The 530305-nt window shown below is 36.4% G+C and overlaps 4 protein-coding genes across 4 annotated transcripts; 1 reads left to right on the top strand and 3 right to left on the bottom strand.

Annotated features, from left to right (window-relative positions):
• Positions 1-77147: 77147 nt before the first annotated feature.
• LOC149788515 (uncharacterized) lies at positions 77148-79770 on the bottom strand. Its single transcript, XM_089974512.1, has one exon. It carries the CDS (start codon positions 79639-79641, stop codon positions 78415-78417), a length of 1227 nt encoding a protein of 408 aa, XP_089830638.1. The 5' UTR covers positions 79642-79770; the 3' UTR covers positions 77148-78414.
• Positions 79771-175474: 95704 nt separating this feature from the next.
• On the bottom strand, positions 175475-211305 carry LOC149788514 (tubulin alpha chain, testis-specific-like). The gene is made up of 8 exons (XM_089974511.1): positions 211143-211305; positions 186306-186528; positions 184761-184909; positions 183244-183396; positions 180661-180964; positions 179893-180153; positions 178886-179026; positions 175475-177321 (listed from the first exon to the last, which is right to left on the bottom strand). The coding sequence occupies exons 1-8, from the start codon at positions 211143-211145 to the stop codon at positions 177200-177202; spliced, it is 1356 nt and encodes a 451-aa protein (XP_089830637.1). The 5' UTR covers positions 211146-211305; the 3' UTR covers positions 175475-177199.
• Positions 211306-223796: 12491 nt separating this feature from the next.
• LOC149788513 (orphan steroid hormone receptor 2-like) lies at positions 223797-340336 on the bottom strand. Its single transcript, XM_089974510.1, has 14 exons — positions 340249-340336; positions 328826-328887; positions 311547-311834; positions 299279-299452; positions 290691-290820; positions 286495-286674; positions 277254-277384; positions 271476-271587; positions 270543-270730; positions 268644-268728; positions 265553-265709; positions 249158-249297; positions 246565-246702; positions 223797-241699 (listed from the first exon to the last, which is right to left on the bottom strand). Exons 3-14 carry the CDS (start codon positions 311709-311711, stop codon positions 241269-241271), a joined length of 2031 nt encoding a protein of 676 aa, XP_089830636.1. The 5' UTR covers positions 311712-311834; positions 328826-328887; positions 340249-340336; the 3' UTR covers positions 223797-241268.
• Positions 340337-340410: 74 nt separating this feature from the next.
• On the top strand, positions 340411-500730 carry LOC149788512 (EGF domain-specific O-linked N-acetylglucosamine transferase-like). The gene is made up of 16 exons (XM_089973524.1): positions 340411-340438; positions 382957-383135; positions 384119-384216; positions 405103-405211; positions 407715-407815; positions 418074-418175; positions 427606-427712; positions 439124-439227; positions 444653-444745; positions 450241-450312; positions 458486-458572; positions 478558-478730; positions 480831-480858; positions 486253-486344; positions 491715-491817; positions 500245-500730. Exons 2-16 carry the CDS (start codon positions 382959-382961, stop codon positions 500407-500409), a joined length of 1611 nt encoding a protein of 536 aa, XP_089829650.1. The 5' UTR covers positions 340411-340438; positions 382957-382958; the 3' UTR covers positions 500410-500730.
• The last annotated feature ends 29575 nt before the right edge of the window (positions 500731-530305 follow it).

Below are 530305 nucleotides of genomic sequence, written 5' to 3'. Positions count from 1 at the left end.
AACGTTAAATTGACAAGTAAATGTTCCTCGGTGTGTGTGAGTGTGTGTCTTGTTGTTGTTTTTAGAGTGGGGTTGGGGCCCCAGAAACCCCGCCCCCAGCCCTGCTACTAGCATGTTGAATAGTCAGATTTGCTTTAATTTTTAGAGACAGTCGTATGAGTTGTTATTATCAGCGCAAATACTGTTTCCCCAAACCTAGTAGTCTACTACTATACAGTACCAACACTATACCACGAACACGACACGAAGTCAGTTTCTTTACTAACTTGGGTCCTCTGTTGCAACAGTAGAAGTCGTTCTGTGATGTAACAGTAGAAGTCAGTTTCTTTACTAAAATGGGTTCTCTGATGTAACAGTAAAAGTCAGTTTCTTTACTACAATGGGTTCTCTGTTGTAACAGTAGAAGTCGGTTTCTTTACTAAAATGGGTTCTCTATTGTAACAGGAGAAGTCAGTTTATTTTCTAAATTGGGTTCTCTATTGTAACAGGAGAAGTCAGTTTCTTTACTAAAATGGGTTCTCTATTGTAACAGGAGTCGGTTTCTTTACTAAAATGGGTTCTCTGTTGTAATAGTAGAAGTGGGTTTCTTTACTAAAATGGGTTCTCTGATGTAACAGGAGAAGTCGGTTTCTTTACTAAAATGTGTTCTCTGATGTAACAGTAGAAGTCGGTTTCTTTACTAAAATGGGTTCTCTGTTGTCACAGTAGAAGTCCGTTTCTTTACTAAAATGGGTTCTCTGTTGTAACAGGAGAAGTCGGTTTCTTTACTAAATTGGGTTCTCTGTTGTAACAGTAGAAGTCAGTTTCTTTACTAAAATGGGTTCTCTGTTGTAACAGTAGAAGTCAGTTTCTTTACTAAAATGGGTTCTCTGTTGTAACAGGAGAAGTCGGTTTCTTTACTAAAATGGGTTCTCTAATGTAACAGTAGTAGTGAATAGGGTCACTTTAGCGACAATGGGAATTAGCATTAAAAATCACCCTGGGTCACTTTGGCGACAATGGAAATTTAACATTAACCACCCTGGGTCACTTTGGAAATTTAACATGGGCAAAAAACCCTGGGTAAGATTAGCGACAATGGGAATTTAACATGGGGAATAGAGTTTGGGTCTGTCTAGGGACAAGGGGAATTGAACATGGGGAATATAGTTTGGGTCTGTCTAGGGACAAGGGGAATTGAACATGGGAATAGAGTTTGGGCTTGTCTAGGTTCAATGGGAATTGAACATGGGTATAGAGTTTGGGTTTGTCTAGGGACAAGGGGAATTGAACATGTTAGAAAAAAAAAACTACTTTAGGGACAAGGGGAATTGAACATGGGATTTTTTTTAAAAAAATTTTTTTAAAAAAAGGGTAGGCAATGGAAAGTCAGTCTCTTTTCGAGAAATGTGGGTGGCCCTGAAAAGGGCCTTTGGGTTTCTTCTTCTTCTAACTCCTTAACTTCTTTATCCATCCTCTTATTTTTTCCATCATTCCTTTCTTCTTCTTCTTTTCTGTTTCTGGTATCCAGTCCGGGTGACCCATGGCTCGGAACTTCTGTTGGATTTTTATCCAGTTAGCGTTCAGTTTCTCTAGTTCTTCCATTTTCTTTCTATTTTCTTCTTCTTTTCTATCTTTTGCCCACCTGTCCTTTATTTTCTCCACTTCTTCATCTATCACCTGTCTCATCTTTTCTTCCCCTTTTTTCAATCTTTCAACACTCCTTTTGACAAAGGGCCACTCTGACATTTTTTCTATCTCTTCCAAAAACCTTCTTACTTCTTCTACCTTCTCCAGGGCCTCTTTTAATGTTCCCACTCTGACATAAGGGGGATTTATTAGCCCTCTCAGTCTCTTCACTTCTTCTTCAATTAATCCTTCTATAATCTCCCTGGCTAATTTTAGTTCGTTCACATAGTGCACACTGGTTCTTAACTTCCAATCTCTTTCAGTCCTTTCAACTCCATATTCACCATCCACCATCCAAAAATAAGCATGCCTTAAATCATTGAACAGTTGGGACACTTCCATCTTCTTTTTTATTCTTTGTAGAATGGTTTGAACATCAAACCTTGTGGTTCTTATACGAAAAGCGCGGACGTGATGGAAAACATCCCCCTACTTTCTCATTTCATATAATATACTATCCACATAAGTAGTGAAGGGGGATATTATAGGGTCTATGGGATTTATCATTAAAAATACCCTTGGGACAATATAGGGTCTATGTAAATTTAACATGGAGAAAAATCGTGGGACAATATAGGGTCTATGGGAATTAACATGGCCAAAAATCGTGGGACAATATAGGGTCTATGGGAATTAACATGGCCAAAAATCGTGGGACAATATAAGGTCTACGTAAATTTAACATGGTCAAAAACCCCTGGGACTGTATAGGGTCTATGTAAAATTGAAACAGGGAGGGTCTCTATTTTTTTTTATAAAAAAATAAAATAAAAAAGGGGGTAGGCAATGGAAAGGCTATCTCTTTTCGAGAAATATGGCTGGCCCTGAAAAGGGCCTTTGGGTTTTTCTTCTTCTTCTTTTATCTTCTTAACTTTTTCCAACATCTTCTTAATTTGTCCATCATTCCTTTCTTCTTCTTCTTTTCTGTTTCCGGCAGCCAGTCCGGGTGGCCCATGGCCCGGAACTTCTCTTGGATTTTCATCCAGTTTGTGTTCAGTTTTTCGAATTCATCCTTTTTTCTTCTATTTTCTTCGTCTTTTCTTTCATTGGACCACTTTTCTTTGATCTTCTTGACCTCTTTGGTCAGCACATTCCTCATTAGTTCTTCAGCTTTCTTAATTTTTTCTAACCCCCACTTTGCGAAACACCAATCTGTCAATTCTACAACGTCTTCTAAAAAGCACCTTGCACTTGTCACATGATCTATTGCTTCTTTTAACTTACCCACTTTGACATACGGTAGGTTAATTAAACCTCTGATTCTCTTCTCCTCATCCTCTATCATTTCTTTCACGATGTTTACGGCTAAGTGCAGGCTGTTTACTTGTCTTGAGACGAAGTTTTTTGTCACTTCATACCTCCATTCCTGTTCAACCCTTTCTGCTACACTCAATCCATCTACCATCCAATACCAACTTCCCATAAGATCGTTGTATAAAGCTGAAGCTGCTGGCATCTTCTTGTTTGCTTATTCCGTAGAATGAGCTCCAATGGCCAACACTGTTAGTTTTATACTGAAAGTGCGGACGTGAAGGAAAACATCCCCCTAAAAAACATAAAATTGAGTTAGTTAGTTAGTTAGTTGGATTATAGTGGTTTTCGTTCTTTTGAACATGTACCACTTTTTTATTCACGCACTGCGTGATTTTTAATTACTCCTGGGGGAAGGAAAAGGAGCCTCATCCCCCAGGCTTTTATGTACTCAAAGAGTACTTTTTAATTTAGCCACTCAGGTGTAGGACTAACTAGTCCTTAACAACCTGACTGAAAGGCTAATAGACATGAGTGGGAATAGTCACACCACACACTCGTGTTTCTTAGTTGGATTGAAATGCCCCAGGTGTCAAACCAAGCAGTATGTGACTCCCGCCACGATTGGTCGGCAGCGATGAGGTCACATTAGGACACCCGGTCTTGTGGCATTGACGAAGTGGCCCGCTTTTTTGATATCATCAATTGCCTTTCCCAGTCCGATATTCCGGTAGACAGAGCCTTCCTTTTTTCCACTCTGTTTAGGTGGTGCAGGTTCATCAGCTTCATCGCCACTGGATGATGATACTTCCAGGGCCGCTGCCAGCGTGGAAGTTTCAAATTCTACAGTGTCGTCTGCCAACATTGCCTGGATTTGGCTGAGTATGTTAGTAGAAATAGCTGTGGAAGCTTGATTTAAAAGTTCAGCCAGATGTTGTTTAAGAGACAAGGAGACGGTTAGGAGTATTTTTTTTTTTTTTTTTTTTTATTCATCAATTCCTTATTTATTTTGATTCCCTATCTTATTGGTTTGGAATGAAAACTTGTTTTTATGGTTGTTTGTATGTTATTATGGAGTCCTGTTTTAATTAATTCCTATTTTCCTATTTTAATTTTTTGTGGCCTTAATTGGTTTTTATTATTCGGGGTATGAACGGCTGTGTCAGTTTGTGAACCTACGAGACCTAGCAGGCCGTCATAATTCCCAAACAGTGATTTTGTAATATTCGTCCTTAACTGGTTTTTATTATTCGGGCTATGAACGGCTGTGTCAGTCTGTGAACCCACGAGACCGAGCCGGCCGTCATAATTCCCAAACAGTGATTTGTTATATTTTTAACTGGTCTTTGATTTACTTTCTTAGAGTTTTTTGAGTAGATTGGATTCGTGTATAAAACTTATGATATTTTTGAATGTTAGATTAATATTGGGGTTTGTGTTCATCAAGAATTCTGGGTATGTTGTAGGGGATCCAATTTTATGCTGTTTAACTTTAAACTTAGCCCTTTCTTTTTCAAGTGTATGGCAGTTGTTAAAAATATGCTCTATGTCTTCTGGGACCCTGCAGTGGTAGCAGTTAGGGTTATGTGGTTGTGGTCCTATGTACTGTCCGAAGCTGTTAGCCAGATTGGTTTTGCCCGTGAGTATTCTATTTATGAATTTTTGTTCACTGCCTTTTGTTTTGGGTGGTTTCCTATTTCTACATACTTCTTTAATGATGGTTTTTAGTTTCCTGCCTTGAGTGCTTGTGTTCCATAATTCCTGCCATTTATTATCAATGAGGGTTTTAGATATGCTATTGAGTTCGCATATGCTATAATCTAGGTTGATGTGAGTGGTTTCGTTTAGTTTTTGTTTAGCTGTTATATCTGCCATATCGTTACCTGGAATGTTAATATGGGATGGTATCCACATAAATTCTACTTGTAAGTTATTATTGTTCAGTATTTTTAACAATAAATTGGTTTGCCTAAGATAGTTTTCTCTTGATTTGGTGTTGTTATTAAGTATTGAGTTTATGACGCTTAGCGAGTCACTTATTATTACCGCTTGGGGTATTTTGTTCTCTTTGATCCATTTGAGTGCTTCAAGTATGGCCCAGAATTCAGCTGTGTATATAGAGCAGAGGTTAGGTAGTCTTCTTCCTACTTTAATGTTAAGTTCGGGGATTACGTAAGCTGCTGCTGTTCTGGGTGGTTCTGTAATTTTGGATCCATCAGTGTAAATCTTAATGTAGTTGCAATATTTTGAGTTGATTTCTTCTGTACAGATTGTGTTTAGTTTGAGTTCCTGTTCGTTTTTATTGCCATATTTCGTAATGAGGGTGTTAACTGATCTTACCTAGATCATGACCCAACAACGCGCGGACGTGAAGGAAAACATCCCCACTTTTCTCATTTCATATAATATAACCCAAACTATACTCTCTACATACACTAAGAATCAATAAATAAACCCATAATCTACTATTCACACAAACTTACTTCATCATTTACAAACACAAACACACAAACTTACTTTATTAGTTACAAACACAAACACAAACACACAATCACATACACTTCCACTATTAATAAAGAGTTAGTGTTTATATTCACACTACTCTACCTACACACATTGGCTAATCGATCGTTATTTCTTTTCTAGAGTATTGGGTAGCCCTGAAAAGGGCTGTTTTTTTTGTTTGGAACTTCATTGACACCTGGTTAATGGTGGCACCTTCCAGGCCTGGCGCCACATACACATCTTATCCCCCAGTTACTTTTTACCTTTTGGGGGGAGAGAGCAGAGGCAGGATATGTCGCTTCAGAATCCCAATTTTCGCTCTCTGGGATTTTGAAATTTCTTCTCTCCTTTTCCTCCTCCTCTTCTTTGTTTCTTCTTTCCTCTTTATATCTTCTTTCTTCTTCTTCTTTATATCTTCTCTCCTCCTCTTCTTTTTTTCTTCTTTCCTCCTCTCTTATCCTTCCCTCCTCAACAATGGCTTCCGCGGCCAGTTCATTTAATATGCGCCTGGCATATTCCAGATGCACATGAAGCTCCAACAGTTTCTCAAGTCTCGTGTTCATTTTTTGGTGTTGATCAATCAACAAGGGTAGCTGGACTGCTGAACGAGTTTCAATTTATACTGAAAGCGCGGACGTGAAGGAAAACATCCCCCTAATAACATAAAATTCATCTTACCTAGATCATGACCAAAAAAAAACAACAACGCGCGGACCTAAAAGAAACACTCACTCACTTTTTTATGCTACCCATCACTATTTTAAAAATTTTTATAAATCACTTCAATAGACTATCCACATACGCAAATCAATCCAATCTAACCCCAAATATACACCTCAAACACTAAGAAAAGATATCATTTTAATCTACTATCCACACCAACTTACTTGAGCTCTTACTAACACAAACACACCAACACATACCCTCACATTTTTGAAAGCAAGAGTTAGTGTTTATTTTCACACTACTCTACCTACACACATTGGCAAATCGATCGTTATTTCTTTTCTAGAGTATTGGGGTAGCCCTGAAAAGGGCTGTTTTTTTTTGTTTGCTATGGCATTCTTTTTTTAGTTTCTAAGAATGCGATCTCCTCTGAGGATAGACTTTCTGGCGATAGGTCTGCTTCTTCGGAAAGAGAAGAAGAACTCTTTGGTGTCGATACGGCAATCGACAAAGCCTCTGTCAGCTTCAGGTTGCTGCTGCTGTTGTTGCTGTTGTTGCTGCTGTTGCTGCTGTTGCTGCTGTCTCTGAAGTCTGTACTTCTCTGTCCATTCTTCTTTCTCCCTGTTTATTTCTTCTCTGAAGAGTTCTTCTATCAGGTCTTCAGTGATTTTTAACATTCTCACATTCTCTATTTCTTCTGGCTTTGGTATCAGACTGTGTCTGACCCTATGCAAATTCACGTAGGCTTCGTTGAGCTTAGCTAGTTTGGAGCACATCTTCGTAGGAGGATGAGTCGACAATGGATGGTTAGACTGGGAACAAACCGGTTCTTAAAGTCAAAGCGCGGACGTGAAGGAAAACATCCCCACACGGTTTTTCGAGCCGCAACGTTCATGAGAGGGATAGTAAGAAATGAAAGAGCATCAATCCAACATTCTTATAGCTAAACAAAAGACAAAAGCATTTTTTCAAAACACAACATTTTTTATTCAAAAATCACTTAACACTTAACAACAACTCTAACATTTTATAACAATAATTCAAAACTATAACATCAAACAATTTTTTTCAAATCACTAACATATTTTCTCAATATACTATCTACTTTAAACAAGGCTGACAACGTTGTGAATGAAATCGTGATTTCCACTGTTGGAAATCATTAGGCCATTGATTGACACTACGTTTCCTAGCTTGAGACAAAAGATAAGCATAATGGTCACAAAACCATCGATCTACTTTCACATCATTTCTAGCAGAAGAACGAGGATCAAAATGAGTCACTAAATGTTCTAAGGAATAGCCCAGGCTGCGATGATGCAGAAAATACACACAATATTGTCCACACACCAAGGAATCTGTGCCTTGTAATTTCACATTATTGAATCGGGTGGTTTGAGCATTTCTTCTCATAAAGTCAATGATATCGTCTTCCAAAGGGGGCAATCCGTACGAATCGAAATATTCCACACATCCTTCTTGAGGAAAGTAGACGGCTACCCAGTGGGTTCCTGGGAGATGACTGTCGTCCGTGTTGATCACGTAAGCTTGATGGTCTTTAGGTTTGCGATGAGGGAGTTCATCTTTTAGCACAGACGACAGGATTCCAAGAAGCCGTATACGAACTGTGGTTCAAAAGGTAATAAAGTTCCCAGGTATCCATTGTTTTGTGTTTTTTCTTCTTCTTCACAGGTAATAATACGTTGTCAATTCGATCCTGACTTTTTGCTTGAAAATGTCTGACGAATAAACGGTTATTCGTTCTGTTTCCTCACTCTGATTCAGGAGAGCTTCGATACGATGGATCTCTTGAGTGGTTAACGGTGGACAAGAATGTTCACGCAAGTCTTTATACCACTGGTGTAACACGTCTTTGTCCGAGATGAGACTCCAAGCTTCGTCCAGATACTCGTCCAATTTTTCTTCTTGACTTAACATCAGGCATTTATCGTGTTGAATTTGACTGGGATGATCGTTTTGACATCCATAACAATTTTTCTTGATCAGTTCCGTCATTTTGTCGACCAAGTGTTTGGCAAAACAGGAGACTAAATGGGCTTCTTGTTCTGGCCATCTCGACTTCATCATGATTACTTCTTCTTTTTCCAGGGTCTCCTCACATTCCATCTCCAAAGTTTCTCCACTAGGTAAAGAGGGATAACAGTCTTCCATGGCTTCTAATAATCAAGAATGACTTCTCTCAAACTGTTGATTTCTATGGTATTGTCGAATTCTGCATACAGGATGACGTTCACTGTCTCTGGCAGAGGATTTGCAAACTGAAGTTCCACACGAATCTGGCCTGATTTTATAGGGTGGAAATGTCCTTCGTCGCTGCCTTGGTCTGGAGTGAAATCGAAAGCCCACAAAGCATAGCCTCCTGCGTAATCCTCGTACGTAATGCCGTGACTGGTGTTGGTTCCTAACTGTCCCGTGGCTTCGTACAGGGACAAGTACGATCTCAAGTAATTGTTCTTGGTAAAGTCAGGTTCGAAAGGTCGGGTACACAAGGTTTTGCCATTGCGACTGACTTCGATTTTCTTCACGTTGAAGTGTTGAAAGTTGAAAGGATTTTGAGCGAAGGCTCCGTTGAAGGCTGAATTCGAGACCATACCAAGGATTAAACGTTTGGGTAACTGTCCTTGAAACAGATGATCTTCGATCATGGAAAGATGTTGAGCGGGAATGGTGAACGTTTTCACTTCCACGCGACGTATGGGATACTTGGCGGTCGTTCTCCTCGACGTCTGACTGATGTCGTTTCCCACTTTGGGTAACACTTCTACGCGTCGTACGTAGAGTTTGGCCTCTAAAATTTGGCTTTTAGGATTGCCAATCTTAGTAGCATCCTCATCAGCCAAGAAATGGAAAGCGGCACTACTGCGATTCAGTCTCAAGCGGACATTCACCCCGTTCAGCAAATATTTCTCTTGCAACCACATGTCCAAATGCAAACGATCCATCAGTTCTAAACTCTTTCCATCTACGATTTTCTTTTGTCTTTCCTCGAAGCCGTCATTTTCTTTTTTTAATGTGTCAAACTTCTTCGCTTCGTCAGGTTCCCACAGCACACAAGCATTGAGATGAGTATCCTTGGCATCTATTCCGTACGTCAAGAGATTTTCCAGGTAGGCACGGTAAGGGTAAGTATCCATGCTGCTGCTGACCAGTTTGTTATTCAAGTACAAGTCCACTGAGCTGAACAAGGAATGCATGAAATTGTTGACGGGAGCTATATTGTCAGCGTCATCTACTCCACTATCATCTTTTTCTAGAACTTTGACTTTCAAGTACAAGTAACTGCTATTCAGATCGATGTAATCTTCGGGCTGTCCTTTGATTTCAAACTCGATGGGAGCGGAATCGGCCAATGAGGAGACGGGATGAAATTCCACCCATTGGGATTCTTGCATGGTCATCATGGTGGGGGGCATGGCAAACAGATCCAGTTCTGTCTTGGAACAAGCGCAAGACTCTCGGTGCATCATTTTTTTTTCTCTTTCTCAATAATCGAAAACGTCTAAGTCTCGAACGGTTCTTCTTTTCTTGGCCTTTCTAGCTTGAAGTCTGGTGAAAGGGTGTTTTCTTCGTCGTCTCTTTCTGCCTTGTCCTTGCTGAATGCCTGACTCGGTAGCGTGCAGGGCATTTATAGGTGTGTCTCGTCGACCCAAAATGTCTTTGCCCGTTTGCAGCAAGACATTTTTGCCAGCCCTCATGAAGGCTTCTTTAGGGTTTTGTTTGTCGATGATGACATTTTGGAGAAATTCTTTGCCTTGTGTCAGTGCCGCATCTTTCAAGGCGTGCAATCCGCGTGTCACCATCGGTTTCAACACCGGGGCCACGGAACGAAAGGCCGATTTTAACATGTCTCCTAAACCGTGTCCTCGCTGTCGAGCAACCCCTCGGTACACTGGATACATGACTTAAGAGTCGTGAGAGAACCGTTTTCGAAAATGGAGTTTCACCGTGACTTTTCCTTTGGTGAATGGAATATTTTGTCCCAGATCTCCTTTTATAGTAATGTTGACCGTGTCCAAATACGACTTGCTGACAGGCAAATAGTGAGGATGGACAAATTCGCGGTGGACGTGGTAAGTGTTTCCACCTTCCTCGTCAGCGAGCGTGGCAGAATCCACTTTGAAAGGAATGACACGCAGTAACGGCACGGAGGTGTGTCCCACCACGTTGTATTCCACCACATCGGAGTACACAAACATCAAATTCAGTCCTTGGTTCAGTTCTACCGGGGTACGAAAATACTTGGCAAAAGTCTCGTTGTCGTGAATGACTGGTAATTCGTTTTTCTTGAGCATGGCCATTCTCATGTCCATGTCTCCGCCCAACATGTCAAACAATTCAGGACAAAATAAAATGGTCACGATTTTACTCTGCTCAAATTTCATCAAGAAGCGACGAGCTACTTTGTGGTACTCCATGGTGACACTTTTGTTCTTGACCTGCTCAAAAGCTTTCCCAAACACGCCATTAAACCTGGAGGCTACGGCGTTGACCAAATGATGACCACTAAAATAATAGCCTGCGGGAATGAACAAGTGGTAGGTCGACTTTTGAGTTGTCTCATTATAGGTTTTCTTGTCAGGTATGATTCTCTTATTCAATTCCTGTTGCAATGGCACGTCATGAACTTCCACATCAAATTTATTTTTATCGGGAAGGACATTGAAAACTTGGGTCGGGTGAATCATTTCTACTAAAGCCACTTCCCAATGGGCTTCGTGATCTAAGGGGATGGCTTGAGGTAATTTAGCCGTGTAACAGCACAACGTGTTGTTGGGAAACACCTCCATGGAACTGTCACTGGGTAAAGTTAAGTAAAATTGGTTTTGGTGACTCATAATTCCAGAGTTCTGTGGCTGTCCGAGGGGATATTACTGGACGTCAGAGGCGTGTCTCCGCCCAAAATAGGGTTCTGATTGTGGTTGGACTGGTGACTGACACTGGCACTGGACACAAGGTTCCCGGGGTTCCTGTTCGAGGAGAATTTCAGGGAGGGATTGGGAAGCAGGTAACCGATGCAACTGCTCAATAAAATGGTCCACAATTGTTTGTCTCCTTGTTGCAAACTCAAATTGGCGATGGCTGCCCCGATGACACAATACACAACGAAGATGAGGCAGAAAAAGACGATTTGTGTTTTAGGCACACGTTCTCCACACCACACCCACAAGGGTTGTTTTTGTAAATCTTGCACAGAAGAACTAGGTGAAGAAGGAGTGGTCGACGTAGCTGCTTCTGCTGTGTGAAAGGGCATGATGGTCACTTCTTCTTTTTATAGTCGATGACTTGCGAAGCGTCGATCCAAGAATCAAAACTGGGTGGATATCCTTTTCAACGTACTTTGACTTCTTTGACACGTCGTTTGCCCACTTTACGGGTTCTGCGTTCGAGAATGCTTTCGATGTCGTACACGTCGTCTTCTTTTTTTGGTTACACGTTGTAACTCGGGTAAATAAAACGTTCCTTTGAGCACTTCTCCGTTCATGTCTTCCAATTTATAGACAGCAGGATGACGGCCATGCACTCGTCCAGTGACGCGAAACAATTCGGTCGTCCAGTTAGGTAAGTAACCTTTGTCGAAAGTGCGTTTGGTTTTGCCAATGCGCACCCAATCTCCTACGGTCAACTCTCCACTTTTCTTGGGGACAGCCCTCGTCGGGGACGTACCGAACAGGCGCTCAAACACCAGCACTTCGTTGTCGGGAGTCACTTCTTGCGGGGCACGTCCGATGCTTCGATGGTAAGATTGGTTGGTCAGAAATTCGGTGCCTTTGTCCGTTTGCCATCGAAGAGGGTGACGACCGCTTTGTTTCAACACCCGTTGCAGGGCTCGCACTAACTCGCTGCTCGATTTGGAAGTCAAGGGCACGACCCAGGCAAATTTGGAAAAGACGTCGATGACGCAAAACAAATATTTGTAGCCACGATTGTAGCTGGCCAAATGAGAGACATCGGCTAAATCGGCTTGCCATTGATGATCGATGCCTTCCACTCGGGTGCGACTTCTGGCAAACTTGCGTCGAATGGGTTTGTGTAAAGTGTAGGTAGCTTGTTCTTGTAACCATCGTTGCACTTGAGGTAAACGGAGACTTTTCAGTCGCGTTTTGGCAGCACGATACAATTTTTGAACTCCTGCGTAACCTGCAGGATCGGAGGGATCGTAGTAAATGCTGGCTAAGACTTTTTCCATTTTTTTTTTGGTGTGTTAATAAGTCACCCACTCTTCCGTGATGCTACTTTGGGTGGGACGGAAGGGTGGTTTGGAAACGGATTTACGTGTCCGATGGGCTACGGGAGTAGAAGTCGAAGGTAGTGGTGGTGGTGGAGGTGGCAATGGAATGGCTTTGGTTTTCTTTTCTTTTTTCGCTTCTGGTTTCCCTTCTTTCTTTTTCACTTCTGTCGAAGGAGGCGTGGACATCATCTTTTTAACCCAAGCTTTCATTTCTTCTCGTTGGGGTGTGGGGGACGGGGTCAACAAGGATGCTGCAATCTTACTCGAAATGGGAGCTGCTGACGGTGTTTGAAACACTTCGCGCATCTCTTCTTCCTCAGGTCTTTGTGGGGTAGCATCTCTGGTGACCCTTGGGGATGGTAGTGGTGGTGGTAATGATGATGATGGTGCTGGACTTTTCATCAAGGTCTTAAAATCTTTCAGAGTGGGTAAAGCTGTTTCGTCTAAAGCTTTCTGGTGAAAGAGTTGCAGTCGTTGCAAGAGTTGACCGTACTTTTGCGATTTTTCTGTTTCGGACAAATCTTGGCGATCCATCAAGGACTGCAATTCGTGTTGTAACTGGGACATCTCGCTCAAATTGGGATTGGGAGGCAAATGCGGGGTGTGTTGTTCTTGCCACCGATGGTATTCCATCCATCGTTTGTAAGGCACTAAAGCTAGTTTTCGTCCTTCCATGGGGTTGTCAGGGGTCGATTCTGAGATCTTGGAACTTCCGAGGCCTTTTTATCTTGCTCCCACCAGTCCTCCCAACATGGTTCCCAAGACTCCTTTCAGTATGGGGCCTAACAAGAGAGGTAAAATACCTCCACGTTGGACCAACATCTTCTTTTTTTGACGAATGGGAATTTTCTTTCGAACCATTTGGCGAAGAACGTGACGATGTTTGCTTAAGCATTGTTTCTGGTGTTTGGACAAAGGGATCGTGCCTTTCAAAACGTTCAAACAACATTCGCACACGGTATCGATGACCTCTTTGGAGGCTGTTTGAATGAGTTTTTTTCGTAGGGGTGGAGAAGCTTTGGACAGGACAGATAACAGGTCCCCATGTTTGGCTAAACGTGGTGGCAGTCCTTTCCTTTTCTTTCCTTGGGGTTTTCTGGAGGGTGACATCTTTGAGTCTTTAGGAGCACCAAAAAAACACTAATACCCTACTCGGTCACAAGCCTTTTTTATACTGGGACGCGTCGCCACTGATTGTCTTTACGTCGTATCAGTTTGAGGACAGGCATGACACGTCGTGCAGGGGTACGCAACGGACTAAATCAAGCCAGTTCTTGCTTGGACAAATCCAGTAAACTTTGTAACATGCCCGATCTTTCATGGACTTTGATTTTGGGAGAAGGTACTTTGTGAGCAGCAGCCACTGCCGCTAAATGGGAAGGTCCTGCCACTGGGGAAGTTCTTTTGGGGGTCATCAACGGAGAAGTTCTTGGTGTGATCAACGTCTCCAAGTACTCTTCAGTTCCTGGTGACATCAACGGAGAAGTGGATAAACGTGAGGCTGCCGGAGACGCAGTCACTGCCGTGGCAGGTCGTGGTTTGCGAGTGTAAGGTTGCGTCCTGGCCGAAGTGCCTCTCTTGCGACTAGTTTTCTTCTGTGGACTTTTCTTTTTCTGGGGACTTTCTTTCTGTTTCTTTTTTTGGGGGCTTCTTTTCCTTTTCCGGGGTGGTGTCTGGTAAGAGGAGGGTCCTGCCACTGGAGAAGTTCTCCTTGGGGACGTGGTCTTTTTCTTCTTGGGGCTTCGTTGGACTTTTGTCTTGGGGATAACTTTGGGGGCATTAGGATCCCATCTTAAGAGTGAACGAATGATGACCCCTCCTAGAGTACCGCTCCCTCCAGGTTTCAAAATGATTTGTTTTTTGGTTTGAGTGTCGATGCGGGGATCGGCCAGTTGGACCAAAGCGACTTTGTTTCGATCGAAAAAGCGTTTGGTTTGATGAGGAATCTGAATAATTCCTTGGAGTAATTGACGTGCCGTCACCGTGAACCATCGTAAGACTTCTTTGAGACTAGCTTCTAAGACACGAGCTCGTGTTTGTGGATCTTTTTCTCGACTGATGCCATACAAGGCACGAATCAATTTGACGGGAAGATGCGACTGAAGGGACTTCATGTTTACACTGTGTGAGACAGACGAAAAAGGGTCTGAGGTTTTTATAGATTTTTTGATGGAGAGTGAAATGAAGTCGAGGACGGAGACGTGTACAGGACAGGCCCTCCGTCTTGGCACCAGTGGTGAAACAAGTGGGTACGAAATCGCAAATCCTCGGGAGTCGTAGGTTTCAAATCGACGAGTAAATAGGCGTGTGGCGTTTGAGTGGCATCGTCTTAGGCCTGAGTCAGCCAAGGCGTTCCTAACTGTTTGGCTAAGACTTGCACTTGCGATTTATCTCGAGGGCTTTTAAACAAGACCACGTAATGCGCATTGAGACTGATGGTGCGATGGGCTTTACTTTGTTGAAACAAATTTTGGGTGATGTAAACGACACTGGCATTACGGTGATGCCCTTTGCGCGTGAACCACAGTTTAATTTCTTCTTCGTCTTCTCCTAACATGTCGTCAAAAATGACCAAATGGGTTTGACGGGAGTCAGAGACGATGCCGTCGTCTTCTTTAGGAATGCCTTCCACAAACACGATGGAATCGCCTTGACTTTCTCGCAAGAGGCTGTACGCCGATTGCCACTCTTTGTAACACCACACGATCCGTTGAGGTGGCCGATCGATCAAATGATGTTTATGTTCGATCAAACGTTTGACGAATTCGGTTTTGCCTGAACCGCTAGGTCCAGCAATGAGCATGTTAAAGGGATGGCGAAGATACAAAGCCTCCCAACTGGCACGATCTAAGTGTTCGTCGATGACTTTGACAGTAGAGGAAGAGGGAGCAGAGACAGCAGAGGTAGTCATGGTGTGAGAAATGTCACTTGTGACACGAAAAACAAACAAGACAAGAGTTTATATACTTTTTTCAGAACACGTTTATTGAATGTTTTTTTTTCAAACATGAATACGAAAGACAAAAATACATAAAAGCCAAAGGCTTAAGTACAAGGATAAAAGGCACATGATAACTATGAACGTGGAATAAACACAAGTGTCTGTACAACAACATGTTTTGGGTAATGTTCTAACCAGTTCTATAGTAGGGGGTAAGGTCACACAAGTGTCCTCCCGAAAGGGTCTTTCAGGTCTGTCCACGACAGTCCTGTCCTGGGTGACGGGTTCTTCTGGCACCGTCACTAACACGGGTTGAAAAGTAACTTTTTTCCTTGAATAACTCTCGTGCATACTGGGCCACTTCTTGGGTCCAAGCCTCAAAACCCCATTCTTTCCAGGCACGGACATCTGTCCAATGGGGATGTAAGTCACAAGCTACACACACATCGTCATACACGTCTTGGGTAGCTAAAAGTTGACGAATCTTTTTTTCCTGTTGAGGTCGAGAAGTATCCAGATGAAAACGCAAGGCTTTGAGCAAAAGGAGTTTTTCGTGACCATTTAAGGCCATGGAGGTGGTAAGTACTGATCGTAAAGAGTCCACAAAGAATCGGCTGGTAAACGAAATCCCAGAAAACAAGTCACTAAGACACACACACTGTCGTCCCAAATTGAACGGATACAGTTCTTCTAATAATCGATGGTAATGATCCACGGTTTGAATATGGTCATTGAGTACCTTCCACGGAATCTGTTGGATGACATGTGACATAAACCGTGGTATGGCAGCCTGTTTTTATATTCTCTTTTTTTCGGATGCAATACACGTACTTTCTAGCCAAAGATCTTCGTTCTCCAGTAGCGAATCTAAGTCTTGCATACTGTAACCGAAACGTCAGAGTTCGATTAGGTATTTCCTCTTCCACTAAGCAGATTCCACGTAAAATATGTTGGTAATCCTTTAACTTGTCTTCCTCAATGCGTTGCACTAGGTGAATCTCGAAGTAACCATAATCATGAACATGTCGATCATTAGCGACCTCAAAGTTTTGAACAATGTCTGACCATTGAAAGAATTTCTGACGAATCAGTTCTCTTATACCATTCAGGTACCAGTGGTTAAAGATCTGGTGACGTAACGGATGCAATTGTTCTTTACGTTTCACTTGTATTTTGACCAGCTCTCGGTAAATCCTTTCTCTCAATTCCACAGGCAAAGCACGAATGTTCTCTTGTAAAGTACTCATGAATAGGTCAGTCTGTACAATTCACAACAGTAATCCACATAGTGAGTAATTTCTGACCACTGCCATTCAGGGTAACGTCCAAGAATGTCACTGAACTCTTTTGATGTAAACAGTCTAAAGCGATATAATAGGATGAATGCAACCTTGACCCAAAGAAATCTAACACACTGGTTGACTTTTTTCACTTTCCTCTTATGAATTTCTCGACACAAAAGTTCTACAGTGACCCATTGAGATTTCACTCTGGCAAACCCCTGCCAAACTTCCTTGTAAATCTTCTCTTGCAGTTCTTTAGGTAATGATTCAATATCGTTTTTGAAATGAAGTTTAAATACTGGTCTCGGTGATGTCCAACATTTGACTCCTATCCAATCTGGTTTCTTCTTCGTCAACGACATGGTAAGTTACTTCAATGTCTCGGTCCCACTAAGGGTAAGTAATGACAATTCGGTGACCATCGAGCATGTTCTACGTAGGCCGAATCTTGCGGTTCCCAGTGGTGAAGTGACACACCGCAACTGAAGCACTTGACTTTATCTCCTTCACTCAAGTAGAAAAATCCAGCTCTGGCTAATTCTTCGGGGGTCGGTCCTCCCAGATACTTTGGCCATTTTCCTTTGAACGATTGAAGACGATTTTCAAAGTCGCAGTATTCCGACAAACGCACAGGGAACGAATATTCGTCTTTCACAGGTTCGTTTCGATGAGGGTTAAGTGACACAGGTAGGAGTTTGCTCAGGGCTGGATGACATCCGTAAGGGGGTAGACGTGAAGGTGAACATTCCCCTTTAAAACGAAACCCAGTAAAATGTCCAAGAGGACGAGCGGCATCACTTTCGCATCCCTCAGGTTTGACACGCACAGCATCCCTTTCCATGATAGGGGTAGTGACACTGAAGTTCCCATGATGCTTTACGGCATCGCTCAGGTCACAACGTACAGCATCGTACCCATCGCAAGGCTCACAATCGCACTCGTCTGCAAACTCCGTTACGCAATTACAATGGTAACCACATGGACAATCGCAGTTTCCTTCCAGACATTTTCCGTCGCAATGCCTGGGTCTTATCCATCCAGTATTAGTCACACTAGAGGAAGATACAACTTTTTTACAATCCCCAAACTGGAACGATGTCTCTTTCAAAGTATTCATCTTATTCGCTCGGTCTTGGTAGTCACAATGAACTATCGATCTTGCCTAGTGTTCCTTTTTATATACAGACCAATACCGACGTGACCGTACGGTAAGGTGAAGTGATTGGGAAGTCGCACTCGCTTCTGGTATACAATTTGATAGACTTTTTCCAAGGGTCGACTGACGATGTGGTGAGTGGGTAAACGTACAATCTTGTTCGGTTGATAGGTGGTCACTTTAAAGTTTCCATCCTCTCCCGATTGCAAGGCTTCTTTCAATACCCCAAAGTTGACCACTTGACTGGTACGATAATTCAGAGTCAGTCCTTTCACTTTGCACGTCGTGTGCACTTCTCCTTGTTTGTCCCGGTATTCGTAGCCGTAATTTTTTGGACCGCCACTGACGAAACTTAGAATCTTGTCGTCGGGATGCTCGTCTGTCCAGGCTCCTAAACGGTCTCCTTCGATGTTAGGGTGATGTTGAATCGGGTGATGGATGTAAATGCAACTGTCCGTGTCAAAGTACAGGACGCGTTCTTCTAACAGTTCTAAAGCTTCGTACAATTTTAAGCGAGCATGGGCTGTCACGTAAGCCGCAATGATGACATTTCCAAAAGGGTCGTCTTGTACAAAGTCCAGATCTTCTTCGTAATTGACCAAGATCAAATTCTCTCGAACGACGTCCACGTGTTTCATGTATTTGGTTTTGTCGTGAATCATCTGGAAGTAGCGGGAAGGTTCTGTCAAATATTCCGTCTTGGGTAAACACGGTCGTTGTGCCATTTTACCCCACAAGCAATTTAACATCACTTTGGCAAACGATCGCCTGCCTTCGTTTTTCTCGATGTGGTCTAAAGTGATGCCTTCTTGTTCGTAGTCTTTCTCTTTGAATTTTATTTGGTCTTCGGGAGTGTGACACCAGGACGGATAGCCGCTGGCTTCTTGCTTCAGTTTCAAAAAGGCATCCACGTAGTCTGCGAAAATGCCTTTCTGCGTGGGGTCACCCTTGTGGTATTGTTGTGTCTTGGGAAAGTGACAAATTTCGTACACTTCTAACAGTTGGTATCCCATGTCCAGAGCTTTGAACAATTCTACGCTGACCCAGGTTCCCGTCAAGGCCCGTTCTTCCTGGCTGTGCTGACAAGGCTGATCTTGGTTGCACGTTTCGGCACAAGTACGGCACAAGGGAAACATCAGTTTGCCTTGACAATGGTGAGGTAAGACGGGATGGTATAGGTTCGTGGGAGGCAAAACTTTGCACTTGATCAAGCCTTCGTATTGTCGAATGTTTTTCAGGTCGATGTGTTCCGTCAGCAATCGCGTGTGCCCTGTAGGAAAGCGACAATATTTGCACACGTAGGGATACAGCGAACACACGTCCAAGTATTTGATTTCTTCTCCTTTCTCTTCGTCGGCTTGGTACAGCAAACAGGTGGCATTAGTCCTTCCTCCGTACAAACTATCCCTCGGGTTCAGCGGGTCCATGAACTGGTAACTTTCCACGAGGCGTTTAAACTCGGGATCGGTTTTCATACGGTGATCGTACTCGTATTCCCACATTTCCACCACTTGGTATCCTTGCTGTTCTAACTTTAGGCGCCGCTGACAAGTGTCCTGGTACAGGTCTTCCATGGTTCGTTGCAAAAACTGATTTTTAGTGCCACGGTCAGGGTAACAGACGGGACATCCGTGAAATAAGCAACCGTTAAACTCGTACACGATCTTGGGGTTTTCTAAGTCCCAGCCATCGACCGAATACGTTCCGATGGTCTTTTCGCCCCCTCCGTTGCGGGCATGTTGAATCCACTTGTCTTCCTTGTCGCACAAGTAATGTAACCAACGTAGGGCTTTGACCGAGTATTGACGTTTGACAAAGTGGGTCGTTTGAGGACTGATGACAGCCACGGTGTTTTCAGGTATGAATCGTTGTCGATACACTAGGGAACACGCTTTGGCAATGGTGCAAGCTTCTTTCAAAGGATCGACCCCTCCGTGTTCCATGAACAGTTCTCGAAATTTTCCACAGCAACGTCGTAAAATGTCCACGTCGGAACGACAATACTTTAGCATTTCATCCTGAAAGTCGAAAGGGTCCGAAGCATGAGCCTGGTACCAAGCGTAGAAAGCTTCTCGTTGTTCGGTACGCATGTTGTCGGGGTCGTAATAGTGAGCCTCAGGTAAATGGGGTAGAACGGCGTGTTGATTGGCTTCCGTATTGAAAAAGTGTGGAAAGTACCCTTTAGCCATTTCTGTCATTCCAAACGTTTTAGGCATTCGACTCAAAGGCATGGCCAAATAGCTCATCGAATCTTTAAACTGTACTTGTCCCACTTGCATGAAAATGATTTTGGCTCCGTTCAAAGTCACTTTAGGACGTTCCGTGCCTTGTTCCGTATAGTGCCTCAAAAGAAACTGTCCATCGTATCCGGAGAAATTGTGAGCCATCACCGTGGCATGACGATGACAATCTCCGTAACGTTCGATGTCCTCTTGGCTCCACGTCTTGTCGACGGGGTCTAAGACCCATTGGGCAAAATCGGCTAACGTGTTCGGTCCTCGAAAGATTTTTTCACGCCCTCCGGGAATCTTGCTGCAGTGAGGGAAATGACTGAAGATAGGTTCTTGAATGCACTTCTCGCACGCTCGATGAGCCACGCAGAAATTAGGAATGTGAATGCCGGTCTCTTGCATGCATTCGAAATCGAAAAAGATGAAATTGCCTTTCTTCTTGTGACCGTCCTCTTTCTCTGGTGGGGGTTGGTATTTTTGCACGTAGCATTCGTGTTCCAAGTCCACGATGTGGTGACAAATGTGACATTTTTTCTTTCCTGAACATACGTGTGCCTTGGTATTATTGGTACGTATGACTTGTTCACACGTAGAGCACAATCTCAGCAGTTGACAAGCGCATTTCTTCTGTGAACCTTGCGTCTTCAAATGTTGTTGGTAACAGGTAGGGCTGACAAACGTGCGCAGACAAGTTGAACAAGGCACTGGTTCTTCGCTCAGACAGGGTGAAGAGGCCAAACATCCTGTGCATTTCGATCCACAATGCTTGTGTTGCTCTCGATTATTATAACCATGGTCACATTTCTCACAGTAATAACCGTATCCCAGGAATCCGGTGACACTGGTAATGATATCGAAATGGTCTTCGTGATGATAAACGTGAATGTATTTTCCGTCCTTAAAATCTTGCCCTCGAAACAACAGAGACCCGCGCACTTCTTGAGGGTGCACTTTGAAAGTGTATCGTGGAGCTAGGGCATCTTGCAATTTTTGCATCTCAGGAATGCCACAGGGTGTGTCTTTGGACATGCCAGCTTGTCGTAACAGGAGTTCTGCTTCACTTCGTTGTTTGGCTCGGTCCGATTGTCGAATGTTCTCCCAGTCTCTTTTCCATTCTGTCGTGTCGTTTTTGTTGGCATAGGTTCGTCCCACCACAATGGCACGGGCTAAACACATCTGGTCATGAGGATTGTGAATTTGGACAAGGCTACGCTTAATACTGCGAAGGTCGTTCACCAATAACATCTTTTTGCGTCCGGTCCCTTGAGGAGGAGAGACGTGGGTCATGTCCAATGTGGCTTTTCCATCGGTGATGTCAAACTGGTCATTAGATTGTTGCACGTGTTGAATCTTGTCCATGACTTTGGAAGCGGTCAATTCTGCAGGGGTGCTAAACTCGATCCAAACAGGGGATTTCTAACCGTCGTGTTGTATGGAAAGTCTCAAGCGATCGTCCTCTTTGGGTTGACATTGTCGCTTGAGTGAAGTGAGCAGAGAATCCCACACTCCGGTGATGAACCCTTCTGCTTTCTCTAACGGTACTTCGGACTTGAAATCTTTAAACTTCACCGTGTATTTGTAAGCCGTGGTTCTAAATTTTCTAGAGGAACGCTTTTCCGTCTCTCGAATGGAATAGTATTTTTCAGGGTTGACTAAGGGTGGTGAACTTGGTTTAGAGGTTTCAAATTCTGGTTCACTCATGTCCTCTTCAAAATCACTGGCATGAATTTGTGCTAAGATTTCAGCCCTGGTTCGAGGCGATAGATCACGTTTCTGCCTCTTACTTTCTTCTTCTTCTTTCTTCTCGAATGAATTAGACCGTTTCATCTTGAAAGCAAAAAGTCAAATGACTCAAGTTCAAACACCATGAGCTTCTTTATAGTCATAGCAGACCAGCGTATATAAAAGGGTGTGTGTCTTATCCTTTCACTATTCATTTCACTCTCAAGCCGAGCACAACGATGGAAGAGACTAACCAGATGGAACGTTTCGTCAGAGCTTTGCGAGGGGTCATTAGAAAATTCTCTTCAGACCAGCCTACGGACTACTCTCCTTCCTTTAGAGATAAAAGTCAAGATACTTGCTATATCTGTCAGAAGAAAGGGCGTTGGTCTTCAGAGTGTCCAGACCGTCAAAAAAGAACAAAAACAGGGACTAAAAAAGACAAAAGTCAAGATACCTGTTATTATTGTAAAGAAAAAGGACATTGGTCTCCAGATTGCCCAAAAAAGAAACAAGAGGAGTCAGAAGAAAAGAGGAATTCTTCAGAAGAAGAGAGGGATTCTTCGAAAAAAGAGAGGGATTCTTCAGAGGAAGAAAAAAGACAATTCTATTTAGAAGAGGCAAAGAAACAGGAGAAGAAAAGAAGAAGGGAAGAAAATGAGGAAAAGACGGTGAAGAAATTCAAAAAACAGAGAGACTAAACAAGGAGAAAGAAGAAGTCAATGAACTTTTTATTAAAGTGTTGTGTTGTGAATTGTGAATTGGATTGTAAAAAAAATGGATAAAAGAATAAATTAATGATATAAGGTAAGTGTCTTTGAGTTGTGATTTTAAAATAAGAACGTACACTCACGCACTCATACACAGACACGTACTATAAGGGTAAAATGGGTGGGGTTTATTTTTTTTTTTTTTGAGTTATTGGCAAATTGAAATTGTATTTCTTTTCGAGAAATGTGGGTGGCCCTGAAAAGGGCCTTTTTTCTTCATGGTGAAAGGGTGAGTTTAAGCAATCAACTTTAACTGCCTTATGCCTTTGCCACGGCCAAGGCCTACTTCTGGACTGCGTAATGTTGATGATGATGATAATGATTGGGTTGAAATTACTAAGGGTGGTACGGTAGGCTTAGTCACAGGGTAGACGTGTTTAGCTCGGGAAGGTCGTATTCTCTTCGGTCGTGATAAAGAAGTCTGATACATTTGTTTCAGACTTCTTAACTCCGCTAAAATGTCCAACAGTACCGTGACCGTTTGATTTTCACCCTCTTGTTTCTTTGCTGCTACTTCTTCTTGCTGTTGCTGCTGTTGTTTTTTTCTTACCTCTTCTTCTTGTTGCTGTTGCTGTAGGAGAAAAGCCTGTTCCGCTTCCTTTTGTCGTTGTATAAATTTCTCCAATTCTTCTTTCTGTCTCTGTCTAAAATTCTCCACTTGCGGTAATGAAGAAGGTAACAAAGGTTCCGGAACAAATTCTTGCGAGGAGAGAAAATCCACAAAATCCCAATTCACCTCTTCTGAAAGTAAGTCCGGGTTCCCTTGGGTGGTCTCCGCTGCTGGTGCACCCCATTGGATCGCTTTCTGAGTTTCCGTCATGTTGAATCACTGTCGCATAGATTGACTGCACACAAGCGCTAGCAGATCTATATTGACTAAGTGACGTCACAGACTGCTCTCTTCGGATTGGATGCGGCTGGCTGAATTTTGTAACGCGTGTTCGGATTGGTGAATGAACTCAATCCGTTTCAATCCTACCTGTACCTATAAATAAGCTCAGTTCAGTGCATTGATTCACCTGTTTCTAGAAGCCTCAAGATGTGGACCGACGTTCAATCTTCAACCCTTGTGTCAACAATGATGTTCAGAACGGACATGCTCATGTATGTCCGGTCCAAGTGGACTGTTGTTGATAGGACAGATACAAGTCTATGGATGAGGAGAGTTTATATAGAAAGACAAGGATGTCTCAAGAGGGTACTTGTGTATGGACCGGCAGTTAGAAGGAGTTTAAGAAGAAGAAGATGTAACAGATGCCATCTATGTTAATATTAATATTAACATAAACCCAAAGGCCCTTTTCAGGGCCAGCCATATTTCTCGAAAAGAGATAGCCTTTCCATTGCCTACCCCCTTTTTTATTTTATTTTTTTATAAAAAAAAAATAGAGACCCTCCCTGTTTCAATTTTACATAGACCCTATACAGTCCCAGGGGTTTTTGACCATGTTAAATTTACACAGACCCTATATTGTCCCACGATTTTTGGCCATGTTAATTCCCATAGACCCTATATTGTCCCACTATTTTTCTCCATGTTAAATTTACATAGACCCTATATTGTCCCAAGGGTATTTTTAATGATAAATCCCATAGACCCTATAATACCCCCCTTCACTACTCACATAAGTGAAGCAACATTTAACAAACCCATAATCTACTATCCACACAATCGTACGTGAGCGGTTACAAAACCCAAACTATACTCTCCACATATGCTAAGAAACAATAAACAAATCCATAATCTACTATCCACACAATCGTACGTGAGTGGTTACAAAACCCAAACTATACTCTCCACATACGCTAAGAAACAATAAACAAATCCATAATCTACTATCCACACAATCGTACGTGAACGGTTACAAAACCCAAACTATACTTTCCACATACGCTAAGAAACAATAAACAAACCCATAATATACTATTCACACAAACTTACGTGAGCGCTTACAAACACAAACACAAACACATACACTCACACTACGAAAAAAGAGTCAGTGTTTATATTCACACTACTCTACCTACACACATTGGCAAATATATTGTTATTTCTTTTCTAGAGTATTGGGTAGCCCTGAAAAGGGCTGTTGGTTTTTAACTCCAGATGCACCTATCTAATGCTGGCACCTTCGTGGCCTGGCGCCACACACACATCTTCTTCCCCAGTCTCTTTTCACTCTTTTTTGGGGGAGAGCAGAGGCGGGATATGTGGTTTCAGAATCCCAATTTTCTGTCTCTGGGATTCTGAAATTTCTTCTCTCTTTTTCCTCCTCTTCTTTTTTTCTTCTTTCCTCCTCCTCTCTCATTCTTCCCTCTTCGACAATGGCCTCCGCGGCCAGTTCATTCAACAGGCGCCTGGCATATTCCAGGTGCATCTGGAGTTCTAGAAGCTTTACAATTCTGGTATTCATTCTCTTCATCAATCAACAAGGGTAGCTAGACTGCCCAGCGAATTTCAATTTATACTGAAAGCGCGGACGTAAAGGAAAACGTCCCACTAAAACATAAAATTGATCTTACCTAGATCATGACCAAAACAACGTGCAGACCTAAAAGAAACACTCACTCACTTTTTTTATACTACCCATTACTATTCTAAAAAAATTTCATTAATCACTTCAATATACTATCCACATACGCAAAGCAATCCAATCAAACCCCCAAATCTACTCTCCCCACACCTCAAACAGCCAAAAACATGATCTTAATCTTTTTCCACACCAACGTACGTGAGCACTTACAAACACACAATCCTATACACAAACACATACCCTCACACTAGAAAAAAAGAGTTAGTGTTTATATTCACACTACTCTACCTACACACATTGGCAAATCGATTGTTATTTCTTTTCTAGAGTATTGGGGTAGCCCTGAAAAGGGCTGGTTTTTTTTGTTTGCTATGGCAATCGTTTAGTTTCTAAGAATGCGACGTCCTTTGAGGATAGACTTTCTGACGATAGGTCTGCTTCTTCGCAAAGAGAAGAAGAACTCTTTGGTGTCGATACGACAATCGACAAAGCCTCTGTCAGCTTCAGGTTCCTGCTGCTGCTGTTGTTGTTGTTGTTGCTGTTGCTGCTGTCTCTGAAGTCTGTACTTCTCTGTCCATTCTTCTTTCTCCCTGTTCACTTCTTCTCTGAAGAGCTCTTCTATCAGGTCTTCAGTGACTTTTAGCATTCTCACATTCTCTATCTCTTCTGGCTTCGGTATCAGACTGTGTCTGACCCTATGCAAATTCACGTAGGCTTCGTTGAGCTTAGCTAGTTTGGAGCACATCTTCGTAGGAGGATGAGTCGACAATGGATAGTTAGACTGGAAACTCCCCCGGTTCTTAAAGTCAAAGCGCGGACGTGAAGGAAAACATCCCTCCACGGTTTTCGAGCCGGAACGTTCAATGAGTGTCATGAGAGGGACAGTAAGAAGTCAAAGAGCATGAATCAACATTCTTATAGCCAAACAAAAGACAAAGGCATTTTTTTCAAAACACAACATTTTTTTATTCAAAATCACTTAACACTAACCAACAACTATAACATTTTTTAACAATAATCCAACAATAAAACATCAAACATTTTTTTTCAAATCACAAACATTTTTTTTTCAATTCACACTCTACTTTAAACAGGGCTGACAACGTTGTGCATGAAATTGTGATTTCCGCTGTTGGAAGTCATTAGGCCATTGATGGACACTACGTTTCCTAGCTTGATACAAAAGATAAGCATACTGGTCACAAAGCCATCGATCTACTTTCACATCGTTTCTTGAAAAAGAACGAGGATCAAAATGAGTCACTAAATGTTCTAAGGAATAGCCCAGGCTGCGATGATGCAGAAAATACACACAGTACTGTCCACACACCAAGGAATCTGTGCCTTGTAATTTCACGTTATTGAATCGGGTAGTCTGAGCATTTCTTCTCATAAAGTCAATGATATCGTCTTCCAAAGGGGGCAATCCGTACGAATCGAAATATTCCACACATCCTTCTTGAGGAAAGTAAACGGCTACCCAGTGGGTTCCTGGGAGATGACTGTCGTCCGTGTTGATGACATAAGCTAGATGGTCTTGAGGTTTGCGATGAGGGAGTTCATCTTTAGCACAGACGACAGGATTCCAAGAAGACGTATACGAACTGTGGTTCAAAAGGTAATAAAGTTCCCAGGTATCCATGTTTTGTTTTTTTCTTCTTCACAGGTAATAATAAGTCATCAATTCGATCCTGACATTTTGCTTGAAAATGTCTGACAAATAACCGTTTCTTCGTTTCGTCTCCTCACTCTGATTCAGGAGAGCTTCGATACGATGGATCTCTTGAGTGGTTAATGGTGGACAAGAATGTTCACGCAAGTCTTTATACCACTGATGCAACACGACTTCGTCCGAGATGAGACTCCAAGCTTCGTCCAGATACTCGTCCAATTTTTCTTCTTGACTCAGCATCAGGCATTTATCGTGTTGAATTTGACTGGGATGATCGTTTTGACATCCATAGCAATCTTTCTTGATCAATTCCGTCATTATTTCGACCAAGTGTTCGGCAAAACAGGAGACTAAATGGGCTTCTTGTTCTGGCCATCTCGACTTCATCATGACAACTTCTTCGTCTTTGTCTTGGGATTCTCCTTCCACGGTCTCCTCACATTCCATGTCCAAAGTTTCTCCACTAGGTAAAGAGGGATAACAGTCTTCCATAGCTTCTAATAGTCTAGAATGACTTCTCTCAAACTGTTGATTTCTATCGTATTATCGAATTCTGCATACAGGATGACGTTCACTGTCTCTTTCACTTCTTCTGCAAACTGAAGTTCCACACGAATCTGGCCTGATTTTATAGGGTGGAAATGTCCCTCGTCGCTGCCTTGGTCTGGAGTGAAGTCGAAAGCCCACAAAGCATAGCCTCCTGCGTATTCTTCGTACGTAATGCCGTGACTGGTGTTGGTCCCTAACTGTCCAGTGGCTTCGTACAGGGACAAGTACGATCTCAAGTAATTCATCTTCGTGTCACTAAAGTCAGTTTCGAAAGGTCGGGTACACAAGGTCTTGCCATCGCGACTGACTTCGATTTTCTTCACCTTAAAGTGTTTAAACTTAAAAGGATTTTTAGTGAAGTCTCCGCTGAAGGCTGAATTCTTGACCATACCAAGGATTAAACGTTTGGGTAGTTGTCCTTGAAACAGATGATCTTCGATTATGGATTGTTGGTTAGCGGGAATGGTGAACGTTTTCACTTCCACGCGTCGTATGGGATACTTGGAGGTCGTTCTGCTCAACGTCTGACTGATGTCGTTTCCCACTTTAGGTAACACTTCCACGCGTCGTACGTAGAGTTTGGCCTCCTCGATTTTGCTTTTAGGATTGCCAGTCTTAGTAGCATCAGCATCAGCCAACAAATGGAAAGCGGCACTGCTGCGATTCAGTCTCAAGCAAACATTTACCACGTTCAGCAAATATTTCTCTTGCAACCACATGTCCAAATGCAAACGATCCATCAGTTCTAAACTCTATCCATCTTTAATTTTGCTTCGTCTTTTCACAAAGCCGTCATTGTCAAATGTGTCAAACTTGTTCGCTTCGTCAGGTTCCCATAGATAACAAGCATTGATATGAGTATTCTTGGCATCTATTCCGTACGTCAAGAGATTTTCCAGGTAGGCACGGTAAGGGTAAGTATCCATGCTGCTGCTGACCAGTTTGTTATTCAAGTACAAGTCCACTGAGCTGAACAAGGAATGCATGAAATTGTTGACGGGAGCTATATTCTCAGCAGTGGCATCTATTCCACCATTATCCTTATCTAGAACTTTGACTTTGCAATATCCAAGTATTTTTGACCACTAAAATAATGGCCTGGGTTAATTTTAAAGTGATAAACGTAAAAAGGAGGAGAAGTGTCACTGCTGCTGCGGGGTATTGGGGTCTTGGGAAGTGATTTATGTTGAGAAGTGGTCGTCATGGTTTGCTGCACTATTGGGTCCAGAATTTCGACGTCAAAATTGTTTTGAGTTTCAGTGATGTTTTTGATTTGTGTTGGATAAATCATTTCCACTAAAGCCACTTCCCAATGGGCTTCGTGATCTAATGGGATGGCCTGAGGTAATTTGGCCGTGTAACAGCACAACGTGTTGTGGGGAAACACCTCCATGGAACTGTCACTGGGTAAGGTTAAGTAAAATTGGTTTTGGTGACTCATAATTCCAGAGTTCTGTGGCTGTCGGAGGGGTTACTGGACGTCAGAGGCGTGTCTCCGCCCAAAATGGGGTTGTTGTTGTTGTTGTTGGAGTGGTGACTGACATTGGCACTGGACACAAGGTTTCCGTTGTTCCCGTTCGAGGAGAATTTCAGGGAGGGATTGGGAAGCATGTAACAGATGCAACTGCTCAATAAAATGGTCCACAATTGTTTGTCTCCTTGTTGCAAACTCAAATTGGCAATGGCTGCCCCGATGACACAATACACCACGAAGATTTGGCAGAAAAAGACGATTTGCGTTTTAGGCACACGTTCTCCACACCACACCCACAAGGGTTGTTTTTGTAAATCTTGCACAGAAGAACTGGGTGAAGGAGTGGTCGACGTAGCTGCGTCTGTGTGAAAGGGCATGATGGTCACTTCTTTATATAGTCGATGACTTGCGAAGCGTCGATCCAAGAATCAAAACTGGGTGGATATCCTTTTCAACGTACTTTGACTTTTTTGACACGTCGTTTGCCCACTTTACGGGTTTTGCGTTCGAGAATGCTTTCGATGTCGTACACGTCGTCTTCTTTTTAGGTGACACGTTGTAACTCGGCAAACAAAACGTTCCTTTGAGCACTTCTCCGTTCATGTCTTGCAATTTATAGACAGCAGGATGACGGCCATGCACTCGTCCAGTGACACGAAAGAATTCGGTCGTCCAGTTAGGTAAGTAACCTTTGTCGAAAGTGCGTTTGGTTTTGCCAATGCGCACCCAATCTCCTACGGCCAACTCTCCACTTTTCTTGGGGTCAGCCCTCGTTGGGGACGTACCAAACAGGCGTTCAAACACCAGCACTTCGTTGTCGGGAGTCACTTCTTCCGGGACACGTGAAATGCTTCGATGGTAAGATTGGTTGTACGCTTGCACCAGGTGCGGTAAGATGTCGATGTACTTGAGAGTGTGATGATGCGTAAAATATTTCCACATGCGTTCTTTCAAAGTGCGTTGAAAACGTTCCACGATGCTGGCTTTGGTTATGGGATTATCGGTGGTAAAAAAATGAATGTCACGTTTCTTTAATTCTTTTTGGAAAGTTTGGTTCAGAAATTCGGTACCTTTGTCCGTTTGCCATCGAAGTGGGTGACGACCGCTTTGTTTCAACACCCGTTGCAGGGCTCGCACTAACTCGCTGCTCGATTTGGAAGTCAAGGGCACGACCCAGGCAAATTTGGAAAAGACGTCGATGACACAAAGCAAATATTTGTAGCCACGATTGTAGCTAGCCAAATGAGAGACATCGGCTAAATCGGCTTGCCATTGATGATCGATGCCTTCCACTCGGGTGCGACTTCTGGAAAACTTGCGTCGAATGGGTATGTGTAAAGTGTAGGTAGCTTGTTCTTGTAACCATCGTTGCACTTGAGGTAAACGGAGACATTTCAGTCGAGTTTTGGCAGCACGATACAATTTTTAAACTCATGCGTAACCTGCAGGATGGGAGGGATCGTAGTAAATGCTGGCTAACACTTTTTTGTTTTGTTTCCTAATAAGTAACCCACTCTTCGGTGATGCTACTTTGGGTGGGACGAAAGGGTGGTTTGTAAACGGATTTACGTGTCCGATGGGCTACGGAAATAGAAGTAGAAGGTAGTGGTGGAGGTGGCAATGGAATGGCTTTGGTCTTCTTTTCATTTTTCACTTCTGTCGAAGGAGGAGTGGACATCATCTTTTTAACCCAAGCTTCCATTTCTCTCGTTGGTGTGGGGGGGGGACGGGGTCAACAAGGATGCTGCAATCTTACTTGAAAGGGGAGCTGCTGACGGTGTTGAAACACTTCTCGTATCTCTTCTTCCTCAGGTCTTCGTGGGGTAGCATCTCTGGTGACCCCTGGGGATGGTAGTAGTGGTGGTGGTACTGGTGATGGTGCTGGACTTTTCATTAAGGTCTTAAAATCTTTCAGAGTGGGTAGAGCTGTTTCGTCTAAAGCTTTCTGGTGAAAGAGTTGCAGTCGTTGCAAGAGTTGACCGTACTTTTGCGATTTTTCTGTTTCGGACAAATCTTGGCGATCCATCAAGGACTGCAATTCGTGTTGTAACTGGGACATCTCGCTCAAATTGGGATTGGGAGGTAAATGCGGGGTGCGTTGTTCTTGCCAACGATGGTACTCCATCCATCGTTTGTAAGGCACTAAAGCTAGTTTTCGTCCTTCCATGGGGTTGTCAGGAGTCGATTCTGAGATCTTGTGACTTCATAGCGCCTTTTTATCTTGCTCCCACCAGTCCTCCCAACATGGTTCCCAAGACTCCTTTCAGCAATGGGGCTAACAAGAGGGGTAAAATGCCTCCACGTTGGATCAACATCTTCTTCTTTTGACGAATGGGAATTTTCTTTTGAACCATTTGGCGAAGAATGTGACGATGTTTGCCTAAGCATTGTTTCTGGTGTTTGGACAAAGGGATCGTGCCTTTCAAGACGTTCAAACAACATTCGCACACGGTATCGATGACCTCTTTGGAGGCTGATTGAATGAGTTTTTTTCGTAGGGGTGGAGAAGCTTTGGACAGGACAGATAACATGTCCCCATGTTTGACTAAACGAGGAGGCAGTCCTTTCCTTTTCTTTCCTTGGGGTTGTTTAGAAGAGGGATGTTTTCTGGAGGGTGACATCTTTGAGTCTTCAGCACCAAAAAACACTAATACCCTCCTTGGTCCCACACCTTTTTTTTATACTGGATCGCGTCGCCACTGATTGTCTTTACGTCGTATCAACTTGAGGACAGGCATGACACGTCATGCAGGGGTACGTAACCGACTAAATCGAGCCAGTTCTTGCTTGGACAAATCCAGTAAACTTTGTAACATTTCCGATCTTTCTTAGACTTTGATTTTGGGAGAAGGTACTTTGTGAGCAGCAGCCACTGCCACTAAATTGGAGGGTCCTGCCACTGGGGAAGTTCTTGGGGTCATCAACGGAGAAGTTCTTGGTGTGATCGAAGTCTCCAAGTACTCTTCAGTTCTTGGTGTCATCAACGGGGAAGTGGATGAACGTGAGGCTGCCGGAGACGCGGTCACCGCCGTGGCAGGTCGTGGTTTGCGAGTGTAAGGTTGTGTCCTGACCGAAGTGCCTCTCTTGCGACTAGTTTTCTTTTGTGGACTTTTCTTTTTCTGGGGACTTTTTCTCTGTTTCTTTTTCTGGGGGCTTCTTTTCTTTTTCCGGGGTGATGTCTGGTAAGAGGAGGGTCCCGCCACTCGAGAAGTTCTCCTTGGGGACCCCTCCTAAAGTACCGCTCCCTCCAGGTTTCAAAATGATTTGTTTTTTGGTTTGAGTGTCGATGCGGGGATCGGCCAGTTGGGTCAAAGCGACTTTGTTTCGATCAAAAAAGCATTTGGTTTGATGAGGAATCTGAATGATCCCTTGGAGTAACTGACGTGCTGTCACCGTGAACTATCGTAAGACTTCTTTGAGATTAGCTTCTAAGACACGAGCTCGTGTTTGTGGATTTTTTTCTCGACTGATGCCATACAAGACACGAATCAATTTGACGGGAAGATGCGACTGAAGGGACGTCATGTTGACGTTGTGTGAGACAGACGAAAAGGGTCTGAGGTTTTTATAGATTTTTTTGTGGAGTGAAATTAAGTCGAGAACGGAGACGTGTACAGGACAGGCCCTCCGTCTTGGCACCAGTGGTGAAACAAGTGGGTACGAAATCGCAAATCCTCGGGAGTCGTAGGTTTCAAATCGACGAGTAAATAGGCGTGTGGAGTTTGAGTGGCATCGTCGTACGCCTGAGTCAGCCAAGGCGTTCCTAACTGTTTGGCTAAGACTTGCACTTGCGATTTATCTCGAGGGCTTTTAAACAAGACCACGTAATGCGCATTGAGACTGATGGTGCGATGGGCTTTACTTTGTTGAAACAAATTTTGAGTGATGTAAACGACAGTGGCATTACGATGATGCCCTTTGCGCGTGAATCACAGTTTAATTTCTTCTTCGTCTTCTCCTAACATGTCGTCGAAAATGACCAAATGGGTTTGACGGGAGTCAGAGACGATGCCGTCGTCTTCTTTAGGAATGCCTTCCACAAACACAATGGAATCGCCTTGACTTTCTCGCAAGAGGCTGTACGCCGATTGCCACTCTTTGTAACACCACACGATGCGCTGAGGTGGTCGATCGATCAAACGATGTTTATGTTCGATCAAACGTTTGACGAATTCGGTTTTGCCTGAACCGCTAGGTCCAGCAATGAGCATGTTAAAGGGATGGCGAAGATACAAAGCCTCCCAACTGGCACGATCTAAGTGTTCGTCGATGACTTTGACAGTGGAGGAAGAGGAAGCAGAGACAGCAGAAGTAGTCATAGTGTTAGGAATGTCACTTGTGACACGAAAACAAACAAGACAAGAGTTTATATACTTTTTTCAGGACACGTTTATTTAATGTTTTAAATATGAACACGAAATACAAAAACACATAAAAGCCAAAGGCTAAAGTACAAAGATAAAAGGCACATGAAAACCATCAACGTGGAATAAAAACAAGTGTCTGTACAACATGTTTTGGGTAATATTCTGACCAGTTCTATAGGGGGTAAGGTCACACAAGTGTCCTCCCGAAAGGGTCTTTCAGGCCTGTCCACGACAGTCCTGTCCTGGGTGACGGGTTCTTCTGGCACCGTCACTAACACAGGTTGAAAAGTAACTTTTTTCTTTGAACGTTGAAAGGAAGGATCACAACTCTCGAGCATACTGGGCCACTTCTTGGGTCCAAGCCTCAAAATCCCATTTTTTCCAGTCACGGACATCTGTCCAATGGGGGTGTAAGTCACAAGCTAAACACACATTGTCATACACGTCTTGGGTAGCTAAAAGTTGACGAATATTTTTTTCCCGTAGAGGTCGAGAAGTATCCAGATGAAAACGTAAGGCTTTGAGGAAAAGGAGTCTCTCGTGAACATTTAAAGGCACAACTTTCATATTGAATGGGGTGGTAAATACTGTTCGTAAAGAGTCCACAAGGAATCGGCTGGTAAACGAAATCTCAGAAAACAAGTCACTAAGACACACACTATGCGTCGTCCCAAATTGAACGGATACAGTTCTTGTAATAATTGATGGTAATGATGCACGGTTTGAATATGGTCATTGAGTTCCTCCACGGAATCTGTTCAATCACATGTGATAAAAACCTCGGCATGACAGCCTGTTTTTATATTCTCTTTTTTTCGGATGCAATACAAGTACTTTCTAGCCAGACATCTTCGTCCTCCAGTAGGAAATCTAAATGCTCTAAACTGCAGCCTACACTTCAGAGTTCGTTTAGGAGTTTCCTCTTCCTCTAAGTAGATTCCTCGTAAAATATGTTTGTAATCGTTTAACTTGTCTTCCTCAATGCGTTTCTTTAGGTGAATCTCGAAGTAACCAAAATTATGAACATGTCGATCATTGGCGACCTCGAAGTTTTGAACAATGTCTGACCACTGAAACAATTTCTGACGAATCAGTTCTTTTATACCATTCAAGTACCAGTGGTTCAAACACTAGTGACGTAACGGATGTAACTGTTCTTTACGTTTGACTTGTATTTTGACCAGCTCTCGGTAAATGCGTTCTCTCAACTCCACAGGCAAAGCACGAATGTTCTCTTGTAAAGTATCCATAAACAGATTATGGTAAGTTACTTCAATGTCTCGGTCCCACTAAGGGTAAGTAATGACAATTCGGTGACCATCGAGCATCTTCTACGTAGGCCGAATCTTGTGGTTCCCAGTGGTGAAGTGACACATCGCAACTGAAGCACTTGACTTTATCTCCTTCGCCCAAGCAGAACAATCCGGCTCTGGCTAATTCTTCGGGGGTCGGTCCTCCCAGATACTTAGGCCATTTTCCTTTGAACGATTGAAAACGATTTTCAAAGTCGCAATATTCCGACAAACGCACAGGAAACGAATATTTGTCTTTCACAGGTTCCTTTCGATGAGGGTTGGGTGACATGGACAGGAGTTTGCTCAGGGCTGGATGACATCCGTAGGGAGGTAGACGTGAAGGTGAACATCCACCTTTAAAACGAAACCCAGTAAAATGTCCAAGAGGACGAGCGGCATCATTTTCGCATCCCTCAGGTTTGACACGCACAGCGTCACTTTCCATGATAGGGGTAGTGATAACAAAGTTCCCATGATGCTTTACGGCATCGCTAAGGTCACAGCGTACAGCATCGTTCCCATCGCAAGGCTCACAATCGCATTCCACTTCAGAAGCCCCACACTTGAATTGTGCCTTTCTAAACTTGTTTTGTGTTTCTCTGAAAGTATTCATCTTGTTCGCTTGGTCTTGGTAGTCACAATGAACTATCGATCTTGCCTAGGGCTCCTTTTTATATACAGACCAATACCGACGTGTCCATACGGTAAGGTGAAATGATTGGGAAGTCGCACTCGCTTCTGGTACACGATTTGATAGACCTTTTCCAAGGGTCGACGACGATGTGGTGAGTGGGTAAACGTACAATCTTGTTCGGTTGATAGGTGGTCACTTTAAAGTGTTCATCCTCTCGAGATTGCAAGGCTTCTTTCAATACCCCAAAGCTGACCACACGACTGGTACGATAATTCAGAGTCAGTCCTTTCACTTTACACTTCGTGTGCACTTTTCCTTGTTTGTCCCGGTATTCGTAGCCGTAATTTTTTGGACCGCCACTGACGAAACTTAGAATCTTGTCGTCGGGATGCTCGTCTGTCCAGGCTCCTAAACGGTCTCCTTCGATGTCAGGGTGCTGTTGACTCGGGTGATGGATGTAAATGCAACTGTCCGTGTCAAAGTACAGAACGCGTTCCCCTAACAGTTCTAAAGCTTCGTACAATTTTAAGCGAGCATGAGCTGTCACGTAAGCCGCAATGATGACATTTCCAAAAGGGTCGTCTTGTACAAAGTCCAGATCTTCTTCGTAATTGACCAAGATCAAATCCTCGCGAACGACGTCCACGTGTTTCATGAATTTGGTTTTGTCGTGAATCATCTGAAAGTAGAGGGAAGGTTCTGTCAAATACTGCGTCTTGGGTAAACACGGACGTTGTGCCATTTTACCCCACAAGCAATTTAACATCACTTTGGCAAACGATCGCCTGACTTCGTTTTTCTCGATGTGATCTAAAGTAATGCCTTCTTGTGCCCAGTATTTCTCTTTGAATGTCTTTTGGTCTTCGGGAATGTGACACCAGGAAGGATAGCCACTGGCTTCTTGTTTCAGTTTCGAAAAGGCATCCACGTAGTCGGCGAAAATGCCTTTCTGACTGGGGTCACCCTTGTGGTATTGTTGTGTCTTGGGAAAGTGACAAATTTCGTACACTTCTAACAGTTGGTATCCCATGTCCAGAGCTTTGAACAATTCTACGCTGACCCAGGTTCCCGTCAAGGCACGTTCTTCCTGGCTGTGCTGACAAGGCTGATCTTGGTTGCACGTTTCGGCACAAGTACGGCACAAGGGAAACATCAGTTTGCCTTGGCAATGGTGAGGTAAGATGGCATGGTACAAGTCCTTGGGAGGCAAAACTTTGCACTTGATCAAGCCTTCGTATTGTCGAATGTTTTTCAGGTCGATGTGTTCCGTGAACAATTGTGGGTGCCCTGCAGGAAAGCGACAATATTTGCACACGTAGGGATACAGCGAACACACGTCCAAGTATTTGATTTCTTCTCCTTTCTCTTCGTCGGCTTGGTACAGCAAACAGGTGGCATTAGTCCTTCCTCCGTACAAACTATCCCTCGGGTTCAGCGGGTCCATGAACTGGTAACTTTCCACGAGGCGTTTAAACTCGGGATCCGTTTTCAAACGGTGATCGTATTCGTGTTCCCACATTTCCACCACTTGGTATCCTTTCTGTTCTAACTTTAGGCGTCGCTGACAAGTGGCCTGGTACAAGTCTTCCATGGTTCGATGTAAAAACTGATTTTTAGTGGAACGGTCAGGGTAACAGACGGGACATCCATGAAATAAGCAACCGTTAAACTCGTACACGATCTTGGGGTTTTCTAAGTCTCAGCCATCGACCGAATGCGTTCCCGATGGTCTTTTCGCCTCCTCCGTTGCGGGCATGCTGAATCCATTTGTCTTCCTTGTCGCAGAAGTAATGTAACCAGCGTGGGGCTTTGACCGAGTATTGACGTTTGACATAGTTGGTCTTTTGAGGACTGATGACAGCCACGGTGTTTTCAGGTATGAATCGTTGCCTGTACACTAAGGAACACCTTTGGCAATGGTGCAAGCTTCTTTCAAAGGATCAACCCCTCCGTGTTCCATGAACAGTTCTCGAAATTTTCCATAGCAACGTCGTAAAATGTCCACGTCGGAACGACAATACTTTAACATTTCTTCCTGAAAGTCGAAAGGGTCGGAGGCGTGAGCCTGGTACCAAGCGTAGAAAGCTTCTCGTTGTTCGGTACGCATGTTGTCAGGGTCGTAATAGTGAGCATCAGGTAAATGGGGTAGAACGGCGTGTTGATTGGCTTCCGTATTGAAAAAGTGTGGAAACTGTCCATCGTATCCGGAGAAATTGTGAGCCATCACCGTGGCTTGACGATGACAATCTCCGTAACGTTCGATGTCCTTTTGGCTCCACGTCTTGTCGATGGGGTCTAAGACCCATTGTGCAAAATCGGCTAACGTGTTCGGTCCTTGAAAGATTTTTTCACGCCCTCTGGGAATCTTACTGCACTGAGGGCAATGACTGAAGATAGGTTCCTGAATCACTTCTCGCACGCTCGATGAGCCACGCAGAAATTAGGAATGTGAATACCGGTCTCTTGCATGCATTCGAAATCAAAAAAGATGAAATTGCCTTTCTTCCTGTGACCGTCCTCATTCTCTGGTGGGGGTTGGTATTTTTGCACGTAGCATTCGTGTTCCAAGTCCACGATGTGGTGACAAATGTGACATTTTTTCTTTCCTGAACATACGTGTGCCTTGGCATTATTGTAACGTATGCCTTGTCCACACGTAGGGCACAATCTCAGCAGTTGACAAGCACATTTCTGCTGTGAACCTTGCGTCTTCAAATGTTGTTGGTAACAGGTAGGGCTGACAAACGTGCGCAGACAAGTTGAACAGTGCACTGGTCCTTCGCTCAGAAAGGGTGGAGAGGCCAAACATCCTGAGCATTTCGATCCGCAATGCTTGTGTTGCTCGACGATTGTTATAACCATAGTCACATTTCTCACAGTAATAACCGTATCCCAGGAATGCAGTGATGCTGGTAATGGTATCGAAATGGCTATCGTGATAATAGACATGAATGTATTTTCCGTCCTTAAAGTCTTTCCCTCGAAACAACAGAGGTCCGCGCACTTCTTGAGGGTACACTTTCAAGGTGTATCGTGGAGCTAGGACATCTTGCAATTTTTGCATTTCAGGAATTCCACAGGGTTTGTCTTTGGCAAGTCGGCTTGTTGCAACAGGAGTTCTGCTTCACTTCGTTGTTTGGCTCGGTCCAATTTTCGAATATTCTCCCAGGCTCTTTTCCATTCTACCGTGTCGTTTTTGTTGCCATAGGTTCGTCCCACCACGATAGCCCTGGCTAAACACATCTGGTCTTGAGAGTTGTGAATTCGGACGAGATTTGTTTTGGTGCTGCGAAGCTCGTCCACCAATAACATCCTTTTGCGTCCAGTCCCTTGAGGAGGAGAGACGTGGGTCATGTCCAGTGTGGCTTTTCCATCGGTGATGTCAAACTGGTTATTGGATTGTTGTACGTGTTGAATTTTGTCCATGACTTTGGAAGCGGTCAATTCTGCAGGGGTGCTAAACTCGATCCAAACAGGGGACTTCAAACCGTCGTGTTGTATGAAGAGTCTCAAACGATCGTCTTCTTTGGGTTGATATTGTCGCTTGAGTGTGGTGAGCAAAGAATCCCACACCCCGGTGATGAACCCTTCTGCTTTCTCTAACGGTACTTCAGCCTTGAAATCTTTAAACTTCACCGTGTATTTGTGAGCCGTGGTTTTAAATTTTCTAGAGGAGCGCTTTTCGGTCTCTCGAATGGAATAGTATTTTTCAGGGTTGACTAAAGGTGGTGAACTTTGTTTAGAGGGTTTGGATTCTGGTTCACTCATGTCCTCTTCAAAATCACTGGCATGAATTTGTGCCAAGACTTCAGCTCTGGTACGAGGCGATAGATCACGTTTCTGCCTCTTACTTTCTTCTTCTTTCTTCTCAAATGAATTGGATCGTTTCATCTTGAGTGAAAAACGTCAAATGACTCAAGTTTAAACACCATAGACTAATTTATAGTCATGGCAGACCAGCGTATATAAAAGGGTGTTTGTCTTGTCCTTTCACTATTCATTTCACTCTCAAACCGAGCACAACGATGGAAGAGGCTACCCAGATGGAACGTTCCATCAGAGCTTTGCTAGGGGTCATTAGAAAATTCTCTTCAGACCAGCCGACGGACTACTCTCCTTCCTTTCGAGATAAAAGTGAAGATACTTGCTATATCTGTCAGAAGAAAGGGCATTGGTCTTCAGAGTGTCCAGACCGTCAAAATAGAAAAAAAGGGGTTAGAAAAGACAAAAGTCAAGATACCTGTTATTATTGTCAAGAAAAAGGACATTGGTCTCCAGACTGCCCTAAGAAACAAGAGGAGCAAGAAGAGAGGGATTCTGGAGAGGAAGGAGAAGAGGAAGAAAGTAGACAATTCTATTTACAAGAGGCAAAGAAAAAGAAACAGGAGAAGAAAAGAAGAAGGAAAGAAAGTGAGGAGGAAGAGGAGGAAAAGACTGTGACGGTGAAGAAATTGAAAAAACAGAGAGAGTAAACAAAGAAACAGAAGAAGTCTATGATTTTTTTTTAAGTGCTCTGTTGTGAATTGTGAAATGGATTGTAAGTATTGATAAAAGAATAAATTAGATATAAAAAGGTAAGTGTCTTTGAGTTTTGTTTTAAATAAGAAGCTACACTCGCGCACTCATATACACATACTCTATGGGTAAAATGTTTTGTTTTTTGTTTGTTTGTTTTTTAGTTATTGGCAATTGAAAGTCTATCTCTTTTCGAGAGAAGTGGGTGGCCCTGAAAAGGGCCTTTGGTTTTTGGTGTAGGGGTGAGTTTAAGCAATCAACTTTAACTGCCTTAAGCCTTTGCCACGGCCGAGGTCTACTTCTGATGATGATGATGATGATGATTTGGTTGAAATCACTAAGGGTGGTACGGTAGGCTTAGTCACAGGGTTGGCGTGTTTAGCTCGGGAAGGTCATATTCTCTTCGGTCGTGATAAAGAAGTCTGATAATTTGTTTCAGACTTCTTAACTCCGCTAAAATGTCTAACAGTACCGTGACCGTTTGATTTTCACCCTCTTGTTTCTTTGCTGCTTCTTCTTCTTGGTTTTTTTTTCTTACCTCTTCTTGCTGTTGTTGCTGTAAAAGAAAAGCTTATTCCGCTTCCTTTTGTCTAAAATTCTCCACGTGCGGTAATGAAGAAGGTGACGAAGGTTCCGGAACAAATTCTTGCGAGGTATGAAAATCCACAAAATCCCAATGTACCTCTTCTGAAAGTAAGTCCGGGTTCCCTTGGGTGGTCTCCACTGCTGGTGCACCCCAATGGATCGTTTTCTGAGTTTCCGTCATGTTGAATGACTGTCGCATAGATTGACTGCACAGAGGCGGTAGCGAATCTATATAGACCACGTGACGTCACAGACTGTTCTCTTCGGATTGGATGCGGGCTGACTGAATTTTGTAACGCGTGTTTGGATTGGTCAATGAACTCAATCCGTTTCAATCCTTCCTCTACCTATAAATAAGCGCAGTTCACTGCATTGATTCACCTGTTCTCTTCGCCTCAAGATGTGGACCACAGTCGAATCATCAACCCTTGTGTCTTCGATGATGTTCAGGACGGACATACCGATGTATGTCCGATCCGAATGGACAGTTGTCCATAGGACCGCCAGCAACCTATGGATACGTAGGATTTACGTGGAGAGGCAAGGATGCCTCAAAAGAGTCCTGATTTACGGTCCTACAGTGAGACGAAGCCTAAGGACAAGAAGAAGTCACAGATGCCCTTTATGTTAAGGGCATATATAAACCCAAAGGCCATTTTCAGGGCCACCCACATCTCTCGAAAAGAGATAGACTTTCAATTGCCTACCCCTTTTTTATTTAATACGTGTGTGTGTGTGTGTGTGTTTTATATCCCTCTCCCCTGTTCCATTTCCCCTTGTCCCTAGAGTGACCCATGATTTTTCCCCATGTTAAATTGACATAGTCCCCAGAGTGTCCCATGATTTTTCCCCATGTTAAATTTACATAGTCCCCAGATTGTCCCATGATTTTTCCCCATGCTAAATTTACATAGTCCCCAGATTGTCCCAAGGGGTCCTGTAATGGTAATTCCCATTGTCCCTAGAGTATCCCACTTCACTACTTTCAAGTCCTACTTGGTCAACAGGACACAAATTGTGTCCGCAAATAGAATCCACTCCAGCCCAGTTAATCTATGTTGTAGTATTCCACAGGAGTCTGTTCTTGGACTGTTCTCTTCATTCTAAACACTCAGCCACTCTCAAGTATCATATATCATCACCCAGTGTCTCAACAATTGTACGTTGACGACACCCAATTATACAAATCTAGCCACCCAACTGTATTTGATGCTACCATCTAAAGTGTAGAAAGGTGCATTTCTGATGTGAAATCATGGATGACATGTAACACGCTGCATGATGATAAAAATGAGGTCATTCTGATCACAATACAAAGAGTTTCTCATTCACATCCTTTGTCTCAAACAATAAATATCAGCAACACCAACATGAAATTCACACGGTCAGTACGAAACATGTGTTACACTGGACAGTACTTTCACACTGCACCAACATGTCACGAGGATATGCAAGGCTACACATCTTGAGCTGAGACGCGTCAGCTCCATTCCAAATATCTTTCGTTGATGCCACTAAACCACTTGTGTGTTCATTAGTGCTTTCAAGACTGGACTATTGTAATTCAGTTCGGTCTGGTTCATGTTAATATCTACTCCAGAAACTTCAAAAAGTTCAAAACACAGCTGCTTGGATCATACTTAGAGTACCACGATCAGAGCACACCTCCCCGCTGCTGTGTACCCTACACTGGGTATCCATTCGATCCAGAATCAAACACAAAATTTGTTCTCTGTGTTACGTTTCACTGACTGACTCCAGTCCAACATATCTATCCGACCTCATCCGTGTGTACATACCAGCAAGATACCACATCTGACAATCGTATAATCATTATTCCCACTATGAAAACGAAGTCATATGGACAACGTACTTTTGTATACTAGGACCCAGCAGCGTGGAACGAATTGCCCACTGAACTTAGACACAAAGACACAGTGATCCCGTTCAAAAGTGCACTTACACCTCACCTATTTCGATTGCAAAAACAAAGTTAAAGACCTAATAATGTTTCCTACATCAAATATTTTCAGCTTGATTTTATTTTTTCTAACTTCATGGTGTTTGTTTTTTGTAATCATATCATTATATCTGTATCATTATGTATGTTATTTACGTTATCGGTGTTGTAAAGCGTTTAGACCTTCTAAAGATTAGGCGCTATACAATGTCCTCATTACTACTTTAAAACTAAACACAGTTTCGAATATATTGTGTTCTAGTAAAAATGTTGAGACAGCTTTATTTCTAATACATTGTGTGCTACTACAAAAGTAAAGACAAATTGTTTTCTAGTATATTCTTATGTTACGTGTTTAGGCTCGAGTAAACAGTAACACAAGAAAGAGTGAAAATAACAAGCTTTGAAAACTTTAACAAATTATTTATTTCCCTGGAAAAATAGTGTAAAAATGAAAAATAAGAACTTACGATTTTCAGAATCAAATCCTAAAATAATCCAAGAATAATCCATTAAATTTTAGAAGTCCTAATAATAAAATGTTCAATTAATTTCAAGTTTGAATCCCGACGTAGATTTCAAGATGGAAGGCGATGGCATGTGTTGTAACCTGTTCAATGCTTTGTCTACAGTTCCTTGTAGAAACACAAGAAATAATCCGGTGTTTGAATAAATGAAAAAAGTTGTTTACTTCAATAAAAGTATTTACAAGCCTAGGGTCACGTATTCAACATAGCCTCGATCTCAACCTTATTATTCCCACAATAAAAGTTTATAAAAAATAAATTGTTCACGTGACTGTTTTGAAATAAGGTCAAGAATCAGGTTAGCCTTATGTTTTACAATTGAATCAGTCCAGGTCATAAAATGTTCTGAAAAAAATCCAAATCACTTAAACAAGATTATATTATAATAGCATGTGCAATAAAAATAAACTTTTAAAGCTGACAATCAAACAATAAAATTAAAATAAATATGAATTAAATCAGATATACGCAATACTTCCCCCATAAATAAAAAGAAAGATTTATATGGTAAAGCTTTTTTTATCATAAAAAATTATACATGAGGTTAAAGAAAAACATAAGAAGAACTCTTATAAATTATATACAGTGTACATGAAATAATACATTTCTACACACGGGAAAGTGCATCTGCTATTAAATTCTATTTTCCCTTGATGTGCCTGGTGTCAAGATTATATTCCTGTAACCAAATCACCAAATTAGTAGTCTTTGATTTTTTTTATATATTTTATCTTGCCGATTAAAGTAAGGGGTTGTGGTCACTAAACACAGTAATCGAAGAAGGAGCTGAAGTAAGGTAAACTTCAAAATTTTGTAATGCCAATATCAAAGCCAAACATTCCTTCTCGATTTTTTTATTAATTTCTTTTGTGCTTATTTAATTTCTTAGAAAAACAGCATACTGAATAATCAATACCATTTTCATCTTCTTGAATCAAAACTGCTCCAATCCCAACATCACTTGCATCAACCGACATTTTAAATGACTGACTGAAATTTGGAGCTGTAAGAACTCGCCCGCTTTTAAGTATGGATTTTAACTTGTTAAAAGCCTTCTGACATTTTTCAATCCAAAAGGAACTTGTTTTTCTTACTAAATTTGTTAGGGGTTCAACAATTATAGAAACATTGGAACAAAGTTTTCGATAGTATCCAGCCATACCCAAAAATCACATCAGTTGCTTTTTATTTACAGTCACAATGAATTCAGAGACAGCCTTGACCTTAGCATCCATTGGTTTAACTTGTCCATGTCCCACAACATGTCCAAGAAAAGTTACACTAGCACGTCAGAACTCACTTTTAGATCAATTAATTGTCAAACTTGCATCTGTGAGTTTGTCAAAGAATATCTGAATTGCTGTTAAATGTTCTTTCGAGGCGTCGTTGTAGATGATGACATCATCGATATAACACGTATGCATGGTGAACTCCAGTCGCTTTTACTGGGCTCTATAAAATCAGCAAATAGTGAATTTCATTTTTTAAGTATTCCTGTTTGAGAGGGTTCATACTGTATGGGTGTTGTTTCACAGGTTTAGAATTTACAATTTCAACGTCATGGACAATTTCGTTCCTTCTTCTAGGAACATCTGGAAATAAGTGCTCATATTCAAATAATAACTGTTTAAAATTCATTTCTTTCTTGCTCTTGCAAATGTGAAATTTTCTAGTATAGATCTTTCATAATTTAAGAATTTCGAAGATTTGTCACCAAAAGAACCCGATAATATTCCTTCACTTAAATCTTGACTGAGTGGGACATGTACAACCAAATTAATTGCATGTTTAACCGGGTTATCTTTTTCAATATACTGGTACTCCTAGAATTTATTTAGATCCCAGGATCACTAATATTATAATTTAACTCATTCATTCTCTTCTTAACTTTGTAAGGGTCGTAATATCTAATCTGAAGAAAATTTTGAAGAATGAGCAAATGAGAGAGAGAACCCCAACATTACCAAACTCAAAAGTTCTCTCCATTGTAGTTCTGTCAAACCGTAATTTCACCTTTAACTTGAGTTGTAGAATGTCAAATTTAAGCATTCCAGACCTAAACATTAACCCTTGACCCGATTGGATAGTGTTGGGAAGGCCAAACTGAGTTAAAAACTTTATCAAAGTTTTAATATTCCTCAAAGGAATTGCCTCTGAAAACCTTGTTGAAACACAAATAATGGTCAACAGTTATTGGTTACCTGACTAGGTCATAGGTAAGAGACCAACACAATCTATCATAATTCTAATAAATGGTTCGTCAAAGGCAGGAATAGGCTGTAGATGAGCCTTAAGTATCTTCTGATTGGTTTTTCCAACCATTTGACAAGTATGACAAGATCTTTGTTCTTTGCCATCATCACTTTTGACTTTTGGCCAATAGAAGTGGGTCAAGAACTTGTGATAAGTTTTATTAATCCCTAAATGACCAGCCAAAGGAGTTTTATGGGCCAGACTGATTATTTTCTGCCTATCGGGTTTGGAACTATAATTTGGTAGTTCACTCACCACTCATAACCAGCAGGTACTTTGGGAGGTCTTCATTTTCTCATAAGAATTCCATTTTCAATGAAATAACAGACATGAACATCAGTAGCTTCAGTTTTGCTAATGGCCCTTTGAAACAAACAGGATATCACAATGATTAGAATAAAGAGAACGAGTCGTTAAAACAGGATCACTGTGATCAATACCTACTTTTTGATCCAAATAAGAAGTGAAAGTGACCTCATAAAAAACCTGACCAATACATGTGTCAGCTAAAGGAATACTTTTCTTACCAACACCATTCTCAAGAATTTGCTTTGCCTTAGCTCTGGTAACTGTTCAAGCAGGGAATAAATCAGGGAATTCTTTGTCAATTATATCGAATTTCTGATCCAAGCCAGGCTTGTCAGTTACAAGTGGATTAACCACAACTATGTCTCCAGCTAGGTCGTTGCCTAGTAATAAAGCAATGCAGGTAAAACACGCACTGTGCCGACTGTCACGGGTCTTGAGGCTAAATCTGAAGACATATGTACACAATGGATAGGAACATTAACAAAGCCGCACTTTACTCACTGAATACGAACACTCTCATAAAAAGAGGACAATGACAGATGATGTATCCTGTTCAATGTTGTTGTCTATAGTTCCTTGTAGAGACACAAGTAATAATCCGGTGTTTGAATTAATGAAATTTCTTTGTCCAAGAATTCTGAATGAGCACACATATATGTCCAGGAAAAAAGAATTAATCCTTTAGAATCCAGATAATTCGAATAAACATTAAAATGTTATTCCTAAAATGACACAAAAAATAAACACCTTTACGTACCAGTGTTTAGAAGCCCGACTAAGATTATTTCTCTAAACAATGGTTATACAATAATTTTTTTAGGCGTAGAATGAGTGCCCGTATGAGAGTCACATGATCATGTTTACATCACATACTCAAAACATGGCCCTGACGAAAACCAATCATTTTACTCTAAGAATAAAATAAAAATGTTAACTTCAATAAAAATATTTACAAGCCTAGGATCACGTTTTCAACACAGCCTCGATCTCAGTCTTATTATTCCCACATTAAAAAAAATAAAAAAAAAATAAATTGCTCACGTGACTGTTACTAATTTTTAATTGAGGCCAGGAACCAGGCCAGCCTTATATGTTTACAATTGAATCAGGCAAGGTCAAACTATTTTCTAAAACATTTCCAAATCACGTAAACAAATATTAATTAAAACAGATATACGTAACAATATTGTGTACTACTACAAAAGAAAGACAGTTTCTAAAGTATTGTGCGCTGCTAAAAATGTAAAGACAGTTTCTAATATGTTATGTACTACTACAAAAGTAGATGCAGTTTTATTTCTAATACATTGTGTGCTACTAGAAAAGTAAAGAGTTTTAATATGTTATGTGCTACTACAAAAGTAGAGAGTTGTTTTTCAAAAAAGATATTGATTCCTATTATAGAACTAGAGACAACTGGTTTCAGTTAGTTATATATATGGTTTTTTTTAATTATTTATACAAAAAAATAATGGTAGAAAAATTACATTCAGAAAAGTTCACCGTTGCTTTCTTTTATTCCGCACACCATCCCAGACCCCTACTGTCTTTGGCACAATCAGTTACCTTTTGTTTCAAAGTGTCGAATCCAAGATTTTTCCTGTCATTTACGCCCTTGCAGTAGTAAATCTGTCGGTGATTCCTACATACTACATATATATATCCTTACTGGTGAGAGTAGTAAAATGAAGCGGTATGTGGCAAAAATAGGCACTATGACCAAAAGGCCACAAAAATTGTTTCCGGTCGGCCGACCGTCCCTGATGTACGTTACCGACACTAGCATCTAATTCTGCTAGGTTTGCCCAACGCTTGAAGTTCTTTGTTTATTATGCATAATAATCATTGTAATATATATATATATATATATATATATATATATATATATATATATATATATATATATATATATATATATATATATATATATATATATATTTAAAAAAAAAACAATGGACCCCGAGTGGCCGAGTTGTCTAAAGCGCTCTCCGTTACGGATCACTACCATCTCACCTCTGTCTGCGTGGGTTCGAGTCTCGGATTCAGCCAATGTGGGTATTTGAGAAAACTTGCCAGTAGCTTCTCGTGGGTTGATGGTTATTCCCGGGTCCTTCCTCCACCATTAATACTGGGCGCCATGTATAGCCTATTATATGCTGAAAAATGGCGTTAAACGCAAAAACAACAACAACAACAACAACAACAAAACAACTATTTACCTTAATATTATAATTAGTTCAATAGGAAACGAATTTCTTGGCCTAAAGGAAAATTAACTTGCCCGAGGACATGTGCGCCACAAGATGATAGTAACATGCGAGAGGCACTGTGAGGCAAGTATGACCTCAAATGTTAACAATGTTACAAAGTGGTTGACCTCAACCACGGTGACATAGTAACAGAGTTACAGTTGACCTCAATACAAGTACATACGGGAAATCCTATGTTAAACAGGTCCATAGACAATACATGTACATTAGAAAATCACTATGAGGCACAAGGCAAATCTTGTGTAACACTGGCCCATAGACTTAACGTAGGAATTGGCTTATGTGGTAAAATGGATCATGGGAAGGGTGATGGGTGAGAGTTTTAAGTTTTATTGGTCGGCTTAAACTAGCAAGCAAACGCCGACTCGCCAGAGACAAATTGATTAATATATCTTTTCTATGGATCTGAATCGATTTAAAATACGTCGCATCTCAAAGGGATATATCTTTTCTTCAAACTTCGTCTCACAACTGGACCGAACAACAAGACTGTCGTCACACATTCTTGCTTCTCCACATAAATCCTTCTCTTCCAAATAGTTTTGTCCGTAATCTTTGTAACAGCCAATGATGGTTTCATATACATCAGAGAGATTGGGGTGAACATCATCTCCGATATGAGTGTGGATGGCTCCACTCTGGCTAACATGGTATGCGTATTGTACTATCCAATGGTAAACATTCTGTGCATCTTGATCGTAGTTGAGAACAGGTGAAACCACGAGGCTTGCTTTTATAGTTTAAGGTCAAATCGAAACAGATTGAAAATTTTCACCAATCCAAACTAGCGTTACAAAATCCAGTCATAGAGGGGTCTCTCTTCCAATCCGATGCAGTATATAGGTACCACATACGCGCCGGCCTTCTTGTGCACTTACGTATGCGACATAGTTAGGGTATAGTTGAAACTAGGAAGACTATTCATTAGGGTGCATCTGTTGTGGATACGAGCAGTGAAGGTTTGATGGCTACGGAAACCACGGTCATGGTTGCAGAGGAGGGGAGGGGGGATTTACTTTAGTTGCTTTTCTGTCGTCTTCGCAAGAATCTTTAGCAGTACCACTGGTATCACAGCCTTCTACCTCATCACTCTTGATAGAAATCTTAGAAAGAGACTGAAGGAAGAAGTTGGGAGTTTTACAACATAAAAAAAGAAACACAAGTATTTGTCATCAAATAACATCAAGAAGAAAGAAGAAAACTAAGAGAAGAAAAGAAGAGAACATCTGCAGGAGCAGGTCAAACGAATGACAGTGAAAGCCAAACGTTGCGTAAGTTACAACACGTTTTGGTAGAGACAAGGTATGAGAGAAATATATCAGACTTCTTTAACTTGGCCCAAGAGAAAGAGACATTCACGTGCCAAACACCCCAGGCCAACCATCACTACCATTTATAAGACATCAACAGCAGTGACTTTTAAAGCATTAACAGTAACAGAAGAAAAAGTAAGATTTGGTCGTGTTAAGAGCTTAAGATAGTTAAAGCTTATCACGTTCATGATTTTGTCCCAGAAAAACACCCATCCGTCTTTTCCAGGACCATCCACATCTCTAGAAAAGAGGTACACTACTCTCAAAGACTGCCAAAATCAAGCAAAACTTAAACCCATTTTCTAATGATATGTGAATGGTGTGCGTGTATGAGTGTGTATATATATATATATATATATATATATATATATATATATATATATATATATATATATATATATATATGCAATGTATTTAAAAATTAAGACAATGAAACACGTTTTCTTTGGTATATACTCTTTTTGAATTCACAATGAAATTTCACAACACATCACAGTCCGTTTTCTTCTTATTTTACGGTCTCTCTTTCTGAATATCTTCCTTGGCATGGGTTCTTCTCGTGGTCTGGATTTCTTTATTTTTGGAAGACCACTTTTCGTCTTCATTTTCCTCTTGAGTATTTTCTTTGTACCCCTTTTTCATAGGGCACTCTGAGGACCAATGTCCTTTCTCGTAATAATGATAACAGGTATCTTGACCTCTGTCTTTTATCTCTCCTGTCTTGCGGACATTCTGGCGACCACTATTCTTTCTCCTGGCAGATAAAGCAAGTATGTTGACTTTTATCTCGAAAGTAACAGTAGTCCATCGTCTTCTCCGAAATATACCTTGATATGACTCTCCTTAAAGCTCTGACTAAATGGGTAAGCTGTTTTGACTTCTATCTTGACTGCGCGAGAGCGAAATGAATATTCTTAGGTTCAGACGCTAATCCTATATATAGGGACCCGCTGCATTTAAGACCGAGTCAATATAAATATTGAAATCAAAAGGAAACGATCGCATTATTTCAGTAAGAAAACAGAAGAAAGTAAGAGGCAAAGATCACCTTATCAACTCACACATGAGAGGAAATGTTGGCTCAAATTCATGCCAGCGATTTCAAAGACGAGATGAGCGAAACTGAATCAACACCCTCCATCCCTGTTCCAAAGCCAAGAAAGGGTAACCCAAAAGAAACATACCCGTAACTAACCTAGTAAGTATCAACGTATTTGAGAGACGATAAAAAGCACTTCCAGAAACTTACAAATACACTGTGCAATTTAAAGACTTTAAGTCACTGATGTAAAAGCTAAACTTCATAAGACTAAAGTTCCCCCTTTCGAAAGGGAGCGGGCCACGCGTAAAATGTTTATTAGTGGACGACATTCAAAGTATCAAGCGTAGCATTGTTAAAAAGATTAACAACTTCCAAGACCACGTGTATTCAACCCGAGCCCATCATCGTGGTCGAACGAATGGCGACTGGAACGAAACAGCAGAATGGAAAACGAGAAAACTTCTACGCTTGGTACCAATCTGACGCTTTTAACACCTTATCATTTTTAGAAAGAAACGTAAAAGTATTCCCAATCCATTGTGGACATGTTAAGCTATTGCTGTGGAAAATGTAGACAATTGTTTCTGGAGCACTGAGGTATCTTTTGAAGAAAACATATAATATCACCATAGTATGCTCTTTAGTGTACCGCAAGAAATTCATGTCCGAGAACACACTAACCATCATACTATGTCAAAGCTCTGCGTTCCTAACATTACCAGTGCGAAAAGGAAGAGAAATGGATTCAAGATGCGAGAAACGTAGGCGAAAAGAAAACTGGAATTCCTTTGGTCGATTGTTGGGATTTAGAAGACACTCCCCCCCGTACGGTCTAAGACTTTCATGCATGCCTTTTTGACGGATACCATACTGTTGCCCTATACGACATAAAAAGGTCCCTTCTCAGAGTACACTATGGAACAGTTTGTACGAGAAAACCTAGGAACGACGTCTGAAGTTATAACAACAAGAATACCGAGTGGCAGAAATGTGGGAGCATGAGTACACTCGACGTTTTAAAACCGATCCCTAGTTTAGACGCATTGCCGAAAGTTACAACGTGATGGACGGGAAACATCTACCACAAGAGACAGTTTATTTGTAAAAGGAACGAATGCCACACGCTAGCAGAACGAGGTGGCCAAATCTCAATGAGAACAAATCAAATACATCCTTGGGAATGTAAATATTGTCGATTTCCTACGTGTCACCCCAAAATGTTGACATATGTATATTTGATTTAATTATAACTGATTTAATTGTTTGTAAGTTTTAAAATCGTTTTATTATTTATAAATTTCGTTATGTCAAAATAATGAAGTTCTGTTTGCAAGGAACTTATATATACTTTTCCAGAAAATAGTTTGACCGTGACTCTTCACTTTAAATAGCACCAAATGTCGATCTGGATTCAAAATTAGTAGCAGTCACGTAAAAAAGTACGATTTGTATCTTAAAATGATTGCTTGTTGTCGAGGTCATGATGGAACTACCTGATTAAGATTTAAACAATCTTTAAAAAAATATATTATTTCTTAGAGTAAATTGATTGTTTTTCGTCAGGGTTATGTCAGGCGTTCGTGATATAAACACGATCACGTAACCAACCATTCGATTTCGCAACTTGGGGATTTTCGAAACTGCATTTTAGAATGCGATATAACCTTTGTTTTAGAGAGATATTCTCAGTTGGGCATTTGCACTAGAAAGTGTTTTGCCTTTTGGAGTTATTTCAGATTACTTGGATTCAAAAGGATTTTTAAAAATTATACGTGTGCTCATACGAAATTCTTGAACAAAGACAGCTCTTATACAAATTTATTCGATTTCGAAAACCGGAGTGACATTTCATGTTTCTACAAGGAACTGTGGACTTCAACACACTACAGGTTACACCATACGTCATCGTCTTCAATCTTGGATTCCTCGTCGAGACTTGAACTTGAAATCATTAGAACATTTTATTATTAGGACTTCTAACATTTTATTTGGTGCAGTATTCTTGCATTATTTTTTGATTTGATTCGTAAAATCGTAAGTTCATATTTATTCAGGATTACAGTATTTTCCCAGAGAAATAAATAATTTGTTAAATTTTTCAAAGCTTGTTGTTTTCATTCTTTCTTGTGTTACTGTTTATTCGAGCCTAATCGCGTAGCATACAGTATAACACATTGAGGTGGAACAAATTCGGCAATGTAAAGGCTTTATCAAATGAAAAAGTCTTATATCCCACACTGTTGTACTATCATGTCTTACCATATCATTGACAAGAAAAAACTTACGCTTCCTTTGTGCCGTACCTGTGCTGAAACCTGTAACCAATACCAACACTGTCATCACACTGAAGAAGAAACGTTTTGACTTGAAAATGCATTAGCGCAAAATTGTTTCGTTCTCTGATCTGGGATACCGCTTGTTAAAATTCTACGAAATTTACCACATTCCAAACACAAAAAAGATGACGACTCAGAGAATTTCATTTTCTTGAGCTACGTTAATTAATTTCTCAAACTAAAACAAGAACCCAGCGGCTAACCCTCCGTGTGTGAAATTCCAGACGACCAAAAAACTTCAATGTACAGCAACGTTCCTTCGATTGTATTACGTTAGGCCAATTGGAAAATAACGTAGGAAAATGCTCTTTTGCCAAAATGAATTTTTTTGTGGGGAATATTAGCAAAACGTCCGTGCTTACCCAAGACGGTGTACCTGTCAGATCTATTCTGCTATTTTGAACTAGCAGATGACAAAGGAAAACGAATGAAAAACGTAAACGTCGTTCGTGAAGACTGGACCTTGGTCAAACGCAAATAAGTGTCAGAGTTTATACTTCCCGATGAGTTTGTAAATACCATTATTGAAGCCTGCGTTGACAGCCAATGCTTTTTTAAAATTGTACGAAGTTTTACACCTTTTAGGAAATCGAGTCCTTTACTTTGCTACGGATAGTATCATTTTCATTCATCATCGTAATAAACATCACTCTGAAATCTAAGGTGACCGTTTAGGTGCATGGACGGACGAATTCCTCAAAGACATGATTCTGAATTTTGCTAGCGGTGGTCCCAAACTTTACTGTCACCAATACCGAGAGCCACGGTCAAAAATGCATATCAACTGCAAAGTCAAAGAAATAACACTGAATTATTAAACGAGTTAAAATATTGTGTGCTTAGTTTCTCTATGATAGTCGATTTATATTATATTATTATTAAGTAAGAGAATCTGAAGATGCGACCGAAATACCAGCTACCCAAGCAAGGTTATGTGTAAGATCATCTTCAACAGAACTAAACCTCAAACAGAGCACATCATTGCTGAAGAACAGTATCTACAGCATCGACAGGACCTCCATCACGTCGTCATTGACTTTACAAAGGATTTAGAAATGGTATGGCATGCAACATTATGGGCCACCATCAAATCTACAACATAAACGAAAAACTAATCAGCGCCAAATCGACTAGCGCAGGTTTTGTCAGTTGCAACAATGGCAACTGTATTCAACATCTATCTGGAATGGATCATATCCGATGCCTTTGAAGTCCATGAGGGCAGTGTAATTGTTGGAGGCAGAACAATCACCAATCTGCGCTTTGCTGATCATATCGATGACAGAGCAGGAAATAAACAAGAACTGGAAACATTAATGAACCGTCTCAACCTAGCATCACTAAGGTATGGGGATCAGCGCTGAAAAGAATAAACTAATGAAAAATGAACCGAGTGACATACAAAAGGAAATAAGAGTGAATGGACAGAGGCTGGGATCAGTGACATGCTTCTGGCATCTAAGTGCTATAAACCCTGAGGACAGTTAAAAACCTTAGGTTCCTTCCTTGCGCAGACAATAACTGTACTGGCTATGCTGAAGCCTCATTGGAAGGACATCAACATTACGCTTGGGTCCAAGATCAAGTTTACGCGCCCCCTCTTCATGTTCATATTTATGTATGCATGGGAAAATTAACATTATGTCACCATTTTTATGAGATTCTAGCGAAAAGGGGAAATCCTTTAATCCATTTTTAACATAAGATTTCCATCAGAGGCCAAGCAGACCTGCGTATGTAAAACCTAAATCGTACCGTTACAGGGCAGGTAGACCCATGTATATAAAACCTAAATCGTACCGTTGGAGGGCAGGTAGACCCACGTATGTAAAACTTAAATCTTACCGTAGGAGGGCAGGTAGACTCACGTATGTAAAACCTAAATCGTACCGTTAGAGGGCAGACAAACTCCAACTAATTATATTTCCTGCCAATCAACACATTACACGGTTATACGTCCTGCCAGCCAGACTCGCACACGTGATAAAGTTACGACGAACTATTCATTCAAGTAACTACAACATATCACATTTCCCGCAAAAATAGACATAACACGTCGTTATTCTAACCAGACAAACTCAGTGCGCGAAAACGTTTGAACAAAGTTTAAACAATACATAATTTCCGATACATTTCAACATGGCAGCCTATTATTAATTTACACTATAATGATTTTACTTGAACAAAGACTGTTCGACTGACCCTATATTGCTCTACTGTACTATTATTGAAAGCTGATGCTAAAAATATTCAGTCATCTCTACTATTCAGCAATCAGTTATTCTAATATTTCCTGTTGCATATTATAGAGGTCACAAAAGCCAAACATCATAGCCTCAGTGTTAAATGTTCCTTTGATGTAGTACAGGACTACTATGTTAAACTTAACACTACATTTCCTTGTCTCTATAAATACTCTTAATATCAGCTGAAATTAAATTCCTACTGTCAATTCCTATCTTCCCCAGACAGTAATTATGTAAAACCTATGGACTAAAGAATTAGCCAAGATCTTTAGCAATATAGGACGTTGAGTCAGTTTTCCACACAAACAATTCATCATGACTTAAAAAAAAACAGTCGTCCTCTTTAGTTTTGCCATTCTGAATTCTAGTTAAGCCATTTACATTTTGTTAGTAATCTTCAAAAATGTTGGAGCATCCAAATTGCTCTAACAGCTTTCAAAATGTTGTATTTTGCTCGTTTTCTGGAACGGTTAATATGATTTTAAAAAAACAACAACAAAAGACCCCCAAACCAAACCACCCAAAACCAAACAATAGAAAGTGGGTCAAAATACTCCAGTTTTCTATACTACACTGCCGTTTTCAACCAGTCTGGCATAATACACTACCATACCGTTTTCAACCAGTCTGCTATAATACACTACCATACCTTTTTTCAAACCGGTCTGCTCTAATACACTATCATATCTTTTTCAACCAGTGCGCCATAATACACTAACTAACCTTTTTGAACCAGTCTGCTGAAATATAATGTCATACCTTTATCCAACCAGTCTGCTAAAATATAATGCCATACCCTTTTCAACCAGTCTGCTAAAATATAATGCAATGCATGTTTCAACCAGCTGGCTGAGATACACTGCCAGTACCAATCAACCAGTTTGCCAACATATACTGCCAGACCGTTTTCAACCAGTCTGCAAACATACACCGTCAGATATTTTTCAACCAGTTGTCTAAAATACGCTGCCAGACAGTTTCTGAATGTTTCAAAAATGGTGCGTTAGACTGAAGACAGTGGAGTGCAAAATAACTACTTTTGAGATTTTTGTCATCACATTCTTTTAACTTATTTATTCCACGAGGAATTACAAGTCACCAAACATAGAAAATCGTTCCGTAAATATAATCGAAATATCACTGAAAGAACCATTCGGCTGACGGTAGCTCCACAGCGCGAGAAATACCGGTAAGTGTATAAAATGTACACCGATGTGTGCATAAATATTGACAACAGATTTTTTCAGCTTTTACTAACTAGGTGATTTCAACCCCATAACCGCGAATCAATATTATCATGGGTGAGGGGCTGATTTATATGTCTTGGCGGTGACTAGAGCGTAGGCAGAAAAGATCTATACAACCCAGTGGAAACGACAATGGAAACATTGAAGACAATCAGACAGTGCCAAAACAACAAATAGAAGCAGAAATGCTATTGAGGCAAGCAGGCATATCCACGCAGTCCGTGTGTGGTTCTTCTGAAATGCAAAACATGATAAGACTTTCTGGCAACTCGTTATATTTTGAAATTATACCCGTGAGTCGTTAATGGGAATCTCCTGTTTCGAGGACCGGATTTCGCAGACAAAAATACATAAACATGTGTTATCATCAAGATAATTTCGATGCCATTACTTGCAGCACAGGATATCTCTGAAACTGTTACTGTTGTGAGAATTGTTATCATGAATTTACCAATGGGGAGCACGATATTCATTGTAGAAAGAGATGTCGCAAATGTTTAGCCTCCTAGCCTTGCTGTCCAACTCTTTTACCGTTAAACTTGTTTCTTGTGGATTTTAATTCCAAACTGCCACACTTAGCGCGAAGAAGACATTACCGGCACTGACATTAATATACTACAGCCATGGCTCCAATTTTTTGAGGATACGACGGACAGTTTCTTTGGAAACATTATTCAGAGTAAGGAACATAATGTCCCTAAATCGCAATGAACGGAGCCAAAGCCATTTACACAAAAGTGGAGCACGTACATTTTAAAGATTTCATGTGTTAAATAGTCATCACAATGGCGTTTTGAATGACAGAAATGAATCCAGATTATTGTAAATGCTAAAGCTAATCAAGACAATGTGATCCCGTATTTGCCAGACGTTCACTACTACGATACCGACAGTATGCGCACAGAACAACGTGCAGCGTGCTGGCGCCTGATATATACTTCAGTCTTAAGAACCTATTGATTTTCAAGAAGTGTTGAAGTATTGTTGATCTGACGTATAAATTTTACTACGTTGTTGCATAGAAGTGTGATTATCAAAAGAAGTTAATGCACGACAACATAGTAACCATCATTCCACCTCAGTCCGTTCAAGCTGTCAAGCGTCGACATTCCGCCAAAGCTTTGCGCTGGTTACATTACTTGTCCGAGACTCAAACAAGCAAATAGTACCCTAGAAATGGTGGTGGAGACCTGGATCTTATTATGTAGGTTAGGCTTCATTAAATATTAAGTTTTGATGAACTTCTACCATTTTGTCTTACCTCACCATTGCCTTGAGAAACTGATGTTTCCTTTACGTCCTGAAACATCTAATCGAGACCAGCCTTATACCCACAGTGCTCACGAACTAGTTTTGACAGACATGTGGTTGAGTGCCGAACTGTTTCATGTTCTCCACAGTGAATATCAGCTGTTAAAAGTGTACGAAGTTTGGCACGTTCCTAACACAGAATAATACCAAGAAGACGACGACGACTCTAGTGAAGAGATTTATTTTCAGGCTGCGTCATAGAATTTCTGAAACCGAAGCAGGAACATAGCTGCTACCCTTTTTGGTGTCTGATTAAGAAGATATAAATGAATTCAAAAAATGGTGCCAATCCCTAAGAAGATATCATTTAGGAACGCGTGGAAACGATCAAAGGAAGGAGATCGTTTTCATGTCATACAGAATTGTTTGTGAGGAAAACTAGACCAACGTCGATATTTTCAACGATCGAATATTGGGTAGATCCAAATCCAATCAATCAATCAATGACTGTAAAGGGAAAGTCATAAAGCTCGTAGAAATCGTACGTGAAGATTTGATTCTGACTAAGTACGAAGAAGTGCTAGAATTTATACTACCCTGTGAGTTTGAAAATATTATCACTGCAGAGTTACAGCAAATGCCCGTTTAAAACCACTCCATTTTGGAACCTTTAGGAAGAGACGGTAATCTTACTATGACACTAATATTTATATGCATATCGATCGAACAAGAGATTATCACCCAGCCATTAAAGACGAACATTTAGAAGCATGGACCAACGAACTTTCTGAAGAGAGTATCAAGAGTGCCAGCAGTGGACCTAACCACTTACGGCTACCAGAAGAGAGACAAACGCGGACAACTTTATGCCAAATGTGAAGTGAATGGACTGACCTTTACATATCATTCCAATTAAATGGCGAACTTTGACGAGGCGAGAAGTGAAGAACTTCCAAGGAAAGCTTTAAATTTTTGAGAAGGCGTGTTTTCCTTCCAGTGATCCCAGTAAAAACATACATAACCAGTAAAGTGAATATCACAAGTTATCACAAAAAATTCATGTTACACGCAAGGTTCTCTATACCGAGTGAACAAACACCTGCAAGAGTTTGGCTTTGAAGTCTATTGTTTCTCTATTTTCGAGGACTCGAGACAACAGTCGGAATCAACTGAAAGTTCATAAGAGCGCAAATACTACAGCAATTTTTCTCTAATGAACACATATCAGGAAATTCGATTTCACACTTGCATGGATTTTCTTCGCATTTGTATTAGTTCTCAGTAAGTCTTTCTGAGACGAATATTAGTTACTAAACACGTATACCTACAAATATCTAGAGAATTCCGTCTGTTCATAAATTAGAGTGTCCATTTTACGCACTAATATATGCTGTAATAAAGTCTCGTGGATAATGAGCATTATGACACCTGCTCGTAGAAATTGGCTGTGGTTGAGAAATATCTTCGCAGCAACTCTATCCCCCCAATCAAATTAATGATCACTCGGATCTAACAAGGCTTAAAGCGGATACGTAAATACAAAGAGCTTGCTCCGATATATATTATGTGTTGCAATTTCAGAAGCTATTATTGTTTATTCTGGCAAAATGTATTTTCCGTATTTTAACAACTGTTGATATTAGTGTACCTTGGACTAATTGCCCTTTGTTCCTGTCGCACATGGAAGCAGTCATTTTGATCAACTGTGCGATTCAGAAGGGAGTTGTTTCCCTTTTGCTACATTTAAAGATAGTGTAGTTAGCATGGGAGGGGCAGAAAGGAATGCCAACATTATCCCCAACGTGCTTGTTGCAAATGCACACAACCTCACATTACACCTTTTTAAAAAATAATTAACTCAACATTGGAGTATGTAGAACGGAAAACTATAGCTTAAAACAGAACACTGAAATTACAAAACTACGACGAAATCTAACGAGGTGAACTTAACAAGTGAAGCACGAGAAAAAATGGCGGCAGCGAGGAAAGAACTGAAGAACCTAGCAAAAATTTTCCAAATCCGGAGAATTGAATTGAATTGAAACTAGCGAGGGAAACTTCATTGAATTTGCTTACAAAGATGGAACACAAGAGCTAGACATGTCCGATTTACCAAGAGATAGAATACCGAACAGCAGCGGTGATGGTTGCATTGAAAGTACAGAACCCAGATTATACTAAAAACTTGTACTCAATTAACTCTAATGGATATAAAGGATATATAATTAGACCTAGAGGGAACAAAACCAATTCTACCTTATGGAGAGATAGAAATAGGGAAAGAGAAAGCTACAGTAAGGAAACCAACACCAATATTAAGGAAAGTAAAGAAACAAGCTGGAGAATTATACCTGTCAGACATTCCTCTAGAAATCCCACTGGAAGCTGTAGTAGAACTATTTGAGAAAAAATTAAACATCAAAGTGATTTCTTCCAGATTGGTGACTATCCCCCAAACTACAATCTACAATGGGATGCAAATACTAGAAAATGAGAAAAACAAATTAAAAGACATAAAGAGAGCATTCTTTATAATGGGCTTTTTAGCTAAATCTTGGTAGAAAGGGTTACACTGGTCAACAGTGAAATCATTACTGACTTGAAAAGGCCCTAATCTGTAGTATTTTGGTGTGCCGAACACGAATATAACCGTGAAAAATTTGTATTGGCTCTCGTTTTGAAGATATTCATATACCTCATTTTCTATGTTTCACTGTGTAAATTTCTCCAGTAGGACTGCAGCAACATCCGGAATAATGATGTAACATTGCATAATACCATCATGCTCACATCATCCACAGTTGATTGCATCATTTTCTGATGCAATGCAATACTAATGCCATGCGGCTGCTGAAGTAAGTTGACGTCAGCAGTGTACTATACATGTGTAGGCCTATTATACTAATGCCAGGCGGCTGCTGAAGCTGACGTAAGCAGTGTACTATATAAAGCCCAATCAGATAGGATCAGAATTTAAAATATTTTAGACGTTGTGAGAGACAGTTCAAGCTACTGTTACATAAAACTTATTATTTTATCCATTTACGTAAAATAAAGAACAGTAATGCCTCGAAAGTGTGTTAATACCGCGGACAATTTTTGCTATATTTGTGGGGAAGTGACATTTGCCAACCAGAAGAAAAGTATCAATTCTCAAGTGAAGAAGGCATATCATCTTTACTTCGGATGCAAGGTTGGTGACCAAGACAAGCCTTGGGCTCCGCATATATGCTGTGCTACATGTACAACACAGCTTTCACAGTGGTTGAATTGCAAAAGGTCATCAATGCCGTTTGCAGTCCCAATGGTGTGGAGAGAGCCAAGCAACCACCTAAATGACTGTTACTTCTGCTTGGTTCCTCCTCTTTCCGGCGGAATAACGAAGCGAAAGAAGTCGAGAATAGTCTACCCAAACATTCCGTCTGCATTGAGACCAGTTCCACATGGTGAGGGACTTCCTATTCCAGAACCTCCAGCAGAATATTCTCTTGATTCATCTGACGAAGACAAAGGTGAGTCGACCTGTTCTTCTCCTGGTCCATCAGCATGCAGTGATCCAGATTTTCACTGTGGTGCATCATCAACCCCACACAGAATAACACAGGAAGAACTAAATGACCTGATTCGTGATTTGGACTTATCAAAGAACAAGGCAGAATTGCTAGGATCAAGACTCCAACAATGGAATCTTCTAGAAGAAGATGTCACAATTACTGCATATCGAAAGCGCCACCAGCAATTGGAGCCTTTCTTCAGAAAGGAAAGTAATCTGATATTCTGTTCCGATATTGAGGGCCTCATGAATGCTTTAAAAATCACTCATGACCCACAAGAATGGAGACTATTTGTGGACTCTTCGAAACTGAGTCTCAAGGCTGTGCTTTTGCACAATGGAAACATTCTTCCATCTATTCCAGTAGCGTATGCTGTCCACATGAAAGAGACATACGATAACTTAAGGCAGCTACTGAATTCCATTGAGTATAACAAGTACAGCTGGCACCTCTGTGGTGATTTGAAGGTAGTTGCCCTTTTAATGGGACTGCAGCAAGGATATACAAAATACATGTGTTTCTTATGCGAGTGGGATAGCCGAGCAAGGGAAATGCACTACATGAGGAAGGAATGGACTCACAGGCAGAATGTAGCCATTGGAGAGAAGAATATCCAACACCCAGCTCTGGTTGAGGCTCAGAAAATCTTGCTACCACCCCTTCACATCAAACTAGGTTTGATGAAGAACTTCGTGAAAGCCATTGACCGGACTTTGCCAGCATTCCGATACCTGCATGAAAAATTCCCTCGACTCAGCGAAGCAAAGATTAAAGAGGGAGTTTTTGTGGGTCCTCAGATTCGAGAGCTTTTCAAAGATGACCGGTTCAACAACTTGCTGGAAGGTGACGCGAAACAAGCATGGAATGCTTTTCGCCTAGTTTCTACAAACTTCCTCGGAAATGTTAGGGCAGAAAACTATAAGGAACTAGTAGAAGACATGTTGATGAAGTATAAGAAACTTGGCTGCAATATGTCTCTAAAGATTCACTTCCTTCATTCCCATTTGGATTTCTTTCCTAGCAACTGTGGTATTGTTAGTGATGAACACGGCGAACGTTTTCATCAAGATATCGCAACAATGGAACAAAGATACCAGGGAAAATGGTCCACTACAATGCTGGCTGACTACTGCTGGACACTCCTCAGAGATGCTCCCGAACAGCTGTACAAGAGACAGGCGAAGAACTCTAAGATGTAGTCAATGACTTGATTTTTTATAGGTAGGCTATTACAGTTGACCTTTTACTATTGGAATGCATTTCGTTATGTAAACATTAATTTCTTGCAGATTACAAAAAAACTAGAGCCAATTTTGCAATTTGACTGTCATATTCGTGTTCAGCACATAAAAATTGATAAGAATTGACTAATTTTATTTCAGTAACATGACTTTTGTAAAAATTTGTTGTCCAGTGTTATCTACGACAGAAAATGTAATAGATGTGGAAATACAGGATATACACCCTTCAAATGTCCAACGAACCAGGCAACAGAACCCCAGGTCATGCAACAACAACAACAACAAAGTCTGGAAAACCAGAAAGAGGGAAAGAAACAGATCCACAACACACAGGAATCTAAACCAAAAACAAACAAGAAGGGAGACGACAACAACAACAACAAATAAGACAAAATCAACCACAACAGCAGCAGAAAAGTCAACAAAATCGAAAACTCCTATAATAATACAGTCAGATTTAACGGCAAAACAAAATCCTTACCAACAACAAAAAGATGAGAGACAACAACAACCACAGGGAAAACAGCAAGAAATACAGAAACAGGGAGATAAAAGCCCAAAACTACAGCCGAGAACTCAGAATCAACAAGAAAAAACCAGGCTAGAGACTAAAATACCAGAACAATAACAAGAGGAAACTTCCATAACAGTACAATCACAAATGACAGGAAACAAAGGCATAGAAACAAAATTAGCAGGAGACAGTGACAGAGATAGTTGTTGTTGTTGTTGTTGTGGGGTTTAACGCCATTTTTCAGCACAATAGGCTATACATGGCGGCCAGTATTAATGGTGGAGGAAGAACCCGGAAAACCCCGGAAAGAACCACCGACCCACGAGAAGCTACTGGCAAGCTTTCTCACATGCCCCCATTGGCTGAATCTTAGACTCGAACCGCCGCAGACAGAGGTGAGATGGCAGTGATCCGTAACGAAGAGCGCTTTAGACCACTCGGCCACTCGGGGCCCCGACAGAGATAGAGAGAGAAGGAAGAAAAAAAGAAGGAAACAAAGAGAAGAGGAAGAAGCACTGATGATGGAAAGTTATTATATGCAAGATGACGAATGTCTAGGAGAGCAAACTGATGAATGGAGAAGTGACTAAAAAATAAAAATTATACAAAAAAATACAATAAAAATAAAAAAATAAAAAATTAAAAATATAATAATAATTTAAAAAAAAATATACTATATCTTAATAAAAAAGACTATACAGGAAAACAATAGCAGACACACACTATAACAATAGGGCAGGAGGGTCTCTCGAAATAGTCTGGAACGATCGAAGGAGAGCTCCCCTCCAAAAATAATTAAAAAAATAATTAACTGTGGAGCGGAACCTTAGATATTTTGGTGCCCGGGAGTTTGCATCACATGTAATTTAAATAAATATCAACTCCTGACACATGATGATACTGGAATGCTGCGTGTTTTCATTTTCTCTGGTAGATGATGCTGGTGTTGTTTTAAGACGTCACATTTTTCAACCCCACCCCCACCAACCCATTTCGTTACACATCGTCACACAAGTCGGATCCTCTCCCCCCTCGTTGTGTGACGTAATATAAGGACGGACCCTAATACCCCCAAATATCTGATATAATTTTATAATTTTAGTTACAAATCTAAACATAACAAGAATACCGTTCACGTCTGCTATAACTTGTAAGTAAAATCTACCGAGAGAGGAAATGCGAGGAATGTAAAGTACCGTCCTACAGTGTATATGTTTACTATAACTTGTTAGTATAGTACACTCTAAAACAATGAAAACGAGGAATATGAAATACCGTCCTACAGTGTACATGTTTACTATAACTTGTTTGTACAGTACACTCTAAAACAATGAAAACGAGGAATATGAAATACCGTCCTACAGTGTACATGTTTACTATAACTTTGTTTGTACAGTACACTCTAAAACAATGAAAACGAGGAATATGAAATACCGTTCTACAGTGTACATGTTTACTATAACTTGTTAGTATAGTACACTCTAAAACAATGAAAACGAGGAATATGAAATACCGTCCTACAGTGTACATGTTTACTATAACTTGTTAGTATAGTACACTCTAAATCAATGAAAACGAGGAATATGAAATACCGTCCTACAGTGTACATGTTTACTATAACTTGTTTGTACAGTATACTCTAAAACAATGAAAACGAGGAATATGAAATACCGTCCTACAGTGTACATGTTTACTATAACTTTGTTTGTACAGTACACTCTAAAACAATGAAAACGAGGAATATGAAATACCGTTCTACAGTGTACATGTTTACTATAACTTGTTAGTATAGTACACTCTAAATCAATGAAAACGAGGAATATGAAATACCGTTCTACAGTGTACATGTTTACTATAACTTGTTAGTATAGTACACTCTAAAACAATGAAAACGAGGAATATGAAATACCGTCCTACAGTGTACATGTTTACTATAACTTTGTTTGTACAGTACACTCTAAAACAATGAAAACGAGGAATATGAAATACCGTCCTACAGTGTACATGTTTACTATAACTTGTTAGTATAGTACACTCTAAAACAATGAAAACGAGGAATATGAAATACCGTTCTACAGTGTACATGTTTACTATAACTTGTTAGTATAGTACACTCTAAAACAATGAAAACGAGGAATATGAAATACCGTCCTACAGTGTACATGTTTACTATAACTTTGTTTGTACAGTACACTCTAAAACAATGAAAACGAGGAATATGAAATACCGTTCTACAGTGTACATGTTTACTATAACTTGTTAGTATAGTACACTCTAAAACAATGAAAACGAGGAATATGAAATACCGTTCTACAGTGTACATGTTTACTATAACTTGTTAGTATAGTACACTCTAAATCAATGAAAACGAGGAATATGAAATACCGTCCTACAGTGTACATGTTTACTATAACTTGTTTGTACAGTATACTCTAAAACAATGAAAGCGAGGAATATAAAATACCGTCCTACAGTGTACATATTTACTGTAAGTTTTCAGTATAGTATAATCTAAGACGAGGAATGCGAGGAATGTAAAGTTCCTTCCTAGTGTACATGTTAACTATAATATATAATTTCATGGTCTTTGTTTTTGTAATCTTGTCGTTGTATATGTTTTTATGTGTGATGAAATATTGTAAAGAGTTTAGAACTTCTAATTATTAGTCGCTATGCTAAGTCCATATAATAATAATAATAATAATAATAATAATAATAATAAATATTATTATTATTAGTAGTAGTAGTAGTAGCATTATATCGAATATAACTTTTCAGTATAGTTTACGTCAAAAGCTTAGGAGTGCTAGGAAGTACCAAATACACAGTAGATAGCATATATATTCGTGGTACATTTGTGTTCATAATTTGTAACACCATATTTATTGAAAGCTATTAACTAACGCTATCAGCCATGAAAATGATACCGTCAATGAACGGATTATAATGACTCCATAGCTCAGAGAATCATGGTCATACAACAGATACGACATTATTTAAAGGTAGTTACAAACGTGTGTGTGTGTGTGAAATCTCAATCATATATGTTTTCATTATCTAGTCTTTCTTATCCATGTTATATGTACTAACTAATGATGCTATCAAATCTATAAAGAAAATATACAAAAATTGTAAAATGCAAAGTGAAAGTCGGGGGTAAGACTTAAACTTCATAGCTTCATAATTTCATTAGTTACTTCTTAAAAAAAATGTATTTAGTTTTGAAGAAACGAAATGCCGGTCTAGATTCCAACTGTTCACTTTTGTATTGAATTACTCTGTCTGGGTCTAATTAAAGAGAAATGGATGACAACTGTTTTTCAAATAGATCGAAATGTCATCCAGTTACTACATAAAAAGGATGGATAAACAATATTCATGTGTTTTATTTCTCAATCATGAAGTGACTGCATTCATCTGAATAAAATTGGTGAAGGACATGCGGGCATCTGTTGTGTTCAGTTCTTCGCATAGACTAGGTACTCTTAATTTCCAACAGAAAAAAGTTAAGATTTTGGATAATAAATTGTGGTAATAGGTTTGGCCAGAAGAAAAAAGACGGAGGAGAGGAGAGTGTTTTTCCCCAAAACAATTTGAGTGAAAGGCGGGTGGGTAGCATATGATTTACACACCCAACCTCCCACTCCGTCGTTGTATAATTACTTTTGTAGAGAGTAGTTATGTTTGGCAGAATAAGGTAGGTAAGGATGTGGCATATCATTGTTACCAATAATTTGTTGGGTAAGAGGGCTTGGAATCAAGGGTGTTAAATAAAAAATTGGTGAATAGGATGATCTGTGATCTAGCTTTTTTTTTTCACAAATATTTGGCGGCAAGGTTGGTGTTTATCATAGAGATGCCAAAATAATGCTGGATAGGAGAAAACATCTGGTGAATATGAGGGTGGGTAGCTGAGGGGCTTTTATAAAACGAAGTTTATGTGGGTTTTTGGCCTTGAGTTTTCAAAAAAGTATGGTGGATTGGGGAGGTGAGTGGGCTAATGTCTTTTTGTAACTGAGGATAGACGGTTCAGCAACACTACTGCCGCACCATAACATCTAACAAAAAACAAAAACCCTGATAATAAAACGAATTACTATTCAAAGATAGGTACTGAAACATTTTTTTACTTCTACAACAAAAATGTGCAATCTCTTAAAAGTGGATGTGAACCTGTATCAATTATCACCCATATTAATAATAAACACTTAAGCAGATTTTATGTAACGGTTGCATGGCTTGGAGCTAAACACGTATGCAGATTTTATGTACTGGGTGCATGACTAGGTACTAAACACGTATGCAGATTTCATGTACTGGGTGCATGGCTAGGTACTAAACGCGTATGCAGATTTTATGTACTGCTTGCATAGCTATATACTAAACACGTATGCAGATTGTATGTACTGGTTGCATGGCTTGGAGCTAAACACGTATGCAGATTTTATGTACTGGGTGCATGGCTAGGTACTAAACACGTATGCAGATTTTATGTACTGGTTGCATGGCTTGGAGGTAAACACGTATGCAGATTTTATGTACTGCTTGCATGGCTAGGAGTTGAACACGCCTGTAGATTTAATGTACTATTTGGATGGCTAGGTACTAAACACGTATGCAGATTTTATGTACTGGTTGCATAGCTAGGTACTAAACACGTATGCAGATTTTATGTACTGCTTGCATGGCTTGGAGTTGAACACGCATGCAGATTTTATGTACTATTTGGATGGCTAGGTACAAAACACGTATGCAGATTTTATGTACTGGTCGCATGGCTAGAAGTTAAACATGTCTGCAGATTTTATGTACTATTTAGATGGCTATGTACTAAACACGTATGCAGATTTTATGTACTATTTGGATGGCTAGGTACTAACACGTATTCAAATTTTATGTATTATTTGGATGGCTAGGTACAAAACACGTATGCAGATTTTATGCACTAGTAGCATGGCTAGGTACTAAACACGTATGCAGTTTTTATGTACTGGTTGCATGGCTATGAAATAAACACGCATGCAGATTGTATGTACTGGTTGCATGGCTAGGTACTAAACACTTTTGCAGATTGTATGTACTGCTTGCATGGCTAGGTACTAAACACTTTTGCAGTTTCTATGTACTGGTTGTATGGCTAGGTACTAAACACTTTTGCAGATTTTATGTACTGGTTGCATGGCTCCGAGTTAAACACGTATGCAGATTTATGTACTAGTTGCATGGCTATGTACTAAACACGTATGCAGATTTATGTACTGGTTGATTGGATATGCACTAAATATGTATGCAGATTTTATGTACTGGTTGCATGGCTATGTACTTTATGTACTGGTTGCATGGCTATGTACTTACCACGTATGCAGAGTGTATGTACTGGTTGCAAGGCTATGAGTTGAACACGCATGTAGATTTTATGTATTATTTGAATGGCTAGGTACTAAACACTTATGCAGTTTTTATCTACTGGTTGCATGGCTATGAAATAAACACGTATGCAGATTGTACGTACTGGTTGCATGGCTAGGTGCTAAACACTTTTGCAGATTGTATGTACTGGTTGCATGGCTAGGTACTAAACACTTTTGCAGATTTTATGTACTGCTTGCATGGCTAGGTACTAAACACTTTTGCAGTTTCTATGTACTGGTTGCATGGCTAGGTACTAAACACTTTTGCAGATTATATGTGCTGGTTGCATGGCTCCGAGTTAAACACTGACGCAGATTTATGTACTGGTTGCATGGCTATGTACTAAACACGTATGCAGATTTTATGTACTGGTTGCATGGCTATGTACTTTATGTACTGGTTGCATGGCTATGTACTTACCATGTATGCAGATTTTATGTACTGGTTGCATGGCTATGTACTTACCACGTATGCAGATTTTATGTACTGGTTGCATGGCTATGTACTTACCATGTATGCAGATTTTATGTACTGGTTGCATGGCTATGTACTTACCATGTATGCAGATTTTATGTACTGGGTGCATGGCTTGGAGCTAAACACCTGTGCAGATTTTATGTACTGGTCGCATGGCTATGTACTAAACACGTATGCAGATTTTATATACTGCTCGTATGGCTATGTACTTACCACGTATGCAGATTTTTTGTACTGGTTGCATGGCTAGGCACTAGACACATATGCAGATTTTATGTACTGGTTGCATGGCTGGGTACTAAACACTGATGCAGATTTTATGTACTGGTCGCATGGCTATGTACTAAACACGTATGCAGATTTTATGTACTGGTTGCATGGCTGGGTACTAAACACTGATGCAGTTTTTATGTACTGGTCGCATGGCTATGTACTAAACACGCATGCAGATTTTATGTACTGGTAGCATGGCTAGGTACTAAACACTTTTGCAGTTTCTATGCACTGGTTGCATGCATGAAAAGCACTTTCCTTTATATGTGTCAAGCACGGACATAAAGGAAAACATCCTCATGATACCAAAATTTGCAAGACCCATATCATTAGCAAAACAAATCTGGAAAGCGCGGAACTAAAAGAAACGCTCACTCACTTTTTACCAATAATCACGAACTACAAACAAAAACACATTGACTATTTGACAAGACATGGAAAGGGAGCGTTGATAAACACACTTCTATTTTATTGAACATAAATATAAGAAACCAAGTGCTTATAGACACACAAAATAATATGATTGGCAACTAAACTGGTATCTCTTTTCTAGAGTATTGGGGCAATCCTGAAAAGGACTATTTTGTTGTGTAGTGGAGTTATGGCAATCTTTTTTCGTCTAAGATTGCATCCCCGTCTGGCAGCAGGCTTTCCCACAGGTTAGGGTCTGCTTCTTCGGAAAGAGAATGTGAACATTTTCGTGTCTACACGGCAGTCGACAAATTTTCTGTCTGGTTCCTGCTGATGCTGTTGCTGATGTTCTCTCTGCTCTTTTTGGTTCTAAAGTCAGTACTTCTCCGTCCATTGTTCTTTCTCCTATTTGACTTCCTCTCTGAAGAGATCTTTTTTCAGAACTTTGGTCACTATCAACATTCTGAAATTCTCTATCTCTTCAGGCCCGGGTATCAGGCTTTGCCGGACACGATGTAAATTCACGTGAACTTCGTTCAGCGTGGCTAGTCTTGAGCACATCTTCGTAGGAGGATGAGTCATGCATGGATGAACAGATCGGAGATAGCCTCGCTTTATTTGATTCAAGTGTGAGGCGATAGAAATCAGGGTCGGTAGACATCGTGGTCAAATACAAAGTAAAAGTGACAGAGAGAATGAGATCGTAGTCGAGTAGAGTGGTTTTCTGAAGCACGTACGTGCCCTAACGGCACCACAATAACGTCTCTAGCACTCTTGATGACACCAACTGTCTGTTTTTTCTTGCAACTTTTCTTTTTCGTGGTATGTTTTGAATCGAAGGGATGTCAACTTCCAAATCACAGAAGGTATAAAGACACAGAAAAAGACAGAGATATTTTAAAGAAAGACTCACAGAAAGAGTAGTGACTCCAAAAAGAAAATTATCTTGTATGGGTAGAAAACATTTATTCCAATGCATACACGAGCTCTACGACCTGTGCTTTGGTTAAAGCATGATCCATATAATACATAACCATTGGACATGCAACAAACATGTTTACAACTTATGTCCATATTCAGCTGTATATCCCAATTTAATTTTATAAAATCCCAAATTCCATTATCTCTCACTGCTTCAGAGTCCTTATACAAATAATATGTATCATTCCGATATTCCTCACGTTTATCCGTGTAAAGCCTGTGCATATTTCCTTTCCATGTACTACTTTTAGCTACGTGTAAAGCCATAAACTTCCGTTGTCTTTTCTCTTCCACTTTTCAATTTAAAACCCTTTAGATAAACTCAACATCATATCACAAACGATGCTGTTAAATTCTAAATGTTACTGAATTAACCTAAAATTCTAACTTCTACTGCCTCATTTTCTTCACAAAACAAAAACTTAGCCTCATTCTGCTTCTACTTCATTATGTTCACGTTGAAGTAAATCTTCAAAGAATATAATATATCTACAAACTTCTTCAGTAAATTCATTATGATACCTTGAGAGAATATCATGCGTTGTTGAGCTGTCAAATCTATTATTGACTAGTACAGGCTCCAAAAGAAAGTTCTGACAAATATGAATCGAATACATTTGTTCACTTGATCTACCTTTCTTCTATGCAAATCATTTTTATTCACTAGCTTGGACTTCTCCTCTCCCATTGACTTGTAATGAAACTTGTAGATATGATCTTGTATTTCCATTGGTAAGCTTTTGAAGTCACTAGTTAACATTCCTATCACGCAATAGAATTTTCACTCCAGTCCAGTCCATGTTAATTCCAAGAAGTTAACCGGGCAATGACTATAAAGCCTAAAATCTCTCAGTTAGATATATCCCATATTTGTTTTAAAACCCAGTTCTTTGTCTTAGAAAAGTATTTTTAAAATCACCATTCATATCTTAGGAAAAAAGTTACTTCATATGCAACGTTTACATTTACATTTCATAAAAAAGCCATTTTCTTGCACGCTACGCTCAATGTTCATTTTTAAGAAAAAGCTAAAAAAACCAAAAAAAAAAACAAGCAAACAAATAGGACAAAGTTAATGTTTCTCTCTTTATCACTAACCCTTTTTAAGGAATACCCATATGCCTGGAAACGATTTGCTCTATTGCCTAAATGTTTTTTAGTCGGTTGTATAGTTGAACATCAATCTATGTCTATGTGTTATATATGTCTACGTATTTGTCTCTAGCTACGGTAGCACGTATTCAGGTCAGCCACTTGCAACACTGTTGCCACTGTTCCGACCAATTGACGTCAGCCACTTGCAACATTGTTACCAATCTCCAGTACCGTGACGTCACCTATTCCATTCCTCTTGTTCCTATACAACAACCCAACTTTACCTTGTAGCTATCATCATAATCATCATCAGTCTCTTGACCTAGCGTGGTCGCCGAGGCGCTGTGCTGCTGAACATCTGACCAGTTCCCCCCACTTGTCTCGATCATGTTCCAATGCCAGTGTCTCCGCAAACCTTTTCCTTGTCCATTCTGTGATGTTGTCAGTCCACTTTTTTCTCTGTCTACCTATCCTTCTGTCACCCTGGACGCTACCCTGCAAGTTGTTGTTGTTGTTTTAGGGTTTAACGCCATTTTTCAGCACACGATAGGCTATACATGGCGGCCAGTATTAATGGTGGAGGAAGAACCCGGGAAAACCCCGGAAAGAACCACCGACCCACGAGAAGCTACTGGCCAGCTTTCTCACATACCCACATTGGCTGAATCCGAGACTCGAACCCACGCAGGCAGACGTGAGATGGCAGTGATCCGTAACGTACCTACCCTGCAGGATTGTTGTGGATAGACTGTTGGCTCTAGTGACATGGCCATACCATTTCAGCTTTCTTTTTTGGCGGTGGTGAGGAGGTCTTCATATTGGTTTACTTTGCGCCTGATGGTGTTAGAAAATTCTTCATTTGTGATGTGGTCCATATAAGAGATGCCAAGTCTGGTTCTGTAGCATCTCATTTCAAGTGCCTGGATTCTTCGTTGTAATTCTGTTGACAGAGTCCAGGCCTCACCTGAATACAAAAGGATTGAGATGACTAGTACTCGCAATAGTCTGATTTTAGTTTTCAGACAGATATTCTTGTCTCTCCAGATGGGTCTTAGCTTTGACATAGCTGCCGTTGTTTGTGCTGCTCTTGACAAACGTTCTGCTCTTGATCATTCTTCGGTGATTATGGAACCAAGATATTTGAACTGGCTAACTGTTTCCAGTTTCTGTCCTCTGACTTTAATCATAGCTGAGATTTGTTTGCCACTATTTGTCATCAGCTTTGTCTTCTCAGCGCTTAACACCATGTCAAATCTGGAAGATGTTTCATCCAGGTTCTTCACCAAGGTGGCAAGCTCGTCTTCACAGCCTACCAGCCCATCAATGTCGTCTGCAAAGCGGAGGTTGGTGATGATACACCCTCCAATGCTGACTGTCCCACAGTGGTTTTCCAGGGCTTCGCTCAGGATGCGCTCTAAGTAATGTTGAAAAGCGTGGGTGACAGGAGACAGCCTTGACGTACTCCGACTTTTGTTTGGAACCAGTCCCCCACAAAACCTTGGGCAATTACTGCACTGGAAGCCTTGGAGTACAGCTGCTTGATGGTATCGTTAAACGTTTGACCCATGTTGTACTTCTTCATTGTGGCCCACAATGCCTCATGCCACACTATGTCAACGGCCTTTTTGAAATCTATGAACACATGATAGATGTCTTGTTGATGTTGCGACTACTTTTCAAACATAACTCTGTAATTGAATATTTGTTCTGTTTTGCTTCTTTCACTCCGGAACCCGGCCTGTTCTTCAGCGATTGTCGCTATACAGGTCTAATATTCCTCATGTTCAGTTTCCCTTGATGCTAACGTGCCCAGGAGGTCAGTAAAAGTCTTGACGCTATACGTGCCCACGACCTTTTTGACTGGGAATTCCACTGACGCTAAACAGCCCCCATACACTGCTGTGGGACATGATACCCCAGTGCTAGATATCACTATCAACTGCCGCACTGAAGACATCGTAATGTCAAGATTTAAAAATTGTTAAACCTACGTTAACAATCAAATACACACACGCATGCAGGCACACACACACACATGCACACACATATACAACAAGGTACGTTTAAAAAGTACACAAGGACGTAACACTACAAGGACCATTTTCTACCCAGGAAATGTCCTTTTTCAGCATTCCTACAACTAGGCACTTTGATTTTATTTTGTAAAGGAAAATTTGAATTTGAACAAATATTTACCATTGAATACGCTATTATGGCCTGGAAAGTATGTCAAGGTCAGACAAAATGCATATTTTTGCTAAATTTAGAATATTACAGAACTGTTTTTAGTTGGATCTTCATTTAAGCACTTACAGATTACACACACACACACACACACACACACACACACACACACACATATATATATATATATATATATATATATATATATATATATATATATATATATATATATATATATATATATATATATATATATATATATATATATGGTCTTTAACATATAGGAAAATCTCTTTTGGGTCTCATGAAACGTTGATAAACCGAAGAGAGAAAGGTTTCAATTTTACCGTAGGAAAAAATATTTCCTTAGGTTTTTATCGGAAATAAAGTTTGTGTGGTTTGGGAACAATAACTACCTCATGGGTGCTGTGTGTATCTCTGCTTACAACGCTATATAATCTGTTTTGCATACTAAATCACATAACAAAAGTTTTTGTTGTCACGACGCGACGTAAAACAAAGCAAACTGTCCGATGCGTCCAAAAGTGTTTAAGTGTCGTTTGACTACACAATAATGCAGTTAAGGTGATAAAAATGTGTGTCTTGGTGTGTGTGTATACTCATTACAAATGAAATGTATGAAACTCTTTTACTGACCAAAACTCACAAAATGTTTGAAATTATTCAACTCTTATTTTATGAACTATTTTAAGAAGTGTTCATGCAAGTTACTGGACATTTTATATCATATTCCATTCTATTAAATAATCATTTTCTTATCAGTCATAATTTTTGGGGGTCTTGAATCGATACCAAGCTCAGCCATTTTGCTTCTGTCTAGTCTGTTCTGGATCTCTTTGCCGGAGACAAGGTAGATGCTTGAAGGTCTGTGATCACGGCCATCACTACTGACTGGGGAACTATAACAGGTCAATGGAGTTTTTTTTTAATATAAATTAAATACGACGAAGATGTACATTTGTTAGAAAAACACACCAGTTCTAAACATAGAACAGGATACTTATATTAAACTTAACATGGATTATCACGTATAGTGTGTATGTTGATAAATCAATACGTAAAGAGTAGTATGTATCGTCATTTTTGTTTTTCAGTAATCCCCAACCCCTAACACCTAGTACCCACCCCTACCCCAATCCAATGTTCTACTTATGCTTTATGTATTAAGTTACGGAATTATTAGATATGTAAACCATTCTACAACTCTCCCCCGCCCCCTCCCCCCGTATTAATGCAATCTATATGTGTACAGTTATGTATGTTGCCATGTTTGTAATATATTCTACTTGTAAAAGTTGTATAAAATCAAAGTCGTCTTCAAATATTTCCAAATACTATATTTTTATTCCTTCTACATGTTGGTTAGAATCATATTCTGCTGCCAATGCATGTGTTTTGCGTCTGTATATTGTAACATCAAGATTCAGGGAACCGCTGGTGGAAAATAATTCGATTTTTTTTTATGTTGGCCGGCAAAATAAATGTAATATTAACCACATGTCCACCGCCATATGATAATAACAAACCGTGAAATTTTGATTGACAGTGGAATATGTCTAAATTACTGAAATATTAAATAGTAAATAAAAGTATAATTGATGTACCATCAGTCTTTAGTATTCTTTAATCTGAGGCCTAGCTTTTACATACTACTGACCATTGGGATAATGACACTCATTCCTGTAAAAGGACTTTTATCTATTTGTAAATTTGTTACTTACGTCACTGTTTTAAATATATTATATTATGAAGGATTCTGAAGGGATTCATTTTTGACACGCCTTTTCACGTGTTTTGCTTCCTCCATCAAATAAATCGGGCTGTATTCAGGGTATTTATTGGCTTCACTTTAAGAAACTGCACTTCTGTTCGTATTACAAGTTACCTTTATTTATATTCAAGTACTCTCTGTCTGTCGCTGTCACGGTGGAAGTATGCAAGAATGGTACTGAATTAATTGTTTTAGCAATCGTAACCATGTATAAAGCCATCGAGGTATAAGACTTGTAGGAAACGTTCAAACTGCTAGACCACTTGACTTTACTTTCACGTTTTCATGTTTTTTGTGAAATCTTCATGTTTGCTAATTTAGACAGTGTTAACCCCATCTGATACCCATTTATGCACGTACAATCAGCAACAGCCGTTAATGAACGGGCGAAACTTACTCAAGAGATGGAAATATAATATGAAGAAGAAGAAGACAACATTGTTCATATTGGTTTGTAAAGAAGACATGTACAGAGATTATATAATCTACTGTACTGATTTGCCGTTTAAAGATTTCGCATCAGTAGAATATAGTCTTTGAACATGCTCTAATTTCGTTAAATAATACATGATGTTATAATGCAAGAAGTGGAACGCATAAACGGTAAAAATGCTAACCTAGAACGTATTAGACTAAATTAAACATTTGCAATCTTCTCCTAACTGATGTATATGTGTGTTCTAATTTCAGCGAATTAAACAGTTTACAGTAGCATCCGTGGGTGGGTAGTTGTTCCGGACGTTTTCAATTTTCTTCCTTCACCAAATATACTAGCCAACATAAAGGAACGGACAGCCACTTTTTTATTCTTATTGCTTAATATTAATATATTAAAACTTATAATTTGATTGACATACCACACATGCTTTCATTCACTAGATCTAGAGAATATTTACCTGCGAATCGTGCTGATGAACGAAGGACTCACTGGTCAGCACCTAATAACATTGCGTCACATCAAGTGTCCAGTATCCATGTGTTATTTAGTCAATGCGAAATTAAATGCAGGGTATAAGAAGTAAATATTTTGTTGTCTAATATAGTGCATAGGTTGAAGTTTAAGAAATGTACAACGGAAAAAGAAAATCCGTTTACAGACTAACAGGCGCATCTCAAAATATTTAGTACTTTATTTTTTTTTAAATCTCCCCCAGTAGATTGGTTCTCTGGCTTTAATAAAATTAGAGGTCCCATACCTGTATAATCTATCATGTGCTAAACAATGGCGTTAAGCCAGTTCAACAGTGCATTAAGTGTTTGTCATGTTATTGCCCTTGTTCAAAAAGTATTGGAATGAAAATTAGGACTTGTTAAGCCTTCAGGTAAACTGTCGACGCATTCCTTTACTAACTCAAAATATGAACACTGGTTTAATGAAACTTTTCGACAGGTATTATGGGCTTCCTGAGATTTAAAAGTTGGACCTAGATTACAAATTTCAAAACACCTTAAGAAAACAATTGAATGGGATGAAATACTGGTACGTAATCTTCCCGCAATGAAATACACATGGTTAATGAGTAATTTGCCCAGGATGAAATATATGTGAGCAATTTGCAAGGGATAAATACACGTTAGTAAATTGTCCACAAAGCATAGTAATATATATATATATATATATATATATATATATATATATATATATATATATATATATATATATATATATACTGACGAATTAGGCAAATTCGTCTGATTCTGACCAGACAGGTAAGAGATACCTGAGTCGATGCTATTTACACATGTTGGAAATTAGATACTTATTGTTCATGGTGGCAATATAGTTTTAAATTAGTTTTGGAATGTTTATAAATATCTTAATAGATTAAAAAAAACCACATTTATAACAAATAGTTTGGGTTCAGGTATTTCGTTCTGCCATTCCTTCGTGTGCTGTAAAATTGTTGTAGCCTATATGCGAAAATTAACAAGCCCGTCAAGTTTTGTCCCCACCCCCACCATCAAGTTTTGCTCCCCCACCCCGAAAAATTGAAATGAAGTCCATGCTATTACTATCTCTCTAACCTGTTATTCATCCTGAGCCAGCGCGTTGACATTTACATGAATCAAGTCCCCCCAGTCAAGTTTTGCCCCCCACCCAATCAAGTTCTGTCCCCCCCCCCCCGCCTCCGAAAATGTTGAAATGATGTCCTTGGCCTATAGGGCCACTATGAAAACACGTGATAGATGATGTTAGAATTTTCTGAAGAAAAAAGTAAATATAAGGGGATAAAATGTTTTGTATGATAATACTGACATCCTGTACAAAATATGTATAAGTTGAGTGCTGAATCTCACTCATGAAGACTCATAGATGACGACTTAGGTTGATGTACATAATAAATGTGCCTACCACACGATGTCTAGTCAATGAATGAGTCGAGTCTAAAGAACGTTACCGTTATGCTTTGTTGTTTAATTCGGGTTTGCAATTCCTTATAGGTTTGGTAGTACCATAACCTGGAGACGTGCAAGACTCTACTCGATTTTAAGTGACGTAAATGGACTTCATTATTTCACCACCTTACCTCATTGCAGACAAATTATGCTTACGTGAACGAAAACTATCATTGAAAAACATCTCGCTAAGTATTGATGAATAACCTGAGAATATTCTAAAATCACTTCACCATTGTCACGAAAGATTAATAGATTCGGTCAGAAAATGCCTGGGTAAGAAAAGTGAACTATTTTCTACATAATTGAAATAAGATACGTGGAGTCTCTTCATTTCGTTTATATCTGTCCTTCGTTTCAAACACGTATCCAAATTTGTATGCTTCCTAGATTTTGTCTTTGCGCGGCAATGTTGAATTCTTTATTTAAATTATTACTTATGCTTTAAAGGTTATCCGAACTAAAAAATGTGATTATCAAGTCATGAGTAAAAAGCCTGCCAAGATATTTCATTCGACTTTTTAAGTTAATTGCTTCAACTAAATTGTGGCCAGAAAGGAAACATTGTGTTGTAAGTAGATTGATCAGCTGATTCTACTCTCTGTATTGGAAACAATTTTATTATCTGAATTTTACTGTGCATGTTTTCACATCTTGATCTAATTATAAAAGTGGTCAAAACACATCTAAGTGGACAAATTACGAGCTAGCTATCTAGACAGCTGATCTATCTAGGAATGATGGCAAATTAGGGTACATGGGTAGATTTATGTAAATGAGTAGGTCGGTCGATTGTGACCGTGTTTGGCCGACAAACATACATACAAACAAATAGTAATACTATATAGGTATAGTTAAAGAATGTTACATGCCTTCGAAATAAAAAAGAGCTAAGATAGAAAGTGACCACAAATAACAATTTCACATTCCATTCAGCTTAGTGTTTCAATATAAAATTTTATTTCTAATCATAATGTGTTAACTACCTAGTGTTAATCTGCCTCCTGCCACTTTTTTAACAGGGTAAAATATGCGACGTTTTCATACTGAAAATGTATGAATATGTTGCAAAATCGAAACTGCTTGGCGAGTTATTCTTGCATAACCACGGTTCCCTATCTGATGTAAAATAATTAAGTTGCTATCTTTCATATCAATAAGAAATCAACTTCCCGAGGAAGAAAAAAAAGAACATAAAATAGTTTTACTACAGTTTGAACTTAGGTTAAATAATTTAGTAGTGTGAACCATTCGCCTCTAATTAAATGACTCCAAAATTATGAATACCACTCAAGCTACATCCACGAGATATTCCATGCCATTTCATCAGATATTTGGAATAATTCTGTTCACATTTATTCACGGCAGTGACATAATATTCATCTGATTCGATGCTCTCTATTAGATCAGCTTGGACCATGCACACATTTTCAAAGCTTGCTGCCTCCACTTTCGACAAACTCCTGGCTATTTTGGCTCCTTTCGTTTCAAAAAGCCTGACATCTACAATGTTGTCGTCCTCAAAAGTCCTGATGTTGTCATCAAAGATGATGTGATGAACGTTGCAGTCAAATGGATCGATGAATAAGGGTTTTCCAGCAGTGTGGTGATACTGGTTGTTTTGCCAATACACAAAATCGTCCTTGAAGCCCAGAATGCCCGTGCACTGGCTAAGAACGTTGTATACCTCTCTATCACCTGTATATGTTTGTAAAATGTCTCTGTTATCTCCATTGCCAAGCATCTCACATTTGATATGCTGCCCGTCACTTCTGTGGATGAACCCGGGGGATCTGTTTACCGAGATGGCTACACGTTTGTTAAAGCCTGGATGGTTACCTTCTAACCCGTGTGCTAAACTGGCTATCACATTTTCAGCATCTAGTCCGTAGGTTCGAAACACTATTGCAAAGTCGCGGTTATCCATGTAAAGTTGATGGATGCATTTGTATATAGCTGGGAGAAGATAATGATACGGTTGTCCGTCCATTCCTTTCATGGTCAAACACTCGTGTTTTTGTTCATACCCATGTGTCCAGCGTAATAGATTCATATGCTGATTGAAGTAGGGTAAGAAGTTCTTACCTATCTCGGACTGAGTGAAGTCTCCTGTTTGAAGTCGTAACTTTGCTCTATCGGATGGCGTTTTCACCAGCATTTTTTCAAGGTGCTTGTAATACGTGATTGTGTCTTCAGACGGAGGGGTGAGTGACAGTTTGTCAGAGTACCACTCCCAGCGTCCATCATCAGACTCTTTTCCCCATGTCACCCCCGTCAGAAAACTGTTCAACGCTTGCTCCACCGATACATTCGTTATCGAATCAGCCACGATCACAGTGTTCCGAATGTCAAAATGCAGTATTAGCTTTCTGTGTTTACCATTCAGTGCCACACTATCTGATACATTGGAATTATCATCCATTTGTTTATCCTCGGTCGTTGTTATAGAAACAGAATCTAATTTTCCATTGAACATGACATGTAGCATACGACGATCTCTTTCTACTCTTACTCTGTTCTCGGTCTTTTACTCCCCTTTCTCTGCAAATTTGGCGAGGACCGATTACTATCCGTAGATACACGGGTAGATACACGTTCAATACACATACCTATCCCAAATATGCCTTTCATACAATACCTGTACTATGACACCTTTGTGCAGGCACCGACATGCTGACCAGAATTTGTTAAGACCTGAATATCGATCGTTCCCTTCATCGAATAGAATCATCTATGACGTCGAGTAAAATCGTTCGTGGGGTGTTTCAATAACGACCTTCTCATAACTTTATATATATACTGGCATATATATGGACATAATGGAACTGACCTTGGTGATGCATGTTTCGTGACAGTATTTAAATTTAGTTACTTTAAAGAGCTTCGAGAAATATATTTAAGAAAACAATGCTATAGTAGACCAAATATTTTGAATTTTAGTGATTTGTTTAATTCTCTGAACAAAATGTGCTTATGAATACATGTATAAGCAAAGGGGTAAACACTATAAGGCCTCTTTTGGCCAATTTGTTTAAATTATTTGAAAAAAGTAGATGATTTGAGGATATCATTGAAAAAAGTGATTAACATTTGAAAAACGTAAAATTGCTATTGATCTTCGAAAATTATTTTGATATGACGTCATACACGCGTGCTGGTGACGTCACATTTAACTAATAAATCTATTTGGGGCTACATTGGAGCTATTTGAAAAAAATTAAAGTGGTCCACATACAACAGCCAATTTCAATTTTTTAAAGAATATAAAGGTAGACCTTAATGACCAATTACTAGAATATCGTTTTGGTGTCACGTGTGGATCAAGTGATACACGTGCACGAAACAATTTAAGTCTGTCAGCTTCGCTAATGCCTTAAATCTCTATAACAATATTAATATTACTACATCTAAAATGTCACATTTGGTAAATTGAACACATAGAATTATTTTGACACAATACATTGACATTCTAATGAAATTGTTAGTGTTGTAAATAAAAAAAAATGTTTAGAAACAAGATTTTTCTCCACATGCTTACAGGTTGCATGGAGACAACAGTTGTTGCATTATTTACGTTTTTTTATGTCATAAAAATATAAAGGACAAGGTTGGATTAGGGCCAATTTTTGCCCCTAGATTAGCGATAAATTTAAAAGTTATATTAGGGTTAATTTTGGTCTCCAGATTAACGATAAGTTTAAAGCGAGTGTAATAACATTTATTATGGTTAAACTGCAATTATTAAACTGCAATTACTCAATGTCCACCATAACCAAATGCATGTAGTACTGTGAAACACTGAAATAAACTTCAAAAAATATTGTTTCTAAATGGACGTTAGTTTAATTATGGGCAGTTAGCCATCATGTTTCATTTTGCTAAGGAGGAGCGCGAACGAGAACATGTATGAATTTTGCATATTTGTTAGATAGTTTTATCAAATAAGTGTCTCCTGTCCAAACTTGTTTTCGATTGTGCTGATATTTTTTTAGGTCATGTAGATGAAGAAATAAAGCAGCGTTTGAAGTTGTTTTATTTTAAAAAAATATATTGTAACCCCATATGGACATAAGGGCCTAAATAATTACTAAACATTATCATAATAAAGCACCCCCACCCACCTAAAAATAACTGGCATTCAATACCGACTGCCGTAATGTGTTCTTCTGTCTTTTTTCTCCTTGCGTGTTGTGACAGTCTTAACACTAATCTGAACCCAGGTAGGCTAAATATAGACGAGGCGCAGAAAGGAAATCGATCGAGCAAAGCTACATCAAAAGCAGGGTATTATTTTACTAACGGGGTCTGGAAGCTAAAAAAATGATAATACAATTACGATTAATGTGTATCCATCACTAGCTTTCATCATCTTAAATATAATTTATTGTTTTAATTCATTTACAGGCTATAGTTTGCATTTACATAAATTCACAATACTGTTGTTGTTGGGTTTAACGCCATTTTTCAGCACACGATAGGCTATACATGGTGGACAGTATTAATGGTGGAGGAAGAACCCGGTAAAACCCCGGAAAGAACCACCGACCCACGAGAAGCTACTGGCAAGTTTTCTCACATATCCACATTGGCCGAATCCGAGACTCGAACCTACGCAGACAGAGGTGAGATGGCAGTGATCCGTAACGGAGAGCGCTTTAGACCACTCGGCCACTCGGGGCCCCTCACAATCTAGTACTAATATTAGTACCCTTACTCGTACCTCGTGGACAGGGTACTAACATGAGCATATACGTGTTAATGGAGCAAGCCGGGTGTGATTCACACCCGGCGTTCCTTTAGCCTAATAATAAAACTTTAAACATATTCCTTGCATGTAATCCAATAAATTGAGTAGTCCTCTTATTTAATACCGGAAGTATCGAAAATCATTGTAGAAATAGTTGTAAAATCTCGTTTACCTTTTTTAGCCGATATTTTCGTTTAGATCGTCCACCATATTATTTCAAATAATGATTACTTCCGTTCTCAGCCTCGTTTGTTTGTGTGCCATATAAGGACATTGGCGCCTTTTTTGGAAATGTAAACAAATCGTAGTAAAATTTTGGCGCCGTTTGGGTCAGAAAATCTGCGCATTAAAAGTAAATACGGTTTACCGGCAACTTTGAAATTCCACCAAGAAGCGATTATTCGCACTTAATTGATAATTGTATAGCGTAGAAAATCCAAAATATGGTCTGGCAAGACTGACGTAGAAAAGGGGTCACGGCGAGAGTCTCGCGTCATCTGTCATGGCGGACAAGATAAGGTTAGAGTAACCATGCCAATTTATTTTATCGCGTAAGGGCTTAATAAATTCAAAATAAGCCAAATTTCTTCCACAATATGATTATACTTATGTATTTGATTTCTACACTGTTTGTTTTTCTGACTTTAGTGACGAATTTTTTTGCTCCATTACATGATATGGGATCAGTTCGTAGCCTCAACCACAACAAATCAAGCTGAGGCTACGACATCGTAGCTACTCACAATCCTGAACTTTGCCACTCAAATTCAGAATATAAAAGAATATTGTAACTCATACACACAAGTTACGAAAGTATTGAAATCAGAATTTAATAAATTAAATGATAATAAAATGCAATAAGCTTCGCATAGTTTATTCCCATTTTCCCATTTTAATGAACTACTTCAGGACAGATTCACAGTATCTTCTGCACTAGAGAAAACTGAAGATCTAGACCACCCGACAGAAATAAAATTGATTGTAGTAGTTTTCGAGGCAGTGTTCGTCCAATATTTGCAAACAGTACTTTACAGTAATGCATCAAGGAAAAAAAAGGAAATACATGCATATAATTATAGCGGTAATACCCCTCCATAACAAGTCGCCACTGAATTAACGTTATCTAAGCGCCTGGTGTAAATCGCTGATAAATATTACATCAGTCCCTGTTATTAAATCGGCATTGGACGTTATATCAGCAATTTGAGCCGGACATGTAACGCTATTATTTTGAGTTTATGCTTGTTCCTCTTGTACTATATCTTTACGTCTGTCATTCTTCCTTTTGATTTTTGCTTCATAACTGAAACCATTATCTACCCAAAGATTTAAACTAGTTTAAAATTGACCCTGAATATGATTTTTTTTAATTAAAACTAATGCTAGCTGATATGGTGGCATCTGTCCATGGGCGCCCGCAGCGTAAGTAAATGGGCGTCACGTGACCCACCTCCCCCAATATTTTTAATCATGCAAATGAAGCTGAAAATATGTCACAAGATTCTGTTCAAACCGCTTTGTAAATATTAGCTTTAGTTTCAGACTGCTTACTATACAAACTATGCAACTAACTCTCCCAGCTGTGACTGACTGCACCTCCCCTTGCCAAAAAATCATGCGGGCGCCCATGCATCTGTCTTGTCGTAAGCATAGAACTAAACTTTGACAATGATAACGCTACATCTTTTCAATGTTGGATTAAACAAGTGATTGATTGTTTAATAAGCAGGAAAATCGGCAAATTCCACACGTGTAAAATGTCAAAAATGGTTTATATATGCATCAATATGGAGTCCATATATACCAAGGGTGTACATACATTTACAAGAGTGTTTGTACACACCCGACCACGCGGACACACACACAAACAGAGAACAAGTCAAGGGACATGGAGACTTTTTAAAAGAGGCTGTTTGCTCAGGGATAAAGCCAATTCTGTACCAGAGGGAAGGCAGGTAATCAAACTATTTGTGTATAACTTGATTTGAAAAGGTAGAACAGCTAAGGCTAATCATCTCGTTCGTTTTGGACGAGCCACGAGCCACGCCACGAGCCACAATAAACATGTATATTTTAAGTTTGGAGGTAAAAGCAACATGTCATTACAAATCCAGCAAATGAATAGCAGGGATGCGAAGGATAGACTCAAATAGGCTCAGTCGCCTCCAGTGTTTTCTGAGTAGTCTGTCTGTCTGTCTCTTCATTGCACACACACACACACACACGGATGGATGGCAAACGAACAAACGATTTGTACCAATCGGCTTCCCGAAACAGTGGAATGGTAAACAAGACTGAGTTAGAAAATTACAAAGTTAAGCAACCAGTTAAAATAGCAATTTATTGCCATATAACCTTGTTCATTTGAAGAAAACAGTCTTGGGAAGACAACATGCTACCTGAAGCTAAAGGACTTGGGAAGACAAACTACATGCTACCTGAAGTAAAATAGCATGGAAAGACAAACTACATGCTACCTGAAGTAAAATGACTTGGGAAGACAAAATACATGCTCACCACCACCACCACCACCACCACCACCACCTCCACCACCATCAGCATCATCATCATCATCAATCCCTTAACCCAAAAGGTCGTTGTGGCACCACAGTTTACTTTACAACCAATTCTCTCCATCTTCCCCTGTTCACGACTGCCATTTGGGAATCTGCAAATATCATGCCTGTCCACTCTTTAATGTTGTCTTCCCATCTGTTTTTCTGTCTGCCTCTTCTTCTGCACCTTCGCACTGTGCCTTGCAAGATTGTTTTTGACAGTTCTGGTGATCTTGAGATATGGCCGTACCACTTCAGTCTGCGCTTTTTTACAGTGGTCAAGAGGTCTTCATGGGGTCCGATGGCTCGCTGGATCATGTTGTGGACCTCTTTGTTGGTTACGTGGTCAATGTATTAGATACCCGAGATTTTGCTTTAAAATCGCATTTCGAAGGTTTGAATCCTTCTTTATAGATCTGTTGTGAGATTTCATGTTTCACAAGCATACAGAAAGATGGATATGACAATCGAGCGCATCAGCCTTATTTTGGAACCAAAAGCAATTTTGGTATCTTTCCATATTGGTCTCAACCGTGTTATTGTTTTTGTTGTCTACGAAGTCCTGTAAAGTAGTTTTGGTTTGGAGCCCTCATCTATGATAATTGATCACAAGTACTTGAAACTTGTGTAGGTCGGTGATCGTTCTTCCTATGATGCTGACAGAGCTCTTTTGGTCATGCAAGGCATCCTCCATGATCCTTTCCAGGAAAATGTTGATGAGTGTATGTGACAGTATACATCCCTGTCTGACTCCAACTGTTGTTCAAAACGAATCTCCTCTGCTGCCATTGATGAGGACAACACTGGTGGCTTTGTCATAGAGGTGCTCAACAACCTGCACCAGGTCTGAGCTGATGTTGCATTTCCTCATAGTTACCCATAAGGCCGCATGCCATACCCTATCAAAGGCCCTTTTGTAATCTATAAAGACGATGTATAGATTCGACTGATGCTGGAGGTATTTATCGAAAAGGAGTCTGATCTTGAAGATTTGTTATGTGGTTCTCCTTCCTGCTCGGACCTTGCTCGGGTGACTGGTTAGACTGATGGTTCTGAAGTTTTGCCGTAGCTGTATGTTTCCTTTCTTGGTGAGCACGATGACCAAGGATTGAGTCCATGTGGTGGGCCAGTCTCCCGTCTGCCATATTTCGTTTGCAGATTGTTGTTAGGACTGTGACTATCTCTTGTCCTCCTGATTGAATGAGCTCTGCTAGTATGTCGTCAACGCCTGCTGACTTTACTTTCTTTAGTGACCAAAGTGCAATTTCTGCGCCCTCTCGAAGAATGGGGTTGTCATCAATTTCTTCTGCCTGAGGGCAATTTAGTACTTCTGGATCTCCTTGGGTCTTATGATTGTAAATTCTGAGCAGTATTCTGTCCATTTCTTCAGGATCTCTTGATCTTCTGTGAGGCAGTTTCCTGATTTGTCTTGGATGGTGGTAGTTTTCGGTTGTTTATGGGTTGTGAGATATTTCGCCAGTTGATATGCCATTTTGCTGTCATTTCTACTCAGACTGTTTTCGATTTTGCAGCATTGTCCTTCTATCCAGGATTCCTTTGTCTTTTTCATGCATTTCCTGATCATGTTGATTATCTCTCTGTATTTTCTAGCTCCTTCATGATCACTTTTTCTCTTTTCAGTTCTTTTCTTTTGTCGCATAGTTCAAGGACAAATCTTGTGACCCAAGGTTTCTTTGTTTGATGATATTCTCCAACTACATGCTACTTGGAGCAAAAGGACTTGAGAATACAAACTACATGCTACCTGAAGAAAAATGACTTGGGAATACAAACTACATGCTACCTGAAGTAAAAGGACTTGGGATGACAATACCATGATATGTGAAGTAAAAGGACATGGGAAGATAAACTACATGCTACCTGAAGTAAAAGGACTTGGGAATACAAACTGCATGGTACCTGAAGTAAAAGGACTTGGAAAGACAATATAATGTTACGTGAAGTAAAAGGACTTGGGAAGACAAACTACATGCTACCTGAAGTAAAAGGACTTGGAAAGACAATATAATGTTACGTGAAGTAAAAGGACTTGGGAATACAAACTGCATGGTACCTGAAGTAAAAGGACTTGGGAAGACAAACTACATGCTACCTGAAGTAAAAGGACTTGGGAATACAAACTGCATGGTACCTGAAGTAAAAGGACTTGGGATGACAATATCATGATATGTGAAGTAAAAGGACTTGGGAAGACAAACTACATGCTACCTGAAGTAAAAGGACTTGGGATGACAATATCATGATACGTGAAGTAAAAGGACTTGGGAAGACAAACTACATGCTACCTGAAGTAAAAGGACTTGGGATGACAATATCATGATATGTGAAGTAAAAGGACATGGGAAGATAAACTACATGCTACCTGAAGTAAAAGGACTTGGAAAGACAATATAATGTTACGTGAAGTAAAAGGACTTGGGAATACAAACTGCATGGTACCTGAAGTAAAAGGACTTTGGAAGACAAACTACATGCTACCTGAAGTAAAAGGACTTGGAAAGACAATATAATGTTACGTGAAGTAAAAGGACTTGGGAATACAAACTGCATGGTACCTGAAGTAAAAGGACTTTGGAATACAAACTGCATGGTACCTGAAGTAAAAGGACTTTGGAAGACAAACTACATGCTACCTGAAGTAAAAGGACTTGGAAAGACAATATAATGTTACGTGAAGTAAAAGGACTTGGGAAGACAAACTACATGCTACCTGAAGTAAAAGGACTTGGAAAGACAATGTAATGTTACGTGAAGTAAAAGGACTTGGGAATACAAACTGCATGGTACCTGAAGTAAAAGGACTTTGGAAGACAAACTGCATGGTACCTGAAGTAAAAGGACTTGGAAAGACAATATAATGTTACGTGAAGTAAAAGGACTTGGGAATACAAACTGCATGGTACCTGAAGTAAAAGGACTTTGGAATACAAACTGCATGGTACCTGAAGTAAAAGGACTTTGGAAGACAAACTACATGCTACCTGAAGTAAAAGGACTTGGGAAAACAAACTACATGCTACAAAGAAACATTGCTATGGTGTATATCTTGATATTCATAATGGACAACTCGGAGAAATAAAATGCAGTAACATCGCACGAACGTCTCCGGTATTCAATATTAGTCATCTTACAAAATGCGTAGAATGATTTGTTGCTATATTTTTGAAATTATTTAACAAAATCTCAACACACGTTTGTAACTTTATGAAATGCAGCCATACTGGGTGAAAATGGCTGCTTTTGCCCCTGGGGATAATGGCGGGGAGGGGGGTCGCAGCGACGATCAGTTTATGGGAATTTCACAGCATATAACACCAATATATCAGATAATTAAGAGACAGTAACTGCGGCTGTAGCATTTGAACTTCAAACACGTTTGCTAAGTACCACACAATGCTGAATTCCGATAGCATCGACTTAAACAAGATCTCAGAAGCTAAGAACACACATTTCAGAACCGTGCACACGTTGATTTAGTTCCCAGCGGCAGCAATGGTGACACAAAAAGAGACATTGCACAACGTAAATCATATAAAATACCAAACATATAAGAATCCATTTACGCTTCAGTTTCAAAAATATTGTCTTCGGAATTTCATCTATTAATAATACATAGGAATCAAATTTGTTTAGCAAATCTGAGGATAAAACTCTGAAACATTTGCAACATAAAGGTTTGATGTATCACAGAGAGCAACATCAGTTTTGACCGTAAGGCAAATTTAGAAGAATTACATTTTATTACGATATTGTTCAAACTTGTTCATCTCTTGGAAAATACATGGAAAGATATATTTCTTTTTAAATTCATGCGACTGTTCAAGTAGAAAATAAAGAGAAGAAAACAAAACAAAATATTAGAATTTTATAGTTAGAAATATCCAAAATAGATATGAAAATATAATCCGCATGTTAGAAATCTTCGTTTCCTTAAAACTATATACTCATATTGTCACTTTTAAGTTTAAGGGATTAATAATGTATTCTATTAAATAAAAAATAAAAATAGAGAGTCTAAAATTACTGTAAATTAATTAGCTTTCTGCATAAAACTGAAAGCATTTAATCACTGTTAGTCTGTGAAGTTAGCCATACAAATTGCTTGGAAGTATAGTGTGTGTATTCAGTAAGTATCACGTAAAAAAAAAGGGGTCACTTAATAGTCCATAAGCTATGTTACATTTGAGAAGTAAGGAAAATTCCACTTGCCTGTGACTGCAGTTTAAATCCATTGATATGTCCCATTCAACATTTTTAAACTTCAACCCTACTGGCAATGCAGACAGACCGATGACGCAACTGCACAGTATGTACCAAGGCCGAGCCCCGGTTACGTACATGGGGATTTTTCGGAGGGTTATACAATATCTTTTACAACTCCAAATGCCCAATTCATTTATTTAAAGTAAACAATACATTTAAAAAAACGAAACGAATGTGTGAATAAAACAGTATATGTAATAAATACAAAACCACATAAGTGTTTTTTTTTCCGAGTCTTTGGAAAGAACTCGTTTGATACGGTGTAGGGACATAATGCTGTTGAAAAGAAGCAAACAAAACCAAACTCTTTTGTATTTCTCATCTATCACAACATGACTAGAATAAACAGGATAACAGTATTATGTATCGTGCAATATAAATTGTTCAAGCTGATTGGAGATTGTGTATCGAAGTTTTAGGGGGTGAGGGGTACAAGTCACGCATGAAGAAAACATGAATATTGAGAGTTGAGGACTTTAAGTTCTGCAGGATCAGTTCTAATGACTGAACCTCGTTAAATTTTAAACAGTAGGTTTAATTTAGCTTCAGTTATTCTGCGATTGTTTATTCTGAAGGGAGATTACGTAAATGTATGCATCTACAGTTGCTAATCTGATCTGAAAATATCACCACCGTCATCACTACCGTTGAAATTTAAACTGTGAAAATGCGGCAGTTGATTGGCTAGTGGTATTTTATTCCAATTATATGGCAAAGTATTACATTTATATATGCACAGACGTTGCGTACATGAGCACTTATATCTCGTATCATCAGTGTTTTGATCATGTACTTTATGTAATGTAGATGAACCGGAAACGTGTGTGTGTGTGTGAACTGTCGCATTCGTTTGATAATATAGCTTCTAAATTGGATTAAAATCTAGTCGAATTAGTTAAGTTCTTTTTGCAAATACAAAATCCTGTGATTGTAACAGTATAAATTGTATGGGGAAGCTGTGAGTACTTTCCTATTTGTGTATGGAGACGGGCCGCCCGATTTGGTCATTTATAAGCCTTGCGTTGAATCCATGTGTCTTTTTAAATAAATTTCAAGGTAGATGATTGGATCTTAATCTTTGTTTTTGGTCCATGGCTTTATAACCTCAAATTCTGATTCTGATTAAACCATTTGATTCAATTAGAACAAATGCTTTACCCATCTTCTTCGACAATGGCCATACTTACACGACGCTTAACACTGTTCATTGGACTGTTTGGTGCATCAGTTTATATTTTTGTATTTACATAGGTATATAAATGTTACGGGACTCTGGATTGCACGTCACTATCCAAAATAATATGATAGAACTCATCAATTGTCGGCTACGACCGTGGTTGTCCATGTACCCTCTGACCTTCGGATTCAGCTGTTATCAAAATAAAGCTCCAACATGTGTACATAAAAATAAGACAGAGAATGGAGAAACCGTACCGGTAACAGATGGGAACAATATAACCATTTTGTCCACGATTACTCGACTGATAGCCTCCCCACCCCCATCACACAGCGCGTAAATGTCGCTAAAACTCGCAATTTTCAACCCCATAAAGAACCGCAAGTAAACAAAATATGAGATATTTCATATCTGACGCGATAAAAATAATGTAATAACTGCGTCCGAGATATGTATTTAATGAAAAGGAAAGTGGACCGTGAAGAGTCTGATTTCCCACAAAACCACTCACGATGAAAGTGATCGTAAACATAAATAAAAGAACCAGAGAAAACGGGCATCTGCTCATGCACATTGTAAGCCAAAAATTAATCTCAAAAAGTTTCTGTTTTAGAACTGTCTCTTTGTATGTACAACAGAAGATCACGTATCCAATGTGTTTATGTATGAGAATTATCCCTCTTTGTGTACAGAATGGTTTCTTGACATCAGTGTAAATAATATTTAAGAAACGCTACCATTATTTCGTCATTTCTAATTTTAGACACTAGGAGTAAGATCATCTAATTGTTCATCTTTTTATCTGGCTTAGCTAATTCCTGGATTTGTATTCAGAGAGAAATAATTATTTTCTAGTTGATAATAAACTCTTAAAAACGTTTACTTTGTCAGATATAAATCTAACAGTTACGGTTAACATAAATAATATGTCACTTGGTCATGATTACTATGCATAAAACTTATTGACAGTTATAAAAATAACAGATTCAAGTATATTCATTGACCACAGCCAGATAATCATGTCCCTTTTTGACACGTAAAAAGTAACAGATTCAGGTATATTCATTGACCACACCAGATAATCATATTCCTTTATGACACGTAAAAAGTAACATATTCAAGTATGTTCATTGGCCACAGCCAGATAATCATATTCTTTTATGACACGTAAAAAAGTAACAGATTCAAGTATGTTAATTGACCACAGCTAGAAAGGCATATCTTTATTATTTATAGAAGTCATTAACTTAGCCGTACTATTTTTACTCTTTTTCCACAGCCTCTTGTATTGCGAGTTTTATAAAAGGACGTTCAGCTATTTGATCAGAATGATATGAAACTGTATTTGACGAGATTTCATTGGATTATGCGATATTCAATTTTGTCTACCTAAAGTTCACATAGATTGCGTTTTGTCGGTTTTTCCCCCGTGTGTTTTTTGCTTTTTACAACGGGACTTTTGTGCCTCGAAAACTTCCAGGCTAGTTTATTACACTGATCGTTGTCAATAGTTTCCAGTATGTATTATCGACCCAGAAATGCATCTGAAGAACATACAGCTGCCGTAGGCCTCAACAAATGTAAAATTTACAAGCAAATCCAAAATGTAAAAGAATCGTAAATCAATCATAATATATCCAATTCATTTCTTTCTAATCCTTAAGCGTGTTAATGTTGATATGTCTTTTATTAGCAAGGGTTTGGAACATACACAAGGAATTTATTGGCACTTCTGCGTGGACAGTATCAATTATATAAATGTCTTCAATTTATGCAATGTTTTTCTGGTTATGTATTTGGCATTCATTGTGTATGGTACATTGACACCATAACAAAAGAAAAACTAAATAGTCCCTGAAATTCTACTATTTCTATCATCCGTTCATTCATTGTGAATCGTACCCAACCTTAAAGATTAGTCATTAGTCAAGTATTTAACTGGAAAAATTATAATCATAGCTTAGAACTATTTAATCCATTCATGTCTTGGTCCGGAGAACCATTTAATCCATTTAATTCGTTCATGCCTTTGTCCGCTTTTGAAAACTGGAAAAATGTGGTCGTCAGTGGCTAATGCATTTAGTTTCAGAGGTAAAATATATAAAGGTTAGCGGTCGGCGAATAAGTAAAGAAAGACTCTGATCTTCAAGATATTGTACATGTCTATTTGGCGTTCTTTGCGCTGTATTAACATACACATAATTTCCAGTTTAAATCAGATGATTGCAAGAAACGATCAATAAACAGACTCTAGGTCATACGATAGGTATTACTCTGATATCGTGGTAATGCAGAAGCAACTGTTTTTACTATGGCAAATACCTGTTCTAATGTTAGGATCATGATTCATGCTACACAAACTGTAAATCAGTTTGAAAATTGGATGCTACTTCAATGGCTTTCATTTTGCCATCTTTGCCCTAAAACATCAGAAACTTACCTGAGAGAACCAAAACAATGCATATGTAACCACTTGTGAAGGGGGTGGGATGGGGTCGGTGGCGCCAGGATTTTCGGTGAGAATCGGCACACCAGTATGAACATGGAAGTGCATGTTGACTACAGACCGTTTAATCAAAACCAGCTGTTACAATCAAAAGTAATAGGTCGTGTACAACATTTTTTAAAAAAAAAAAGTCAACACCTATCAATTGCGAAAGCCACCAGAAAACAATATGAACATCTTCATACTTTGACTCTTAGTTGCTACAATAGGGGACCCGAGTGGCCGGGTGGTCTAAAGCGCTCTCCGTTACGGATCACTGCCATCTCACCTCTATCTGCGTTGGTTCGAGTCTCGGATTCGGCTAATGTGGATATGTGAGAAAGCTTGCCAGTAGCTTCTCGTGGGTCGGTGGTTCTTTCCGGGGGTTTTCCGGGTTCTTCCTCCACCATTAATACTGGCCGCCATGTATAGCCTATCGTGTGCTGAAAAAAGGCGTTAAACCCTACAACAACAACAACAACAAGTTGCTACCATAGGATGGATCTCTTCATGTGATCTGACTCGTTCATAAAATCGTTGGACATTATCAGACAAGAAACTGTTTAACCGATTCGACATTCATCTCGATTTTAAGATGATATGTATTATTACTTGAGAACGTGGAGGGTACGGCCATGTTTTGAAAATAAAACTTCGCTACCACCCCTCGTCAATATCAATTAATGCGCCATTAAATACGACTGGAGGATTGGTTCCGGTTCATTTCATTTCTAGCGTAACGTACTTTTCATGATCGGAGATGACACATCAATACAGAAGTGGTATTTCACCACAGGATGTGCAGATCAATCGCGTAAAGTAATAGCGTACAACGGAATATGCCAGGCTAGCAAGATCAGAATGTATAGGTCTTTTGACTAACCGATTGACCTAGGTTTACGTCTGCCGAACAGAGAAGAGGGATCGATCTCATAAAATAAATAACATCATGTAGAATGTACATTTTAAAGTACCGGTGTTTTTAGTCTCTGTCAATAACTCTATTGGATTTATTTTGGGTTGGATCCCAGAATACTTGTAGCTATATATATATTGCGTTGTACTTCACGCTGTTGTTAGCGGAGGTTGTTCAGTGGAATGGATATCAAATTTATGAACTTCAAATGTGCATACATTTCATCCCCACGAAAAGACAGTAGATTGTTTTAATCCAATTCCATCAATAGTTTTCAATGAATGGAAAATGAAAATGGCTTCCAATATTAATACTTCTTTTCAAAACCAATCTGTTCCTTATATAACTCTATGGCTGACTACGTGATGTCCAAAGCGCTTTCCCTGGGTCCCAATTGTGTTTCACTGGAACTCCCTTGATTTTACACAATTGAAACTTGTTTCGCTCGGAGTTTCTTCAATCCTTTGTTGCTGAAGTCAGCAAATGCTAGAAATTATTTAAATTGCACCATAAATTACAAATGAATGGAATAGTTTCTTAGGATCCCACTCCTTACTATATCAACACTGATTTCCTTATCTTGACAGGGAAGACAGGCAATGGAATAGCTAGTTGAGATCCCACTCCTTACTATATCAACACTGATTTCCTTATTTTCACAGGAAAGACAGGTGATGGAATAGTTTCTCAAAATTCCACTCTTTACTATATCAACATTGATTTCCTTATATTGACATGGAAGACAGGCAATGGAATAGCTACTTAAAATCCCACTCCTTACTTATTCAACAACTGGTTTCCTTATCTTTCCCGGGAAGACAGCCAATGGAATAGCTACTTGAGATCCCACTCATTACCTTATTGACATTGATTTCCTTATATTGACAGGGAAGACAGGCAATGGAATAGCTACTTAAGATCCCACTCCTTACTATATCTTTCCTGGAAGACAGCCAATCGAATAGCTACTTAAGATCACACTCATTACTATTTTGACCTTGATTTCCTTATCTTGACATGGAAGACAGGCAATGGAATAGCTACTTAAGATCCCACTCCTTACTATATCAACACTGATTTCCTTATCTTGACAGGGAAGACAGGCAATGAAATAGCTACTTAAGATCCCACTCCTTACTATATCAACACTGATTTCCTTATCTTGACAGGGAAGACAGGCAATGAAATAGCTACTTAAGATCACACTCATTACTATATCAACACTGATTTCCTTATCTTGACAGGGAAGACAGGCAATGGAATAGCTACTTAAGATCACACTCATTACTATATCAACACTGATTTCCTTATCTTGACAGGGAAGACAGGCGATGGAATAGCTACTTAAGATCACACTCCTTACTATATCAACACTGATTTCCTTATCTTGACAGGGAAGACAGGCAATGGAATAGCTACTTAAGATCACACTCATTACTATATCAACACTGATTTCCTTATCTTGACAGGGAAGACAGGCAATGGAATAGCTACTTAAGATCCCACTCATTACTATATCAACACTGATTTCCTTATATTGACAGGGAAGACAGGCGATGGAATAGCTACTTAAGATCACATTCATTACTATATTGACCTTGATTTCCTTATCTTGACAGGGAAGACAGGCGATGGAATAGCTACTTAAGATCACACTCCTTACTATATCAACACTGATTTCCTTATATTGACAGGGAAGACAGGCGATGAAATAGCTACTTAAGATCCAACTCCTTACTATATCAACACTGATTTCCTTATTTTCACAGGGAAGACAGGCAATGGAATAGTTTCTTAGGATCCCACTCCTTACTATATCAACACTGATTTCCTTATTTTCACAGGGAAGACAGGCAATTAAATAGCTTCTTAAGATCCCACTCATTACTATCTTCACAGGGAAGACAGGTGATGGAATAGTTTCTTAGGATCCCACTCCTTACTATATCAAATCTGATTTCGTTATCTTGACAGGAAAGACAGGCAATGGAATAGCTCCTTAAGATCCCACTCCTTACTATATCTTGACAGGGAAGACAGGTAAACGACTGACTTATTGGGAAGATTAAAGGAGAAAAAGGACGCACAGAAAACGGTAGACAACATCATACCACACACTCGACCCTCAGTGTGACGATAGCTATGTCAAACCCTGGCACGTATCCCATACGAAGTCATACGTTTCCCTCTATTCCAAAGACCTCTATACAACTACTGTTGTAAACTGGAAAGACCAACGTGTCCAGGCTATACATAATTTTACTCTAATTGATACATGACCCAAAATCTCAACTTCCCAATTGGGTGTCAACCGCAGAACTGCATGGTTTCGCTTCATTAACTTCCGTAACGTACCTAAAGCATTTCACGCCATGAAACTATACTACTCAGCCATCTAATGCAGGAAACTATTTTTACTATGCCACCTTAGGCCAGTCAAATCATGATTTTAAGCCATATTTCGCCTGTAACTTTGCACCACATTTACCACATAGCAACAATAAACGGCACCTGCCAACGGCGGAACAGTCCCTTCTCGTTTATTCCACTGTATAATTTACCAGTCTCCAATCATAAATACTGCACCTGGTGTCACACAATCAATTTTGCACAGTTAGATTTTAATAGGGACGAGTGAGCGACATGGACACGCGTGCTGATCTGACCTGAATTCACCAAAGCTAAACCATGACATCATGGAAACTAACTAACACTTCACTTCGTGACGTTTGCCCATAGCAATTTGTTAATTATTTCGGTCTGAGGACTTTATTCCCAGCACTAACTTCCCATAATGAAACTAGTATTCACAAAAATCCGTTTTAAAAATACTTAAAACGGAGAGCTATAAACAAATGCGCATACTCCGAATTTATTACAATACCAACAATCCTTCCCTACTTGATCTTCAACATTAGCAACATGATTACTATTTGTACTGTATATTAAAATTTAGGCCCTTGCCCCGTTATATGTCTTTAATACAATCATTGAACGATAAGTTTTTTTTACACAAAGACTATTAGTCATTGCAAGTACATAATATAATGATAAAATATAGACAATTGGATAGTGTAAATGAAATCTAGATGTTTTGTGAAATCGTGCAAATTAATGCAGGTCTAAAATAGGCATTAAGGGACACGTGCAATCTGCATTTAATTCATGGAATATTTTTTAACACATACTATACTTCATTATCGATTACAATTTTCAGAGAAATTTACAGAATTAAAAAATGAATCTGCTTATTTAAAAGCTTGCTTAAATGTACAGCATATTAGCGGCCATCTTGTATGCCATTCATTAAATCGGTCCATAAAATGAATGCTTGGTACAAGGAATTATTCGGATTTCTCAAAATATTATCGTGCTGACAACTTAATCATTCCGCGAATTTCTACAAACTTGACATGGCCATCATTTTCGTCTTAGTTTCAATTTCGCAAAGACCCACAAATAAATGTAAACTGTTAAAAGAGTCCAGACCGGAACGTGTATGGAAGTATTTCTCAACTATAATAGCGTTCTTGGAGCCCCAGTTCAAATTTGGGGAATTTTCAATAAGAAGCTTGTATTATTCCAGGTAGCTCTTTGTTAATATGCCCTACCCAAAGATTCCTGAACAGGTTTTATATACACACGCAAATAATGAGCTAAATAGAAATGTAAAGGCTTATAATGCAATGTTATTTGGTCCGGAAAAAAGGTCAGTGTAGGCCCTACCAACGTCTTTGATAAAACGATTGACATTGACACGAATCTGCCACTTTTTGTACCGTATACTCTTTTCAGTAACATGGTTTTACAGGCACTGGGCATACTCTTTACTGTGCCTATTGAAAAATACAGCACTGCCAGATATGCATTCCTGACGGCAAATGCTTTCATCAGTGTTCATCGGAAAAGTATTTACAAATACGGAGAAGTAAATTGAAACACCTCCACTTTGTTTTCACTCATTGTCAATATGAAACACAGTGTCATGCCATATTTTAGGAGCAGCAGGGTGGTTAGACCGACCCCCATCTTTTTCTAATGGTCTCTTTTTTATGTAAATATCTCGTTGGTCGCCGGACCCTCACTTCGAACTTTCGAAAGGTCTATTTTACAAAACTAACCGTCTATCAAAAACAATCAGAGCCCGCCACCCACACCCTAAATTATTCTGTCTATTTCATGAAAACAACGCTTGTTCCAACATTTTTTATTTCTAACCATCTATTTTAGAAAGCAAACCTTCAGTCGATAAAAGGTAGAAATCGGTAATGAGTATTCCTAGAAAGATATAATACAATTACTCGCGCATGTCGCTAGGTTTACTAATGTCTGACGGCTTGATGTAGTACAATTTTGGTATATAACATATGTGAGACTCAACCAAAGATAAGAGACCAATACGACATCGTGTTAAGGAATATTGTAAATTGATCGTCACAAATCCGTGCGGGATTTTTGGGCATGTGAGAAGAAGTGTTTGAACTTAACTATGCTCATATTTCCTGGACACTAAATGTGATGAATATTTCGCAGCGTATGTGTATCAAGGCTGTTAAAGATAACCCAAAAATTATTTATCTCTGATCACTTTGTGGATCTGAGCGTATCTCTGGGTGACATAAATGACGTATGTATTTTTATGTCTGCCTCTAGAGAATATTCTGGCTGGATTTATTTGTTTGTCAAGCATGACATCGACGTAAACCTCAATATTATTAATACCACCATCAAGATCTTGGATGGACAGAGCATCTATGATGTCAGTGAAAAATTCAACATCTACCTTTTCATCGGCAATGGAATCTTCTGCAACATCAATAATTTCCTTGAGGACATTATAACACGGCTGGTCGTGTGCTGACGACTCCACTAAATAAAGTTTATCCCATTTGAGCCATCTCATTATCATGTTGAATAGAAACCGTGCTTTACCAGACCCAGACGGGCCAATGATAATGGTGCGAACATAATTTTTTAATGCTGGATGATGTTTGACGTGTGTTTGTTCTTTTGTCGCTGAAAATTCAATCACGTCCATGTTGTAGAAGTCTATTATTTATAATCATGAATCCATATTATGTTCGATGCAAGATGATTACTGATACCAGCGGATTAAAAACAACAACAAAGAATCATTGGCGAACTCTTACAGGTACGTGCGTAAAATGCAGTATAAATATATAAGTCTGTGCCTTCTAGAACTACCGGTGGTGATATTGCTACCAGAAACTCCATGTGCTAAGTATCTTGGTGAAAAACACCTTCCGAGATATAATTAGTATGGCCGTGGACCTCAAACGGATATCAGACTTGGTGAGGAAAATCGGCTAAAAGCTGGCGAATTTCCAGTGAATGCGACTGATCAAACGTTCCATACTCTTGACGCCTCCTACAAAAATAAAGATCTGTAACAACGATATATTGCTGGTATCAAACTGATTCACACGCTGAAGTCGATAAAAATAAATAAATGAGGGAGTCACTGGCTAACTGGTTATTAAGAACGGCGATGAGCGGTAAGGTAGCGGCGGTGGGGGCGGGCAATCAAAGTCTGATAAATGATAATGGAATCGATTTATTATGGTCTAAGAAGTAGACCAGCAAGTTGTTCTCCACCTTCTTTGTTTGTTTGACTGGCGGCAAAAAAAAAAAAAGGTTGGAGAACAACTTGCTGGTCTAGTCTAAGAGTATACTGGAAACGAACAGCGGCGATTATTAAACTCGCTAACACCGTAGGTGTCAAGCATGATGATGCCGCAGACTGGGTGTCCCGACAGGCAATATGACAAATTTATATGCCACCAGCTACACCGAATCAATATGGGTGGTTTGATGTCAGAAATTTCCCAATTAAGTGCGTCGGACAGATATCTTGTTTTTGCCACACGACACCATTTGACTAGCACAGCATGTAAACGACAAAATGGCACATACAAATACGCGCTGACGGTCGCCGACGTTGCAAGTATATACCAGGAAGTGGAACCATTATCAACTTAAGTTGAAACTACATTCGCATCCGCGCTTGTACGAATTTGTGAACGTGATGGTTTACATTGACCACGATTGCTACAGGTTGATCATGGCAAAGAAAGTCTTGGCCTAGTATCATCGTTGGTGCAGAAACATGATGTTAAAATCAGACGTGGACAAGCCGCAGTTCATCGTTGAAAGATTTTATCGAACACCCGCTGAGCGATTGTTCGGACATCCCTAAACTCACGAGTTCTGCATAAAGAAACGCCCCTGTACTGGCACTCGATCTCGTAAATGGTTTGCAAGACTACCAAACGTATTAGCCGCGTTAAACATAGAAGTCATGAGTGGAATTTTCTTCGAAACCCATTCTATACATGGCGTCCAGTATATTTAATGGAGGAAGAACCCTGAAAAACTCCATGATGAATCTTTGATCGAGGGGGAGTTACTAGGAAGCTTTCTAACATACCCACGTTGGTCGATCCCAGACTCGTGCCCACTCGGACAGAGGTGAGATGTCAGTGATCTGTAAAGGCGAGCGTCTTAGACTACTAGGCCACCCGCCACCCCATCAACCACCGAAATAATTTCCTGAAACAGAACTATTAACACATGCATGTGAATTCTAAGCAACAATTAAAATATTCGGATGACTCAGTAAAATAAAACTTAAATAACAATCAACGACGAGCACAGGTAAAACAAACAAAATATATTTTAAAATAATGACTGGTGTTTTTTTTGGTCATAGTTTTAAAATTAAACAATTTAATCAGAATTTGAAATTAGACAATTATTGCATTTTTTTATATATAAAAAATGTAATGCAATAATAAAAAAGCATAATAATACTAATATCCACATTACTTAGTCTCCTTAACTGTTTCTCAAATTACATATATAGTCAATATCATATAAATTCGATTTGTCAGATTTCAAGAGTAACAATACGTCTATTCGGGTAACATTATTGAGGGATGTTTGGGATCCATAAAAGAAAACGTCAAGATTCTACGTACAGTATGATTTTATGATTAGAGAATATTTCACGTGCTTTATTCTCCATTTTAATTTTAGCCGACTAACCGCTGTAGCGGTGGGCATCTTATCTGCTGTATACAGTATGTATGTATGTATGTATGTATGTATGTATGTATGTATGTATCTACAGTAATTACTTTCCGAGACTGTAATTACTTTCCGAGACTGAGGTTGAGGTAAGATTAAAAACGGGTAAGAACCTGTCCTTAGATAAAACTCTGTTGTTATTGGAAACGAGCATAGAGAGTACAGGGGAGTCATATCAGCCCTTTTAATAAATTCTCTATTATGACCCGTACTTGTGTATAGGACCGCATGTCATATACATGTCCAAAAGCTGCGTTCTAATCTCATTTATATTATTAAATTCAAAATTCAAATAAACAATCTCTCTCTCCACTTTTAAAAGAAGCATCTTTGATGACTTAATTATTGACAGACCAGTTTTTTTTCACCAATAATATGTTGTGTGTGTATGTTTGTACGCGCGCGCGCTTTTGTGTGTGTGTGTGTGTGTGTGTGTGTGTGAGAGAGAGAGAGAGAGAGAGAGAGAGAAAGAGATGCGGTCTAAAGTATTGCACTGTCATGCATTATTCCAGGCATTTAATATTTAATAATTTAGAACGCCAGTAATATAAACCTATTTTTTTTTTATAAAAAAAAACATCACTTTTGTGGGCCCTGTGGGATGCCGACCTTTAAGCATAATTTGGAATTTGTTGAAATCGCCACCCTGTAACTGAGTATAACTTTGAAGGACACAAAAATATGAAAGGAAATATATACAGACTATCGGTCATACCATTTGGTGTGGGGACTTGGCACTTATTCATAACATGGAAACAGTTGAGATCCCTTCCCTATCATATATTTGGTTGACGGACACGAGACAAAATTATGCGTAGGTCCATTTCAGACCCCGAAGAAGGGTCTCTTGCTTTAGAATATTGACTTGGAAATTACTGAGATCTTCAGCATGATAAACATACGTTTGAAGGGCATGAAGAGACAAACGTAAACATATATCCAATTCAGATCTTGGGTACCCCTGGGGTTGGGAACTTGACCTGGCTTATAACTTGGCAACTTCTTAAATCCCCAACGTACAACCATGCATATATCTAATGAGCATGGGGAGGTAATTGCACATGTGCATTTAACATAGGACCGCTCAGGTGGCCTAGTGGTTAGAGCGTCCGCCCCGGATGCGGGAGGTCGTGGTTTCGAACCCTGGCCGAGTCATACCAAAGACTTACAAAAATGGTACTAACAGCATTAAGAGGTTAGTGTTAGAACTGATCGGCCTGTTGTCAGGATAATGTGAGTGGGGTGGGATATCATGCTACATGTCTGCGGCATGATGCCTCAGTGCTAGACATCACTTTAAACTGACACACTGCAGACATCGTAGCGATATGACTGGAAAATTGTTAAAGCTACGTTAAAAATCTAAATCACACACACACACACACACACACACACACACCCAACATAGGCCCTGGATTTCCCCTGGAGTAGGGTACCTGCTCTAGGTTCGTAACTTAAATCAAGATTCCCACTGTATAAGTGGATATACAAAGAGAAATATACATTTATAGTGCTTCAACACTGGCCCCTTTACCACCCCACCCACCACCCTTAGTGGCACAGTTTGGAAGCATGTGGATATGCCATGGCGTGCTATTGACCTAATTCTCTGCGTTGCACATTAAAAAATATGCCTCATCATGCTTGAGATTATACATAATTTTATGTTGACTCAAGCGATCATCCAGTGTAAATTTCAGATTACACAGAATTTGATGTTGACTCAAGCGATCATCCAGTGTAAATTTCAGATTACACAGAATTTGATGTTTACTCAATCAGTCATCTGGTGTGTGTACGGTATTACACAGAATTTGATGTTTACCCAAGCAATCATCTAGCGTGTTCTGGTGTTGGCGCAATGGTGACACGATAGTGACCCGGGTACATTTGAGCAGCGTGCTAGCATCGCGCTGTATTTATACGGGTTGTGCGTGGGTAGCATTGGTTAATGTGGTATTGTTGGCTAAGCGGAAATTGAATAGTAGTTGCGACGCAGAAACCATTATGAACCTGGGGCGTTCAACAACGAATGTCACTTGAAAGTGTACATTTGACTGACTGGTGTATGATCTCTCAGGTCAGATTTCCTAAGGCTTTTATGGGCAACATAGTAATATTTTCATCTGTATCGTGTATTAAACTAAAAATTGGAGTTCTTACTCTTTATTGTACAGTGTGTTAATATCGAGAGCCTCATAACAATGTAGTCATACAGGGCAAGGGTGTATCCAATTGCCTATTAGCAGATATCGATAGCTATTTGGTCACTCTACCAATAAACAGTGTTAATATTTTCATCATGGTCACAATCATTGACAAGCAGAGTTTATTTCTGAGTCAAGGCTCAAGTATAGAAATTCTCAAGGATATTGACAGTGAGTTGAATCTTTATGCATGAAGACTTAATGTGATAACACACATCTACCATACAATTTTCAATGTCAAAGCCATGTGACGTGGTCGTGCTGTAATTTTGGATGGTGTTTCTTGTAGTATCAAGGAATAACCTTAAGGAATTAACTTTTCGTGTTCTTCACAAGTTGGTCACATGGGCAAATTATACACTACATCATCTGATTAATAGTTTGGTTTGAAATAGAAGTATAAAGCGTTCGATGTATTTTTTTTTCGTTATACTGCATTCATTGATTACCAAATATATCTTCTGTTTTACTGGACTTTACTTAGACATTTACTTCAATTTATAGGAATGGACTGTTTTGCGAAATTTCCAAAACGTGGTAAAATGTTTGATAAATTAAAGGTAATGTAGACGGGTTTAACATTTTGAAGCACCTTAATATTTGTAAAGTATTCTTAGTGTACAGTAGGTGCCAAGCTAGTGGATGAAATGTCAGCAATATTGCTTTTCTAGTTTTTAGAATCCTCCTTACAAGAAATTATCGATAGCTACCTGTTAATACATTACATTGCGATATATCTGCTATCATTTTCTCATGATATGATGCATACGAAATGAACTAGATAGGATATAGATTTTATTCTGACAAATGGACTCATGATATGGCATGTTTTGCTGATAACACTAAATACTGATAAAAACAACAAGGAGGGTCGTTGGGAAAAATGGTATCTTAAGCCTCATACATTAAAATTTAATACACAGAAGTTTTTATGAATGATATAAAACATCTTTATGAAGTGTTCAGAATTTTGGAAAAGAGGTCATTGTGGTCCATTTATAATGTGTGAAATGTTTTGAATTCTAATATCCGTTTTCAGTGCAATTTTCAAAGTTGGAAGAATCCTAATTTTTGTAGAAAAGTATACTGATTCCTTCTTATCGTCCAGAAAGGAAACCCTCCCTCACAAACACAACATTTAATTTTTGTACAAAAGTATACTGATTCCTTCTTATCGTCCAGAAGGGAAACCTCCTCTCACAAACACAACATTGGCTTTGACTTATTGATTTGCACGATTATCCGAAGTTGGTATAAAAAAATTATTTCTACATTCTCCTATGACATTTTGGTTACCTTTCTGTTGTAATACAGTGTAATTCAGAATTTACTGTTTCCCAATACCAACACGGTCCTTCCCTACTGTGTCTTCAACATTAGCAACAGGGTTACTCTTTGTAATGTATATTAAAATTAAGACCCATTTTTCAAAATGTGTCTTAAAGAAATCAATGGGTAGACGAAGTTTTTTTCATAAAGAATATTATTCATGGCAAGTACTTAAAAATAAATTATAAAATGTAGAGAATTGGAAGGTAACAATGAAATCTAGGAATTGTATGAAATGAATATACGTTCGTACAAATCTAAAATATGCTTTATTTAATAGGGAAGAGACGGGTGTAGTCTGCATTTAATACACGGATTTTTATTTACATGCCATATGTCATTATTTAATATAATTTCCTGAAAAATGTCCATAATTCAATAATAATTCCGATTATTTAAAAACAAATATTAATGTACTGCATATTAGAGGTCCTTTCTTCATTAAATGACAGTATCAAGTCAATGATTTGTATAATAAATTACTCAGATTACTGTTAATATAACTGCACGGACAATTGAATTATTCCATGAATATATCCATTCTTACCGGGAATTTTATTTTCATCTTAGTTTCAAGTACACAAAGACACTATAATAGATGTTAAGTGCAAAAACAGGCTAAATCAGAAACGCGTACTAAAGTATTTCGCACCTAAGGTACTGCATTGGATTGCCTGATAAAATCTGAGTATTTTTCTGTCGTGATTTTGAAGTATGCCAACCTTCATTTCGAGGTAATTCATTATTTATACGTTCTAATCAAAGATTCTAGTTCGGGTCTTTTTCTATCTACACACGCAAGCAGACAACCTGAATATAACTGAATAGGTGATTATCGGAAAATATTCTTACACATCGAAGTAATTAAAATGCATTCGCTTTGTTACCACTCCTTGTCAGTATTTATACACCTTGCCATTAAACATGATTGAAAAATAGGTTCCGGTTCGATTCATTTCTAGCATGCTGCAGTTTTGCCAAATTCTTTTAATGGAGATGAAACAGCAATATCGAATTCGTATTTCACCATACCCTGTAAGATAAATAAAACCTTACAACGGAATACTCCATGTTGGCATTAGCAGAATGTATGTCTTTTGACTAATTCATTGACCTTGGCTTTTATCGATCGACCGAATAGTATAGTGAGATCGATCATATAAAATGAATAACATCGTGTAGAATATAAGTTTTAAGTACTGTTCTATTCAGTGTCTGTCAATAACACTATTGGATTATTTTTTGGTTTGCTCTCAGAATACTTATGTTTACAACGAAATTTTTATGCAACACGCGGTTCTCGCATGGACGAAGAAACTACTATAGGGGCATACATTTTAGAGTATATATTTTAACAACTAGTTTTCAAGAGAATTTATATTACAAAAGAGAGAAAAGAGTGAAGTATCTGCATAAGCCGAGTTGATGACGTCGATCCATATACTTTTCATGTAAGGAATATTACTAAAGGATACTATAAGACACCATGTATAAGTTTTACATGTATTCCATACATTTTTCATACAGGTAGAGCTGTACTAATAAACAATTCATAAGTACCAATGCCATCTGAATGAAAAGGGATGTTACCTTTACATTTATAACTCGTATTACTATTAACATAAACACAGACCCAGACAAATAGAAGTGTAAATTGGTAAAGTTATTAATAGCCTTTTGGGCGACAGTAAGGTGTTCCAAATGAGTATGGATCGTTCCCATCCAAACTGCGATACAAGCAAACACAAACATGTAGGTATCTTGCATTGTTCTTCATGCTGTTGTTAGTGAAGGTGTCCGGTTGAACATGTTTCTTATTCATTTTAATTTCACTTGCATACTTAGTAATAAATGAACGCACTATGAAAATAGCTTCCAATATGTTACACGTGTTTTTAAAATCAAACTGTTCATTAGATATTAAATACGGTAACTATCTGCCCATGTGGCACATCTCTCGTTTAAAACACCTGTGAATAACTTGTGTTAAGTAACTCCATAAGGTTATTGGTTACATTTCCCGCATCTCCTTTCTTGTACATAATATATATTACAAAATGTAGACAATTGGATAATGACAATGAAATGTAGATGTTTTGTGAAATTCATATACGTTATCTCAGCTCTAAGATATGCATATTTTAATAGCGAAGAGACCATCTAGTCATTATGGATTAAATAGATGGACAAAAAAAAAATGCATGATTCAATAATGAATCGGTTCAGATAAAATCGTGGATAAATGTACAGCATAGAAACGGTCATCTTGTCTGTCACTCATTAAATCAATCATGTATAAATGTACAGTATATTAACGGTCATCTTGCCTTGTATAAATGTACAGCATATTAACGGTCTTCTTGTATGTCACTCATTAAATCAATCATGTATAAATGTACAGCATATTAACGGTCTTCTTGTCTGTTACTCATTAAATCAATCATGTATAATGTACAGCATATTAATGGTCTTCTTGTCTGTCACTCATTAAATCAATCATGTATAAATGTACAGCATATTAACGGTCTTCTTGTATGTCACTCATTAAATCAATCATGTATAATGTACAGCATATTAATGGTCATCTTGCCTTGTATGATGTACAGCATATTAACGGTCTTCTTGTATGTCACTCATTCAATCAATCATGTATAAATGTACAGCATATTAATGGTCATCTTGCCTTGTATAATGTACAGCATATTAACGGTCTTCTTGTCTGTCACTCATTAAATCAATCATGTATAAATGTACAGCATATTAACGGTCATCTTGCCTTGTATAATGTACAGCATATTAACGGTCTTCTTGTCTGTCACTCATTAAATCAATCATGTATTAACGTACAGCATAGTAACGGTATTCTTGTCTGTCACTCACTAAATCAATCTTGTATAAATGTACAGCATAGTAACGGTCATCTTGTCTTTCACTCATTAAATCAATCTTGTATAAATGTACAGCATATTAATGGTCATCTTGCCTTGTATAATGTACAGCATATTAACGGTCTTCTTGTCTGTCACTCATTAAATCAATCATGTATAAATGTACAGCATATTAACGGTCATCTTGTCTGTCACTGATTAAATCAATCATGTATTAACGTACAGCATATTAACGGTCATCTAGTTTGTCACTCATTAAATCAGTCAATCAAGTGAATGCTTTATATCTGGAATTACTCTCTCATAACATGATCGTGCTGACAATTTAATCATTCCATGAATTTCTACAAGCTTTACCTGACATTTATTTTCGTCTTAGTTTCAAGTTCACAAAGACGCGACAATAAATGTTGTGTTAAAAACAGTCCAAACTGGATGGTTGTGGGAGGTATTTCGTATCTATAATAACGTTCCTTCAGCTCCGGTTTAAATTTGGGAAATTTTCTTAAGTGGCTTCCTAGTATTCAAGGTAGCTCTTTGTTAATCTGCCCTATCCAAGGGTTATTGTGCGGTTGATATATACACACGCAAACACTAACCTGAATAGAAAGGCAAATGTTTTACAATATAATACACTGTGTCATTATTTGTCTACAAGCACTGACCTGATAGAAAGGCAAAGGCTTTGATCAGTGATTATCGGAAATCTATTGAGCGAGAAGAAATTTTAAATACTGCCATGTGGTTTTCACTCATTGTAAATATCATACAAAATCTCATTAAAAATGATTTGGAAAACTGGTTCAGGTTCGATTCATTTCGCACGTCATATTTTTGAGTATAGCTATTTATGGAGATGACAAAGCAATACAGTACTGGTATTTCACCACAACATTTACATATTAGTTGGGTAAGATAATACCGGCGGTAATCATGCCTTGCAACGCGACATACTCAAAGTGTTACGACGAGATATCTTTTGAAAGAAACCGGTCACACGATCAAGGTGACATTGTATATTTCTGCTGATTTGTTAATTTCATCACTCGAATATATGTGTGTGTGTGTGTGTGTGTGTTAGAAGCGAGGCGATCTCGGAAAAGAAATAAAACTTAAGACCTTTAATTTACTGTGATGTGCTATTTATCACAGCGTATATTAGTAGTAAACATATCTCTGTGTGTGTGTGTGTGTGTGTTAGAAGCGAGGCGATCTCTGCAAAGAAATAAAACTTAAGACCTTTAATTTACTGTGATGTGCTAGTTATCACAGCGTATATTAGTAGTATACATTTTGAACAGCATGTATATTCATTCTCTTTTAACAACCTTTTAATGATATATGTTGGGTTTGGTCGTAGCTGACTTACGGAAGGACTCTGTCCAGCTCGCTTATCTCACATGGAGGAGGAAACCGCTATTATAGGGAGTTTGATTTCCGAGATAAATGGAAACACGCAGGCAGACATGCAGATACATTTGTAGTATATCCTGCCGTTTACGGACAATGGGAAAATATATTACAGACCCCACCCCCCTTTTAGCACGTTTACGGAAAAGTCTTTTCAGCACACCCCGTTCACATTTACGGACAATCGGAATTGAGCATGTTGAATATTGAACCTGTTTACGGACAAGGGAAAGTGGGCTTGACTAGGAATGGAACACGTGAGGTGACGTTACGGTACTGGAGATTGGTAACTGTGGCAATTGTTGTTGTTATTGTTGTAGGTTTTAACGCCATTTTTCAGCACATGATAGGCTATACATCGCGGCCAGTATTAATGGTGGAGGAAGAACCCAGAAGAAACCCGGAAAGAACCACCGACCCACGAGAAGCTAACATGCACCAGCCACAAAGTGCAGAGTATCAGTTCAAAAGTGTTCACCATGGTATAGCAGTGTTAGGGACCAGCTTCGCACTGCTAAAAGAAACCGCCGTAAAGCTGAGTGGCTTTGGCTTTCCACCAGACTCACTATTCATAAGGGGGCGCTCACCAATTAATATGTACTTTAGAGAGAGTGACGTATTTAAGGTGAAGTAGTTCGCATTTAAAACATGCACAATGGAGAGAATGTTGGCATACCTATATGCTACAATAATGTAATGTGGATGATATTTCTTTGGCTATTGTACTTTTGGAAATTTTACATGATTTAAGCACACTGCTAACTAAAATGACTGCTCCCTTGTGTTAAAAAATCAGCCTGAATTAGTCTAAAGTACACTATACATAGCAGCTATTAAAATAGGGAAAATGAATTTTGCCAGACTAGACAATACCAGCTTCTGAAAGTGCAATGAATGAATTACGAAATATATAAAATGTAAAACAAGTTATCGGCTCTTTTTTTATACAATTTACCTCATAAGTTCAGAAAGTGAAAATGACCAAGTAGAGCTAGCACTTTTTTGAAAGGTGCACATTTGAAGTAAGGCCAAGCTGTATACTCTATAACCCGTATTACACCCACCAACCATATACCAAAATAAAGGGAATTAAAGGTTCTTTGAATTATACCGAAGATATACAAGGTCTTTTTTAAATAGCCAGTATAACCAGTGAGGAAAGCCGGGGAAATTCTTTTTCTTTAAAATCCTAACCCTCCCTATGGAAAATACGAAACTGTAGAGCGCCACCTAAGAAATCTATGAAGCCGCTAAAAAGAATGTCACAAATATAGTCCATGCAGCGAAATCAGACCACTACACTACTAAGATCATGGAAAGTTCTAGCTGCAAAGAGCTCTTCGAGATTACTAACAAGCTAATGTCAAGGAACAAATCTACACCACTGCCAACTACCTTCTCTCCAGTCGACCTTTCGGACATGTTTGCAAATTATCTTCCGTGACAAAGTACAAACAATTAGAGATAAGCTTGACACCACAATTTCAATTGATTCGTCGCCACCATACAGTTGGGATACAGAATTTGAGCGGCAACCATTAGCAGCATTTGAACCTGTCTCTATGGATTTCATACGTACAATCCTGATGAAGAATGCACCAAAGTCATGTGAGTAGTTAAGGGGGGGGGGAGATTAGCGACAATGGGAATTAGCATTACAGAACCCCTTGGGTTAGATTAGCGACAAGCGAAATTTAACAGGGAGAAAAATCGTGGGTCAGATTAGCGACAAGGGAAATTAACATGGAGAAAAATCGTGGGTCGGTTTAGCGTCAAAGGAAATTAACATGGAGAAAAATCGTGGGTCGGTTTAGCGTCAAGGGAATTTAAACAGGGTGGGTCTTTATAGCGTCAAGGGAAATTGAACATGGTATTTTTTTTTTTTTAAATTTTTTTTAAAAAAAGGGGTAGGCAATTGAAAAGCTATCTCTTTTCGCGAAATATGGCTGGCCCTGAAAAGGGCCTTTGGGTTTATGTTAATGTATTCATTAACATAAATGGCACCGCATTGGTCTTCTTCTTGTCCTTAGGCTGCGTCTCACTGTTGGTCCGTAAATCAGCACTCTTTTCAGGCATCCTTGTCTTTCAACGTAGATCCTACGTATCCACAGGCTGGTGTTTGTCCTGTGGACAACGGTCCACTTCGATCGGACATACATGAGCAAGTCTGTCCGAAACATCATGGAAGACACAAGGGTGGATGACTCAACTGTGGTCCACATCTTGAAGCGACGAGAATAGGTGAATCAATGCAGTGAACTGCGCTTATTTATAGGTGGAGGAAGGATTGAAACCGATTGAGTTCATTCACCAATCAAATCATGCGTTACAAAATTCAGTCAGCTCGCATCCAATCCGAAGAGAGCAGTCTGTGACGTCACTTGGTCTATATGGATTCGCTAGCGCTTGTGTGCAGTCAGTCTATGCGACAGTGATTCAACATGACGGAAAGTCAGAAAACGATCCATTGGGGTGCACCAACAGGGGAGACCGTCCAAGGGAACCCGGACTTACTTTCAGAAGAGGTGAATTGGGATTTTGTGGATTTTCTCTCCTCGCAAGAATTTGTTCCGGAACCTTCGTTACCTTCTTCATTACCGCAAGTGGAGAATTTTAGACAGAGACAGAAAGAAGAATTGGAGAAATTTATACAACGACAAAAGGAAGCGGAACAAGCTTTTCTCCTACAGCAGCAAGAAGAAGAGGTAAGAAAAAAACAACAGCAACAACAGCAAGAAGAAGTAGCAGCAAAGAAACAAGAGGGTGAAAATCAAACGGTCACGGCACTGTTGGACATTTTAGCGGAGTTAAGAAGTCTGAAACAAATGTATCAGACTTCTTTATTACGACCGAAGAGAATACGACCTTCCCGAGCTAAACACGTCAACCCTGTGACTAAGCCTACCGTACCACCCTTAGTGATTTCAACCCAATCATCATCAACATTACGCAGTTCAGAAGTAGGCATTGGCCGTGGCAAAGGCATAAGGCAGTTAAAGTTGATTGCTTAAACTCACCCCTACACCATAAAGAAAAAAGGCCCTTTTCAGGGCCAGCCATATTTCTCGAAAAGAGATAGTCTTTCAATTTGCCAATAACTCAAAGAAAATATTAAACAGCCCATTTTACCCTTATAGTACGTGTCTGTGTATGAGTGCGTGAGTGTACGTTCTTATTTTAAAATCAAAACTCAAAGACACTTACCTTATATCATTCATTTATTCTTTTCTCCATTTTTACAATCCAATTCATAACACAACACTTTAATTAAAAGTTCATTGATTTCTTCTTTTCTCCTTCTTTAGTCTCTCTGTTTTTTGAATTTCTTCACCGTCACACTCTTTTCCTCTTCTTCTTCCTCGCTTTCTTCCCTTCTTCTTTTCTTCTCCTGTTTCTTTTTCTTCACCTGTCTTCTTTCTTCCTCAGAAGAATCCCTCTCTTCCTCTGAAGAATCCCTCTCTTCTTCTGAACAATTCCTCTTTTCTTCTGACTCCTCTTGTTTCTTTTTTGGGCAATCTGGAGACCAATGTCCTTTTTCTTTACAATAATAACAGGTATCTTGACTTTTGTCTTTTTTATCCGCTGTTTTTTTATTTTTTGACGGTCTGGACATTCTGAAGACCAATGCCCTTTCTTCTGACAGCAAGTATCCTGACTTTTATCTCTAAAGGAAGGAGAGTAGTCCGTAGGCTGGTCTGAAGAGAATTTTCTAATGACCCCTCGCAAAGCTCTGACGAAACGTTCCATCTGGTTAGTCTCTTCCATCGTTGTGCTCAGCTTGAGAGTGAAATGAATAGAGAAAGGACAAGACACACACCCTTTTATATACGCTGGTCTGCTATGACTATAAATTAGTCTATGGTGTTTGAACTTGAGTCATTTGACGTTTTTCACTCAGGATGAAACGATCCAATTCATTTGAGAAGAAAGAAGAAGAAAGTAAGAGGCAGAAACGTGATCTATCGCCTCGTACCAGGGCTGAAATCTTGGCACAAATTCATGCCAGTGATTTTGAAGAGGACATGAGTGAACCGGAATTTGAAACCTCTAAACCAAGTTCACCACCCTTAGTCAACCCTGAAAAATACTATTCCATTCGAGAGACGGAAAAGCGCTCCTCTAGAAAATTTAGAACCACGGCTTACAAATACACGGTGAAGTTTAAAGATTTCAAGGCTGAAGTGCCGTTAGAGAAAGCAGAAGTGTTTATCACTGGGGTGTGGGATTCTTTGCTCACTGCACTCAAGCAACAATGTCAACCCAAAGAAGACGATCGCTTGAGACTTTCCATACAACACGACGGTTTGAAATCCCCTGTTTGGATCGAGTTTAGCACCCATGCAGAATTGACCGCTTCCAAAGTCATGGACAAGATTCAACACGTCCAACAATCTAATGATCAGTTTGACATCACCGATGGTAAAGCCACACTGGACATGACCCACGTCTCTCCTCCTCAAGGAACTGGATACAAAAAGATGTTATTGGTGAACGACCTTCGCAGCACCAAAAAGAGTCTCGTCCATATTCACAACCCTCAAGACCAGATGTGCTTAGCCCGAGCCATCGTGGTGGGACGAACCTATGTCAACAAGAACGACACGGCAGAATGGAAAAGAGCCTGGAAAACTATTCAACGATCCGACCGAGCCAAACAACGAAACGAAGCAGAACTCCTGTTACAACAAGCCGGACTGTCCAAAGACACACCCTGTGGCATTCCTGAAATGCAAAAATTGCAAGATGTCCTAGCTCCACGATACACCTTGAAAGTGCACCCTCAAGAAGTGCGCGGACCTCTGTTGTTTCGAGGGCAAGATTTTAAGGACGGAAAATACATTCATGTCTATTATCACGATGACCATTTCGATACCATTACCAGTATCACTGCATTCCTGGGATACAGTTATTACTGTGAGAAATGTGACCATGGTTATAACAATCGAGAGCAACACAAGCATTGTGGATCGAAATGCACAGGATGTTTGGCCTCTTCACCCTGTCTGAGCGAAGAACCAGTGCCTTGTTCAACATGTCTGCGTACGTTTGTCAGCCCTACCTGTTACCAACAACATCTGAAAACGCAAGGTTCACAGAAGAAATGTGCTTGTCAACTGCTGAGATTGTGCTCTACGTGTGAACAAGTCATACGTACCAATAATACCAAGGCACACGTATGTTCAGGAAAGAAAAAATGTCACATTTGTCACCACATCGTGGACTTGGAACACCAATGTTACGTGCAAAAATACCAACCCCCACCAGAGAAAGAGGACGGTCACAAGAAGAAAGGCAATTTCATCTTTTTCGATTTCGAATGCATGCAAGAAACCGGCATTCACATTCCTAATTTCTGCGTGGCTCATCGAGAAGTGCATTCAAGAACCTATCTTCAGTCATTGCCCTCACTGCAGCAAGATTCCCGGAGGGCGTGAAAAAATCTTTCGGGGACCAAACACGTTAGCCGATTTTGCCCAATGGGTCTTAGACCCCATCGACAAGACGTGGAGCCAAGAGGACATCGAACGTTACGGAGATTGTCATCGTCATGCCACGGTGATGGCTCACAATTTCTCCGGATACGATGGACAGTTTCTTTTGAGGTACTATACGGAACAAGGCACCGAGCGTCCTAAAGTCACTTTGAACGGAGCCAAAATCATTTTCATGCAAGTGGGACAAGTACAGTTTAAAGATTCGATGAGTTACTTGGCCATGCCTTTGAGCCGAATGCCTAAAACGTTTGGAATGACAGAAATGGCTAAAGAGTACTTTCCACACTTTTTCAATACGGAAGCCAATCAACACGCCGTTCTACCCCATTTACCTGAGGCTCACTATTACGACCCCGACAACATGCGTACCGAACAACGAGAAGCTTTCTACGCTTGGTACCAGGCTCACGCCTCGGACCCTTTCGACTTTCAGGAAGAAATGCTAAAGTATTGTCGTTCCGACGTGGACATTTTACGGCGTTGCTGTGGAAAATTTCGAGAACTGTTCATGGAACACGGAGGGGTCGATCCTTTGAAAGAAGCTTGCACCATTGCCAAAGCGTGTTCCTTAGTGTATCGACAACGTTTCATGCCTGAAAACACCGTGGCTGTCATTAGCCCTCAAACGACCCACTATGTCAAGCGTCAATACTCGGTCAAAGCCCTACGTTGGTTACATTACTTGTGCGACAAGGAAGACAAGTGGATTCAGCATGCCCGCAACGGAGGGGGCGAAAAGACCATCGGAACGTATTCGGTCGATGGTTGGGACTTAGAAAACCCCAAGATCGTGTACGAGTTTAACGGTTCCTTATTTCACGGATGTCCCGTCTGTTACCCTGACCGTGGCACTAAAAATCAGTTTTTACAACGAACCATGGAAGACTTGTACCAGGCCACTTGTCAGGGACGCCTAAAGTTAGAACAGCAAGGATACCAAGTGGTGGAAATGTGGGAACACGAATACGATCACCGTATGAAAACCGATCCCGAGTTTAAACGCCTCGTGGAAAGTTACCAGTTCATGGACCCACTGAACCCGAGGGATAGTTTGTACGGAGGAAGGACCAATGCCACCTGTTTGCTGTACCAAGCCGACGAAGAGAAAGGAGAAGAAATCAAATACTTGGACGTGTGTTCGCTGTATCCCTACGTGTGCAAATATTGTCGCTTTCCTGTAGGGCACCCGCAATTGCTGACGGAACACATCGACCTGAAAAACATTCGACAATACGAAGGCTTGATCAAGTGCAAAGTTTTGCCTCCCACGAACCTATACCATCCCGTCTTACCTCACCATTGTCAAGGCAAACTGATGTTTCCCTTGTGCCGTACTTGTGCCGAAACGTGCAACCAAGATCAGCCTTGTCAGCACAGCCAGGAAGAACGGGCCTTGACGGGAACCTGGGTCAGCGTAGAATTGTTCAAAGCTCTGGACATGGGATACCAACTGTTAGAAGTGTACGAAATTTGTCACTTTCCCAAGACACAACAGTACCACAAGGGTGACCCTACTCAGAAAGGCATTTTCGCTGACTACGTGGATGCCTTTTTGAAACTGAAGCAAGAAGTCAGCGGCTATCCTTCCTGGTGTCACACTCCCGAAGACCAAATACAATTCATAGAGAAATACTACGAACAAGAAGGCATCTCTTTAGACCACATCGAGAAAAACGAAGGCAGGCGATCGTTTGCCAAAGTGATGTTAAATTGCTTGTGGGGTAAAATGGCACAACGACCGTGTTTACCCAAGACGGAATATTTGACAGAACCTTCCCGCTACTTCAAGATGATTCACGACAAAACCAAATACATGAAACACGTGGACGTCGTTCGAGAGGATTTGATCTTGGTCAATTACGAAGAAGATCTGGACTTTGTACAAGACGACCCTTTTGGAAATGTCATCAGTGCGGCTTACGTGACAGCCCATGCTCGCTTAAAATTGTACGAAGCTTTAGAACTGTTAGGGGAACGCGTCCTGTACTTTGACACGGACAGTTGCATTTACATCCATCACCCGATTCAACATCACCCTGACATCGAAGGAGACCGTTTAGGAGCCTGGACAGAAGAGCATCCCGACGACAAGATTCTAAGTTTCGTCAGTGGCTACGAATACCGGGACAAACAAGGAGAAGTGCACACGACGTGCAAAGTGAAAGGACTGACTCTGAATCATCGTACCAGTCGAGTGGTCAACTTTGGGGTATTGAAAGAAGCCTTGCAGTCGGGAGAGGATGCAAACTTTAAAGTGACCACCTACCAGCCGAACAAGATTGTACGTTTACCCACTCACCACATCGTCAGTCGACCCTTGGAAAAAGTCTATCAAATCGTGTACCAGAAGCGAGTGCGACTTCCCAATCATTTCACCTTACCGTACGGTCACGTCGGTATTGGTCTGTATATAAAAAGGAACCCTAGGCAAGATCGATAGTTCATTGGGACTACCAAGACCGAGCGAACAAGATGAATACTTTCAGAGAAACACAGAACAAGTTGTTTAGAAAGGCACAATTCAAGTGTGAGGCTTCGGAAGTGGAATGCGATTGTGAGCCTTGCGATGGGTACGGTGCTGTACGTTGTGACCTGAGCGATGGCGTAAAGCATCATTTGAACTTTAGTGTCCCTACCCCTATCATGGAAAGTGATGCTGTGCGTGTCAAACCTGTGGGATGCGAAAGTGATGCCGCTCGTCCTCTTGGACATTTTACTGGGTTTCGTTTTAAAGGGGAATGTTCACCTTCAGGTCTACCCCCCTACGGATGTCATCCAGCCCTGAGCAAACTCCTGCCCATGTCACTCAACCCTCATCGAAACGAACCTGTGAAAGACGAATATTCGTTTCCTGTGCGTTTGTCGGAATACTGCGACTTTGAAAATCGTCTTCAATCGTTCAAAGGAAAATGGCCTAAGTATCTGGGAGGCCCGACCCCCGAAGAATTAGCCAGAGCCGGATTTTTCTACTTGGGCGAAGGAGATAAAGTCAAGTGCTTCAGTTGCGGTGTGTCACTTCACCACTTCACCACTGGGAACCGCAAGATTCGGCCTACGTAGAACATGCTCGATGGTCACCGAATTGTCATTACTTACCCTTAGTGGGACCGAGACATTGAAGTAACTTACCATGTCGTTGACGAAGAAGAAACCAGATTGGATAGGAGTCAAATGTTGGACATCACCGAGACCAGTATTTAAACTTCATTTCAAAAACGATATTGAATCATTACCTAAAGAACTGCAAGAGAAGATTTACAAGGAAGTTTGGCAGGGGTTTGCCAGAGTGAAATCTCAATGGGTCACTGTAGAACTTTTGTGTCGAGAAATTCATAAGAGGAAAGTGAAAAAAGTCAACCAGTGTGTTAGATTTCTTTGGGTCAAGGGTGCATTCATCCTATTATATCGCTTTAGACCGTTTACATCAAAAGAGTTCAGTGACATTCTTGGACGTTACCCTGAATGGCAGTGGTCAGAAATTACTCACTATGTGGACTACTTTTGTGAATTGTACGGACTGACCTATTCATGAGTACTTTACAAGAGAACATTCGTGCTTTGCCTGTGGAATTGAGAGAAAGGATTTACCGAGAGCTGGTCAAAATACAAGTGAAACGTAAAGAACAATTGCATCCGTTACGTCACCAGATCTTTAACCACTGGTACCTGAATGGTATAAGAGGACTGATTCGTCAGAAATTTTTTCAGTGGTCAGATCTTGTTGAACACTTTCAGTTTATGGATGAGGATGGACCAGACGTTCGTAATTTCGGTTACTTGGAGATTCACTTACTGCAACGTATTGAGGAAGACGAGTTAAAGGATTACCAACATTTGTTACATGGAATCTGCTTAGAAAAAGACGAAACCTCTAGACAAACTCTGACGTTTCAATTACAGTATGTAACATTTAAATTCCCTACTGGAGAACGAACGTGTTTGGTTAGAAATTACCTTTATTGCTTCCGAAACAAAGACACTATAAAATCAAGTTGCCATGCCACGGATTATGTCACATATCATTCAACAGATTCCGTGGAAGGAACTCAATGACCATATTCAAACCGTGGATCATTGCCATCGATTATTATAAGAACTTTATCCATTCAATTTGGGACGACAAGTGGTGTGTGTCTTAGTGACTTGTTTTCTGGGATTTCGTTTACCAGCCGATTCTTTGTGGACTCTTTACGATCAGTACTTACCACCTCAATGGCCTTAAATGGTCACGAAAAACTCCTTTTGCTCAAAGCCTTGCGTTTTCATCTGGATACTTCTCGACCTCAACAGGAAAAAAAGATTCGTCAACTTTTAGCGACCCAAGACGTGTATGACGATGTGTGTGTAGCTTGTGACTTACATCCCCATTGGACAGATGTCCGTGCCTGGAAAGAATGGGGTTTTGAGGCTTGGACCCAAGAAGCGGCCCAGTATGCACAAGCGTTGTTCAAGGAAAAAAGTTACTTTTCAACCCGTGTTAGTGACGGTGCCAGAAGAACCCGTCACCCAGGACAGGACTGTCCTGGACAGGCCTGAAAGACCCTTTCGGGAGGACACTTGTGTGACCTTACCCCCTACTATAGAACTGGTTAGAACATTACCCAAAACATGTTGTACAGACACTTGTTTTTATTACACGTTCATAGTTATCATGTGCCTTTTATTCTTGTACTTAAGCCTTTGGCTTTTATGTATTTTTGTCTTTCGTATTCATGTTTGAAAAAAAACATTCAATAAACGTGTTCTGAAAAAGTATATAAACTCTTGTCTTGTTTGTTTTTCGTGTCACAAGTGACATTTCTCACACCATGGCTACCTCTGCTGTCTCTGCTCCCTCTTCCTCTATTGTCAAAGTCATCGACGAACACTTAGATCGTGCCAGTTGGGAGGCTTTGTATCTTCGCCATCCCTTTAACATGCTCATTGCTGGACCTAGCGGTTCTGGCAAAACCGAATTCGTCAAACGTTTGATCGAACATAAACATCATTTGATCGATCGGCCACCTCAACGGATCGTGTGGTGTTACAAAGAGTGGCAATCGGCGTACAGCCTCTTGCGAGAAAGTCAAGGCGATTCCATCGTGTTTGTGGAAGGCATTCCTAAAGAAGACGACGGCATCGTCTCTGACTCCCGTCAAACCCATTTGGTCATTTTCGACGACATGTTAGGAGAAGACGAAGAAGAAATTAAACTGTGGTTCACGCGCAAAGGGCATCACCGTAATGCCAGTGTCGTTTACATCACCCAAAATTTGTTTCAACAAAGTAAAGCCCATCGCACCATCAGTCTCAATGCGCATTACGTGGTCTTGTTTAAAAGCCCTCGAGATAAATCGCAAGTGCAAGTCTTAGCCAAACAGTTAGGGACACCTTGGCTGACTCAGGCGTACGACGATGCCACTCAAACGCCACACGCCTATTTACTCGTCGATTTGAAACCTACGACTCCCGAGGATTTGCGATTTCGTACCCACTTGTTTCACCACTGGTGCCAAGACGGAGGGCCTGTCCTGTACACGTCTCCGTCCTCGACTTCATTTCACTCCCCATCAAAAAATCTATAAAAACCTCAGACCCTTTTTCGTCTGTCTCACACAGTGTGAACATGACGTCCCTTCAGTCGCATCTTCCCGTCAAATTGATTCGTGCCTTGTATGGCATCAGTCGAGAAAAAAATCCACAAACACGAGCTCGTGTCTTAGAAGCTAGTCTCAAAGAAGTCTTACGATGGTTCACGGTGACGGCACGTCAAATACTCCAAGAAATCATTCAGATTCCTCATCAAACCAAACGCTTTTTCGATCGAAACAAAGTCGCATTGGTCCAACTGGCCGATCTCCGCATCGACACTCAAACCAAAAAACAAATCATTTTGAAACCTGGAGGGAGCGGTACTCTAGGAGGGGTCATCATTCGCTCACTCTTAAGATGGGATCCTAATGCCCCTAAAGTTATCCCCAAGACAAAAGTCCAACGAAGCCCCAAGAAGAAAAAGAAAAAGACCAGGTCCCCAAAGAGAAGAACTTCTCCAGTGGCGGGACCCTCCTCTTACCAGACACCACCCCGGAAAAAGAAAAGAAGGCCCAAGAAAAAGAAAAGTCCACAGAAGAAAACTAGTCGCAAGAGAGGCACTTCGGCCAGGACGCAACCTTACACTCGCAAACCACGACCTGCCACAGCGGTGACTGCGTCTCCGTCAGCCTCACGTTTATCCACTTCTCCGTTGATGTCACCAGGAACTGAAGAGTAGTTGGAGACGTTGATCACACCAAGAACTTCTCCGTTGATGACCCCCAAAAGAACTTCCCCAGTGGCAGGACCTTCCAATTTAGTGGCAGTGGCTGCTGCTCACAAAGTACCTTCTCCCAAAATCAAAGTCCATGAAAGATCGGGCATGTTACAAAGTTTACTGGATTTGTCCAAGCAAGAATTGGCTCGATTTAGTCCTTTACGTACCCCTGCACGACGTGTCATGCCTGTCCTCAAACTAATACGCCGTAAAGACAATCAGTGACGACGCGTTCCAGTATAAAAAAGGCCTGTGACCGAGTAGGGTATCAGTGTTTTTTTGGTGCTCCTAAAGACTCAAAGATGTCACCCTCCAGAAAACCCCAAGGAAAGAAAAGGAAAGGACTGCCACCACGTTTAGCCAAACATGGGGACATGTTATCTGTTCTGTCCAAAGCTTCTCCACCCCTACGAAAAAACTCATTCAAACGGCCTCCAAAGAGGTCATTGATACCGTGTGCGAATGTTGTTTGAACGTTTTGAAAGGCACAATCCCTTTGTCCAAACACCAGAAACAATGCTTAAGCAAGCATCGTCACGTTCTTCGCTAAATGGTTCGAAAGAAAATTCCCATTCGTCAGAAAAAGAAGATGTTGGTCCAACGTGGAGGGATTTTGCCTCTCTTGTTAGGCCCCATACTGAAAGGAGTCTTGGGAACCATGTTGGGAGGACTGGTGGGAGCAAGATAAAAAGACCTTCGGAAGTCCCAAGATCTCAGAATCGACCCCTGACAACCCCATGGAAGGACGAAAACTAGCTTTAGTGCCTTACAAACGATGGATGGAATACCATCGGTGGCAAGAACAACACACCCCGCATTTACCTCCCAATCCCAATTTGAGCGAAATGTCCCAGTTGCAACATGAATTGCAGTCCTTGATGGATCGCCAAGATTTGTCCGAAACAGAAAAATCGCAAAAGTACGGTCAACTCTTGCAACGACTGCAACTCTTTCACCAGAAAGCTTTAGACGAAACAGCTCTACCCACTCTGAAAGATTTTAAGACCTTGATGAAAAGTCCAGCACCATCACCAGTACCAGTACCAGTACCACCAGTACCCGTGACCAAGACAGAAAAAGGAGAAGAAGAGGAAGGGTTTCAAACTCCACCAGAAAAAGTACGCAAGTAACAACACCACCTACCTCCAGAATTGGATGGATTAAACAGATGATGGCCACCCCTTCTTCCTCACAAGAGAAAAAGAAAGTGAAGACAGAAGTGAAGACAGAAGTGAAACAAGAACCGATATCCCCCGCTCAGACATCCTTCTCCTCTTCGACACCTATTGCTGGCCGCACACGCAAAGCATTGCAATCCAAGAAAATACCCCAAGAGAAAAAGAGTAGCATCCTCCAAGACTGGGTGTCTTATTAACACACCAACCAACACAAAAAAAAAATGGAAAAAGTCTTAGCCAGCATTTACTACGATCCCTCGCATCCTGCAGGTTACGCAGGAGTTCAAAAATTGTATCGTGCTGCCAAAACGCGACTGAAAAGTCTCCGTTTACCTCAAGTGCAACGATGGTTACAAGAACAAGCTACCTACACTTTACACAAACCCATTCGACGCAAGTTTGCCAGAAGTCGCACCCAAGTGGAAGGCATCGATCATCAATGGCAAGCCGATTTAGCCGATGTCTCTCATTTGGCCAGCTACAATCGTGGCTACAAATATTTGTTTTGTGTCATCGACGTCTTTTCCAAATTTGCCTGGGTCGTGCCCTTGACTTCCAAATCGAGCAGCGAGTTAGTGCGAGCCCTGCAACGGGTGTTGAAACAAAGCGGTCGTCACCCTCTTCGATGGCAAACGGACAAAGGTACCGAATTTCTGAACCAAGCTTTCCAAAAAGAATTAAAGAAACGTGACATTCATTTTTTTACCACCGAGAATCCAGAAACCAAAGCCAGCATCGTGGAACGTTTTCAACGCATTTTGAAAGAACGCATGTGGAAATATTTTCCGCATCACCACACTCTGAAGTACATCGACATCTTACCGCACCTGGTGCAAGCGTACAACCAATCTTACCATCGAAGCATCGGACGTGCCCCGCAAGACGTGACTCCCGAGAACGAAGTGTTGGTGTTTGAGCGCCTGTTCGGTACGTACCCGACGAGGGCTGTCCCCAAGAAAAGTGGAGAGTTGGCCGTAGGAGATTGGGTGCGCATTGGCAAAACCAAACGCACTTTCGACAAAGGTTACTTACGTAACTGGACGACCGAATTGTTTCGCGTCACTGGACGAGTGCATGGCCGTCATCCTGCCGTCTATAAATTGGAAGACATGAACGGAGAAGTGCTCAAAGGAACGTTTTATTTGCCCGAGTTACAACGTGTCACCAAAAAAGAAGACGACGTGTACGACATCGAAAGCATTCTCGAACGCAGATCCCGTAAAGTGGGCAAACGACGTGTCAAAGAAGTCAAAGTACGTTGGAAAGGATATCCACCCAGTTTTGATTCTTGGATCGACGCTTCGCAAGTCATCGACTATAAAAGAAGTGACCATCATGCCCTTTCACACAGCAGACGCAGCTACGTCGACCACTCCTTCTTCACCTAGTTCTTCTGTGCAAGATTTAAAAAAACAACCCTTGTGGGTGTGGTGTGGAGAACGTGTGCCTAAAACGGAAATCGTCTTTTCTGCCAAATCTTCGTGGTGTATTGTGTCATCGGGGCAGCCATTGCCAATTTGAGTTTGCAACAAGGAGACAAACAATTGTGGACCATTTTATTGAGCAGTTGCATCTGTTACCTGCTTCCCAATCCTTCCCTGAAATTCTCCTCGAACGGGAACCACGGGAACCTTGTGTCCAGTGCCAGTGTCAGTCACCACTCCAACAACAACCAGAACCCCATTTTGGGCGGAGACACGTCTCTGACGTCCAGTAATATCCCCTCGGACAGCCACAGAACTCTGGAATTATGAGTCACGAAAACCAATTTTACTTAACCTTACCCAGTGACAGTTCCATGGAGGTGTTTCCCCACAACACGTTGTGCTGTTACACGGCTAAATTACCTCAAGCCATCCCCTTAGATCACGAAGCCCATTGGGAAGTGGCTTTGGTAGAAATGATTCACCCGACCCAAGTCCTCAATGTCCTTCCCAATCAAAATAAATTTGATGTGGAAGTTCATGACGAGCAAGTGCAACAGTGGATGGATACCAATAGCAAATATGACAAGAAAACCCGTAGCACACAAAATCTAAAGTGGACCACCTATCACTTGTTCATTCCCCCAGGCTATTATTTTAGTGGTCAACATTTGGTCAGCACCATAGCCACCAGGTTTAATGGTGTGTTTATGAAAGCTTTGGAAAGTGTCAAAAAAGTGTCACCCTGGAGTACCACAAAACAGCTCGTCGCTTCCTGATTAAATTTCCTGAGGGGCCCAAAATCATGTCTTTCTTATTTTGTCCTGAATTGTTTGACATGTTGGGCGGTGACATGGAGCTGAGGAAGAAAGTAGAACAAAACCCCGAATTACCAGTCATTTCTGACAACGAGACTTTTGCCAAGTATTTTCGTACCCCGGTAGAACTGAACCAAGGACTGAATTTGATGTTTGTGTACTCTGATATGGTGGAATACAACGTGGTGGGACACACCTCCGTGCCGTTACTGCGTGTCATTCCTTTCAAAGTGGATTCTGCCGCAAACGCTGACGAGGAAGGTGGAAACACTTACCACGTCCACCGCGAATTTGTCCATCCTCACTATTTACCTGTCAGCAAGTCGTATTTGAACACGGTCAACATTACTATAAAAGGAGATTTAGGACAAAATATTTCATTCACCAAAGGAAAGGTCACGGTGAAACTCCATTTTCGAAAACGGTTTTCTCACGACTCGTAAGTAAGTCATGTATCCAGTGTACCGAGGGGTTGCACGACAGCGAGGACACGGCTTAGGAGACATGTTAAAATCGGCCTTTCGTTCGGTGGCCCCAGTCTTGAAACCGATGGTGACACGCGGATTGCACGCCTTGAAAGATGCGGCACTGACGCAAGGCAAAGAATTTCTCCAAAATGTCATCATCGACAAACAAAACACTAAAGAAGCCTTCATGAGGGCAGGCAAAAATGTCTTGCTGCAAACGGGCAAAGACATTTTGGGCCGACGAGACACACCTATAAATGCTCTGCACGCTACCGAGTCAGGCATTCAGCAAGGACAAGGCAGAAAGAGACGACGAAGAAAACACCCTTTCACCAGACTTCAAGCGAGAAAGGCCAAGAAAAGAAGAACCGTTCGAGACTTAGACGTTTTCGATTATTGAGACACAGCAACAAAAAATGATGCACCGAGAGTCTTGCGCTTGTTCCAAGACGGAACTGGATCTGTTTGCCATGCCCCCCACCATGATGACGAAGCAAGAATCCCAGTGGGTGGAATTTCATCCCGTCTCCTCATTGACAGCCTCAGCTCCCATCGAGTTTGAAATCAAAGGACAGCCCGAAGATTACATCGATCTGAATAGCAGTTACTTGTACTTGAAAGTCAAAGTTGTCGATGAGGATAATTCACCCCTAGAAAAGGATGAGATAATAGCTCCCGTCAACAATTTCATGCATTCCTTGTTTAGCGGAGTGGACTTGTACTTGAACAACAAACTGGTCAGCGGCAATATGGATACTTACCCTTATCGAGCGTACCTGGAAAATCTCTTGACGTACGGAATAGATGCCAAGAACACTCATCTCAATGCCTGTGTGCTATGGGAAGCTGACGAAGCAGGCGAGTTTGAAACATTCGAAACTGATGCATCAGCCAAAAAAAACAATGATGGATTTATTGAACGAAGAAACAGAATCAAAGATGGACAGAGTTTAGAACTAATGGACCGTTTGCATTTGGACATGTGGTTGCAAGAGAAGTATTTGCTGAACGGGGTGAATGTCCGCCTGAGACTGAATCGTAGCAGTGCCGCTTTCCATTTGATAGGTACTACTGCTTGCAAAACTGTCATCGAGGAAGCCAGACTCTACGTACGACGCGTGGAAGTGTTACCTAAAGTGGGTAACGACATCAGTCAAACATTGAGCAGAACGACCGCCAAGTATCCCATACGACGCGTGGAAGTGAAAACCTTCACCATTCCCAAGGGACAGCGATCCATGATCGAATATCATCTGTTCCAAGGACAGTTACCCAAACGTTTGATCGTTGGTATCGTCGAGAATATAGCCTTCAACGGAGATTTGGGTAAAAATCCTTTCTACTTTCAACACTTTGGTGTATCCAAGATCGAAGTCAGTCGCGATGGCAAGACCTTGTGTACCCGACCCTTTGAGCCTGACTTTGAGAAGAAGAATTACTTGAGATCGTACTTGTCCCTGTACGAAGCCACGGGACAGTTAGGAACCAACACCAGTCACGGCATTACGTACGACGATTATGCAGGAGGCTACGCTTTGTGGGCTTTCGATTTCACTCCTGACCAAGGCAGCGACGAGGGACATTTCCACCCTATAAAATCAGGCCAGATTCGTGTGGAAATTCAGTTTAAAGACCGAGTCCCTGATGAAACGGTGAACGTCATTCTGTATGCAGAATTCGATAATACCATAGAAATCAACAGTTTGAGAGAAGTCATTCTAGATTACTAGAAACCATGGAAGACTGTTATCCCTCTTTACCTAGTGGAGAAACTTTGGAGATGGAATGTGAGGAGACCCTGGAAAAAGAAGAAGTAATCATGATGAAATCGAGATGGCCAGAACAAGAAGCCCATTTAGTCTCCTGTTTTGCCAAACACTTGGTGGAAAAAATGACGGAATTGATCAAGAAAAATTGTTATGGATGTCAAAACGATCATCCCAGTCAAATTCAACACGATAAATGCCTGATGTTGAGTCAAGAAGAAAAATTGGACGAGTATCTGGACGAAGCTTGGAGTCTCATCTCGGACAAAGACGTGTTGCATCAGTGGTATAAAGACTTGCGTGAACATTCTTGTCCACCATTAACCATTCAAGAGATCCATCGTATCGAAGCTCTCCTGAATCAGAGTGAGGAGACGAAACGAAGAAACGGTTACTTTTCAGACATTTTCAAGCAAAAGTCAGGATCGAATTGACGACTTATTATTACCTGTGAAGAAAAAAACACAAAACAATGGATACCTGGGAACTTTATTACCTTTTAAACCACAGTTCGTATACGGCTTCTTGGAATCCTGTCGTCTGTGCTAAAGATGAACTCCCTCATCGCAAACCTCAAGACCATCAAGCTTACGTGATCAACACGGACGACAGTCATCTCCCAGGAACCCACTGGGTAGCCGTCTACTTTCCTCAAGAAGGATGTGTGGAATATTTCGATTCGTATGGATTGCCCCCTTTGGAAGACGATATCATTGACTTTATGAGAAGAAATGCTCAAACCACCCGATTCAATAACGTGAAATTACAAGGCACAGATTCCTTGGTGTGTGGGCAGTACTGTGTGTATTTTCTGCATCATCGCAGCCTGGGCTATTCCTTAGAACATTTAGTGACTCAGTTTGATCCTCGTTCTTCTTCAAGAAACGATGTGAAAGTAGATCGATGGTTTTGTGACCATTATGCTTATCTTTTGTCTCAAGCTAGGAAACGTAGTGTCCATCAATGGCCTAATGATTTCCAACAGTGGAAATCACAATTTCATTCACAACGCTGTCAGCCCTGTTTAAAGTAAATTGTCCATTGAGAAAAAATGTTGTGTTTTGAAAAAAAATTGTTTGATGTTATCATGTTGGATTATTGTTAAAAATGTTAGAGTTGTTGTTTAGTGTTAAGTGATTTTTGAATAAAAAATGTTGTGTTTTGAAAAAAATGCCTTTGTCTTTTGTTTAGCTATAAGAATGTTGGATTGATGCTCTTTCATTTCTTACTATCCCTCTCATGGCACTCACTGAACGTTGCGGCTCGAAAACCGTGTGGGGGATGTTTTCCTTCACGTCCGCGCTTTGACTTTAAGAACCGGGGTTGTTTCAAGTCCAACCATCCATTGTCGACTCATCCTCCTAAGAAGATGTGCTCCAAACTAGCTAAGCTCAACGAAGCCTACGTGAATTTGCATAGGGTCAGACACAGTCTGATACCGAAGCCAGAAGAAATAGAGAATGTGAGAATGTTAAAAATCACTGAAGACCTGATAGAAGAGCTCTTCAGAGAAGAAATGAACCGGGAAAAAGAAGAATGGACAGAGAAGTACAGACTTCAGAGACAGCAGCAACAACAGCAACAGCAACAGCAACAGCAGCAGCAACAACAGCAGCAACAGCAACCTGAAGCTGACAGAGGCTTTGTCGATTGTCGTATCGACACCAAAGAGTTCTTCTTCTCTTTCCGAAGAAGCAGACCTATCGCCAGAAAGTCAATCCTCAGAGGACATCGCATTCTTAGAAACTAAAAAGAATGCCATAGCAAACAAAAAAACAGCCCTTTTCAGGGCTACCCAATACTCTAGAAAAGAAATAACTATCCATTTGCCAATGTGTAGGTAGAGTAGTGTGAATATAAACACTAACTCTTTATTGATAGTGAGAGTGTATGTGTTTGTGTGTTTGTAAGTGATCACGTACGTTGGTGTGGATAGTAGATTAATATGATGTCATTTTTGGTGTTTGAGGTGTATATTTGGAGTTAGATTGGATTGCTTTGCGTATGTACATAGTCTATTGAAGTGATTTATAAAAAAAATTTTAAAATAGTGATGGGTAGGATAAAAAAGTGAGTGTTTCTTTTAGGTCCGCGCGTTGTTGTTTTTGGTTATGATCTAGGTAAGATCAATTTTATGTTTTTTAGGGGGATGTTTTCCATCACGTCCGCGCTTTCAGCATAAATTGAAACTCGCTCGGCAGTCTAGCTACCCTTGTTGATTGATCAACACCACCAGAAGAATGAACACCAGAATTGTGAAACTGTTAGAACTCCAGATGCACCTGGAATATGCCAGGCGCCTGTTGAATGAACTGGCCGCGGAAGTCATTGTGGAAGACGGAAGGATGAGAGAGGAGGAGGAAAGAAGAAATAAAGAAGAGGAGGAGAGAAGATATAAAGAAGAAGAGGAAAGAAGATATAAAGAGGAGGAGAGAAGATACAAAGAAGAGGAGGAGGAAAAGGAGAGAAGAAGAAAAAATTTCAGAATCCCAGAAACCGAAAATTGGGATTCTGAAGCCACATATCCTGCCTCTGCTCTCTCCCCCAAAAAGGTAAAAAGTAACTGGGGGACAACATGTGTATGTGGCGCCAGGCCAGGAAGGTGCAACCATTAGATAGGTGCATCTGGAGTTGAAAAAAAACCAACAGCCCTTTTCAGGGCTACCCAATACTCTAGAAAAGAAATAACTATTAATTTGCCAATGTGTGTAGGTAGAGTAGTGTGAATATAAACACTAACTCTTTATTCATAGTGGGAGTGTATGTGTTTGTGTGTTTGTGTTTGTGTTTGTAACTAATCAAGTAAGTTTGTGTGAATTGTAGATTATGGGTTTCTTTATTGATTCTTAGCGTATGTGGAGAGTATAGTTTGGGTTTTATTATATGAAATGAGAAAGTAGGGGGATGTTTTCCTTCACGTCCGCGCGTTGTTAGGTTATGATGTAGGTAAGATCAATTTTATGTTCTTAGGGGGATGTTTTCCATCACGTCCGCGCTTTCACTATAAGAACCCACCACGTTCGTCATTAGAACCATTCTACGGAATAATAAAAAACTAAGATGGTGGTTGCAAGTGACTTGTTCAACAATTTGGTACATATATACAACTGGATAATAGATGGTATCTATGTAGTGGAGAGACTAGAAAAAGAATGGAAGATAGCAGAGTACCTGGACTACGCTAAATGTCTAAACATAGCCAAAGAACTGATAGCAGGAATGATAGAAGAGGAGGAAAAGAGATTGAGAGGTATGATAAATCCAACCTATGTCAGAGTGGGAAGCCTAAAGGAAGCACTTGACAATGCAAGCAAAGTCAGGTGCTTTCTTGAAAAAATGTCACATGGGACAGAGTGCTCTTATGTGGAGAGAGGTCAGGAAAGACTTAGGAAAGGAGAGGGGTTGATGGGAAAAGTGATCGAGGTAGAGGTAAAGAAGATTAAAGAGAGATGGTATAAAGAAAGAAAAGATCAGGAAAACAAAAAGAAACAGGCTGATTTTGATAGGCTAAATCAGAATTGGATCAAAGTCCAGGAAAAGTTTAGAGCCTTTGGCCATCCAGACTGGATGCCAGAGGAGAAAAAGAAGAAGAAAGGAATAATGGAAAAAGTGAGGAGTTGGTGGAAGAAGTTAAGGAGTTAGAAGAAGAAGAAACCCAAAGGCCCTTTTCAGGGCCAGCCATATTTCTCGAAAAGAGATAGCCTTTCAATTGCCTACCCCTTTTTTTTTTAAAAACATTTAAAAAAAAAAAAATCCCATGTTCAATTTCCCTTGACGCTATAAAGACCCACCCTGTTTAAATTCCCTTGACGCTAAACCGACCCACGATTTTTCTCCATGTTAATTTCCCTTGACGCTAAACCGACCCACGATTTTTCTCCATGTTAATTTCCCTTGTCGCTAATCTGACCCACGATTTTTCTCCCTGTTAAATTTCCCTTGTCGCTAATCTAACCCAAGGGGTTCTGTAATGCTAATTCCCATTGTCGCTAATCTCCCCCCCCCCTTAACTACTCATGTGAACTTGATCGAATTCCAACATCACTGCTGCTTGAGGGCTTACATCCAGTATTGCCTTCATTAACTGATGTTATTAATACCTCTCTCTCATCCGGGGAATTCCCATCATTTTTCAAAATTGCCACTGTAAAGCCTCTGCTGAAGAAACCAACACTAGACCATAACGATTAAAAGAAATACCGTCCAGTCTCTAATCTCCCATTCATATAAAAAATCTTAGAAAAGGTTGTTCTAAAACAGTCTGTTTAGCAATGTACAATCTGCATATCGTCATTGCCACAGTACTGAAGCTACTCTTCTAAAAGTAGTTAATGACATTCTCTCTGCATTGGATAGCGGAAATAGTACAGTCTTCACCCTCCTTGATTTGTCTGCAGCATTTGACACAATAGACCATGATATATTACTTCACCGTCTCCAGCATGTATTTGGCATTCATGATACAGCCTTACTGTGGTTCAAGTCCTACTTGGTCAACAGGACACAAATTGTATCTGCAAATGGAATACACTCCAGCCCAGTTGATCTATGTTGTGGTGTTCCACAGGGGTCTATTCTTGGACATGTTCTCTTCATTCTGTACACTCAGTCGCTCTCAAGTGTCATATATCATCATCCAGTGTCTCACCAATTGTACGCTGATGACACCCAAATATACAAATTTTGCCACCCAACTGAAGTTGATGCTACCATCCTAGGTGTAGAGAGGTGCATTTTTTATGTGAAATCATTGATGACATGTAACAAGCTGCAGATGAATGATGATAAAACTGACGCCATTCTAATCACAATACAAAGACTTTCTCATTCACATCCTTTACCTCAAACAATAAATATCAGCAACACCAACATTAAATTCACACAATCAGTACGAAACCTAGGCGTTACTCTGGACAGTACTCTCACATTGAACCAACATGTCATGAACATATGCAAGGCTGCATATCCTGAGCTGAGACGCATCAGCTCCATTCGCAAATATCTTTCAGTTGATGCCACTAAAACACGTGTGTGTTCATTAGTAGTTTCAAGACTGGACTATTGTAAATCAATTCTGTCTGGTTCATCTCAATATTTGCTCCAGAAACTGCTCCAGAAACTTCAAAAAGTTCAAAACACAGCTGCTCGGATCATACTTAGAGTACCACGATCAGAGCACACCTCCTCGCTGCTCTGTACCCTACACTGGCTATCCATTCGATCCAGAATCAAACACAAAATTTGTTCTCTGTGCTACGTTTCACTGTCGGACTTTAGTCCAACGTACTTATCCTACCTCACCCATGTGTACACACCAGCAAGATACTTACGCTCCTCTTCTCACAATCGTATACTCATTATTCCCACTATGAAAACAAAGTCATATGGACAGCGTTCTTTTGCATACCAGGGCCCAACAACGTGGAATGTATTGCCCACTGAACTTAGACACAAAGACACAGTGATCACATTCAAGAGTGCTCTCAAAACTCACTTATTTCGACTGCAAGAACAAACTTAAAGACCTAATAATATTTCCTACCTTAAATATTCTCAGCATGTTTTTTTAATGTTTTCTAATTTCATGGTGTTTGTTTCTGTAATCATATCATTATGGTTTTTTTTATGTCTTACAGGTGTTGTCTAATGTTGCAAAGCGCTTAGAGCTTCTAAAGATTAGGCGCTATACAAAGTCCTCATTATTATTATTATTATTATTATTATTATTACTGGAAAGCTTTCTCACATACCCACATTAGCCGAATCTGAGACTCGAACCCACGCAGGCAGAGGTGAGATGGCAGTAATCCGTAATGGAGAGCGCTTTAGACCACTCGGCCACTCGGGGCCCCGGTAACTGTGGCAAGGGTTTGACCTGAATATGCGCTACTCTAGGGGAGAGAGAGACAGACAGACAGACAGAGACAGAGAGAGAGAGAGAGAGAGATACATTAGAGATATAGACACTGACATATAGAACACATACATAGATTGATGAACATCAGTCTATCATACCTTAACTATAAAATCGACTATTAAAACAATTTAGTAAAGAAAGCAAATCTTTTCGAACAATATGAGTGGCCCTGAAAAGGGCCTATGATTTTTTGTTAATACCATTTCGTTAACATAGAAGGCATCGCATAGGTCTTCTTTTCCTCAAACTTCTTCTGCCTTCAGGACCGTAGATGAGGACTCGCTTCAGACAACCTTGTCTCACCACGTAGATTCTTCTTTTCCAAATGCTCATATAGGTGATCCGGATGATTGCCCATGATGATCTGACATACATGGGTAAGTCCGTGCGGAACAGCAACGAGGATACGAGAATAGATGATTCTACGTTAGTCCACATCGTGTCATGAGAACAGGTAAAGGGAATGAAGCGAACCGCTGTTAATTATAGTGGAAGAGCGGATTGAAACGGATTGAGTTTTTTCACCAATCTTAACACGTGTTACAAAATTCAGTTACAGTGCGTAGTCCGTCTTCCAATTCGAAGAGAGCGGTCTGAGACGTCACATTCCCTATATAGATGCGCTAGCGTCTGTGCGCAATGAATCAATGCGACAGAGTTTCATAACATGACGGAAACTAAGAAGACAATAAATTGTGGTTCACCGGACGTGGAGACGAGAAGTGATGGCATTGCAGTGGCTACCAAAGTCAACACAGGCATATTTCCAGAAGAGGCCGATTTTAATTGGGATTTAATGGATTTTCTCTCTTCTTCGCAAGAATTTGTTCGGGTACCAGTACATTCGCCGCCTTCTCCTTGCTTACCACACGTCGATGATTTTAAACAGGCAGAAAGAAGAATTGGAGATATTTTTAAAGCAGCAAAAAGAAGCAGAAAAAGCTTTTCTCTTTCAACAACAACATCAACAGCGAGAAGAAGAGGCAAGACGAAGGCAATAACAGGAAGAAGAAGCAGCAGAGAAAAAACAAGGTCTGTGAGAGGAGGAGGATAGTGAAAGTCAATCGGTGACGGTATTCTTATACACTTTTGGCAGATTTAAGGAGTCTGAAACAAATGTATCCGATTTCTTTACTACGACCTAATAGAAAAAGACGTTCCCAAGCCGAAACAGCCCAACCCTGTTACTACGCCTGAGATACACACCCTTAATGATTTCTACCAAATCATCGACAGGAACAAGTCCAGAAGTAGGCCTTGGCCGTGGCAAATGGATAAGGAAGTTAAAGCTGATTACGCCCCGTTCCTGAGTAGTTTCTTTTTTAAAAAGAAACATCCAACGGTCCTTTTCAGGTCTCGAAAAGAGATAGTAACTCAACTGCTAAAATCAATTAAAACTCAAAATCCTTTTTTGCCCAAGGTGTACTTGTGTGAATGTATGAGTGTAGGTCCTTTTTCTAAAAATTCAAAACCAAGAGACACGTTTTCTGTCTGGTATATTCTGGTACAACTTTTAAAATGCAATATCACAACACAACACTTTTAAAAGTTCATAGACTTTTTCTGTGTTTTAGTTCACACTCTCCTTTTTTGAATTTATTCACTTTCACAGGTTCTTCCTCATCTTCTTTCTCAATTTTATTATTTTCCTGGACGTGTCGGGGTTCTTCCTTTTTGGAGGGTACCTCTTCTCCTTCCTACCCCTCTCTTCCTCTTGTTCCTGTTGTTTCTTAAGGCAGTCTGAAGACCAATGTTCTTTCTCTTGACAATGATAACAGGTAGCTTGACTTTTGTCTCTTCTGACACCTGTCGTGCTTTTTTGATGGTCTGGACATTATGTAGCCCAATGCCCTTTCTTCTTACAGGTATATCAAGTACGTTGACTTTTATCTCGAAGGATGGGGAGTAGTCTGTCGGGTTGTCTGAAGAAAACTTTCGTATGACACCTCGCACAGTTCTGATCAGAAGTACGATCTATGTTGGTTCTTCCATCGTTCTAGTAGGTTTCAGAGTGAAATGAATACTGGAAGGGAAGACACTGACCTTTATATATGGAAGACACCGGCTTGGCATGGATATAGTGGCCTATAGCTTTTAAAGTGTAGTCATTTGACTTTTTGCAGTCAAGCTGAAACGATCGCATCATTTCGTGGAGAAAGAAGAAAGTAAGAGGCAAAAACGTGATTTATCGCCTCGCACAGTAGCTGTAGTTTTGGCTCAAATTCATGTCAGCGATTTTGAAAATTACATGAAATAGCTAGAATATAGACCCAGAGAGTCTACATCCAACCAAACTCCATCACCAATAGTAAACACTCAAAACTACTATCACATTCGAGAGACCGAAAAGCGCTCCTCTAGAAAATGTTTAACCACGGCTTACACTTACACGGTGAAGTTTAGAGAGTTCAAGTTCGACTTACCGTTGGATAACTCAGAAGAGTTCATCATCGAGGTGTGGGATTATTGATTAACCACACTGAAACGGCAATGAGAAGCCAAAAAAGACGATTGCTTGAGACTTTCCTTTCATCACGACAATCTGAAGTCCCCCGTTTGGATTGAGTTTAACAACCCAGCACAATTGACACCTTCCAAATTTATCGAAAAGATTCAACAAGTGCAAAAATTAAACGATATGTTTCACATCACCGATGGAAAAGCGACACTGTTTATGACCCACGTGTCTATTCCACAAGGGACAGGACGCAAAACAAGTGTTTATGCTTGACGACCTTCGCAGCAACAAAAATAGTTCTGTCCGAATTCACAACACTCAAGACCAGATGTGTTTAGCCCGTGCCATCTTGGTGGGACGAAGGTATGTCAATAAGAACGACACGGTAGAATGGAAAAGAGATTAACTAACTATTCAGTAATGAACCGAGCCAAACAACGAAGAGAAGAATAACTTCTGTTACAGCAAGCGCAGCTATCTAAAGATTCACCCTGCGGGATTCCTGAAATGCAAAAATTGCAAAATATATTGGCTACACGCTACACCTTGAAAGTACACCCTCTGTTGTTTCGAGGCAATGATTTCAAAGGCGGAAAATACATTCACGTCTATCATCACAATGAACATTTTGATGCCATCACCAGTATCGCACCATTCTTGAGATACAGTTATTATTGTGAGAAATGTGACTATGGCAATAGCAATATATAGCAACACAAACATTGTTGATCGAAATGCTCAGGATGTTTAGCCTCTAAAACCTGTCTTGACGAAGGACAGCGCACTTTTGCCAGTCCTGCCAGTTACCAATAACATTTGAAGATGCAAGGTTCACAGCCGAAAGTGCTTCCTAACTCCTGAGATTGTGTCCTACTTGTGGATAAGGCATACGTACAAATTGTGCCAAGGCACACGTTTGTACAGGAAAGAAACGATGACAAATTGGTCGTCAAATCGTGGACTTGGAACAAGAATGCTACATTGAAAAATACCATTCCAAATAGGAGAAAGAAGATGACCAGTAGAAAGGGAATTTTATCTATTTCTATTTCGAATGCATGCAAGAGACCGGTATTAACATTCTTAATTTCCAACTGGCTCATGGAGCGTGCGAGAAGTGCATCCAAGAGCTTATCTTTATTCGTTGCCCTTACTGCAGTAAGATTCCCGGACGACGTGAAGAAATCTTATGGGGACCTAACCTGCTAGCCGATTTCGCCCAATGGATCTTAAACCCATCGAAGATACGTGGAGGGAAGAGGATATCGAACGGTTACGGAGATTGTCATCGCAATGCCACGGTGATGGAACACAATTTCTGGATACGACTGACAATTTCTTCTCAGATAATATACGGAACAAAGTACCGAACGTCCGAAAGTTCAACGGAGCCAAAAACATTTCCATGCAAATGGGACTAGTACAGTTTAAAGAATCAATTAGTCACTTGGCCATGCCATTGAGTTGAATGCTTAAAACGTTTGGAATGACAGAAATGGCTATTTTCCACACTTTTTCAAAAGCGAATCCAATGAACACGCCGTTCTACCTCATTTGTCCGCGGCTAGCTACTACGACCACGAATACATGCGTACCGAACAACTAGAAGCTTCCTACACTTGGTACCAGACTCACGATCGGCCCCTTCGACTTTCAGGGAGAAATGTTAAAGTATTGTCGTTCCGACATTTTACGGCGTTGCTGTAGGGAAATTTCGTGAACTGTTTATGGAATATGGAGGGATCGATCATTTGAAGGAAACCTCATTCACAATTGCCAAAACATGTTCCTTAGTGTATAGGCAACAATTAATGCCCGAAAACACCCTGACTATCATCAGCCCTACAAACGACAAACATTGTCAAACAGCAATACTCGGTCGAAGCCCTACGCTGGATACATACTTATGTGACATGGAAGACAAATGGACACAACATGACCGCAACGAATGGGGAGAAAAGACCATCGAAACGTATTCAGTTACTGGTTGGGACTTATAAAACCCCAAGATAGTGTACTAGTACGATCACCGGTTGCCGTTTGAAAACCGATCCCGAGTTTAAACGCATCGTGGAAAGTTACAAATTGGTGGACCCATGAGTCTGAGGGACAGTTTGTACGGAGGATGAACATATGCCACCTGTTTACTGTATCACGCCGACGAAGATAAAGGAGAAGAAATTAAACACTTGCATGTGTGTTCGCTGTATCATTACGTGTGCAATTATTGTCACTTTCCTGCAGGTACCCACAATTGCTGACGGAACACATCGACCAGGACAACATTTTTCAATACAAAGGACTGGTCAAGTGCAAAGTCTAGTTTCCACTGACTTGTACCATCCCGTTTTACCTCAACATTACCAAGGAAAACTGATCTTTCCTTTGTGTCATACCTGTGCCGAAACGTGTCAACACACCGAGGAAGAACGCGCCTTGACAGTAATGTGCATCAGCGTGTAATTGTTCCAAGTTCTGGACTTGGGATACCAACTGTTAGAAGTATACGAAATTTACCAATTTACCAAGACAGAAAAATACCACAAGGGCGCCGAGGCTCAGAAATGCATTTTCGCAGACTACGCGCATACCTTTTTAAAACTGTAACAAGAAGGCAGCGGCTATCCTTCCTGGTGCCACATTTCCGAAGACCAACATAAATGTAAAGAGAAAAGCTGGAAGCAGGAAGGCATCGCTTTAGACCACATCGAGAAAAATGAAGGAAGGCGACCGTTTGCCAAAGTGATGTTGAATTGCTTGTGGGGCAAAGGGCACAACGACCGTGTTTACCCAAGATGAAGTATTTATCCGATCCTTTCCGCTACTTCCAGACGTTTCACGACAAAACCAAATACATGAAACACGTGGACGTCCATCGTGAGGGCTCAATCATAGTCAGTTACGAAGAAGGGCTGGACTTTGTAGAGGCTAACGCATTTGGAAATGTCACCATTGCGGCTTACGTGACAGCCCATGCTCGTTTAAAATTGTACGAAGTTTTACAACTGTTAGGAGTTCGTGTGCTGTACATTGGCACGGATGTTGCATCTACATCGATCAAATGAGTCACTGTTACCCTAGAATCGAAGGAGACCGTTTAGGAGCCTGGAAGTACGAGCACCCCAACTACAAGATTCTAAGTTTTGCTAGTGGAGGTCACAAACATTACGGCTATGAATACCGGGAACAACAAGGAAAAGTGCACAAGGAGTGTAAATTGAAAGGATTGACTCACTTATCGCACCAGTCAAGTAGTGAACTTTGGCGTACAGAAAGAAGCATTGCAGTCGTGAAAGGATGAAAACTTTAAGTGACCACCTACGAACCGCAAAAGACTGCACGTTTACCCACACACCAAATCGTTTGGAAAAGTGTATCAAATCTTGTATCAGAAGCCAATGCGGCTTCTCAACCACTTCACTTTACCGTACGGACACGCCGATATGGGTCAGCATATAAAGCGGAAAAGACCGATACTTCATTGTAACTACCCACGTCAATCGAGAAAGATGAATACTTTTAAACATACATAAATCAAGTTGGTGATTCTCAAGTGGAGTGCGATGCTGTGCCTTGCGATTGCAGGGATGCCGTACGCTATGATCTTAGGGATTCAGTACCACGTTATGGGAACTTTACTATGACTACAAGTACAACCATATCTACCATGGAAAGTGATGATGCACGTGTCAAACATGACGGATGCGAAAGCAGTGCTACTCGTTACAGAACACCTTATCACTTTACTGGTTTTCATTGTCAATGTCATCCACGACGTGAATCCATTCAGCTACTACCCTACGGATGTCATCCAACCCTAAGTAAACTCCTGTGGATTTCACCGTACCATCATCGAAATGTCGATTCCAAACCTTCCAAGGAAAATAGCCTAAATATTCGGGAGGTCCTATCCCCGAAGAATTAGACAGAGCCGGATTTTTCTACTTGGGCGAAGGGAAGGGGATAAAGTCAAGTGCTTCAGTTGCGGTGTGTCACTTCACGAGTGGGAGCAGAAAGATTCGGCTTACATAGAACATGCTCGAAGGTCACTACCTACCTTTAGTGGGACCCTAGTCAATGCAGTGGCTTACCATGTCGTTTAAAAAACCAGCTTGGCTAGGAGTCAAACGTTGGACAACACCTAGACAAATATTTAAGCCCCTTTTAAAAATAGTGTTTAAGGATTACCAAACAAATTGCGAGAGAAGATCTGCAAGGAAGTTTGGCAGGGATTTGCCTGAGCAAAATCTCAATTGGTGACTGAGGAACATTTGTGTCGATAAATTCACAAGAGGAAATCGACACAAGTCAACAAACTCATCATATTTGTCTGGATCAAGTCTGTGTTCATTCGATTATTCCACTTTAGACAGTTTACATCTGAAGATTTTATTCCTATTCTTGACCGTTACCCTAAATGGCAGTGGTCAGAAATTACTTTCGCTCCAGGAGAAAATTAAAAAAGTAAGGACAATTAGAAGTGACCCCAACATGGGTATAAATACTGACTGACATGATCTTGGATACTTTACAAGAGAATATTCGTGGTTCGCCTCTAGAATTGAGAGAACGCATTTACTGAGAGCTGGTCAAAATATAAGTGAAACGCAGAGAACAATTGCATCCGTTACGTAACAGATGTTTAAACCACTGGTACCTGAATGCTCTAAGAGGACTGATTCATATGAAAGTGTTCCAGTGATCAGACATTGTTAAACTTGACGGGGTGAGAAGGATTGGTTCGTTATGACTCATTCTTTTTACTACAAGTCAGACATACTGTAACAAATTCCAGAAGACTAGTTAGAGGATTACCAAAATCTTTACACAAGGTAAACTCTGTTCAAAACAAAACAATTGAACGAAGCGTGATGTGCAAGTTAGTGACTAAACCATTTAGATTCGCCACTGGAGTACGATCATCTCTGTACAGAAAGTAAACGTATTGCCTCCGACAAAACGAGGTATAAAACGGGCCACCATGCCATGGCCTTTATCAGTAGTGATACAAATAATTACGTGGAAGTAAATCAATTACAGTATTCAGGCCTACCAAAACGTATCATATTAACTGTGTCCATTTAATTGCAGTCGTCGTGTGGTGTGTGTCGTAGTGACTTCCTTTCTGGGATTTAGTTTACCTGCCGATTCCTTGAGGGCTTTTTACGAACAGTACTTGCCACAAAATTAAACATGAAAGTGTTCCCTTTCAATGTCCACGAGAGACTCATTCTGTTAAACGCTTTACGCTTTCATGTCGATACGTCTCGACCTCTACGCGAAAAACAATTCGTCAACTTTTAGGTACTGAAGATGTGTACAACGTTGTGTGTAGCCTGTGACTTACATCCTCACTGGACAGATGTACGTGACTGGAAAAGTTGGGGTTTCGAGGCTTGGACCTAAGAAATGGCCAATTATGCCCAAGAGTTGTGATCCTAAATTCAAACGTCCATTGAAAAAGTAACTTTTAAACCTGTGTAAGTGACAGTGCCAAAAGATGAACCCGACACCGAAGAGAATTACTCCCTTCATGGACATTCCCGAAGGACCATTCCGGGAGGACACCTGTGTGACTGTACTCAATGTAGAGACGGGATCGTACCTGACTCCAGCCAAACCCATCTAGTCGACTTCGACGACATGTTAGGAGAAGACGAAGAATAAATAAAACTGTGCTTTACGCGCAATGGGCATCATTGTAATGCAAGTGTCATTAACTTCACTCAAAATTTGTTTCAACAAAGTAAAGCCCATCGAAAAACCCGTCTCAATGTTCATTCTTGTTTAAAAGTCCTAGAGATAAATCGCAAGTGCATGTCTTAGCCAAACAGTTAGGAACGCATTGTCAGAGTCATGCGTACGACGATGCCACTCAAGCCCAACACGCCAATTTACTCGTGGATTTAAAACCTACCACATGCAATTATTTGCGATTTCATGCCCATCTGTTTTACCACTGGTGCCAAAACGGAGGGCCTGTCGTGTACACGTATCCGCCGTCGACTTAACAACAACAACGAAAAATCTATTAAAACCTCGGCCACTATGAGTATGTATCACACAGCGTATACATGACGTCCCTTCAGTCTCATCTTCCTGTCAAACTGATTTGTGACTTGCACGGCATCAGTAACAAAAAAATCAACAAATACGTGCTTGTGTTTTAGAAACCAGTCTCAAAGAAGTCTTACAATGGTTTACGGCATCAGTCTCGAAAAAATCCACAAATACGTGCTTGTGTCTTAGAAACCAGTCTCAAAGAACTCTTGTAATGGTTTACGGTAACATCACGTCAATAACTGCAGGGAGTCATTCACATTACACATCATACCAAACACATTTTTGAGAGAAACAAAGTAACCTTGACACAAGTGACTTATCATAGCATCGACACTTAAACCAAAAAGCAAATCATTTTGAAACCTGGGGAAGTGGTTCTGGATGAGGTGCCATCATTCGCTCCCTCTTAAATGGGATCCCAATAATCCCAACCTTCTCCCCCAAGATAAAAGCCACTCTCAAAAAAGCCAAACGGACCCAAACGAAAGAGAACAGTGTTGTCAAAACCAGGTCACAGTAACAGAAAAAAGTCTAAAGAAAATAAAATGAAAAGTCCACAGAAAAGACCACATAAAAAAGCTCCTTCCCGCAAGAGGTCACGACCTACAGCAAAGGTGACCGTGTCTACAGTAGCCTCAGGTTCATCCACTTCTCCTTTCATAGTGATGCCATCGAAGCCCAATTTGGCACCCGTTCTTCCTCATTTGATGAAACAATGGAAACCCATGTCTCTTAGAACTTCTCCTCCAGCGGTGACACCCTCCTCCTCTTTAGCTACAGTAGAAGCTTGTCACAAAGTACCCGTCCCCAAAGTCCAGGTCCATGAGAGGTTACTGTAATTGTGCAAGCAAGAACTTTCCCGATTTAATCGGTTGCTAACCCCTCCATGACTTGTGACGCTTATCATCAAGTTAATACGACGTAAAGACAATCATTGGCGAAGCATTCTAGCATAAAAAAAATAGTCAGGATTGAATTCATGCCTTTTGAACAACAGTTCGTATAACTCTTCTTGGAATCCTGTCGTGTGTGCTAAAGATGATCAGCCTTTTTAATCAAACCTCAAGACCATCAAACTTATGTCATCAACACGGACGACAGTCATTTCCCAGGAACCCACATGGTAGATGTATACTTTCCCTGTGATGGTTGTGTGTAGTAGTTGATTCTCATGGAGTGCTACCTTTCGAAGACGACATCATCGACTTTATAAGAAAAAATGCCCATATGACACAATTCAATAATGTGAAATTAGAAGGCGAAGATTCCATGGTGTATGGACAATAATGTGTGTATTTTCTTCAACAACGCAGCAGCAGCAGAGGAGGTGAACAAGCCACTTGCTGCAAGGTCCATTTTTGAAAACTAAAGCTTCCTACTAAAAAATGAAAAAAGGAGGATGGATGAATATATCACTGCCTGAAGGTCTATTTTTGAAAACAAAGACTTCCTACGAAAATGAAGAAAGGTCAATAACGTCAAACTTTTGTTGTTTTACTTAATTAAAACCTTTGTGGTCGCGCCCCCTCTGCTGCTATACTTAGATCATTATTATATCAATAATGACACCGGTTACGGAATCTTATACAGCTAGATTAGATAGAGAAAGATTAGAAGCAATCTAAAAACTTTTGCCTGTTAGTGATTCTTTTGGACAAAAACTTCAAGAACGTCAACAATCATAAGTTGAATATGCAGAGGGTACAGAAAAATTATTCAAACCAATTACGAAGGTTACTGAAAGAGTTGCAGACGCTACTGAAGGTATTCTTCCAGCAGTAAAACAGACTGCTAAGCAAACTAAAAAAATATAGCCAATAAAACCCTAAACAAACAAGAGATATTTTGGAAAATATTCTGATATAACTGCTGCTCAGCCTCCTCCTGCTGATGTAAGTGGTGCAGAAGGTGGAGAACCAAAAAACACAACAAAGGATTGAATTATTTGATAAATTTTGTGAAGACATTGTTGGTATAGTAAGAAAAATGAAGAAGAAGAAAACCACAAGGGAATTTACTGCATTTGCTATTGCGAGTTTTGATAATAAAAATAATTTTTTAAAGCCTGAACATACTGATAAATCGGTTTCAAGAGACACTTGGGTAAGTTGAGTATTTCGATTATACAAGGGAAGTAAGCAAGCTAGAGAGGATGATATTGATTTTATTGCATTTAAAGATGAAATAAGAAAAATATTGTTACTTAGGCAACAACTAAAAGGACAACCACTTATACCTGGTATTAGTCTTCAAGATATATTTACGAAAATTGGTCTTTAAATATAGCAAATGCAGATCCGGAAGACGTTTATGATATTGTTAAAAGATATAGAAGATGGGGTAATTATTTGAGATCAAAATATGTTGATTCTTTTACAGAAGATGATTGGGAGAGATATGTGTATCTCATCTTTACTAAGCAAAGTTTTCTCAAGGCTAATGATTCTGATTTTCAAGAATTTAAAAGAGAATTTAGAAAAATGAAACAACAAAGAATTGTAACTAAATATCAATCACAATCTTCCTGAACTTCCAACATTCCTCCAACTACTCCACAGAAAAAGAAAGCATCATTTGAACCTGAATCTCAATCTCCACCACAACATAAAAAAGAATATTCAGAAATTATTAGATCTCAGAGAATGGACAAATGTACACCTTGTGGCTTTCTACGAACGTTCTGTTATGAGTTGTGGTGTGGTGCTCCCAATATTTATTTGAATTACTATGGAATTCCCACCCTGGCTCGTTTTGTAGGAAGTGAAATTAGTGATAGAGAGAGGTACAGCTCCCAGCCCCCCCCCCCCCGCCCCCCGTCAGCAATACCGACATTTAAATTATTAAGAACACAAAGGTGAAATGCAAAAGAATAACAGTTTAATACAATTTAAAAAATATTAATTTCTCAACCAATCTTCTTCCTCTCGACCATGTAACAACCTATTTCATCGCGTGATTATAGTATGAGATGGCTTTCCCCTGTACTTGGTTTCTACTCATCTGTGCTCTACTCTGTCAATTCCTTTCCTTCTTCCGGCGTTCTCCGTACTGCGATCCTTCCTATCCTCTTCCCCTTTTGTCTCCTTTACTTCTTCCCCTTCTCTCCCTCTTTCTCCAGCAACTAGGCTTGTTCTCTGCCTACTGCCTTGTTCTATCCTGTCTCTCTGAGACTCGGGACTTGACTACCCGGTAGTTCTGTCCCCAAAAGCTTCCTTTGAAAAACACAAGGACTTTAGCATGTTTCGTTAGCCATCTTGCCTCACACTAAATCAAAAATCAATCATCAGATAAAGGCTATCTACATCTTCGGTCACGCATTCGTGCGCATCGAAAACCACACACGTTCTTATAGAAAACAACTTTGCAATAAAGAGCGGTATCCTACTTAACATACAGACATCACTAAATTGCGTCACATCAATATATTCTTAATCTCATTATTCTGAACAATATCGCAACAATCAGACGCATTTCTGTACATTACACTCCCACAAGTGTACACAAATATTCAAATATCCATATTATTTAAATTTACACACTGCAACTATTTCCAAAGTTACAATTTAATTCAACAATTGCAAAATCTAGAATATCACATAAATAAATACACTAGTTTACCACGAAGTAACCAGATAGCGAATTACAATATTAATTCTGACTACGAGCTAGCAATCTACATAATCATAGCTTATTTCTCAAGTACGCATGTAAATTAAACAATACAAAGGTAATTATACGTACTAACAATTCTAGTAAGTAAATATACATACTGCACATAATTACAATTACAATGCCGTAACATTCTGCAACAATCGAGCAAATAAATCACCTGACCTTTACGAAGCTTTCTGTCCTTGAATGTACCAAGGTATTTTCCCGCCAATTCACGAGTGGCTTCCTCGGAGTTATTGCTAAAACTTCTCAGCACGATGCTTCACAATGACTAATTCGTTCCCAGCCCAAATGACTGTTAAATTCTGGTTCGAATTGATGATCCCACCCTTCCTCAGTTCCGATAGGATATCATTTCTACCCCAGTCGGTTCTAGATTAACAGACGAGCCTCATGCCATCTGTCAAAGCGGGATATTTACAACAGCATCGAGGGTCCTTTGTTCTAGAACAAAGTTTCCAACGTCTACATGTTAGTTTTGACACCTAACGAAGTGGGCTCTTGTACAACATGAATCGCTACGATAGACGCAGGGTCTACATACACATGGCGGTAACCCATTCCTTTGTTCCTGACTTACGTAATCGGGGGCAAGCAAACGTGACACACCTGTTGGTTTAGAAACTATCATCATCGTTTTAATATGTTAAAAATTGCTGCGAATTATGACGAAAGAGATAAATATTTAACGTCTGGGGAAGGAACTACTGAAAAAGAACGGATTGACGATATATTGATTGTTGGTACTGGTAATGAAGAATATTTTAATCCAAGATATCGAAACAATTTTTATAGAGATGTAGAAAATATAAAGGAAGATCGAAACAAGAAAAGAAAAAACATTTTCCTGATAAAACTGGTGAAGAAGCAACTAAACCAAAAACCGGGAGTGGTTTAGGAATTTGTCCTGACATTGTTTTTTTCTGACGTAGATAGATTAGAAGTTCTAATTGGAGGAAAACGTGCTGGAAATAATTCGCTGGAATCATTAATGAAATATCTGCTATTTGTCAAAGGTTATTTACATGTGGTGTCATGGATCGCAACATTTATCGTTCTCTCATTGATGAAATTGCTGATGATTATCACAGTGACTAAATAAACAACTAATTAATCAACATGTAATTTAAAAAGTGATTGTACACAATACACAACGTAGACCCGTAATGGTCAGGGTAGTGAACTCACGATTACCATCTTACAAAGTGATTTACGAAGATGGACTTAGTGATATTGTTAAAGGTCTATTTAGAAGGATAGCCCCAAAAACAATACCGATTGTAAAACAATTAATGACGAAGGCTATTGAGACTGTTCGTAATAAAGGCATCTGCGCTATTGGTAATCTTGTCGGTAAAGCATTCTCAACAATCAAGGATAGACTAGCACGGTTAATTAGACGAAAACCACAATCAGTAAAATTACCTAGTACTGAAGTTATGTCTGCAAATATCAGTAAGATAATAAATCAAGCTACAAACCAGAATCAGTATTGGCTGGTGAAGCAGAAAAAGTACAGCTTCAAGTTTGATAGCAGGAAGTGGTATTCGTGTTAGACGATAAGAATTATAATAAAATGTTCAAACGTGTATCCGATTCAGCGTTCGATATAGTCGCACCGGTTCTTAAAGGTGAATATATACGCGATTATCAATTGTATTCTTATGACTTACAACAACCAAATCAGTGTGGGCGAGTTGAATTACAGGTTCAAGATACAAGCAGATATTTATTAGCCACTGGTGCATTTATTGAGGTAGAAGGTGAAATTATAAAAGCAGATGATACTGAATACGCAGCTAGAGTTGGTTTTGTCAACAACGGTATCATGGCTTAATTTGACAGTGCCACGACGGAAGAAATATTGAATCAATTCAGATGGACGTTGACGTTGCCACGACGATAATAGATCTAGCAAAATATTCTGATGATTGCACAAAATCAGCCGGCACGACAATGATGTTCTACAAAGATGGTACTGACCACAGACTGCATACTATCGTGATTCTAATCAAGATTACAACTTAGGATTTTTATCACGACGATCAATGCTGAAAGATGTTCGTAGAAGATTTTCATGCGCAATTCCACAGTCACAAATTTTTGGATTTTGCGGAAATGTTAGAAAAGTTATCTTTGGAGCTAGACATACAGTTACACTTGTTAGAAAGGCTTCTAATGAAGATGCAATTTGACGACCTGCTGGTGATGCTGGTAAAGTAATACTAACAAAACTTTCGTTGTGGATGCAAGTAATGACTCCGATTACCAAAGAACAAAATCTACTTTCTTTTATGGATTCAGGTGGTGAATCATTACTGTCATGGTTGACAGTGACCACACACTGTGTTCAAACTAGTGTTAATGGTTTCTTTACATGGCACATAGCATCACATCATGGTGTTTCTGCCCCACGACATATATGTGTTGCTTTTCAAGATGTTACGCGAGTAAATTCACAAACTCGTAGTCACATGATATTTGATAAACTTGCTGTCTCTGAAGTGTCCTTAAGGATAAACGGACATCATGAACCAGCTGAGGATATATTCTTAAATTTTGATCAAAATCATGTAGCGCCTGCATATCATCGATTAATGACATTTATGGGACGTGATCAAAACATAGACATAAGGTTGCAAATATTACAATTCAATTTTACGAGGCTGTATCCAATGTATTACTTTTCGCTGGAGCATCTTGATTTATCTAGACAATCTGTATTTCATATTCACTTTCGAGCTCAAGTGACACAACCTCCTCTTGATGTAGTTGGTCCATCAATTATTCATGGTGATTACAGTTGCAGTTATTCTTTCAGATAAAGCAATGTTACTCGAAGGTGCTGGTGAAAGAATGCGAGTTATTGACGCACCAGTAGAAAACATGTAATTAAATCACGTATCATATTATAAAAATGTCGTATAATCACGTTAATATCACCCTGACTTTCGCTCAGGTGAACAAATTACAATCAAAACTTGCATATAAATGCGAAATAAAAATATCACCAAATAAAGATCAAATTTCTAGTAGTGGAACAAACAAATTATCGTTAACCAAGACTCAACTTAAACATTTTAATAAGGCTTTAGAATCAAAAACCGGAGTTCAACTTCATCTTTTTCCGAGCGCTATTAAAGACTCAATTAAAATAGGTGGTATATTTTCACTTCTTGCAGCTATACCAGCATTAATAGCTGCTGCAGCTCCAGCTGTATCAAAAGCAGCTGCACTTGGTGCTGTTGGAACCACCACCGGAATGGCATTAAAGAAAGCAACAGGACAGGGATATTAAGAAAAGTATGGGGTCTAACATTACCGGGAACCCCTTATCGGAACGGAAACGGTTTGAGACTTCCAGGAACACTTCGTTAATCCGTCCAATGTCTAACTTTGATTTACTTGATGTTGCTAAAAAAATTAAATATAAAAAAATTCAGAGGTGTTTTTATGCCTAACCAATTACCAAAACAACCAAACAATATTGAAACGTGAATTATAAATCTTGATTATAATTCAGGGAGTGGAACTCACTGGGTTGCATACGCATTTGACCCACGTGGCTCCATTTATTTTGATGCATACGGGCTTCCTCCGCCAATAGAATTTTTAAAGTACGCCATAAATATTCCGATTTCGTATTAAACATTACCAACGCAAACACTAACTGATCCGTCAATATGTTAATTAATGTACTTGACTCTATATCAAAATCTTTCGACGCACCCCATAAGTCGTGCACGATTATACAAGTAACCGCATCGTTTTAATCAGATCTTAAAGTATTATGGTTGATATTTACGGACTATCTTCTCTTAGTGGTACCACTAAGGACAAGAAGAAAAAATATGACACTGATTTATCAAATTATGTGACTAAAGATGAACTTGCCGATATTATGAACCTCTCTGGAGTTGACCGAGATGAAGTTGTTATTTTTCAGGATAAATACGGTGTTTCAAAGACGAGCAACATCAAATGAAGTGATATAGTTCGTATATTTCTTGGTTCTACCTAGGATAACATTCCAATCTTTACCAATGACGGTGAAATCAAAGACTCAACCATATCAATCGCAACTATTAGAAATGAAATTACAAAAAGCGTTGTTAATCGTTTGAAGAACACCGGTGATACAATAACAGGCGAACACAGCACGAACGGGAACAAAGGAATTGTTTTAAGAGATCCCACATCTGATGAAGATAGTGCAACAAAAATTATGTAGACAGTAGATACTAAATTATTCACGTTACTAGCTGAGTATGATTCTCACGTTAGCGCGTTCACAAGACTTCGTCGAAACTTTCGAAAACTTAATGAAATTGAGGATGTTACTTTTAACGTAAAACTCGTTGAGATTAACACAAAACTTGTCGATATTAAAACAGCTATATCATATATTGAAACGATTAGAAAAAGACTAGATGTTATAAGTGGAATTCCTGATATCGTTAACAACAATTAATCTGATTAAAATTCCCCTCAAGCAAATTAACAACATGCTATATACAGTAGCGTCTGACTAAGCATTATGGTTTTCCTCTAACTCCAACATCGCATTTCAAACACGGGGTTGGTCCTAGACTTCCATTACGAACGCTTTGCAAATTATGTCCGCAGAATTCGTTTACGCAAGCTTTGTTACAAGGAGTCGTAAAACATATCACTAACCATCTGCATCTATCATTTGTTTGAATCATTATATATATAAATTTAAATATTTGTCTTAATTATAGTATGAACGAATTTGAAAGATTATCTAAGATCAAGCCTTCTAAAAATAATGTCATCTTGACAGAATGTCCCCTGACTTACCGATAAAAGCTCTGGTTGATCCGAAGAATAAAACCTTGATTAAAACAATTCACGACGCCATGAAAGAATTTAGCAAAGATGGCGTATCTCATGTGTGGTCAACATTCAAAATCACCGATGGTGTCGATACTACGATGAACGACAAACGATCGGCAACTATGATTATCTCGACAATCGAAACTATCTTTTTAAAGTAAATTTTGTTGTATTAGCAGAAACAGACACTTGGATTATCCATGACATTTATGATCCTGTCCATCATAACGAAAAAATTGCCATACTGAGTAAAAATTCCAAACCAGGAATATTGACATGTATTGACAAACCGTATTATGAAAGAGCGTATCCTGTAACCGCGGTTATTTATGGAATTTATTCGATAAATGAAAACCTCAGCGTTGATAATTTGAAACCAAGGAAATTTTCAACACTGAATTGTATTGCCGATCGAGTAACAGAACATTTTACCGTTTCGACTCGTGGAAACGGTCTAACAGATAAATGACGTAAAATAATAAATGAGTGGGGAGAAATAGTTAAAGATACGGGAGCGTCTATCAAAGATGTCGCTGAGCTCGAAACTATAATTTCCAATCTCAGTATCCAATATTGCCCTAGTGCCTGTCGTCTGATTTCGACACTATGTTTTTCCATCAGTGATGCTACTGCACCGAGAAATTCCTTGCCAGGATCAGCCTGTACTAGTAGTGGCCATCGCAAGGGTCCTCGTTGATACATTCGCTCAAAAGCAGATACAACTTCAGCAGCTGTTTTAGCTGATAGCGGTTATGCTTTTTTTATACCTACTTGCAACGTCGTGTGGTAAAAATACAATATCAGCCTGGTGAACTGCATTAGTTGAGAAGACCCCGCCGACTTCGAAGGAAGTCCGTACAAGTTCATTCAACCATTGTTGAGATTTCCCGTCATCATTCCACGATAATTTTGTCTGCCAAAGTCTACTGACGTAAGGTCAATCCGTGGAATTGTCGTCCGGGGGGATAACTAACATCTTTGAGATTGGTGATACTGTGACCGCTTACCAGGAGCCGCGATTGGCCGAGTGGTCTAAAGCGCTCACCGTTCCGGATCAATGCCATCTCACCTCTGTCTGCGTGGGTTCGAGTCCAAGGCTCGGCTAGCGTGGGTGCGTGGGAAAGCCTGCCAGTAGCTTCTTGTGGGTCGGTGGTTCTTCCGTGGGTTTTCCAGGGTTCTTCCTTCAGCAGTTATACTGTCCGCCATGAATAGCCTATCTTGTGCTGAAAATGGCGTCAAACCCTAGAACAACAACAACAACTGTGACTGTTTATAGTGAGATGACCTAGCATGCAATCCCCAGAGCGGCTGACTATCTGATCCAGCTCATTTTCTGCTTCCGGATTCGATCAGAGTACCAATGAACACATAAATACCTGGGGGATGAGACACTTATTCCTTCCCCCAGGAGTAATTATGCATCCTGCTGTGCAGAAATAAAACCGACTTACATGCTCTTGTTGGACGAAAACGTCGTTAATTCAACATAAGTAAGTCAGTACAGTATGGTCCGAACGAGTAACTGTCTGTGTTCATTACAGTCTGGTCCGAACGGTTAACTGCCATCGTATTTTAGCTCTTCATTGGGAGCACCGCCATATTGGCGAGTACTCTTAAAATTATCATTACCATTCACTGCATGGTTGCTCACGAGTTTCTTCAAAACGTTTAGACACCCAGCAAATCGCCAAACTGAAGCTGGCCCAATCTAAACTTTATGTATTTTACCATCAAGTTGTATTGCTGTTTTTATCATGACAGTCTGTCTAGTTGCTTTTGGGATGTAACTCGACAGCGAGCGCCCATTCGAAGCATTGACATAATTTTTCACATTTATGGCTGACCGCAGCGGAACATGCTTTGGCGTTGGAATATAATTAAAACCACGAAATGGTACGTTTGGGGTAGAATATAACTGAACTTCCATACATATGTTAAGAATCTTTTCAAAGCCTGTTTCAAGTACATCGTTGAGGGCATTGTTGTCTTTAGAGTTTATGAGCATCGCCGATAATCGAAGGAGGTCGGATTTTTAATCCATTCTTGGTTGGCTTACATTTAATCGGCATAATCAAATGCACACCAAGAACTATGTTCATCTTTAACTTCAGAGCGCTCTAGCGTCTATTCGATTTAATGACACATCATTGATAAAAGTTTGCTAGCTTCTCTGCTTGGCGCATAGGCAGGTTCAATAATCGCACGATAATCATCACAAGGTAACTTACATTCCGGAACATACTAGACTGCCTCTGCGGCGACAGTAGCTGCGATGCGATGATGGTTTTTGGTCATCCTCGACTATGTGTGCAATTTCCGCCCGATTGGTTCTTGGAAGGAATTTTGATATTTCACGTATGTAACTGACGGACAGATAAACAGATATCATAACATGATGCGTCTTTATGGCGGGTGTATGAAAAACCAACTTGTAGTTAACAAATGAAATTTCGTATGTATGGTTGTATGCATACGTAGATGACCTGTTTACATGTTGATGACTTCATAGCAGTTTTTCTAACATTTCTTATTTTTTTAAATTTTTGAACATATTCGTTTGGTCCGCAGGAAGGGCATACGTATTTTGCAATTACAAATTTGTTACTTTGAATTGTAAGTTATTTTCAGCTGAAAATCATATGTAATAGTTTACGGACATCTTAATTTGTTATTTCATTAAGTTCCGTGATTAGACAAATTAAATTCTTCTTTTACACTTTATATATAGTCTTCAAATATACGCCACATGCTTGATTTTATTTATCTTTTCATAAAACTGTGAAACAACATACATGTTGAATGACCACAACTGACCAGTTAGGTCTGGACAACAATAATATATAATATAGGAGTATGGTAATAGAAGTTTGAGATTTAGAGTACTGATGTAAGTCATAACCTTCTACACCCCAGTGACTTTACCCCTGCATCACACGCGAGAACGTTTCAGCCAGCGTTAGACCACGCAATACACCGTGATGCGAGAGGAAAGACATTTAGGGTGGAAGATTTTGACCTAGATGAATAATCAAGGAAATCGCTCTTTTCATACTATCGTGGTTCCAAATCCCGAAGCATAGGAGTTATGCACACTAGCATGAGTCCCACAAGTGAAGTTCTCATGAGCGGTCCCACTGCCGGGTTGATCGATTTCTTTTTCTGTCTGCAAATCATCTATATATGTTGGGTCGCCAATGTCATGGTTCCGTGTCTGTGCTTGGAGACTTTGGTGGTTTTACATTTCCGCCAAGACTGTCTCGATCTCCACCTTGCTAAAGCATTCAGTGCTCGATAGTCATGGAGTACTCTTGGTAATCGTACTTGTGCCGCCGCGAGAACGTTTGCATAAACATGTATTCGGTTATGTAAAGGTGACGAAGTTATTTTGTCAACACCACCCGTGAAACTAGTTGCTATCGATACAAGCCCGGCAGCAAATCCGACTGGTATATGTAAAGTGGTTCATGTAGAATAATTCCAGAAAGACCAAGAGCAACGGTAGTCGCGGCATTGATTCCACTAATTGCCTATATGACAAAACGCACGTGTTTGAATTTCACACTTAAAACTGCTGCGTTTCTTTTGTTGCTTTTTTGTCGATTTCACCTCGCATCTGTTCTCTCACAAAGTTAATGTCCGCATAATATAGTATACCCGCGATCAATAACAGTGGCGCACTCGCGTGTGATCCAGGAGCAAAGGGTGGTGTGTGTGTGTGTGCGATTCATTATCTTAAAATCACTATACATGATCTCAGACCTCCATTAACATAATAATAATGTTTACGCACGTTGCAGGAAGCACATCAATGTGCTATATTCCAATTGAAATGCATATTGTTGACTTATTAGTAACCATTCTATGAGTTATCTGGCAGTCAGGATTGTTACAGTCTGTAAAGGATGGGGTTTCAGAACTGCGACTGTATCTGTGGTCTTACATCATGCTGTAAGACACTTTCCGCCAGTCATACATGCAAAACCTTGACATGCATTTATCGTGAGAAAATCAAATAATGTAGTGTGTTGTGCAGTATGTTACAGTAAAACGTTATTGAACAGACTGTCTTCGTATGTGCCATAATCTGCTGTACAAACGTTTTACAATGGATCCAATTTGTTGTTCCTTGATTAAGTTGCGCTATGAAGAATTGCCGTTCATTGATTATGGTTGTGAGGAATTACCTTCTTTGATTATGGTTACGCGATATGGGGAATTACCGTCCTTTGATTATTGTTATGCCATACGGGGGATTGCCGTTCTTTGATTATGGTTACGCCATATGAGGAATTACCTCTCTTTGATTATGGTTTGGCCATATTGGGAATCACCATTCTTTGATTATGGTTAGCCCCTACGGGGAATTGCGTTCTTTGATTATGGTTACGCCATACGGAGGATTACCTCTCTTTGATTATGGTTACGCCATACAAGAATTGTCGTTCTTTGATTATTATTACACCATATTGGGAATTGCAATGCTACTAATCTTAAACAGATAATTAAACTAAAATACGAACAGTTTGAATTATTACAAATAAAACTCTGTTGATCGTCTCATTTAGTCATCAAATTATTCTTATTTTCTTTTAATTAGATAGCAAAAGTAATTTAAAACTATTATGAAATCTTTTGATAACATGCCTCTAACAATATATCAACGATCCCCTAATTCCAGCTTCTCATTTCCATTTTCACAACATCCGGTCTCATTTGCGTAGAATCAAGATGACTCTGTGCAAGTCAACTTTTGCATATTCCTCAGCACTGTTGTGAGTAACATTTCCAATGATAATAAAAAATCAACTGTCGCATCTTTTAAGAATTCTTTTCATAAATGTCTTCTTTCTGATTATGCCTTACCTAAAAAAGCAAATTGAGATATCTAACTTGGATAACCCCTACTAATTTCCCATCCCCCAAACATATATTCAAAAGTATGTATGTATGTATGGATGGATGGATGGATGCATGCATATATATATATATATATATATATATATATATATATATATATATATATATATATATATATATATATATATATATCAGTAAGAATTTCATTTGTACATATATACGATGCATTTATAGGTTCAATATCATATTCTGACGACTGCACTTGAGATGGGTTTTTTCTACACCAATGTATTACCCTGAGAAACTATTGTTGCTGTTGCTGTTATCATTATCATTATTATTATTGTTGTTGTTGTTTGTTGTTGTTTGTTATTATTATCATTAACCGCTCCGGTGGCCTAGCGGTTAGAGCGTCCGCCTCGGATGTCCGGCCGAGTCATACAAAAGACTTACAAAAATGGTACTAACAGCTGCCTCGCTTGGCGCTCAGTATTAAGGGGTTAGTGTTAGGACTGGTCGGTCTGGTGTCAGGATAATGTGACTGGGTAGGACGTCATGCCACATGTCTGCGGCATGATGCCCCAGTGCTAAACATCACTATAAACTGTTGCACTGCAGATATCGTAGCAATATGACTGAAAAATTGTTAAAGCTACGTTAAAAATCGAAATCACACACACACACACACACACACACAAACACACACACACATTATTATTATTATTATTATTATTATTATTATTATTTAACTGGGGCCCATGGCTGCCAGGTGGTCTAAGGCCCCAGGTGGCCCAGTGGTCTAAGGCGCATGCCTTTACAGCTTACTGGATATCACTTCTGTCTGCGTCGGTTCTAGTCTCAGACTCAGTTTTCGTGGGGATGTGAGAAAGCTTGCCAGTAGCTTTCCGTTGATCGTTGGTTCCTCTACTGGCAGCCATATTAAGCTTCATCTGCTAAAAATGGCTTTAACCCCAAACAATTATTCAACGTATTCAATCATATGAAATGAATGAATACAACAAATACACTCATTGTATCAATTGTTGATTTCCTGATAATTAAGAAATATTAATTTTAGAAAATAATAAACTCTAAGTACTCTTCGCTGTGTACGACATAAAAACATAATATTATTATTTTAACACGAGCACAATAAACCAGAATTTAGGTTTCAAATTAGTGATGTAAGTACCAACGTAGATGTACTAAAATGGTACTGTAGAGGTTTTTCGGTACTGCAGCGATCCAAGTAAAATAGTATTCTTATAGTTAGTTGGGGTGGGGGACCATTTGCTTTAATAATCTCATTACGTTCTTTTAGGAAATTCGTTTCATAGTTTGATTACAGGACCGCCAAGGCGTACATAAACTGAGAACTTATACAAGTCATTTCCTGGACTTTTCTTTTTTCAAATGAGCAGTTCCGTACGATCATTTATTTAAGAAGGATTCTTAATCACGTAAAATTGCAAACTTGAAATACTATTAGAATGCTACATTGCCTAATTGATCTAATGAGCGAATGTATGTTTACTAATGTATGATATTATAGGAATTTCTAATTATTGAGGCTTCTGCAGGATATGCTAATATTCTTTTTTTAACAAATGCAACAAAAATAATGTTAACATTGTTTGCTCTTTCTCGGTGTTGAAAAAATAAATGTAGAAAATAATAATTAAAATAAATAAGTGGTCAGTTTCATCAGTTTCACATTTGTCTTCCACTGTAAACCACAAATGTGGCCACTAAACAAAACCACTTCAGAAAATAAATCATCTGCAAGAAACAAAATCCCAAAAGGCTTTGCATATGTATGTGACTGATCTATATTTTGCGCAATAAATAAGTCCATTTTGAATGGTCATTGTTCAATAATTTACAATAAATAAGTCCATTTTGAATGGTCATTGTTCAATAATTTACAATGAATAAGTCCACTGTGAAAAAAATAAATTTTATCTAAAATGGAAATAAATATCCTTTTACGCTTCAACTGTTCAAGATCCTGAAAATCTTTGTTATGTATATTAAATTTGTATTTGTTAGCTTTTCTACAAGATTATGTATGTGTGTATCTTGGACGACTTGACCTTATTCGAAATCAAGTTCATGCTGTACCTGACCCATTTGTATTCTGGTACAAAAATAATACATTGTTATTTTGTTAACATAAGAATGTGGGTTAAATATTAGGATCATTATCCTGGTCTGAGTCAAGTACATTATGTTTGCCATGTCCTTTATTCTAATTTTAGTAACATATTTTATCTTAAAAACAAGTGTTCTAAAATGGAACTGGCACTAAATAGACATATTATTTTTAGAAAATGCTAATTGAGACCTATGTCAGCTGGTGGGCTTTACAAAATTGTTAACTTTATAGAAATTTTTCATTCTTGCTTTAATATGTTTAGGCAGAATCAGTCTTATTGTTTTGTTCAGTATTTGGTTTGGCTAAAATTATTTGTTCAAATTGTGTATTCACTGGAAATACAAAGTGCTCTACATTAATATTTTTATACAGAAACATTAACCTGTAATTATAGTGAATTCCGAGAAGGAAATTTTGGAATATACTATTGCGATTAATTGAAAGATTGCTAGCACATCATCACACTTCAGGCTACTGATACATTAGTGCAGACTACAAGAACATTAATGCCTTCAGCGCTACATCTTATTTTGAACACCACTGGAATTTAATTAGAACTTTTTTCATTAGTACTGGTGTTAGTAGTATAGGGGGCCACTATAGCCTCCATGGGAATTAGCATTACAGAACCCCCCTGGGCCACTATAGCCTCAATGGAAATTTAACATGGAGAAAAACCCTGGGCCACTATAGCCTCAAGGGAAATTGAACATGGAGAAAAACTCATGGGCCACTCTAGCCTCAAGGGAAATTGAACATGGAGAAAAAACCCTGGGCCACTCTAGCCTCAAGGGAAATTGAACATGGAGAAAAAACCCTGGGCCACTCTAGCGACAAGGGGAATTGAACATGGGAATAGAGTGTGGGTCTGTCTAGGGACTAGGGGAATTTAACATATGGAAATTGAACATGGTGGGTCTGTATAGCGTCAAGGGGAATTGAACATGGTGGGATTGTCTAGGGACAATGATGGTAGAGGGTCAAACACAACAGAGACAGAGACATACATGCACTAGTACAAGCGTGAGATTTATATATAAAGCATTACCAAGACCTGAAATCTTGCTGGGGTGTTCAAAAATTTGCATAATTGTATTGATGCTATAAATAGCTATAATCAAGGACATGCTCAACGACAAAATGGATGTGACTAAAAGTAACGCTAAAATGACGAAATTGTCCCAGAATTTAAAGGAAAATAAACATATCCCCGAAAATTAGGTTACAATGGTTTAGAATAAAATGGATAAAACTACTTACAATATCAACTTGTGTGACGATCAAGGATAAACACCAATGTATCTATTTATAGCTATAATCAACTAAAATTCCTATGAAATCTCACTATCTTTTTATACTACAACTTGTGGGTTATTCCTTTGGAAAATCCCACTATCTTTTTATAGCCTCAGCTTGAGTGACGTTCCTGTTTATGAACTCTAGTATATATGTATAGCTACAACCTGTGGAAATCCCCAAGTCCATATTTATAGTCTCGAAATTTCCAGCGTCAGTGACGTCACTGTACTGAACATTAGGGGATAAATGTCAACAGTGTTGCAAGTGGCTGACCTGAATACACGCTACTGCAGGTAGGTAGGTAGAGTGTATTTGATAGGGATAAAGGGAGTTTTATACGGACAAACATAGACCAATAGACACACACACACACAAACACACACACACACACAACGTACGCGCGCAGACATACACACACACACACACACACAAACACACAAACACACACACACACAACGTACGCGCGCAGACATACTCACACACACACACAAACACACAACGTACGCGCGCAGACATACTCACACACACACACACAAACAAACAACGTACGCGCGCAGACATACTCACACACACAAACACACACACACACACACTATAAAATAGATAAAATTAGTAACTACTTACAAAATCAACTTGTGTGACGATCGTCGATAAACAACCATGTATCTATTTATAGCTATAATCAGCTAAAATTCCTATGAAATCTCACTATCTATTTATAATACAACTTGTGGGTTAATCCTTTGGAAAATCCCACTATCTTTTTATAGCCTCAGCTTGAGTGACGTTCCTGTTTATGAACTCTAGTATATATGTATAGCTACAACCTGTGGAAATCCCCAAGTCTATATTTATAGTCTCGAAATTTCCAGCGTCAGTGGCGTCACTGTACTGAACACCAGGGGATAAATGTCAACAGTGTTGCAAGTGGCTGACCTGAATACACGCTACTGCAGGTAGGTAGGCAGAGTGTATCTGATAGGGATAAAGTGAGTTTTATAGGGACAAACAGAGACCAATACACACACACACACACAACGTACGCGCGCAGACATACACACACACATACACACACACACAGAGGGAAGAGGAAAAAACAAACCCCAAATATACTATCAACACAGAAGGGAGATAATACAAACCCCAAATAAACTATCCACACAAACGTACGCGAACGCATACAAACCCCAAATATACTATCAACACAGAAGGGAGATGATACAAACCCCAAATAAACTATCCACACAAACGTACGCGAACGCATACAAACCCCAAATATACTATCCACACAACGTCGCTAACGCATACAAACCCCAAATATGCTATCCACACTCGGGAGGAAGAAGAAAAAAACAACCAAATATACGATCTACACAACGTACGCGAACACACACACACACACACACACACACACACAGAGAAGAGGAAAAAACAAACCCCAAATAAACTATCCTCACAAACGTACGCGAACGCATACAAACCCCAAATATACTATCAACACAGAGTGAAGAAGAAAAAGTTTTTTGAAAGCACCTAAGCCCTCACCTGCAATGACCAACTCTGCCAAACACCTACACCCCACCCCACCCCACCCCCACTCCCAACACTACAAAACCCATTTAACCCGTTATTTTATGGCATCAGTGTGTGATTTAGGAAACATCAAGACACAAAATGATGGATGAATAGACTGACTATTGTTTACCAACTTGCCTGCCTAAAGAGCGTGCGTGAAGGAAAACATCCTTCCATTTCAATTCTAACTAAAACATGATCCAAAGGGATAGAGAGAGGTGAAAGAGCACAATTTCATAAAGTGTGAGTAAAAACAAAACACGCCATCCTTATTATACAATGTCAAGACCAAGAGACACTTACGTTTTCTTTCTGGTCTATTCTCTTTTAGAAGGTAGTATGAAATTTCACATCAGGGCCAACGCATCGGCTCACATTGTCAATTTTTCCATTTCCATGTCTTTACTGGCACAAGTTCTTCATCATCTTCAATTTCTTCTTCTTCTGAATCCCTCTTCTCTGTTTCGTCTTGTTTTTGTTTCTTCTCTTTTCTCGTAGGGCACTCTGAATTCCAGTGTCCTTTCTCCTGACAACGATATTAGGTATCTTGACTTTTGTCTCTCTTTCTTAGACGAAGCAGGTATTCTGGAGACAAATACCCATTTACCTTTGCAGATATAGCAAACTTCATTAGCACTTACACACTTTCGTATGACTCTCATCAAATCAACGACCAAAAGAGTAAGTTTTGTTGCCACTTTCGCATGTGAATTATGCTTTCGTATGACTTTTAGCAAATATTTGACCAGCAGGTCGATCTGTGCTGACTCTTCCATCTTCTTGATCGTTTGAGAGCGGAATGAATACTCTGACGCTAAGACACTCTCCTTATATACAGGGACCTGCTGCGTATGAAACCTAGTCAAATGTAATTTTGCAATAAGATGAAACGATTTCATTGAGGAAGTAAAAGGCAATGATGTACCGTATCGCCTCACACAAAACCTGAAGTGTTAGTTCAAATTCGTGTCAGCGATTTCGAAGACGACATAACTGGGCTTTAATCAATGCTCTCCAATTATGCCACAAAACCACGAGTCCTGATTCACGCCAAAAGAAATTTCGTTCGGTCCATAAAAAATAGTATCACATCTGAGAAACGCAAAAACGAACTTCCAGAAAACTGAGAACGACGGCTTACACCTACAACGTAAATGTATGAGTTCAAGTAGTGCGTAAAACTTAGTCAAATTAAATTTTTATAGTCAAGACGAAACGATCTCTTTTCGAAGAAGAAAGCAGACACCAAGCGACAATGGCGATCCGTGTCACACAACACTTTTCAAAATGTGTATTATCAGAGGTTTGTTCTAGCGATCTGCACGGTTAAATTAAATGTTGATGTATTGTGCAATAAGACAGACACAATTTCCATGGGATCGCCCATGGTACGATTGTTCGTGCATTAGTTTAATTTTTAAAATTATTTTTTTATATAAATCGCCTATAGGATAGACCCAGTAAAGCATGGCCATTCTCGTCACTGTCTGAATAGCTACTCAAGTCAATTCGAAGCGAACGCGGTAAGAAAATAAGTATAGCCAATGAAATGGCTTACAACGGGTGATGCATTGTTTTGTTCTAGGACTGTGTGGCATAATAATCCCTATGTTCTTGCGTTGTTACCATTACAGTGCAGACACTGAAATGTGAACTTACAAGCCCTCTTTGTGTGTGTGTTGTACCATTTACTCTTACCACATCAAAATACTGAGCGTCACAGTATTGGTTCGCGTTTTCAAGCTGACCATTTTTTTATATCTCACTTAAACATTTCGACATAAACACTCACACTCACATCGGTAGAGTCAGAACAGACGTGTTACAGTATTGAGGGGCATGTTATCTTTTTTTTTTCTTCAAACTAATAAATTTGGGGTTTGTATGAAGTAAAGAACCAAAATTACAGTGAAACTCAAGGATGATGACCCAGTCTGTCTGTCTATTGATGCGTGTATTTACTTAAGAAGAAATATGACCTCTAAAACACAAAGAGATACAGCAAGCATGATTAGATTAAACACAACGATGTTTTTCCTTCACGCCCGTGTAATTTAGAGTTTCAATCGTCTTTGAAGACAAACTTGGTCTCCTTTTGTAGGGCTTGAAATAATAAAAAAAGCTGAAAAATCTTAAGCACTTTGCTATAGATAATTTCATCAACAGACTAAACAACATAAATACCGTTACAACAATAGAAAGCCTTAAATCTTCTATCAAAAAGAAATGCATGAAAAAAATTCAAGATTAACGATAACTAACCAATGAAACCGAATTTAACAAAGGCAATGACATGTGAAGAAATGCCTCTCACTTTGGAAAGGTAGGCGAATGTACTCTGTCATGCACCATCAACTTGAAAAAAATTATAAACAGAGAGAAACCTGAATTCAAAATTCAGTGGAAATCTTTACAAGTCGTACAAAATACAAAACTTATATGACTTTGGCTTTTGACACTTGCACAGACTCTTCACTTTATAAGTGTCACGAGAAAATTGTATATCCAAGTTTTACCATTTTTAAAAACACGCACACACTTGCAGCTTGACCAGAAATATGTACATCTTGTTTTGTGGATAAGTCACAGACAAGTCCAAGCATATATAGGTGGTTATGAACGTTAGGAATATCCCCTCATTTTTTCAGAAATATCAAAGCTTGTATGTGCATTTTCCCTTTTCCACTCTATATTAGTGCTTAGATTTGTTCCAAAAAAAAAAGAAAAAACAAAACGAAATAATTTTAAAGAAAAAAAAACAACTGAATTTTGAATTCAGGTTTCTCTCTGTTTATAATTTTTTTCAAGTTGATGGTGCATGACAGGGTACATTCGCCTACCTTTCCAAAGTGAGAGGCATTTCTTCACATGTCATTGCCTTTGTTAAATTCGGTTTCATTGGTTAGTTATCGTTAATCTTGAATTTTTTTCATGCATTTCTTTTTGATAGAAGATTTAAGGCTTTCTATTGTTGTAACGGTATTTATGTTGTTTAGTCTGTTGATGAAATTATCTATAGCAAAGTGCTTAAGATTTTTCAGCTTTTTTTATTATTTCAAGCCCTACAAAAGGAGACCAAGTTTGTCTTCAAAGACGATTGAAACTCTAAATTACACGGGCGTGAAGGAAAAACATCGTTGTGTTTAATCTAATCATGCTTGCTGTATCTCTTTGTGTTTTAGAGGTCATATTTCTTCTTAAGTAAATACACGCATCAATAGACAGACAGACTGGGTCATCATCCTTGAGTTTCACTGTAATTTTGGTTCTTTACTTCATACAAACCCCAAATTTATTAGTTCGAAGAAAAAAAAAAGATAACATGCCCCTCAATACTGTAACACGTCTGTTCTGACTCTACCGATGTGAGTGTGAGTGTTTATGTCGAAATGTTTAAGTGAGATATAAAAAAATGGTCAGCTTGAAAACGCGAACCAATACTGTGACGCTCAGTATTTTGATGTGGTAAGAGTAAATGGTACAACACACACACAAAGAGGGCTTGTAAGTTCACATTTCAGTGTCTGCACTGTAATGGTAACAACGCAAGAACATAGGGATTATTATGCCACACAGTCCTAGAACAAAACAATGCATCACCCGTTGTAAGCCATTTCATTGGCTATACTTATTTTCTTACCGCGTTCGCTTCGAATTGACTTGAGTAGCTATTCAGACAGTGACGAGAATGGCCATGCTTTACTGGGTCTATCCTATAGGCGATTTATATAAAAAAATAATTTTAAAAATTAAACTAATGCACGAACAATCGTACCATGGGCGATCCCATGGAAATTGTGTCCGTCTTATTGCAAAATACATCAACATTTAATTTAACCGTGCAGATCGCTAGAACAAACCTCTGATAATACACATTTTGAAAAGTGTTGTGTGACACGGATCGCCATTGTCGCTTGGTGTCTGCTTTCTTCTTCGAAAAGAGATCGTTTCGTCTTGACTATAAAAATTTAATTTGACTAAGTTTTACGCACTACTTGAACTCATACATTTACGTTGTAGGTGTAAGCCGTCGTTCTCAGTTTTCTGGAAGTTCGTTTTTGCGTTTCTCAGATGTGATACTATTTTTTATGGACCGAACGAAATTTCTTTTGGCGTGAATCAGGACTCGTGGTTTTGTGGCATAACTGGAGAGCATTGGTTAAAGCCCAGTTATGTCGTCTTCGAAATCGCTGACACGAATTTGAACTAACACTTCAGGTTTTGTGTGAGGCGATACGGTACATCATTGCCTTTTACTTCCTCAATGAAATCGTTTCATCTTATTGCAAAATTACATTTGACTAGGTTTCATACGCAGCAGGTCCCTGTATATAAGGAGAGTGTCTTAGCGTCAGAGTATTCATTCCGCTCTCAAACGATCAAGAAGATGGAAGAGTCAGCACAGATCGACCTGCTGGTCAAATATTTGCTAAAAGTCATACGAAAGCATAATTCACATGCGAAAGTGGCAACAAAACTTACTCTTTTGGTCGTTGATTTGATGAGAGTCATACGAAAGTGTGTAAGTGCTAATGAAGTTTGCTATATCTGCAAAGGTAAATGGGTATTTGTCTCCAGAATACCTGCTTCGTCTAAGAAAGAGAGACAAAAGTCAAGATACCTAATATCGTTGTCAGGAGAAAGGACACTGGAATTCAGAGTGCCCTACGAGAAAAGAGAAGAAACAAAAACAAGACGAAACAGAGAAGAGGGATTCAGAAGAAGAAGAAATTGAAGATGATGAAGAACTTATGCCAGTAAAGACATGGAAATGGAAAAATTGACAATGTGAGCCGATGCGTTGGCCCTGATGTGAAATTTCATACTACCTTCTAAAAGAGAATAGACCAGAAAGAAAACGTAAGTGTCTCTTGGTCTTGACATTGTATAATAAGGATGGCGTGTTTTGTTTTTACTCACACTTTATGAAATTGTGCTCTTTCACCTCTCTCTATCCCTTTGGATCATGTTTTAGTTAGAATTGAAATGGAAGGATGTTTTCCTTCACGCACGCTCTTTAGGCAGGCAAGTTGGTAAACAATAGTCAGTCTATTCATCCATCATTTTGTGTCTTGATGTTTCCTAAATCACACACTGATGCCATAAAATAACGGGTTAAATGGGTTTTGTAGTGTTGGGAGTGGGGGTGGGGTGGGGTGGGGTGTAGGTGTTTGGCAGAGTTGGTCATTGCAGGTGAGGGCTTAGGTGCTTTCAAAAAACTTTTTCTTCTTCACTCTGTGTTGATAGTATATTTGGGGTTTGTATGCGTTCGCGTACGTTTGTGAGGATAGTTTATTTGGGGTTTGTTTTTTCCTCTTCTCTGTGTGTGTGTGTGTGTGTGTGTGTGTGTGTGTGTGTGTGTTCGCGTACGTTGTGTAGATCGTATATTTGGTTGTTTTTTTCTTCTTCCTCCCGAGTGTGGATAGCATATTTGGGGTTTGTATGCGTTAGCGACGTTGTGTGGATAGTATATTTGGGGTTTGTATGCGTTCGCGTACGTTTGTGTGGATAGTTTATTTGGGGTTTGTATCATCTCCCTTCTGTGTTGATAGTATATTTGGGGTTTGTATGCGTTCGCGTACGTTTGTGTGGATAGTTTATTTGGGGTTTGTATTATCTCCCTTCTGTGTTGATAGTATATTTGGGGTTTGTTTTTTCCTCTTCCCTCTGTGTGTGTGTGTATGTGTGTGTGTGTGTATGTCTGCGCGCGTACGTTGTGTGTGTGTGTGTGTGTATTGGTCTCTGTTTGTCCCTATAAAACTCACTTTATCCCTATCAGATACACTCTGCCTACCTACCTGCAGTAGCGTGTATTCAGGTCAGCCACTTGCAACACTGTTGACATTTATCCCCTGGTGTTCAGTACAGTGACGCCACTGACCCTGGAAATTTCGAGACTATAAATATAGACTTGGGGATTTCCACAGGTTGTAGCTATACATATATACTAGAGTTCATAAACAGGAACGTCACTCAAGCTGAGGCTATAAAAAGATAGTGGGATTTTCCAAAGGATTAACTCACAAGTTGTATTATAAATAGATAGTGAGATTTCATAGGAATTTTAGCTGATTATAGCTATAAATAGATACATGGTTGTTTATCGACGATCGTCACACAAGTTGATTTTGTAAGTAGTTACTAATTTTATCTATTTTATAGTGTGTGTGTGTGTGTGTGTTTGTGTGTGTGAGTATGTCTGCGCGCGTACGTTGTTTGTTTGTGTGTGTGTGTGTGAGTATGTCTGCGCGCGTACGTTGTGTGTTTGTGTGTGTGTGTGAGTATGTCTGCGCGCGTACGTTGTGTGTGTGTGTGTTTGTGTGTTTGTGTGTGTGTGTGTGTATGTCTGCGCGCGTACGTTGTGTGTGTGTGTGTGTGTTTGTGTGTGTGTGTCTATTGGTCTATGTTTGTCCGTATAAAACTCCCTTTATCCCTATCAAATACACTCTACCTACCTACCTGCAGTAGCGTGTATTCAGGTCAGCCACTTGCAACACTGTTGACATTTATCCCCTAATGTTCAGTACAGTGACGTCACTGACGCTGGAAATTTCGAGACTATAAATATGGACTTGGGGATTTCCACAGGTTGTAGCTATACATATATACTAGAGTTCATAAACAGGAACGTCACTCAAGCTGAGGCTATAAAAAGATAGTGGGATTTTCCAAAGGAATAACCCACAAGTTGTAGTATAAAAAGATAGTGAGATTTCATAGGAATTTTAGTTGATTATAGCTATAAATAGATACATTGGTGTTTATCCTTGATCGTCACACAAGTTGATATTGTAAGTAGTTTTATCCATTTTATTCTAAACCATTGTAACCTAATTTTCGGGGATATGTTTATTTTCCTTTAAATTCTGGGACAATTTCGTCATTTTAGCGTTACTTTTAGTCACATCCATTTTGTCGTTGAGCATGTCCTTGATTATAGCTATTTATAGCATCATTACAATTATGCAAATTTTTGAACACCCCAGCAAGATTTCAGGTCTTGGTAATGCTTTATATATAAATCTCACGCTTGTACTAGTGCATGTATGTCTCTGTCTCTGTTGTGTTTGACCCTCTACCATCATTGTCCCTAGACAATCCCACCATGTTCAATTCCCCTTGACGCTATACAGACCCACCATGTTCAATTTCCATATGTTAAATTCCCCTAGTCCCTAGACAGACCCACACTCTATTCCCATGTTCAATTCCCCTTGTCGCTAGAGTGGCCCAGGGTTTTTTCTCCATGTTCAATTTCCCTTGAGGCTAGAGTGGCCCAGGGTTTTTTCTCCATGTTCAATTTCCCTTGAGGCTAGAGTGGCCCATGAGTTTTTCTCCATGTTCAATTTCCCTTGAGGCTATAGTGGCCCAGGGTTTTTCTCCATGTCAAATTTCCATTGAGGCTATAGTGGCCCAGGGGGGGTCTGTAATGCTAATTCCCATGGAGGCTATAGTGGCCCCCTATACTACTGGTGTTATAACGTTTTGGACCATTTGGATTTAATTCGAAATACTGTAATTTTCTTGTTAAATATTTCCTTGTATTCTTCGGAAATAAATTACATGCTAGCTTTAACCAAATTTGTTGATTTTTGCTTTCATATATTACTTAGTTTAAAACCACAGAATCGTAAAAACTTGCTCATTGACCTTCAAGTTTTATGAAAGAAAATAATGGATTAATCATTATTGTGTATCTTTATCTGTGTAAATCCAATATGGAAATGTTTGTACCTTCACCTGTATAACTACAATATGGAAATTGTATAACTACAATATGGAAATGTTCTACCTTCACCCGTATAACTACAATATGGCAATGTTTGTACCTTTATGTAAATCCAATATGGAAATGTTTGTACCTTCACCTGTATCACTACAATATGGAAATGTTTGTACCTTCATGTAAATCCAATAAGGAAATGTTTGTACCTTCACCTGTATAACTACAATATGGAAACGTTTGTACCTTCACCTGTGTAAGTACAATATGGAAATGTTTGTACCTTCACCTGTGTAACTACAATATGGAGATGGTTGTACCTTCACCTGTATAACTACAATATGGAAATGGTTGTACCTTCACCTGTGTAACTACAATATGGAAATGTTTGTCCCTTCACCAGTGTAACTACAATATGGAAATGGTTGTACCTTTACCTGTATAACTACAATATGGAAATGGTTGTACCTTCACCTGTATAACTACAATATGGAAATGTTTGTACCTTCACCTGCATAACTACAATATGGAAATGTTTGTTCCTTTACCTGTATAACTACAATATGGAAATGTTTTACCTTCACTTGTATAGCTACAATATGGAAATTGTATAACTACAATATGGAAATTCTATAACTACAATATGGAAATGTTGTACCTTCACCTGTATAACTACAATATGGAAATATTTGTACCTTTATGTAAATCCAATCTGGAAGTGTTTGTACCTTCATCTGTATAACTACAGTATTGAAATGTTTGTACCTTTATGTAAATCCAATATGAAAATGCTTGTATTTTTATGTAAATCCAATATGAAAATGCTTGTACCTTTATGTAAATCCAGTATGAAAATGATTGTACCTTTATGTAAATCCAATATGAAAATGATTGTACCTTTATGTAAATCCAGTATGAAAATGATTCTACCTTTATGTAAATCCAATATGAAAATGATTGTACCTTTATGTAAATCCAGTATGAAAATGATTGTACCTTTATGTAAATCCAGTATGAAAATGATTGTACCTTTATGTAAATCCAGTATGAAAATGATTGTACCTTTATGTAAATCCAATATGAAAATGATTGTACCTTTATGTAAATCCAATATGAAAATGATTCTACCTTTATGTAAATCCAATACGAAAATGATTGTACCTTTATGTAAATCCAATACGAAAATGATTGTACCTTTATGTAAATCCAATATGAAAATGATTGTACCTTTATGTAAATCCAGTATGAAAATGATTCTACCTTTATGTAAATCCAATACGAAAATGATTGTACCTTTATGTAAATCCAATACGAAAATGATTGTACCTTTATGTAAATCCAGTATGAAAATGATTCTACCTTTATGTAAATCCAATATGAAAATGATTGTACCTTTATGTAAATCCAGTATGAAAATGATTGTACCTTTATGTAAATCCAATACGAAAATGATTGTACCTTTATGTAAATCCAATACGAAAATGATTGTACCTTTATGTAAATCCAATATGAAAATGATTGTACCTTTATGTAAATCCAATATGAAAATGATTGTACCTTTATGTAAATCCAGTATGAAAATGATTGTACCTTTATGTAAATCCAATATGAAAATGATTGTACCTTTATGTAAATCCAATATGAAAATGATTCTACCTTTATGTAAATCCAATATGAAAATGATTGTACCTTTATGTAAATCCAATACGAAAATGATTGTACCTTTATGTAAATCCAATATGAAAATGATTGTACCTTTATGTAAATCCAATATGAAAATGATTGTACCTTTATGTAAATCCAGTATGAAAATGATTGTACCTTTATGTAAATCCAATATGAAAATGATTGTACCTTTATGTAAATCCAATATGAAAATGATTCTACCTTTATGTAAATCCAATATGAAAATGATTGTACCTTTATGTAAATCCAATATGAAAATGATTGTACCTTTATGTAAATCCAGTATGAAAATGATTGTACCTTTATGTAAATCCAATATGAAAATGATTGTACCTTTATGTAAATCCAATATGAAAATGATTCTACCTTTATGTAAATCCAATATGAAAATGATTGTACCTTTATGTAAATCCAATACGAAAATGATTGTACCTTTATGTAAATCCAATATGAAAATGATTGTACCTTTATGTAAATCCAATATGAAAATGATTGTACCTTTATGTAAATCCAGTATGAAAATGATTGTACCTTTATGTAAATCCAATATGAAAATGATTGTACCTTTATGTAAATCCAATATGAAAATGATTCTACCTTTATGTAAATCCAATATGAAAATGATTGTACCTTTATGTAAATCCAATATGAAAATGATTGTACCTTTATGTAAATCCAGTATGAAAATGATTGTACCTTTATGTAAATCCAATATGAAAATGATTGTACCTTTATGTAAATCCAATATGAAAATGATTCTACCTTTATGTAAATCCAATATGAAAATGATTGTACCTTTATGTAAATCCAATACGAAAATGATTGTACCTTTATGTAAATCCAATATGAAAATGATTGTACCTTTATGTAAATCCAATATGAAAATGATTGTACCTTTATGTAAATCCAGTATGAAAATGATTGTACCTTTATGTAAATCCAATATGAAAATGATTGTACCTTTATGTAAATCCAATATGAAAATGATTCTACCTTTATGTAAATCCAATATGAAAATGATTGTACCTTTATGTAAATCCAATATGAAAATGATTGTACCTTTATGTAAATCCAGTATGAAAATGATTGTACCTTTATGTAAATCCAATATGAAAATGATTGTACCTTTATGTAAATCCAATATGAAAATGATTCTACCTTTATGTAAATCCAATATGAAAATGATTGTACCTTTATGTAAATCCAGTATGAAAATGATTGTACCTTTATGTAAATCCAATATGAAAATGATTGTACCTTTATGTAAATCCAATATGAAAATGATTCTACCTTTATGTAAATCCAATACGAAAATGATTGTACCTTTATGTAAATCCAATATGAAAATGATTGTACCTTTATGTAAATCCAGTATGAAAATGATTCTACCTTTATGTAAATCCAATACGAAAATGATTGTACCTTTATGTAAATCCAGTATGAAAATGTTTCTACCTTTATGTACATCTAATATGAAAATGTTATACATTTATGTAAATCGACTACGACATAATGTGTACCTTTATGTAAATCCAATATGTAAATGTTTGAGCCTTTATCGATGCAATTTCAGTATGAAAATGTTTGTACTTTTCATATATTGAAATCCAGTATGGAAATGTTTGTACCTTTATCCGTGGATATCCACTAGAGAAATATTCGATAAGGTACATCTTTTGTGGGAGATTTATTAAAAGATTTCACTGAAGTTAAGTTTAGAAAACATCTCATAAACTATTCCATAGTTAAACTGTACAAGGAAAGAAGCTGTCTTATATGATCTAAAATTTAACTTGATTCTAGAAATTTATAAACCCGGGAAATGTGAACTAATTCACAAACCTCTGGATAACTAAAGTACACTTGTCCCACTCTCTTCACCTTTATTTTATACCATTCCTTACAAAGTTTCCAAGAATGTATGTGGAAGGGGAATCTGGGTCTGAGATCAGTAAAATTAGTTTTCTCGTTAAAATTTTGCAAGGGACGAGTGTCGGGAAAGTTGACGGACACGGAAAGAGAGATTTGGCTTAATATAAAAGGGGTCGAGTCTCGGGAAAGCACAAGGTGATGTCTCAAATCGCATACAGTATGTTCCTTTATGTAAGTTGGTAATTATCGGTTGAATGTATTCGTTTTAAAATGCATACATCAATATTCCGTGAGTTTGGAATCTAAGGGCTTGGATGCATTTGTCTCGAATGTTATCTAACTCATGTATTATAAAAATTGTTCGCGTTGATATGAATTTGTTCGAATTACCTAGTTCGGATGAAATAGAAATCACGTATTATAGGAATTTCATTCATTTCTCTGATACGAATTGTGAGAATTAATTTATATTTGTTAAATTACATGTAGCATGTATACTAAGAAATGATTTTGCTATATGTCAATGAATCGCTAATTAGAATGTAATGTAGCTGAGACAAGACGTGAAGTCCATTAACTAATTTGCTTATTAAGTTGTCAGTCATCTTAAACGAAGAAAATCGGCATGTCGACCGACACCGATTAGCTTGCAATTTGCAGCCCACATTGGAGCGTAATAGTTGTCAAAGATGTTTGTTTATGTCATGATTCCACATAGGAATGCAAATAGGTGCTAGAAAGACATCAATTTATGATAATCGTGTTGTCTGTATCATTATCAGGTTAATAACGGAACATATTAGCAAAGTTTTGTTACGATAAGATGGCATCTGACACAATAGTAGTAGGAATATTGCTTGATGTCAAAAAAAAAGAATATTTAGGTTGCGTTTTATTTATTGAAGGTAAATGTAGCTCCAAACGTGAACCACCTAGTAGAAAAAAACAGCAGAAAGCCAAGTTACGGTTGAGGACCAAAAGAGGTTGTGCAGAGAGAGAGAGAGAGAGAGAGAGAGAGAGAGAGGGCGGGGACGGAATGAAAATAAATACGGCAATGCTGACCTATTCCCAACAGTTTTGGAAAGGATCGGGAGTAACCAGGTTATGCTGACATGCCGGCAATATGAGTTCTGTCAGTCACTCGATTCTATGATTAAATTTGCTTTTATCGGTATAACATAACTGCTAATTGCATTTCTCATAAATGTTGTAATTCTGTTTGAGAAAAAGTGTATCAAATGTCATGTTTAGTTTCATTTTGTTTATGTAATTCCTTAAATTGTTATATTTTACATACGTGGGATCGTGTTCTATGCTGTATGGTTCCTTAGATCTCCGTTATTCCATCCAATAACTTCATATTTTATTATATTGTTTGGTCGATCCAAGCAATAACACCGTGATCGATCATCTCCTAGAAAATGATAACCAAATTCCCATAACAGGTTGGGAATCATACAGCATATTATCACCCACGCCCTCCTCGCAAACGGATAGTCTGGTTCAAGTGAGTCCATAGGTAGGTCTCTTACTAGAGCGTTTAAATACGTATGGAACTATTTTGGGTAGGGCAGTAAAACCAGAATTGGAGTTAACTTAGTTCTTGAGACGTATTATAAGTAGACCAGGATGGCAGCAGACAGACAGTTAGTCAGGGGATACAAGGCGATTGGTAAGGATGAGTTATCTTACGAAAGAGTTCAGTTAGCAGAATTTACTGAGCAAAGTGTTGGAGAACACAGGGAACAACAAGCGTGGAGCGAGAGAAATAAAGAGAAAGACAAGCAGCGGAACACAAAAATACTGGGTAAGAACTCGAGTTTGCCAGACTGCACGCTGAGAAAAGTACTGGAGAATGCAAATATAGGTTATTAATGGAGAGGCTGAGGATTGAAGCCAAGTCCAGGAAGGGCGATGACCTGAATGAATGTTCAGGAACCACACGTAGACAATCTGAAGAAAGACTACCTATACAGATCACCATGCTCATGTTCAACAACAAGGAAGAATAACTGACAACTTTTTGACGCAGTTCAAAAACTTGGCACTGGTTCATCAGATACCAAAGGACCTGTGGGCTATTAACATTTAAGCAGTCTTGTAGGGAGCCGCAAAAGTTGTCTACCATAATATGAATCCGAATGACGTTGATGTTCAGGACGCCTTGAAGAAAGCACTGCTACGGTACTATGAGATGTCGGCTGAAAGTTCCCGAGAAGCGAAAGTCAGTGTCAAATCCGACCTCGCCCATAGACAATTTGCCATCAGGCGAGTTGGTAAATCTTCAAGAGGAAGATGAGTAGGGAAAACTTCAAGAGGAAAATTTGTCTCTCAATAAGGTACACAGGTACGCAAAAGACGTGTCAATATGGAAATTACAAGACGCGAAGTTAAGTTTGCTAAAAGGAGTATCATATACCGGTAATCCATGAAAGTTTCAGACACGTTTAAACTGATTATCGTGATGTGAGCTAAGCAAGCAGAAGCACATAAGCTAGCACATGAGGGTAAACTTGGAAGCCACATGGACGATGCGAGTTTAATGAAGTTGTTCTATTGGCCAGGTCTGTATGGGGATGTTTGTTCGTTGTGTGACAAGTATCAGCGGGTGGTACCTAAGACTGTCCATCGCTGAGTGCTACTAGGAACCAAGGCTCCGATCGAGGAGCCTTTTAGAGGATGGCAATGGCTGAGACCCCGTATCTCCTGCAGTACAGTGGTCTAGTAGAGCGTTTTATTCTGACCCTGGAGCAAGCCCCGAGAAAGCTTGGTGAATGTCGACCCGGGGATTGGGATCGATAGCTCCCTTCGATGCTTTTCGCGTACCGCGATCTACACATGCTAGTTTAGAATGTCCCCTTCTGAATTAGTTTACGTGAGCACAGTAATGGGACTCATGGCTGTATTGAAAGAGTTATGAACAGATGAACGGGAATAAGAGGAAGTACGTACAACAGATCAATATGTTGTTGGTCACCAAAACGAGCTGGAGGAAGTTTGTAACTTGGCCCAGAAGAATCTCCAAGACGCATGGGAACGTCAAGCCATGTAATACAGTAGAAAGTCGAAAGGACGACAGTTCGAGGTGGGTGACAAAGTGTTGCTGTTGTTGCCATTAGAGCACAACAAACTCCAAGTTTCATGAAGGGTACCCTTCGTTGTATCGAATGAGAAGGATAGATAGAACTACCTTATCAGAGTAGAAGACAACGATAAACTGTACCATGTAAACTTAATTAGGCGTTATCGCGAAAGCTAGAAACCCACATAATTCGTGATTGCTACAGTTGTGACTGAAGAACCCGTCGACAACGGAGGAGAGGCAGAAGTAATTCCTAGTTGTCCTTGCACGAGGGAAGAAACCTACGTCGACGTTGTCCTTGACAACACGTTAACGTTAGAGCATTGTCAGGAGGTGGAATCGATACTCCAAAACAACTCAAGCGTCTTGACAAAGCGACCTGGCAAGACAGATTTGGAGGAGTTCAGTTTGAAGCTACTGGACGAAAGGCCTGTGAAATTGAAACCATATTAACTACCACATGCGAAGTTAGAAACTGTCCGAAAATATATTCAATATATCATCGACGTGGGAGTCATACAACCACCTGAATCAGCGCATAGCTCGCCTGTTGTGGTGTGTGCCCCATAGTTTTGAAAATGAAAGTCGCTTGTATGCAATGTGTAGTGTAGAAGACAATGTCTAATTCTTCCATGGAACAGGATTCCTAAAGTTGAATCGAGTTAATGGTAAATAAAAACTTACTTTTGCATATACCACTGTTCTGTAATTAAAGAAGGGATCCACCATAGAGATGCAAACATGGTATTGTCATATAGCTCTTTTCACCGGTTGTCACCTGAGCACGATGTTATCCCAACAGGTACAATTCACGAAATTCGCAAGTTTTGGAGCCCATAATTTTAGTTTGACACAAAGCAGAAAAATCAGTGATGGCTTGATGAATAGAAAAATGTCTGAGAAGTAAAACAAGCCATAGAGTATGGTCGTGTGCCTTTGAAGACCGAAATACCAGAAGGAAATCGAGGGCCATATGTGAAAAAGAATATTTGAAAGTTACGTACCTTCTCTCTTATATAGTACGATAGAGAGGGTCCTATGTCAAAACGGGTCGGGGGGGGGGGTAATCTGAGGTATTTTTGTCACTCTGTATGATTTTTTCCTTCAGATTATTTTTTCCCCCTCATTATCAAGCTCACGTCGAGCACATGTGGCTACCTTGTGATGCTATCTAAAACAACCGGATACCTTTCTATGTATTGTCACCAACACCTAAGAATGGAAGCTTCTGGACTAGTTTGCATTTGGATCCTTTGTAAAATTCTATATCGAAAATATAAACAGCACTATCCGATTTCGTATCCTACATTATTCGGACGCATTTATGTGATGATGACGACAAGCTACATCCAGTAGGAATGGTGGCTGAGATCCTCAAATCTAAGAGGGGGCCCGATTGGCCGAGTGGTCTTAAGCGGTCTCCGTTACGGATCACTGCCATCTCACCTCTGTCTGGGTGGGTTCGAGTCTCGGATTCGGCCAATGTGGATATGTGAGAAAGCTCGCCAGTAGCTTGTGGAGGGTCGGTGGTTCTTTCCGGGGATTTCCCGGGTTCTTCCTCCACCATTAATACTGGCCGCCATGTATAACCTATCGTGTGCTGAAAAATGGCGTTAAACCCTACTACAACAATAAATCTAAGAAGATATGAGACGTAATTGGAAGTGACTGGATGATTATCATCTTCTTAATGGAATGATTGTATCTATCGGCCACAGAATTACATCGGTGTGAGTCAAGTAAAGGCCCATATTGATAACTTGAGGATGATCTGAGGCTATTTTCGGGATTCAGTGCGGATCGATTTATGAGGATTTAGATGTACAGCTTTCTAGTCCACGATGGCAGGCTTTTGTTGGAAGGCGAGTGGCATAATCCGCAGCTAAGATTAACTCGGACTGTTCGATGTTTTGATTTGGTGGAAGTTATCATTAGAACATGCTACTTTCTACTTTGCTGGTTAAAAATACCAAATTTTTTAGGAAGGTGTTGCTCATGGAATAATGGTAAGTCTCTGTCACTTTCTGACCACATATTCTTTCTTCTTCTTTCTTCTTTTACTCTGACATTAATTTGATCTTTAATTGCGATAGACACATATAATCAGGTTTATGTATCTCTTTCTAATATGTATGTATGTATGTATGTATGTATGTATGTATGTATGTATGTATGTATGTGTGTGTGTGTGTGTGTGTGTGCGTCATGTATGTATGTTTGTAAACATGTCCGAATAATGCGAAAGGAATATGTTATGTTTTGTTTCATATCCTTCTCACCTTCCACAGCTGTCACTTAAACGTTTAAAAATTGTCATCTATTTATGTTTTCCCCTAATCGTCTAATTTCGTTTTACCTGTAATCATCTGTGACAAAAACCACACATTAATTCAGATAAAGATGTGTCTACACACGTTTGTGTATAATGAATGCGCGATTATTGTAACTGGTTGTTATATATAACACGCAACATTTCTCTACGCGAAGAAATTAGGATCAAAATGCAATGAACAAGGACATTTTGTTGTTTATAAAACAAACAGATATTAAAAGCAAAAAGACATTTTCAACTTTTTCAATAAGTTTTTATTTTTTTAAATCATTATTTGAACTCTTTTCTCAAGACCGTCTTTTAATACTGTATAATAGCAAAATTTAAATTCAATTTCAATAAATACTAGTCGCATACTGTGCTAAAACAACCAAAAAAGAAACTGTTAAAAATGAATTTATTAATATTGCACACACGCACACACATTCGCACAACGAAGCCATACTTTGACTGCAAAGGTTCTGAAGATAAAAAGTACATGCAGAAATACGCACGTATTTACATCCAAACGACCGAAAGTGAATTAAAACACGAGAAGAAAAACAAAGACTGATTGCAAACGAGTCCTGATATACCAGCGTGTTCAATAAAAGCAAAGTTTTCCGTGTCATTAAAGAGCATTTTCATCCAAGATAACATTATACAAACTAGCAAACATATAAAGATAAATAAACACAAACATAAGCAAACAAACCATACTCGAAAACCAGTCTACAAAAAAGCATTTTTACGCGTCAGAGAGTACACATTCTTCTTTCCACTGCATTTCTAAAACGCTATATGAGGAAAGGCCTCACATTAAGTTATAGAAAAAGAAGTTAAAATACAAAATTTATATACAAACAATATTAAATTCCCTTGTGTCCTTCAGGAAAGATTTCGATCCCAACCCAATCATGAAAAATACAAGTTAAATGAAAGTAAACCTGAATAGTGTTTATGCATGGGTTTAAGGTACAAGGAGTCTTCAAAGGTGATCCTTCTATGGTGTATGGACTGGACAATTCTGTGTAGGACGTAAATCTAACAAATCAGTAAATTTATCATTTTTGCATGTAATGAAAGTAAACAATGGACAAAACGATTGATGACATAGGCATAAACGAAATAACTCTAACCCCTTGTGAAATATTGGAACAGTATAGTAAACAAAAAAATCATGGTCCCCGGTAGCGTTCCAGAGTAATCCTAGCATCAAAAATGAAGAGACAGACCGGCCTCCGTCTGGTCCGCGAATTATTATAACTTCAGGAGTCGGACACCAATTACTCCTTATTTACGAGGACAAGGCATCGAAGTAAACAAATGACAAAAATCGAATGCGATCTCGATTTGCGTAGTTTGCTTCCTGCGTATAAAGATTATAAATTGAAACTGAAATAGTTCGTACTACTAGCTTTCATTATTCTTTTTTTCAGGACTGATATCTTGGTATGTTCTTCCCAATCACCATTGTTTTTCTATCCCTACTTAATGTGTCTGTAATTTACATGGCAAATTAATAAATAAATAAATGAATAAATAAATAAATATCTTGTATCAGAAAAATCCAAATGAGTGAGCAGTACGTCTTCTGTCTGAGACAACGTCTACTTTAATATTTTCCCCCTTTTTGGGAAGTCGTTTCAGAGATTACACATCTTCGTTATCATCCACTGACTGCCTCAGTGATTCGAAAAGGACTAATACTAAACCTAATCTATACCAATGGTTACAGGTAGTCCATCTATGCTCTTGTAACATTTCACTTTTTCTCGACATACATTATGCAAATCAGTAAAACTAAAATTTATTTCATAGCAATCCTTCCGAAATAAATACCATATGCACTAAAAAATTTCAGTATTGGACCGATCTGATATATTCGTCAAAAGTTATCTCTAAAATAGAAACATGTATAAACTAGAAAGCTTTGCATTGGATAATTCTTGTCTTCACAGTATGAATCACGTTTCTTCAATATTCATCCCCGTCTTCGATGACTTCGCCATTCACTGATTCCACACCAACTTCCTCATAGTCCTTTTCCAGTGCCGCCAAATCCTCGCGAGCCTCGGAAAATTCACCCTCCTCCATACCTGCAACAAGAAATGCCAGCCACTTAATTAAATAAATATTGTTACGAGTCTATGCTCTTAAAATAAGTAACAGAAAAGAGTGAAAAGCAACAAGCTTTATCAAATTTAACAGATAATTTATTTCCTTAGGATACAAAGTGAAAATGAAAAAATGAACTTACGGCATTGCGAATTAAATCACAAAATTATCCAAGAGTTATAGACACAAGTCCTAGTAATTTAAAATACTGAATACAATTCAGGAAAAGTCCAGAAAAAAATCCCAAAACTGAATTTGATGACATGTCTGTGGTAGATATCAAAGTGTTAATGTGTCAACAGTCTTTTGTTGAATCACAGAAATATAATTCCAGGTTTGAATATGCTATAAATTCCAGTGAATGTCTCTATCCATGAATTTTATCAGAGCACTTCTGTATTTCCAGAGCAAAAATCACTTGAATTCAATAATTTGAAGAAAATAAAATTCAGCCCAACTGGTCACAACATAATACAACTTGATCTCAGGTCACAATTAGCATTTTCTAAAATAAACAAAACCATTACCTAATAGAAAATAATCTTCTAGATGATCCGGATGTTTACAAAACAGTAACCTTGATTATGCATAATTCACTTAGGAAACTCCAAAACTTTGACCCAAATAAACATATTTACTTCTTCTATTAATAATTACCCTGATATCAAGCCCATACACAGAGAGAACAATTTAGTTATGTATTAGTTGCTTACATAAAATGAAATCTTAAGAAAAGTCAATCAGGTCAAGCAAAAATGAATTCACTTTTGGATACGGTCACGTTCAGCATATAATGTTACATTACAATAGCATGTAATGAAATTTTTAAAAAAAGTTTTTAAAAACTAACAAAAAACAATTAAATTAAATATACATAACAATATTAAAATAAACTGATGTACAGTGTCCAAAAGAATCAGTGTGTCCGTCAGTGTTGCCCATCTTGTGCGTTCTGTGCTATTCCCTGACCATGTATTGTTCCACTGTGGCTATTAACGTACATACTTTCTATTTTGGCTCTAGTGATCGCAACAATTTCCGTTGGCCACCAGCAATTTGATATAGAGATTCATTTCAGTAAAAACAGCATTTCTTGCTATTTAAAATTTAATGAATTGTGCCTTTGTCTGGCAGCTATTTAAAATTTAGTGATTTGTGCCGTTGTCTGCAACGTTTTACCATGAAATCGTACGTCTGTTAATATTACGTAATTTCGAGGCTACATACATCATATAACCGACTTAATTTCTTGACAAGAATATGCAGAAATGAATCATTTAACAATTATTCAAATTATCTTTGCTCTAAAAGGAACTACTCAATGAATTAGGTGAATTTAGAAAATACAAATGATGTAAATCTAAAACTCATATCTACGGCTGCAAAATCCTATCCTTGTCTAAGAAGTCTTCACTTATCGTCGATCGGATAGAGTTTAAAAAAAAAACAACTTCTGAACATGTGTGCCATCTAAACGGAATTCGGAGCAGAATACTGTGCACGAAATAATGATATTACAGAGGGATATACATCTAATTTACCTACCTTCTCCGACGTACCAATGTACAAAGGCTCGTTTGGCATACATCAGATCAAACTTATGGTCCAGTCTCGCCCATGCCTCAGCGATGGCCGTCGTGTTGCTAAGCATGCACACTGCCCTTTGTACACGGGCCAAATCACCTCCTTTAAAAGTACCAACGAAAGAAGTTAAAGAAAAGCACAATCGCTGATATTATCTAGCTAAGTATCCATTCTCCAGTTCCTAAACATTCTTCGAAACACAAAATAAAATGCAGATGTTTACCATTGTAGGCACAAGACGTTGTCTCAGATATCCACTTTTGTCTCTAAATGCCATGTAATCAGATTAGCCTCAAACAGTAGTCTTCAAAAATATCCTGAGAGAGAGAGAGAGAGAGAGATGTCTCATTCACGCAAAATTACTATCTCATAAGGTTTTGTTCCCGGTGTTTTTGGCATTGACTCATACTGATATTTAAACACTTGTCCAAACTTGATGATAAGTACTCATAACAATATGATATCGCATCTCATAAAAGTGATGTGTTGTTGTTTAAATTTTTTTAAAGACAAACAAATAATAATAATAATAATAACCACAAGGCAGGAAGAATATTCTTCTTCTGCCCTTACTGTGGAGTATTTCCAGACTGAAAACGCAGGGCCGTATCGCACTTTATGTTATAGCTATTATATGGTAATATTGAAATGTATTGATGATATAGAGAAACGTCAGAAAATGTGTAAGTGCTTCTGATATTTCGTTAAAATAATTTTATCAAAATCGATGCCAAAAAGGACATGATATATAAACCCTTATCCATCACTCAGTGAAACTGCAAAACATGGAAATTGCAATAAAGCTTGCCTACTGAGCCATTGATGCTCCAGACTACACCATAAGAGACTTTTCTCTCGGAATTGGTCACTGTTGACGTGGAATTATATAAGCACGAACAACTGAAGTTAAACATTCATTTACGAGAGATATATGCTGTCCTTAGACGAATTAGAACGAGAAGACTAACCTGGCACAACAGTCGGTGGTTGGTAGTTAATGCCGACCTTGAACCCAGTGGGGCACCAGTCGACGAACTGGATGGTCCGCTTTGTCTTGATGGCTGCTATGGCAGCATTCACGTCCTTGGGAACGACGTCACCCCTGTACAGCATACAGCAGGCCATGTACTTGCCCTGCCTTGGGTCACATTTCACCATCTGGTTACACGGCTCGAAACATGCATTTGTTATTTCTTGGACTGACATCTGTTCGTGGTAGGCCTTCTCAGCTGTGATCCACGTATCGAAAATCATTTGAGAACGACATATTTACATATTAAATGTTTGCCATTGTGTGTAGATCGATGCAAAAAAAGTAATTGCATTTTTCAAAGGCTCATCAAGATGAAAACTTAATTACATGCATCTAATTGCAAAGATATGAAGACCAAAAAAAAACATTTATTCAACGTATCATTAGCTTTGCACGTGTTTCTTTCTTGCAACATTCTATTACATTATTTAGTAAAGATACTGAAGCCCCGAACTAGTAAAGTCATTAGAAATGTAGAGAACTTAAAGTGAAATTGAAGACAGCCTGCAGTGAACAAGTCATCAATGTTGGTGTCTCAAACAAGTAAACATTATGAAAGTCAGAAGTATTTCGGAAAGAAAGAAACCAAACATTAATCTGAGAAAACCAAATTACACATTACAAAATTTTTAAAATTTATCTGAAATTAATTTTTCCATAAGGTATTGATTAACCAGACGTAATTATAAAATCAAAATATTACCAGAAATTATTGGAGCATAGGTAACAAGAGGGAAGTGGATCCTGGGATACGGTACTAGGTTAGTCTGGAACTCTGTGAGGTCCACGTTCAGTGCGCCATCAAACCGAAGCGAAGCGGTTATGGAAGACACTATCTGGCCAATCAGGCGGTTCAGATTGGTATAACTTGGGTGCTCGATATCCAAATTTCGGCGGCATATGTCATATATGGCTTCGTTGTCCACCATGAATGCACAGTCCGAATGTTCTAATGTGGTGTGTGTTGTCAGGATTGAGTTGTATGGTTCCACCACAGCCGTCGATATCTTTGAATAAAATAAACCAAGAACTCAGATGATAAAAAATAATTGGACGGTTTTGAATGTCACCGTGACCCAATGATAATAAAAATAGATACGTTTCAGCTCTGTTGAAAATTATTTGAGCTATGAGTTTAACTTTATAATACAACGAATGCTTTCTCGAAATTCACACCTGCAAGATAAATAAATCTCATTAATCACAATATCTCAACAAACACAGATTTAAAAAAAGCTCTGTTTAATTTGTCTTCATATCAGAGAAGACGACATCGATGAGATTCACGGCCATTTTCCGCAATTTCTGCTCGCACCTATTTCAAACATGGTAGCAATATGATTAAAAATCAACATTAATGGAAGAACGTGCCAACTAACAATACCTGATTAAAATATATGCATGCTAAATGAGCATACAAATAAATCCTGCAGTTAATGGAAGTCCACAGATTCTATCAAAGGCAAATAGAGTCAGGGCAGACAATTTTATTTGAAAAATATATATTCTTCTCCTTGATAATAAATTCTCGTTGTTTTTCATACAGGTAATTCCAATTTGTTTTGTCAGACAGATAATTCCAAAAAGCCCACTTTACTACATTGGATTAGCATATTTTTAACCTTATTCTCTAATTTTCCCCGTTTGCTTTGAAAATATTCATATTATAAACACAGTGATGCATATACGTATCTACCCTAATGACCGTGGCATAAAGTAATGTACATACTGTTAAATATTTTTAATTTAATTATTTGTCTGTTAGTTTTATTTTTTTATTTTATTGCATGTCATTGTAATGTAACATTGTTTGCTGGACTTGTCCGTGTCAAAAACTGAGTTCATTTCTGCTTAACCTGATTGACTTTATAAAACAAATATTTCATTTATGTAAACAACTAATAATATCTTTATTATTTTCTATGTTTATGAGCTTATTATCAGAATCATTACTCAGGTACACGAGAAGGCGTAAATATGTTGATCAGGGTCAGGTTTTGGAGATGCCTAAGTGAATTTTGTAGGCAATTGTGTTGAAAATAAACAAGGCTCATTGGATGATTCTACACAGTTATTTTCCATTAGGTAATGGTTGTATTTAGAAAATGCTAATTGCAACTTGAGGTCAAATAGAGAACTATATTATCTTGAGACTGTGCGGATTTTACCAGTTTTGCTTTAACATCTAGCACTTTAAGTTGTATTATGTTGTGACCAGTTTGGGCTGAATTTTATTTTCTTCAAATTATTTTTGTCTTCTCATTTTTCATTTTGTATTCTAGGGTAATAAATTATTTGCTAAATGTTATAAAGCTTGTTGTCTTCAATCTTTTCTATTATTTATTTTAAGAGCATAGACTAGTAACAATACTTTTCAACCCTACGGTCCATGACACTAAATAATGGATATATTTGTCTATCCTTCTGGCCCTGGCACTAAGTAATGCATATATTTGTTTACCCTACTGACCATGACACTAAGTACTGCATATACTTATCTACCCTACTGACTATGACACTAAGTAATGGCTATATTTATCTACCCTACTGACAGTGACACTAAGTAATGCATATACATATCTACCCTGCTGACCGTGGCACTAAGTAATGCATATACTTATCAACCCTACCGACCCTGGCACTAAGTAATATAAATAAGTGAACGCGTAAAGACCTAAAAGTAACATCATGCCAAAGAAATAAAAATTGCTTTCAGCTACAGAAGAGCTGGAACAGTAAATAGTTCTTTTCAAGCGATACATTCACCGCAATTGCTCAAAGACAAGAAAACATGGAGTATGATATGTAACTACAGAAATACAATGTGCCTAGATTCATCTAGGCTAACAAAATCGTATACGAATGATCACAGAAGAAATGTCATAGGTAATGTAATTAAAGTGAGAGAAAAAAATTCACTTTAAATTGGTAGCAAGAGGGGTCAATATCTGGAAGCATATAACGCTAATTCTGGTTAATATTAATAGCAAGAGGGGTCAATATTTGGAAGCATATAACGTTAATTCTGGTTAATATTAATAGCAATAGAGAGAAGGCAGGTTATGATCCCTATATTGACTGGGAAAATGGTAGAATAACTGTAGATTACCTTAGAAAAGACAATATTATTAGTTCATAGCCTTTCCTTCTTTCACAAGAGATACGAAAATTTGTGTTTATGGTTAGGATATTTGTGATAGCAACGTTGAATTGAATTTCTGGTCTTCACCTTTGCACCTCATGAGGGTCGTTAAAAGCCGGACTAAAGTTTTGAAATGATTTGTACCTGTGGCGCTGGATAGACAGCAAACTCCAGTTTGGATTTCTTGCCGTAGTCTACAGACAATCTCTCCATCAGAAGTGAGGAAAAACCACTCCCGGTTCCGCCGCCAAAACTGTGGAACACCAGAAATCCTTGAAGTCCAGCACAGTGGTCGGCCTGGACTCAGAAAAGTGACAGAAAGTGAAGAAAAAAACTAAATTGTAAATTGGATGTACATTAGTTTATCACGGCTTGTAAGTATGTACGCGTATTATGGTTTAACTGTATACTCAACGATTCAAATATTGGATTAGTTTATGATGATGGCGAATTCTTAAAAACACGCCACATCTGCTAACAATGCACGTTCGTTTCTCATTTCCATTTGGCTAAGACTAGATTTCATTCCCAGATGGTCATGTTGTATGATTATATATATTTGAGTTTCGAAAATAAAAATATGAAACGTTTAGATGTTTTAGTGTTATATGTATTTAATTTAAAGTGCTTGTCTGTTAGTTTTAATTTTTTATTTCATTACATGTTATTGTAATGTAACATTGGTTTGCTGGACTTGACCTTGTCCAAAAATAGTGTTCATTTCTGCTTGATCTGATTTACTTTTTTTATTTCATTTATGTAAACATATTAATTATAGCTTCATTATACTCTATGTGAATGAGCTTATTAACCAAATTATTATTCAGAATAAACAAGGAGGAAATATGTTGAAGTGATAAATGTGTTGATCAGGGTCAGGGTTTTGGAGATTCCCATGTGAATTTTATAGGTCATTGTGTTGTAAATAAACAATGATCATTAGGATCATTCTAGAAGGATATTTTCCAATTAGGTAATGGTTGTTTTTAGAAAATGCTAATGTGACCTGAGGTCAAGCAGAGAACTATATTATCTTGTGACTAATGGATTTTACCTGGTGCTTTAATATCTAGCACTTTAAGTTGTATTATGTTGTGACCACTTTGGGCTGAATTTTATTTTCTTCAAATTATTCAATTCAAGTGATTATTTTCTCTGGAAATACAAAAGTGCTCTGACACAATTCTTGACCAAAGACATTCATTGGAATTTATACTGAATTCAAACCTGGAATTATATTTATGTGATTCAACAATAGACTGTTGACACATCAGCACTTCACTGACCATAACAGACACATCATCGCCTTCAATTTTGGGTATTTTCGGGACATGGACTGACTTTTATTCGGTACTTTTTATTACTAGGACTTGTGTCTTTAATTCTTGGATTATAATTTGGATTTGATTCGCAGTACCGTAAGTTCTATTTTTCTCATTTTTCACTTTGTATTCTAGGGAAATAAATTAATTGTTAAATTTTACAAAGCTTGTTGTCTTCACTCTTTTCTGTTACTTATTTTAAGAGCATAGACTCGTAACATTAGTCATTTGATGAAAATGAAAAACCGGAAATGCATCTTTACATTTTGTATGGCCCCTTAGACAAAATGTGTAAAAGAGATCCCATATGCAGAAGTGAGGGTCTCAACAAAATCTTACCATTTTCCTGATTTTGTCCAGAACCAGGTCGACAATTTCTTTGCCAACAGTATAATGTCCCCTGGCATAGTTGTTGGCAGCGTCCTCTTTGCCACTAATTAACTGATCTGGATGAAACAGTTGTTTGTAAGTTCCGGTTCTCACTTCATCTGGAAAATGATTATCTTCATAAAAAATCAGCAATAACATTTCTTACATTTCAAGGACTTTGTCACTAGCAAAATTTAATGTATTTTCTAAAGAATAGATTTCATCACTAACTTGATTCACTTACTATGAGGAATCTATATCGATAAATCCAGAATTTAGAAAGTTTTGCATATATTACAAGCGTTGAAACAAATGATGAGGCGAACCTAACAATTAGCCATTGTCTTATACTGATTATAAATACAACATGATGAGGCGAACCTAACAATTAGCCATTGTCTTATACTGATTATAAATACAATATGATGAGGCGAACCTAACAATTAGCCATTGCCTTATACTGATTATAAATACAACATGATGGGGCGAAATTAACAATTAGCCATTGCCTTATACTGATTATAAATACAATATGATGAGGCGAACCTAACAATTAGCCATTGTCTTATACTGATTATAAATACAACATGATGAGGCGAAATTAACAATTAGCCATTGCCTTATACTGATTATAAATACAATATGATGAGGCGAAATTAACAATTAGCCATTGCCTTATACTGATTGTAAATACAACTTGAGGTTATAGGTCTGTCAGTAGTGTTGACTTTTAAAAACAAACGTATCAAAATTTTCCTTAACTCAAACTTGGTGTTTACATTCTACAAATTCTTTGAACGGATGATATTTCTAAAATGTTCCTTAGAATTTTAGTGAAACTTCATAATTAAGTAAATCTTAATTGAGAATATCATTAACATCATATTCGGGCGGCCAAATAAAAATATTGGCCAAATGCCTTCTCAAATCTATCGAACACGCCTCTAGTCAAGAATGGTGAAGTCCACATTTCTGTCGGCAACCTGCAACTGACGCCTGGTTTGCTTGTGTGGAATGATAGACAGATAGCACGACTAAAATATATGGTTGTTATCAGTGTATTGATGTACACATTTCGAATTTTTATCAATCATTATTTTGTCATGATATATTTCTACATTATGATCAGGTCTTCGCGTTTAACAGGTGTCCATTATGAGCAGGTGTTAACTAAACAGACGTATTTTATGATCTTAGACTATACCGTCCTGAGTTTTGGTTAATTTGAGCATGGTGCTTTCATTTTGCAAACTGAGACATTTTCTGTTTGGAACTTAGAGTTTTAGTCAAGCCAATTAAGTCGGAGTCGAGTTTAGTATTAGCATCTGAACGAGACGGCAAAATAAATATGGTGGTCCCTTGCCCTTTTAAGTTGCGTACCTCTTTTCTTCTTGTTTACATATATTTCATAACTTGGTGATTAGCTTTAAAGTTAAAAGAAGCCGCTTAATATATCAACTACACTTTCAATTCAATAGAAGAAAGAAAAAACACATTGTTGTTTAGACAACCTACCAACGACACTTGGTTCAAGGTCAACATATACAGCACGTGGTACGTGTTTCCCTGCACTCGTTTCGCTGAAGAAGGTGTTGTAAGACTCGTCCCCATTGGTTATCAATTTTCCACCCTCTATCAGACCGTTTGGGTGGATGCCATGTTCCAGACAGTACAACTCCCAGCATGCGTTGCCTATCTGAACTCCAGCTTGGCCTACGTGCACAGAAATACACTCTCGCTGAAAATTAGATGGCGGTGTTTATTTGTCTTTGTATAGTTTAGTTTCAATTATTTCTTCATTCACACATCGAAATACTTATCAAGTACGCATGATACATAAAAAGATCACACCTCAGACACCTACCAGTAGATTTGCAATAAAAAAAATAGCTTGAACTTCATTTATATCTGATAAAGTTCCGTCAAAAGTAAACGTTAAATTATTTTGAAAGTTTAGACAAACCTCAGATAATAATATGACAATTAAATTTTCTTCGGGCCTCTTATCATCTTTCTGACGCGCCACCAGGTGTGAACAGTTTTGGAAACTTTTACACCAAAAGTATTAGCCCCATTCGTCAAAATTATCAAGCTCGTAATATGTTATTGCTCCTGTTTAAATGCGCTTGGTGTTTCCTAAGCAACCGTTTGATTTCCAGATTTCTAAATCGATTATGGTGAAGTCTTAGGCAAATACACATTGTGATCATTGTTCACAGCTACAACGCAGTTGCCACTTCAATCAGCCAGTAATACCTGTAAGAAATATACTGGCGTCTTTCCAGTTCTCGTCAGCAAATTCGTTCTCGTCATAGTAATCAAAAAGCACGGGTTTTGACATTTTAAATTGCTTCTTTGGTCTTTTAGCATGTAGCCGCTTGTACAGTAAGTTTGATGGGCATCCATCAACATCTGCGTGTAGCCCATTTATTCAAACAACGGACCTGAGTCACCATGAAGTCATCTTATTTACGTTACTTCGAAGGGGGAATCGCACGTCGGGATCGCGTTCACAACAGAAGACCAGTAAGGGGAATTAATCACGGGCCATTGTTGTATAACACATAACACGTGCTTGACAGTTAGATAAATATGCAAATTTGAAATTTAAAGAATCAGCTGAGCGATAACGTCTACATAAATTAAGATTATTTTGTGCATTTCCTGCCTGGGAAAATATGGACAGACACTGATGCAAGATGCAGTGTCATTTCTAGATAAACGATGCATATCACTACCAAGAAAAATGTAAAAGGAAATGCACTTAACGAAATAATAAAACAAGAATCCATCGAAGAGACCGACGCTCAACAGTGCGAAAATAATTTCCAGAATTCACGATAAGAATAATTCTTCCTTTTAAGTGTCGAGTGTTGAAACCATCCCTGATATTTTTCAACGTAAACGTGATTTTCAAATTAGCTGCTGTGTTAAATATATCACATTTCAGCTTGGTACTATTTTCATTAAGGTCAAGGTAGACATCATTAGATGTATTTTGGTTAAATGTCCACGTCATAATGATCATACATGGGGGGGGGGGGAGTGACATCGGTATTTTTAGACGTTCGACTGGCACATTTTCATTTAGGACCAGCTCTGTATCATAAGAAGACTCCTGGTGAAAACCTCATGCTTATATATCCATCCATTTGGAGAGGAATATAGATAACACTATTTTTAAGATGACTTTCCAGTCAGGAGGAGTAGCAATGACAAGACTCACAAGATGACGGCTGTGGCGGCCATATTGGAGGTTAGATCGGCACCAGTTCTACCAGAACGTCATAAGAAGTATTAAGTGAAAACCTCGTGTTGCTATGATCATCCTTTCAAGAGGAGCAGCGATAGCAAGATTTTGCAAAGATGACGGTTGTGGCGACCATGTTGGATGTCCGAGCAGCACCACCTTCGTTTAGGACCAACTAGACAGTGGGGTTAATGTTGTTGAAAAGTTTCAAGGCAATGCTTCAAGTAGTTTACTAGTAGTAGTGATAACAAAACAGACGGAAGGAAAACGGACAAACAAGCTCTTCTGGTATATGAAAAGCAGAACTGAAGACTCGAAATATTTTGCAGCTCTGTTATTATGGAAGAAGAAAATTTATGCAGAATGGCGAGGACCATAGCTCCAGTCAGACTATATTTAGAAACAGCATACAACTTGAACGGCAAGCTATCATGCATTCCGTTGTTTTACGCATGCAGCTGAAAGTCCGTTATATGATGTGTACTCCATAGTAAATGTTGTGTACTCCTTAGTATATGTTGTGTACCGATTATAGGGTAATGTATATTGCCTGTTATATGTTTTGCATTCCTTTCTATATGTACTGCATTTATTTTGTATTGTTGTGCACTGCCTATTATATCTTACACATTTCTTGATAGATGATGTGTGTGTTTTATTATTTGAACATTTTACGGTATGTGATATGCAGTTCTAACTATATATTGTACATTTCTTATCATATTATGTGCTGTTGTTTTATGTTCTATGCATTACTTATTATATGATGTACATTTCAAATTAATTTTTCTAAAGTAGTTTTAATTATATATTTTACATTCAATAATGTTTGGTGAGCATTTATTCCTATATTATATGATAAATATAAACTTTATATGATGTGCAAACCTCGTTATGTGACGTAAATATTTTATTATATACTAAATATTTTTCATTATGATGTACAAACCCATTATAATGAAGTTCACGCAATCAAGAGTGAGAGGTTAACAATACACAGGTTACAGAGGAAAATGCTTTGTAATTGACCCATATATATTTTATCCCAGTAGCTGAATTACATATAGCACACTTGCAATTACATATAACACACTAGCAAGTACATATAACACACTAGCAATATACTAGTTGGGATAACTTAAGCTATGCATGTATCTTTCTATTTTTCCCTTGATACATGTACATTTTTTATTTGTACCATGCTATATTGCCCTCGATACAGGTAAATTTCTTACCTGTACCATGCTATTTTGCCCTCGATACAGGTAAATTTCTTATCTATACCTTGCTATTTTACCCTCGATACAGGTACATTTCTTACCTATACCTTACTATTTTGCCCTCCATACAGGTACAGTTGTTTCTGTACCTTTACAGTTTTTTCTGTACCTTGATATTTTGCTCTCAATACAGTAAAATTTCTTATCAATGAGGCTCAAAATCATTTGCTAGCCACTTTACTGAAAATGCTCTAAGTTTGGAATGATCGAGCTAAAATTAAATGTGTTAACATTTATGCAACTTTCCAGATCTTGAAAATCTTGCATTTGATGGCTTTTCTGCGTCGATTTTGACAAAATAAAAATTGCTTAAGCAGTACACAACAATTTTATATTAGTTCATTGTGCGTAAAGGTGCAAAAAAAAAAAAAAAAAAAAACTACTGCTTGCTGCTTTTTATTTCTGTATTACCATCAATATGTTTACCGAAAATTGGTAATTTGAACCTTTAAAAAAACATAATGGAAACAACGGGTTTCAGATACGCTAAAGCACTTGGAAACAATATAATACCATGATATTTTTCTTTTGTAAAATTGATGCAGAAATGCATTATAAACAGACAGAACTGTGATATATTGACCTTAACCGTGAACTCCTCCCCATCAGATGAAAAATAGAAAAGAAGTTGTAGATTTAATGCCTCCCAGCAGGTATTGTACGTATTGATTATTGATTGCCAGTACATATAATTTGATAGGGTCTTGAAGTTAAACTTTAAACAATCAAATCTATACGCTTGAAACTTGTGATTTGTTTATAACGCCAACAATATTGAAAGTGGAACGACAATGATGAAAACCATCCACGGTCTATTCACATCATCTGTGATGCATGCCTCGCAGAGATCAAATCAATCATGTGATTATGGTTGACAGTGACGTGTGCAAAATTTTGATTTGTAAATCATGTAATGAAAACATACACATCGTATGATAGACATCCACATCACATAGAGGCTCGAAGAATACATAAACTTTCTATTGTATCATATCATACTAGAAGTATCTAAAAAAGTGCTGAATATTTTATTATAACTTTTATGTTTATTTTAACCCGTCAATAAATTGAATGCCGATCGATAGACAACATGCTGTTAAATAAACTAATCTGCACATGTAAATACTGCACACCGGACACAGTTGCATGCTGTGATGTATGTCCTACAATTCTGATGTGGTTTCATCGTTTTAAAGGTAGTTCCGAATCATAGAAGATGGCGGACGTTTTGGAAGACCGTTATATGCGATTGACGAGTGGCTGTTGTGGAGGTAGGAATAATTGATGAGAATCCTCGACTCAGAGAAATACATTTTCATTATCACGTCAGCTGTTTTTAATATACTGAAGAATCATTCTGAAATTCAGAAAAGTAAGTGCAATATGCTGACGACTGATAAAAAGGGACTCAGGTTGAAATCTTTGAGAACTGTGCACAGGTACATGGAAGTTAATTGAGAAACGTGTAACCGTACACGGGAGTTCTTTGAGAGTGTGTACAGGTGCAAGGGAGTTCTTTGAGAAGTGTGTACAAGTGCATGGCAGTTCTTTGAAAAGTGTGTACGGGTACATGGGAGTTCTTTGAGAAGTGTGTACATGTGCATGGGAGTTCTTTGAGAACTGTGTACAGGTACATGAGAGTTAATTGAGAAGTGTATAAACGTACACGGGAGTTCTTTGAGAAGTGTGTACATGTGCATGGGATTTTTTTGAGAAGCGTGTACAGGTGCGTGGGAGTTCTTCGAAAAGTGTGTACAGGTGCAATGAGTTTTTCATAGAATGCATTGATGTACAGTTCACTAATAAATAACTTTGTTATACAGCGCACTAATATCTAAAACTTTTGAAATACTCCATGCATATTAATAAATACACATCGAATATTAATGACTGAAAATCACATAATCAAAAATACACATCATATAATTAGAAATGCACATCATATAATTAGAAATACACATCATATAATTAGAATCATATAATTATAAATATTCATCGTATAATTAGAAATACACATCATATAATTAGAAATACACATCATATAAGTAGAAATGTTCTTCATATAATCATTAATGCAAATCATTTTTTGTTTTTAAACAGCACTTGATGGAATGAACAACTTAGGTAACAACTACACATCATATAATTCAAAGTGCACGTCGTGTAATTGAATGCAGATTCAACCGCATGTACTCAAAACGAGTCACTTACGACAGCTATGGCGTTTCTATAGACGGTAGAAGTAAACTAATGTTTATGTTGAAGTACTGAAAATACAATCAAAGCTGATTTAGAAAACATCAATAACAACGAGAAAAAAAACGAAAGAAAAACAAAACAATCAAACTTGTGTTAGAGATCAGAAATGGTAGTACGCCGGTTACTATAGAACAAACTTTACCCTTCCGCTTATCTAATTCAGTTCCTTTTTATGACTGAACTACCTTGTGTCGGTGCACATGGCTGTATCATGCACTACAGCCATGTTATTCAAAACTGAATTTTTGAGTAAGCAGACCAAGAGATTTAAATTAAAATAATGGGGAGAATAATAATGGAGAAGAACATATATATTATCATTGTTAAAGATTCTCTCTCTCTCTCTCTCTTTCTCTCTCTCTCTCTCTGAATATATGTGCAATGTTCTACTATAATGGAAAAATTAATATTTTAGTTTAATATATTTTGAATGTTCATCTTAAAATCCATCGTCGCAACCCACAAGAGACTTTCCGCTACGCTCCTTTATCGCCGTGACTGCCTGTGAAGTCCCATATTTAATGAGTTCGCATAAACAAAAAGCATAAACAAAAATATATCAACAAAACAAAGAATCAGTTTCTAACATGTAAGTGAAAGTGTCCGTTTAATCGATCGTGTTTGAAGGAGAAACTTTGAGTGGCTTATTTAAAGAGCATGAAAGGTCATATTGGATCACAATGACGAGGACATTTTACTGACACTTGCAGTGATTGGTTCGGCGGGTTTATGCATATTAGTGTGAGAACAGGAAATCTCCGCACAGGGGCCACGTGTAATAAAATAGAGTAGAGGATTGTCTTCCGTGGCCTTGCCACGGTGATCTAATCCTTGATTACCAATTGTTTTTAAATCATTTCTCTAGCAGTAAGCACACTTTGTTGGAAACCATAGTGGTGTAAGTGTGTATGCGTGTGTATGTGTGTGTTTGGGGATATATGTAAATTCCGCATATGAGCGCAACACGATCGTTTAAATCAAATGCAGTTTCAGCCAGCAAACCATTACATCAATAGCTTGCCAAAAGTCCACAAGACTTTCAAGTGACAGTCTATTAAAGAGAAAAGCCGAGGCAGCCGTCTTTATCATGCATCCCCTCATATACCTAGCCAACCAGGCACTTTACCATATATCCCCTCATATACATAACCAACCAGGCACTTTACCATATCTCTACTCATATATATAACCAACCAGGCACTTTACCATATCTCCCCTCATATACATAACGGATCAGGCAAACGTGTTGCTACCACGTCCAAAATACCGAAACTTAATGATGGGTGCGTTATCGCTTCTTAATCATAAAAAGATGATAATTCCTGGAGTCGTCAAATTAATGTTGAAATTGTATGCGGCTTTACAGATATATGTATGTTTCACGAAAAGTTATTTCTTAATAAGCTGACGTTTTTACACTTTTATATAAAACAGAAAAAACTATATATTAAGGAAACACACACACACACGGTATTCACATATGTATGTATGGATGGATGGATGGATGGATGGATGCATGCATGCATGCATGCATGCGTTTATATATGTATGTATGTATGTATGTATGTATGGATGCATGCATGCATGTATGTATGTATGTATGTATGTATGTATGTAAAACATTCTGTTTCTTTACCATTTCAATTTGAAGTTCGCTCCCGACTGTCATTTTCAATATTAATGTCTCATAACAAAAACAGATCCTTGAAGTTTTGTAATGAAGCAAGAAAGACTATAATGTATTTAAATTGAAAGTATGAACCACGTGCAAAAACAGACTTTGTAAGGTGTCCTATGTTGTGTAAATATTTCTTCCTTCTTGATACAAGTATTGATAAAATGATCAATGAAAAGTTTGAATAAAAAATAGCTGCCGTTAATATATCTCACATTTAATTACTTGGATTATTATCAGCTTGATCACACAATATATAAACTGTAACTGAATAAATATTTTATCACACCTCATGACTGGTCATCCATTTACCATTTTTTATTTCTCTTATATAATTGTTATATTATTTTATTTAATTGCGTCATTTTGTAGAATGGATTTTTCCTTTTTGATACATGTTAGATCTGCTTTCCAGCACGGAATTTCAAACATATAAAAAAAAAATATTTTTGCTCAGACGATGCCAAAAGTAGTAGCCACATATCGGACATTGTGATATTATTTATACACAGCTATTGTGCATTAGGTCTTGTTAATTTCTCTTTTCGTGAAGTATTGAGAACTGAGGCTATTTTGATTCCATCGCATCCAATGGTTTTATCATAACCCATCTCTCTTATACGCACGGCAAAAAAAAAACAAAAAAAAAAAAAAAACAAAAAAAAAAACAACATAAATACATACAATATTTTATGCTTATTATTATATAAATATAAATTGTTTTAGCAGATGTATTTTCATCGAAACAGCAGGAGAGTTTAATGTTTGGCTCGTTCTTCAATTTTCTTCATTAAATATCCTGTTAACATGTACTACATGCTACTTGCAATCGTTTCGCAAGGTACATAAATAAATAAAAAAAAAAATGTCTGCAGCACATTTTATTTCCAGACAGTAAAACTGCATGAACTGCACATCTCTGATCTGGAGTTGTCAGACGTGTGCGCAGAACATCTGGCAATGCGCGCGTTGCCGTGTAACAGTACACTGCAGACAGCTGGCTTTTAATTCTCCATTGAAAACTCTACAGCGTAATGGACCCATCTTACGTTTCAAACAATTAGCTAACAGCGGTGGAGTGTCATTAGCAAGAAACTGGTAAAATAAACTAAAAAGCGACGCCAAGCCACTAAGTGTATGTTAAGTAAGGTGACCTTGAAACGATAAGAGATTGTTTTGTTGTGTATTTGATTTAAAGTATGGCTTAAGTATCACAAGAAATTTTGATATAAAAAATATACTTTTTTCTTCCATGGTATGTGCCATCATAACAAGCTGCTCCACATCAGATCGGCACCATTTTCATTTGGGACCAACACAACATTATAAGATGTCTATTAGTGAAACTCCCATGTTGATATTACTATCCATTCTGGAGGAATATGGGTAACAAGATTTTCAAGATGGCCACTGTGACGGCCATATTGCATGTCCCAGCGGCAACGTTTTCATTTAGGATAATGGCAATCCTCGAACTAGTTTAGGAAAAGCGGTAACAAATTTGTGCCAACGGACTGAAGGACGGACGACGGACCACAGATTATCACATAAGCTCTTCTGGTCGTTGACCAGTAGAGATAAAAATAAGAGAAAAAAGGCTGACACAGTTGAAACTATAAAAAGAAGAGGAAATGGAATCTTAAGTGTACGGAGAATAAAATGTTTCGTTTACTGCACGAACTTCACTCGTGTGCAATAAACTTACCACTTTTAATTAGTATAGCTTACGCTGACCTATGTCATAAATTGTCAGTTTAAAAATCTAAGTTTCTTAGATTAGTGATCTAATATGGGTTTTTCAAGTAAATGTTTCCTCTATAAAAAAAAAAATTCAAATGAAAGAAAGACGAAACTTAGTTGTAATGAAAAATAACGGAGAATCCTACCGAATAGATAGAAAACCATATCATAGCAGCATTGGGAGTTGCAAGTCGCGTACATAACGTCCTGACTATTTTACCCGAAGTAAATGGGATTACCGTGTGTTCCTGACATGCAAGTCAGTGTAAGAAATGCTGTATTGGCCATGGGATTTTATTAGAGCAGACAGTTACTATGGTATCCAGATGTGATGCTTATATCCCGGCACAGATGCCTAGCTGTTATGAGCTTTACCTCGTTTTTGACGTCACGCTTTGTCTTCCTCGACTCATTCCAGAGCAGTTCATTCACAATTCCTACTCGATGGAAAACCGGCTTCTACTGCAAATACTTGCTGTTTCGGCTGCATTTGAGGTGAACATTTTATTCACGTTGAAAGTCTTAATTAGCCTTTTCTTCGGATGAAGTCTTAATTAGCTTATCAAGTCATTTTTTAAATAAACCATTTATTAAACAATTAAAAATGTATGAACAATTTAGCAGAGATTTGGCAACAGCTACATAAACTAGGCCGAAACTCCCGATATACCAAAGAGAAAATTCCAATAAAAATTGGTTAGACGAAAGCTTAAAAATGAAGAGAAACAGATATATATATACACACACACACACACACATATATATATATATATATATATATATATATATATATATATATATATATATATATATATATATACTTCTAGACAATACTGTATAGATTTTTTTATATTTTTGTGGGGTTTAACGCCATTTTCAGCGCATAGTAGGTTATACATGACAGCCAGGATATATGGAGGAGAAAGAACTACTGACCCAAAGGAAGCTACTTTTTTATATATATACCCACATTGGTCGAGCTGAGACACGAAATCAATCGGCCTTACACCACTCTACCACTTAGGACCTTAGACCATTCAGCTACCAGGGGCCTCAGACCATTCGGCTCCCGGGGCATGGTGCATATTAGAACTAGAACGTACAGCCTGAGACAATTTCTAAAATCCATTTTGGATCAATTATCTTGCATTCACTCTGATAATCCAAACTGAATTGGAAGATGAGAAATTACTTGCCTGGGAATAAGAAAGAGAGCTGCAACCCGGGTATTGTCCCGGATTCATGGGTAACAGACTTGAGGTCTGTTAATACTGGTGATAAGCGAAACTAGAGTGAAGTAGCGTCAATTGCGTTTTAAAGGAAAATGAATAACAGAAAAAAATTCATACTATTTCGTGATTTAATGTAGGATTACAATTAAAGAAATTTCAGAGGCCAAGTCATTCCCATCTCAAGTCTAATACATCTCTATAGTTTGATTTTATGTCAAATGAAAGGTTAAATGCATAATTAAATTACTTTCCTGGTGACACAAACTGTTCAACTCTTGTTTTTTTCTCTCCAAATGGAGTACATTCTAAATAATGGGCCACTGAATATCTGACCCTAAGATACAAATCTGATGATTAACATGATACAGGAAATCACCGTGGTATATCTTTGACTATTACTATTGACATTTTTTCACAGGAAATCTCCGTGGTATATCCTTGACTATCACTATTGACATTTTTTCACAGGAAATCATTGTGGTATATCCTTGACTATTACTATTGACATTTTTTCACAGGAAATCATTGTGGTCTATCCTTGACTATTACTATTGACATTTTTTCACAGGAAATCATTGTGGTCTATCCTTGACTATTACTATTGACATTTTTTCACAGGAAATCATTGTGGTATATCCTTGACTATTACTATTGACATTTTTTCACAGGAAATCATTGTGGTATATCCTTGACTATTACTATTGACATTTTTTCACAGGAAATCTCCGTGGTATATCATTGACTATAGCTATTTACATTTTTTTAAATACAGGAAATCACCGTGGTATATCCTTGACTTGTACAATTGGCATTTTTTATATTCAGCCTTAAACAATAGACTTCACAAATTCATTTAAAAACACGATTTGATAACTGGAAGTGTCTTTACTCAGTCATCTAGAACATCGGACGACATGTATATCTCGAGATTCTTAATATATAGGTATCGTAGCAACACTAAATAAATATGAGAAACAGTTTGATTGCTGTGTAGAACTTCACAAACAATATTGTAGCAGTTCTTCATACTGAACTGAATCTAAAACTTTGTACTCTAAATATAGGTACATATCTAAATATAGGTACAGATTAAGCGTCAAATTTGGTGATGTGCCATCTGACACATTTCATCTTAAGATATGTACAAGACAAGGTGTCAACTTAGTCTAAATCTGTTTACAATTTTCATTATTGATTTTCCTATGAGTTTAAAATCTAATCCTTACTATGTTATACTATATTCGTTACCAATAGACTGTCTAATGTATGCTAACATTGTTATCCTTACTGTTATACTAGATTCATTGTCAACACTGACAACCGACAGCCTACTGTATGCTGTTGACATTGTTATCTTTACTGTTATACTAGATTCATTGTCAACACTGACAACCGACAGCCTACTGCATGCTGTTGATATTGTTATCCTTACTGTTATACTAGATTGATTCATTATCAATAGACTGACTACTATATCATGCAGACATTGTTATCATTACTTTTATACTAGGTTCATTATGAACAGACTGACTCATGTATGCTCATGACATTGTAATCCTTACTGTTATACTAGATACATTATCAACATTGTGCCTAATGAATGCTGATTGCATTGTTATCCTTACTGTTATACTAGATTCATTATTAACAGCCAACATACTGTATGCTGATGGCATTGCTATACTCTCTACATCTGCAATGGGTCTTGCATTGAGTGGTATTTGGAGGTCAATTTAAATAAAACAAACACGTTGAATGAATCAGGAGGTCGTTTGAAAGAGAGTGTTCATTTTTAAAACAGAATAGTTGAATGTGTCTCTTGTTACCGATATCTTGGAATGCATTGTCTATATTATGTATTGTCAATTAACAACTTTAAAGTCAAGTCATTAAAGCGTACCAAATATTGTACTGTGATCATGTGTAACCTTACAATCAAGTACTTAAAGCGTATATGTACTGTGCTTAACTTTACAGCTAAATCAGTATAGATTACCATTTATTATTGTACTGTGATCCTGTGTCTATTTCAGTCCCTGTGTTAAATTTAGCTTTACTATTTTCGGCTATACAATTAAATCTTCTCTAATGAACTCCAGAGTCTCTACATTATTGTACTGTAAAGAATCTAGTTCATTGAACTGGAGAGAGTCCGATAACATTTTGGTACTGCGACGAAACCTTGTCAAATGAACTGGAGAGAGTCCATTTACATTGTGATACTAGGGGCCCCTAGTGGCCGAGTGGTCTAAAGCGCTCTCCGTTACGGATCACTACCATCTCACCTCAGTCTGCGTGGGTTCGAGTCTCGAATTCAGCCAGTGTGGGTATGTGAGAAAGCTTGCCAGGAGCTTCTCGAGGGTCGGTGGTTCTTTCCGGGGTTTTCTCGGGTTCTTCCTCCACCATTAATACTGGCCGCCATGTACATATAGCCTATCGTGTGCTGAACAATGGCGTTAAACCCTACAACAACAACAGCATTGTGGTACTCTGAGGTACATTTTTCCATGTTAGTCCAGGCTGGAAAATCTAAATGGAGAATTTCCAAATTTGCATGACGCATGTGAATGTTCCAAGTTAAAAAACTTATTACGGTACTCTAAGCTATCAATCTCCTCCCTACATAGGCATAAATGTATTTAGTACATAAGCTATCATACATGTCTGATATTAAACGAGAATCTCTATACATGGACATAAATATGTTCAGCAAAACTATACGACGTAGACAGTCAATGAAGTATCGGAGTGACTATGATTCACATATGCGAGATTTAAGAATTTTGTCACCGAAGTTTATTTATTGAAACTTGTCGGTTTGCTAACATATCAAGAGAAGAAAGAATCCATTAAAAATATTAAAGCAATGATATAAAAGATGAAAATCCATTTCTTGTTTGTTTGTGATACGTAGTCTGCATGTTTACAGCAAGAGGTGGATGGTGTAAATAAGAAAGAAACCAATGACTGACTTGGGTGACATTCACAAATTTGACTGGTTACTTAACGGCGAAAATGAACGAATGCTTTATGTATTAGGTAAATTTATCTCAAGCAATAAGTGCATCACATTGTTTACTCTCATAATGTGTACATATATAATGACATACACATTGAATAGAGAAGGAAGCCGTCAATAAAAGGTATGAACACATGAACCAAGAGTACAGAATAGAGAAGGAAGCCGTCAATAGAAGGTGTGAACACATGAACCAAAAATATAGAATAGAGAAGGAGGCCGTCAATGGAAGGTATGAACACATGAACTAAGAGTATAGAATAGAGGAGGCCGTCAATAGAAGGTGTGAACACATGTACCAAGAATATAGAATAGAGAAGGAGGCCGTCAATGGAAGGTATGAACACATGAACTAAGAGTATAGAATAGAGGAGGCCGTCAACAGAAGGTGTGAACACATGTACCAAGAATATAGAATAGAGAAGGAGGCCGTCAATAGAAGGTGTGAACACATGAACCAAAAATATAGAATAGAGAAGGAGACCGTCAATACTAGGTGTGAACACATGAACCAAAAATATAGAATAGAGATGGAGGCCGTCAATACTAGGTGTGAACACATGAACCAAAAATATAGAATAGAGAAGAAAGCCGTCAATACTAGGTGTGAACACATTAACCAATAGTATAGAATAGTGAAGGAGGCCGTCAATAGGAAAGTGTAAACACATGAACCAAGAGTATAGAAAAGTGAACGACGCCGTCAATGGAAGGTATGAACACAAGAACTAAGAGTATAGAATAGAGAAGGAAGCCGTCAATGGAAGGTATCAACACATGAACCAAGTGTATAGAACAGAGAAGGAGGCCGTCAATAGAATGTGTGAACACATGAACCCAGAATATAGAATAGAGAAGGAGGCCGTCAATAGAAGGTATGAACACATGACCCAAGAGTATAGAATAGAGAAGGAGGCCGTCAGTGGAAGGTATGAACACATGGAACAAGAATATAGAATAGAGAAGGAGGCCGTCAATGGAAGGTATGCACACATGATCCAAGAGTATAGAATAGAGAAGGATGCCGTCAATGAAAGGTATGAACACATGAATCAAGAGTATAGAATAGAGAAGGAGGCCGTCAATGGAAGGTATGCACACATGAACCAAGGGTATAGAATAGAGAGGGAGGCTGTCAATGGAAGGTGTGAACACATGAACCAATAATATATAAAAGAGAACGACGCCGTCAGTGGAAGGTACGAACACATGAACCAAGAGTATAGAATAGAGAAGGAAGCCATGATTAGAAGGTAGAATACAAGAACCAAGACGATATAATAGAGAATAATGCCGTCAGTGGAAGGTGTGAACACATGAACAAAGAAGATAGAATGTAGAAGGAAGCCATCAATGCAAGGTGTGAACACATGAACCAAGAAGATATAATAGAGACGGAAGCCGTCAATCGAAGGTATGAACACATGAACCAAGAAGATATAATAGAGAAGAAAGCCGTAAATAGAAGGTACGAATACAGGAACCAAAAATATAGAATAAAGAAGGAAGCCGTGAATGGAAGCATGAATACAGGTACAAAGAATACAGAATAGAGAAGGAGTCCGTAAAAAGAAGGCATGAACACATGAACATGTATAATCGCGAAATTATTACAGCAGGATCAAGAGAGGAAAGATAAATAAAATATTAAACTGTGACCATAAAAATGGTTTAAATGTGGTTATGAAAGAATCAGTGTTAAATGTGGTTGTGAAAGGATCAATTTTACGTGTTATGAAAGCAGCAATCTTTATTCAAACTTCATTGCTTGCATTTTTACAAAATATGCCGCTATTCGTAACCAAGGCGAGAAACGCACCAATAAAGCCTAAACTATACACTGACCATGGGTGAAGATGACGTTATTTCTCATGAGAGAAAATAAAAACCAACTTTAAACTCTCTTGTAACACGTAGTAATTCTGTGTATTTCTCCTCACTTGCATAGAGTTTCGCACAGTCAAGCCAAATATAGCCTTCAGGTCTGGATTTCACAAGCAGATTAAGCTGAATTGAAATTTAACTCTAGAATCCAGCGATCTAATTGTCAGAACTTTAAACCTGAATTATAATAGACCAATCAAATAGACTTATAATAGACCAATCAAATAGACTTATCATAGACCAATAAAACAGACTTATAATAGAACAATCAACTAACTTGAGCCAACACATACCTTTCAGGTTTATCTCGGTGAAATTTGGGTCAGGACTGATGTACGAAAGAATCGAAACATCCAAGTTTAACTAACCCCCTCTAATATATATATATATATATATATATATATATATATATATATATATATATATATATATATATATATATATATATACAAGAGTAAGTAATTTAGCCTCCAGATTTCCCTTTCCATGGTGTCATGCCAGTGATTGCAATGTAAGTTAATGGTTTCAGCATCTGGCAGGCGCTTTGCTGCTGTCAGAACTTTCTTTTCTCGTACGCGAGGTTTATTATAGTGCGTGCTTAGACGATTATGGCACACATCCCAGCATATGTGTCGACCACACCTCAGTCGCAGAGAGCCCCGACGAAACATTGAAGCTAAATCGCAGATTTGAAGACGAGGACATAATCATTCATGCATTGAATTTCAAGCATAAAACAGACTATGAAGGAGCTGCAGAATACATGTAGGGGGCACATACCCCCTCCTTCAGAAACGTGAAGATGTTTTGGAATTAGGAATATCTGAATATTTAAACTAAACTGCTGGAAGCAGCCATCCTCGAAATTTTGTTTTAGTATATAGAGTTGATTAAAGGGTACATTTCTGTAAATGGTATAAGTATGGCCTAAGGGAAATACTTTCAAAAATAATTATAAGTCATTACAGACAATATTGACTTGTAAATTCAAGACAAGGAGTTGGAAGTTGTCTTTGTCGCTGAAGATGATGCAGACAACTTGAGTCAACCGGGACATGCGACATACTCAGACGTTTCAATGTAAAATATGTTTGTCCAGTGGTATAGTAATTTGGATTCATTTTATTTATTGGTTCTAACCATAACACTATAAAAGAAATTATGACATATTATTGGTCGTTTGGAATAATGTACGCTTTTTAAAGTCCGTACGTTTTCTCATTGAATGAGTAGGTTATACCAAAATGGTTAATTTTCATGCTGATTCCTTTTGACAATAAAACCCTCTGAACGTAGGTTTTGATTTACATCAAGATTTAATTTCTGCACATATTTTTTAAGGAAATTGTCATGCAGACTACATACTTTCACCGGAACACCAAATACAGCTAGATGGTAACGTGGCACATACACAATGACATGCACTTCTTATGTTCCACCCAAAATGGTCAAACCAAACAACAGGTACATGTCAACACCAAAATATTGGGCCTAAACAACCTGGATGCATATTTCAAAAACCTAATTCGACGAAATGAGTAGTTTTGAAAATAATCAATGAAAAATTTACTTAATTCATGAGTGCCTTTGTCAACCGCTTGAGCCGTCATGTGTTGTGCCTTTTCATAATTCACCTGGCGTGCTTCTTATTTCAGGCCCTGTGGTCCGATATTCTTTAAGGAACAAACTCAAACTGAATCCCCCCCAACAAAAAAACAAACATTTTCACCCTATTTTCTTGTCACGAAGCTCTGTTTACTATTAGATAAAACAAACTTAAGAAAAATAATGCAAGTTTGATTAATTCTTTTCTTCTAATCAGAGTTACAAAGCGTACAAATAGGTTGACTTTGAGTCTGAGTTTCACGCTTAAAACGTTTGGAAGCTCGGGATATTAATTGCAACGGACACGTAAGGCTGAATTACATAAAACAGGAGTCCCTATAATGACTGAGGGCTATTGGGCGAAAATAATTTCCATCAATCCAAGATAAGACCATTTCTACATTCAACTGATGAGTGTTCAAATAATCTCTAATATTCACTAACTATTTATAAAAAAAAAAAAAAAAAAAAAAACCTTAAATTACTGCTGTGGCGGACATATTAGATGTCAGATAGGCTCCATTTTCATTTAGGACAAAGTATTTACCTTTTGACTATTTTTTTGAGAAACATCCATGTCATTATGATGAGTCGGGGGAGGGGCATGCGTACTGACAACAAGATAGCAGACCTCCGATCTGCAACATTTTCATTTAGAACCAACGGCATGTTATAATAATGGACTTTTGGTGAAAACCCCATTTCAACATTGTTCTCAGTCCTGGGAGCCACATTGGACGTCAGATCGGCACCAGTCTTTTAGTGAAAACCTCAATCGACCATTCATTCAGGAGGAGAGTCGAACAATAAAAAGGTTTCAAGAATGATGATATGGAGGGCAAGATGGATGTCGGATAAGCACCATTTTCATTTAGGACCAACAAGAGACATCATAAGTCTTTTAGTGAAGACCCATTGTTGACTCGACCATTCCAATCAAGAGGAGTGGTGATAACATAAATTTCGAGGTAGCCACTATGTCGCGGACAAATTGAATGTCAGATGGACACTAGTTTCATTTAAGACCAACTGGACATTATAAAAAGTCCTTTGGCGAAAGCATCACGTCATTTTGACTTTCTGTTCAAGATGGCTCTTGTGGCGGCCATATTGAATATTAGACAATTACTATTATTATAGGGCAACCAGCTATTATAGGAAATATTTTAGTGGAAACCTGTGATGATATGTCAATTAATTTAGAAGGAATGCCTGTAGCAAAATATTTTTTGTGACCGCTAGGGCGGCCATATTGGATTACGAGCAGCACTATTTTCATTTAGGACAAACTAGAACACGGGATAAATGTTTGTGTAAGTTTCATGGCAATCTTCTTGGTAGTTTATAGTGCGTAACGATAACAAACTTTATTACTAACGGACTGACGGTCGACATGAGAAAGACCATTCCATACGCTATTCTGGCCAAGACAGCAGAGCTAATACGTAATGTCGCCTTTGCAACTTGGAGAAAAGTATATTTCAGTGTTTTAACTCCAAATTCTTCACGAACATACCCACGTCAAATGCAAAAATCTGCCCCCTAATAAAAATAACTTTTATTTTGGCTCCCCCTTACTGAATGTCCCACTCTCGCATTGAAGGGGCCGCATTAACGGTATTTACGCCCTTAGTTATATTGGAGTCCATTGGTGCATATACGTTTCCGCCTTTCAGCAAACGCTAACACGTCGATCCAAACAACACAAGACCAGCGCAAGCACATGTGTGTGTGTGTGTGCGCACATTTCATCGACATATTAGCTTTGACTAGCGGAAATTATTTGACTGGACTGGTTCCTTGAAAAATTTGCGTGAGAAGTAATATCATGAGAAAACACTTTCACTGCCGATGCGATTGATATGTCATACAAATGCTTATAATCTTTGACAAACACCATACTGTAACAGTTTATCACCGCTCCCATCTTTAAGCCATATCCTGCAATGTGTACTTTGCCATCAGATTTACTCGGTACAGATGCATTTGCAATCTACTAGAATTTTAAAAAATGTTGATAAACACGCTCTCTCAATAACTAGCCCATTGGCATATCTTGTCTTTAGTTATTTGTATTCAAACGCAAAAGAAAAAATAAATAAAAAAAAAATAAATAAAGTGTTATTATCACAATGTTTCAACCTTGTAAAAATGTATACATCGTTTTATAAAATGACTTCAATGATATGACATTTCAGAAACTAAATCATTATATTTGATTTTACGTGTGTAATAATGACATCATATATAGCACAAGCACACTGTCCGAGGAATCCGAACATACTTTAAAGTCAAATAATTACACAGAGGAAGATGAAAATCATTCTATTCTTCTAAAATAAATAAAATCTAACATTTGTTTTCATATTTGTGTTAATTTTTGTGAAGCTTATAAACTCATGAAATAATTGAAGTCTTTTACTCCCCAAAGCTGGCAAAAGATATTAAGATACTGACCTTGCTGAATTAATTTCACAGAAAACCATCACTCATAGGATTACTGATGTAAAATCCGAGTTTCATATGTGTCAGCAATCAATATAGGATCGCTGATGTATAATCCCAGTTTCATTTGCGTCTGCAATCATTATAGGATCGCTGATGTATAATCCCCGTTTAATGTGTGTCAGCAATCATTCCACGCTGTTAATTAAATGGAAACTATGCAATTTTATATAAAAAATTCTGTGACTTTACACCAATAAATTTACTTAATAACTTTGTATCAATAATCGTCTCTAAAGGTAAGCTGTTGTGTCAGTAGACGTCTTTAAAGGAAGACGTTGTGTCAATAGACGTCTTTAAAGTAAGAAGACTTTGTGTCAATAAACGTCTTTAAAGTAAGACATTGTGTTAAAGGTAGTCTTTAAATGTAAAACATTGTGTTAAAAGGTAGTCTTTATATAAGACATTGTGTTAATGGTAGTCTTTAGATAAGACACTGTGTTAAAGGTAGTCTTCAAAGTTTTGTGTGTGTGTGTGTGTGTGTGTGATTTGGATTTTTCGCGTAGCTTGAACAATGTTTCAGTCATATCGCTACGATGTCTGCAGTGTGGCAGTTCATAGTGATGTCTAGCACTGGGGCATCATGCCGCAGACATGTAGCATGATGTCCCACCCAGTCACATTATCCTGACACCAGGCCGACCAATTCTAACACTAACCTCTTAATGCTGAGCGCCAAGCGAGGCAGCTGTTAGTACCATTTTGTAAATCTTTGGTATGACTCGACCGGGGATCGAACCCACGATCTTCCGCATCCGAGGCGGACGCTCTAAGCACTAGGCCACCGGAGCGGTTGTCTTAAAAGGTAAGACGTTGTGTTAATAGTAGTCTGTAAAGTTAAGACATTGTGTTAAAGGTAGTCTTTATAGGTAAGACATTGTACTACTGGTAGTCTTTAAAGGTAAGACATTGCGTTAATTGTAGTCTTTAAAGGTAAGACATTGTATTAATGGAAGTCTTTAAAGGTATGACATTGTGTTAAAAGATAGTCTTCAAAGATAAGACATTGTGTTAATTGTAGTCTTTAAAGGTAAGACATTGTGTTAAAGGTATTCTTTAAAGGTATGACATTGTGTTAATGGTAGTCTTTAAAGATAAAACATTGTGGTAATGGTAGTCTTTAAGGTATGACATTGTGTTAACGGTAGTCTTTAAAGGTATGTATGTATGTATGTATGTGTGTGTGTGTGTGTATGTATGTATGTGTGTGTGTATGTATGTATGTATGTATGTATGTATGTATGTGTGTGTGTGTGTGTATGTATGTATGTGTGTGTGTATGTATGTATGTATGTATGTATGTGTGTGTATGTATGTATGTATGTGCGTGTGTGTGTGTATGTATGTATGTATGTATGTATGTATGTATGTATGTATGTTCATCTACTGTATATTGCTTTAGATTTACTAGATTGACTAGATAATTAAATAGTGCCAAATAAAACCATTAGACATGTTAAAATAATGTGTCAAAAAAGATTTTAGCCAATTTTATTTTTAAAATGCCACATTCTGGTTCCTTGTTTTAAAAATGACACATGCTGGTTCCTTGTTTTAAAAATGCCACATTCTGGTAAAGACGTTATATAAAGTACTGCACTAAACTGTAAATCGTATCAGAGGCGATGCGCAGACTGCATTAAGTGAAGCTGCTTGTCCGGGCGGAATGTAACAGTTTTCTCCAAGTATTTCAATGCTTGCTAAATAAACGGATTCCGTTTCTATAAAACGTACATATGCCAATTCTCGTCCATACGAGCTGAACTTGTCTGTGACATAAATATCTTTATAAGATTTCAAAGTCAGATAATGAAAATATCTTAGTGGGAGAAAAATCATATCGCTACAGTGGCGATAGCACTTTTATTGCTACAGCGGCTATATCATCTTTGGAACATGTTTTTCCCTCATTTGGGAAATATATTTGCCCTGATATATGCTATTTAGGCCCGTATTTCCATATTTATACCTTTTGTTATATATATTTAATTTGCATTATTTGTTATTTTTTTAAAAACATTATATATTTTGTACTTGACCTTGTCCAAAATCAATTTCTGACCAGTAACGTTTAGTTTGGAAAACAAAGTATACATAACTAATATTGTCTCAGTGAAAGTGGGGACCGCTCTGGTGGCCTAGTGGTTAGAGCATCCGCGGGTTCGATCCCCGGCCTAGTCATACCAAAGACTTACAAGAATGATACTAACAGCTGCCTCGCTTGGCTCTCATCATTAAGAGGTTAGTGTTAGGACTGGTCGGCCTGGTGTCAGGATAATGTGACTGGGTGGGACATCATGCTACATGTCTGCAACATGATGCCCCAGTGCTAGACATCACTATAAACAGCCACATTGCAGACATCGTAGCTATATGACTGAAAAATTGTTAGAGCTACGTTAAAAATCCAAATCACACACACACACACACACACACAGTGAAAGTGGGTTGAATATTATGATCATTATCAATAGAAGTAAATATATTCATTAGGATATAGATCATGGTTATGGAAATTCCCCATATACATGCCTTGCATTCATGATGTATACCACGTTATATATTTTAATTTTAGTAACATAATCTTCTAGAATGGAAGTTTCCACTAAGGAACAGGTTGGTTTTTTTTAACGTAGAAAATGTTAATTGTGACCTAGGTCAACTCTGGAATTACAAAGTGCTCATTTATATTCTTGGATAGAAACATCAATTTGGAATTAAAGTGAATTAAAACGTTTTGGATAATTTGGGATTTAATTCGCGTTACCGTAAATATTAAGTTTTCAATTTGTATTCCAGGAAAATACATTATTTCTTGAATTTTACAAAAATTGCTGGATTTCGCTCTTTTCTCTTAATTAAATTAAAACCATATAATTATAATATTATTACTTTTTTCTTTTTGTTCAGTTCTTTCTCTCCCTCCTTCTGCCATTAAAAAATGGCTGAAAACGAACTCCAAATAGTAAAAAGTAGATTTCAAGTTTTAACGTTTTTTAATTAGTTTTCTACATGAATTATGGAGACTGTCAGTGACTGGACTTTCATGACCTATTGATTTGTGTCACCGATTGTACACCTGTTATAATTCTACTACAAACGGTACACATTTGTAAACAACAGTAACACAACCTATTGACTAAATATAGCAATACAGTTTTGTGGATTGCAATTTAAACTCGCATTACAATCGTGTTTGTAGCCTATCGTGTGCTGAAAAATTGCGTTAAACCCAACAACAACAACAATCGTGTTTGAAAACGATGGACACATTGATTCGGTTGCTTGCAAACCGAAATTAAGTGATACTCGATAACTGAATACAACATCTGCTACCGAGCTAGACTGCGAGCTTGTCAAGGCCAAAAAGATGTTTGAATGTTGAAATAAACAAAATGAAGAGCATAAATTCTTACAGGTTAGCTCACAATAATTAAAATATTTTGTTTAAAAGATGTTACGCTCTGAAGTCTGTCAGATACAAGCGTTCCGTAATGTTTCTAGCTACTCCACCCAACAGTATCACTCCGCGTTTGGAATGTGTTAAAATATAAAAATGTGTTTATTTTCGAACGATCAGTCATTATTTTGATGATATACAAAATTTGAAGCATGATATGTACAATCTATAATTATAAAATGTCGCTGTCCACAAATTTTAGGAACTTTTTTTCTTCCCCATGTAATGTAGTTCTTGATCGCATTTGTACAGAATGGAGAAGGCCCAAGCAAATCGACGGCTTTTGAATTTAACAAATATAAACTAAATAGAAAATCTACAGGTTTTTATTAGTAAATGTAGGAAATATTTCACTCCTAAAGTGGAAACATTTTCTTTGACGATACAGTGTTTCCACTTTAATACTTGATGAAGACTCGGATGCGGGAGATCATGGGTTCGATCCCCGGTCGAGTCATACCAAAGATTTACAAAAAGGTACTTACAGCTACCTCGCTTGGCGCTCAGTTTAAGAGGTTAGTGTTAGGACCGGTCTGCCTGGTGTCAGGATAATGTGACTGGGTGGGATATCATGCCACATGTCTGCGGCATGATGCCCTAGTGCTAGATATCACTATAAACTGTCACACTGCAGACATCGTTGCGATATAACTGCAAATTTGTTAGAGCTACGTAAAAAATCAATATCACACACACACACACACACACACACACACACACACGCGCGCGCGCTTGATAAAGACTAGGTTTAAACAAACTCGGGCAGCCCTCGTCGACGACACGTTACGCTTTATTCAGAGGATCGGCATTCTTATATGCAGATGGATTTTATTCACTCGCACGGTCTGAACTCGTCCTTATCATTGAGTATCTGCCAAAACGGACAGTACTCCGTTACACCTGCAACACTCGCCTATGTCTGGACGATAATGCGGAATATAAGCAGCTCTTATCCACTTGAGAAATTCTGTCTGCAATAATCGTGTTATCTTTACTGGCTAACCACATTAAAAAGTTATGTCCACTTTTCGTCTGTTTTCCGATTATTTTATTTGCGAAAACACTCACCATCCACAATATCCTCCACGACTACAAAACTTCAGTGTGCAGTATTTAGCTATTAGCGATCACACTGTGTACAGGTGCTGAGCTTGCGTAAGTCAATAATGGATGGGCTTCAAATTCTCAACTCCAACTGTATGTGCAGGCCTAATGAGTAAGCCGGCTTCATGAATAATCCTGAATGACTCAAACTCAGACGTGACTCTGCTTCATAATCTAACCAAACGTGTTATAATACAAAGTTGGCACAGGTCATGACCATATTGCTCAATCAAACCATGTAGCTATAACAGCCATTTTAGGTCTAATGAAATTAAGCCATATTGAATGACTATCACGACTAGTCATCACAACCAGATGTTTTGCTTTAGTTTGATCATAAGCGCGTGGATTGGAATCATTTAGGTCCTAGAAAAAAGACCGAAATCTCCCATTAGCGTCACATAAATTTATTTAATGCAGGCAAAAGCATTTTCCTAATTGATTATCTAAGAAAAAAAATCACTTGAGGTAAAAAAAAAAACAATAGACCAACGTTATTACAGCTTGATATTGGTCATCAGCTCACATTCCCAATGAAACAATAGTAGTAGTAGTAGTAGTAGCAGCAGCAGCAGCAGAAGTAGTAGTAAAGGGCTAAGCTACCATGTAACAAGAGTATGCAAAGCATTGGGGACTACAAATTCATTTCTTTTTTACACTATAAATTAGGCAGAGACCCATCAAAAGTTTTGCATAGGGGCCCGTATATATCCTAGCTGAGCTATCGATAGTAGTAGTAGTAGTAGTAGTAGTAGCAGCAGCATCGGCATCAACAGGATTATAATTATGAAGAAGAGTAGCAATAAAAGCAATCGTACACAATAGTAAAAGATGGAAATAAATAACGAGAAGAGGTAAAGACTAACAACAACAAAAACACAACATAAAGTAGATGTAATTCTTACTTTTTCGCATATCACTAACTAACGGGACTGTGTCTGAGTCAGCGCTTGTGTAAAATATATTGATAGTTGAGTTTAGAAGCGTCATTTGTTTTAATGTTGCAAATACGTCATGCCCATCATCTAACAACAACTACAATGGGATAATGTTATCAGTTGTTAACGATTAATATATTTGTCAGCAACAAGTTTGCCTTCTTTTGAGACTAATTATCACATTCACATTTTTTGTCTAATTAACATAGCCAAGTTTCATCCAGCTGTATTTTTACTGATGCCAAAGAATTCATTCATGGACTATTCTGAAGTTATCAGGAAATTGGGGAAAAAAGAAGAAAGAAATAAAGAAAACCGTGATCGATCTCTCAATAATTCATTAAAAATATCAGAGTATAGAAATGCCATTCGAAATAAAAAGACAAAAGTTTGTAGCTTACCATTTTTATCTTGCAAACGAATGTTGTCTAACGCCGTGGAGTTAATGATCGCCTGGCCGATGGAGAATTTCCTTTGTTCCCGGGAGTGGTTTATAATGAAACTATTGTACTGAGGTAGTGCCACGAACCCCGTACAACGTCTGACTAAACCAGCTGCATCATGCATGAGCCTGAAATAGGGGAACCGCACGCTTACTCACGGGCACGCCGATTTTCAGGCTGTGAACCTTGTAGCAAGCTGCACTGCTGCGATTGGGTCACCCGAACCATCAAGATTAGGCTTGCAATAATCATGACGATATTTATGCTGAGAGAGAGAGAGAGAGAGAGAGAGAGAGATGATCTATGTATATATCTTGCCTCGTACTCGTGGTGGCCTAAAATTTCACCAAAAAATCGTGATCTGACTTCATGTGATAATAATAATAATAATAATGACAAATAGTTTCTTGGTAATAATGGTCACCGGCCCATAATACAAATAGTATCACCACAAAATATCAAAAGTTTAGAGTGCCACATTGCAAAATGAAACATTTGATAAAGTTTAAAAATGAATTAAACATCATAGAGATCAAACCACTTTATGGTAAGTTGTTTTAACATGTATTCCTTTTTTGCATATATGAAAATGAATTAAAATACTTCGACTTCATTTCACATATATGTAAATATTTGCTGTTATGGTCCTTTATCAAAGTTGTCGATTCATTTTGCTCTCTTTTTAATTCATTTACTTATTTGTGTGAGCGCCTCTCGAATTACTACCTAATGGTCTATGAAATGACCACCTAATGGTCAATGAAATGTCCACCCCGTAGTCTTAAAGTCCTTAGGCTTTTATATCTTATTTAGTTCCCGTCACTTTGCAGTATTTGTGGGTATATTTGAGAAGATAAAAACAACACAGTAAAGCATACTAACATCAGGCTTATATTCTCCTCCTAAGGCCTTACGCTCTTTGCCTGGTTTCCTCGCCCTTTCTCCCTATATGTGTGAGGATGTTACACACATTGGCTAGTTTCCTCACTATTTGTCGGTATTGGCGTAAGGATATGCATTACGTCCCTTGACTGGTTTCTTCACACGTTCTTCCCATATGAGAATGTGCATCTCGCCCCTTGGCTGGTTTCCTGTCCCTAATTTTGAATCATAATAGTATCTTGAATATTAATTTTTTTTTTTACGGGGGTGGGGGTGGTTACCACTCTGATCTCTGATGTTGCTATTTTTTTGAGTATACGGCCATTTTTCAGCGCAAGATAGGATGTATATATATATATATATATATATATATATATATATATATATATATATATATATATATATATATATATTTCTGTGTTTTTTAATAATCGAAAACGCGCTTAAATCTCGGGCGGTTCTTCTTTTCTTGGTCTTTCTAGCTCAGTAGGTGTGAAGGGTGTCTTCGTTGTCTTGTTCTGCCTTGTTCTTCCCGTGGCGTCAGGGAAGTAGGAATGCCTGACTCGGTAGCGTCCAGGGCATTTATAGGAGTTTCTCGTCGGCCCAAAATGTCTTTGCCCTCTTGAACCAGACATTTGTTCGTGCTCTCAAGAAAGCTTATTTGGCGTTTCGTTTGTCAGTCATAACATTTTGGATAAATTCTGTGCCATGTGTCAAAGCGGCATCTTTCAAGGCGTGCAAACTTCGTGTCACCATTGGTTTCATCACGGGCGCCACAGAACGAAACGGCGACGTGAACATATCTCCTAAACCATGTCCTCGCTGTCGAGCGACTACTCGGTACACTGGATACATGACTTACAAGTTGTTAGAGAATCATTTTCGAAAATGGAATTGCACCTTTGCTTTCCCTTTGGTGAATGGAATAGTTTGACTCAGATCTCCTCTTATAGTAATGTTGATAGTGTTAAAATACGACTTACTGAGGGGCAAATAGTGAGGATATACAAACTGGCGGTGAACGTGATAGATGTTTCCGCCTAACTCGTCAGCGTTCGTGGCAGAGTCCACTTTGAAAGGAATGCCACGCAGTAACGGTACGAAGGTGTGTCTCATCACGTTGTACTCCACCATATCGGAGTAAACAAAGATCAAATTTAATCCTCGGTTCAAATCAACTGGGGAACGAAAATATTTTGCAAAATCCAGGTTGCTGAAGGTAGTTGGTATTGGTCAACCCTTGATCAACTTGACGTCTCGACCCAAAATGTTATAAGATTCAGGACAAAATCTAATACCTATCATTTTGTCCTCTGGAAATGTCATTAGCAGGCTACGAGCTATTTTATGCTACTCAAGGGTGACAGTTTTTTTTTGTCCAAGGCTTTGCCAACAGTATATTGAACCTGGTAGCAGTCGCGTTCACCAGGTGTTGACCGCTACAATAATAGCTTGCACCAATATGCAACGCGGATGTGTACCATTTAAATCTGTCGTTCAGGGAATCTGTCTTAGCGTCAGCTGCACTTTCAACAGATGGGTGATTGTTCAAGTAGTTTTGCACAGTTCGTCATAAACTTCGACCTGAAATTTGTTTTGATGTTCAGTGAAGTTTAGGATTTGTGTAGAGTGAATAATCTCTACCAAAGCCACTTCCCAATGAGCTTTGTGATCCAATTGGATGGTCTGGGGTAAGTTGGCCGTGTAACAGCATAACGTGTTTTGGGAAACACCTCTATGGAACTGTCACTGGGTAACGTTAAATAAAATTGGTTATTGTTGTTCATAATTCCAGAGTTCTGCTATCCGAGGGGTTACTCGAAGTGAGAGGAGTGTCTGAAAGAGGATTGTTGTTATTGAAGTGGTGACTGCTGGGAGGTTGACTGACGTTTGGACGCAAGGTTCTCGTTTTTTTCCGTTCGAGGAATATTTCAAGGAAGGGATGGGAAGAAGGTAACCGATGCAACAGCTCAGTAAAACGGTCCACGATTGTTTGTCTCCTTGTTTCTAACACAAATTGGCAATGGTAACACTGAGGACACAATACACCACAAAGATCTGGCAGAAAAACACGATTTGCATTTTAGGCACACACTCTCCACACCACACCCACAAGGGTTGCTGTTGTATATTTTGCAGAGAACTGGTTGAAGAAGTGCTTTCGATGTTGTACACTTAGTCTTCATTTTTGGTTACGCTTTGTAACTCGGGCAAGTAAATGGTTACTTTAAACACTTCCCCGTTCATATCTTCCAATTTATAGACGACATAATGATGGCCACACACTCATCCAGTGACACGAAACAATTCGTTGGTCCAGTTCGGTAAGTAACCTTGGTCGAATGTGCGTTTGGTTTTACCAATGCGCACCCAATCTCCTGCTGCCAACACTCCACTTTCATCGAATTGGTTTGTGTAAAGTGTACGTGGCTTGTTCTTGTAACCATTGTTGCACTTGAAATAAAAGGACACTTTTCAGTCGAGTTTTTGCAGCACGATACAATTTCTGAGCTCCTCCGTAACCTGCATGATGGGCTGGATCGTAGTAAATGCTGGCAAACAGCTTCTCCATTTAAAAAAAATAAGTCACCCAATCTTCACTGATGCTACTCTTGTCTTCGTGTAGTATTTTCTTGGATTGTAATGCTTTGCTTGTCCGGCGAGCGATAGATGTTGAGGAGGAGGATGTCTGAACAAGGATAATCAGTTCTTGTTTATCTTCTGTCTTGACCTTCCTTTTCTTTTCTGTGGCAGAAGGAGTGGTCATCATCTTTTAATTCCAACCAATTCTGTATGTAGGTGGTGTTGTTAACTTGCGTACTTTCTCTGGTGGTGTTATTAACTTGCATACTTTTTCTAGTGAAGTTTGAAACCCTTCTTCTTCTCCTTTTTTGTCTTGGTCACTGAGGGTGGGTGGTGGTGAAGGACGTTTCATCAGGATCTTGAAATCTTTCAGTGCTGGAAGAGTTGTTTCATCTAAAGCTTTCTGGTGAAAGAGTTGCAGTCTTTGCAACAGTTGACCGTACCGTTGCGATTTGTCCGTTTCTGACAAATCGCTGAGATCTATCAAGGATTGGGAGGTAAATGCGGGGTCTGTTTTTCTTGCCAACGATAGTATTCCATCCATCGTTTATAAGGCACTAAAACTAGTTTTCGTCCTTTCATCAGATTTCAGTGGTCACGTCTGAGATATGTTAACTCCAGGAGCCTCCTTTTATCCTAAAGTAACTCCTAGGAGTCGCAACACCGGTCCCACTAATGTATACGCTTATGAAACAGACCCAAAGTGTCCGAGGTTTTTATCGATTTTTAGTTGTTAAGTTGACTGGGACGTGAACACAACAGGCCTTCCCTCTTGGCACCAGTGGTGAAACAGATGGGTATGAAATCGCAAATAATCAGTGGTGGTAGGTTTTAAATCCACGCGTAAATAGGCGTGTTGAGTTTGAGTGGCATCGTCGTACGCATGAGTCATATAAGGCATTCTTCACTTTTGGCTAAGACCTGCATTTGTGATTTATCTCCAGGGCTTTTAAACAAGACAACGTAATGAGCATTGAGACTGATGGTGCGATAGGCTTTACTTTATTTAGACAATGTTTGAGTGATGTAAATGACACTGCATTACGATGATGCCCTTTGCGCGTAAACCACAGTGTAATTTCTTCTTCGTCTTCTCCTAACATGTCGTCGAAGATGACCAGATGGGTTTGACTAGAATCAGACACGATCCTGTCGTCTTCGCCAGGAACGTCTTCCACAAACACGTTGTAATCGCCTGACATTCTCACAAGAGACTATACGCCGAATGCCACTCTTTGTAACACCACACGATCCGTTTAAGTGGACAATCAAATCAAAAGATGTTTATGTTCGATCAAACGTTTGACAAATTCGGTTTTGCCTGAACCGCTCAGCCCAGCAATTAACATGTTAAAGGGTTGGCGAAGATACAAGGCCTCCCAACTAGCACGATCTAAGTACTCGTCGATAACTTTGAAAGTGGAGGAAGAGGGATCAGAGACATCATAGGTAGCCATAATAATGTTTTAATACTGTTTTAAGGACACGTTTATTGCAAGTGAAAATGGAATAACACGAAAGACATAAATCATAAAAGCCAAATGGTTAAGTACATCATTAAAATATACATTACACTAATCAAGTCTCCGTACAATATTTGTTTTGACGAAGGTGTGCTGGCCTAGGGACAGTGTATAGTGTTCTTACAGTCTCTACATTGGGTACAGTCACACAGTTGTTCTCCCAGAATGGCCTTTCGGGAATGTCCATGACACTCCTGTCCTGAAGGGAGTGGTTTTCCTCGGTGATGGGTTCTTCTTCTTATGACACTGTAGTTACCACAGGTTTAAAATTTACCTTTTGCACTGGACGTTTGAATTTAGGATCACAACTCTTGGGCAAAATTGGCCACTTCTTCGTTTCAAGCCTCGAAACCCAAACTTTTCCAGTCACAAGCATCGGTCCATTGAGGTGGTAAGTCACAAGCTACACACACATTGTCGTACACATCTTCAGTACCTAAAAGTTGACGAATCTTTTTTTTACCGTAGAGGTCGAAAAGTATCCAGATGAAAGCGCAAGGCTTTTAACAGAATGGGTCTCTCATGGACACTTAAAGGTACCACTTTCATGTTGTTGTTTGTTTTGGGCGGTACCTTACTGTAAAGATCGTACAGAGCCCACAAGGAATTGGCTGGTAAACGAAATCCCAGAAAGCAAGTCACTAAGACACACACTACGCGACGACCCAAATTCATGGGATACAGTGCTCGTAATTAGAGTTGGTAATCCTCCACTGTCTGAATGATGTCATTGATTTCTTTCCACGGCAATCGTTTTATCACGAGTGATAAAGGTCGTGGCATGGTAGTCCGTTTTTATACCTCTTTTTGTCAGAGATAATAAGTGTACTTTTTGGACAAAACTGATCGTACTCCGTCGTCGTATCTAAATCGTTTAATCACTAGTTCACACGTCAAATACCGCACAGACTTTTCTTCCACATACAAAATTTGATAGCGTAAATGATTTTGGTAATCATTTAACTCTTCAGTTGGAGTTCAATGTAGTATGACCACCTTGTAAGTAGTAGGATGAATAGCCAACACAGACTTCTGGTCCACATCCAGTTCAACAATGTCTAGCCGATTAAACGTTTTCAAATGAATAAGTCCTCTTATACCATTCAGGTACCAGTGATTTCAAAATCAGTGACGTAACGGATGCAATTGTTCTTTGCGTTTGACCAACTGTCGGTAAATGCGTTCTCTCAGTTCCAGAGGTAGATTATGAAAGTCCTCTTCTAAACTAGACAATTACAGCAATGTCTTTCTTTTGACTGAGGAAATAAGTGTACTTTTTGTATCGAACTGATCGTACTCCAGTAGCTAATTGAAAATACTTAGTCACTATTTCACACACTACACATCGCACAGAATTTGCCTCTACAGACGAAATATGATAGCGTAAACTATTTTGATAATCCTTTAACTCTTCATCTGGAATTCGTTGTAGTATGGTCACAATATAATTAGTAGGATGAGCAGCCATCAGTCTTCTGGCCCTCGTCCAGTTGAACAATGTCTGACTATAGGAACGCTTTCAAATGAATCAGCCCTTTTATAGCATTCAGTTACCAGTGGTTCCAACATCAGTGACGTAACGGATGAAAATATTTCTCTTGTTTCACTTGTATTTTGACCAGCTCTTGGTAAATGCGTTATCTCAACTCCACAAGCAAACTACGAATATTCTCTTGTAAAGTCTCAATTCAGTGTCTTCCAAGAACCATGAATCGCTGAGTCGTGGCCAATGGCCTCGTTTATATTTGTCACTGAAATAGTGTCCTCCCATAATCAGTCTTCGTGTACTTTGGAAAAGAGCATAGTTTAAAAATGGAAAAATTATTTTGAGTGTACGTTTCACTTGTATATTGACCAACTCTTAGTAAATGCGTTCTCTCAACTGAACAGGCAAACCACGAATTCTCTCTTGTAAAGTATCCATCCAGAGATTAATGAAGTCGTCTCACTAAAGATAAGTAGTGATAATTCGGAGACCATCGATCATGTTCCAGGTAAGCCGAGTCTTTCTGCTCCCACTCGTAAAGTAACACACCGCAACTGAAACACTTGACTTTATCCCCTTTGTCCATGTAGATAAATCCTGCTCTGGCTAAGTCTTTGGTGGGGGTACATCCTCCAATATATTTAGGCCCTTTTCCTCAGAATTTTCTGAATCGACATTCAAAGTTGCAGTATTCAGGCAAATGCACAGAGAACGAATATTCGTATTTCACAGGTTCATTTCGATGAGGGTACAGTGACAGGAGTTTACTTGGGGTTGGATGATATCCGTTGGGTGGTAGCTGTATGGTTTCACTTGGAGGTTGACATCCACCATGAAAACCAGTAAAGAGTCCACGATAACAAGAGGCATTGCTTTCGCATCCGGCAGGTTTGACATGTAGAGCATCACTTTCCATGGTATGTATGGTAGTAGTAATTTTAAAATTTCCACGAACCCCTGCTGAAGTTGTCATAGCGAAGTTCCCATGATGTGGTACTGAATCACTGAGGTCACAGCATACGGCATCCCTGCAATCGCAAGACACAAAATAACACTCGAGTTTTTTTCTCGCTTGATACTTGCTGTTTAAAAGGATTCATCTTTCTCGCTTGGTGTTGTAGTTACAATGAACTATCGGTCTTGGACGTTGTCCCTTTTTATACTAGTCGTAATGAAGTCTCGAGCTTGTACATCGTTCCTTTATGCTGCCTAGTTTTGGAAGTATTTCTTTCTTATTCCTGGGCAGCAGTATTACCTTCTCTAAGGTACCGTCATACGTGTATCGTAGTGTGATGGGTGGAAAGACCACAGAAAGGTAAGAACAATGCGGAGACCATTGAGTATGTTCCAGAATAGCCGAACCTTCATAGATACATTGATCCATTTGCAACTTCAGACCACAACTGAAACATTGTACTTCGTGTCCCAATCCAGTCTGAGGTCCCAAGTAGACAAATCCTGTTCTAGCTAAAACATTCTCGGCAGGTAATCCTTCCCTATCGTCGGTCTTTTTTTAAAAAAAAAAAAAAAAACCATTTCCGATCGCCTGGCACAATCACAATAGTCAGGAAAGAAGACAGGAAAATGATATGGTTTGAACTTGGAGTTCTCAGTGGGTCTCACTCGATTCTTGCTGTGCCGAAGTCATCCTTCTTGTTGCTTAATATCCTCTTGGAAACATTTTTATTATATCGGCATGACCGTATGGTAAAGAGAAGTGATTGGAAAGCCGAACCCACTTGTGGTACACGATTTGATAGACATTTTCCAAAGGCCGACAGACAACTTGATGTGTGGCTAAACGCGCAATCTTGTGAGGTTGGTAGTTGGTCACTTTAAAATCTTGATCCTCTCCACATGACAATGCTTCTTTCAGTACGCCAAAATTCACCACTCGACTGGTGCGATAATTGAGAGTCAAACCTTTGTCTTTGCACTCAGCGTGCACTTCTCCTTGTTTGTCCCGGTATTCGTACCCATAATTTGTAGGACCGCCATTAGGAAAACTTAGAATATTGTCGCCGGGGTGTTTGTCCGTCCAGGCTCCTAAACGGTCTCCTTTGATGTTAGGGTAACAGTGACCCATGCGATCGATGCATATGATACTGTCCGTGTCAAAATACAGTACACGATCTCCTAAAAGTTCTAAAACTTCGTACAATTTTAAGCAAGCATGGGCTGTCACATAAAGCGCAATGATGACATTTCCAAAAGCGTCATCCTCTACAAAGTCTAGTTCTTCTTCGTAATTGACTAAGATCAAGTCCCCACAAAGGACTTCCACGTGGTGTTACGAAACACCCAAATCCACTCAAATCCACACCAAATCCACCCAAATCCACACCCTGGTGCAATCTTTCGACTTTAATCTCAAAATATCAATCCGTGTTGTTGAAAGGTTGAGCGTGACCGTAGAATAGATATTTTGTTGAACATGTGGCTCTGATTTTGTATAGAAATAGAACAGTGAAGAATTAAAGCATATAATTAAAACTATACAACAGTATATAATATGTGTATGCATCTTATTAAGTACGTCTTCATGCCTGCCTATACGAACGTCTTCCATACTGGCAAATAAGTCATATCAATCTTAAACAACCACCGAATTTGACAAATATGATACCAATTTATAGGTTTCTCGTCAGTCTAAATAGACCTAACCCAATAGAACTGTGTAAAACTGCACAATAAAAAAATAATTCGATTTGTGCAAAAAGATTTGTTTTAATTTTTTTTGTTTAAAAATGGGGGGAGGGGAGGTACCGTTGCAATTTAGAGATGAGACGACAGACAAATGCGATTTGGTGTGGATTTGGTGTGGATTTGGGTGTTTCGTAACACCGCGTGTACATATATTTGGTTTTGTCGTGAATCATCTCAAAGTAACGGGAAGGTTCTGTCAAATACTCCATTTTGCTCCCAGTATTTCTCTTTGAAACTCTTGTGGACTTTGGGATTGTGACACCAAGGAAGGTTAGCTGCTGGCTTCTTGTTTCAGTTTCAAAAAAGTATCCACGTAGTAAGCAAAAATGACCGAGATTTGTCACCCTTGTGGTATTTTTCTGTCCTGGGGAAAGTGGTAAATTTCGTACACTTCTAACAGTTGGTATCCCATCTCCAGAGCCTTAAACAGTTCCACGCTGACAAACGTTCCCGTTCAAGGCGCGTTCTTCCTGGGTGTGTGCGACAAGGAAAACAAATGGATCCAACATGCCCGAAATGGAGGAGGCGAAATGACCATCGGAACGTATTTAGTGGATGGTTGGACTTAGAAAACCCCAAGAGCGTGTACGAGTTCAACGATTGATTATTTCACGGATGTCCCATCTGTTACCATCAACGTGACACCAAAAATTAGTTATTACAACGTACCATGCAAGACTTGTACCAGGTCACTTGTCAGCGGTGCTTGAAGATAGAACAGCAAGGATACAAGTTGTTGAATTGTGGGAAAACGAGTACGATCACCGTTTGAAAACCGATCCCGAGTTTAAACGAATCGTGGAAAGTGACAAGTTGGTGGACCCTTTGTATCCGCGTGACAGTTTATACGCCTATAATCACATTCCTTCCATGTTTTAAGATTTTGGTTATGCCATAATTAAATGTGATATATTAATCTCTTCCTATGTTCATTGTATATAATGTGAAAAAGGGAATATAAACAAGTATATGAAATGCGTGTGTAAGAGAAATGATTACTTTTGAATGCAAAGACTTTATGCAAATATATACTTCAATAATGAAACTTAAGCACACACTTTTACCATCAACGTGACACCAAAAATTAATTACAATGTACCATGCAAGACTTGTACCAGGTCACTTGTCAGCGGTGCTTGAAGATAGAACACCAAGTGGAATTGTGGGAACATGAGTACGATCACCGTTTGAAAACCGATCCCGAGTTTAAATGAATCGTGGAAAGTTACAAGTATCTGTATCATCTATTAAATTAATAATATAATTTTTATTTAAGTCGTATGGGTCTAAGAAATTTATATTTTTACTTCTGTAATTCAGCAGCTGGCTCATACTATAATAAATGTACACTATGTTGAAGGAATCTGATTCATAAACCAATGAAGATGGCTAAGGTCAAGTCAACAACTATTTAAGTAAAATACGCCAAACATTAATTTGAATGGAGGTCACATAAACATCACGTGAAAATAGGAGTGCATTTGCCCTACATAGCTATTATGCTTAACCTAATTTGTAATTGGTTCAATATTTTGAGAAGGTCATAATATGACTGAGTTCTTTCAGCATAATACAATTTAACTGTTTTAGAATCTTTTAGTAAATCAGATTCTGTTGATTTGGTGCATATATAGAGATTATATAATGAGAATACACACATCACATACTATGTTCTTCAGTCTGCCGTTCTGTAAGAGTCGTTGAGAAGAAATTGTGATTTATTTATATTTGTTCATTGGATTTAGCAGAGTGGAAAATCTTTAAAATGTCAGTACCTACTGGATTATGTGAATTTATTCAAGGACATGAATATTTAAATAATTCTATCAATTATGAAACTTGCAAGCACTTCAGTGATATTCAACTTCTATGGGATTACAATGAAGTAAAAAAAACATTTCAATTTAGAATCATGATTCTTCGGTGGTACTAGCATGTTGCAATTTGATAGTTCCAGATTAGTGAGAAATTGAGAGTACAATTTAGGATATTCAAGGAATTCATAGCTATAAGTTATTTTTAATTCTTTTATTTTGTTTGTTTTTTATATTTTATTTTAAATAAATTTATATTTTAGAAAATTTGAATGCATGTTGGGTTTACCTTGTCTTGTTACTTAAGTTTAAGCACCTAGACCTAACAATACACAGCCACCGATACCAGTTTTGGGGTTCTGTTTGCCATTTGTTTAAAATCTACATATGGTGGAAAAGTAGACAATCATCTCAATGAGTGTAATTTAATTTGCTGCACTTTCCTCCCAATCAATGTATTTAATTTCATAAAATACTTAATTAGAAGGCAAAATTATCAGTTCAATTGCCAACTATAATTAAAATAATCCTAGCACATGATACACTTGTTACTCTTTTGAAGAGATTACTGTGATATATAAATAATTAATCCATTTCATTATGATAAAAAGAGTAACCAGTAATTGAACACAAGTACATTTCTTTTATTTTAAAATTTCTTGCTACCTACAAGAGGACAAAAAACATGTACATATTTAAGCAGGTTGCGAAAAGAATGCATTTAACTGAGGTACTGAGTATTAACTACATTAAATTTACTTCTTTTAAAATTTATATTCTTATTAAATATTAGTAAACATACTTCCATTATAATCTGCAATATCAGTGAACTATTCAGGAAGTAGAAAAACCATGTCAGTGACTTTTGATTAATGGCTTCAAATTGAAATTACAGAATAATATAGTTAGTTTTGAAAAAAAGATGTCTAAATACTTAAATAACTTTAACATAAAACAATATTATATCAAACATCCTTGATGCACTTCACTAAAACATATCCATGGCTGTATAATTACAAAGTATATTGTGAAACTGTTTTAAGATGATAGATACATCTTTGTTCAAATAAACAATTGAAAATTAATGAAATTCATATTTAAGAATAGTTCTTTACTTTGGAGAAAAGATATATGAATTATTATTCATAATGCTTGCTGATTAATATTTTACAAAACGAGCAGCATGAAAAGGAGAGGTTATAAAGCTTACATGCCTCAAATCAACAATTGCCTACCCCTTTCTTAAATTCTATCAGTACATTATTGTTTACAAAAATATTTTTAATAAAACATCTTTGTCACAATATTCAACTTTGAATAAAGGCACTGATTATCAAATTTTGTTGTGTTTAGTGTTGATTGTAAACTTAACTACAGAAGTTTTGGATCTGTTGCCATGTTTATTGAGATGAGATGATATTAAGTTTTAAATAGCCTTCAGAACTGTACAATTTGACTGAGCTTCTGGAACTCTGTACTAACTACCACGGAGTTATGTGCAATGGGATACTGACCAAAGTGCTATGGAAGACCGAACATCACTGGCACTAGAAGTGGCATTGGCTGTTTTTATTGAATTCTTGTACTGGCTTTTCAGGCAATAAAAACAAAGTCAACATTCCAGTAAAGCTTCCTAGCTATTTTTAATGAAAATGTTCATGTTCAGAGAACAGGACACATGGAAGGATTACAACAGATAAAAAAGAGAAATTTTGTATATGAATTCCTTTGTTCTGATTTTATGAATGAACTTTTATTTCCTCTTCATTGATCAGTTGCAAGGCTTGGGGTTTGTACTGTATATGATATACAGTTGTCTGTATCTTACTATACTTAGGCAGTAAATAAGAATACACCAGCTGTAACAATAGCATTGTACAAAACTGAGGTTTGCACCTGATCTACAGTTGTCTGTACCTCACCAGCTGTAACATCTCAACAGCATTGTACAAAACTAAGGTTTGTCCATGATCTACAGCTGTCAGTACCTCACCAGTTGTAACCATAGCTTTGTACAATACTGAGGTTTGCCCATGATCTACAGTTGTCTGTACCACACCAGCTGTAACCATAGCTTTGTACAATACTGAGGTTTGCCCATGATCTACAGCTATCTGTACATAACCAGCTGTAACAACACTCAGTAGCATAGTTCAATACTGAGGTTTACACATGATCTACAGTTGTCTGTACCACACCAGTTGTAACCATAGCTTTGTACAATACTGAGGCTTACACATGATCTACAGCTGTCTGTACCTAACCAGCTGTAACAACACTCAATAGCATAGTTCAATACTGAGGTTTGTAGATGACCTACAGTTGTGGCATATATATATATATATATATATATATATATATATATATATATATATATATATATATACACACACACACATAAGTTTGTATATAATCTACAGTTGGCTTTACCTCACCAGCTGTTACTGCAGTCTTATACAATACTGACACAGACTAAAAATAAGTATTTGCAGTCTTTTTTGACAAACTCTCTTTTCTTCATTTGCACAAGTGAGAAATGTGATCTTACTTTATTATTGTTTTTTAAGCTAAGATGCAAAACACAAAAAAGTTTGGAAAGCAGTTACCACAGGTAAATGACATCAAATGCAAAACAAACATGAAGCAAAATCTTCTTTTTAAGAATCATACTATGTGACTAACAATCATAACAAATTTTCAAGCTGTGATTCCTACAATAAATAGAATATCTTTTATAGTCTTTTGACTAGAAATATATACTATGAACTTCAGATCATGGGTAACTATAGGCCTCTATGTTCCAGAACTGGCCACCACTTTAAAATTTACAAGAGAACTCTCCAAAAAAGCATGTCATGAGAAATGTGCAAACTCCCTTCAACAATAAACCTACATAAACTTCACAAAAGTAATCTCATAGCAATTGTAACTATTCTAAATTTTTACTTCATGTTATTCTAGTAAATATACAAATAATAATCAGACTTGCCAGCCCTAGCAAATCTTAAAGAATAAAAACAGACAGAAAAAAAACCAAAAAGAGCAAACTTTGCTTCACTTATTTGGGGCGAGATGCCGCTTAATCAGGACAAGAACTGTGTCATGGCACACTTGTGGTGTGTTGCATGATGGTCATTACTGCAGTGGCATGGTAGCCATTACTGTGTTCATAGCTGTTTCAATCAGTAATGCACTTTTACCTGGAAAATATCAGACCCTTTCCAAGATGCTATGGAAAGATTTGATATTAGCAAACAAAACTGCCTTACTCGACTAAATTAAAAGCCAGCTGCCTAACACCAGTCATCGCCGAATGACTGAGATAGCTGGAGTGCCAAAATCTACAATTGCACGCGTGATACAGCAGCAAGATAAACTGAGAGGAATGGGTTTTACACGAAGGACATCATGAAACAACCCAAAAATGGAACCATGAAGGCAAGGATCCAGATGCTGAAGAGGCCCTCAATCAGTGGTTCTCTATTGTAACTGGACGAGGTGTACATGTCAGTGGTCCAATGATGAAAAGTAATGCAGAGGTGTTAGCTAAAAAGCTGGGGCACAATGATTTCAAAGCAACAGATGGTTGGTTGTCTCGATGGAAATCTAGGCATGAAATTCAAGAAAGCACATGGCAAAAAGGAAAGTGCTGATGCTGTAAGTGCTGAACAATGGAAATTAACAAAACTGCCCGACTTGCTTCATAAATTTTGTGCAGGTGACATCTACAATGCTGATGAAACAGGCCTGTTTTATTGTGCCACACCAAACGGTTCCCTGACCTACAAACATGTAACACTGTCAGGATCAAAGAAAGCAATGCAATCGCATAACTGTGTTATGATGTTCAAACATGTCATGAACTGATAAACAAAAGCTATTGGTTATTGGAAAAAGTGCTAAGCCTCGATGCTTTAAGGGGCTTAGAATAGACAGTTACCAGTTGTGTACCTTGCTAACAAAAATGCACGGATAACTTCTGAAATTTTTAAGAAATGGCTAATGAGTTGGGACCTGGAACTACAATGGAATGCAAGAAATATTTTGAGGTTACTTGACAACTTGCAGCACACCCTCATTTAGATTGTTTGAAAAACATCCATCTGGAATTTTTGCCTCCCAACACTACATCCTTGGTACAACCAATGGACATGGAAATCATAAAAAATTTGAAGACTTTATATCGTGCAAAGTTGCTAAACTACATTCTTGAATCAACTGAAGAAAACCTACTGACATCATCTTCAACAGCCAAGGAGATCAGTGCAAGGATTAACATTTTACAAGCAATACAGTTTGTCACTGATAGTTGGCAAGAAATAAGCATCAAGACCATTCAGAGTCTGCTTTTCTCACTGTGGTTTTAAGCATTCAAGCTTGAATATGATAGTGAAAATGACATCATTTTTGAAGTACAACACATTATAAACTACGAAGAATTTGCATGCATCGATAACAATCTTCAATGCTGCAATGAATATGAGGATCAAATTGTTGAATGGTTTGCAGCAATACACCAAAAGACATCAGAAGACCAGGAAAGTGAGGATGATGATGATAACACACCATAGCCTTGACGTGTGACTAACCAGGACGCCAGAAAAATGATTGCTGAATTACGACACTACCTCATGCAGGAGGGCAATGAAGGTAGCCCAATATCTGCACTAGATACATGCGCTGATTTCATTCAGCTGGTCAATTAAGGGAATACATCAGGGGACACTCGATAAATTTGTCAAGCATCATTAACTGTTAAGAATATTAAACTGAAATTGTTTTAGCTTAAATATTTGTCTGACCTATACCATTTGTTTCCAGAATTAATTTACATTACATGTATTACAGTGCTTTTGTTGCTCAGTAAATGTACAGTATATGTTTACCTTTGTGTACTTACTTCACCTAATTAGGGCAGCCACTTAATTGGGCCAAATTGTTTAGGTCCTAATGTGATTTAATTAACCGGAATCCACTGTAATTGTATTTTTCTTATTTTTGCTATTATTCCAAAGGTTAAATGTCATTTTAGTAAGACTTATGGTCACATCATTAGGGCTGGCTGGTCTACATGAAGAAAGTAGTAAAACATTAAATACACAGACAGCATATATAACAGCTGTTTGATGAGAATATATCCTATATCTACAGAAAACAGTCTACTTTCACCCATTTAACCTCATTTTCTTCAGTGTTATCTTTTTGATACTGTACTCACCATATAAAATGCATATTCAACTGTAAACAGGTTAGAACCAGATCTGCCATTACATACAGTGCCTGCAGATCTGGGACTACTCTATTTGTATGAAAATCATGTGTAGACTACTGTGCTGGTACATTATATAATGGCAGATTTAAAGGTATGCTATTTTTCAACTCAACACAAAACATTACAACACATTAGGGCAACTGATCACACATTTAAAATATGCACAAATTCCCAAAGTTGGACCAATAGCTTGATTTTGTCTCAAATTATAAGGAATTTTTGAATTAAATATTCTATTTGAATCAGGTCAAGGAAATTACATCAAAAAGATCCATCTTAAAAGACATTTTATTTTCTCTGATTCTTACTGTCATTTGAATTCTTTTCCCTTTTGTAAAGAATTTACAATTTTGGCAATTTTAATTCCAGGAATAGAAAAAGTGGGACCCATTTCAGGTCAAAGAGTGAAGTAATTTTAGAAAAAAAGCAGTGCTCACAACTATCGGTACCAGTTTTTTGTTTATGTAAGAAAGAAAAATCAAACAACTTTTGCTTATCATAGCCCCTTTCGACAGGATTTCTCTAACAAAAATTTTATTCCTCGTGCTACAGTAACCATCCCAAAAATAATTTCCTATACTTCTACATTTTTTTCCCAGTATGCTGCTTGGGAAATCAAGGCAAAAGGTTCATGCTGACTAATTCATCTGTCTTCCTTATGTTTTCTAGCAATAATCATCAGCCATATGGTCTTATTTGGTGTCCAATCAGTAGAACATTTAAACATTTCCGCAGATGATAAAACTGAGGCAAAAAGCACATTGTTCAGTAAGCAGGCTTGAAGTGTACCTGATAAAGTCCATCTAAATTCAAATATACTTTAGGGACTTTAGAGGAAGCATTCTTGCACCAAGGATTAAAAATAATGGTGAATGGCAAAATGGCATTACTTAGTATGAACAATGTTTTGCATTTCAAAAATGCTAATAAAATATAAACACGAGTCCCTTGAAGGGACAGATGATCTAACTGGGCAAAAAGATAATACCATTTCTTCCTTTAAATTGTCAAGTGTTGAATACATCTCTGATAATCCTCAGTGATAACAATGTTTTCAAATTGTCTGCTGTGTTGCATATACTAGATGTCAGCTTGGCATCATTGTCATTTAGAGTCCCATATCACATTGATCATCATTTCAGTGGAAGTAGTGACAACAAAATATTCTAAGATAGCTGAAATGGTGGCAATACTGTATGTAAAATTTGCACCAATTCCCTTTAGGTATTATAAGAAGTTAATTGGTGCAATATAACCATCCATTTAGGAGGAGTAGCGAAAACAACATTTTCAAGATACAATTTTCCATTCAGAGGAGCAGGAACAGCAAGAAGTTTCAAGATGGCTGCTGTGTGGCAGCCAAATTGTTTGTCAGATCCATGTCATTTTTATTTTCAGTTATGGAAGAGTTATGACAAGATTTTTAAGATGACTGCCATGGTGTCCATTTTGGATGCAAGAGGAGTAACAAGAACATGATTTTAAAGCTGATCGCCATGGAAGCCATACTGGATATCAGATTGGCACCATTTTCATTTAGGACTAACAAGACATTATAAGAATTCTTTTAGCAAAAACCCCTTGCTGATATGCCCATCCAATCTGGAGTAGCGCTAAGATTTTAAGATGTTCACTGTGGTTGCCATATTGGACATGAAATCGATACCATTTTCATTTAGGAATACATCATAATAAGACTTTTAGTGAAAAAGAATCCCATTTTGATATTACCATCCATTTAGGAGGAGTAGCAAAAACAAGATTTTCGAAATGGCTGCCATGGTGGCCATACTGAATGTGCGAGCAGCACCATTTTCATTTAGGACTAACTAAACTATAGGATGAATGTGTGTTTCATAGGAATCCTCTAAGTAGAGAAGTAGTCATAACAAACTTGTACTAATAGACAGATGGACCATGGACAACAGACCATTCCATAAGCCTTCTGGTCAATGACCAGTACAGCTAAAAATACATATAAAAATGTTTAAAATGATAGTTAAAAAAATAACAAACTAAAGTCTGATTTCTTTAAAACACAAAATCTTAATCTCCAAATTGGTAAATTGTTTCACAAGTTGCCACTTTCCTGTTGCAATAGTCATGGTTTCCAAGTATTTTTCCAGAATGAAATTATTTTTGTCAAGCTATACCTATTACCATTACTGAATGGAATTAAAGAACATTTCAGCTTATAAAACATGTATTTTTTTTAAATCAAAAGATGTTTCTTTTTCATGACTTTCCCAAAACATCCAAATGCAGAAAAGATGATCATTGATTGAAAATGTATCACATGAAAAAAGTTTAACTACTGTATATTATTATAAATTGGCATGTAAATAAAGTCTTTTCAATTTACAGAATAAAAATTCTAACTTTAATTTGCTGACCTGCATTATGTTGGTAGAAGAAAACAACATAATGAACATATGTTTTGTTTCCTTTCAAACCTTCAGTTCGTAAGAAATCAGAATCAGTTGTAAATTAAGATAATAATCATTAGACATGTCACATAAAGTAAACATTTCCTATCACAGTATGAAAAAACCCCCAAGAAATCCAAAGTATTAGAATATTATCTTGTAAAGAAAATAGCTGAAACCCTGAATTAATCCATGCCAATAAAACCTAAAACAAGATTTTTTAAGCAACCTAAACTCCTTAAGATGATTTGGTCAAAAATCCATCATTTAAAGATATTTACAAAAGGGTTGCTTTAAGTTTTGACAAAATGACCTTCAAAACTATAAACTATTGTATAAACAAGGACTTAATTTTCTGCAAAATCAATATATGTTGGCTTTTAATTTGCTAAACCAGTCCTGAAACCTGCATTGATACCCACAGGGCACTAATCACTTCTCAATATATATTACAGTGGATGACAATATCATATTTCTCCTGTTACATGTTTAAAATTTGAAACCAAAACTTCAATGAAACCAAAACTTCAATGAAACCAAAACTTCAAGCTACATGTCACAGTATAATAATTTAGCACCAAAGTTCATCTTAGAGATTTGACATTTAAGACCATGATTTTTTCTTAAAACGAATGGGAGTCCATTCTGTAATCTGGGTTTCTTCCAAATATTCTCATTCCATATTTTCACATTTGGACATTTAGGTTGGGGCATGGAGTCAGAGCAACTGCCTATCGAAAAATTGTAATTTGCCACCACTGTGCAGTAGCTGGCATAGAAAACTTAAAAGATGTTACATCTAGTCATACCTGCATAAAACTGATAAGAAAATGATTTATTTTCTCTGAAAAGGAAAGTACTATAATTATTCTGTCCAGAACTCAATAAATCGAACTCACGATCAGTTCAGTTATGACTAAACTGTGTAAATGTTTCTGCCATTAAGGGTTTTTCACAACTTTCATCAAAAACTGCTAAATTCAAAAACTTTTCATGGTTGAGAATTTTTTAAATTACTTCTCCTTTTTCCAGATTTCTTAGTAGCATGGGAACCCAGTGTATTTCACAGCTGTGAATACCTTCTGTAATTACAACTGTTTGGTATTCTGTACAAAGACAATTACTGACAAAACAATTTGATTTCCTGTTGTATCCACCTGTGATTCTTACATGAATGAGTAAATATAGTTCCAAAAGACCAACCTGAATCTCCCAACACATGATGCCATTTTAGTGTATTGTAAAAGTTTATAATGTCCATGACACAAAGATTTTGTAACCTAATTTCATCTAATACACTGGCACAGTATTCTGTAACTACTTTATTAAAAATTATATTCTATTGTGTTACTGTGAGGAAGAAATATAAAATGATGTTCATAAAATGGAGTACAAAAATGGTCCTTTTCAATGAAAATTCTGTCAGGACACATTTTATACAATTAGAAACAGTATTTTATAAGACTTCCCCTTCTCATGCCCACTTTCCAAAGCAGCAGCCATGTTGGGTCATCCCAATTTTATTTTGTAGAACAGAATTGTTATCCTCCCTATTCAGACCACTCCGTATTCAGACCACTCCGTATTCAGACCAGTTTTCTAAGTAGGGATCTTTACTGGGATGATTCTTATTTTATAGTATTAAAAACAAATCATGTTTGAATTGTTATACATAATGCACATGCCTGATTTAGGTGGCGCTCACCAGATAATATGTACTTTTGAGAGAGTGACGTATGTAAGGTGAAGTAGTTCGCATTTAAAACATGCACAGTGGAGAGAATGTTTGCATACCTCTATGCTACATTAATGTAATGTGGATGATATTTCTTTTGGATATTGTACTTTTGGAAATTTTACACGGTTTAAGCACACTGCTAACTAAAATGACTGCTCCCTTGTGTTAAAAAATCAGTCTGAATTAGTCTAAAGTACACTATACATAGCAGCTATTAAAATAGGAAAAATGAATTTTGCCAGACTAGACAATACCAGCTTCTGAAAGTGCAATGAATGAATTACCAAATATGTAAAATGTAAAAAAAATTATCGGCTCTTTTTTATACAATTTACCTCTGAAGTTCAGGAAGTGAAAATGACCAAGTAGAGCTAGCACTTTTTTGAAAGGTGCACATTTGAAGTAAGGCCAAGCTGTATACTCTATAACCCATAGTACACCCATCAATCATACACCAAAATAAAGGAAATTAAAGGTTCTTTGCATTATACCTAAGATATACAAGGTCTTTTTTAAATAGCCAGTATAACCAGTGAGGAAAGCTGAGGAAATTCTTTTTCTTTAATATCCTAACCCTATGCAAAATGCGAAATTGTATAGCGCCACCTTAATGATGAGGAAAATTATTCCAAAGCATTGCTCGGTGCTGCAAGTTCAGTAGTCCATACATGTATACAATTATACATCTACATTCACACTGTTTTTCATAAAGGCTCAATCTTTCTTTGAAACACATGATCTGAAGCTAATCAACAACAAAAAAAAAACACCACAAAAAAAACAACAAAAAAAACACCACAATTTAAAGTGTCACATGACACAGGATTGTCCAAAACATAACAGCATTATCCTCTATTATTTACAAATATACATAGTATGAAAACAAAATTTGTAAGCAATTGTAAGTAGACATGATAAACTATGTGGGGGTACAACACATCTTTATAACTTCATATTACATACATTTTAAAGTATTTACATGTTTTTGAATGCTACAGATAAACTGATAGGGAGATATATCTACCACTCAGAGTATCTTTTGTATAAAAAAATGTTCTGAAAGTAATTTTGTTGTCACATTGTTGTTGTTGTGGGATTTAACGCCATTTTTCAGCACATGATAGGCTATGCATGGCGGCCAGTATTAATGGTGGAGGAAGAACCCAGGAAAACCCTGGGAAGAGCCACCGACCCACGAGAAGCTACTGGCAAGCTTTCTCACATACCCACATTGGCCGAATCCTAGACTCGAACCCATGCAGACAGAGGTGAGATGGCAGTTGTTCGTAACAAAGAGCGCTTTAGACTACTTGAGGCCCCTTGCTGTCACATAATTATAATTATAGTCCATGTTAATGAAACTTAAAACAACTTAAAATGTTTCCCAGTGATTCTATTCAAAGATTATACTGTAAACCTATTTTACCACAGAAAAAGTAGTTACGCTGGTGAGTAACTATGCTAATAATTTGGGTTTTTTAGATTGATTTTCGCACAGCTTAAAAATAGTTCACAAAGTGTCAACAAAAGTTGTAGATATTTCAATTCTCTATTCAGATTTAAAATGTTATATCTGTAAGGGTTTTCAAGCTGTTCCAGTTTGCATTCACCCCCCCCCCCACCACCAGGTCTGTATCTGTATGGGTTTTCAAGCTGTTCCAGTTTGCATTCATCCCCTTACAGCTTTGTAGTTTAGGAAACAATTCTGACATTTCTGTACTACTAACAAAATATCATTTAAAAAATAGTGACACAAAAGAGCATTCATTTGCACTGAAAAAGAGATCCACTATAGTCAGCAACTAGGCTTACAGATGAAAGGTGTAAAACAGTAAAAACTTTCTTCGGTAAATATTCTGATTTCAAAATTTAGGTCTGTATCTGTATTTCAAGCTGTTCCAGTTTGCATTCATCCCCTCTTAGCTCTGACAGCAAAAAACAATTCTGACATGCACTTAAGAAACTAATAGTAAAAATGGAAACACTAAGCATTCAGGTGTACATCATGGGCATTCAGAATTTTTAGTTCAATGTTTTCTTCCAAAAACAACTGAATAAGCAATCCATAATTATTCTTACAAATGTTGATTCATCTGTCAGTTATGACAATAATCTGCATTTTTTTTCTCATCATTTCCAGTAGGAAGTATGTCAATTCATATGACAATAAAATTTTGTTTATAATTCTTGCTGCTGTTTTGTTACTGTAAGATGCCCTTTGTAACTTGAGCAAAGTGGTAAAACAAAAACACTTCCTGATATTTAAAAAAACCTATTTTTCTTAGCTTGTAAATATGGCAATGACAGTATAAGAAACATGACTTATCTGTAAGGTCCACAAAGTAGCACTGTAGAAATAAAAAGCAACAAAAGAACAAAGGATCTTGCAAAATGTGTGCCAAAGATATATGTATGCTATTTTAATGAAAGGTCATTTCTCATTTTAGTTTTAGTGGTCTTTTTTACAACTCTTAAATACATGTGAGTAAAAAAATGTTGCAGAAACTTTGACAAATGTATTAATTAAACTACCACCAGTCATAAAACAATTTTTTAAAAGTAAAATATGTTTATTCAATAATACTTCTCCAGTCATAATACCTTAGGAGAACTCACAAATCCAGCTTGCCCAGGCTAACACTTTTAGCTAAAAAGTCAAAAGTTATCTGCCCACTAAGTAGCAGTTATAGAATGATCTCCCCTTGATACTGGGATTGGCACCAAATCTCATGAATACTGGATCAGAAGGTGTTATATCTAAATCAATACAACTGCAGGGAGACTGGGAGAGTATGTGTGTATTTTGAGGCTGTATAAGTATTATGATTGGGCAAGTATTTTTCAAGAAACATATTTTACATGACAAAATTAGTTTCTTTTTCAAATACGTTACTTGATCATAATACATTAGAAGAACAGGTAAGAGGTGGAGGGAGTTACATCCCCTTACCTAAGCGAGGTCATCTCTAGTCCCCTAAGGTATGTGAGACAGCTTCTAGTCAACCCAAGTGAAGAACAGACTATAAGTTAGGGAGTAGCTTCAAAAAGGACAATTGTTCCCTACCGCAAATTCAGCTGAAATTGCATTCTTATGAAGCTAATGAACAACGCAGGAAGATAACCTTTTGTGCCACAGCTATATGCCCGAACAGGGTGGGCTGATCCTTTTGGGATCAAAGACCTCTGACATAAAAGCTTGATAAAGTTGTCTCTGTCTCTGTCTCGTGGCATGGTAATCAGGTAAAAGTTTCACTCAAATGCAACACTTCTGGTGACTGTCCTAACTTTGAGAACAGAGATTCATATTTATTGATCTGTGTTGTTTCTTGATATGCAGGTCAAAAGCACATGTGCTGATATGTTGTCCTTCTCTCTTTCATGGGTAAAAAGAAGCTGGATTTCCTGTAGCACATCAGCTTGGCTATTTTTTGAAGTACCACTTCAGGGCTTGTACTAGGTTTTATAGACAACCTTGAGATGAAGTGTCCAGAGTAGACAGTCATGTGACTACAGAGTCTGATTATCCAGGAAATGGAAGTCTGTTCTTGGTAATTAAATTAGTGGCTGTCACAAGTGATACTGATCCATCTCGTCAGAACTGCAAAGAGTTTGAGTCAGCTGATAGGGCATGTACTTAGCCGATTCTGACTGATATCGCTAGCACAAGTAGGAAGCAGATTTTTTATGAGAAGTGAACCAGTGAATACCTTGAGACTAGCTCAAAGAGTGTCTTATTCAGCCACCTTAGCACCCATGATGGATTCCACTTTGGCATAAATCCAAAGCTTTTGGACATGTACAATTGAAATTGACAGCATGTCAGATATCTTGGATTTGTAGCCTTTAATTATGATTGGTGGGAACTGTTTCTTGTCAAAGAGCCAAAGTAGGAAGTCTGCTGTTTGAGGTATTGGTACATTCAGCAGTGCAATGTGTTCAAGTTCACATGACTGTGTGAAATATTCAATTTCCCCCATACACTTTCAAAGTGAATCACCATCTTGCTTGAGTGAATCTCTCTAACCACATGATGAAAGAACTGTTTGCTCTTGTGGTTTTGTTTAAATGCCCAATGCTGCCGTTTTTTGGCATTATTTTTATATACAAACTTCACCATTCTTCCAGTGTAACTAAAGTTTCAAAGGAAAGAAATGTTTTGTTAGAAAAACTATCTGGCATTAACCGTTCTTTGAAATAATCAAGATAATAGGTTTAAATGACATACAAATAATCAGTTTAGAATTAATGGGTGCTACCTGAAGTAACTCATAATTCCATTCTCTTTTAGGTGTGCTTCATAAGCAGTAGTGTGATACATTCAACAAATTCCTTAAGTGACTAATCTGCATGTAGTGGACAAATTGATCTGAGAGGAATTGATGAGAGGCAGGCCTGCTTTTTTAAGTATATCTGAGAAGAAAAAACATGCATTAGATAAAAATAAGACTTGGGTGAATATTGGTGATCAGATGGGGTGCTGGGAGAATGTGGGCTTAAGACAAACCCAGCTGTTGTGGATTTCCATATTAATTGTAAAGCATCCGACATGGACTTGTTAAAAAACAATGTACATCAGTTATGTCTTTGAAGAAAAAATACTTGCAAAGCTAGCTGAGTACTGCCTCATATCACATGCCAAATGAAAATAGCATATCACATAAGGATTATCTATGGTGTCTGACATAGTGTGGGATTGGCTTCTTTTGTTTCCAATGGTGATGTCATCTAATCTTGTATTCAAGCTTTCAACTTGGATGGTTTTCTCAGTTTGAGGTAGAAATTACATGGCTCATAATGTGATGAACCCCAACAATGTTTAGGACCAATATTACCGAAGATTCAGTATTCAGATGATTTGGCACATACAACTTTTGCATGTAACGGCAGCAATGGGGCTTTAATATGATCCATACATGCATGTTCAACAACTCTGGATTGGGATGTAATGCATGCTATCATGCTTGCTTGTGCAAATGAGGAAATATCTCTATTTCCTGGTGATTTTCCAATGCTAGTTTGATGAGATTGTTGATCCACAATTTTTCCCAGGTGACATTCATATTCTTTTGCTTTCTGTATCACATTAGGAAGCAGGTTTATGGGAAGTGAGTTTATGTGTCCAAGCTGTTCCAATCTACAGAAAAAGTTTTGACTGTAAATTCTTCGCATCTTGGGTTGATGAGATAAAGGTTAGGAGTCTTGCATCCTAATTTTCACCAATGTTTGATTTTAGCAGGCAGCATTGTAAGTAAAAATCCATGATGAAGCAACCAATCAACTTGTATGGATTCTTCTGGGACAGTGAGTCCACTATTACCTGTAGTCAGCATGGAATATGACAAACTTGTCCATGCCTTTGTCATTAAAGAAATTTGTAAAGAATGCGAAACTCTGGAAACTCTGTTCCTCCTTGCTTTCCGAGATAATTAATGAAGTTGTCGGACAGAATAAGAAAGACTTTTCTAAACAGATTCTCCTGCCACCACTGTAATACTTCCATATGGCTTTCATTTCTTACATAATAGACAATCCTGATTAAGCCACTGTCCACTGGTCTAGTGGAAAGAGATGTGCAACTCAGCCCACTTACATATAACTCTTCAACTTGAAGGATGTACATGCTCAGGACCACCAAACATAAGCCAAGTTAGGTTCTCCCATTTCCTAAGATGGGACTTCAGATGCATTTTTGTTCTAAGAAGCAAAGTTGCAACTGCTACTTATAGGATATATAGTCTTCAAAACCGTCTCTATTGCACTATGCAAGATGGCATCTGTGGTACTTGGTGACAAGGGCTTTACAATTCCCATCTGTGATGTACTCCAAGTCAACCACTTGACCCATCAGAAATAACAGTTCAATGCCAGATGGTCTTTGTTGATTAGCATGTCAATAGGTGTTGGAACTATGGACCAAACTGCTGATAGAGAATGAAGATGAAACTCTGATGGCAACAACGAAAGATTTTATTGAATGATGCTCAGAAGGGAGATTTTTCTTTTGTCAGTGAGATCTAACATATTTCATTGTCTCTAGGTAAAAGGGACAATGCTGAAGATGACTGTGCTGTCTGAAATGAAACTAGAAGAATGTCTAAAGGGGCAGCCCACTATGCTTTCAGAAGGTCCTGATTGGGATTTGATCACAAAGCGAGTGTTCCATTTGAGTGCCAAAGGTATGAGAAAGCAGTGAAACAATCCAAGGGCACTAAACTAGACACTGGCTGCATGGAGGGGTCTGTAGCTGATCCATGAAAGTGCCTTGTGGTGTGGAGTATACAAACTACACAAAGACCTTCTGTTTTTTGCTTTTAATGGCAAGATCTGTGATACTGACCATTTGTGATCTGAAACATATAGCAGAGTCTTTTTGTGATGGAACAGTGCCATTGTTTCTTGCATGAAATTTTTTTGTGTGTGCTGTTATTATGTTGAGATGGGTTAGGGCATATTTCATCCACAAAACTGGTCCATACAACTGATGTGCATGATATCTGAATAGCCAGTCTATACATCTGAAGTGAAAATCATTAACTGAGGTGTTTTGTTTTCATCTTCATCTCTCAGTGCCAAAAGGTAACTGGGTGTCTAGCCTATGTGGTAAACGACCAACTAGTTCTGCCAAGAAAGGTTATCATAATGCAGCAATGAGGGAGAAGTAGGAGCATGACAGCTTGAATCACTTCGTGAACAGCATGAAGTATGGAGTGCAAATGATTCCCTGCCACGACATCAGTGTGTAAACTAATGTGCAAATGCATTGGTAGATTGGCAGCAAGCTAGCATGCATCCAGCTTTATGATGTGCCAGTCTAACATGCATTGGTAGATTGGCAGCAAGCTAGCATGCATCCAGCTTTGTGATGTGCCAGTCTGATATGTATGAACTAAGGGTTTGTGCAAGAGTGTAGGTTGGCAGACAATAAAATATTAGAGTGCTGCTATACATAATTATAAAGTGGACACTAAAATATCAGTTCTAATACAGCTAACTGTAAGAAAGGCCAACTGACTGCCTAAACTGGTGTTACTGATAATAACTAAATGGACACAAAGACTAAACAGTATAGGAATTTACACGTGCATATCCGACAATGGTGGAACTATACAGCAACATAACCGAGTTTCTATAACCCACACAATACCTGCATATAAAATTGCATTGAAGTGTCACCTTTAATACTGCCTATAGACATAAATCAGTAAAGTGCCATGTACGTAACTATGAAGTAAATGTTAAGCCTAGATTATTATAGAAAACTTACCTGTATGTATCTGACCAAGGTGGAAATTATACAGCATTATTATACAAGACTCCTTAATGAGAAACCAAATCAACATGTATTCAAACAGTTATAAAAATGTTAGGGGATACATCAGGGACATGCGGAGGTATGTACAAATTATAAAAATGTTAAGGGATACATCAGGGACATGTGGAGGCATGTACAAGTTATACAAATGTTAGAGGATACATCAGGGTCATGTGTAGGTATGTACCAGTTATAAAAATGTTAGGGGATACATCAGGGACATGTGGAGGTATGTACCATTTTTAAAAATGTTAGGAGATCCATCAGGGACATGTGGAGTTATGTACCAAGTGCACTTCAGTGAGGACAGCAAAGTGATGATACTAACAAGTCAAAACTTTGTCATCAAAGAAATAAGAGTTGAAAAGTATAGATGGAGTATACTTCACTTCTAAGAGTACACTCCTTCAAATTGCTTTAAAGTAGAAATTACCAGAATACTTGTATATGGTTTGTGAGGCCTGTCTATAGACTACATACTACTTGGCAAGAGTGAAAGTAGTAACTGAAGTGTTCACAGGATTTGGCACCAATTCTGAATCATGTTGAGATCACTCTATATAAATGCCACCTAAATTTTAGCCTTGCAAGGCACAAGTAGTTCTATTAACACATATTAGTTGGATTTGCAAGGTACTAGTAGTTCTCCATGTTAGTTGCACAAAATTGTTTTAATAAGGCAGCTATTAACTTGGGGCAACAAAAGCAAAACCAACCCATTATGGTGACATATGGAAGTACACTGCAAAACTTAAAACCTAAAATATTGTCGATTTCTCTTTAGCAACACTTAATATTTCAAAAGACGTTTTGAAAATTGGATCATAAATATGAAGCCAAAAAAAAAAAGCTGTAACTATTTCCTGCTCTAAGAGCTTACAAGCAAGCCAAAAATACCATATATAATGTAAACCCAACTATGAAAAGTGTGGCTCCACATCAGCCCATCATGTAATGCCCCATCATTTTAGGGTTGACAATTATCACTTTAAATCATACATGAAAAGCAGGATAGATTTAGATCTAATGGGGCTACACTGTTCAATTTAAACCACAAGTTGAACGTAGTTGGCAGATCCAAATCTGCTATCAGATAATGTCCCAGCAGATTAATGTTTACACTGTTCACTGAAAATCATAAGTGGAAATGCAGAGGGTAGACACAGATCTGTCATTACATAATGCCCCCACTGATCTAGTGATCCACTGTTCACATTAAGTGATCAGTCTAACACACAGTAAACCCAGATCTGCTGGGTGTATACTCTAAGTCACAAGTGCAAAGAACACCCATATCATTTACTTTAAGATGTAAATGGAGCAAAGATGGTGGACCCAGATCTGCTGGGATATCGTGTTATTGTTGGTCATGGTCTGCACTGCTCATATGAAGTCTCAAGGGGAGCACAGATGGTAGACAGACCCAAATCTACTTTAATATTATGTCATATAAGGTCAGGGTCTGCATTGTTCAACTTAAGTCATTAGTGGAGCACAGATGATGTGTAGACCCAAATCCACTAGGACATCATATCATGGCAGGTTTAGTTCTGCACCATTCAAATGAAGTCATAAGTGGCAGACCTATATTATGGCATGTCATGTCTGGGTGAAGACTGTTTACAGCTTGGTGCACATTATACATAAAAAAATGTCTGATACTTAGCTTCTGAACAAAGTCACTGTTGCATAGAAAATATCAATGTGACACATTTGCTCATGATGTGGTCGAGTAAGAAATCAATACCCATGCGAGTTGGCAAGAGCCAGTGACACCTTAAACCTATGTACTGTGACAAACAATAGCAATAATGAATGATCCAAGGTATTGTGGAGGCATGTCTTTTTACAAGGCTAATTAAACTGGTCAGTGGCTCTTGTAAATATAAAATTATGATCTGTGACATTTACTTAAATCTCACATTTGCACAGCAAACTGCTCTATGAGTAAATGTAATGTTGAGTCCAATACAGTGGCTCTTAGCACTGAAAGAGCTTGATACCTACTTGTAAAAAATTACATAAAAATACAGATCTGTAGAATGAGAAACACTATAAACATACGATATAGGTCAAGATGGTTAAATAAGAATAGTGTGTAGACCCTGGCTTAAAGATCACAAAACTAAGGGGCCTGATTTGAAGCATGTCATTTTATGATAAACCATTTACAAAGAACTTGACTTCTAAACCTGATTTTTCATTAGCCAAACACAAAGCCCAAAGCCCAAGTAAGCAGTCTTGTGATCTCAAAGCCTCATCTGTAGCTGAATTACATGGTAGTAGATGTATCTTGTATTTGTGAGCATGTATATATGTGTGCTTCACACAGTTTTATAACTTTATGACGATGTACTGCTTGTAACTGATGAATCACTGGATAGACCAGATTGTGTCACTATCATCTGTGGACTGATGAGATACTGTTGTCCACTCAAAGAGTCAAACACTGTGCTGAAATTTGTTGATGCTGAAGATCCAGAAGTTGTCTGAACCAGTCCCTGACTGGCCATTTGTGAATTATATTCTGCAGTCTCCATCCTCAGAATATAAGGGATAATGCTGTCTATCTGTACATTGCCTATCAATCCTGCAAAGAAAAGTTCCTCCATGACATTGGATTGAAGAGTATGCAAGGGAGGCAACCGTAGCAAAAGTTTGACTAGTCTGTCAGGACTGTTAGGATGTGATTCTTGAAGATACTGCTGAAATTCCTTCTGAACTCTTTCCTGGAACTTTTCAATCTGCTGACCATTGGGCAGAGTTGGGTTATCTGGAAAAAGGGGATTTAAGTATTAGCAATCCATTTTGGTGCAGGTACATTTTTATGTACAGACCTAATTTTCATCATAAGCAAAACTTCTAAAACTGTAATCTTACAGGTGGCACCATTTTTTTCTGTCAAGTCAAATGAGTTCCAAGTAACCTTAAATAAGATATTATTCCTACCCATCTTCTCAGAACTATCTCATAAAATAATATGAACAGGACGTAAAGAATGTAATAATTATCCAGTGTGTTTAATTGTTTATCATGGCTCACAAGGTCTTGGTGAGAATTTGACTGGAGTGCGGGGAATATGATTCCTACTTCAGCTATATGTTGTGGTTACTTTAAAATCTTCCACATTTATATAATATCCCCTCGCGTTTGTACCAAATAATTTTAAGCTCAGAATTCTGTGGGAAACCATGTAAAGTTTTTGCATAGTTATGCTCATGCAAATTCAAACAGAGTTAATTTGTCTTAGAACAGTAAAGCTTGACTACTAAAAAAGAAATGAGAGTATTGTAAATGACAATGACCAACTTCTGTGCAATCAGTGTAGAACAAAGAATTTTATCTTTTTCTATACATTTCAGAACTATACCACAATCAGTTCATTGAAACCAACTTAAAACATTAATTTTAAAAACTCTACAATGTGTAAAATGCACATCATTAGGGTAACAATGATTTTGGAGGTTAACATAATTACTAAAATGTGACTAGAATCTGTATTTCATGTTAACATACTTAAAAAGAAATCAAGGTCAGTTAGTCATTTGAAAACATCTATCTGGAAATAATTTATATATAACAACTTCAGCAAGATCCAGGCTAACGGTTCAAATTTCTCTAAATTGAGGCAGGACAGATTCCTGTTCAGAAAGAGTGTGATAACTTTTGGTCTATTCAAATGGCTAGTTGGTCTGAGAGATCTTTATCATGACTGATATCCTTTTTGCCATGATACATGAATGTGACAGGTATAATGGAGTAGTAGCCATTGATGGAGCCAACTTTTTGTATTCCTCCTCATGAAGCCCTGTTGAGGTACTAAGGCACTCAAAGGGACAATGCTCTGACTCAGGGGCCCAGTACCTGAAAACACACCACTTTTTTTATAAGCATTCAGAGTGGAGGGCCTTCTAGCCAGTGAAACTTGCCAAAAAATCCTTGAACCACACAGGACCAATAACCTGAAAATACTAATGGTCCTGTCCTCAACTGACTGGTCCTACATTTTATCATATAAGAAGACAAAAGTAGTCAATTATACATCTAGAAACTTGGCATCAAAATTTCAATCGTGATGAACAGTGTGATTAGGAATTTGGTTTTCCGTCTATCGATTTTCATCAACGACAGAATCAGAACTTGACCCAGCCTCCAAACGTACCCAATGTACAGCAGCTACTCATGAAATTAGGTCAGCGGAAAAATGAGTTCAAGAAGTGGATTGCTTGAACTGGAACTGGATCAACGCATCCAAGTCATCAGAATGCAGATGAACAGTCAGTGTTCATTGAGGTCTGAATCAGGAATGTATATGCAGCTTATTGAGTGTGATAACTTCAGCACCTTGAACTGTATAGTTCAAGAGGGCTCTCAAAACTCACTTATTTCGACTGCAAGAACAAACTTAAAGACCTAATAATGTTTCCTACCTGAAATATTCTCAGCATGTTTTTTATTTTTTAATGTTTTTCTAATTTCGTGGTGTTTGTTTTTGTAATAATATTATTATGTTTCTTATCTTATAGGTGTTGTCTAAAGTTGTAAAGCGCTTAGAGATTCTAAAGGTTAGGCGCTATACAAAGTCCTCATTATTATTATTATATAAATTTACCTAATTGATACATCTGCATCATCTAGTCTTCTTTAAACTAATTTACAGTTTTTCACATTGTTTGTTGGTGATATTATTTGTCTAAAAAGCTGACCATGTTTGTTTACTTGTGGCACACAATGGCTCCTATAACTGCTTTGTCTTGTATCAAAGATGAACTCTTCCATAATTCCAGGGGCAAAAGGGATGGCTACATTCACACAGGTCATTGTTTTTCAGATTTGGGAGTTATCAGGCTCACATTCCTAAAGTTAAATGTGATTATGGAATTGACACGTATTTAAGAAAGCATTCACACAAGTCCCTGTGTTTAGAAAATGTTTCAAACATTGTCTTTGTTTACTGACCACACTGCTAAACTATGATACTCTCTGTCATTGTTTCTAACTTTTTTCACTCTTGAGGTAATGATTATCTGTGAACAAAAAGTTCTTATAAAGCTGAAAGGAGACATAATACTACTTCCTGGTGAGACCTGATTTCCTGTAAGATATTTCAACTACATTTTCACTCTTAGGAAATTTTACACATACACATCAATATTAACACTAAAATACAATTCCACCAATTCTGCGTTCTATTCATTGGAATTATCTAATACTATGATATGATTCCACCAACGCTGCATCCCGTTATCTTTCACAGATTTACTTTTGTCAATATCTATAAGATCACAAGAACTTTATTGTCCTCATTAAATCTGACAATATCATCAGCAACATTCAGCTCTCTATTAAATCCAACATTGTCATCTTCATCACATTTCTCACCAAATCCGGCAACCTGGACAAATATCTGAATTATTTGGGGTTTTCTTTGCTGCCAAGACTGTTCAATCCTGCCAACTGTTATAATCCCAGTTACAGTTCTATACAACTCAACAGTAGAGCTAACACAATCAATTTTGGCAATGACTGATTTTATCATCAATTTCATGTAGAAAACTGTGAAAGTGCAGATCACACCTGCAGATGCAACATCATATTTGAAAGCAAGAAATGTAATCCATTGTTTTCCAGATCTCCATAAAATGAAAGCAATCTAATTTAATAGCATATCTGTACCCACTTGTTTAATACACCTGTTGTGAAGACATGGGTTTCATTAATAATTGACTTTGAAATCATTTATTCCACACCTGTATGAAAAGGTTTTATTTGACAGATAACTCAGTCCATTACAACCAAATTATTAACACACATTGTGCATCACTTGTCAATTTGACACTCACACTGTGTGTGTGACTTATACAGGTAGCAAGGTAAACAAATCTGGTTTCTGGAGGTAGGTTTATATTAAATTTGCAAGAATGATTACAAGAATGTCTCTGGTATCCAGAATCCTGAGGTTTTTACAACAATTTATAAGAAGAAACAAAATTTGTTCCAAATCAAAATGGTCAGCCTGAAGAGATATCCAGACTGGAGAAGGTTTGGTTTTCAGAAATTTTGCTGTAATCTGTTTTAAGAAACAAATATGTTCCCAAGAAAGGCTGTAAACATACTAAAGAACATAACCCTTGACACCATGGCCCAGCAGTTTACATGTAAACGTTGACATCATGGCCCAGAAGTAACAATGGTCTACATGTAAAGGTTGACATCATGGCCCAGAAGTAACAATGGTCTATATGTAAAGGTTGACATCATGGCCCAGAAGTAACAATGGTCTACATGTAAAGGTTGACATTATGGCCCAGAAGTAACAATGGTCTACATGTAAAGGATGACACCATGGCCCATCAGTTTATTCTGGTCTACATGTAAAGTCTGACACAATGGTCCATCAGTTACACTGGTCTACATGTCAAGACAGCCAACATGGCCCAGCAGTTGACTGTATGGTCTTGTAAAGGTTGACACCATATGACTAAAGTTAATTACCATGGTCCAGCAGTTGACTCTGCATGGTGTACATATAAAGGTTGACACCACCACCCATCGGGTGACTCTGCAAGGTCTACATGTAAAGTCAATCACCACAGTCCAGCAGTTGACTATGCATAGTTACATGTAAAGGTTGACACCACCACCCATCGGGTGACTCTGCAAGGTCTACATGTAAAGTCAATCACCACGGCCCAGCATTTGGCTATCCATGGTATACACGTAAAGGCTGACACTACCACCCATCGGGTTTCTATCCATAGTGTACATGTAAAGTCAATCACCACAGTCCAGCAGTTGCCTATCCATGGTGTACATGTAAAGGTTGACACTACCACCCATTGGGTTTCTATCCATGGTGAACATGTAAAGTCAATCACCACAGTCCAACAGTTGCCTATCCATGGTGTACATGTAAAGGTTGACACTACCACCCATCGGGTTTCTATCCATGGTGTACATGTAAAGTCAATCACCACAGTCCAGCAGTTGCCTATCCATGGTGTACATGTAAAGGTTGACACTACCACCCATCGGGTTTCTATCCATGGTGTACATGTAAAGTCAATCACCACAGTCCAGCAGTTGCCTATCCATGGCATACATGTAAAGGTTGACACTATCACCCATCGGGTTTCTATCCATGGTGTACATGTAAAGTCAATCACCACAGTCCAGCAGTTGCCTATCCATGGTGTACATGTAAAGGTTGACACTACCACCTATCGGGTTTCTATCCATGGTGTACATGTAAAGTCAATCACCACGGCCCAGCAGTTGCCTATCCATGGCGTACATGTAAAGGTTGACACTATCACCCATCGGGTTTCTATCCATGGTGTACATGTAAAGTCAATCACCACAGTCCAGCAGTTGACTATCCACGGTGTACATGTAATGGTTTGCCTATGGAGAAAAGGAGTGACTTGAAGTAGACAGTCCACTTGTAGACTGTACATGGTCTGGATCTACATGTCCACTCTAAGGTAACTGGTATATAAATATCTTGAGAGAAGAAGACTGAGCTATGCCAACTTCTGGCTGTCCACCTGCAGATTGTGTACGGTCTACATGTACAAATGTGCAGTGTAAGATAGCTACAGGTGTTCAGTATAAGGTATAGAGTAAAATACATATTACCTGGAGAGAAGAGAAGGAGAGCCTTGAGATAGGCATACTCCTGGCTGTCTACCTGAAGATTTTGCATGGTCTGGATATAACCTTGCAGCTTCAGGATGTGGTCAATGACTGTCTTCACACGCTCAGACACATTCTTATCTGAAGTAAAAATTATAGTCATTCATTAAGATATCTGAACAATTCCATCTTCTGAGAATTCATTAATGTACAAACAACTTAAATTTAACACATTGTGGCATCATTCATATACAATCTTACAAGCAAAGTGAAAAATATTTTATTAAGAGTAATTTAGCTTATACACTGTATCAGCTTTGATAAACTAATCAATTTATCTTCCAAAAATATCCATACCTTAAATTATAACAATGTGTAACAAGCACAACTATAATTACAGTCAAACCTGTCTTCGAGAGCCACCTATGAGAAAAGGCCAAAACGGCATCTTAATACATCATGAAAATTATTTATACAACTGAGAATTGTTGGCATCTAATGCTAAAAGAAAACAAATGTAAGAATCTTTGACCTACTGAAGAATATTTGAATATATAAGAAATGGGCATTTACAATGGTTTTGGTAAATGCTTATTAGTTATATTGAATGACTGCATAATGTACCAAAACAGCTGTGTAGCAAAATAATAAAAAAATTATATGAACAAGTGTATTTGTGTGTACAGGGGTGTGTATGTATGTGTTAAACAAAATTCCTGTCAAATGTATAGTAATACAGTTAGTTTATCTAAACTGGGCATTTTTGCACTGCATGATATTTATACATTCAATTATGTCCATTAATAATGTTTTAAAAAGGAAATAAAGGTACAATAACCGAGCTTCAGGTTAATTTCTTCAACCTATTTTGTCGTACTTTTGATAGATCAGATCATATAAGCAAGAATGAAACAGTAATGTAATAATAAATATACAGTACTTGCCAATTATAATTTCTATCTACAGTTGCATTGCCATCATCAAGTTCAAAGTGATTTACATTAACGAAAAAATATCTGCAGCAAAAATAAACCATCCTGGTTTGGCATCTTGGAAAACTTTACTTCTGCAACTCTGAAAATTAATCACCTGGGATGTTGGCTATGAGATTTGATCAGCCCTAGTGCTACTAAAACTCTTGAAAATAAATCATCTGGGATGTTGGCTATGAGATTTGATCAGCCCTAGTGCTACTAAAACTGACAATGAATCATCTGGGATGTTGGCTATGAGATTTGAACAGCCCTAGTGCTACTAAAACTCTGACAATTAATCATCTGGAATCATGGCTATGAGACTGGTAGATCAGCCCTGTTGCTATAAAACTCTGACAATTAATCATCTGGAATCATGGCTATGAGACTGGTAGATCAGCCCTGTTGCTATAAAACTCTGACAATTAATCATCTGGAATCACGGCTATGAGACTGGTAGATCAGCCCTAGTGCTATAAAACTCTGACAATTAATCATCTGGAATCATGGCTATGAGATTACTGGTAGATCAGCCCTGTTGCTATAAAACTCTGACAATTAATCATCTGGAATCACGGCTATGAGACTGGTAGATCAGCCCTAGTGCTATAAAACTCTGACAATTAATCATCTGGAATCATGGCTATGAGATTACTGGTAGATCAGCCCTGTTGCTATAAAACTCTGACAATTAATCATCTGGAATCATGGCTATGAGATTACTGGTAGATCAGCCCTGTTACTATAAAACTCTGACAATTAATCATCTGGAATCATGGCTATGAGATTACTGGTAGATCAGCCCTGTTGCTATAAAACTCTGACAATAAATCATCTGGAATCACGGCTATGAGATTACTGGTAGATCAGCCCTAGTGCTACTTAAATCATCAAAATAACTATCTGAATGTGCTGCACCATCTTCCAAATCTTTCTGATTTAACCCTGCAACAAAATTACCCTTAAATCATATTTTGAGAGTTCATCAAAAAATATAAAAATCTGTTATCTCTTCAATGACATAAAAACTCATGAATATAGCTCACCTTCGATAACACACCTTGGATAACACACCTTATTATAATGTGATTCCTGATCTAACATGGTACTAACATGGATCCTAGTGCTAAAATCATAACCAATGTATAACAATACAGGTCAAAAGAAAAAGAGGCAAATCTTTATATCCATTTCAAGACATCAATATTTAATTAATTATGATAGTGCCTGCTATATGCAGTTCTATAAATTACCCTATTCAGTATATATCACAGTTGTGAGTGTAATGCAGTCTAGTATATAACACTGTTGGCACTAATTAACCCAAACCACTGAATTATAACAAGGGAGTGCTGTAATAATAAGACTGAAAAAAATTCTCCTCTTCAAGTGTTAAAACTTAAATATCTTGAAAAGACCATGAACAAATTTGATGGAATCTTTGCTGTTTTTTGTCCTGATGTTCCCTAGTTATTTTTAAATATTGATTTCTAAACTTAAATATCATTTAAGATGGAGAAAAATGGAGACCTTAAAAAGAGGTACCCACCTAACACCAACTGTTCAGGCACAGGGACATGAATTGTGATTTCAGACCCACTCAGACTAGTAAATCTACTCACCTTGTTCCAGAAAGGACTGGAGATGGTTGAGCACTGCCATCAGCATAGAGGGGAGAGACATAGTGTTAGCACACTGTGCCAGCCCTAGGATAAACAGTTGATTCCAGCATGACCGCACCAGTGTGGTCTGAACATCTTGGCTACAATAAAGTTATGGAGATAACTTGAAAGTTGTTTGAAGAAAGAACATTGAAAAGTTTCATTATGAATCTTTAGGGCAAATCAAACAGCACCATATGGAAACATGAACCAAAGAAAATTCGATTTTCCTTTTTTTTAATGTATAATTTTTCAAGTTTGACATATACTAAAAATACTAACATTCGCTTTAGCAAGAAGGAAATGGTATAAATGAACTTCATGCAATTTTGTTCCTTTGTTTCTAATTTTTTTTATCATTTATGATGAGGAACATAAGGAAAATATTAGTATTTGTTGGTGTTCAAAATCACTTTGAACATGCTAATCGTAATATCACGCCAACGAAGTGGAAGCTAAGTGCCCTTCACAAAGATAAACTTACACTAAGGCAGTGGATGTGGGTTGGCCAGGGTGGCTATCAAAACCCATGACCCTTGGATTATTAGTCCAATGCTCAACTAACTAAGGTACTGAAAGCTCCTAAAATATTATAGTCTCAAACAAGAGTCCCTTCATGGGTTAATGCACTCAGCCAAAATGGTGGCTATAACTGTGTAAGTGCAGTACAAGATTCAATGTCATGAGAGAGAGAGAGAGAGAGAGTTCAGCTATTCGTGTTTTTTTAAAACCTTATTGCCCCTGTGTTGCTGAAGCTTTTGTCAAAGAGAGAAAACATTAATAAATTAAACAGTAAACTATGAAAATACATACCATACTCCTTCAGGGTTTAAATATTCACAATAGTTACATCCATATGGTCTCCATTAGGTTAAATCCCAAGAATTACCATTTTGCATTGTCTAATTTTCTTTTCAAGTATAACAACCTCTCCATTCTCAACAAATAAGATTTTGTTTAATGTGCTACATGCTGTACTTAGGTGGAAATTGTTTTTGATCTTTGCTCATGCAAGATGTAGTTTAAATTAGTGTTGGTTCCATTGACAAGTTCAAAAATGTCACTGGCTGAGAAATTTACACGTGTAACCACCTGGCATTTCCTTTCATTATATGGTACGGAATTCATAATACCCATAGGTAACCTACTTTCCTATTGGTAGCCTCGCTAATCTGATCTTGTCTGCTGAATCTTGACCTCAAACAGGTGTTATCTTGGAGTGATTGAATACAGCCATAGCTTATTTAATTAGCATGTAAATACCACTAAAAAGTCATGTTATTCTTTTAATAATGGAAGTGGCAACAAAAACTTCACAGAAATGCTTACCTAGTGGTATTAATTGATAATGGAATATGGTATTGCGCTTGTACACAAGTAAGATCAGTCATCATGTACATGAACAATACAGATGTACAATCATGAAGACGTCTGTCTGTCTGTCTGTCAGTGGTACATACATTTTATTTGACCATTAGGTGCAAGAATAAAATTGTGATGGAATATGTCTTTGTCATGATTATTCATCTTCTAATTAGTACATTCTAACACACATATATGTAATCAAATTTAAATAACATATACTACAATCAATGTACTGGTGCATGCTGCTTTAGAGCAATTACATCTGATCAATGTTAATTTTTAATACTGACGATCATGTAATTGTTTAAAATACTCAAGATTGGGATCTTATATTTTTTCATACATGATCTCTTCCCCAAAATGAAATATTTTTACACATTATTTTTCATACTCTTGGAGAATTATTTTCTTTAGGAAAAATACAATAAAGCGATTCAAATGACACAATCCATATATAAGTCAATTCGGAGTATAAAAAGAAGCCAAGATTTTCAAGTAAAAAGGTATCGTCTTAAAGGCCAGCAAATACGGTAGACAATACAAGATTTTCAAGATGGCCACCTTGGCAGCCATAGTTGGGGTCTGACAGGCACTATTTAAGGACCAGTTAGACATCATAAGAAGTCTTTTAAGGACAATATGTTAATACCGCTGTTCTGAAGAATTAGCTATAACAATATTTTCAAGATGGCTGCCATGGTTGCCATACTGCAGATCAGACTGGTATTCATTTTTATTTTGAACCAATATAACATATATAGTTCTTTAGTGAAAAGCATGTCAATATACTTGTGCATGGTGATAACAAGATTTTCATAGTCACCATACTGTTTGACTGAGGACATGCATTGGGTATGGTTTTCACTTAAGATCAAATACACATCATAAGAAGTTTTTTCATGAAAACCCCAAGTCAATATGACCATCCTATTAAGAGGAGAAAAAGGTTTTCAAGATTGATGCCATGGTGGCCATACTGGTTGTGTAAGAGGCACACTGATACGTTGATATGACCATTCATTCAGGAGTAAAAATAAAAGATTTTCAAGATGGCCACCACGGCATCCATACTGGATGTCTGATTAGCACTATTTTCATTTAGACACTTCTAAAACCCCATGCTGATATGGCCATTCATTCAGGAGTAGAAATAAAAGATTTTCAAGATGGCCACCACCGCATCCATACTGGATGTCTGATTAGCACTATTTTCATTTAGACACTTCTAAAACCCCATGCTGATATGGCCATTCATTCAGGAGTAAAAATAAAAGATTTTCAAGATGGCCACCACGGCATCCATACTGGATGTCTGATTAGCACTATTTTCATTTAGATACTTCTAAAACCCCATGCTGATATGGCCATTCATTCAGGAGTAGAAATAAAAGATTTTCAAGATGGCCACCACGGCATCCATACTGGATGTCTGATTAGCACTATTTTCATTTAGACACTTCTAAAACCCCATGCTGATATGGCCATTCATTCAGGAGTAGAAATAAAAGATTTTCAAGATGGCCACCACGGCATCCATACTGGATGTCTGATTAGCACTATTTTCATTTAGACACTTCTAAAACTCCATGCTGATATGGCCATTCATTCAGGAGTAGAAGTAAAAGATTTTCAAGATGGCCACCACGGCATCCATACTGGATGTCTGATTAGCACATTTTCATTTAGGCACTTCTAAAACCCCATGCTGATATGGCCATTCATTCAGGAGTAGAAATAAAAAGATTTTCAAGATGGCCATCATGACAGCCATAATGGATGTCATATCAGTTCTATTTTCACTTAGGAACTTCTAAAACCCCATACTGCTCAGACTTTTGGTTCAGAGGTAGCAGCAATAACATGATTTTCAATAGGACTCCCATGGTGGCCATGCTGGATGTCTGAGGAGCACAATTCTGATTAAAGATCAAATAAATCTTGTGATAAATGTGTTGTTAAGTTTCATATTTTATGTATATGTAATTAGTATTTGTTAAGTTTTTTTTCCACGATTCCATGTTCATGTTGCTCATGACTAGAGACACTGGAGTTGTTTGTATTTTGGTAACAAATAATACATAGCATATATTTTTTATAAGAGTGTGGATTAAATATTAGGATCATTATCTTAGTCTGAGTCAAGAATATTATGTTTATCATGTTTTTTATTATAATTTTATTAACTGACTGAGAAATGAACTTTTATCCTACATCCTGGCTCTTCGTTTGTGTCTTAAGAAAATATAATCTTGTTTATTTGAGAAATTACTCATCCTTGCTGTAAGATCTTGAAGCAAAATCATTTGTGTTGTTGTGTTCAGTGTTTGATTTGGGTGAAACTATTGATTCAAATTATTTATTCACTGGAATTGCAAAGTTTTCATAAATATTTTTTGGACAGGAACATTAACTAAGAAATATAGTGAATTCAGACAAGGAAAGTTTGGATATATTACGGTGATAAATTGGAAGACTGTAAGTACATCATCACACATCCGGCTACTGGTAAATTAGCACATTCAAGACTAGAGGCACATCAATGCCTTCAGTGCTGGATCTTAATTCAAACATCACTGGAATTTAATTAGAACTTTATTCATTAGGACTGGTGATTTTTGGATTTTTTTTTATTTAACATGTAATACATTAGTTCTTTTTAAATTTTTACTTTGTATTCTTGAGAAATAAAGTATTTGTTAAATTTTACAAAACTTGCTGGTTTTCATTCTTTTCTATTACGTGGTTTAAAACCGTAGACTTGTAATAGATGGCAATTCTCCCAACAGTTTACAAGCAATGAAAACTAATTTGTGCTGATGGATGCCAGACGATGGATTAAAGGACACTGCATAAGTGTAACCAGTAGAACTAATAAAAAACATCCTAAATTGGTTTGAAGTAAAAAAGACACAAACACACGCACACACAATTCTTATTTATATTAGTAAAATATGAAGATTTCCTCAACTATAGAGGTGGGCGCACCAGTTTTGTATTTTGCATTGGGTTAGAATTTTAAAGAAAATTAATTTCCCCTGGTTTCCTCACTGGTTATACTGGCTATTTAAAAAGGACCTTGTATATCTAGATATTATTCAAAGAACCTTTAATTCCCTTTATTTTGATATATGATTGATGGGTGTAATATGGGTTATAGAGTATACAGCTTGACCTTACTTCAAATGTGCACCTCTCAAAAAACTGCTAGCTCTGCTTGGTCATTCTCTCTTCCTGAACTTCAGAAGTAAATTGTATAAAAAAGAGCCGATAACATTTTTTACATTTTATATATTTGGTAATTCATTCATTGCACTTTCAGAAGCTGGTATTGTCTAGCCTGGCAAAATTCACTTTCCCTATTTTAATTACTGCTAAAGATTGTGTATTTAAGACTTATTCAGGCTGATTTTTTAGCAAAAGGGAGCAGTCATTTTAGTTAACTGTGTGGTTAGATCATTTACAATTTCCACAAGTACAATATCCAAAGAAATTTCAGCCACAGTACATGAAAGTAACTTGGAGGTATGCCATCATACTCTCCAATGTGCATGTTGCAAATGTAAACAACTTCACTTTAGACCCACCACTTTCTCAGAAGTTATGTCCCTTTGCAATAGGTCCATGTGCACTATGGAGAAACATTTAGAAGATGATTTGGCAAATACATGTTAAAATAACCATAATTTTATGTTTTCAAAATGTCTGTTTACGGTAATTCTGGTCCAAATTCTTGCATAGTTTGTGCATTTCGTATTTTTTTCTGATGTATCTGATTCAATACCCCCAGTGACTTCTCTAACTTTCCAAAAAATGCTAATCTGCACGGCCTTTCTCATTTTCTGGGTGCTAAACATATTATTTAGTATTTTACTATATTTGCTTCTTACAGCACCACAATTATGAATATTAATATTCCATAACATTATTTTTTAAACTATAGTGTCTCTCTCAAGCTAAATTTTTATAAATGTTTTCATGTTCCTATTCAAGATAAGACTGTCTACATAACAATTTCAAATAATTTAATGCCTACACACAGGTCATCAATGACTGTTTCTTTTCAAATGTTTTACAGCTGAAATGAAATCTTTGTTATTATATTTAGCCATTTATGAGCCAGCAACTGTATCATGGGATTATTAGCTATAATGTTATATGTATTTTTAAAAAAATACAATTTACTGGTCAAGATATCACTTCTAGTATCAGATGCAATGGCAATGCACACATTCTCTTTGTCATTAATGTCAGTTCAACCATTTTCTACAGCCACTAAATACATAGTAACTGTATTTATATCAGCCATTTCCTACAGCCACTAAATACATAGTAACTGTATTTATATCAGCCATTTCCTACAGACACTAAATAAACAGTAACTGCATTTATATCAGCCATTTCCTACAGACACTAAATACATAGTAACTGTATTTATATCAGCCATTTCCTACAGACACTAAATACATAGTAACTGTATTTATATCAACCATTTCCTACAGACACTAAATACATAGTAACTGCATTTATATCAGCCATGTCCTACAGCCACTAAATACATAGTAACTGTATTTATATCAATAATTTCCTACAGCCACTAAATACATAGTAACAGCATTTATATCAGCCATTTCCTACAGACACTAAATACATAGTAACTGTATTTATATCAACCAATTCCTACAGCCACTAAATATATAGTAACTGCATTTATATCAGCCATTTCCAACAGACACTAAATACATAGTAACTGCATTTATATCAACCATATCCTACAGACACTAAATACATAGTAACTGCATTTATATCAACCATTTCCTACAGACACTAAATACATAGTAACTGCATTTATATCAACCATGTCCTACAGACACTAAATACATAGTAACTGCATTTATATCAACCATGTCCTACAGACACTAAATACAAAGTAACTGCATTTATATCAGCCATTTCCTACAGACACTAAATACATAGTAACTGTATTTATATCAGCCATTTCCTACAGACACTAAATACATAGTAACTGTATTTATATCAACCATTTCCTACAGACACTAAATACATAGTAACTGCATTTATATCAGCCATGTCCTACAGCCACTAAATACATAGTAACTGTATTTATATCAATAATTTCCTACAGCCACTAAATACATAGTAACAGCATTTATATCAGCCATTTCCTACAGACACTAAATACATAGTAACTGTATTTATATCAACCATTTCCTACAGCCACTAAATACATAGTAACTGCATTTATATCAGCCATTTCCTACAGACACTAAATACATAGTAACTGTATTTATATCAACCATATCCTACAGACACTAAATACATAGTAACTGCATTTATATCAACCATGTCCTACAGACACTAAATACATAGTAACTGCATTTATATCAATCATTTCCTACAGACACTAAATACATAGTAACTGCATTTATATCAACCATGTCCTACAGGCACTAAATACAAGGTAACTGCATTTATATCAGCCATGTCCTACAGACACTAAATACATAGTAACTGCATTTATATCAGCCATTTCCTACAGACACTAAATACATAGTAACTGCATTTATATCAATCATTTCCTACAGACACTAAATACATAGTAACTGCATTTATATCAGCCATTTCCTACAGACACTAAATACATAGTAACTGCATTTATATCAACCATTTCCTACAGACACTAAATACATAGTAACTGCATTTATATCAATCATTTCCTACAGCCACTAAATACATAGTAACTGCATTTATATCAATCATTTCCTACAGACACTAAATACATAGTAACTGCATTTATATCAGCTATGTCCTACAGCCACTAAATACATAGTAACTGTATTTATATCAATAATTTCCTACAGCCACTAAATACATAGTAACTGCATTTATATCAACCATGTCCTACAGACACTAAATACATAGTAACTGCATTTATATCAGCCATTTCCTACAGACACTAAATACAAAGTAACTGCATTTATATCAGCCATTTCCTACAGACACTAAATACATAGTAACTGCATTTATATCAACCATGTCCTACAGACGCTAAATGCATAGTAACTGCATTTATATCAACCATGTCCTACAGACACTAAATACATAGTAACTGCATTTATATCAGCCATTTCCTACAGACACTAAATACATAGTAACTGCATTTATATCAACCATTTCCTACAGACACTAAATACATAGTAACTGCATTTATATCAACCATGTCCTACAGACACTAAATACATAGTAACTGCATTTATATCAACCATGTCCTACAGACACTAAATACAAAGTAACTGCATTTATATCAGCCATTTCCTACAGACACTAAATACATAGTAACTGTATTTATATCAGCCATTTCCTACAGACACTAAATACATAGTAACTGTATTTATATCAACCATTTCCTACAGACACTAAATACATAGTAACTGCATTTATATCAGCCATGTCCTACAGCCACTAAATACATAGTAACTGTATTTATATCAATAATTTCCTACAGCCACTAAATACATAGTAACAGCATTTATATCAGCCATTTCCTACAGACACTAAATACATAGTAACTGTATTTATATCAACCATTTCCTACAGCCACTAAATACATAGTAACTGCATTTATATCAGCCATTTCCTACAGACACTAAATACATAGTAACTGCATTTATATCAACCATATCCTACAGACACTAAATACATAGTAACTGCATTTATATCAACCATGTCCTACAGACACTAAATACATAGTAACTGCATTTATATCAATCATTTCCTACAGACACTAAATACATAGTAACTGCATTTATATCAACCATGTCCTACAGGCACTAAATACAAGGTAACTGCATTTATATCAGCCATGTCCTACAGACACTAAATACATAGTAACTGCATTTATATCAGCCATTTCCTACAGACACTAAATACATAGTAACTGCATTTATATCAATCATTTCCTACAGACACTAAATACATAGTAACTGCATTTATATCAGCCATTTCCTACAGACACTAAATACATAGTAACTGCATTTATATCAACCATTTCCTACAGACACTAAATACATAGTAACTGCATTTATATCAATCATTTCCTACAGCCACTAAATACATAGTAACTGCATTTATATCAATCATTTCCTACAGACACTAAATACATAGTAACTGCATTTATATCAGCTATGTCCTACAGCCACTAAATACATAGTAACTGTATTTATATCAATAATTTCCTACAGCCACTAAATACATAGTAACTGCATTTATATCAACCATGTCCTACAGACACTAAATACATAGTAACTGCATTTATATCAGCCATTTCCTACAGACACTAAATACAAAGTAACTGCATTTATATCAGCCATTTCCTACAGACACTAAATACATAGTAACTGCATTTATATCAACCATGTCCTACAGACGCTAAATGCATAGTAACTGCATTTATATCAACCATGTCCTACAGACACTAAATGCATAGTAACTGCATTTATATCAGCCATTTCCTACAGACACTAAATACATAGTAACTGCATTTATATCAACCATTTCCTACAGACACTAAATACATAGTAACTGCATTTATATCAGCCATTTCCTACAGACACTAAATACATAGTAACTGCATTTTTATCAGCCATTTCCTACAGACACTAAATACATAGTAACTGCATTTATATCAACCATTTCCTACAGACACTAAATACATAGTAACTGCATTTATATCAGCCATTTCCTACAGACACTAAATACATAGTAACTGCATTTATATCAGCCATTTCCTACAGACACTAAATACATAGTAACTGCATTTATATCAACCATTTCCTACAGACACTAAATACATAGTAACTGCATTTATATCAGCCATTTCCTACAGACACTAAATACATAGTAACTGCATTTATATCAGCCATTTCCTACAGACACTAAATACATAGTAACTGCATTTATATCAATCATTTCCTACAGACACTAAATACATAGTAACTGCATTTATATCAGCCATTTCCTACAGACACTAAATACATAGTAACTGCATTTATATCAGCCATTTCCTACAGACACTAAATACATAGTAACTGCATTTATATCAGCCATTTCCTACAGACACTAAACACATAGTAACTGCATTTATATCAGCCATTTCCTACAGACACTAAATACATAGTAACTGTATTTATATCAATAATTTCCTACAGACACTAAATACATAGTAACTGCATTTATATCAGCCATTTCCTACAGACACTAAATACAAAGTAACTGCATTTATATCAGCCATTTCCTACAGACACTAAATACATAGTAACTGCATTTATATCAGCCATTTCCTACAGACACTAAATACATAGTAACTGTATTTATATCAGCCATTTCCTACAGACACTAAATACAAAGTAACTGCATTTATATCAGCCATTTCCTACAGACACTAAATACATAGTAACTGTATTTATATCAATCATATCCTACAGACACCAAATACATAGTAACTGCATTTATATCAGCCATTTCCTACAGACACTAAATACATAGTAACTGCATTTATATCAATCATTTCCTACAGACACTAAATACATAGTAACTGTATTTATATCAATCATATCCTACAGACACTAAATACATAGTAACTGCATTTATATCAGCTATTTCCTACAGACACTAAATACATAGTAACTGCATTTATATCAGCCATGTCCTACAGACACTAAATACATAGAAAATGCATTTATATCAGCCATGTCCTACAGACACTAAATACAAAGTAACTGCATTTATATCAGCCATTTCCTACAGACACTAAATACAAAGTAAGTGCATTTATATCAGCCATGTCCTACAGACACTAAATACAAAGTAACTGTATTTATATCAGCCATTTCCTACAGACACTAAATACAAAGTAACTGCATTTATATCAGCCATGTCCTACAGACACTAAATACATAGTAACTGCATTTATATCAATCATTTCCTACAGACACTAAATACATAGTAACTGTATTTATATCAACCATTTCCTACAGCCACTAAATACATAGTAACTGCATTTATATCAACCATTTCCTACTGACACTAAATACATAGTAACTGCATTTATATCAGCCATTTCCTACAGCCACTAAATACATAGTAACTGCATTTTTATCAGCCATTTCCTACAGACACTAAATACATAGTAACTGCATTTATATCAGCCATTTCCTACAGACACTAAATACAAAGTAACTGCATTTATATCAGCCATTTCCTACAGACACTAAATACAAAGTAACTGCATTTATATCAGCCATTTCCTACAGACACTAAATACATAGTAACTGCATTTATATCAACCATTTCCTACAGACACTAAATACATAGTAACTGCATTTATATCAGCCATTTCCTACAGACACTAAATACATAGTAACTGCATTTATATCAGCCATTTCCTACAGACACTAAATACATAGTAACTGCATTTATATCAGCCATTTCCTACAGACACTAAATACATAGTAAGTGTATTTATATCAATAATTTCCTACAGACACTAAATACATAGTAAGTGTATTTATATCAATAATTTCCTACAGACACTAAATACATAGTAACTGCATTTATATCAGCCATTTCCTACAGACACTAAATACAAAGTAACTGCATTTATATCAGCCATTTCCTACAGACACTAAATACATAGTAACTGCATTTATATCAGCCATTTCCTACAGACACTAAATACATAGTAACTGTATTTATATCAGCCATTTCCTACAGACACTAAATACAAAGTAACTGCATTTATATCAGCCATTTCCTACAGACACTAAATACATAGTAACTGTATTTATATCAATCATATCCTACAGACACCAAATACATAGTAACTGCATTTATATCAGCCATTTCCTACAGACACTAAATACATAGTAACTGCATTTATATCAATCATTTCCTATCATTTCCTACAGACACTAAATACATAGTAACTGTATTTATATCAATCATATCCTACAGACACTAAATACATAGTAACTGCATTTATATCAGCTATTTCCTACAGCCATTTCCTACAGCCACTAAATACATAGTAACTGCATTTATATCAACCATTTCCTACAGACACTAAATACATAGTAACTGCATTTATATCAACCATGTCCTACAGACACTAAATACATAGTAACTGCATTTATATCAACCATGTCCTACAGACACTAAATACATAGTAACTGCATTTATATCAACCATGTCCTACAGACACTAAATACATAGTAACTGCATTTATATCAGCCATTTCCTACAGACACTAAATACATAGTAACTGCATTTATATCAGCCATTTCCTACAGACACTAAATACATAGTAACTGCATTTATATCAGCCATTTCCTACAGACACTAAACACATAGTAACTGCATTTATATCAGCCATTTCCTACAGACACTAAATACATAGTAACTGTATTTATATCAATAATTTCCTACAGACACTAAATACATAGTAACTGCATTTATATCAGCCATTTCCTACAGACACTAAATACAAAGTAACTGCATTTATATCAGCCATTTCCTACAGACACTAAATACATAGTAACTGCATTTATATCAGCCATTTCCTACAGACACTAAATACATAGTAACTGTATTTATATCAGCCATTTCCTACAGACACTAAATACAAAGTAACTGCATTTATATCAGCCATTTCCTACAGACACTAAATACATAGTAACTGTATTTATATCAATCATATCCTACAGACACCAAATACATAGTAACTGCATTTATATCAGCCATTTCCTACAGACACTAAATACATAGTAACTGCATTTATATCAATCATTTCCTACAGACACTAAATACATAGTAACTGTATTTATATCAATCATATCCTACAGACACTAAATACATAGTAACTGCATTTATATCAGCTATTTCCTACAGACACTAAATACATAGTAACTGCATTTATATCAGCCATGTCCTACAGACACTAAATACATAGAAAATGCATTTATATCAGCCATGTCCTACAGACACTAAATACAAAGTAACTGCATTTATATCAGCCATTTCCTACAGACACTAAATACAAAGTAAGTGCATTTATATCAGCCATGTCCTACAGACACTAAATACAAAGTAACTGTATTTATATCAGCCATTTCCTACAGACACTAAATACAAAGTAACTGCATTTATATCAGCCATGTCCTACAGACACTAAATACATAGTAACTGCATTTATATCAATCATTTCCTACAGACACTAAATACATAGTAACTGTATTTATATCAACCATTTCCTACAGCCACTAAATACATAGTAACTGCATTTATATCAACCATTTCCTACTGACACTAAATACATAGTAACTGCATTTATATCAGCCATTTCCTACAGACACTAAATACATAGTAACTGCATTTTTATCAGCCATTTCCTACAGACACTAAATACATAGTAACTGCATTTATATCAGCCATTTCCTACAGACACTAAATACAAAGTAACTGCATTTATATCAGCCATTTCCTACAGACACTAAATACAAAGTAACTGCATTTATATCAGCCATTTCCTACAGACACTAAATACATAGTAACTGCATTTATATCAACCATTTCCTACAGACACTAAATACATAGTAACTGCATTTATATCAGCCATTTCCTACAGACACTAAATACATAGTAACTGCATTTATATCAGCCATTTCCTACAGACACTAAATACATAGTAACTGCATTTATATCAGCCATTTCCTACAGACACTAAATACATAGTAAGTGTATTTATATCAATAATTTCCTACAGACACTAAATACATAGTAAGTGTATTTATATCAATAATTTCCTACAGACACTAAATACATAGTAACTGCATTTATATCAGCCATTTCCTACAGACACTAAATACAAAGTAACTGCATTTATATCAGCCATTTCCTACAGACACTAAATACATAGTAACTGCATTTATATCAGCCATTTCCTACAGACACTAAATACATAGTAACTGTATTTATATCAGCCATTTCCTACAGACACTAAATACAAAGTAACTGCATTTATATCAGCCATTTCCTACAGACACTAAATACATAGTAACTGTATTTATATCAATCATATCCTACAGACACCAAATACATAGTAACTGCATTTATATCAGCCATTTCCTACAGACACTAAATACATAGTAACTGCATTTATATCAATCATTTCCTATCATTTCCTACAGACACTAAATACATAGTAACTGTATTTATATCAATCATATCCTACAGACACTAAATACATAGTAACTGCATTTATATCAGCTATTTCCTACAGCCATTTCCTACAGCCACTAAATACATAGTAACTGCATTTATATCAACCATTTCCTACAGACACTAAATACATAGTAACTGCATTTATATCAACCATGTCCTACAGACACTAAATACATAGTAACTGCATTTATATCAACCATGTCCTACAGACACTAAATACATTGTAACTGCATTTATATCAACCATGTCCTACAGACACTAAATACATAGTAACTGCATTTATATCAATCATTTCCTACAGACACTAAATACATAGTAACTGTATTTATATCAACCATTTCCTACAGACACTAAATACATAGTAACTGCATTTATATCAACCATTTCCTACAGACACTAAATACATAGTAACTGCATTTATATCAGCCATTTCCTACAGACACTAAATACATAGTAACCGCATTTATATCAACCATTTCCTACAGACACTAAATACATAGTAACTGCATTTATATCGGCCATTTCCTACAGACACTAAATACAAAGTAACTGCATTTATATCAGCCATTTCCTACAGACACTAAATACAAAGTAACTGCATTTATATCAGCCATTTCCTACAGACACTAAATACATAGTAACTGCATTTATATCAGCCATTTCCTACAGACACTAAATACAAAGTAACTGCATTTATATCAGCCATTTCCTACAGACACTAAATACATAGTAAGTGCATTTATATCAACCATTTCCTACAGACACTAAATACATAGTAACTGCATTTATATCAGCCATTTCCTACAGACACTAAATACATAGTAACTGCATTTATATCAACCATTTCCTACAGCCACTAAATACATAGTAACTGCATTTATATCAATCATTTCCTACAGACACTAAATACATAGTAACTGTATTTATATCAATCATATCCTACAGCCACTAAATACATAGTAACTGCATTTATATCAGCCATTTCCTACAGCCACTAAATACATAGTAACTGTATTTATATCAATCATTTCCTACAGCCACTAAATACATAGTAACTGCAGTTATATCAGCCATTTCCTACAGCCACTAAATACACAGTAACTGCAGCTATATCAGCCATGTCCTACAGCCACTAAATACACGGTAACTGCATTTATATCAGCCATTTCCTACAGCCACTAAATACATAGTAACTGCATTTATAATATCAATGGTTCATTTACTTAAGTATTGAGTGCTACAAAGACCAATATTTTTAAATTTCTTACAACATGCTCACGCAGATATTTATTAAAACATTAAGCAAACTAGTTTAGACAATACTTATTGCTCTATCTTTCAAAAAATCATGCATCATTAAATACATTAAGGATTGAGATACAAGTGTGAGCTGCTTAAAAAATGCCCTCTCCTGTAAAACTGATGAACTTCATAAATGATACACTACATTTTTAAGTTACAAAAGCAATTTAACAGGGTACATGTTCAAAATTATGTGCAAGTGAATTATGGTATTAAAGAGTGATGAGTGATACATAACAATAAATTTATTATCTGTCTATTGTATAAAAATTATTTACATATGCAAAGTAACGTGAAGCAAAGTATGCTCAAGCAGTATATGACTTCAAGAGAAATCAGGATTATGTTATGACAGGGATAAGAACTAATGAAAAACACTCTCCAGTAAAGAAACGGTAATCTTTATACCAATAAGAACCTTGCAGCATAGTCCAAGTGTTATTTTCAAGGCTCTTAATTTCTTATAGAACTTGCCTGACGGTTGGCACACATGGCACAAGCTTGCAAATTATACAGAGGGTTGTCTTTTATGAACCTTTTATGATGTTGCCATTGTCTTTGTGATTAATTCAAGTTTTACAGTTCAAAAAGGCCTGGAGAAAGCATTGCACCATACTGTAATAATGCATCGTTTTCCCCAATTACATCTTGTAAAGTGATGTAACTCTTACTTCACCTTGAAGAATGTCTTGATTTGGGTTATTTGTTAGAGAATAAAAAGACAAATTTATTTTAATAATAATTTGCTTGGTATTCTTAAAACTTTTGAAACTCAAGTGCAGGTTTAGAAAAAATAGGCATCTTCAAGTTTGTTGAGAATGAAGTTAGTGTCAGAAAATTTATGATTTTCATAAGTTTATTTTATCTATCAGGCTGCTAAATTTCAAAATTAAACATATTTTACAAGCACCATACTCAAATGTAGATTTTGAGCCAGAGCTCGAATTTTATGTTGATACATTTGTAGAATACGTGTTGGCTCAAATACAATACCAAAACTACAGCAGAGTAAACACAGATCTGTATCTCAACAGTTCACTGTACTTTTAAGTGAGCAGTACAAACCCTGATCTCCTAGAATTTTATGCAACAGTAGGTCTGGGTTATGTAGGCATATGTCACCCTTGGACAAAAACAGGCTGTAATAATGACTATATTAAGGAAGAGAATGAGAAGGTAGTACAATGTTACATAACAAGATTTCTATGTGTAAATATCAATAATCTTAAATGGAAGTGTTTCTTTAACTCTTGAGGAAACTATAATAACATACTTTTGGAATCCTTCAAATAATGTAGACAATAACAATGCTGTAATTTGGCTAACTGTAATACACAATACATTATAAATATTAAACAATCACTTCATGTCAACATACCACACAATAATGCCTACCTGAGAATCTGAAAGGCAGGAATAGAGCGAGTCCAGTGCATGGATAAGAACAAAAGACGCGAGGCACTTTCACAGATGTAATGGACATTTAGAAATGCAGGCATTGGTGAGGGAGTTGTCAAGTTGAAAGCAAAATTTTGCCGGGATAATATTGGACCTGGAGAAAACAAGTATAGAATACCTTCAGAGTAAGAGAAAAATACATCTATTTTGAAAAGAATGTAACAAAATCAGTTATGTGAATATACAAAATTATATTTTCTTCAAGATTTAAAACAAAGTATCTGAATGTCCTCATCATTACAAAGCAAGCTGAAGGAGGTACATGATATGCTAGCAATGAATGTTTCTATAATCAGTCACCAGTATATGTGTGTGTGTGTGTGTGTGTGTGTGTGTGTGTAAGATACTTTATGTGCTTTAACTTTCTTTTGAATGTCCTTCATAGCTATATTAAAATGCTTGCATTATATATCAGATTATAAAAATAAATTACTCCTTTTCTTTGTAATTTTATATACAATTTATACTGTATTGTGTTACAGCATTGAATGCTGAGAGGGAAAGTATATTTTGAATACTCTATTTTGAGAATAATTAAAAAAAAATTGTGTTTTGCCTTATTACTTGACCTTGAATAAAAACAACTTGTAGCAGTGCACTGTTAGGGGCAAGGGAAGGAAGTTTTTTTATAACCATTTATTCATAGTTGTTGTTGTTGTTGTGGGGTTTAATGCCATTTTTCAGCACGATAGGCTATACATGGCGGCCAGTATTAATGGTGGAGGAAGAACCCGGAAAACCCCGGAAAGAACCACCGACCCACATTTATTCATAGTGTCCAGCACCAAACTTATTACCATATTTGTAAATTTTCTTTAATTCTTGAAAGGCAATAAGCTTGAAAATAAAATGCATAAGGGTTTTCCATCACTGATGATGGTGGAGAACAATCATATTACAAGCAGTCATCTGGCTACAGTGCATTTTCTTCAACTTGTAAGTTGGGGAAAAAGACTAAATTCTTGTTGGAGGCAAAATATTGAAGTAGTTTTCTGCTTTTTTTGGTTCTTTTAAACCATCCCAATGGGGTGAAAAAATAATGACAATTTCACATGATTTGCACATCCATATTTGATGGCACATCAACTTCATTTGTCCAATACTGAAAGGCCATTATACCAGGATAGTTTGTGTCAAAGTTGGTCAAAATCTGCTGACCAGTTCTTTTGAGATAAAGTTGTGTAAATGTTTTCTTCTTTTAGTCATGGACATGCATCATTTGTACAAACATGGCAGCCCTCTATGCCAAAATGTTTTCTGTCAAATTTGAGGTCAAATTCAGCTGAGCAGTTTTCAGACAGTCATTTGAAAGGCTTTCATGCTAGGATGCTTTCAGACAAGTTTGGTAAAATTCTCTTTTGCAGTTTTTGAGAAAACATGGTTTAAGGGTTTTAATATATGTAGTAAGAGTGGTTTTTCTATCATTTGCAACAGTGGCCACATCAGAAACCAATCTATACCATTGATATTAATTTAAAATTTCTTCCTGTCTGTGTGCTTTCTGACAAATTTGATTAAATTCTGTCCAGTGATTTCTAAGTAGTTGTTTGCAGGGTCTGTAATCATGTTAGTGCTGAAGAACGTTTTATGGACATATGATGCATGACACATGATAGTCACAGGGCCATCACATAAACTCATTTGATCATGTGACCACACAACTTAATAAAATAAATTAAAATAATCCTATAATTTTATAAATAATTTTGTTCTTGATTAGTACAGACTGTTTATAGTTTAGAGTGTCTACAACATAACTGGATTTGTGTGCATGTTTTTAGACCCTTCAAAATTGTTTGATAATACTGGGAAAACCCAAATTCTTTTGCAGGAGTTGTACAATATTAAACACCTTTTGGCATATTTTGTGACTTAAGACAGCATAAATTCAAACAGCAGCAATAATGTTTTCATCTCATAAAAACATATAGAATGGCAGTCTGATTAGGCAATTATGAATGAATGCAAAATGTCACTGGGTTTCTATTCATGACAGTTAATTATCAACAATGGTTTCTTGGCTATACTGATAACAAATGTCAAGTATAGGAAGCAAAAGTAAAAAGTAAAAGTATGTGTCTGTAGTGTCACTTATATTACAATCTATAGTAATTTGCATGCAGTCCAAGTTAAAAGTGAATATCCAGGAATTAAGTATAAGATCATTTCCTTCTTTTAACAAGTTTTAAAACTATCTCATTGACACAATTTTCACTCAAGACAAAGTAGACATCATTAACATCTTTTTATATTGTTTGGTCTTTGGTGAAAATCTTATGTTTATATGGCCATCCATTTTGGGAGGAGTAGCAACAACATTTTAAAGATGACTACCATGGTGGCCATAATGAGGTTCTGATTGGCACCATTTTAAGTTAGGGCTGACTTGACATCATAATGAGGTTCTGATTGGCACCATTTTAATTTAGGGCCAACTTGACATCATAATGAGGTTCTGATTGGCACCATTTTAATTTAGGGCTGACTTGACATCATAATGAGGTTCTGATTGGCACCATTTTAATTTAGGGCTGACTTAACATCATAAGAAGTCTTCTGATAAAACAACTTTCATTGAGACAAGTTTGATAGCTATGCCATTTGAAGGATGCTGTGGAAGTGGCAACATTTTTATAACCAGACATTATCTGGTGAAAACTGCATGTCAATATGACTTTCTGTTCAAGAAGCATGGTGATAAGATTTTCTAGATGACTTGACATGGCAGTAACATTGGACATCAGATGACTTGCCATGACAGTAATAGTGGACATCAGATCAACACCATTTTCATTTAGGAGCAACTATACCATGGGATGAATGTGTGTAAAGTTTCATGGCAATGCTCCAAAATAGTTTATGAAAAATAGTAATTAAAAAACTTGTGCTAATGGATGGATTGATGGACAAAAACATCTCATGAGCTCTCCAGGTCAAAGACTAGTAGAGCTAAACAAGAGAGGATAACTTCTGTTCCTAACTATTATTAAGATAGGTTTGTTATTAAGGACATCTGGAACTTGCTCACCATCAATGTCAACTATCATGGAGCTATCTTCTGACTGATCCATGCTGTTTTCACTAAAACCTGACTGGTCCAGTGTTGAATTATTCTGAAAGAAACATTAAAGTTAACCAAAATGATTCCCTTCAGAAACTGTGTAAAGAGACTGACCATATTTCATAAAGTATACTCTGTTGTAATTAATATGAGGCATTGAGATTTCCCAATGAAATGAATATTGAAATTTCCAAACCATCTTGATTAAGAATTGACTGAATTAACAAAACTGCAAAACAACATCACACAAAGAGATAGCATAACACAAAGAGATAACAGTGAAAAAAGACACTCAAGGCTCAAGATCAGAATAAGCTAATTTAATAAACTGAGACAAAACCTTTTCCTAAGGACTGGATATTTGGTGAAACTGGGAAGAAACACAAGTTCTGTGAAAAGACTCAGGTTCTTCTACCTAGAAAATAATTGGTCTTGATCAAAAACTATGTCTTTACAACACATTAAGTATGGCTACCATCAGAGATGCTGCCAGAAACTTTCTTGATAGGGGGAGGTCCCCAATACCTATTTCTACACTGGGAATCATGTGTAGGGAACGGGGTAGGGGATGAGGGGGGTGGGAGACCAATGGCAAAATGAGAACTGATGGGTGACCACATATTTTAAGGTATATGAATACCTAATTTAACACATGCTTTTAGTGACTTTGCATCACTTCTAGGAGAATTAATATATACGGTATATGAATATCCAAATCAATTTGCTCAAATGCAAAATATTTTTCTGTTTCTCCATTTCTTCAAAGCCTTTGTAAATGGAAAATCATTTATTGGACACCCTTTTATCTGCATAGTCATCAGATTATTAACTTTTCCAATGTTAGCCTGTTCCTCAGAGTAGTGTGAATTTCATTTTGTGAACTGAATTGCCTCTCATAGCCATTTTTTTTAAAAGGCCTAACCACTGCAATTTTGGCCAGTCTGAATAGATTAGTCATCAGGTATCCAAAACATAACTTAACAATTTATGTATGTTCCTATGATATTTTTGAATAAGGATCACATTCTGTGCACAGCCTAATGAAGAGGTGCTGGCTATTTCTGCTTCCACTATTTCATTTTCTACTCTATGTTCGGTGACAGTCAAACCATCAGACCTTTCCTCCTCCCTAGTTTTGTCTCCAATAGCTGATCTTTCCATCATTCCTACAGATATCAGTTTTTTCTTTCAGCATGACTCACTACTGGTGCACTTGACATATTCCCTAATGGCTGATGAATGGATCAAATTGCTATACACCACTGATAGATTCTGTAATGTGGCAGCAAATTTTGACTAATAAGACACACGTATTCAAAGAATAGTCTCCTTAAGTATGAGACTGACTGAAGTCATGGTTGAAAGTGAAAAAACAATGATTTTGATCAACTTAATTTAGAATTAAAAAACAAATGTAAGCATCAGGTACAACATATCACACAGACCAAAATTATTTGTATGACCTATTCCTATTTGGTTTTAAAGTTGCATAATTCTTGATCATTTTGACAAAAAAATCTGGGATCATGCTGCCTAGCAGCATCTCTGCACTATATATATGTAGGCTATCTTGACAATCTTGTTATCAATATATTCCAATAGACATTAATCAAAAATATAAAAGTGCCTTCTCTACATACCATGCTTGGTAGGACTACAATTCTGAATGGAATGTGATATTATCTTAGTTAACATGCAGCCAGCTCCAATGTCTACAACTATCTATAAAGTTGGCTGAAAAACTGTAGAGCACAATATACTGGCCTAATCTGCTTTAGGCCGTTTGATATGGAGAATCTGGGCTGAAAATGCATTCTGTTTTTATAAATATGTTATACTATTCCCCTGATGTGTGCACAAACTGACCTGATTTATTCCTGATTGCGGCTGTATAGCTTTTGCCAGTGTATCAAAGGCTTTTGCGACAGAATCATTAACATCTCCTTCCCCGCCATTTCCAATGGCTGACTGCTGCTGATGCTGTTCACTTTCCTCTTGATCATTTTTACTCATCAAGGCCAGTGTGGTAACTACACTTGCCAAGGTACTCAGATCTGCAACACAGAAACCAATAGGCAGAGATGAGATACCACTATTAATCTGAAATTCAGCATTCATGAAAGTAACTAAAATTGACATATAATACAGTGACAATATGGTCTTTTAAGTGATTTGAGTGGAAGGTATATTTCAATATGTTCTAACAAACACCATCCCAGCCTTCCTTGGAGCCATTATTTATGTATATCAATGATGTCCAGTTATATATATATAACTACATATATATATATAAAACTTTAATGCTGATCAAAGTTACATTGATATCATAACTTGAATTGCTATTTGCTCAAGCAAGGACATTATTAGAGTGAGGCATGGCATGAAATTCCAAGTTATGGCACATTTTGAAAACAGGAGGATATTTTTGTGACAACAAGAGTTCCTACTTATGAAATGTTTAAATGTTGTTTTTTTTATATATAAAAATTCAAACAGATATATGCTTATTTATATATGCATCATACAAAATTTTAACATTAAAAAAAAGAATTAGTAAGTTTTAATGATGCAAATTTTATTTTCTGATTAGATAATCAGCTGTCTGGATGATTAATGTATCCACAGAAATGTTCAGTCATGGGACATTCTATGACTGGAAATAAAAAAGAATTAGTGTGATGATTTTATGCATAATGTGTTAGCATATTTGAGTCTGCATAAAAGAATCAAGATCTTATAGCATAATTTGTGTCATGCATAAACATGCATAACCAACTGTATATTCAGTAATGTATATACCTGTGTTAGCTGTGGTCCCACTCATCATCATTGTGCTTTGTTCAGTGGGTACCATTCTCTCTTGTAGATTGGCCAGGAGATTAACAGCAAGTTTACTGTCATCATCAGACAGCTGAAAATAAAGAATATTTTTACTAAATAAGAGCAACAAAAAAATGAGAAACAGAAACAGAAATGAATACAGTGTGGATACCTCAGGCCAATATAGTGTCCATACAGCATGGATACCCAGGGCCAATATAGTGTCAATACACTATGGATGCCCCAGGTCAATAGTGTCCATACAGCATGGATGCCCCAGGCCAATACAGTGTCCATACACTATGGATGCCCCAGGCCAATATAGTGTCCATACAGCATGGATGCCCAAGGCCAATACACTGTCCATACAGCATGGATGCCCCAGGTCAATACGGTGTCCATACAGCATGGATGCCCCAGGCCAATATAGTGTCCATACACTATGGATGCCCCAGGCCAATATAGTGTCCATACAGCATGGATGCCCCAGGCCAATACATTGTCCATACAGCATGGATGCCCCAGGCCAATACGGTGTCCATACGCTATGGATGCCCCAGGCCAATATAGTGTCCATACACTATGGATGCCCCAGGCCAATATAGTGTCCATACATCATGGTATATAGTGTACATATGTCAATTTCTGTTCAAGGCATGGGAAAGGTGTCATTTATATCACATCAAGCCATCTGACATACAGTATCATTATTGAAGCTCTGACTCAAATGAACTGAGAGGCAGCGAGGACTGAAAGTTCTGGTTAAAAGGAGACTGTCAAAATTAGGCTTTTGCATTTACAATGTTTTTGTAGACCCAGATTATTTTACTATTATTCTAAATGTGTAGCTTAATATATATGAATGCATAGTTGCATAATTTGGAATTTAAATGTGTACAAACTACATGCAATGTGTAGGAGTATGCAGTTCTGCATCACCCTAATTGTAGTCCAGCAATTAAAAGCTGATGTAAAATGCCCATAATAAAACTTACTTCAAGTTTGTGTTGAAATGACAGTAAAGTGTGGGAATTGTAAGTTGTCACATTGTGATTCAATAACTAATCTCTTGGTCTTTAGTTTGTAGTACATGTCCTTTCTTTAGAACATGCATACCTTTCTTTAGAACATGCATACCTTTCTTTAGAACATGCATACCTTTCTTTAGAACATGCTTACCTTTCTTTAGAACATGCATACCTTTCTTCAACAGCTTGATATGCATTGTATCATTATTATTCTCAAAGAAGTTACATGTATATAGTTTCAGATACTGATCCAGTGAAAGTGGCTTTTAAAAAAAATCACGTGATCTGACTCATAGTCCACTTGCTTGACAGTGCCATATATTTGTACTATTATCTAAATGCAATGTTGAAACTGTTATACTGACGCAAAGTCCACTTGCTTGACAGTGCCATATATTTGTACTATTATCTAAATGCAATGTTGAAACTGTTATACTGATGCAAAGTCCACTTGCTTGACAGTGCCATATATTTGTACTATTATCTAAATGCAATGTTGAAACTGTTATACTGACGCAAAGTCCACTTGCTTGACAGTGCCATATATTTGTACTATTATCTAAATACAATGTTGAAACTGTTATACTTAAGTAAACAAGAGCCTATCGAAGAGACTGATGCTCTACTGGTTGAAAAGAATTCCCAGGAATTTAAGTTAAGACCATTTCTTCATTCTGCTATATGAAGCTGAGCTAAAATAAATAAAAATGCTTTCAAATTTACTAAATTTTTGGTACATATTAGTGTACTTCAGTAATAAAATGTGTATGACCTACTCTACTAAAATTGTGATTTTATTTGATTTTAATGATAGGAATGTTTATTCTTGGCTCAGATGTCAACCATTACTTGGTAGTTTCATTTTCTGAATACTGCAAAATTCTCCTTGTTTCTCTATTGAAGTTGAAGAAAAAAAGGTGAGGTCAGAGAGCACTGGTATTTTTAACATCGAGTAAGAACAGTAACTTTAAGTTTTATAATTAGTTCACATCAAAGTATTGTGGATGTGTAACAATTACAGGAAATATAGTTTATTTTGTATAACTAATTTAAATTATGGAACACCTACTACTACTGCATTGCTTTTCTTTTCTCAATATCTCTGTCCCCAATTAAATCGAATTATTCCCTCCTCAAATTAGTATTTGGAGGGTTAAAATTGAAAAGAACAAGAACCCAGTCTGACTCCTTAATCACAGCCAATACCTGGAACATCATCCACATTTTATATGGACCTCAGTACAAGACATCCAAGCAGGGTAGGTGGGGTAATCTTTGCAATAGCAGCAGGTAAATAATACACGCATAAACCTATCCCCAACCTCCCCCAAAAAATAAATTTTAATAACAGTAATACATTACCTACTGTTATTACACTGCTAATGGTCTCAATAAAAAAAACTTAGGGCAAGGACCAAGGACTCACTCAATACAAAAAGGTTTTGGTTTGGTGATTTATGGCACAGCAGCACATGTATGTTATTTAGTTCAGAGGCAACAGGATTAAAGTGCCTTGTCCACTTTAGCTGACCCAGGCTGGTCTGATAGGATTTGAACCAGCACCTTGTCAATCACGAGTCTAGCATGCTAATCACTCAGCCAAATGGTTAGGTGAAATGCCAAAAAGTCAATAAAAAACAGACAAGTTTGATGAGCAATATAGCTCATGTGCAACACAAACGTTATCCAAGGAAAATGAAGGATGGTATTTCATATGCTGATTTTGACTAAAAGTCAGAATGGACTCATGTTCTTTTCAGTTCTGGCTCTCCAATACAAATTGGAAGAGGGAATAATTAGCTTGGACTTGGAATTAGAAAAGGAAAGCAATGCAATAATAACATGTACTGTAGTACAGCTACATAAACACTCATTCTGTACAACAGTCGAATCAGTGCCTATCAACTCTTTTAACTAATTGCTCTTTGAAATTAATCAAAATACAATGTAATTATCTCAGTTTCTTATGGGTGACCAATATATGTCATCAATCCCTTAGCAGATTTTAACTGTCAAACAATGCACAGGTACTACTATATGTACCATATATGTTGGGACACCATATTTATTGGGACACCATAAATTAATTTTAAAAGAAATTTATTGTGTGCACTGTATGTTCTGGGACACATCCTTTTTTTCAAGTCATAAGTTGTGGAACACCTTTTAAATCATTTGAAAATTACATGTCGAAAAATGAACTCCAACTAGGAATTTTATTTTAAAAAATATAAAACTGTGTACTTGAGATAATCCACTGCAGCAGCATCTCATCAAAACAACCCTTCTCTGGCACATGTATGATCCATTCTTTTGGTACATAAATATTTTTGTAGCTTTCTCATACCATGAAATACTGTTAGAGGCAACACCTCATCTGAAGCAGAAACTGCAAGGACAAAAGTCAGATTTTTTCAAATCTGCACTAGTCTTGCTAATTCTCACACTTTTGACCCCCATCATATCGTCAGTCCATTCAGGAATGTGATCAAAGTACACTAGAGTTTAATCCATGTCAATGATCATATTGTCGGCGAAATAATCTGTTTGTCTTCTGGCCTTCACGAATTCATCATGTGATTTTATTTTCTCCAAATATGCTGGGTCATCGATGTTCGCGCACAAAGCACTATATTGTGCCACTTTAAAAACTGTTCCATTGTTTCACTTTTTCAAAAATTTTGTGAATACCAGTGAAAAGAAACCAAAGTTAGCTTCCATATCTCAGCCGTCTTTGTATATTCAAAAATAAAAAATAAAAAATCCGCACTTAAAAGAATCCATAGTTGGCTTCCAATGTCAGCTTGCTTTGCAATAAAATAGCCTCTGTATTGATATCCTTTTAAAAAAATCTGGCTTCAGAGTCCAAAGTCGGCTTGCTTTGTACTAAAAATAACCTTTGTCTTTGATGTCCTGTCCATAAGTTCAAAGAAGAAGTTTACTGCTGGCTGCCAGTTGTGTTTATTTACCACCATGGCTTCTATGTGCTTGGCATCTATAGTAATAATTAATATGAAGGTGCACTGATGCCTGCGGGTAAATAGTAATGATACTTTTATAACCCGCGTTTGCGAAAAGATTGTCACTTGTACTCAAGTGAATGTGTTTTCAAATAATGATTTAATTCATTCTTAATGTGTGAAGGATAATAGTGAAATTGAGGCTGACTGGGACTACGTGACTAGCGTAAATACTTCTATGCTGTTCTCGAAATTCTGGAGGGATGACCCACATCTGGGAATCCTTTTTGCATCTTAAGTTACTGTATAACCTTTGTCTATAGAGAAATTAGTCAGTCTTGCTTCTAAATACTGGGATGTAAAGTGTTTTGTTTCTTCTGTTGTGACCATTTGAGTTATATTTTAAATTTTTCAAATTATTTGGTTTAATTTTTCAAATTATTTGGATTCTGAAAGATTAATTCGTTTCTCTGGGAATATATAAGTGCTCATAAAGAATTCTTGGACAAAAACATTTATTTAAATTTTCTTCCAAAATTCAAACACCCAAATATTGTTTGTGGATCAACAAACAACTGTAGACACATCCATAATATAAAGGCTACAATATACATCATCACCTTCCATTTTTTATTTTTCGTTCTAATTCATTAGAACATTTCATTACTATGACTTCTAAAATTTAATTCGGTGGAGTATTCTTGGAGTTTTTTTGGATTTGATTCTTAAAACAGTAAGTTCTTATTTTTTTCTTTATTTTTACATTGTTTTTCCAGAGAAATAAATTATTTGTTAAATTTTTCAAAGCTTGTTGTTGTCACTCTTTCTTTGTTACTGTCTATTAGAGCCTAAACACGTAACATAAGAATGGAGAACAAAAAAAAAGGATCAATCCCCATGCATTATAATTATATGCTTTGCTTTATATGAAAAGAAAAAGCATTAGATACTATTTAGCTGATGATCTTCATAAGGCGGAGAGAGCTACAAATTGAGCCAGTGAATAACATTTTTAATTTACTAGTATTTTCACAGCCTTTAAATGAAATGCTCCATGTCATTGGTACATTCACGGTTTCTTTCAGGCAAATTAAATAGCACATTTTTCAGACAAGCTCGATGGGCCCGATTTAGATTTAGAGGGGCTCCAGGCATCAGGCTAGCTGATTTTTCTAATGCTGACCAATATCTCCACAAGGACATAGTGATGTGTAATGTATGAGGTGGTTATCCACGTTCTTTGTGACTCTGCAAGAAGCTGTCAATATAAAGGACCTTTCCCTAGTACTCCACTGCCACAAACACACACAAACATAGTGATGCAAATAGAAACAAAAGGTTGTGTGAACAGTACCGAATAGTTTTGGAGTTATGATCTGGAAACAAAAGTGTGAGATTGATTGACAGATGGTATGCCTTCCTATATACACTGCCAAATCCATAAAACTAGTCTGGATTAGTCCATAGGTAAAAATGTACTGAGCACCAAATCCATGAAACAGGTCTAAATTAGAACATAAATGAAAATGTACCATACACCAAATTCACAACTTTTTCTGAACCATCATATGCTCTAAACTGTAAGGAAGACTAAGACGCAATATGATGTTATCACTTTCTGAGATACATAATATTCTTTGGAATCTGCCTATGTATAATTACAAAGATAAAATGAAAAGGTAGTCGCTTTTGTAAGTATTTAATATGGTCTATACACAAACTAGACCTCTAAATGTATTGACTCTTAAAATTCTAAAACCAGTACATACCCTGGGGCTGAAGGTCGGGATAGCTGTGGAAGGGCTATTCAGATCCTTCCTGATATAGATCTTTTGTGTTGATGTGGCAACTGTAGGGGACAGTTTGTCCTTCTCGGTTGGCTTTCTTTCCTGCTGGACAGCTACAAAAATACAGCATATACATTTCGACTGCCAGAATTAAGGTGACCAAATATTTACAAACAGAAAGGTATAGAAAGCGAGAAAGAATTGTTATTGATCAACTACTTAGTTCTTTACTTCCTATTAATCCCTGATTTTAACAAAATGCATGTAAATAATACTGAACAATTAAACTAATGTAAACAGAGTTCCAGTCAGAACAAGAGCAATAACTCTAGCAAGTACTGATGCCAGGTGCTGATGACGATGCCAATTTTAAAAGACTGACGTAAAGCTGAAGCAGTACATATGATGTGCTGTAGGAGGCGCTTACCAGTAATTATGTACTTTGGACAGAATGATGTTTGTAAGGAAGTTGTTTGCATTTAAAACATTTACAGTGGAGAGAATGTTGGCATACCTCTATGCTACTTTGATGTAATGTGGCTGACATTTCTTTGGATATTGTACTTGTGGAAACTGTACATGATCTAAGCACACTGCTAACTAAAATGACTGCTCCCTTGAGCGAAAAAATCAGCCTGAATTAGTCTAATGTACACTGTCTTTAGCAGCTATTAAAATAGGGAAAATTAACTTTGCCTGACAAGACAATACCTGCTTCTGGAAAAACAATGAATGAATAACAAAATATAAAAAATGCAAAAATAAGTTATTGGCTCTTTTTTTATATACAACTTTCCTCTGAAGTTCAGGAAGTGAAAATGACCAAGTGAAGCTAGCAGTTTTTTGAAAGGTGCACATCTGGAATAAGGCCAAGCTGTATACTCTATAACCCATATTACACCCATCAATCATACACCAAAATAAATGGAATTAAAGGTTCTTTGAACTATACACAAATTATACAAGCTATGCAAAATACGAAACTGAAGAGCGTCACCTAAAATCCTTCCATTCCCCACACCCACCCACCCCCAAAAAATAAAATACCAAGGGATCAGAAGAATAGTTATCTTCCCTGACTGGTCATAGCTATTACAAATGTAAAATTAACATAATTTTTAAATTTTGTATCCAGTGACCCAGACCTTTACTCTCAGATCTAATAGGAAGTAATCCTTGCTCAAATGAAATGCAATTATGAAGCTGAAAAATATCAAGTGCAAGAATAATGTGAACAAGAATTATTGTGTCAGTGACCTTGAACATTGACCTCTAGGCCAGAAGTCAATAGGAAGGTGTCTCTATTTCAACTGCAGATCACCTAAGAAGACTCAACAAAACTCAATCCAGAAAACTTGACATATCAAGCTGAAACCAAATATCCAAAGTTGGCTCTATGACATAGCCCCTGTCCAGTAGTCAACTGATGAAGTCTGATGACAATTTGGCAAAAGAATCTTGGTTTATCATGCAGAAACAAAAACCAATCTTTTATAAAGTAAATTATGTCTCTTAGAATTCTTAACCAAACACAGTAATGTTTGGAAAGAAGCTCTTCTACCTCTCAAATCACAACAAAAATATTGGCTTTCCTACACTATGACATACAGATAATGGGAAGAAACTCTTACCCATTAATTCCCCTGACCATCACTAGTATTTGTTTACTCAGTTTTAGCTTCAATGATACATCAACAAGGATTCTTGCATTTGAGTGTGGGTGTGGGGTGTTTAACAGCAATGTGACCAAGAAATGTTAGGAAAATATGTAACTGAAGGAATAAATGCTGAGCATCCAATCTCTACTGGGTTCGTTAATGAGAGAAAAAGATTATTCCCGATAAGATAAATCTCACTACTAAAGAGATCAGTGCAGCCAATGCTCACTTAAGCCATGGCAAGAATAACAGGATAACAGAAAAGATGCAAAAAGACTGTTTGTACAGAGTACGAATTTGGGGGCAAATTCAGCAAATGTTTGATTTTACACCTGTATAAAGCTTTGCTGATTTCATTTTGTCTTGCAATGATCTGGGCTGCACCAAATATATTCAACTGCATCTCTGTGAAGCTAGATCATGCAAATATAAGCCTGCCAGCCAACAACTTCAACTGTGTATCATATGAAACATTGTATTTTAATGAAATTACAGAGTATGCCAAATATAAATCCCACTTAAACCAGGTTGCATGGACTTGGGTAGTTACATCCTCTGGCTTCAGAGGAAGAGACTCTGTCTGACCCCAGAGCATATCTCTGTCTGCTTCACATATTGTTTGAGAGCATGAACCAGGTCCTGCATCACCATCCATCTAGATGAAGCATAAGGGGCAGATTGACTGCTAACAACAACCTGTTATTTGCTACAAAACCTGGTTGTGTCATTCAGCCTATGGAACCATCTGATATGAAATAGAGATAGCCTGGGTCAAATGAAAGGGCATGCAAATTGTTCATCCTACATGCCAAAGCTAGAGCTATCAGAAAACATGTATGGTAGCATCTATAACTGGTTCAAGGTTCAAAATATAATTTGAATTATCCCATATCAACACCCATTACAAATTCCATTAACAAACAAATCAACTTGGACTGCCCATTCCTGTTCTGAAGAAAGATCGATCCATGGGCCAGGAAAATAAAGATGTCAAGCAATTAATGGAAGACCGTCTGTGGGAGGTAAGCAGGCAAGTGAATGACAGCTGTTAGGAGGCTAGGAGAGTCATTGTTTCCTATCCTCTTAATTAAATTACCCCTGGAACTGAGTTGCCTGAAGTTGGATTGTAGAGTGATTGGCCTCTTTTCTCTTTGCAGACTGTTTGCTGTCCTTGGTGCTTGAGACTGATTCTGCCTGAACGGTGGTGCAGACAGCAAGGCAAGTTGTATGTGTGCTTCCATACTTCTTCTATCCTCTATTACACTGCCAAAGAACAATGACATGCCAAAGGGTGCAGACCAGACAGGGAACGAATGCAGCAGTTTTAGAGTGGATGAATGAAGACAGGCATTTTGTCTTACAAAATTCAGATTTGCTGATGTCATCGGGGTTAAAACCATCTGTTAATTTCCTTGGCAATCCAAGTTGTTGACTCCTATGCATGGTTACCACCTTATATTTTCTGACCAAGTGAAAAAATACTATAGAATTGTGACCATGTAATGCACTAATATGGAGGTACCAAGTAAAACATTCTTATCCACCTTATATAATAGAAAGCTGGTCACAGTTGTCACTGCAATGTTCATATCAAATGACAGTAAATATGTAAAAGAAAGTGTGTCATGATGAAAATGACACAGGCAGCTGGCTTTTGAACATGAATGCCTTGGATCTGCCTGGATCCCATATTCAGTCTGTCAGACAGTTGTATTTCCTTCACCTTTTCCAACTGGGGCAGTAGATGATAAGAGGGCTGATCATCATCTTCCATCAATTGAGGCCCTTACCTTACCTGCCTGGCTTGCAGATGGCAGGCAGGCAGCCGATAAATAGACCCTTTAGATATCCTCCATGACTGTCTTAAAGCTAGACTTATCCAGTCTATTGTGAAGTCTGAGTATACTATTTATTCAAGGATATCCCTGCACTCACTACAGGGGTTGTCCTCCTCAGGCACTGGACTTACATCAAAGATGAACATTCTAAGGACTGGGATGAGGCAATTTGTAATGTCTGGCATCTCCTCAACAAGGTATGCTAATAAGAATTGACTATGCAGTTGTATCTGTGTACAGGCAAGTAATATTGTTTGTCTTGGTAGTGTGTTGGCCGGTTGGCTCAGCTACAGGATAGATGGGATTGCCTGGTTATTGGCTGGTTGCTCAGCTCTAACAACCCAGGCAGTATGTGCAGTGAATTGGACAAATTGGCTAACTGGATCCCTGTATAACTGCACAAACTATGGTGTGGTAGGCAAGCATGCAGCATGGCTCACCCATATGATGGATTCACGGTCAGTCATGAATCTGTATGGCTGGTGTTGGCTGGATAATTGGCAGCTGGAATGGTGATGTACATCCAATAGGCAAAATGAATAGTCAGAGTCTGAATAAACCCCACGCACCTAGACATACAGGCCCTAAGGCCAAGCTCAGACATATGATGGTGACTGTCTAATAAAGGGAGGATAGTCTCATATTAGCTTTATGGCATCAATGGAGAATTGTGAGAGATGATGGGGCACAAATTCAGCCCAAGCCAGTAACTGTGTCAATGCTTTTTGCACTGGTTGTTTAATCTGTGACTACATCAATGCCTGTGAAGAATGGGTGATGTGATGTGATTTTGATTTTTAACGTAGCTTTAACAATTTTTCAGTCATATCGCTACGATGTCTGCAATGTTGCAGTTTATAGTGATGTCTAGCACTGGGACATCATGTCGCAGACATGTAGCATGATGTCCCACCCAGTCACATTATCCTGACACCAGGCCGACCAGTCCTAACACTAACCTCTTAATGCTGAACGCCAAGCGAGGCAGCTGTTAGTACCATTTTTGTAAGTCTTTGGTATAACTCAGCCGGGGATCGAACCCACGACCTCCTGCATTCGAGACGAACGCTCTAACCACTAGGCCACTGGAGCAGTTCTGTGAAAAATGGGGAGAAGGGCATTGTTTGCATCACTTTAGATATGAAGTGGGGGTGGGGGTGGAACCATCATGATGTCTCCCACTATATTTGCCAGTGACAACGTTTCAAGGTGAAAACTCAGGAAGTCGCATCTGTCTTTGCTCTTAGACCCTATCTCTTGGACCAGATTCCTTCTGAACCTGAAGCACAAACACAGCATGTTGCATTTGAAGAACACCTGATACAAGCTGGGCATGTCTCATGCATATTCTGTGGCATTAAATACTGGCAGTGTGTCCGAAAACACCAACAACGGGCAACAACACTGCTGTCTTGGAGCACAATATCTGCAGGAGATAAAAAGAAGTCCATAACTGCAAACAAATTTACATAATTTTGAGGAATTTGTAAAAATTCCTTGCAACATGTCGTAAATATATTTACTCTCAATAATATACTGACTTAATCCCAGGATGATAAAATGAGCCCGACAATGTTTCTTAGATTTGGGGAGGCATAGGATACAATGTAGATGGTATCCAAGGAAAGCTAAAACCATAAATGTTGCTACCTAGTGGGTAGTATTAGGGAAGTAATGGATATGGGTGAGTATGTGATTTGGATTTTTAATGTAGCTTTAAGAATTTTTCAGCCATACTGCTACGATGTCTGCAGTGTGGCAGTTTATTGTAATGTCTAGCATGAAGCATCATGCCAGAGACATGTAGCATGATATCACACCCAATCACATTATCCTGACACCAGGCCGACCAGTCTTAATGCTAGCCTCTTAATGGTGAGTGCCTCACAAGACAGCTCTTAGTACCATTTGCATAAGTCTTTGGTATGACTCAGCCAGTGTTCAAACCCATTGTAGCCTGCATCCAGGACGGATGCTCTAACCATTAGGCCGCCAGAGCAGTCTAATGGGTAAGAGTTTCTTCACTTTGTTTATATGTTACATAGAAAGGAAATACAATTTTTTTGTTTTCTTTTTGGAATTGCTGGGTTGAGACATAACAGATTTTTTTTTCTAAAAAAGAGTGATCAGTGAATGTATTCAAAGGAGAAATACTATTCAGGTAAATGACCCTAACCTTGGACCAAGTCAACTCAAATTGAAGAGGCTTATGCCTGTACGCATGGATAAGACACTTATGAGACTTGAAAACAGAATGACCTGAAGAAAACAGCTCATCTATTGATGGAGAAACAGTAGTACATATGAATGACAACAGTAGTACATATAAATGACAACAGTAGCATATATGAATGCCAACAGTAGTACATATGAATGACAACAGTAGTACATATACATGACAACAGTAGCATATATGAATGACAACAGTAGTACATATGAATGACAACAGTAGTACATATGAATGACAACAGTAGTACATATGAATGACAACAGTAGTACATATAAATGACAACAGTAGCATATATGAATGACAACAGTAGTACATATGAATGATAACAGTAGCATATATGAATGACAACAGTAGTACATATAAATGACAACAGTAGCATATATAAATGACAACAGTAGCATATATGAATGACAACAGTAGCATATATGAATGACAACAGTAGTACATATGAATGACAACAGTAGCATATATGAATGACAAAAGTAGCATATATGAATGACAACAGTAGCATATATGAATGACAAAAGTAGCATATATGAATGACAACAGTAGCATATATGAATGACAACAGTAGCATATATGAATGACAAAAGTAGCATATATGAATGACAACAGTAGCATATATGAATGACAACAGTAGCATATATGAATGACAACAGTAGTACATATAAATGAAAACAGAAGTACATATGAATGAAAAAAGTAATACATATGAATGACAACAGTAGCATATATGAATGACAACAGTAGTACATATGAATGACAACAGCAGCATCTATGAATGACAACAGTAGTACATATAAATGAAAACAGAAGTACATATGAATGATGAAGTAGTACATATGAATGAAAAAAGTAATACATATGAATAAAAACAGTAATACATATGAATAAAAACAGTACATATGAATTAAAACAGTAGTACATAGGAATGACAACAGAAGTACATATGAATGAAAACAGAAGAACATATGAAAAACAGAAGTACATATGAATGAAAACAGAAGTACATATGACAACAGTAGTAACATATGAATGACAACAGTAGTACATATAAATATAAACAGTAGTACATATGAATGAAAACAGAAGTACATATGAAAGAAAACAGAAGTACATATGACAACAGTATTAGCATATGAATGACAACAGTAGTATATATGAATTAAAACTGTAGTACATATGACACCAGCAGTAGCATATGAATGACAACAGTAGTATCATATGAATGAAAACTAAGTATATATAACAGTAGTATCATATGAATGATAACAGCAGTACATATGACAACAGTAGTATAAATTAATGAAAACTAGTACATATGACAACAGTAGTAGCATATGAATGACAACTGCAGTACATATGACAACAGTAGTATAAATTAATGAAAACTAGTACATATGACAACAGTAGTAGCATATGAATGACAACAGTAGTATATATGAATGAAAACTGTAATACATATGACAACAGTATTAGCATATGAATGACAACAGTATTATAAATTAATGAAAACTAATATATATGACAGCAGTAGTAGCATATGAATGACAACAGTAGTATATATAAATGAAAACTAGTACATATGAATGAAAATATAAGTATATATAACAGCAGTACATATGAATGAAACAAGTATATATGACAACATCAGTAATTATGAATGAAAACAGAAGTATATATGACAACAGTAGTAGTATATGAATGACAATAGTAGTACATATAAATGAAAACAGTAGTAGCATATGAATGAAAACTGCAGTACATATAAATGACAACAGTAGTAGCATATGAATGAAAACTGCAGTACATATGAATGACAACAGTAGTACATATGAATGACAATAGTAGTACATATAAATGAAAACAGTAGTAGCATATGAATGAAAACTGCAGTACATATGAATGACAACAGTAGTAGCATATGAATGAAAACTGCAGTACATATGAATGACAACAGTAGTACATATGAAAATATGTTTCCACAAAATAATGAAATTGATAGCCATAAAAACTGATTAACAAACATGGCACTATTAACATATTGCCATGAATCAGTTACAGATTAAAGATTTTCTTGAGTCAATTACTAAAATGTGGAATTCTAGATGACTTTGAAATGCATGCAGGTTCAGAGCATCTTTAAACATGAGACCCAAGTGCGATAAAATCACTCACCTGAAGGGCATCTGCCTATAATGAAATACAAGAGAGCTGGCCAAGAAATCTGGATTTATTGGATGTTTGATCTATTTTTGACTTCTAATTCTGTTAATTTGTTAAGAAAATAGTTTCAAGATTTCTCCATTTTAAAAAAAGTCCTGATCCATATTTGACAGATGATCAGAATGTTTGCTGTAAAATTTAGTTTAATTCCATTCTGCAGTGTTTGAAAAAATGTCATAAAAAGGTTTTAATATTTGACTGACATTGGCAGTATTTAATGGTGGATAGGCATTTTTTTAAAAAAATACAAAACTGAAAAGCCTTCAAGTCAGATGCTCACAAATTAGATCAAAGTCAGTTCTATGGATTTATGGAAAGAAGTCCTATAATGGTTTTCCTAATTTTAAAGAACCCTGAAATATAAAATTTTAATGAATCTGCATTGCATTTACAGTTCAAATGAGCTTCATTTGCATTTGAAATTCTTTTTGTCCGCTTTTAATTTATTTCTGCATTTCAGTCACCATCTTATTATTTCTTTAGAAATGCCTTTGTTTCTGTATTTCTTGTTTTGCTTCCATTCATCATTTCCTTCAGGAACAAAATGGAAAGGTATTTACTACAGCTGGGTTTTCCATTTCTGGGAGTATCCAAGGAAGAGAACTAATGCTTTCCTATCTTGTCTCATTAAAAGTGAGAATTTAGCAAAACTAGCAAAGACATGAATTTTGCACTCTCCATTATCTTCAAAAGGCATCTAGCATTTTGTTTGCATTCATTCTGCATTCATTTTGCATTTTCTTCACTTACTTTCCATTTCACTCATTCTTTGTTTCCAATGCATTCTGGGTTTTTTCCCCCACTGGTAAAAGCACATTTTAGGATCGGTACTTATGGTGGCCTGTTTAATAAAATAGTGGCATCGTTTGTATAAGCCTTCATATCATGATGCTTTTAGGTCAAGTTCTGAAGAGAGACTTTTGGGAAGTGATTAAAATGTTTTCCAACTTTTAAATGTTTGATGGTGGATTGTCATAATTTCTAAAACATTGCAAACTTTTATGCTAGGATGCTTTCTGACCAACAAGGTAAAATTCTGTTAAATGGTTTTTTATAATATATCACTTTAAAATAAAATTATTTGTAGTATGAGTGGTCAGATCTTTATGCCAAGGTGCCCTCTATCAAAGCTGGCTTAAACTTGTCAATAGTTCTATTAGAAGCAGAGAAAGCAAATGTTGATGGATGACACACAACCATACTTCAAGTTCACTTGGTCCTCTAGTCATGAATAATTTAAAAAAAACAGTGTACACCATATAATATCTTACATTCTGATCTCATTCCAATGCCAAGACACTTTTGCAGTCTACAGTATTGACATCTGTTCCGATGTGGCTTGCTGACAGGGCAGTCTTTGTTTCCACGGCAGGCATAACCAAGCTGCTTTCTGATACTTCTTTTAAAAAAACCTTTACAGCCTTCACAGCTTATTGCTCCATAGTGACGACCTAAGGAGAGAAAAAAAATTGTCTCAATAATGCACATTAAGACTATCAAAGTAAAGGTTTTCATTTGATTAGGTTTCATGTTTTATGGCACTATAATACAAGTTAGTGTTGAAGTAAATGGAGACAAGTACACTGCCAAAGGATTCATCATGATAGCCAACCTGGGCTAATATAATGGTTGGATTGGGAATCTGTACGCTTTCACTTCTGAGCCTGGTCTACAAAACACTGTGCTAATTCTAACTGTTTTTCATATCTTATGATATGCAGTAGGATGTATCAGGCTAAATTATTCTAGTACCTTTTAAAGACCCAGAAATCACAGCTATAAAATGTAAAATCCAAAAAGACAAATTATCTGATTTGAAGGGCAGTGGTCTTTTAAAATGTTTTTTTTTTAATTCAAATATGAATTCAGTGAAACACAAATTTTTTTTTATGGATACGTTGACCAAACTAAAAATATCCATCATCCTGCAACTAGTTCATCTTTGCTAGCCAAGGTTCAGATGTGTTAACCCTATCTACACTTTTGCAGATTGAACAGATATTTCAGTGTGTTGGGTTTGTGAATATCATTGGATGTGGCAGCAAGCGACCGCATCCAATTAAAATTGAGTTGTTCAAATTTCAACACTGTTTCTATATGACTGACACAGAGGGAGCACACAAATGGAATGGACTTATAAATAAGCAATTTTCCATGCTGGTCAATGAACAAATATATCCTTTCCTTCAAATACACCTGTAATGGATTCTCTCTGGCACTTAGTCATACCTTTGATGTTAAACTTACAAAGATTCCTTTTGAAGTCAATTGCCTCCATTACTTTCAATGAATATACAATGTAACAATGCAATGCTGTTATGCATTATTGGTTAGTTGGTATTACATACAGCTGATATGACTTCTGATATTCTTGATATGAATAACAAGATTCTGAAGATGGCCACCAACCTGGCTATAGTGGAAATCAGATCAGCACCATTTTTGCCAACAAGACCTTATAAGAAGTCTTTTAGAGAAAACCCAATGTTGATATGACTATCCATTTCGGAGGAGTAGCAACATCATTTTCAAGATGGCTATATCAAATGTCTGAATAGTAATATAACTCAATGTTCTTACAATAACTAACAGAAAAGAACAAAAACCAACAAGTTTCGTAAAATTCAACAAATAATTTCCCTAAAAAACAAAAAGTGAAAATATAAAAAGAACTTACTGTATTTTGAATTAAATCCCAATAAGTCCTAGAATTTCTAACACAAGTCCAAATAAGTTCTAGTGGTATTTCAAATAAAATCCAATGCTGGTTTTGATGTGCCTGTAGTGGCCTGTGGTCTCAAATGTACTATTGTACCAATGGTCTGAAGTGATGATATGCTGACAATCATTTGATGAATCACAATAATATAATCCAAGATATCATTGTCTGAATTCACTATAATTCCAAATTAATGTCTCCCCTTCCAAGAATATTATTGATGAGCACAAATAATTTGAATAAATCAATTTTAGCCCAAATTAAATACTGAACACAACAAAATGATTCTGCTTCAAGATCATACAGCACGAATGAATAATTTCTAGATAAACAAGATTATAAAACCCTCTACTTGACCTTGGTCACAATTAGCGTTTTCTATAAAAAAATTACTGACTGGAAAATTCCATTATAGAAGATACTGTAACTAAAATTATAATAAAGAACATGGTAAAGATAATGTACTTGACTCAGATCAAGATAATGATCCTAATATGTTTTCTGCTTGCTAAGTCTCAATGATGAGGTTTGAGGTTAAAAGACAACTATAGTTTTCTGGAAACCATGTTGCACGCAGTTGGATGGACAGACAGATATCACTAATGCTATTGGCCCCCACTCAATTTTGAAGAACGGATAATAATGGACAAACAAAGGAACTGGAATTTGGGAGCATGTTTTATGAGGATTCAATGCCTAAATATGTACATGGTACACAGTAAACAAAATGATGCCGTTTAGTTTAAGTGATTCAAAATTCAGCCTTTCCTCCAATTTTCATGTTAGGCTTACAGATAATATGGGGCCATCCATTTAGTACATTTGCAAAAATCTGGCAAAGCTTGACCCATTCCCCCCCATTACACATGCATGCTTTTTTTTACACACACCCACCTGCGTAAGTACACTTGACGCCCCGCCCCCAAATTCTTCAGAACAGCCTATGTATAATCCACGCAGAAACCATAAAGGATTAATGATATTAACGTGTTTAATAAAACATAGTCCACCGATGTTGAATGTCTGGCTGCATCAAATAAATAAGCTGTGAACCTTTAAAAAGTTTGTCTAGTGCCCAGCAAAATTCAAACGCTGACTGAACCCAGTCAAACAGGTTGCGTATTAGACAAATTATTATCAAGGCTTCATTCTAGCATTTATGCATATGTACATTATCTGTAGACCCACCCATATGCAAGAGTATCATTTGGGTTACCCCCTCCCCATGCGCACATACTAAATGGACAGCCCCTAACAGTTTATATGCAAGGCAGTAACAATCTGCATCTGCCTGTTTCATGTTAAACATGTCTTTGTTGAATATATCTGAGAATTTAGGTAAAACATCCCTTGGAAAGCTGTGATACTGTTTCATGTTAGAAACGTCTTTGTTGAATATATTTTAGAATTTAGGTAAAACAACAATTGGAAAGCTGTGATACTGTTTCATGTTAGATACATGTTTGTTGAATATCTGAGAATTTAGGTAATACGTTGCTTGGAAAGCTGTGATACCATTTCATACTGCTACATGTATGTACATCATGAAAAAATAATGCAAGTGGGATACTGTCTGGACATGTATACAGGACTAAGAAAATGCAGTGGCTTATAAACTTTAAATGGTGTTTCTTTAAAACAAAATGATTTTCACTAAATGTTCTATTAATCGACATTTTTTGCAGGTAATTATAGTAAACAAAGCTCAGCATTATCATTAAGTGGGACGTTTGAGTAAAACAAACTTATGACCCAGGGAAACTGCCTTCATTGTCTAATCACCTAAAGATGCAATTTAGAATGTTTATTCATTTTCATAGGATCTCAAGAGTAAATCCGATTACTCTGATATATAGCTTTTAAAAACTTCCTTCCCTGGATACCATATATGTTTTAACAGAACAGCCCATAATTAACATGATATGTAATGCAGTGTAATGTGCACAACCAATTTGTGGCAACTTCAGCCTTACTCCTATTTTGCCACATTAGATGTGAAAATCATCCATACTTTATGAAACAGAAAATTTTCTATGCAGTCCTCTGAAGCAAAGCTGTTGAAATATATAATTTCATTGAAATGAACAGTTCCTGCATGACTGACAACTACTTGCATTTTCATTTGCAGTTAACAATTTTGTAAATGTTTTCATCAGGTAAATTTAGCCATGCTGTTAATTTTGATGTAACAGTCCTATCAGCAGGGAAAAAACATCGGGTATATCTTCAATGTTGGGGAAGAAAAATATATATCAGTGTAGATGAATAATATATCATAGAGGTATGGCTTCAGTATAGGAGAATAATATATTATACAGGTGTGGCTTGGTGTAGGGAAAGAATATATCATACAGCTATGGCTTTGAGTAGGGGAAGAATATATCATACAGGTATGGCTTGGTGTAGGGATAGAAAATATCATACAGATATGGCTTGGTGTAGGAAAAGAATATATCATACAGGTGTGGCTTGGTGTAGAAAAAGAAAATAACATACAGGTATGGCTTGGTGTAGGGTAAGAATATATCATACAGGTGTGGCTTGGTGTAGGGAAAGAATATATACAGGTATGGCTTGGTGTAGGGAAAAAAAATATCATACAGGTATGGCTTGGTGAAGGGAAAGAATATATCATACAGGTGTGGCTTGGTGAAGGGAAAAAAAATATCATACATAACGGATCTTAAGATATAAGAGCTAGAAGAGAAAAGAATGGTGTTGTTGCACACTTCTTTCTTGGATTGTTACCTGAAGCCTTGTCTCCACAGACTAAACAGGGTTCAAATTTCTGCTCAAACTGTTGCTTTTGTGTTGATTTATCTCGCTGAATCTGTTGCTCCTCCCGCAGTCGCTCCAATCTTTGAGCATGCTGCAGCTCCTACAGAAATGCAAATCCATTAAACATCAGTGTTTTATATCCTGAATTTGGCCCATTGGAGTCATACTGTATGAAAATGTATTAAACATAGGAAACAATTACTTTATTAATACTTTAACATTACTTTCCTATGATGCTAATACTACAACTCAACAAGATCTCATGCCAATAGGCACATTTAATGCTATAACATATTGGATTTCACATGCAGAACATGTCTGACAAATGGGTGTGGAGAGTTTCCAGCTATTCTGCTGATTTCTGATAATTTGCTAATTTTAAAATACTTTCTGAAATGAGTTTTACCTCTAGAATAAACAAGACACCCTAGCAGGCTTGAAATCCATCATCTGCTTACATAAACTAACAAATGACCATTTCATTAAACAGGTTATGTAGAGAAGAAAAACCAACATAACCTAGATAAACTACTTTTATGATGTTCATTTATCTATTTAAGTATGTTCTGATATAAATATGTTCTGTAGATAACAGCAAAATTAATATGTACAGTCTCTTGCTCATAAGTGAAACCAAAATCTTGGAGACAATGAATGATTTACCATATTTTATAGAAAATGGATGATAAATAAAGTCCTTAGATCTAGAGGGGTAAAAAGCTCAGCCAATCGGATGCAAGGTATCTCATTAAAATAGTCAATTTTAAAGTCTGATCCAAGTCAGATAAAAATCAGAACAGAACTACGACCTCTAGAATGGTACCAAGTTCAGCCAATCATATCTAAGATCATTTTAATTAGTATGCATGGATTTTACACATTTGTGAACTTGTCCAAGATCTTGCTAATGTAAGCATAAATACCAAGTTTGATCAAAATCAGATCACATATATGGCGCTGAGAGTGGTGACAAACTCAGCCAATCAAATGCAAGATTACCTCATTATATTTGGAGTTCATTCTTTATTGAACTCATCTGTGACCCTGGTGATACAAGATCAAGTATAAAATTTTATCAAAATCAAATGTGGCCTCTACAATAGAAATTCAGCTAATTAGATGTAAGATCACCTAATCAGAATGCTTAGAGCTCGCTCATTACTTAACTCATCTGAGAGTTGAATGATATAAGCACACATTCCAAGTTTGATCATAATATGAAGGAAAAAAAAGGCCTCCAGAAGGGTAACAATCTCAGCCAATTGGATGCAAGATTATTCATTTACTGGAAGTATGGATGGATCTTACTCATTACTGAACTCGTCTGTGATCTTAATAATAAAAGCATGTCTTCCAAATCTGATTAGAATTAGATCAGAAATATGAGATCCATTGTGGTAACAAGCTCAGTCAATAAAGTACACCATCCCCACACAGATATGCATGGATCTTGCTCATTACTCAATTCTGAGCATAATGGTATAAGCATATATTTAAAATTGGATAAAAATTAAGGCTAACTACTCAGACACAACTACATCATCAAGGATTTTGGTCCTTCCTAACTCGTTCAAGATATTAATGATATAAACCAATATTCTAAATATAAGATGGATTGGAAATATGGACTTGAAACAGTATCATTTGTTGAATAAAAAATGAATGCATGATTCATGATGGACACAGGGCCGTACCATAAGCTCACTTGGCCATAAGGCCTGGCGATATAAAAATAAACTTTTCAGCCTTCTTTAAAAGAGCATATTGTTTAAATATTTCTTGTGCCAAAGACATAAAAATATTTCAAAACTGTAGTGTTTCAATCAGTGACAAAAGAAACAGAATGGAAATTTATGAAGTATGGAATTAAAAAAGGGTGTCTGAACTGTTTTTATTTTAGTACCTTTGTATAAATGCTTCAAGAAATCTTACATGAACAAAGTCCTGATGAGCAAGATTCAACATACATACTGGCTGTTTGAATATGATGAATTACAGCCTGGCAATTGTCAAATAGGCCATTAATGGTACAGCCTGGCAATTGTCAAATAGGCCATTAATTGTACAGCTTGGCAATTGTCAAATAGACCATTAATTGATACCTTACACCTTTAAAATAAGATTGAACAGCAAGTTAATACAAATTCAAATATTTTCTGGCGGCTTTTGATGTTATGACGGGTTTTATTCTGATTAAAATTTTCTAGAAACCACTTTGTCCCTGAAAATCACTATGAAAACATTTATTATGTAAATATGTGTTGCTGGAAAATAATCATGCAAATCTTGTTGCAAGAGATGGAAAAAAAGTCTCTTTAATTCCTAAAATCTAATGTGGATAAAAAAAAATCATATGATAATTTTGATGTGTTTCTTGGGCAGTTTGTGAAAGGTAAATTATCCTGGAATTTGTTTCAACATATAAAACTAACAATTTTAGCTTCTCTTGAAATAAATAGCTGTAACTTTATTGAGGTTGGTACAATTCTAAAGCATCAATGCTCTGAAAGCTTTTTGGTTCCCATATTGACCCAGCAATATTTCCATGGTGTAAAAATACTTAAATTACAAAGAACAAATATTTGCGATATCTCAAAGCATCTGATTTCAGGCTCACTTTCATTAATAAGTTGTTTTTTTCTTTCTTGGGTTGTTTTGTATTTTTGAGAGGAATTTTTAAACACTGACCATATGATGCAGAGGAAATGGAGATATGTACATTTCCCCATGACACACAAAGGCAACCAACCAGGATTACAAGTCTGACTCTATACCAACTGACTTACAAAGGCAACCAACCAGGATTACAAGTCTGACTCTATACCAATTGACTGACAAAGGCAAAATCCAGGATTACAAGTCTGACTCAATACCAATTGACAAACAAAGGCAACCAACCAGGATTACAAGTGTGACTCCATACTAATTGACTTAGAAAGGAAACCAACCAGGATTACTAGTCTGACTCCATACCAATTGACACACAAAGGCAACCAACCTGGATTATATGTCTGACCAACCTGGATTACATGTCTGACTCTATATGAATTGACACACAAATGCAACCAACGAGAAATACAAGTCAAATTCTATACCAAATGACTTACAAAGGCAACCAACCAGAATTACAAGTGACCCCATACCAACTGACTTACAAAGGAAACCAGGATTACTAGTCTGACTCCATACCAATTGACACACAAAGGCAACCAACCTGGATTACATGTCTGACTCTATATGAATTGACACACAAATGCAATCTACCAGAATTACAAGTCAAACTCTATACCAAATGACTTACAAAGGCAACCAACCAGGATTACAAGTCTGACTGTATATCAATTGACTTACAAAGGCAACTAACCAGGATATTAAGTCTGTCTCTATACCAACTGACTTACAAAGGCAACCAACCAGGATTACAAGACTGACTATACCAACTGACTTACAAAGGCAACTAACCAGGATTACAAGTCTGTCTCTATACCACCTGACTTAAAAAAAGGCTCTTAAATCTCTTTCTGTCATGTTTACATTCCATTTTGTTTTGATTCACAGGCCCCTTTAGTTGAAATTTTGGAGAAAACTATTTTTTTTCTGAAAATACATACCCAATCACATTAATATTAGGAATTACTTCTCCTTTCTTCCAAATCCAGAACTACCACAAACGTGACAAGTCCTTTGGTGTATACAGTGTATAGTCAAAGGGAAACAACTCTTACAGATTACCTCCCCTTACCTGGCTAGGCGATGGATGGTCACAATGCACAGAGGGATTTATAGTAATGTGATTGGCTACAAAATTTTGAAGAAACTAAATTACTACATTTCCTTTCTTTTTCAAATACATTACCCTAACACATTAATGTTAGGAGAAAAGGTAAGAGGAGGATATACTCAGCGTCCATCCTCTACTCGAAAGCATCTCTAGTACCCAAAAAACCTACTCTACAATCAAGGGTGAAACTCTGTAACAAAAGTTAACACCACCGAATATAACTGTATGAACATCTCTAAGCATGTCCAGTGGGTTCACACAAATGATTACAGACAAAAGGTATTTTTGGGTGAATTAAGCAAATATTGATTGGTCATACCAAAAATGCAGTAGTGTCAAGGTGTAGTAATGCATGTGACATGCCTGTGAGGCAACGAAAGAACCAACAAGAATGAGCTCTGTGTTCTCTGTGGCCACATCATCCAAACAGAAACTAGAAAAAGTGGACTGGGCAAGCCAACCAACTGATTCCATTGTTTTTATTAAAATAATGCCTTAAAAGGCAAGGCTCTTAGAAATATCTCTTATTTCAAGAGCTAAAATTTTCATCAGCTATCCTTACTTCTGTCAGCAACCAGAGTATGCCAAGTGAATGACTCGCCTCAACCAGGAGGAAAATGCTAGTGATGTTAAAACTTGTTTTCATGTCTTGAGTGGCAGGGGAAAAAAAACTATGGCATCCATACAGAAATTTCCATTGTGTCTCTTTCATTAAAATGATTGAACTGTAGGAAAGAAACTGAAGATACATTGAGCATAGAGCTCAAGTACTCTTGATGCCAAAGCCAAACCTATCAGGAAGCACATCTTCTATATTGCTGCTTCAGCAGGACTGTGAACAAAGACAGGAACTTAGAAGAGTTGAGCCATGTTAAAAGCCATGACAGATTCCTCTTTGGAGGCAGGTTTAGTGAGTGAAAGCTGGATAGATCAAATCTGGTCAGCAAGTTTTGAAGATCTTATTGGGACAAAGGTCATGCCTCTCATGATGTCTGAATTTTCTTCATGAAGTGATATCCTTTGACTGTTATTCTACAAGCTTCTCACTTTCAAAGTAAATGGGAAAGAAGTTAGCCAGCTGGGGAATGGATGGTGATAGTGTTGTCAGGTCTTGTGCACAAGACCAGTCAAAAAAAGCTAATGGTGCCCCAACCTGTTAAACTTGCATCTGAGCAGATTGTAACCTCTGGTTGTAGGGCTTCCAACTGAGCTAGAACACTGGCCATTCCTTGTTTACCACTGAATCAGGAAGTGTCTGATTTCTACTGAGATTCCTATTTGCTCATCTAATGGACAAATGCAATCGGTCTCCAATGGAAAAGAGTTATCTGCAGAGAGTGTTTACAGAGTCAGCTGAGATTGTCCCAACAATTCAAATGAAGAAAAGAGGGTTGTTCATGCTGATAAGCAAATCAGAATTGACAAAGCGCTTTTGTAAAATGTCATCTAGACACATTATTGTGGCTGATAAGCAGGTCATCCTGAAAAGAGTGATGATAAAATCCAGTGTCCTGGTAAATTCCCAACGGCTGAGACTAAAGTCAAATGGGAGTACATGAAATTAATACACTTCTCACTGGTAGGCTGAAGTGGAGCATTTTCTTGGTGTTACATGAATAGGAATTTTTAAAATATGCATTATAAAGGTCCAAAATGTATTGTGTACTCATTGGGTGATAAGGACAATTGGACAGAACTTGTAAGTTAAATTTTGAACTAGGGGGCTTTTATGAATTTGTTGACTTTGCTTAAATCTGGAGCTACATGCATGTTTCTATTTGCTTTCTTGACCAGAAACAATCTTGATCAGAAGCCCAAAGATACCAGTTTTTGAACAATCTCTGCTGCCCTTTTGTCTGGTGATTCTTAGATCTCCCACCATAATGCCTCCACCATGAAGGCATAAATGGCAGATAGCACCCAGAAATTTAGAATGAACAGTTTTAATAAGAAATTACATATGATGTTGGATTTTCTTGGAAATGTTTTTTCAATCAATACATTTTTAAGTAACAATATATGGTGAAATAGTAAACAATGCAAAATGCTGGTTGTTGTTGTTGTAGGGTTTAACGCCATTTTTCAGCACACGATAGGCCACACATGGCAGCCAGTATTAATGGTGGAGGAAGAACCTGGGAAACCCCGGAAAGAACCACCGACCCACAAGAAGCTACTGGCAAGCTTTCTCACATACCCACATTGGCTGAATCTGAGACTCGAACCCACGCAGATAGAGGTGAGATGGCAGTGATCCGTAACGGACAGCGCTTTAGACCACTCAGCCACTCGGGGCCCCGCAAAATGCTGGTAAATGCTAACAAGTGGCATCACTGTAAGAAAGAAACATCAATTAAAGATGTTGCTAGGTGAAATTCAAGTTATAATCTTTCAATTCTGTTTTACTGTGTAACTGTGTTATGTTTTCTTTTATTTAAATATAAAGAGCCCATCACCTGTTACAATGATACATGCATGCACTTCTGTTAGAACCTTAATAAGTTCAGGCTGCGTTTTGATATATAAATTGGGGAAGTGTTTTGTTGCATTGTAACAACATGATTATAAAACAATTAATCAACAATGTTATCTGCCTCACCCACCAACAGATCTGTCAAACTCCATCCCTTTCTTAGTTAATCAAAGGTAGATCATCAATCTGCACCCTTGCTTCTATTATTAACCGAGTTGTGCACCAGTTATCATAGAAAAGATGTATTTCCTCTATAGCCACCTTAAAACTGAATTATCCTTTTCATGGTAGGATCAGAATTATCAGCTGCAATAGTCGCTGACTCCCATGTTATCCTCCTCATGTCTGCACATCTTGTGTGGTGTCTCATACCTTAAGGTAAAGACATATATTTGGCATGCACTATTGTGTACCTCCTTAACAGGAAGGCAGTTTTTAGATATTCTGGACTAAAGTGCTAGCAAGCATGACTGGATCAGATGGCATGGATGGCTGGGTCAGTATGGATAATGCGCAAGGATAGACTGACTTTTCCAAGTGACAGGTGCAGCCGGGTTAGTTAGATGATTGGCCAGCAGCTGGTCAGGGCAGCAAATTCTATGAAAGATCTGTCACTGAATGTACAAACAAACAATATTTCAATAAAACTGAACCTGGACCTTGTATTATGTATACAGATGGCTGGATAAATGTGTCAACAGCCAAGATGGCAAATATATTACTGTAATAAACTATTTTGTTAAATGACAGGCTGAGTTGGTCAACAGTTAGGATGGCAAAAAAAGAAATTTGCTGGCTGAGTTGGCCATTGAAATCATCAAACACTACCAGCCCAGCTTCCTCCCCTGTAGCATGAACAGGTGAAGAGGTGGAGTTATACCCAGTGGGATGCTTTGATTTGTAAGACAACCTTTGGTCATACTCATTTGTTCACATTCTCACTGACAAAGTTTTGTGAATAATATTGATCGTTTGAGACTCAATATCTCTCCCAGCGTCTGGCTGCAAGGTTTCCTCTTTTCTGGCCAGGGTAACAGGTGGAAGGGAAGGCATTCCTAAATTCCCAGCTAAACTAGTTAATGAGTTTGAGCTGAGATGCAAACGCAAAATGTCCTACAAACTAGATTAAGATTGGGCTATTTTCTCTTTCCTTGCGAGTTGCTTTTGCAGAACATAGGTTCTCAGTCCAAGACTAGCACACCTTGCAGATGTTAGATGATCAGCATTTTGTAGATGTGAGACAGGACTATGATTATCTTGCACTACCTTAAATCTCCTGAACATCTTGCATTTGATGGCTATTTTGTTGCAGATGATCTAAAATTATAAAAACAACAAAGCACACCATGTGCAATTTAATGCAAGATAGTGGTGACTGAATATAAAAACATATGATTGCACATTTCCATAGACATCATAAATCAAACAATAGTACATGAGTCATAGCATAATAAGAGAGTCATTGACTGAATTGTCAAAGGAAATACTGAAACAGTAATGAAAATATACTGATAATATCATAGATATATTTACAATATCATAAATATATCAAATTTATATGATATGTGCGAGATAGGCGAACCAGAGTTGTCCAATGAACAAAACAGTGTACTGCAATAAAATGCAGTGGTGAATAGGGAATTACCAACTGAAACCCATTTCATAACAAATACAAATAACAAACATATGTCAGAATGAACTGGTAAGAAATTTAGAAATCAGAAAATCTACCAAAATACCGAAAAAAATGTTGTGCACACTACCTAGAACGATCATCATAGGTGGTTAACAGAAAATATGAAAATCTAAATGGATTTGCAGAGGCCTGTTGACAGGGTGGAAGTTTACTCTGCCTGTAAGCAGCATATGAAATACCACTGAATGGTGTACATGGAGATAACCTGTAAGAGTAGCTTCCCTTTGTCTACACAGTCAAGACAAGGAGACTTCAAGTCTGCAGGAGGGCTGGTTTTGGGAGGAAGTAGAAGTAATTGGTAATGTTACTTTGATCAGGTAATGTATTTGATGGAGAAATACAGCAAGTCATATTCTGTTTAAAATCAATTTTCTGGTACTCTCAGGATTTTTAATGGGGTAGCCTGAAGATAAACTTGAGCCTGGGTACAGGTTTTCAGCCTTACAGTAAAATATTGCTTGCAAGTTACTTAAATCTTACAGAATATTGCACACTTGGATGCTTGGAAAATATATTTTTAACAAAATGAAGACTGCAGCAAATGGAATTTTATTTGATACAAGTAACTTTCGTGAGCACTAACAAAATGTGATACCCAAGTTCCCAACCTTAAGCTTAGCTGCCCAGTCCACAGTACTGAGAGTGCCTGCTGGAACATGGATAATTTGTGGTGGTACAGGATTGTCCTTTGACAACTTGTTGGCTAACTCTGCATTAGTTAAGGATGACATCATCATTGGGGTTGCACCATTCGACCCAACATTGGACGTACTGGTATTTACCTGTTGAAATGTTATTTAAGGTAATAAATAAAACCAATACAAACTACAAGTGATACTGCAGTAAGCATATTACTGGCACATACTTCACTAAGTGCATACCTTTGAATTTGGTCAAAATTTGCTAGTAGCATTTTTCTTGAAAAATTGCAGGATATTAAGGCCTGGCATACTCTCAGAAGGGAAGCAGATGCTAATAATAATAAAATAATATAACCCTTGGAAACACAACATCTTTCAATTTCTAAATACCCAATGTCAAACCTATACTAACTGCATAGAACTAACCTTTATGTATGATTATGTGTTGAGAAAACTATATGAACAATATTTAGAAACCCAAAACAAAACAAAACTAAACATATTATTATTTCTCACCTAAAAAATAAACTGCTACTTCATTATTGTGGTTCCCAAACCATGCTAGTAAAAAACCAGACCTGCATGAATAGAACTTTTTTCCATATACATGTACATGTACTGTTACCTTCAACTGGCGACAAGAGTCAGTTTTGAAAAATAATTTTACTTATTTCTACTACACATTATCAATCAGTCATAGCCTCTCAAACTCACATATCATCAATCTTATGCAGTCTAATTTCTATATTAGTTCCAAATTTGTATAATTAATATGACTGGGTTCTTTAGTCAGCAGGGGATAGGTTTGTAAATTGTCTCCTTTCAAATTTCTTAACGCCACAATGCCACTGTTGTTCATCAATTTCACCATTCTTCCAATCTAACTAAAGTTTGAAAGGAAGGAATTGATTTGTTTAAATTTGCTATTTAACATCAACTGTTCTTTAATATAATCAAGATGTTAGGTTAAACGATGTTCAAAATATTCAGTTTCAAACTAGCAGGTGTCACCCATTAATTCAGTCACTCATAATTCTGTTAATTTCTGGGAGTCTTCCAAAAGTGGTGATGTGATACATTCGACAAATTCCATTAGTCACTAATCTGATGATAACATCAGTCACACGAGGTGGACAAATTGATTCGAGATTGAATGATGAAGCAGGCAGACCTTTTTTTATCAGCTCTAAGAAGAAATGTGCATTAGATAAAAATAAAAATTACATGAATATTGGTGACCAGAGAGGGCACTTGAATACTTTGAAGAGTGAACTAGAGCAGAAGACAAACCCAGCATACAGCATATAATTGCAAAAATAATATACATCAGTTGTACCTTTAATTAAAAATGGTAGGCCAAGTACTGCATTATATCAATTGCAAGATGAGAATAGTATATCACATAAGGATCAATTAATGTATCCAACATAGCATGGTGTTGGCTTCTTATATTTACACTGGTGAATTCATCGAATCTTGTTCCAGCTTTTGACCACAATTGGTTGATCAACATAAGATTAATTTTAACACGCGAAAAATATCAAGGTTTCTTAGTACAAGAGAGAAAATACATGGCTAATAATATGATGAAACATTGATATTTCCTGGCAATAATGGAACCCAACAATGTTTAGGACTAATATTTTTTAAATATTCATTATTATTCAGATAATTGGGCATATACATCTTGTTGCACATAATGGTGGCATTGGGGCTTTAACTTAAGGCTATTATCTAGCTTTTACACCTATAATCAAAGTCAGTAATGAAAGGGAAACAGCTTTAAAAAAAGTGGAGTATGTGTCAGACAAAATGATGGAACCCAATATATCCTGTACGGTAAATATTCTGTTGGGTTTATGCCATATGTTCATAACTTCTTCCTGGTTCATTAGTCCTCATATAATTTCCCGTTACTTGGTTTCTTTTGTCTGGTACACCAGGTTTTCTTTGTACCAAAAACCTGACATCCTCAAAGTAGTGTATTAACATTTCTTTTTGATAACTAGAATGTAAATTGTGAAAAGATAGGTTCATTCTTTCTTCACAGCATGCCAATTCCTCAAACCAAAATCAGAGTTAATCTGCCTATATCAACTGAAGAGAAGGTATATTCCTTGTCTCTAATGGATGTTCACAACAGGAAAACACATTTCAACATTCATGGGATTTAAACATTCTAATTAGTTCAATCAAGTTTTATGCAGCTGACAAAACACATGCAGTTTCTCCTCTGAAATTCTGATGCTTCCACTGATTATTAAAAGTTTGTCAGTATCACATGTTTCTTTTCTTTTTGCAGCTCTCAGTTTGCACGGTAAAATATTAGGATTAATTGGTCAGCCATGCTGACAGAAGCACCAGCTTGAACCTCATCCAAATAATCATTCAGATCCAAGTGCTCGTGACTTTGACAGACAGATTTTTCTTCCACAAGAGTTGTATTTTATGGTATAGGTATATTGTGTCCTATATTTTGGATGAGAAAAATGAAAGTTCTAGCACACTGACTTGGTCTCTACCTTCATTACTCCACTGTGAAGTTGACATCAGAGATTCATGTCTCACACTGATGTTGATGACAAGAATTGTATCAATGTTATGCATATATCTTGAAAAGTCTAGGTTCAGTTATCAAAGGGAAAAAACTTCAAATTAAGTGGCAGAAAATTCTGTTGGACATAATGGTTGAGCTAAATGCATTCTGTGAGGTAAATATTCCCTTGGGTTTATACTATATGTATGTTCATTGCTTGTTCTTGGTCTAGCAGTCCTGCAAAATGAACTTGCATGTACCAGTAATATCCTGTTACTTTGCTTCTTGACTGGTATACCAGCTTTTCTTTGTACCAAAAACATGACTTCTCAAAGTAGTGTTATCAACAATTCTTTGATAGTTAGACTGTAAGTTGTAAAAGAGTGGACCATTCTTTCCTCACTGCATACCAACTCCCCATGTCAAATTCAGACTTATGCTGCCTCCATCAATTGAAGGTTGAAGTACATGTACATGCCTTGTATTTTATGGCTCCTCAGAACAGGAAATATTATTTTCATTAAAGGATTGAGACATTCAGAAAGTTTGCTGGAAATAACAATAAACTTTTTTCCTCTATAATTATCATGTTTTCAAGGGGTATTAAAAGGACATTAGTATCAGTTGTTTTTTTTGTATGTCTCAGTTTGCATGGTAAAATATTACGATGAATTGGTCAGTCATACTGATAGAAGCACCAGCTTGAACCTCTTCAGATCTAAGTGCAAAAGAGACTGATGGACAGACACATCTTCAGTGAGAGTTGCACTTTGTGGTATGTATTTATTAGAAGCCAAGAGGTTGAAATACTTCTCATCTTGAACTGAAGTTTCCATGTTAAAATTTGTTCTGTACCTTGTGTTAATATTTACTATCATTTTGTATGCTCCATGACTAATTAAAATCAGCCATAAGTGAATGGGAGTCTGAGAAGAAATTTCTGATAAACCGTATGGAGTATATTTATCTACATTGTCAGTTTCAGTGGCAATTTATCGTTTGATTTATTATGTCACTCTGCAAACTTAACAGGGTCCCTCACAGCAGTATATCAATGTTCCAACATGGACTAATGTTTGTAAAAAAGACTTTGATCTCTCCCAATTAGTTAGATTGTAGTGATTCACCTCCCTCTCCACACCACTGCTGCTGCTATTAGAACCATCAGAACAAGAATGAAACAATATCCAGCTAACATTACATTATTTACTGAACTGTGTGCAGCCTTTCTGTTAAGTTAGCTAAAACACTTTAGACAAACTTTTCTGTTTTTATCATTGACAGCAAACATATTATTCCTGTCATTCATTCATAGAATTTGTAACTGCAAAATCTCTTCTTGACATTCAAGCAGCATTGTAACGGAAATACATAATTAAAGCATAGAACCCAATCTTCCAGTGATTTTTAATTTTTGCAATCTGTTTATCTGCTGGTTATGGTTACTTTATGTGGTGTTTGGGTTGTAATTGGGTGTTTGCTATATCAGAAAATTCTCATCAGAGGGATTCCTTGATTTACTTCCATGAATTGGCCTCAATTATGCATCTCAAAATGAAGTAAACATATGGACTGTCAAAGCTAACTGAAGTCAATATTAAAGCCAGGGGCCAAAGCTGACTTGATTTCAAACACCTGGCCAACACATCATAAGAGCTGACAATTCCACAGCATCTTAATACAAATCTGATATTTTTTTCCCATAAATTTTCCATAACAAATTTCTGATTTTTTTCTGACTAAATTCTTTAATTTTTGCAACAAAAAAAATAGACAGCTGAATTTGTACACAGGAATTGCTGATAATACTGGTCAACGTCATAGGGAAGATAATCATAATCAACTTTTTTGTCAAGATGGCCTCCTTCCCTTACAGCCATCCAATCCAAACACTTTATTACTACAGACTGACAAGCCAGTAATGGGAGATTTTCATCTTTTGGCCATTTTCTATTATTTATCCATTACATTCCATGATAAAGGTTTATAAATTACTTTCCATGAAGAAAAAAAAATCCAAGATTTTTCATGACTGGGGAACATGAAAATCCACAAAGAAAATTCTCCAATACTGTAATATAATCAATTGAAAACTATCTCCTAATGTTGGCATCATCTTGATATTACCTATTTTATTACATTCCAAAAAAAAGTTAATTCAAAAGATAAAGGCATAATGAATAAGCATCAAAATAATGTAAGAATGGAACTTTTGTTAGCAAATTTTGTTCCCTTGAAAATACTTAACAGATCATATCAACCTCCATTACCTCCAAATCCAATCCTTCCCGAAAGAAAAAAATAAGTCTTTCTGTTTGTATTTTATATAGATGAAGCGAAGTAACTTTTACAGATTATCTTCCATTGTCTCCACTACAAGGCCACCTGAAATTGGAAATCTGCCTGTTTCTGCTTGCACAAAACCAACATCAGGATGCTGGAATTTGCAGGGTAAGGGGGGGGGGGGAAGGTTGATTGACAGCAATGTGATCCAGTAAGTATTCTTGGAGAACATAATTTGCAAAACAATTTCCTTTCTCTGTTGAATACCTTACTTGATCACATTAAAATTAGGAGAATAGGGTAATAAAAAGAGGAAATATATGAAGGTATAACCTATATCCATGTCACACTGTAGGAGAACAATGAATACCTTATCTGCAAAGGTTTCCCAGGCTTGTTATGCTCACATGAACGGGGCAGTTGTAACTGTCTCAGCAAATACCAGAGATTAGGCTGTACAAGGCCATGTCACGTAAACAGAAGCTGGAGAAAGCAAGTGACTCAGTATGATTTGAATGGAAACATTATGTTTCAAGGTCAGGGTCATAGATAGAAAGAGATAACTAAGATCTTCATGAGGTGTATGTGATCATGTGACAGTTTTAATAACCCACTTTAGCCAAGAAACCAGAGCTTGTGGTGGTATATCCCATTTTAATTGGCAGGAAAAACCTCTGATGGACACCGTGGACTTTCTCTGTGCACCTCAGGTAGTATCTGAAAGTGTTGACCAGGTCCTGCAGCTTTACCTCTCGTAAAGGGTCAATTGAGTGGATAGCTATTTTTTAATTCCGCGTAGAAGTTAATCTATTCTTAGAGATGTAGCACGGTTGCAACACTACTATGACTGAGTTATTTGGAACAAGACTGCATGTTTTTGTATCCATTAACAGCGCATGCACTTTACTCACCCTGCATTCGAACACTAATGCTAAAGGGAAGCAAATCTTGCATGATAACAGCTTCATAGAGGTCGATATTATGGGTGAATTAAGCCACATCAAGACCCATGAGAGGTTGAATTTGGGAACAAGTTGAGCGAGTGTTGGCCTGGATAGTTTTAAAGTGGTCAAGTCAGAAAGATACTTGCTGCAAACAATATCATCCCTTCCATGATGTCTGAAATCATGGAACTATATCTTTGATTATAAGGGCTACATTTTTGTTCTGAACAAGGTAAAAAGTTAGCTAACAGGGGATGGAGACTAAGCGTGGAGTCATGTCTTTAACAAGAAATCTGTTGGTGAAAACATGCTCTCTTTTCATATGCCTTCACAGTGGAGGGACTTGCAGCTGCTGAATTCCTCTCCAAAACTGAAGGACAAAAATCCTTTTCAAACATAGTATCTCTTACAAGATCCAGGCATAAGGAGTTTTGCTGGACATGGTCCAGTGACCAATGACCTAGACTGCTTGAGATTTTCTTGGGTACAATTGTCGCAAGATCAGGCAGTTCATTGCTCCATGAGAAAATAAGTGGAAAGGAGCAATCAGAACTGTTATGTATGCCTTGGTAGCAAAAGGCTAAGGCCTATATACATTTCAGCTGACTGATAGGGCACTGACAGCCTAAGCCTGAGGGTCCAGAAATGGAGAGATGACGGTGGGCAAGTTGTTGTTCCACCTCGCTCATAATGTATGTAGCATCAGTCATCCAGAGTGCAAACTCAATGAATATGGTCTATCCCATATAAAGCAATTGGTCTCTCCTCAATAATTAATCATTCAGAACATTAAGCCTGTTGGGATGTGCCAGATTTTATTTGTGGGTACATACTGTATTGGGCACTCCTATGATGGAATTCCTATACCCTAAAGCAGAGTTCTGGTAACCTGTCCCCCTTTGTTGAAGAGGCAGTTGACTGAGTTGTCCAACATTATCATAACTGTCTTCCCCTGGATATGTACCCTCCATGCATGAGGTAAGGAGAATGAACTTCATGTAAAACAGATTGACCTTTTGCTTGCACTGTCCACTTGTTGCTGACCGATGAGAGGCATTGCAGATAGTGTGCCCATTAACCTGACAAATTGACAAATGTACAGATTGTGACTCCTGATTTGGGGGCTTCCAACTGTATTCCTGCTGCTAGCCACAATGAAGCTTAGAGTGTTTGATTTCAGGTGAAATCCCAATCTGGTGATCCAAACAATGTGATCTGGTGCCACTATGCAAGGAGGGCTATATGCAGAGAGAACACTAAATTTAGGTGACAAAGGAGGTGAAGATACTCTTTTCATAATGTCTGTCATTTTTAAAACATAGACAATGCTTTTGAGAGGAAGATGAAACAGGGTGATATGAATTATAACTATATATGTAAATGAACAAAATGCTGAGAAGGGACAATACTTGACTTTTCCACATTGATGATCCAACCAAAATTGTCAAGGACAGAAAGCAAGTGAACAAAAACCAAATTTACCAAATGTTTTGGCATAATGTCCAGATAAACCAGTATGGAAGAGGATGTCGTGAAGTGGGATATTGTACAGTCACATGTCTTTGTGAATGCCCAATAAACGGGCATGGAATTAAAACACTGTCCAGCAATAGCTAAGTAAAGGAACTTGCAAATAGAACAATGTGTCAGACTGAAAGCATTCAGCTTGACACAGAACAGACCTTGTTGTCTACAGTTTGAGTTTTGGAGCAGCAATAACCTGAATGAGTTGGTTCAAGTCTATGACTGGTCCCATTATCCTGCTGGCCCTTGTGACCAGGAAAAGTATGGTGTAAAGATCCAGTTTTAATTAACTCTATCATATGCTTTACAATGAAATGATTCTTCTCCATCTATAGCATGTCTGCCTTTATAAATCACCTGGGATTTCCATCCTGAAGATGGATGACAAAAGGGGTGGATGCTTCATGAACAAGATCAAAAGCACACACCCCTTCACCCCTTGATCTACAAATACTTAGATCATGCATTTCTTTGTCAAATAAAGTCTGGCAAAAGAGCAAGGAGTCAGATACCAAATCAACTGTCGAAAGGGGCTGATCCATGCCTAACAAAAGAGAAGGAGTCTGGCATCCACATGAGGGCTGATGGTGGGCAGGAGAGGCAGCAAGTCATTGTCAGTTGGCAGGAAGCTTGGGGGAGAAGAAATTGTTTTCTCTGCCCCACCCTGCCTACCTGTGCATGTTATAAACATACAGCCACCTAAAGTTTGCACGGCCACCAAAAATGCTGTTGCTGCTGGAAAGAAGTACCCCTGTGGTATTTTGGCCAATTATCATATCTGGTATGACCCTTGATGAGGTTGAGACAACATAGAGGACTGAAGTGGCAACTCAGGTGCTGTCTGTTTTCTGATGTTCTCATTACAGCCCCTAAACAAATGGGGGAGCTGAAAGTGAGTTAATGCTGAATTATGCACAGGAGCCAACCTTCCAGGCTCACAATTAGTGAAAATAGGGATAAAAAGTCATGAATTTGGATAAGAATTCGTGCAAAATACCATGACAATAACTCCATCCACCCTGACCGTCAATACTACATTATATCAAGTTCGCAATATAAAACTAAAAAACTACATATATGCAGAACTATTTATTTATCAAGACATGATACTGTGGCAGACTTGAACTTCCTCAACTGCTTGATTGTAAATTTGTTTTCTAAACAGTTCAGACCTCTTGCCTCCTAGTTGATCCTGGTGACTAAAATTGCTGACAAATTTTCTGCAGCTAAGGAGGCCCTAAAGTCTGTCTTATTTTTTCACACTAGAGAAAATACTCTTTTGCTGTCACTGTTGCTGTGAGGAATGCACAGGAGCTGCAGCACTTTTGGTCCTTCCACAGGAAAATCTGGAATCGATTTTCGAGTCCGGCAACATTTGTCAGAACAAATGTTTAGCATGGTCTCCAGCTGATAAAGGTAGATTGTGTTCGACAAGAAAACTCACAAATAATGCTTCAGCACTGGTAGCCTGCATTTCTTCCGGCAATTGTTTAAAATATTCCGGAGCTGAAATCTGCTAATTCTTATTTTCCCAACTTATACATGTTTTTTGCAACCGATGTACTTCTACACATTGTCTCTGCGATGGCACACTGCATGCAAAAAGTATGATGAATATCAATGTTTAATGGCAGAATGCACGGCCAATTTTTGATATATTCCAAATTAAACTTCACTTTTTGAGTAATACATTTCTTTTTTCTTGGTGGTGAAGACATTTTCAATATTGTACATGTGATGCTGAACCGTAACTCAAATCAGTGTTGGTGACGCATGTGTGGAGCAAAATTCTGGTTAGGCCCCAGTTTCTCTCAAAAGCATTTGTAAAACTACTCTTATACATATAGATTAAAATAGGCTAAAATGCATGATACCGGGCCAACTGTACTAATCAGTGGTAGATCTACTAATATCGCGACCAGCAGTACCTGACCGTTTCGGCAACTGCGAATATCACGACTAGCGCTTAATGGGAAATTGGTTATTATATTAAAGATTTCAAATAATTGAGGATTGGAGAATTCGTGAATTTTTGGCTTGCGGCGTGAATCTGTGAATCACTGAAAAAGTCGTGAAATTCACACCAAATTCATGAGGGTTGGCAGCTATGATTATGTCTGCTTCAATGAAAAATAAGAATTTTAAGGAGTGCTTGTGTCATTCCCCTCATTAACAAGGTTGCTGTCCTGCACACTCTGCATTCTGGGATATAACATGCTGCATGACAGTGCCAATTCTGTTGTCACCATGTGCAATGTGGGCCCTACCTAGCAGGTATGTAGCAGAACTGGTACGGCTATATCCAGCATGGAAATGGTCATATTGGAGGATGTTTATCTGGGTTGACTGCTCATGTCAGTCAGGTCTGTGTTGTTTTGCTGTAATTTCTTTAGTAGAGCATGCTGTCTGGCAGGCCAGCTAGGCATAGCCCACCATCACTGTCAGAACTGTCGATCCACATCTAGTTTGTTTGTCGAAAATGAGAGTCACACAAAACCTGTACTTGGTTGGACAGCTCGTCTGGCTTGTACATGAATTTCAGACCTAACTTGCTGATGAAGTCAGCTTATAAAATAAAAAGTGCTGGCACTAAGGCCACATGGACTCTTACCCAGTGAGCTGTCAAAAATGGGGAAAAATTCACCTTCATTCCTTCCTATTTGCTTGCTAACATCCTCAAGGAAAGAGCTTCTTGTACCAGACATGGTAAATGTGACTCCAACAGTATGTGTAGAAACCCTTGCAATAGCTTCTACATGATCAGAAGTGACTGTTGCCATAGGTGCAGATCTATGAATCTTCACTAGGGGTGGGGTGGCATCCCTACCTCCCATATATTTCCTGCTAGCAATTCTGAGTTTGGAGAAATACTCAGCACAGTTTGGTCAGATGATTAAAATGTGCCATCTTTTCTTGGCCTCGATTCTGCACCACTTGCATTTTGTACACTCTCTGAAAATTACAGAGAGAAAATAAAAAAGCATAACAAATATAAAAATTATATTCAATTAGGCACAGTTTTGTTACTGACAGCACCTATCAAAGAAATGCATGACAAATTGAAGTTTGACAGTACAAATTCAAATTATGATGGCACAAGCAGACATGCAAGTCCTATGGATATATCACACAAACAAAAACAAACAAGAGAATTATTAATAAATATACCAAAAATACCTCCATATGAGTTGTATACACCAAGCACATCAACCTTTTGCTTAATTAAAGCACTAAGAAAATTTTCTGGATGGCCTAAAAGTATGAAAATTATACTTGATTCTGGAGGTACTGTTAACAGCTTCATGAAAAAGTTTAAAGAAGTAAACATATGGAATATGGGTGGCTACCTAGTGGGATAAAGGAGAGGTAAACTGAAAGAGTTACTTCCCTTTTCACTATAATACAAAGACATTTTTTTGGTCCATCAGAGAGGGCAGGATTCATTGATAGTGGAGGTTATTTTCTAATGTTAATGTGATCAGGTTATGTATTTGGTGGAGAAATGTATTCTCTTGATAAGTAAGCTCAGCCAACAGAATGCACCTCATTAATAGAGAGAGAGCAGCTCAGTTGGAACAGTGCCAGACTTGTAATTGGAACTCCCATTTCCTCTACATGAAACTGTGTTAAAAGTACCTTTAAAACCAACAAAACAAAAACCTCATTAATATGGACAGATTTTACAGGTTAAGGAACTTGTCAGAGACTATGCTGATTTATGCTTATTTACCAAGTCTGAGCAAAATCCAACCAAAAATTCAGTCTCCAGAGTAATGCATTAGTGTTGACAAACTCTGTGAAACAGATGCAAGATTACCTCATTAATATATGTGGACTTTGCACTTTATTGAATGCATCCAAGATCTTCCTGACATAAGCACATATTCCAAGTTTAACCAAAACTGGATCAGAAATATGACGTCCAGGGTGTTAACAAATCAGCCCAAATGATAATGTGTGGATCTTGCTCATTACCAACCCGAGAAGATGATGATACAAGCCTGTACATCAAGTCTGATAAAAAACTATGAGAATATGGCCTTTAGGGTGCTAACATGCACAGCTACAAAGATGTAAAATCATTTTATCATTATGCAAGGATCTTACTACATATTAGCTTTCAGAGTGTTGATGAACCGATGGACTCATGATACATGGGGCACACCATACAACTTACATGGCTCTAGGTCCACATGAACAAACAAGAGGCCCTCGTTGGCCTGACATTACTCATCTGACTTATATAACTTAACACTGACTGTTTCACTAAGCAGGCTTAAGTCGTATTGTAAGAACAAATTCTCTGTAAACTACCTCTCAAGCTTTACATCACCTTGATTGTAACTTTTTTTGTAAATCATGATAAAAAATCTTCATAAGGATGAATGCATAATTAATTTGCACATGGCCTTGCTCATAATTATGTCATTCAGACAATACACCCAACATTTTTCTTGGTCTCAGAAATACACTGTACTTTAGAAAATGAGTACAGATGTTCTGTAAATTTTCTTAATAAGAATTTCTCTAAATCTTGCATAAACTTCTGTAAATAAACTGACATAGTAACGTCAAGGGCATTTTCAAGTAACTATTAAAAGACATAACCATAATACTCATTTATTAAGGCCACTCAAAAAAATGCAAACTGCCAAGACCCAGATCTGCCATAGCATAAAGCGTCAGCAGATCTGGTCCAGCGCAGGTTGTTTGGAGTAATCAGTAGAACAAACAGCATAAGCCCTTATCTGCAGGCCCATTATGCTATGGCAAATCAGAATCATTGTTGTTTGCAGTCTGACTCGATTTACAAGCAACTATAGATGTTATCCAAAATTATATTTCATCTGTTATGAAGAAATGTTAATTTTCCTTTAAAAGCATTAAGACCATTCAATGCTTTGTGGTCTCAAAAGAAGCATATGTCATCTCTCAAAGCATAACTAACCAACTGAGTGCCAAGTGACATTGGCAGAGTGAAGGCCCCTGGGGCAATGGTAATGGTCTGAATGTTGCTGATATTGCCTGTTGTGGCGGTGGTGGGAAGCCCAGATGGCGCTATCACATGAATGATACTTTGCTGCTGCTCCTGACCAGCTGTGGAGGTGTCCATGGCAACAGCTCAGATTTGCTGAGCAACAGAGGTGGTCCAAGGAAAATGATTGTTGGTGATTTGTCAATCTTTAGTCCCTCCTCTGTACAGCTCATTAGAAGCGGTAGTCCACTCAAGTATTAACTGAAACAAAATTGGAGTAAATTAATGTCCCAACTTGTCACTTGTTAATATATATGCAACGTTGAATGTAAATATTCAAACTTGGTCTAGTGAACAAACTGTATAATGAGCCTAAATGTTCATAGCAAATACTTTTTTTTAAAAGTTCTAATATATTTTTTTATATGTACAGTACCTTCATTATTGTGACTACCTGCCTAACAACCAGTGACTGTCATTTTTTGTCCCATAAATACTTAAGGCATTACAAATCACTACTTGAACTAAAACATAAGTGTGTGTCACGCTTATTTATTTATATATTAATATACATATCAATTGATTTAACCTATCAATCAACTTTATGAACCTAATTTTTAAATGTTTGTCTAGCTGTCTATACTTCACAATACAGCCATCATGCAATTTACCTGCATGATGTCTACTTGTCTATAAAGATTGCATCAATCTCTAAATATGCTTCAATAATTTGCTGATTAAATGAAGAGTTAAAATGTTTTGTTTAAGTTGGGAGTAAGAATTCTTTGCATTTGGCATTTCCCTATGTCACAGTTAACTCATCCTTTCTGCCAAATTGGAACAAAACCCATTTAGTTTGGTGTATTTGTCATTTACTTAAAGGTTTTATTAAAAGAAAACAAAATTTATTTCCAACAAGTGGCCCAGATCTCTCCTGGCTCACCTTATTGGAACTGACCATATACAGATCTTCCTCATTACAATGTTGTTGTCAGTGTCCATAACAACCAGTGTTATGTACTGAAAAATGTTATATTGAGATCTGTGATATGTACAGAACCATGACATATTGAGAATAGTGTAAAACAATGAAAGTGGTATAATGGACACTTATCAAAATTAGTTAAATAACTGTGTTCTGAAAATGAAGATATAATAATAAGTTTCACTTTGCTTTCATTCAACCCATCATGTTATATATAGGTGTGATTTTGGTCAGAGGGTCAGTACTAATCAGGGTTCTCAACAGATGCGTACCCTTTGGTTTTTACACTTCCAACCGCATGGTTCCTGCCATAAATTTAAAAAAAGATTCCAGACCAAAATTCCATACATCATAATGTGACAAGTTTATTGATAAAATGAGGCTAAAGTACTTAAATTATAATAAAAATTGCATGTGAAATGCAACAAGATAAAAAAGTATAATGTACATTATATGAATTTATCCATATACTAGAACTTCTCTTAGGCGCAAATGAGCAATCACATTAATGGTTTTCATAATAATGAAAATTTAATACTTTTCCCAGACTTTTCAGTTATTTTATAAATTTACAAATTTTTCTAGATATTTTCAAGACCTGGAAAAGCAATTTTCCAATTTCAGACCTTATCCAGATTTCTAGATGATTGCATGTTGATATGGGCCAGAACATAAGACCTGCATGGTGATATGGGCCAGAACATAAGACCTGCATGGTGATATGGGCCAGAACATAAGACCTGCATGGTGATATGGGCCAGAACATAAGACCTGCATGATGATATGGGCCAGAACATAAGACCTGCATGATGATACGGGCCAGAACATAAGACCTGCATGATGATATGGGCCAGAGGATAAGACTTAATTGCTCTTTATGTTCCTCCACATTTCTAGATGACTGCATGTTGATATGGGCCAGAACATACGACTTGTTACTCTTTATGTTCCTCCAGATTTCTTTCAGGGAACAAACTGATTGACTTTTGCTAGACTGTTTACACATCAGCCAACAATATTACACCTATACAAAATCAATGTGAACTGGGCAGATCTAACAGGAAACTGATTTCATGCTTAGATAGGCATAACTGAATCAAGGTTAGATATTATCTTTGACATTTATGACAGAATAAGAGGGAATCAATTATAACTTGATTGGCTGCACTTCTGATCAAATATCGGTGTTTGATTACCTATTGACATAGATGTGCTTCCAGGGGCAGTAGGACAAAAGTACCTTTGTAAACTGTCTATTGCACATACTCTTTTATAGCTGAAATCTACAGAAACCATTCTGAACCAGTCTACTTGGGAGCAGAAATTTTACAGGTACAGTGATGTGTGCTTGAGTAACAACATTACAAAAACTAATACATTTACACATCAAGCTAATAAGTGAATACCTTACTGTTGCAACCTGCAGAGTTTAAGGCCAAATTCAGATTGTTCCATGAGAGTGTTAAAAGTAATAAAAAGATCAATGGTGATAATGACTTTCAAAAAATCAGCTGATCATTGGCAGAGTCGAGATAAAAAAAGAGGTCGACCAAAAATTATTTCTGCATGAACACTCGAGCTTGTAATTTGATCTGTAGTATTTTTAAATTGCTACTGTGTTGTTCTAGATGTTTTCTGACAAATATTCAAAAACACATAAATTCAAAAAGCTTGGGATTTCTTCCAGTGCCATAGTATGTTAACTACACTGATTAATGAATATGAAACTCAGGATCACATAACTCAGAAACTTTCTTTTCATAATGCACTTGGATTGGAAAAGTATAGACCCAGCCACAGGAAAATTGAAGTTTAAACTTTCTTGCAGGCTAAGTGTGCATGTTTAGTCATTACCACATTCTAATGATATATAGAAGGCATTCTCCATTCTTCACAAAATAGTGATTTAAGGGGAAAGCTGGAGCAGAAATCTATTAAGTGTGAAATTTAAAAATCACAAGTAATGTCATTAGTGATCACAAGTCAGTAATCTTTGGAAGGAAGTAAAAATGCATGTGGATTTTCTAAAAGTGGAAACTTTGCAGTGAACAACAAGACAATACACCTCTTTCATTTTCATTTAATTGTCATACACTAGTTCATATTAATTCATCGCAAATAAGTATATTTTCTTTTCTGTCTCCAAAATGACCTGCCAGTGACTCCAAAGAAACAGAATGTTAGTAAGAATTTTGAAGAAAGGAGAATAAATCTCCAAAAATTGTAAAACAAACCTTGAGCATGTTTGCTCCATGAATAACGAACAATGCCAGCTACAAGCTCATGACTTAAAATAAATGACTCATGATTTTTCAGTGTTGACTAAGATCTTCATTTTGATTCTTGAAATTTGGTGCCATGGGTCAAATGACTTAAGTTTTAAAATCTATGGAGAAATCTGGTAGTAGCATGCGATAGGGTCAATAGTCATACTGTGTTATATCCAGAATCACATTATAATGAGGGTGTTATAATGGGAAATAGCTATACATGAAATATGGTACTCGCTTATAGTGTTTAAAGCATTCATACATGGCTCAATTTTATTCACATTTTACACGGACAGTTCAACTAAAAATAAAGGTATTGTTAAATGCATTCAAATTATGCAAAAAGAAAAGCCGAATGCATTTTAGTCCCATTTTGGCAGCGTAATGCTCCTGCTATAAGCACAGAACTGCACCATCTGTTATAGATCCTGGTGTTCCATACATGTTTGAAATTATGGACATGACAGGGCTCAAACTAGGAATAGATAATCAGAAGAAACCATTACTCTCTCACGATAAAATAAAAGTACCTAAAGGGAGGGACCAGCACTCAACTGTCAGCAAAGAATTTCCCAGAATACAAGACCATTTATTCTTTTTAATTGATGAGTGCTGAACCATCTCTGATATGATCACGTAATAAGATTAAAAAATTATCTCATAACTGTATGTAAAACCTGAACAATTGTCAATTAAGATAAATTAGGACAAATTAGACTATTTTAAGAATTTTGGTGAAAAACCCATGTCGACAAGATCACCCATTCTAGAGGATTAGCAACGAAACTTTTAATATGGGGGCTCTCTACAGATATTGCGTACTTCAGAAAGAGTCAAGTTGTGTGCATTTGTAACATGCACAATCATCAGAAGTTTGTCATACCTCTATGTTACTTTCATGTACTGTGGCTGAAAATTCTTTGGATATTGCACTTGCGGAAACTGGACATGATCTAAGCACACAGCTAACCAAAATGGCTGCTCCCATGTGCTCGAAAAATTAGCCTGAAGTATAAAAAGTAAAAAAAATTACTGGCTCCTTTTTTTAAAATACAATTTACATTTTAATGTCCAGGAAGTGAAAATGGCCCAAGCTGAGCTAGAATTTTTTTTATCAGTCACATCTGAAGTAAAGTCAATTGTACATTTTATAAACCAAATAAAACCTATCAATCATATACGAAAATAAAGCGAATTAAAAGTTCTTTTAACAACACTGACGAGATACAACTCATCATAAAATAGCATGGATAACCAGCGAGGAAAACACAAAAAATTATGTTTCCTTAAAAATCAAAACCTATGCAAAATATGAAGCAGAATAACACCCCCTATGTTCATTGTGGCAGTCATTATTTAATATCTGACCTAGTTTTTACTCAGGACCATAATTAGTCCTCTAGCAGTCTAAATCTTGATATTAGGAAGAAAATCTTCAAAACAGTGGCCGTAAGAAAACTTCTGGTGAAAAAACAATGTTAATACATGCATGACTTTCCATTTACACCTTATGAAGAGTAGTGATAGGATTTTTAAGACCACTTGAAGGCCATGCTGGCCCCTACTTTGTCTCAACCTCATCAAGGGTCATACCAGATATGATAAACAATTTTATTTAAGACCAGTTGGACACCAGTGGAAATGCCATGCTAATATGGCTTCATATTCAGGAGTATTAATAAGATGATTTTTAAGATAGCTTCCATGGAGTCTATATTAGACATCAGATGATTATCATCTTCACGTAGGACAAACAAAACAAAATAAAAAGCACTTTGGTAAAAACCTCATGTTGATATGACCATCCATTTAGGACTACAAATAAGCAAATTTTCAAGATGGTCACTGTGCAAGCCATACTGGATATCACAGTGAAACTATTTTCATTTCATTTAGGACAAACCATAAATCATAAGAAATCTTCTGGTAAAAACCCCATGTCTATATGATTTTCTATTCATGAGTGTCGATATCTTTCCATTAAATAAGATTAGCAATAACAAGATTTTTTATAATGGCTGCTGTGGTGGTCATTTTGGATGTCTGAGCAGACTATTTTCACCTAGACCCTGGGATGAATGTGCACATAAAGATTCAATCCTCGAAGTAGTTTAGTAATATCAAACTTGTGCTAATTGACAGACCAATGAAAACTGGATGCCAGATGACAGATAACATGCCATAAGCTCTTCTGGTCATTGAACAGAATAACAAAAAAGAGATAAGTGAGAGAATATGTGGGATGAAATGAAATATAATTGTCATTTGCAAAAATATCTTTATTTAAATTATTAATTAATATTGCCTTAACTTTGGTCAACAGCAATGTTTTTCTATGATATGCATAGAATGCCTGTACATTTTTTGCAATTAAAGGAATACAATAATAACTTTTCAGTCAACATATTGTTAAAAGAATAACATTTTCAAAAGTGTTCTTAATAATGGTGAAAAAACGAGAAAAATCAAAGCAACATAAAATAAATTCCAGCATGATTTTTAATACAGCAATTTCATAATAACTAGTAAATGATTAAAATTGACATTCTTTCATCATATATATTTCTTATATACTTATTTATTTATCTACTTGCTGGCTTGTTTGCTCGACTACCTGACTCTCAATATTTTGTTTTATTACAATCACCTGTCTGCTCCCTTTCTTATAACGATCAATGGTTTCTAATATGCATCATTCAGAAACCAAATATCATGCTGATTCTAACCAATCAATAAAATTACCCTTTTTGGAATGCCTTGGATGCTACCTTATATACAAGATAAGTACAGATCTTGCTTTTACTTCAGAAAAGTCAGCAGTTCAGTCTTGTGGAAGATGGTCACCTTGCTCCAAAAAACAACCCATGCAAGCAAATGGCTTTGTGTAAGGATTAAGTTACTCAATTTCACTCATTGACAGCTTTGAATGGGATCAATTATACCTACAGATAACATAAGAATGTGTCTGAGTTCCACACCAATCCCAGCCATAAAGGTGCTACAGACAGAATGTTAAACCAAGCATTAAAACATCTATAAGGTGACTTAAGAACCTGGGATCAACGGGAACATGTAGGAAGTTGCCAAGATGACTTGGAAGCATGTATCACTTGGATTCATCTACAAATCAATCTGGAAACTGTTTATAAAGCTTTAAAAAGATAATTATACCAACAATGTGATTCTATATAGTTGTTTATTTGCCTGCTAGGTTCAGCTCTCCTTGATTACTCCGCACAATCATTCTTACAGAGCCACATAACCAACTGAACCATGATTTTTTGGGTCACCAACTCTTTTTATGCATAAAAAGGACAACATCTTGAAAATTTAAACAGTCTTGTAAGTTTTATGGTTTGCTGTATTTATATACTACTCCTGATGAATATCTAAAATCGCAATTACTTTTTAACCAGTGTGTATTAAATTCTTATATAGCTTTCTGATACATATATGCGTATATGACTCAAATTGTTAATTTTTAACACTGCATACTGCACTGAATAGGTTGAGATTGTACCATTGCTGTACAATCTGCATGGAAACTTCCTTAAACAGTCTATTAATGTACAAATATTGCAAAACAAAGTCACTTTGAGATTTACGAAAATATAATTTTTAAAAGGTGAAATCTAGTTATCCCAACACAGAGCATTGCTACATGTACACACTGAATGAGGTATTATTCACTGAATGTTTCTACAAAATTTCTAATGAAAACATGATTATACAAATGTTCTTTCTCAAATATCCTCTCATGCACAGCTTTCAAAACCAAATTTGATTAAAGGGTTTAAAACAGCACATTTTGTACTGAAAATTCTACTTGAAAATTGCAGTTTTTATTATTTAAGGGGAAAGTGTGTATATACACATGTGGAAGTCACAAGAAACAATGGTTACAGCTCAGCGCTCAAACCACAAATCTGCCTGTATGTCTCATCATGTAATTCAGATTTATCTATATGGCAATTTTCCATATTTTTTATGAAGCTTCTTAATATTTTCCACGTTAGTAAGGGTGGGCTGGTATATAGAATTTCAAAATTGCTTCTGAATTGAACAACTATTGCTCATCAGAAAAATAATGACAGTTTACACAACGATCTATATGTAGTCTTAAAAACTACATTGTTTTGTAAATGCAATGGTATTTGACTTTTTAGGCGATAGCAGTGGTGGCATAAGAGTGACCTCTCCTACTTGGCTCATTTTTCAAGCTGATCTCTTATACTATAAATAAGCTAGTTATATGCCTGAATGTGGAATTCACTAAAAAAATACATAAAGAATTTATGTTGAATGCACGGAATTTTTGCCAATTTTTTTTCTATATTTCATCTATCTGAATGGGTCAATGTAAATATCACATATTATCTCCTTTTGTGAATTCATGCAATATACTTACAAGATCCCTATCCTAACTAATGCAAGACATAACCAACTTATTCATATCATAAACAAGCTCATGGGGTTTACGTCATTTTTTTTGTTGAGCAAATGGAGAACAGAAAATATGCTATTTTGGAAGTAATTTTAAAACTAGCAACGACATAACTTTCTATAAAAAAACTGACTGAAAAACACAATTGCTTTTGTACAGAATTTGTAAATGAAATGTTCTTTCACATGGCTGATATTGTAAAAGGCATTTACAATATAGGACCACTAATTAAGTTAGCAATGCAAGAGTCTCAAACACTAGATACTACACTGAATCCTTCAGAGGTGCCTGCAGAATAATTTTTTTGGAGGGGGGGCATGTAGTGGCCAGCTATTAAGTTTTACCAATGTAAGCCAAAACATGTATGGAGGTGAAATCGGGGGGGAGGGGGGGGGGAAGTGCCACCCCTTGCCCCTATCTGTGGTGCCCATGGAATCCTTTGAGAATAGACCATTGACTGTAAATCAGTGTAAAATTTCTCTTTAAATTTTTCTAAGACTTTTTCAGTTTAAAAATGAATCCATCCCTAAATGCATCCTTTTTTTTAACAGCAGGATTAAAATTAACTCAAATAAAAGAAACAATTTGTATTGTGTACTGGGCCATCTAGAACACAATTTTTTTTTCTTTCTCAAACATTATTACAGAAAATAAATTATTGAGTAATGCCCTGTGTGTGTGTGTGTGTGTGTGTGTGTATGTATGCATGTATGTAGATGAAATTACTGAGACTTATTCACAATAAAATTCACATTTAAAGGCAGTGAACAGATCACCCAATCAGATGCACATATGTTGCAAGTCCAAGTTTGATCAAGATTTGTTTATCAAGACTGACAAACTCTGTCAAGAAATACTGCCTTTATGAATGTAATAATACCTAAGCCAGGTAGATGCCAGTCTCCTATTAATGTGTGTAGATTGGGGGTGGGCACAATATAGCCCGTGACTAGGTTGTATCTGTTAATTTACGCCATAAGGTGTGGCTTTAAAATGTAGTTTTCTGGGGGGTAAAATTAATTTTAATTATGCAATACTTACCCATAGATATTGTTTAGCTTTCTTTTTCATACTGAAAAGCCCAGTTCTTTTGATGTGAATATATCTTCTAGAGTGCAGTATTGTCAATATAATGTAAACCACTCATGCAACTCACGTGGTTCTTTGTATAAGTGCACATAATGAGTGAAGATAGTTAAACTTTTTCACAAATGACTGTTACACCAGGACATCAGAGAGGGGTGGGAGGACGGCATTTGACAGTAGTTATTGCATAATTAAAATTAAATCCCCCACCCATTTTAATACCATCAACAGTTTACCCATAGCTAAAGCTTAGCTGAATTTGTCAGTAAGGAAGGTTGGCTGGTAATCCATTAAACTAATAAAAATCACATGTACTCACTGTTGATGAAGAGGTCCATGTTATGGAATGTTTATGTTTCTCGGGGCTATGCAATGATGGAACCCAGAGAAAAAAGTGTCTGTGCTTTGCTGTGTTAATGAACAGAGGTAAAAAGAGAAGGTAATATGGGAATGTCAAAATGCTACCTTTATGATGCCATCCATGGAGGAGTGATTAGGTAGGCTCAGTAGGAAGCAACTGCTTAAACCTCATGAGCTTTTAGTTTCACACAGGAAGCAACTGCTTAAACCTCATGGGCTTTTAGTTTCACACAGGAAGCAACTGCTTAAACCTCATGGGCTTTTAGTTTCACACAGGAAGCAAGTGCTTAAACCTCATGGGCTCTTAGTTTCACGCAGGAAGCAACTGCTTAAACCTCATGAGCTTTTAGTTTCACACAGGAAACAACTGCTTAAACCTCATGGGCTTTTAGTTTCACACAGGAAGCAACTGCTTAAACCTCATGGGCTTTTAGTTTCACACAGGAAGCAACTGCTTAAACCTCATGGGCTTTTAGTTTCACACAGGAAGCAAGTGCTTAAACCTCATGGGCTCTTAGTTTCACACAGGAAGCAACTGCTTAAACCTTATAAGCTTTTAGTTTCACACAGAAAGCAACTGCTTAAACCTCATGGGCTTTTAGTTTCATACAGGAAACAACTGCTTAAACCTCATCCAAACCAATTGCCATGCTTTTAAGAGAATTTATGTGTGCTGGAAATGCAAGCTCTATGGTCCTTGATAGTGAATACTGAGCATATTTTGTTCTCAAAGAGAAACAAAAGGAAATCAGCAATAGAAGTTAGAGAAGGACAGCTAGGATCAACGTGTTTCCTACTGCACCAGTCATAAAATAACTTCCACCTGGCATCATAGACATTGGATGTTGAAGCTCTCCAGGCTCGAATGATGCAACTGGCAACTCTGCCCAAACACTTTTTCTGGCAGGGAGATTATCTGAGATGAGTCAAATATGAAGGTGGAAAATTTGTGGGCTGTTTACACAGAAGGCTCCCTGATATTGTGACAGAAGATCCCTCCCGTGAAGAAGAGACATGGGTCAAGTAATCAACACATCACTGGACCACAAATGCTGGGGCCACAGTGGGACTAGAAGGATCTGAACATTGGAAGTTTAGACTTTTTGCAGAACTTGAGGATGCAGTTGGATGGGTGGGAAGGCATCTAAAGGCACCCACTGCCCATGCTCCTTGGTCCGGTACAAGAGAAACGTAAAAGGGAAGTCTGTTGTTGAGCCTGGTTGCAAACAGATCCACCAAAGGTGTAATTTGGGAAAGCCCTTCATCTAGATGATCATAGCATTTTACTTGAAAAATTAAAACTTTTTGAGCCCAACAACTATTTGAATTATTTTAAGTCATATATGAAAGGACGAGAAGAAAAAAGTTGGCATAAACAGTGTCATATCAGACAAAAAGCTTGTATCATGTGGAGTACTGCAAAGATCTATTTTCGTGCCACTACTATTTATTATGTTTATAAATAATCTGCATTTGCATTACAGTAAACCGATCTCTTTGCTGACACCACTTTATATGATATTAGCTCATCAAAAACTACTGTCGAAAGAAGCTTACATAATGCTCTTGTAAAACTCTCTGAACGGTGTAAACATAATGGAATGGTCATTAATTTAGACAAATCCAAAATTATGCTGACCACTTAGAAGAAACATAAATGATAACTGAATTAAAGATAATGTTCTAACATAAATTTTAATGGTGTGGAACTGAAAAATGTTACACATCATAAACTTTTAGGAGTTTTAAGTTGATAGCAATAGGTTATCATCAAATCACATTAGTAATGCTAACAAAAAGATGGTTATCTGGTTACTAGACAAATTTTAAATAAGTTTTAATCTTAAACTACAGGATAATGTTATACAAAAGTTATATTAAACCTCTTTTAGTCTAATGCATCATCATATAGGGTAACGCTTCTAAAAACAATTGTTAAAAGTGGAAAGACTTTGAACATGAACCATCAGAATTACCCATGACAACAGAGTTGATAATGTCCATTAATGTAAGAAGGTTTTGAAAATCATGATTATCTATGAAAGAATGTGTTTAAGAAAGGCTAAATGTTTTCTAAGGATCCTATGCCCAACTATATACTGTATATGATATGTTCAGTAAAAGGACAAATAATATCAATGTCATCTAATAACTTTCTTCTTCGTAAGCCCAAAATGGAACTGTATAAAAATAGTCAGTCTTTCTCAGGTCCAATCATCTGGAACTGTCGAAATATATTAATAAGGCATCATCAGTGCCTTCCTTTCATTATATATGTTTGAAATTCATGCAGTCCAGATAATGTCTTTAACTGGTATATTTGTAAATGTAAATATTATATAAAATGTCTCTGGGTGTTTACATGTGTGTATGTGTTTTCAGTCATGCATGTTGGTGTACACAATGATGTGTGCTGAATACATACTTAGTTGCTATTGTGTACACCAATCCATTATAGCTATTGTGTACACCAATCCATTATACCTATTGTGTACACCAATCCATTATACCTTTTTATATGTTTATTTCTCAGCTGTATTTTATATATCTGCCCATACATATATAGATAATTGAGGGCCAAAAGGGAGATTAGTTTTTATACTAATTGTGTCACCCTCATAAAATAAAGCCATTATTACTATTAACTATAATGGAAAACTTTCCACTTTTCTTTGTAACCAGAAAGATACAGAATAGAAGGTGGGTGACAATGTTCAGAACAATTTCTCTGCCCCTGTTTGTCAAAGGGTGTGCACTTCCTCCCCCAGCTACACAAGACTGGATTGGTGGAAAAAGATGGGGAGTCCTGGGTAAAGGCAGCTTAGGAGCTGCATACAAGAAAACTCATTTGAGATCTTGATGGTAGAATTGTTACAAACTTAGCCAATTAAATACAAGGCCCATGCTGTATGGTCACTTGGTAAATGGACAGGTGAGCTAAAAATTAAGTGGCAATTCTTAATATTTTACGTCAAGATTATACAATTAATGAACATGTTTAAAGACAGGGGATTTAACAAAGTACCAATATATGCTTTTGGAACATGCTATCAAAGTTATGGTGATAACCTATTTCTAAAATTCCTATATGTTAAAACACAATAATCATATCTTTTTAAAAAATGGAAAAAATACAATCCAAAAGCTTCAAGGCAATAGAATGATCATATGGTACTGTTTTACACAGTACAATACTTGCAGACTTAACATATATTTATGTATATCATTTAATGACAGGTAAGCACAATCCTGGATATATTGCCAATTAAAGTAAAGTTGTAAAAATGTAAAGGTAAAAATTGCACATGTATTTCAATACACCTATCCAAAATCAATTTAAGCACTTAGTCTTGCAAAATAAAAGATATATGAAATAAATGAGAAAGGTAAAAAAAGAAAAATCCTTCAAATACAATGTCAAAATATGTTATATCAATTGCATTCTTTTAAAAGTCAAAGATTTAATGTGGAACATCATCAGAAGCTTCTTAATTGAGTTAAACTTAAAAAAAGGTTTAGTCTCATAGGGTGAGCCTTGTTATGTTAATGAAGAGGTTCTACTGGTTCAGATAGATACAGTACTCTGGCCAATTCATTTGGTATACTTCAATCAGCAGGCCCCACCCTCTTCTTTAACTCCATTTCAAGAAATGGGGTAACTTCTGAACTATAGGAGGAGTTTAAAAGAAGATATAAAGATATAGCTTGAAAATACAATGCAGAATTATCACATTTTAGTTTATTGTTCTGCAAGACGTTTTAAATATGAGCATGGTGTTTGTAATCATGCGACCTAGAACAGACCCTGGGACTGGTATATGTTCTATGCATGCTGCACAATACATCCCCATTTCTGTGATTTATTCTGTACAAGGCACGCCAATTTCCTGGGATGAACTTCAAAAATACGATGAACTTTAGAAGTAATTTAATTATTTACAGTTAAATTCAGATTTTCAATAATCTCTAATGCTCAGACATATATAATTTTTTTCTTCTGTGAAAAACAGTCCAGATTTTGTTATAAGATTTATATTTAAATTAATAAACAAATCACTGTAGTTTGCATATTTCTGTTAACTTACCGGTTACCACCATGAAAAATTCTGATTAGTCCAAGTTTCTTGCTGACAGTACAGGAATCAACACTAATTTTAAACAAGATTTTAAAAACATTTTCATTATTTCAATAGGAACAAAATGGTAAGAACAGTCCATGTTTTATGGTTCAGACAAATCCGAACTATTTTTTCCAATATAAATATGAATTAAGCAGTTTTGAAAATAGCATGAAAAAATATTTAAAGTAGAAATGGCACATTGCTTACCAGGAATGGATAGCTTGATAGCTGGAACTTTTTTTGTCATACTTGAAAAATCTGCATGATATCAAAATGAATTCACACCTATATCCTGCCTTACAACTCATGATACACATACCTCCTCTAGCTCTGGTGAACTTTATGATGCTGCCAATTAATAAATGATGCAAAACAATTTCCAAGCGTAGAAACTGGGGTCTTATATCTATCCTTTTAAGTACAAAATGCCAACTGCATGCTCTGGCCTAAAGGATTTACATAATGCCAAATTTTAAAGCTGAACATTGCTAATAATTCCAACATTGATAAAATTCACCCTGTTCTTTAGCACTTAGCCTAACAGATAATCAGATGTGGATGTATGGTCTCTAATCAATGCAACTGCCTGAACTGTAATTGACCTATGCTCTCCCTTTGACATTTCACCTCATACTGTCCAAAGCCAGGTAAATGTAGAGGGCATATATACATATGTACCACCATTCAGCAAGCTGCCATAACACTATACAGTACTGAATGTGTAATGTAAGTAAAATGACCACCACAAATTGGCATTGATCACTGGCCCCAAGGCTATAATATTACCTAACCCCTTTTCAACAGGTACATCCACTACTCAGGTCACAATTTATTAAGGACAAAAATGGCGCATCTCTCATACTGTCCAATCCTAAAATAATTTTCACTTGCAGCTATTGTTTTTATAGCAAAAGGTATACAAGTCCCCTTGAAATGAAAGCAACTGACCATTGGGAGATATGAAAACCTGAAGCCTTGTCCAAAAATAGCTGACAAATGAAAAATTAATTTGACTGTCAACTATCATGTTACTACTGTGTTTGAATTAAAGCAAGAATTCATAATTTACAAGTGACCAGTACATAAGGTTTACACAGTGTGATAATAAAGTACAAGGTGTACACAATGTGATAATAAAGTACAAGGTGTACACAATGTGATAATAAAGTACAAGGTGTACACAATGTGATAATAAAGTACAAGGTGTACACAATGTGATAATAAAGTACAAGGTGTACACAATGTGATAATAAAGTATAAGGTGTACACAATGTGATAATAACGTTCAGTACCCAAAACTGCTCACCAGACTAACATTAAAAATTCAAAGCCACATAAAATGGCATTAAGCTAGATAATCGCCTTCAAAAGACATGTTAGCAGAAATTTTATAGAAATTGTCTGATGAACTTTTTACCAAATTTGTAACTGAAATTTTCTATGCAGAAACCATATTTATTCTGCCAGTCAGTTTAATTAATAGAGCTCTACCTTGCCAAAGGAGTGGAAACCATTATCTTCTTTCAGACAGTTTACAATGACCTTTCTACCCTGAAAGTTGCAGACTTCTAGCCTTCCCAAAGTGCAAGCCATTCATAAAGTTTGGTCTGGTTATGTGATGATGTAGAAGTAATGTTACTGGCAGAAAATATTTATCTTCTTTCGGCCACAGTGACCTTGACATCTGATCTGTTGACCCTGAAATAGGGTCCATCTTTACTCCAAGTGAAAAATATTCACTAATAACTGGTTTGGTTTAGGTTTTGTGGGTTTCACACCATTCTTCAGCACTTGATAAGCTATACATCACAGCTAGTGTAGGCAGAGGAAGAACCAATAATCCACTGGCAAGCTTTCTCATTTACCTATGGGGGCCCCGAGTGGCAGAGTGGTCTAAAGCGCTCTCCGTTACGGATCACTGCCATCTCACCTCTGTCTCCATGGGTTCGAGTCTCGGATTCAGCCAATGTGGGTATGTGAGAAAGCTTGCCAGTAGCTTCTCGTGGGTCGGTGGTTCTTTCCGTGGTTTTCCCGGGTTCTTGCTCCACCATTAATACTGGCCGCCATGTATAGCCTATTGTGTACTGAAAAATGGCGTTAAACCCTACAACAACATTTACCTATGTTAGCCAAGCTGAGACATGAATCCAATTAGACAAAGGTGAGATGGGAGTGCTCTGTGATAGTGATCTCCTCAGACCACTCAGCCACCCTGGGCCCCCAGTGATAAATGTAAATGGTGGAAAACGAGTTATTATGTAGAAATCATTTTTTCTTCTTTCAGTCACAATGACCTTGACCTTTGACTAAAACTTGTTAGGGGTCTTCCTTACACTATGTGGCAGTCATCAACAAAGCTTGGTAAATGTAGATTGTGGACAACTCTTGTTAATGTGTGGAACTAGTAACAGACCAATGACTGGACAGCGTATGTTCTGCATTATGGTGGACATATAAAAGAGGGTGAAATTGTTTAATATAGGAGAGATTTGATGAAAAAATAAGGTAATGCCTGAAAATATAATGGCACAAATTGTGTGTATTTGGTTGATATATCTGTGTGATTATTTTGTAACTGGTGTGAATTGTGCATCCCATAACAGACCCTGATAGCATTAACATTTTAAATGAATGTACGAAATGATTATCTTTAGACAAACAAATAGTTGGCAAAACTAATATTAGTCCCATTGTGGATATGAAAGACCTCCTCTTTTCTGTACTCATCTTGACACACAAATAAAAGTGTTAAAAATGTCTTATGCAAAATGAATTGCATCCCAAGCATGAAGAAAAAACAACAGTTTAATACACTGTATAAGCACCATGAAAGCTACTGTACAATGCACCACACTAACGGTTAGTTGACATTACATACTAAGGGAGACAACACATAAAATATAACTGTTCGCTCGCCAAGGTGTAGATCAGGTGCTTTTGAGCAGTCAGGCCTGGTAGATTGAAAAATTAACTAGTTCTACTGAATCTTCACTAGTCCTTTCCAAAGAACTTCCTGGCAACAACTGAAACTTACTAGCCATTCAACTACTGAAACCATGAAAACTACTGCAAATTTTATGTGAAATTTACTAGCTTGAGGACTAAAATTATTTAAGCTCTGGAACTCATTTAAAAGTCTTTGATTTTCAATAATAGTGATCTATTTTGATAATGTGTTGGCTTTATGTCAAAATCTGAAAGGCTTTTTGTCAAATTCTTTTTATTAAAGTTAGAGAAATCATTTAAAGGTTGATTTATTTGGAGTAACATAATGAACAGCAGATCATCTTAACAAAACTGAAGGGATGCTGTTCAACTGGTACATTTCAGTTTGTAATTGTGCAAAATATTTGTAGATGCTTTGTTGCAGCACATTTTCTCGTGGTCAATGTGACAAGGAAACACTAACTTTGATGCATGGGTTAGGCTTGCAATAAATTACTGCCTGAGAAAGATGGAATATGCTTGTTTGGAGACATGACTGGATTTTAATTAGGACTGGCTAGGTTAACAGTCCAACAGATAAAGTTAACATACAGTCAAGTCAAGTGGAGGAAAAGACAACATTGAGACAAGCCAGACATAAATTTTGGAATATCTTGGGCAATTTGACAAGGTGTCATAAAAAGATATTCTCCAGAATAGTTATTATTAAAGATGGACTAGAGAGAACTATTCTGATTTTGATGGGAGTGTTAAAATTTAGGTGGTTAGAGAACATTAATCCTGACTGGATATGCTAAATGAGGGCGTGTGTTTCCCAGACTAACTTCAAGGTTTGAAGTAATTTCCTTGCAAAATTCTGCAGTCCAAGTTTTTCTGTGGAAGTGGATGCTGGCTCTGAGATCAGTAAAAAGTACTTTTCTCATTATAATTGTCCATGGCATGAGTGTCAGGAAAGTTGAGGTACACAGAATGGTAGGTTCAGCTTCATTGAAATGGAAGCAAGTCTTGGGAAAGCACAAGGGAAAAAAATAGTTCCATACCTGTGATACCCAGAGGGAAGAGTGTGGACTGCAACTAAGTTACAGGATAGGACCTGAAGAGGCTGCAAAGAAAGAGATATAGAGAAAGTGAAAGAGACTTCTTGTTGTAGGGTATAATGACATTTTTCAGCACAAGATAGGCTATACATAGTGGCCAGTATAAATGGTGGAGGAAGAACAAAGAAAAACACTGGAAAGAACCACAGACCCACGAGATGCTACTGGCAAGCTTTCTCTCAATCCCACAATGGTCGAACCTGAGACTTGAACCCATGCAGGCAGAGGTGACATGGTAGTGATCTGTAACAGTGGGCATTTTAGACCACTCTGCCAATCAGGGCCCAGAGAGAGCAGGAAAAGAAATATGTCAATGCTAACCTGTCACCAACAGTGATTTGGAATGGACCAGAAATACCAGATTTAGCAGACAAGCTGGCAATTTGACTATGATCATTCAGACTCATTTCTATGATGAAATTTGTTTTATCGTTATAATAGAATGGCTAATTGCATTTCACATAAATTTCTTAATTCTTTTGAATCATTCTACTATCATGTTACATTACCTTTTCTTGATGTAACTTGTAAGTGATTAAATTGTTATATTTTACATATGGGGACTCATTTTGTTCTATACCTTTGCTCAGATCTCTGTTATTATTCCATCAAGGCGCCCTGAGTGGCCAAGTGGTCTAAAGCGATCTCCGTTACGGATCACTGCCATCTCACCTCTGTCTGCGTGGGTTCGGCCAATGTAGGTATGTGAGAAAGCTTGCCAGTAACTCCTCATGGCTCGGTTGTTCTTACCGGTGTTTTCCAGGGTGCTTCCTCCACCATTAATACTGGCCACCATGCATAGCCTATGGTGTTAAATCCAACAACAACAATTGTTATATTTTATTGTTTGGTTGATGAGGGCAATAACAATGTGATCAATCATCTTGATAATGATAATCAAGGTATCACAACAGGCGGGGGATTACATATTCCCACTCCACATCTTTTCATTTTGAAAAAAATGTGTATATTTGAAGGCATACTGGCTTTATATGTATAAAACTGAAAGACCTTCAAGCATGTTTAAGCCTGAATGCTGTCAAATTTGGTCATCATCTGTTTTATGTATATTTAGAAAAAGTCATTAAAAGGTATATTTTAGTAATGGTAATCAATATATGGACCAGCATCATTTTGCACTGCTTTTAGTCAAACTGACTCAAATAATGTTTCATGTTTTGTTTAGAAGAACAGCTTGGTTTAGTTTCCTGCCTGTGAAAATGTACAAAATTTGGTAACAAAAGAAACAAACATGCACATGGTCACCACTGATACCAGAACTAATGATAACTGTTCCAATTAAATGATATAACATCAAATCTTTGGTTCAGAAAACTATTTTCGGGGGTGGGGTGGGGTTTATACATAAAATGTGAAAATGCAAGCAAGAGCCTAAGTCAACGTACTGCACATTACAAATCTATCTGAATCCTGCTGACAAAATCTTTAAACTATTTACCTTTGAAAAACATGATCATCAACAAAACCTTTGATAAGTAACATTGTATTGTAAAGATTGTGTGTGTGTGTGTGTGTGTGGTTGGAATTTTTAATGTAGCTTTAACAATTTGTCAGCCATGTCACTATGATGTCTGCAGTGTGGTAGTTTATAGTGATGTCTAGCAGTGGAGCTTCATGCTGCAGACATGAAGCATCATGTCCCACCCAGTCACATTATCCTGACACCAGACTGACCAATCCTAGTCTAACCTCTTAATGCTGAGCACCTAGCGAGGCAGCTGTTAGTACCATTTTTGGTAAGTTTTAGTATGGCTCTGCCCAGGTTTAAACCCACGACCTTCCACATCTAACCAGTGACCAAGGTAAAAGTATTGTAAAGAAACATTTGTTACAACTCTATAGAGTATTAAATTAAATAACTGTGAGAAGCGAAAATAAAAAATTTGTTAAAATTAACATATAATTTATTTCCCTAGAATACAAAGTGAATATGAGAAATATACAGGTAATAGATATACAGCAAATGCAACAATTGCAAGTTGTTTGTGATACAGTATGCAACGATGGTACAGATCTGAAAGCAATTCATACCGGGTTGCTTTCTATTAAATCGATGTTGAAGAAAAACAACCGGATAACTAGAGAATCTCTAGCAGAATTATCTGCTAGCTATATAACACAGAAAAATCAGGCAGCATGAAACACTCACTAGTTGCTGGCCTACACAGTTACAAACAGACCAAGTTTCATCTGACCTTCCCAGCCCATTCTAGATATTGGGACAGCAACTGTGGAAGTACATAAATAAGGATCAGAAAGGTCAGAGGAAACTAAGCTACAAACAAAATGGCCACAGCCTGCATGGTCAAAAAGGCTGAACAAGCAGAACAAATTGTGTCAGCATCATAATAATTGACTCCAAGCATGAATGAAACATCATGGGGTTCAAGAAATATAAGCAAATGAAAAACTGTAACCAGGGCCAGCAGAAAAATGTACAGAAGTCATCTTGACACACAAATAAAAGTGTTAAAAAATGTCTTTTGCAAAATGAATTGCATCCCAAGTATGAAGAAAGAAAAAAAAAAAAACAGTTTAATACACTGTATAAACACCATGGAAGCTAATGTAGAGTATTGCCTTTCCATGTTTAATAGTAATATTTGTAGGTATTAGTAGAGTGTGGTTGACTTTGGGGATTACTGACTAACAGATCTTAATGACCTGGTCTTTGGTCAAGGTATAAGGTCTTTAACTAAATTTAATGGCCAGGATTTATTATGAAACTTGCCATGACTGTCACCTCTGACCCATGAACAAAATTATTCTGTAAAACCAATCTTTTGGAGTCAGAATGAACTGACTTTTGACCTTCTGATACCTAGCATCTTTAATGTCTTAAGCACAAGCCCTCGAGACCTTTGTTCTATACCCAAAGCACAGGCTTTACACAAATTTTGGTCAAGGTATGCGACCTATAACTAGCATATTATGTAAAAAAAAGTATTTTTCTTCTTTGAGTAACAGTGACGCTGACTTTCAAACCCTACAACTACTTGGGATATTTCTTACCTCAAGTGTACATTGATGAGTCAAACTTTGGTAAGTGAAAATGGTAGACTGTGAAGAATCCATTTTTCCCGTTTTCATCAGTCACTTTGACGGCATAAACCCAAAAATGACAGAGCTTTTCCTTACCCCCAAGTGCAAGCAAACCACAAAGTTTGGTAGCTCTATGTGATACAGAACTCGAGTTATTGGGTGGAAATCATTTTTCAGTTACTTTGACCTTTCATCTTTAAATTGATAGTATTTAGCCTTTCCTGAAGTGCCATCCACAATGTTTAGCAAAGTTCTGCAGATAGTAGACAGATCAAATTATTGTGCAGAAACCATTTTTCTTCATTCCGTCAGTGAGCATAAATATTTACCCTGAAATATATGGGGTCCTTCTTTACCCTAAGTGCAAGTCATCCACAAAGTTTTGACAACTACACATGGTAGATAAGTTATTGTGCAAACCATTTTCTTTTTTCAGTTAGACTTAGTGAAAAAGACTTTTGACCTTTTGACCTCAAAATCAGTATGGTTCTTTCCTACCTCAAATTCAAACCCATCCCAATATTTGGCAATCTGATAAAAATCAGATCTCCATGGTCTGATGTGAAGATCTGACAGCAAGCACTTAGGGGTCATGTTCTGGTGACCTATGTTATTGCTATAATCGATAACTGTATCAGCCAATCAGGCGAAATGTTATCTTATAGTAGTAACAGTAGTAGTAGTAGAAGTAACAGTAGTTGCTGGGTTTAACTGCGCATGAACTCAATACTGGTTAAATAGTGCAAATTCAAAGCAGTTCCAAATATGTAAATATAAATGAGAATAAAAACCTAAAGGGAGACAAAGCATTGCAACCCCATCCTGAAATATTAAGTATTAAATGATACATGTTAAATGGTGCAGATGTTAAAATTCTCTAAAAGGCAAATATAAAAGTACAATATTAACATCCTTAAAGCATGGTTACATGTTTTAAATATAACATTCCTCAAAAGATTTCACTTATGGTACATCATTACAGAGATTCTTGAAAGAGTTCACATCAAAGGAAATTTCAATATTTAATATCCAGATCCATGTATGCAAGATGGACTCGCATAATGGGACTACAAAAACAAACCTTCAGAACTTAAACCTGGTGTTGAATGTGTCTGAAAAAATGACGTGAACCAAAATGCATGCACTTCACAGTAAAACATGAAAAACTTCTGTTATATAGTTTAAGTCGTGTCACTCAACAAAAAAATGGGCTTCACTGTCCGAGTCAAGTAGGATGGACAAATGGACATAAGATCAAGAATGCAGTCATAGTTAAAGTATTGGTGATAAAGAATCAAAGGAGTGAGTATGCAAAATGAATTGTCTTAGCTTCATAACTACCAATCCCAATTATGAGCAAAATCCATCAAGAATTTTAAGAAATATAAGCAAATGAAAAAGACTTCAACCACAAACTGTTCATAAATTTCCTACAATGGCTCTAACACAAAAGTCAAAAAAAAAGTTAGCTTTTGGTAGAACTGTCTTTATACAGTCCTAGATATTTATTTCTGCAGGACTTTTCAAGAACTAAAGTTTTCAAGGAAAAATTTGTCTTGTAGACAATGAACTGCTTAATGAATATCAAGAAGCTAAGCATTTGCTAATTCCTAATTGCATATTTTTGTTTACAGACAGACAGAGAAAATCTTATCCAAGTATGTCAAGTTACAAAAGACAGCTATATCCAACATTACAAAAGACAGCTATCTGCAACAGCACCTCAAAGGCAAAACAGCAGGATTTGAGATCAACTTCACAAATTGCAGATTCATGGAACAATAACAGTATGAAACATCCTTTCACTTGTTTGGTTTCGTGCTTTATGCCACAGCAACGTATGATGACTAATTAGTTGCCATAGATGGTTACTCTTTAGCAAGGCAGTGAACGACCAATCAGTATTGCTGTGGACAGTATAATATCATATATAAAACACATAGTCACTCAAACATTATTCCTGATCTGGCACATGCAACAGCATTGGAATTGTGAAAGGTTAATGGGGAAAACTGGCCCCACAATAGATTTTTCATTGACTTGAGCTATCTGAGAACAGCATCCAAATTAATACCTTGTTTTTAATGGAATTATTTTCTGGGAAATGCCATTATTAAGGTGATATTCCATACGCTGCTAGATAAATACTTTTACCCCAATACATCATGCTAAGAGTAACAAAATTATCAATTTTTTTTGTTTACTCATACGTAATCCAAGTCTTTATATTTTTTATATTGATTTAAATTATAATGTAGGAAAGCCCCTTGCCCAAAGCAACAGATGACAATCCACCAATGTCCTTTATTGCCTCAGGCTGCTTGTGCCAAAATTTCTTCAGTGCTCATGAGTATGATGTCTCTATATTGTGTTTTTTGGTCAGGTTTGGCAAAATTTAAATAACCTGGCCTTGTTCATGAATCTGATGGAAGTTTTCATTGGATATGACCAAAATACCATGACGATTTATTCATAATTGTGTCATGTGTTTTGTGAGAGTCTGAACAGAAGGAGGACAGAGTAAAGAATTTTATATTAATTTTAATATCAGTTGGAATCATTAAAGTTGTGAACAGATATAATCTGAAAGGAATTATTTAAATTAATCATTGGCATTACAAAGTGCTCATTGACATTTTGGACTAAAACAGTTTTTTGGGATTATTCAAATATTGTGAATTCATTCAAAGACATTCTGGATTATATCATGGTGATACATCAGAAATATTGGTATATCTGCATATTGTATTATTCTAGACCTGGAATTCATTTTGCAATACTCTATTTTGGACTTGTGATGGAACTTTTAGGATTGTGATTTAATTCCCAATACAGTAAATTCCTTTTAAATTTTTACTTTTTTTTCTAGGGAAATAAAATTATTTGTTGAATTTTACTGAACTTCTTGATTTACTTTTTCTGTTAGTTACTTAAAAGACACAGAGTCATAATAATCCATAAACAAAAATTCATCACCAACAACACAAAAACAAGCCTCTATGCATCAAAGGTGACATTTTTTACGATCAATAACTGATTGTGATTCTCTCATTCAAACATCATAAGTCATGTGGGGTCTCAATGGAGAGAAACTTTTACTTGTGCTCATAATGATTGGCTAAGAAAATGTATGTATATTTATAAGAAACTTGAAAAAATATGATGTACATTTTACAAGGTCAAATTTCCAAACTAACATGCATCACAATGATAACAAGCTTGCATGATTTAATCATCCTACTTTTTATGTTAATGTCTGTAATGAGTTGGTTGTTGTTGTTCTAGGGTTTAATGCCATTTTTCAGCACAATATAGGCTATACATGGCAGCCAGTATAACTGATGGAGGAAGAACCCTGGAAAACCCAGGGAAGAACCACCAACCCATGAGAAGCTACTGGCAGGCTTTCCCACGTACCCACGCTAGCTAAGCCTTGGACTTGAACCCACGCAGACAGAGGTGAGATGGCAGTGATCCGGAACGGTGAGCACTTTAGACCACTCGGCCTCTCGGGGCCCCATAATGAGTTGGATTCTTATTGAAAGATAATTATAAATATGTTAAACTCAAGGAAAAAAAAAATGTAATAAATAAATAGACAAAACTACATATGTGTTTTGTTCTGAATGGGTGGAAAGGGTTTGATATGGCACAGGAATATTGAGTCCTTCAGGCCAGGATGCACATTTCTATGCTGTATGACGTGACTTTTCCACTGATTCGGAACAAAGCGCTGATGTGATTTTATTTTTGTTACATATCCCCTTTTTATTAAGACATTTTTTTAATTATTTTAGCAAACATTTCTTTTAAAAAATGAATTAGGCATTTAGCATTTTATAAAAGATTACTCATATAATGGGGGCTACTGTAGGCCTAGACATAAACTGTGCCATTGTGTCATCAGTCTGTCTGCAGTGCAGACATGGATATACATTTTAGCTTTGAATTTTAAAAAATGTTGTAAGGGACATAAATGGATTTAATTTACAGGGACATATAAATGACTAAAGCGGTCTCCGTTACGGATCACTACCATCTCACCTCTGTCTGTGCCGGTTCGAGTCTCGGATTCAGCCAATGTGGGTATGTGAGAAAGCTTGCCATTAGCTTCTCGTGGGTTGGCGTTTCTTTCCGGTGGTTTTCCCGGGTTCTTCCTCCACCATTAATACTGTCCGCCATGTATAGCCTAATGTGTGCTGAAAAATGGTATTAAACCCCACAACAACAAGAACAAATAAATTAATTTAATTTACAGGGACATATAAATGGATTAAATTTACTGGGACATATAAATGCATTTAATTTACAGTAACAGGCAGGTGGATTTTTCCTTACTTCTCAAGCGAACATACGTTTTGAACCAGCAAGTGACCTTTTATCTTACACTCTAAACCCAGGCAAATTTCACAGCCTACCAGTAATTAAAAACATACAGTTTTATTAAGAAAGCTTATTAATTTACAGTACATTCAAGCTCTATTGTCATGTTTTCACTTAATATAAGAAATTATTGACGCACTGAACTTAAGGTGATAATTTAAGGTTATAATGTTAAGAAATCAACGATTCTCTCTCTTTCTAAAATGTGGACTGGATTTTTTTATTTTCATTTGGATATATTTTAACAAAAAAATGCTAAAGAATATTGTAATGTTTTCTTTTCTTTCTCTCCTACTTGAACAGTTACAAGAATTTAAAATATGGAGTTCCCACTGTGTGCCCTGTGTCGAAAAAATCTAACCAGCATCGTAACACTATGTACTTCTTAATTAGCATCTGAAAACAGCTGCTGCTCAATGATATGTATACCTTTATGTTGCTGTTGTTGTTAGTGTTTAACTCCATTTTTCAGCGCAAGATAGGCCATACATGGCGGTCAGTATAAATGGTGGAGGAAGAACCCAGGAAAACATCAGAAATAACCACTGACACACAAGAAGTGTCTGGCAAGCTTTCTCACATACCCATATTGGCTGAGCCATAGACTCTAACCCACACAGACAGAGGTGAGATGGCAGTCATCTGTAATGGTGAGCACTTTAAACCACTCAAGCCCCCGTATACCTTTATGCTGAAAACATTTCTCACTTTTATCCTCATATTTACTGAGCAAATCTGATTCCTATGTAATTTGCATAGACAAATTTTAAGTTCCTCCATTTACACCTGCTAAAAATAAAATAAATAAAAAATATAACTCAACATAACCATAATTTTTGAAACTCTAAAGCTGAAATAGATTTTAGTTAAGTTTATTATTTTACATGACGGAATGCCTCTTGGGAACTAAAAACGGAGTGCATTTCTAACCATGTCTGAAACCTTCGCACGATTCCCTGAGTCCTTCTTTGTCTGGACTTTTTAAAGTTTCAACACCAGACTTCAGTGGCAAAGTACTCTCTCTCTCTCATGTTTGATGTCGCTTTGCACACCACCTTCTTCTGAAACATGATTCTCAAACCTTCTGTCCAAAATACTGTTGTCCACCTAAGGACAGTGAAATGCCCATAAATTGCTTATCACTACTTACAGTATTCACCCATTATCTCCAGCGGCAAAAGAGGTAATTTCACCCAATATGACCAAATTTCTTAAAATTACAAACGTGACATTTTTTTAATAATTAAAAATAAATAAATCAATCCAGGTATTCTATAAGTGGACTAATACTGAAGTGGTAAAAAGACACAGGTTGGATGTATGATAGGAAATCACAGACTGAATATCTGTATTGAATATCATATCAGATACATATGACGAAATGGGTATGTAACACAGGATAATCATCTATGATAAACTCATGCATACACATGAACAGACAAAAAATACAAGTGATATTTTTGCATTATTTCTTGCTGTTGGAATATGAGCAAATCTGTGTAATAGCAATAGTTTTCAGAGCTTGGGTCTATCTAATATTATCAACATTATTATCAATATATTATGTCCTACATTAAACAATAAACTGTATATCAAAAGATTTATATAAACCAGCATTGTTTTGATAATATAAATACATGATAAAACTATAGCTAGCACACATTGTTTGTATAATACAAATGATCGTCAGTCTTGGTAAGAAATATTGACACCATTTATCCACAGCTCTCTGTTAGTACCTGCAACACATCCTGGACCTTTAAATGTTGATTTGGACCCACAATGTTCTAAAACTGTTCATCCTGAAGGAAACAGTCATGTGAACTGATGGGGAGTGCTGTTACCTCCTGTTGGCCTAAGGGTCAACTGGAGCAATAAGCCTTGGTCACATGTTAGACAACCTATGAGGATCCTGTGATGGCATTAATAACTGCACATTTTGGGTTCCAAGTTTAAACAATGAATGCTAATACACACATACCATTTGTCCTCTCCATGTTCTGGTTCTTCTTAAATTTCACAGTAAATCTCTTCCTTTAATCACCTCCAAATGCCCAAGACATCATTAAATATACTACCCATCCATCTGGTACCAACTGCATAATGCATGTATACATACTGACAATGCAGCTTCACATTAATGAGTGTCCATATGGAAAGAAAGGAAATTATGTCGATGTATTGTTGTATATGCATACTGTGTGTGTGTGTCCATGTGTGTGTGTTCCTTTGTATGAGGGCATCAAGGTAGATTAGTTTTTAGCTGTGTTACCATCTGTAAATACAATCACCATTATTATTTTAACAAATACTTGTGCCTTTTTAAGATGGGTGGGACAGCAGCAAGATACAGAACCTTCAGTGTAATTTTCTCATTAGCTTCAAGTGTTCAATATGGTAACCCACCCTCATCAAGGTATAAACTGACAGGAGTGATCACAGTTTGCACATAGATACAATATAAAGGAACATGAAAAAGAATGTAATTAAACCTATGACCTTATCACACCTTAGTTTTTGAAAACCGAAATTCTTCATTGTTTAAGTTTCATAGTACTACTTAAAAATAAATTCAATAAAACATGTACAGGAAACAGTTAATTACATGCATGTCAAGTAGCAACTATTATTGTCTACATCAGGGGGTAGGCAAAATAAAGCCTGCAGGACAGAACCAGTGACCTGGTTTTATCAGGCAGGTTACACTGTGACTTTAAAAATCTATGGTCTTACAGTATTGTTGGGCATTGAAAACTACAGAGCTGCTACGAAGTTTAGACCAAGAAGTTTTGCTCTTTTGTATTTTTTTTTTAAATTGAAAGAAAATAAAAGACAGAGAACTTGTTGGGTCTGATATGAAGTTATGAAACTATATATATGAAGCAGAGCGGATTTTGTGTAAAGAAAAAGTTCTTAATTATCTTTCTTTTATTTACAATCTCGTTGGTGTCAGTAATTCCTTTCTCAGACTACGTTAGTGTATACTAAAAGTCAGCCTAAGAAATTGTCGCATTTTCTCCCTCAATGTTCTCGTATATTCCTGTTAAATACAATAAATATGTTTGTTTAATAAATTTATTTGAATAATTCGAATCTCATCTGAAGCAGTGAAACACATTTACAAGGAAAAGCACCTACAACTTGTCTTTTTTTAAAATCCATATTGATTATGTACAGCGCAATCCGCAGCCTGCACTCTTCTGCCAGTTTTGTGCATGCTACGTGATACCATATGACGTAACTAGAAGCTTTGCAGAAAGAAAGGTCAGATTGGGCAAGAATATGATTTTTTTTTTAAGAGGATTGCCTGGGCTTATTTGCATAAATTATGCATACGACCTACTTCTCACGTTCGCTGCATATGCGAAAGGACAAAGGTCGAAACTGATCAATATTACACCGTTTCATCCCAAATTTATTACGAAATAAAATTAACCACATTAGTTCTATTAACATGAATGTTCAAACCATTATATTTTTTTGTATGCGATTAATCAAACAAATGAACGGTATGACTAAAACAACACAACACTGACTAAAAGGCTGTATACTTGACTGTGTCACAGAGACAAACACTCAAAGGTCATGCACCCTTACTTCGCCATGTGCCAGAAAGCGATGATTGTTTACTTACCAAAACTAACCTTCCATGGTAAATGTCAAATAATATCCAGCTGAATTTAGCCCACAAGTCAACATAATTAACAACTGTCACAAGCTCGTAACTTTCATCGAGTTTACTAGATCCTGTCTACTGCCATTTTCAACCAAATGAAAAGCTTGAAGCAGGCAGATTCACTTATGGCGGACCGATAATCCTTCCAGAATTTGTAGTCATGTATTTTAAACAATAAGAAAATAACCCACTCATCCTATTTTGTTTTGGAAAATTGCTTTTAAAAACGGTTCAATATACCTACCAAGTAAAATTCAGATTTTTAAACAGTTCTTCCGTGTTAAACAGTGTGCTATTTTCGCCAGACTCTGAATAAAGGTCAGAGGTTGTGACCTTCTCCCGAAGCTTAACAGAAAACCGACAATTTGATTGGTTGATTGGGTTAATCACGTGACAGAGTGGTGCCTGTTTACAGCGGAGAACAATTTGCAAGGGTACTGATGGAGTTAACTTCTTTCATTTATTTATTTGTTTAAATTTGTTTTTCATTAAGTTTGAAACATAGAACTTGCAATTTTTTGCATCAATTTAAGCGCGTCGTTTGAGGAGGGTTTAGGATTTTCTCATGCTTGTCCACAGGAAAACATGTACGCAAGATGCAGTAAAGTACAAGATGACAGCTTCAAATACAGTACATTATTTTAAATTGATACAATGCTGAGTAAAGGGGACGAACATGTAAATAATAATAATAATAATAACAATAATAGTAAATCAATAACAGAGCTTTGAGTTTACCTCAAGTGTAAGCTTTGCATTTTGCAGGTGTAACGGGAGTGGATGGAACTATTAGATGCGCAATTTTGTTAGTATATTGGAGTAGGGGTGGATTATTTAAAACGAAATGAAATATCGGAATGCGAAAATGAATCATTTAAATATTCTTTTGATGCATAGCCTTGAAGTTAATGTCATAAATATTGTGCCTGCGATAGTTATAATCTGGATATTAATTTACATGTTTGTATCATATCGTATCAAAGCGGAAGAAGGGTTATATTTGCCGCAAAGGACGTTCATTATTTGAAAACGGCACATTGCGTAAAAGTAAGTGATGAATGGAATCAACGTAAATTTAATTTTCCAACTATGTAACGATATTTTACTCAAAACTTCATGCAGACTTTAGTTTACTTTATTATTAAAAGTACACGCATTCATCACTTTCAGTTTGTGTTGTTAACTATAGTATTCACAGTCTCCCATTTGTTTGTACCCTCTACCAAAATGTAAAACAAATAACTTTTCTAACCTGATTGTTGCCAGGGGGTCTTAAACATATTGGCTTTTTTTTAACCAAATGAGGGCTTCGTTAGTAACGCGGTCGCCATATTTGCAAGGGCAGCTCTATCTTTTAAAACATATGTGATATAGTTTTTTTATTTTTTATAATCACGTTCATTCCGTAAGCTTTGGAGCTAAATCTCTTATGGAAACATGTATAAAAGTTTTGTTAATAAAATATTCGGCCTAAAACTAACTTCAAACATTCGACGCAGACGACACAGCTTTGACTGGTCATGAAACTAGAAAAACATAGTGATCAGTCTATTTGTCTGTTTACATCGAGAACTTCCGTTTGTTTTGAAACGCTAGTAAGTCGGCAGTGTTAATGTATAATTAATCAAGATATTTGGTTCAGGGAAAAACGTGAAACATGCTTAGTTGCAGATCATACACGTATTCGGGTTTATTTTTCATAAAAGTGAACAATATGGAATATGAGCATGCGAAATGGAATCAAAAAATGTTCTGAAATTAATACATAAATAATGTGTTTGCTATATAATGTAGATATTGTGAAAAAATTCACGTTTTGATAATTCCTTCTCATATTATGAAATTACAATTTTTACTGAAATAAAGAAAACATTTTTTAAAGTTTATGATTTTACTGACTGACTAACTTATGAAAATCAGAATCAGTTGTTAATTCTTCATTTTTCAAGTCATTTTCATGTTTGCTTCATAAAATTGCAACTCAACTAAAAATGAGCACTATTTGCTTTTTTCACTTAAACAGTTAGCTATTGTTAGCATTCAGTTTTGGATAAAATATTATTAATAACATGAATATTTAAAAAGAATGTATACTTTACAATTCCATTTCACATGTTGATTTCAAATTTTGCACGAAACATTACATGAAAGTTTTTTATTTTAATGTCTGGTATTTTTAATTTTTAAATGATTTAGATAATACATTCTTTTTTTTAAAAGTTTTTCTTTTTTAGAATGTAATTAAGAGAGGAATTATGATAACAATGTCACGAAAAGGTTTTAAAAATCTGTATATAGTGTGATGAAAGGTGACAATATTTTAGATGTTTCTTTTCAAGGTAATATAATAAATAATTTAAGCAAATAATGCTCAATATGGTTGAATGAAAGGGTTATTTTAAAAATGTATATTAAGAAAGGCAAAATTCAGTTATGCATAAAACTGTTCCACTTGCTCCATTTTGTAAAATAACTCCACCTGTATGAAATTGTTCACCCGTAATTTAGATGTACTCTAGGCGTCATATTTGTAAATATTCCAGGCATAAGATTTAAAAAGGACTAACTTATCTGAGATGTAAACCAAGCAGAACTGAGACATAAGTCAGGTGGAATTTGAGGCAAAATGTGTAACTTAGTGACACCCAGAAATACACTTTATTTTTACACCTAGAACAATGCTTTAGCTTGACACATGGAAAATAATGCTTTAGGCTGACGCCTGGAAAATAATGCTTTAGGCTGACGCCTGGAGAAATGCATTAGCTTGATCTGAGATGAAAACCAGGTGGAATTGAGATGCAAGTCAGGTGAAATTTGAGGCAAAATATGTAAATTAGCAACGCCTAGAAACACTTTAGCTGTCATGTAGTGATGCCCAAAATGACATTTTAGCTTGACGCCTGGAAAAATGATTTGGGTTTCTGCCTTCTTCCTAAAACATGCATCTAGAGTATTATTTGAAGAATCTTATGGTCACAGGCGTTCCTGACTTATTTTTAATTCTATTTTTATGAACCTCATTAAACAAGAAAAATATTTTTAAAAAAGTAACTAATAATTTTGCAAACAACTGCTTTTTATTCTTGGAATTTATAATTTTACTTGTAAATACATGCAAACTTAAACAATCCTTTCCCCATCATTATCAGTTTATTAGCTTAATCATTTTTAAGCTTCTTCGGTACCATTTTAATCTGCTTCCTGGCATAGCTGATGTTTTCCGTTATAGCATCATTGAGAGATGGCTCCAGAGGTGTCATGTGGCCATTCTTTTTTTTACACCAAATCACAAAATACTTTAATAAAAAAAGACACCATAAGAAGAAAATCATCTTCATTAAAAGGATCAACATAAATTGTAGAAATGATAACATTATTTTTCCCAATATATTTCAGTGAATCAATCTTGTTGATGTTATATTGGTTAGTTCATCATACTTTTTAAGTTAATCAAACTTAAAACCCTTGATAAAAGTAAAAATGTATGCATTCATTTTAATGTGCATATCCAATTTCGATTTTCAGAATACTGTAAATCTGGAAAATATGTTGTGCACTGTTTTTCTAATAAATCATTTGTGATTATAATTTACTTACTGCCTCGACTCCACTACATGAAACCTCTACAATCTTCAACTGAATCACCAAGCCTATTTTATCTCTACTATTTTCACTCTTGCATGTGCTTGGTCCTGATTTTAGTTCTGGCTTAATGCCAAGCTACCAAGAGAGCAAAGTGTGCTTCTATGAAAAATCTTGTCCTGACAGTACATTATTACATGATATCTTAAGCAAAAAGTAAGAACTTTTAATGAACTATCCACAGAAATCAAACCACATGCTGTTATCTTAATTACCTTTAATTGCACAGACTTTGGGTCAAGGCATGGTCGAAGGTCACCTTCCTTCGCTGATGTCATGCCCTGTCCTCTTGAATTGGCCAGAGTCTCGAGACTAAAAACTTAGGCAATAACTTATAGCAAAGAGTGTAGCCTGTCTTCTGGGATTTCTTTGCAGCTGAAATGGCCTTTCTTTGCAGCCCATCTTTGTGAACAGTCATATCATAGGCCTCAAGTAACTTAACCTGCTGAACATAAATAACAAAGGAGTAAAATTAGCTGGAAAGTTCGAGGTCAGATATTTTTGCATGTGTAGCACTGCAGTCGCGCTCTCTCTCACAGATCAAAAACTGTTATATATTAAAACATGACCAAAATTAAATTAAATCAGTTCTGTTATTGTTTAATTTTTCAGCTCAAGGTAGGTTATATGCCCCTCCCACCAGAAAAATCTAGCTAAACCAAGTCCATTTCTGTCTATCAATTGGGGGAGGAGGGGAAGATTAAAGCTAAAATTTCCAATTTGTTTTCAGTTTTAAAAACAGCTTGCCCTGGACAAGCTGATTTTTATAAAAAAATTAAATCTCTGATATAAATCCAACAAAATGTACTGACCTATTCAAAAGTTCTTTTCTCTATCCTGTTAAAAAGGATTTGGCTCAGACAGAAGATGGGCAACATCAAAGAAATATTAATCTTCTTCAACTATCACATTAGGATGTATAAGGAAAGCAAGCAAAATTAACCATCTTTGACTGAATCTTCTTGGCCACTGCTTGTAAATGCTTTTCTAGAAGACCTGCTCGCAATTGGTACTTTATAAGTGGCCTTAAGTGGGATACGAATAACAATTTCCTTTATAGAATGTGAAATTACATTTCTTTCTTTCTAGAAGGATGAATCCTGGGTTATGCCTCCGAAGTCCTTTGAACTTTCTGTTATGTTTGGTAACGGAGTAGTACATATGGGACTTTCAAGCACTGTGTCCAGTTGAATATAGGTCGACTGAACATTCTGTGTGAAAATATTGGAATTTAAAAAGTGTTCAATGTATTTTCTTTATTTTTTATAAATAATAACTGTCCATCCTACAGGTAGATAGGGCAAAAAGTGTTTCAGGTTGCCTGACCATCCCTGTTTCTTATTGCTGACCTTAAGACTTTTTTTCCCACATGGTAAAAAAACCAACACAAATTATCACATTAGTATATATGTTTTGGAAAGAAAAAAAAACTCCTTACCCTAATTTAAAAACAAGTGCAATAGGAAACATATTTTCTTGGGCCTAATATAGTTATGTAAATAGACTAAAATGCACTCAACTAGAAGTCACAGTTAGCACTATTATTGGACAAACACTAAGGTAATCCTATATACACATCTTGATACGATAAAAATAACGTTTAAAGTATGACAATGTTCTGTCTGAGAGTGTAATCTTGGGGTTTTGCAGCAAATATGATAGATGGATGGACATAGGGATTCTAATCCATGATCTGGGCTCGAAATGATTCATCAGTTGATGAACTGTGTGATACATGGTTTGCTAGTATACAGTAACTGAGACAAAAACTGTACATCCAATATATTGATAACAATTCCAATATGATACTGAAGACTCGTTCCTTCCTTTTGTAGCAATCAACATACACTTCCATAATAAAATACATTAAATATTGTATGATAATTATTATATTGTTATATTTGTTGTATTATACGCCAGCTATTTCATCACAGCACTAATTCTTATACTTCACACAAAATTTTAGCTGAGGATAAATAACCTTGAAAACAAATTGACAAAAGTACTCTACTAAATACTAAATGTTAAAAAGTACTCTTGAATTGCAATTTATTTTACTGTTATGCTAAGAATATGTCAAATTAAGTGTTTGCTAAAAATCGATGAGAGTCACTAAAATAATAGCACGTGTAACTGTATTCCCTCTATGAAGCGTTGTAACAGAAGCATAAGAGTACCTTTAAAATTTTGCAAAGATTAAAATAAGCAATAAAGTTTTCTTTCTGCATTGGACTGCGGAAAGATTACAGTCCTCACCCTCCTTGATTTGTCTGCAGCATTTGACACAATAGACCATGATATATTACTTCACTGCCTCCAGCATGTATTTGGCATTCATGATACAGCCTTACTGTGGTTCAAAAACTACTTGGTCAACAGGACACAAATTGTATCTGCAAATGGAATACACTCCAGCCCAATTGATCTATGTTGTGGTGTTCCACAGGGGTGTGTTCTTGGACCCATTCTCTTCATTCTGTACACTCATTCGCTCTCAAGTGTCATAGATCATCATCCAGTGTCTCACCAGTTGTATGCTGATGACACCCAAATATACAAATCTAGCCACCCAACTGAAGTTGATGCTACCATCCAAGGTGTAGAGAGGTGCATTTCTGATGTGAAATCATGGATGACATGTGACAAGCTGCAGATGAATGATGATAAAACTGAGGCCATTCTGATCACAACACAAAGACTTTCTCATTCACATCCTTTACCTCAAACAATAAATATCAGCAGCACCAACATTAAATTCACACAGTTAGTAAGAAATCTAGGTGTTACTCTGGACAGTACTCTCACATTGAACCAACATGTCATGAACATATGCAAGGCTGCATATCTTGAGGTGAGACGCATCAGCTCAATTCGCAAATATCTTTCAGTTGATGCTACTAAAACACTTGTGTGTTCATTAGTACTTTCAAGACTGGACTATTGTAACTCAGTTCTGTCTGGTTCATCTCAATATCTGCTCCAGAAACTTCAAAAAGTTCAAAACACAGCTGCTCTGTACCCTACACTGGCTATCCATTTGATCCAGAATCAAACACAAAATTTGTTCTCTGTGCTATGTTTCACTGTCGGACTCTAGTCCACCATACCTATCTGACGTCACCCATGTGTACACACTAGCAAGATACTTATGCTCCTCTTCTGACAATCGTATACTCATTATTCCCACTATGAAAACAAAGTCATATGGACAACGTTCTTTTGCATACAAGGGCCCAGCAACGTGGAATGAATTGCCCACTGAACTTAGTCACAAAGACACAGTGATCCAATTCAAGAGTGCTCTCAAAACTCACTTATTTCGACTGCAAGAACAAAGTTAAAGACCTAATAATGTTTCCTACCTTAAATATTCTCAGGATGTTTTTTTTATGTTTTCTAATTTCATGGTGTTTGTTTTTGTAATCATATCATTATATATGTTTTTTATCTTATAGGTGTTGTCTAATGTTGTAAAGCGCTTAGAGCTTCTAAAGATTAGGCGGTATACAAAGTCCTCATTATTATTATTATTATTAGGTTTCTATGTTTATCTCATGGCATCTAGGCTTTTTAAAAATATACAGTGTATGTTGTTAATCTCATGTCACCGCACACTTTAATGCACTTAAATGATGGTTTAAATTCTTTACAAGATTTTGTAATTCAGCCTATTGATGCTGTATAGTTAATTGAAAGATGTAACATCTGTTAAAGAAAATATTGAAATTTCAGTCTTAATACAGTATATCTAGGTCTAAATTAAAATTTAAAAAGTTTGACATTCATTAATAAATAAATAAAAAATGTATTTAGCATTGTCTTCTGTTCATGTGTTTGTTTATAATAAGAATTTTACATGTTTATTCCACTGTAACCCAGATTATACATGTATAACTTAAATTTTTATTTGCATAATACTGACAATAATATAAAAAAAGAAGTACATTTATTCTTGAAAACAAGGAATTATGTTAAAATTTAAGTATATTAAATATCATTTATTTATTAACCCATGCTACTAAAAATATTCTTTTGATAATGGTTTTATCACTTTTTCATTATTTTAAGTTATTCTATATATTAAAACAATATTGAATTTTTGTTATATACTCTTATACAAGGGGACATAATTCAAATTTCACTCTTTACATTTACGTAATTTACAGAATGTAACATATTTTGCAACTACTAATTTGATATTGACAGATAAATTAAAAATTAAAAACCTAGAATATAAAACATAATGAACAATCTTCCTTACTGTATCAGTACAAAAGAAATTATAAATAATACATTATACATAATAAAAAGTAATAAAACGGTTAACTCTATTCATAATGTCTAATTTTCACTAGAGATAATTGTATCTTTATGGTCCAGTTTTATGTATCTAAATCTCATTTATCTATACTATATATGCATTTTTGCAAGGTACTTAAGCATTTAAGATTATAACAAGAACTTATGAGAACGATTTTAAGCTATAACATCATCTTGTCACATTGTTTGCATCATTGATCGCATAGAAAAAGAATGTACTTAATGACGTAAACAATAATATTGAATTTGGATATATATATATATATATATATATATATATATATATATATATATATATATATATATATATATATATATATATATGTATAACACAATTCAAATGTTGAGTGAAATGCAACTTATTCCCAAATCACAAACTCTGATTATGGTTCCACGGTACAATTCCTTTCTCCCCTTGCCTGGTTTACCCAAGTTCATCTCTACTTTTCCTCTGTTTTAAAATCTTCTGAACTCGAGATCTTTGTTTGCCTTTCAAACCACACTTAAACTTGCATCTTCTTCAAAGAAAATGCATGCAAACATGGCAATATTTATACAAAAAAGAATTACAATATGCTGTGCTGAACTAAAAATGGCACCAATGAGTTCACATTCACAGGATGCTGGATATAGAATTTTTGTGGCATGGATGGGGGTACATCTTGGGTGATAAAATCATGAAATGTGTAATTAATTATAAATGTTATCATGTTTCAAAACACCTATCATTGTCTTTCCGGAGTAAAGAAACAATTTCAAAAATACAGTGCATACAATGAGCTGCATGGAACACATCTTTGGAAAAAATACAAATACCGCACATGACATTGTCTGTCGATTTTAAAAAAGCATGGATGCTTGTCCCCTCTTGAACCCCCAGAAGCATCAACTGGTTCAACTAAACACCGCATAGATGCAGATAGACACGGCAAAGACTGCACATAGACATTTTAAACTGACAATAGTGGAACATATTTACAATTGATACAAACTTTATAAAATAAATATATAAAGGATTAGAAATGTTTGCTTTGTCAATATGTTGATCATTTCTTTCTTGAAATATCTATTTGCCCTCAACATTGTAATGAATTATGAACAGTTTACAAATGTTGATTATGTTTAAGGTTATTAATTTGTCATTATGATTTTGCCCCCATTGGTTCTGTCGCATTCTCAATTGCGTTTTTATGTTTAAATACAGAGAAATTTCCACAAGTTCAAACTTCTTGGTAATGGCCAAATACATGAGAGAGATAATTATACAATTAACTGTATACGTGTATTCACACTTTAGGATAGTTATATTTTTTTATAAAATGTTTAAAGGCATGTGGCTGTCAAATTATGTTGGTTAAACAATCGATTGGATACTCATTGGCTATTATGTCAGCAAAGGAGATGATCAGTTGTAATTCCTTCACAACAAATATTGTAATTATTTGATAGTCGTGATCAGACATACATTAACTTGTGCTCTTATTATATTAAAAGACCCTTCATTTACATACTTTGAAAGGAATATTTTTCAGCTGGTAAATTATTTAGAGCTCGTATTCTTAATCAGTATTAGGGCTATATATTTTTCATATAGTTCTTACATGAATAAAGATCACTACACAAAACAGACCTATTCAAAGGACTTCATGCTTTGTTTTCCGAGCTTTGAAGAAGCTGGCATCTTCTGTGCTCAACCTGGTGGACATTTTTGCACTTGGACAATTCAGTCAGCATGTAATGTACTCAGTAAAATAAAATAAGAAGAGTTTATTCAAAAGATAACAGAAAGCATGACCATGTAGTGCAGCTGTTGTCTTGTTCTCACTTGCCTTATGCAACAGAACAACGAAAAGATAAAACGCCATTGAATCTCATGTGGAAAATATGGGTAGACATTGCATCACTACAAGGATAACAAACCATTTTGTTCCATTAATTAGAGTGAACGAGAACACAAGAATACCGGTAGATTCAGATCTTTTATAATCTAAAACAAACAACCATGGACAGGAAGGTAAATGTTGGTACACTAATGAATCACGAACAATGTTTACATCAAACAATAAGTACTCCATTTGTTTCAACACAAATAAAGACTTGTGTTGACTGTAAGGATTGGAGTCTGACATTTTAAGCAATGAATGATGCATCTAAAGTTAAGTCAAACATGTAAATCATTTCAGAATTGGTAAATGGTGAAGAACTAACCATTCATGTTTGGGAAAAAGGCATTGGCTGAGTGTGGTAAGCCATTGCTATTTCCAGATATATTCTAAATATTATCATTGACAAGTTTCCTCTTCAACATAAATTACCAGCGAAAACGTTTTCATCGTGTTGAATAACAAGAAAAACATAGACAACTTTCAAGTAACAAAAATGAATATTTCACTGATTGTGTTGTGTGGGAGAAGAAGGAAACATTCAAGATGCTTATTCTGTTAGAAACTATTGGAATTTTTTATGTAAAATAGCACATTTATTAAAGATGAACAGCATCCTTTATAGTGGGAAAAGAGAGAATGGGAGACTGAAATCGATCTTCATGGAAGCACAACCATTCACACACAAGATGTTAACAGTGCATAGGTATTACACTTGTCTTAAGTGGGACACCAGCTATGGAAAAAGAGGAAGCTGGTTTGAGAAACTGTTGGGGAATTTGACAGCGATGAAAGACATTGCCATAGCAGAATACATGGGGATGTATCATGACATAGAACTAGGTGACGACAACTCCAAAGTTAACACCTAACTGTAAAAATGAACCGATCCATGTGATTTTGATCAAGTTCATAAGAAAATGTAAAGTTTCAGAAGTCGAGTGATGTTTGCAACCAAATGACTACGTAGGAAAAGATGCATATTGTCAATGATATTTGATACGCTTAATTCAGTACATTGAAATGTTAACGTTTGATTTCAAACAATAAATAATTCAAATACTTATGTTTTCGACAATTTTGGCTTAATAAATTCACAATTATGCAGTTAGCATACATAAAGTTAAAAATTATTGGAATTATAAAGTAGGGCCCATGTTGTGTAGCAAATACTTAAACAGGCCATATAAACTAAAGAGAATAGACCAGTAAAATACTCTCCAAGAATGTTTCTGAACTCTCTTTGCTTGACTTGCATGTCTTTGCAAGTCTTTGTCTGTCTTTGCGGTGTACTCTAAAAATGTACAACTATCAGTAAATAAATTATTTACATGTATCTTATATCTCATTAGATAAAACATGTATCAGTAGCATGACATTTTAGTTAGTAAAGTTTTTAAATGTCTTTTGGTGCTTCTCTTTTTCAAAATACTTAACAATATGCATATTAAAAATATATGCCACTGCCGAATCGACTACATCATTAAGTCAGATAAAAATGTTATTAATATAGATAGTAAATTCATTTGTGTTAGCAAAAGACGTTTCTAAATATTTGCCATGATATATTGCAACTCTTCAATGCAAATAGATATTACAAAAAAGAACAATATATGGGCAATAGGAACATTTCTATTTTTTTAATTATTTTATACAACTGCAATTAACATTCAGTATTTTCATTTTAAATTTATCCATGTCATCTTTGTCATTTCTCTTCTTATGTTTGTTCTTCCTTGCTGTGTCTTTGCTTGCCCTTTTGGTGTTTAGTACGACCTGCATCAGCAGCGTAATAAAGTATAATATTAAACAAATTCCAATACAAGCACCAGATAAAGCACCGGATTCTTGTTGGCTCATTCACAGGAAGTTGACTGCCAAAGCCACTTACAAGACGTTAAGAAAAAAAATATATAGAAAAGTGTAGGAGAGAAAATAATGATGATTTTATGGTAATTGTTTTTAAACCAAAGTTTTGTCAATCCAGACTATTGACCGATCTTCACCTTAAATGTCATCAAGAAACTTCCAGATGAAACTTATCTATCACTGTCGACTGTTACAATTGTAGCAGAAATAGGCAAAAGAAAAGAAGAAAGGAGAATCCAGTGCTTGTATTGGAATTTGTTTAATATTATATCTTGCATAATTGCTCAAAGATAAATGGAGAACTCAGCTATTGGATGGATCCAAAGAGGTCCTTATGGAAAACGCAAATGTTATGATGATGACTTTGAAATAACATTTGCAATAAATGTGATATGTGAGCACCTTGAATCAGAATTGCATGAACATGCATCTGACCAAAACATCAAAGATGACACAGTGATATACGATATAATACAGCCTTCGACATCATATGGAGCTGATTGTTCGAATACCCATCATGTTTCATTGGAGACAGAAAGCGGCAGTGGATATGGTGAATAGAGGCAAGTATATTTTTGTTAATTTTTAAATTAACGCAGCAAAATCAGTTATAATGTGAGTTCACAATTTTATTTTTTTGCAATGAGTTAAAAAATTGCTGGTTCTCAAACCAAGAACAAAGTACACCTAATTTTAAGCAAAAATAAAAGTTTTCAACTTCTGAGTTCGTTAATTGTCACATGTCCCTGCCCTCCTTTTTCAGGTTGTCATTAACCATGCTAATAAACCCTCGTATTTTGGCAGGAGCTGATCCAAGGTTGGAATCTAAAAATAGTATGTCATTTTCCTACTGTTTGGAGATCAGCAGTTTTCTAGTCAAGAAAGAGGAATTGGTAAACATGCCAAAAAATAAAACAATTTTTACAGTACCATAAACTAAATACGTGATATTCCTACATTTCTTCAAGTGAATTAAATAGTAAATCACGTAACCGCATGCTTTTCCCATCTGGGGACACTAAAACATCCCAATCGTATATTGTCAATTCACATTTTATGATGCCTGGTTTTTACCAGCCTGATGCCCAATATGGCCACAATGGTATCCATCATGAAAATGTTGTTATTGCTACTACTCCTGAATTGATGGTCATATTGCTGAAAAACTTAATATATCTAGCTGGTCCTGAATGAAAATGATGGCAATCTGACACCTAATATGGTCACCTTGGTAACCATTTTAAAAATATTGTTATCACAGCTTTGCTTGAACAGAAAATCATTTTGATATGCGGTTTTTACCAGAAGGCTTCTTATGATGTTCATTTGGTCTTAAATGAAAATAAGTTGCTGATCTGACATCTGTAATGACTGCCATATCAGCCATGATGAAAATCTTGTTGTTGCTACACATGATTCTGGAAAGACATTATCATTAAAATATTATCAGTTCTCCTCTCCAAATGAATTGCTGTATCAAGATCTAAGTTTTCCATGACTGCACCAGTGGTCTAGTGGTTAGAGGATCTGCCTTGGAAGTGGGAGATTGTAGGTTTGAACCCCAGCTGAGTCACACCAAAGACTTATAAAAATGTTATTAACAGCTGCCTCACTTGGTGCTTGGCATCAAGAGGTTACTGTTAGGACTGGTGTCAGGATAATGTGACTGTGTGGGACATCATACTACATGTCTGTGGCATGATGCCCCAGTGCTAGACATTACTATAAACTGCCACACTGCAGTCATTATAGCAATATGACTGAAAAATTGTTAAAGCTATGTTAAAAATCACACACACACTCACACTCTAACTTTTCTAATTTTTTTATACTACCTTGTTGGTCCTAAATGAAATGGTGCCAGTCATATATCCATTATGGCTGCCATCGTGACTGTCTTAAAAATCTAAGTTTGTCTAACTCCAAATGAATGGAATCATTTTGACATGGGTTTTGTAAGGCTTCTAATGTTATCAACTTTGTCCCCAATGAAAGTGCTACCAAACTGAAATCCAGTAATTGTACCACAGCAGTAAGAATATTAGAGAAGGTTTCAACACTTGACAATCAAAAGGAAGGAACAAACCTGGAATTGCTATAAATTCTTTTGAGTCAGTCTCAATGGGAAACTCATTTAAAATTTATATGGTAACTATTAAATTAAAATTAAAATTTTAGAAATATTATACGTAACCAATGCATCAATAGGGTATTCTGCAACACTCCTAAGTTATGTAATGGATAATTTTATTTATTGGTATTATACAAAGGTTGGATGACAATGACAATGATTATTATTATTATTATTAATATTATTATTATTATTATCAGCAAGGGAAAAAGAAGAGAGGAGATAGCTTTCATCAATTTGTCAAATTTCAAGAAGACAATAATTATTACAGGAAACTATTTTGGTACAAAATTAGTCACCTTTTTCTCCGTATGATATATACCCATCTTTTATATCAGGCATATCATATGTTATTGCATCATCCACCTAACCAATCAATAACATTTGCTTATATGGCCCATATTTATACCATGCTTGCAATGATTTCTATGGAAAAAAATTTTGTCTGCATCTCATAGGTCAAAGTTAAAGCACTGTAAAATATAAGTTAGTGTTTTCTTGCCCAGAGCAGAAGTATTTAGAACCATGGAAAATATTTTAATGTTTCTTAGTTATATAGATACTGACTTAATAGTGTGTTGCATATTACAGGGATGCCCAAGTTCCATTAGGTCTTGGTCATGTCATTTTAGGCTAGAAATCTGTAATATAATCCTTGGCTATAAAGTTTTAATCACTGCAGAATTTTAATAATAAATTATATTTGCAGCTACCATATCCGATGGCTGAAAGTAACCACTGCCAGATACAGAGTGTGTTTGACATGGACCAGATGAATGAGATTCATAACAAATTGGAAAATAAGTGATCCTGATCTGGATGACATTTTCAATCAGATGTTTGAAGGTAGTTTTCAGGATGAATTAGATGAGGATGATACATTTGTTGACTCGGATTTTGAATTTGAGAGTGCAACTAAAGATGATACCTGTACAAGAAATAAGAGCACGGACTGCAATGATACTGATGAGGAGCCCCTTTATTCTGGTGCCACACTTACTACTGTAGCTTTGATGTTGTTGATAGCATTATTTTGCACAAAGCATAATTTGATTGAATATACTGTGTTGCAGTTATTAAACGTGGTAGCATTTGCCCTTCCAAATGGGCACAATCTGTGTACTAGTCTTCATGCATTTAATATGTATTTCTCAAACCTACAAAATCCATTGATCTATCATCATTATTCTTGTTACTGTTTGGGATATATCAATGATTATAACTTTCAATAGATGTCCATATGCTGTCTGATAAACCTCTTAATCAAAGTGACAAACCATACTTCCTGGAAATGCCAGTTGATGTTCAAGTGAAGAACTTGGTTTGCCCAAACTGGATTTTTTAACAAGCTTCAAGAAAGATTCAAATGCAAAAGTAGGAATTTTTATGATGGTACACTGTATAGATCATATTCTTACAATGGAGGGCCCCTAGGGTTTCCAGAAAACATATCATTTACCTTCAACATAGATAGAGCACCTGTCTTCAAGAGTAGTAAAGTTTCAATCTGGCCACTGTTTTTTTGTTATTTATGAACTTCTTTATCAGATACGTATGAAAAAGGAAGATATGATCTTAGCAGGACTTTGGTTTGGAAGTCAGAAACCATTAATGGGAACAATTATTGCCAGAAAGGGGAACTTTTCTTTGCAGAGCCTTTTTGTTGTGCGGTACTGCTGATTTGCCAGCAAGATGTCTTAGTAACTCTGTAATGGTATTCAGTTTAATGGCACTTATTCCTGTCGGAAATGCAAACAGAGGCTGTTGGAAAAGGGCATGCTTATGTATTTCCATTCATATTAGAATGAACCAAAGTGTCTGGAAAGAACTAGAAGCAGACTGTTATTAAGGATGCTGGCAAAGCTTTGGATCATCAGGATTCAGGCTTGAAAACTCACTGTGTTGATGGAATTAAAGGTCCTTCTTGGCTTACATTTTTCCCAAAGTTTCACATCATGCATGGAATTGCCATAGATTATATTCATGGTGTTTTACTAGGTGTTCAGAAACTGCTGTTGCGATTGTGGTTTGCACTAAAAGTTAAGGGAAAATCATTCAGCTATCATATCAAAGTTTGTGAAGTTGATAAGAGACTTCAAAGTACATGTTTTCACCCCACCCTTGACATTACAAGATTACCACGTTCAATAGAAAGTAACCTCAAATACTGGATGGCATCTGAATTCGGCTCTTTTCTGTTATACTTTGGTGCAGTATTACTCTGTGGAATATTAGACAATAACATTTTCTAATTTTTTGTTGCTGGGAAATGAAATGCATTTTCTTCTTAAGTGTGGGTCCCTTGAAAGTGATATCAGCATTGTTGAAAAAATTCTGTGTGAATTTTTCCAGAAATTTGCACGATTATTTGATAAATGTTACATGACTTTAAATATTCATCAGCTGGTACATTTGGCAGATAGTTTTTTATGTTTGGGACCCCTTTACACACACAGCTGTTGTTCATCAAAGATAAATATGGGTTTATTCTGAAAATTATTAGAGATACACAAAATATTGATGATAAATTATCACTGGAATTTATTTTATTCTAAAGCTGCTAGAACTTCTTGGTGTTGAAAAGACAGACAAACTGCAGACAATCCCTGTGAAGAGTATTAAGGAAGGCTGTATGTATGTATCATTTGATGGTGCACAGAGATTTCATGTCTGCAGATTTCCAAACACACTTGAATCTGATTAAGTACAGAGTGAGTGTCATGTATATCAAAATATTTCTACAACATTGCAAAATGTGTACCATAAGTACCACCAGGTTTTGTTGTTGTTATTGTCGCTGTGGGGTTTTAACACAATTTTTCAGCACACGATAGGCTATACATACAACCCACAAGAAGCTACTAGCAAGCTTTCTCACATACCCTCATTGGCCGAATCTGAAACTTGAATCCACACAGAGGGGGTGAGATGTCAGTGATCCATAACAGACAGTGCTTGAGACCATTTGGCCACTCGGGGCCCCCACCAGGCATGTAATTAGCACATACTTTCAACAAAACACAGCATCGTATCATTGCAGATGATCTCAACGTTATATTTCTATATCTGCTTCAGAGGATGTATTCAACTGAAACTTTGGTGCAGTTACTGAGAAATCAAAATATAATAATAATAATAAATAATAATAATGCTTTATTTATAGAGGGTGACTCATTAGTCAAGGACTATTCTCCCTTGAGGCCCTCTTAAGGAGAGTATAACAATGCACATTATATGAAGATGGCAATAATTACTGTTTATTTTAACATGTTTAGTATTAAAATACTAAATTCCATTATCTGTTAGAAACACATACATGCTCATGATATCTTTTCTTAAATATTCTAATATTTTCAGCAGATTTTACATGTAGTGGAAGCTTATTCCACAGAACTGTACCAGAGTATTGAAAACTCTTTTTAAATTGCTCTGTTCTTGGTTTTGGTATTAGAATGTTTCCATGTGATATTGATCTCAACTGGTATTGTGCTGAAAAAGGCCTGAATAAGTCTTGAAGATACTCTGGTGCAGTTCCATGTAGACATTTATATAAAAGAACTGCCTTGTGAAAATCTATCCTGTCATATATTGTGAGCCATTTGAGTTCTGTAAATAATGCTTTTGAGGGATGATCAACAGATGCATCTAAAATTACACGTGCTGCTCGTTTCTGAAGTTTATAAATCCTGTCAAGCTCAGATTTGGCACAGTTTCCCCATACATTAGAACAATAATCCATTGTTGGAAGAATATATGACTTGTAGTATAGATTGCGAGTTTCCATCGGTAAATATTTCTTGATTCTGCTGAGAAGGGCAATTTTGGATGACAGTGTTTTACAAAGCTTATCAATATGGTCATTCCATAATAAATTATTATCTACAGACACACCTACAAGCCTTTCATGTTTGACATTTTCTAATGGATGATTATTTATTGCAAGAGACAGTTTTGGGTTCCCTGACTTGTGTAGCTTTTGTGATGTCCCCAAAATCATACATTTTGTTTTACCTTCATTAATTACCATCCTATTTTGTTGTGCCCAGTTTTGGACTCTGATAAGGTCTGAGTTTAATTTCATTTGGATAACTTCAGTATCAGAACTAGATGTATACAAAGTTGCATCATCTGCAAACAAATCTGTGTTTGTGGATTCATTATTTAATGGTAGATCATTGATATAGATAAGGAAGAGGAGAGGGCCCAAAACTGAGCCTTGAGGGACTCCTGAATGAATAGTGCGAGTTTGAGAGCTAATATTGCCAATGCTTACTTGTTGAGACCTTTGGTTTAGGTATGATCTAAACCAGTTTAAAGAAGGATTGTCAAATCTGTAACAGTTCAACTTTTGCAGCAGAATTTCATGATCAACAAGATCAAAGGCTTTCTTGAAGTCAAGGAAAACAATCCCAGTCATATGTCCATTATCCATTTCCTTCAGCCAAAGATCAATTAATTTGGTAAGTTCTGTTTGGCACGAGTGGTACTTTCTAAATCCTGATTGAGCTTTATGAAATAGAGAGTATGTTTCAAAAAATTTATAGACCTGAATGGCTACATGCTTTTCAAATAGTTTTGACAATACAGGTAGAATTGATATTGGTCTGTAATTTCCTGGATCCTCCTTTTCTCCTTTCTTAAAGATAGGTGTAACCTTTGCACATTTCAATGTTTCTGGAAAATTACCACTCATTATACTTAAATTTATGATATGCGTTAGTGACTTTGTTATTACTGGTGCAGCAATTTTAAGAATTCGTGGACCAATACCATCCAATCCAGAGGATTTATTAATATTAACCTTAATTAGCATATCAAAAACATCACCTTCACTAACATTAGCTATTGAAAAATAATTTTCATCAGGAATTTTAGCTTTTATAAATAATAGAAGAGCATCAAGTTCAATTGGGATATTAGTCTGGTTCTGAATACTCTTACTGGAGATGCTTATGAAGAAATTGTTGAACATTTCCACAATGTCTTGTACAGATGTTGCTATATCATCATTTTGCTTAAGTCTAGGGGGAAGGCAACTGTTCTTGCGTGGGTTCAGCTCTTTTAGATGCTTCCACAATGTTTTGGTACTCTTACTTTCATTAATAGCCTGTTTATAGTAGTTCTCTTTTGCCTTATCTATCAGGTACTTAGTTTTATTTCTCCACTTTCTATAGCTTTTCATGTCTTTTTTCTTGTGGAAATTATCTCTTAGGTGCCTAGCCTCATTGATCTCAGGGGTAATCCACTTGGGTGTAATTTGGTGTTTAACCCTTTTTGTTTTAATTGGGGCATGCTTGTCTAAGGCTGCATTGAACATCTGATACCATTTGTCCAAGGCAGTGTTGACATCAGCTATAGTGCAGACTGATTGGAAAGGTTTGCAAACTAAATCATTTAAGAACATTTCCTCATCAAACTGTTTGAAGTCCCTGTATTGAATTTCAATGTGTTGGCCATTTTTAGATGATTTCGGAACATGTCTAGTTATACAGACTGGGTAGTGGTCACTCAGTGCATACACTGGTACCTTAATTTCACTTACGTTTTCAGGTTTATTAGTATAGACATGATCAATGATAGTAGCACTTTTATCCGTTACTCTAGTTGGGGTGTTAATTAATTGAGTAAAGTTGTAAGTTTCAAAGCTACTTATCCATGTTAATGGTGGAGTTTTCATATAGTCAATGTTAAAATCACCTAATATGATAATTTCTAAATCTTCCTTAAGTAATGCTTTTTGAATTTGAACCTCAAATCTATCAATCCAATCAGCTGTGGAACTAGGTGGCCTGTAAACCGAACATAAGAGTATTGGCTTTGATTGGGCAAGGGTTACTTCGATCCAGATGCTCTCTACCCCAATAGTCTCTAGATCAACACGTCTGTTATAACTAATGGAACTGTCTACATAGAGAAGAATACCCCCACCCCCCATGGATTCCCTATCTTTTCTTTCAAAGTTGAACCCCTGTATTTGGAGAGCCAAATCATCAGTATCATCGGAAAGAAAGGTTTCACATAGACCTAGAATATTGACTGATCTAGTTTGCTGTAATATTAACTTTATCTCATTCAGTTTAGGGAGGATGTGTTGAATATTTAGGTTGATTACTTGCAGACCTCTTTTGAGGAGGCCAAATACATGACAATTTTGATCAGAGGATTGATCTTCAGACAAGGTAGTATGCCATATATTGTTTTTAGACTTGACAGATTTCTTTACATTGCCTTGATTATTTACATAAACATATGAAGAAGATAACATACAAGATCCATCTGTTGTACCATGACCACATGTAGTGGATATTTGAGAATGTTCAATATGAGACTGATTTACATACATACAAGAAGACATTGACATATTAGACACTTGGGGGGCCTCAGAGGGAGAAGTAACTTGAACAGTATCACACAGTTGTTTACATGTTAACAAGTTGCACTTTGTACACAAATCAGATAGTGCCTGAAACCTGTTTATAGAATTATAATTATTACATTGAAAAGTGTACACATATTCTAATGCATTTTGTTGCTGGATATGTGTTGCATAGGCCTGTACATCATAGCCTTCTACCTATTGGTATGTGCACAACTTTTGCTTATGTCCTAGTTCATTACAAAGATGGCAGCGAATCTGTTTTCCATGCAGACACCGCTGTGTTACATGACCGTGCTCTCCACAATACAAGCAGTTGTCTGACTCATGCCTAACCCCTTTTATAAGTCTTATGTACTGGTCTATATTCCTAAGGAGCATGGCAGTACCTCTGTTGGACAAGTGGATTTGGTCTCGCTGGTACAATTGTTGGTTCACTCGATTGTCTTTGAAGAAGGTCCAGTATTGCGGAACAAAGAGTATTTGGAAATTTTCACACAACATACTTAGGGTGTCATTTAGTTGAGTCATAAGTGCATCCCTTCTTGGCGGTAGACCTGAGATGATTATTTTACACTCTGCGTTTTTGGACCTGATGGCATACAGCAAACTTTCATAATCATCCTCAATGCCCTTCAAAGATTGGCCATTACTGTAATTATTGCCACCAATGAGAAGAATTACAGTATGATATGGTGACATATCCATTTCCAATATTTTTTCTGTAATAGTGTTAATAGTAGCACCTCTATGAGTTTTTGCGTCAGTTTTATATAACCCTCTTGTTCTTACTCCTTTGATTATTGATGATCCTATGAGAAGAGATCTGTCGTTAACTATGTTGTTGATTTTGACCAGTGGGGGGTTCAGATGCATTGTTTGAACTTCTTGATTTCCATGACTAGACTGACTGAGAGTTTGGTGACTGCTGTATTTAGTATTTGTATTTAATTTAGCTCCTTGTTGTGGATAATTGGAGGTTGTCTTTAGAACAGTTTCTTCAGTACCTGGATTTGATGTCGAATGAGACACATGATGGTCAGTGTTTACAGCATGTGCTTTAGTTAACTTTTGGCTCTGCCCCTCTAATACCTGTAGAAGAGACTCATCTTGTTTAATTGGTGTGGTTGCATCTGTTTGTGTGCATAATGATTTTTTTCTAATAGCTGGTTTTGGTATGGTCTGAGTGCCCTGACATGCTTTCTGGTCCTCTGACATGTTTGTGTATTGCGTTGTCTGGGTTTTCTGGCACACTTTTTTGGCACCTGGTTTATCCATTTGAACACTGTGTAGACTCTTTGATTTTAGTGCAGAGAGTTCCTGTTCTAACCTTTCTACTTGGGCCTGGAGAATACCTATCACTACTAAGCACTGTATACAGGGTATGGTGGGGATTTCTGATGCATAACTATTGTCTAATGGATTGTTCTTTTTATTTTAAACAAATTTTTAAACTATTTTTGAATTTACAATGATCCAGAATTATTTTACCTTATTAATGTCGCAATATATATTGACCAGAAACTAGGATTGACTTCACATAGTTTGTGTCTAAAGTCTGAATTTCTGACACCTTTGCATGCCAACTCTTGGAACTTAAGATTTACAAAGGTGTTGTTTATAATTAACCTCTGGGGAACTTAAAAATTACTTTGTTGTTATACCCATATTATATTGTATATACAATACAACCCTATTAAATCGTATATATATTACAATTTGATCTTAACAGTTACAATAGGTTCTTTGTATCCATGTTTGTACTAATTTTTTATTTTAACTGTACATGCATTCCTCTTCAGGTATGTTTCTCCAAAAGCTAAGATTTCATAAGTAAATTAATTTATTACTTTATGATGATTGATCACAGGTGAATCACATCTAATAGATTATATCACACAAATTGTATTACTTGATAAAAATAATAGTTATAACCAGAGATTAAAATTATTACACGAAAGCTCACAACCTCTGGGAAAGCATACTGTTCTATGGCACTACGTATATGATAATGATCAATTCAAATAGGAAAAAATGCATGTGCAGGACACCTATATTATTGCTTGAAACTTGTTTCTGCTTATGGTTTTATAGTTTGACACACAACTGTAATTTAATAATTGCTGCAGATTTAATTTTGCTTAGCAAATTCAAAGAACATATTCAAAGTTCAGATGTAAATAATGGAGAACCATATATTAATATGCTCTGGGTTTTTTATAGTTATCTTTGATATTCACATTCTTTCATAATAACTTATTCAAAAAATCATTCTCCTGTGAATTCCAAGTCCAGATATCTGCTTAATGTGCACATAAAGTAGAAATCATTCTCACTCTAAACCCAGAATTCCACCTACCGGTAGTACAAATTTCAAAGTCCAATTCACTCTCATTCTAAACCAAAATTTCCAACTGGTAGAAATTTCAGAGGAAAAAATGACAATTCAAAACACTGACTTGTAGTGTTTTTCGCCATAGTGTGAGTGAGAACATGTCTTATTTAGATCATGTCTCCTGCGGTGGTTTCCATCTCAATGATGGGTGGTTTCCGCCTCTCTGTTTTATATGGGCATTGTGCATTTTAGACCAGCATGTTACACATCAGACTGTTGTGGTCAGGAAACAAACTAGGTTCATCTCTTGTTCATCTTGAGCAGCTTAACAAATGACATTTGTGTCTGTAGCTCTATGAATTTTTCAGTGAAATAAAACAAATTTAGATAAAACTACCTAATTTAATTCACAAGTGAATGATTTCAACCTTTGTATTGTCATGTACAATGACACCACTCATTCAATGGTCCTGTGATTATGAATAAGATAATTTTCGTTAGAGGACTGAGTGGTTGTGAGAGACAGGGTATGGACAGGATGACAGCTTCAAAGAATACATTGTCTTAAATTTATAAAACTCTTTGAGTAAAGGGTTCAGACATGTAAAATAGTTTTAAGAAAATCATCAATAACAGAGCTTAGAGTTTCCCTCATGATACAGGCAAAGAAGCCTAGTCTCCATCATCTAGTTGTCTTTATGTCTGTTTATGATATGATTTGTCTAATGAGGGTCTAGATGTTCGAAAAGTCGATCGACTTCCCCATGTAGGTAGACGATGAACGTGTCTCGTGTCTCTATTAGTTTTCATGCCTTAGGTTATGGATTGCTCTTTCCCATTGCAGGAGATAGAGCACCGCAATAGCAGGTTGCACACTTCCATAGGGAGTTTGAGCACTGTGAGCGATAGAGGGTTGTGTCCTACCATTAGGGAGGTTGAGCACTGCAGTAGCTGGTTGCACCCTCCTGTTTGGGAGGTAAAGCACCTCTGTAGAATGCTGCACCCTCCCTTAATGAAGGTGGAGCATCAAAACCATATGGTTGCACCCTCCCTTTAGGGAGGTTGTGCACCACGTCAATGGGTTGCTCCCTCCCATGAGGGAGGAAGAGCACCGCAATACATATTGTACTTCTGGCAGCGTGTTGCCCCCCTGGTGTTTGGAGGCAATTAACCACACCCAAGATGCACACAGTGATAAATCAGTTGAAGACAAGATTTTCCCCATCTGTCACTCATCATCCTCTTAGTACTGGGACAGGACATTGACCGAGCTTCCATTTTTCCCCTGATTAAAATCCCTCCTTGTGCAGGCTTTGCAATCTATACACAGGACTGGGACGGGACCACATCAGCTTTCCCCTGTTTTCAATTATAACTATTAACCCTTTTGGGATATGGGGCCTTCCACCTCAGGGTCCTTGGTCCATTGTGCACCCATGGGCTAGTGAACCGGTTGCCTTTGCAGTTGAAGTGATGGTGCAGCTCCTGTCCCACCATCACCTCATCACCTCATGGCTTCCATTTGGAAGGATTAAGGTGATACATCAACAGTAAACAGACATCTACAGGTGATACATCTACAGCAGACAGACATTCTTTTTCCCTTCAGTAATGCATGATAAACTAGTGACCTTGGGACAGAGTGCTCCTATGGCCTTCCATCAAGGGACATGGTGATATCCAGCCACTCTCCAACTCGGAGCGTCCTTGACTATGATGATGACAATGAACTCTCTCCTTTTTGCCTCCAGTGAGTTCTGAACAGAAGCTGTGGTGATGACACCTTCTCTCAGGCCCACCCCTTCAGCTCAGATGGATGAGGAAGAGGAAGTCTGATCCTTTGATAATATGGTAAACAAGGTGTCTGTCTGTTATCCAAGGACTTATACCCCCAGCCACATGGCAAACAGACCATAAGGATCCTTTCCATTCTGGGAAAGATCTCCAAGGTACCAGCTCAACCAGACCTCTTCTACCATATTCATACACAATTGAGGAAATATCATGGAGGTATTCACAAGACCAATGTAGGTCAACAACATTGAGGATGGTCTGTTCCTCCATCAATGTTGAGACCACTGTTTCTTCTTCCAGCTACCAGGTACTTTCCCTGAAGTGATCTATCAAAACCATCTAAGGGTAGCTCCTCTAGTAGCTGGGACCCTCTTGGGAGCATCATTCCTATCCTGACTTCTCTAGTTTTGCTGGATCACCAGCATTGGTCTTTCCACTCCTAGTTCATCCCAATTAGCCAGGAAATGAGATCAGAAAAATCACTGTCAGGGGCCATTGCAAATATTTCAAGTAGGCACAAGCCTAGACCATTCTTTAACTCCTGCTAGACCACTTCCTCATCGGGTCCATGATGCCCAGGTCACTGCAGATCCATAAGGAAGTTTTCTGACCTTCCTTCCTTTCCTACCAGCTGGAAAGGGTGGTGGACAGCCCTAGCAAATTAAGCCCTCTCCTGTTGTGCATCCCATTCATGCATCTCAGTAAGTGCTTGCTCAGGCCTCTTAGGGGCTTTGTCAAGCATTACAAGACAGTGGGTGGGTCCTCTCCATTGTAAACAAGGATTATCATCTCTAGTTTTGGAACAACCCCCCCACTATCAGAGACCCCCATTTTCTTTCCCCAGTCCAGTCTGGTGGAATTATGGGAAGATGTACACACCCTTTTGCAGAAAGGGCAGTCAAGAGGTTCTTAAACAATCAGTCTCCATCCATCTACTCCTGAATCATCCTGGTCATCTAGAAAAGTAGGAAATTTCAAACCTTAATTGATCTCTCCATGTTCATCCTGTTTCTTTTGGAGGAAACCTTCTAGATATAGACAACCTCCTCAACCCAGAATGCTCTTCGTCCATTAGATTGTACCATCTTCACTGACTTTCAGAGTGCCTAATTGCACATCCCTTTCTTTCCTCCACACTGCAGATATCTTGTTTTTGCTAGGCCATGAAATTTTAAATTCTGGGTTCTGCTGTTTGGAATCTCTTTCACACCCAGAGTCTTCACCTATATCATGGGAGTAGTAGCAGCATACCTCCAAATAGAGGGAAAATTGATTCTCCAGTATTTTGATGACTGGCTGATCAATAGTGTTCAAGTTCAGTCCCTTCATTAGGACACAAGTTCTGCAATTAGTCTGGACTTATGTGCTTGGATCATTCTCATGTTCATCCATTCTGCCCTTCCTTAACTTCCTTGCTGATTTCCTTGTGTTCCTTTTTGCATCAGTATCCACTCACAAGAGCTATCAAGCTTCCATCACCTTGATGCTTTTGTCTAGCATTTTGGGTTCCAGAGACCTGTCTCCCACTGTCTCTGGTTTCTAGTGGGTTGCACGCTCCCATTAGGTAGGTTGCACACAGCACCAGTAGGTTGCACCCTTCTCTTAGAGAGGTAGAACATCATGACAGTCAGTTGCACTCTCTCCATTAAGGAGGTGGAGCACTGCAAAACATCTCATATTTGTGTTTCTCTCTGGGGCCCATTGTTACAACACAATATGGGGTTCAGAGAGACATAAATCTTCTATAGATGGCCCTCTCCCTCTATGGAGAGCTACTCAATTTCTGTTTTTGATCAGTTTGACTAGAACATCAGCCTAGACACCTTACTGCAAATTCAGCTATGCAATAGCAGCAGGATGAGTAATTGCTGCTATTAAAATGTAATGGAGAGGTAAAACTAATTTTAATTATGCAATAGTTACCGCTATTGCTGAATGCCCTCCTCCTACGCTGCTCTGATGTCTTTCATATATGTTGTCTGTGAAAAGATGATGGGTGATATCTACCTTCTGTATATAACAACGTAACATATGCAAAATAAGAGAGTGGAGTGCAAAACATCATTCTGACTTTTTCTCCACTCTGTGGGTGGATGTATTCACATTAAAAGGATAGTGATTTTTTTGGCACTGAAAATAGGTTAGCTACGCAATAGCAGCAAGTAAGTATTTTATAATTAAATTTGGTTTTATCGAGAGAACAAAAACTCATCTAAAATCTACCCAGAATGGGTTATAGTCAATAAAAAGGATATATTGCTTGAGCTTGTCAGAAATTGTGATCTTATGAAATTAAAGCATCTTTAACAATGGAGGAAACAAAGAATATTTTGATTCAGTATTTGGTGAGAAAGGGAATTTTGGTTAATACTGCTTTGGGTTTGATTGGTAAGACTGCATCTGGTTTTGGTAGGAAATCAAAGTTAAAAAACCAGATGGAATTGGAATTTAGACAGCTTCAGGATATAGAGAGGGAAATACAAAATGCAAATTCAGTGAGAGAGAGTCAGAGAGAGAGATAAAAGCAAATGCAGAATGTTATGACTGTGGTCACAAATAAAGTAACAGAAAGAAGCAAACCAAGAAGTTTTGTCAAGCTTAACAAATAATTTAACTATTAGAGTTATAAATGAAAATGTGAGAGAAACTTCAGTAATGTTGGGTGTAGAATAAAGACTGAATAAAGAGAGAAACTTACAGTATTATGAAGGGAATCCAAAATAGTCCCGATAAAGCTCTATGAAAGTTGAAAAAGAATGAAAAGTTCCATATAAATTTCAAAGCCAGAAATGTACTGGTCCACAAAGAATCATGATGTTGTCAAGATGGCGTTGTCCAACTCTTTTGAATAATTCACAACAGTTCAAGAATAATATTATGGTCCATAAATAATGAGCACTATTTCCAATGAACAGTTCAGACAAATGATTTTCATCTCAAATAATATCTAAGTACAACATAATACACATCTGCAGACTTACAACAGGAAGACAAGAAATGAAGATGACTCCAAAATAGAAATGAATCTGACTGCTCACTTCTCTCATTGTATACAGATTCTATTTATAACAATATTTCATGAGGTAACCCACATATGACCTATCTTGCTACTAATTTCATCTTGAAGTTGCCTATTCACGTGAATGGGATGTTACTGAATTCTTCTAGATCCATCCAAATCCCGACAGCCAATGAGAAATCAAACCAAGGTCATCATTAAGTCTTATTATTAAGATTATTATTAGTAATTGTCAACACATGCATAATCATCTATTTATGGATCCAGTGTCATTTTATGCTCTTAACAGACACTAGTCACACTGGCAAAAATCTTACTAAAAATAATCAGTACAATTTACAAGCATGAATAAAAATTACAAAAAGTAAATAAAAAAATCATGTACCAGGAGTTAAACAAAATATAGATATACTGGTACATAACAAAGAAATGTAGATTCAGAGAGGGAGGGTAGAGGCAGAGAGAGAGCAATGCAGATGCAGAGAAAAGAAACAAAAATTCAGTATTGATTAAAAGAATAAGAACTGGCTGGTGGAGCACTCACTGCCCCCTTTATGCACATGTTCAGGTTTTTATGTTATACTGCATTTACTATTGAACTAGAATAATGAAACTTGGTGATGGGATGCATCTTGACTACTACACCCTAATTAGAATAAAAGAGATCTCTTTGATTTTATTGAAATTTGTGCCAGGTTCTATTAATGCCACACCCATGCAATAAAGGTCATTGTCATCTATATTTTATGGTTCATTGGCTTTATTAAACATGGTCACATTTAAGACTGGATTCTTCATAGACCTGATGATAACATTCTATGATCCTCCCTGGTATCCCATGACCTTACATCAGATCACCTCTGCATTATATGCCATCTTGATGTATCAGTCCCTAACCCTCCACCTTTATCTGCTACTAAGAGAAACCTCCATATGATAAATAGAACCAAACTAATGCATGACATCCAAGCAAACCTAACAACTTGCTTACCTCCTACAGCAGAACAACTCGATAACTGCCTGCGTTCATTGCTTGGCAAACATGCCCCAGCTACCAAGTGCAGAGCATCAATTCAAAAGTGTTCTCCATGGTACAGCAGTGTTAGGGACCAGCTTCATGCTGCTAAAAGAGACCGCTGTAAAGCTGAGAGGCTTTGGCTTTCCACCAGACTCATTATTCATAAGCATATCTATGAAGCCACTAAGAAGAATGTCACAAATATAGTCCATGCAGTGAAATCATCCCACTATAGTACTAAGATCATGGAAAGTTCCAGCTGCAAAGAGCTCTTCAAGATTACTAACAAGCTAATGTCAAGGAACAAATCTACACCACTTCCATCTACCTTCTCTCCAGTCGACCTTCTGGACATGTTTGCAAATTTCTTCCGTGACAAAGTACAAACCATTAGAGATAAGCTTGACATCACAATTTCAATTGACTCGTCATCACCATATAGATGGGATACAGAATTTGAGCGGCAACCATTAGCAGCATTTGAACCTGTCTCTATGGATTTTGTACGTACAGTCGTGATGAAGAGTGCACCAAAGTCATGTGAACTTGATCCATTTCCAACATCACTGCTACTTGAGTGCTTAGATCCAGTATTGCCTTCACTAACTGATGTTATTAATACCTCTCTCTCATCCGGGGAATTCCCATCATTTTTCAAAACTGCCATTGTAAAGCCTCTGCTGAAGAAACCAACACTAGACCATAACGATTTAAAGAACTATCGCCCAATTTCTAATCTCCCATTCATATAAAAAATCTTAGAAAAGGTTGTTCTATCCCAGCTTGTTTCTCATCTGAATTCAAACAGTCTTTTTAGCAATGTAAAATCTGCATATCGCTCTTGCCACAGCACTGAAACTACTCTTCTAAAAGTAGTTAATGACATTCTGTCTGTGTTGGATAGCGGAATGATTACAGTCCTCACCCTCCATGATTTGTCTGCAGCATTTGACACAATAGACCATGATATATTACTTCACCGTCTCCAGCATGTATTTGGCATTCATGATACAGCTGACTGTGGTTCAAGAACTACTTGGTCAACAGGACACAAATTGTATCTGCAAATGGATTAATACACTCCAGCCCAGTTGATCTATGTTGTGGTGTTCCACAGGGGTCTGTTCTTGGACCTGTTCTCTTCATTCTATACACTCAGTCGCTTTCAAGTGTCATAGATCATCATCCAGTGTCTCACCAATTGTATGCTGATGACACCCAAATATACAAATCTAGCCACCCAACTGAAGTTGATGCTACCATCCAAGTTGCAGAGAGGTGCATTTCTGATGTGAAATCATGGATGACATGTAACAAGCTGCAGATGAATGATGATAAAACTGAGGCCATTCTGATCGCAACGCAAAGACTTTCTCATTCACATCCTTTACCTCAAACAATAATTATCAGCAACACCAACATGAAATTCACACAATCAGTACGAAACCTAGGTGTTACTCTGGACAGTACTCTCACATTGCGCCAACATGTCATGAACATATGCAAGGCTGCATATCTTGAGCTAAGACACATCAGCTCCATTCAAAAATATCTTTCAGTTGATGCCACTAAAACACTTGTGTGTTCATTAGTACTTTCAAGACTGGACTATTGTAACTCATTTCTGTCTGGTTCATCTCAATATCTACTCCAGTAACTTCAAAAGGTTCAAAACACAGCTGCTTGGATGATACTTAGAGTACCACAATCAGAGAACACCTCCCCACTGCTCTGTAACCTACACTGGCTATCCATTCGATCCAGAATCAAACACAAAATTTGTTCTCTGTGCTACGTTTCACTGTCTGACTCTAGTCCAACATACCTATCAGACCTCACCCATATATACACACTAGCAAGATACTTATGCTCCTCTTCTGACAATTGTATACTCATTATTCCAACTATGAAAACAAAGTCATATGGACAGTGTTCTTTTGCATATGAGGGCCCAGCAACGTGGAATGAATTGCCCACTGAACTTAGTCACAAAGACACAGTGATCCAATTCAAGAGTGCTCTCAAAACTCACATATTTTGACTGCAAGAACAAAGTTAAAGACCTAATAATGTTTCCTACCTTAAATATTCTCAGGATGTTTTTTTATGTTTTCTAATTTCATGGTGTTTGTTTTTGTAATCATATCATTATATATGTTTTTTATCTTACAGGTGTTGTCTAATGTTGTAAAGCGCTTAGAACTTCTAAAGATTAGGCGGTATACAAAGTCCTCATTATTATTATTATTATTAGGTTTCTATGTTTATCTCGGCATCTAGGCTTTTTAAAAATATACAGTGTATGTTGTTAATACATGTACACTGATAATAGTACCCTACCTAAAATTATGAAACTTGCTGAGTTGATCCATCATAATAAGTACCCCACTCTTACCACAAAATTAGGTCTCTGTGACCTAATTTTAGGATTCATTTACTTTAGTTAAAAGTAATTTTCTTCAAAACCACAAAATGTTATAGGTAAATTCACTATACTAATACTCACAGTGCAGAAAAGGTTATATTATTCCACATTTATTTTATTCTTCAGCTGCTTCAAATTAAGTTTGCAGTGTTATAAGGTAATTTGTAAACTTGTCACTGATTATATGCCTTGGGCTTTCTGATTAATTTGCTTCTTTTTCTATTTAATGTTATGGATCTGGATCTGTGCAATGTTTCTGGCATGTACACCACCAGGAGAGAGTTCCATGAATAAAATTGTGTTATGGTGGCTCAAAACTGATCCAAAGATGGAGAAAGAAGTATACCATCGTGCATTTTATTCCACTAGAACAATTTTCTCACAAAGATTGTTAATATTGATCAGCTTTTTCTTGTGTGGTTTTAAAACACTAATATATTTTGCTACTAATTTGTCCACAATATTTGTCAGTGTAAGGAACAATACTTAAGTTAGTTACATGAACACTACAACAACATTAAATAGTTTGTATCTTTTACTTTTTTTCAGTTAATTAGTTATTTTAACTTTTTTTTACTATGTGCAATTGAGTTTTGCTTAGCCCCCCATGTAACCAGGCTACATATTATTAATTGATATAAATGATGGTAACAGAACCTATTCTACTAATGTATATAAAACTAGGCATTATTACAATGCAAATGCTAAATATGTCTTTTACCTCAGGCTACTTTGCTAGAAATAGGAAGTATGTATATGACCTCACATCAGATCCAATGGTAATTTGAATTAACCTCATAGTGACCTCTGTGCTGTGTTTACTCACACAGTGGAGGCTTGACTGTTTTCTGTTGTTCACATCTGACCAGCATATACTGGATCCAACAAATCTGTTAAGATCTTCTAATACCACTTAGATCTGTCAGCCATGTTTATTTTCATCTTTAAGAGATAGGAGTGGCTATTATTGACATGGAGAATGTGTTTATCTGTTACATGTTTTATCTGCAATTTCATACTAGAAATTTAAGTTTAAGTACATGTTGTGATAGTTTCTGGTTGGTTATGTTGGCTAAGTGAGCTTATGGTATAATCCTGCATCTGTTCTCTGTTATCCATCCATCAACAGTTGCTTGTTACCAGTCTTGAGGACATTTCTGGTCTGATTTTGATTGAACTTCAAATATTTATGTACAGGTTATCAGTATTATTTGAGGGCCTCATGGTAGATTAGTTATTCAACTAATTGTTTTACTCTCTTTAAATAAAGTCGTTATTATTGTTAGTAGCACTAGTAGTAAAGTAACCCAATTTGTTGCTTTGATTAGTTCAGTAATGATGGGTATAGAATAAAGGCTGATCATGATCTTGGACTAGTTCAGTAATGATGGGTATAAGATAAAGGCTGATCAAGATCTTGGACTAGTTCAGTAATGATGGGTATAGAATAAAGGCTGATCAAGATCTTGGACTAGTTCAGTAATGATGGTTGTAGAATAAAGGCTGATCAAAATCTTGGACTAGTTCAGTAATGATGGGTGCAAAATAAAGGGTAATCAAGATCTTCAACTAGTTTGGTAATGATGGGTGTAGAATAATGGCTGATCAAGATCTTGGACTAGTTTAGTAATGATGGGTGTAAAACAAAGGCTGATCATGATCTTGGACTAGTTCAGTAATGATGGGTGTATAATAAAGGCTGATCATGATCTTGGTCTAGTTCAGTAATGATGGGTATAGAATAAAGACTAATCAAGATGTTGGACTAGTTCAGTAATGATGGGTGTAGACTAAAGGCTGATCAAGATCTTGAACTAGTTTAGTAATGATGGGTGTAGAATAAAGGCTGATCATGATCTTGGACTAGTTCAGTAATGATGGGTGTAGAATAAAGGCTGATCAAGATCTTGGACTAGTTCAGTAATGATGGGTGTAGAATAAAGGCTGATTATGATCATGGACTAGTTCAGTAATGATGGGTGTAAAACAAAGGCTGATCATGATCTTTGACTTGTTCAGTAATAATGGGTATAGAATAAAGGCTGATCAAGATCTTGGAATAGTTCAGTAATGATGGGTCTAGAATAAAGGTTGATCATGATCTTGGACTAGTTCAGTAATGATGGGTCTAGAATAATGACTGATCATGATCTTGGACTAGTTCAGTAATGATGGGTATTTAATAAAGGCTGATCAAGATCTTGGACTAGTTCAGCAATGATGGGTGTAGAATAAAGACTGATCAAGATCTTGGACTAATTTAGTAACGATGGGTGTAAAACAAAGGCTGATCATGATCTTGGACTAGTTCAGTAATGATGGATGTAGACTAATGGCTGATCAAGATTTTGGTTGTTGTCGTTGTTGTAATGGGGTTTAACGCCATTTTTCAGCACAAGATTGGCTATATATCGCGGCCAGTATTAATCATGGAGGAAGAATCCGGGTAAACCCTGGAAAGTACCACCAACCCACGAGAAGCTACCAGCAAGCTTTCTCACATACCCACATTAGCCAAGCCCGAGACTCGAACCCACGCAGACAGAGGTGACATGGAAGTGATCCGTAACGCAAGATTTTGGACTAGTTCAGTAATGATGGGTGTAGAACAAAGGCTGATCAAGATCTTGGACTAGTTCAGTAATGATGGGTATATGATAAAGGCTAATCAAGATCTTGGGCTAGTTCAGTAATGATGGGTATAAAATAAAAGCTGATCAAGATTTTGGACTAGTTCAGTAATGATAGGTGTAGAATAAAGGTTAATCAAGATCTTGGACTACTTCAGTAAAGATGGGCATTTAATAAAGGTTGATCATGATCTTGGACTTGTTCAGTAATGATGGGTGTAGAATAAAGGCTGATCATGATCTTAGACTAGTTTAGTAATGATGGGTATAGAATAAAGGCTATCAAGATTTTGGACTAGTTCAGTAATGATGGGTTTAGAATAAAGGTTAATCAAGGTCTTGGACTAGTTCAGTAATGATGGGTCTAGAATAATGACTGATCATGATCTTGGACTAGTTCAGTAATGATGGGTATTTAATAAAGGCTGATCAAGATCTTGGACTAGTTCAGCAATGATGGGTGTAGAATAAAGACTGATCAAAATCTTGGACTAGTTCAGTAATGATGGGTGTAGACTAATGGCTGATCAAGATTTTGGTTGTTGTTGTTGTTGTAATGGGGTTTAATGCCATTTTTCAGCACAAGATAGGCTATATATGGCGGCCAATATTAATCATGGAGGAAGAATCTGGGAAAACCCTGGAAAGAACCACCGACCCACGAGAAGCTACTGGCAAGATTTCTCATATACCCACATTAGCCAAGCCCGAGACTCAAACCCACACAGACAGACGTGAGATGGAAGTGATCTGTAACACAAGATTTTGGACTAGTTCAGTAATGATGGGTGTAGAATAAAGGCTGATCATAAGCTTGGACTAGTTCAGTAATGATGGGTGTAGAATAAAGGTTGATCATGATCTTGGAGTAGTTTGGTAATGATGGGTGTAGAATAAAGGCTGATCATGATCTTGAACTAGTTCAGTAATGATGGGTATATGATAAAGGCTAATCAAGATCTTGTACTAGTTCAGTACTGATGGGTATAGAATAAAAGCTGATCAAGATTTTGGACTAGTTCAGTAATGATGGGTATTTAATAAAGGTTGATCATGATCTTGGACTTATTCAGTAATGATGGGTATGGAATAAAGGCTGATCATGATCTTGGACTAGTTCAGTAATGATGGGTATTTAATAAAGGCTGATCAAGATCTTGGAATAGTTCAGTAATGATGGGTCTAGAATAAAGGCTGATATCTTTGACTAGTTCAGTGAAATGATAGGTATTTAATAAAGGCTAATCAAGATCTTGGATTAGGTTAGTAATGATGGGTGTTTAATAAAGGCTGATCCTGATCTTGTACTGGTTTAGTAATGATGGGTGTAGAATAAAGGCTAATCAAGATCTTGGGCTAGTTTAGTAATGATGGGTATTTAATAAAGGCTGATCCTGATCTTGTACTAGTTTAGTAATGATGGGTGTAGAATAAAAACAAATCAAGATCATGGACTAGTTCAGTAATGATGGGTATATAATAAGGGTTGATCATGATCTTGGACTAGTTTGGTAATAATGGGTCTAGAATAAAGGCTGATCATGATCTTGAACTAGTTCAGTAATGATGGGTATATGATAAAGGCTAATCAAGATCTTGTACTAGTTTAGTAATGATGGGTATAGAATAAAAGCTGATCAAGATTTTGGACTAGTTCAGTAATGATGGGTGTAGAATAAAGGTTAATCAAGATCTTGGACTACTTCAGTAAAGATGGGTATTTAATAAAGGTTGATCATGATCTTGGACTTGTTCAGTAATGATGGGTGTAGAATAAAGTCTGATCATGATCTTAGACTAGTTCAGTAATGATGGGTATAGAATAAAGGCTATCAAGATTTTGGACTAGTTCAGTAATGATGGGTTTAGAATAAAGGTTAATCAAGATCTTGGACTAGTTCAGTAATGATGGGTCGTGAATAAAGGTTGATCGTGATCTTGGACTAGTTCAGTAATGATGGGTATATGATAAAGGCTAATCAAGATCTTGGACTAGTTCAGTACTGATGGGTATAGAATAAAAGCTGATCAAGATTTTGGACTAGTTCAGTAATGATGGGTATTTAATAAAGGTTGATCATGATCTTGGACTTATTCAGTAATGATGGGTATGGAATAAAGGCTGATCATGATCTTGGACTAGTTCAGTAATGATGGGTATTTAATAAAGGCTGATCAAGATCTTGGAATAGTTCAGTAATGATGGGTCTAGAATAAAGGCTGATATCTTTGACTAGTTCAGTGAAATGATAGGTATTTAATAAAGGCTAATCAAGATCTTGGATTAGGTTAGTAATGATGGGTGTTTAATAAAGGCTGATCCTGATCTTGTACTGGTTTAGTAATGATGGGTGTAGAATAAAGGCTAATCAAGATCTTGGGCTAGTTTAGTAATGATGGGTATTTAATAAAGGCTGATCCTGATCTTGTACTAGTTTAGTAATGATGGGTGTAGAATAAAAACAAATCAAGATCATGGACTAGTTCAGTAATGATGGGTATATAATAAGGGTTGATCATGATCTTGGACTAGTTTGGTAATAATGGGTCTAGAATAAAGGCTGATCATGATCTTGAACTAGTTCAGTAATGATGGGTATATGATAAAGGCTAATCAAGATCTTGGACTAGTTCAGTAATGATGGGTATAGAATAAAGGCTGATCAAGATTTTGGACTAGTTCAGTAATGATGGGTGTAGAATAAAGGTTAATCAAGCTCTTGGACTACTTCAGTAACGATGGGTATTTAATAAAGGTTGATCATGATCTTGGACTTGTTTAGTAATGATGGGTGTAGAATAAAGGCTGATCAAGATCTTGGACTAGTTCAGTAATGATGGGTATAGAATAAAGGCTATCAAGATTTTGGACTAGTTCAGTAATGATGGGTTTAGAATAAAGGTTAATCAAGATCTTGGACTAGTTCAGTAATGATGGGTGTGAAATAAAGGCTGATCATGATCTTGGACTAGTTCAGTAATGATGTGTATTTAATAAAGGCTGATCAGGATCTTGGAATAGTTCAATAATGATGGGTCTAGACTAAAGGCTGATATCTTTAACTAGTTCAGTGAACTGATAGGTATTTAATAAAGGCTAATCAAGATCTTGGATTAGGTTAGTAATGATGGGTATTTAATAAAGGCTGATCCTGATCTGATCTTGTACTAGTTTAGTAATGATGGGTGTATAATAAAGGCTAATCAAGATCTTGGGCTAGTTTAGTAATGATGGGTATTTAATAAAGGCTGATCCTGATCTTGTACTAGTTTAGTAATGATGGGTGTAGAATAAAAACTAATCATGATCTTGGACTAGTTCAGTAATGATGAGTGTAGAATAAAGGCTGATAAAGATCTTGGACTAGTTCAGTAATGATGGGTATATAATAAGGGTTGGTCATGATATTGGACTAGTTTGGTAATGATGGGTCTAGAATAAAGGTTGATCATGATCTTGGACTAGTTCAGTAATGATGGGTATTTAATAAAGGCTGATCAAGAGCTTGGAATAGTTCAGTAATGATGGGTCTAGAATAAAGGCTGATATCTTTGACTAGTTCAGTGAAATGATAGGTATTTAATAAAGGCTAATTAAGATCTTGGATTAGGTTAGCAATGATGGGTATTTAATAAAGGCTGATCCTGATCTTGTACTAGTTTATTAATGATGGGTATTGAATAAAGGCTGATCCTGATCTTGTACTAGTTTAGTAATGATGGGTGTAGAATAAAAACTAAGCAAGATCTTGTGCTAGTTTAGTAATGATGGGTATTTAATAAAGGCTGATCCTGATCTTGTACTAGTTTAGTAATGATGGGTGTAGAATAAAAACTAATCAAGATCTTGGACTAGTTCAGTAATGAAGGGTGTAAAACAAAGGCTGATCATGATCTTGGACTAGTTCAGTAATGATGGGTGTAGAATAAAGGCTGATCAAGATCTTGGACTAGTTTAGCAATGATGGGTGTAGAATAAAAACTAATCAAGATCTTGGACTAGTTTATTAATGATTGGTCTAGAATAAAGGCTGATCATGATCTTGGAATAGTTCAGTAATGATGGGTATTTGATAAAGTCTGATCAAGATCTTGGAATAGTTCAGTAATGGTGGGTCTGGAATAAAGGCTAATATCTTTGACTTGTTCAGTGAAATGATGGGTATTTAATAAAGGCTGATGAAGATCTTGGACTAGTTCAGTAATGTTGGGTGTAGAATAAAGGCTGATCAAGATTTTGGACTAGTTCAGTAATGATGGGTATATATTATTTTATAGGCTTGTTGTTGCAACTGAACAATGTCTTTCGTATTAACATCTGACATATCTCTCCACATTACATTACAATAGACAAAATGAGGCTGAATGTTGAAATGTCTCTAAAAATCCACTCACTCTATTGTACTCAATTTTTTTGCTTGCACAGTATATACTTCAGCCAGCTGTTCTATACATATAATGCTGATGATGTTATTGACCTTCATGTGAAAGGTTGTTTTGTGGAACTGAACTACGATTAATGACCCATCTAACCACCAGTTGTAAGTTAGGACAATTTGAGACAAGTCTGCTCTCCCACTGGTAAGCAGATAGAAGAGCTTGCATAACACTGATCAAAACAAATGCAAGAGAAGACTTCTATTAGAAAGTATGGACTTTCAATGAGCAAAGTTTGAAAGGTTCTAGAAGGAACATCCTTTTAATTGAAAATAAACACTGGTTAGTAGTGCATGTTTGGCAAGTATTTGGAAAATTCACTTGAGTGCCAGAAATTTTTGTGTACCTTTCTCAGTTGGGCAAATGAATTATCAACCTTGGAATATAATATTGTCTTGGAATTAAAGACTTTTTTTAAATAGCCAAATTTATGAGTTTGTTTTCTTAGTAATGAAACATATTGTCAGGAAGAACACCAAGACATTTGTAAGATACCTTTAAGAGTCTTAAAGGTCAGACGTCATGGTCACAGCATATCTCATACAAAAATAATAGTATCTGCATGTCTGGTTTAGTTAAAGTCCAATTCCCTTGACCAAAGGTGAAGGTCAGTGAGATTTGTTGGGTAGTAATCTCCAGAATTGACCATTCCTATACTAGTGGTAGTACCGACACAGTGGACTATTACATACAGGGTAAGCATATATAATGTGTTGTTAAAGGTACTCTTGTTATGAGCTCATCAGAGTTCATTTGCTGTCAGATCATGAAATAGAATGTTCCTTTTTATGACTCATTAAGCCATCAAAGTAGTCATCATTTCATTTCCAGTGTCATACTTGCTAATTACCAAACTGTTGAGTTTTATTTGAGACTCCAAAAGGGGTGTAGGGTGCTCAGTGTGCATGGCCCCAAAAAGTCTTTTTTCCAGTTAACAATTTAATTAAGTTATCTTTCATATAAGCTTATTGAAAATTACTGGAATTTCACATTTGAGTAATAAAAAAAATGTTTTCTTGAAAGCATTGTGCTTGTATTTGTGAGTTTTTTAATTTTGGGTGTTGCTTTAACAATTTTAGTCATATTGCTATGACGTCTGCAGTGTGGCAGACTTTATTGAGATGTTTAGCACTGGGGCACAATGCCATATACATGAAGCATCATGTCCCACCCAGTCACATTATGAGCGTTAAATGAGGCAGCTGCTAGTACCATTTTTACTTCTTTTATATGACACCTAGAATTCGAACTTGCAATCTCCCACTTCTGAGGTGGATGCTCTAGCCACTTTGGCCACTGGAGCAGTCTTGAAAGCATTGAATACACTTACAGAGCAATATAGCTGGTAGATTTATATTTGTCCAATACCATCACCACACACATTCACATGTGTGAACACTCACATAATTAAAACTAGACAGTCATTGACAATTAAAATTCACTTTATGTTTCTGTCTTTAAAGTCAGTTGGACAGTGGGATGTTTCCTATTGCTAAATGCAGTCTTTGCTGCTTTCAATAGTTCAGTTAGGGGAGGGTTTAAAGGCAATGCAGGTGTCATTTGTTTTGATCTTTGCACTCATTAGGGACAGGATGGTGTCACTGTGCAAATTTCCTGAACATCTCGTTGAATTTTTCTCAGCAGAGAAAATGAGCTTTCAATGTCATATTAGTACAATAAATCAGACCCCTAAACCGTTGTTGATATTGGTGAATGTTTTGAGACCAATATCAAACATGGTGGGGGGGTATCTGGCTAGTGTCAAATATGCTGGATGGTGTTACTGCCTCAATGGATATCATATAGTCCAGATTGACTAACATTGATATGGCATTTGCAATGTGTTGAAAGTATATGATCCCCCTTGATACTGAGCTTTACAAATTTAAACTCCGTCCAAGAGTTCTGAAATTTTGTTTTGCCGGTCTCTGCTGTCTGCAGTTGGCTCATCCTTTCCTGAATCAGATCTGCATTTTGATATTTTGCATTTAAAAAGGTATCACCTTTCACACTATTCTGACCACTAAAATAATCATGTTGTGCATTTTATTCATGGACTAAAAACTGAATTAAAAAAAAAAACATTTCTGCTTATCATGAACTTGTCAGTTATGTTTACTGAAGATGGCCTAAATGTCATTCAAGCCAATGATGTATAGTAACTTGTGTTTTTCAGCATACAGCTCCATTATTAACCTATAACTTTAAATGATGTGGGTTGTTCCACTTTACCAATCCAAAATATCCTCATGGGCTTTCCCACAACAGTCTTCAAACAATTTAACATGGATTCACCTTAGTTAATGGGACTCGAACTCAAATCACTATGAGGGCCAAATGATCAATGATACATTGGCCCAAGGGCCACGTTACTGAAACATTTTCATACACTGAAAGTGGCTCATGAATAAGGTAATCAGTTGAAATGTTGGAAACAAGAAGTAAACAATGTAACAATCAAATTTTTTAAATAAAAATTGGCTGATTGGGAAGAAACAATTTGCATTATTAATTATTTTACAAATTCTGGGTGTCATTAATATTGGCTGCAGGAAATAACTCCATGGGCCAAATGCAGCCCATGGGTACTGTGTTTGGGACCTCAACCCTTGATTTTCTCATTAAGTAATCTGTAAAATGGTGGTTGATTATGTGTGACCAGTCCTCTCCTTTTCATAATTTCTATGATAATCAGTTGTATAAACTGTTCAGAGGATACTTTTCATGCGTTCTAAGTAGGACATTATACTGTTGATACAGACTACATGCTAGCGATATGTATAGTATGGTCCAAAAATTCTCTATTCTTTTTTTCTTTCCAAGATAACTGAAAGAAAAAAATTCTTTGAAACATGACTGTTGGAATGCGTTGGAGTAAGATATAGTGTATTTTGTGTTACTTGATGTGTTATAGCAGGTATACAGTATCACTTTGAACAGAATTTATTCTCTGATAATTACTGCTTACTCTTTTTTTGTGGGGTTTAACATCAGTTTTCAGCACATGATAGGCCATTCATGGCATCCAGTATATTTGTTGGAGGAAGAACCCTGGAAGAAACACCAAGCTTTCTCACATACCCACATTGGCTGAGCCAAGATTTGAACCCATGCAGACAGAGGTGAGATCTGAGTAAAGGAAGTGCCTTAGACCACTAAAGTTCCCCTACAGGAGACTAAAGAAAGCTTGATAGTGGCAAGCTATGCAATCATTGATGACACTGAAACTTTTACAGGGAACTCATATATGCCAAGACAGTATGCTCATGTCCCTGAGGACCATTATGGAATAATCCATTATCTTTACTCAAAACAGTTCCATATACTACTTGAAGGTGTGTTAAGTAAGCAACAGTTGCTCTGTTTTATGAAAATGTTAGTTTTGTTAGTTTAGTGTTATTTGAATTTCATGATATAATAATATAATGAAATAAAATTATAATGTTTGTGTCTCTAGGTTTGTACCATTATATACAGACATCTGATATTATCATGCTCAGTCAATTATTCCTTTATCTGTAGAAAGAATTTATATTTATTAAAACTAAAGATGCCAATGGATACCCGGGTACTCGGGTACCTGCCTACTGATAATCACCCAGGTAATAAAATGAACAGTCAGGTACCCATTAAACAAAAAGTTTTCCAAGTTAAGATCAAGACAAAGAATAAAGATTACAGTTCATGGCTCGTGTTGCGTGCGCATTTATTCATCATCAAAATGGTTCATATGGTTGCTTACAGTTTATTTTTCATACATGTATTATACAATAATACAAAGGGTCCCGAGTGGTCGAGTTGTCTAAAGTGCTCTCCATTACAGATCACTGCTATCTCACCTCTGTCTGTGCCGGTTCAAGTCTCGGATTCAGCCAATGTGGGTATGTGAGAAAGCTTGCCAGTAGCTTCTTGTGGGTCGGTGGTTCTTTCCGGGCTTTTGCCGGGTTCCTCCTCCACCATTAATACTGGCTGCCATGTATAGCCTATCGTGTGCTGAAAAATGGCATTAAACCCCACAACAATAACAAAAATACAAGGGAGGACGCTTCTCTCCTTTCTCATGCAACGTAATCAGCTAGACTATCCTAACTTCATGCCAGTTCATGGTCCTGATGACATTAACTAAGTCAATACCTTTCATCAACAGTGATAGTAAGTACTGATTAAGAAATATTAAACAAAATAAAATTTAAATACACACTACAATTAAAATGAAAGAAAGCACAATAGAAATGTGCAGTTTAACTAATGCCATTTTTGTCTCAAGTTTAGGGCCCTGGAGTGAGTGTTAGCTGTTTAAGCCAGGGCCGCTGTTCACATATTCATTTACTGTACCTTTTTATTAGTGGGAAACCCATGACATATTTTTGTCACGGCAAAGGCAACACAAAAACTTGGTTACCATAGCTGCTCTTCTTAACCATGTTAGGAAAAAATAAACGAAATGGACAACTATGCAGAATAGACAACTATACATGACTGGGGACATTGATTTTGTGAACAACATGATCAAACTTCAGGCCATTAGCACATCATCACATTCAAAACTACAGGCATATCAACACATTCAGTATTGGAAATTATTTGGAATACCACTGGAATTTAGTTGGAACTTTATAAATTTGGACTTGTGGCAGAACCTTTGGGACTATTTGGGACTTAGCTCACAGTACCATACTATTAGTTCATTTACATTTTCATTTTGTATTCTAGGGAAATAAAAAATTTGTTGACTTTTACAAAACTTGATGGTTTATGGCTTTCTTTGAGCGTTGTTTTTAGTGTAGAATGTTTGCATCTATTATGTTTGTCTCTGTAAACTTAGGCTGTGTTAATTGAGCTATGGACATTAAAACATGGTATGTGATGTCAGTCATTTATTAAAGTACTGAATCAGTTTATACACATGTGTTTAAGAGAGACTGAGACTGAGAATGTACAGTAAGCCTCAGATTTCCATGGTTTGATTTGTATATTTTCCTTATTAATAGTGATATGAAGGAGGGGTAATACTATATCATCACAAAATGATTTAAATCTTTAAGTCACTGTAAATGATTTCTTTTCCAGAAATGGTATGGAAGTATAGGATGATCCTGGTCATTGTCACATTGTTGGACATAGGTTTAGGTTGCTGTGGATATAATTGGGATGAGATAAAACTATACCCAGAGCATATTCCATTTTTCTTCAACAATAATCCTGAAATCAAACTTCTCTGCAATGTGACTGAGACTTGTCCTTATAAGGTAAGTAATAGTAGAAACACTTTTACTTAGAAGGCATGTCATAGTAGAATGAATTGTATTTATAGGGTAAATGATATTAGAAGGACTTGTCATTAAAGGCCTGGATCATAGTAGAACCCTAAAAGTTTCAACATTGATCGAAAGGTAGAGTCAGAAAAAGACTGCGTTTATGCCTTCACTGTTTGCAGCAAGGTAATCCTTATTGGGTCATCTCCATCGGTCTCTGCCAAGAGGCTTGTTTGCAGAATTACACAAAAATGAAACACAAATGATTTGTCAAGCATATGCATATGCAGATATCCTGATTAGATTTTATTAAAGCGGTTTTAAAATATTTTGTAACATTTTTTTATATTCTGGGCTTTTTAGTTGAAGACCTTGTTGCCACATTAAGCAAAAATGATTAGGTGCACAATAATTAAGAACATGAGAATCATTGAAATGGCTGTGAATGTTGTATTGTCACTGCTCTGTTTTTGGCACTACTCCCATATTTCAGCATCAGAAGATATGGTCATATAAATTTGATGGAAAAACATAATTTTGTAGTTTAATCATATGACTATATCCACTATGGGTTTCATTTTCATAAATTAACTTTATTATCCAATAGAATGAGTAATGTATGTATTGATGATTTTTACTGACAGGTAGTCAGTTTGTGCCAGATAACCCAGAACTTCCTACATGACTTTGTGAAAATTACAGATGTTTAAAAGTAAAGAACACTGGCAATCAGAAGAAAATATTTAATAACATTTTTGACAGATTTTCCTTTTATTCTGCTAGTTAGAAGTGTTCAGTTTAATTTTAAGGATTGACATGTTTCTCTTTTGTTTCAGTCATACATAAATTTACTGCAAAACCACTGCAGACTTAACTGTGATAATCGATACAGATCACATAATATGCACACAATTCTTTCCATGACCAATTTTCTTTATTAAAAAAAAGATAATTGCTTGAATATATGTGTTTCGCAGGAGGCCCTGTCAATGAAAAAATGTTGGGGATATGAAAAAAATTGTGATGTGGCAGACAGAATGAAAACTCCATTGTGTGATGGTGAAAGTCAGGGTGGGTAAGTAAATACTCCATCAGAAGAATATTTAGATCTATTTGGGAAATATAATGAATACATAAATCAGGAGGAAAATTAGGAAGGGTGTGTGTGGTGGAGAGGCTGTACATTAGTAGGTTACTTTGCACCTATCCAGGCAATAATATTCTCAGCTTTAGTTTTTGAATGCTCATTTGTAGTTTATGAACACTCTTCTATAGTAATGAAACCTCAGCTGTTCATGGAAGCTCAGTTGTAATTGATGGAAGCTCAGTTGTAATTGATGGAAGCTCAGCTGCAGTTTATGAAAGCTCAGCTGTTGGTTTATGAAAGCTCATCTGTAGTTCATGGAAGCTCAGCTGTTGGTTTATGAAAGCTCATCTGTTGTTCATGGAAGCTCAGCTGTGGATGATGAAAGATCAGCTGTTGGTTTATGAAAGCTCATCTGTAGTTTATGGAATCTCAGCTGTGGTTTGTGAAAGCTCAGATCTAGTTGATGGAAGCACAGATGTAGCTTTTGAAAATGTAAGCTGTAAACAATGTAAAGCTGGGGATTTTATCCCTGTACTCTGTTGTCTTCTGTTACAAAGACTACAACTTGCTAGCACTACAGTTGTCACAAGTAAGAGGAAAAAAATGTCCCAAAAAATTGTTAGTTGATGTTGAAATGATTTAGCCACATCATAAAGTCAGTTCATGGGTGTTATTTAGTAAGATAAGACCATATATATCAATTAAAATAATTTTATGTATTACAAATGCTATGTACATGTACAACCATACTTAGACTAATGTTATCTGGGAACCACTTCTGACAAAAATATTTACAAATTATTCTACTTGCAAAAATGAGTTTGCAGACTCTTCTTAGATAATGCTGAAAATGCAATGAATGATATTAAAATGCTAACAGTAAGTGAACAAATATTTCTAAGAAAACTAGACTTATGCACAAATTTTCAAACAATATGACCCCATTGTATCTCAATGAACTGTTTTGTACTAGAAAATAAGTCAATACTCCCAATTTAAGTAATCAGTTTCAGCTAACCACCATTCCATCCCAACACCAAAATTAATATAGAACTCTTTAAGAAAAGTTTTCAATATTCAGGATCACTAATTTGGAAAAGAATCCCAAAGGAAATTATAAAAAGTACCTTTAAATATAATCTAATTCAAAGGATGAAAACTGGAACCTGTTCAATTAGTCAAATCCATTAAAACTTAAAGTACAAATTTATTAACCTTCTACTTTGTTGTCTCACTACTTTTGTACTGTATGTACATAAAATACCTAGTTGGAGCATGCCCATTTCAATTTTATGTTTTTTATGTCAGTATATAACTATAGTTTATTTTCAATGTTGTGTGTGTGTGTGTGTGTGACTATGTATATGTACTTTGAATATAAATATGCATATAATAGAGGGCCACAAAGAAAATTACTTCCATGAAAATAATTGGGTAACCTTTTACAGAAATAAAGTCAATATTATTATTATTATTATTATTATTATTATTATTATTATTATCACAATAGAGCTGTTTGGTATGTCCATATATAAATGCAGGTTATTATCAATGCTCTGTATGCATGCATGTGTGTGTGTGTGTAACTACGTACATGTACTTTAAATATAAATATGCATTTAATAGAGGGCCACAAGGAGGATTAGTTCCATGCAGCTAATTTTGTCACCCTCTTTAAATAATGCAATTATTATTATTATTATTAATTGAATTGATAGTAGATAAGGTCAAGCTGTATTTAGGTTGACAACATTTTAGGAGCTGAAAAGTCCATCAATACCAATTCATTGCCAAAATAAAAATATGTTACCTTTGCACCCGGGGCCCCGAGTGGCCGAGTGGTCTAAAGCACTTACCATTCCGGATCACTGCCATCTCATCTCTGTGTGGGTTCATGTCTTAGGCTCAGCTAACATGGGTACATGAGAAAACCTGACAGTAGCTTCTTGTGGGTTGGTGGTTCTTCCTGGGGTTTTCCAGGGTTCTTCCTCCACCAGTTATATTGGCTGCCATTTATAGCCTATCTTATGCTGAAAATTGGTGTTAACCTCTACAATAACAGCAACAACAACCATTGCACCCTGCTAATTTTAGCTCACCTGGCGATAAGGACTCTCATCAAAATCTCAAACAAATTTGGTAATTAGAATGAAGTGATCTTGCATCTGATTGGCTGAGCTTGTTACTCTCTGGAAGCCATAGCTCTTACTTGGTCTTGGTCAGATTTTGAAAATAAGCTTATGTCATCAAGATCTCAGTTGAGTTTGATAATGAGGGTTCTCACAGCAGCAGATTGGCTGGGCATATTAGCATTCATGCAGGCCCTCTTCCCAATCCTATTTTGATCTGATTTTGAATATAGACTTATATCATGAAGATCTCTGATGTGTTCACTTGAGTATTTTCACTAATGGATTCGTCATTTGGAAAAATTAGTTTTTCACCCATTTAATGAATCATATCAGTATTTACTTCACGCAAGCAAATTTCCTTTTTTTATGGAAGAAATATTGTACAGCCATAAAGTAAAATTTACAGGGGTTCAAAAAGAAACAAATTCGTATTACAATAAAAGGGATCTACGTTAATAAAAAAAATTACAATATGAAATTGTGTATCACAAATGGTGATAATGACAATATGTTATTACCACTTTTGAAATTTACACACTTAGAAAAAGATGGTTTAATCAATGTTGGTTAAAATAATGATGAATTATACAAACGTGCTGCATATTGTATATATTAAGAAAGACAGCATTTTAAAAAATTGTATAAAGTTTGAAGTTGTATTTTTACACCATTATAAGTTGTATTTTTTAATTACTTGTTTTAGTTTTAATAATTTTTGTGTGAATAGAAACTTTAAAGGTATCAACTAATTTGTGGAATAGGTAAACATATTTAAGCCTATTGTTTGTTGGTTTTTTCAGTTAAGTTTAGACAAGCTAACCACTTTAAATTACCTATTTTATAGTTCTGTTCTAGTTTTTTGATCAATATAATATTTATTATTTGTTATATAATTAAATAATAATTTAGGAGTATAATATTTGTTATGACAAAAACGTCTTGTAAAATAGTTTTGTAAATATTGTAACGTTTAATTTCTTTATCGTAAACTTTACTATGATGAGATACACAATTTGCGCATACAGAACCAATATCAAAGAATTTGAAATTAGGCATCAGTGGTCTTTGTATTCTAAATCATCATCATTTTGACCTCATTTAAAATCATCTTTAACAAAACAAAAATAACAGACATTTTTGTTTGCTACAAGTTTTACTTTAATGAAACATTGCACAGATTGTTTTGTATTAATAACTCTTATAATATACCTGTATATTTATTTATTATTAATTTTTGTTTACATTATTTTACATTAATATGGCCTTGTATGTTATTATATTGTAATATTATATAATGCATAGTATATATAAGCATTTTGAGAATTAATATGATGAAGAAAAGGAAACAAGTAAATATTTGATGGCAGACCATGAATTTAAAAAAAACAGCAGATTTTAGAAGAAAAATTAATCAAATAGAAATTCTAGAAGATATTGCCCAATTTTAGCAAAGTCAATTACAAAAATAAATAGGTAAACTGCAAGAAGAAAATAGATAAAAGAAAAGCAAGGTCATTTAATTCAAAACTTAGAAGAAGTATAAGACTGATTAAAAGCAGCATTAGAGCAATAGATTATGCTAGATTACAAGAATACCACAGCCTGAATTCAATCCTTCTGATGAAATAAGTAAAACTTTTCATTGCTCATGCCATGCAGACAGATATTGTGTTGAACGATATAAATAATTTTGATTTAAATATATATCTGAATATGTGAATTTTCCAAAATATTAAGCCATTTGATTGTTATGCCTTTAACAGAATGTAATTGAACATTTTAGAAGACTAAGTAAATGAGAGGAAAATGTTATGGCTAGAAAAAGCACAAGAAACTCATAAAAATATCACAGAAAGATTAAAAGATTTTAATTAAATATAAGGTTCTTTAAATATATATATTGATAAACTTAAATCAGTTCAGTATTATGAAACAAACATTTTTAGGAATTACAGAAACTATCTGCTTCTACCCCAACCCCCAAATACAAACTTATACATATATAGACAAAACCACCACTTGTCCTGTTATCCTGATGTACCTAGTACAGTGGAATTACTTGAACGAATGCATCAAAAATCCTAAATGTGAAAGTAGTTCTAAAGAAAAGTGAGTAAGGGAAGAAAAGATGAAGAAAAGAATACCAACAAAATAATCTCAAGACAAAATTGATTGAAAAATGAGTAAAATAAACAAAGAATTTTCAAAATTAAAACTCACACTTCTAGCAACACAGCCATATAAAGCAACATAACTATGAAAACAAAGTGAAAGATTAGAACTTGAATATGACAATTACTTGAATATCTAACCCCAGATCAAATTTTTGGCAAGTTATACATCACAGAAACATCTGAAGAAAAAGATGCTTTTATAATTTTACTATAAGTCCAATAGACTTATGAATGATACTCCACCAGGTTCCAATACTCCTTATAATTCATAATGTTCACAGTTCAAAAGCCATGCTTGAAGATATGGTGCAGTGTTTTTTTTCTTTCATCCTTAACTAACTGATGTGGCCTGTGCTAATGACTCCATTGCTTGTGCCATAGTCAAATAATGCTCATCCTTAGCAATTAAAAAGCTTTTAATCTCTATATAAGATTTCTCAGTGAAATTGGTTTACCAGGATCCTACAAACAATTATCATTTTCCATGCCCCATGAATTTGCATCAGATCACCTGGGTGTCATATGCCATCTCACCATATCAGTCCCTAACCCTCCATCTCTGTTTGCTACTAAGAGAAACCTTCCTATGATCAATGTACCCAACTAATGCATGACATCCTAGTAGACATAACATCTTCATTTTGTTTTGTAATTTCATGGTGTTTGTTTTTGTAATCTTGTCATTGTATATGTTTTTGTATGTGTTATTTAATATTGTAAAGTGCTTAGAGCTTCTAAAGATTAGGTCCTGTACTAAGTCCACATTATTATGACAAAAGAATGAATATTTTGATCACATAGATGCATACACATACAATTATCAATAATAGGCTTATGGTATGAATAAAACTTTATATAAATTTTTAAGCCTTTTTAAACGTACTGTGAGAAATTATTAAATTTGTTCTACTTACATTAGCATCAAGATTGAGGGCTAATTATTTCACACTAAATAGTGGATTCTCTTTTTTTTTCATAAACAAGCACTTAAAATGAATGTTTTTAAGTTTTTGAAAGGTTATAAGAAATATAAGGGAGATAACTGAATGAAACACATTAGGTGGAGTAGTATTATTTCCTGCAGTATATTATCCATGCAATGTAAATTAGTTCATGAAACTTTTTAAAACTTGATGTGAGAAATATTAAAGTTGTACTTACATTTGCATCAAGATTGATAGTTAATTAGTTCACACTAAATATTCTATTTTGTTTGTAAACAAGCACTGAAAATGTGACTTTTTAATTTTTTTAATTTTGTTTTTTAATTTCTTGAAATAGCATGTATGGTATAAGGGAGATAACTGAATGAAATTTATTAGGTATGATATTTCTATTTCCTCCAGTGTATTTTCCATGCTATATAAAATTAGGTCATGAAAGTGTATTAACTTATATACAATTAAATTATCCAAAAATAAATTATCAGTAAAGTGAGAACTTAATTTCAGGCTTCTAAGTATAGAGAAGACCTTAAGAGTAATTTAACTTTTTTCACTAAGAAGAGGGAGCTGCCTCATATTGGATACTTCATGTATAGTTCATATTCTCTAAAATGCCAGTACGTCAGGTACAGCCTTCCTTAAACATACCAATATGATCTGATGCTGTTTTGGATGATTTCATGCTATATACATTGTACATGACACATAGAAGGTGTCAAGGTAGATTAATTCTGTAACTAAATGAGTTACCTTCTCTAAATAAAGTCTTAATTATTATCATTATTATTATTATCTCATTGAAAAACAGTGTAGACTAATGTGGTATCCACTCAGATATGTTTGGCCTTATACAAGAAACTTTGAAACCAAATAAATAGGATTGGGCTTATGCAAGTGTTGATGGGAAATGCTGACCTAATGCTGCTCTTTGCTTTTAAAGCCCCCATCTCAGGGAAATATTGTAAGCATGACAAAAACAGTGAGTCATGTGGAGAGAAAGACAACTTATTTATTTAAGAAAGTCTGTGATACATAAAGATTATCTGCCATAGATGAAACTAAGGAGGAGGAAACTTGATGGTTTGACAATAACCAAATATAGAGCAGAAAGTGGTGAGAAAAAAATAGCCATCGCTAGTTATTTTTATGTCTTAATGTTATGCATTTATTGACAAAGAAATGATGGAAAGTCATTAAATGCTTGCTATAAATAAGGTGCTATTTAATATTGTTTACCACCTCCTTCAACAATTTCCCCACCACTCCAGAAGTTGGTATGTAGGATCTACCCCTTGTAAGAAAGTTTCTATCAGCATAACTATGGAAGCCTTAACTTGAATTGTTGATCTCAGTGTCAAGTGACTGGCTATACCAAAAATTTGTATTTTTAAAGGATGAATGTATGTAGAAAACATTATAATATTAATTAATTAAATCTGAAATGGAGAATCATTACAAATGCATCAGAACAACTTTCAAGACATATGTTATAGTACTTCAGAGTGTAACCAAAAGTGATAGCAAGTATAAAAACAAAGTAATATTTGACAGTGCAAATTTAAAGCAACTTTTTGTTAGAATTAATTTTACTGAACCAAAATAGAAATTATTAAAGATCGTGTATGATGCTTGATGATGCATTGAATAAATGCACAGACCTTGGCACTGTCATCTATTTCAGTACATGAAGTTTAACATTTGGAACTCTGTACCCTGTATTTCATTTTGATGCTAAAAAGCATGATGAAAAACTTGTGAGTTAGATGGTTGATTTGAATACCCATCTGGCACACTGACTTTGTTATGCCGATATTTAACGTTAAGTATGGGATTTAATTCACAATACTGTGTCTCCTGAATTGTAACCTTGTTTTGAATTAATTGCCTGTTCATTTTACTTAAAATTGTTGGTTTCACATTATTTCTGTTACACAGCTTAAAACCTAGAGTCATAATAGAAATCAGAGGCTCATCCATGATCTGAATTTCTTTAAAATATTTCCAAGATATTAAAAAGCATCTTTAAAATTTAAATTTACATTGGTTAGGAATTTTCATTATACCTGGTAAAGATTTTAATTTCAAGTGTTTGTGAAATTGTTATTGAATTCAGCAAGCATTCACATTCTCATCTAATGTCGCAAACTTTGTTTCAAATCCTACAATGGAAGTATCATGTAGCAGTAGTTATATGGGATGAAGCAATTGGGCCTCAGTGGGAAACCCTATGTGAAAATTATCCAAAATATGTAACCTCAAATAGGAAATTCTATGTTAAGTGTGTCCATTGGGTTAACATGTGGGTGATGCTATGACCTTAAAATGTTTCTTGGTAACAGTGTTACAAGTGACTGTCCTCAGTTAGGGGTGACGTGGTAAGAGTGTTTGAGTGGACCTCAACAGACATCATGGTGGGTATGTGTGGAAAATCCTAGGTAAAAGTTTTAGCTGTCAACAGAGACAAACAAACAGACAGACCAAGCAGACAAAACACATAAGGCAATATTGGATTAATATCTTACCTAAGCATGTGAGTGGAAAGGGCCTGAAAAGGACCATTGGGATTTCTTCTACTTCTTCTTTAGCCACCATTTCATCCATCCATAAGACTATTTTTTTGAGACTTTCTTCTCTTGTTCAGGGATCCAGGTGGGATAACACATTTTTCTGAATTTTTCCTGGACCTTCATCCAGTTGGCTTTTAAGCATTTAATATTCCATTCTTTCTTTTGGATGTTTTCTTCCTTTTGCAGAGCTCTGCCCTTGAACCTTAATATTCTCTGTTTCCTCTTATATGACTTCTTTAACGAGGTTCTTGGCTCTTTGAAGTACAGCCACCTCCTGAAAAATATGACAGTTTACCATTGAGCCTTTACTTGCTCTAGTAGGTGCTCTATATTCACCATGACATCGACTGCTTCCTGCATCTTTCCAGTCTAGCAGGGGAGAGCTGTGGCCATTCTTGTATGATAGACAACACATGTTATGACTAAAGAATTTGTTGCTTTATATGCTAGAATCATGAATGAGAAGTAAAACATCCCCTGTGATAGAATACATCTTACATACAAGGCCAAACGATTATAAAAATAAATATAAACACACTATACTCCATACAACCATACAATCAACAAGGAAGAGTTATTATTTTGAGAAAAGACATCCATACATACATGTTTTTATAATACTTGAAGAGTTGCTTATTGTTGCTGTTGTCTCTTTTGAGAGCCATAGTTGGGATTCCACCCAAAATAGAAGCAAAGCAGCATAAAAAGTAATGGCCAGGGTTTTGGCATCCTTAAAATGCATGTGATGGCAAGAATAAATGTTTGGAACTCAGTTTTAACAGTTTTGTTCAGTTTCTTCAGGGTTTGGTAGCCTTTTTGTCAAAACTAGAGGCAACAATTTCAACCAGGTGTTGAGTATTACTATAATATCCCATTTGTGTGGAATAAATGATTTCTACCAAAGTGGCTTCCCATTTGATCCTCTTTCTTATCTGTATCAATAATCTACCATTAAGTAATGAATCCACAAATACAGATTTGTTTGCAGATGATGCAACCTTGCATACATCTAGTTCTTTTTTTATGCTATCCAAAATAGATTAAACTCAGACCTTATTAGGGTCCAAAACTGGTCACAACAAAATAGGATGGCAAATAATGGAGGTAAAACAAAACATGATTTTGGGGACATCACAAAATCTACACAAGTCGGGGAACCCAGAACTATCTCTTGCAATAAATAATCATCAGTTAGAAAATGTCAAACATGAAAAGGTTGTAGTTGTGTCTATAGATAATAATTTACAATGGGATGACCATATTGATAAGCTTTGTAAAACACTGTCATCCAAAATTTCCTTGCTCAGCAGAATCAAGAAATAGTTACCTATGGAAACTTGAAATCTATACTACAAGTTACATTTTCTTCCAAAAATGGATTATTGTTCAGCTGTATGGGGAAACTGTGCTACATCTCAGCTTAACATGATTTATTTGTACCTTCTGAAAGGAGCAGCACACATTTTCTTGTTATGCATCTATTGATCATCCCTCAGTACCATTGTTTACAGAACTCAAATGGTTCACAATATATGAAAGGATAGATTTTCACAAGGCAGTTCTTGTAAATAAATGTCTACATGGAACTGCACCAGAGTATCTTGAGAACTTAATCAAGCCATTTTTCAACTCAGTACCAGTTGAGATCAGTATCACATGGAAACCTTCTAGCACCAAAACTAAGAACAGAGCAATTTAAAAAGAGTTTTCAGTACTCTGGTACAGTTCTGTTTAACAAGCTACCACTACATGTAAAATCTGCTGAAAATATTACAAAATTTAACAAGAGATATCATGAGCATATATGTGTTTCTAACAGATAATGGAATTTAGTATTTTAATACTAAAAAATATGTTAAAATAAACAGTAATTATTGCTATCTTCATATAATGTGCATTGTTATACTCTCCTTAAGAGGGCCTTAAGGGAGAATATTCCTTGACTAAAGAGTCACCCTCTATAAATAAAGTATTATTATTATTATTATTATTACATGTATTATTTATTATTTATTATTATTATTAATGTTGGCACATGTATATACTGTATGTGACTTCATGCACTGCTGTCTTCTAATTGGAAGATTTACTCCATGCTCTGACTTGATCTTGTAATATAACTTTGAATTGGTGAAACATTTTAACCTGTTTTGATCTGACCTTAGACTGTAAATACAAGTGGTTCATTTCATGGTTTCACCTGTTCTTAACCACGATCAAGATAGATGCTTTCCATGTTGCGAAGTGGAGAGACCAAACCTTATACAATGTTAGCAAGTGTGAAGGCATCCACTCTCGTATTGGGGATGGCTGTTAAACCCAAACTGTCTGATGTATGTGAAATTATCATGGGCCATCACCAAGATTAATGACACAGCTATTTGAAAGATAAGAATGTATGTGGAAAGATGGGTGACTGAAGAGAGTCTTGTTGTACAGCCCTACTATGGGGTGAAGATTATGGAAAAGAAGATTGGTAAGATGCGATGTATGTTAACTCGATTTGGTAAACAAACCCCAATGGTCTTTTTCAGAACCACTCCAGAAAAGATACTATTTCACTATTGCCAAAAATATTTGTGTGTATTTTGTCTCTGTTATGTGTATGTGTTTGTTCGTTTGTCTATGTTGATGACTAAAACTTAAAACCATTTACCATCACATTTTTTGTTTGACCCTATAAATCTTTTGACCAGATAAACACTTTTGAGGCTGTAAACCCTTTTGAGGCTATAAACCCATTCTTATATTTAACCTATAGACCCCTTTCACGTAGGATTTTCCTTAAATAACTACTGCGACATTTCTTGAGGTTAACTCGCACACTGTTACTAAATCATCACCATTTGAGGTCAGCCTCTTGTAACACTTGCTGTTTACCTATAAAGATTTTGAAGCCATAGAGTCCCTGAATGTTAACTGTATTGACACTTTTAAAACAGCATTTCCCATCTGAACCTATAAACTATGGGCCATTTTAACATCAGATTTCCAACGGAGGCCCTGTCAGCCCATATAACTACTTACAGCAAACTACAAGAGTAGATTTACTGTACAAAATATATCATGCATCCATAAACATGTAAATAACAGCAAATAAGAATTGGTGCAATTTTCCATTTGGTGATCATAATGGTTTTCTTTCAAAAAGTTTTTAAAAGCTACAGTATTGTTGTTTTGTTTTTTTTTTAATTAAAATTTCTTTGTAAAAAATGGTTTATTCTGACATTCAAAGAAATTGTTCTGCAGCATGGATGAGTTCTGTATTTAAGATTTCTTCTTAGAACATTGTAGACTATTTGACTTACTAAATAAGAACAGCCAAATGATTGTGTATACATTTGAATAGAAATACGAAGTCTGCAGCCTTGCTCCTACTCTTTAACAGCGCTTAGTAAAACATCAGGTTTGCAAATAGGAGTTATTGGTTGTTGTTGTTGTTGTTTTAGGGTTTAACGCCATTTTTGAGCACACGATAGGCTATACATGGTGGCCAATATTAATGGTGGAGGAAAAACCCAGGAAAATCCCAGAAAGAACCACTGACGGAGTTATTGGTAAAATTCAGATCTGATTTAAATCACATAGGTAGTTATTGGTAAAATTCAAACCAGATTTAAATCAAATACTTTTTGGTAAAATCTAGACCTAATTTAAATCACATAGGTAGTTATTGGTCAAATTCAGACCTGATTTAAATCAACTGAATTTCAGATTAGCTCATTAAACCATTTCAGTTTCGTTTGGTCAATGTGTGTGTGTGTGTGTGTGTGTGTGTGTGTGTGTGTGTGTGATTTGGATATTTAACGTAGCTTTAACAATTTTTCATGATGTCTGCAGTGTAACAGTTTATGGTGATGTCTGTTACTGGGGCATCATGCTGCAGTCATGTAGCACGATGTCCCACCCAGTCACATTATCCTGACACCAGGCCGACCAGTCCTAACACTAACCTCTTAATGCTGAGCGTCAAGCGAAGCAACTGTTAGTACCAGTTTTGTAAGTCTTTGGTATGACTGGGCTGGGGATCAAATCCATGACCACCCGCATCCAAGGTGGATGCTCCAACCACTAGGCCACCGGAGAGCTAGGTCAAATCAGATGAGGGAAATTACAATTTTGTGACTATTAAAGTCTACTCTGTACAAAAGATAGAAACAAAGTGTGTGTGACTGGTACATTTACTTAGTATTTAGAGCTTTAAAAACCCACATTTGCATTAACTAATCGCTCTGTGGAAGTTCTTTTCATTTTTGCCAGAAATGGGTGTATGAAAAACATCTTTGGGGTTACTTTTAAAAGGATCCAATAATTATTTTTTCAGGATATTTTCATTGATCCAGGTGTATAAAAGATTTGTTTGATTATTTCAGCCACACATGCATACAATGTAAAAATATGGAAAATAAATTTGCATATTGGAAGCACAGTTTTTGTTCTCTGGCCCCATTTTACTCCAAATCTGAAACTTATCCTACTTTTTGCAGAGGTCCATGAGCAGTTAAGGCCAGTCTGAATTAAAAAGTAAAAAATCCAGACACACATGGGACTGAAAAAATTTGGGTCTCAAAAGTTATTGTTTTCTATCTGTATATTTTAACACAAGTAGAATATCAACATTATTTGATATTGTTATACAACTACATATTTCCCCCTTTCTCTAATACCATCCATTTTGGTGTATCTTAAACAGTGTTGACATTGTAGAGCTTAGAGTTAACCATAGTAAGTTAAAATTGCCAGTGAAATAGCTACAAAAGGTTTCTTATGTAAAATTTACATAACAGCACTTCTTCACGTTCACTTTGAACTGCCATTTCTCACACCATTCATATACGATCTACATTTCTGAAGGACTGTGCAGTTGGTAACCTATTCTTTAGATTTATAAAAGACTCTATTACCAGCAAATAAAAGGCTCAGAGTTTTAAAACATAACAGAGGCCATTGAAATATTTGGACCCCAAAATAGACCTTGAGGCATTGAAGGAATGACTTTAAACCAATCTGAACTTTGTCCATATAGGGCAGCTCATTGATATCTACACACAAACTAATATGAATGGATTAATCAAATTTGAAAAGCATGCACCTAGAATTATACGAAATGGTCAACCAATGACATTACATTTCTATTACAATACATATCTGTTGATACGTTTTAAGTCTTTCAATTGGTTTAATTTTGTATCATACATATATTTTGGTATATGAATCCCTTCATTATTTAACCTCTTTTTATTACCTATTGATTTTCTTGTTCAGACCAGCAATACTTCATCTTTGTATTCTTTATGGTCAGCATCGAACTATGTGCTTTAAACTTTAATGCATTGAAAAGTCATTTACATATACAGGCTCTTCTAAATAGAATCGGCTACCACTTGAAATAAATCAGGCTGACAATCTTTCTGTGGTCCAGTCAGGCTATTTAAAGTACCTGAACATATAATGTCTCTCACAAGATATTTGAACAGTTTCTCCTTTGTTCGTAAATCAGCTGCAGACAATTGTTACATTGATGCACATGTACAAACATTGCATGTTTTAAGTGAAAAAATTTTGTGGCATGGGACAGCAATTAATACATTCATTCTTTTTTCTTAATATTGTGTGCATGTATAGAAATGTTGTATGCTGATATTATTATATCTATCCAATGGATATGAGAATAACCAGTTTCAAATAGTTCTTGGATTGTAGTTTATGTAAAGGCAATTTGTGAGACATAAACAAATTCTCTGGAAGAATAAGTGTAAACAGCATGATCTTGTGGATCACTATCAATTTCTTTTGAAATAAAGTAAGTAAAACTTGCTAAATTTAACACTGGTTCACATTTTGGCCTAAAATGATGTTGTTAGTGAAATTTGGTTGAGTTTTAAAAAATTGAAATATATTTATCTGTCATTGAAATGCATTGGATAGAACTGGGAACTGAAACAGGCTTGAAATCTCTATCACATGCTTTCAATAATTGAATAAAACAATCCTTTATGAATACCTTTAAGAGAAAGTACTAGACTTGAAAGACATGTTAAAATGCTTGCATAGCACAGAATATTAGATGAGTTTGGTTATGAGTGACATCCCTACATATAAATGAGTTATCTTCAATCCAATTAACTGAGTTTGTGAAGGGTCCATTTTTTTCAATAATTTCTTCAGTAGAAAACTTATATTATCAACATACTGGACAAGTTTAAATATGAGGAACATACATTATGTTAATGTGATGATCCAGCATCTAGCTAATTAGCTCTCTTGAGATCATATCAGATTTTAAACAGACTTACTATGTAAGCTTGTATTATGAAAATCTGAGATAAATGAGATACTTGCATATAACGAGGATCAAGGCTTTTCAGACTGGGAATTGAACCTACAATCCTCTGGTCATAATTACCTTAACCACTGAGTCACTGCAAGGTCCTTTAGTGGGGCTATCAATAATTCCCAAGTTATGATTTCAGTGGCTGGGTCCACATGGCTAAAGACAGACCATGGAATTCATGTTGACTGGACAGATTAACATCCCTCACACACTTGTAATGTCAGGTACATGTTTGTGCTTTAAGGATGGAGGTGTACACATTCTCTAATACATGATCCAAACTCTAATCCCCACTGTTATGAAGAGATCCATTGGAGAATTTCTGGTTTTATGAATGATTTGCCCTTTTATAAAGCAACTCTATACTGTATATAGTCAAGGAAAGATGGTAAGTGGCAGCAGCATTAATAGATAATGTAGCAATTATGTGCTCTAAGCTTTTCTTTCCACATTACATTTTGAATAGACGCATGAATTTGCATTCATAATAATAATAATAATAATAATAACCTTATTTAAAGAGGGTAACACAATTAGCTAAAAACTAATCTACCTTGAGGCCCTCATACAAAGGAATTCATTTATTTAAGCTGCATCTCTGAAGCCACTGGATATATTGGGTTTGGAAGAAGGAAATAGAGTGGGCATTTCTAATCTCAACTGGAATACTATTCCAGAGCAGAGTTCCAGAGTATTGGAAACTTTTTTTTGAATAACTCCTTATTTGGTTTGGGAATTTTATACTGTTTGGTAGACATGGATCGCAGGTGGGGAGTATAACCAGGTAGCCTATACTGGAATAGTGATTGTAAATATTCAGGAGCACTATTATGAGATATCTTGTACATTAATTTGGCTTTTCTCAAACAGATTCGGTCTTTAATAGGTAATATTTTTAACCTACCAGCTAAACTTTCCTTGCTTTCTTTCTGGATTGATATTAGCCCAAATGCTCTTTTTTGAAGATGTGCCAGCTTTGCTATGTTTTTATCATTTGAATTACCCCATACTGTACTACAGGAGTCCAAATAAGGTTGTATGTAACTGTTATAAAATAGTTTTCTGTGCCTTTCAGGGAGAAAATGTCTTATCCTACTGAGAAGCCATAAACTTGAATTGACTTTTTTACTGATATGTTTGATATGTTCAGTCCATGATAGGTTATTATCTACCAGAACACCAAGTAGTCTATCATGATAGACCATTTGCAAATTTGTATCCTTCCATGTCAGACATAGTTCATCACTATCAAGATTTGTCCTTCTTTGCCGTGTTGAGATAAGTAATATTTTAGTTTTACCAGTATTTACCACCATGCCATTACATGTGCACCAGTTTTCCAGTTTGTTTAGTGCATTCTGTAAAGAAATTTCGAGCTCATGCTTTGTGTTTTGGATGTCTGACAATGTTGTGTCATCTGCATAGAGATCTGTAGATGATATTGAGTCTCTTAGTAAAAGTGGTAGGTCATTAATAAATAAAATGAATAGTAATGGACCTAGAATTGAGCCTTGTGGTACTCCATATCTAATTGTTTCAGGTTCAGACAGAACATTATTTATGTAACATGTTGTGTTCTCTCATTTAAGTACGAAGTAAACCATATAATTGTTCTTTCATCACACTGGTGGATTTTCAGTTTCTTCAAAAGGATTTCATGATCCACCATGTCAAAAGCTTTCCTGAAATCTACAAATACAGTTCCTATTATTCTATCTTGGTCAAGTGCTTGAAGCCATTTATCAGTTAGGGAGATCAAAGCAGTCTCACAGGAATAGTTCTGTCTAAAGCCTGATTGTTAGGGTGTAACAGCAAGTGTTTGGTTAAATATGACATGAATGAGTCATGGACATGTTTGTCAATCAATTTTGACAAGTTTGGTAGTATTGAGATTGGTCGGTAGTTGTCAGCATCATCCTTAGAACCAGATTTGTGAATAGGAGTTACTTTTGCAGTTTTCCATATTTTGGGGACAGATGAGGTTGCAATGCTTAAATTAATTATGAATGTTATGCTATCTACAATAGCAAAGGCAGAAGATTTAATGAGTCGTGGACCAATCTGATCAAGATTTTTTGACAAAGTTTTTTGACACTGGTGGGAAAGAGAAACATACCTCCTTAGAGATTTTGCTGCTGCAGAACTTTTTCAGTTCATTAAAGTTGTTTTCTATCACTGGCTCTTTTAACTTCGTGGTAATGTTGATGAAAAAATCATTGAAAACATTTGCAGTGTCAGTTTCATCAGTGACTATGGTGTCATTTACCAGAAGTGAGTGAATTTTATTTGTCTGTTTTTTGTGCGTTCCTCCAGTGAGTTCATTGAAGACTTTCCAAATGGAGTTTGTGTTGCTGTTTTTGTTTTCAAGCAATGATTGATAATAAGTTTTTTTAGCTTTTTTAATCATACTTGTTATTTTATTTCTCCATACTTTATATTGTGCATGGTTTTCCATAGCCTTGAATTTGTCTCGTGTTTTCATAGCATCTAGGATTTCAGTAGTAAGCCAATTAGGTTGAATTTCAGTCTTTACTCGATGTACTTTCAGTGGTGCACACTTAGATAATACATCCATGAATAAGTCAGTCCACACTCTCATGGCTTCATCTATGTCATAAACTGACACATTAGTTAGTTGGTAGCTTTGGACACAAAACCAAAACTCACAATAGATTTATAGAATAGGAAAAGGGCAATGAGGCCATCTCAACTCCACAGGAAGACTCTATTCAGTGGGAGGACCAATCTATCTATCAGGGACTGTCATATACACCAGGCATCCCTTGTCAAAACAGATTTGATCCTCTTGCTGATGCATGTTCTGAATGTGGAAACTTACCAGCTAATTGTACAGATTCAAATATGACTGATAGTTCAGATTTATACTATGATTATAAAAGTAGAAAATGCAGTTGTAGAAAAACTAATTTGTTATACAGTAATGATAGTTGTAATGATGATCACTGTGAACATAGTTTTAATACTTTTAATGTCTCCTTGAGTGCCTCTAATAGCATTAATACTAATCTCATGAATTTAGGAGTTTCTAGCAAAGGTTTACACATAGGTTATTTAAATATTCAGGGTTTTCGTGGAATGATTGATCAAGTGAAGTTACTGCTAACCTCTCCAAATAATAATATCCATTTATTTGGGCTCTCGGAAACAATGTTAACAGAAAATCAGGGTGACAATTTCTTGTATATCAATGGCTACGACAAATCTTATCGAAAGGATAGGAAAACAGGTGGTGGTGGGCTCCTTGTGTGTTAGAACCAATACTATTTGTAAAAGACGGGAAGACCTAGAAATACAGGAAATAGAATCCATTTGGCTGCAGATCACTTCAGAAAAAGCTAAGCCCTATTTAGTAGGTTTTGTGTACAGACCCCCATCATCACATACTGATTGGTGTGAATATTTTGAACTTCAAGTAGATAAAATTTCAAAAGAAGATAAAGAATTTTACATTCTAGGCAATATAAATAGAAACCTTCTCAATGATCAAATAAAAGTGAATTGGATGGATTTTACTGCTTCATTAGGTATGGAGCAACTAGTAAATGAACCCACCAGAGTAACATCTACATCTAAAACACTTATAGATCATATTTATACCAATACAAAAGAAAATGTTTTGGAAGTAATGGTTCCAAAGATTGGTATAAGTGACCACTTTGCAATTTTTCTAACACGTAAAGTCAATGGCAAATAAACAAAAAATAATATCCATAAATCCATTACTTATAGATCCTTTCAAAACTTTGATACTGTTAAATTCCTAGAAGATCTGAAACAGATTCCATGGAATACAGTCCTGATCTTTGAAGATATTGATGTTTTAGATACTTGGACAGATCTGTTCATCAGTATAGTGAACAAGCATGCCACTTTAAAAACACACAGGATAAAGAAAGACCACCAGCCAGACTGGATCTCCCCAGAAATTTTAGAAGCAATAAAGCAAAGAGACCAACTAAAATCAGTAGGAAATCAAACTGAATATAGAGTTTGGAGGAATAAAGTTAATAAAATGATACATTAAGCCAAACAAGTGCACTATAAAAAAGTGCTTGATGAAAACCAAAATAATCCCAAAGCTATCTGGAAAGTGTTTACAGGGTTTGGTGCAGGCAAATGTAAGAGTAAAGCTGAAATTTTATCCCTCAATCATGAGGGCATTTACACTGATAATCCAGCTGACATCTAAAATATTTTTAACAACTTTTTTGTTCAAATTGCTGAAAACCTTAAAGAACCCAGAACTTCATCTGATCATCTGGAACTCAAACATTTTTGTTCAAAAAACTACCAAACAATATAAAGTTTGAAATTCCTGAAATGAGTCCCGAATTTGTGTTGAAATATTTTTAAAAAATGGATGATTGTAAAGCTACAGGACTTGATATGATTGGACCAAGGCTACTAAAGGTAGCTGCACCTGCAATTGTAGAGAGTATAGCTTTCATTTGCAATGAAAGTATTAGGTCTAATAAATTTCCACAAACATGGAAAACTGCCAAGGTTATACCACTGCATAAAGCAGGAACAAAAGATGATGTAAATAACTACAGTCCCATCTCTATCCTTCCTTGTCTCTCCAAATTACTAGAAAAACATGTACATGATTCTTTTCTCAACTATTTAAACACTTATGATCTTATTCATGATAATCAGTCTGGCTTTCGCCAGAATCACTCCTGTGAAACTGCACTTGTATCTTTGATTGATAAATGGCTGAAAGCATTAGATCAAGGAGAAATGGTAGGCACTATTATGGTTGATTTTCGTAAAGCTTTTGATCTTGTAGACCATGAAATTTTGCTTGAAAAACTAAAAATCTATCAATGCAGTGAAAACTCCCTAAACTGGTTTACTTCTTACTTAACCAATAGAGTGCAAAAAGTATCTTGAAATGGTCAACTTTCTAAAAGTAAAAATATTAATTGTGGAGTACCACAAGGCTCTATCCTTGGGCCTCTGTTATTCATACTATTTATCAACAATTTACCTCTTAAGATTGGAACTTCTATTTCTTCCACTGACCTTTATGCAGATGATACTACACTGTCTGAGATTGGTAAAACCAAAACAGTACTTGAAAATAACTTACAAGATGCTCTCAACAGACTTCAAGTATGGTGCAAGGAAAACAGTATGATCATAAATACAGAAAAAACGAAAGCCCTACTAGTTACAGCACAACAAAAACGAGCAAGGCTAGATAGCGACAAACTCCAGGTTCTATTTGATAATGTGAGCCTCAATATGACCTCTCAAGATAGAATTCTTGGTGTATTCATGGATAACAATCTTACTTGGTCTATTCACATTAAACATATTTCAAAAAAGGTTAACTCTTATCTTTGGCTACTGAGGAAAATCAAAACATACACTCCTCTTCAGTATAGGGTCATCTTTTATAAAAGTTATATTCAGCCATATCTGGACTACTGTAATGTAATTTGGGGTAATACCTCTAATTCAAACATGACAACACTTTTAAGACTCCAAAAGAGGGCTTGCCATTTAATTCTAGATCAAAGTATAGACAATTTTCAGGATGCAATGAATAATATAAAGGTTTTAACAATACATGAAAGAATATTTCTTAGAAAGACCAAATTGATGTATAAAGTATCCAGAAAAGACATTCCTGTCTATCTAAGCAATATCTTTCACCAAAGAGATGTTGATGGCACTTCAAATTTAAGGTCCATAAGAAGAAAAAATTACATTATACCAAGGCCAAAGAAGGAATTGTTTAAGAAAAGTTTTCAATATACTGGTCCACTGGTATGGAACAACATTCCCAGTGACATAAGGCAGGCTCCTAGCATTTCATCTTTTCACAATCAATGTCTTAAATGGATGAAATCTTTAGAAAATTTAACATTTCTAGTACAAAAAATACCGCCAGCTTTTCTGTAATTTTACATCATTTTCATAGCTGAATTTTTCAATGCAGGATTATATTTTATGTTTTATATATGTTTATGTTTTCACTGATGCCTGTGAATGTGTTCCAGGCTTGATACTTTGAATTTTAAAATTACTTAATTATTTAGTGTCAAGCCAGACTCTTCGCATCATGTTGTATATACTGTCTATCTAAGCAATATCTTTCACCAAAGAGATGTTGATGGCACTCCAAATTTAAGGTCCATAAGAAGAAAAAATTACATTGAACCAAGGCCAAAGAAGGAATTGTTTAAGAAAAGTTTTCAATATACTGGTCCACTGGTATGGAACAACATTCCCAGTGACATAAGGCAGGCTCCTAGCATTTCATCTTTTCACAATCAATGTCTTAAATGGATGAAATCTTTAGAAAATTTAACATTTCTAGTATAAAAAATACCGCCAGTACATAACAGATAGAAGGCCTCAAGGTAGATTAGTTCTGTAACTAACTGAGTTACCTTCTCTAAATAAAGTCTTTATTATTATTATTATTAGTTTTAAAAAAGTTTTTAAGTAAGGTCAGCAAAATGTGTGTACTGACCAGTTAGTGTGCTTTGATGATTTTTCTAAGTAGTTGTCCTCTAGCAGCCATTGGCCACTAATATACTAGTATAACAGTTGTTTTCAATTGAGATTGTAATACAGGTGATCTTCATCATGCTGGTAGGGGTGGGATGTGGGAGGGGCACTATTATATTTATGTGACAAAATTGCACACCATACCTCTTACTTACATGCAGTGCTTTCTTTCCTTGACAGGACAACAGACCCCAACAGTCAGTTGGACATGTTCTGGAAGCAAGCAGACTTTGGTTATGTAAATGAGAGACTGAAAGAGATGAAGAGACTCTGTACACCAGATACTCAGGTATTCAAATGAGAGGGAAACTGGTGAAGAGGAAATTCACTTTATACTGTAGGAAGGATGAGAGGGAAATCAATGAAGGGAAATCTACTTTGTAGTGTAGGAAATTTTCATGTCATTCTGACATCACAGAACTTCCTATGACTTGATGCTAATGATAGCTACATATTCTGATGTAGTTTTGGACAAGCTTTTGTTAGAATGGGAATAATAGTCCTATGTTTGAAGATTTAGGGATGTTAAAAGTACCTTTTGATTGTGTATATGATAAATCATTTCCTTAGACATCTTGCTGGTAAAATGCAACTTGCAAAATTAAAACCATCCTGTATTAGAATCCTCCAGTCCTCAAATACAAGAAGTAAGGTATTAAACAAGGCATTGAATGTACTGAAAGCTCTTCAGATTAATCGGCAGTGTTGATATATTGATCTTTCATTGAAAATGAGAGACTTCTAATCATTATTAAAACAGTTTAAAGGTGAAATTGCAGAATGACTATTAACAATCATAATGTGTTATATATTATGCATTTTAGTATTATATCCCTTAATATGTATTGCTTTGTTAGAAGACACTGATGTTTTTATTCAGTTTCTTAATAAATTATTTATATTTGAATTTAAACTACCTGATATGTAGGCATGGTAGTTGGCTGAATTGTGTCAGTAAACAGGTTTGCGTCAAACTGCATGCATGGGATTTAAATGTATAATACTAACATTCCTGTGCACAATATTGCTGCACATTTTTTGCTGACAACTCTTGGTTTCTTTTAAACTTTTACAGGAAAATAGTAACAGTTCAGAAATGTACATAATATCATCTGGTAAGAATTTATTCAACATTTGCCTACTGCTGTATCCAGATTTTTAATAGACCCTAAATCAGAAGATGGGAGGTCATTCAAAAGTCTTGTAGACCACAACAAGTAAAATGTAATGGCGGTCATATAAAGTTAACATTGGATGAATTATGAAATAATAAAAACAAAATTTTAGATAATTTTTGGTCTTTACAGCACATGGACTGCAACACAGTTGCAGAGTATGTCTTGTTGTCTCCTATGTTTTCCTGAAAAGCAGGTGAAATAGTATCAATGTTTCCATCCTTCTACCCATCACTCATTTGTTTCCACTCATTAATATTAAAATGGTTCAAAGAGGAAACTTGGTACACTTGTACTAAATTATTAGAAGGTGTGTTGAGTACCTCAGTGGGGATCAATCTGTAGAATCATGGTAATGGCTCAGTGTTTTCACTTTTCCCCTCCACTTTCCTTTCTGCTCCTTAGCTTTCTGGCCATTCAAAATTAAGGGATGATGGACGATATACTTACGGTATACATCATCATTACAAGGTGTTACAGACAGCATTGAGAGACTTATTTTCATGGTCGATGTCTTGGCTCAATAGTTTAAATTTTTCCATCGTACTTTCCAAGATTTAGGGATGAAACTAGTGTTGTTTATTACATTGGTGGTCCTTTCTTCAAGGTCAAGGTTACAAGTCAGATTTTAAGTTTTCCATAACACTTTTCTGATTATAACTGAGAAGCCTTTACAAATTTATGGATCAAACTTGGTATATTTATATGTTATCATTAGAAATTGTTTCATTTAACAGATTTGGCATTGTGTATGGTAATTGGTCAGTATTTTATTTTGGCAATTTTCAGTCTGTAATTTAAGAGCCATTTGAGATTAAGAAACAAAGCTTGATATCTCTGCACATCTTGTGTACCACATTTGGGTTCCTATCATTAAGGTCAAGGTCAGGGGTCAGTATTGTTAGTTGTTACTTTCCTTCATTCTATAACATTACAGCCATTTGAGATTAAGGGATAAAACTTGCTATATTTGTTATGTTCCACATTTGGTTTCCTATCGTCAAGGTCACATGCCAATGTTTTAGGTTTCTGCAGCATTTTCCATTCAGATGTACAATTATGACCTATTTAAAATACGTGAATTTAAACTGACACACTTATATATTGTTTTTAGAAGAAGTGTTGCTTTCAACATTTGGGTCCTATCTTCAAAGCCAGGGTCACATATTTTGCTTTTGTTTCTGCTTTGTATTTTTGAGGTTCAGGATGATCCATGTTATACCAATATTTCTCTGAAATTCTGTAATTTTCCAAACATACAGTAAGCCAGCATAGTTATTTATAAAAGATATAAGCACTTGAACCATTAGATATGAATCACACTTATTCAGCTTGTGCCAATTACTTGTTAAACAGGAGGACTGATATATGACAATTCCTTGCTTGCTTTGGCACAGATATTACATGGGAAATTGAAATGGAAATATTTTTTTTCACTCTTTGAAGACATTATAGAACTGTTATTAGAAACAGTCTAGTGGTTGTGTCTCAGTGAGGAGAGGGTCACAATTTATTCAAATTAAAGTGATTATATAATAGCAGAAATGTTGTCACCATGCATTAACCACAAATATGAGTATTTAGTATTCAAATTTTAAAATTTCTTTTGTGTTTCAGAATGGCTCCAGTTTGGACTGTGTTAAGTATGCTCAATTTTGCAGAGGAAAGAATATTTATTTTGATTTTAGAGGGTCCAATATTTCTCTATCAAAAATAAGGTATTGATTCAAACAATTTTAATATAATTTCTATGTACCAACTTTTATTTAAAAATATTCTTAGTCCTGTTTTGTCAGGTCTACAAGGAATAACATAACAATGGAATATAATGGATTTAGGTCATGATTTTAACTACTGTATATCCACTTAAAGGTCAGTATTTTGGATATTGATTTGAGTCCTGCTGATATGGTGTCATCTTACACAAAAATGATTAAAATTCACCCAAAATAAGCAAATATATTTTATGTTAGTAGCCTATGATTTGTTCCAGAGATCCAAGTCATACACAATACTCAAAATACAGTGTAACCCTGCTATAATGCACCCCAATATAACGCAAATTCGGATATAACATGATCGTGGCGTGGCTCTTGAAATTTCGTACATTCATTCGCACATGAAAAAATATCTTTTGTTCAAAGTACACGAAATAGTGGATAAAAAATTGGTTATCATTATGGGGAAGAGATCATGTATGAATTCAAATTTAATATGCTCGTGGCATGGTTCCTGAAATTTTAAATACATATGTGTATATTTCAAGTACAGGGAATTGTTTTGTGTGTTAAGCACAAGAAATAGTGTGTAAAACATTTATTATCATTTTTGGGAAGAGTTTGTGTATGAATTTTAATATAATACGATCGTGGCATAGCTTCTGAAATTTAACAATATCACCAGGTTCTTGAAGTGTTATGCCAAAATAAACATTATCGGAAATGTTACTTATTACTGGTCCATGAGTAAAGCCAGTAAGTCGTCATTGTGATTGTCTTCAATTAATTCTATATACAATCATTGCTCAAACAATAGCCAACGTGTTTCTTCTTTTACTGCATACACAACCAAGCATCAGACAATTTAGTGGTTGATAAAAGAGTCTCACAGTTTAATAAAAAAAATCAAACAAAAGCCACCAACATGTTTGCTGGGCTTGGTGGTGTTATTAGATGCAGTCAGTTGACCAGTAAATAATGTCTGCTTTTTTAGCTGGAAACTGAAAGGGTAGGAAACTGTACACGTGTTCAGCTTTAAAAAAAATTTAAAAAAGTTACTCGTGACCATTGCATGCCTATTGCACTTAGTTCTGAGGTTTTACATGGGTATTGTGTTTGTTTATGAACTCGTTATTAATTTCCTATTTTTTATAAAAATATTTTACTGTTATGGAAAAGTAAGTTCACAAACACAAATCGTTCTCTGCACTTTGCGCAATGATTAGTACAGTAGTTTTCACACATTTCTTTATATTCGCAAAATCTGAAGTAAAAGTTATATGCACGATGAAAGCATGTGTTGATTGGTAATTATTCTTGTTGTAGTCGTTCAAATGAATAGGCATACAAGCATTAATTATTGGAAATTTGCAATTGATAAATGTACACTGAAACGTATTTGAGAAAATTTTAGCAGTATGAAATTTGTACAGACACCGTTCATAGACCCTGGAACATAATGAACCATACATGTGCTTCGTCTTTATTGACCTAGTTTTGCTGTTAATTTTTCCCATTGAATTCAGACAAAACTATTGAATAGTTCAATTGTGTATGCAGTTTTTGCAATGGAATTACATATTTTATTGATTAATTTCAAGCCCTGATGGTATGATATCAGACGGCTAGTAAACGGTGTTGATACTCTGTTCATTCTATATATTATACGTTGAATTCAGACACAATGATCTGGGGAAAAAATATTGAATATTGTAAATCTGTGTGCAATTTTTCAATGGAATTACATGCATTATAGATGAACTGAATGCCACGATGGTACGATAGCAAACGGTGTTGATACCCTATTCATCATATACATTAGACATGAATACACGTATATGTGCCAATTAGTTATTCTCTGAAAAAAGTAAAATACTGTAAAACCCCGCATTAATGCAACCCCAATATTAATGCGATCCAATTTTTTGGACCCCAATTATCGCGTTATAGTGGGGTTCTACTGTATATTCTAAAGCATATAGAGTCAAACCTGTCAAAAATGGCCACCAATGAGGATAAAGACAAAGTACACAGTTGACCTCTTTATGCAGGTTCAGTTTTCAAAATGACTGATTTCACAAGACCATCCATATCTCAATCACATACATACAGGTCCCACTTCCAACCACTATCATGGATCCCAGTGGGAAGGAGGCTCCATTCTTTTATGGCTGAATCGGGGAAGATTCACCATGATGCCATGGGGCCCCATCAGTAGTTCCTGGTACTCAGCATCATGTTCAGCATACATACTAACCTTTTGGCCACAGTTCTTTCAGCTACAATGCCACATTTATCAGTTGATCCACAGCCTGAGTGCATTGAATGAATGCTGTTACGCCCCTTTTGTTTGAGACGGATTACAACAACGGGTCCTAATGCTGTCCATTGTGAAGACTGCAATCATTGTGGACCTGCAAGAGATGTCATTTTATGCCCCACTCAGATGACTTTCAGAAGTTCTGCGATTTGCCTACAGCAGGCTACAGACACAGACTAGTTATATTTCCAAGCAAGACAGTTTTATATGTAACTCTCAATCTTTTGTCAACAAGAACATTTTAGACCTTGTATCCTATCAAGATTTGGTTGACTAGGTCTGGACTCTATGTTCAGATAAGAAGAATGTATTCCCCAGGCAAGAGATTTGAATTCAGGCAATGGTAAGTTCTGTGCCTCTCTGGAGCAATCCATCTGCTAGAGTATTCATTCACTGGCTGAGTTTACAGCAGTGGACATCTTAGTCCTGGTCATTTTTGGACTCTCATAATAATAATTACTTTGTCCAAGTGGAGACAGAACCTTGACAATTGGGCCAACTCTATTAATCGGCAACCATTCAAGGTTGCATCACGAAGGTACTTTGGACTCACATTGGCAGTACCACTGCAAACACATCCTCCAGAAATCATGATCACAATGGATGTGAACACATTGGGCTGGAGGCAGCAAATATCCTACCTTTTTGGACTGGCATAGGAGTGTGGTCCTCAAAGGGATGCCATTTTTAAAAAGTCTGTTATTGATGGCTGGCAAACCTACATGGGATTGGAGTTTTCATTCTGCCCAATAACTTCCTTTTGGTGACTGATCTCAAACAGCAAGACAGAACAAGTGCCTGGACCTTTCTATTATTGTTTGGGATTTTCTAAAGTGGTGTTCTCAACAACAATTCAGGTTTCAGTTTGACATCCTTATCATCTCTCAGTTTCATGCAAAATGTGCTCAAAGGAATTGACATTAGTGACTAGGTGTAATTCCAACAGTCCCAACCTTTGTCACACATATTCTGGGTCCGATGACCTTTCTAATTGCTGCATCCTATAGACACCCCACTCCTTGGATTCTGGACATGATGCAGGAAGCAAAGTATCCGAGTGTCTCTTAATCCCAATTACCCTACTAAAATAGGGAATACAGGACCAACTGGGTCAATATAGGATGGCAGTGGAATATAATCTCACTGGTTCACATCAGAGTACTTTATTCCAATGGAAACATCCATACCACAATAGCTAACTTTCTAGGCTCTTCAATGAGAAATAGTTAGCACGTATCACATTTAAACTTACAATTCCATGATAACTAGCACAATGTGCTGTCATAAAAGAGAGGATGTTGCACAAACTAAAGACCTGTCTGATCTTCCATTCATTTGTTTTTCACCTGGCCAAGGGCCCTAAAATCTGGCCTAAGTGGACTTTTCATGGCTGAACAAGACACTAATTAAACTGCTCTCAAGAGCTTAATAAGTTCACCTATCATACAAGTCCTGCCTCCCCTCTACTTTGGAAGTCGGTCAGTAAAATCAGCAATACATTTCTTAGTTGATCCATCTCCTTATAGTTCTACCATGATGGATCAATGTTGCTGGGCATCATTGACTCACTTTTCATACAAGACTTGCTTCCCGCTTTGCATTAGCTGCGGCATGTAGAATCAGTGAAATAATACCTTATCAGTGGACCCAAATTACATGTAGTTCCAACAAGATGGCTTCTGTCCATGGGTAAGCAGACTTTTGTTAATGAAATCACTGTCAACTACTGGCTACCTCAGCTCAAAACCATCTACAAGATTCAGTAAAAGCTTTGAAGTAGTATCTTAAAAATTACAGAGCCATTGCGAGGAGGGAGATCACACTCATTTTTACCTCTCAAATAGGAACAGGAAAATATATTAGTACAGACCTTTCTTCCTGGATTGAGTGAGTCATTCACTCTGCATTTTGGCTCACAAGGTTAGGGCAGTTAATTGCCACAAGCATGGCATTTGAATGGAACTGTACTCTAAATGACATTATCCAGGCCATGGAATGGAGATATTTCATCTCAAAGGGCTCAACTTGATCTGGTAGGACCTATTGCCATGGTGCAACAACTTCATAAGATGCAGCTTCATGACTTCCACTGGAGAATTTTCCCTTTTTTGAAGCCACTCCATAACAGATGGAGTCTTCCTCCAGTTGGGTTATCTAGAAGCTATCTCAAATCTCTGGGATGATGGATGTACCTCCCTCACCTCTTACCTATTCTCCTAAGATATTATGATTGGGTAATGTATTTAATGAAGAAAACAATTTTTTCTAGTAAAATATGTTTCTTTGTGAATACTTACCTAATCATTATACACATACACCCTCCCATCCTCCCCGCAGTTACATCCTTATAGAGAGCATGCCATTAACTCCAGTAGTAACAGATATTTTTGGAATTTGGTACCAATCCATGTACAAATGGGAGATCACTCTACCTGACTGCCACCTTGTTGGGGAGATAACTTTTAGCTTTTAAGCTATAAGTGTTTAACCTTGGAGGGCTGGATTTATGAGGTAGTAGTAGTTCTACCAAGATATTATGATTGGGTAAGTATTCATGAAGAAATATATTTACTAGAATAAAATTGGTTCTCCAAAGTTTCATAAAATTGTATAACACTGACTACATGTTGTGTTAATAATGGATATAAAACATTTCTCCATATTGAAAAAACATTAAAATATTTAATTAGTTTGTTAATACATATATTATTTATAAAATTTGAAAGGAAAGATGAAATTTATACCACATGTTTATAAGCTGAGTCAAACTGCAGCAACAAAGATCCTGAATTGATATAGCATAATGTGCTGCATATCAGATGTAACAAGATGACTGGGTCATCATCTAGAACATCAGTGATGGTAACAAAAATACAGTGTTTATTTATGAATGATTTGAAGGTAGAAAAAAAGTCCATATTTAACTTGAGCACAAAGGATCCAAATATTGGATATTTGACATAATGATGCACATCGAGTTAAATATCTGATATAAATAAAACAGTTCCTTACTGGAACAAATTAGAATTTAAACAAAAAAGGAACTGAGATCAAACAATAAAAATTAAATGCAAAAAAGAAACAATGATAAATGACTCAACCAATTTGATTCCACTCAAATAATGATAAGATGAGTTGTGTAGACAATAAGTTATCATCCAAATAATGATAAACAATTCATACAGCCAGTCACAAGCTTTTACTCATACAGTGACAAATGACTTTTAAAAAAACCTTATGATTATGATTTAACAAATAAATAATGATAATGATACTCACACAAATAACAGATTTCACACCCAAGTAACAAAGACTTTTGCTCAAACAGTCATAATGATGTTAACAATAACAAAAGAAATGTTAGCTCAATTAGCGATAATGACATTAGCTCAGATTAACTATAATGATAGTATTTCTGGCCTTAGCACTGATGTTGGTTTTTATGCTCAAGTACCGGTAGTAATAATGATATGTAGCCCAAAGGTGGGAGATAACCTGTGGTGTCCAAATGATATGCACATGGTACCTTCAGTCCCACCACTGTCGAATGGTCAAGGAGCTACCACGAATGGCCTGCCCCTCCCAGCCTATACATGGATCCCTTGGACCCTGCAAGCCTGTTGGTCCTGGAGCAATGGTTCCTTAACATGAGATAACCACAATCTCCCTTTGAACCAATGTCACCACTGACACAGTCTCCCTTTGAACCAATGTCACCACTGACAGCATCACACATGATACTTATCAAGTCACAAAGAACCACCATTCGACATCCAAACTAGCACCATGGCTAAAAAACAACCATCTAACACATAGTTCCACAGCTGACAACATGGACACCAACAGCTTTATAGTGGCCTAATGCACATTCAACACAGACATTCACATGATGGCTTTCACATCAGCTCTATCACATTACATCACCAACAGCACAGTTCAGACACATCTCAGCTCCAAACTGGACAACATCAACAGCTCTACAGCTGCAAGACTGCCCAACACAGGCTGCTCAAACAGACTTGGTAGACCATGAAAAACTCGTCATCCATCCTCAGTCAGTCGATGGCTGACTCCAAAACAGAAACACAAAGACGAACACGAACATGAATAGCTGAAAATACAATCCTAAAGCTGTGTAACACATGTGACACAGTAATGTATAAAAGACAATGACATGTTATGCATGCACTTACATGAAGTTAATTACTTCATAGTAAAGTATTTCAATGAGACTGCTGTAGACGCTTATCACAATAATCAGGTTCATATGCAAATTTGCATCTGACAATTAAAATCTTACAGAACTTTAAGTAACATTTCTCATCCCTCAATACGTCCAGCATTTATGTGAATGCAATCGTTCTGTCCAGTTACATACTTGTAAACTAAAAAACATACTGTAATAAATCTATCATTACCTTACATAAAAACTATCAAAAAATACACAATAAATGTTAGAACAAAACAAAATTCTATCCTATAACATATTGAAAAAACAATTCACATATCTCTACAGCTGAAGATTTGTGCTTACTGACAAGACTTCTCTTAATGTAAAGTTGGCATCTATCGTGAGCCTATATGTACATGGGTTATATTGCAATGAACTACCTGCGCTTTCATGGTATGTTGATTTTCCTATTGTAAGCACTTTGCTCGTGAGGCACTGAGTGAACCAACTCACTACATTTAAACATATTGATATAAGTATACATAAACCACCCTCAGGAAACGCTGTATGCAGAAACGAAACCTGAGTACATTTTATTCCAAATACACATAAACAATATACACAATTCTGTGACATCAGGGTCTATGTTGTTTATTGTCTTTGTTACTCCAAACAAACTGCCCATATCCAGATCTGCTGGCAGGTGTGGTCTTCGCAGTTTGCAGTTGGTCTTCTCTTATAAGTGACTATATATATTACATGTACATGCACATTTACAAAGAGCATCAGTGCTTATTTTGGTTTTCTTAAAAGTATCCATCTTGTTTGCAAAATTTGTGCAGTGTAAAGTTGAAGTCATTGCATTGCCATTATTTATTAACAATTTTCAAAAGTCCTTTTGTATGCCTGAAATTGTAATTATGCAGTTGTAATATCAATTATGCAATTGTAATATCCTATCAGATGAGACCAAGACAGTTTGCTTTGATGATCCATGGCAAATTTCCTTTCTAAATGTCTATTGTTCAGGTTTCAGTTGTTCACATTTTACAAGTTATGTCAATTTCAGTTGTTAAAATTTTACAAGTTATTTCATTGTGATCAAGATATTTAGATTTCAGTTATTAATATTTTACAAGCAGTACCGTTACAAATCCATATCTAAGCTAGCTAAATAGTTATGTTTTTTAATGTAGTTATCTGCCCAATAAAGCAGCAACTTTGCTGAGACAACTTCACATGTTTCTGAAATTGGTAGTTCAATTAGTGACACATTATCATACAGCAAGTACATGCAGAATTTATTCCTTTGATTGTTCCAAGTGTTGGCTGAGAAGAGACCACCCTGGTGGTTCAGAGCAAAGTTATGCCATTTATTTGAGCTAGAAGTGTTGAAGTTAGGTTTTTAAGCTCTGCTGTTTGGCCTAGCCTCTGTTCCCAGAGCTTTTACCAGGGTCATGAGAGCAGTTGGAGCCCATTTAAGGTCATAAGATACAATATATCTCAGTCCTCCAATACTTTGACAGTTGGTTGATCCACAGTGGCCTGCTGGAGTCCATCAGGCTCAATCTGTCTTGCTGTTGGTCCATAATGAGCAGATATCTGCCAAATCTAGAAAAATCAGAGTTCACTCCATCTCAAAATTATGTCTATGTGGGGATGAATTTCCTCACTAACAGAGGATTAGTCCATGTCCCTCAGGACAAAATGGACAATATCATGTTCCTGTTAGAGGCACTAAGAGTAAAGACCATGTTGTCAGCTTGCCTTTTTCTTTTACTGCTGGGAACCTTCAACTCAACAGCAGACTATGCAGATTGCAGTTGAATCCTCTCCAGTTTCTACTATTGGTGGTTTTGAAACCTTACAGGGACATCTTGAATGCTCTGATTTTGCTGGGTCAGGATTTCCACCATCATCTGATTTGGTCGACAAATTGGAACTAGGTTCTAGTTTAAATCTCCATCCAGTCCTAGCCACCTCAAGATATTTGTAGATGTATCATATTCAGGTTGGGCCACTCTTCTAAAACTGGAAGGGGTGATTCTTCAGGGTTCTTGGTCCAGGAAGAATCTACAGATGTATCACATCAACAAGATGGGAATGAAGGTAGTGTTCTCAGGGATACAACTGCCAAATAAAAGGAAAGGGAAGATAGTTCTCATGGAATGGTTGCTTTTCTAATCCATAGCAGACTCCTAGTTCTGACTCTTGGGGACTCAAATAGTCCACTTGTTCACCACCAAGCTAAACAACAAGCTCTCCTTTTATGTTTTCTCAGTTCCTGACCAGAGGGCCTGGGCGGTGGATACTTTCTGCCAGAAGTTGGATTGTCTCTTTGCTTATGCCTTTCCACCTTTGAGAATGATCCCACAAGTGCTACAATAAGTACTACAATTCAGCTCATTATGTGGCTCCAATGATTATGGTTAAGTTATCCTCTTGATCTGCAAGTGGATCTTTCCACTACCCTGTCTGAGAGGAGGGACCTCATATCATAACACAGGGGTTTTCTCTCTCACAATAGCCAACAGATTCTCCATCTTCACACTTGACTCATCTCAAATGATCTATCATCCAAGAAAAGTGTTCAGTCAAAGTTGCAAAGTCCATCATTCAGTTCAGGAGACAATCTATGCCTGAGGTGTATGATGCCAAATGGAGAATCTTTTGGTGCAGTAGAAAATGTGTCAATCCTAACTATCTCTCTTAGTAGTGGCTGATTTTCTTCTCTTCCTTTCTGAAGTGAAACCAATACTCAGTTTTAACTATCAAGCACCCCTTCCAACACACTTGACTAATGTCTCGCTGTCTAATGCCTAAGTGTAATCTTTCTTGTGTCTTCTGGTCTCTTAATAACCCTCCCCACCCCATGAGTCTTTGGGTGAAGCTTCCTTCAATAAATTTACCCTCAAAACTGTCTTCTTGCTTGCCTTAGTGTCTGTGAGAAACAAGAGCGAGCTTCATGCACTCTTCATCAAATGGGGCTGTATTAGGTTCTCTGGCAATTATGTGTCAGTTTCTCTTCTTTGCCAACCAGGTGTTTTAGCAACAAAAAAAACCAGCTTCCATTGTTTGTACCACTCCCATCTGAGACGCACAGTCGTAGCTGTGTCTGTGCTGGGGATGATCAAGATATGTCCAGTTCAGGTTTTACATATTTATTTGGAAGCTTCTAAGGGAGAAGGAGGAGTGACATGTCTTTTACTCCCCATTTCACCATTTCTAGGAGATTTGCATCAACTTTCAAGAGAGCTTACTAGTCCCTAATTGAACTGTCTTTGTTGAAAATGAAAGCTCATGATGTTTGAGTCTTTGCTACCTTATGGATTATGTAACTCATTTATCTTTGGAGGATGTGATGAAAGCCACATTAAGACACTCTCACACTACTTTCTTATCCTTTTAGCTTGGCTCACTAGTCCACCAAAGGAAACTCGTTTTCTTGCTGGACCGAACCACTGTTGCTCAGAAAGTGGCTCAGGAATATTTTAAATTCAGCAGTAGCCTCTTACTCTTCAATGAAGCTTTGTATTTCTTGTGTTTGTTTTTTATTTGCCACTTGTGAGCTCATCAGCTTCCCACCAAACTGACAAAATCAATTCTGCAGTAGCAACAGGTTTGGTATTATAATATTAATGTTAACAATGGATTGTTTTTGGAGAGGTAAAACTAATTTTAATGATGTAATACTTAGGTAATAGCTATGGAAGAAATTGTTGAAAACTATTACTGCATAAACATCTTTTTTTTAATTCTGTTTTCAGATTCCGTGAGGATATATTTAAAGCAGGTCAAATAGGTGGTTACTGTACACTGAACAAAGAAGCACTGGTAGCTGAAAAACACAAAAGTGGCTTTGAATCATGGTACAATAGTTCCTCACTATAACCCCCCTCCATATATCACTGCCCCTCTTATAATTCAGGTATATAGATCTCATTAAATTAGTTGAATTCTGTGTTACAGTGTATTATGGCTACTTAATTTTCTATTTTGGCTCATGACTACCATGTGATTTAACATCAGTAAATACCATCATTTGATGTTTTGTGGATGACTGTGACACATGTTTGTTATTGGACTTATTTTATGTTTTGGCTCATGACAGCATGTGATTTAACATCAATAAATTACCTTCCTTGGTGTTTTTATAATCAACTATGACAGCTTTCTTTTTGCATATAATCTTATGTTTTGGCTCATGAAACAATGTGGTTTTACATCAATAACTCACAACTTTGTTACTGGACATTTATTTTATGTTTTGGCTCATGACAATCATGTGATTTTACAATCATAAATGTACTGTCCTTTGGGTTTTTTTATACGCAGTGTGACACAGTTTTGTTATTTGACATTTATTTTATGTTTTGGCTTATGATGATCATGTGATTTTGCATACGTAAATACTTTCCTGGGGTGGGTTTTTTTTATAACAAATATGACATCTTTGTTAATAGACTTAATTCCATGTTGTGGCTGATGAAAACAATGTGATTTTACTTTGGTGTTTGTATACACATCTACAACTTTGTTATTATATATAATTTTATGTTTTGGCTCATGACAACCTTGTGATTTTTCATTAGTAAATATTTCCCAGGGTGTTTTTATACATAATTATGTTTTGTTATTGGACTTAATCTTATATTTTGGCTAATGACTACTGTGTGATTTTACATCAATAAATACCTTTGATGTTCTTGTACACAACTATGATACAGCTTTGTTGGAAAATCCCTCAGTATAAGGCTTCCTCACTTATCTTGTAAGTCACTTTATGGTAGCCATGAAAATCACTATAAAGCGAGCATTGTAGTTCAGGGAATATTTTCAGCTTGTCTTCTCTGCTGTGTCAGCTGTTAAATTGACCCTTGTTAAGAAGAATATTCACCATTGATTTTTTTTACTTTCACCATTCACTACTGATTTATTATTAAATGAAGAATATTCATTAATTTCCTTAGTTTCCTTTCACTACTGATGTGTTAATTAATTTGATTATAGTATTATGAACAAGGCACAAATAGGTTTTACTACTTGAATATTTTCATGAGTGAAGAAAATACAAACTTAAAAAATCCCTAGTGGGCTTTTATCAGCATTCATCATCTGGTATTTGTCATCCAGTATCCCAAGTTTGTTACAAATATTCCTGTTAGACTGCTTGGAGGATTGATGCCCATATTTACAGATACATTCATCCGAAGCTTTAGTTGCTCCAAAATAAAATGAATGCCCTTCAGATATCCAATACAGTCACCATTGCAGCCAGTTTGAAAAATCTTTTTTTTTTTTTGCTACAGTTTCTAAACAAATGGTCATGTCAGTATGAGTTTTTTGAGAAAAGAGTTCTTATTTATGTCTTGAGTGAAAATGGTGTTACCTAACATCCAGTTTGTCAAAATCACCACTGCTCCAGAATGGATGGTTGTACTGAAATGTGATTTTCACCAAAAGACTTGTTATACAGTCTAATTCATCCTAAATGAACATTTTGCTGATCCTAAGTAAAAACGGCACTGATCCATCATCAAATATGACCATGGCAACCATCTTGACAATTTTTTTTATTACTGCTCCACTTGATTGGCTGGTGTATGAACATTGAGTTTTTACTAAAAGACTTGTGTAGTTAAGGCAGTTTTTGTCAGTCATATTATTTAACATCAGAATTATCCGCACAGTGAAATCAAATGCTTGTCTTATTCCTATTGATTACACTGTAAATGCTTGTATTATTCCTATTGATTACATTGTATTCATGATGGCCCATAACTAGATCTTAATGGTTGTCTTATTCCTATTGATTACATTGTATTCATGATGACCCATAACTAGATCTTAATGGTTGTCTTATTCCTATCAATTACATTGTATTCATGATGATCCATAACTATATCTTAATAGCTGTACTCCTATCAATTACACTGTATTCATGATGACCCATAACTAGATCTTAATGGTTGTCTTATTCCTACTGATTACATTGTATTCATGATGACCCATAACTATATCTTAATGGTTGTCTTATTCCTACTGATTACATTGTATTCATGATGACCCATAACTAGATCTTAATGGTTGTCTTATTCCTATCAATTACGTTGTATTCATGATGACCCATAACTAGATCTTAATGGTTGTCTTATTCCTGTTGATTACATTGTATTCATGATGACCCATAACTATATCTTAATGGTTGTCTTATTCCTGTTGATTACATTGTATTCATGATGACCCATAACTATATCTTAAGGGTTGTCTTATTCCTATCAATTACACTGTATTCATGATGACCCTCAATCCTATCAATTACGTTGTATTCATGATGACCCATAACTAGATCTTAATGGTTGTCTTATTCCTATCAATTACATTGTATTCATGATGACCCATAACTAGATCTTAATGGTTGTCTTATTCCTATCAATTACACTGTATTCATGATGACCCTAAATCCTATCAATTACGTTGTATTCATGATGACCCATAACTAGATCTTAACGGTTGTCTAATTCCTATCAATTACATTGTATTCATGATGACCCATAACTAGATCTTAATGGTTGTCTTATTCCTATTGATTATGTTGTATTCATGATGACCCATAACTAGATCTTAACGGTTGTCTAATTCCTATCAGTTACATTGTATTCATGATGACTCATAACTAGATCTGAATGGTTGTCTTATTCCTATTGATTACATTGTATTCATGATGACCCATAACTACATCTTAATGGTTGTCTAATTCCTATCAGTTACATTGTACTCATGATGACCCATAACTAGATCTTAATGGTTGTCTTATTCCTATTGATTAAATTGTATTTATGATGACCCATAACTAGATCTTAACGGTTGTCTAATTCCTATCAGTTACATTGTATTCATGATGACCCATAACTAGATCTTAATGGTTGTCTAAATCGTATCGATTACATTGTATTCATGATGACCCATAACTGCATCTTAATGGTTGTCTTATTCCTATTGATTACATTGTATTCATGATGACCCATAACTATATCGTAATGGTTGTCTAATTCCTATCAATTACATTGTATTCATGATGACCCATAACTATATCTTAATGGTTGTCTTATTCCTATCAATTACACTATTCATGATGACCCATAACTGTATCTTAATGGTTGTATTCCTATCAATTACACTGTATTCATGATGACACATAACTATATCTTAATGGTTGTCTTATTCCTATTGATTACATTGTATTCATGATGACCCATAACTGTATCTTAATGGTTGTCTAATTCCTATCAATTACATTGTATTCATGATGACCCATAACTATATCTTAGTGGTTGTATTCCTATCAATTACACTATTCATGATGACCCATAACTATATCTTAATGGTTGTATTCCTATCAATTACACTGTATTCATGATGACCCATAACTATATCTTAACGGTTGTATAATTCCTATCAATTACATTGTATTCATGATGACCCATAACTATATCTTAACGGTTGTCTAAATCTATCAATTACACTATTCATGATGACCCATAACTACATCTTAATGGTTTTCTAATTCCTATCAATTACATTGTATTCATGATGACCCATAACTATATCTTAACGGTTGTCTAAATCTATCAATTACACTATTCATGATGACCCATAACTAGATCTGAATGGTTGTCTTATTCCTATTGATTACATTGTATTCATGATGACCCATAACTACATCTTAATGGTTGTCTAATTCCTATCAGTTACATTGTACTCATGATGACCCATAACTAGATCTTAATGGTTGTCTAATTCCTATCAGTTACATTGTACTCATGATGACCCATAACTAGATCTTAATGGTTGTCTTATTCCTATTGATTACATTGTATTTATGATGACCCATAACTAGATCTTAACGGTTGTCTAAATCCTATCAGTTACATTGTATTCATGATGACCCATAACTATATCTTAATGGTTGTCTAATTCCTATTAATTACATTGTATTCATGATGACCCATAACTAGATCTTAATGGTTGTCTAATTCCTATCAATTACATTGTATTCATGATGACCCATAACTAGATCTGAATGGTTGTCTTATTCCTATTGATTACATTGTATTCATGATGACCCATAACTACATCTTAATGGTTGTCTAATTCCTATCAGTTACATTGTACTCATGATGACCCATAACTAGATCTTAATGGTTGTCTTATTCCTATTGATTACATTGTATTTATGATGACCCATAACTAGATCTTAACGGTTGTCTAATTCCTATCAGTTACATTGTATTCATGATGACCCATAACTGCATCTTAATGGTTGTCTTATTCCTATTGATTACATTGTATTCATGATGACCCATAACTATATCTTAATGGTTGTCTAATTCCTATCAGTTACATTGTATTCATGACGACCCATAACTATATCTTAATGGTTGTCTTATTCCTATCAATTACACTATTCATGATGACCCATAACTAGATCTTAATGGTTGTATTCCTATCACTTATACTGTATTCATGATGACCCATAACTATATTTTAATGGTTGTCTTATTCCTATTGATTACATTGTATTCATGATGACCCATAACTGTATCTTAATGGTTGTCTAATTCCTATCAATTACATTGTATTCATGATGACCCATAACTAGATCTTAATGGTTGTATTCCTATCAATTACACTATTCATGATGACCCATAACTATATCTTAATGGTTGTATTCCTATCAATTACACTGTATTCATGATGACCCATAACTATATCTTAACGGTTGTCTAAATCTATCAATTACACTGTATTCATGATGACCCATAACTAGATCTTAATGGTTGTCTAAATCCTATCAATTACACTGTATTCATGATGACCCATAACTAGATCTTAATGGTTGTCTTATTCCTATTGATTACATTGTATTCATGATGACCCATAACTAGATCTTAACGGTTGTCTAATTCCTATCAATTACATTGTATTCATGATGACCCATAACTAGATCTGAATGGTTGTTGTTGTTGTTGTTGTTGTTGTTTTGGGGCTTAACGCCATTTTTCAGCACACGATAGGCTATACATGGCGGCCAGTATTAATGGTGGAGGAAGAACCCGGGAAAACCCCGGAAAGAACCACCGACCCACGAGAAGCTACTGGCAAGCTTTCTCACATACCCACATTGGCTGAATCCTGGACTCGAACCGCCGCAGACAGAGGTGAGATGGCAGTGATCCGTAACGGAGAGCGCTTTAGACCACTCGGCCACTCGGGGCCCCGATCTGAATGGTTGTCTTATTCCTATTGATTACATTGTATTCATGATGACCCATAACTACATCTTAATGGTTTTCTAATTCCTATCAGTTACATTGTACTCATGATGACCCATAACTAGATCTTAATGGTTGTCTAATTCCTATCAATTACATTGTATTCATGATGACCCATAACTGTATCTTAACGGTTGTCTTATTCCTATTGATTACACTGTATTCATGACGACCCATAACTATGTCTTAATGGTTGTCTTATTCCTATTGATTACACTGTATTCATGATGACCCATAACTATATCTTAACGGTTGTCTAATTCCTATCAATTACACTGTATTCATGATGACCCATAACTATATCTTAACGGTTGTCTTATTCCTGTTGATTACACTGTTACACTGTATTCATGATGACCCAAAGCTATATCTTGATGGTTGTCTTCCTGTTGTGTTGGAGATCACATTTGCTGGGCTTTGTTTCCACCATAAACTAACTTTTCTTTTACATATTAGATAACTTGAGGAACAAACATAAAAAACCTGCATTTAATATAAGTCATGGCAAATACAGATTGGGGTGTAGATTGTAAGATCTTGTTCCAATTTCAACTTGAATATATGGATCATCTTAAAATATTACCCTTTGATATGATATATCAAACCATAATCTAATCCATCTAATTACGCATATGATTTATTCTTTTTTGCCAAATACTGAACCTTGTACATTCAAAATCTATACATTTTTCCACTGTTTGGCAAACAAATTTGTCTACATTTAAAAAGAAGTGAAATCAGTTATTGGAAATTCTACAAAACTGGTTATCCCCCCCCCCAAGTTTTAATTAATCTTTGTGAATTTAAAATGTTCTCTGACAATGCTCACCCTTTTTTAGAGCGGATTCAATTAAGCATAAGCCTCCTATCATGATGATAAATCCCTGTATATAGACAGTTCTAAAGATTGAGATATAGTTGTACTGCCATTGCAACACCCCATGGCACTATCGAATCTCTTACCAAATAAAGCCTGATAAAATTACGGTCATACTGACAACTTTAAAACCTCTGAAAAAGACAGATTTCATCATATTTTGGATTTTCTTTTCTCACTCAGAAAGCCTCACAAAATCTTTAATCTGACAACCCATTAATATCTGTGTTCTCTATGGTTGGCTGCCTAGCCACATGAATATAAACAGTAACGAAAAACTTAAGCTGCCCTGTAGCCATCTGTTCCATATCAAAGACCACATTTCTTCATTTCAAATATTGTACATATCAGCATGTTTGTTATACTTGGCACAAGATGTGGAATGAAATCTTAGCAAATTAATTTCAGATCAACAGACCCACTGAGTTTGACATCCCTTGCATAGAACAAATTGCAGAGTTGAGTTGTTATTGTATTGATTGTATGTCAGATATGCATACTTAACCCATCCCACAGTAACCTCTTGAAGGGTCACTGCCCATCGACCCGAGTGCATACCATGCCATTGTCCACATCGGAACACATTCTTGTGTCGACACCTTGTGAGACAGATGTATATTAAGATGAAATGCATGGAGAAACTGTATAACAATATACCACCCTAGAAAATCTTGAACTTACTGAGGGAATGTGGATTATATAATACATTTTATCTATATATTTTAAGGATTATATGTATTACCACTATATTTTATTTTATATACATTTTGACATCTTTATGATGTATATTTTATCTATTGTTTGAATTCATTTGCAAGGGTCTCTCTTTCTAACATTTAGTTGGCACATACATCAGTAAAAGACTTCTTATAATGTTTCATCATCATCATCAGTCTCATGACCTAGTGTGGTCGTCGAGGCACTGTGCTGCTGAACATCTGACCAGTTCCCTGCACTTGTCTTGATCATGTGCCAATGCCTGTGTCTCGGCAAAACTTTTCCTGGTCCATTCTGTGATGTTGTCAGTCCACTTATAATGTTTAGTTGGTCCTAAATGAAAATGGTGCTAACCTGACCTCCAGTATGACCACCATGGAAGCTGTCTTGAAAATCTTATGAGCTCTAATCCAAAGTTTAGGTCATATTGACTTGGATCTTCATCCAAAGACTTATTATCGTGTTTAGATGCCAATTTAACATACGCTAGGGCCACTATGGCAACCATCATGAAAATTTTGTTATCACTACACCTTATAAGTGGAAAGTCACATATGAATGGGTTTTCACCAGAGCACCTGTTTTGATATCTAGTCTGTCATAAATGAAAATGGTGATGATTTAATATCACAGACCAGAGGATCATCTTAAATTGCTTAGAAGATTGACACACATTTTTATACTTTGGTCTGGTTTGGACTACGCGAAAACGGTGATGCTTGGATGTCCCAGTTGGCCAACATGGTGGTCACCTTGAAAATCTTGTTATAACTACCGGTACTACTCCTGAATGGGGTTTTCACAAAAGACTCTATTTTCTAGTTGGCCCTAAAAGAAAATGGGATTAATCTGACATTTAGTATGGCCACCATATCGGTTCTGTTAAAAGTCTTGATATTATTATTCGTCCAGGATGGATGGTCTTATTAACTTGGAATTTTTGCTCAGTGACTTCTTATGATGTCATGTTGGTCACATATGAATATTTAACTGCAGTCTTTTCCACAATTATCACACTGGAGTTTATAGATGACTGAGCACTTCTTGCTCCAAAGACCAAACTTCTTTTTTGGATAAACCACTTGAAGCCTTTAAACAGGAGTTAAAGAACACTTGCACACCAACAGTGAATCCCTGACAGCAGTTGGTAAACATTGCAAAATATCTGGGCATACCATTTCTTTAAATATCTTCAGAGTACTTGGTAGAAAGAACAATACCCTGACAAAGAAAATAAGAGTAGCTATTGAAATCATGGAGGGGGAGCCAGTGTTAACCATGATTCTGGACTGGAACATCAGCCATTGGACATAGAGGTTTTGTCATGTGTTCAACATTTAGTTGGTCATATGACTCCAGTCCAGAAGTCATTCTGCTGAGGAAGGTCAAAAGGTGATACGGTCAAAAGCTAAGAAGTCATAACCTATTATGATTCAGAAAGGTATCTATTGGAACTAGTAGAAATCCTTAAGAATATACCTACAGGATGCCCATTGCAAAAGTGGATAGTAACATATTCAGTTTTGTTTCTTAGAACCATCAAAGATTGGAATTTTTTACGACAACTATATTTGGTTAATCACAGCTGCTCCATCTTTGTAAAGCCAAACTTTTGCATTTTCAAAGTCTGTGTGGTAAAATAATTGTTGAAAATATTTTCAAGGTTTGGTGGGGGGCCTGTATGGTGCATTAATATCATTATATGATGCAATATAGCCAAAGCAAGATCACATGTCCAAGTTTGTATTTTTGAAGTATAAAATGTTTATAAACAACCAACCTGACAAGATTAAATATGAACACCATTTCTTATTTGGGGATAGGATAATCTGTGACAGTGCGATGTCATGCAGAAAATAATAGCAGATCATAATCATCAGAGGAAACATAGTGACTGATTTTACCTAAAGGAACATAATATCAGATAGATATTATCAATTATGTGAAAGAATTTTAGGCATTAAAGAGATATCCTAATTTTGCTTTAAAATATACAAGTTGTGCTCAAGTCCCCTGTGTATTATCAATAGGTACATGTATGGCCACAGTATATCCTATAAATAAATTCATATTAAAGTGGCTTCTGCTTTACTTTTAGGAATTATAAAGTTTTATTTTGCTGAGTTTAATTACTTGAAGTCGATTAATAATGATTGCTATATTGCTGAAAAATTTAGCACTCACAAAATGATCAAGGGCTTGAAATCTCGACTCACATTTACCAAAGTTAACTTGCATTTTGTAAGTATACAAAAACTAAAAAGAGAGTTGGGAAAAGTACACTGTGCTGATTTATCACTTTATTGATTAGAAATCTCCAGCATATTAAACACCACAAAACTTGACTTTTAGTCATTGTTTCCTTTACAGGTATGCCGAATTGGAGAAATTTTCTACCCTAAATTTTATTCCCAGTCAAGGTCGACAGTGTGAAATCATTTTAGACAAACCTACATATTTTGTGAAGGTTGATTCAGGTATGTTATCATAATTTGTATTTTATACTTAAGATTACAAATTCATAAAACTTAATTGTTTAAATGATACAATGTACAATCAGATTCTTGCTTGATTCCAAAAATACCAAGCACAGTTCAACCGATTGTTGCCAGTGGGTGTTGCATATTTCATATTTTCACTTTTTCTTTATTATGTTCAATAAATGCAATACCTTAATAATTGAGATCATTGACCAATATTCATGTACAGGCAATAAATATAAACATAGTTGTAATGTATGTTACATGTTATGGAATATATTGCCCCCCCCCAACCAAAGCATGTAACCTATGTGCTTTTATATTTGCATTGAATGACTCCATCACTTTGCCAACTTCCCAGAGTTTCATGCAGAAGCAAAAACTTTTATTATCTGTACAGCAAAAGCCTAGAAAAGTTTTTATTTGCTGCCAGACATTTAATTTTGGTGGTGGATGCAGTGTTAAGTAAATTTAACAGATAGTGTGAATACCCTTCACAGTGTTACAGTAAATTTAATAGACGTTGGGAATACCCATTGCACAGTGTTACAGTAAACTTAACAGCTATTAGAAATACCCATTGCACAGTGTTACAGTAAACTTAACAGATATTGGGAATACCCATTGCAGTGGTACAGTAAATTTAACAGATATTGGAAATACCCATCACACAGTGTTACAGTTATTTTACTCACATTAGGTATACCCATTGCACAATATTGTAGTATTTTTAACACACATTGTTGTAGGGTTTAACACCATTTTTCAGCACACGATAGGCTATACATGGCAGCCAGTATTAATGGTGGACGAAGAACAGCAAAACCCCGGAAAGAACCACTGACCCATGAGAAGCTACTGGCAAGCTTTCTCACATACCTACATTGGCTGAATCTGAGACTCGAACCCACGCAGACAGAGGTGAGATGGCAGTGATCTGTAATGGAGAGTGCTTTAGACCACTTAGCCACTCGGGGCCCCTAACACACATTGAGAATACCCATTACACAGTGTTAGTGTTGCAGTAAACTTAACACATATTGAGAATACTCATTGCACAGTGTTATAGTAAACTTAATACACATTGAGAATACCCATTACACAGTGTTAAAGTAAACTTAATACATACTGAGTATACCCATTGCACAGTGTTACAGTAAACTTAATACACATTAAGTAAATCCATTTCACAGTGTTTGTGTTACAGTAAACTTAACACATATTGAGAATACCTGTTGCACAGTGTTACTGTAAACTTAATACACATTGAGTATACCCATTGCACAGTGTTACATTAAACTTAGTAGACATTGAGTATACCCATTCCACAGTGTTACAGTAAACTTTATACACATTGAGAATAGCCATTGCAGTGTTAAAGTAAACTTGATACACACTGAGAATACCCATTGAACAGTGTTAGTGTTACAGCAATTTTAACACACACTGAGTATACCCATTGCACAGCATTACAGTAAACTTAATACACATTGAGTATACCCATTTCACAGTATTAGTGTTAAGTAAACTTAACACATATTTAAAATACCCATTGCACAGTAAAGCATTATTTACAGAACTCAGATGGTTCACAATATATGACTGGATAGATTTTCACAAGGCAGTTCTTTTTTCTTTTATATAAATGTCTACATGGAACTGCACCAGAGTATCTTCAGGACTTATTCAGGCATTTTTCAACACAATACCAGTTGAGATCAATATCACATGGAAACCTTCTAGCACAAAAAACCAAGAACAGAACAATTTCAGAAGAGCTTCCAATACTCGGTACAGTTATGTGGAAAAAGCTTCCACTACATGTAAAATCTGCTAAAAATATTAGAATATTTAAGAAGAGATATCATGAGCATGTATGTGTTTCTAATAGATAATGGAATTTAGTATTTTAATACTAAAACATGTTAAAATAAACAGTAATTATTGCTATCTTCATATAATATGCATTGTTATACTTTGCTTAAGAGGGCCTCAAGGGAAAATAGTCTTTGACAAATCTGTATTTGTGGATTCATTATTTAATGGTAGATCATTGATATAGATAAGGAAGAGGAGAGGGCCCAAAACTGAGCCTTGAGGGACCCCTGAATGAATTGTGTGAGTATGAGTGCTTATATTGCCAGTGCTTACTTGTTGAGACCTTTGGTTTAGGTATGATCTAAACCAGTTCAAAGAAGGATTGTTGAACCTGTAACCGTTTGACTTTTGCAGCAGAATTTCATCAACAAGGTCAAAGCTTTCTTGAAGTCAAGGAAAACAATCCCAGTTATATGTCCATTATCCATTTCCTTCAGCTAAAGATCAATTAATTTGATAAGTTCTGTTTGGCACAAGTGGTACTTTCTAAATCCCAGCTAGAGAGTGTTTTTCCAAAAATGCAATGTTTTCCAAAAATTTATAGACCTGAATGGCTACATGCTTTTCAAATAATTTTGACAATACAGGTAGAATTGATATTGGTCTGTAATTCCCAGGATCCTATTTTTCTCCTTTCTTAATGATAGGTGTAACCTTTGCACATTTCACTGTTTCTGGAAAATTACCACTCATTATACTTAAGTTAATGATATGCGTTAGTGACTTTGTTATTACTGGTGCAGCAACTTTAGGAATTTGTGGACCAGTACCATCTAATCCAGAGGATTTATTAATATTCATCATAATTAGCATATCAAAAACATCAGCTTCACTAACATTAGCTATTGAAAAATAATCATCTTCAGGAATTTAGCTCTTATAAATAATAGAAGAGCATCAAGTTTAATTGGGCTGTTTATGGGTTGTTTTTTTATGTACTTTTTGTGGGTTTTATTTGTCCATAATGGATAGAGTTATTGCCCTTGACAATAAACTTAATATCCTCATATGGCCATAGAACACAATTAATTTGACTATATGTTCTCTACATTTGTTTCTCAGTACTGACGTTACCACTGTGTGACAATCAATGCAAATCATATATTAGTCTAAAATACCTTCATAGATGACTTCACAGTGAAGTTCTTGTCAAAGGTTGACCTGCTCTTTTTTTAGATGCTAGACTGTCAACAGAGCACAGATTTCGCTTATGGATCATCACCAAGGCCTTATTACTCACTGTGCACTGTCACCGAAATACACATGGACAACTACACCCAGAGCTCATATTCTCAAGAATAAACAGTTACCTTTAAATCCCTACTAAAAATGCATAAATAAAACTCTTCTATAACCACCAAAATGAGAGAGAAAAAGATGGTCCAAAAACAGACTACTGTATAACTACATTCGTGGGTACTGAACTGGAAGTACTAATTGTGACCAGATTCCATATGGGATGTTGCTAGTAATCAGCATAGCTGAGCAGCCTGTCATGTTTACCCCGACCCAGAGTAGCCCCAGTTGAAACATGTATAATCAAGGTAATTCTGACAGGCCATTGTTTGATGTTAAACATTGCCGAAGGCTAGCACTAATCTGTTAAATAAGATTGCCGTAGTTAGAAGAGGAGAGCCGGACATAGGAGTTGCGAGGCCACAGATAGCCAATTATCACCTAGGTGTCGAAATGTTTCCAAGATCAAAAGAAGTTGCCTGAAGAAGTGGGAGTGTCTTAACTTCTTTCCCTGCAAACAGACAGACAGGTTGAATTGGCCGCTAAGACGATTGGACAGGGCACAGCGCCACCCAATCAGAATCGAGATAGGGGAGAGACCTTGATTTGGGTAGAATGTTATCCCCGCATCTTCCGGCAAGAGTTAGTTCGCTGAGAGAAATTACCCAGAGTGGAGGTTAGCGTAACTCCGAATAGCCATTCGTTATTGGCAGGAAAATCTTAGAGCGGGAAATTCTAAGTGCAGAGAGCTTCAAATAAGGAAGCTTTGAGGGACAGACCAGTTTCAGTTTGGTCCCGTAGTCTCAGATAGAGAGACGGAGGAAAGGAGATGAAAGGAGAAGAAGGTGAAGTTGAAGTCTGGGAGTGAAATTGGAGGAGGAGATAATATAGAGGGAAAGGAGAAAAAAAGGAGAAGTTGAAGTCTGGGAGCGAAATTGTAGGAGGAGATAGTAGAGAGGGAAACGGAGACAAAGGAGGAGTTAGAGGAACGGAATGAAGGAAGGAATCAGCGGGAAAGAAATAGATGAGTAGATGCAAGGACAGGGGGAAAATCGAACTCACACTGTAAATCACAGGATGAATTAGGCTGTCACTTGGTCGAGGGAAAGACGAGTGATTGGAAGTTAACGTTTTAATTATTCGAATTTATTAAATTGTTTTTGATTGAATTTTCATCTTCGTGTTCTCTATTATTTAACCGTCGGCATTGCTGACTGGGGGCTCAGAGCTGTAAATCTATCTTGTCACTAATTTAACTTTCTAACCTACGAGCCAGGGTGGAACTTTCATCATAATTTAATTAAATTATATTGAAAGAACCCCACCCCAATACGTGCAAACATCACACAGCCCTTATAGATAAATGGGTGCTGTTTGGTAGTTTAATTGCCTTTTTTTTAGTATTTTATCTTTTCCAGTCCAATTTTGACAGAGTTATTGTCCTATTTCTATAAATATTACATATTAAGTACAGCAGATCCTTGCAACCAGCATAGCTCAGAACTATTCAACATATTCTGATACAACTTGGTGCGTACAGTGTCTTATAGTCCCAGATACACTTTTTATGTATTTTGTTGTGGCAACTCTTTTTTGGACAGAGTAATTGTGCTTGACATTTAACTTCATATCCTCACTGGAGATGATGGTTGTAACCAGCATAACTCAAGAACCTTATACTGATGCAATTTGGTTTGAATATTAAAAGTGGCTATGGTTTTAGTTGTTTTTAGAAGAATTATGGCCTCCTGATTGAAATTATCCCGACTTCAGTTTCCACAGCTGAACTTTAAAAAGTCTTGTTTCATTCAACCAAAATTACCATAGATGAGCCCTTGAATAAGTTTAATTTCTGGTGTTCCACATTATACCTTGGAAATGCTAAAGGTCCTTAATTGCCAGTTTTTCTATGTTTTGCTTTGCACAGTGTAATTTTACTAAGGAATATTGCATTTCAGCCTGTATTGTGCACTTGTTATTGATGAGAATGAGTTTGATTTCCAGCATTCCAAATTACAGTTTAGAAGAGATTGGCCATCTCCAGTTTTTCCAACCGAAGTTCTTGTTTCAGTCCCCAATGAGCAAAGTTTAGAGATCAGGGACCTTTTGCAATGCACATTATCACTACTAGCTCTAATTGTGACCTGTCTCCTGGACAGTTCAATATCTTAGGTTTTGAGTGTTTAGTTCTGTCTAATTCATATCATTTGTTTCTCATCTTGTATTCTGGATTCATGTGAACAGCTGTAATTAAAAGTAATATCTTTATTTATTGCCTTAAAAAGTTTTGAATGTTTCTCCATTAGAATGAAAATAAAACATAACTTCCATTGCTACTTACTGTAGCCCTGTGTATCTGATTGGTCTTAGATGCTGACCTTTACCAATCACTGTTATCTCACCTCTGTTTGTGTGGGTTTAATCTTGGGGTTGGCCAGTGTGGGTATGTGTGAAAGCTGCCAGTAGCTTCCTATGGGTTTGTGGTTCATACCAGGATTTTCCTGGGTTCTTCCTCTACATGTTATACTCACTGCCATAAATAGCCTATCTTGTGCTGAGAAATGGTGTTAAACCCCAAAACAAATAACAACAATAATCATCACTTCTTCTTCATATTTTACTTCTCAGTGAAGACAACTGTATTGTCTTTATTATTATTATTATTATTATTATCTACCAAACAAAATTACATTTTAAATAGAATGAAAAGATTTAAACACCTGTCTCTGACATTTTGAAGAGACTGAACAGATAAATGGTATTGTACTTACAGTCATCAACCACAATTTTGTGGCACAGAATAGAGCAATTTACTATAAACTGGCTTCCTCAGGGTTAGTGATTCTTCCCTGGGTTTTCTCCGATCGTTTCTCCAACAAATATGCTTGATACCGTGTTTATCCTGTCATGTTCTGAAAACATTAAAGACATAATAGCAACAACTATAAACTGCTTTGAATAACCAATCACAATTTTGGAGCACAGACTGAAGCAATACTCTAACATGCTTCTGTTTACCCAAAATTGCTGTCCTGATAGCATAATAAAATATATAGGGTGCTGTTTTCAAAGTTATTTTAGAAAGATATCGTGATTGAATTACCTATGTTTGCTATTTAAAGGCAGTGCTATCAAAGTATGATTTTTTTTCCCATTCTGTTCTCTACAAAAAATCATTACCATCAATCAACTTCAATAAAGCCTTGGAATATCTTTAAAAAGATTGCAGTTAATTCAAAAGCATTTGTGCAATAACATTTTCTCACTCTTTCATCACTTAGTAGAGCATTGGACTTGTAATCCAAGGGTCATAGGTTTGATACCCACCCAGGCCAGCCAGGCTTGACTGACTTGGTTTGTCTTTAAGAAAGGTTTCATATCAGATAGCAAATAAAATGTTGAAAGTGCCATTAAAAATCAGCCAATCAACCATCCTCTTACCAATTTGCTAATAACTCAGACTGGTGATTGACATAATTACCATTTTATATAATTACCTATAGTTAACAGATGCAAGATATTATTCCTGTATTTCTATTCTCTGACTTATAATAGATGACCAGAATGATCCATATGTCACATTATAATAATAATAATAATAATAATAATAATAAAGACTTTATTTAGAGAAGGTAACTCAATTAGTTACAGAACTAATCTACCTTGAGGCCTTCTATCTGTTATGTACAATATATACAGTATATACAACATGATGTGAAGAGTCTGGCTTGACACTAAATAATTAAGTAATTTTAAAATTCAAAGTATCAAGCCTGGAACACATTCACAGGCATCAGTGAAAACATAAACATATATAAAACATAAAATATAATCCTGCATTGAAAAATTCAGCTATGAAAATGATGTAAAATTACAGAAAAGCAGGCGGTATTTTTTTGTACTAGAACTGTTCAATTTTCTAAAGATTTCATCCATTTAAGACATTGATTGTGAAAAGATGAAATGCTAGGAGCCTGCCTTATGTCACTGGGAATGTTGTTTCATACCAGTGGCCCAGTATATTGAAAACTTTTTTTAAACAATTCCTTCTTTGGCCTTGGTTCAATGTAATTTTTTCTTCTTATGGACCTTAAATTTGGAGTGCCATCAGCATATCTTTGGTGAAAGATATTGCTTAAATAGACAGATATGTCTTTTCTGGATACTTTATACATCAATTTGGTCTTTCTAAGAAATATTCTTTCATGTATTGTTAAAACCTTTATATTATTCATTGCATCCTGAAAATTGTCTATACTTTGATCTAGAATTAAATGGCAAGCCCTCTTTTGGAGTCTTAAAAGTGTTGTCATGTTTGAATTAGAGGTATTACCCCAAATTACATTACAGTAGTCCAGATATGGCTGAATATAACTTTTATAAAAGATGACCCTATACTGAAGAGGAATATATGTTTTGATTTTCCTCAGTAGCCAAAGATAAGAGTTAACCTTTTTTGAAATATGTTTAATGTGAATAGACCAAGTAAGATTGTTATCCACGAATACACCAAGAATTCTATCTTGAGAGGTCATATTGAGGCTCACATTATCAAATAGAACCTGGAGTTTGTCGCTGTCTAGCCTTGCTCGTTTTTGTTGTGTTGTAACTAGTAGGGCTTTCGTTTTTTTCTGTATTTATGATCATACTGTTTTCCTTGCACCATACTTGAAGTCTGTTGAGAGCATCTTGTAAGTTATTTTCAAGTACTGTTTTGGTTTTACCAGTCTCAGACAGTGTAGTATCAGCTACATAAAGATCAGTGGAAGAAATTGAAGTTCCAATCTTAAGAGGTAAATCATTGATAAATAATATGAATAACAGAGGCCCAAGGATAGAGCCTTGTGGTACTCCACAATTAATATTTTTACTTTCAGAATGTTGACCATTTAAAGATACTTTTTGCACTCTATCGGTTAAGTAAGAAGTAAACCAGTTTAGGGAGTTTTCACTGCATTGATAGATTTTTAGTTTTTCAAGCAAAATTTCATGGTCTACAAGATCAAAAACTTTATGAAAATCAGCCATAATAGTGCCTACCATTTCTCCTTGATCTAATGCTTTCAGCCATTTATCAATCAAAGATACAAGTGCAGTTTCACAGGAGTGATTCTGGCGAAAGCCAGACTGATTATCATGAATAAGATCATAAGTGTTTAAATAGTTGAGAAAAGAATCATGTACATGTTTTTCTAGTAATTTGGAGGGACAAGGAAGAATAGAGATGGGACTGTAGTTATTTACATCATCTTTTGTTCCTGCTTTATGCAATGGTATAACCTTGGCAGTTTTCCATGTTTATGGAAGTTTATTAGACCTAATACTTTCATTGCAAATGAAAGCTATACTCTCTACAATTGCAGGTGCAGCTACCTTTAGTGGCCTTGGTCCAATCATATCAAGTCCTGTAGCTTTACAATCATCCATTTTTTTAAATATATTTCAACACAAATTCGGGACTCATTTCAGGAATTTCAAACTTTATATTGTTTGGTAGTTTTTTAGCACAAAAATTTTTGAGTTCCAGATGATCAGATGAAATTCTGGGGTCTTTAAGTTTTTCAGCAATTTGAACAAAAAAGTTGTTAAAAATATTTGAGATGTCAGCTGGATTATCAGTGTAAATGCCCTCATGATTGAGGGATAAAATTTCAGCTTTACTCTTTACATTTGCCTGCACCAAACCCTGTAGACACTTTCTAGATAGCTTTGGGATTATTTTGGTTTTCATCAAGCACTTTTTTATAGTGCGCTTGTTTGGCTTGATGTATCATTTTATTAACTTTATTCCTCCAAACTCTATATTCAGTTTGATTTCCTACTGATTTTAGTTGGTCTCTTTGCTTTATTGCTTCTAAAATTTCTGGGGAGATCCAGCCTGGCTGGTGGTCTTTCTTTATCCTGTGTGTTTTTAAAGGGGCATGCTTCTTCACTATACCGATGAACAGATCTGTCCAAGTATCTAAAACATCATCAATATCTTCAAAGATTTGGACTGTATTCCATGGAATCTGTTTCAGATCTTCTAGGAATTTAACAGTATCAAAGTTTTGAAAGGATCTATAAGTAATGGATTTATGGATATTATTTTTTGTTTATTTGCCATTGACTTTACGTGTTAGAAAAATTGCAAAGTGGTCACTTATACCAATCTTTGGAACCATTACTTCCAAAACATTTTCTTTTGTATTGGTATAAATATGATCTATAAGTGTTTTAGAGGTAGATGTTACTCTGGTGGGTTCATTTACTAGTTGCTCCATACCTAATGAAGCAGTAAAATCCATCCAATTCACTTTTATTTGATCATTGAGAAGGTCTCTATTTATATCACCTAGAATGTAAAATTCTTTATCTTCTTTTGAAATTTTATCTCCTTGAAGTTCAAAATATTCGCACTAATCAGTATGTGATGATGGGGGTCTGTACACAAAACCTACTAAATAGGGCTTAGCTTTTTCTGAAGTGATCTGCAGCCAAATGGATTCTATTTCCTGTATTTCTAGGTCTTCCCATCTTTTACAAATAGTATTGGTTCTAACATACACAAGGAGCCCACCACCACCTGTTTTCCTATCCTTTCGATAAGGTTTGTCATAGCCATTGACATACAAAAAATTTTCACCCTGATTTTCTGTTAACATTGTTTCCAAGAGCCCAAATAAATGGATATTATTATTTGGAGAGGTTAGCAGTAACTTCACTTGATCAATCTTTCCACGAAAACCCTGAATATTTAAATGACCTATGTGTAAACCTTTGCTAGAAACTCCTAAATTCATGAGATTAATATTAATGCTATTAGAGGCACTCAAGGAGACATTAAAAGTATTAAAACTATGTTCACAGTGATCATCATTACAACTATCATTACTGTATAACAAATTAGTTTTTCTACAACTGCATTTTCTACTTTTATAATCATAGTATAAATCTGAACTATCAGTCATATTTGAATCTGTACAATTAGCTGGTAAGTTTCCACATTCAGAACATGCATCAGCAAGGGGATGAAATCTGTTTTGACAAGGGATGCCTGGTGTATATGACAGTCCTTGAAAGATAGATTGGTCCTCCCGCTGAATAGAGTCTTCCTGTGGAGTTGAGATGGCCTCATTGCCCTTTTCCTATTCTATAAATCTATTGTGACATTGAACATGTTCATTTATATCATGAGTGATGAAGTTTGAGTTGGATGCTTTCATGCACTTAATTTATCTCATATAAGTTGTATATACTGGTAAATATAGTTGAATAAGACAAACATGATAATCTTTGTATTTTTAAGACAGACTCATTGGAATTCAATTCCTGGAAATCCTCTTTGGCCAGTAGAGCATCTGTTCTTTTGAGATTACTCCATCGTCTCTTCTCTGTGTCTTTATTATGCTTCTTCCTCCATAGTTGTACCCACAAATGCAAGTGGATAGTCTTCATTCCTCCTTTCATCCCTCTGTCTTTCCACTTATTCTTTGGTGTATCTATGTTATCAACACTATAGCAACCACATTCATTATAAGAATTCAAGAAAATATGTTGTGAAACTTTAATTTCAACAACAAATTGAATGAACTTGAGGATGAGCACATTCATTGCATATTTCTTTGCAGTTATGTCCCTTGAGTCTCTTGATTGTTTTAGGATAGGCATTGCTAAATTATATAATTTTGTGCATACTATGGCTTTCACATTATTCAGATTTCAGTAAGCTGAAATCCTTACTGTATCACAGCAACATTGTCAGAAGTTTTATTTCCTTTTTATTGCACCTTTTTTTTGGTTTCTTTACCCTCGTCACTTTTTAAGTTCACATCTTAGCATTTGTCTCTCCTAACATTCAGATAATCTGTAACACTAAAATGTGGAAGAGACAAAGGTTTCCATGAGATAACTGGATGGGATTTTGCATTTGAAAAAGAATCCTCTATTACAAGCGAAGCTTGCATACACCTCTATTATTCATTCTTTGTTGGAGACCTCTTATACCCATAAAGTGGATACAGTATGTGATCATGTGTTTTCTGCACACCTCATTAGTCATGGATGTTCTTTACATCCTTTTCATATCGATAATTATTGCTAAATTTCAAAAAATTTAAAACCAGCTGATTAAATAATACTTTTTGTCCATGTTGATTAATAATGTATTCCTGATAATCCCATCATTTATTTTCTTTCCAGTTGCCAGAGGTACATACCAAGAAGGTTTTCACATTTAACACAACATTGATTATGTGTATAAAGTAAGCAACAAAAAGAATTTGTAAAAAAAACATAATGTTCTTATTTTTCAGGTATCAGTGTGTATAGCCGTTTCTGTGATCTTATCAACCTGTATATAACACAGCACCTGAATAACTCATTTTCGAAAGATGTCAATATTATCATGTGGGATACAGTAAGACAATATTTGACCTTAAATATTGTTTATAGCGGAATGTTGCATTTTTCAGCATTTACTATTTTTTAGATTTCTATGTATGAATTTTCCAGTTTTACAATTTAAGTGGCACAAATTATTCATCTCCCTATATTCCCATTGGTTATAGTAGTTTCATGTGGGTTAGTCCTCCACCAGTATACTACATTTAGCAGATAGTTGTATAATCACCAGTCTGCCCCATTCATACTATCACATTTAGCTGGACTGTACACCAGCATTGTTAGAAAAAGACTAACATGTAAATAACTAAATAAACTTGAACCTATGAGTGACAAATGCTAGTTTCAGTTTCATATAAACCACTGGAGCAATCTAAACCAAACTTGCCAGGAAAAATTCATGCATCAAGGCCTTTAAGTTGCACAAAAGAAGCATATCTGCCATCAAGTATGGCCACTTTCATTATAAAATTATTTTTTTTAACAACTGCTCAACAGATTTTGACCAAATTTGACAGAATGCACTATATTCTAAAATAGCAAAAGATTCAGTTTTGATCTGATATTATCAATCCACCATAAAATATAGACATCAATACTAATAACAAAAAAATATAAAAAATTCTTATCAGAACTGCTAACCAAAACTTTTAGTAAATTTGATACACAGTATCTTGCAATAAAAGGGCTTTCAAGTTTTTATAAATTATGCCAATCTGCCATCACATATGACATCATTATTAAAGATATAAATGCTTTTAAATGACTTCTTCTCAAACGCTGTTGAACATAATTTAATAAATCTTTATAGAAAGTGTCCAGGCTTTAATGGCCTTTTTTTATACTAATGATGCTGATTTCCTATAAAATAGAACTACAGTTACTAAAATGGCAAAATAATTAATGACTTTCTCAGCACCTGCTCAACAGAATATGACTTAAATGGTCATTAAGCATCCTGACATAAAGCACTTTTAAACAGATATTGCTGAGTAATCATTAAATATTGCAACTGTTGCTAACAATGTAAATGTTTTTGATAACTTTTTCTATTAAGAAAAATTCTTAATAGAGTTTTCCAAAATTTATTCAAGATAACATCATGGCACATCCACTGCACAGAATTTGACTAAATTTAAAAGAAAACATCCTTGCATGAAGGTGTTTCAGTTTTCGTATACATTATGAGGATTCCAAATCAGATACATATATGGCCATTACTAAATAAAGAAAAACATTCAAATTACTTTTTTTCTCAAAAACCACTCAACACAATTGGAACCACCTTAGACAAAAAGCATATTTACATAAAGGGCAATACAATTTTATGGATGCTGCTGATCTACTGATACCGGTAATGTTGTAAAGAAACAAAAACATTTAGCAAATTCATTGCAAATATTGGTCAACAAAATTTGACCAACTTCAGCAAATTAGTCCTGTATAAAAGGCATTTAAATATTGAACAAATGATATTGATGTGCCATCAGATATGGATGAAGAATTTTTTTCGGTAAAGGCTTGAAACAGTCAATATTATAACACTTGTTATGTGCAGCATTGACAGAAATTTCTGTAGAAAGCCTCCTACTGGTCCAGATTTCTTGGCTCCTGCATGATTATCAGCATGTGTCAGAGGGATGTGTACCTTCTATGTTGCATCATGCACTCACGAGTTATTCATTTTCAATGATATAAGCAGTCCTACAACTTGAGGTAATATTTATAAAAAGGTACACATGTTTAATTGTACAAGGCACATAACCAGCATAACTTACACGTTCACGAAGAATGGTAATAATAAAGGCTAAAATTCTCATTATAGATCAACTAAGAATAACATCAGTCAATTTTTGTTTTGTGTTTTGGCTGAACAATATCATAACTTTCCACACAGTGGAAAGCTTGATGTTTCGGCATCTCCTTGGTTGATAGCGATTTTATCTTTCTTTTTCCAACAGCAATACAGGCCAGTTAATTTTTAAAACCCTGAAACTGGCTTGTGTTAAGAGGGAATTTTGACCATCAACTACACCAGTACATTGATGTGTAATTGCCTACTATTCCATACTATTAGCACGATTACCATAGTTTTGTAAAATGGGGTGTAAGGCATACCTGTCAACTTGTCAAAAGCCAAGTAGGGAGATTGAATAAAAAAATAGAGAGATTGGGACCAAAAATTGGGAGGTTTCTCGTGGCATTTTTAAAGTCTTGTTTTCACTAAATATTGATCGATCTTCCTGGTCCAATATGCATGAAATTTGCAAAAAGGCTCCCCGTTTCACCTTGTGATGTGCCCTATTTTTCCCCAGGATGTGCCCTATTTTCATATTCCGGTTAGCTGTGGCCAAACTGCACAATAGCTAAAGGTTAGTCTTAAATAAACAAGCAAGAAAGCTAGCGTGACTAATTAAAAGTTAATCCTTATGAGGCCCCATAGCAGAAAAAAGCTGGTCCAATGAGAAAGTTGCAGTTGAAATTTCAATATCTTATGTCGAGAAATCAAATATCATGTGTGGGATCAAATTGCATGTCCTTAAAGTTCCATTTTCAAGATCAAGATTTTAGATGTTGAATTATACAGTGGTGGTTTAAAGTTCTATTTCCTATGTCAATGTTTTACAGTGTATATTTTGAATTACATAGTAGTGGTTGAAATTTCAGTATCATATGTCAAGAATCCCTATTTCACACGTTGTATATAACTGTTTGTGATGAAAGTTACATTTCATATGACGAGTATTTAGATTTCATCTGTTGAATTTCACAACAACGATAAGCAGCCTCCTTGTTTGAAAATAGTTCGGTCCGTTCATGAGAGCGACATCTAGCGAATAAGTTCATAGTAATTCTCAACATGTAAATGGTAACTTTTAACTTTAAATGCATGAAATGTAATGGCACCTCATAATTGAATACATGAATGATGTATCTTAATTGAATTGCTAAGTGGACATTTTGTAATGTTACTTTTAACACTAACACATCATTTCACCATATAAAAATAACAATTCTGACAAGCACAACAAAATGTCCAATCACTGCTGTGTAATTCAACAGATACAATATGAAAACTCAAGATATGAAATGGAACTTTCAGCACAATCAATATGATTCAACATGTTAAATTGAAAATCTTGACTTATAACATTAAAATTTCAACAACCGCTGTGTAATTCAGAAGATACAATCTAAAAACTCGACATTTGACATCACATTTTAAACCAGCGCTGTGTAATTCGACAGATGAAATCTAAATACTCAACATATGAAATAGAACTTTCAACATAATCTCGGTGAACCAATACGTAAATAAGGAATTCTCAACCTATGACATTAAAATTTCAACCACTGCCGTGTGATTCAAACGACACAATCTAAAACCTTGACATAGAAAATATAACTTTCAACCACTACTGTTTAATTGAACAAATACATTCGAACATCTCAACCCAGAAAATGGAACTATAAAGACATACATTTCTGATACAACAAGTGAAACTGGAATTCTGAATATATGACAGTAAAATTTCAATGGCAGCGTTCTCGTTGGACCAGCTTTTGTCTGCTATGGCACCTCATAAATCCTTAACTTCTACACGAACATTGTTTCCCTGAATTATGATGGAGGGCCAGTCATTTCCACAAAATAGTTCGTGTAGAAGTTTTTAGATTGTAGTGAATACTGTGCGTTATGCAAGCACCAACAATTGATTGGCAAATAAACTATTCCCAGTTTTGCTAAACGAAAGGTACCTTAATAGGCAGCCTCACGGTACTGTACATGTGGCAACTGTTTTCCCCTTGTTGTTTATCTGACCTTATTCCCTTATTGTCAACTCATAAAGCATTTAGTATTGTTTACTATGAAACAGTTATGTATTTTGAATTAGTTTTTTGAGGACACATTTGCTGCATGGAATGTATTTTCATTCCTTCTTTTAATTTAACGATGATAATCAACGTTATATACAGTATAAAAATGCCAGGTGTTCACTAGTGTAAGTTTCTTTGGTGGGAATGGTGCTAGAGCTTATGGAGTTACAGCATTTGTAGTGATCATTCTTGGGATTGAAATTCATTGTTGACAGTTTTATTGTTGTGGTTTATGTTTTGTTCTGGTTTATTTTATTTTATTTTTTTATTGTTCTAGAGGTACAAAAATCATTAATAGATGTGAATAATGTTTAAACTTAACATTCTATTTACTGAAGAAGTGAACTCTTTCTAGTAAAGTAATTTTTTTGTCACAATAATAATTCACAGGTGATACAACATAACATGTAGGACTTTCTTATTTAGGAGAAATGAAAATCGAATACATACATGTAATGTAATAATCAGGGGTTCTCTTCAAAAATTGGAAGATATTATGAAATTGGGAGGTAGGCATTGAGTGACCCCAAAAATTGGGAGGTATTTTTCCCTTCCAGCATGAAAGTTGACAGTATGGTGTAAGGTCGCTTACATCAAAGCATACTACAACTCAGCTTTAATGGTATTACCATAATTTTCGAAGCATTATTTCTGAAACTTCATTATTGTATTTTGGAGATATCATTAAAGTTTAGCACAGTGGTACCCATGATTTGACTCCTAGGGATGTATTTCATTCAGTGGAATGTACTTCAGTCAGCACCTGTTCAAACCTAAGTTGTATGTGTGGTGGTGCCGTTATGTAAATATGTTCAGTACCCTAATTGCAAGCATTGAGTCAAACTGTATTGTTGTACATTGTGTTGTCATGCTGGGATTACATTTTAATGAGTTAGGTATTTACAATTTCAAAGCAAAGTTAAATCATAATTACTGGTGCACTGATATAAAAAGTCCAATGCAATAATGCATAAACAAGCAATAATGGAGTCAGAAGGGAGAGGTTTTGTTACAGCAATCTGTGATTGCTAATTTTTTTCCTCATTCAATCAAATTATACACAAATCTAAATTAGGTAATAACAATCAGAAAACAGAAAATTAAATAAATTACTTTTCAAACAAGTTTATACCACTTATTTTTAATAATCATGCACACCAACCTTGAGATAAGTATACGTGTAATTTTTGTTAATATAAGTTTGTCTAAATAAATGCATTTAGAACTTAACCTTGTGCATCATGTGATGTCTCTGAGTTGAGGGTTGGCTTAAATGCAGGTCATACACTTTCAGTGTTTATACCTGTTCAGTTGGGGGAGTATCGGCTTATACGCGAATGGGCTTATACGCAAGTAAATACGGTAATCAAAGGCTTTGTTCGGCCTTATGTTGTTACATTATAATTATTGTCAAATATATGACAGTAGTGTCGGATGTTGTTACATTAGATTATTGCAAAACATGTGATATTAGTGCCAGCTTTTGTTGCATTAGTAAAGAATGTGTCTGAATAAATAAAAAAAGTTTTGTTGTTTCTACATTCTCCATTCTTTCGTTCCAGAGCCTTCTGATGTTTAGAGACCTCTTTCAAAGTACATGGGATGCTTTCACAGATTATCCTGTTAAACCACTGAGATACTATGATCCAAAGAGGGTAAAAAATAATGCCATAATATATACTGACATAAATGATTATATTCTTGAAAATTTAAGTGCTGCAGATCCTAGGTTTTGGCGCAGGTGTTTGGTTGTATGAGTCTAATAGTTTGACAGTGAGACTGAATGAGTCATTGACTAGTAAATGTATAGTGAAACCTCACTATAGCACGATGATCCTAATACACAAAGTTCCATATTGCTGTTTGCTGTATCATGCAATATCGAACCAACTCAGTATACTGAAGAAACTATTGTAAGTGTATTCTCTTAGCTATTCAAGACAGGGGGAGGGAGGTGCACAAAACTACTGAATTCAGTGACATAGTCACTGACTTGATGCATATTAATCAAGAAATACTGTTGTGTATGAGAGATTAATTTGGAACTACTGTCTGCATTGATGCCTATACAGTGAAACCTGTCTTGAGAGACCGCTGCTATGAGAGACCACCTGTTTTGAGAGACCAGATTTTCCATGCACAGATTCATTGATCATTTAGTGTTATGACCTGTTATGAGAGACCACCTGTCTTGAGAGACCAGTATTTGTTGGCAGAAGGGGTGGTCTTTCAAGACAGGTTCTACTGTATAGGGATGTTCCGGTAGGTATGTTTCAGCAATATACTTATTTCAACAGGTGTGCATGAAGTTTAATTGAGTAGGCATTGGTGGTCTATTAGTTTTTCCCTTAAATGGGTAGGTATGCTAATTGATTTATAAATTCAGGTAGGAAGCTTTTTTTGGACTTTGACATTGGTGCTTGAATGTGTATGCCAGATGACTGAGCAAACATATGCTTGCTATTGTTTTTACCATGGATTTGGCAATGATTGTACAAAGGATGTATTGAAGACAAATACAAAGAAGATTTGTTGGCTTTATTGCTGATGGTTCAGTAATAATTAGATTAACAGTTATTAGCTTTTAAGAAAAAGAAAGAAGACATGTTATATTTTTTTCTTCTTGAAGAATATGGTTTACCTGGCCAAATTATCAATTAAACTCTTTTTTGTTTTGACACTAAAGCTTTGTATTACCTCAGACAGTTGGTGCAATTACTGTAAAACTTCAGGGACCCAGCTGTGACTCAATTCATATTACACTACTCACTCGATAACTCGTGCACATCGGGGTCCAGAAACATCGACCGCACTATAAGTGAGGCGTGAGTTATCGAGGGACCTATAAAATAAGCCCAAAACCAATAAAGTGATTGATGACATAACGGAAAAATAAGGGGGAGGGTAGGCAGATTATACTGTTGAATACTCGCTTTATAATCGTTCTGAGATTAACTGTTAATAAATATCTCTTCATAACGGTGTACTTTATTATTTCCTCATAGGACAACATTAATTTCAGGATAAATTACAGTATATTGAGGCGATCATCGAAAACATTATTCCACATGGTTTCCGTTCGCTTAACATGTGTACCACTTCACACATTGTGTACTACTTCGCTAATTTTTATGCTGAATTGGATACATTCTAGTTTTATGTTTGATCCAAATTAGACGTTTTTTTATATACAAAAGATCGACTCTTTTCGAGAAACAGTGTCGATCGAACGATAGATAGATAAATAGATTTGAATGTGATAGAAATAAAATGGAAAACAAAAAAAAACAAGGGTTAATCAGTACTAACTTATTTAATTGGTCTACAAATTTAAAACAACGTAAATTAGAACAAGTTAATACTTGCCGTTTGTGCCACGCTTGACAAATATCAATTCACTTTTTGAAAAAAATGAGTTATTTTTGTGTGTGTGTGTTACTCTTGGTTTCTCTGCCGCCAAGCAAAATCCCTCAGATTTCTCAACTGCATGAGCTTTACATAGTCAACATTTTGGGTCTCCAGCCACCTTATGGCAATATCAAAATATTTGATTGCTTCCTGTGCAGAGGGGTGGGGGGGTGCAGCATCTGCGTCTTCATCACTTTCAACACTTGTGTTACTCCAGTTAGAATCATCTTCTGCTGCAAATTTGTTCGCTATAGAAATAATTATAGTTTCTTGTGACATGTATTCGGCTGTGGGGCTATCATTGTCAGCACAAATCCACTCCTCCATATCGAGAGAAACACCCATCTCAGGACCATGAGTCTGTACGAATTTCTCCCAAACAGCCTCGGCATTAATGACATCAGTTTCACTGAAACATTCGAAGCCACTATCATCGTCATTGTCTCTGTTACTGTTTTGCTTTATGTCAAAGGCAGCTCCAAGGCCCTTAATCCAGCACCCGAGGTCTCTTGTAATCGATTTTTTTTTTAATGCAACAAACACTTCCCCATGTTGTTGATCAAAACAAAGCCAGCATGTACATGTAATTAGGTTCTCACAGAAGTACTCACGGGTTTCAATGTGACGGTCGATTGACTCTTTTCATGTTTTCAATGAACAGAATATGTTGTGATTATAATGTTTACACTGAAACGGAATTAAAGGATTAGAATGTGACTTTCACACAGGAAGATGTTTAATTGGTGTTTATTTCATTCTCTGTTGCCACCTGTTAGCATTTACCAGAAGTTTTCATTGATCGCTATTTCACCAGACTGTTTATTTACAGTATACTGACAACTATTTATCATAAAAACTTACATAATATATGATATCTTTAAACAGAGGTCTCGCTAGGATTTTTAAAACTGGGTCTTTCTGCCTCTGAATTCAATCACTAAATATCAGTACATTTTCTCACTTGGCCGTTAGTCAAAGCCTTTGAACTAGCCGCCTAGCTGTTGCATCATGTTCTTTTTTTTTTTTAATGTACTCTTATAAAATGGCAACAGTACATCAAAGAGTCTTTCAGTCACTGAATTCTGTCATTGTAAATATCAGCACAGTTAACTGATCAACACATCTTCCCACAAAGCAGGTGGCTGAAACAGGACCGGCAAATCTTTGAATTTTCCCGCGCACCTATTACATGCGTACGGAAGACTCCTGCCTCAGTGATTTTCTGCATCCCAGATCAAAAATTGGCGTCCAAATACACGTAATTAAGCATTTTCGAGATCTCTGAAATTAATTCTTCTCTAGAACTTGCAAATTTCAAAATATGGATTATATTTTTACGGGCATTGATCACCATTTTCGATGATAAAACGAGCAATGTATCAAGGTTTAATTTATCAATTCTTATTGTAATTTTTTCATGTTCAGCATATTTTAAAGATATTTTAAATATATTTTCTCTGGAAAAAATCGGGAGCCAAGATGGACACTGCGTTATAAGCGGGATCGCGAGTTATCCGGGCGCGAATTATCAAGGGAGCGGTGTATAATGAAGTGTGTTATGCACTGTTCACTGTATTCCAGTTATTGATGATATTTGCATTTATTATTAGGTCAGAGTCAAGCAATAATGCCTCTTTTGGACAAATTTGGAACATTATGAGTTTCAGTTAATAAATGCTTCTGTCCCGTACAGAAATTTCTCATGGATTCAATATGGAATACTTATGGAATCTGTATGGAAGAGATATGGACTGAAAAACTTATGGAATCAGACAATTTATTTCATATCAATTCCATAAGTACTTCACAACAAGTGAAAATTCCATATGGAATAAGGTTGCAACTTTAATCCATAAGCACTTTTTTCCATATGGAAAGCAGGCTCATGTATTATAGCATCATGGAAAATACCCTCTGAAGAATTAATAACTTAGACTATCTGATTCAATTAGAAATATTGGTGGGAGTTAGAGTACATGTATATGTCAGTGTAGCTGATGTGGAAGGATGAATATAGACTCATATAAATTTGAAGAAACACATGTATGTCAGTTTTCTTTAATTTATTTCCACAGATGTTTAAAAACAAAGACATGACCAAAAAAGTAGAGAAAATGTAAACATGATCAGAAAATTAATATCTGGTAGTACAAGCATAGATGAATCTTTGGACTGATAAAATTTTGTGCAAGGTGGATTTTGGGCATGATCTGATGTTTATTCTGAAAAGTGATAGTGTTGGCTTCCTATTAAAATATGCTGTACAAAAATAAAATCATACCCTTGTGAAAACGTGACTTAAATTTCAGCAAAATCAATGAACATTTCTTGACATTCACTCAAATGTCCTTTTTCACTAAAATTATGGTACTTTAGGAGATTTTACCAAAATTTCTGAAAATATCAGTGAAATTTTGTGATTGAAATTTCACTAACTATGCCAACATTTCTGAAAATATCAGTGGGAATTTGTGATTGAAATTTCACTGAGAGTTTGTCAAAAATTCTAAAAATATAGTGATATTTTGTGATTGTAATATCACTGACATTTTAGTAAAAAAATGTATTTTTTGTTTCTTGTACAATTTGAATGATTTCAGCAGCATTTATATTCCCTGTTTCTGATAGCTGTAATGGTATTGTTTATTTTGGGAACAATAACTTCTTTCCACATCTTTCTGTATTATATTTCTTTATCAAATTTTGTTATTGTTGTTGTTGTATTTTTTTAACTTAAACTGGATTCAACTGCCCTCAAACAAGTTTTCATGTTTTCTGTTTTAAATCAGAATTTCGCTTTTCTCCTGACCTGAATCTGATTTTCCTCAATATGGACCCTTTTTTAATATCATATCTGAAACTTTAAAAAAAATAATGTTCTATACGGTCCCATTCTGCAGTGAGCTTTCTAACAAGTATTTGTTTCATTTATTATTTAAAGGATGGTCATTGTAATTTTGTACTTGCCCAATGAATCATTGCATAACGGAAACTGATGGGAATGCTAAACATGGCGATTTGAGCGGGATACGAGTTTGAATAACCATTTGAAAAATGTGCGGCAATGAGAATAGCTTGAATGCAAAGTTGATGGGAATGTAAGTGGTCAGTCTGTATGAAAACTGAATGCCAGGACTAGCATTTTGCTTTTTTGTGCCATAAACAGCTCTACAGTAGTGGCTAATGTGCTAAATAGGACAAGGAATTGAACTTTAGGATGATTTTGAAGTTATATAACTCAAAACTGATTAACTTCCAGCATGAATTTAAGGAGGACAACATATAGATAATAATAATAATAATAATGAGGACTTTGTATAGCGCCTAATCTTTAGAAGCTCTAAGTGCTTTACAACATTAGACAACACCCATAAGATAAAAAACATATAATGATATGATTACAAAAACAAACATCATGAAATTAAAAAACATTAAAAAACATGCTGAGAATATTTAAGGTAGGAAACATTATTAGGTCTTTAAGTTTGTTCTTGCAGTCGAAATAAAGAGTTTTGAGAGCCCTCTTGAATGTGCTCACTGTGTCTTTGTGTCTAAGTTCAGTGGGCAATTCATTCCACGTTGCTGGGCCCTTGTATGCAAAAGAATGCTGTCCATATGACTTTATTTGAGTATATAGTATTGTTTGAGTGTATAGTATGAATGCTTGAATATATAATATGGATGTTTCAGGTATATGACATTTTGAAAATTTTATTTTGTTTAATACTTGTTTTGTTTGCAGGTCTGTATTAAGGAGGTTGTTTTCACTTTTCTGCCCAGAATGGAGAACAGCATTTATTGCAATATACCCATGGTAAGTCAGCTTTATTTATAATAATTTCATTAAAAACTATATGAAATGTCTTTTAGATATGGCCTTTATAACAGTATGTACCTGGTAAGTCAGCTTCTTGTATAACAATATCATTAAAAACCATATGGCATATCTTTGAGATATGGCCTTTATTGCAATATATCCCTGGTAAGTTAGCATCTTTTATGTTAATGTCGTTATGATTTTCCTTGATACGGACCCTTTTTTAATATCGTCTCCAAAACTTTTTAAAAAAATAATGCTCTATATGGCCCCATTCCGCAACGAGCTTTCTAATAAGTATTTATTCCATTTATTATTTAAAGGATGATCGTTGTAAAGAGCTTTCTGATTGGTCAAAATTTTGTACTTGCCCAATGAATCATGGCTTCTTAGTAGGATAAGACATTTTCTCCCATAAAGGCACAGAAAACTATTTTATATCAGATACATGAAATCTTATTTAGATTACAGTATGGGGTAATTCAAATGATAAAAAAATATAGCAAACCTAGCACATCTTCAGAAAAGATCGTTCAGACTAATATCAATCCAAACAGAAATTAAAGACCAAATCCAGTTGAGAAAAACCAAGCTAAGGATATCCAGTAATAGTACTCCTGTATATTTACAGTCACTATTTCAGTATAGACTACCTGATAATACTCCCCACCCATGATCCATGTCTACAAAACAGTATAAAATTCCCAAACAAAAGTTCTCTGGAACATTGCTTTGGATTAGTATTCTTGTTGAGATTATAAATGCCCACTCTGTTTCCTTCTTCCAACTATTTGGCACAAATTGCATAGTGCATGTAAATTGACTATGTGGGTTCAACATGTTTGGGTGAGTATCCATTTGGTGAATGGAAAGAAAGTAAATATCTTGTTGTCTTATAATACATGTACATGCTACTATGTATATGTATGCATGCTTGTGTATGTGTTCATTTGTGTATATGTAAATAAGTTTCTTTGAATGAAGGCCTCAAGGTAGATTAGTTCTTCAGCTAAGTGTTGCCCTCTTTAAATAAAGTTATTATTATTATTATTATTATTATTATTATTAATGTTTCATTTATAATATTGTCATTAAAAACCATGTGACACGTGTTTGAGATAAGGGCTTTATTACAATATGCCCCTGGTTAAGTCAGTTTCCTTGATAATAATATCATTAAAAGGCACGTGACATGTTTTGGTTTTGCTTCCACACAGATATGTACAACACACAGATCATTAAGTCTACAGTATTTATCCAGACCTAGTTCATGAGATTATTGGTTGTAGGTTTCATTGCAATAAATGGCTAATATGTGAATTATTTGATTTTAGAACAACTCCGTCAGGTACATCAGAAAACATTAATCGAATCTCTGTATAGTATGAATTAAAAAAGTCTCTAACCTGTATGGTAGTATTATTTGTATTAAAATATTAATTCTGCCTACTATTATCAAGCATTTTTCTATAAGAATCCAGTGATAGCATTTTCCGTTCTGTCTGGTGTATATTTATAATTCTCTCTCATTCTCTCTCTCTCTTTATATATATATATTGTACGAAGCATTTCAAGTTCTGTTGGGAATTTTTATTAAAAAAAATTTAAATATTTTTTTTTACCTGAGGAAAAAGTGCTACGGTTGGCAGCTTAAACAGCGCAATGGTCGGCAGACCGGGAACTTTTATTTGTTTCTTAATATGGCACTTATGGTCTGCAGACAATCAGAATCTGGGAGATAATTTTATCTTATATAACAAAATTTAGATAATTAAAGGACCCTATGTAATGTTCTTAGCAGATGCTTAACTCACTGCTTTTAAATTAAAAATATACTTAGGTTGTGGAAAGTTCTGGGAAATATTTCTTTCGCATTCTTCCATTTGTTAGAGAGCATAAAATTATCCAACCACAGCAGCCGATTCATCAATCTTGTACAATTCATAATAAAAAATTAAAAAGTGGTCCAGTGAAAGCAAAGTGGTCTGTGAAAACTTGTGGTATAAAGGAGTGGATTCATCAGTCTCCATAACTTGTTTGCATTATGTATATATAATCCTATTACCGGAAATGTACGTAACCTCCTAAATATTGTTCAGCCAAGAAAGGCACTTGAAGATTACAAAGTCGGAGATTTGGTGTCTGCAAGGTTGCATAGTTTTGGGATTACAGAAGGAATTATTCGAAGGATTGAAGGTAAGTTTGTTTCTTTTTTTTATTATATTACATTAAATTTGAAAAGATAGGAACATTATTGGCTCTCATTTCATAGGCCGGCTGTACACTGCATCAGTTTTTCAGTTGATTACTTTTTTTTTCAATGGGAATGGGGTTGTATGGCGAACTATAAATAGTATATGATGTCATTTACCACACTAGACATTGTGCCGCCAGCCATATTGTTTTCTGACAAACATGTAGGCCTACAGCCTTCAGTAAAATCATATTGTTGTTTTCATCTTTACCTCATTGTTAGCTTGTGTGTGTTGTAGTAGTCCTACAACGTAAGACACATCACCTGATATTTTTTGTTCTGGGGGTGATGGGTCTTACTTCCTAACAAATGGTACTGTGTAGCATGTTTTGATGTCAACTAACAGTGTAACAAAAGTAAAATTTTCAGGAATGTCACACACAACTGGCAACCAATAACGATGCTTTTATACAGAGTAAAGTTATAATGTTTTTGTCAGACTTTACTTACCCTGATGTCTTTTCTCAAATTCAAATTCTCGCAAAAGAAATGGACCTGTTTTTAAGTTTTGTTGGCCTACATTTCATTTTGCTGGAAAGCAGTGAAAGCCATGAGTGCTGAAATTGGGTTAAGATGAAATATTATTTTTTAGCAAAATGAATAAAATTATATTATGCCTATTTGAACTGTAAGCAACGTTTCATTTAATTCAAGAAACATATCCCCCACATGAACCTACTTAAACATACTTCGGCATATCTCGACTACCATCACATTGCAATAAATTCAAATGTATGTCAGCTGAACATGAAAATGCATCCATTTACTAGTGTCATATTTTCATTCCAGCAGGATAAAGATATTACAGTAAGTATATTAATTACACATAAATTAGTGGAAAAGTGTCAATATAGGCAGCCAAGTGTGTGAGATATTCCCGAAACTTTGACTACTGGTTCTGCTGTTAGCTGACATCGGATCAGGCTATACAAGGCCATTATTTGGATAGTAAGACATAGCACTAAAACAAAAACATGTGCTATGTCTTACATTGTAGGACTATGTGTTGTATTAGTCCGAGTTTCCTCTGACCCATGCCACCCCATTTTTGATATTTGGGCACTGAGGTTGGGGTGTAAGGTCAGAGTCCACTCCTTATCAAAAAGTTGGAATTTGCCCACACCATTTGGTGTCGGCATAGGGTAGCCACTTACTAGCTGGCCTAGCAAACTTGAATGACCTTGACATGTAGGTTGCGAGATCTGTATAGTCACGTGACTCAGAATGCAAATAGCGAGAGCCAGATCAAATTTCAGCAACGATGTACTTTCATCTCATCTGTCTGCAGATTAAAGACATGATGAATGCTATGCTCATGATTTCTGAGAAAATAAATCATATTCCTATCAATTTCATGCAGGTATATCTTGATGAAAGGTCTTTCAAGTTTCCTTGGCCGGCTAGTAAGTGGCTACCCTATGCCGATACCAAATGGTGTCAGCAAATTCCGACTGTACAGACCTTGCAAACCCAGATAGTATATGCCCTTCATTTTGGGAATAAATTTGTGTACCATATTAAAATGATTAATGCTCATGCATGTCATTATGTTGATGACATTAAATAGTACTTAAACTGGATTTCCTTTGTTTGTCTAATTGAAAAGGACATATGGCGTCCATGATACCAATCTCATGCTCTATTTTACCTGTTGCATACAAATTTGCTAAAATGCAAGCATCGCTGATGTCTTAACTTTATAAAGGATGTCAGGTTACATAATTAAAATAATTATTATTTTTGTTTTTAAAGGCCAACATGCCAAACCACTTTTATTTTTCAGCAATAAACGTGGATATATGTATTTTTTCCCCAAGTAATCAATTCCCACCACTAGTAAATGGCATGGAATGTATTGCATATTATTAGAAAAGTTTGCACTTTATTTTAAATTTATATAGATAGATAGATATGTTATTATTATTAATATTGAAATATTACCGATTTTAAAAATAGTTTAACTATTATTGCTTTCCTATTTGTATAGGATAAGTAGGATCATAAGCAATGCTTTGTCAATTTTGGTCCATATTGGCTATCATGGAATGAAATTTCAAGCGTAACTGTGTAATGTGTGTCACTATCAGTATATGACCTATAATCATCAAGCATCAGACGATACACTGAATATATTTCATAATCAAAGCCAGTGCAGGTATAGCAAGTTCAACTGGAGTTTTGTATGATCAGTGTAATTGCATGCACTTTACAAGAAAGTGGTGTTTATTCTTTTTCATTGTAAACTTATAAAAAATGTTGACATTTTAGAGGAAATTGCAAAAAAGAATATTTGTATCCAAAATTACTCAGAAAATCCCATTTGCCACAGTAATATAGAGTCCGTGATAATACAGCATTGGAGTATACATTGAAATAATAATACATTAGTTTGAACTTATCAGGCATTGAGCCAGGAGCAGAATATCATCTTGACTATATTTGTTATAAAAAGTGTCCCAAATTCAAAGTCAATTATAGAAATATAGCATTTTCAGGTTTAATACCTTGTTTTCAGAACTAAAGGATTCCAGACATCATTTTTAAATTGAAGGCTGCCAGCAACAGTTTTGTTATATGCGTACTGTTTGTTTCATTAATTCATCACATTTTATATTTTCAACCAATATTTTTTTTTTTTACAGAACTGATCCAAAAGAAATGGCAGAATATCAAAAGAAGCGATGATAAACAAGAAAATCAGTGAAGTGCTAAAACCATCATGAAACCAGTATATAGATGGATGGATTTTTTAAATTAAATGGACAATTTGGCACTAAAGGAATCTTATGGGCATTCATGATATTTGGACCTTTTAAAAATTGTATTTGTTCATGTTGAACAAATTAAAAATAAAATGTATTCTTATATTCTGTAATATTTGCTTCATTGTTGTTGGTCTGATGTTTTATGCCAGAGAGGTGTCCAAGGAATCCTTGGACGATATGTCTGAGAACACCGAGGACAACATGTCCAAGGACACCTCAGATGATGCATCCAAGGATAATATTTATGAGGACACATCAGACGATATATCTCAGAATGTTTGAAAACCATGGATATGTCCAAGGATTCCCAGGAAACCTTGGAGTATTGTTTACAATAAACCTTGTAAGTCTGATGTCAATCTTGGACATTTGACAATAAAAACCTTAGACATTGGTTTTAAAAAAATTGTCCTTGGACTATTACCTCGGAAAGTCAGTAACCAATACTCTTAGGTTTTTCCTAGGAACATTTGTCTGAGGTTTCCTAGGAAACCTCAGAATATGTACAGCTGGGCTTTCCTGATTTTCTATACCACTATTGCCTTAGATAGAACAACAATACTCAGGGTGTAGCATAATGTATGCATTGTAGAATATGTTTCTCTGTTCTTGAGGGAGATAAGATTTTATTCTGTTCAGAGATAAAGCAGTGGATTAACTTTTTTAATGACGTTATCAACTTTTATTTGCCATCACAAAATATGGTCTATCATAATACCAGTTAGTTTTTCATTTTCAGACTGTTGTATATCCATTCCTTTTATCATTACCTAGAAATAATTTTTCCAAACTTTTTACTTTTGCTCATCTACCTAAGCAGTCTAAAATGAGAAAAGTAAGGTTAGCAAAATAGCTAGATTTCTCTGTCACATTGGTGAGAAAGGTATACTTTTATATGGTGAGACAGGTATGCATAAGCACAGTGCAACAATTATTATTTTTCGACAGCAATGGTTGTGGCATCAACAAGGATAATGTTTTGTCTGCTTTAAGTTAAAGCCTTTGCAAGTGAGATGTAAGAGGGGTACATTATTAACACACGCATACAGGTAAAAGATACAGTTTTATAGATTTTTTTATACTTCTACTGGTCAAAGCAATGGGCTTGCATCTATCATCTGCTGTCCACCATCAGGTGTAAAGGAAAGACGTGAAACTTGTACAGTGTTACATAATTAGGTCTAGTTGGTCCTAAATAAAAATGGTGCCTATCCTGCTTGTTTCCTCCAGCATGAAAAGAAATGTCATATCTTTCTCCAGAAGATTTACTGTGACATGTAGATGTTTCTTTTGAAAAATGTTATTACTACTACTCCTTTCATGGATGGTTATATCAACTTGGAGTTTTGAGTAAACAAATCTTATTATGATATGTAAATAGTAATTTTGAAAATGTCATCACTACTACTCCTGCATGGATGGTTATACTGGTTTTGGGTTTTGAGTACAAATACCTTCGTATGACATGCAGATGATCTTAAATGATAATGGTGTTGAATGATATCATTCCCACAAGGCTGCCTTCCTGACTGTCTTAAAATGTTCATTATAATTCTCCTTTTGCACAGTAAGTCAACTCAACAGGCTGTTTTCACTATTAAAAAAATACTTCTTAATGACATTAAATTATCTGAAATTAAATGTTTCACTTCTTTGGTGGACTAAGTTGTTATAGCATCCACCTTGGATATGGGAGGCTGTGTGTTCAAACCCTGGCCAAGACATACCAGAGACGTATAAAAATGGTACAAGGAGATGCCTTGCTAGGCACTCAGCATTGAGAGGTTAGTGTTAGTGTTAGGACTGGTCAGCCTGGTGTCAAGATATTATGACTGGGTGGGACATGATGCTACATGGCTGCAGCATGATGCCCCAGTGCTAGACATCACTATAAACTTGACACACTGGATATATTGTATCAATTCTGACTAAAAAATTGTTTAAGCAAAATTACAAATTAAAATCAAACGCACAAATTTGTTTCTGTCTGAAATTCAGTATCGCTGCCTGTAATGGAATCCATCTTGCAAATCTAACTACTCATAATTGATGGAATGTTGTAGATGGGTTTTTTGCGAAGACATGTTTATTATGTAGGTTGTCAACTGACCCCCAACATGGCAACCATAGTGGCTTCCTCAAAAATCTTATTACGATTAATCTTTAAAGAATGGTGGAATCAACTTTGTGTACACTTAAATACCACGTGCAGTATGCAGTCAGGCATTGCATGTTGTTATTTTGGAGGAACTACGACTCCTGAATGCTTGTTCTCCTAACTTTGGTTTCCAGCATAAGACATTTGGTTTGAAGCCGTATAAATCAAATCATAGTGAGAGGACTGTTGTCAAGTTATCATTTGCTAATATGAAAATGATGCAGATCAAACCACCATCTTGACTGCGCTGCTATGAGAAAAGGTTAAAACCAGAACAACTAGCCCATAGGGTCAGATCAGAGGTCACTGCATGCATTTTGTTCTTCTCTTAGCTATGAACATATGTAAATATATAAATAAACTTTTTTTCATTGTTTTTCAATAAGAAAATTGATAGCCATCACTTTGATATTGATTTCAAGGTCAAAGATCTTGACTTGTGAAAACAAAAATTAAGTAAATGTATTTTTAAGATAGTTTGTGCATACTTTTGAAGAATATATGAATGATGCCATTTGAGTAACAGTTTTTCAAACAAATATTAATTATAGATTAAGTGAAATGCTAAAAGATATCCAGTTGTAGAGGTGATGTCATGATGATGTCGTACTGCATGTTTATGCAGTCAAATGGCTACTTGAAGCATCATCTAGAAGTGTTCTGTTGGATCAGGTGATATCTGTATGATGGTACAAAAAGGTGTCTTCATATTCCATTTGTCATTATGAATAATGGACAGTGAATGTAGATTCCTGTAATGAAATGCAGAAAATGCAGTCAACATGATAATTGAATGGACCATCTAGAAGTGGCCTGATTAATGAGGTGTTCATTATGTGCAGGTACGAAAGGGTTATCCTCGTATTCAGGTTTTTACTATTGAAAGTTTGTCATTTTGTTTCAGAATATGCCCATTCTACCTGATATGTGTAGTTAGCCTAATCATTCCTGTTTGACTGGTTTTACATTAGTAATATTTTGTTTATATCCCAGATTCCTGGTTGCAGTGGAAGCGGCCTGGTGCGTGCATTCTCACAGCATTTGATGCATCGACTTCGTATTTCTCAGGAAGGACCAATCGTAAGCTCTAAATAATATCCTTTACCATATTTCAGGAAAATATTTATGAACAGCATTAGAGGAACACATAATTAAGAATGATTCTACCATCACTGAAACATAACATTCGCACTGTTTATTCAGTGTATCATTGTACAGATTCAAACTATTAATATATGTCAATAGTAGAATATGGACAGTGATCAAATCACACAATACAAATTAAATATACATAACATTTGATATGATGTAGGGATACATCAAGGTGTTGGGCTGAGATGGATTCATATGGTTTACGAAATTTGTTCTGTACACTGACTTAGTACAAAACATGAATACAGTTTTGTATTTATCACATATCCCTTTTTTATGCTTTCTAAATATTTTTAGCTTTACTGTATGAATGAAATTGAAAACGTTTGATTCACTGCTTCTAAAAACTATGCACGGAAAAAAAAGCGACTAGTAGTTTGAATCTGGGTGTGTGATGTGGAAATAAGTTTAAAATGCAAGATCAAACATGTATGATTAGATGTGTATGTACTAAATATGTCTTTCTTTTGCACTTCCTACTCCAAGTTCCTTAAACATTTTCACATGGTTTGGGGATTGTTAGTAATTTTTCTTTGCTTGTTTGATCACTTTGCTTACTTTATTCTCCCTTTTTTGTATTCATCTTCATTACATACAGATTTGAAGTGGTCTTATTTTTTCATAGTATCCTAGATTTCTGTGGTGACCCAGCCAAATTGACGATCATACTTCACTTAGTGTGTCTTCAAAGGTGCATGTTTATTAACAATTTCCAAGAACATATCAAAGTGTTTAAACTATCATTAGTATCATCAAATATTTTGATGGTGCTTTGGGGATTTGCACTAAATCATTTAAGACATTATCATTATTGAAAGTTTTAAAAGACCTGTATGATGGATTTATGAACAGTCTTTTCTCCTACATTGTTGTTATGCTTTCTTTTGACAAATATGATCAATGAAACCAAATTTATACAATATTTTCTTGTGTGTTTAAGTATATATATATAATTGATAAGTGCTTTTGAATTGGATGTCACCCTGTTGGGTTCATTAATTGCAAAATCCCCAAAGGTTCAACAAGATCCAAGTATTTTTCTTTATTTGTTCATTTAGGAAGTCCCTATTTATGTCCCCTAAAATATTTAATATTTTTTCTCATCATTTATAGCTTTCTCTATTTGAAATTCAAAACGTTAATTCAAGTAAACATTTGAAATTCAAAATGTTCATTCCATTCAACAGTTGAAATTCAGATTGTTTGTTCCAGTCAGCAGTTAAAGATTGATGCCTATACATGAAACCTTTAAATATGGTTAGGCTTTTTTCCAGGGTGATCTGAATCCATATTGATTCATCTTCTTTGGATTCAAGATCCATCCATCTTTGTAAACTGTATTATTGTTGGTACATGGTAGAAGTCCTCCACTTTCCACCTTCCTATCTCTTTGAACAGGCTTGTCATATCCCTCAGTGCAGATAAAATTATCAGGCTGACTTTTACTCAACTGTGTTTCTGAAATGCCAAACAAATGTACATTGTTATCTGGAAAAGTTAATATGAGTCTTCTTTTTGTTTATTAGTTTTCCCACTGATGCCATGAATATGACCTGATTTGTTGCATATTTAATTTGATATGTTGTTTGTTAAGTTTTTGTTATTTTTTGTTATTTCATGATATGCTATGGGATTTGTAAAATAGCATTTTTGTTGATGACCTTGTCCAAAATCAGTGACAGTTTTGTAAATAACATTGTTTACTTTTCTCCGATTGAAGGATAAATATTAGGATTATTGTCTTGATCTTAATCAAGGACTTTGTGATTACCATGTTCTTTAACAGACCTTTAAATTATTACTAATAGTTTATCTCTTAAACATTTGGAATCTTTTTCTAGAAAATTAAATTTTCCATTAGGTAACAGTTTAATCTAAAAAGTGCTAATTGTGACTTAGGTCAGGTAGAGGCATATAAAATCTTGTCTGCTGGAAAAATTCTTCATTCCTGCAATAAGATTTGACGCAGAAATCAGTTTTATAGTTGTGTCCAATTTTTCTTTGGGCCAGAATTTATGTATTCAAGTTACTTATTCTCTGGGAATACAAAGTGCTTATTTAAAATAATACAATATTCTTGGAAATAGAGACTTCAAATTACAGTGAAATTCAAACAGGGATATATTCTTAGATATTATTATTGTAATCAGAAAAAAAGACTGGCACATCATTGCTTTTCAGACCATCACATGTCAACACTTTCAGCACTGGATTTATTTTGGAATATAACAAAAGTTTATTCAGAGCTTTAATCATTAGGACAACTGTAATAGCATCTTTCCCTTTGTCCTATTCACCAGAGTTATGAATGTTGGCTTTGTGCCCTATCTAAGAACATAACTAGGATCTAAATCCCTTACCACTTTGCCTACACTCAGTGACAATGTGGTTTATTTCACCACACAAATCATGTCCTTGATCTGTCAGAAAAAAGCAAAACTAACAATTTTAGTAAAATTAAAACAAACAATTTAGTTCTTTAAGTTACAAAAAAACATTTAAGAAACACAGTATATTGTATATTAAATCCTAAATAATTCAAATTGTCCTTTCACAAGTCCAGAAGTATAGAATGTTCCAAATTAATTCCAGTAGTCTTGAGTGTCCTTATTGGATGCAACCCAGAATGTGTTTTAAATGAATTCACAATAATTCCAAGGTAATGTAGTAATCCAAAGTCAATGAGCACTTAGTAATTCCAATGAACAATTTAAATAAGTACTTCTTGAATCACAACACAACTGTAAAGGATTCCAACAGAATCATATTAAAACATGAATAAATTATTTGTTTACCAAGTCCATATTTATACATATTTTCAGATGAACTGGATTTGAGTCATTCAAATGGAAAATTCCAATCATATTGTGAACAATGTTTCTATAATATTCTAAGTTTATAAATGACCAGTTTATAAGTTACAGTCATGGACAATATTCTCTCTACATATGACCCTTAACTTAAAAGTACAATCTACAATCATGGACAAAAGTTAAGCACACAATAATAGTTAGACATAACAATCAACATCATTCACAATGACAACATCAAGTATAAACACTCTTAGTTCATATGGAACAGGATCTATATATCGCCAATGACATAACTCTCACAGGATAAATAGTTATAACAGAATTCTGTTTTTAAAAAAATGAATAAATATATTCTAGAAATTTAGTTAACTTTTCTTTTAAAGTTATTTTTTTCTCTTTGCTAATTCTATTGACATGTATTACATGTAAGTTTTTTTATCATCCAAATACTGCATTAATGGTTCTCTCTCCCTCTCTCTCTCTCTCTCTCTCTCTCTCTCTCTCTCTCTCTCATGATCAGAATTCATCCTGACCACCAAGACCATCCACTGCAACTTGAAAAATGTCACTTAATCTTCCTTATATTCCATCATTATCTTGAATCAAGTTTACTTATTGATTTTGCCTTGAAGAATGTTGTGCTTGATGGTCAATTTACTTATGTATTTAATTGCTTGGTCTTTTTTGATGAGGCCAGCCTTTATACAGTGAAATTGGGGCTTTTCTTAAAGGCTGGCCTTTCATGAGGTGGAAATGTTTTAAATATATGATTTTAGTGTTGAGCAAGGTGGCCTTATTAAAGGGGTGTCCACTCAAGAGGAGGTGCAGATCATTAAAATATGCAGTTTTGGTGTTGAACAGGGTGGCTTTAAAAAAAGGTGGCCACTCTAGAAAAGACCAAAGTATTTTTTTATTGCCATCTAAGCCAGACATCTTGTTCATTTCAGTTGAGATTCAGTAAAGTACATTAGCAGTGTAGTGTACAATAGTTATTCTAAATTTGTCTCAGATTCTGAAAGTTTACAAAGCAAGATTTCAAGTGTATGTTTGGCCTGACAATGAAATATATGTACATTGTTTTAGGGAATAAAATCAGGTGGATGCCCAAATTTACTGAATCTGCCTTTGATTCCAAAGTTATGAATTTTTCTACTTGCTGCCTATCAAACTTTTTTAAGAGAAGGCAAAGGTAGCAAGCAATTGTTATCTTTGCCAACTTGTAACCTGATGTTTTTGATGAGATTTCAGTCATGAAAAGTACTACTTGAGCATTACAGCTGCTGATGTGTTTCGGTTGTATGGAATGTTTGATAGATATAATAAACAGAAAATAAGTGCTTTTCAAGGTATATAACATCAGTACTCTTATGGTTGTGTACAGTCTCCCAGGTAGTGAAATTTGACAGCATTCCAGCATGAAACCTTTCAATTTTATACAAAAGATGCTGATCTGTCATAAAATCTGGTTGCTATTACCAAAAATAGGTAAAACCTTCTAAGGAGAAACACTCATTAGAATTTGTATCTGACATAAAGAATTCTGGCATGAAGGCTTTTATTGTTTGTACAAATTATGCCATTCCACCATCATTTATGACAATTGTAACTAAAAAAATAATGCCAACAAAGGATCAAATCAACTTACTGTAAGCCTTTGCATCTCATATCCATCAAAATTTGTATAAAGGCCGTTCAGATTTATACATTTGTAGGTCTGTGTTACAGATATTAACCAAACATGACAGAAGCTAGTATGAATCGTTAAAGCCATTAAATTTGTTTTCCAACTGATGCCATTCCATCATCAAATATGACCACCATTACTAAAATTAAAAAATCTTAAAATGACTTCTCAAACATTGCACTTCAGAATTGTTTCAGAAATCATTCTGGCATGTAAGCCTGTCATATTTTATACAAACAGTGCTGAACTGCCATCAATTGTAACCACAGTTGCTCAACATAGAAGATCCCTCAACTGATTTCTCTTCAAAATTAACTCACCAGAGTAAAGTCAGATACAATAATATCAATCATATTGATAATAATGAATTTATTTAAAGATAGTGTCACAATTAGTGGTGTAGAGCTAATCCTTTTTGTGGCCTTCTGCATACTTACATACATAGTATGAGTTCTATACAAAATATACAGGGGCAATGAGTGGCCGAGTGGTCGAAAGCGCTGTCCGTTATGGATCACTGCCATCTCACCTCTGTCTGCGTGGGTTTAAGTCTTGGATTCAGCTAATTTGGGTATGTGAGAAAGCTTGCCAGTAGCTTCTCACAGGTCGGTGGTTCTTTCCGGGGTTTTCCCGGGTTCTTCCTCCACTATCAATACTAGCCGCCATGTATAGCCTATCACGTGCTGAAAAGTGGCGTTAAACCCTACAACAACAACAAAATATACAACAAAGTGGAATGCTTTAGAAATTATAGAATTTTAAATTGTAATGTATTTGACTTATTGCTTTATCTTGCTTAATAACTAGACATTAATTGACTTAATGACATAAGACTTAAATATGTTCATTCTATTGCAAATAGTTGTTTACCATCACCCCAAAGATTTGTCTGTTGTGACCATTTGCAGACAGATTTCATTCATCTTAATTAAGATTCAAATTGTTATTTTTTAAAATTTGCTCTCTTTTTTGTTGGGTAGTAATCATTAATACTTTCATCATGTCTGTATGTCTGGGGAAATACAAAGTGGAGATGTTTAGATTACATATATAAGCTATGCTATCACATATTATATATCACAGGGGACATAGGCCAATATTATCTAGTTCTTTTTATTTTGTTGTCTCAATATTGTACAGAAATTTTAAAACTTATTCATTTGGTACTGCAGAGATGCAAAATTTTGTGTCTGCTGGAATTTTTAGTAAAAATTTCTTAGTTATCATGATTGGAGATTACATTCGGTTCCTGAATTCTGGAAGTTATACTGACAAAAAAATTCATTTAATATATTTTGCTATTTCATCATCATCGTCATCATCAGTAATATGGCCTTCCAGTCTAACGTTTTGGATTTTGGATGATCTTGCGGAACTTTTACCAGCACATAGTTTAGTTGCAGTTATTTTCTAAAGCTGACTGATAGTAATTCTTATTTGGCCCATTGATAATTTTTGGTTACTTTATTTCTTCTTGTTTTGTAATGCATTTGTTGACCAACAAGTTGAAATAATCATAGGCTTTTTAATGGCATCTAAAATATCAGGCATTACCCAGTTAGGTTGGAAGTTCAGTTCTCTCTATTTGTTTTCTCAACCACTTGCATAAAACGTTTTGTCCACATATCAAGAGCATCATCATCATCAAACTATTCTCCAGGGAACATTACTGAGACCTTTCAGAAATTTGTCTTTATCAGTTATGATTTTATGAGGTTTTTTAAAATATTTTACAGCTGTTTTTTAAGCCAATTTTTCTGGTTAGAGAACTAGGGAAGTGATCATTTAGTCCTATCCTAGGAACATGTATTTGTGTCACATTTTCTTCTATATTCTTGGGACTGCTCTGTTGACCTAAGTGGTTAGAGCGTCCACCTCGGATGGGAGTGTTTGCAGGCTTGAACCCCAGATGAGTCATACCAAACACTTGTAAAAATTGTACTAACAGTTGCCTCGCTTGGCACTCAGCATTAGAGGTTAGTGTTAGGACTGGTTGACCCGATGTCAGATAATGTAACTCGGTGGGACATGATGCTACATGTCTGCAACTTGATGCCTCATCGCTAGACTTCACTATAAACTGCCTCACTTTTTGTATAGATATAATCTATTAGAGTTTTTAATTGATTAGTTTCTCCATTTGGTTGGTTCACTAATTGGGTTAGATCAAAAGTCTCAAAATTCAGCTGATTTCTGCTAATCTCCGATTCCTGTTAATCTGTTAATACCATTTACTGATGCCTATGTCACCTGTGCTATCCTTGCCTTTTAAATAAAAGTAATAATAAGAAAAAGAAGAATAGCAATAGCAGACAAAACAAACAGACATCAACATGTATAATAATAAAACCCATGCAGTATTTTGACAAAAATACTGGAATTTAATACTTCACTAGTATAATAATAATAATAATAATAATAATAATAATAATATTATTATTATTATTATTATTATTATTATTATTATTGTTATTATTATTATTCATATTACCACTAGTATAACTCTGGATAACCTAAATAATATGTTGCTGAGTGGTAAAACAACAATTCATTGCCAGCCATATATCTAGATACTGTATCTGTAGATATTGTCAAATAGTGCATTTAATGATTAGACACCTTGCTCAACTTCCATTTGAAACTGAAAACAAAAACCCTTGAAATTTGTTGAATACTTTTACATGAAACATGCAATATATTATTGACCTACCATCCTTAACTTGTTACATGTACCAATAAAATCCAATAAATATCATGATAAAGTAATTTTAGACACGTCAATTTGATTTCCTTTTGACTGGGATTACTAATAAACAAAACAGTTACAGTACTGGCGACATGAAAATAATAGATTAAAAAATATAACTCCACATTCTTTTGATGGTTGCAGAACTGAACAGTTTAAGGAAGGAATGGTTAATATAATCTTAAACCCATAATTATATTCAGTCCCACTAAAAAGCAAAATGGCAAAGTACGGTATATAATATGTACAGATGTGCAGTAATCATGCATCACCTAATTGGTTATGTTACAGATCATATTCACATTAATTGTACATACATATTGTGTGCATTATGTCAATTTAATGTTTATAATGCTTTGGGTATATCTTTGCAGAATATATCTCTAGAATTTCAAGGTAACATTTCTGTAGTATATACCTCCTGTCCTGTATACAGTCATTTTGGGACCTTATTTACCTGACATCATACAGGAAAATTGGGTACCTCAAAATGGCTGTCTACATGACACTCGGATACCTCAGAATGGCTATATACCAGAGTCAGGTACCTTAAAATGGCTATGTACCCAGCAATTGTGTATATATCTTCAGCTTCAGTCTTGGACAGGCCTCAGCATTTTAACTATTGCTGTAAATCAATATAGGAATGCTTTTCTATAATTGGATGAACAAATTTATTGCCTGGTACAGCTTTTTCTCTAACAAGAATAATAGAAAAGGTATCTGACCACCATGATGCTGGTGCCCCTTGTACAAAATCAAATTGCTTGCTATTTTTAGTAACTGATCCCACTGGGTGTGTAGTATCACTGAAGGACTCGCGGTACTAATTCAGTTCCCATAGTAAACCTATGTAAACACCATGATATTAAAAATTCAATAACTTAAAAAAAAATTTTGAGTGCTTATGATCAAATCTATATTTATCAGTATAGATGAAAGCTGGATGTCAGCTTTTGTGTAGAGAAAAGGATATGAGTCATGGCATTTTCTGGACCTGCATGTGTTTGAAACATGTGGTTTCAGTTTCACATCAAAGATTCAGGTGCTAATTTTAGCAATGACTGTTCCAAACTAAAGACTGTTAAAGGACTGAAATTCCATCAATAAAACAATGTCTCTATTTTTCTTCACTTACAGCTAGGATAAGCTCTCAAAAGATTCTTTTTCCTAAAACATAATTTACATTATTAACCAATCTTGATCATTCAAACCCATATATACTCTATTTTGTGTTCACCCATTTCCAGGGTGGATCCCATTTTTCCATATCATTAGTACCGTGTGTCCTGAAGTAGAAAGTACAAGCTCTATTGAAAATTTATATCACCACTTGATGCTATGGAAGAGTGATTTGCACTGCTACAGGCCTGAAATATTTTTGATTGTTGCCATGGTTATAATCATAAGGTTGTAGAATAAGTTTCTTGAACAGCGAGTTGAAATTCAGTGTCAGTCCATTCTTTATAATTGGGTCCCTGAATAAACAGTATATCTTTGGAATTGTAAAAGGACACAGTAACTTCATAGAACTGTAGATTGATGAATATGTAATTTTAAAAATGATACCATTATTATTATGATTACGTCCATGCCTACAGCATAGTTTACATTCCATTTTGATATAAATTTTATGTTAGAAACAATTACAGAGTTAGCCTTGTATTGTTAAAAGAATATCCATGAATTAATTTAGAAATTACTACTCATAAAAATTCCAGCTGACAAACTTTTTATCTCTGCAATAGCAAAGGAAAATGTTCTGAAACATTTGGAAACTGTTGCAACAAAGAAATCAACATGGCTGCCTAGATAATATTGGACCGTGTCTCCTGAGGACTGCTGCAGATGTAATATCTGTCAGCACAGCTACATATACAGTATAAGCTTATCTTCCTCAGTGTTTCCCCAAACGTTGGAAATTGGTTAATGTTACCTCATTCATAAGTCTGGCAGCAAACAAGATGTCAATAAATACAGACCTATGTCTTAACCACCTCTGTCCAAACTACTTGAAAAAAATGTTCACGACAATCTTTTGATATACCTCTCAAACTATAACTTAGTTCACACAAACCAATCAGGTTCAGAGGAAACCACTCTTGTGAGACAACCTTGGTCTCCAATTAGATAGATTACTGACCTAGGTCGAGGAAAATTAGTTGGTTCCGTACAAGTTGTTCTTTGACCTTGTTGATCATCATGTTCTTATCAACAAATTGAACATTTGTCATTTGATAATTCAATGATTGATTGGTTTACATCCTATCTAACAATAAGATAACAATGTGTTAAAACAAATGGCAGTTTTTATAAAGAAGAACCAATTACATGTGGAGTACCACTGGGATCAATCCTAGGTCCACTACTCTTTTTCATTTTCATGAATGATATGCCACTGAAAGTAGGCAACTGTATTTCATTTATTGACTTATAAGCAGATGATACCATTCTATCAGATCTCAAACAGCTAAAATCAGACCTAGAGGTCTCCCTTCAGATTGCATTACTTAGAATAGATTCCTGCTGCATGCAAAATGGCATGAAAGTAAACACAGACAAAACTAAATTATTAATGATTACTAGCAATAAAAAGAAAGCAAAATTGAAAAATAACAGCTTGAATCTTAAGTTGAATTAAATTTGTCTACAAATTTTTACCATTGACAGAATTCTTGGGTTGATCATTGACAACAATTTGCAATGGAATGGACATATTCAAGTCATATGTCTTAAAGTCAATTCATGTATGTGGTTATTTAGTAAGATAAGATCTATAGACTAAACATAGGTTAATATATTATGGATGCAATATACAACCATACCTAGACTACTGTAATGTAATATATTACAGATGAAATATACAACCATACCTATACGACTGTAATGTTATTGGTCTAAATGCTTCTGACAATATTTACAGATTATTCTGCATGCAAACAAGAGCTTGCAGACTCACACTAGATAATGCTGAAAACACCCCAAATGCAATGAATGATACTAAAATTTTAAGACTAAATGAATGCATATGTCTGAGAAAGGTTGACTTTAGCAAAAAAAATTCAAGCAATTTGGCCCCATTATATTTCAGTAAATTATTTCATGCTTGAAAACAGCACTCCCAATTTAAGATCAGTTTCAGATCAGTTTCAGTTAACCACCTTTCTGTTCCAAAACCAAATAAAGAACTTGTTAAGAAAGTTTTAAGTATTCAGGATCACTAATTTGGAGGAGAATGAGAAAAAAAGGAAGTTAGAAAGTACAATTATAAATGAATTTAATTATAGTCTAATTCAGTGGATAAAAACTAGAACCTGTTTAATTTGACAAAGACATCGCAACTTTAAGTGTAATTCACTTACCTTCCACTTTGTTGTCTCACCATTTTTAATTGTATATGCACAATATACCTAGTTCAGCATGGTCATTAATATTTTTTGATTTTTATGCCCATATATAAATGTAGTTTATTATCAGTGCTTTTCTGTATGTGAGTGTGTGTGTACTGTGAATGTAGATATGTATATAATAGAGGGCCATGAGAAGGATTAGTTTCCTGTAACTGTCACCCTCTTGAATTATTATTATTATTATTATTATTATTATTATTGCCTTCCAGTGAATTGTCATGAACTATAAGGTACAATAGATTGATAGACTCAGCCATATTAAGACATAAAGAGAGAAACTATTCTCCTAGATATGATCATGCTTAAACAGAATTAGTAAAGTGTCCAGCTAACTAGGTAGATTTAGTAAAGTTCCAGATCAGCATAGTTTTACTGTGTAATCCGCTATGATTTATTTAGGAATGATGGGTATGGGATTGTTTGTTAGATTCCACTATAACTGAATTAAGTCCAGCATAAGATAGTGTGTGTTGTTCCATCCAGGGAGCATTGGTGCACATCAGGGGTCCTGAACTGCACACAAAGGAACTGAATTATTTCCATAAGAAGAACGTTAACCACTTATAATACTGAATTATAAACCTTTATTTCCCAGAAGGAAGAAATTATTTTCTCCAGTTTGATATGAAATTCACTGAATGAAAGAGAAACTGTGAAATAATTACCTGCCAAAAGAATTCCAATAAATTTGTATTGAAATCATTATAGTTACCCAGAGTTCTTGTTAATTACTTTTTTTTGCTATTAACTAGTATTTGATGTAAGCCAGGTGAATCATCTCTTGTTTTCAGACCTAAATCCAAATTGATAGCCTCTTATCCATTTTGCTTATTTTTGAAAATACTTTTCTTGTCTTTTTAGAAACACTCAATTAGGATCACAATGTTGTCAGTAACTGCGAGATCAAAAAAAATCTTGAATCAGAATGAGGTATGTTGTTATAGTGTTGGACATAAATACTGTACTGTGGATGATCCAGTATTTTTGTATGTCCATGCTCACAGTATTTAAATGTTTTTAGGAAGATTCAGATTGAAAGAAATCCCTAAACTTGTAACACCTAGTGTGGTCATTTTTTTCAATCAATTTACAAAGGGGTATTTGAAACACCCTGAATATTTTGTTGCACATTTTTTTATCCTTCTTTTAACCTGTCAATAAATTGAATGCTGATTGATTGGATATTTGATATCAGTTATGAAGTATTTGAACATTCATAGCTGCAAAATGATTCTAGTGAATTAATCAATTACAAATTTATAGTACTGTGAGCAGTGGCACACATCACTTATTTTGCATCCTGCACATGTGGAAAACAAACAACTCCTTGGTACCTTGCCTGGAAATCATAAAACTCTTGAAACTTGATTTTCAGAATTTAGTTAAATAAATGAGTTACATTTGTTAGGTCATATCTGCTTGGCTGATAGCAGAAACTCAAGCTCTGACCTGGACTCAGAGTTTTGTCATATCCAGGCATTATCAGGTAGTAATGATTATCAGAAGCTATGGCAATGTCACTAGGTTTTGTCAGAAATAGGAGGAGTTAATTTTCATTTGATCTCATTTTCTTTCTTTCAGAGAAATTAAATGAACTATTTTAGCTCATCTCCACAAATAGGGATGACCTATTGTAGCTGGTATCAGCATTGGACTCCACAGATAGGGATGACCTATTGTAGCTGGTATCAGCATTGGCCTCCACAGATAGGGATGACCTATTGTAGCTGGTATCAGCATTGGACTCCACAGATAGGGATGACCTATTGTAGCTGGTATCAGCATTGGACTCCACAGATAGGGATGACCTATTGTAGCTGGTATCAGCATTGACCTCCACAGATAGGGATGACCTATTGTAGCTGGTATCAGCATTGGCCTCCACAGATAGGGATGACCTATTGTAGCTGGTAGCAGCATTGGCCTCCACAGATAGGGATGACCTGTTGTAGCTGGTAGCAGCATTGGCCTCCATAGATAGGGATGACCTGTTGTAGCTGGTAGCAGCATTGGCCTCCACAGATAGGGATGACCTATTGTAGCTGGTAGCAGCATTGACCTCCACAAATAGGGATGACCTATTGTAGCTGGTAGCAGCATTGGCCTCCACAGATAGGGATGACCTGTTGTAGCTGGTAGCAGCATTGGCCTCCACAGATAGGGATGACCTATTGTAGCTGGTAGCAGCATTGGCCTCCACAGATAGGGATGACCTATTGTAGCTGGTAGCAGCATTGGCCTCCACAGATAGGGATGACCTATTGTAGCTGGTAGCAGCATTGGCCTCCACAGATAGGGATGACCTATTGTAGCTGGTATCAGCATTGGCCTCCACAGATAGGGATGACCTATTGTAGCTGGTATCAGCATTGGCCTCCACAGATAGGGATGACCTATTGTAGCTGGTAGCAGCATTGGCCTCCACAGATAGGGATGACCTATTGTAGCTGGTATCAGCATTGGCCTCCACAGATAGGGATGACCTGTTGTAGCTGGTAGCAGCATTGACCTCCACAAATAGGGATGACCTATTGTAGCTGGTAGCAGCATTGGCCTCCACAGATAGGGATGACCTGTTGTAGCTGGTAGCAGCATTGACCTCCACAAATAGGGATGACCTATTGTAGCTGGTAGCAGCATTGGCCTCCACAGATAGGGATGACCTATTGTAGCTGGTAGCAGCATTGGCCTCCACAGATAGGGATGACCTATTGTAGCTGGTAGCAGCATTGGCCTCCACAGATAGGGATGACCTATTGTAGCTGGTAGCAGCATTGGCCTCCACAGATAGGGATGACCTATTGTAGCTGGTAGCAGCATTGACCTCCACAAATAGGGATGACCTATTGTAGCTGGTAGCAGCATTGGCCTCCACAGATAGGGATGACCTATTGTAGCTGGTATCAGCATTGACCTCCACAAATAGGAATGACCTATTGTAGCTGGTAGCAGCATTGGCCTCCACAGATAGGGATGACCTATTGTAGCTGGTAGCAGCATTGGCCTCCACAGATAGGGATGACCTATTGTAGCTGGTAGCAGCATTGGCCTCCACAGATAGGGATGACATATTGTAGCTGGTAGCAGCATTGACCTCCACAAATAGGGATGACCTGTTGTAGCTGGTAGCAGCATTGGCCTCCACAGATAGGGATGACCTGTTGTAGCTGGTAGCAGCATTGGCCTCCACAGAAATAAAAGCATATACATACATGTAGCCTCAATGTAGCTCAACTATTCTTGCTTCCTAGGCTTTAGGCAGCAGTGGGTTTCATAGCACCTAGCCTTGAGGAAGGGTTTAGGAGGGCTAATTTTATGCATTTATGTACATTCTTGGTTAAATTTTATCGTTAGATAAGGCTTTTTTGCTCACTGGATACATACTGTTTATACCTGGAATCATGAAACTCAGAGAGGGGATGCATCTTGACTAAGAAGAACACACATCATCACAAAAGTAAGCCACTGTAACCCATATTTTGTACCTCAATGACTTGTTAAATTTTGTGTTCTAAGTTTAGTTCTAAGTTTATTTTCTTAAGGTCTGTTCATGATATAATTATCAAATTTGATGATCGTATTTATCTGTATTACTACCACAATTTTACAGCAAAAGCAGGTAACTGTGAAGTACATTTCACATTTTACTGATTTAGATTAAGCTTTTGTGTTTAGCCTATGACCTTCTTGGCATCCGTCCGTCTACGGGAGACGATGGTGTAGCTCCAAAGTAAGCTTTTGTTTATCCTTCTTTCTAGCTCTCTTTTCAGCTTGTTTTATTTTTCTGTCTTCCTGTGCATTTTGAACTCCCTGCCTGACAGCTGGACGCCATCTGGAATGGTTGTTTGCACAGCTCTCCCAGTCATTGACATTGATGTTTGCCATCTTCATATCCTTCTTGCAAACATCTTTGTAGCGCAGATGTGGTCGTTCAGTCGGTCGTGCAACTTCTGCTAACTCCTCATAAAACTGGTCCTTGGGAATGCACCCTGGGTCCATTCTCTTGACATGGCCAAGCCTATGACCAAATAGTTGTTTTGCACCATATATATATATATATATATATATATATATATATATATATATATATATATATATATATATATATATATATATATATATATATCGTTATGAGTCTATGCTCTTAAAATAAGTAAAAGAAAAGAGTAAAAGACAACAAGCTTTGTAAAATTTAACAAATAGGTTTATTTCCCTAGAATACAAATTCAAAGTTAGAAAAAATAACTTATGGTATTGCAAATTAAATCCCAAAATAATCCAAGAATGACAGACACAAGTCCTAGTAACGTAAAGTCCTGAATAAAATTCAGTAAAAGTCCAGAAAATATCTCAAAACTGAAGTCAATGGCATGTCTGTAGTAGCTATTGAAGTGTTGATGTATCGAGTCTTTTTTTGAATCACAGAAATATAATTCCAGGTTTGAATTCAGTATAAATTTCAGTGAATGTCTTTTTCTGAGAATTTTTTCAGAGCACTTTTGTATTTCCAGAGAAAATAATCACTTGAATTCAATAATTTGAAGAAAATAAAATTCAGCCAAACTGGTCACAACATAATATAACTTGAAGGTGCTAGATGTTAAAGCATGACTGGTAAAATCCTCATAGTCACAAGATTATATAGTTCTCTAGTTGACCTCAGGTCACAATTAGCATTTTCTTAAAAAAACATTACTTAATGGAAAATAACTCCTAGAATGATCTAAGGAGCCTTGTTTACTTACAACACAGTAATCTGTAAAATTCACTTGGGAATTTCAAAAACTCTGACCCAAATCAACATATTTAATCCTTCTTGTTTGCCTGAATAATAATCCTATTAAAATCATACAACCAGAGAATAATTTAGCTATGTATTAGTTGTTGACATAAATGAAATTTAATTATTTTTTTTAAAGTCAATCAGGTCAAGCAGAAATGAACTCATTTTTGGACAAGGTCATGTCCAACATAACAATAGTATGTAATGAAATTAAAAAAATTAAAAACAAATATGTAAATTAAATATACATAACAATATATCTATATACCAATTCATGAAAATTGTTGAGGGAATGCTTCTTGATGAGTAATGTACCCTTGTCACAACAGTATGTCACTGTAACCCATATTTAATAGCCCATTTCATACCAAATTTAACCGAGTTGCTCCGTAATTATCCGAATAACCTCCTGAGTTACTTTATACTCCAGCCAATCCAACGCTGGTGGGTACATGTACATAACAAAATGGCATCCATTGTTGTTTAGAAATATTTCAGAAATAAAATTAATTAAATGATTGAAATTTATATGTAAATTATCCACAGACTTTCAAAAACAAATCTGATAAACTCATATGAAATGCATTTTATTATAGTGATGTTTCAGATGCACAGAAATAGTTTGAACAACTTGCTCTTTGATTGCCAGGATTACATTTGTTTACTTCGACACCGTTTCCTTACTCACATGTACATGTCCAGATGTAAACAGCCCATAGCTACTCTCTCGTATGGGTTTGAAATCTGCCCTGGTTTCCAGAAAATAAGACAGGATGGTTCCAATATTAAATTTCGTCCTTATCTTCGGCAGCATCGCTGTTGAATATGCATTTTTCAACTCGATAAACAATGTTGAAGTAGTTACAGAAGCTGATGCTGAAGCGTTAGCCATATTTTGCCCACCACCTATTACAGTCAGCTGACCACCTGCCACGTAATCAAAATTCCAAGCAAATTATGAAGTTCACCAAAGTCTGCATGAAATGGGCTATACAAGGTTGTTAGTGTAAAATATCACAGCTCAAAAACAAAAGAAAATCACAGCTCTGACCCCCATAAATGAAATGGCCAGTACCTTGAAAAAGATGCATTTGCTATGTGTATGTACATTTTTTTATAAGTTGTAATCTACAACTGTAACTAAAGTTGGATGATTTTACTTATACCATAGTCAACACACTGAGAAGGACATTCTGCTGACATTTGAGAATTTGTTGATTAAAGTAGGAAGTGTTGACATTAAAGCGTACAATTAACTAGCTACACTAGGCAGAAAAACTTTTGAGTGGGATGCCAACACTCGGACAAGATATTTATAACAGAGTGCCAGCAAAACACAAAACACACTTCCTGAACAGATGAGAAAACATTTAGTGGACTTGAGAAATTATGTAAAATTGAAACAGAAAAAAACTGCTCTCCTGAAAATCTTAAGATAATTTGCAGTCTTGTAAAGGAATTCATGTACTTAATACATTGATCTACATTATAAATAATATTATGAGTCTATTCTGTTATAATAGTAACATAAAAGAGTGAAAAGCAACAAGAATTGTAAATTTCAACAAATAATTTATTTCCCTAGAATACAGAGTGAAAATATATTTTTTTTGAAAGGAACTTACATTATTGAAAATTAAATCCCAAATTAAATTCCAAATAATCCTAGAATTACAGATATGAATCCTAATAATAAAAGTTCTGAATAAACTTTAATGGAAATCCAAATTAAGTCCAATGCTGCAAGTGCTGATGTATCTATGATGGCTCGTGAAGTTTTTATGTGCCAACAATCTTTTGTTGGATCACAATAATACAAATCAAGAAGAAATCCTTGTGTGAAACTTCAATCTCTGTTTCCACAAAGTTATCAGATGTTTTTATATTTCCAGAGAAGAAATAATTTGAATAATTCCAAATCAAATACTGTACACAACAATAACTTGATTCTGCTTGGATGTTAAAGCATTAAGAAATAATCTTTCCAGTGACAAGATTATATAGTCCTCTAATTGACCTCAGATCACCATTAGTATTTTCTATAATAAAAAGAAACCCCATTACTTAATGGAAAATAACCTTCTAGAAATGTCTTAATGTTTACAAAATAAAATGTTTGTTATAATTAGAAAGTCTGCTACTAAAATTATAATATATAACCTGGACTATGTCAGTTATGCCAGGTGAATTGTAGGGGAATTCCAGTAAACTAGACCCAGACCCATATAAACATGTTTATTTCTATTAATAATGATCCGGATATTAAACTCGTACACATAAAGAATATTTTAGCTATTTAGTTGTTTACTGAATAAATTTTAGAAAATTAGGTCAAGTTGAAAATTTGATTCTGAACAAGGTTAAGTCCAACATACAATGTAACTTTAAAACAGCATTAATAAAATAATTTTTTAAAAGTAAATACTAACAAACAATACAAATTAAATTATACATAACAATAATTAAAAAATGACATTTTTATTAAATCCAAGATTTTACAAAAGTTTGAATATCTTTCACTAAATCCCATTTGGTCATCAGTTTGGCATATGTAACACTTTTGAAACATTCAATTAAAGGATTTTAAATATAATTGTATTTGTAATATTAAAATTTAATTTGTGACAAATGCAACTATTTGTACAAAAATAGTACACTCAACAGATTCAAAGTTAAAAGGTCACGATGAAAAATTGCAAATAAACTTGCACTGGAAGGGTGCTAACATTTCATTTTCATTATCACTTTAGTCTGAACTTATTCACTGCATGATAAGTCATTTTTAAAATGGCCACTGGATGCTGCTAAAGCTTCTTAGATGTAATTTTGTAATCATTGATTATCTTCTGATTATGACAAACACTTGAACATCCACTTTATATGATGTATTGTTTTCTCCTCATTTCCAGTTTTTCAAATCTACTGATGTATTATTCTAACATAATTGATTTGAAATCTTTTGTATCTTTAAATTTTGACTTGAATCTCTTTAACATGTTAAATGTTTAAGTTTTCATCAGCACTATTTAGTCAACATTTACTGATTAAAGTTTGCATATGTACACAAATAAAACAGTCTTCATAAAGAATAGAATTCTCTAATACATTTCTGGCAATTAATTATCAACACGTTCAACTTGGATGTGGTATTTTATACAGGATCAAAAGATAGCTAGGAAAGAAAATCTGCAAAGAGGGATCTTAGTGGTGGAAAAACCAGGTCTTTATTTGTCCAGCATGCTTAAGTTCTGTCTTCAACTTGAGTCCCTAATCTTGTAATTGAGTTGGATTATCATTACATCTGACTTAAATCTTGCTCATCTAATTGTTGCCACTTTCAAGCAGATTTGGTCCTTATCTGGGGCAGATTGGCTGGTTTGCAATGGTAACTTCCTGACACTAGCTGACAGGTGAAGCTGGACACTTGATTAATCAGCCTCATTTTTCTGTAGATTGAGACTAATTATCTGACAGCTGCTTCCATCATGAGATCAACCAGTTTGTATTTGATATTTCACACCAGTTGCCTATCATGGTGCAAGTAATGAAATAGCTAAACTCCACCTACTGGACCAATTACAGCTAACACAACATGTGCTGCTCATGCTTTCTCGCTCATACTGCCATTTAAGAAACTCATTACTAAAATAATGCTGTAATCAGATCCAGATTTTGTCAAGGAAACCACTTCTTAGGATGAGAATTGGTTTTTTAAATCCCCATTATGTTGATTTCAAAGGAATCTATTGTTTTCACACTGCATTAGAAAGATTGAACTAGTAGGAAGGAATTCTTTCTCATAAAGAACACCACCAGCATTCTCTACCACATGACTGTGGTTGAAAGCTTTCTGGTTGAGCTGTTAGTGCACAGACAAGGCCATTATATGGGGTGTCTGTTGAGATCAGTATGTGTTATGATTTCATTTCCTCTTCATTCACACCCAGCTTTCGGATTTGTCCTTGAATAGCAATTATTGACAAGTTCATTGCTTATTATAGTTTTTTTGAGAATGAAAGAATATAAGGGAAGAAGAACTACTCAATAGATCGTATCCAACCCTTCAATATCTGAGAGATTTACTTTTATGATATTTGATGGATTTTGCCCACCCTTCCAAAAGTTGACAGATTGGTTTGTATGATGTTTGATGGATTTTGCCCACCCTTTCAAAAGCTGACATTGGTTTGTATGATGTTTGATGGATTTTACCCACCCTTTCAATAACTGACAGATTGGTTTGTATGAAGTTTGATGGATTTTACCCACCCTTTCAATAACTGACATATTGGTTTGTGTGATGTTTGATGGATTCTACCCACCCTTTCAAAAACTGACATTGATTTGTATGATGTTTGATGGATTTTACCCACCCTTTCATTAACTGACAGATTGGTTTGTATGCTGTTTGATGGATTTTACCCACCCTTTCAGTAACTGACAGATTGGTTTGTATGATGTTTGATGGTGATGGATTTTACCCACCCTTTCAGTAACTGAGAGATTGACTTGTATGATATGGGAAAGAATATTTCATCTTTCAAGAATAACAGCTGTATTAAATTGTTCATTCTGTTTGTTTTTTTTCCAGCTTGTTTCAAGACTGAAAACTGTTAAAGAGTTTGAAGTAAAATTTGTGGAGTATAATGTGTAAGTCAGTGTAATAATTTTTTTTGAGCCTGTGTTGGCAAAAGCTTGACATATCAATCACTTTGGCAATCAATGACATGTCCAAACATCCATGTGTCTGCCACACCCAAGATTAACTTTACTATTAAAGTCTTTACTTAGTTACATGAAATGCGAGCTCAACCGTGAGAAAGATTGTTTACATTTAATAAATATCACAAAGTTGACCTATTAGAATTATTTGCTGATTTGTATTTGTTATATCTTACATATAGCAGGCCATTTTCCCTGGTTGTGGTCAGTTGCTATTTTGGTAAATACCACAATTACTCCTGTATTGTTGCCCATAGTGATCAGTTGATTTGATGATTACCACAATTACTCTTGTATAATGTGCCATTCACTGTATTTTGTTGGCCACAGTGATCCATTGATATTTTGGTGATTACCACATATTACTCCTGTATAATGTGCCATTCACTGTATTTTGTTGGCCACAGTGATCCATTGATATTTTGGTGATTACCACAATTACTCCTGTATAATGTGCCATTCACTGTATTTTGTTGGCCACAGTGATCCATTGATATTTTGGTGATTACCACAATTACTCCTGTATAATGTGCCATTCACTGTATTTTGTTGGCTACAGTGATCCATTGATATTTTGGTGATTACCACAATTACTCCTGTATAATGTGCCATTCACTGTATTTTGTTGGCCACAGTGATCCATTGATATTTTGGTGATTACCACAATTACTCCTGTATAATGTGCCATTCGCTGTATTTTGTTGGCCACAGTGATCCATTGATATTTTGGTGATTACCACATATTACTCCTGTATAATGTGCCATTCACTGTATTTTGTTGGCCACAGTGATCCATTGATATTTTGGTGATTACCACAATTACTCCTGTATAATGTGCCATTCACTGTATTTTGTTGGCTACAGTGATCCATTGATATTTTGGTGATTACCACAATTACTCCTGTATAATGTGCCATTCACCGTATTTTGTTGGCTACAGTGATCCATTGATATTTTGGTGATTACCACAATTACTCCTGTATTTGTTGCCTATAGTGATCAATTGATATGTTGGTGATAACCACGATTACTTCTGTATAATGTGCCATTTACTGTATTTTGTTGGCCATAGTGATCAATAGACTATATGCAGACTTTGCTGCTCTCAGTAGCTCTGTGGAGATTGGAAGGTGATGCAAGTGTCATTAATATTCATCTTTGCAGTCACTAAAGGCTGGATGGTGCTGTGGTACATATTTTCCCAAATGTCTTGTTATTTCTGCTTCTGCAGTGCTGTGAGAGAGCATCAAACCAGAAACATTTATCTGTTTCTGGTCAAATATTCAATGCCAGCACTAGTTAGAATATCAAATCATGGTGTTAATAAAGGCGGATGGGAGTTGACCATGTTGATATTGTGTTTTCAGTATGTGCAAAGAATTAAATGTTTCTCCTTGCTACTGCACTTAACAAATTCAAATTTCATCAACCAAGTGTTCTCAAATTTAGCTTTGCTGTGCAAATTATTCATCTTTCCCTGAATCACAGCTGCATTTTGACATTTTTCTTAAAAATATGAATGTTAATTCTGCACTATTACAACTATTTAAATAATGATTTGCGATTTATTCATGGAGTAAAATCCATTTTCAAAGAAATGTTACCGTTAATATGGAACTACCCACTACCATTCTTATTCAAAGCAACAAAGTATAAGTTTTGTTTCTTTAGTATGTATCTCTTTGATTCACTTGACTTTAAAAGAATTGAGTTGTCTCTCTTATTTTCATTTGAAGATTTACTGAAATTATGGTTTTATAGTTATGGCCGTGTTGGATTGGAGTACTTGTAATTGAAAAACAATAAATTTTGCTTGAGATGTTGCATTGTGGCAGGTATTATATTGCAACAACAGATTAGGTCAAACTATAGGTGGGTTAGAACTTTCTATGGTTAAATAATAAGATTAGAATCATTTGTTGTTTCAAGAAGCTCATAGTCACATATTTGTTTTTAATAAAGTTCAATAAAATTGTAGCAAATTCATAATATTTTGTTAAAATTTTCCATAATACCTTTCATTCACAGCTCCATGCCATTTCTGGAACAGATGAAGGTAAAGATAATGTCTCAGAACTGCTTCATAGAATTAAGTTCTATTATTCTCTGCAATAAGACAGAACATATATTATTATGTCTGTCCATCCATACATCTGTCCCTTGTTTTGTTTCCACACAGTAACTCAAATATTCCATCATTTACCATTAACAAAATGTGTGGGTGGCCTGCACATGGGTAAGAAAGAACCCTATTTATTTTGGAGTCAAAAGATCAAAGGTAAAGGTAACTGGTTTCTGTATAATAACTTTGGAGGGCTTGCAATTGTTGTTAGACATATTCCTATTGATTTTGTGATTGAAAAGATAAAAGTCACAGTGACTGAAGAAAAAAAATGGTCTGTGCTCAATGACATTAGTTTTACATCAAATTCCTGGTTCCAAACTTTTTGTATAGCTTCCATTTGGTGTAGCAAGGAGGCTTATCTTGATTTTTTTTTGTCAAAAGGTCATGGTGACTGAAAGAAAACGAACACATACTTGGACTTAACTTTGTGGATTACATACAGTTGAAGTTGTCTACAAGCCAATTGATTTGGGGTCAATGTTCAAGGTCACTGCAGCTGGAAAATGCAAATTTCATTTTGCAAATTAACTTTTGTTATAGGCTATATACCTTGAGCAAAGTTTGGTTAGGCTTTGCACTTAAGGCGTGAAAAAGTCCATTTGATTTGAAGTCAGGAGATCAAATGTTATGGTTAAACGTATTTTGCATGATAACTTTTGTTCTATAGTAAATTACAAGACCAACATTAGTGTGTGACTTTCATCTAGGGCTAATAATAAAGAAACTGTTAGATTTTGGGTCAAAATGTCAATAGTCATGATAAGCCTAATATGAAAATAATAATTTCTGCATAGTAAGTTTAGTTCAGGACCACTTATCTTGACCAAAAGTTCAGGTCATTGAAACCCACTGGTCAGTAATCTCCAGACTCAACTAGTATGTATATAGAGGATTATCTGACAGGAATGCGATTCAGGATGCTTTTGTTGGATCAGTGTTGAATCCTCACAATAGCAGTTTCTTGTAACCAGCATTTATGAGGACCCATTCAACATAGCTTGATGCAATTTGGCATGATCACTGTCTCCTAAATTTAGCTGTGCCTGGAATTTACCTCTTCATCCTGTTTGTGAGAGTTTTGGGTCTCAAAAGGTCAAAGGTCAGTGTCACTGACTGAAAGGAAGATTAATGATTTCTGCATAGTAGCATTATTTCTACATCACAGAATGTTGTTGTTGTTGTTCTAGGGTTTAATGCCATTTTTCAGCACAATATAGGCTATACATGGCAGCCAGTATAACTGCTGGAGGAAGAACCCTGGAAAACCCAGGGAAGAACCACCGACCCACAAGAAGCTACTGGCAGGCTTTCCCACATACCCACGCTAGCCGAGCCTTGGAATCGAACCCACGTAGACAGAGGTGAGATGGCAGTGATCCGGAACGGTGAGCGTTTTAGACCACTTGGCCACTCGGGGCCCCCATCACAGAATGAATTCAAACTTTGTGAATGCCTTGTCAAATAATTTGAATGTCCAAAAGGCTAAAGGTCAAAGTAACCCTGACTGAAAGAGGAAAGATGGATTATGTGCAAAAATATCAGTTATCTACATAGATGACTGAACATGGGCAAGCGTATAATGCATTGTTCACAGTATTCTTGGATTAGTTTGCTTCTTTTTGGTGCCCAGTGTGACTTGGATAGTTATTTTGCTTTTTTGATTGGTCCTAAACTGAGTAATAGAAAGGAGCAAAAACCAACAAGTTTGTGAACTTCAACAAATAATTTATTTCCCCAGAATACAAAGTGAAAATTTGAGAAGAACTTATGGTATATTAAATTAAATCCCAAATAATCCTAAAGGTTCTATCACAAGTTGAAATTTATGAAGTTCAAACTGAATTCCTGTGGTGTTCCAGATAAATTCCAATATTGAATGTGTTGATGTGCCTGTAGTCTTGAACGTGATGGAATGTGATTGCACGTTAACAGTCTTTATATGTATCACAGTAATATAATTCAAAATGTCTTTGTCTGAATTCACTATAATTCCAAATTCCTGTTTCTGTCCAAGATTATTATGAAGCACTTTGTTATTCCAGTGAGTAATAATTTGAATAGATAAATTCACCCAGGCTGAAAAATTAACACAGCAGTAAGACTGATTAAGCTTTAGATGATAAGGCTAGAATGTGTAATTTTGCAAGTAAACAACATTATATTCAAAGCTAAGACACAATAGTAGACCCAGGATGTAGGTCAGTTTCCTTCCTTAAACATTCAAAGTTGTCAACAAGTTTAGGAATTTCCTAGTGAAAAAAATTAATATTTATTATTCAGATAGATGTAAACATGTTTACTTCCATTGATAATGATATGAACACTTAATCTGTACTCATAGAGAAATATTAGTTGTGTATTATGTTGTTTATAGCACAAAATGTCACTGGTCAGGTACACCATGTATTTGATTTTGGATAAATATAAAGTACAAAATGCTTATATTTATATAATATAATCATTGAGGAAAAGGCCAACAAACAAAACAAATCATATATTAATAACATTAGTATCACAAAACAAAATGTTGCAGATCTGATGATTTTACTTGGAAGGCACAAAACATATTATGCAATTCTCTGTGTTCATATATCATGTCATAGGAAAGTTAAATATTCAATAAATTCCTTTAATCTAAGAGAAACACTTAGTTTGGAATTTTCATGTCCCCTCTATATTCTTTGGAGATTGCATATTGTTTTATGGGCCTATTTCATATTAATATTGTAGGGTTCATCCATCTATTCCATCTATTCTATTAAACTGAACCATACATACCCCAAGGGACCCCACAAGATGATGCATAGGTGATCAGTACACATGTCAATTCTCCAGTCCAATTATCTAGAAGTCGTTTCACATACCTTAGGAAACCAGAGATGGCCTCTTCAGGTTAAGGGGATGCAGCTCCTTCTACCTCTTACCTATTCTCCTAAGGAATTATGTTTCAATAATGTATTTGAAGAAGAAACCAATTTGTTTGTAGTAAAATGTTTCATCAGTAATTTTGACCTTATCATAATACACATACATCCTTCAGCCTTCCTGTAATTCAGTCCATATAGAGGGCCTTCTGCTCCAGTAGTAACTGATGTATTCACTGGATTTGGATTTGGTACCATTATTTGTATCAAGGGGAAATCACTCTAACTGCCATATAGGAGGGCAGATAATTTTCAGCTTTTGTTTTTGCTAAAACGTTTTAGTCTGGGAGGGGTGGATTTACAAGGAAGTAGTTTTTGTAAGGTATTATTGAAGAATCATATTTTACTAGAAAAATGGGTATTCTTTACTCAGAAGCTCATTATCTAGGTATGCTCCATTTTGTATATAGGTAGCTAGATAAAGCTGCTTTGATATGTGCTCATTCTGGAGGAACATGTCTGTTCAAAAGAAATATCTAGAATACCTTTGTTGGATGTAGGATTATTTTGAATGAAGAGACAGTAAAAGAGAATCTCTTACTGAAATTGGAAAACACAGAAAAACAAGTACTTTTACTCTAGGATGCACCAGTTTTATGACTAGTATTTGCAAAAATCAGCTGATCATGTGGTAACTGAATGGGCAGAAGGCTTGAAAAAAAATTTAGGGCAGGTAATTACTGGCCTGACTAAATCTTGCTTTTCTTTGTGCTGTCCTTTTTTTAAAATTAATATTGCATAACACCATATCAGTGTGTTGTTTATAAAGATTTTTCAGAAAATTTCTCTTCTTGTGTTTCTGGTATTATTATTTTAAAAAGTCAGTTTTTTTCTTCTTCATTACAACTTTTTCTTACTTGTCATTCTAACATTTACGCTTTATTGCACTCATGTTTGACTTCAATGAACACCATAAAAACGAAATATGCGATTGGTAATTAATTGTTGATATACAGGCTAAAAACTGATTAGATAGAAAAAGTAAGACAATAACCTTTTCACCATTTGTAGGATCACTTGAAATACATTCTTCTGTGTGACACTTGTTTCTAAAGTATGAATACTAAATTTGTCTCATTGAATTTTGAATTGAATCACTTTTGGAAAAGAGATGAAGGTGAAGAGATTTTTACTTAAGAAAAGAAAAGCAGTGTAGGAATTCACAAATAATTCAGTGATGCCTCATAGTAAAGTAACTAAACAATACTATTGTTGATTATTTTTTCATGAAAATCAGTAAATGTATTCAAGTATCAGAAATTCTTTATGTCAATCAAAACAATTATGCTCAATTAAATAAGAATTTATTTCTTCTACAAACCATGTCCAAGTTTGTAAATTGTTTTGGAGAGAACCATTGCTATGTGAAAATCTGGAATATTTTAAAGCTAGTTTCTTATGTTTTATTAAATAGTATTGCCATGTTAAAACATTTCTCATTATATTACCAAATGCAGTATGTATCATTTAATGTCTTTTAATATATTCACTGTGATTACTCACAAATGATTTAAAAAGTACATTTTATCATTAGCTTTTAATTAAAAAAAAGAACCCAATATGCTTCCTCCGGAGTGAAATGCTTCCAAGTTAAATTACAAAGACGGAAAAAAATATTACCTGAACAAAAATCCTTAGAAAATAAGGTTTCAGTCCAGGCTGATAAGATGATGGGAATCAAGCCCATAACCTTCTGATCATGAGCCCAGTACCTTGACCACTAAGTCATTGCAGCTGTCCTAGGTGGAGATCTCAATGTTTTCCAAGGTACAACTCCAGAGGTCATACTGAAGGATGGTCAAGACAGACCCAGGAATCCATGCTGACTGCATAGATTATCTGCCCTTGTAGTAAGTGTATATACTCTGAGGGTGGGGCTATCAACATTTTCAAAGTTATGAATCGGGTATAGTTTCCACTGTTGGAGAGAGATCCAGGGACAATGCTGGTTGTACAAATAACTTGTCTTTTTTATTTGCATTCACAAGCTGGTATATCAACCACACAAACAAGCAGTGCTCCATCCACTTCAGTCTTTTTTTTCATCATAAAATCTAGTTCCATCAAAATATGACCGAATTGCGGAGTTGACATTGTATCAGGAATTTTGCTTGCATGATAAAACTTTTACAAAACTTTCTGAAGAATTAAACCAAACTTTATAGGACCATATTGTTAAGAAGCCTTATTCAAGTTCATTTTTCACCATTTTGTGTCAAAATTTGATTTATGACTTGAAATTTTTTTTTATTACATCATGAAATAGGTGTATCCATGTTATCCAGACAGACGTCTAATTATGCAGTAAATCAAGTGTAAATGAAATCATGCATCAAGCTGATCCTGAAGAAGAAGAATCTTCTTTGAACACTTAATTTACTTTCCATCTTTATATTGCCAGATCAGCCACAATTCAGATATCTTTATTGGAATGAATGGTGAAGGACTGACACACTTGTTGTTCCAGCCTGACTGGGCTGTCATATTTGAAATGTGAGTATAAAGGCCATGGGTATTACTCCTTGATAATGTAGAACATAGTGTCTCATAGCTTCATTTATTGGTTTCATTTGTGTGGGTTATATCATATTTCTTCAGCATCCTTGTAAAAGAATAGTTTATATTTTTATACAGAGATATCTAAATTTGAATGAATGAGTATTATTTAGAATCATGTATTTCAGATAGTATAAAGTGTTATATGATCCATTATGCACAGTAAATTTTACCACCATCCCCTCCCCTGATGTGAAATATGGAGAGGGATATAGCTATCAGTCTCTCTCCATAATTCATCTGTTTGTCCACAGATATGTTTAATTCTGGAGAATAACTCTCAAACGTGTCAGGATAACTGTATGAAACTTGTTACACATATTAGACTGGAGGTCTGGTAGATGTCCAGATGTGCTTTGTTACACATATTATACTGAGGGTCCAGTAGAGGCCCAGGTAGGCATTGTTGCACATATTAAACTGGGGGTCCAGTAGAGGACTAGATGTGCCTCATTACACATACTATATTAAACTGGAGGTCCAGTAGTGGTCCAGATGTACCTTCTTATACATATTAGACTGGGGATCCAATAAAGGCCCTGATGTGCCATGTTACACATTAGACTGGAGGTGCAGTAGAGGTCCAGATGTGCCTTGTTACACATATTAGACTGGAGGTCCAATAGAGGCCCAGATTGGCCTTGTTACACAAGTTAGGCTGGGGATCCAATACAGACCCAGATGTGCATTGTTACACATATTAGACTGGAGGTCCAGTGAGGTCTAGATGTGCCTTGTTACACATATTAGACTGGAGGCTCAGTAGAAGTCCAGATGTGCCTTGTTACACATATTAGACTGGAGGTCCAGTGAGGTCTAGATGTGCCTTGTTACACATATTAGACTGGGGGTCCAGTAGAGGTCTAGATGTGCCTTGTTACACATATTATATTAAACTGGAGGTCCAGTAGTGGTCCAGCTGTGTCTTGTTGTGCATATTAGACTGGGAGTCCAATAGAGGCCCAGATTGGCCTTGTTACACATATTAGACTGGGGATCCAATAAAGGCCCTGATGTGCCTTGTTACACATTAGACTGGAGGTGCAGTTGAGGTCCAGATGTGCCTTGTTACACATATTAGACTGGAGGCTCAGTAGAGGTCCAGATGTGACTTGTTACACATATTAGACTGGAGGTCCAATAGAGGTCCAGATTGACCTTGCTACTCAAGTTAGACTGGGGATCCAGTAGAGGCCCAGATGTGCATTGCTACACATATTATACTGGAGGTCCTGTAGAGGTCTAGATGTGCCTTGTTACACATATTAGACTGGATGTCAAACAGAGGTTCAAATATACCTCGTTACACATATTAGACTGGAGGTCCAGTAGAGGTCCTTATGTGCCTTGCTACACATATTAGATTGAAAGTCCAACAGAGGCCCAGGTAGGCCTTGTTACACATATTAGACTGGAGGTCCAGTAGAGGTCCATATGTGCCTTGCTACACATATTAGACTAGAGGTCCAGTAGTGGCCCAGATTGGCCTTGTTAGACTGGTTAGACTGGAGGTCCGATAGAGGTCCAGATGTGCTTTGCTACATACCAAAATCAGCTCCAGAAATGAAAGTGTGGATAATGGATGAATGAATGGCAAAATAATCAGCAAAAACATTAAATATGTTTGAACCAAAACATGGTTAACAGTAAGAGGCAAATCTGAACCTCTACTGGACCTCCAATCTAATATATGTGGCAAAGCATATCTGGATCTCTACCTGACCTCCAATCTAATATGTGTAACAAGGCATATCTGGACCTCTAATCTAATATTCTTTGGTAGGTACATCTAGACCTCTCCTGGACCTCCAGTCTAATACTAGTAATTGGCAGCTTACACATGAGTGAAATAGTGAAATAAAGGACTGGTTCTTGTTAAGCTAATTTGTACAATTATGCTTAGAACCAGCTGTCCACACTTTGAACACTGTCTGTATTAACCAGTTGCTCAACTCACCAGAATCAAAAGGCAGCTTATGTTATAGGTCTGTAAGGAATAGTAAATAAAAATAAGCCTTAAATAGCTATTTTTGTAACACTTGCACTAAAACTTTGCAGAGCTGTCACAGGCAAGTTTTCAAATATTGAAAGACCCCTGTCCCAAAAGATATGTAGCTTGAATTTCTCCTCAGAGATGAACATTTTTCATCAGAGGTTTGATTCACAAACAAATAGAGGTGTGTGTGTGTGTGTGTGATTAGGATTTTTTATGTAGTTTTAACAATTTTTCAGTCATATCGCTATGATGTCTGCAGTGTAGCAGTTTATAGTGATGTGCAGCACTGGGGCATCATGCAACAAACATGTAGCATGATGTCCCACCCAGTCACATTATCCTGACACCAGGCCGACCAGTCCTAACACTAACCTTTTAGCGCTGAGCACCAAGTGAGGCAGCTGTTAGTACCATTTTTGTAAGTCTTTGGTATGACTTGGCCGGGGATCAAACCCACAACCTCCCACTTCCGAGACAGCCGCTCTAACTGCTAGGCCACCACAGCAGTGCAAATAGAGGAAAATATGAAACAATGCCTGTCACATGGGCACAAAAGGTGTCTCCCATTTTGGCAGAAATGATATAACTGTTTTTCCTACCATTCTGCAAAAATTGTTTTGATCTTCTCCCTTATGATAAATTCTGAATCACTTTTGAATTTGACTGTTGACACCTTTGAGTTGTATTGACATTTTAAGAATAGTATAGTGAGTACATTTGCAATTATAAATGGTTCCACCTTGCTTTACATGATATACATTATAAATAAAAAATAAATTTCTTTGATATCAAAAGTTTACTTTTTATACACTGAGTTGTCACTGTTGATACACTCTATGGAGAACGTACCACTGTGAGATACCTTTATTTCCTTAGTAAACACCTGACTACTGAATTCAGAAACCAGGTGACCATTATACACAAGACTCATAATAGGAAATTGCCAGGGGGAAATTAGAATGGCCATTAAGATCTGGCAACCACCATATAATGCTGACTGTTCAGAGTATGGACTGTATTTGTTAAATAGGGTTCAGAAATAAAATCTAAAACTGTATGCATTTATACTGGTTACATCAAATTCTTGATGACCAAAAGCTTGATAATAATAATAATAATAATAATAATAATAATAATAATAATAATAATAATAATAATTATAATAATAAATGACTGTAAAGAGGGTGAGAAGGTGACACAATTGGTTGGATGGAAATAATCCTCCTTGTGGCCCTCTGTTATATGCATATTTACATTCAAAGTACATATACATAGTTACACACACACACACACACACACACAGCATTGATATCAAGCTATATTTATATTTGGACATAATAAACAGAAAATTTAAATGAGCATATTCCAACTAGGTACATTATGTACATACAGTACAACTAGGTACATTATGTACATACAGTGCAACTAGGTACATTATGTACATACAGTACAACTAGGTACATTATGTACATACAGTGCAACTAGGTACATTATGTACATACAGTGCAACTAGGTACACTATGTACATACAGTACAACTAGGTACATTATGTACATACAGTGCAACTAGGTACATTATGTACATACAGTACAACTAGGTACACTATGTACATACAGTACAACTAGGTACACGATGTCCATACAGTACAACTAGGTACATTATGTACATACAGTGCAACTAGGTACACTATGTACATACAGTACAACTAGGTACACTATGTACATACAGTACAACTAGGTACATTATGTACATACAGTACAACTAGGTACATTATGTACATACAGTACAACTAGATACATTATGTACATACAGTACAACTAGGTACATTATGTACATACAGTACAACTAGGTATATTATGTACATACAGTACAACTAGGTACATTATGTACATACAACACAACTAGGTACATTATGTGCATACAGTGCAACTAGATACACTATGTACATACAGTACAACTAGGTACATAATGTATTGATTCTGTATATTTAAAAGTATCTTACAGAGCTATTTTACAGGTTTTGGAATGGAATGATGGTTAGGTAAAAGTTATCTTAAATTGGGAGCATTGTCTTTTTTTCTAGCATAAAATGCATATAGTTTGCTGATATATTAGGTCATATTCTTTAAAACTCTGTACATAAATCTAGCCTTTTTTAAATGTATTTTTTCACTTACTGTTACATTTTAATATCATTTAATGTATTTGTTTTCAGCATTATCTAGGATGAGTCTGCAAGCTCTTTTTTGCAAGTGAAATAATTTGTAAAACTTCTTTTCTGCAGTGTCTCCCCAGATAGCATTACAGTAGTCTAGGTATGGTTGTATATAGCATTTGTAATATATTAACCTATGTTTTGATGATTGTTTTGTTCCAGTTGTGGAAGAAGCCAAATTTGTAGGGCTTAGTTTTAGTTGTAAACTAACTTTCTTTATGTGTATTAGATATGTTGGGGACAAATGTAAAAATCCCAACACACTGGATTTCAAGACAAATACCAATTGGGGAGCAGATTAGAAGGTATTGCTTTGATTATACAGATCATTAGTAAGATCTAAACTTGTTTATGGCTTAATTTTGAATGGATCAACATGCAAACTTTACCTGCATATTTTTGATCCAATACACAATCATGGACTTTGCTGGGGCACATTTATAACTTCCCCATTAGAAAGTCTATATGTTGTGGCAAATGAACCATCATTTTATCTCAGATGAAATTGACTCTTCAGTATGCTAACAAGATATCTTCAAATCCATCTAATACTGAACACGATATCATCTCTAGGCCCAAATATCCAACCCTGTACACTCCAAAACCAAAATTTAATTTTGCATTTTGGCATGCATATCATTCTCACCCAGAGCAGTAAAAATCATTGTTGTAAAGATGGCAAAATTCTTTATTATTCCCAAATCACCACCATGGTTATCAGAACCTTCGAACAAAGATACTTGTGCTTTGCAGATTCAGAAAGTCCTCACTATGTCCTCTCCATTCTCAATCAAATCAATACCTTCTATCATAGCAATGTCAGACAGTTCAAAAGATGGAGACAAACATGGAGATACTGTTGCTAACTCCCCATGGCATCATATCGAGAAAGTTACTGTTCAGTTTAGTGATCTCTTTTATGGAATTTTGATATTTTTAGTCTTAATGGACTGTAAGTATAGTAGGGTTTTGATTTGAATGCTGTGGTATTCTTTGCTGATCCACCATGTGGTTGACAGCTATATGAATAGTTTGGTCAGATAAATGCAAACATTTTTCCACTATTCTCTTACTTATAGAATATTTCTAATTTCAGCTATAACTGTGAAGACCAATTTACTTACTTCAACTTGGCCAGGCTCAGGGGAATTAAGTACATGACCTGGGAGAAGAAAGAAAAAATGGTACAAGAAGATATAGTAAGTTTACAGGAGTTATGTCTCTTTTATTGATGCTCGTGCATGTTACATAATTTTGGTGTGCATGTGTGTGTGATTTGGATTTTTAACATAGCTTTAATAAATTGTGAGTCATATCACTACGATGTCTGCAGTGTGGCAGTTTATAGTGATGCCACAGATCTGTAGCATCATGTCCCACCTAGTCACATTGTACTGACACCAGGCCAACCAGTTCTAACACTAATCTCTTAATGTGAGGCAGCTAGTACCATTTTTATGACTCTTTGGTATGACTCAGCCGGGGTTCAAACCTGCGCCTCCCACATCCGAGATGGACACTTTAACCACTTAGGCCACCAGAGTGGTCCATAAATTTGGTAAAGTTATTTGAATATTTTGTTGAACTTTATTGGCCCTCATGTAACATTGCGCAAATTCAGTGCGGATTATGTTCAGTTTTTCTTTATGTTCACTTTGCTGTAAGGCCAAATAAATTAATGTATCAGTATCAGGACTTCTCTTTAAACTAATTCGTGATGAGTCGAGTATTCTATTTGTTATGTCAATAATCCTCACTCTTGTGATGCAGTTATAAAACAATTTTTGTAACAAGTATTCTCACATTCATATAACTGGTTTGCACCTTCCATAACTTTAGATGTTTTGTAAGTTTCACATCTTCTATCAACTCAAGCTTGAACAGTTTCTGTGCCAGTATTTTGCACCACATATACATGCGTATAAGTTGAGTTGAACTGCAAGCAACAATGATCCTGATCTGCTGTAGCATAATATGCCTGCTAATCAGGGTTGATATTGTTTGTTCTGCTGACCTCACAGACCCAGATCTGCTGGTGCATTATCTTTTGGAATGCTTTTGAGACTTATAAAATATAAACCACAATAAGTATCACAATATTACTTGATCTTTTGGAATGCATTTAGGACTTGTTCAATTTAAAACCAGTTTCACAATTTGTTATGATATTCATAAAAAAATATTAAAATATTATTACCTTTCAATTAGTATGTCTGTCTGTAATTCCTTAATCTGTATTGATATTTTTTTTATCTCCAGCAGCTAAACCAAAAGAATAGGAAAATATTGAGTATTCACAACTAACACATAATTCTCATTTGTATTTGTAATTTTACATGGGGTCATGATTAATTTAAAACTAACAAAATACTATCCTGATTTTCTTGTATATTTGAATGACCACCATATTAAATTGCCAGTTTTTAATATATCTGTCTATTGTACTATATTTATAAAAAAAAGTTGATGGAGCATAAATTCATAACTTTTAGATAATACTTATGGATGAGATTTTATAGTTGAACTTGTCTCAAAGCAACCATTGTAAGTCATTAACCAGCCAGTTCCTTTGTTATAATAATTATTGCATGTATCTCAGTAGTGCACACTTTCCACAAAGAAAGGTCACCATTTTATTGATTTACGGTTAATTCAATTTTTGCGTTTAGCTCAGGCATTTGGATCTTCCTCCAGGGTATGGGCCAAATAAATGATCTTTATTGTTGCACTCTATGATGTAAACAAGCAGATAAGCTCAGGTCATGTGGTGGATCAGGTCTGCAGGCCGTTGGTTGCACATGCATGATTTAATTCATGACCAACTAGGTACACCACTCCCTCGGTAACTCGCACCCTGATAACTCGCAAACCCACTTATAACACATCAAAAATTTACTTTTCCACCAATTACTCGACCAAAATATTTTTATTTAACAAAGAATATATAGCAAGACCAAAAAGTTTTGTAAAATTCAGCAATTTAATCATCAATGTTATAAAATGAAATTTAAGAGGAACTTTCAGTATTATGAACTGAATCTAAAATAATCACTAAAAAGTTATGTTAAAGTCGAAAAGAATGAAATGTTCCATATAAATTTCATAATATAGTAGTCCACCAACAGTCCTGATGTGCTAAAATAGCATTGTCCAGAGCTCCTTTGAATAATTCATAATTGTTCCAAATAACATCATAGTCAAACGAGCACTTTCTATTTCCACTGAATAATCCAAACAAATGTTTTTCCTCTCATATATTATCTGAACACAACATTATATACATCTGCAGATTTGATGTTACAACAAGAGTGCAAGAAATAAGAATAAGAAAACTACCCAGCCTGAAATACTAACATACAGGTGAAAATCTAAACTGCATATTGTCACTACTGCTGTATGACAAATTGCAAATTATCATCATTGTAAAAGAGTTCACAGAATTTAAACCATCCTATGGGAACTAGCTTATTTCTTCTAAGATATCACCTGACTGACCTGGACAATTGGTAAAAATCAGAAACTCATGAACATATTTACTACAGATTTTATTATTAGTAACTAACAACACATATGTAAGCATCTATATATAGATCCAGTGCACTTTTATATCCTTTAACATCTTAAAATAGACACTATGCACATACACAAAATCGAACTATAGATAATCAATTACAGCCATGAATACAAATGAAAAAAATGATAGATATATATAACAGTAGTAAATTATATGACTGCAGGTAGTTTCTAAAACTACTTGTGGAAATTCTTAGATTGAAGATACTAAGTGAAGGTGCAGTCATCACTGGATAATCTTTTATGAGCTCCACATATTTTTTATTTGTAGTCTCAAAGTAATTATTGAGTGCATTTGCAATTTCATGTGGTTCTTGGTGAATATCAGCATTTTTCATCATTAATACATGTAAATGACAGGTTATTAACAGTTTTGCCCCTCAAGTCATTGAAGTTTTTCCAGAGTTTTCCAAGGTTTGTTTCTGTAATACTATCTAATATTTCATTGGAATAGTAAGTTTTCCTAGCCTTCTGAATCATTTACTTGAGTCTTTTTCACCATAATCAATAATTGTCACTATCTTTTAATTTACGAAATCTATACCATGTCTTAATAGCATTCAGCATATCATGTGTAATCCAATATTGTTGTTTGACTACTTAAATTAACAGGAGCATGGTGTTCAGTTTTTCAGTGAATATAAATGTGCAGCTGTCAAGAGCATCTGATGTGTCATCAAAAGATAAATTACTAACCAAGAGATATCTTTTGGTTCTTTAACGAATATTTCTGAATTGAATCTTTTCATTATTCAACATTTGATATATTTGTAATGAGAAGATTTACTTTTTTATTACTTAATTTTCATGTACAGCATATAGAATAATGATCACTTATTGAATATTGTGGAGCTGCAATTTCTATAATATTGTCAGCATTGTTAATGTAGATGTGATCAAGTATACCTCTGTTATCCTAGTGGGTAATATGAACTAGCTGAATGCAAAAATATAAATTACAGAATTATGTCTTGAATGAAAAATTTGATTTTGTCTGGTTTTGGAAAAGATAATGGATGTCCAAATAGCAAATATGTGAGACCTTTTTTCTTAAGCCACTAATTTTGAGGCAGTTCTAAGTTTTGATGGTCTTGGAATGAATAATATGGAATGTCTAACTTAAAATTTTCACTATCAGTATATGAGTTTTGATATTCCTATACATTTTCTTCATTACAGTGTCCTAAATCATGACTGTAATGAATTTTGTGTTCAGGTAAAAATGAAAATAATCATCTCATTTCCCTCCATGTTCCTACTCCAGAGGCAACTACACATAGATCTTGTTGAACAATGTCTGTTCTTAGGTTATTAATTTGTGGTTCGTCATGCTTAGAGCTGAATCAAGCCATGCCTCCAGAGTAGCTAATTGATGAGTCAGTGAGTTGCCACTAACCCAAATGCCAGATTTAGTACATGATCATTTGGGCTTGCATACACACCATGATTAAGGGGTTTGTATGAGTTCTTCCTCCGCTTTTCCAAATTTTCTTTTTTAAACTCATAAAGGTGGAATTAACCAACTACATCCCAAACTTTTCTGATTTCATACATGGTTAGATCAAGATGATTTTGTAATGAACTAATTTTTTGTGGGGCATTTCCACTGCTTTCAGTATTGTTAGTTTTATGTCAATCAGGCAATTTCAATGGAATTTTATTGGGGCTTCCAGAAAATTCATTGATGGTTTTATTATCATCATGGAAATTATTGATTGATTTATCGATGAAACCCAAATGGGGGGTTATTATAATCATGTTTCTGTAAATAATAATAATAATAATAATAATAATAATAATAATAATAATGAGGACTTTGTATAGCACCTAATCTTTAGAAGCTGATATTATTGCTAGAATACCACTGCCACCAGCAATTTTTCTGAAATCAGCAAGGTAGGTAAAATCAGAGATTCTGGTCCTGTGCACTTATTGCAGATGAAATATGAGGTCATGTTTCTCTTGTGGAAAATACAATGCAGGGTGAAATCAATATTACTGATAACAAAATTGTCACTTTATGTGACCCAGAATTAAACCAGTATGCAGTAGCCAAAATTATATGTGGACATCCCACCTGCGTTCTTTTGCATACCAGGGCCCAGCAACATGGAATGAATTGCCCACTGAACTTAGACACAAAGACACAGTGAGCACATTCAAGAGGGCTCTCAAAACTCACTTATTTTGACTGCAAGAACAAACTTAAAGACCTAATGATGTTTCCTACCTTAAATATTCTGAGCATGTTTTTTTATGTTTTCTAATTTCATGGTGTTTGTGTTTGTCATCATATCATTATGCATGTTTTTTTATCTTATAGGTGTTGTCTAATGTTGTAAAGCACTTAGAGCTTCTAAAGATTAGGCGCTATACAAAGTAGAGGTGTGCATATGTAATTGTTGATTACATTTCAGTTGTATATGTGTTGTTCATTACACTTAAGTTGTGTGTGTGTTGTTAATTACACTTCAGTTGTATGTGTGTTGCTGATTACACTTCAGTTGTATGTATGTATGTTGCTGATTACACTTCAGTTGTATGTGTGTTGCTGATTACACTTCAGTTGTATGTGTGTTGTTAATTACACTTAAGTTGTGTGTGTGTTGTTAATTACACTTCAGTTGTATGTGTGTTGCTGATTACACTTCAGTTGTATGTGTGTTGTTAATTACACTTAAGTTGTATGTGTGTTGTTGATTACATTTCAGTTGTATATGTGTTGTTCACTACACTTAAGTTGTATGTGTGTTGTTAATTACACTTCAGTTGCATGTGTGTTGCTGATTACACTTCAGAGTAATGGGTGGGACAGACTAGCTTCCAGAAGCCCTTTTGTACGTTAGGTCTGTGTAGGCTGTCAGTTGAAGTTTTTCTTAGAACACTTTGTACATCCAGAGGAGCAAGCTGGCTGTGTCTTTCAACCCATGTGAAGCAACTTTTTCTTCTACTTCAGTTACTGATTTTGCTGTCAATTTTTTTAGAATTTTTTTACTCTAGCCCCAAAACATGAGACTATCCTGGTCTTCCAACCATTTCTTGTTTGCCCATCATGGTAAACAGCTGGCCAGTGAGTAACAATCCTGTCACCACTGGACACAGACTGCCACTGTACATTGTGGAAATGCTCTTTGATGACCACTCATCCCTGATGGCAGCCATCTTAAAAATCATTTTTACTCCTCCTGGACAAAAAGTCTTGACATGAAGTTTTTGACAAAAGGATTCTTATGATACAGATATGATTTTTCTCTATTTTAAAGTGGAATTATGCTTTACTCCTAACTTTAATCTGATTTTTCTTGATACAGTCTGTTTTTTATATCATCTCCGATCTGGTTTTTAAAAAATGGTCTGTCTGCTCTCATTCCACAATGACCCTTGTAAATTATTCATTCTATATATTAGTTAGCACACAACTCTCATAAAGAGTATTCTGATTGGTCAAAGGTTTAAATTTCATCCAATGAATCTTCGTGTAACAGAAACTGATGGCAATGGAAAGAAGAAGCATGCTTGAAAAACATCGCGTCATGAGTTGTTGAGAGAGACCATGACACGAAAAGCTTAGATAAAGGTTTAAAAAACATATGGAAATGGGAATGGCTGGAGCGAAAAGTTGACAAAAATTTAGTTGGACAGTTTATAAGAAAACTGAACCCTAGAGGACTGGCATTTTGTGACATCTGCTCTGCAGTAATCATGGTTGGAAGAGTTTTGGAACAGCACCTACAAAAGAAGCTTAATGCAGAAAAATTGAAGCTCAGAAGGCATCTGGAAAAAGTGCAATTAATTACTATAAGAAGCTAGATTTCTTGCATGAGGGAACAGATGTAGCCTTCTGTCAGAATATGCGCACTGCATGTCACAATACAAGCACCAGCTTGAAAGGAAAAAGGCTCTCACTGAGAAGGAAAAGAAATGATTGCTTATTGAGCCAAAAAAGTCAGTGGTGACAAAAAGGAAGTCTAAAGAAATCTTTGCCAAAGCTGCAAAAGAGCTCGACTGGCATATCGACAGGTTGTGTCCATTGGAGGTTGTGTCCATCGGAGAAAAAGACGAGTGAATGAACGGGATTATTTTTATATAGTTGATGTACTTGGATGTTTATTTTCAGATTTGTTATGAAAAGAGAGAATTATAATATATTTGCTGCAAAAATTGTGAAATTATTGTGACTTAATTATGATGTGAACACTGACATGCACATGAAATAACTTATGCATCAATAGTGTTGGAGAACAAATTCATGTGATTATAAATATTGTGAAATTATTGAAGTAAAGTTGAACATTTGTGGTAAGTTTATTAGTTTTTCAGATGATTATTTGGGTTTATTTTATGATCATAAGTTGCACCAGGAGCAGTTTTTTATGAGTGTAAAATGTGTTTTTTGGATCGGGGGCATTGACCCTCGAGACACTGTTGTGGGAGGACCCCCAAACCCCCATTAAAATTTTTTCAGCTTTTTTGAGTTAAGACCAAAATCATGTCTGATGAAATCTAGTTGGTCCCAAATGAAAATAACTCTGCTTGGACATCCCATATTGCTTCCACAATGGCCATCTTGAAACATTTTCTATCATTACTCTGGAATGAATGGTCAAATAAGCATGGAGTTTTCAGAAAAGATTTATGTCTACTTGGTCCTAAATGAAAGTGGTGGCAGTCTGGTATCAAATATGATCACTACAGCAGCCATCTTGAAAATCTTGTTATAGATATGCCTTTTAAATGGAAGACTGATTATGATATCTAGATGATCCTGAATGAAAAAATGGTGCTGATATGATCTCAAATATGGCCACCATGGCACCATGAAAATCTTCTTGTCACTACTCTTCCAAAATCAAAAGTCATATTGACAATGGCTTTTTAACCAGAAGACTTTTTATGGTGTCTAGCTGGTTCTAAGTGAGAGCGATGCCAGTTTGACCTCAAATACTCCACAGTGGTGTCCATATTCAAAATCTTATTATAACTTTTGATCTAGATGTGATGGCTATAGAGATATAGAGTTTACCAAAGAATTTCTTATAATATCTGGTTGGTCCAAACTGAAAATGGTCCCCTTTGAAGGACTCTTCTTTGCAAGTAGGTTGGGGTGTTGACCTTTTCAGTGCCGCAGAATATGGTTGTGAAGGTTCAAAGCAATAAAACTGCATCTCACACTTGTGGAAAATGGATCTTCGATATATGGATGAAAGAGATGGTTTCAGCATTCAGCAGTTGTGAAGAACGAATGGTCTAATTTTGAATTCCTGGATCTAGTTTTGGCCAGTAGAGTGTCAGTCCCATTGAGGGACTCTTTTTGTATAATTATTACCATTATTCCTAAGCATGGCAACTAAAAATAAGTTAAACTGTTTTTCTGTATCTCTGATGCACACCAAGTAATTATCTTTGTATCAGAGTTTATTTATATTTTAATTATTTGCTTAATAAGAAAACATTTCTTATAAAAACTATATCCAAGCTTTTTAATTTATTTTCAGAGAATTATTTCTAAAATCTAGGCTAATCAGAATTTGAGTTGGAATCAAACCCTCAACCCTCTGATCATGAGTCCAGTGAGTGAACCATTGAGTCATTGAGGAACAAGTCCCCAGAGGACTTTGGACTGATAAAGGAATCCATGTTGACTGCACAAATTAACTCCCCAATACCTAGCAAGTACATATACTTTCTGGGTGAAGCAACTAACAGTTTTTAAGTTATGAAACTGAACCTAGTCTCCATGTAATAGGGTACAATCAAGGGGACTATGCTTGTTGTCATAATGACTTGTCATTTTTATGCAGAGAAAGGTGACCCATATGTATGGTCAATGAAAATATATAATTGACACCAACATTAATAAACAATGTAACAACTTTATTCTCCAAGCTATTTTTCCCCTCTACAGTTTTTTAATGTGTAAATTTGCATTAGCAGGCTGAGATAAATCACTACCCAGGTAAAGAATATTAGGCTAAATTGGGCCTTTTGTAGTGAAATATATGCTGTCTGTTTAGATCATTAAGTATACTTCTTCTGATTTTTTTTTTGTTTAGAATCGACAACCAACAACTACTTATCCAGAGCTGTCAAACTACTCATTTGATGTACTTGAGTTCATGAGGCTGATGCTTAAAGCTGCCCATTATGTCCGCACTCATCCTGACTTTATAAAAGCTTGGAAAGAGAAATATGGAAGGAAGAGGACACCAACAGAGTGACAGAGGGCTGGAATGGACATGTGATACAGGAATTGTAACCAATGTTTATTATTAGCATTTGCATTAATGTACTTTTTGTAATATAGAAAGTCTAGATTTATGTACAAGTACATTTTGTGCTTTGTGCAGGTTTTCTGCAGTTTTTTTTACTAGTTATCAAGATTATGAAACGTATTTTCCTGTCTTCCTTGTTATGAGTTTATGGTCAGTTATATTAACCTAGGTCTGGTTATATTAATGTAGTCTGGTTATATTAATCATCATCTGGTTATATTAATCCAAGTCTGGTTATATTAACCCAGTTTGGTTATATTAATCTAGGTCTGGTTATATTAATCCAGGTCTGGTTATATTAACCCAGGTCTGGTTATATTAATCTAGGTCTGGTTATATTAATCCAGGTCTGGTTATATTAACCCAGGTCTGGTTATATTAATCTAGGTCTGGTTATATTAATCCAGGTCTGGTTATATTAACCCAGGTCTGGTTATATTAATCCAAGTCTGGTTATATTAACCCAGGTCTGGTTATATTAATCCAAGTCTGGTTATATTAACCCAGGTCTGGTTATATTAATCTAGGTCTGGTTATTTAACCCAGTTCTGGTTATTTTAATCCAGGTCTGGTTATATTAACCCAGGTTTGTTTATATTAACCCAGTTCTGGTTATATTAATCCAAAGCAGTGCTGAAGGCCTATTCATGCAGATAAGGATCAATGCAACTGAACTGAAACCTTCAACAAGACCTGTACAAAAACACACCTTATATGACATTTTATTGGTAAACTTGATACAATGCAGTATCCTTGTGTGATGTAACTATTTTAAGTACTCTATGACCTTTGTAATACATTGAAAACAGTCCATGCCATTCTGTATCAAACAAGGGTAACTAATTTAAGTACTGTATGACCTTTGAAATGCAATGATAGCAGCCCCTACCATTCTATGTCCAAACAGGGTTTCTATAGGGCTTTACACAGGTCTTTGCACACTTTCATTTTGAAAACATTAGCATAGTTAACAAATTTGATATGCAAACAGTTTGAAAAATGTTTTGCATCATTGCTGTTATTGTCTGTTACTTGTAAAAAGTGCTAAAAGCAGCATATGTCTGCAAAAATCTGGTGTATTGCAAAGGGTTTTATATGAGCATGCAAAGGTAAAGGTGACTGAAAGGAGAAAAATAGTTTTTGCACAATAACATAGCTTTTACATGAAAGACCTACACTTGGTGAATGGCTTGCACTTTGGGTAACAAATATGCCTGTTGATTCTGAGATCAAAAGATCAATGATCACTGATAGAAAGATATCATTTTTGCAGAATAATATTTGTTCTAGAGTAAGATCATTTAGTAGACTTTGTACTACTGATAATACCGAAACTATAGATGATAGTCTAAAAGTCAGAGATCCAATCATGAGAAGTACAGTCTAACAAAAAATTAATGGTTTCTGCTCAATTTGTTTAGATCAAGACAGCACACCAAAGGTCCATGTCAATAATCTCCTGTCAACCATTCCAAACTAGTGACTGTATTGAGGACAATTAAACATGGGGTGGGGGGTATAATGGTACTCTTGTCTAGAGAGGAAAATATATCGCCTACAATTTGTCAAAGCTAAGCATACAAAATTTGTTGGAAAAAGGATATTTGTCATTTCATAGAATTCTGTTTATGCACCAGTTGTTACACAAATTCACTTCACACCCATGTCTGCTCAAGTTTTGGATTTAAGTGGTGATAACTCCCCTGTGTAAACATGGTGAGTCATAGTTATTACTTCTGTGGCAGCAAAGGCAGTGATATCAGCATTATCTCTTTAAGTTTTAGCTCAAATGTTTACAAGCAAGTTACTGGATATTAAAGATTTAGAGCTAAAACACTTGGTTCACCAGAACATTGGTGGAGAGGAGTATCTCATTGCACAGATACAGCTAAAACCAGAACATTGGTGGAGAGAAGTACATCATTGCGCAGATACAGCTAAAACACTTGGTTCACCAGAACGTTGGTGGAGAGAAGTACATCATTGCACAGATACAGCTGAACCAATGGGTTCTGCATAGTGCCATTATAGAGAGGGGGAACCTGTCAGGGAATAGACACAGGCAAGACACTGAGTTTGCATAGTTAGGGGGGAGTGCATGTTTTGGAGATTGCACAGATAGAGGCCAGACACAGGATGTATTAACATTATGGCAGAGGTAGGTGGGACTGCTGATGAATATATCATTGAACATACAGGTGAGACATTTGGTTGTGTATAGCATTACTGATGGGACTGGGTGGGGGGTACTGTATAGGAATACATTGTTGAACAGAGACACTGTCTTCTGCATAATATTATGTTATGAGGAGGTAAATGTGTCGAGAATTCATCAATGCAATGACACAGGTGAGACACTGGGTTCTGCTGAACATTATGACAGGTTGCAGAGGGGCTGTGGGGAATAACTTCTTTGAACATACATGGTGAGACAGTGTCTACAGCATAACATTATGATGGGGAGGGGGTCAAGTACATTTGGAAAGAAAACATCATTGGACATACACAGATGAGGCACAGTGTACTGCATAACATTATGGTGGTGGGAGGGGTTCAAGTACATATGGAAAGAATACATCATTGCACAGACACAGGTGAGACACTGTGTTCTGCATAACATTATGGTCGGGGGCGAGGTTGTCAGTACATATGGAAAGAATACATCATTGCACAGACACAGGTGAGACACTGTGTTCTGCATAACATTATGGTCGAGGGGGAGGGGGTCAGTACATATGGAAAGAATACATCATTGCACAGACACAGGTGAGACACTCTGTTCTGCATAACATTATGGTGGGGGGAGGGGGTCAAGAACATATGGAAAGAATTCATCATTAATTGCACAGATACAGGTGGGACGCTGAGTTCTGCAAAACATTAAAAGGGTGGTATGTGGGGGAAAACATATTGAACTGACACATCAGGAAATATGATCTTTATTGTGGTGCTGAAAAGATGATCTAGAAGTGCATTGAAGATTGATGTGTCTGAACCAGAATGCTTCTAAGTTAGCAAAGCAGTTAAATACAAGTACTGTGTGTGGACGTACGTAACATGCTACAAAATTAAACATTGTAGACCCATCACAGATTAATACACTGTCAGATCGGAGTATCCACTGTTCATTTAACTTACAATGTCAAGCAAAGAGGTTAGACCCTAACCACCCAGCATGTTTCCTTCTCTGCTCTGTTTACCATACACTGAACATGTGTTCTCTCTACCTTATTTTTTTGTTGAAAAATAAAATCTGCTTTAGAACTCAAGATCATTGAGATGGAATACAGTGGAAAGTGGGGTGAGAAAACATCCAGCCAGAAGTACATTAAAAGTAGCTGTGAAATAATAATAATAATAATAATAATAATAAGGAAGAGAAGCAGACAAACCACTCATGTTGATTTTACTTACAGCGAAGATCCTATTTTTGTGTGTGCATGCATAGATATTTTCCATAATTTCAAGAAGCAAAAGGTTAAGCAGTCTTATTCTCATTAAATATGCAATAAGATTAAATGGCTGCAATGAAATGAAAATTGTAAACATCTCTTTCACCCCACTTGATATCAAGTGTTCTCCTCAACCTCCTGGTCCTTAGATGATGATGAGGAGTACCAGGTTTTTCTGCAATTATAATAACATGGATGTGATGGTATGCACTTGTATCAGCTCACATAGGTCAAGGCTAGCTGTTAAAATCTCTGAATGCCACCATTTTCTTCCAGTCCATATAGATGGGTTATCACACTCGACATCTAGGATATGTTACTTCCCAGTGCCTGGTGAGCCATCCTAAGGTTACACATTAGGCACATCACAATGTTACTAGTGACATTACTGTAAACAGGTATATATTTGTGAGGATCTATTTGTCACACCCATCTAACCAGGTATGTATGTATGTGCCAAACTTGTCAATTTAGGAAGTATTAATACACTTACCTCCAGGTCTTTTCCTTTGACTCTAATTTATCCAGAGACAATGGGGATTGGATAAAAAGGTGTCAGCTTCCTGTAGATATTCACAAGGTAGATCAGCTTTTAGCAGATTTTCCCCAGACTGATATCTGCAAATTTCACTCTACCAATACAGTCTGGGCTGAGCCTCTCAGATGTAATAGTGGTCATTTTGAACTGCCCCCAAGCCTGTGGTTATTATTTCATCATAATAACCACAACAATTCAATGATGTATTATCACTACTAGCAACATAAGCTATTGTTTGAGGGAAACTTGATGAATTCTTCCTTTTTTTCCCCTAGAGTTATAGGAATAACATGAAAAATTAAAAGTACATACATCTGTTTGTATAAATGTCGTAGAATGTCATTTTCAGTATCTTTCTTTATGATGATCTGTTTATCTATCTAGTTAGATATTCATCTCTGCCATAAACATTCTCAGTTTGGTATCACCTCAGTTTCCTCTAAGTCTCTTAGAGAGTTGAAGTTATTTAACTTGACAAGATACTAGGATGTTTTGGTTAGAGTATGTTGCTAGCCACCCTGATACATATTGTATGCTTTAATTATGATATTTTACTGGTCAATTCTTTATTCTTAGCTCATAACAAACCTATAATCCATGTGGGGTGGAGGTGTTAGATATACACTCAACAGTCATGTTACGGGATAATATTCAAAATCACAATACATATATAACTGAAGAATGTAATGATTCAGATGCATGAAGATCATTTTCATTTTATGTTATAGAAGTGAACTGTGTGAAGTATAAGTTTTATGAATGTACATTCATGTAATTTATGCAAATTATGCCATTGTGTGGAATCATTCATAAGGATTTATGAATATACATCCATATAATTTATGCAAGTTATGCCATTGTGTGACATAATACATAAGGGAATGCTGATGTACAATATTGCTAGCAAAGTCAGCATTAATTAATATCATTTGAGGGGGATAAATTGTGTTGTTTCATGTTCATTTATGATGAAAAGCAAATGGATATATTATTGCAGTTTCCACTTGACAGACACCTGTTTGTCTTAATATAAACATGTCTTGCAACAAGTATGTTTATCTACATTAATATTTATGGTTACATGAATATGTATGACTGCAATTAATATAATTGCATTGATATGTATAACTGCAATTTACATTATAGTGTATAAGCAAATCTTGAATTAATATGTATAAGTGCATGTCTTATTTTAAGATTCATAAGCATGTCTTGCAGTATGATGTAGAAACATGTGTCTTACTATACATATATTGTAATATTCTCATGAATTCATTTATCTCGCATATGCAGTGTGCTACATTATTTGTAGGATTTTTTTTAAAATGCTTATAAAAATCTTTAATTAGCTCACTTTCTTTTAAAATCTCCATTAAAATTATATATATATATATATATATATATATATATATATATATACACACACAGTAGTTCATAGTTACATAATATTGTCTAATAAAGGGATTCATATGCCAACAAATGCTGCACATGTAATACCAAAGAACTTATCAAACTATTTGCTGTGATAGTGTGTCTGTGGGGGGGGGGGTCTGTCTGTGTCTGTGTGTGTGAATTTATTTTATTGCAGGCAATGCAAGTACAGGCAATATTGTACAAGGTTATACAAATATTGTATTCAGTGGCTATATTTCGTTTATTAAAGAGTGTTAATTCAGGAAGTGTGCTGGCGCAATGAGATCAGGTGGACTGCTGTTCCTTCTAGAGAAAGTGTTTCATAGTATTCATGAAAACAAAACAAGTAATGATTTTACACTGACTTAAACTACTTAATACTGTATTTTGGTGGAATAATGACCTGTACATTTGCAATAAATACATTCCTCCTCACTATATTTCACAGATCAGTTTGATGTACTAGAACAAGAAATAACCTCACTCAATTCACACAACTATATAATTATCAAGGTTGACTTAATTAACACAGTAAAGGCAAAGACTTCATATAATGAGATAACTACTGATAATGCCAATTGCTGTAACACTGCTGGCAGGATAGTGACTATTGGGATAAAAAGAAACATACAAGGATACCATGGCGACAGTCTGATGGAACTTTTATCAGCTTTCAATTATTAAATTTATGAAATTATGAATGGTTGTACCCCAGGTGACTCTACTCATGAAAACTTGAATGCCATCATTATAATGGTTTCAGTATGACTGACTGTGTAGTCAGAAGTGAACAGTTTATGTCTAATTTCTTTTGTCTGTAAGTCTTTAGATCTAGTATGTCTACTCAGAAATGTCAAATTAAGGTAAGGGAGAAAAACATTGTTTATATCAGAAACACTCCTCCAAAACAAAGATAAGCAGAACAAAGATAAATACCAGAAGCTTGATTCTGATTTAATCTTGAAGACCTCAGTACCATTACCATAGAGGCTTCACACACTCTGCATCACAGAGGAGAATACATAAGAAAAATACTATGAAAAAATTTATTAAAAAGCTAATACAAACACCATGGCCCTGAATGTAAAGTTAAATGGCTTCGACTATCAAGAAGCCCTAGTATATTACACTGCATAATCAAGTTTTAAAATGAATTAAAGAAAGGTAATCGGGATACAAGAAATGCAAGACTGTAAACCCAAAAAGTTTTGGAAACTAATTGATTTAATAGCCAGCACCAGCAATCACATGCCATTTGAAATTATCACTGAAATGAAAAAACATTTTCAAGAATGAGGGGTATCAACAATTTTTCTGAAGACCAAGGAAGGAAATAATAACTCTTTAGATGAACTCTGCATCAAGGTAAAATACTCCAGCTTAGCAATTCCTGAACTAGATCAACCCATATAAACTACTGAAGTACAACAAGACATTTACAAACTAAAAAATAATAAAGGCTGACATCTAGATGTAATAACAAACAAAATAAAATATTCCAACAATAATACAATTCTTTAATGAGGTATTTACATCTGGGAAATTCTCAGTGGTATGGCCATATGGTAGTACATGTGTAACTCCATTACATTAACATCTCTTGGAAGGACCTAAAAGGTTTTGTGGGATTACACCAATGAACTGTATGGTCAATCAGTTCATAGGTATCTGTCTTGACCACTATTTGGAAGGGAACAGTATATAGCTACCTGTCTTGACCACTGTTTGAAAAGGAACAGTATATAGGTACTGTACCTGTCTTGACCACTATTTGGAAGGGAACAGTATATAGCTACCCATCTTGACCACTGTTTGAAAAGGAACAGTATATAGGTACTGTACCTGTCTTGACCACTATTTGGAAGGGAACAGTGTATAGCTACCCATCTTGACCACTGTTTGAAAAGGAACAGTATATAGGTACTGTACCTGTCTTGACCACTTTTTGGAAGGGAACAGTATATAGCCACCTGTCTTGACCACTGTTTGAAAAGGAACATTATATAGGTACTGTACCTGTCTTGACCACTTTTTGGAAGGGAACAGTGTATAGCTACCCTTCTTGACCAATGTTTGAAAAGGAACAGTATATAGGTACTGTACCTGTCTTGACCACTTTTTGGAATGGAACAGTATATAGCTACCTGTCTTGACCACTGTTTGAAAAGGAACAGTATATAGGTACTGTACCTGTCTTGACCACTTTTTGGAAGGGAACAGTGTATAGCTACCTGTCTTGACCAATGTTTGAAAAGGAACAGTATATAGGTACTGTACCTGTCTTGACCACTTTTTGGAATGGAACAGTATATAGCTACCTGTCTTGACCACTGTTTAGAAGGGAACAATATTACTCCAGACAAATAAGAGTTTTTTGAAAAGGCCAAGGAAATACTGACATTTTTAAAAAAATCAACAAATGATACAAGAAAAAGTTTACATCTGGAATTTATAAATTTCAGAATACCTTTAACAATATATTACTGAATTGATTACTTCTAAAGTTACAAAGACTTCGGCATTGGGAGAAAAGTTTACTGCTTTGTTAAATCTATATAAAACTAGACACCAGATAATCTAAAGTAAATGTTTTTATTACTGAAAACTCTTAGAAAATCAGTAATAAAATAGGGAGATGATAACAACCTACCTTGTTTAAGATTTATATAAATGATCTGTGATTTTCAGTTACTTAGTGCATGCCTTCCACATTAGGTAATAAAACAATATTCCAACTCTCATGGTCTGTTAACCTTTTTAATAATTTCAGAAACTGCAGAGGAGTTGCAGAACTCTAAATAAAATTATAAATGTTGTAAAGAGTGGCATTGGACTGTAATCATTGTCAAGTCCAATATTATAATCATCAAGAAGGAAAAGTCCTTAAACACTAAATTTCATATTAGGGAATGAAAAAGTCAAGGTTGTAGATGAATGCATGGAAATTTTGGGAACACAAGAAAGGATTTACGATCAAAGAAGTGTCTTAAAGTTCTCTTCAGAACTTATTATAGACACAGCTCAGAGCCAAAGAAAAACTGCAGTACTACAAATTCAGTAAAAGGTTGCAGCTTCCGCCATAGTCTCAAAACAAATTAGAATTAGATCCCACTGATTAGAAACAGAAAGTGGCAGATGTAGGAAAATTTAAAAACAAAATAGAATATGCACTTGAGGAAGACAATGAATGTCATTTCTACTAGTCACAGATCAGAAGAGTTTATGGGATGACCATCTGTCATTCATTTGTCTGTTAACACAAGATTGTTATCTCTACTGCTCCTGTTATTTGGGGGATTGCTATGAAACTTTACAATCATTTATCCCATAGTCTACTTGTTCCTAAATGGTGCTGCTTGGAGATCCAATATTTTGAAAATCTTGCTATCACTACTACTTCTGGACAGTTGGTGATATGGACATAATAATAATCCCATTAGTAATGCTATGCCACTACGGAACAGTTAGTGATATAGATATTGTGTTTGCTGTCACTACTGTTCCCAAACCATTGGTGATATTGACATTGTGTTTGCAGTAAAAGACTTTGAATGATGATGCTAAATGAAATAATGCCAATCTGACCGCCAAAATGTCATCTTAAAAATCTTGTTAGCGCTACTCCTCCAGGATGGATGGTCATATTGAATTAGCATTTTCACCAAAAGACTTAAGTCTAGTTGGACCTATATGAATATGATGCCAATATGACATCCAGTGTATTCAATACTGCAGCGTTTTGAAAATTTTATTATCAATATTCCTCATAAATGGGTGTCATTGTTATGGGTTTAACAACATCTTTCAGCACATGTTAGGCTATATATGGTGGCCAGTATATCTGGTGGAGGAAGAACCCAGACAAATTTAGGAAAGAACCATCAACCCACAGGAAGCTACTGGCAGGTTTCTCATATACCCATGCTGGCCATGCCATAGACTCAAATCCATGTGATCAACGGTAAGATGTAAATGATCTGTAAAGGCAAGCGCCTTAGACCACTCAGCCTCCCAGGACCACCCATCCTAAATGGCAAATCTTATTGCAGTGGTGCTGATCTGACATCCAATATAGCCACGATGGCAGCCATTTTGAAAATCTTGTTAGAGTTACTATTGTATGGAGATATGTCATATTGACATGGGGTTTTTGACCCAAATATCTCTCATGATACCTATATTATGTTTGCCGATCTAACATCAAATATCCACAGCAGCCTTTTTTAAAATCCTATCACTATTCCACATACATGGAAATTTTTATGGGGTTTTCATCTGTAGACTTATTGTGGTATATAGTTGTTCCTAAATGAAAATGGGGCCAATCTGACATAAAGCATGACCACTACATGGCCATCTTGAAAATCTTTTTTAACCTTAAAGAGAGAGAGTTTATTGCCGGTCACCTGCAGAGAATGAATTTGTTTTAAAATTATTTTTTATTCAATATTCTCCTAAGAACTCATTAGTTTGACAAGAACAAAAAGTAGAAATAATCATTAAAAAAAAATAAGTTCATTGTAGACACTGACCATAATGAAAACAGTAGACTGAAGAGACAGTAATGTATGACTAGATTCATCGAATTAATTGTGTCCAGTTTGTTTCAAGAATATTCTCATAATCATCATTGAAAGTGCACAAAAATCAAATGATTTATAGAAGACTAAGAGCATACACTTATTTTCACATTGACAAGAATCATTACATAGATGATGCAACTAATAAAGCCTGAGGATTGAAAACATTGATGCAACCTCATGAGATGTTCAAAGAAAATTGTACATACATTTTTGTAATATTATCAAACAGTAATTAACAAGCACTGTTAATATGAACATATTAATACATACTAAAATACAAATTATTATATGCTCATTTTTTTAATATGTATATTTTGTTTTTGTTAGTTAATGGTTTTAAATGTACTGCTTTAATTGTTATTTCTTGATGTTATTCAGACAGTTGTTATGAAATAAACTTGAAACTTAATGTTTATGCTTACATTTGTACTCAGGCCTTCAGTTGTTCCCACATATGCATTCAAGCTTAATGTTGTGTCCCACCTTTGTGCTCAGGCCTCCTGTTGTGCCCACTTGAGTACTCAAGCTTAATTTTGTTCCCACCTTGGTACTAAGGCCTTCAGTTGTGCCCAACTGAGTACTCAAACGTAATGATGTGTCCACTTTTATTCAGACAGTATACACAAAGAACACCTTTAGTGTCAATAAAGAAACACTATACTTTTCACTCTCTTGGTAACAAACAAAATTATAATAATTTGATGATACTTAGGGACATTGTTTTGAACTCAAGTATTCAGTTTTGGGTTGGTTTCTGTCTTATAAATAAGTAATACAGGTTTTAATTTCTCACTTTTCAATAAATCCCATCAGTCAAGTTGGTGGACAGTTGCATACTTTATATTTAGCTCATTATATGCAATTCTGACAGGGCATGTGATGTTGTTATAGCTCAGTTCCTCCACTGAACCAAAGCACATCATGCTTTCAGTGCAAATGTAGACAGAGTACAATTATGGAGGGGGAGGGTTGCAGTGTTTTACTAGCCTACTTGGAGATAGAGTCCTATCTGCTGGCTCAGTTTGCAGGAGGAGAGGGAGTCTTTACTAAATTTAAAAAAGAAAACTTTGCTTTTTGGGTCATGGGAGTCTTGCTACTCAGTTTCATAATTAACGTGCACATATTGTAATATGATAGTAGGGGTTTGGGTTTTGTAATTAATCTAGGGCAGAGCCTTCTACCCCACCCTCTATGATATTGCCCTCATATAACATGCACATACATACAGGACTGTGTACAAACCCACCAAACAAAGGTGATGCCCATACCAGAAGAGTTATGGGGGGTAAGAAAACGTCATACTCTATCATTAACCGAACAAACTGCAATTATCATACTACTATACAGATCTCTGCAGTCATAACATAAACTTTGTTGATGCAACAAAAATAAATGCATATACAAATACATGCACATATACATACACACTAACATACATGTCGACAATCATGATTTGCATCAATGCTTGCATGGTAAATAAACCAACCACTATTACTGGAATTGTATTACACAATATTTTTGATCGTGACTATATTATATATGTGGAGTTTCCTATGTGACTAAAATACTACTGCATGAATAGGATTGTTGATCATAACCACTGTCATCATCATCATCATCATCATCATCATCGTCATCATCAACATTAATTCTTTAACCCAAGAGGTTATTGGGGCACCACCGATGGCTTCATAACTAATTCTCTTCATCTTTCCCTGTTCTCTACTGCCCTCCGGAAATCTTTAATCTCCATGCCTGTCCACTCTGTAGTGTTGTCTTCCCACCTCTTTTTCTGTTTGCCTCTTTTTCTGCATCCTCTCACTATGCCTTGCAAGATTATTTTTGGCAGTTCACATGATCCTGAGACATGACCATACCACTTCAGTTTGGGTTTTTTCACAGTGGTCAAGAGGTCTTCATGTGGTCAGATGGCTCATTGGATCCTGTTGTTGACCTCTTTGTTGGTTACATGGTAAAAGTATGACATACATCTCATCTTGAAGGTTTGAATCCCGCTTTGTAGATCTTATGTGAGCATCCAAGTTTCACAAGCATTCAGAAAAATGGATATGACACCAGAGCAATATTTTGGAACCAAGAGCAATGTTTGTGCCCTTCCATATTGGTCTCAGCCTTGTAATTGTTACCATTGTCTGGGCAATCCTGCAAAGTAGTTTTGGTTTGGAGCCCTCATCTGTGATAATTGATCCCAAGTACTTGAAGCTTGTGACTGTTTCCAGCTTCTGTCCATTGACCTTTATTTCTTCACTGATGCTATTGGTGTTGTGTGTCATCAGTTAGTTTTCTTTCGGCACTAATCTCTATACCATTCACTGTAGAGGTTGTGTCGAGGCGCTTAACCAAGTCAGCCAATTCTTTTTCATTTTCAGGTAAGCCATCAATATCATCTGTGAAGCGAAGGTTGGTGATTGTTCTTTCTCCAGGGCTGACAGTGCACTCGTGGTCTTTCAAGGCATCCTTCATGATCCTTTCCAAATAAATTTTTAACAGTGTAGGCGACATTACGCGTTTTCAGTATGTCCCCCTCCCAAAAAAACTTGTAATTTGTTTTATTTTTATTAACATCCTATTAATCTTTCAGACCATATTCTTGAAAAGACGGCTTCTATATAACTATGACATAAGAGTACACTTGTCCGTCCTTGCATGTACTTTCCTAACAGTTAAGTTCTATTTATAGCAGCTGTATGAGGCACTGTAGCTGACAAAAACTGGTCCAATGAGAATTTTACCCTTGAAATTTCGATGTCGTATGTCAAGAAATCCAAAATCACTTGCTGGATCAAATTGCATGTCCTTAAAGTTCCATTTTCTAGATCGAGATGTTAGATTTTATATGTTGAATTATAAGGTGTTGGTTTAAAGTTCCATTTCCTATGTCGACGTTATACAGTGTATTCTGAATTACACAGTTTTGGTTGAAATTTCAATATCATATGTCAAGAACCCCTAATTTACACGTAAGCAACTGTTTGTGATGAAAGTTCCATTTCATATGGTGAATTGCACAGCAACAAGAAGAAGTCTCCTTGTTTCAAAATATCAAGGTCCGTTCACGAGAGCGACCTCTAGCAAAGAAATTCATAGTAATTCTTGACCTGTAAATGGTAACTTTCAAACTGTAAATGCATGAAATGTAATGGCGCCTCATAACTGGATATGTGAAAGATGCTTCTTAATACTCATTATTTTGAAATGTTAAAGTGGACATTGTGTAATGTTACTTTTAACACCAGCACATGATTTCACCATATAAAAATAACAATTCAGATAAGCACAATTAAATGTCCAATCGCTGCTGTTTATTTAAACAGATATAATCTAAAATCTCAACATACGAAATGGAACTTGCAGCACAATCAGTGTAATTCAACATGTTTAATTGAAACTCGAGACATATGACATTAAAATGTCAAGAACCGAATTGTAATTCAGAAGATAGAATCTAAAAACCCGACATTGGACATTGAATTTTAAACCAGTGCTGTGTAACTCAACAGATGAAATCTAAATACTCAACATATGAAATGGAGCTTTCAACGTAAACTCTTTGAACCAATTTTACATTGAAATTTCAACTCCCAACAACACAGTATAAAACTTCAACATAGAAAATATAACTTTCAACCACTACTGTTAAATTCACCAAATACAATCTAAATCTTGACCTAGAAAATGGAATATTAAGGACAAGCAATTTTGATACAGCACTTGAAATTGGAATTCTGGACATATAACACTAAAATTTCAATGGCAACATTCTGATTGGACCAACTTTTGTCTGCTACGATGCCTTATACAGCTGCTCTGATACCAAGAAACATGCTGGTTTTACTTTTAAACTTTTGACCTCAGTTTCTGTTTATAGCAGCTGTATGGCTTAGTTAGGAGAGAACAGACTGGTTTTCTCATTTTTAATCTTTGATTGCAGATTTTTTGTTCTAATTCATGTATGATACAGAACCAGTCTGAATGTTTTTGGCACTAAAAGTCAAGTCAGATTTATTCTAGTAGATTTGTGTGTTAGAGACAAAATGTTTTTCATATTATTTCACAGATGATACCTTGTGAAAGGCCTTATTGAAATATAAAAATACATGATATAGATGTGCTGATGCTAAAGGTATTTCTTGCAAAGGAGTCTGTGATTGAAGATTTGTTCTGTGGTGCTCCTTCCTGCTGAGAAGCCTGCCTACTCTTCAGTAATACTTTTCTATGCTTGAGGCTTTAGTCAGTTTAGAATAAATTAAGCATGGCTTTGCTTGGGTGGCTTATCAGAATGATGGATTCTGTGGTTTTGGCATAGCTGCAGATTTCCTTTCATGGTGATCAGCATGATGACCATAGACTGAGTCCATGAGCCATTCTTCTGTCTGCCATATCTTGATGCAGATTGTTGTTAGGACTGTGACTATCTCTTATCCTCCTGCTTGAATGACCTCTGCTGGTATGTTGTCAGTGCCATCTGACGTTCTTTTCTTTTATGACCTAACTGCAGTTTCTACTTCTTGTGAAGAATGGAGTTGTCATTAATTTCTTCAGCCTGAGGGCAATTTAGTACTGTTGAATCTCCTTGAGTCTTATGATTGTAAACAGTATTCTGTCCATTGCTTGAAGATTTTTTGACAGTCAGTGAGGCATTTTCCTGATTTGTCCTGTAAAGTGTAGTTTTCCTTTTATTCATGGTTGTGAGATCTATAACCATTTGATATGCCTTCTTGCTGTAGTTTCTTCTCAGACCATCTTTGATTTCACAATGTTGTCTTTCTGTCCAGCACTCTTTTGCCTCTCTCATGCTTTTCCTGATCATGTTGTTTATCTCTTTATATTTTTTAGCTTCTTCATGATATATTTGTCCATTTCTCAGTACTTTTCTTTTGTCACATAGTTCAAGGACATCTGTTGTGAGCCAAGGTTTCTTTGTTCAGTGATGTTTGCCAATGTGCCAGTCAGAGATGTGCTGAATACTGTTGTTAAAGACTCTAGGAAAGTGTTTTGGTTTCCCAGGGTTATCATAGGTCAAACTTTACCACATTTCATTGCTTGAAAGGCTTTTACAACTTTTGGATCTTTCAATTTTTCAAGCTCTGACCTGATTCTTGGTTGGTTAGGCATTTTGATCATTTTCAGGTGGAGGTGAAACATTGTAATAATAATAATAATGACCTTATTTAAAAAGAGTAACACAATTAGCTAAGAACTAATCTACCTTGAGGCCCTCATAAAAAGGAATTTATTTATTTTAGCTGTATCTCTGAAGCCACTGGATATATTGGGTTTGGAAGAAGGAAATAGAGTGGGCATTTCTAATCTCAACTGGAATACTATTCCAGAGCAGAGTTCCAGAGTATTAGAAAGTTGTTTTAAATAACTCCTTATTTGGTTTTTGAATTTTATACTGTTTGGTAGACATGGATCGCAGGTGGGGAGTATTACCAGGTATCCTATACTGGAATAGTGATTGCAAATATTCAGGAGCACTATTATGGGATATCCTGTACATTAATTTGGCTTTTCTCAAACAGATTTGATCTTTAATAGGTAATATTTTTAACTTACCAGCTAAATTTTCCTTTCTTTCTTTCTGGATTGATATTAGCCCAAATGCTCTTTTTTGAAGATGTGCCATTTTTGCTGTATTACAGTAGTCTAAATAGGGTTGTATGTAACTGTTATAAAATAGTGTTCTGTACCTTTCAGGGAGAATATGTCTTATCCTACTGAGAAGCCATAAACTTGAATTGACTTTTTTACTGATATGTTTGATATGTTCAGTCCATGATAGGTTATTATCTACCAGAACGCCAAGTAGTCTATCATGACAGACCATTTGCAAATTTTTATCCTTCCAGATCTTCATCACTATCAAGATTTGTCCTTCTTTGCCGTGTTGAGATAAGTAATATTTTAGTTTTACTAGTATTTACCACCATGCCATTGCATGTGCACCAGTTTTCCAGTTTGTTTAGGGCATTCTGTAAAGAAATTTCGAGTTCATGCTTTGTGTTTTGGATGTCTGACAATGTTGTGTCATCTGCATAGAGATCTATAGATGATATTGAGTCTCTTAGCAAAAGTGGTAGGTCATTAATAAATAAAATGAATAGTAGTGGACCTAGAATTGAGCCTTGTGGTACTCCATATCTAATTGTCATTAATAAATCCTGATCACTTCCAATATTTGCTTCTGGCAAACTTTGTGTTCTGGTGATATTCAATCCTGTGCTGAATAGTTTCTTTTCACCAAGATGTAGTCAGTCTAGTTGTGATGTTGTCCATCTGGACTGTGCCAGGTCCATCTTCTAGATACTCTGTGAGGGCCTGAACATGTTGGCTAGCACAAGATCATTGTAGGTGGCAAATTCCAAGAGCCTGGGTCCTCTTTCATTTGCATCTGCATTGCAGAAGGGTCCACATGTGCTTTGCCAGTTTGTATGAGTCAACTCCCACCTTTGTATTCCAGTCTCCTAGTACAAAAAAAGCATCCTTCTTGGGTGAGTTGTCAATGACATCTTGCAGATGATCATAGATATTCTTCAGTTTGTTTTCATTGTAGTCAGATGTGGGTTCATCAGCCTGTATGATTGTGATGCACCCTCAGGTGGATGGTAACAAGTCTACTTGATACTGAGCAGCGAGCCACAACGTTGTTCACAATGCCCTTGTGGACAAGAAATTTAACGCCATGATTGTGTTTGTCCCCTCTTTTGCTGACGTAAAGCTTATGCTCTTCATCTGTTGTTTTATTTTTGTCAAAGTGTTTCCAGCACACATCGCAGAGATCAATATTGTTCTACTTTTATCTCTCAAACTCATGTGTGAGTTCTTTCAACTTTCGCTTAATTCTAATGTTCCATGTACTGATAATAATGTTGTCTCTCAGATTACCATCACACAATATATGCTTAAATTATAACTATACTGTATATAAAATACTGCTGATAATGGCTTCTTTGTATTGGTACATTTTTATTAATTGTGGCAGAGATTGTATGAGAATAATATATTAAGCAATTACCACTGTATACATAAAGGCAAAAAGTTCACAGATTAATGTATATAGTATTTGGTAAGAATTTATTAGTATATCCAATTTGGAAATCACATTGCCCAAATAATTGAGTGCTTTTAATATTACAGAAAAAATCCAATCGCTATTTCACTTAAATGCATCATATAGATTCGTAAAAGAGACTGAAAAGATGTTGGATAATAACTGCAGTTTCTTTATAAATGATTTGACTTGGTGACGTATCTAGAGCTTCTTAATAAATGAACTGACTTGGTGACATATATAGATCTTCTTAAGAAATGATTTGACTTGGCGATGTATATAGACCTTCTTAATAAATGCTTTGACTTGGTAACATATCTAGAGCTTCTTAATAAATGACCTTCTTAATAAACAGTTTCTTAATAAATGATTTGACTTGGTGACTTATCTAGAGCTTTTTAATAAATGATTTGACCTGGTGACATATATAGACCTTCTTAAGAAATGAATTGACTTGGCGACGTATATAGACCTTCTTAATAAATGATTTGACTTGGTGACGTATCTAGAGCTTCTTAATAAATGAATTGACTTGGTGACATATCTAGAGCTTCTTAAGAAATGATTTGACTTGGTGACATATCTAGAGCTTCATAAGAAATGAATTGACTTGGTGACATATATAGACCTTCTTAAGAAATGAATTGACTTGGCGATGTATATAGACCTTCTTAATAAATGCTTTGACTTGGTAACATATCTAGAGCTTCTTAATAAATGACCTTAATAAATGAATTGACTTGGTAACATATATAGACCTTCTTAATAAATTAATTGACTTGGAGATGTGCCTAGAGCTTCTTAATAATTGACTTGGTGACATATATTGAGCTTCTTAATATATGATTTGATTTGGTGACATATATAGAGCTTCTTAATATATGATTTGATTTGATGACATATATAGAGCTTCTTAAGAAATGAATTGACTTGGTGACATATATATAGACCTTTATAAATTAATTGACTTGGTGACATATAGAGAGCTTCTTAATAAATGATTTGACTTGGTGACATATATAGACCTTCTTAATAAATGATTCGACTTGGTGACATATATAGAGCTTCTTAATAAATGATTTATCTTGATGACATATATAGACCTTCTTAATAAAATAATTGACTTGATGATGTATCTAGAACTTCTTAATAAATTATTTGACTTGGTGACATATATAGAGTTTCTTCAGAAATGAATTGACTTGGTGACATATATATAGACCTATATAAATTAATTGACTTGGTGACATATAGAGAGCTTAATAAATTAATTGACTTGGTGACATATAGAGAGCTTCTTAATAAATGAATTGACTTGGTGACATATATATAGACCTTTATAAATTAATTGACTTGGTGACATATAGAGAGCTTCTTAATAAATTAATTGACTTGGTCACATATATAGACCTTAATAAATTATTTATCTTGATGACATATATAGACGCTTCTTAATAAATTATTTGACTTGGTGACATATATAGAGTTTCTTCAGAAATGAATTGACTTGGTGACATATACATAGACCTTTATAAATGAATTGACTTGGTGACATATAGAGAGCTTCTTAATAAATTAATTGACTTGGTGACATATATATAGACCTTTATAAATGAATTGACTTGGTGACATATAGAGAGCTTCTTAATAAATGAATTGACTTGGTCACATATATATAGACCTTTATAAATTAATTGACTTGGTGACATATAGAGAGCTTAATAAATTAATTGACTTGGTGACATATAGAGAGCTTCTTAATAAATGAATTGACTTGGTGACATATATATAGACCTTTATAAATGAATTGACTTGGTGACATATAGAGAGCTTCTTAAGAAATGAATTGACTTGGTGACATATATAGACCTTCTTAATAAATGCTTTGACTTGGTAACATATCTAGAGCTTCTTAATAAATGACCTTCTTAATAAACAGTTTCTTAATAAATGACCTTAATAAATGAATTGACTTGGTAACATATATAGACCTTCTTAATAAATTAATTGACTTGGAGATGTGCCTAGAGCTTTTTAATACTTGACTTGGTGACATATATTGAGCTTCTTAATATATGATTTGACTTGGTGACATACATAGAGCTTCTTAAGAAATGAATTGACTTGGTGACATATATAGATCTTCTTAAGAAATTATTTGACTTGGCAATGTATATAGACCTTCTTAATAAATGCTTTGACTTGGTAACATATCTAGAGCTTCTTAATAAATGACCTTAATAAATGAATTGACTTGGTAACATGTATAGACCTTCTTAATAAATTAATTGACTTGGAGATGTGCCTAGAGCTTTTTAATACTTGACTTGGTGACATATATTGAGCTTCTTAATATATGATTTGACTTGGTGACATACATAGAGCTTCTTAAGAAATGAATTGACTTGGTGACATATATAGAGCTTTATAAATGAATTGACTTGGTGACATATATATAGACCTTTATAAATTAATTGACTTGGTGACATATAGAGAGCTTCTTAATAAATGATTTGACTTGGTGACATATATAGACCTTCTTAATAAATTATTTGACTTGATGACATATATAGACCTTCTTAATAAAATAATTGACTTGATGACGTATCTAGAGCTTCTTAATAAATGATTTGACTTGGTGACATATATAGACCTTCTTAATAAATTATTTGACTTGGTGACATATATAGACCTTTCCTAATGAATGATTTGACTTGGTGTGACTTATCTGGAGCTTCTTAATAAATGATTTGACTTGGTGATTCTCTTGGAAGCACAATGTTCAAGATAATGAGAAAAAGTATGAAAAGTCATTAAATGATATTGTACAAAAATTCTTCTAGTTGCATACATCAGTGAGTGAAACTGGTGACAAAGACAGTATTGTCACAAATGACATCAAACACAGCAAGGATCATCACAGTAAAATAAATACCTTAAATATTAATATAACAATGGTCTCCACACTCACTAACGAATGGGAGAGATTTTATGAAACCCATTCTATGTCTAGAGGATCAAAATCCATACTGAGAGGTACAAACATCCTTTATAATTATTGGATTGGTTGATATAGTACTTTGTGATGGATCATTTGGGCAGTCATTGATTTAAGACACATTTTAAATAAGTTTGCATATTTACATTTGTCATTACTCAGATTGCTAGACTATTTACAGGACCTCATGCTGCAGTAGTATTTCAGGTTACTATAAAGGAAGAGCTTATTCTACATGGTACCATGTACCACTATCCAGTTAGAAAACTTTTGGCATATATATATATATATATATATATATATATATATATATATATATATATATATATATATATATGGTGTTAGGAGAATATGAACACTGTCAGAACATGCAATTACAAATACTGTAAATCACATCCTTGCTATACGTGTTGGTCTCTGTGCTCAACCAGGCTTTATATGTGGTATTAGAGTAAAGTTATTTAATCAGCTTTGCTGACTACGTGCATCAGTTCTTGATTATTACTGCAAATGTGTAGTGAAGGTTCACCAAACCTATTATTGTAAGAAACTCCTGCTAATGTTATGGAGCAAGAAGAAGTCAATGAAAAAATAGCCAGGATTGAAGTGATTGCAGTTTCTGATCCTGGAAAAGTACAATTAAACAATGCTACAAAAATTTCTCAACGAGACAATTATTTCCTTTATATGTAAGCATGCTGACTGTTAACCAGCTCGAGCAACTTGCATGAGTGTGTGGGATAAGGATTCTAAGTGGTATGAGAAAGGCTGAACTACTTGTAATCTTAGGACTTTCTCCAGAGGTGCATTAGTTGACTGTGAAGCAACTTCATGAAATAGCAGTGAAATATTTTTTCAAGATTCCTACATGGGCCAAGCTGGCAGAAATTGCACAGGTAGTTAGTGATGAACAAGATAATCACCACCATATTGCTACTGTTAGCACCACTGATGCTGCGACAAAAGCAAGACTATTCTCTGAGTATGAATTACATAAACAATGTGGTGATGTACAAGATTATTAGGCTGTTATCCTGATCAAATATGAGCCAGGTAAAGACATGGTGAAACTTATTTCAAAGATGCATCTGGGCATTATATCCATATTGCAGTACATGGGTGTCTACACAGGTAAGATCAGGATTGTTCTCTGTGTGAATTTGATGAAACTGTTTAACCATGATGATGATGCATTTAAAATCACAATGCCTTGAATTCATAGCAGCGCTCATGTGGTCCTGAACTACAAAGGCACCAAGACCATTAATGATGAAACTGATAAAGCTTTTGCAAACATTCTCAACACATTAAAAAACTTCACCAATGCAGGGTCCAGATGGACTATGGACAGACGCTTGGATTTTATTTCTCCATTACAGCCTTTCTCTTCATTATACACTTAATAACATGTTACTGTAGTTAACTGGAAATAAGTTGTCTGGATGAATACCCAAATTTTCATAAAATGTTTTAGTAATGATTAGTAAAATATTCTCAGTGAAGCCTTAATTTCTTTTTGAAACTGTTTATATTTAATGGTGCATGTTTTTCACTTCCGACAATTTGGATTTGCAATTTCTGATTTTGTTTCTTTTTATGTCTGTGTTCTGAATAAAATATACATTTTAGATTGTTTTTATTTATTCATTTTGCTTTCAAATATATATATATATATATATATATATATATAATATGTTGCAAATTTGGTTTATGCTAAAAACTTGTCTCAAAATTCATTTACCAACTTTACCAGTGCTGTCAGTACTTTGCAGGTGATTGTACTGGTATCAATATGAAATTGTAGATGAATCAGGATGCAGTTGTTCAGAATGTACCAATCTAGTACCAAACCTGTGGATAAAGGATAAAGAAAAGTTATGTTGTCCCCATGCATAATCTTCGGCTGTATCAATAGCTTGGGACACGTATATTTAACGTTTGTCAGGTGCTCAGGTTTCAGCTGTGTGCATGGATGGCACTTTACATTCAGATGAACATGAATCTGAAAACAATTATGTCAAGCTATTTTGACAGGCTTATCAAATTAATTAATAATGACATATTTGGCAAGACGATGGAAAATCTGTGGAAATGAATCCGTGTTGACATTGTTCCAGACAGTGAACAAGATAAGCTTTGAGTGCTAATTGCTCACTTGGGATTTGTGTCCTGTAAGATTTTTGTTGGCGGACTAAATTTTTCCATACACAGAAAAAAAAATCAAAGTGGAAGCTAACTAAATCTACTTATGTTGGTGTGTCAATGGTCAATGCTGAACTTATCCAATTGCTCATGTACAATTTTTATGGTGTAGGTAACAACATCAAGATGCTGTATATGGATAAAGACTCGTTTGTAACGCATATCACCACCAATGATGTGTACGTGGACATGGATGAGACATTGCCGGTAAATTGATTAAATTCAAGTTTGTATCTGATTGATCATCTAATGTTTAGTAACACCCACAAGAAAGTCAAGGGAGAATTCAAAGATAAGTGCGCAGGCAAACCCCAAAAAGTACTCATTTGGTAGCATGGATCCGGCAAAACATCAAGAAGGTAAAAGTTGTTGCAAAGGATCTCAAACATGACATGTATGTGAGATGTCTTAATGAACAACATTAATTTACACATAAGAAAATCTGATCAGGTCAATTATCGTGCTGGTTTGAAAAAAAAAATCTAATAAACACTTGATGTATATAATGACCAAAGCCAGTGATGTCATAACTGAATATGCTGATTGATGGCACATCAGAATAATGTCAGCAAGTGTAGAAGGAATTTTTCAATAATGTCAAAATTTATAAAAGCCTACTCGGGAGACCACATCAAGAAGAAGTTGAGGGAGAATTGTTTTAAAGACCAGAAGTCTTTGGTGCAGGTATATATTTGATAATTATGGTTCCATTGGCAATGAACTTTCTTAGTTTGGAAACACTCTATCTGTTGGCACTGGCAACAATGCACCACATGTCATCCATGAGGCTGTATCAGTTTGTCAGTAGTTACTCACCACCAACATGATAGACCTAGGAACAATTTTAAATGTTGAAGTATGAACTTATTGAACACATCCATGAGTTCTGAATTGATAATTATGTTAAGTGAATTAAGTGTGTGATGTAGCTGCAGAAGTAAGAACATCCAGAAGTGTCTCCTCAGTTATTTCAATCCGGTTAGTGTCATCAGTCGGTACATTATGTTGTGACCAGTCGGTTTATTCACTATACAAACATTGCAATCATATTCATGTAGTACCAAGTGCATGTACTTGTTTCTTCAACAGACAATCTCAGATATGTGTATAGTATTATGATAATAGTGGTGTTGTTTGGTTACTGATCAAAGCTAAAGTCTTCTACCCACCAGACTTTCCTCTTGCATGGATGTTGCATGGTAACTTTAATTTGTGAGTAGGCTGACGTGCAGCATGTTGTGAAGACAAACTCATGGAGGTAGAAGTCTTTGATCAGTCACAAAAATATAATATTGTAATTGTCATACTGGCATTCATATTTCAAAGCTGCAGAAACAGAGCATTGCAGGGGTGCAGTCCTCAGATGTGAACATCTGCTAAATGCTCACCACACAGTAAAAGAGATGACCTCAGATGTTTTAGAAAAAATGTAGACTTACAGCGATGATAACAATGAGATAAGTGTCATCAACCCTTACAGTATGATAGTTAAAACATAATAGTATGAGGGAAGATTAAATTCTTTATTTTTAAAATTTATGTAAATTGATTTGCTTTCTACTACAACATGAAGATCTCACAAGTTTTCCAGGTTCAGTCTATAATTACTCAACAAAAGAGAGAGTTTATTGAGAGCAAAGGTTTAAAACAATACAAGGTAATTGGTGATATGTAGTTGTTTTAAAATCAACAATACTGATGACAAATTTATCACAATCTGAAATAATATGCTTTTGAAAGACTGAAGTAACATTGCAAATTTCTAAAAGTGAAGGTAATTATGGTGGATTGATGCCATTTTGGTTTGTTGACAACATCCTAAGGCAATTGATAAAGCTTAAAATATTTTGTTTGTTTGCATTACAAAGTATTTAAGACATTATTACTATGATTCTGAAAGTTGTTTACATGAATATGAATTAGTTGTGACAAGAAAAAATGGAACAAAAATAAAATAAAATACGCTGAATTGAAAGAATGAACAATTGAACTATATACTTTGATTTACAAAGGCAAGCAAAAATAAGATTTCAATACAGAAGAGTGCATGTGATAAGGCTGATGACTAGTGACAGGCATACCTTGTTGGCATACAAGAAAAACAACAAATTCAATTTCTCGGTTGAAGAGAACTGAGAATATAATCACACAAACGAATTAAAGGACTTCACTCCTTGCCCTAACTACCTTACTTTGCTAATTTAAGATTCATTGGTATACATTTTCAAACAGAAAACTTAATTCTCAGCACACGATACCAATTATTTAAGACAGGTAATTCAATTCTCGCAATTCTTACCAGAAGACATAACTTAAATCTTTAGGATACATGATTCCTATAGCGTTCAAGATAAATTAATTCACATAATGCATATCAGAGCAAAGCATTAAATTTGTACAATACATGATTTCTATTACATTCATGACAGATGAATATACGATTATTTTCTGAACTCGAAAAAACTAAGTCTGAATTAAAACTAATAAATTCAACAAATAATTACAAGCTTATATCAATGAACATATTGTATGTAATTGAGACTAACATTGTTCTTTATTGAGACTCACTCACATTATACAGCTGAATCTCTCTTTCCATGTCCTTAACTTTCAGACACACGTCACTTGAACAATCCTACGAGAAATACTGTTATTTCCCGAAGCTAAAATTTTGGCTCCCCTCAGAATTAAACTGAATAATTTCACGAGGGAGATTACTTTAATCTTGAATTTCGTCAAGGAAACACACCCCTCGTTTATATTAGTCAATCAGGTTTACTTTCTCTAACCGCCAAAAATTGTTAGCACACTCACCGAAGGCAGAATAATTCTGTCTAGGCCGCCTTTGTTAATAATAATTATGGAACAACATTCTATGACACCTGTTTCAAATGGCCAAAGATTTCCCCAAATTTGGCACTGGTTTGTCTAATTTCTATCATTTTACGTTTCCTGACCTTACGTTAAGTATTATTTTTATTATAAAGGAAGAGTACCAATTCATTTACACAAATATTCACTGAAATGTCTTTGCCTAAAAGTGTAGTGGGCTTAAAGAGTCATTGATAATGATTATACACTTTCAAAAGATGTGTGCTCGAATTTTTTAATATAACCGTGTTCACCAGTTAGCTGGCAGGTACTGTCAGTAAGTTATATATATACAAACCCTAATTTGGCAAGCTGAATCAACCAACCAGCTAAGTGTGGAAAAGTGGCAAAACCCTTATGCCAGCGACTGCATTTGCATAGGGTTCGGCATTGTTCAGTATATAAAGTTTAGCAACTGTACTATACAGTTTTCAGCAGCCAAAAAACACTTGTAATGTGGCTAAATTGTCGTCGACCAATGACTATGTATAACGAAAACGTACGGTGTTTTTTTTAAGGAGGCTGAAACTAGGCACAAACTAGTGTAATCCTGTAATTGTATTACCAAGTGAATCTGACATCTTTAATACAGAGTCTGCACGATTCACATATTGTTGATATCAGAAAGTTCACGGTGGCTTCGTTTGAGTGTTAATGTACATTAATCACATACCTGTAATATTTTAACATCGATAGCATAGATCACTGAAAAGAAAACCGCGTCCGTGATAGACCGAAACATTCAACAATTTTTTTTTTTTTTTTTTTTAAATTTATATATACAGTTTATGAATTAATAGAGGTTTTGTAAACAAAGTCCTAGTTTAAACCGTATTTATCTGAGAAGCTTTGTCAATACAACTACACACATATGATTTGGGGGGTTCATTAAAAAGCATAAGCTTATTAGCACTGTCTCCCTAAGTGTAACAAGAAAAAATTGTAACATCAAGGATGTCAATGCCGGTATCAATGGGTTTTACAGAAAATGTACATATACTTACATACTTAGCAAAAAAATGAGGAGGAACTAATTAATTGCGATTCATGTGTTCGTGGTTGTGAGTCAATTAAGTAAATCTCTTAGTCATTCTAATACAATGTTGTACAGCTAAAACTATGTGTGTGTTTTCTACAATTAATGTAGGGTTGTCAAATAATAATGTTTCAATCGTAAGAGGGAAAGGAAGTATGTATAGGATTTAATCTCTAAAATTTTAATTTTTTTAAACGGCCAGAAAGAAAGTGTTTTGCATTCTCAATTTCACCGCAGGAGCAATACTATTTAATGGATAAATGATTCGTATAGAAATCGTAATTGACTTACTATATATTGTTCTTAGCCTAGCATGCATGATCAAAGACATTCTATCACCAGCGTGGTAGCCTTGCATGATTGATCAAAGACATTCTATCACCAGCGTGGTAGCCTTGCATGATTGATCAAAGACATTCTATCACCAGCGTGGTAGCCTTGCATGATTGATCAAAGACATTCTATCACCAGCGTGGTAGCCTAGCATGATTGATCTAAGACATTCTATCACCAGCGTGGTAGCCTTGCATGAATGATCTAAGACATTCTATCACCAGCGTGGTAGCCTTGCATGATTGATCTAAGACATTCTATCACCAGCGTGGTAGCCTTGCATGATTGATCTAAGACATTCTATCACCAGCGTGGTAGCCTTGCATGAATGATCTAAGACATTCTATCACCAGCGTGGTAGCCTTGCATGATTGATCTAAGACATTCTATCACCAGCGTGGTAGCCTTGCATGATTGATCTAAGACATTCTATCAACAGCAAGGTAGTAATATGGAGTGGTTTCTTTATTGCGGTTCAAGTAGGCTTTAAAAGTATGTTTTGAAGGGTTGTTTCTCACTTCAACGGGCAACAAGTTCCATATTCGAATTGTAGAAGGTAGAAATGAAATGTACACCTAGGTCGTTCTACAAATTGGGGGTCGAAGGTCGTTTGACGATCGAATGGAGTAGGTCATATGTTCTATAAATAACGGTTGAATCAAGTCTTGAAGATATATATGCGAAAGCTAGTCCATAGTAAATTTTAAATAACAGTAGTATATGGGGTCACCCTAGCGTCAAGTGGACTTACCATGCAAAAACAGTCGATTCACTCTGGCGTCAAGGGGAATTTAACATGGGAAATTTTAACATGGATGGAACTGTAGAGCGTCAAGGGGAATTGAACATGGAAATTGAACAGGACCGGTACTTTAACGTCAATGGGACTTTAACGTTAAAATATGGGGTTTGCACTTTGTCGTAAATGGAAATTGAACATGGGAATGTCACCTGGATGTCAATGGGAATTGAACTTTGGGTGACGTCATGAGGTTTATAGGGTCAAAACATTTTATAGGGATTTTAATGTATTTGTAAGGACAAAGGGTAGATAGGGACAAACATACAAATACACATTTAAACACACAGAAAAGACGACAGAAATGTTCTAAAACAAACCTCACAGAGAGAATAATGGCTCAAAAAAGAAAAGTCTATTGTATGGGTTCAAAACATTTATTCAAGTATATACATGGGCTCTCTGGCCTGTGCTTTGGTCTAAGCACTATCCATTTAATACATAAACATTTCTACATCAAACAAACCTATTTACTAGTTATTTAGTTCTTGGCTCTAGTAAACCTGTTTACATTTAATGTTCATTTATAAGAAAAAGCTAACACAAAACAAGTAACATGCAATCAAATAGGACAAAGTTCATGTTTCTCTCTCTCTATTCGTCTCACACGTTGTTAAAAATCTGGTCAGCTAGCACTTGTGTCCCAGCGTAGATATTTCCCATCACTTAATCCGTTTCATTCATAAATCGGCTGTTATATCCATCGTGCTAGGTACACTTATCAGTAAGCAGATCAAGTGCAGTCATCGTCTTCTTCCCATGGAGGTACAATGTATACCATATGAATGGTTACTTTTCCTTCGTTGATGTCAAATTTTCCTCTCATCGACTGCACGTCTTCAATAGCCCTAAAAAGTTTGGACGAAGTTATTTCTGCAGGTGTGCTAAATCCGAGACATACAGGTGAGTTCAAACTGTCGCCATACATAGATAGGCTCAAACGACATCGATCTTTGACTTGGCAATGACATTTGAGTTCCTCTAACAGTGAATCAAGTAGGTCCGTAATGAAACCTGCTACTTCCTCGGCTGAAATGTCAGACGCGAAGTCTCTAAATTTCACCGTGTAGGTGTAAGTTGTCGTTCTAAATTTTCTTGAGGTCACTGTCTGAGTCATTTGGATGCTAAAATACTCCTGTAGGTCTACTGAATCCTTTCCCTTCTTGGACGCACTTTGCTGTGACGGTATGGTAGTGAAAGAGGTCAGTGATGTTTGTTCCTTCTCTTTTTTCATCTGCGTAGAGTGATTCATCTTTCTCGTTGCTTGTCCTCGCAATGAAGTGTCGTTCTTGGAAGTCGTCCCTTTTTATACTGGGTGATATCAGTATGTCCATAAGGTAAAGTTTTGTGGTCTGGAAGTTTCACTAGCTGCACGTAGTTTGTCATGGCGTTAGTACATAAATAACTAAGATGTGTTACTGCATTGGTGATGTGATAGTGAGGCAAAGAATCACACCCGAGTTTCTCGTTGGACTTGAGTCTTACGCTCTATACTTGCTGTTTGAAGGGATTCATTTTTTCTCAATTGGTCTTAGTAGTGACAATGAACTGTTGGTCTTGGACGTTGTCCTTTTTTATATGCTGACCAATATTGATGTGACCGTACGGCAAAGTAAAGTGGTTGGGAAGTCGCACTCGCTTCTGGTACACGATTTGATAGACTTTTTCCAAGGGTCGACTGACGATGTGGTGAGTGGGTAAACGTACAATCTTGTTCGGCTGGTAGGTGGTCACTTTAAAGTTTGCATCCTTTCCAGACTGCAATGCTTCTTTCAATACGCCAAAGTTGACCACACGACTGGTACGATAATTCAGAGTCAATCCTTTCACTTTACACTCTGTGTGCACTTCTCCTTGTGGGTCCCGGTATTCGTAGCCGTAATTTTTAGGACCGCCACTCGCGAAACTTAGAATCTTGTCGTCAGGATGTTCGTCTGTCCAGGCTCCTAAACGGTCTCCTTCGATGTTAGGGTGTTGCTGACCCGGTCGATCGATGTAGATGCAACTGTCCGTGTCAAAGTACAGGACGCGATCCCCTAACAGTTCTAAAGCTTCGTACAATTTTAAGCGAGCATGAGCTGTCACGTAAGCCGCAATGATGACATTTCCAAAAGGGTCGTCTTGTACAAAGTCCAGATCTTCTTCGTAATTGACCAAGATTAAATCCTCTCGAACGACGTCCACGTGTTTCATGTATTTGGTTTTGTCGTGAATCATCTGGAAGTAGCGGGAAGGTTCTGTCAAATATTCCGTCTTGGGTAAACACGGTCGTTGTGCCATTTTACCCCACAAGCAATTTAACATCACTTTGGCAAACGATCGCCTGCCTTCGTTTTTCTCGATGTAATCTAAAGTGATGCCTTCTTGTTCCCGGTATTTCTCTTTGAATTTTATTTGGTCTTCGGGAGTGTGACACCAGGAAGGATAGCCGCTGGCTTCTTGCTTCAGTTTCAAAAAGGCATCCACGTAGTCTGCGAAAATGCCTTTCTGAGTAGGGTCACCCTTGTGGTATTGTTGTGTCTTGGGAAAGTGGCAAATTTCG

The sequence above is a fragment of the Sinohyriopsis cumingii genome, chromosome 11 (genome assembly GCF_028554795.1).
Source record: "Sinohyriopsis cumingii isolate HCF-2022 chromosome 11, ASM2855479v2, whole genome shotgun sequence".
Taxonomy (NCBI): Eukaryota; Metazoa; Mollusca; class Bivalvia; order Unionida; family Unionidae; genus Sinohyriopsis; species Sinohyriopsis cumingii.
Note: the sequence above shows the minus strand (reverse complement) of the source record. Positions and strands in the feature narration are given on the sequence as shown.

What these genes read in the sequence shown, in the direction of transcription:
- LOC149788515 (XM_089974512.1), bottom strand. Translation starts at nt 79,641, where the DNA reads ATGCTACATGTCATGTTCAATGGAAAATTAGATTCTGTTTCTATAACA.
- LOC149788514 (XM_089974511.1), bottom strand. An exon ending in CCTTGAACCAAGTGTCGTTG is followed by an intron (nt 184,910 to 186,305) that starts GTAGGTTGTCTA and finishes ATCATTTTCCAG; the next exon opens with ATGAAGTGAGAACCGGAACT. An exon ending in ACCACCGACTGTTGTGCCAG is followed by an intron (nt 179,027 to 179,892) that starts GTTAGTCTTCTC and finishes GTACTTTTAAAG; the next exon opens with GAGGTGATTTGGCCCGTGTA.
- LOC149788513 (XM_089974510.1), bottom strand. Translation starts at nt 311,711, where the DNA reads ATGGACACCTCCACAGCTGGTCAGGAGCAGCAGCAAAGTATCATTCAT. An exon ending in CATTGGAATGAGATCAGAAT is followed by an intron (nt 277,385 to 286,494) that starts GTAAGATATTAT and finishes GTATTTTTGTAG; the next exon opens with CTGTCCAGCAGGAAAGAAAG. An exon ending in CCTGCCTTTCAGATTCTCAG is followed by an intron (nt 249,298 to 265,552) that starts GTAGGCATTATT and finishes ACTTTATTGTAG; the next exon opens with CCAAGATGTTCAGACCACAC.
- LOC149788512 (XM_089973524.1), top strand. Translation starts at nt 382,959, where the DNA reads ATGGTATGGAAGTATAGGATGATCCTGGTCATTGTCACATTGTTGGAC. An exon ending in CTGAGACTTGTCCTTATAAG is followed by an intron (nt 383,136 to 384,118) that starts GTAAGTAATAGT and finishes TGTGTTTCGCAG; the next exon opens with GAGGCCCTGTCAATGAAAAA. An exon ending in TCTGTACACCAGATACTCAG is followed by an intron (nt 405,212 to 407,714) that starts GTATTCAAATGA and finishes TTTGTGTTTCAG; the next exon opens with AATGGCTCCAGTTTGGACTG.